Genomic DNA, 576716 nt, shown 5'->3' with positions numbered 1-576716 from the left:
ACAGACAAGCAACAGCTAAGAGAATTCAGCACCACAAAACCAGCTCTACAACAAATGCTAAAGGAACTTCTCTAAGTGGGAAACACAAGTGAAGAAAAGAACCTACAAAAACAAACCCAAAACAATTAAGAAAATGGTCACAGGAACATACATATTGATAATTACCTTAAACGTGAATGGATTAAATGCTCCAACCAAAAGACACAGGCTCGCTGAATGGATACAAAAACAAGACCCATGTATATGCTGGCTACAAGAGACCCACGTCAGACCTAGGGACACATACAGACTGAAAGTGAGGGGATGGAAAAAGATATTCCATGCAAATGGAAATCAAAAGAAAGCTGGAGTAGCAATACTCATATCAGATAAAATAGACTTTAAAATAAAGGAAGTTTATAAATAAAGAGACAAAGAAGGACACTACAAAATGATCAAGGGATCAATCCAAGAAGAAGATATAACAATTATAAATATATATGCACCCAACATAGGAGCACCTGAATACATATGGCAACTGCTAACAGCTATAAAAGAGGAAATCGACAGTAACACAATAATAGTGGGGCACCTTAACTCCTCACTTACACCAATGGACAGATAATACAAAATGAAAATAAATAAGGAAACAGAAGCTTTAAATGACACAATAGACCAGATAGATTTAATTGATATTTATAGGACACTCCATCCAAAACCAGATTACACTTTCTTCTCAAGAGCACACAGAACATTCTCCAAGATAGATCACATCTTGGGTCACAAATCAAGCGTGAGTAAATTTAAGAAAATTGAAATCATATCAAGCATCTTTTCGGACCACAAGGCTATGAGATTAGAAATGAATTACAGGGAAAAAAATGTAAAAAACACGAACACATGGAGGCTAACAATACATTACTAAATAACCAAGAGATCACTGAAGAAATCAAAGAGGAAATCAAAAAATACCTAGAGACAAATGACAATTAAAACACTACGATCCAAAAGCTATGGGATGCAGCAAAAGCAGTTCTAAGAGGGAAGTTTATAGCTATACAAGCCTACCTCAAGAAACAAGAAAAATCTCAAGTAAACAATCTAAACTTTCACCTAAAGGAACTAGAGAAAGAACAAACAAAACCCAAAGTTAGCAGAAGGAAAGAAATCATAAAGATCAAAGCAGAAATAAATGAAATAGAAACAAAGAAAACAAGAGCAAAGATCAATAAAACTAAAAGCTGGTTCTTTTTTTTTTTTTTTTGAGGTACACGGGCCTCTCACTGCTGTGGCCTCTCCCATTGCGGAGCACAGGCTCCGGATGCGCAGGCTCAGCGGCCATGGCTCATGGGCCCAGCTGCTTCGCGGCATGTGGGATCTTCCCGGACTGGGGCACAAACCTGCGTCCCCTGCATCGGCAGGCAGACTCTCAACCACGGCGCCACCAGGGAAGCCCTAAAAGCTGGTTCTTAGAGAAGATAAACAAAGTTGATAAACCACTAGCCAGACTCATCAAGAAAAAGACGGAGAGGACTCAAATCAATAAAATTAGAAATAAAAAAGGAGAAGTTACAACAGACACCATAGAAATACAAAGCATGCTAGAGACTACTACAAGCAACTCTATGCCAATAAAATGGATAACCTGGAAGAAAAGGACAAATTCGTAGAAAGGTATAACCTTCCAAGACTGAACAAGGAAGAAACAGAAAATATGAACAGACCAATCACAAGTAATGAAATTGAAACTGTGATTAAAAATCTTCCAATAAACAAAAGTCCAGGACCAGATGGCTTCACAGGTGAATTCTATCAAACATTTAGAGAAGAGCTAACACCTATGCTTCTCAAACTCTTCCAAAAAATTGCAGAGGAAGGAACACTCCCAAACTCATTCTATGAGGCCACTATCACCCTGATACCAAAACCAAAGATTCTACAAAAAAAAGAAAATTACAGACCAATATCACTGATGAATATAGATGCAAATATCCTCAACAAAATAGTAGCAAACAGAATCCAACAACACATTAAAAGGATCATACACGATGATCAAGTGGGATTTATCCCAGGGATGCAAGGATTCTTCAATATACGCAAATCAATCAATGTGATATACCATATTAACAAACTGAAGAAGAAAAACCATATGATCTTCTCAATAGATGCAGAGAAAGCTTTTGACAAAATTCAACACCCATTTATGATAAAATCTCTCCAGAAAATGGGCATAGAGGGAACCTACCTCAACATAATAAAGGCCATATATGACAAACCCACAGCAAACATCATTCTCAATGATGAAAAACTGAAACCATTTCCTCTAACATCAGGAACAAGGCAAGGATGTCCACTCTCACCACTATTATTCAATATACTTTTGGAAGTCCTAGCCACGGCAATCAGAGAAGAAAAATAAATAAAAGGAATCCAAATAGGAAAAGAAAAACTGTCACTGTTTGCAGATGACATGATACTATACATACAGAATCCTAAAGGTGCCACCAGAAAACTACTAGAGCTAATCAATGAATTTGGTAAAGTGGCAGGATACAAAATTAATGCACAGAAATCTCTTGCATTCCTATACACTAATGATGAAAAATCTGAAAGAGAAATTAAGGAAACACTCCCATTTACCATTGCAACAAAAAGAATAAAATACCTAGGAATACACCTACCTAGGGAGACAAAAGACCTGTATGCAGAACACTATAAGACACTGATGAAAGAAATTAAAGATGATACCAACAGATGGAGAGATATACCATGTTCTTGGATTGGAAGAATCAATACTGTGAAAATGACTATACTACCCAAAGCAATCTACAGATTCAATGCAATCCCTATCAAATTACCAATGACATTTTTTACAGAACTAGAACAAAAAATCTTAAAACTTGTATGGAGACACAAAAGACCCCGAATAGCCAAAGCAGTCTTGAGGGAAAAAAACAGAGCTGGAGGAATCAGACTCCCTGACTTCATACTATACTACAAAGCTGCAGTAATCAAGACAATATGGTACTGGCACAAAAACAGAAACATAGATCAATGGAACAAGATAGAAAGCACAGAGACAAACCCACGCACCTATGGTCAACTAATCTATGACAAAGGAGGCAAGGATATACAATGGAGAAAAGACAGTCTCCAATAGGTGGTGCTGGAAGAACTTGACAGCTACATGTAAAATGAAATTAGAATGAATGAAATTACAACACTCCCTAACACCATACACAAAAATAAACTCAGAATGGATTCGGGACCTAAATGTAAGACCAGACACTATAAAACTCTTAGAGGAAAATATAGGAAGAACACTCTTTGACATAAATCACAGCAAGATCTATTTTGACCCACCTCCTAGAAAAATGGAAATAAAAACAAAAATAAACAAATGGGACCCAATGAAACTTCAAGGCTTTTGCACAGCAAAGGAAACCATAAACAAGACGAAAAGACAACCCTCAGAATGGGAGAAAATATTTGCAAACGAATCATCAGACAAAGGATTAATCTCCAAAATATATAAACAGCTCATGCAGCTCAATATTAAAAAAAAAACAACCCAATCCAAAAATGGGCAGAAGACCTATATAGACATTTCTCTGAAGAAGACATACAGATGGCCAAGAAGCACATGAAAAGCTGCTCTACATCACTAATGATTAGAGAAATGCAAATAAAAACTACAATGAGGCATCACCTCACACCAGTTAGAATGGGCATCATCAGAAAATCTACAAACAACAAATGCTGGAGAGGGTGTGGAGAAAAGGGAACCCTCTTGCACTGTTGGTGGGAATGTAAATTGTTACAGCCACTATGGAGAACAGTATGGAGGTTCCTTAAAAAACTAAGAATAGAATTACCATGTGATCCAGCAATCCCACTACTGGCCATATACCCAGAGAAAACCATAATTCAAAAAGACACATGCACCCCAATGTTCATTGCAGCACTATTTACAATAGCTAGGTCATGGAAGCAACCTAAATGCCCATCAACAGACGAATGGATAAAGAAGATGTGGTACGTGTATACAATGGAATATTACTCAGCCATGAAAAGGAACGAAACCGGGTCGTTTGTGGAGACGTGGATGGATCTAGAGTCTGTCATACAGAGTGAGGTAAGTCAGAAAGAGAAAAACAAATATCATATATTAACGCATATATGTGGAACCTAGAAAAATCGTACAGATGAACCAGTTTGCAGGGCAGAAATTGAGACACAGATGTAGAGAACAAACGTATGGACACCAAGGGGGGTAAGCGGCCGGGGGTTGGGGGTGGGGGTGGTGTGATGAATTGGGCGATTGGGATTGACATGTATACACTGATGTGTATAAAATTGATGACTAATAAGAACCTGCTGTATAAAAAAAATAAAATAAAATTCAAAAATAAAAAAAAAAAGGAAAGGTGGAGTGTTGTGCTCTTCCTGGCCATTCCTGTTTCCCACTTTCCACATTAAACAATCTCACTTTTGGACTCAGCCTTTAAGCAGAGGCATTTATGCATGTCTGGCTTGGATCAGCAGGGCCCTACATTTTCACCAGCCCCCCTTTTCTCCATAGAGGAGGTCTACATTAATGGTATTCATGAATGTCCCATTGATCATTGGTTTTTTGGGGTTTTTTTGCGGTACGCGGGCCTCTCACTGTTGTGGCCTCTCCCGTTGCGGAGCACAGGCTCCGGACGCGCAGACTCAGCGGCCATGGCTCACAGGCCCAGCCGCTCCGCGGCATGTGGGATCTTCCCAGACCGGGGCACGAACCCGTGTCCCCTGCATCGGCAGGCGGACTCTCAACCACTACGCCACCAGGGGAGACCCTGATCATTGGTTTTTTTCTTAAGTTCTCTTGACACTCTTGACACATTTTAACCTTTGAAACATATAGGGACATGTTCTTCTTTGGGTTATATTCTCTCTCTCTCTCTCTGTCTCTTTATATATATATATATATATATATATGTGTATATATATATATATATACATATATATATATACACACACACACACACACACACACAGATATACACACATATACACACACACATACTTTATATGGAAAGAAGACTAACATAAAACTAACATGTTCTCTTTTCCTCAGCGGCTTGCTCCTTACTGGCCTGGGAAAGAATATCTCTTTTGACTCTGAATATCCTATAAGACTGTTGTCAGATTGTTTATATGTTCTGTTGGCTCTTTAACCTTAACTACCATGTTGATTACATGGGGGGACACATGGCTCCAGGGTCCTCTTAAAATTATCTCAGCATCTTATTAGAAAGAGGCCAATGGACTTCTCCCACTGACACTTTGGGTATCTGTTACAGAGGCGCCAAGGGAAGGATGCCATCTGAACTGGCACAATATGCAGTCTCTACCATACAGAGCTTAGGGTAAATCAGTGGAAACAATCACCTTGGGTCTATCATCTTTAGAATATGAAAAGCAAATAGTTCTGGGGAGAATGACAGTCTCTATCTTTATAGTGTGTCAATTTCCACTGCTCTGAGTCCTGGGCCATGCAGGAACACCAAGAACTCCAGGGAGGATTGGTTTCCAACACTATTGCTTTGATTTCATGTTCACAAAATTCTTCCTTCAGTAGTAATCCATCTTCGATTAACACCATTCAGTAGCTTTTTCATCTCAAACATTAATTTTGATCTCTACAAGTTTGATTCATATCTTACATGTTCCTAACTTTTTTTTAACATCTGGAATACAGTTACAATAACTATTTTTATGGCTCTATCTGCTAATTCTAATATCTGTGTCCATTCTGGGTTTGCTGCTTTTCTTCTCATTATAGATTATATTTTAGGATATTAGACATTATGAATTTTACCTTGTTTGGTTCTGAATATTTTTGTATTTCTAGAAATATTCCTGAGCTTTGTTCTGACACATAGCTCAGTTACTTGGAAACATTGTGATCCTCTGGAATTTTGCTTTTAAGAGTTAGATGGGATCAGTGCAGTATTCACTAAGTGGGCTAATTACTCCTCATGACTGAGGCAAGACAATTTTGAGTACTCTACTCATTGCACCATGGATTATAAGGTTTTCTGGTCTGGCTAACAGGAACAAGCACCGTTACCAGCTCTGTATGAGACATGGGCTCTGTTATCTCTAATCCTCTCTGGTGGTTCTTTCTTAGCCTTGGGTAGTTTCCTCACACATAAGCACAAATCAGTACTCTGCTGAGCTTTCTCTCCAGTTCTCCCATGGTCCTGCAAACTACAGCCACTTTGGTCTCTCTCCTCTCAGCTCTGTCTCCTCAATTCAGGGAATCCACTTGCCCTCTCGGGGCTCCTCTTTCCTCTTCCTAGAATCTCTCACAATGCAGAAACCAAGGCCAACCATAGAGCTTACCATATTTGTTTCCCATCTCTCAGCAATCAGCACTCTTCATTGTCTGACTAGACAGTGTCATTGTTTCATATATTTTGTCTGATTTTTTGTCTTTTCAGGTAGGAAGCATAGCTGGTCTCTCTTACTCCATATTATCCGAAAGTAGAAGTCAGCTTTATCTTTATCATGTCATTGTACTTATGTTTTCCTCTGATATCTTCTAAAGTCTAGAGTACAATATCATTATTTTACTTTTTCTAAGGACTCCAAAAGATAAGATCATGCTCTGTAATAATACAATCCCCCCCCCAAAGAGGATAATAACACGTTTACTTAAATTTGCTATACACAACAGTAAGAACTTTCATAATAATATTTTTTTCTGTTATTTGAGAGTAGACATTTTCAAAAAAGGAAAGGAGATGAGCATATTTACCTAAATGCAAGACTTCCTTCCTTTAGTGCAACCCCTAAAAGATGATCAATTCCACAAATACCCCACCATTGTCAACATGAAAGAAGAGTCCCCCTTAGCGTTCCTAGCTTTGACAACAACTGCCTGTGCTTTCTCTCCCTCTCCCTCCCTCCCCCCCACTCTCTGGCAGGTGTTTTGAATTTTGAAATCCCTCTGTCTGTCTGAAATCCCTCATTGTTGATCAGTCCCAGGTTTTTGTCATTGCCATCTTCTCTTTACCCATCCCCACCTCCTCTGCTTGACAATCCCTCTCAACAACGATAATTACTCTATTGCCTATATATACTTACAACTCACATTTTCACATCATGAGACTGTACCCATCTTCTTAGTATCAGATAGTAAACATCTTAATTCCACTGGCTCAGAATTTTTAAAATCAATCTATCCAATATAAATTTTATTTTTTCCTTTCTAAATGTGCTCCTCCATGTGTTTAGAGTTAATGAAAGTTAATGTCACTACTCTGAGTCCTTTCTCACTCAAACTCAATTTCAATATATAATTTCTATATATTCCTTATTTCATCTTAAGTATAAATTAAACCCATAAACATGTATTTAATCCAAGTCTTCATCACATTTCATGGTTTATTTTTATGTTCTTATTATTACCTCAGCCTCCATTCCCTTCTCCCAGACATAATTCTGCCTCCATTCTATAATGATTTAAATATGATCCGTTTTAAAAAGCACTATTTTTTGTCTTATAATACAAACATCTTAGTATGACTCATAAGACACGTTTTTCATCTGCTACAGGCACTCTATGCCCAACTTTAACCATAATAACTCTTGAAGGACTTTTAACAAACCCCATTTACCCATAAAGTGGCAGTAAAGCACTGCCGTTTAAATCAGTAACTTTGACTAGACCTATGAGCAACTCATAACATACCAATAATATGATTTTGAGGCAAGTTGCTAATGCTCAATGAGCTACATATTTCTCACCACTTAAAATGGTGATAATACAGGGCTCAAGATGGCGGAGTAGAAGGACGTGGAACTCACCTCCTCCCACAAACACATCAAAAAATACTTCTACAAATGGAACAATTCTCACAAAACACCTACTGAACACTAGCAGACCTCAAACACCTGAAAGGACGAGAAAGATCTCCATGTAACCAAGTAGGATGAATGGAAAAAAAAAAAAAAAAAAAGAGGAAGCAGGACAAGACCTGCACCCCTGGGAGGGAGCTGAAAAAGAGGAAAGGTTCCCGCACCCTGGGAAACTCCCTCACCTGTGGGGAGATCAGCTGGGACAGAAAGAGAGCTTCAGAGGCTCAGAGAAGAGCATAATAAACAGTTTGTGGCAGGCCGAACAGAGAGAGACCTATACAGATGGTCATGCCACCACCCTGTGCGCCCCAGCCTGAGACATGCGTCTGCTGGTATGGGTTGGGACTGGGTGCTGAAACTTGGGGTTTAGAGGACAGACCCAGTGAGAGGAATGCGGTTGGCTGCACAAAGACAGCCTGAAGGGGCTGGAGTGTGATATGGTCTCATCTGGGAGTCTCTGCGGAAGAAGCCCAGGCCTGCCATAGAAGCAAAGTGCCATTGCAAAGTGGCATGCAAAAGGGGGGGGTGGGGTCACCTTAGCAGCCTCTTTATCCACACGCCAGCCCCCACCTCCAAAGGCTCCAGGAGAGCACGCCCCAGCCACTGTCTTAGGGTTTCCCTCCTCAGCAGATTATGCTCCCCAGCTGCCACCTCAGCGGGCTCTTGCACCCCAACTGCCAACTTGGTGGGCTCCAGGAACAATTGCCAACGGGTTGCCCATATGCAGAGGCAGGGCTGAAACCAGAACTAAGCCCCAAGGGCTGCACAAGCTAGGAAGCAAGGCTAAAGTGTCTGCCCGCTGCTGCGCAAGCCTCAGAGTTACACCTCCACCACTGGCTTTCTAAATTCAGCACCTGCAAGACATCCGAGTGGACAATGGGTGCTCCTGTGACCAAGATGGACCTGGCCTTAGCAGCTGTAGGCCACAGAGGGTCCAGGTGCATGACTACAGCAGTCTTGGGACCTGACTTCAATGGATCTGTGCTGGTGGCCTTGTGAAAACAATGCCTGAGGGACACCAGGGCTGAATGCCGACATTCCCATGGTTGAGGCAGGGCCAAGGGCGGTGCCAACAACAGTGTATTTTGGGAGCTTGCACAATGGGTGACAGGTGAAAAAACAGAACACACTCACTGGTGAACAGCTCTGGCAGAGGAATACTCAGTAGCTCCTTTCCCAGTGGGAGCACCCCAATCCCACCTACCTCCCAACATAGCTCAAAAATGCAGCTCAGAAATGGATCTGGGGCCCTCTACTACAACAACGAGGGAACAGACCCAGCCCGTGACAGGGCAGTGACAACCACAGTGCAAAGAGGAGGCCCTGCTCAATATCCAGTGCAGGCTCTGGTCACAACACCAGTCACACCTCCCATCAAGGGAAATAACATCCAGCATATACTGAGGAAAGAGGTAACAGGCATCCACACTAAAAATAGCCCTCGCAACAAAATATATTAAATCCACACAGGCTAAACAGGAACGCTCCCACATAAAAATAGCCCTCCAAGACCATAGTATATAATGGTTTCTCCCAAGCTCATACAGCCAGAGAAATATAAGTAAAATGAAGAAGCAGAGGAACCACTCCCAATTAAAAGATCAAGAGAATTCCCCTGAAAGAACAATCAATGAAACAGACCACTTTAGTCTAACAGACATCAAAGTCAAACGGGAGATAATGAAAATACTGAAGGAATTAAGAAGGACTATTGATAGAAATGCAGATTACTATAAAAAGGAACTAGAAACTATAAAAAGGAACCAAGAAAAATTAGAGAACTCATTTGCAGAGATGAAAGCTGAGCTAAAGGCAATGAATACCAGACTGAATAATGCAGAACAAATAAATGACCTGCAAGATAGAACAATGGAAATCACCCAATCAGAATAGCAGACAGAAAGCCAAATGAAAAACAATGAAAGCAATAGAAGAGACCTATGGGATAATATAAAGCTTGCCAATCTACACATACTAGGGATCCCAGAAGGAGAAGAAAGAGAAAAGGGGATTGAAAATGTATTTGAGGAAATTATGGCTGAAAACTTCCCAAACCTAAAGGAGGAAACCGATATCCAGGTACAGGAAGCACAGAGGGTCTCAAACAAGATAAACCCAAACAGCACTACACCAAGAAATACTATAATAACAATGGCAAAAGCTAACAAAGAGAGGATTCTGAAGGCAACAAGAGAAAAACAAAGAGCTAATTAAAGGAAACCCCCAGAGGACTACCAGCTGACTTCTCTACAGAAATGTTGCAGGCCAGAAGGGAGTGGCAAGGAATATTCAAGGTCCTGAAAGGGAAAAATCTACAACCTAGGATACTCTACCCAGGAAGATTATTATTTAGAATAGAGAGATAAAGAATTTCCCGAGTGTGCTTCCGCGGGCTCCGGGGTCGCTGGGGCCTCGTGGCGGGGCGGCTCCGCGGGGCTTGGCCCGCTGCCTCCCCTCCCCCGTACCCTCTCGCGGCGCCCGGCGGGGCCTGCGCTTCAGCCGGAGACCCGGAAAAAGGCATGCACATTAGGCAGTCTTTGAGAAGCCTGGATGGTGTTGGAGTAAAAGCTGCTGCTATTTTTAGTTTGCAAGTGAAGAACGAATGTCATCATGTCTGGAATCAAGCGAACAGTCAAAGAAACTGACCCTGATTATGAGGATGTATCTGTGGCCCTTCCAAATAAGCGGCATAAAGCAATTGAGAATTCAGCTCGAGATGCTGCTGTGCAGAAGATTGAGACTATTATCAAGGAACAATTTGCACTTGAAATGAAGAATAAGGAACATGAAATTGAGGTCATTGACCAGCGACTAATTGAGGCAAGAAGGATGATGGATAAACTTCGTGCCTGCATTGTCGCAAACTACTATGCTTCTGCAGGACTTCTGAAAGTTTCTGAGGGATCAAAGACATGTGATACAATGGTTTTTAATCATCCTGCTGTCAAGAAATTTTTGGAATCACCATCTAGGTCATCATCTCCTGCCAATCAGAGATCAGAAACACCATCAGCCAATCATTCAGAAAGTGATTCTTTATCTCAACACAATGACTTCTTATCTGACAAAGACACTAACAGCAATGTGGACATAGAGGAAAGACTCTCAAGCAACACAGAGCAGAGACCAAGCCGAAATACTGGAAGGGACACTTCTGGTATTACTGGCTCCCATAAAACAGAGCAGCGGAATACTGATCTTACAGGAGATGAGACTTCACGACTTTTTGTAAAGAAAACAATAGTAGTGGGCAATGGGTCCAAGTGAGTATTCAGTTGAATTGTCTCATTTTCAGTCAACCATTTTTGGTAATACTCTGGCATACTCTTATTATCATAGTATTACAGTAAGTATAGGCCTCAAGGATTCTTTTTCCCAAACTCTTAGTTGTTTTAAAAGTGAATGAAAGTCCAGAGACTTGAGACTGCTCCAGTGTGTCTGCTAATCTTTGATGTAGGATAAAATTGTGCTTGGTAAAAATTTTGTAGATGTGAACTTTTATGCAAATGGTGTGTTTTATTAAGCATGTAACTGTGGATAACTTTGGAGGAACTTTTGACTTCTTCTGACCTAGTTCTATCCTTAGGGGCCTTACCTATTCCTAAAAATGTTTATTTGGTTGCCCAAATTGAAATGTTTTAAATATATAACAAAAGGTTGTAGCGCAGGTCTTGAAGACAGAATTCCTTCAAGCTAAAGGACTATCTCTTTAACAGTATGATTTCATGCTGTCTTGTGGTAACATCATCATTTTTGCCGAGTATCTAGGAATGGATAAAGACATCATAAATCTTCAAACAGCATAAGAATGTTATTTCTTCACAAAGCCTTATTTGCCCTTCTCCTCACTAGGCATATTTATTTCCTCTATGCTCTCCTGTCATTTTTATCATATTATATAGTTATTTCCTATTTTCATATATTTTTTCAAATCAGGCTGAATCTCTTTTTGGTAGGCAGTATATCTTGTTTGTTTTTGTATCCTGCAGTAGTTGGTGTTCAGTAAATATTTGACTGATGAATGAATCAGTATATTTATGAAAATTGTAATTAGATTCAATTACTGAAAATAAAGGATTCAGAATTACAAAAAAAAAAAAAAAAAAAAGAATTTCCCAAACATGCAAAACCTAAAAGAATACAGCAATACTAAACCTATCCTAAAGGAAATATTGAAATGTCTTCTCAAAATAGAAAAGAAGTAAGAATCTATAGGACAGACAAAATCATAATTGGAAGGTATATCACTCAAATAAGCCAGTACACAGATTTTTTTTTAAAAAATCAAAAAATTTCTATGAAAGCGATGATAACCACAATGAACAGCAAAAGGATGAACATCAAGATATAAAAGAGGACATCAAAATCATAAAATGTGGGGAAGAGAGTAAGAAAATGTAGATTTCTTCCCCCAGAATGTGTTTGAGGGTATATAACTACCAGTCTAAAGCAAGCAGACATAGGAAGAGATTAATATATTCAAAAGACAGGGTAACCACAAATCAAAAATATACAATAGATTCACAAAAACTGAAAATAACACAAGCATAATACAAAAGAAAATCATCAAACCACAAAAGAAAAAGGGACAAAGAAAAAAATATAAAATCAATGGGAAAATAAGGTTTAAAATGGCAATAAATACATGTCTATTAAAAATTACCTTAAATGTCAATGGATTAAATGCTCCAATCAAAAGACACAGAGTAGCATACTGGATTAAAAAGTAAAACAAAACCAAGATCTTACAATATGCTGTCTACAAGAGACTCACTTTAGGGCAAAGGAAACACATAGATTAAAAGTAAGGGCATGGAAAAAGATATTTCATACAAACGGAAATGAGAGGAAAGCAGGGTCACAATACTCATACCAGACAAAATAGACTTTAAAACAAAGGCTATAAAGAAAGATAAAGAACGACACTATATAATGATAAAAGGATCAATACAAGGAGAGGATATAACACTCATCACCACTTATGCACCCAAATACATAAAACAAATACTAACAGACATAAAGGGAGAAACTGATGGGAATACAATAATAGTAGGAGACTTTAACCCTCCCACTCACATCAATGGACAGATCTTGGAAACAGAAAATTAATAAGGCAACAGAGATTCTAAATGATACAATAGAAGAGTTAGACTTAATTGATATTTTCAGGACATTACACCCCAGAAAAGCAGAATACATTCTTTTCAGGTGCACACGGAACATTCTCTAGGACTGACCACATACTAGGGCACAAAACAAACCTCAACAAATTTAAGAGTACAGAAATTATTTCAAGCATCTTTTCCAACCAGAATGGCATGAAACTAGAAATCAGTCACAGAAAAAGAAATGATAAACAATTACATGGAGAATAAATGATATGCTTCTAAAAAAACCAATGGGTCAATAAGGAAATCAAAGAAGAAATTAAAAAATACCTTGAGGCAAATGACAATGAAAACACAACCACACAAAATCTATGGGGAATTCCCCAGTGGTCTAGTGTTTAGGACTCAGCACTTTCACTGCCATGGCCCAGGTTCAATCCCTGGTCAGGGAACTAAGATCCCACAAGCCATAAAGGATGCAGCAAAAAGCACTTCTTAGAGGGAAGTTCACAGTGAAACAGGCCTTCTTTAAGAAACAAGAAAAATCTCAAATAAACAACCTAACCTACCACCTAAAAGAATTAGAAAAAGAACAACAAACAAAACCTAAAATCAGCAAAAGGAAAAAGAAAATAAAGGTCAGAAAGAAAATAAAGATTTAAAAAAATAGAAAAAAATCAATAAAACCAATAGCTAGTTCTTTTAAAGGGTAAACAAAATTGACAAACCTCTAGCCAGGATCACCAGGAAGAAAACAGAAGACCCAAATAAACAAAATAAGAAATGAAAGAAGAGAAATCACAACCGATACTGCAGAAATACCAAAAAAACATAATACTATGAACAATTATGTGCCAACAAATTCAACAACCTGGAAGAAATGGACAACTTTCTAGAAACATACAGTCCACCAAACTGAATCAAGAAGAAACAGATAACTAGAACAGACCAATCACTAGAAGCAAAAAAGAATCTGTAATAAAAAACAAAAATAAGAATCCCTACAAACAAAAGTCCAGGGCCAGATGGCTTCACAGGCAAATTCTACCAAATATATAAAGAATAACTTATACCAATCCTTCTTAAACTCTTCCAAAAGACTGAAGAGGAAGGAACACTCCCAAAGACATTCCATGAAGCCACCATCACCTGATACCAAAACCAGATAAAGACACTACCAAAAACGAAAATTATAGGCCAGTATCTTTGATGAATATAGATGCAAAAGTTCTCAACATTAGCAGATTGAATCCAACAACAAATTAAAAAGATCATACACCACAACCAAGTTGGATTCATCCCAGGGTCATAAGGCTGGTTCAACATATGCAAATCAATCAACGTGTTAAACCACATCAACAAAAGAAAAGACAAAAACCACATACTCATCTCAATAGATGCAGAAAAAGCATTTGATAAAATTCAACATCCATTCATGATAAAAACTCTTACCAAAGTGGGTACTGAGGGAACATATCTCAATATAATAAAAGCTAATTATGACAAACCCACAGTCAATATAATACTCAACAGTGAAAAGCTGAAAGCCTTCCTGCTAAACTCTGAAAAAAGACAAGAATGCCCACTCTTGCCACTTCTCTTCAGCATTGTACTGGCCTAGCCACAGCAACCAGACAAGAAAAAGAAATAAAACGTACTCAAATTGGTAGGGAAGAGGTAAAACTGTCACTATATGCAGATGACATGATACTATATATAGAAAACCCTAAATACTCTACACAAAAACTATTAGAACTGATAAACAAATTCAGCAAAGAAGCAGGATACAAGATTAATATACAGAAATTGGTTGCATTTCTTTACACTAACAGTGAAATATCAGAAAATAAATGTAAACAAACAATCTCTTTTCAAATCGCATCCAAAAAAATAAAATATTTAGGAATAAACTTCATCAAGGAGGTAAAAGATTTATATGCTGAGAACTACAAAACATTAATAAAGTACACTGAAGATGACTCAAAGAAATGGAAAGATATGCCATGCTCTTGCATTGAAAGACTATTATAAAATGCCCATGCTACCCAAAACAATCAACACATTTAATGTGATCCTTATCAAATTATCCATGACATTTTTCACAGAACTAGAACACATAATCCTAAAGTTTATACAGAACCATAAAAGACCCAGACTTTCCAAAGCAATCTTTAGGAAAAAAAAACAAAGTAGGAGACATAACCCTCCCAGACTTCAGACAATAATACAAAGCTCCAGTAATCAAAACAGCATGGTAATGGCAGAAAAACAGACATATGGGTCAATGGAACAGAATAGAAAGCCCAGAAATAAACCCACACACCTATGAACAATCTTCAACAAAGGAAGCAAGAATATACAGTGGGAAAAAGACAGTCTCTTCAGCAAGTGGTGTTGGGAAAGTTGGACAGCCACATGTAAATCAATGAAATTAGAACACTCCCTCACACCACACACAAAAATAACCTCAAAATAGTTTAAAGACCTAAATGTAAGACATGACACCATAAAACTCCTAGAAGAGAACATATGCAAAACATCCTCTGACATAAATCGTAGCAATCTGTTCTTAGGCCAGTCTCCCAAGGCAATAGAAGTGAAAACAAAAATAAACAAATGGGATGTAATCAAACTTATAAGATTTTGCACAGCAAAGGAAATCATAAACAAAATGAAAAGACAACCTATGGACAGGGAGAAAATATTTGCAAATGATGCAACTGACAAGGGATTAATTTCCAAAATATACAAACAGCTCATACAACTCAATAACAAAAAACAAACAACCCAGTCAAAAACTGGGCACAAACCCTGAAATAGACATTTCTCCAAAGAAGACACACAGATGGCAATAGGCACTTGAAAAGATGCTCAACATCGCTAATTCTTAGAGAAATGCAAATCAAAACTACAATAAGGTACCACCTCACATAGGTCAGAATGGCCATCATTAAAAAGTCTACAAATAATAAATGTTGGAGAGGGTATGGAGAAAAGGGCACCCTCCTACACTGTTGGTGGGAATGTACATTGGTGCAACCGCTATGGAATACAGTATGGAGGTTCCTCAAAAAACTAGAGTTATCATATGATCCAGCAATCCCACTCCTGGGCATATACCCAGACAAAACTATAATTCAAAAAGCTACATGAACCCCTATATTCACAGCAGCACTGTTTACAATAGCTAAGACATGCAAACAACCTAAATGTCCATCAACAGTTGAATGGATAAAGAAGATGTGGTGTATATATATGTGTGTGTGTGCACACACACACATACACACACACACACTGGAATATTAGCCATAAAAAAAGAATGAAATAAGGCCATTTGCAGCAACATGAATGGGCCTAGACATTATCATACTAAGAGAAGTCAGAAAGAGAAAAACAAGTACCATATGATATTACTTATATGTGGAATCTAAAATACAATACAAATGAACATATCTATGATACAAAAACAGACTCACAGACACAGAGAACAGACCTGTGGTTGCCAAGGAGGAAGGGGGGCAATGGTGGGAGGATGGATTGGGATTTGGGGATTAGCAGATGCAAATTACTATCTATAGGATGGATAAACAACAAGGCCCTACTGTACTGCACAGGGAACTATATTCAATATCTTGGGATAATCCATAATGGTAAAGAATATGGAAAAGAAATATATATATAACTGAATCATTTTGCTGTACAGCAGAAATTAACACAACATTGTAACTCAACTATACTTCAATAAAATAAAAAATAAAATAAAATGGTGATAATAATAGCATATACTGGATTTTGAGGAGAAATGAAGGTCCAAAAAGTTTAAATAGGTTTAAACTTTAAAAGGTTAAATAGTTTAAATAGATGTCCAGGTGAGTAACAAATGGGGGCAAAATCTTAGGTAGAAACAAGAGGGCCCCTCTTTCATTGCCTACTTATTAATGCCCATTTCTGAACCCAGTTAAGGGAGAAAGCTTGAGATGGAGAGAGATGTCAGCAATTTCTGATGTTACTTTTCTTTCTTTCTTCTTCCCAGGAAGGTGAGAGCTCCTAAAATAGTCCATGCTGAGCTCTTATTTGGGTTTCACATTAGATGAGAGTTGAGAAATGTTTCTAACTAATGAATGAAACATTACTCTTACAATTCTATGGGCTTATTTTTTCCCCTACTGATTAGATCCTTTTTACCCGAAGAAAATCAATTCAAAGAGTCAGAACTGAGTAAACTGTTAACCATATATTTTCCAAACAAAAATTAGGAGTTAGTTGGAGTGTGGGTCTGTGTAGGCAGCCAAAGAGGTTCATTGGTATTTGAGACAGCATGCAAAAAATAAGACAACCTACATTGCAGTTAGTTTTCTTCAATTTAAATTTTAAATCTGTATTTCAATGTAATTTTGCTTTGAAATAATAATATATACTCTTCAAGAAGAATTTAAAAATACAGAAAAGTAAATTTTAATTAAAAAATAAAATTAACCAAACTCTAACATTTGTAACTTGGCATAATGAAAAGGCTTATACATGAAAAAAATAAAAAAATAAAATAAAATTAAGCAAAACATTAAAACTAAGACACACTGTCATTAATATTAGATGAAAATCTTTCCTGAACTCTTCCTGTTCCTCTCTCTCCCTTAATGACTAAGTATATAGATTTAGTGCAATGGAAATGATATCATAAAAACAGGAACATGCTACTTTTGAAATGAGAATTTGCTGAATACAAGGTCCATATGCAAAAAGAAGAAGAAATCAGGGACTTCCCTGGTGGTGCAGTGGTTAAGAATCTGCCTGCCAACGCAGGGAACACGGTTCGATCCCTGATCCAGGAAGATCCCACATGCCACGGAGCAACTAAGCCCATGTGCCACAACTACTGAGCCTGCGCTCTAGAGCCCACGAGCCACAACTACTGAGCCTGTGAGCCACAACTACTGAAGCCCGTACACCTAGAGCCCGTGCTCCGCAACAAGAGAAGCCACCTCAATGAGAAGCCCACACACCGCAACGAAGAGTAGCCCCCACTTTCCGCAACTAGAGAAAGCCTGTGCACAGCAACAAAGACCCAATGCAGCCAAAAATAAATAAATAAATAAATTTATAAAAAAAGAAATTATAATTTAAATGTGTGTAATAAATAGAAGATGAAACATTTAAAAGATATTTCTCAGAAAATCAAAAATAATGAATGTATAAGGAAAAACTCTAATAAAAAGCGTGTATCATATCTACTCTGAATATTACAAAACTTTCATGAAATATTTTGTTTTAATCTCTAACTAAATGGAAGTATATACCCATTCATCAATTAAACAATTCAATATTATAAACCTTACATTTAGGTCTTTAATCCATTTTGAGCTTATTTTTGTGTATGGTGTTAGGGAGTGATCTAATCTCATACTTTTACATGTACCTGTCCAGTTTTCCCAGCACCACTTATTGAAGAGGCTGTCCTTTCTCCACTGTACATTCCTGCCACCTTTACCAAAGATAAGGTGTCCATATGTGCATGGGTTTATCTCTGGGCTTTCTATCCTGTTCCACTGATCTATCTTTCTGTTTTTGTGCCAGTACCATACTGTCTTGATTATTGTAGCTTTGTAGTATAGTCTGAAGTCAGGGAGCCTGATTCCTCCAGCTCCTTTTTTCGTTCTCAAGATTGCTTTGGCTATTCGGGGTCTTTTGTGTTTCCATACAAATTGCAAAATTTTTTGTTCTAGCCCTGTGAAAAATGCCAGTGGTAATTTGATAGGGACTGCGTTGAATCTATAGATTGCTTTGGGTAGTAGAGTCATTTTCACAATGGTGATTCTTCCAATCCAAGAACATGGTATATCTCTCCATCTATTTGTATCATGTTTAATTTCTTTCATCAGTGTCTTATAATTTTCTGCATACAGGTCTTTTGTCTCCTTAGGTAGGTTTATTCCTAGATATTTTATTCTTTTTGTTGCAATGGTAAATGGGAGTGTTTTCTTGATTTCACTTTCAGATTTTTCATCATTAGTGTATAGGAACAACAAAAGACACTGCAAAATTATGAAAGAGAACATACTTTCATATACCCATGGGATATACCCATTGGAGAAAATGAATACTGACTCATCTTAATTTGAATTGATACTTATAAAAACAATTCGAAAAATCTTTTGAAGGGAAATATGTCTTCATGAACTTAGTGTAGGCAAATATTATTTAAACTGGCAAAAAAAAAAGCACTAAGCCTAAATAAAAATATGGTGAACCATGCAATATTAAAATAGAATGTCAATTCATCAAAATACACCATTAGTAGAGTAAAAGGTAAACCACCAACCAGGAGAAAATGTTTCCAATACATATATCCAACAAGTGGCTCATATTAGAACTATGTGGTGTCTAAGTTTTAAGATTAAATAGAGAGGTCAGCTAGAAAGAATATACTCACTGCTGGAAGAATTAGGCTCCCTCTCCTTTCTCTCCTTTTTTAAAATTCACATGAGCAGTAATATATCTTAAGCACACAGAAAGAATAGCTTAGTGATTCATTTATTCTCCCATTTTGGTGCAGAACTTTGGAGTTTAACTTTCCATCAGAGATGACTAAATCTAATTTTTAAATTCATTTCTTTCAATCTTTATTTCATAGTGTCTCTCTTCATTCTTCCCCTCACCTACCCAACCTATCAGAAGAGGAAAACAATAAAACTGCCCTTTTCCAAATCTTCAAATAGTCTTATCTGTGAAAAATTTGCAGAATTTTGTCATCTCATTATTTCTGCATCTGAGGTTAAATTTCAGGTTAGGAGTTAAGCTTTGACATACCAGACACCTTTTTCTTTCCTTATTTTCAAATTTTGCAATGTACTTTATAACCTGGTCCCCATGTATTTTTTTGGATGCTGATGGAAAATTTTGACACACTTTTCATTTTTGTGGTTCATTTGTTTAAATCTAGAAGAAGTCAATTCTATGACCTGATTTCACTCTGCCACTGTGCTTTGGTTATCAACTGCTGGATAGCAAATACTCCAAAACTGAGTGACTTAAAACAATAACAACAATTTGTTATTTTCACAATTTGGGGGATTGACCAATTAATTCTGCTTCACATGGGGTCAGCTGGAGTACTGGTGTGGCTGGAAGCTTCAAAATAACCTCATTCACAAAGCTGCAGTTGGTACCGCCTGATATCATGGAGCTCAGCCATAACCATCACCTGGGAGCATCTGTTCTATTCAGCGCCTCTGCCATAAATAATATTAATTCAATTTTAACATATTTTTTTCTGGCTGGAGAGAATTTCCTGAACCCTGAGCTTTTCATCTACACTCTTCTTGAAAAATGGGCAATTCTTTTAGTTTACTTCTCCCTTCCTTAATCTTAGTGACAGCTAGAAGAACCACATGGCAGACAAAGAAGACTTCAGAATAAGAAATATTACCAGGGATAAACAGGAACATTACATAATGATAAAGGAGACAATTATAGATGTGTGTTCACCTAATAACAATCCTAGATGTGTGTTCATCTAAAATCAGATTATCAAAATATATTAAGCAAAAATCAATAAGACTCTAAGAAAGAATTTTAAAAATTAACAAATATAATTGGAGATGTCAACACTTCTCTGTCATTGATAGAACAAGTGGATGGAAAATCATTAAGAGTATAGAAGACCTGAACAACACAACCAGACAAATTGTTGTAATTGATATGCATAGAGCACTTCACCAAACAACAGCAGATTACATAATTTTTTTTCAATTGCACATAAACATTCACCAAGATAGACCATATCATGAGATATAAAACTAATTTTAAAAACTTCACAGAATAGAAATCACACAATGTATGTTCTCTAGAAGAAATTAAATTAGAAGTCTACAACTGAAAAATATCTCAAAAATCCCCAATTATTTGAAAGTTAACACATGGTTTCTAAATAACCCATGAGTTATAGAGAAAGATTCAAGCAGTTTTTAACAGAATGATATATGAACACAATCTATCAAAATTTGTGGGTTGCATCTAAAGTAGTTCTTAGAGGGAAGTGCATGGCATTTAATGGTGTAAGTAAAGAAGTGTATTAATCGGTAATCTAAGTTTTCCATTTAAAGAAACAGGAAACAGAAAAGTAAATACAATCTAAAGCAAGTAGAAGGAAGGAAATAACAAAGGTAAGGGCAGAAATCAGTGAAATTGAAAGAAGGAAAACCACAGATAAAAATCAGTGAAACAAAAAGTCATTTATTTTAAAATGGTTGCCAAAAAGGGGGGCTGGGGCAGGAAGGGAGTAAAAATAACCAGTATCAGAAATAGTGGAGGAAACTCACAGATACTAGTTGGATAATAATATGATGAATGCACTCCATGCACATGAATTGAAGTGCTTAGATGAAATAGACAATGTATTGAAAGTCACAAATTATTAAACTCACTCAAGAAGAAATAATGTGAACAGTTCTATCTAGTTAAAAATTTTTTCAATAAAGACATTTCCAGGGCCAGATGGATCAAATATAAATTCTACTAAATATTTAATGAAGATTTAATCCAAATCTACACACTCTCTTCCACAAAACAGAAGAGGACGGGCCACTTTCTAACTCATTTTATGAGGCCAGCATTACCCAGACATCATAGTCAAAGATAAGAAAAAAATCAATACACAGAAATTTTCCATAAAATATTAGCAAATCAAATTTAGCAATATGTATTTCTGGATAAAACAAAATCAAAACAAAAACTCTCTGCCAACTAGATATGGAATGGCATTTCCTTAACCAGATAAAGGGTATCTGTGAAAAATCTGGATCCACCATTATACTTAATTATGAGAAACCTAATGTTTTTCCCCTAAAAACAGAAAGAAAACAGGGGTTTCGGCTCTCAACACTTCTACTCAATATTGTATGGAGGTTCTAGTCAATACAATAAGGCAAGAAACAGCCAAAAAAGGGAAAGAAAAGAAAAAGCATCCAGATAGGAAAGTAATTAATAAAATTGTCTTTATTTGCAGACTACGTGATCATCTATATAGGAAGTATGATGGAATCTACAAAGCAACCTATTAGAACTAGTAAGTTTAACAAGGGTGGAGGGTGTAAGAACAAAATACAAAATAAATTCTATTCCTATATACTAAGAGGAAATAATCAGCAATTTAAATGAAAAATAATGCCATTTCTAACAGCATCAAAAATATGAACTATTAGGAAATATGTGATGAAAGTTGTGCATGTCCTGTACATTGAAAAAATAATTTGCTGAGATAAATATAAAAGTCCCAGAAAAGTCAAAACAACATCAAAAAAAGCAAAGTTTGAAAGCTAACTGGTTTTAAGAATTATTATAAAGTTACAGTAATCAAGACAGAGTGGTATTAGAGTCAGAATAGACAGATAAAAGGAAAAGAATAGAGAATCCAGAAATAGAGCCATACACTTATAGATAACTAATTTTTACAAAGATGCAAAGACAATTCAGTGGAGAATGATAATCTTCAACAATGGTGCTAGAATGATTGGATGTATTTAAGCAAAAACAATGAACTTCAATCCACAGCTTACATCACATACAAACGCTAATTCAAAATGGATCCTAGAAGTAAAATATAAAACTATAAAAAGTTTAGAAGAAAATATTTTGTGACCTTAGGTTGGCCAAAAGTCTAAGATACGACACCAAAAGCATTATCTATAAAATAACTATTTGTAACACAGACTTCATCAAAATTAAAATCTTCTTTTTAAAAACACTTAAGGAAGAAAGATGAGACAAACTAGAGAAAGTATCAATCTTTACAAAGCACATATCTGATGAAAGAATGGAATTTAGCTCATATAAAACTCTCAAAACTTAATAAAAAGAAAACTAACAACCAAATATAAATGTGCAGAAGATCTGAATGGACATGTCAAAGCATATATATGGATGGTAAATAAGCCAACCAAAAATGTATATTTGGAAATCAAAGGGATGGATCTAAAACATTATGATATGTGAAAGAAGCCAGACAAAGAGTACATCCCGTATGATTCCATTTATGTCAATTCTTTCAAAAAATTGCAGGGCAATTCCCTGGTGGTCCAGTGGTTAAGACCACTTTCCAACGCAGGGGGTGCAGGTTTGATCCCTGGTCAGGGAGCTAAGATCCCACAAGCCTCCTACAATTGTTTCCTTCTTACTGCTCCCCAACTCATAAAACGGCAACTCCAGTTTTTCCAGTTGCTAAGCCAAATCCTTGACTATACGCTCTTTCTCACACCCAACGTGTGACCCATCAGCAAATTCTTTTGGCTCTATCTTCAAAATATGCCCTAAAGCTAACCACTCTTCATCACCTGCATTGCTAATCCTCAGTGCAGCCACTGTCTTGTTTCACTTGAACTATTACAATCTTCTAATTACCATCCTTGCTTCCTCTTTCAGTATGCATTCAACATTATACATCAACACAACACATTCAGCCAGAATAATTCTGTCTAAATAAAATTTTTATCATGCCACTTCCTTCATCATAAATCTCTAATAACCAGGTTAATTCTTTGATGAAGGCCCCATACTCCTACCTGGGAGCAATTCTCTGTTGTTTTTTATTTTGTCCTCTGGTCCCTTGGTTATTCCCTCTGAATCACCTCTCCTCCCCTGGAGAACCCCCCCCATAAAAAAATGGCTTATGTTTACAGCTAAGTAATTTTCTTAACCTACTTTCTGCCCATAAATATTTTGTATCACATTTCACAAAACATGGCTTCTTCATTTTTTACCGTCTGTCCCTTTCAGCCTAGGCTTGGTTAGTTTCTTCAAAAATATTTTGGGTTCTGCAGGTACCGCTTTGCATTACACTTTACTGGACAAAAGGCACATTTCAAATCTATTCGAGAGAAGTCCTTCTCAACCTCTGGTCCCTGTATGGTTACTGTCAGACAATGCCAAGTAGGTGCTCTATTGTTTCACAGAGAGTTGATGAGATATATCCTTAGGGTCCTTAGAAGGTCCTGACTAACTAGTACAAGGGGCTTATGAAGGATCATCTGAAAACCATCTGAGGTTTAAGAGGGTTTGATAGTTTCATACTTGTATACACCTTGAGATGTTTTACTGGAAGCAACCAGGCTTTTATTTTTGTCCCGAGTCTCTTTTCTGAGAGAGACTAGGGATGAGAGACAATTGTTTAAAATCCAGAAAGCCGTAGGTTTTTATATCCCCTCTAGATTCTGCTTGAAAACTGAACAATTCCTTCTTTAGCTCAGCTCTCTTTTTTCTGTGCCTCTTGATGAAATCAGTTGATATTTTCAACATTTAACCTAGAAATCTCCTTAGCAAGATTTATCAGTTTATTAGATGACATTTTTCCTATTTTCCATGTTTGCTAAATTTTCATCACTAAATTTTTAAAAAAGCCTCCTTTCCTCCAGCTTCTTGTAACATTTTTGTCATTTTTATTTAAGCCCTCTCCAATGGCCTCCTCGAGGCTCATCAGCCTTCTGCTAATAGTTTCTTCTAGGCCCTTCTAGCTTCTGCCTACCACTCAGTCCCAAAGCCAGTGCCGTATGTTTAGATGTTTGTTATATGTATTTGTTATTTCCACACACAACTTCCAGATACCAAATTTGGTTATACTTATTAGTGCTACATTATAAACCAACTTTAAATCAGTGGTATAAAATAACAACCATTTGATAGTATTCATGGATTCTATCAGGGCAGGGAACAGACAACAGGCAATATAATTTCTCTCTGGTCCATGACATGGAACTTCAGTTCCAGAAGATTCAAATGGTTGAGATGACTTGAATGACTGGGAAGGAAAATCATCTGGAGGTTCTGACCTCTGGCCAGGCTGAGTTCAGCTGGGACTTTTGACGGGAACATTTATGTGGGACACTCTCAGGTAACTTGGGCTTCTTACAGCATGATGGCTGCATTCTAAAAAGGTACACACCAAGAAGGTGATCCTGTTCAAGCTCCCCCATTACCTACTGAGTATGAGGAGATGATGGGGGCTGACAACATGCCTTATAATGTATAGGTCTCCATAAAGAGCTGCTTTCAGTAATCCTAAACTTTTTGCTGGTTGCAGTGACTGGGTAACACTTTATACTGTCTCCTTTGAGGAGTGGAGTGGGTATGTCCTAAGTGTGGGGAAAAGGGTGTGCAAAGTTATCTAGTAGTCACAGGGGATAATTGTCTACAAAATTCATACTCCACTGTTAGAATATACAATCATTGCTGGGAAGTGGAAGCCCAACAAGGGAATTGATTTTTCTACCCCAAATTGCATGTAACTGTGATCATGTGACTAGTTCTCAGCAATGATGAGTGTGTTGTGTTTTACTTTTAAGCCAAGTTGGTAAAAAATCATGTGTGACTCCTTCGCAATAATATTCTTCTTCCCATCACCTTGATGCAAATGAGCATGGCAAATTCGAGCCATGTGTTGAAGTCAGAAATGAAAGAGGACTAGGTCTCTTCATCACAGCTTGGAGAGAAGCTGCCTGTAAATCAGGGATAGTCATCTGGACTTGACACAATTGAAAAAACAGACCTCCTCCTGTGTAAGTTATTATGCATTGGGGTAATTTGTTACATTAACTGAGATTATCCTACATAAAACAATTTGTAGGGAATTCCCTGGCGGTCCAGTGGTTAGGACTCTGAGCTTCTACTGCAGGGGGTATGGGTTTGATTCCTGGTCAGGGAACTAAGATCCCACATGCCACAAAGCACGGCCATAATTTGTAATAAAAGGTATGATGTGAAATTTACCTGCATCAAGAGTATGGAGATAAGGGGGTTATTGGGTTGTACTATCCGACAGATACAGGATGGATTCAGTTTTTCGTATACTCAGGCAACAAGACCAAGTCATGCATATTGACTTCTATGTGTAACGTAACTGAATAAAATCTAGCTTTTGTAAATTGAATCATATAAGCATTGATCCTCCCACCCAACATAGTTAGCTTCTACTATTTTTTCTAGTGTTTAGGAAGGATACTGGCATATGACAAATAAATCTTCACCCTCAAAGGCTACAGAGTAATAATGAGTAACATCTATAAGTTAGGTATATACTCATAATATAACACATGTTATATGCCATGAAAGGTAAAATGTTATGTTTTATTATAAGTCAGAAGAGAGAGATTGATTTCTTCTTGGGCAACTGTGGAAAACATTTCAGAACAGTCTTTATTTTAGCTTGTTCAGGCAAGTTGAATCAGATTCTGATAGGCAGGGGTAGCAACAATTGTTTTAGAGAAAATATTAATGACCAGAAGTGCAGGAAGAGAAAATACAGATTACTCAGGAGTCTAGTGGTACGAGCCTCTGATGCTTGGAAAGGAAACTAGGAGATGAAATTGAGACAGAAGGTAGGCCAGATCACAGAAGAACTGTGAATCTCAAGCTAAGGCTCTTTAACTTTATTGACTAAGCTTTGTAAGCAATGGGGAGGCACTCCCAGTTACTGTTTACCTGGAGTAACTTGTCTGGACCAGAGCTGATAGACATGGGAGAGAATCTGTGTAGCAGAAATAACAGTATTGTTGAACTTAGAAATAAAAATTCTTGCAGAAGCTTTTCTCTAGTTTAGGGCAAACCTAATAATGCCTTGTTCGAACTAAATCACTTGACCTGTGAAATACTGCTTCCTTGTGATTTTAAAAGACTTTGGCAAACTTTCCCCCCATACGGTAGAATGTATTAGCAAACATTTAAGAGGCTTCCTCTGATGGTTATAATTAAGCTTCAAAGGGAACAGGCAAAGTCAGACATTGAGTTGGGCTGAAACTATTTCCGTTTTCCTATTGTTACCAATATGCAATCTACCCTAGCTTGCTTTCCATCATATTTTCCAGAGGGTGAATAAAGGTTCCGATTTTGGTGGTAGAGAAAATCAGTATGCCAGCAAGAATTTTTAATGCTATATGATTCAGAGCTAGTTGAATCACCTTGGGCCACTGTACACTCTGTAAACAGCACGACACTCTGAACTTTTGGGTCCTGGCCTATTTTCAATCTCCTTTTCAGCTATCTTTACCAGGTATCCTATGCTTCAGCCTACTGAACTATTTGGTATTCATATAGTCAGTAGTCTTCACACATTCATGTCTATTCTCGTAGATTTCAGCTTGATTTTATCTATACCTGTGTGCCCTCCTCCTCTACTTCATCATCCAGTCTTATTTTGCTACAGAACTCTTATTTTCCTTCAAGATTCACAGTTGAAGCAAGTATATGTTTTTAATGAGAACTTCTATGATGATACTATCATTAGAAAAGATGTATAAGATGATACTATCTTAGAAAAATTAATCGGATCTTTATGCACTCACAGCACCTTGAAAAATATATTTTCTAGAATGTTATTACATTATATTTGAATTGTATTGTCTATATCTGACTTGCTAAATTGTGAACTCCCCGAGTACAAGAATAACACAATGTTATAAGTGCTAAATTCAAAACGTGCAAATTGCTATGAGAAGCTAGAAGAAGCAAAGCCAAATAATCCTATAGAAACCGTTCAAAAGCCTCAACACTCAAAGAATGGTATAGAAAATTAGGAGGCAGTTAAGCTAAGGTAACCAAAAGATTAGTGAGTAAAAAAATATAAATAAATATGAAAACAGTTTGCATTTTTTCATTCAAAAATATCAGTAGGAAAATTTAGAAGAAAAGTAAGATAAACCCCTGTCTTGCCCTCAGGATCATTATAATCTCATAATCTCACATTGTAGATAAAGCTACCAAACAAGAATTAATCAGTAAATAATGTAACATAGCAGTTCAGTACCAACCTGAATTGGTACTGAATATATATGTGTCTACTATATACCTTAGATATACCAGTCTAGTCACCATGTCAAAGAAGACAACAAAATTACTCTGACCTATTTTTCTTGACACCTAAGGATAATGGCATCCTTCCACAGTGTGCCTAAACCTATACTATAATAATCTCTTTTTCTCTCTTACCCAAATTAATGCCAAGCTGTAACACTTAAATTTAAAAATAAGAGATTTGAGGAGGCTTAATATAAAAACACATACACAAAATGCAACCTTAAAAATGAATTCAAGTAGAAGTATACAAAAACAATAAAGAAAGAAAGTCAAGAAGAGAGAAATCTCTGAATGAATTTTCTTAAGACAATATTAAGAGTTATAACATCATAAATTGATACAGCCACTATGGAGAACAGTATGGAGGTTCCTTTAAAAACTAAATATAGAACTATCATATGACCCAGCAATCCCACTACTGGGCATATACCCAGAGAAAACCATAATTCAAAAAGACACAGGCACCCCAGTGTTCACTGCAGCACTATTTACAGTAGCCAGGTCATGGAAGCAACCTAAATGCCCATCGACAGACGAATGGATAAAGATGATGTGGTACATATATACAATGGAATATTACTCAGCCATAAAAAGGAACGAAATTGGGTCATTTGTAGAGACATGGATGGACCTATAGACTGTCATACAGAGTGAAGTCAGAAAGAGAAAAACATATTGTATATTAACACATATATGTGGAATCTAGAAAAATGATACAGATGAACTGGTTTGCAAGGCAGAAATAGAGGCACAGATGTAGAGAACAAACGTATGGACACCAAGGGGGGAAAGCGGCAGGGGGGTGGGGGGGTGGGTGGTGGTGGGATGAATTGGGATTGACAATTGGGAGATTGGGATTGACACGTATACACTAATATGTATAAAACAGATAACTAATAAGAACCTGCTGTATGACAAATAAAATTCAAAAAAAAGAGTTATAACATCAGTTAACTTCCAGAAGTTTTATATAGAAAACTATACTTTATGACTTAGATTGATTTCCACTGTGGCTAAAGTAATATAAATAAGTGTAGATAGCTTTGATCATAGTGAAATAGGATACGAAGGGAGTGTGGATTATGGGGAAGAGGTGATCAGTGGTGCAGGTTACATGAATTAAAAGAGAGGGAGAGAGAGCTGCCACTCAACAACGTGCAAATTGCAAAATCTGACTCCCAATAATGTGATTAACTAAGTGCTCCTGAATGAGAATCAGTGAGTATTAGAACCTATTCCTTCTATCTCATTAGGAAGCAGGGAATGATAGAGGGGTTTATAAGTGAGATTACAGTCCTGTTGAAATGTGGCTACAGGAAATCAAAGAAATTAAAGGAATGGTAGAAAACTAGACATAAGCAAATATCTACATATTTAAAACAAGGAAGAAGACAGACTTTGGAAAATGTTAGCTAGAATAATAACTAATGACCTGTGGTGAACACATAGTGCAAGTTATTTTTTAAAAATCATATTTTTTTGAATAAATGTGGAATTGCTAAATACAAGACAAAAATTTGGATAAAAGATTAATAAGATATAGATTCTGTTCACAAGGAACATCTAGACAAATAGAGGATATGTCTGATGGGCATAATTTTACAAAGTAGGACAGTTTCACAAGAAAAGCAAAGACACATGTCATAAGAACTATGAAAAATAAGTATTACTAGTGTCAAACGGCAAGATTCTCAAACTCAAATGCTTTCTAGGGTTAGCAAGTAAAGAATACATTTGAATGTGGCAGTTACCACTAAACTTTAGCTGACTTTTGCCATGGCAATGAAGGGCCCAAATATTAAAAAAAACAAACTTGTGTTTTATTTTCCTGTTAAATATTCAAACTGTAAAAGTCGTGGACTATTTTTTAAAAATTAAAAAACATTGTGTGGGTCAAATAAAATATATCAACAAGCCAGAACTGATCTTCATGGTACTAGTTTAGGATAAATTCCTTAGAGGATTAAGAAATGTTCTGTGAAGAATTCAGTAATTTGGACTTCCCATTGTATTATATATAGAATTTAGATGTGTAGTGATTAAAAAAAAGAAGATCCCAAGCAAAGACAACACCACAAGTTAAGGCCGGGAAATAGGAATGTGATGGAAGTAAATGAGAAACTATGGAGAGCTTATTTTGGAAGCGGTGTAGTCTATGATGATGAGGAACAGGAAATATGATAATATGAGCATTTAGGGGAAAAGGTGAGGATGATCAGCATTCCACAGAGATTCTTTAAAAGCAGTCATGCCAAATATACTTTACTGTATTTCATAAGGGTGAGAGCTTGGTAGCATGCCAGAAAAAATATGAACATTGATTTCAGTAGAGTAACCTTGGAGATAAGTTGGTAAAACATCTTCGAGCCTTTTTTGTTCAACATTTTTCAATGATATTGATGATGATCAAGAAGACGTTTACTAGATTTATAGCTGATACAAAGTCGGGAGCGATCACTAATGTGATGACATACTCAAGTCTAAACAATTTTGAGAGACTAAATGCAAAATTCCAACAAAACAGTCAAAGTGTTTTGAGCCAAGAAAGTCAAAGAAATAAGACACATGAAAATAACCCAGAAAGTCATCTTTAAGAATGGTAAGACTCAGAAAGTTTAATTAACATCCCTTAAATCACAGAATTTGTGGCAGAAGTGGAATGCACATTCCAGGTCTATCTAGAATCAAAGTCTATGGTCTTTCTTAGTCATCAAAGAACCATCAACTATATAAAAGTACTATGTCTATTTCTTAGAACTTCAGATTGTCCTTTGTATTGAGTGGAAGATTGAAGTAAATGTTCTTTAAGGTCACAATAAATTAAAAACTCTATGTTTTATTATTTTCTGATAAAATATTAATGAAGTTTGGACCTAATATGCTGAGTAGATTTTTATATAAGCTATATAAAATTTTTATATAAGCTAATGTTTATAACTTATTTTAATTGTTCTTTTCTTCATTTCATAGTAGCAGCAGAAAATACTTGTTTCAACAAAGATATTTCAATCTCAGTCATTTAACAAATATTTTCTGAGTGCCTATTAATTGCTAAGAACATTTAAAAGTCCTGTGGATACCACAAAATTTCTCCCATTAAGGACCCACATTTTACCAAATGGGCATGTCTCTGGTTCCCTTTCTCATTGGCTCTCCTCACTTCTTCTTTTCCCCAAAGATAGCATCTAAACCCAGAAAAAAGCTACATGACACTTGCAGAACAGTGTCTCATCTGCACTGGCCTCTGGTGAGGTGTTTCTTACCAGTTGGTTCCTGGATATTGACTTCAATCCCCCCATGAACTGCTGCAAAATGTCACATGGCTCCCATGGTCCCTGTGTTCCCTGCTTGTTTCTCCACCCCCTCCAACTCCTTTTTTATCTATCTGATTTTAAGGACTCTTGGGGAAAGAAAAATTTATATTAACAAATAAAATGTCAAAAAATAGAAACACAAATATGTGTATGTCCCTGGACACAGACCTAAGTGTTTACAAAACAATGAAGCTGCACCTCAATAGATGAAGTGATATTACAGAATAAGCAGCAAAAGTTATAGAATCAAAATCACCCTTAAAATTCTTTAAATGTGTACAGATGATTTTGTGTATATTACTCTGAATGGTAATACCTGTGGGTAAATGTATCACCTTATGTAACAGAAAATGTAATTTTACAGAGTTTTTGCTTTTAATTACATAAAAGAAAATGTGCATAGCTAATTTTTGGAAGTCAACTGAATGTATGTTGGGACTGCATTCTACTACATCTATATAAAAGCCATGACTTTTACTGCCTTCTCCCATACCTCCTTTTATTTATTTTGTGTGTTGTGTACATGATTCAACTCATTGAAACTTACCCTTAAATTATTTCCTATATTCCTTTCAGAGTATTACAGAAAACAAAATTCAAACTTCTCCCATCTATTTACTTGTAGCCAAAAGACTAGAAATACACAGCTTCTTTAGTATTTAGTTTCTCTGTAAACTATTATCTCAGCTTCTTAGTAAAGGAGCTAATTTAGTGATTCCCATAGCATGTTGCTTACCTTTCCTTTTAAGTTGTATGAAAAGAAAATAAATCTTTCACATGGGCTCAAAAACCTAACAAAAATTATTGTTCAAGATACTGGACATATCCTAAAATATTTATATATACCACTGATACAATATTCCCTCCCCAACACCTGCCCAGAGTCAAAATTTAATTTGTGCTTTCGTGCTCCCAAGCTTTGTTGTGGTGAACAGGGTAAATGATGAAGAAACAAAACTGAAAACATTCAGAAAAAGAGGGTAGATTCATTCTTCCTAAGAATCATTCTACCAAAGCACCTATTGAAGGAAAGCTCTTGAAGGATGGGGGAGGTAGGGAAGGACAGAGTGGAAGGTGAAGAGACAGTAACATTTAGGTAAACAGAGATCCTGAGAGTTTAGAGCAAGGTACAGAAGCAACTACCATAAATGAAATTTGGGGGAGAGAAGTTTAAGCAGATATCTTAGGAAGGACACCATGGATTTTTATGATGGAATATCACTGACCACCACTGTTTTTCATTCTATGTTAACTCTTTTGAACTGTTTTCATTTTGAAACACAAGGTTATGCTTAGACTGGCCCTAAATATTCTGATCACAGAGAAGAAGAAAGAAACGGAGAAGGCAAAAGTGCAAGCATTGGGAGTGGAATGGGGAAGAGGAAGGGAGCACCATACCTAAAACCAAGCCTTTGCAATGTTTCAAAGTTTCCAAGCACTGCCTTCAGGGAGGTGGATCTGAGATCTGTTCTCCCATCTTCTTGCTTGGCTGCCTCATGAAGAAACCCCTTCTCTGCTGCAAACCTCAGCAGCTCAGCATTTGGCTTGCTGTGCATTGGGTGGTTAACACTGGTTTGGTTAACACTTGCCAGGCACATACTTTCCCTTCCCAATCCTATCTATACTCCTCTCTCCTCTATCATTTAAGTTCAAGTCTTTAAAAATTGTCAGGGAGGCAATGAAAAGAAAATAATTCTCACTTTTATCACAGTCACGCTTCAGTTCTGAATAAACAGTAATCTCTTATTTGATTATCAAATTCAGTGAAATATAGTCGCCATTTTCAAAGACAGAAAATGCATCCTAAATATTGAGATGAATCAAAGTAAAATTCCTAAAAATATGTAACTTCCAAATGGAAAACAAATATCCTGAAATAAAGGGAATAATAGCTGAACTTTCTATATATTTTCTTGAAGTGACTGTTTTAAAAGGAAACCAATTATTTAGATATATAACTTCTACATTAGTTATTTATACATTGCATTAATCACTTGTGTTTAAATTGGGCACATTTTTCATAGTCTTCCCATACTCGAAATTGTTATATTTTTCTTCATGATATTTTTAGTAGCAGTTTATGATTTGAGACAGACTTTCTCATAGTTTATCACTATAACCATGGTGGGGTTTTTTGTTGTTGTTCCCTTAAAGAAAGGTTTGGCATCCCACTCTTTGACCTGTCTAGCAATTAAATTGGCCATGACAGTAGGATTCATCTAATTTTGTATGAAAAGTATATTTTCAAGGAGTCAAAACATAAAGAGCTTTATTATGACTACTTTTTTTACTTTTCAGAAAAAGGAGAAATATTAAATATTCTGCATTTCAAATATTCCTCAGTTCAGTAACTGTTAAAAATATTTTTTACAAATTAAAAAAAGATACATTGACTCCCTTGTTCATTTTGGCTCAAAATTGAAAATCACTGGCATTTGACAACAATATTTTAAAAAATAACAATCAGGGCTTCCCTGGCGGCGCAGTGGTTGAGAGTCCGCCTGCCGATGCAGGGGACATGGGTTCGTGCCCCGGCCCGGGAAGATCCCACATGCCGCGGAGCGGCTGGGCCTGTGAGCCATGGCCACTGAGCCTGCGCGTCCCGAGCCTGTGCCCCGCAACGGGAGAGGCCACAACAGTGAGAGGCCCGCGTACCGCAAAAAAAAAAAAAAAAAAAAAAAAAAAAATAACAATCAGATTTCTGCCCAGAAAATGATTTTGCTGATACAGTTCTGGTGACAATGTAGACTACTTACCTCTTTCAGGTACACCTTGGATGACGTGGACTCTGAAAATCCAAGTTACACCCAAGATTCCATTCCCCTGTGGTTACTCATCTGGATCACAGACATGTAGACATAGCACCAAGTGGGACTCCATCAATGAGTCAGTCAACCCTTTCATGCAGCAAAACCTTAGAGGGAAGAGCAAGGAGGATGTATTGGCTATTAGGAAAGCGCAGATTGCTGGCAGAAAATGACATCCTCTAATAAGATCTAAGGTACGACTCATACAATTGCCCTAATTTTTAAGATTGATGGGAAGCATAAAGCATTCTTTAAGTTGGTGACTGGTTCCAATAAATGCCTATCTAGTACTGCATATGGTTTTAGAATGTGAGTTTATAAAGAAGGTGGAGATCCCAGCTCCCTCCTCCCTCATGTCTATATATATATGTCTGAGTGTGTGTTTTAGAGCTCTGGGGAGTGTCTTGACAGAGAACCTGAGCTGGACAAAGCAGCCTTAATCTGAGTGAGCTAACCAGCACCATGAAAATATCAGGTGTCCTTCTGCTCCTCTCTCTGGCTCTTTTCGGCTTTTATTCAGGTGAGTTGTGTTTTTTTCCCCTTAAAATTAAAATCCAATACTTACACTAAACGGGAAAAGACAAATGAATTTGTCCACCATAGTTCAAAATCCTAACAATTTTTATATAAAAGACCAATTCTGAGAGATCATTATAGTGACTGTGATGATGAAAATGGTGATGGTAATAATTACAGAAATAACTTTCATCTGTTGAACATATACTATATTCTAGGCATGTACCCAGGGCTTTTATGCATTATCTCCAATACACATAGCAAGGTATTCATATCCAAATTCCATATATAAGAAAACTGTGGCACAAACAGTTAAGAAAACTGCAAGGACTTGTAACCAGTAAGCAGAATTTGGAATTTGAATTGGGTCTTTAGACATCACAGATGATGTCTGTTCCACAGAAACAGTATGGAGAATGGATACTTATTTTAAATATTAGCTTGGCTTTCCAAGACAAGGGAAAGCTTTCCAGTCCTCATTATTCTTCTAATTAGGACTCAACTGAAATTGAAACAAGCAGAAAACAGGAAACTCAACTGGAGAATCCTTCAGAAAAAAGTTATTGAACCTTAGAATTTAGAAACATATATGCTATTGGTGAACTAAACAATTCTTCAAGTAGGGGAATATCTTTGGCCACCTAAATGAGCAATAGTCATATATTCTATGAATTCAGATTGTTCAAAGGACAATTGTACTTCAGTTTGATGTTTTTCATCACATCATCATCTGTGTGAATGAACAGGGCCATTGCATCTATTTCTTTCCTTCTTTATTATTCTACTCTATGCTACTGTAGTGGGCAAAATACACACTAGAGTCTCTGGACCCAAAACCTAGGCCCATCTCATCTACCAATGTCCTGTGTCAACTAGAGAAACAGCTCAACTCTCTGAGAGATTCTCTCATTTTTAGAATCCTAGACATGAGACTGAGTCCTGGGACCTTCCAGGTCTGGTGTACCATTTTCTGTGACAAAAGTAGTTGAATTTTGCTGCTATCAGAAATTTAAATGCCCAAACATGTAAAAACAACAATTTTTCAGTGAGATTGAGCAGATGAAGAAGTCATTGTTCACGGGAAAGTGGTCATATTTTCATAAACAAATCCATTCAGAAATATTAAAAAAATGGATAAACGATTTCTGTGATATTATGTAGTAAGTTTGACTACTAAAGCCAAGTAACTCGAGTAAGTGGCTCAGTCAACTGCTGAGATGACATAAAAACAGATTTGACTATATTAAAATCTACTCGCAAAGACTGACTCAGAAATCAACTGACAATCCTCGTATTGCTTCTCTTTAGAAAGGCTAATTGATCTATTTAATTGGACCTGGTTGACCAATACAAACAAATACTATCAATAATACTAAAACAGGGTCCTTGATAGATATGTTGGCATTTGGAAATGCACAGTGCCCAAGAGCCTTAATGTTGAGACCAAGAGAAATGAATTTCAGTCCTGGCATTTCCATTTTATAGCTGTGTGACCTTTCTGAGTCTCATTTTCCTCATCTGTAAAATGGGAATATAAAAGGACTAGCGCTAAATAGGGAAGTAAATGAGAAAATGCATGTGAAGTGCTTAACATAGTGGATGGAACATATTAAGTGTTCAAAAAATGTCTATTAATGTTACTATTACTAAGTTTTAATAACAAGAGTACTAGTTGGACTCAGGCATTGTTATTTAAGCTTGCTTCCACTTTGACATTTCATACATATAAGACGTTGGGCAAAATCTCTCCTCTTCTGATCAAAGATCTGTACAGCTGAGAAATGACTGAATATTGTAACAATGAGTCTTCCCTGGTTATAAAAATCACTTGGAGTGTTTACAGAACTATAGACTTCCAGACCGTATTTGGTCTTATATAATGGAATTTTTCAAGTGGTTGTCCTGGGAATCTGTATTTTTAATAATCAGTCACACCATTGCATTAAGGTTCGTAATCACTACAGTAGATGAGCATTAACTTTTTTTCAAATTTAAAAGCTTTGTTCTCTCCTTATCCTTATCAAAATTCAGCAGCTCGTACCAGGATTGAAGCTAAGACTTTTCTTATTTCAGGATTTTAAACTACTGTGCTAATTAGCCACAACCTAAAATCACACATACAATTATAAAGATGCAAGACTGTATTTATGGACTTCTTCTCTTTTGGGAATTTAGAGAGATGTAGCAGGAAAAATGAGTCACAGCAAAGAAAATTAGTTTGTCCTTGCCAGTCTAAATTTGGGCCAAGTCTTTAAAGCTGAGTATAGAAAGCAGAAGAACAATTTAGGACTCAAAGAACAAACAACAAACCCAATCCCTTTCCTCAATTGCCTGTGACAAAGTCTTTGGGGAGGGACCAAAAGCACTGAAATTTGGAATGGCAGAGTTAGAGGAAACTTTCCAACCCAACTTCTCCAAAGTGATGCCAGAAATGATAAAAATCATTCCCACAGTAAATTAGTGACTGGGCCAAGACGGTAACAAGAATCTCCAGATCCTTAGACTATTTGTCTCACCCCACTCCAACCTCCAAGAAATATTACCTCATCACAGTCCATATCCACATATCACTTGCCAAGTTTCTACTGTTCCCTAAGAGGAGAGCACATATAAAGGAAAATAACCAAACCATGACTTGTTGAGATGGCCAAGAACCAAGAACAAGTATCATCCTAGGCTTGGGGATTTCCTAATTTTGCAAATCTCACTTTTTGCGTATTCAGAAATTACAGTGTTTGGATTTTATGCTTTTTTTTTTCAGGTGTCTTCAGTCAAGGAGTTCAGGTCAGTACATAATTTTATTTATCCTTCAGACCTGAGTGGTTGTTGGCTGGTACTCCCTGACCAAAGAGGTTGTCTATGGGTAAAAGAGCAAAGAAATGGACAAGCAGGCCAGATGAAGAAAACAGCAGAAGTACTTAGTTTTCTAACTACAATATCTTTATGAGAATATTGTTTTCAGTTTAAAAGAAACTAAACACCCACTCCCAGATTTTGTTAAAGTAAAATGAATATAAATAAAAATAGAATGAACTTGTGGTAACATTCATGCTCTTTCACTGATTTCACTGTGTGATCTTAGGCAAGTTACTCAGCTTTTCTGAGCTACAATTTCCACAGCTATAGAAAAGAGATATTATTATTTACCTCATAGAATTAGACTTAAATTACATAAACTATGTGGGAGCATTTGGTAAACTATGCATAGTTACAAAAACTATGAAAGGATTAGTTATTGATCAATAATTAACAGCTTCTGAAAGAGTTAAGACAGAGGTTATTATATTCTTTTTAGAAGTAAGGCAACCAAGAGTTGACAGAAAACTTCTTTAGTGCTTTGTACTGAGTATACACAAACTGATCAATCAAACTTAAATACAACTTGGGTTAAAAATTGGAATGGGCACAAATTATCTTTATTGTTTGGCTGATTTTTTCCAAATTAATCCACCAACATTTTTCCAGTTTTCTTGTTCTAACTATCAAAAAGGCAACAGAAACGAGGTATTTGCTCTGCCAATCACATCCCGTGTCCATATTGAACATTAATACTTGACTTGGCACTGGTTGTTGTTTGCCTTGCTGTGCCCAAGAAACCTTGGCATCAAAAGTTTCCAGACACTACTGCCAACTAATTGGAGTTGGCAAAGAAGTTGAAAAATATTTTCCAATCCTAATATAACTACTACATTGCATAAGACTTTTTTCAAATTTTAGCATCTCAGAAATTGGAATGTACCTTACAATGAAACACACCTTACAATTAATTGCCTCTGTGAGTGTGTGTGTGCATGCACCTGTGTGTGTCTAATGCATGCACACGTGTGTTTGTACTGGTATACATAATTGTACATTTTAAAATTGATTTCTTATGTTTAAATACATATGGTAGCACAGCCTATGTTAAATATCCAAAAAAAGAAACATGAAAAGGACATGAGATCCAGCCAATACATTTTATATCCCATTAGGTAGTAAAATATGATTAAGACCATTACACATAGGTTTTTAAAATATGGACTTTAATCCTGATTTTCTCATTAACACAAAAGTCACTTCCCTTCTTTGGGCTCTCATTTCCCAGATTGTTAATGTTTCCCAGATTTTTAGTGGTTCCTAAAGTTCATTTAAAATAATCTATCTGCTTGCTTTAGGATCTCTGGGGATGCTTACTAAATATTAATATGTAGATCCTCAGGGACCATGCCAGGCTTACTGAATAATAATCCCAGGTGGGAGGTTTTGAATCTGCGTTCTAAGAATCTAGTGCTGGGATGTACTGACTTTGGAGTGCTCAAGTATGTTGGAGACTATATAGATGAGCTCCAATTTGAAAACTTCCTGCCTGTGTAGTTTGAAGGATGTCTCTTTCCCTTCTCATTGCCTTTGTTTCTACATCTGTAAAATGAAGAGTTGGATTTAATGATCTTTAAAGCCCCTTCTGGCTTAGGTATCTGAATCAGTCTGAACCAAGCATGCCTTGCGAAGACTGCTGTCTCTTTTCCATTCAAATATAAAGGGCAGGGGCTTCCCTGGTGGCGCAGTAGTTAAGAATCCACTTGCCAATGCAGGGGACATGGGTTCGAGCCCTGGTTCGGGAAGATCCCACATGCCGTGGAGCAACTAAGCCCGTGCGCCACAACTACTGAGCCTGCGCTCTATAGCCCACAAGCCACAACTACTGAAGCCCACATGCCTAGAGCCCGTGCTCTGCAACAAGAGAAGCCACCACAATAAGCCCGCGTACCGCAACAAAGAGTAGCCCCGCTCGCCGCAACTAGAGAAAGCCCGCGCGCAGCAACGAAGACCCAACGCAGCCAAAAATAAATAAATACACAAATTAAAGGGCAAAGAGGGTATCACCTTTAGGATGACATCAAGGCTACCCCTTCTCTTCTGCATGCCTGGAAAGAGGGTGACAGTCCCAAAGCCAGGCAGAAAAAGCTGAAACTAACCTTAGAAGCATGCCTGCCCAAGTTTGATCCAGCCAAGACAAAAGGAAGAATGATTTTTTCCAATACTCAAGTCAATCTTTTCATGCCAAGAAGTCTCTTCATTATGAAGCATCTAATGGGAGATTACCGCTAGCAGTCTAAATTAGAGATTTGTAAAAGTTTCTCATTCTTTCAAAAATATTATTTGAGCTAAACAAAAAACATGTTCTGAGACTTTTGGAATTCATGGTCCTACAAATTCATGGTCACTTCCCTGTAAATGTAAATGACTAATATGCTACCAACTCCAAGTAGGAACATTAAATAACATAAAATAATAATAAAATAAAAATAACTTAAAAACTACAATTTACCATCACCACCCTTCATTACAGAAATTGTAGTATAATAACAAATGCTTGAAAGTCATAATCTCAGAATAAGGATAGTCCTTTAACCTGGATACATTTTGCTTCTAGAATCACTTACTACACTATGTTTATTTTTCTTATTTCCCCTATCAGGCTGTGTATTTGGGAACCATATACTTAAAAAGATGTTTAAATGAATATTTCTGATTGGAATTAACAAACCTCTCAAAAACAATAATTGGCAACCATTTTCTTTTACAATAATTTTGGGGATATCTAAGTTCAGTTTTATTTGTATTTTAAGATAAATACATGGTAAATTTTAATAGTAAAACAATGCTCCATGACTAGAATATGTTTGGGGCTGTTCATTTTTCCTAATTAGCTTGAATTCACTTATAATTAATATACTGACAGAATACCTAAATACAATTTGGAGATGTTAACCAGCCTCTACGACTTAACTACAGAGGAAAACTGAAGCCTCAGAAAGAGGACCTTGCTGAGTCAAGTTTACCAACAGCAGTAAAGCTATGCAGTCTACAACTCAGGACCCCTGACTCCATACTGAGTGAGCTTCCACAGCTCCATGCTACCTATAACCAGCAACAGAAAGCCATTGTGCAGTTCATGGGAAAGTGCTTTGAACAGTATAATTGTCTAACAAATACATGTCTTAAACAAAGAAGTAATTAAAACAATAGTTTCAAGTAAGATAACCTGTCTCCACATGTTGAAGGAATTCTGAAACTTGAAGGAAATGGAGGAAAAGAGAACAGAATTGACTGCATTGGCTCAGGTCAGAAATGTTGAGGGTGGGTATAGGTAGTAAATTTGGAATTAGTGAAGATGCTTAAGATAAAGAAATACATGAAAGACAACACTTGCAAGGGGATAGAAATGATGTTTTAATCTGAGGGTAGGCTGGGGAATCTGAAGAATGGTGCTGTTATGAAAAATTAGAATGTAAAACTAGTTTGGAGGGAAAAATAAAGTTATATTTTGGTCATAAATGAATATTAAGTAAGAATCAGATTGTTGACTAAAAGTGTCTTGTACATTTCTGACCAACAGACATTAGAGTTAGAGATTTTGCTGAAGACTCAAGAAAAAAAAGTCTAGGACTCATTAGCATCACCTGGGAAAACATATGTTCTCAGAGAAAATCAAGTGTATAAAATTTTCTTGAAAATGAACATGAATACTCAGGAGGAAACTAGAAAAGACAATAAAAAGGATAGAGAAGATATAGGTGAAGAACTGGAGTACTGACATATACAGAAATCAGGAAAGAGTTTTGAAAAGATGGGAGTGGTCAAGAGTAGCACATATAAAGAAATCATGAACATTTTATAAATAGCCAATGGATGTTCCCTGAAAGATGTCATTTTTTTAGACCAGTTTTGGTAGTGTGGAAGGAGCATGAAAACCGGGAAAGTAGAAGCCAAGTCAGGGAGGGGTTAGGAAAACTGGTACAATAAAGAAAGGGATTGATTTAACCACATAAGTAGTAAAGGGAAGAAGAAATGAAGTCCTACATCCGAGGGAAGTTGTGTCTGAAATTTTTCTTTGGCTTTATTTGTAGAATTAAAATATTAAACTAAAATAGCAATGATGCTGACTGTTTAGTTGATTTAGTGACCATATAAACTCACTTCACACCCAAGTTAAATGATTTTGTAGTCACTGTTAGCAAAGATGACTAATTTGGGTAACAAAAATGTCACTGCATTCCAAAATATTTAGGAAGGCACAGTTCTTTGAAGAACCATAAGAGGTCAGGCTGATACTAAACACTGGCACCCAATGCCTGGAAGCAGTATCCGAAAGCTGGACTATCTAAGGAAATAAATGGAGGCACCTGTTAAATTCAACACCAATCTAAAATTTTTAAAAAACTGTTTTAAGGGCTTCCCTGGTGGCGCAGTGGTTGAGAGTCCGCCTGCCGATGCAGGGGACACGGGTTCGTGCCCCAGTCCGGGAGGATCCCACAGGCCGCGGAGCGGCTGTGCGCATGAGCCGTGGCCGCTGAGCCTGCGCGTCCGGAGCCTGTGCTCCGCAACGGGAGAGGCCACAACAGTGAGAGGCCCGCGTACCGCAAAAAAAAAAAAAACTGTTTTAAGCTAAGTAAAGTAGGGTAAGAAATAATGGGCTCAAAAATTCTAGAACGTGATACAATTTACATTATTAGTGTTTATAATAGTAATCTTACACATGACACTTTACAAAGTGTTTTCATAGGATTTATCATTACAACAACCCTAGAAAACAGGCATTACCGGCCCCTTGTTAAAGATGAAGAAATTTAAACTCAGAACACTGAGTGCACAAAATAATGCAGCTAATAAGTGGGAGAAACAGAATTCAGATTTAGGTTAGTCTAATCCCATCTTCAGGATAATCCCCTAGAATTACAGAGTATTAGGGCACTTGAAGTAGGCGGGGGTAGGGGTTGTCTTTCAGCTCTCCTAGGTCTCCCAAATGCCTCATGGAGGACACTTTAAAGGAGAAAAGATAATCCTATCGTCACCCTTTGTCTAGACCTGCTTCAGCTTGGACTGAGAAGCCAATTGCTTGGATTCCGTTTAAAGGAGTCTAAAATAAAAATACAAAAGAGGAGAGAAAATCTCAGCAGAGGAATGACACGACACTCCAAAATCAGCCTACTTCTTTTTGGTTCTGAGAGATGTGGGCTCTTTCTAGTCTCAACTCTGACATTCCTCTGCCTCACTCTTTGTCTCACAAAAGGGATTTCTGGCTGGCTCTACAAAGGCATTCTTAACCTCGCGCAACCTCTGGCGCTCTCAGAGAGTGGTCCTTTTCTGCCCCCAGTCACCAAGCTAAACATTTCCACACAGTGAGTGAAGTGGATCCTCTAGACATGAAGGAGGAAGCATTTGGGCAATAGTTGTTGTTCTCCCACCCAACTGCACAACTAAGGACCCAGCTTTATTTAAGCTACTCCACCAGAAGAAGTCACAGCTAAATCTTGGGTTATCAAAGCTTGAGCATCATTAGAGTTTATCTAGTCTGACGGTACTTAGCATGTTCTATGAGTTACAGAGCCTTTCAGAATGTGATGAGAGACACAGTTAGGGCAGGCCTACAATGAACAGTTTCTTTTCTACAATCCTCCTCCAGGACTATTTCAAATATTCCGCACTGACTTTCTACAACTCTCAGGTGACCACATTTGATCCTAATAAAAACCCTGGGAATGAGACATGGCAGCTGTGTTTTCTGGTTTGGGGGTTTTAATTTTTTGGTTAAGAAAATTGAGGGGCAGATATTGAGTACTTTGTCCAAGATAACACAACTGGCCAATGGCAAATGGCAGAACAAGTTCTATAATATGATTCCTGAGCTTACTTCAGGGATCATGAAAGGCCACTGCAATTTACAGGTATGTAGGCTTGTATCTATGTTAAGGAGGTTTGTTCATATACCGTTTGGTTGATTAGGTTTTATTCGCTGAAATCCTTTGCTTTTCCTAGTCTCATTCCCACGGGGCAGTGGAAGCGGCAAGTGGGTTTGGGGAAGCAGCTGGGTTCTAGAAATTCTCAAAGCGAAGACCCTCCCCCAGTGCCACTCCCATATCTGTTTTCTAAAGGACAAAAGGCGCTACATCACAAGATGAGAAGGCCGGCTGCCAGGGAAAGGTGGCTTAAGGAGGCGTCTCTTTCATGTAAGAGACTTTCTTTTCTTCTTTTCCTTACCTGCCCTGAGACGCCACCTCCGCTATCTTCCCCATAAGCGTCTTTGCCGTAAACATCTTTGCCCCGGGTGTTTTATCCATGGGTAACTAATTAGCCGTAAGGCAATTTTGCCGTAAAAGTTAACAGGTTGATCGTAAAAGATTAACAGGTTGATCGTTCGGGTTGATGATTCGGTTTCCACTGGTAGGCAGTTTGGTTTCATTTATCTATTGATTCAGTACTCCAATTTTTATATTACATAAATCTTAGCCCTCATAATAGTCTAGACGGTGAGGAGCACACTGGCAGTCTTAAAATAGTGGATGATAAAGACTACACGTATGGGCTCGATAGAAAACATGGTGATAATACTTACTTGACAATATACCAGGAACAAACAACAGTGTAGAAGCTTTTACGAGGCAATTCAAAGCTTAGTTACAAATGTGCATCCTAGTATTTGGAAAACAATACCACTGTTAATGAAGGCAGAAGTTTTAGCAAAAAAGAAACAGTGCGATGCCGATGCCAAACGAGGAGACGAATCAAGCAAAAAAAGATATAATACTATGAACTAAAGACGTTGATGGCAAATGCTTAGGTACAGCCCACAAAATTAAATTAGGTATTTGTGCAATATGGCCCTGAATTTGCACACGTTTTAAATGAATTCAAACATGCTGTATTTTGCAATAAAGTCTTTTTAATTTTGCTATGAAAAATAAATTTCATTATATCCTCATTAATGTCCCTCTTTTATTTTTAGTAATTTTATCTTTTAGAGCAAAATTGCCTTAGGGTCAACTAGCTATCAGTGAAAGTGTTTGTGGCAAAAATGCTTGTGGCAAAGATGCTTACAGAAAAGAAGTTTATCGTGAAAATATTTATCTAGAACCTGTAGAGACACACATATCTCTGACTTGAGATGCCCTTTTCTCGGCTTCCACATTGCCTCTATTTGTCCCACTACGTCATTTACAACACGTTGTGCTGAAATTACCTGTCCCTCTGTTTCCCTAATGCAGATAAGATGGTGAGCTTATCGAGATATTTATAACCACTTCCTCTTTGTATCACTAGCACCCAAACTGTGTTTTCAAAATACTATCAGTAATTACCCATTAGCTCTTTGTGAAATAAAGGAAAATATCTATGATTATTCTGTGGTTTAAAGAATTTTCTTGACTCAAGCACACAATTGCAAATGTGTATATTAATGACATAAATACAAAATGCATTAGCTTTTGAAAAAAATATATTCTATGTTTTATAATATCCTAAAGATTTTCCAGCTTTTATTTTCTGTTTGGAGACCTAAAGAAAAGATTACTCTCCTGGAAGTGGTATGAGAGGATGGAGTGATCTTTAAGAGCACAGGAGAGAGTGGGCCTGTAGGTAGGACTGTAAGAAGCCTAGGTATCTCCTATCTGACCATGCACTAAGAAAATCTCTGGTTAGCACCATACTACCCAATCTTAATAGTACAAGATGCCAAATTTCAACAAAAAGTGTATATTTAAGAGTCTCAGGTACCTTAAATCTGATATATGTGATAATATTTTTAAACTCAGTTGTATAGCTCTTTTGCTGGGCATTTTCTCATGCAAACCTTCAGAGGGCTTTATCAGTATATAATGGTTTGCTAATACTTTAAACAAATGGTTCCTCTTACCTCTGCCCATACAGTCCCCTAATAAGGTATTTTAATAAAGCCTACGTGGCCTGACTATAAGCATGGTCAAGGGTATACCATGACACTTGGTCTTTATTTCTCTCTATGAGGATGTGTTGGAAATCAACCATAGTACACTGTTGGAAATTCTGGGTCAGCTATGAGGAGTATGTTCAAGCACTGGTCTCAATGCTTCTGGTTGTGTGGCACTGGTAAGCCACTTAATTTCCTGAGGATCAATTATACATATTGGCTAGAGCTTCCCTGGTGGCACAGTGGTTAGGAATCCGCCTGCCAATGCAGGGTACATGGGTTCCAGGCCTGGTCCGGGAAGATCCCACATTGCGGCGGAGCAACGAAGCCCATGCACCACAACTACTGAGCCTGTGCTCTAGAGCCCGCAAGCCACAACTGCTGAGCCCACGTGCGACAACTACTGAGGCCTGCGCGCCTAGAGCCCTTGCTCTGCAAAAGCCACCGCAATGAGAAGCCCGTACGCCGCAATGAAGAGTAGCTCCCACTCACTGCAACTAGAGAAAGCCCGTATGCAGCAACAAAGACCCAATGCAGCCAAAAATAAATAATAAATAAATAATTTTTTAAAACAATTATACATACTAGCTAATATGTATAATATTGTTCAGTGTGCATCTCAGGGTTATTGTGAGACCACTGAGTTGATCCATATGAGAATAGTTTGGAGATTATGAAGCAATTAATAAACCTAAGACAGTATTATTTTAATGGAACTGTGATGGGGTAAAGTATGGTCCCTCTATTCATGTTTAAATGTCACTTCATTCAACATAGCTGCCATCTGAAGAAGTTCAGTTCTACCTACTGCATATTGCCTGTACCCTGGAATAAAATGGCTCAAATATTATTTGCACACCAGATATTGACTCAACTGACACTGAATTGAAAAGAATCTTAAAACTTCAGACTACTTCTGAGAGACCACTAGAACCAAGGGGATATATTAGTAGCATAAGCTCTATCATTCCTTCTATAGAGCACTTGATGATATTAATCAGTCATAGCGTGTGTTCTCACCAAGGCTTGATGCAACCTCAGAATCCTTCAAAACAGAGCAGTTTAGGGTAGCCATTACTCAGTTATTGTAGTAGGCACAAAAGTTCAAATTCTACAAACAGACTCTGGGACAGAGTAAATTAACATAATGACATTGGAATTTTGTTTTCAAGAGTTAATAAATGGATGTAGCAGCCACAGGGAAAACTAACAAGCTAACAGATAACATCTGGGAGCTCCTAGCAGTGATCTTTAAAGCAGTGCAGAAGGAGTGCTATTGGAGTTACATTAATACAGTTTAAAAAAAATGCCATTTAAAAACCAAAATCTACTCTTAGTTGGAACAATTTAGTGTTGGAGCAGAAAGTCATACCTATAGCATTTGCCTTACTTCTGTAAAAAGTAAACATCTGCCTTACATCATTATCTTACTCCTGAATACAATAATTAAGCCATGTATTTCCTGTTTCTTAAAAAGTCTTAATTATGTTTAATATATTCTAGTTAGAAAAGGAAAGTGATTTCCTATTTCAGGAAACTTTACATCACAACTACATACAATACTATAGATAATTCTAAGTTTGCTGTCCAAAACTTCTGTTCTGAGGGACAGTCCCTTAGACAGAATGCACTAATATCAATGTCAATGTGTTTACTTTGCTAGATTGACTGTGGTGAGTTCCAGGACCCCAAGGTCCACTGCACTCGAGAATCTAATCCCCACTGTGGTTCTGATGGCCGGACATATGGCAATAAATGTACCTTCTGTAAGGCAATGGTGTAAGTATCATACTCACCAAAACTTCCTTGCAAACACAAACTTCCAGAATAAGACTATAACACTTTCCTTGAGATATTCTAGAAAGTTCTATGCATACCCACCCATACAAACTGAAGAAATAAGCTGCAGGCAGATGGGTTGAAAACATATGGGTCTGTGACACAAATGAACCTATCTATGAAACAGAAATAGAATCACAGACATAGAGAATAGACTGGTGGTTGCCAAGGGGGAGGGGTGGGAGAGGTTTGGATTGGGAGTTTGGGATTAGCACATGCAAACCAGTATATATAGAATGTATAAACAACAAGTTCCTACCGTATAGCACAGGGAACTCTAGTCAATATCCTGTGATAAACCATACTTAAAAAGAATATGAAAAAGAATGCATGTATATGTACAACTGAGTCACTTTGCTGTACAGCAGTAATTAACACAACACTGTAAATCAACTATACTTCAATTAAAAAATTAAAAAAAAAAACATATGAGTCAAAAACAAACCAAAAAAATTATCTAAATTATTTGAAAACATAAAGAGTTTACTTTGTTATTATTAAATTTGACTCAGGAAAATTATCTTTAAAATTTATACATCTTTAAGAATTTTGACACAGTTTCTTATTTTTTCCTTTATTTCTAATTAAAATTTCAACAATTTTCATTCAGTTATGTTTGTTGCTATTATTAATAATTTTGGAAAAGATGGAAGAAATTTATAAAAGTGCAGTCAAGTTTGAAAATTCATCAAAATCAAAAACTTGTGAGAAAATTTATCAAGAAAAATATTACTTTAACCAAATTACTTGCAGACATTTTATTTTATCACAAATTATATGTTGCTAGGGCACCACGTCCCATTCATTCTTCTCTTTTAGTCTGATGAAAAGAGCCTTTCAATAAAGAATAGAGGAGAGGATTATCCCTTATTATCCAGACATTCAAACTTTACAGATAGTGTACTAGGAAGATCCTATCAAGGGCCAATATTTATTGAATTTACATGTTTATAAGAAAGAACGGTGCTGTAGATTTTAGCCAATTGACTGTGAGATTCCTGATTAAATATAATTTATAATTAATAAAAATTTATTCAATCAGTCAACCAATCTTTTGGTCTGATTGCTCTAAAAGCAAGGGGGTTTAACCCAGATAAAAGTTTAACCCAGATAAAAGTTACCTCACTTCCTCTATCGCTGTCATCATTTTCTTGTATTAGAATTTCTTCTATGAATGCCTTAATTTCCCTCAATTTAGCCATAAAATTCCTAAGCACAGGGATTATATAAATCCTTATCAATAATAACAGGGCTAAGCACATAGAATGATATAAATAAATATTGAATCAATGCATAGTACATGTGTGCCTATGTTTCTATATAACATATCTGAAAAATCAATACCAAAATCTACCAGGAAGAGTGCAGTAGGGTAAGGTGCGATTTGATTTAATGGTCCCCTATTGCTGAGAAGGCCTGATATATGTCTGCTATAAAATGCCAAATGCCTGAATATTTGGTTCAACTTCTTACATCTTCTATCAGGTTAGAACTATGACAGTATAGTCTCCTTGCCATTATATCTCCTGTCACTTTTACCTTTTCTAGTTGTATACATATTTGTTCTCAGATAATGAACAGTTAAAACCAAAAAGTCTAAACCCTAGTAAAACTCTGAAGTTTGTTAAGATTCAGGCCTTCTGCAATTAGGCAGATGTTACCTCTGAGTGCATTTAAATAACCCCTGCCTAATCACAGACATGGACACCTGTAAAGCAAATGATTACATGGACTATGACAGAGTTAAACCTTTTTCCAACCTCTGTGAGGGATACTAATGATATTGCACTGAGCATATATTTGTCTTTCTTTTTTTGTAGGAAAAGTGGTGGGAAGCTCAGCCTAAAGCACCCTGGAAAATGCTGAATCAGAACAAGCGTTTTCTGCTGACTTGCCAGCTCCCTCATCCTTCTTTTCTTGCCTCTGCTCTTACTTTTCTCTAGTGAATCCCTTCAATTTATAAAGACACACCTTCTACTCTACCTTGAGCTTGGGGAGTTCAATATATATTTCCCTTGATTCACTCATCAATAAAGTAAATTCTATAGAAGTACTGTTTGTGTTTTTACTTTGTGATCAAGAAAACATACAGATACAATATGGAATACTGACCTGGCGTAAACCTGGATAAAAAGACCTGTTTTTCTGATCAAAATCAACCATGCAGTCACTGTGGGATCTTAGGAAAATCCCTTCTCCCTCTCTTATTCTTGGAATTTCAATGTGAATAATTTTTAACAAATTGACCATATGTTTATAATTATTTTACAATATCTACCATTTAAGTCTTAGATCATGAATTATAGGTTCTTTCCAATTTCAGGAAGAGTATTTTATATAAAAATAAAACATTTATCCTCTCTGGACCATAGTTTTCTTATCTCTATGGAATGATGGATTACATTACTACGTAATAGACACTACATAAAGACACGGTTTATTTGGTTTCCCAGCAACATCGAAGCGTCTAACAGAACGAAGTGAATATATATTCAATGAATAATGAATAGATGCAAAGTTTCTAAAAGTGTGCACATTACAGAATGTAGTTAATTGATCTTAATCATGGAATGAGAGAACTGGATGAAATGTCAGAAATCTTAAGGCCCAGGGAAAGCTTACTTATACTGCCAAAGAAAAAAGCTCCAGTTAGCAGAAAAGTCAAGGTTAAAACATAGCTCTTTGGGCTTCCCTGGTGGCGCAGTGGTTGGGAGTCAGCAGGCGAAGCAGGGGGCACAGGTTCGTCATGGCCGCTGGGCCTGTGCGTCCGGACTCTGCAACGGGAGAGGCCACAGCAGTGAGAGGCCCGTGTACCAAAAAAAAAAAAAAAAAAAAGCTCTTTTGATAATTAGCTCAGTCTCCACGTAGCTGGCTCAATCCTAGGTAAACAAGTTGAATATACAAATATCTCATTCTTAGCCATCCAGTTGGAAGTATTGAAAAATCTCCCTTTGAGTACTCTAATTCAGTAAAGCATGTATTTACAAATAACATCTTCCTGCGTGAACTCACACAGAAGACCTCTCTAGATGCATTTTCTAGGTGATCATCCTTCTGCCAGCAAACAGTTACTGGGTGCCTACTCTGAAGCAGGCTCTGTTCTCCGTGCTTAGAATCCAGTGATGGACAGGGGTGAGAAAGGAAAAAAAAAATCCCTATCTTAATGAAGTTTACGTTCCAGGAAGGGGAAATAGACAAAAAAAAACCCATAATAATAACATAGTAATACTTAAGGCCAATTGCAATTCTAAGTCAGATGGTTAGAAGAGTCCTAACTAGGAAGACATGGAGATGAGGGAGTTAGCCAAAAAACTTCTTGTAGAACAGCAAATGAAGAAGCTAGAACACAGTCCTGAAGGCTGAAGCACACCTGATTTATTCAAGGTTCAGCAAGGAAGCCATGGTGATTGAAGAGGAGTGAGTGTGTGGGCAAATTACAGGTGATAAGGTCAGAGATGCATGAGCCAAATCATGAAAGATTTTGTAGTCATTGTTAAGATTTTTTCTTTTATTCTTATGTATAAAAGTGTGTTAACTATAGATATTAAGATCATGTTACTGTTTGTAAAATCTCAATTATATTTTATGCACATAGATGTTACCCTTTATGTATATAATGGAAGAGGGCCTAACCAAACTGGGGGATGCATTTGATATTTAGGTAAAGAGCCTGGCAGTGGATTAGGTTGTGCTAGGGAAAATAAATACCTTCTCTTCTGTCAAGTGTGGCATTTGCACTCTACCATGCTTAAAGGTTGTTCCCCTTGCTGAAGAAAAATAACTACATAATACATAATTAGGATAAGGTGATTCTTAAGAGGGTGGATCTTTGAATTGTACTGACCAGAATGTGAGTCATGACTCTTGACATAAGGTATGTGTTTTTGAACACGTCATCTGACTTCTTTGTATTGTGATTTACTCACCTGTAAAATGGGGATACTAGTCTTTACCTCCTAAATGTACTGTGAAAATTAAGAAAATGATGCATGTAAGCACTTAGTCTCTGAAATGTAACAAGAGCTCAAACATCAGTAACTTTTATTATTATATTCTGTCCTCAATTTCAGCATTATATTGTCTTTATAAAGCACTGGTCAGGACATCTTTGCTCTTTTTCTCAGTATTTACATAGTTTTTTAAATGTCTATCTTCTGTTCATTTAACATTTTTGAAAATTCACGAGGTGGTTTTTTCTGTCAATTTTATCTGTGTACTAAATTCCCTGCTCATTAGAGAAATTAAGCCCTTTTCTCTTTAGTTTCTACTCCCTGAAGTTATTTAGCTACTCGAACATCAACATTTAGAGTGCTGTGTGTATTTTGATAAATGAATCACTTCACATTTTTGGAAGTACTACCTCTCTACGTGGCTCACTCCTCCTTTCTCCTATTGGAACTTTCACCTCCAGCCAGGCCAGATTCCTGTCAGGTGTCCACACAAAAATTACATTTCTACCACTTCACCCTCTCCTGCCTGAAATGCCTCTTGTGCCACCTTCTGTCACTCTGCCTGCCTTTCTCCCTCATACAAATCTCATATCTACATCGTAAGACTACTATTTATTTGCAGGCTTATTTCCAGTGCCATAATTGAGTAAGTGAGCAAAATACTATCTCTTGTCTAGTTCTGAGCTAGTCTTTGGGTATGAAAGGGAAGCATATAAAAAGCAAACCACAGAAGACCAGCAATCATATGCTTCTTGGAAAGAAGCAGCAAGTCATATATAAAAATCAACACTCAAAATACAGGAGTTTGGGTTCAGAGATGTATACATTTGTCAAACCTCAGTGAATGTACACTAAAGATTTATGCATATAATATTTTGTGAATTTTACATCAAAAGAAAAGGGTGTAAACATGTAGTGTAGTCTTAGCTATAACATGCATAGTGAAGTTCTCAGAGGGAAGGGCACTGATATCTGCAATTTATTTTAAATTGCATCAAAGATGGATTAATAAATAAATGGATCAATATGGGATGAAACAAGTGTAGTAAAATACTAATGGTTCAATCTAGAAGGTGGGTTTATAGGGAATCACTGTAAAATTATTTTAACATTGTTGTATGTTTAAAACTTTTCCTTACAAGTGTTTTTTTGTTTTTGTGGTACACCAGCCTCTCACTGTTGTGGCCTCTCCCATTGCAGAACACAGGCTCCGGACGCGCAGGCTCAGCGGCCATGGCTCACAGGCCTAGCTGCTCCTCGGCATGTGGGATCTTCCCGGACCGGGGCACGAACCCCTGTCCCCTGCATTGGCAGGCGGACTCTCAACCACTGTGCCACCAGGGAAGCCCACAAGTGTTTTTTTTAATGATATTTTAAAACACACAAACTCTGCCAACAGGAGCAGATACTGATAATTCTGTTTATGTTCCTCATTGTTGTGATATCCAGGAAGGAACACAATGTTTCAAGTATAGTTTGTACTCTTCAAAGCATAAAAAAAAAAATTTATTTGATATGAACACCCATATCTATCATTATACCTTCAGATGACAATGGGAACATTGTCAAAACTGGGTCATAATAAACTTATAACCACTAACTATCCTCAGGCATGTTTTTTGTTGTTTTTTTTTTTCCACACCAACTGTTGCCAAGTCACGTCCTTCTCAGCTCTTCTCCATTTACTGGTTTTTTGAAGTGAAATTCCTTGCAAATATGAAATGGTGTGTCAGTGATTAGGCTTAAGTGAAGGGGGCTTGTCTGGGTTTTTTTCTGTGCCAATGTAAAGGTTTCTTGAAGTGGACACGCACAAACTCAGACACACACACTCTAAAATGAAAAGGGGAAAAAGAGGGGGAAAAAAGGCCAGAGAACATAATAACTAAGATAAATACAGAAATAATTCACCACTAATAAGGTTAACCAACTATATACTATTTCCCATGGTCACTGTGATAAGCCCACAAACATTATCACATTAAAATTTAGCAATATTTGTGAAGTTATAGTCCCATTTTATAAAAGAGAAGACTGGGGTAGAGAGATATAAATGATTTGGCCATGATCCTGTAGTCAGTGTGTTTCAGAATCTGGATTTACTCAACATGGTTACGCCAACCCCATGTTCCTAAACTACCTTTCACATAATCATAGTAATTTGAGTGACTTGGATATAAGTGTTAAATTGGAGGGATTATATCGTATATATTTGGAGACATCAGAAATGGAAGTAGTCGTAATTCAACAAAGGCTTAAGCAAATATGTAAAGAGGGTGGCATACATCTTCCATAATTCCTAATATGTGAACAATTATGTTAATTTTGTGATGGGCCTACAGCTCTAGCCTGAGAAGGCCTGGTTCAAAAGGGCTACTAACCCTAAAACAGGCATTTAGTGAAATGTTCCCTGTCTCTCTCAAACTTTCCTTTCTTCTTTCCCAGTGCTGGTATTTGTGACTTTACAGAATTTTGGCTCATTACAGTTCTGCAGTTTGACTTAAGGGAAAATAAGCTGAACAGATTTTTCCTTCTTTAGTTTGAAAAGATTTAGACCTAAACTAACAAAAAAATGTGTCCTTGTAGGCCAAGTTTACCTCACTACAGCTACCCTTTAGATTTGATAAGATGTGTATACTAAAGGAATGAACACAAGAAAGCACAATTCCATAAGTTTTGGTATACTGTGTTCCCAATTTCATTTGTCTCAAGTTTTCCCCCCTTTTGATTTCTCCTTTGACCCATTGGTTTTTGGGGAATGTGTTGTTTAATTTCCACATATTTGTGAGTTTTCCAGTTTTCCTCCTATTGATTTCCAGTTCAGTAGTATTGTGATTAAAAAAGATATTTGATATGATTTCAATTTTTGTAAGTTTGTTAAGACTTTTTGTGTGGCCTAACATATGATCTATGCTGGAGAATGTTCTTGGTGCGCTTGAGAAGAATGTATATTCTGCTGTTGTTGGATGGAATGTTCTGTTTCATCTGGTCCATCTCGTAGGTCCATCTGGTGTACACTGTAGTTCAAATCAAATGTTTCTTATTGATTTTCTGTCTGGATGATATTTTGTTTAAAGTAGGATACTGAAGTCCTCTACTATTATTATACTGCTCTCTATTTCTCCTTACAGTTCTGCTAAAATTTGCTTTATATATTTAGATGCTCCAATGTTGGGTGCATATATATTTACAATTGTTATATCCTCTTGATGACTTGACCCCTTTATCATTAAATAATGACCTTCTTTATCTCTTGTTAAAAGCTTAAAGAAAGATATTGAAGAAGACACAAATAAGTGGAAAGATATCCTGTGTTCATGGACTGGAAGAATTAATATTGTTAAAATGTCCATACTACCTAAACTATTCTACAGATTCAATGCACTCTCTATAAAAATTCCAATGGCATTTTTTACAGAAATAGAAAAGTTAATCCTAAAATTCATATGGAACCACAAAAGACCCTGAAGGGTTAGAGCAATATTGAGAAAGAACAAAGCTATAGACACCACACTACCAGATTTCAAATTTTATTATAAAGCTATAGTAATCAAAGTGGTATGGTACTGGAATAAAAATGGACACATACAGACCAATGAAACAGAATAGAGAACCCAGAAATAAACTAACATGTATATGATCAACTAATCTTCAACAAAGGCACCAAGAATACACAATGGTAAAGGATAGTCTCTTCAATAAATGGCATTGGGAAAACTGGATATCCACATGCAAAAGAATGAAATTGGACACTCATCTAATACCATATACAAAAATCAAGTTAACATGGATTAAAGACTTAAAAACAGTACCCAAAGTTTTAAAACTCCTAAAACAAAAATAGGGAAAAATCTCCTTGACGTTGGCCTTGACAATGATATTTTGGATATGACACCAAAAGCACAGGCAGCAAAAGCAAAACTAAACAAGTAGGACTACATCACAGTAAAAAAAAAAAAAGTTAACAAAAGTGAAAAGGTAGGAATATTACTCAGCCATAAAAAGAAACGAAATTGAGATATTTGTAGTGAGGTGGATGGACCTACAGTCTGTCATACAGAGTGAAGTAAGTCAGAAAGAGAAAAACAAATACCGTATACTAACACATATATATGGAATCTAAGGAAAGAAAAAAAAAGGTCAAGAAGAACCTAGGGGTAAGACGGGAGTAAAGACACAGACCTACTAGAGAATGGACTTGAGGATATGGGGAGGGGGAAGGGTAAGCTGTGACAAAGTGAGAGAGTGGCATGGACATATATACACTACCAAATGTAAAACAGATAGCTAGTGGGAAGCAGCCACGTAGCACAGGGAGATCAGCTCGGTGGTTTGTGACCACCTAGAGGGGTGGGATAGGGAGGGTGCGAGGGAGGGAGATGCAAGAGATATGGGAACATATGTATCTGTATAACTGATTCACTTTGTTATAAAGCAGAAACTAACACACCATTGTAAAGCAATTATACTCCAATAAAGATATTAAGAAAAAAAGTGAAAAGGTAATCTATAGAATGGTAGAAAATATTTGTAACCATATATCTGATAAGAGGTTAATATCTAAAATATATAAGGAGGGCTTCCATGGTAGCATAGTGGTTAAGAATCCACCTGCCAATGCAGGGGACACAGATTCGAGCCCTGGTCCAGGAAGATCCCACATGCCGCGGAGCAACAAAGCCCATGAGCCATAACTACTGAGCCTGCGCTCTACAGCCCATGAACCACAACTAATGAAGCCCGTGTGCCACAACTAATGAAGCCCATGTGCCACAACTACTGAGGCCTGCGCACCTAGAGCCCTTGCTCCGCAACAAGAGAAGCCACCTCAATGAGAAGCCTGTGCACCGCAACGAAGAGTAGCCCCCACTCGCCACAACTAGAGAAAGCCCACACACAGCAACGAAGACCCAATGCAGCCAAAAATAAATAAATAAATTTATTTTTAAAAATTAAAAAAATATATATATAAGGAACTCATATAACTAAAAAAAAATCTGATTAAATAATGGGTAGAGGAACTGAACAGACATTTCTCCAAAGAAGACATACAAATGGCCAGCAGGTACATGAAAAGTGCTCAACATCACTAATTATCTTAAAAAATGAAAATTAAAACCACAGTGAGCTATCACCTCACACGGTTAGGATGGCCATTATGAAAAATTCAAAAGGGAACAACACTCTGACATAAATCACAGCAATATCTTTTTTGATCCATCTCCTTCAGTAATGGAAATAAAAACAAACAAAGGGGACCTAACTAAGCTCAAAATCTTTTGCACAGCAAAGGAAACCATAAGCAAAACAAAAAGACAACCCACAGAATGGGAGAAAATATTTGCAAATGATGCGAACAACAAGGATTAATCTCCAAAATTTAGAAACAGCTCATGTAGCTCAATATAAAAAAAAAAAAAGCCAATCAAAAAATGGGCAGAAGACCTAAATAGACATTTCTTCAAAGAAGACATACAGATAGCCAAGAGGCACAAGAAAACATGCTCAATATTGCTAATTATTAGAGAAATGCAAATCACAATAACCAAAACATGGAAACAACCTAAATGTTCATTGACAGATGAATGGATAAAGATGTGGTACATATATACAATGGAGTACTACCCAGCCATTAAAAAGAATGAAATAATGCCATTTGCAGCAACGTGGATGGACCTGGAGATTATCATACTAAGTGAAGTAAATCAGAAAGAGAAAGACAAATATCATATGATATCACTTATATGCAGTATCTAAAAACAAAAATGATACAGATGAACTTATTTACAAAATGGAAAGAGACTCACAGTTTTAAAAAACAAACTTAAGGTTACCAAAGGGGAAAGGTGAGGGGGAGGGATAAATTGAGAGTTTGGGATTGACATATGCATACTACTATATTTAAAGTAGATAACCAACAAGGACCTACTGTATAGTACAGGGAACTCTGCTCAATATTCTGTAATAACCTAAATGGGAAAAGAATCTGAAAAAGAATAGATACATGTATATGTATAACTGAATCACTTTGCTGTACATCTGAAACTAGCACAACGTTGTAAATCAACTATAGTCCAATATAAAATAAAAAGTTTTCTTAAAAAAAGGGAACAAGTGTTGGCAAAAAGGGAAACTCTTGTACACCGTTGGTGAGATTATAAATTGGTACAGTCATTATGGAAAACAGCAAGGAAATTCCTCAAAAAATTAAAAATAGAACTACCGTGTGGTTCAGCCACCCCACTTCTGGGTATATATCCTAAGGAAATGAATTTGGATCTCAAGAGATATCTGTGCTCCCATGTTCATTGCAGTATTATTCAGAATAGCCAAGATATGGAAACAACTTAAGTGGCCATCGACAGATAAATAAATAAATTTTGGTATATATTGTTAAAAGATAAACTGAGGCACATTAAAATTTACAAGAGTTTATCTGGGCAAACATCCATTCAAATCAGCCAGTGCCAAACTGAAAGTGGTTAGGAGTGCCCTGCTGACAAGCTAGGGGAAAGGCTTTAAAGAGAAGATGCGGAAGTAAAGCAAAGAATTATTTGATTAGCTGTAGCTTAAGTGGTTGTCTCATTTGGGAAAGCTTAGCTGGTGGCTAGCAATTAGTTGTTCTTAAGTTTTGTTTTTTTGGATTCGAGTGCACTGACTCTAGCTTAGTTTGGGTTTGCTTACTACATAGCTACTAAGTCACTAGAGCCTCCTCAGTCTAATGGCTCCTTGTTTAATTTCTTTAACAATATATACAATTGAATATTATTCAACCAAAAAAATAAAGAAGAAAATTCTGCCATTTGTGACAAGAAGAATGAACCTATAGAACATTATGCTAACTGTAGTAGCCAGACACAGAAAGATAAATATTGCAAGATCTCATTTACACATGTGGAATCTAAAAAGGTCAAATTAACAGAACTAGAGAGAATGGTTGTTGCCTAGGGTTGGGTGGGTGGAGAAAGGGTACAAACTTTCAATTATAAGGTGAATCAGTGGTGGAGCTCTATTGTACAGTATGGTGACTAAAGTTAATAATCCAGTACTGAAAAAGTATGTAAGATCATCTCCTGAGAAAGGGAAGCAGTAGTGGGAGAAGGGAACCATGCAATTGTCAGGTCAGAGCAACAATGGCAGTTACCTTAATTATTTTATTTTTCATAGGAATAATTTGACTTAATAAATACCATCATCAAGTTGCCATTACACAGAAAACTATTTGTTCACCCAATAAAATCTCACTCATTTTGTGGTAATAATCTTGTTAGATGTGCAATGCTTTGGAAACTGTTTTATGGACAGTTTAAGCAGACATCATTAAATACTTTCTTCTGAGCCTATAAAGAGGCACTGAGTCTCTCCTACAGATGTCATAACTATAGGTTAATTTCTGGGACTTACTGAAAACCTTCATACTCTTTTATGTAAGTGAAACCGGCAGAATCTCATAAACATATCACCGGGTACCATTTCATTTCTAACGTTCTCAGGAACCCAAGCTTTTTGTTCCCTAGATCCTAGATTCTAGATCCTAGAGTCTGGGAAGAAACTTGCATCTACCTGCTAATAAGTTCTTTACACGCCTGGTTTGAAGGAAACTGTTGAACCATGCTGCCTAGGTGAGAAGTGCAATACTGCAGAAACACACTACAAGGGAAGCCCTGTTTGATAGAAATGTGTAGGCCAGTAGACAAAGTAAAACAAAAAGATGACAAAAGAATCATTCTTTTTCATGAATTTCCGTCTTTGCCCCTCTAGCTCAAAGGTTATCTCTTCACTGGGGGCCTTGACCACCTTAGTCCTCACTATCAACCCTATTAGCAATCACTCTGTATGTGCTCTTGGTGCATCTGTTCTATAAGTGGTTTGTCAGTCTATTTTCTGGAAAAGTATCAATCATATAAAGAGATCCAGCAATAACACAAATGATGTAATTGGTAGATGAGATTATTACATTAGTTATCCCTTATGTTCTAGAAGGTAAAGATAGAGCATGTTAATAGATGGAAGATATACATGGATATATAAAGAACCAGAGTGTATTGAGAAAAGCAAAATGAAAATACACCATGTGATATTAACAGTAGGTTAGCTATTGCAGAAGAAAAGATCAGTAAACTTGATACAGCATTGGAATGAACAAAAATAAAATACAGAGGGAAAAAACAGAAAAAAAGTATTGAAGAGAGCATTAGTAAGTTGTGGGACAACTTCATGCAGCTTGGGAAAGGGTGATGAGGGAATAAAAATATGTATTTGAAGAAATAATAGTTACACAATTTCTAAATTTGATGAACACAAGAAACCCATAGATCCAGGCATCGTAATGGACCCCCAAGTACAAGAAATATGACAATCCTTAGCATAGCCTGTGAAATCTATTATCTTAAGGCCTGCACTTGAGTCTAACCATTACTTTCATTTCTAAACATATACGTTAGCTCTTATTTGTTTTCTTTTTTCCATATTATTCCTTATTCTTGAAATACTGATTATCACTCTATGTGTCTCCGACTTTCTAATAACTCTGAGGGCCAAATCCTCTGTGAAGTCTGGCTGTGACCACCTCCTCTCTGCCATACCTTCGTCCTACTCAAATGAATGTGCTCTCTTCCGTGCGTCCCTACTCATTTGTGTGTAACTTTAATCAGATTGTTTTCTTCTCCTTTAGCCTGTGAGCTTCTCTTACTCATCTCTAAATTTCCAGAATCAAATAAAGTACCTGGAATCAGTAGTTTCCACCCAGCAACTATTTGAGAAAAGAATAAAGAATGTAAGCTGTATGAATCTGTCTTTATTTCATTGTCAGCATTTAGCAATACTTGGAGTAAGTGGTGTTCAATTATTATTTTAGAGTGAAGGAAGGAATTTTTATTAGTTAGCATTTGAAAAATCAGAAGTATGTCTACATACTTCTATGTGCAAGACATTGTCTGTGCATGGAGACACAGGAGTGGAAAAAGATCCATGAGCTTATATCCTAATGTGTATGTGCCTACATTTGTCTATATGATTGTATTTATTTGGTAGTGGGAAAATATACAAGTAAATAAGAAAGACAATTTTTGATGTTGAAAAGCATTATGGAAGCAATAAAGCACATTGATCTGAGGTGGGGTGGAGGTATTTTGAACTGACAGGGAAATCTTCACTGAGCAGGTAGTATTTGAACTGATTTTTCTAAAAAAAACAGAAACTAGCTATTCAAGTTTCTTGGCCAGGAATTTTCCAGGCAGAGGAAACAGTAACAGCAAGAGCCATAAGGTGAAAAGTACCTGGTGTAATTGAGAGAGAGAAAGAAGTGTGGATGGAATTTATGCCCAATGACTAATATCCATCTGTGAAATACTTGTTAAAATAAAAATGCCAAATAGGAACCATCATGCATGTATTGCCTAAAAGCAAGGGGTTGAAGAAAATAGCCCCCTAATTCACATTCATGGAGAATATCAAGGGTTTTTAATTTAATGACCATTAGGAGTATGCTCTCTCAGTCATTCTAATAAATTCCTTGACCTTGAAATCCCTCACATTTTTATTTTTCTAGTAGTTGTGACAACAAACTTTATTAATATTGTGCACAAATTGTACAGACTGGTCCCAAGGCTCTGATGGGGGCAGATTCAAATATGCAAATTGTTAGAAAATTACTTGATCACAATTATTGCCGAATGCTGGTGAGAGCAAGTTCTGAGTGTATTACATACAATTCGCTTCATTCTGCCTAAACAACATTTTGGACGATTGTTCCTGACTATTTGAAAATGGCATGAAATAAGCTTCTTTAGTTTCTGGTGTCTCTAATAGCTGGGGAAATAGATTACACAATCAGGGTGGAGAATCCAGCTGGCTGCCAAATGTATAGGTACTTAGAAGCATGCATATAGATCTACTTATAAATACAGCCTGTAGAACATCCACAGTGACACATTCCCTGCAGACCCAGTGGATATCATTGACCATGAAGTCATCAGTCACCCTTCTGCTTTTGGTCAGTGTGACCTATTTGTTCATCTTTGCTGGTGAGTACTATATATATACAAAATGGAATTCTGGACCAGACTGGTCATTGTCAGCAGTCATGATGTGATGTTATTGTTTATGATGATGATGATAAGGATGGTTAATGATGGTGACTGCCCATCACACTATAATTTTAGAGGAAACTTTTACTTACAGAATTAGCAGCTTTAATTACCACTATAATACTATGCAAGAGATAGTGTCACCTAATTGCAAAAACAATGTTATACCTCATAGGATGAGATGGTCTGTCCTAGGCCAAATGGGCCCCAAATGTCTAATCTATAAGTTCCAGGACAATTGTGTTGCCCTCAGCAAACCACAATTAAGAGCATAAGGTTGCAAATAAGCTTCATTTTTCAAGGTAACAACTTATATTAAAATTAGAAATTCTCATACAAAGTCACCTTCAAGAAATTCTTATCTAAAGAGCTTCAACTACCAGAATGTTCCTGAGATGCTTCCATTTTACTGAAAGCTGAGGCATTCTTAGTTACCCTGTAGGTAAGCAAAGTAAAAAGATAATTAGAGACAGAGAGAGAGATACAGAGACAGAGAAAGAGAGAGAGCACGCGAGTGAAAGAGCCCAGGACTAGGATCCTAATATCTGACCTCTAATCTTCATCATGCTACTATCTTTTTCTTTAATATTGAACAACTTACTCCCTTTCTCTGGCTACTCTTCATCATATTAAAATAGAGTGTGAACCTCATTTGCTCTGAGACTTCAATAAAAGTTTATGGTTAAGTACATTGGCTTTAGAATCTAAGACCTGAGTTTGATTCCTGGCTCTGTCATTTACAAGGTGCATGTTCTTAGACAAGTTATTTGCCCCAGATTTCAGTTTCCTTATCTTTAAAATAGAATTATTAGTATGACTTAATGTATGTAAGATTTAATTCAGTGCTTGAGATATAGATATCCCTCAGTATATGGTAGATAGTGAGAATGGTGGTATATTATACGATTGTTTTTCAGTGCTTTCCAAATTATTTTGTATTTTTTTTTATTATATAAGCACTTTGTTGCCCAATTGTCTTGATTATCCTTTAATCAAATGGCTTCTAGATTTTGGAATTTTCAACTTCTTTCTGGTTAAATATATGTCTCTTTGGCATATATTTTTGCCTTCCTTTCTTAAGATATAGCCTAGTTTTAAGGTAAACGTTAAAGTGAACATGATTATATAAAAGCCACATAAATCATCAATAGCAAATGTAGTGAAAAGAGCTTTGTACTGGTCATTTTTAACCTGGCCTCTAGCTCAGCTGTGTAGTTAACAAGCTGTGTGTCCTGGAGCAGTTTTCTTCCCTTCTCTGGGCCTCAGTTCTTCATCCATAAAACAAGACAGTTGCAATTGATGGTCTCTGAGGATAATTTTAACTCTAAGATTCTGATTCTTGAATCTTCCTGAGCTGTGGTGATTTATCATTGTTCTCTCCTTGCAGAGGCTGTGAGCCGAGGAGGCTCTCGGGTATGTGTTTCTCACTCTCGTGGGCCCTTTTCTATTACAACAAGGGGTTGTCTTACAACAAAGGTGATCTTGAGTTGGGAAGTACTGTGACTATTTTATTAAGGTCTTCTGAGTCCATTTGGTTGGTCTGGTGAGAAGGTAGAATGACAGCATAACATGCTTATTTAGACAAAATGTCATTATTAGTGCAGATGCCTTTTCCTTAACAGTAGAAAAGGACTTGAAAATTACCTCCCATTTTCTTTAAATTAGTCAGATGTCACATTTCCATAGAAGGAGTATATATACAGTTAAAGCCGTTAAAACAGTACATTGCTTATAAAAATATGGGATGAATATCTTTTATTTTCTAAATAAGGATAATTTTGAGAGTGAAAGTAGTTTTTACATAAGACTATCATCAACTGAGACTATCCAGGCAACTCAGAGCACACGGTTACTCTAGATCTGAGTGCCTTGCTCATAAAAGTCTTTACGAATGCTTCATAAAATGCATTCCTCTTCCCTACACATACATATCAGACCTACTGATTGAACCAGAATGTCTAGGGATGTCGAGGCCTAGGAGCTACATTTTAAGAAGCCCCCTGACGTTAAAATTGGAGAATCACAGCTCTAAATTTTACTAAACACACTTGGGTATAGAGAGAGAGTACTTGCCAGACTCACAGACACTGAATCTTTGGTAGCTTGTTTGGCAATTAGTAATCACAGAATCTACATTCTTGAGAGAGTAATTTGTAGTAACAGGGTCTACAATCATAAAAAAATAGCTGTATACCTTAAAAATTTTTTAAATGTAGTCAGTATAGCTTTCTCTTTGAAATACAGGTTTTGAGAAAGAGAATATTCAAGTTTACATTCCAGCCTTGTTACTCAGTAAATGTTTGATTTTTGGTAACTTACTTCATCTTTCTGTGCCTCACTTTCTTTATCAATAAAATTCAGCTAATAATAGTACTTAATTCAATATTACATGAGTTAATTTATGTACAGCCTGTAAGTGTTCAGTGCATACTAAATGCTAAATAAAAATGAACTATTATTAAATCTTTATTTTAATGATTTAATCTTAATAACTGTTACATTTATCATTTCACTTTTCTAATTGAAGATTAAATATTTTAAACAAAATATTTATAAAGAGATATAAAGAGAAACAACTCTAGTACTTTAAAAAAGTTAAAGTTAATTCATTCAACAAACATCCTCCACACTAATACCAAAGAATGCTCTAACATTTTAACTTTATTCATATGACTCTCTTACTTCAAAGTCATAATGTTCATCTGCCAAGAAGATAATATCCAAATTCTTTAGCTGGCTTTCAAGTCCCTTATCAATCTGTTGACAATCTCCTTGTTCAGCCTCATTCATTCTCTATCCACCTATGACCCAACGCTTTGACCACACTAAACGGCCCTACTGTTTCTAGCATACCAGCACCTTTCATATGCCTTGGCTAAGGCTGCTCTTCCATTCTGAAAGACAATTACCAGTCACACCATCGTTAAAAGTGTGCTCATTCTCTCATTTAGAAGGACCCTTAAATCTACCCTCATGTACCCTACATCTATGGAAGTCTCCTAAGAGCAAAATCACTTCTACTCTGTCATCCCTATGAATGATTTATTACTTTCTCATCTGCATTTCTATTGGATTTTATTAATATACTTAATTCAACATTTATATTATGCTACCCTTCACGGATAGTCTTCTCTCTTAGAATGTGAGCTCCTTAAGGTCAGAGAAAGTGTTTTCTCTCGGGTGGATCCTAGGTCTTTTTTTTTTTTTTTTTATAATTGAGTAAACATTTTATTAGCCTGCATTTTTTTTTTAACATCTTTATTGGGGTATAATTGCTTTACAATGATGTGTTAGTTTCTGCTTTATAACAAAGTGAATCAGTCATACATAAACATATGTTCCCATATGTCTTCCCTCTTGCGTCTCCCTCCCTCCCACCCTCCCTATCCCACCCCTCCAGGCTGTCACAAAGCACCGAGCCAATATCCCTGTGCCATGCGGCTGCTTCCCACTAGCTATCTACCTTACTACGTTTGTTAGTGTGTATATGCCCATGACTCTCTCTCGCCCTGTCACAGCTCACCCTTCCCCCTCCCCATAACCTCAAGTCCGTTCTCTAGGAGGTCTGCGTCTTTATTCCTGCTTTACCCCTAGGTTCTTCATGACATTTTTTTTTCTTAAATTCCATATATATGTGTTAGCATACGGTATTTGTCTTTTTCTTTCTGACTTACTTCACTCTGTATGACAGACTCTAGGTCTATCCACCTCATTACAAATAGCTCAATTTCATTTCTTTTTATGGCTGAGTAATATTCCATTGTATATATGTGCCACATCTTCTTTATCCATTCATCCAATGATGGACACTTAGATTGTTTCCATCTCCGGGCTATTGTAAATAGAGGTGCAATGAACATTTTGGTACATGACTCTTTGTAAATTATGGTTTTCTCAGGGTCTATGCCCAGTACTGGGATTGCTGGGTCATATGGTAGTTCTATTTGTAGTTTTTTAAGGAACCTCCATACTGTTCTCCATAGTGGCTGAACCAATTCACATTCCCACCAGCAGTGCAAGAGTGTTCCCTTTTCTCCACACCCTCTCCAGCATTTATTGTTTCTAGATTTTTTGATGATGGCCATTCTGACTGGTGTGAGATGATATCTCATTGTAGTTTTGATTTGCATTTCTCTAATGATTAATGATGTTGAGCATTCTTTCATGTGTTTGTTGGCAGTCTGTATATCTTCTTTGGAGAAATGTCTATTTAGGTCTTCTGCCCATTTTTGGATTGGGTTGTTTGTTTTCTTGTTATTGAGCTGCATGAGCTGCTTGTAAATTTTGGAGATTAATCCTTTGTCGGTTGCTTCATTTGCAAATATTTTCTCCCATTCTGAGGGTTGTCTTTTGGTCTTGTTTATGGTTTCCTTTGCTGTGCAAAAGCTTTTAAGTTTCATTAGGTCCCATTTGTTTATTTTTGTTTTTATTTCCATTACTCTAGGAGGTGGGTCAGAAAGGATCTTGCTGTGATTTATGTCATAGAGTGTTCTGCCTATGTTTTCCTCTAAGAGTTTGATAGTTTCTGGCCTTACATTTAGGTCTTTAATCCATTTTGAGCTTATTTTTGTGTATGGTGTTAGGGAGTGATCTAATCTCATACTTTTACATGTACCTGTCCAGTTTTCCCAGCACCACTTATTGAAGAGGCTGTCCTTTCTCCACTGTACATTACTGCCACCTTTATCAAAGATAAGGTGTCCATATGTGCATGGGTTTATCTCTGGGCTTTCTGTCCTGTTCCATTGATCTATCTTTCTGTTTTTGTGCCAGTACCATACCGTCTTGATAACTGTAGCTTTGTAGTATAGTCTGAAGTCAGGGAGCCTGATTCCTCCAGTTCCTTCTTTCGTTCTCAAGATTGCTTTGGCTATTCGGGGTCTTTTGTGTTTCCATACAAATTGCAAAATTTTTTGTTCTAGTTCTGTGAAAAATGCCAGTGGTAGTTTGATAGGGATTGCATTGAATCTATAGATTGCTTTGGGTAGTAGAGTCATTTTCACAATGTTGATTCTTCCAATCCAAGAACATGGTATATCTCTCAATCTATTTGTATCATCTTTAATTTCTTTCATCAATGTCTTATAATTTTCTGCATACAGGTCTTTTGTCTCCTTAGGTAGGTTTATTCCTAGATATTTTATTCTTTTTGTTGCAATGGTAAATGGGAGTGTTTTCTTGATTTCACTTTCAGATTTTTCATCATTAGTATATAGGAATGCCAGAGATTTCTGTGCATTAATTTTGTATCCTGCCACTTTACCAAATTCATTGATTAGCTCTAGTAGTTTTCTGGTAGGATCTTTAGGATTCTCTATGTATAGGATCATGTCATCTGCAAACAGTGACAGCTTTACTTCTTCTTTTCCAATTTGGATTCCATTTATTTCCTTTTCTTCTCTGATTGCTGTGGCTAAAACTTCCAAAACTATGTTGAATAAGAGTGGTGAGAGTGGGCAACCTTGTCTTGTTCCTGATCTTAGTGGAAATGCTTTCAGTTTTTCACCATTGAGGATGATGTTTGCTGTGGGCTTGTCATATATGGCCTTTATTATGTTGAGGAAAGTTCCCTCTATGCCTACTTTCTGCAGGGTTTTTATCATAAATGGGTGTTGAATTTTGTTGAAAGCTTTCTCTGCATCTATTGAGATGATCATATGGTTTTTCTCCTTCAATTTGTTAATATGGTTTATCACATTGATAGATTTGCATATATTGAAGAATCCTTGCATTCCTGGAATAAACCCCACTTGATCATGGTGTATGATCCTTTTAATGTGCTGTTGGATTCTGTTTGCTAGTATTTTGTTGAGGAGTTTTGCATCTATGTTCATCAGTGATATTGGCCTGTAGTTTTCTTTCTTTGTGACATCCTTGTCTGGTTTTGGTATCAAGGTGATGGTGGCCTCGTAGAAGGAGTTTGGGAGTGTTTCTCCCTCTGCTATATTTTGGAAGAGTTTGAGAAGGATAGGTGTTAGCTCTTCTCTAAATGTTTGATAGAATTCACCTGTGAAGCCATCTGGTCCTGGGCTTTTCTTTGTTGGAAGATTTTTAATCACAGTTTCAATTTCAGTGCTTGTGATTGGTCTGTTCCTATTTTCTATTTCTTCCTGATTCAGTCTTGGCAGGTTGTGCATTTCTAAGAATTTGTCCATTTCTTCCAGATTGTCCATTTTATTGGCATAGAGTTGCTTGTAGTAATCTCTCATGATCTCTTTTATTTCTGCAGTGTCAGTTGTTACCTCTCCTTTTTCATTTCTAATTCTATTGATTTGAGTCTTCTCCCTTTTTTTCTTGATGAGTCTGGCTAGTGGTTTATCTATTTTGTTTATCTTCTCAAAGAACCAGCTTTTAGTTTTATTGATCTTTGCTATTGTTTCCTTCATTTCTTTTTCATTTATTTCTGATCTGATTTTTATGATTTCTTTCCTTCTGCTAGCTTTGGGGTTTTTTCGTTCTTCTTTCTCTAATTGCTTGAGGTGCAAGGTTAGGTTGTTTATTCGAGATGTTTCCTGCTTCTTAAGGTGGGCTTGTATTGCTATAAACTTCCCCCTTACAACTGCTTTTGCTGCATCCCACAGGTTTTGGGTCGTTGTGTCTCCATTGTCATTTGTTTCTAGGTATTTTTTGATTTCCTCTTTGATTTCTTCAGTGATCACTTCATTATTAAGTAGTGTATTGTTTAGCCTCCATGTGTTTGTATTTTTTACAGATCTTTTCCTGTAATTGATATCTAGTCTCATGGCGTTGTGGTCAGAAAAGATACTTGATACAATTTCAATTTTCTTAAATTTACCAAGGCTTGATTTGTGACCTAAGATATGATCTATCCTGGAGAATGTTCCATGAGCACTTGAGAAAAATGTGTATTCTGTTGTTTTTGGATGGAGTGTCCTATAAATATCAATTAAGTCCATCTTGTTTAATGTATCATTTAAAGCTTGTGTTTCCTTATTTAGTTTCATTTTGGACGATCTGTCCATGGGTGAAAGTGGGGTGTTAAAGTCCCCTACTATGAATGTGTTACTGTCGATTTCCCCTTTTATGGCTGTTAGTATTTGCCTTATGTATTGAGGTGCTCCTATGTTGGGTGCATAAATATTTACAATTGTTATATCTTCTTCTTGGATCGATCCCTTGATCATTATGTAGTGTCCTTCTTTGTCTCTTTTAATAGTCCTTATTTTAAAGTCTATTTTGTCTGATATGAGAATTGCTACTCCAGCTTTCTTTTGGTTTCCATTTGCATGGAATATCTTTTTCCATCCCCTTACTTTCAGTCTGTATGTGTCTCTAGGTCTGAAGTGGGTCTCTTGTAGACAGCATATATAAGGGTCTTGTTTTTGTATCCATTCAGCTAATCTGTGTCTTTTGGTGGGAGCATTTAGTCCATTTACATTTAAGGTAATTATCGATATGTATGTTCCTATTCCCATTTTCTAAATTGTTTTCGGTTCATTATTATAGGTCTTTTCCTTCTCTTGTGTTTCTTGCCTAGAGAAGATCCTTTAGCATTTGTTGTAAAGCTGGTTTGGTGGTGCTGAACTCTCTCAGCTTTTGCTTGTCTGTAAAGGTTTTAATTTCTCCATCAAATCTGAATGAGATCCTTGCTGGGTAGAGTAGTCTTGGCTGCAGGTTTTTCTCCTTCATCACTTTCAGTATGTTCTGCCACTCCCTTCTGGCTTGTAGGGTTTCTGCTGAGAGATCAGCTGTTAACCTTATGGGGATTCCCTTATGTGTTATTTGTTGTTTTTCCCTTGCTGCTTTTAATATGCTTTCTTTGTATTTAATTTTTGACAGTTTGATTAATATGTGTCTTGGCGTATTTCTCCTTGGATTTATCCTGTATGGGACTCTCTGTGCTTCCTGGACTTGATTAACTATTTCCTTTCCCATATTAGGGAAGTTTTCAACTATAATCTCTTCAAATATTTTCTCAGTCCCTTTCTTTTTCTCTTCTTCTTCTGGAACCCCTATAATTCGAATGTTGGTGCGTTTAATGTTGTCCCAGAGGTCTCTGAGACTGTCCTCAGTTCTTTTCATTCTTTTTTCTTTATTCTGCTCTGCAGTAGTTATTTCCACTATTTTATCTTCCAGGTCACTTATCCGTTCTTCTGCCTCAGTTATTCTGCTATTGATCCCATCTAGAGTACTTTTAATTTCATTTATTGTGTTGTTCATCGTTGCTTGTTTCATCTTTAGTTCTTCTAGGTCCTTGTTAAGTGATTCTTGCATTTTGTCCATTCTATTGTCCATTCTATCTCCAAGATTTCGGATCAACCTTACTATCATTATTCTGAATTCTTTTTCAGGTAGACTGCCTATTTCCTCTTCATTTGTTAGGTCTGGTGCATTTTTATCTTGCTCCTTTATCTGCTGTGTGTTTTTCTGTCTTCTCATTTTGCTTATCTTACTGTGTTTGGGGTCTCCTTTTTGCAGGCTGCAGGTTCGTAGTTCCTCCTGTTTTTGATGTCTGTCTCCAGTGGCTAAGGTTGGTTCAGTGGGTTGTGTAGGCTTCCTGGTGGAGGGGATTAGTGCCTGTGTTGTGGTGGATGAGGCTGGATCTTGTCTCTCTAGTGGGCAGGTTCACATCTGGTGGTGTGTTTTGGGGTGTCTGTGGCCTTATTATGATTTTAGGCAGCCTCTCTGCTAATGGGTGGGGTTGTGTTCCCTGTTTTGCTAGTTGTTTGGCATAGGTTTTCCAGCACTGTGGCTTGCTGGTCGTTGAGTGAAGCTGGGTGCTGGTGTTCAGATGGAGGTCTCTGGGAGATTTTTGCTGTTTGATATTATGTGGACCTGGGAGGTCTCTTGTTGACCAGTGTCCTGAAGTTGGCTCTCCTACCTCAGAGGCAGAGCCCTGCCTCCTGGCTGGAGCACCAAGAGCTTTTCATCCACACGGCTCAGGATAAAAGGGAGAAAAAGTAGAGGGAATTAGTAGAAGTATGAGGAAAGAAAGAAGGAAAGGAGGGTAGGAAGGAAGGAAGAAAGAAAGAAAGAAGCAAAGAAGGAAAGAAGGCAAGAAGGAAAGAAAGGAGGGAGGGAGGGAGGGAGGAAGGAAGGAAGGAGGGAAAGAAGGAAAAAAGACAGAAAGAAAGAAGATACAGTAAAAATAAAATAAAGTATAATAAAGTTATTGAATTAAAAAATTCTTATTTAGAAGAAGAAAAAAAAAAGGGACGGATAGAACCTTAGGACAAATGTTGGAAGCAAAGCTATACAGACAAAATCTTACACAGAAGCATACACATACACCCTCACTAAAAGAGGTAAATGGGGAAAAATCATAAATCTTGCTGTCAGAGACCACTTCCTCAATTTGGGATGATTCGTTGTCTAAAGGAGGGAAGGAAGGAAGGAAAGAAAGAAAGAAAGAACGAAGGTAAAGTATAATAACGTTATTAAAATTAATTATTAAGAAAAAAAATTTTTAAAAAAAGCATGGACGGATATAATCCTAGGACAAATGGTGGAAGCAAGACTATACAGACAAGATCTCACACAGAAGCATACACATACACATTCACAAAAAGAGGAAAAGGGAAAAAATCATAGATCTTGCTCCTAAAGTCCACTTCCTTAATTTGGGATGATTCGTTGTCTATTCAGGTATTCCACAGATGCAGGGTATATCAAGTTGATTGTGGAGCTTTAATCCGCTGCTTCTGAGGCTGCTGGGAGAGATTTCCCTTTCTCTTCTTTGTTCTCACAGCTCCCAGGGCTCAGCTTTGGATTTGGCCCTGCCACTGCGTGTAGGTCGCTGGAGGGCGTCTGTTTTTTGCTCAGACAGGATGGGGTTAAAAGAGCCGCTGATTCGGGGGCTCTGGCGCACTCAGGCCGGCGGGGAGGGAGGGGCACGGAGTGCGGGGCGGGCCTGCGGTGGCAAAGGCCGGCGTGACTTTGCACCAGCCTGAGGCGCGCTGTTCGTTCTCCCGGGGAAGTTGTCCCTGGATCCCGGGAACCTGGCAGTGGCGGGCCGCACAGGCTCTCCGGAAGAGGGGTGTGGAGAGTGACCTGTGCTCGCACACAGGCCCCTTGGTGGCGGCAGCAGCAGCCTTAACGTCTCCCGCCCGCCTCTGGGGTCCGCGCTTTTAGCCGCGGCTCGCGCCCGTCTCTGGGGTCTGCGCTTTCAGCCGCGGCTCGCGCCCGTCTCTGGGGTTCGCGCTTTTAGCCGCGGCTCGCGCCCGTCTCTGGAGTTCCTTTAAGCAGCGTTCTTAAACCCCTCTCCTCACGCCCCAGGAAACAAAGAGGGAAGGAAAAGTCTCCTGCCTCTTCGGCAGGTGCAGACTTTTCCCCGGACTCCCTCCCGGCTAGCTGTGGTGCACTAACCCCTTCAGGCTATGTTCAAGCCGCCAACCCCAGTCCTCTCCCTGCGCTCCGGCCTCAGCTCGCAGCCCCGCCCGTCCCCGGCGGGTGAGCAGACAAGCCTCTCGGGCTGGTGAGTGCCGGTCGGCACCGAACTTCTGTGCGGGAATATCCCCGCTTTGCCCTCCGCACCCGTTGCTGTGCACTCCTCCGCGGCTCCGAAGCTCCCCCCTCCGCCTCCCGCAGTCTCCGCCCGCGAAGGGGCTTCCTAGTGTGTGGAAACTTTTCCTCCTTCACAGCTCCCTCCCACTGGTGCAGGTGCCGTCCCTATTCTTTTGTCTCTGTTTTTTCTTTTTCTCTTTTGCCCTACCCAGGTACGTGGGGAGTTTCTTGCCTTTTGGGAGGTCTGAGGTCTTCTGCCAGCCTTCAGTAGGTGTTCTGTAGGAGTTGTTCCACGTGTAGATGTATTTCTGGTGTATCTGTGGGGAGGAAGGTGATCTCCGCGTCTTACTCTTCCGCCATCTTCCGCCTTCCTCGATCCTAGGTCTTTAAACATGGAAAAAATTCAATAAATACCTCACCTAATGAATGGATAGGTGGATGAATGGATAAATGAATGGACTGGTAGATGGACAGATGAATTTATGAATGAGTGAAAGATTCAGCAAATGTTTAGAGAATATACAAGATAACTATCAGATGTGAAATACAGTATTTCTATTTTCTGAAAACTAGACACCTACAAGAATTTTGAGATAAGTTTTTGTGATCCATACATTTTACCAAAAGATTTAGTTTAAGATGGAAAGGTCTAAACTGACTTTTTATATTTTAGTTTAAGATGGAAAGGTCTAAACTGACTTTTTATCTTTTAAGTTTTTAAAAAATCTTTTCATTTTGAAATAATTTAACTTTATACAGGTAGTAAAAATAGTCCAAAGAAATACTATATGTCTTTCATGCAGCTCCCCCAAGTGTTAATATTTTATATAACTTTGGTACAATAATCAAAATCAGGAAATTAACATTTACACATAACTGTTAGCTAATTTATCATCTTGTTCAAATTTCACCAGCTGTCCCAAAAATATCCTTCTCTTGGTGTAGGATTTAATCTGAGATTACATGTAGTTGTTTTGTCTGTTCAGTCTCTCTGACTCTTTCTAAGCAACAGTTGCTTTCTTGAGGCAAAATTCAGTTGTAAGATTTTAATTAGAAATTTGACAAGACTACAATGGAATTTCAAGTTACTGGCACAACGTAGGTATTCAATGTTTGTCGAATGAAAAGTAAAGAAATAAAATTGATTTCTTTATGGAACCATACAAAAGGGAATTAAAAAGGAAACTAAGCAACAAAAAGGGAGAAAATAAAATTTTGAAAATTAAATCATGCTAAATAAGGGAGAACATAAAAGAGAATGTATTGTCTTTAGAAATTAACGTCTGGGGGGCGAAGTCAAGATGGCATACTAGGAGGATGCGGAATTCATGTCTCCTCACAACTAGGGCACCTACCAGACACCGGTGGGGGACCACGGACACCTAAGGGGATGGGAGGAAACCCCAGTGACTGGTAAGACGTGGGGTGTGAGGGGAGTGAAGGGGGAGGAGAAGTGGAGGCAGGATGGGACTGGCCTCCTGAGGGGCGGCTGGGATAGGGGAAGATATCCCATACCCAAAGTGGTAAATTGGGGAACCATTTGGAGGGCAGAGGAACAAAAGGGAGCATGACCAGTTTTCCCCTGCCCACTTGGGCCCCCGGAACCTGCTGAGACCTCAGGCCTGATCCTCTGCCCACCTAGGTCCCCTCCAGCTGGGTGGATCCTGAGGGAGTGGGAAGGAGGGAAGGGGGAGCAAAAGTAAAGGCCAGACCTCCGGGACCAGCACCCCTGAGGAGTGGCTGGGGGAGGAGAGGAGTTCCTACACCCAGAGAGACCCACCCACAGTTAGGGGTCCAGCAGCGATAGGGGAGACCCTGGGGGAAATGGTGGGGGAGGGGTTCAAAGGAATGGAAGGGAATGGGGTCAATGCTTTCTCTCTCCACTTAGGCACCAAGGAGCCTGTTGCATTCCTGGTCCTAATCCTCTGCCCTGAGAGCCTCCCTCCTGCCATGCAGAACCCAAACCCCACCCCTAACCCCCACCCAGGGCCCTACCTCTACACTCAGAGACCCGCTCCAACGCACTGGCCTAAACCGCACCCACACAGCCTCACTCAAGGTCCTACCTCCAAACTCTGGAAACACACACTCCAGAGGCCCTCGTTTCCACATACTGCCTCTCCCCTTCCATGCAGGTCCTAAGCAGAGGCCCCATCCCACCCTTGAACATGGCCCCGCCTAGGCCCCTCTCCATGCTCAAACATCTCCACACCCCACAGGTCCTGCCCCACACTGAACCCTGCCTCTGCCTAAGTACCACCCCCGCTTAAACTCCACCCCCATAGACAAGGCTTTTTTTTTTTTCCTCTTTTTCCTCAGTTACAGAGGGGTTCTGTTTTACCTTGTTGATTCATTGTCACTGATTCTTTTATATTTTTATTTTTCCTAATTAAATCTTTTATTTTTCTAATTTTGTTTTACTCTTTATACTTTCTTTTGTTCTCTTTTGGCTTTTTCCCCCACACCGTTTTTTTTTTTTCTTTTGTGGTTTTATTTTACCTTGTGGCAGTTGTTTCAATTATAGTTCTCTTTTTCCTAATATAATTTTTATCTTTCTAATTCTGTTTTGTTTTTTATTCTTTGATATTATACTGCTCTTTTTTACTTTCTTCCTTTTTTTTTTTTTACCTTGCCACACAGCTTGCGGGATGTTGGTTCCCAGGCCAGAGGTTGGGCCCAAGCTCTTGTGGTGGGAGCTCCAAGTCCAAACCCCTGGACTAACATCTCAGACCCCAAGGAATATCAATCGGAGTGAGGACCCCCAGAGGTCCTCATCTCAGCACCAAGACCTAGCTCTATCCAACTGCCTGCAAACTCCAGTACTGGACATCTCAGGCCAAACAAGCAGTAAGACAGGAATACAGCAACACCCATCAAAAAAAAAAAAAAAAAAAAAAAAATGAAATGACAAAAAATATGTTACAGACAAAGGAGCATGGTAAAAACTTACAAAACCAAATAAATGAAGACGAAATAGGCAGTCTACCTGAAAAAATTTGAGTAATTAAAGATGATCCAGGGCTTCCCTGGTGGCGCAGTGGTTGAGAGTCTGCCTGCCGATGCAGGGGACACGGGTTCGTGCCCCGGTCCGGGAAGATCCCACATGCCGCGGAGTGGCTGGGCCCGTGAGCCATGGCCGCTGAGCCTGCGCGTCCGGAGCCTGTGCTCCGCAGCGGGAGAGGCCACAGCGGTGAGAGGCCCGCGTACCGCGCAAAAAAAAAAAAAAAAAAAAAAAAAAAAGATGATCCAAAATCTCAGAAACAGAATGGAGAAAATACAAGAAACATTTAACAAGGATCTAGAAGAAGTAAAGAGAAAACAAACAATGATGAACAACACAATTACTGAAATTAAACATATTCTAGAAGGAATCAATAACAGAATAGCTGATGCAGAAGAACAGATAAGTGAGCTGGAAGATAAAATAGTGGAAATGACTACCACACAGCAGAATAAAGAAAAAAGAATGAAAAGAATTGAGGACAGTCGCAGAAACCTCTGGGACAACACTAAATGCACCAACATTCGAATTATAGGGGTCCCAGAGGAAGAAGAGAAAAAGAAAGGGTCTGAGAAAATATTTGAAGAGATTATACTTGAAAACTTCCCTAACATGGGAAAGGAAATAATCAGTCAATCCAGGAAGCACAGACAGTCCCATACAGGATAAATCCAAGGAGAAACACACCAAGAAACATATTAAGCAAACTATCAAAATTTAAATACAAAGAAAAAATATTAAAAGCAGCAAGGGAAAAGCAACAAATCACATACAAGGGAATCCCCATAAAATTAACAGCCGATCTTTCAGCAGAAACTCTGCAAGCCAGAAGGGACTGGCAGGACATATTTAAAGTGATGAAAGGGAAAAACCTACAACCAAGATTACTCTACCCAGCAAGGATCTCATTCAGATTCGATGAAGAAATTAAAACCTTTACAGACAAGCAAAAGCTAAGAGAATTCAGCACCACCAAACCAGCTTTACAACAAATGCTAAAGGAACTTCTCTAGGCAGGAAACACAAGAGAAGGAAAAGACCTACAATAACAAACCCAAAACAATTAAGAAAACGGTAATAGGAACATACATATCGATAACTACCTTAAATGTAAATGGATGAAATGCTCCAACCAAAAGACATAGACTGGCTGAATGGATACAAAAGCAAGACCTGTATATATGTTGTCTACAAGAGACCCACTTCAGACCTAGGGACACATAGAGACTGAAAGTTAGGAGACAGAAAAAGATATTCCATGCAAATGGTAATCAAAAGAAATCTAGAGTAGCAATTCTCATATCAGACAAAATAGACTTTAAAATAAAGACTACTACAAGAGACAAAGAAGGACACTACATAATGATCAAGGGATCAATCCAAGAAGATTGTCTCGATTACTGTAGTTTTGTAGTATAGTCTGAAGTCAGGGAGCCTGATTCCTCCAGCTCCGTTCTTCTTTCTCAAGATTGCTTTGGCTATTTGGGTCTTTTGTGTTTCCATACAAATTGCGGAATTTTTTGTTCTAGTTCTGTGAAAAGTGCCATTGGTACTTTGATAGGGATTGCATTGAATCTGTAGATTGCTCTGGGTAGTATAGTCCTTTTCACAATGTTGATTCTTCCAATCCAAGAACATGGTGTATCTCTCCATCTGTTTGTATCGTCTTTGCTTTCTTTCATCAGGGTCTTATAGTTTTCTGCACAGAGTTCTTTCATCTCCTTAGGTAGGTTTATTCTTAGGTATTTTATTCTTTTTGTTGCAATGGTAAATGAGAGTGTTTTCTTGATTTCATTGTCAGATTTTTCAGCATTAGTGGAGGATTGCAAGAGATTCCTGTGCATTTTCTATCCTGCTACTTTACCAGATTCACTGATTAGCTCTAGTAGCGTTCTGGTAACGTCTTTAGGATTCTCTACGTATGGTATCATGTCATCTGCAAACAGTGATGGTTTTATTTCTTCTTTTCCTATTTCTTTTTAAAAATTTTTTTTTGTCTCTGATTGCTCTGGCTAAAACTTCCAAAACTATGTTGAATAATAGTGGCGAGACTGGGCAACTGTCTTGTTCCTGATCTTAGTGGAAATGGTTTCAGTTTTTCACCATTGAGAATGATGTTGGCTGTGGATTTGTCATATATGGCCTTTATTATATTGAGGTAAGTTCCCTCTATGCCTACTTTCTGAACAGTTTTTATCATAAATGGGTGTTGAATTTGTCAAAACCTTTTTCTGCATCTATTGGGATTCTCATATGGTTTCTCTCCTTCAATTTGTTAATATGGTGTATCACATGGATTGATTTGTGTATACTAAAGAATCCTTGCATCTCTGGGATAAATCCCACTTGATCATGGTGTATGATCCTTTTAATGTGCTGTTGGATTCTGTTTGCTAGTATTTTGTTGAGGATTTTTGCATCTATGTTCATCAGTGATATTGGCCTGTAGTTTTCTTTTTTTGTGACATTTTTGGTTTTGGTATCAGGGTGATGGTGGCCTTGTACAATGAGTGTGGGAGTGTTCCTCCCTCTGCTATATTTTGGAAGAGTTTGAGAAGGATAGGTGTTAGCTCTTCTCTAAATGTTTGATAGAATTCACCAATGAAGCCATCTGGTCCCAAGCTTTTTTTTTTTTAAGATTTTTGAAATATTTTATTTATTATTAGTAATTTTTGGCTGCATTGGGTATTTGTTGCTGTTTGCAGGCTTTCTCTAGTTGTGGTGAGCAGGGGCTCCTCTTCATTGTGGTGCACGAGCTTTTCATTGCAGTGGCTCCTCATTGCAGAGCACAGGCTCTAGGTAGGTGGGCTTCACTAGTTGTGGCACATGGGCTCAGTAGGTGTGGCTTGTGGGCTCTAGAGCGCAGGCTCAGTAGTTGTGGCGCACGGGCTTAGTTGTTCCGTGGCCTGTGGGATCCTCCTGGACCAGGGCTCGAACCCGTGTCCCCGGCATTGACAGGCAGATTCTTAACCACTGTGCCACCAGGGAAGCCCTGGTCCTGAGCTTTTCTTTGTTGGAAGATTTTTAAAAAAATTTTTTTAAAAATTCTTTTCTTTTTCTTTCTTTTAAACCCCACATTTGTTTATTTATTTATTTTTTTGGCTGTGTTGGGTCTTCGTTTCTGTGCGAGGGCTTTCTCTAGTTGTGGCAAGCGGGGGCCACTCTTCATCACGGTGTGCGGGCCTTTCACTATCGCGGCCTCTCTTGTTGCGGAGCACAGGCTCCAGATGCGCAGGCTCAGTAGTTGTGGCTCATGGGCCCAGTTGCTCCGCGGCATGTGAGATCTTCCCAGACCAGGGCTCGAACCCGTGTCCCCTGCATTAGCAGGCAGATTCTCAACCACTGCACCACCAGGGAAGCCCCGTTTGTTGGAAGATTTTTAATCACAGTTTCAATTTCAGTGCTTGTGACTGGTCTGTTTATATTTTCTATTTCTTCCTGGTTCAAGTCTCGGAAGGCTGGGCTTTTCTAAGAATTTTTCCATTTCTTCCAGGTTGTCCATTTTATTGGCATATAGTTGCTTGTAGTAGTCCCTTATGATGCTTTGCATTTCTGCGGTGTCCACTGTAACTTCTCCTTTTTCATTTCTAATTTTATTGATTTGAGTCCTCTCCCTCTTTTTCTTGGTGAGTCTAATGGTTTATCAATTTTGTTTATCTCCTCAAAGAACCAGCTTTTAGTTTTGATCTTTGCTGTTGTTTTATTGTTTCTATTTCATTTATTTCTGCTCTGATCTTTATGATTTCTTTCCTTCTGCTAACTATGGGTTTTGTTTGTTCTTCTTTCTCTAGCTCCTTTAGTTGTAAGGTTAGATTGTTTATTTGAGATTTTTCTTGTTTTTGAGGTAGGCTTGTATAGCTATAAACTTCCCTCTTAGAACTGCTTTTGCTGCATCCCATAGGTTTTGGATCGTTGTGTTTTCATTGTCATTTGTCTATAGGTATTTTTTGATTTCCTCTTTGATTTCTTCAGTGATCTCTTGGTTATTAAGTAGTGTATTGTTTAGCCTCCATGTGTTTGTATTTACAGATGTTTTCCTGTAATTGATATCTAGTCTCATAGTGTTGTGGTCAGAAAAGATACTTGATACAATTTGAATATTCTTAAATTTACCACGGCTTAATTGTGACCCAAGATATGATCTATCCTGGAGAATATTCAATGAGCACTTGAGAAGAAAGTGTATTCTGTTCTTTTGGATGGAATTTCCTATAAATATCAATTAAGTCCATCTTTAATGTATCATTTAAAGCTTGTGTTTCTTTGTTTATTTTCATTTTGGATGATCTGTTTATTGGTGAAAGTGGGGTGTGAAGTCCCCTACTATGACTGTGTTACTGTCTATTACCCCTTTTATGGCTGTTAGCATTTGCCTTATGTATTGAGGTGCTCCTATGTTGGGTGCATAAATATTTACAATTGTTGTATCTTCTTCTTAGATTGATCCTTCAATCATTATGTAGTGTCCTTCTTTGTTTCTTGTAACTGTCTTTATTTTCAAGCCTATTTTGTCTGACATAAGAATTGCTACTCCAACTTTCTTTTGATATCCATTCGCATGGAATATCTTTTTCCATCCCCTCACTTTCGGTCTGTATGTCTTCCTAAGTCTGAAGTGGGTCTCTTGTAGACAGCATATGTACAGGTCTTGTTTTTGTATCCATTCAGCCAGTCTGTGTCTTTTGGCTGTAGCATTTAATCCATTTATATTTAAGATAATTATCAATATGTGTGTTCCTATTACCATTTTCTTAATTGTTTTGAGTTTGTTCTTGTAGGTCTTTCCCTTTCTTGTGTTTCTTGCCTAGAGAAGTTCTTTTAGCATCTGTTGTAAAGATGGTCTGGTGGTGCTGAATTCTCTTAGTTTTTGCTTGTCTGTAAAGGTTTTAATTTCTCTATCTAATCTGAATGAGATCCTTGCCGGGTAGAATAATCTGGGTTGTAGGTTTTTCCCTTTTATCATTTTAAATATGTCCTGCCGCTCTCTTCTGGCTTGCAGTGTGTCTGCTGAAAAATCAGCCATTAACCTTAAGGGGATTCCCTTGTATTTTATTTTTTGCTTTTCCCTTGCTGCTTTCAATATTTTTTGTGTTTTTTCTTTTTTTGCAGTACGCGGGCCTCTCACTGTTGTGGCCTCTCCCGTTGTGGAGCACAGGCTCCAGACGTGCAGTCTCAGTGGCCATGGCTCATGGGCCCAGCCGCTCTGCGGCATGTGGAATCCTCCCGGACCAGGTCATGAACCCGCAGCCCCTGCATTGGCAGGCGGACTCTCAACCACTGCGCCACCAGGGAAGCCCTGTGTTTAATTTTTGATAGTTTGCTTAATATGTGGCTTGGTGTCTTTCTCCTTGGATTTATCCTGTATGGGACTCTCTGTGCTTCCTGGACTTGATTGACTATTTCCTTTCCCATATTAGGGCAGTTTTCAATGATAATATCTTCACGTTTTCTCAATCCCTTTCTTTTTCTCTTTTTCTGGGACCCCTATAATTTGAATGTTGGTGCGTTTAGTGTTGTTCCAGAAGTCTCTGAGACTGTCAATTCTTTTCATTCTTTTTTCTTTATTCTGCTCTGCGGTAATTATTTCCACTAGTTTATCTTCCAGGTCACTTACTTGTTCTTCTGCCTCAGTTATTCTTCTATTGATTCCTTCTAGAGAATTTTTAGTATTGTTTTAGTTTAGTGTTTAGTCATTTATTGTGTTGTTCATCATTGTTTGCTCTTTTAGTTCTTCTAGGTCCTTATTAAATGTTTCTTATATTTTCCCCATTCTATTTCCAAGATTTTGGATCATCTTTACTACCATTACTCTGAATTTTTTTTCAGGTAAACTTCCTATTTCCTCTTCAGTTATTTGGTCTGGTGGGTTTTTACCTTGTTCCTTCATCTGCTGCGTATTTCTCTGTCTTCTCATTTGTCTTAACTTACTGTGTTTGGGGTCTCCTATTTGCAGGCTGCAGGTTTGTAGTTCCCGTTGTTTTTCGTGTCTGCCCCCAGTGGGTAAGATTGGTTCAGTGGGTTGTGTAGGCTTTCTGGTGGAGGAGATTGTTACCTGTGTTTTGGTGGATGAGGACGGATCTTGTCTTTCTGGTGGGCAGGACTGTGTCTGGTGGTGTGTTTTGGGGTGTCTGCGAACATTATTTTAGGCAGCCTCTCTGCTAATGGGTGGGGTTGTATTCCTGTCTTGCTAGTTGTTTGGCATGGGGTGTCCAACACTGGAGCTTGCTGGTTGTTGAGTGGAGCTGGGTCTTAGCATTGAGACGGAGATCTCTGGGAGAGCCCTTGGCAATTGATATTACGTAGGCTGGGAGATCTCTGGTTGTCTGATGTCCTGAACTCAGCTCTCCCACCTCAGAGGCTCAGGCCTGACAGCCAGCTGGAGCATCAAGACCCTGTCAGCCACACAGCTCAGAAGAAAAGGGAGAAAAAAAAAGAAAGAAAGAAAAAAATAATACAGTTATTAAAACAAAAAAGTAAAAAAATATTAAGATAATGTGAAAAAAAGAGAGCAACCGAACCAATAAACAAGTCTACCAGTGATAACAAGCGCTAAAAACTAAACTAAGATAAACTTAAAAATCAGAAACTGGTCAGCTGCCTACAGCAATCCCCAAGTGTACAGTTGCTCCCAGAGTCCACCGCCTCAATTTTAGGGTGACTCATTATCTATTCAGGTATTCCAGAGATGCAGGTACATCAAGTTGATTGTGGAGATTTAATCCGCTGCTCCTGAGGCTGTTGGGAGAAATTTCCCTTTCTCTTCTTTGTTTGCACAGTTCCTGGTGTTCATCTTTGGATTTGGCCCCGCCTCTGCATGTAGGTTGCCCTCTGGCATCTGTTCTTTTCCCAGACAGGAGGTGGTTAAAGGAGCAGCTGATTAGGGGGCTCTGGCCCACTTAGGCCAGGTGGAGGGAGAGTTACAGAATGTGGGGCAAGCTTGTGGCGGCAGAGGCCAGCATGACGTTGCAACAGTTTGAGGCGCACCATGTGTTCTCCTGGGGAAGTTTTCCCTGGATCACAGGACCCTGGCAGTGGCTGGCTGCAGAGGCTCCTGGGAGGGGAGGTGTGGATAGTGACCTGGGCTTGCACACAGGATTCTTGGTGCCTGCAGCAGCAGCATTAGTGTTTCATGCCCGTCTCTGGTGTCTGTGCTGATAACCGCGGCTCGCACCCATCTCTGGAGCTTCTTTAGGCCGGCCTCTGAATCTCCTCTCCTCACGCACCTCGAAACAATGGTCTCTTGCCTGTTAGGCAGGTCCAGACTTTTTCCTGGACTCCCTCCCGGCTAGCTGTGGCGCACTAGCCCCCTTCAGGCTGTGTTCACGCAGCCAACCCCAGTCCTCTCCCTGGGATCTGACCTCTGAAGCCCAAGCCTCAGCTCCCAGCCCCCACCCGCCTTGGCGGGGAGCATAGAAGCCTCTCAGGCTAGTGAGTGCTGGTCAGCACTGATCGTCTGTGTGTGAATCTCTCCACTTTTCTCTCTGCACCCCTGTTGTTGCACTCTCCTCTGTGGCTCCGGAGCTTCCCACCCCGCTCCAGCCAGTGAACAGGCTTCCTAATGTGTGGAAACTTTTCCTTCTGCACAGCTCCTTGCCTGAGGTGCAGGTCCCACCCCTATTCTTTTGTCTGTGTTTTTTGTTTTACCCTACCCAGGTACATGGGGAGTTTCTTGCTTTTGGGGAAGTGTGAGGTCTTCTGCCAGTGTTCAGTAGATGTTCTGCTGGAGTTGTTCCACATGTAGATGTATTTTTGACGTACTTGTGGGGAGGAAGGAGACCTCCATGTCTTACTTCTCCGCCATCTTGAAGGTCCTCTCACTGAATGTTTTTTATACATATCTTTTGTAAGGAAAAAAAAAGGATATGAAGGTGGTTGAATGTGTTTTTATAATGTGGCTCTAAATCTGTACATTTTAATGGATACTTTCATTAAAAATTAGTACTGGGCTTCCCTGGTGGTGCAGTGGTTGAGAGTCCGCCTGCCAATGCAGGGGACACGGGTTCGTGCCCCGGTCCGGGAAGATCCCACATGCCGCGGAGCCGCTGGGCCCGTGAGCCATGGCTGCTGAGCCTGCGCGTACGGAGCATGTGCTCTGCAACAGGAGAGGCCACAACAGTGAGAGGCCCACATATCACAAAAAAAAATTAGTACTAAAGAATGCAAATGAGTAAGTAACCCCCATGTGGGTCACTCTTTTAGAGGTGAAAATGTTTACTGAAAAGCAGAGCAGGTCTGATATCACAGATATAGCAGCTTGAAACTTGCTTTCTTGTAGTTGGTCTACATTTCTGCCATTAAAACTAAGCTTTAAATGAACATTTGGGGGCTTCCCTGGTGGTGCAGTGGTTGAGTGTCCGCCTGCTGATGCAGGGCACACGGGTTCGTGCCCCGGTCCAGGAAGATCCCACATGCTGTGGAGCGGCTGGGCCTGTGAGCCACGGCCGCTGAACCTGTGCGTCCGGAGCCTGTGCTCTGCAACAGGAGAGGCCACAACAGTGAGAGGCCCATGTACTGCAAAAAAAAAAAAAAAAAAAAAAAAAGATGAACATTTGGCCACTCAAATGAAGCCTGTTTCTTGCTGGTTGAGTGGTGAAGATAAATAAAAAAGCATCAGACTTGGAGCACAAATGAATATCCTAGATCCGTAACGGCAGAGTTGCCTGGCCTGCCAGGATCACCAAACTATCTCTTGACTTATTTGTGAGAGAGAGAATAATATAGTTTTCTCCCAAGCTTCAGAAATCACACAATATCTTTGAATAGTCTCTGCAATTCATTCAATTATAGATATGTGCTATGTTTTAGCTGTCTTGGCTAACACTGGTGATCAGAAGATTGACCTGGAGTACTTGTTAGAATTCAAGTTCCCAGATTCCTCTTCTAGAGTTTTGGATTCTTTAGGATAAAGAGAAGCCCAACTCTCTGCACTTTTAATAAACACCCAAGTAATGGATTATTTGTTCATCTTTGAAACTATTTCTTTAATTACAGTTACCAGAAGTATTCATGTCTTTTAATCCACTAACCAACCAACCAAAGAAAGAGTATTTTAATAAAGATAATACTATTTAACATTTTATTGATTGAAATATTCATGATTACAAATTACATTAGGTTTTGTATTATTGAACACACAATTAAGATGGGTTTTCAACTGTCACTGAATAACTGAAGACAAAATAGAAATCTTTCATTGGCAGGTTCTTAGAGTTGGAAAAATTCTTCAACGATCTATATTCCATCTTCTGTAGTATTGAAGGCTTTGTCTGATCATCTAGGAATTTAAAGCCCTGATGGAGAAGACTAATTGTAGAATCCATTTCACAATAGAATTGCTATAAAAGCCATAGGAATGTGTGGCTGAGGCAGAGTCAGCAACAACCCCAATGACTAAAATCAAATTTTCCACTATCTTCTCTGTAAAGAAAGAAAAAGCGAAAAAGAAAAATTATGCTTAAAAAAGTACTTAAAATTGCCTGAGCACTGCACTAAGCGCTTCTCCATGAGGAGAATCTGAATATAAGAGTGCTAGGAGGGCTGTGCTCCCCTTCCTCAAACAGGTAGCTGGGCCCCTCCTTACCTCCCTACCCTACACAGGTCCTCCCAACCACCTGGGGCTACTTGACTCTTCCTACATGCTCAGTCCTGACTCAGCCTTGGAACCCACTGAGGAGAGACCTCAGAGAGGAGGATTAGAGATTGTTTTCATGGTTCTCTAGAAGGAGAAGCCCATTTGGGGATTAAATGAGAGGAAACACCAGTGAGAGGAAATGAGGTGGGAAGTAGGAAGGCTGGCTGAACCTTGAGACTGGGAACTCCCTCGGGGGAATGAGGCAGCAAGGGAGGTTAGGTGGAAGTGCCCTAGCATGCCCTGCTCTCTAAAGAAAGTTTGGAGTCTTGTCAAGGAGATCAGGGGACAAAATGGACCACTGGAGGAGTTCCTTTCTAGCATAAATTGTCCATTGTGATGGATTTAAATTTCTGAAGTCAGTGGTTTTTCTTGCTCAGTTATGCTCCCTGTAGCTACATCATAGAGGTTCTCATTCAGCCTCTGGAGTTAAGAATTACATTATATCGGTCACCAGACTTCCATTAGTAAGTCACAGCAATTAAATCAAGTTAAAGTAATTGATTTATACAGTTGGGTAACATCCAACAGGGATGGATATACTTCGAGGTCAAATGAAAACTACTTTTAGGAATGAGACTCAAGGGAAAGGTACCAGTGTGTTTCTTTGGCTTTAACAGAGAAAGTACAGTTATTTTCCATCTATACTGTGACCTGGCTAGAAAAATGGAGGTTCCTATAATTTTGTGATTGTTTCTTCATTATTTTGGATGAGCCAATATTTAGTCTTGTGTTCTTACAGCTTTTCACTGCAGAAAACACATTTATTGGGGTACGTTCGGCCATTCGTTGCACAGATCGGGTCCATTTCTCTGGTGCAAAAATGTAACTGATCCCCATACACGTTACATTCTGGCTGTTAAACAGACAACATAAAAATTTTCAGATAATAAACTTTTTGAATAAAATATTTTTTACTCCTAATACAAAATGGTATGCATCAAAATGCAATATATTCTATAGTCTATATTGAGGTTTAAAAATAGACATAAGTCATGCACAGAGACATAAAAATATATTGATATATTTTTGCAACCCCAATATATTTTGTATTTTTTAAAAACATACAAATGGCTAAACGCATTTTAATAATTTAGCCACTCTGCCCCTACTTCACCTCATACATGGATCAGATTTTCACCATTATCTCATACCACAAAAAATTATAAAAGTGAATTTGTTATAATTCTTCTGTTTTCCTCAATAGTTTCACTAATAGATAATCTGATAGTTTCAGATTATCACCGTATATGTATGTGTTCATATATATGTTTGTATGTGTGTAGTTAACCATATACGTGTATATATATAATTTGTGTAGTGATGGCAGTGTTGGTAATTTACATAAATAAACAATAGTGTGTGTATCCTTACACGATCTGCTTTTTAGGCATCGTTAAAAATGTTTGTTTAGATGTTTAGAAATACAGTTGATTTTCTTCACCTCTATGTAATATTCCAATCTGTGATTTTATGAAAATTATTTTATATTCCTGTAAGTGGAAAATTAGGGTTTTTTTAAAATAAATATCTGTTTGAGTCCCTGCTTTCAATTTTATTTTATTATTTTTTTTAAAATTTTATTTATTTTTGGCTGCACTGGGTCTTCGTTGCTGTGTGCAGGCTTTCTCTAGCTGCAGCAAGCAGGGGCTACTCATTGCATTGGCTTCTCTTGTTGCGGTGCACAAGCTCTAGGTGCACAGGCTTCAGTAGTTGTGGCTCGTGGGCTCTAGAGCACAGGCTCAGTAGTTGTGGCACACTGGCTTAGCTGCTCCGCGGCACGTGGGACCTTCCCAGACCAGGGCTTGAACCCGTGTTCCCTGCATTGACAGGTGGATTCTTAACCACTGCACCACCAGGGAAGCCCAAAATTAGTTGTTGTTGTTGTTTTTTGCGGTACGCGGGCCTCTCACTGTTGTGGCCTCTCCTGTTGCGGAGCACAGGCTCCGGATGCACAGGCTCAGTGGCCATGGCTCACGGGCCCAGCCGCTCCGCGGCATGTGAGATCTTCCCGGACCGGGGCATGAACCTGTGTCCCCTGCATCGGCAGGTGGACTCTCAACCACTGTGCCACCAGGGAAGCCCCCTAAATTAGTTTTTTTTAATCCTCTTCTTTTTCTAGGGTGAACAATTCCACTTTAAACACTGTTTTTTGATGCCTGTATATAACAAGGTTTATGCTCAATAATAAAACTGTGAATAATGGGATATTTTTACCTTGTCTGAAATGACAGATGGTTTTATATAGCTGGCAAGATTCTATTTCTTGAACTTAGTGTAAGAATGACACTTTATCTTACTTTTTGAAGGACTATTCTGTTATAGATATTTTTGATAAAATTTGCTGTTAAAACTTAAAATATAAAAAAAATTAAAAGTTTACCTTTTTCAATTCCCACATTAATCAGTATGAACTTACAGTTTCACGTGTCTCTCTTAAGGGTACAAAAGCAGTTTCTGCAACCATCACACAAAAGGTAAATTGAAAAGAAGAAGATGAACAGGGGAAAACAATGTCTCTGGTGGGAAGTACCCACATCTATGCAAATCACCTACTCAAACACAGCAAGTAATGAGGTGAGGCTTTTGTGGTAGTATCAAAATAATCATCTCACAAAATAACTTCAAATCTGGAAATAGAATTCTAAATTCATCTCACTCTGAAAAATAAGTATGGCTTAATAATCACCAAACCCTGCTGTGGAGATACCACTTTTTTTCATTTTTATAAATAGAGACATCCTAGTCAGAGAAGACAATGCCTTGCTTAAGGCCACTTAATATGAAGAAGTTAATTACTACTTAGTATTCAACTCGAGTATCATGGATCTCGTTAATATCTCACAGCTACTTTACTCTGAAATTCATGGGCCATCTTGTGCTTTAAGAAAGATAAGTTTTCAGCAGAGGGATCAATTACTTCTCTCCTTACACAAAGCCTTGACTTTAGTGGACTCAGAGCTGGCAAACAACAAATAGGATTGTCAAGGATACCAGATCTAGAGGACTTTTTTACTGCCCACACTCTGCATTTAGCAACGATGAAATCTGACCTCCAAAAAGGGGGAAAAAATCAGGTAAATATCTTTAATCATAAATAAACAGAAAACTAAATTTTACTGCTCATTCTAACCCCCTCTGTCTCTACCCTTCTAAGGTGGGAAATGAGAAAAAGCAATCTACTGATGTAACTTTTAAATAGGTATTTGTAACATTTCATTTTGCCCGTTTAAGTATTACATACCCAACAGCAATCTCCTTCATTCCTAGATAATAGCAGTTGTTTCCTACATTTCCTAAAATATGTTAGTTGCTTCATCCAGGTCTGAAAATTTTACTCACCAAAATAAAGAGGACATGCCAAGCCAATAATGAAAATAACTTTGATCCATGATGAGAAGAGAGACATCTTATCAAGTCTGTAGAATAAATGCATAGGAATGCTTATAACACATGGCACAGGGACAAATTGCCCATTTCCAAATGAAAGTTTCTTACAGCTAAGGGAACTGCCCCCCTCTCCTAGGTTTGTAATTATGGTGGGAATCTTCCCCTCAACCCACAGGACATACATGTGAACAGAAGGCCTTGTAGAAGACTTGAGAGAAACACTAGGACAAGTTCTCTTTGCCCATTTAAGGAGGAGCGGTTTACCCTCCCAACCCTTGGCTCAGCCAAGGAGCCTGGCTGCATTTAAAGAAATATGCACTTTGGAATTTCAGTTTTTCCTCAGAAAACAGAAATAGTTATTTCAGCAAGGACTGACCTGCAGCAGTCCTCACAGCAATGTGACACACCAGGGCTACCTCCACAGCATCCCCACCTGACCTACCTGAAACAGAGAAGGCAGTGGAGAGTGAGGTCTGCAGCTCCAGGGACTGTGCCTATTTTGATTCCCTTTCCTTCTCAACCACTTCCCCCAGCTGAAGAGTCTCCTTTATTGGACTGTTGGTGACCAGCCTGGTGGGGTAAAACAGATGGCCCCCAGCAGATAAGACCCTGAGGTTTTGTGTTCTTCCTCACGAAGATCTCACACAGATCATCTCTCAGCAGGGGTTTGGGACAATTTTATCTGATGAACACATGTATGAGGAAGGGAGAAGGTGACAACAATTCTTTGAAACTCTAAGGTACAGAAGAGATGGGAAGCTTTCCGAGTTCCTGAGTTGAAAATAAAGGATAATCAAAACAAGAAAGAAAAGAATGAGTTTGGGGAACTATAATTAGATACATACCTACACCCTTAGTATTTTGAAGGACAGTAGAAGTCCATTAGACTCAATGGGAGATTTGATTTTTATTAAACTTTTTTTTTTTTATTAAACTTTTTATCTTGAGTTGAATGGAGATTCTCATCAAGCCGTAAGCACTAATGTGGAGAGTTCTTGTGTTCCTTTTAATCAATTTCCCCCACTGAGAACATCTTGTAAAATTATGGTACAAATTCACAACCAAGAATGTTCAAAAAGACTGTCAGGGCAACCAGCTATGGAAACCTGAGGTAGAGGACAGAATGTGAATATTAAGAAGAGAAAGAAGGCTTGGGAATGAAATTGAGACCACAGGGGACAATGCCCTCAACTATATGATGAATAATTTGATCTTTACCTCAAAGTAAAGTGGGAAACTGTGCAGGGTTGGAAGTAGTAGGAAGAGGTATATAATATGAGCTATTTAATTAATCTGCTTCACAGTCTGACTCTGTGGGAAGAACTTTGGCAAATGAAAGTCCTGAGTTCAAATGCCATCTACCACTGAGTAACCTTGAAACAATATTCAGACTTCCTAATCCACTATTTACTAATTTTAAATGTGGGAATAATTTCTGTCTCAACGATTTGCCATAAATATTAGGGATAAAATATTAAAACAGGATGCACTTAAAGTTGTGCTAGATTACATGTGTCACCCTAACCGAACCTTTTTTTTTTTCAGTGAAGAAAGCCAAGATTGAGAAAAGAACCTTTGAGTCTAGCACTGTTCCGTGCCAGTTTAATGGGAGGATACAAAATCTGGTAAGTGCTAAAATTTTTCCTTTATTATAGGAAGTTATTATCATGCTTTTGCTAGATTTTGAATTATTTACATAGATACCATCAGAGACATCTGTGCAGATAATCCTTCTGGCACACGACCTTGGAGGGTAAAATTAAACTGAAGTTTAGAGTTGAAGTGATTGTACAGTCCTTGAATCCCACAACACTGGACTTTTTCTCTTATGTGCATTCATTAGCAGAGATTAAGAGCAGAAGACACTGCCTATGAGATACAACAGGCCATGAGGTTTCTAAATTAACCATGAAAGGGAATGTTAGATGTGTGGGTTATTTGATGCATATTTTTTCTGAAAATGTTTAATGTGCATAAATACATTTATACTGCAAAGTTACAGATATTTAATATACAACTATACTAAAATCACATATAAATATCTGCATATGTGTATATATGCAGATATATGCATGTGTATATATGTCTATATATGTATGTATATAATTCTGTATATCTATATATTCACAAATATACTAACATTTACATGTAATAACACATATATATGTAATAACATTAACAATATAGATACATATATATATATACACACACAGAGCATATAGATAGATATACGTAGATATCTATATATGTAAGTTATCTAAGTGAGCCCTAAATGTCATCACAAGTATCCTCATAAAAGGGAGACTGAAGAAGATTTGATGCAGACACACAAAGAAGGCCAAATGAAGATGGAGTTAAGGGAGATCTGAAGATGCTGGCCCTAAAGATGACTGGTGATAAATAGATAGATAAAAATAGAGACAGAAGAATAAAATCAAGACATTTCTCTGTAACTCAGTTTTTCATTTAACAATCAATGGTATATCTTCATATAAGCATATACAAACACACAATTCCTTTTAAGTTATTCTTGCTACCAGTGTTGTAATGAACATGGTTGTGCAGGTCACTACATGCTCATTCAATTAGTTCTATATTTTTAGTAGTTGCATTTTTGAGTCACATAATATGTGCAGTTTAAATTTTAAAGATAAGACCAGTTTACTTCCTGAAAGCCTTATATCATCTTACTATGAAAAAGACAGATTACAAGTATGGTTGGTTCTCTGTATCTCACCAAATGAGTGTCATCTGAAATATTCATGTTTTCACACTCACAGTTAAATATATACAAAAATATAAAGTGTATATATTTGGATGATTTTGTTCAGTGACAAAATTTCTCCATCTGGGAATAAGCTGAAATTGTTTATTAAATAAGTTAATGAAGTCATAATTTCTATTTTTTTACTTTTAAGAATTTTCATCTACAAACATGGTTTAACTTCCAAATTATTTAAGTGCTGAATATGTGAAGAAAATATTCCTCTCTAATTAACACAATTCATAGTTATGTTCTATAAATGAGAAATTTGGAAATCTTTGGAGAAACTTCCTGTTATATATACATATACAAATGGAACAGCTTATTTGAAGTGGTGATGGGTGAACTTTAGCTACCCAGCCTCTTTTGTCTATTTAGAGTTAACTCTAGCTGGAGAATGCTGAACTACATGTCTGTGTTTCCTCTCTAATATTCCAAAGTTTATGGTGCTTAGGAGATCCTGTTAGATGATCCCTGAGCACAAGATAATGCACTCTGTTTTACACTGTCACAAGGTTCCCCTGCCCCAAATATATATTCCAGCTTTATTGAGTATGACATAACAGGCATACCTTGGAGATAAGGAAGGGTTTGGTTCCAGACTGCTGAAACAAAGTGAATATTGCAATGAAATAAGTAACACAAATTTTTTCGTTTCCCAATGCAAATAAAAATTATGTTTACACTATACATATGTAGCCTATTAAGTGTGCCATAGCACTGTGTCTTAGAAACAATGTACATGCCTTAATTTAAAAATACTTTATTGCTAAAATATGCTAACCATTATCTGACAACACAGGGTTGCCACAAACCTTCAATTTTCAAAAAACACAGTATCTGAAAAGTACAATAAAGGAAAGCATGCCGAAAGACTAATGAACATAGATGAAGCAGTCCCCAACAAAATATTAGCAAACCTAATTCAACAGTATGTTAAAAGGATCATACAACATGATCCAGTGAGATTCATCCCAGGGATACAAGGATGGTTCAATTTCCAGAAATCAAACAATATGATACACCACACTAACAAACTGAAGAATAAACGTCATAATGATTATCTCAATAGATGCAGAAAAAGCTTTTGACAAAATTCAACATCCATTTGTGATAAAAAAGTGAGTATAGACAGAACACACCTCAACATAGTAAATGCTATCTATGACAAGTCCACAGCTAACATTATACTCAATGGTGAAAAGTAGAAAGCATTTCCTACAAGATCAGGAAAAAGACAAAGATGCCCACTCTTGCCACTTTTATTCAACATAGTATTGGAAGTCTAGCTGCAGCCATCAGAAAAGAAAAAGAAATAAAAGGAATCAAAATTGGAAAGGAAGAAGTAAAACTGTCACTGACTGTAGATGACATGATACTATACACAGAAAATCTTAAAGATGCCACCAAAAAAACTACTAAAGCTCAGCAATGAATTCAGCAAAGTTGGAAGATACAAAATTAATATACAGAAATCTATTGCATTTCTATATACTAACAATGAACTATTAGAAAAGAAAATTAAGAAATGAACACCATTAAGAAACTAAGAAAACAATTGCATCAAAAAAATAAAATACCTAGGAATAAAAAGACCTGCACCCAGAAAATATAAGAAACTGGATGAAAGAAGTTGACAATGACACAAACAGATGGAAACATTTGCTGTGATGGAAAGATTTACCATGCTCATGGATTTGAAGAATTAATGTTATTAAAATGATCATAGTACCCAAGACAATCTACAGATTCAGTGCCAAAACACCAAAGGCATTTTTCACAGAACTAGAACAAACAGTCCTAGAATTTGTATGGAAACACAAAATACCCTGAATAGCCAAAACAATCTTGAGAAAGAAGAACAAAGCTGGAGGTATCACACGCCCTGATTTCAAACTATACTAAAAAGCACCATGATCAAAACAGTATGGTACTGGCACGAAAACTGACACATAGATCAGTGGAGCAAAATAAGACCCCAAAAATGAACCCATACTTATATGGGCAATTTATCTACAACAAAGGAGGCAAGAATATACAATGCAGAAAAGACAGCCTCTTCTATAAATGATGTTAGGAAAATTGGACAGCTACACACATAAGGATCAAACTGGACTCTTCTCTCACACCAGGCACAAAAATAAATTCAAAATGGATTAAATATTTAAATGTTAAGACCTAAAACCATAAAACTTTTTGAAGAAAACATAAGCAGTACACTCTTTGACATCAGTCTTAGCAATTTTGTTTTTGGATATGTCTCCTCAGGCAAGGAAGACAAAAGCAAAAAAACCCAAATGGGACTACATCAAACTAAAAAGCTTTTGGACAGAGAAGGAAACTATCAACAAATCTAAAAGGCTGCCTACTGAATGTGGGAAGATATGTGCAAACTTATTTCTCACAAGGGATTAATATCCAAAATATACAAAAAACTCATATAACTCAGTATGAGAAAAACAAACAACCCAATTAAAAATTGGGCAGAGGACCTGAATAGACATGTTTCCAAAGAAGACCTACAGATGGCCAACAGGCACATGAAAAGATGCTCAACATCACTAATCATCAGGGAAATGCAAATCAAAACCAAAATGATATATCACCTCATATCTGTCAGAATGGCTACTATCAGAAAGACAACAAATAACAAATGTTGGCAAGGATGTAGACAAAGGGGGACCCTCATGCACTGTTGGTGAGAATGTAAATTGGTGATGTCTCAATGGAAAACAGTATGGAGATTCCTCAAAAATTAAAAAAAAGAACTACCATATGATCCAGCAATTCTACTCCTGAGTATTTATGCAAAAAAAAAAAAAAGAAAAAAGAAAAGAAAAAAACCCCACTAAGTTGAAAATATAGATTCACCCCTATATTCATTCCAACATTATTTACAGTAACCAACATACAGAAGCAACTTAAGTGCCCAATCAATAGATGAATGTATAAAGAAGATGTGATAGTGATACACACACACACACACACACACACACACACACACACACACACACACATGCCAGAGTATTATTTAGCTATAACAAAGAACAAAATCTTGCCATTTGCAGCAACATGGATGAACATAGAGGGTATTATGCTAATTGAAATAATTCAGACAGAGAAAGACAAATACTATATGATTTCACTTATACGTACAATCTAAAAAACAAAAACAAATGAAACAAAACACAACTAAACAGAAACAGAGTCACAGATACAGAGAACAAACCAGTAGTTGTCAGATGTCAGAGGGGAGGGGGTTGGGGGCTGAAGAGAAATAGGGGAGACAGATTAAGAGGTACAAACTTTCAGTTACAAAATAAATCAATCACAGCTATGAAATGTACAGTGCAGGGAATCCAGTCAATAATTATGCAATATCTTTGTGTGGTGACAGAAGACAATTAGATTTATCATGGTGATCATTTTGAAATGTACAGAAATATAGAATCACTATGTGTGTACCAGGAACCAACACAGTGTTGTAGGTCAATTATACTTCAAAAACAAACTCATGGAAAAAGAGATCAGATTTGTGGTTACCAAAGATAGGGGGTGAGGAGAGATGGAATTGTATGAAAGTAGTTGAAAGGTAAAAACTTCCAGTTATAAGATAAATAAGTACTAGGCTTGCAATGAACAACATGTTAAATATAATTAACACTGCTGAGCATTATATATGAAAGTTAAAAGAGTAAATCCTAAGAGTTCTCATCACAAGAAAAAAATTTTTTCTATTTCTCTAATTTTGTATCTGTATGGGATGATGGATGTTCACTAAACTTACTATAATTATTTCATGATATATGTAAGTCAAATCATTACGCTGTACATCTTAAACTTACACAGTGCTGTATGTCGATTATATCTCAATAAAACTGGAAGAGAACAAAGAGGTATGCAGTAACAATTGTTGGTGAGGATGTGGAGGAAACGGAATTCTCATACATTACTGGTGGGAATGGTTAAGAAGATACAGCCACTTTGAAAAATACACTGATAGGTTCTGGAAGAGCGCAAGATAAACCTACCATACAAAGCATCCATTCTACTCTTGGGTGTTTAACCAAGAAAAAATGAAAAGAAAAAAAGACTTGTATAGTAATGTTCATAGCACCATTTTTCTTAATAACCAAAAAGTGGCAACAATTCCAGTGTTCATAACCTAGTGAAAAAGTAAAACAAAACATGGTATATCAATATAAAATGGAATACTATTGAACATTAAAAAGTAATGAACTACTGATGTATAAGCTACAGTGTGAATGAACCACAAAAACCTGTAAAATGAAAGAAGCAGATATAAAAACAACATACTGTTTCATTGTCTTTACAGAAAATGTCTAGAAAAGGTAAAACAAGAGAATACAATGTAGATGAGTAGTTGCCTTGGGTTGGGGGTAGGAAGAGGGCATGACCTCCAAAGGATGAGAGGCACATATTTGGGGGTGATGTAAACACTCTAAACTTTAATTGTGTTGATGGTTGCTTATCTCTCTCCCTCTCTCTCTCTCCCTCTCTCTATATATATTTCAATTATTACATCATGTCTAAAACTGATTAATTTTGGGTATGTAATTACAACAATAAACTGGTTTTTAAAAAGAATAAAATTTCAAGCTTTGTATTCAAACTCTCTTTACCAAAAGGTCAGGTTTAAAATACTGTAAGATTTCCTGTGTCTCATTTTCATAATATGTAAAATAGAGAGCTGATGTCTACCTAATGTGATCCTTAGAAGAACTGAGTTAGGTAACATGTAGAAAACTGTTTCACAGAGCTTTTGAGGAGAACAGTCATGCAAAAAGGAGGATTTCCATTCACTAGTGGATAATAACTTTAATCGATAACATTTAAATTCCTAGATGATAAGTAAAAGCAGAGCTGATCATTGTTATCTTATTTCTCGCATCTAAATAGGGCTTGACACATAGACCTTTATTTATGTGGAATTTTAAAAAAAAGAATACATAAATGAATACACATGTTCACTGAAGAACTTTTTCACAAAGTCCTCTGCAAAGAAAAAGTGGTGCAATTGGCCGAAAGCATTTTTATAACGTTGCTCTACAAATTAACATTCTAATGGATACTTTCCTTAAGAGGGATATTTGAGATTTTAAATGATTTAATAGCTCCCACACTGATTACTCTTTAGATGTAAAAGTATCTATTGATAAGAACAGCATGCCTAGCATAGCCTATGTCATAGATTCCCAGTTGTCATTCAACAGTCAACCTACATTTCTGCCACTACATTCAAGGTCTGAATGATCCTTTGGGCACACAACTAAAGCCTGCTTCTTGTGGCTGGAAAACTGAGACTAATGGAGAGACATCTGACTTGGCCCTAATAAAGCAAGTCCTAAGTCAATAAAGGCCGTGTTGCTTCTCATCCCAGGAGCACCCACTTACCTCTCAACTGACTTGTGATCAAGAATGAAAAACATAGAAATTTTTCCCAAGCCTCATAAATCTTATATTATCTTTCTATACATTCTGAAATTTATTCAATTATAGACATACCCGAGGTCTTAGAGTCAGTATTACCTAAGATTCATGATCATAATATTACCTGGGGTGCTTGTTAGATTTCAATTTCCCATAAACCTCTCCTAGAAGTTCTGAATCTTTAGAACAGACAGAATCCAGTTATCTGTACTTTTTTTTTTGGTGGTACGCGGGCCTCTCACTGTTGCGGCCTCTCCCGTTGAGGAGCACAGGCTCCGGATGCGCAGGCTCAGCGGCCATGGCTCACGGGTCCCAGCTGCTCCGTGGCATGTGAGATCTTCCTGGACCGGGGCACGAACCCGTGTCCTCTGCATCGGCAGGCGGACTCTCAACCACTGTGCCACCAGGGAAGCCCTGTACTTTTTATAAATACCCAAGTAATCTAATATTTGGTCATATTTGGAAAATATCTTTTTGGCTATAGGTATCAAAAATTGTTTATGTCTTAACCCATTACCCAACGAAATAAACAAGGGGCATGTTAAAATAAAATGTAACACCATTTAACATTTCATGGAGCAAAATATTTAGGGTTTTAAATTGCATTAGGTTTTACATTATCAAACATATAACTAAGATACTAATTTTTCAAACTGTCATTGAAGAACTGAACATAGAGAGTAAAAATGCTGAAATGAAAGGATCTTAAAGTTAGAAAGAACTTGGAATATACTACATTCCACCTTGTATTCTACAGGGTTCACCTGGTCCTCTAAGAATGGAAGACCCTGACTCTGCAACTCTAATTGTCTGTAGAATCCACTGCAAAATGGGATCACAGTAGAAGTTGTAGGAATGTGTTGCTCCAGGAAAAAGTCAGCATTCACTATAATGAGCAATAGCAAATTTGCCACCACTTTTTCTGTAGAAAGAATCAGACAGAAAGTGAAAAAAAATTATTAAAAGAACACATAAAATTAAACACTGTGGCAGTACACAAAATGTTTCTAAATGAGGAGATCTGAACTATGGGACATTACAGAAAGGCTGTGCTCTACTTCCAGAAGGAGCTGGACCCTGCCTGCTCCCCTGCCTTATACATGTCCTCTCCCTACTGTGGGGCTGTTTGATCCTTCCTACCTGCTCAGTCCTGACTCAGTCTTTGGACTAGACCTAAGAAAGGAAGTCATTAGGCATTGTGTTAATCCAGATTTTCCAAGAGGCAGAAACAATTTTGGGAGTAAGTGGGCAAAGATTTTATGAGGAACACATGTGTAACAAAATGGGGGAGTGTTGCAGAAAAGGCTGGCAAAGCTTTAGACCACAAACTCCTTCCGAGTGGAGGAGAGGGGGATGTGAGTTTGGGTGGAGGTGTCCTAGACTGCTCTGCACTCTCAGGAAGGTTTCAAAGGCCATGATGATTTCAGGAGACAAAGTTGACAATCACATGATTTCAGTGTGTAATCATGAGTCTGTTCTTTGCTCAATTATGCCCCCTGTGGCTGGAGGTCTGCAAGGCTGATTCTCATGACTTCAGTGAGATCTTCTGTTGAGCATCAGAGCTTTGGAATAACATCATCTTGGCCACTAGTCAGCCATTAGTAGTTCATAATCAATTAAATTAAGCTAAGTTAACTAGTTCTTTCATTTGCAAAACATCCAGCATGGTTATAGTGATAGTTTAATACTACTTTCAGAAGTAAGAATTTTAAGACATGGTAGAAGTGTGTCTCCTTGGCTTTTAGAGAAATATTATAGTTATTTTCTGTGTATGTTGTGCCTACATTATCAGCAAATGAATTTTCTTATCATTTCATGATTTTTTAATTACTTTGGAAGAGTAAATATTCACTATTGTGTTCTTACTTGAGTGAACCACAAAAAAAACACATTTATTGCAATAAGTGTGGCCATTGGTTGCAAAGACTGGATGATATTCTTTTGTGCATGTTTTCACACCACTGTATGGACCACATTCTACCTGTCAAATATAGAGAGATAATATACATTAGACAATGAATATTTGAATACAATCTTCTTAAATCTTAATATGAAATGCCATACATCCAGAAAAGGATAAATACAATATATGTTTAGATTTAAAGAGAAAACTTTATGGAGTCACATCCAGTAAATAAGAAACTAATATCAGTATTTTTATAGAAATAGTGTATTAACAAAAAGGCCATGCAACTGGCTTAGTTTATTTTTATAATGTAACCAATTTCCCACCCCCACCCATGACCTTCCCCTCCTAGGTGATATTTTTCTTATCACTCTCTCACTCACACAAACACACACACACACAAGAAAGTCACCAAACTGAGTTTCTACCTCCCTCTAGAATTTCACTACATATCAATACATATATATTTTCACTATATTTATATATTTCATAGTTTTGGGTATCTTGGTAATTTTCACAAATAAATGATACAATATGTATTCTATATGCCTTTCTTTTTATACTCCCTTATGACCTTTATTTATACTGATGTTCAGAGCTGTAATTTACTTTCACCCTTAAGTAATATTCCACTATTTGGCCATATAGAAATCATCACTGTCTATTCTCCTACACACTGGTAATTGGGATGGTGCTTTTTTCCCTTTCATTTTGTTAGGATGAATACTACTCTAAACATACTTTCTATAGCTCTCAGTTTTGTGTGCAGCAAGTAACTACCCATGATAGGAAATTTAAGGTAATAGGATAAATACGCTATCACCTTGTATAGACACTGCTAAATGGTTTTGTATTACTTGCTAGATTCTATTTCTTAACCTTGATGTAATAATAATACATACACACTTTTACTTTTTGAAGGAGTGTTTTTTACATTCTGTTTGATCAATTTTGCTGTGATTTTAAAAATTGAAAATGGTTAAAAATTTACATTTCAACTTCCAAATGAACCAGCAGTAACTTACCCAATGCTTGTAACTTGATGTTTTTGTAAGAGCAGTTTCTGCAACCACAGAACAGTTTAAAAAAATAAGAAGCCCACACACACAGTGGCAGTAGAAATCTATGTAAGTGGCCAATTCAAGGAACTACAACTAATGAGGTAAGAATTTTGTAGTAGTAACAAAAACATAAATTCTCAAATATATACAAATCTTAGAAAAAAATAATCCCCCAATTATTCTAGCTTTGTGAAAAATGGTATTATGTATTATATTTTTTAGTAACTCCTAATACCCTGCTTGAAGATACCAATTTTTTAAAGCTCTGTAAAAGAGACAGTTCACTGTGATGAAGACAATGCCCTGGGTGAAGTCACTTAAATGTGAAGAAATTCTGCTCAATATCAGGGTATTATTCAATACCTATATAACAGCTCCTTTTATTCCCCTAATTTTATGGGCCACCTTGAACTTTAAGGAAGATAACTGGTCAACAGAGGTATGAATGAGTTCTTTCTTAACACAATGCCTTAATTTCGGGGACTCAGAGCTGATAACTAAAACTTTAGATTTACAAGGAATACCAGATCTAGAAGAGCTCATTCTTTCCCCACACTTTGTAATTACAACCATAGAATCTGGGCCCCAAAAGGAAAAATAATTTAGTTAAACGAAGAGATAAGGTCTACTGCCCATTCTAATGCACCACTCTGTTTTAACTTCTCTAATATGGGAAATGAGAAGAAGCAATTCAATGATGAAACATTTAAAAGGAATTTATAGTAAACCCTGTGTCACTTTACCAATTTAAGAATTACGAATCAATGAAACCACCACTACATTCCTACGTTACAGCAAAATGCTTCCTGCATTTCTAGGATATATGAAGTGTTTTCCCCAAGACTGAAAAATTTACTTACCAGAATAAAGAGTAATGGCCAAGATGATGAAAATCACTTTGATCCATGATGAGGTGAGAGGCATTTTATCGAATCTGTCAGAGAAACTCCTCAGGATGTCTGAAACAATGGCACAGAGATACATGGCCCATTTCCAACAGACAGGTAAATGAAATCTAGACAAACTTAGAAAGTGTTTTACTTGTAGAGAAACTACTCCAACTCCCTAGATCCCAAGTTAAGGTGGACTGTCCCATCTGTTGCTCCCCCAACCCTACAATTCAGCAAGAAATATCACGACATCAGAAGACTGCCCTAAAGTGTGAGAGAAAACCCATGAAAAGTGCTCTGTGAATAGGTGAGAAGAAGCTGATTATTCTCCCCAATCTTTGAGTCAACCCACAAGGAGCCTGGCTGCACTTCGAGTAAACACGCACATTTGAATCTCTGTGTGTTCTTCTGACAAACAGCAATAGGTATTTCTGGAATGATAAATCTGGAGCAATACTGACAGCAGTGTTCCAGGGCTACTTCCCTAGGTTCCCCACTTGACCTGCCTGACGGAGAGATCAAGAGTGAAGCAACAGTGGCTATCTAATTCACCTTTCCTTCCTGACCATCCATCTCCACTCTTACTGACTTGTGAGTGAGGAGATTGGTGGGGTAATACAGAGCACTCAGGGCAGATAAGAGGCAGAGATATTCCGTGTCTTGCCTGGGGGGTATTCAGTAGGTCAGGAGTGATGCCTCACAGATATCTTGCAATACATGTTCCCTCAGCAGGGGGCTTGGGGCCGTTTGATCTGATGAACCCAGAAGTATGAGGAGGAAAGAAGGAAATACCTGCAGTTATAGATTTTACAGTAAGAAGGTATGTGGGGAAAAAAGAAATGTGAAAACTTTTCAAGCATGTGAGTTGGAAAGGAACAAGAGAATCAAGCAGGAAAAAAGAAGAGTTTGGAAATGTCAATTCAACTGGGGTCTAAACTCTTAGAACTTTTAAGAAAAATCACCATTTGCTAAAGTATCTCTTATACAAACTACCTGTTAAAGAAAGAATAAAACTTGATGAAAGTGCTGGGGAGAAAAAAATTTTTTTTTTTCTCTACCCTTCTAAGTTCTTCTGGTTGGTCTAAGGATTAAATTGACATAAGAGACATTCACAGGAGAAAATCAAATTTAATTATTTAAATACGGCGAATCCAAACATGAGAAATCCCAAAGACAGGCAAAATGATACACGCGCGCGCTTGCGTGCTAGGTTCCTCCCTGTCTACCACACCTAGTTTATATTATACTCTAGGTATCTCTGGTGATAGCTCCCTTCCTGGAACAGGTCCTCTGTCTACATTCTTTAGGCAGTTAGGTCAAAGGTTCTTCCTGAGTCTTTTCTTTCTTAAAAACAATCAACCCAAAATAATCCTCATGCCAAAGAGATCCATTTAGGGGTGGCAAATTTTCCTTCCCTTCAAAAGCAAATCTATTAGAGGTCAAGTTAATGTTGTTCAATAAGTTTTCATTCTAATGAATACATAAAGAATAGACACCTGAGATATTAAATTATATTTATAATTTATTTACAAATTATAAAGGGTGTTATATTTATCACCCTTCCATTCCCCAAAATATTTATGGAGTCATTACCATGAACCTGACATGGTAATTATGGTATACTCTTATTTTCAAATATTAATTGTACATTTCATTAGAAAAAAAATTTTAAATGAGCATTTGGCTTTCCAGTTAAGCATAATTCTCACTGGCTTAGAAGTGGACAGGAATGGACCACCATCTGTCATCTACCCCAAAATGGAAGACTTAACTTGTGGATGGCGGCCCAGATCTATCCATCTACCTTGGAACCATTACATGGAAACAAATAAAATCGTAAATAAGGGTGCTATAGTCTTTTACGTTTGTTATATTAGTTTAGCCTGTATCCTAACAAATACAGTGAACTTCAACCAACCTTCTGTACAGAGTTGCATTTCTTTGTATGTTAAGCACATGTATTATGTCAGTCTCAGTCTAATGATGGAGATGCTAACGGCTAGGAATGTGTGAGGCCTGGAATACTTGTGGCAGCCCCATTTGCCCAATGCTGTGGCTGGAATGGCCCTTGTGGTTCTTACTATGATTGCAGGACACAATTCGGGAATGCAAAGTGGATCATATTGTCTGTTTTTCCAGTTATGCTCCAGACATAAGCCATGTGCAATTTTATGTGCTCTCCAAATTAATCTGTATTTTGGGGGTTTGGGGTGGAGATGTGTAAGGAGATCTGATTTACCCAGGTGTCATTTTCTAATAGGGATCAGGAAATCTTCTTAATCTTAATATTAGTGTTTTTCTGCCTGGCAAAACTAAAATTATGCTAGTAAACAAAGGATCACTTTGGCTCTTGAGAACAAGGGAAAAGGAGCCCCAGGGATGCAACAGGTAATTAGTAGCCAAAGGACTCTGAATCTTTAGCAGATAAAACTCTCCTCAGTTGGAGGGTGCAGGCAGTTTTCTTTTCGCATGTTAATTTAATTTCTAAAGTGCTTCTAAAGGCACTCAAAAAGTGGACACTAGTGCTAAACATATTTAAAGACCTTCTAACTTACCTCACCCTTCTCTATACTCTTTTTCTTGTAATCCATACTTGAATTCAGCCTCCATCTCCTGCCCCAGAAGACACAAGTCCCCAACATACTTTTTGTCTATTATCGGGTGTACATGTTTCATGGATGTTCAGGAACAGATTTCAGTTACACAAAATAAAATGTTACATTTCTTCACATTCAAGTTTTACCATAAATAATAACCGCATAATATAAGCAATGAAGAGCCAGTGGAAGACTTGAGTAGGGCAACTACATCAGATTTGTGTCTCAGAAATAGCATTCTTGAAACTCCTAAATATTGAGAGAATGGATAGATTTCCCTAGAAGTCACAAAGAAGGCATATCACATTCATATATGAAAAGACTATATTAGAGAGGGCTCACTGACACATCTGAGCTGTGGCTGCTCTGGGAATTTTTGCTATTCAGTGTACCAAGGCTCTGCATTACCTTTTCAATTTTTATTTTAAATTTGCCAGGAAGTGATATGGGAAATTCCTTCACTTAAGAAGAAGGACAAAGAGGAAGACTGGCTGCAACCCCATGAAATTATTGATAATAAAACTAACTTGGAAAAGTTAAAAAATGTGTACAAATATGAATTTATACAACAACTAAGTGGAGAAGCTGGCATTAAAACTCAGTTCTACAGCCCCATCCATTAGCAGACAGGTTGCCTAAAGCCATACTGAGCTCACAGCCACCTCTAAACACACACCCTTGCCATGGCCCTGCCCACCAGAGGAACAAGACCCAGCTCTGCTCACCAATGGGCAGGTACCAGTCCCTCTCACCAAGAAGCCTGCACAAGCCTCAAGACCAACCTCACCCACCAGAGGGCACAGACTAGAAGCAAGAGGAGCTTTGATCCTACAGTCAGCAGAAAGTAAACCACAAACACAGAAAGGCAGACAAAATGAGAGGGCAGAGAAATATGTTCCAGAAGAAGGAACAAGTAAAAACCCACAAGAACAACTAAATGAAGTAGAGATAGGCAACCTACCTGAAAAAGACTTCAGAGTAATGATAGTAAAGATGATCCAAGATCTCAGAAAAAGAATGGAAGCACAGACTGAGAAGTTATAAGATATGCTTAACAAAGAGCTAGAAGATTTAAAGAACAAATAAATAGAGATGAACAATAACTGGATTGAAAAATACACTAGAAGGAATCAATAGCTGAGGCAGAAGAACAAATAAGTGAGCTGGAAGACAATGGCTGAACTCGCTGCCACAGAACAGAATAAAGAAAAAAGAATGACAAGAAATGAGGACAGTCTCAGAGACCCTCGGGGGCAACATTAAAAGCAACAACATTCGCATCATAGGGCTCCCAGAAGGAGGAGAGAGAGAGATAGGGCCTGAGAAAATATTGTAAGAGATTAAGGGCGAAAACTTCTCTAACATGAGAAAGGAAACACTCATTCAAGTCCAGGAAGCACAGAAAGTCCCACACAAGATAAACCCAAGGAGGAACACACTGAGACACACATTAATCAAACTGACAAAAATCAAAGACAAAGAAAAAGTATTAAAAGCAACAGGGGAAAAGCAACAAATAACATACAAGGGAATCCTCATAAGGTTATCAGCTGATTCTTTTAGCAGAAACTCTGCAGGACAGAAGGGAGTAGCATGATATATTTAAAGTGATGAAAGGGAAAAACCTACAACCAAGAGTACTCTACTCAGCAGGGCTCTCATTCAGATTCAACAGAGAAGTCAAAAGTATAACAAGCAAAAGCTAAGAAAATTCAGCACCACCACACCAGCTTTACAAGAAGTCTTAAAGGAACTTCTCTAGAAAGAAAAGAAAAAGCCACAACTAGAATCAAGAAAATTATGAATGGAAAAGCTCACCAGCAAAGGCAAACATAAAGTAAAGGTAGGAAATCATCCACACGCAAATATGATATCAAAACCAGCAATCATGAGAAGAGAGTACTAATACATGATATAGGAAATGCACTGGAAATTAAGAGACCAGCAACTTAAAACAATCTTGTACATATATAGACTGCTGTATCAAAACTTCAAGAGAACCACAAAACCAAAATTTGCAGCAGAAACACAAAAAAGAGAAAGCAATCCAGGGGACTTCTCTGGTGGTCCAGTGGTAAAGAATCTGCCTTCCAATGCACGGGATGTGAGTTCGATTTCTGGTCGGGGAACTAGGTTCCAACACGCCACGGGGCAGCTGTGCCCAGGCACCTCAACTAGAGAGCCTGTGGGCACCAAACTACAGAGCCCACATGCTCTGGAGCCCATGTGCTGCAAATACAGAGCCCACGTGCTCTGCAGCCTGAACGCCACAACTAGAGAAGAGAAAAAATCCGCATGTCACAAGTAGACAGAAGCCCACATGCCACAAGATCCTGCATGCCTCAGCAAAGATCCCATGTGCTGCAACTAAAATCTGACATACCCAAAAAATATTAAAACTAACTAACTAAATATATATTTAAAAAAAGCAATCCAAACACAACACTAAAGATAGACATCAAATCACAAGAGAAGAGAACAAAAGAGGAAGGGAAGATAAAAAGACCTTCAAAAACAAATCCAGGGGGTTTCCCTGGTGGCGCAGTGGTTGAGAGTCCGCCTGCTGATGCAGGGGACACGGGTTCGTGCCCCGGTCCGGGAAGATCCCACATGCCGCAGAGCGCTGGGCCCATGAGCCATGGCTGCTGAGCCTGCATGTCCGGAGCCTGTGCTCTGCAACGGGAGAGACCACAATGGTGAGAGGCCCACGTACTGCAAAAAAAAAAAAAAAAAAAATCCAGGGACTTCCCTGGTGGTACAGTGGGTAAGACTCTGCGCTCCCAGTGCAGGGCGCCTGGGTTTGATCCCTGGTCAGGGAACTAGATCCCGCAAGCATGCCACAACTAAGAGTTCACATTGCTGCAACTAAGAGTCTGCATGCCGCAACTAAGAAGCCCGCATGCTGCAACTAAGAAGCATGCATGCCACAACCAAGAGTCTGCATGCCGCGATTTAAGACTCTGGATGTTGCAACTAAGAAGGCCGCATGCTGCAACTAAACAAAAGATCCCATATGCCGCAAGAAAGATCCCGTGTGCTGCAACTAAGACCTGGCACAGACAAAATAAATAAATAAATCTTTTAAAAAATCCAAAACAATTAACAAAATGGCAAAGAACATACATATCGATAATTACCTTAAATGTAAATGGATTAAATGCTCCAACCAAAATACATAGACTGGCTGAATGGATACAAAAACAAGACTCTTATATATGCTGACTACAAGAGACCCACCTCAGATCTAGGGACACATACAGACTGAAAGGGAGGGGATGGAAAAAGGCATTCCATGGAAATGGAAATCAAAAGAAAGCTGGAGTAGCAATACTCATATCAGAGAAAATAGACTTTAAAATAAAGACTATTACAAGAGACAAAGAAGGACACTACATAATGATCAAGGGATCAATCCAAAAAGAAGATATAACAATTGTAAATATATATGAACCCAACATAGGAGCACCTCAATATATAAGGCAAATGCTAACAGCCATAAAAGGAAAAATTGACAGTAGCACAGTAATAGTGGGGGACTTTAACACCCCACTTTCATCAATGGACAGATCATCCAGACAGAAGATCAATAAGGTAAAACAGGCCTTAAATGACACATTAGATCAGATGGACTTAACTGATATTTATAGAGCATTCCATCTGAAAGCAAGAGAATACACTTTCTTCTGAAGTGCACATGGAATATTCTCCAGGATAGATCACATCTTGGGCCACAAATCAAGCCTTGGCAAATTCAAGAAAATGAAATCATATGAAGCATCTTTTCCAACCACAACGCTATGAAAATAGAAATAAATTATAGGAAAAAAGAAACTGTAAAAAACACAAACACATAGAGGTTAAACAATATGCTACTAAACAACCAATGGATCATGGAAGAAATCAAAAAATATCTAGCGATAAATGACAATAGAAACACAACAGTCCCAAAGCTGTGGGATGCAGCAAAAACAGTTCTAAGAGAGAAGTTTATAGTGATACAAGCTTACCTCAGGAAACAAGAAATATCTCTAATAAACAACCTAACCTTATACCTAAAGCAAAGAGAGAAAGAAGAACAAACAAATCCCAAAGTTAAGTAAAAGGAAAGAAATCATACAGATCAGAGCAGAAATTTTAAAAAAAACAAACAGAGGAAAACAACAGAAAAGATCAATGAAGCTAAAAGCTGGTTCTTTGAGAAGATAAACAAAATTGATAAACCCTTAGCCAGACTCATCAAGAAAAAAAGGGAGAGGACTCAAATCAATAAAATTAGAAATGACAAAGGAGAAGTTACAACTGACACCACAGATATACAAAGGATCGTAAGAGACTACTACAAACAACTACATGCCAATAACATGGACAACCTAGAAGAAATGGACAAATTCTTAGATACAACCTTCCAAGACTGCACCAGTAAGAAAGAGAAAATATGAACAGAGCAATCACAAGTAATGAAATTTAAACAGTGATTTAAAAACTTCCAACAAACAGAAGTCCAGGACCAGATGGCTTCACAGGCAAATTCTATCAAATATTTAGAGAAGAGTTAACACCTACCCTTCTGAAACTCTTCCAAAAAGTTGGAGAGGAAGGAACACTCCCAAGCTCATTCTATGAGGCCACCATCACCCTGATACCAAAACCAGACCAAGATGTCACAAAGAAAGAAAACTACAGGCCAATATCACTGATGAACATAGACACAAAAATCCTCAACCGAATTTAGCAAACTGAATCCAACAACACATTAAAAGGATCATATGCCATGATCAAGTGGAATTTATCCCAGGGATGAAAGAATTTTTCTATATCTGAAAATCAACCAGTGTGATACACCACATTACCAAGTTGAAGAATAAAGACAATATGATCGTCTCAATAGATACAGAAAACGCTTTTGATAAAATTTAACATCCAGTTATGATAAAAACTCTCCAGAAAGTGGGAATATAGGGAACTTACCTCAACATAATAAAGACCATATGTGACAAACTGACAGCTAACAACATTCTCAATGGTGAAAAGCTGAAAGCATTCTGCCTAATATCAGGAAAAAGGCAAGGATGTCTACTGCTGCCACTTTTATTCAACACAATTTTGGAAGTCCTAGCCATGGCAATCAGAGAAGAAAAAGAAATAAAAGGAATCCAAATTGGAAAAGAAGAAGTAAAACTGTCACTGTTTGCAGATGAAATGATACTATACCTAGAAAATCCTAATGATGCTACCACAAAACTACTAGAGCTCATCAGTAAATCTGGTCATGCTGTGTGATACAAAATTAATACACAAAAATCTCTTACATGCCTATACACTAACAATGAAAATATTAGAAAGAGAAATTTAGGAAGCAGTCTCCTTTACCATCTCATCAAAAAGAATAAAATACCTAGGAATAAACCTACCTAAGGAGACAAAAGACCTGTATTCTGAAAACTATAAGATGCTGATGAAAGAAATCAAAGATGACACAAAAAGACAGAAAGATATACCATGTTCTTGAATTGTAAGAATCAATATTGTCAAAATGACTGTACTACCCAAGGCAATCTACAGATTCAGTGCAATCCCTCTCAAATTACCAATGGCATTTTTCACAGAACTAGAACAAAAAATCTTAAAATTTGTATGGAGACACAAAACACCCTGAATAGCCAAAGCAATCCTGAGAAAGAAAAACGGAACTGGAGGAATCACACTCCCTGACTTCAGACTATACTATTAAGCTACAGTAATCAAAACAGTATGGTAGTGGCACAAAAACAGAAATATAGATCAATGCAACAGAATAGAAAGCCCAGAAATAAACCCACACACCTACAGTCAATTAATCTACTACAAAGGAGGCAAGAATATACAATGGGGAAAAGACAGTCTCTTTAATAAGTGGTTCTGGGAAAACTGGCAGCTATGTGTAAAAGAATGAAATTAGAACATTCTCTAACACCACACACAAAAATAAACTCAAAATGGATTAAAGACCTAATTATAAAGGCCGGACACTATAAAACTCTTAAAGGAAAACACAGGCAGAACACTCTTTGACATAAATCTCAGCAATATATTTTTTGATCCATCTCCTCAAGTAATGCAAATAAAAACAGAAATAAACAAGGGCAACCTAATTAAATTAAAAAGCTTCTGCAGAGCAAAGGAAACCATAAATAAAATGAAGAGACAACCCACCGAATAGGAGAAAATATTTGCAAATGAAGGTCAATACCCCCACAAAGGAACAATAAAAAAATGGGCAGATCTAAGCAGACATTTCGCCAAGGAAGACATATATATGGCCAAAAAGCACATGAAAAGATGCTCAACATCACTAATTATCAGAGAAATGCAAATCAAATCTACAATGAGGTAACACCTCACATCATTCAGAATGTCCATCATGAAAAGGTCTACAAAAAATAAAGCTAGAGGGCTTCCCTGGTGGCGCAGTGGTTGAGAGTCTGCCTGCCGATGCAGGGGACGTGGGTTCATGCCCCGGTGCGGCAGGATCCCGCATGCTGCGGAGTGGCTGGGCCTGTGAGCCATGGCCGCTGAGCCTGCGCATCCGGAGCCTGTGCTCCGCAACGGGAGAGGCCACAGCAGTGAGAGGCCCACATAACACAGGAAAAATAAATAAATAAATAAAAAATAAACGCTAGAGAGGGTGTGGAGAAGAGAGAACCCTCCTAACTGTTGGTGGGAATGTAAACTGGTACAAGCACTATGGAGAACAAATAGAGGTTCCTTAAAAAACTAAAACTAGAACTACCAAATGATCCAGCAATCCCACTCCTGGGCACATATCTAGCGAAAACCATTATTCGAAAAGATACATGCACCCCAATGTTCACTGCAGCACAATTTACAACAGCCAAGACATGGAAGCAACCTAAATGTCCATTGATGGAGGAATGGATGAAGAAGATGTGGTACATATATACAATGGAATATTACTCAGCCATAATACAGAACAAAATAATGCCATTTGCAGCAAACAGAATGAAATAATGCCATTTGCAGCAACAGGGATGGACCTAAAGATTATCATACTAAGTGAAGTAAGTGAGACAAAGACAAATATCACATAATATCGCTCATAAGTGGAATCTAATTTTCAAAAAAGATACAAATGAACTTCTTTACAAAACAGAAACAGACTCACAGACTTCAAAACAAACATCATTACCAAAGGGGAAATGTAGGGGGAGGGATAAATCAGGATCTTGGGATTAACATATGCACACTACTATATATAAGATGGATACCCAACAGGGATCTACTATATAACATGGTGAACACTACTCAATATTCTGTGACAACCTATGTGAGAAAAGAATCTGAAAAAGAATGAATATATGTATATGCATAACTGACTTTGCTGTACACCTGAAACTAACACAAAATTGTAAATCAACTATAATCGAATAAAATTTTAAAAAATTCAGTTCTGCCTTTCTGAGAAAAATAAAGCTTATCTTCATCCCAATAAATTCCCCTAGCTTCTTCATCTATGTCCAAGGAAAGCATTTATAAATAGAAAACTGACAATTCCAAAATGTATTTGATACAGAGGAACAGTTAAATAATACCACAGGGAAGCTAACAGGCAAATGCAGAACGTGGTATGTTCTATGAAAAAACTGATCCAATTTAAACAAGTCAAGGACACAGAGAAAGAAGAGGAAGACAAGTAGGCTGCTCCGAATTAAGAGTTGTAAGAGAAATAACCACCAGTGTCAAGAGTGGACCTTCTTTGGATTCTTACTCAAACTCTAAAAAAACAGCATGTTTGAGACAATAGGGCAATTTGATTATAAACATTTATCATTTTAGATGATACAAAAGAATTATTATTAATGTTAAGTGTATGAATCTCAGTAGGATTATTGAAGAAAATGTTCCTGTGTATAAGAGATGCCAGCTGAAGTTGTAGGAATGAAATGACTATGCCTGAAGCACTTTATAATGCTTGAGGATTTTTCTAAAAAATTGAATAGGTAAAGCAAATGTGCCAATCTTGATAATTACTGAATCTATATGATAGGTATATATGAGTTCATTATGTTATTTTCTACATTTTTGTGTATGACCTTTTGTAATAAAAAATACTAATGTAAAAAAGACTATATTATAAAGATGTTACTTTTACCACATTTATGTGACTCCAATAAAAATTCCAGTAGAATTGTGTCTTAGTGGACTAGACAGTGTGTCTAAAATATATCCATGATGATACGCACTCAAGAATATCCAAGAACACAGTTTAAAAAAAATGGATGGATTTCTTTGTTCCTTCCTTCTGTACGTATTACTGAATACTAATCAAGTGATTTTAAAAAAAACAAAAACAAAACCCTGCAATGCATTGCAGTTACAAGGTCAAAATTAGGTAAAGATAGGGTCTTCTCCTTCATAGAGCATGCAATCTCATTATCTAGGGGGTAGTATCGTGGAGAGATTAGGAGTACTGACTGTGGAGAGAAGGAGATAGAGGGCAAAATCAAAGATGCTGCCAAGAAAGGCATAGGGTATCACACAAGACTGGTCTAAGAAGACTATGGATAGTAAATTAAAGGGAACATTCATTCTCTAAGATGAAAGAAAACTTAGAGAAAGTAATGGAACGTGGGCTTTGGAGTTAAAGGTACCTGTGTTTGAATCTCATCTCTGTCCATTTGTAGCTTTGTTAGTAGCTAGTTAGCTTCAGCAAATGACTTTACTCCCCTCAGCCTCGTTTTCTTTTTCCCTTACACAAGTTTCAGAGTGATATAAACCTCATGGGATTATTGTAAGGAATAAATATGATGAGAAATGTAAACCACATAGCCAGGTACTGGCAAAAAGAAAGGAATGGATGAATGTGTAAATCCCTAGGTAAGTTGATATGGAGAGAAGGATAAAAGTAGAAAGATAATAAAATTTCCAGAATTACAAGGCAAAGGGGAAAAAAGTGGAGCTAGTTCATCCTGAGGTTTCCCTACACAATAAAGAAGAGGTGAAGTTTACTACTCAAAGTAATGTAGCAGAGGTGTGGTCAGACAGTTGAAAAAATTGGATTAAAAATGGAAATTATATGGAGATGGCTGGCATAGGTAGCAACCTGACATTAAATAATAAGAGACCTCCTTAGGAGTCTAGAGGGCCTAGGTCAGTAGTGATGATAGCAGGACTGTAGACCCCATTGTATGGAAGTTGTTCCATCCTTGCTCCACAGCCAAGGTCTGGAGCAGGAAAATAGCATGCTGAATTTATCCCGGCTTGGAAGAAAGAGGGAAGAATCAAGAACAGGATGTCAAGAGAGCATGCTCATGCCAAGGGGCTAAATATAAATGTCAGTCTATGGGACTCAGACTGAGAAGGGAAGACAAGCAGCAAAAGGAGTACTAACTACTCTAGGAGAGTTTAAAGTGTGTGAGATAGAAATTTTCCAGATTATGGCAAAATTTCAGGCTTGCCTGCGTTAAGGTGGAGGGGAGGGAAACACATGGAGACTTCAGAAGACTTAGGTATTGCAAAGATTATTAGTCGTGGTGCTGGAGTTTCCCTGGCTGATGTCAGAAATCATGTCCTACAAAGATCAAACAGATAACCCTTCTGAGAAGCAGGATGGGCTAAAATGACCTCTGGAGGCAGAGACCAGGAAAATGAATCAGCCTTGAATTTGGTGAGTGTATACCAGATTATCTGGAATAAGGTAGGTAATTAACCTGCTTTGCAAATGTCATCTTGTTCTCATGATCCACAATCAGAAATCACAAGTACAGAACCTCCAGGTCTGTCCCTGCCTGCTGGAGCATGAAACATCAGAGGAGGTGGTTTAAGAGAGGGGTCAAACTAGGAAACAGCTATTAGCGCAATATCTTGCCAATCAACTGGTCACTCAACTGAGCAAGGAGCCTGCCTCCTCTGCTCAACATGCCCCTGGGCCACAGACTCATGGAACAGCAACTTTGCTCAAGGCTAGCTGTGACCTCAGGGTGACTACAGCGGGCTCACATTTTGCAGCAAGCTCATTCAGGTAAACATCTCTTCACCTCCTTATTCTAAGTCAGTGATTGTATCTCTTTGGCTTTCTTCTCTGTCACTAGGTTTCCCAGTATGTTTGTTTTCCTCCAGCACCCTCCTTTTGTTTCCTCTGCACAGCTAATATGGTTCTCTCTCATTTCTCTATGTGTCCACCAGCTGCAATTTGGAGAAGAGACAGAATGAGTAGAGTAGGGCATGGGAAGTTGAGTAAATGACTTGGAATGTATCTTCTCTCTAGGCCAAATAGTTCCATTCTTACAAAAGAAGAGTTTGGCTACAGAAATTGGTAATTTAATACAGTTAAACTCTACTTACATTAATATCAGTTGATATTCTCAGTATCCTGTGATGTTCATGCTTTTTCTGAGGCTCATACTTCTAAGAAATGTTGAAGCTAGAATTTGAACTTACCAGTGTCATCAAAATCATGTGTACTATATATGAATCATAAAAATGATAAAAATCAATTATCCTGATTTATGTATCAGGAAAGGTATACATAATTTTTTATGACCCCAGACCAACAATTCCATTTTCAATCTATTCTTTGTATTTGAGCACATGTAACTGGCCTGGAAGAAGAAACTTACTTAGGAAATGGAGGACTTGAATGTGGGAGAAACTGGTCTATCCCAGGAAATCAAACAATGTGTATTATAAAGTGACACATCCCTGATTGTGCAGCATAGTCCTCAGTTCACACCTATTTTCTCAGAATTCTTATGAATTCTTAGTGTCCGTATTCACTAACATGAGTGTCTCAGTTTAGATGATATATTGTAGGATGAACCTATTTATACGTAACATGCCGGGGTCAGCCCTGGTGAGAGCCCTGAGGCTAATTCCTCTTCCAAGCCAAAACAGTGACTGTACAATGGCTGTTGGCAGGGGAAAAAAAAAGTTATTTTAATGGTTTTGTTTCCCTCTTTAGAGCAGAAGAGCCTTCTTAGGTCTGAATCCCTAGAGACCAGGCCAGTTTGGAATCACCATGGCCAAGTTCATGGGAACGGCACCAATTCAGAGTAGTGGGTTCTCTCACGTTTGGAAAGGCAGTTATGCAAGAGATTACGAATAAACTATCTTGAGCATTTTCACAGGCCTCACCAAAGCAGGAGGTTAGATGAGATCAAATGGCTGCCTTTCCCTGCATGACCATATTTTTCCTGGTATCCTCCACTTTGGCACAGATTGTTTTTTCAGGTAAGCATATGTCTTTTACTTGCAGGAGAGAAAAAGAGTCATTTGTGACTGGATGGGTAAAGTTTTGCTGAAACATAGGCCTTTGGGCTTGATAATACAAATGGGGTATCAATTGGGTATCACTATTGGAAAGGGATTGCTATTGGATAGCAATTTAAAATTATTTTGAACATGACAAATGAAACAAAATAAACCAAAATGAACAAAAGTTTAGGTTCAAAGATATGTCACTGCCTCCATACCCTTTTCCTTCCACTGCAGTCCCACCCTCATCTTTTATGTAACCAGTCTTATTTTAGGTACCTATTGGCATCCTGCTTTTCCCAATTCAGAATGTTCTGAAAAGCAGTACATATCAGTTCACAGGGATTTCCTCATTCTTTTATACAACAGCATAAGACTTTTTTGGATGGATGTACCAAAGTTTATTCAACCAGTCTTAGGTGTACGGGCATTAGTTTGTGTCCAATATTTTGCAATTAAAAAACATGCTGCAATAAATAATCTTATGCATATGTATTTTTCTATCGTTGGGAGTTTATCTTCAGGGTAGATTCCTTGAATTGTGATTGAATGTGAATGCAAAGTAGTTTTGTTCAACGTTGCCAAATTTCACTTCATAAAAGTTGTGCCAACTTGCATTCCCACCAGTAATAGATGGTATTTCAATATAGTTTTCATTAGCATTTTTCTTATCATACTGCATTTGAATATCTTTCACAAATTTAAGGGTCATTTCCATATCTTCGGGGTTTTGTGTGTGTGTATGAATTGTAGGTCCATGTATATAACTCATTCAGCAATTGGGATTTTTTTCCCCTCAATTTTAAAGTATTCTTTATGTATCAGGTATATTAGCCCTTTATCTATGATATGTGTTGCAAATATTTTTTCCAGTTTATCAGATATCTTTTTTAGTTTATGTTTATATTTTGTCATGAAAAAGTTATTTTTATTTGGATGTAATAAAATGTATCAGTCCTTTCTGTTACTGCCCAGAGATTAATGAGTCATTATCAGAAAGTCTTTCATATATTAAGATTAAAGAGCAACTCAGTTGTGTTATATTTTGATCTTTGTATTGTTTTGTTTTTTATGTTCAGATCCAGGTCCATTTGAAGTTTGTTCTTATGTATGGTATGCAGTATATATATATTACTCTATTTTTACTAGATGAAGGCTTTTATTTTTCTTTTCTCATAACTATATCCAGCTGCTTTTGTTATTAAAATATTCTGGCTTTTTAGAATTAGAGAGGAGCATTCCATCTTTTTTATTCTCTGAAAGAGTGCATATGTAAACAGCATAGTCTATTCCTGGAGAGGTTGGGAGGCTTGTTGTTTCCTTTATGTGAAGATTTTAAAATCGTACAACTTTTCTAACTTTGTAAATTCTGACTTTTGGAAAGCTAGAATTTTCTTGGATATTTTAAATATCACCTAACAGTGAGAGATAGGGCAAAACTTCAATAGGTCTTTTCTTATTTTATTCTCCCATAGCCAGCTGGTCATCCTCTATCCCTAAGCAACACCAGCACTCCTCACACAAATCAGTTCACCATATCCCTCAGTCTCTCCAGAGCCAAGGAACTCCTAAGCTTTCTCGTCATCATTCTTAGTATCCTCTTTAGTTCAGCATCTTGGTAGGAACTGGCCTAATCCTTTATTTACTATATTACTTTTAATTTTTACAACCATCTTTAAAATGCATACACTTATCCTAATTGTTGTGACGAGGAAACTAAAGCCAACAAAAGTCAAGTGACTTAATGAAAATAACACGGTTTGCAAGTTAAGCATACAACCCCAAATGGTTTTTAACTCTTTCCTCAATGACACAGCAAATTTATAAATGAAGTCAGGACTGTGAAAAGGAGAGAATAAATAAATGGATGAAGTAGTTACAAAGGAATACCACCCACAAATTTTGTTGCCACAAATTATTTTGTATACTTTGTGCAAATAAGTAATTGCATTACATTTCTTTGTTCAGTCAGTAACTTCAGTGAGTGAAATCAAACTCCACGGAGAACTGTTTCTTTTAACCTATTGTGTCTGTACTTTATTTGCAGAAATCTTCAAACCCCATGACTATTCTAAATGGCCTATGGTAAATTTAAATTTCTAAGTTCTGAATTCTGATTTTAATCTGATCACTCTCCTGACATGAGAGACCTAAAACTTCATAGTGGTTAAGTAGAATGGAAGTTTTCTATGTGACTTTGGGCATGTATCTTAACCTCTTCAGGCTTAGATTTACTTCCATGTAGCACAAGCGTTGTAATAGTAAGATGCATCTCTGAACATTAAATGAATTAATACCTGTCAATTGTCCAAGGCCACAGAGTTTAACAATGGTATATACAGAATTTAATCCCAGTCTCAATACAGAACCCTCACTCTTAAAAACTACATTTAAGCCCCTATCTTCTAGGAGTTCAGAGACACATAACTATCTCTACTCACAAACTTCTTATAATGAGTTACTGGCATTGGGACTCCAAGTTTAAGTGAAAACTTTGCATTTGGGATTTAAGCTGAGTTATTATACTGCTTTTGACTAGCAAATGATGAATGAGTGAGGATACTGTAGTTAGAAAAAAACTTGCCTGACCAAAGCCCAGAGGAAAGGAAATCTTGCAAAAAGATCAATTGACTAGTAACATTTGATATTATTTCTATGTAGGGCAGAAGTGACAGGCCAGGAATAGATGAGGGAAAATCGATCAGTTGTTATTCATACGATATTTTATGATGTTTGTAGCCCCCATGTAAAATGTACCACCCACTGGATCCTCTTTATGACGCAAACTGTCCTGAGGTGACAGCATATGTTTGTGCTACAAATGGCCACACTTACAAGAATGAGTGTCTCCTTTGTGTTGATCAGTGGTAAGTTCAAAATAAAATACCATTATTTTTTCTCTATATTTCTTCACAGAAATTTCCAATAATTTTAGCAAGGAACTGGATTTGCTGATGCATGGGATTTTTTTTTTTAATAGCCTCTATTGTTCACAAAAGACTGAGGACAGACTACATACATAGTAAAGAGAAAAGTCTTTTTAAAAAATTTAGTTAACATTCAAAGTTGACTCATTTAAAAAAAAAAGAAAGAAAAGCTTACATGATATTTTGGCAGAATTGTACAGAGATCATGTTAGTAGATAGTCTATAGATTATATTCAAGCAATAAATAGAAATCCATCTTAAAAAAATCAAATTTTCTTTAACAAGTCACAGTGACATCCCTATGAGTAGCACCCATATTGTTGCCTGGAAGAAGTAAATATAGATACTGATACAGACATACAGACACAGACATAAATACAGGTGTAGATATACACGTAAGTAACAAAGTGATTATGTGGTCTTACATGGAAAAAAACTGTCAAATTTTTTTGCCTTTCAAATAAATTCAATGGGAAATTTAGATTAAAAAGTTAATAATATTCCTTGTGATATATTTTAGCTCTATTTGAAATTGTTTTTACAAATCAGCCTTATCGTGTCTTCCATGACCTATGAGATCCTCTCTGTTGGGAGTCTCCAGGAGTACCCTCAGGTTTGATGATTCCCTAGTAGGACTGATAGAACTCAGAAAAGCTGTTATATGCATGCTAACAGTTTATTACAATGAAAGGATACAGAATAAAATCAGCAAAGGCAGAAAACTCATAGGGTGGAGTCTAGGAGATCAGGTACAAGCTTCCAGTCGTCCTCTCCCAGGGGAGTCACACAGGCAGTGCTTAAATTCTCCCAGCTATCATGTGTCATAACTTATATAAAGTATTGACAACCTGGGAAGCCCCACCAAAGCTTTGGTGTCCAGGGTTTTTACTGGGGACATGCAGCACCTACATGATTGACAACTACTTAGTCTCCAGCCCCCTCCCCCTAGGAGTTAAACTGATACAGAGTGGCTCAGCACCACAGGTGAACAAAAACAGGCATTCACCTCAGGGTAAATTATCTGGCATGACCTATGGCCCTAGGTTACAAAGTTACTCTTATCAGCCAGAATATCCCAAGGGTGTAGAGATTACTTCCTATGAGCTGATTTGAGCATCTCAAGTCTGCTGAGCTAACTCTTTAATGCATATCTTCCTTTGAGAAGAATCTTCATGGACTTCTGGCATCACATTAGCATGCCACTGCAATTATTTCTGAGCACTGAAGGAAACGAGGTGTAGAAACTAGTCCAATAAAGGTAATACTTGCTCATCTTCAGAGCAAGTACTAGACTCAGAGGATGACTTTAAAGGAAAAGAATGGGAACTGAAAAATGTGAATTAACCATAAAGGAAAAGAATGGGAACTGAAAAATGTGAATTAACCAAGTATCTCCCATTGACTTCAAAGAAAGATGAATGAGAATTCATGAATATTAGCAGACTATGTAGAATGATTAAATTACATAATCATTCCTTCCAAATGTGGTGGTTGTCACTTTCTCAGGCAGGGCTAATTAGGCAAAAGACTTTGGGAAGTGTCTTCTTAGCTCTTCCACATAAGCCTTCTTCACACTCTCTGGTATTTGGATGCACAACATTAAAACGAGCAGCATAAGAAGGACCCACCCACAATGGCCTGGGCTTCTGAAAATCAGCATAGGTTGATGCAGAATTATATTGGGGACTTGATTTTCCACTCTGCTACAACCAAATGGCTGCTCAAAGATGGTTCTGAGATTTTTTTCAGCCTCATCTAGGAGACTTGAGAAAGTCTCAAAAGCTCTATCAGCATGCCTCTGATCTGTTCTGGCATTCTCTCACCCTCTCACTCTCATTCTCTCTCCTTTCTTTCTTTCTTCCTTTCCTTCTTTTCTACCTTGTAAGTCTGCCAGATACACTATGAACACTGTTTTTTCTCAATCAAAATATAAATAAGGAGCCTCTGCCGATTAAAAAAGAAAAAAATGGTTCTCTCATTGGAGCCATTATGAACATAGTTCTTATCAAACATATCTATTTCTGGAACACAGAGAACACTGATGCCAATGGCAGGGATGGTACAGTTGCCTGTATATTTGTTTTAATTCTCACTGTGACTTGCATGTATAAACGTGGCCTTCATGCCATTTCTGGATCTCGGGGCAACAAGAATAGTCATTATGCTCTTTTGAGTAATGGAGGCAGAAGAGTAATTCTTCTGTCTCTGCTCTTAGCTAGTGTTTTGAAGAAAAATTCTGAGAAACTGGACTCACAATCCTGAGAGATATCCGCCATTTATGAACAATGTAAATCCCTTGAAAAACAGAAAACTTAAGCGTGCGTCTTGCTCAGAATTGAAAAAAAAAAAAAAAATCAGTCATTATCCTTAAAGGAATCCCCCAAGCCTACTCAGTGTAGGGCCCTCATAATAACTACCAAGAAAATAGAGTTGTCGGGCTTCCCTGGTGGCGCAGTGGTTGAGAGTCCGCCTGCCGATGCAGGGGACACGGGTTCGTGCCCCGGTCCGGGAAGATCCCACATGCCGCGGAGCGGCTGGGCCCGTGAGCCATGGCCACTGAGCCTGCGTGTCCAGAGCCTGTGCCCCGCAACGGGAGAGGCCACAACAGTGAGCGGCCCGCGTACCACAAAAAAATAAAAAGAAAAAAAATTAAAAGAAAAAGAAAATAGAGTTGTATGAAACAGATCCCAGACTCTTCATAAGTTTGTGGTCTTATGTGGCAAAAAGAATGTATTACATAAGAAAATTCATGATAACAGAAAACAGTATTGGTTCTGTTTAACCAGAAGAGTATTTCAGTAAGTTTTTATGGTTGACAGTATTTCAAAAATCAGATTTTACCTAAAAATACAGGTTTCCAATTTATTTTTAAAAAATCAAACATTAATAGTAAGCTAGGATTTCACATTCAAGAAATAAGCAACAGTTATCTAGTAGCAGTTCCCCATCCAAATGGAGTGCAGGCAATATATATATTATTTTTCAGATTCTTTTCCATTATAGGTCATTACAAGATACTGAGTATAGTTCCCTGTGCTATACAGTAGGTCCTTGTTATCTATTTTATATACAGTAGTATGTATATGTTAATCCCAAACTCCTAATTTATCCCCCCAACCTGCTATTGCCTTTGATAACCCTATGTTTGTTTTCTATGTCTATGAGTCTATTTCTGTTTTGTAAATAACTTCATTTGTATCCTTTTTTAAGGTTCCACATATACATGATATCATTTGACATTTGTCTTTTTCTTTTTCTGACTTACCTCACTTAATATGATAATCTCTAGGTCCATGCATATTGTTGCAAATGGCATTAATTCATTCTTTTTTTACAGCTGAGTAATATTCCATTACACACACACACACCCCCCATATCTTCTTTATCCATTCATCTGTTGATGGACATTTAGTTTGCTTCCATGTCTTGGCTAATACTGCTATTAACATTGGGGTGCATGTATCTTTTCAAATTAGAGTTTTAGCCAGATATGTGCTCAGAAGTGGGATTGCAGGATCATATGGTAACTCTGTTTTTAGTTTTTTAAGGAACCTCCATACTGTTCTCCATTGTGGCTGCACCAATTTACATTCCCACCAATGGTGTAGAAGGGTTCCCTTTGCTCCACACTCTCTCCAGCATTTATTATTTATAGAGTTTTTAATGATGGCCATTCTAACTGGTGTGAGGTGATACCTCATTGTATAACCTCATTGTAGTTTTGATTTGCATTTCTCTAACAATTAGTGATGTGGAACATCTTTTCATGTGCCTGTTGGCCATCTGTATGTCTTCTTTGGAGAAATGTCTATTTAGGTCTTCTGCCCATTTCCTGATTGGGTTGTCTTTTTTTTTTTTTGATATTAAGCTGATGAGCTGTTTGCATATTTTGGAAATTAATCCTTGTTGGTCTCATCGTTTGCAAATATTTTCTCCCAGTCCTTAGGTTGTCTTTTCATTTTGTTTAAGATTTCCTTTGCTGTGCAGAAGCTTTTAAGTTCAACTAGGACCCATTTGTTTATTTTGGTTTATATTTTCATTACTCTAGGAGGTGGATCAAAAAAGATATTGGTGCCATGTATGTCAAAGAGTGTTCTGCCTATGTTTTCCTCTAAGAGTTTTATAGTGTCTGGCCTTATAATTAGGTCTTTGATCCATTCTGAGTTTATTTTTATATATGGTGTTAGAGAATGTTCTAATTTCATTCTTTTACATGTAGCTGTCCAGTTTTCCCAGCACCACTTATTGAAGAGAATGTCTTTTCGCTGTTGTATATTCTTGCCTCCTTTGTCATGAGGCAGTTAAAGTATTCTTAAAGAAAAAGTGCAGGGACTGGTGGCGCAGTGGTTAAGACTCTGTGCTCCTAATGCACAGGGCGCAGGTTAGATCCCTGGTCAAGGAACTAGATCTTACATGCATGTTGCAACTAATAAGAGTTCGCATGCCACAACTAAGGAGCCCGTGTGCCACAACTAAGGAGCCCACAAGCCACAACTACGGAGACAACGAGCTACAGTTAAGGAGCCCGCCTGCTGCAATGAAGACCCGGAGCAACCAGATAAATAAATAAATAAAAAGCTAATACTATGTTGAGAGGTTTAAAAAAAGAAAAAGTGCAAAAGAAAATAGAATGGGCAATTTACACAGGGCTCACTGCTTGGGAAAACACATGGAACTGAGAAACTGCAATGTCTTTAGGGAAATAAGGAAGATAAAAATTGTGTTGAAAGGAATGTCAGGTATTTAAAGGACAGTAATAAATAAGGGTGGAAAGTTAGGCAGAGGCTAGTCTTCTGGGAAACATAAATCCTGAAGTAAGGGGAACAGACTGTAGTCTATGGGCAGTGTATACCTAGTGAAAATTTGAGTAGAGTGTGAATTATGTGAATTATTATGCATAGCATTATTGCTGTGGTTATCTTTTACTTCTTGGTAGAAAAATTTGACATTGCTACACTGAATGAAAAGGTATTAAAATGGGAATGGGTTGGGGAATGAAAGACTCTCTACTGAAAAACTTCACAGAGCAATTTTTGAATAATCGAGACATGGGGGGGAATGTGCCAACTGTGGTGGCCATGAAAAGAGACGGAGGTAAAGGGAATTGTAGAAGCAGCTCCCTTTCTCAGGACTTCATTTGGAAGAGAACGGATGTGAAGCAAGGCCCCCTTTCCTTATGATACTAATCTCTTTTTTCTTCTCTTTTCTTTAGGGAATTCGGTCCTCATATTAAATTTGATAAATACGGAAAATGTGATTAATGGATAACAGAGTACTATATAGTTGCTTATTCTTTTCACTAAATTCTGAAAATTATTTCTTTTGGAATTTGAGGGTGTATAATAAATAACACAACTCCATGCTGCACCCAAATTTGGAACAACATTGGAAACAAAAGAAAACTAATGGAGAACTGAGTATCACATTTATTAGAAATAAACACCATACTGAAAAAGGTGGTAGATATTCATCTCTGGGTACTGATTGTTTCAAGTCAGCTTTCAGTTTGCTTAGGGCTGAGGCCTGTTATCAAACGTGCTTATGAACACTCCCTTGAATTCAGTTTATTCCAGATTGCAGGCTTATCTGCAAGGTCAGACGCTGCCCCACTAATCTCACTTAAAGACATGAACAAAAGAGAAAATATCCCCTCCACACATGCACACAGTTGTTTGAGAATTTCTACCTCATATTCATAAATGAAGCCCACTTTCAGTAGAAGAGAAAAAGGTCCACATGCTAACAGAAGGAGAGAAGAGCCAAGAGCTTTGGGGAACAAGCATGTTTTTGAGAGAAAGGGAGAGAGTGCTCATCGTCTGACCCCCAATTGCAGTATACCTAATCCTCACTCCATCCCATTGTTCACATTACATCGTTCAATAAATTCCCTTTTCTTTTTTTGCTTGATCTGGTCTATAATCTGTCACTTGTAGCTGAAAGATCTTGACTAATACAGGGAGATGAAGTCATTATTTTACTTGAGGCTGGGGAAATGAAAAGAGCTCTCTCCTTTGCCATGTGTGCTCTGTGTTAGTACCTGTTGTTGCCACTAGATGCCAGCCTCAATCTTCTAACTTAATCTGACGAGTTGAACCAGACAGGTCCAGAAAGGTATGCACAAGTCTACTTTCTCCATCACCTTTCCAGCATATACACAGTCCACCTCTGCTAGCAGGGGAGACCCTCGTCCTCTTATGTCTTTGTCCCTCCTGCCCCCAGCACTCCAGGCCAGTAGGATCCAGCTGGGTGGCTCTCTTTGGAGCTGGGGTGATAAAGTTTCAGGTCTCTCAGGTGCCTTAAAATGAAGAGTCTCTTAAAATACAGACCTTCTCTTGTTAATTATCATCTTGTATAGTTGAACACTATTTCATTATTTCACCTTTCCATCTCTGCCTCACCAAAAATAACAAAAGCAGAATCTTCTCCTCAAAAAGGGGTGGGAGGTATAACTTGTCCTACCACAGAATAAAAAAGAGAGAACCAGGAAAATTCTATCTTTTATTTTCCCCTCCTCAAAAAAAAAGAGAGCCCACAATTATTCTACTTTAGTAGGAAAATAAACAGGCAGAGTTAGAAATCCCTGACTTAACAAGCATCTTTTCTGTTGTGTGAAAATGCTGGGCTGACTGGGAGACAGATAGGAACACACACACGGTAACTAAGCTCATATGAAGTGTAAGCTGAGAATGGAAATAACCATCTGAAGTTTTAGATGAGAACACAGGCATTCCAGTAAAGGAAGGGGCAGTTTGGCATCCTGGCCCAGCCTTAAAAGAAGAGGTAGAGTTCTGACAATAATTAGCCCATGTTCAGTGAGCACATGCACCATGCCAAGTGCTGTGTTTTATTTGCTTTATGTCAATTAATCCTCTCCACAGTCCTATAAGCCTGCTACCATTGTCACCCCCATTTTACAGATGAGGAAACTAAACTTAGACAAGGTAAACTATGCAATCTTGTAGTTTATAAAGGACTGAAATTTAAACTCAATTATCTTGCTCCTAACCACAACCTTATGTTGTCTACAAACCCAAAAGGGACTAGAAAAAGAGAGCCTAGATGCACCAATGGACAAATAATGTATCAAAATAAAATTCTGTTTTCAAAATTATAAAATCATTCCTCAAATGGGAACCAAATTTCCTGCTTACTTTTCAGATATTTCAAGTAAATTAGTTAATACTCACTTAGCATCAACTTTTTAGGCTTGATCGCCATTTCTGTTTTTTGATCTCCAGATCTATTTATTCTCTACAAAACAGTAAGAAATTTTTTATAGAGCACAGGCAAATAAAACCTATTGGTTTGTTTAATGAATATTTATTGGGTGCCTATGCTGTGTCAGACACTGTTCTAGGCACTGGGCAGATAAGGCCTGTATTCTCAAGGAGTTCACATTCAGATGACCTTGGTAAGAGCATAGTGCTGGGGGAAAAACGATAACAAACAAATAAACAAAACCCATGAGTAGCAAGGTCAGGAGTGGATACTGCCTGCTATAAGCAGAGAGATTGCTAGAGGGGCTAGGAGAAGTCAAGACCAGATGTTGAGATCAGAGAGACCTGGGAGATACAACGACGTCATGTAGGTAGGCCTTAAAGCCACGGATAGAAGTCTAGGTCTTATTCTGAATGAGATGAGAAGCCGTTAAAAGGGTATTCCTTTAATACTTTGAGCTACAGCCTGCTCCTCTAGACGCAACTCCTGAACCTAATTTATCTGTAAACATTATGGCGGATTTCTCACTTCTTCATCTGCCTCCTGACTTTCCAGACCCTTTCTCCTCAGAGCATGGTCAGGAACAGCACTGGGAGCTTGTTAAAAATGCAGAATTGCAGATTTCATTGCAGACGTGCTGAGTCAAATTCTACAATTTATCAAGATCCCCAGTGGAATTTTAATGCATCTCAGGTTGAGAGGCATTGATGTATACCCCTTAGAGGAGACTTTGGGAAAGAGAAGTGGGGTTTTTTTTGTTTTTTTTTTCCCAATGGTTTTGTGTTTTTCCTGGGAGACACATATGCTCCCAAGACATTGCCTGGCTAAGTGTTAATGAGTCTGAACAAGGCTCACCTCAGCATCATTAGTTGTTAGTGGTAAATGGCTAAGAATACAAGCTCTGAAACCAAACTACCTGAATTCAAACCTCAGCTTGATCTCATGTTACTTAAGTGAACTTCAGCAAGTTAGTTAGCCTCTCTCCTCTATACCTTAACTTTCTTATGTGATAAAAACTGTTCTTGGACAGGGAGATCAGCCTGGTGCTTTGTGACCACCTAGAGGGGTGGGATACGGAGGGTGGGAGGAGACACAAGAGGGAGGAGATATGGGGATATATGTGTAGCTGATTTACTTTGTTATAAAGCAGAAACTAACACACCATTGTAAAGCAATTATACTCCAATAAAGATGTTAAAAAACAAAACAGGGCTTCCCTGGTGGTGCAGTGGTTGAGAGTCCACCTGCAGATGCAGGGGACACGGGTTCATGCCCCGGTCCGGGAAGATCCCACATGCCGTGGAGTGGCTGGGCCCGTGAGCCATGGCCACTGAGCCTGTGCGTCCGGAGCCTGTGCTCCGCAACGGGAGAGGCCACAACAGTGAGAGGCCCACGTAATGCAACAACAACAACAACAAAATCCAAAATCATATTATTTTTTAAAACATTTTCTCTACAAGAAAGTAAGGTCCAAGAAATAAAGTCCTCACCTGTCTTATTTATCTCTGTATCTCCAGTGTGGATAACACTGCCTGGAACAGAGAAGGGAAATGGTGAGGTTATTACCTGTGTTGTACTATTATTAAGTAACTTTGCATTGATATGTCAGGGTAGGGAGGACATACAGGATTATATACTATAAAAAAATATTAAAGAAGCTGATCTATATTATCTGGAGAAAAAAGAGACCTTGACTAGGCACTCTACAGCTGCCTTTGCATACTTGGAGAGAGCAGACACATTCTATTGGGCTCCACTGTAGAGAACCAGAATATATGGAAACCAGATAGAGAGGCAGTTCTGTTCAATATGATAAAGAACTTCTGAGCAGTCCAAACAGACCAAAAATTCAATGATCTTCCTTGGTAACTAGTCTTTATATAGAACATCATGACTTTATGGGAAACTGGAGTAACTCCTTATTTGTTAATGTCCAAGGAAAACACCAACATCTCTTTAGATGTTATGTAATGGGTAAACTGTGGCAAATTAAGTTTGGTGAAAATTAAGTTTAAAGTGAAAAAAAATTTCTGTATTGTAGAAAATTTAATAGAACCTTTAATAAAATAAAGTGCATTATGAATCTCCCGAAAAGAAATAGAGTGTCTAGGGTTTCCCAAGTCTAATTGACCAAAGAGTCCCTTTTTCAAGAAATACTAGTTAACATTTCAAGGGATACCAGTGTCTTGAAGATCAAAGGTCTAGGGTTCTCTGCATGGAAGAAGGACATGAATTGGTAGAGGGTGGGAGTGCAGAGGGAAGAATGTTATGGACTGATTTGTGTCCTTTCCAAAATCCACGTGATGAAGTCCTAACCCCTAATGTAACTGTATTTGGAAAAGTGCTTTCAAAGAAGTAATTAAGGTTGACTGATGTCATAAAGATGGGGCCCTAATCTAATAGGGTTTATGTCTTTATTAGAAGAGGAAGAGTTACCAGGTCTCATACACTCAGAGCAAAGGCCCTGTGAGGACACAGTGCAAAGGCGGCTGTCTTCAAGCCAAAGAGAGAGGCCTCAGGAAAAACCAGCCATGCTGGCTCCTTGATCTTGAAGTTCTAGCCTCCAGAACTGTGAGAAAATAAATTCTGTTGTTTAAATCACCCAGTCTTTGGTATTTTGTTATGGCAGCCCTTGCAGGCTAATACATCCTCTAATGTTGGCTAACTCTAGGGTTACAGGTGTTCCCTTCAGCACTGAGCACAGTAGACAGGATTTTACTAACAGGAGCTGGGAGGTGTGTGTGTGTGTGTGTATGTAATCCAGATCCAGATAGTGTCAGGTCACCTAGAAGCAACATGAACCAACAGGAAATAGTCCTTACTGTTAATTCACAACATCTTGTCCCATGATTGAAACTATTAAGCCTCAGTGATTCAAAGAAAATTGAACAGAACCAAAGCATAGGATCCCTAGATGTGCTAACTCCCTGTTCCCACAAGAGGCAGGGAACAAGGTCCTGTCAGACACAAATCAAAATGCAAAGATCAAAATGCAAATATTCAGATCTCTGGGTCACTGTGACTCAGTGCACAGAGGCGTGATCACAGTGGAGGGGAGGGGAGGGGGAGGAAGGGAAGAGGAGGGGAGAGGAAAAGAGTTGTAGTAGACTGCCCTGGGGGTCCAGTGGTTAGGACTCTGCGATTCCAACACAGGGGGCGTGGGTTCGATCCCTGGTCAGGGAATAAGGATCCCACATGCTGTGCAGTGTGGCCAAAAAAAAAAAAAAAAAAAAGAGCTGGAGAGTGAAGGGGCCACATAGGGAAGGGAGAAGAGGACAGACAAAAGGCTAGAGCTAGTTCAGTCAAATCTAGGCCACTGATTTTAAACTGCCACAAGAAGGCCTTGAAGGTGTTGGATGACAAGAAGGAAGGAGCCTGGGGTTGGGGGTGAGCTGGTACAGAAATTAGGAGAGAAAAACAGAATTAAGTAGTAGAGTTCCAACTTCTCCCCAGCCAGCCCCCATCCTCAGCCTTATTTATTACTTGTACATATTAGGGTTCCTAGGAGGGGTTTTTAACTTGAAAACTTGAAGCACCAGTGTAGTTAATCTCTCTAGCTGTGGGGGAAGCAGAAAGCACCAGATGGCAAAAGGGCTGTCACAGCACTGCACCTTAGATGAAGGTGGAGGACAGGGGATGAGGCCTTGTCTCCTGATTCTCAATCATCCCCTCTCCCACTGGGATCCTCCTTCTTTCCAGATGATTCTCACACATGAAAAAGCCATGCAACCTGACCTGGTGCTCAGCCCTGTCTGCTTGCTCACTTGAAACATCAGCTCTCCTTCCTGACTGCTCTGATGTGGCTGGTTTTACTCCTATTACTCCAATTTCCAATATGTCTTCAGGTCTACCTCTAAGATTTCGATTTAAAGGCAATACACCAGAGTGAGTAAAAAGTATGGGCTCTTAACCTTAACCATAAACTAGCCATTTCTCTAAGTCCCTGTTGCCTCAGCTAAGTAACAGGGCAAAACCCACAGTGATTCAGTGTCATAACATATTTTGGAAGGAATGTTAAGCATGGTATTGACTGGGTCTGCTAAAAACTAGTACTAATTTTGTCTAGTGGCCACTAATTTTATATCCTTTGTTGACTATCTGACTTGCTCCCATCCACGTCTGTGCCAAGCCTTCTTCATTCTACTCCAGCTTCCAGACCAACCTGATTCTTCCACTGCAAAAGGCAACCCCAGAACTTAACAGTCAGAGCCAAGCTTACAATGGGTACCCCTTCACCTTTCTTTCTCTTCCTTTCACAATATGTCTCTATACTCATCCGCTCTTCTCTGTCTTCCATGTCATAGGGAATGGTGTTACACTTGTGCTCTTAATCTTATTTCTTACTTTTCTATACTCCTCTAATTAGACACCCTCCATCATGTTACCTTAAATTTCTTCTTCTTCCCTTTGTCTTTAAGACATGCTCAGTCCATCCTAGATCTTGCTGAAGCCTTTGTTTTTTCCATTCTTCTCCTCTGACTATCAAACATCTAAAAAAAAATAACCCTATCTTTCCACTTCATCCTGATCACCCTTTGATTCCATTCCCAATCCTTTTAGCTAAAATTGCATTTTAAACTGCAACAAAACACCTCTTCTTGAAATATAATGGCTTTTTCTCAGTATTCATTCTCTTCAAACTTTCACAGTAAACAATAAAGCTTATAATTCACTCTCTTTATTAAAACATTCACTTCCCCTTTTTTCCGTGACTGAACCTAATAGTTTCCTACATTAATTGGTATCATGATCTTGGGAAGATTACTTAAATCCTCTGAGCCTCAACTTACTCACTGATAAAACTGGATAATAAAAATTCCTCCCTCAATCAGTTGTCATGAATATAACATTCCATATCATTAGTTACCCTATATCAAGCTCTAATTATGATCTTAGCATCTGATATACAAACACACACACACCAGAGATTTTACCTATTTATAGACACATTATATATATATATATATATATATATATATATATAAAATTGTATTTCACACTCAAAACCACCCTGTGAGGTATTATTTCTATGTTACAGATGAGGAAACTAAAATATCAGAACTTAACTTATGCACTCAAAGTCACATAGCCAACATTTATTAGAAACAAGATTGCAAATAAGATCCATGGGACTCAATGAACACTTTTTTTTTTAAGGCTGCACCATGTGGCGTACGGGATCTTAGTTCCCTGACTGGGGATCGAACCCATGCCCCCTACATTGGGAGCATGGAGTCTTAACCACTAAGACTAAACCACCTAAACCGTCAGGGAAGTCCCAATGCACATATTCTTAACTAAGAGATTATACTGCTCCCCAAACAGATGTAAGAGTCTAAATTTTAGGGAGGCATGCAATGTCATTTATTATCTTTTGTATGTGTTATGCTTCAGAATGTACTACAATAAGCCTGCCAAGCAAAGCACTGGTGAAGCAGACTCTACTGCCTTCCCCCAGGTTTTCATACATATGTCCTCAAGATCAAAAGATAAATAACAGACATTTGGATAACTGTGCTTGGAAAATACAGTTTAAAATCTAATGTCAGCAACTCACAGCGGAGACTCTTGGCCTGTCAATAATAATAATAACAATCACAGCAACAATTACATGCACTGCACTTGAAAACAGACTTTCATGTAAAAGACTCCAATTATGTGAACTCTATTGGGGCTAGCAATAGGTCCCACTTGACATGGCATGAAACTAAGGCTCTGGGGTGGTCTCTGTGTCGTTTGCCAACTATTTCCAGTTCTTCCCATTCCGGTTTTCAAGACTGGTGGTCAGTGGTTAAGAATCTGCCTGCCAACACAGGGGACACAGGTTCAAGCCCTGGTCCAGGAAGATCCCACACGCTGTGGAGCAACTAAGCCCATGTGCCACAACTACTGAGCCTGCACTCTAGAGCCCGGGAGCCACAACTACTGAGCCCGCATGCCACAACTACTGAAGCCCATGTGCCTAGAGCCTGTGCTCCGCAACAAGAGAAACCACCTCAATGAGAAGCCTGCACACCGCAACGAAGAGTAGCCCCTGCTCAATGCAACTAGAGAAAGCCTGTGCACAGCAAACGAAGACCCAACACAGCCAAAAATAAATAAATAATTTTTTTAAAAAAGAGAGAGAGACAAGGTAACACTGTACCCAGTAACCTCTATGGTTAGGCCAGGCCACATCCACATGACAGTGAAGGAGAGTGACACTGGTGCCACTTCTGAGATGGAATATTCAATTGCTGTAAATGGAAATCCTCAGGAATGCATCTTCACTTCACCTTGACAATGAACAATATTCCAAATGGTGACTACCCTGTCTACTTGGAATCCATTGAAGGCATGCGGCACCATCAGCTGACCACCATACACGTATAGCTTGAGTAAAAATCAACTTGTACTGTTTTAAGTCACAGAAGTCTTGGGATTATATGTTACCACAACATAACCAGCTCTTCCTAACTGATATAGGCTCATGGCACAACTGACTTCCCCAAGATCACACAGCTAGAAAATGTCAATGCCTTTCTCCAAGCCTCATAAGTGCTAAGGCCACTAGTCCTTCCACTATATCCCAGCTTGCTTCATGGGTTTATTGCCTCGAAAATAAAACAACATTTTCCCAGGAGCCAAAATATAAACCTAAGTGTAACCTGTCTGATCTGAGTTTAATATCCTCTATTTTGGTGAAATAAAGAAATTTTGATATTTTCATTTATTTCGTAAATAGGCCAAGCAGCCTATACTTAATCTCTTCTACTATATGAGGTTTGGAAATCTAAGTAACAACATTCCCCATCTCTAGAGCAGACAGAAAAATACTTCTCACCTTGCATAATCAATCTGTTGGTCAGACAGGAAGTAGCAATTGAGTGACAAGGACTGTATCACCACCCAGGGTGTGACACTGTGCTTTGAGAGCCTCTCAGAGCCAACACTGACTCTGGATGACCTCACAGGAAAGGTGGAGAAACCAAGCATTGCCTTATAAACATGCCCCTTTCCTAGGGTATGGCTGATGCAGTTGTTGTGACGGTCCTGAGCAGCCTCTGAATCACAGCCATCTCCATCATGAAGATCATTGGGGATCTCCTTCTGTTCTGTACAGTGCCCCATCTCTGCACCTGCTCAGGTAAGTTAAGGTTAGATAGTGCCCTGTATAGCCATTAAGCTTGTTCTCTGAAATAGCCCCTCATAGGATGTGAACATCTCAGAGAAATGTCTTGTCATGTGGATTTAAAGTATACTGGTTTGTAACAGAAACAGCCCTGGCCTGGAAAAGGAGACACTTATGTCCCACCTGGAGTTGAGGGATTTGGATCTAGTGCATTCCTTTTAAGGATTTCTATTTCCATTCATGGAACCAAAAAAAACCAAAAAAACAAAAAAGCCTTATTTTTTCGTAAGTCTCCCATTTTATTAGGACACTAGAAATTGCTGGTGCTATTAGATACTACTCCTCAGTGCAAAGACTCAGAGAAACTTGGATCTCTCCCCAAATCAATACAGGAGGATCGATATAAAGCATGATTCTCCAAAACCCAGGAGTCAACAATTAAACTTTTAAACAGTGAAAAATTACTTAAATAAGATTCTGATGCCTTGGAGATATTCCATTACATTCCTTTATATCGACTAGGAGGGGCAGAATATCAAAGATGGTGCTTCAGGCTCTTAGAAGTGGTGACTGCAATATTTTTATTGCTATCTGATTTAAAACATTATCAGAAACACGATGAACTCCAGAAAACGTCCCATGGTCAATAAACGGAGGAACTTTGGATGATTCTCTTACTTGAACCAAGGTTTACCTAACCTATTGGCCATTTGGCTTCCTCAGCAAACAGCTGGGTTTTGTGAAAGGACGGGGTAGGTGCTGAAACTCATCACCAGAGAACTACAGAGTCTCAATCGACAGACTTTCTGTTAATTAATGAGACATCACAACTTTGCTTTATTTTTAACATTTCCGACTGTATATCTCTTTCAGAAGCTGCCAGTCTGCCTTTAAAAACAGTGAGTATATTGAACCACATTTTAATTTCAGTTTAATTTCCTATTTAGTTTTACTTTAATTTCCTATTTACTATATTTAGCCAACAAATACTTATGAAATATATTTGTAAGATTAATTCAGTATGCTTGGGGGGGTGAAAGGGAAGGCAGCCACAGATAAATTGCCTTTGCTTTTCAGAAGGCAGCTGAAGAAATATGACATACATAATGTAAATAACCACAGCCTAAAGAAAATTTTTCAGAATTAAGAAAGAGCAGGAGAGGACTTCTAGTTGAGAAGATGGTGATATCTTCATGTAAGGGATAACATGTGAGAGGCAAGAGACATTTACCTTGGTTAATTGCACAGACTCTGGATTCAGATCCCAGCCCTAACACTTACCAGCTTTTATGTTAGACAAGTTCTCTTTTTAAGCCCAAATTTCCCTCATCTGTAAAATAGGGGTAATAGTAGAACCTACCCTATTCAGTTGTTCTGAAGATTAAACAAAGAAATTTCATGTAAGATTTAAGTTTAATGCCTGGCAAAGAAATGCACATATGTATACATACACACACACACACACACACACACACACACACACACACATATAATAGAAGTGGTGCTGGTAGTACTAGTGTTTGTCAGAGTGGTCATATTATTATCAATAGAAGTAGCCACAGCAGCATCAGAATATTGGAGCTGGGACATCCAAGACGGTACTGTGCTTCCTGTTCAGTAGAGGCCAGGGTAGCCCAGCTTGAGGACCAGGAAAAAAGCAGGATATCCTCCTGTGACTGTCGTAGGTAGACTGCAGCATTTACGAGAAGCACCCAGTGGTGGCCATCCCCTGCCCCATCACATACCTGCCTGTTTGTGGTCTGACTACATCACCTATGGGAATGAATGCCACTTGCGTATTGAGAGCTTGTGAGTACTGCATGGGAAGAAAAAGCACCTAGGGCAGCGTCCTCCACTGCAATCTTCTCCTCTTTCCACAAGCCTGCTTAACTCTCCAGAAGCTATACTCTGCCCACCCAGAGAAGCTGGGAGAGATAGAAAACTTGCTGCCTCACAGTCAGATTAGGGTTGAGCCACCTGCTCTGCCAGCTTGGACTGGTCCCTCCATGACAGAACCTCTAATTCCTGTCTGTCAATTGAGAGACTCTAACAAGACCATGAGCTTCCAAACTGCCGTCCCCAGAGCCCAGAGGTTCTGTAGAGGCAAGTCAGGAGTCGCCAAAGAGGTTATGGGGATCGTTTGGGGTGGTCTCCAATCCCAACCAGCTTTGGACTATTTTAAGGAGTAGAGTTCCAAATAATTTCTTATTGGAAGAAAGGGTTCTGAATCCCACACTAAAAAATTGAAAACCACTATCTTACATGACTTCTAAGAGACTCAACAGATGATTCTTAGATAAACTGTAGCCAGAGGGTCTTTACCTCCTCAATTTCCTAGTGGCTCTAAATATCTGCAGCCTTAGGGAGATAGGGAGGATAAGGCTACCACAAAGATTATATTTTCTTTGATCTAAAATAGGGAAATACAAGCTGTCAGTACTTGGACCAGAATCCCATGAACATGTTTTAAGTATTTTGTTTGGCCAGCACAGGGTTTTGGAAGGCAATAACCACCAGGCAGATGTCACTTCTTTGGTACAAAACAGGCAACTCAGCATTTACTATCTTAACACCAAGTCCCCTTTGCTCACCGTTAACTCTCTTTTAGACCACTGGATTTTGGCCACTTATCTCAGATCTTGTGGTTTTTCATCTTTGTGACTATCTTATCAAGTTAAAATATGGAGTTAGGGCCTGAGCCCAGAAGGATATGTCTACATATTGATTCCTACTCAGGAACTTTTATTTCACAAAAGGGAAGATTCTCTAATGTGCACAGACACTGGGTCCTCAGCCTAGAAACCAGCCTGTGTCCAAGGACACTGAAGGGGACATGTGGTGGAAGTTCTCCTCACTAGTGCAGGATCCAGCCTCATCACAGGCCCTGCTGACCAGAAAAGGCTGAGGGGCAGCCCACCTCAGCTTCCCTTGTCAGACGTCCCCCTCCTTTGTTGTTTTAAGATACTGGGTGATCAGTCTGGGCTCTGGGATAAGTGGAGGCAGCAGGTGGGATGGAAGTGTCACTGGTCTAGGGACATTCTGCTTCTGCCTCTGTCAGAAACTGCCTGCGGCCAGGATATTCCTTTTTAGGGACTCATTTTCCTCATCTGTAAGATGAGGTTCTGCCTATAATCTCTATAGTTCCTTTCAGCTCTAATATTGTATAAAATTTCCTCTTGTGTTAATGAATCCTGTTAACTGTGTTGTTCCCATAGGAAGAGTACTGAAAAAGTTCAGTTTCTTCGTAAAGGAAGATGTTAACTTCTCCATAGACGTGATTACAGAGCAAGGATATCGTCATTGTCATCTTCATCATCCCTGGGCCTTTTCCCTCATGTTGGCACAGGTCCCCAGGGGGTGGGGTTGGTAGGGAGGGGGCAGACACAGATTCAGAGTCATCTTTGCTGGGTGGAGAAAACTGCGCTCTCCTTCAGACTCCCCACCTCACTGACTGACAAATACAAACATGTCAAAATAAACTAAAAAGTACAATGAAATTCTAACAATTCATTGTTGAGGTCTAAGTATCAAATAAAATAATTACGCTTATTAAAAACTTTGTAGAACTATCATCTACCTAGTAACCTTAATAGATCAAAAGATAAAAACCCATTTTAAATGGAACATAAAGAGCAAAATATGTATAACACCAAGAGCAACGGTCATAAATTTTTTTAGGAAAGACATGCCTTCATAACTACAAATTTATTCCATAAATACCTTTCATAGTAATAATTTTATAGCAAAAATTATCAAAATAAACCAGTGAACTTTCTGACACAGCTTAAAAAATCTAACTTAAGCCTAAGGTTTAAAAAGTATATTTTTAGAATTGGCAAAAAAATTTTCATCTGCAATGAAAGAGACACTATTTGGGTAATTTATTTTCTAATTGTTCTAATGAAACTCTAATTCCTAGTCAAGTCTTCTTTACTTGACATACCAGTCTGTTTTAACAATGATGCTGTGTGACTCTACTCAGGGAGTAGGGGACATTTGTAAATGCTACTCTAAATTTAACACAGCTCTGAACCACCTTTATTATTTTAATTATCAATCGAATTGTGCCACCAACGTCAGCTATTCCATGTTAATAAATACCGACCCATGATTTTAGACTCCCAACCCTCTAATCCTAATGTTAAATGCATAATTTATCCATAAACCTAGCCAGTTCATAGTGTTTAACTCAAATCTATGCTTAACACTAAGCTCACAATATTTGACTCCAATCTGTTAATCACAGTAAGACGCTCAGTAATCTAATAATTCTCAGCCTTTGATGTTTCTGACACACCTTCTCAACCCAATCATAGACATGAAGAACCAGTACGTAAGTGCACAAAAGAGAAGAGATATTGGTCCAGAAATGCTGAGTAGTGAATAAAAACAAAAGACCACTCTTTCTCCTTCTGTTTCATTTCCCTTTTTCCTATCAAATAGTTTTCCTTTTCTCTATGTTATTTTTTTCTCTTTCTATATATTCCTTCTCTGTGATTTTTTATTGCTCTTTTAAATTTTCCTAACTTTTCCTTAAATTCAATACCTTTTTCTCATTCTCTCTAGCCCCCATAAGTATCTTTTATTTATTCGAGCCTTCCAACATCCATACCTCAAGGTCTGACTGTAAATCTCTTTGCAGCGATGGTCAGATGAGCACATATACCCACATACACCCTTTGGGAAAATTTATATTTTTAGACATTTGTCTCAAATGAAGAGACCTTGGGACCCACCTCCAAAACTTTTATCACATATATTATTCTGTAGTCAAATCCTTACCTAGGTTTGAGGCCTAATTTATAGCTTATATCTCAACATTTAGAAATAAATTCTAATTTCACATAAATCCAAACAATGTTCACCTTATATCTAAATCCCAATTTTTACCTTTCACAGTTACTTCTATAGCGTAATTCTTCACCATTCTCCTCAAAAGCCAACTCTTAATTCTCTCTTTTAACTCAAACCTCGAAATAGAAATCTTTAACATTATTCTGCATACGATTCATTTCATATAAATAAATCTGAGAACCAACACTGAAGTCAGTGCTGAACTTTTAAAACTGTCAACCAAATTTTTTGTTGTCTCTGGGTCTTATTTCTATTCACTGATTGAATCAAAATGCCTGTTTATATGAATACGGTACTCTGCTTGTGTGTGACTGTGTCACTGGAAGCTATAATCTCACTTTGTGCGTCAATAAGTACTTACGTATATGTTCACACGTGACTCTTTATAGACGACCAGATCATTGCTGGTGGCCCCAGTGATCTGGCCATAAGAACTGTATTTGAAAGTCATTATGCATGAGAAAATAGTGAGTTACTCATTTTCAGTTTATAAATATGCAGGTTGTTCCATTTAATATCTTACTGTTGACTATTTACAATGGTACAAATAAGTCCCTGTTGTTGGTTTCCCCAAGTACTGAAAGGCTGAAGTTGAAATAAAACAAAAATTTAAAACACAAGATAACAGAAAAAATAAAACACGGCTAAGGAATTTTCATTTATAACAAAATCATTTTTCAACCTGAACTGTTTCTTTGACTCCAGTTGCTTTAAAGTTAAATGATTTCAAGCCAATTCTGTGCCTCTGTGACAAGCTGCTTCTATCGAGACCTAACTGAGTCTGCCTTACTGCATGTCTCTCTCAGCTTGGGTCTCCTGGTTATCAGTTTGTGCCTAAAAAGCTGCCAGGAAGTGTCTATTTCTAATAGTCTTGTTTATTTCCCACCGTGTCTATAAGCAATCTCACAGAGTTGCCTGAGAGGTGGGACAAGCAAATAAGTTCCTCACCTTCCACAGTCATTCTGCCGCACCAGTGAAGACACGATGCACTTGTGGCTTCCTCAAGCCAATGACCTGGGACCTCTGTGTTCTTTGGGAACTTTGGGGAAGGGATCAGTCTTGCCCACATACTTGGAGCTCTGGATTATAAGCCTGGATCTGGAAAGCCAGATATCTAATCACAAATGTCAATGTGAAGTAAATTTATTTTTAAAATTTTACATTTCCAGGTTTAGGCCTTGGAGAACACATGATTTTATTTAGTTTTACTCGCTTCTCTGTACTCATAAACATTTGCATCACTGAGGTCTTTATCAACCTCATCATCATTGTCTTCATTATAAAACTCCACCAAGCAACTCATGAGAACACAATGAACCTTTAAATAGAAGACTGTGTGCTTACCCCAACCTGAACATTTACCAGGTGTGTAGCTATGGGTAGGTCACTCTATATGTGCAATATCCTTTTCCTTACTGATAAAATAAAGAGAATAATAATCCCTAGTTTAACCTGTATATTGTGAGAATCAGATGAGATATGCATGAGTACATGCTTTGTAAATTATAAAGTCTGATAGAAATGAAAGGGATGATTATGATGTGTACGCCCTTTCTTTTCCAACATTTACAAAAGCATAAAAACATATACCACATTTTTTTTGCAATATGCTTGGCATGTTAAAGTCTCATGACCAGTAAATTCTCAGGTATTTTTCCTTGGTTTGAGAAATGGGAACATTTCTGTTCATTAGAAATTGATACTAGAAAGTGAAAAGGAGAATATGTAGTTTAAACATATAAGATTATACACATTTACTTATACAGTTTGCCCCATTTGAACATGGCCTCACTTAATAGCATGAGTAAAATTGTAATAAAAATGATATTTACATAATCTCAAGGAATATTATTACAACGTATTTATTAATTTTGAAAGGAAAAAAGAGTAACTTTACAGTGGAGAACCTGGCAGCTACTAACTTACTCAAGTGATTAAAGTTAGCATCATTAGTGATGGGGCAAATCAACATCATGTATGCACACGTCAGGGGTGGGTCCAGGGGTGTATCTAGCAGCTGTGGACTTTGTTGGTACACTCACCAGGTAGTGGGTGGCATCACAGGATCCCAATGACCAGCACCTGGGAAGGAGTACCCAGAGGTCCCTTTCAAGGCAGGAGCACTCTGGTTCTGCCCACATAACACCACAGCTTGGAGGCAGATCTAGGGTGAACAGATCCTGGAGGAGCCCTACCACAGAGGCATACCAGGTCCCAGGCAGCAGCAAAATCACTTCGATTCCTGGAGCCACAACACCCCAGCCTCCAGAGCCTAGCACTAGGTCTGGGACAAACACAATGGAGAAAGGGACGCAAAATTGGGCTGCCTCTGGGCAGAACCACAAGCACCTGCACGTGCAGCCCATAGGTTCACTTTGACCACATGGGCCTCACTTGCTTCAGCACTCACCGCCTTGGGGACAGAGCACACATGTAAAGGCAATGGACCCTTAATGAAACCAACCCTCAGGGCTTCTACTCTAAAATCTGGGGAGGAGACCCCACCCTCAACAGGGCTGTGACAGCCACGGAGCAAAGAGGAGGCCCCTCCCATCATCCAGTGCAGGCTCTGGTCACCACAACACCATCACACCCCTTATCAAGGGGATAATGGCCAGCCCATGCTGAGGAAAGAACTGGCTGGCATCCATACCAAAAATAGCCCTGGCACCAAAAATACCAGACTTACACAGTCTACACACGGATGTTCCCACATAAAAACACCCCTTCAAGGCCACAGTAGATAACTTTTTCTGTCTCTATGAGTTTATGGGAAACAGTTAAGTAACATGAAAAAGCAGAGGAACTATTCCCAATTAAAAGAACATGAGAAATCCCCTGAAAGAACAAACAACGAAACAGACCTCTCAAGTCTACCAGACCCCAAGTTCAAAAAGGAGGCAATAAAAATGCTGAAGGAAATAAGAAAGATTATCAATAGAAATGCAGATCAGTGTAACAAGGAACTAAAAACTATAAAGAGGAACCAATCAAAATTAGACAACTCAATTGCCAAACCAAGCTAAAAGTAATGAATAGCAGACTAAGTTTCACAGAAGAATAAATAAGTGATCTGGAAGACAGAATAACAGAAATCATTCAATCGTATCAGCAGACAGAAAGACAAATGAAAAGAAGATGAAAGCAACATACGAGATGTATGGGATAATATAAAGTGTGCAAACTTACGCATAATAGGGATTCCAGAAGGGGAAGAAAGAGAAGCGGGGATCAAAAATATATTTGGAGGACTTCCCTGGTGGTGCAGTGGTTAAGAATCTGCCTGCCAACACAGGGGACATGGGTTCGAGCCCTGGTCCAGGAAGATTCCACATGCCGCAGAGCAACTAAGCCTGTGCGCCACAACTACTGAGCCTGCGATCTAGAGACCACGAGCCACAACTACTAAGCCTGTGTGCCACAACTACTGAAGCATGCATGCCTAGAGCCCATGCTTCACAACAAGAGAAGCCACCACAATGAGAAGCCCGCACACCACAACAAGGAGTAGCCCCCACTCTCTGCAACAAGAGAAAAAAGCCCACACGCAGCATTGAAGACCCAATGTAGCCAAAAATAAAATTAATTAGTTAAATATATATATATATATATTTTGAGAAATTACGGCTGAAAGCTTACCAAACCTGAAGGAAAAGATATCCACATATGAGAATCAGAGAGGGTCCAACACAAGATGAACCCAAAAAGACCCACAACAAGACATCATAATTAAAGTGGCAAAAGTTAAAGAGATTATTCTAAAGGCAGCAAGAGGAAAACAAAAAGTTACAAGGGAACCCTCATAAGGTTATCAGCTGATTTATTTGCAGAAAATTTGTAGGCCAGAGGGAGTGGCATGATATATCAAAGTGCTGAAAGAGAAAAACCTGCAACCTAGGATACTCTACCCACCAAAATTATGATTTACAATAGAAGGAGAGATAAAGAATTTCTCAGAGAAGCAATAACTAAAAGAATACAACAATACTAAACATAATAGCAATAGTTAAGTTCTTCTCTAAATAGAAAAGAAGCAAAAACCTATAGGAAAGGGAAAAACACAATAGGAAAGGCAAATACATAAAAGGATTGAAGATCACTTAAAGAAACCAGTACACAGACTAAGAAACAATCAAAAATTTTTTTAAAGCAATTATAACTATAATCAACAGCAAAAAGATGTAAAATAGGACCTCAAAATCGCAAAATGTGAAGAAGGGAGGAAAAATGTGTAGACCTTTTAGAATGTGTTTCAACCTATACAACTATCAGTCTAAAGCAAGTTGATACAGCTATGGGTTAACATACTTGAAAAGCAGGGTAATCACAAATCAAAAACATATAATAGACTGACAAAACAAACAAAAATGCAAAAAGAAAGGAACTTAAGTGCAATACAAAAGAAAACCATCAAACCACAAAAGGAAAAACAAAAAGATGACATGAACAAAGAAGAACTACAAAATTGATTGGAAAACAAGGTAAAAATGGCAATAAACACATACTCATCAATAATTACTTTAAATGTCAAAGGACTAAATGCTTGGATCAAAAGACATAGAGTCAAAGATTAGATAAGCCAAGAACTACAACACGCTTCATACAAGAGACTCACTTCAGGGTGACAGACATATAAGTTGAAAGTGAGGGGATGTAAAAAAGATATTTCAGGCAAATGGGAATGACAAAAGCAGGGGTAGCAATACTTGGACAAAAGAGACTTTAAAAGAAAGTTCATAAAGAAAGACAAAGAAGGACATTATATAATGATAAAGGAATCAATACCAGAAGAGAATATTACATCCGTTGACAAATATGCACCTGATATAGGAGCACCGAAATATATAAGACAAATACTAACAGACATAAAGGGAGAAATGGACAGAAATACAATAATAGTAGGAGACTTTAACACCCCACTGACATCAATTGACACGTCTTACAGATAGAAAATCAATAAGGCAACACAGATCCTAAATGACACAACACCAGTTGGACTTAATTGGCATATACAGGACACTACATCCAAAAGAAAAACCAGAATGCCCATTTTTTTTCAAGTGCACATGGAACATTCTCTAGGATACATCACATGCTAGGTCACAAAACAAGCCTCAACGAATTCAAGATGACATAAACCATTTCAAGCATCTTTTCTGACCACAATGGTATGAAACTAGAAATCAACCACAGAAAGAGAAATGAGAAAAAAAAACCCAAAAACGATTACACAGAGACTAAACAACATGTTACTGAAAAACCAGTGGGTCAATGGTGAAATCAAAGAGGAAATCAGAAAATACCTTGAGACAAACAACAATGAAAACACATCCTTACAAAATCTTATGGGATGCAGCAAAAGCAGTTCTAAGAGGGAGTTCATAGCAATAACAGGCCTTCCTCAAGAAACAAGAACTACCACAAATAGACAACCTAATCTACCACCTAAAAGAATTAGAAAAAGAACAAACAAAACCCAAAGTCAGCAGAAGGAAGGAAACGATACAGATTAGAGAGGAAATAAATAAAATAGAAACTTAAAAAAACCTGAAAAGATCAATAAAACCAAGGTTTTTTGAGAGGATAAACAAAACAAAAACCTCTAGCCAAGCTCAGCAAGAAAAAAAGAGAGAGGACCCAAATAAACAGAATAAAAAATGAGAGAGGGGAAATAACACTGATACCACAGAACTACAACAAAAGCCATGAGAGAATACTATGAACAGTTATATTCCAACAAATTGGACAACCCAGAAGAAATGGACAATTTTCTAGAAACATACAGCCTACCAAAATTGAGTTAAGAAGAAAAAACAGATAATCTGAACAGACCAATCACTAGAAGTGAAATAGAATCTGTAGACAAAACAAAACAACGAAAAAACACAAAAAACAAAACTCCCTGCAAACAAAAGTCCAGAACTGAATGGCTTTATTGGGGAATTCTACCAAACATAAAACAAGGAACTTGCAAGCTTCCCTGGTGGCTCAGCAGTTCAGAATCTGCCTGCCAAAGCAGGGGACACAGGTTCAAGCCCTGGTCCAGGAAGATCCCACATGCCGTGGAGCGGCTGGGCCTGTGAGCCATGGCCTCTGGGCCTGCGCGTTCGGAGCCTGTGCTCCGCAGCTGGAGAGGCCACAACGGTGAGAGGCCCGCGTACCGCAAAAAAAAAAAAAAAAAAAAAAAAAAAGAAGTACATCCTTACCATCCCTAGGCCTGAAGGGGAAACAGGAGGAAACCCAGAAAGAGGAAGCCCTCCGTGGAGAAAACGATCTGACAGAAGCTGACACACTGAAGGAAAAGTAGTCAATGGAGACCCTATAGGGAGGGCACCTCCCTCCTCCATCTCCTGCCTGCACTCTCCATTGGATGAATTAACCAGGAGCTACAGGGCAAACAGTCCTGTGATAAAGTCCACAGCAGTTAGCGTCCCAGGGCACAGAGCAGGGTGAAGAAGGAAGTGAACTGAAGATATCAGGTACATCCCCTGAGGCTGCTTGGATTTTTCCACTCACCCTGGAAGTGGTTTTCAACTAAAGGCCATTTGGTTATAGAATTAGAGTACTGGAATTTTGAATTTCTAGAAAGGACTTCAGAGAAAAGCCAAAGGCATCCAGATACCAAATGCAGAAACCCTCTTCACAACATCGGTGACAGCTTCTACTCGGACACCTCTAGCAATGGAGAGCTCATCAACTTGACAACTGAAAGCTTTGAATGGTTGGAAATTTCTTCCGTATGTTGAATCTCTATTTCTCCCTTTAGTTTCTACCCATGGGTTCTAGTTGTCTCGCAGTGCCCACATAGAACAAGTCTGTTTCTTCTTCTTAGTGACAGACTATCATAGATTTTAAATGACTTTCATGGTTCATACTCAGTCTTCTCTTTTCCAGGTTAAACATTCTTGGAAAATATTCTCTTCATCTAAGCATGACATATGACAATACTTACCAATTTGAGTCAAAAGATGGGTTAAGGACTGGCTGTGCCATGGGACCTTGGACCAGTCATTTCAGGTCTCTAAGTCAGAGTCCTTGAAAAGTGGCAAAAATGGAAACAGAAGTAACCCCATTTCATAAAATGAGGACCATGTCATGATATATGTGAGAGGAAACATGTGGCAGAAAGGGCATAGGCATGTGCCAAAGAGTGCTGGTCTCAAATCTAGTCTCACTTTATAATTATAAGCCAGTCACTTGTCATCTTAGAGTTGTTAACACATTTTTAAAATGAGAGTAATATCTAGGCCCATGCATTATATTTGGGAGCTCAGGGCAAAAATTAAGATGGAAGCCCATGTACTGAAAATTTATAGCTAAGACACATTTAAATAAAATTATATCCTCCTACCTTGGCAAATAATAGCTTTATTGCAATATGATAACCCAGGTTGAAAGGTAAAATTCTCAGCCTCCTTAGAATTCTTTCCTGGAATATGGTGGCATGGGAGAAATTGGCCCCGGGTCATCAGTCTCTCTCCTGGACTGCATGGAGTATCTCTCTTCTCTCCACTCCCAATCCTGTCATGCCTCATGAAGAGCCTCATGCACATGGACCTACACACCAAAGCCTGCATGTCCAAACTTCACTCAAACCCCAGCAAATGGTCATGCCTAGGTCACATCTTGGGGTGAAGGGTGTGTATCCCAGCAACACAGGCTGCCTTGGAGAATGGAGCCGAGGAAGACATTTACATAGGCCCTGTAAGCAGAATCAAGTCTGCCTGGGATGGGAATTCAGGAGTTCAGGGTTCCAGGGTATAGTCCAGAAGGAGATTACAAGTGTGTGCAGCACATGTCTTTGACCTACAAGCTCCTAGCCCTATAGGGAGAGGCATGGCTGGAGAAACTTGGGGGTCAAGGGCAAAGAAGTCCCTTTTGCAAAGGTTTAAAGATGGTAGCAGTGATACTTAATTTTCAAAACTACTGTAAGAATTAGCATGGAAGGGAAGTACTTAGAACATATAAAAATGTTAGCAATATTAAAACATATAAACGTTGTTGTTGCTATTGTTCCTGTTGCTGTTATTAGAATATGCTTGGAACACCATTAGGTACTACCGGAACACAGGTAGCATACTGGTAAAGCTGACTCCTTCGGACTCTAAAAGACCTTGTCATTCATTATAATATCAGGGAGAATCTACATTTATCATGGCTGTTAGTTTGAAGAAGCTCTTCTGGTCTTAAGTACTTTAAAGTACAGACCAGCAGTACACGCGGTATCCCTGAGAAGTTTGAGTCTTGCATTCCTATTTCTACTTTCGGCTGTAAGCTTTGTATTCCTAAATGAAGCCTTCTCCCGGCTTGGCAAAAACTTCTAGCATGCTTTTACCATCTCAAATCACTAAGAGATGATTTAATAATCAAGATGAATTACGAAAATAATGCAAGTACAGGAGGCTTGGCTGACGCTGCTAGGTTACCTGTCTTGACTTTACCTCACTGCCCCTGGTCACCTCAAGCAAATGAGAATAGCACTTGCCTCCTGTCCCTTTGCCTTTGCTTTCCATCTGTCTTCAGTGTGTATCTCCCTTTCAGCACTGCCCTAGCCATGCCCCAGACAACGGCAGCCCCATGACTGTCTTCTGCCCAAAGAATTCTCAGATATTGTCACCTCACAGTTGCCTGGCAGACACTGTGAAAATGCGTTTTTATGACTATCAAGAAATCACAGAATCTCAGTGCTTGAAAAAGACCAAACACCTTTAATTTTTCCATTCAAAGAGGAATCTGATTCCATATCTCTGAGAGATCGTTATTCAACTTTTACTCCTGTCTGGATAGCCCTGAAGATGGGGAATTCAGGCCTCCCTAAGGCACAGGCCTCCCTGTGTCACTGTTAGGTATCCTGAAGATTCAGAAAATTGTTTGCTCACTATCTTTTAACCACTCATATGCCAGGCACTGGGCTAGGGGCCCAAGATGCAATAGTAAGATCATCCTTGTCCTCAATGAACTCTTTATGTTGAGCCAAAATGTTAAATAATAGAGTGGTTAAGTTGTTGAGCTCTGGAGTCAAATTTCCCAGTGGGGCATCCTGGGGAAATCTGAGAACTGATTGTATTTTTAAAATAAGACTTCTTTCCTTAGGAGTTAGGCCTGATTTTCTCATGTGTTTGTTTTGGTAACAATATGAATTAAGCCCTGTTGCACCTGGTCATAACACAACCTTCAGCACAGAATTACTGCTTATTCATGATCTGCAGGACGCTGCCTTGTTATACAAGCCACATATTATAATAGAAATCACATATAATGGACTTGAGTCTCCATGCATGCACCCTGGTTATTTACTTAATATGTTTTATGTTAAATATGAGATAGCAGATGCTATGAACAGGGAAGTAGGAATGGGTACGGTAATAATAAAGGGTAAAGAGATCACTCTAGGAAAGGATAAAGATGGCAGAGCAGGAGGATGTGGACCTCACCTTCTCCCAACAAACACATCAAAAATATATATACATGTGGAACAATTCTCACAAAAACCGGGAGGCAGAAGATCTGTTATATAACCAAAGCTGCAAGAAAGATCCCCATGTAACAGAGTATAATGGCAAAAAAAGGGGGGGCATCAGGATGGGACTAGTGTCCCTAGGAGGGATCTGTAAAGGATGGAAGGTCCACACAAGTGGCCCCTCACCCTGGGAGGCCTCCTTGCCTGCTGGGAGGTCCACCAAGACAGAAAGAGGGGCAGGAGGGGTCTGGACTCTGCTCATTAGGAGTGCGCATTGCTGGCTTGCTAGCAATCAGGGTGGAGAGAGAACAGCACTGACAGCTGCCTCCTTGCCACACTTCCCAGACCAAAGTGCACACTGGGCAGAGCTGCTGGTACAAACTGCACCTAGGCACTGAATCTTGGGAAGATGGGCCCTGGGAGACGACTCAGTCTAGCTGTGCGAAGACTGCCAAGAGGGCTCCCAACAGGGCTGTGACAGGCACAGAGCAAAGAGGAGGCCCCACTGAACATCCAGTGCAGGCTCTGGACACCACAACACCAGCACACCCCCTGTTAAGGGGATAACAGACAGCACACTCTGAGGAAAGACGTGGCTGGCATCTATACCAAAAACAGCCCTGGCGCCAAAAATATAGGACTCACACAGTCTACGCAGGGACACATAAAAACACCCCTTCAGGGCCACAGTAGATAACTGTTTCTCATAAATTCATAGAGACAGAGAAAGCTAAGTAAAATGAAAAAGTAGAGGAACTATTCCCAATTAAAAGAACAAGAGTTATCCCCTGAAAGAACAAATAATGAAACAGACCTCACCAGTTTACTAGACATTGAGTTCAAAAAGGAGGTAATAAAAAAGCTCAAGGAATTAAGACTGTAACAGTCTTACAGTCTTACAGTGAAATGCAGATCACTGTAACAAAGAACTAGAAACTATGAAGAGGAACCAATCAAAATTAGACAATTAAATTGCCGAGATAAAAACCAAACTAAAAGCAATGAATAGCAGACTAAATAATGCAGAAGAATGAACAAGTGATCTGGGAAAGAGAATGATGGAAATCAACCAATCAGAACAGCAGACAGACAAATGAAAAAAAAAAAGAAAGCAAAAAATGAGATATATGGGGTAATATAAACCCCTATGCATAATAGGGGTTCCCGAAAAAGGGAATTGAAAATATATTTGAAGAAATTATGGCTGAAAACTTCCCAAGCCTAAAAAGAAATAGATATCCATGTACAGGAAGCACAGAGGTTCCCAAACCAGATAACCCCTAACAGACCCACACAAGGACATATAATTAAAAATGGCAAAAGTTCAAGATAAAGAGAGGATTCTAAATGCAGCAAGAGAAAAACAGAGTCAATAACGAGGGAACCCCCATAAGGCTATCAGCTTATTTCTCTACAGAAACTTTGTAGGCCAGAAGGGAGTGGCATGATATATCCAAAGCCCTGAAAGGGAAAACCCTGCAAACTAGGATACCCTACCCAGCAAGATTATCATTTACAAAAAAGGAGAGAGAACAGATTTCTCAAAGAAGCTAAAACTAAAATATTAAATACTAAACACTAATACTAAATACTATTTTAGTAATACTAAACCTCACCTAGAAGCAATAATGAAAGACCTTCTCTAAATAGAAAAGAAGCAAAGTTCTACAGGAAAGGGAAAAACACAATAGGAAAGGCAAATATATAAAGGGATTGAAGATCACTTAAATAAGCCATTACATAGATTAAAAAACAATCAAAAAACTTTTTTTTGTAAAAGTGAAGAGAAAAAGGATAAATGTGAAGATAAAAATAAAATAGGACATCAAAATCACGAGATGTGGGGTAGGGGAGTAAAAAATTGTACAACTTTTAAAATGTGTTTGAACTTATATAAGTCTAAAGCAAGTAGATATAGTTATGGGTTAACACACTTGAAAACCAGAGTAACCACAAACTAAAAACATAGATTCACAAAAATCAAAAAGAAAGGAATTCAAGCATAATACAAAAGAAAAACATCAAACCACAAAAGGAAAAACAAAAGAAAAAATGAACAAATAAGAACTACAAAATCAACTGGAAAACGAGATTTAAAATGGCATAAGTACTTACTTATCAATAATTACTTTAAATGTCAATGGACTAAATGCTCTGATCAAAAGACAGAGTGTCAGACTGGATTAAAATAAACAAGAACCTACAATATTCTGCCTACAAGAGACTCAGCTGAAGGCAAAAGACTCACATAGATTGAAAGTGAGGGGATGGAAAAAAGATATTTCATGCAAATGGGAATGATAAAAAACGCGAGAAGCAATACTCATATCAGACAAAATAGACTTTAAGCCAAAGTCCATAAAGAAAGACAAAGAAGGACATTATATAATGATAAAGGGATCAATAAAAGAAGAGGGTATTACACTTGTTAACATATATGAACCCAATATAGGAGCACCGAAAACACAGCAAACAAGTACTAACAGACTTAAAGGGAGAAACTGACAGGAATACAATAAAAGTAAAAGACTTTAACACCCCACTGACATCAACGGAAAGATCGTTCAGACAGAAAATTAATAAGGCAACAGATACTAAATGATATAATAGGACAGCTAGACTTAATTGATATCAACAGGACATTATATTCAAGAAAAGCAGAATACACATTCTTTTCAACAGTGCATGGAACATTTTCTAGGATAGACCACATACTAAGACACAGAACAAGCTTCAACAAATTTAAGGGAATAGAAATTATTTCAAGCATCTTTTCTGACCATAACAGTACGAAATTAGAAATCAACCACAGGAAGAAAAATGGGAAAAAAACAATCACATGGAGACTAAACAACATGCTACTAAAAAAACCAGTGACCGGGGCTTCCCTGGTGGCGCAGTGGTTGAGAGTCTGCCTGCCGATGCAGGGGACACAGGTTCGTGCCCCAGTCTGGGAAGATCCCACATACCGCGGAGTGGCTAGGCCCGTGAGCCATGGCCGCTGAACCTGCGCATCCGGATCCTGTGCTCCGCAAAGGGAGAGGCAACAGTGAGAGGCCGGCGTACCGCAAAAAAAAAAAAACAACAGTGACCGAACAATGAAATCAAAGAGGAAATCAGAAAACACCTCAAGACAAATGACAATAAAACACAACCTTACAAAATCTATGGGATGCAGCAACAGCAGTTTTAAGGATGAAATTCATAGTGATACAGGCCTTCCTTAAGAAATAAGAATATCTCAAGTAAACAACCTAACCTACCACCTAAAAGAATTAGAAAACGAACACACAAAACTCAAAGTCAGCAGAATGAAGGAAATAATAAAGATCAGAGAGGAGATAAATACAGATTAAAAAAACAATAGAAAAGATCAGTAGAGTCAAAAGCTGTTTTTTTGAAAGGACAAACAAGATAAAAAACCTCCAGCCAGCCTCACCAAGAAAAAAACAGGGGACCCAAATAAACAAAATAAGAAATGAAAGAGGAGAAATAACAAATGATACCATAGAAAATCATGAGAGAATACTATGAACAGTTGTATTTCAACAAATTGGACAACCCAGAAGAAATGCACAAGATTCTAGAAACTTACAGCCTGCTAAAACTGAGTCAAGAATAAACAGATAATTTGAACAGACCAATCACTAGACATGAAATAGAATCTGTAATTTAAGAAAAAATCTCCACAAACAGAAGTCCAAGATCGGATAGCTTCACTGGGGAATTCTACCAAACAAAAAGAAGTCATACTGATCCTTCTCAAACTCTTGCAAAAGATTAACAAAGAGAAATCATTTCCAAATTCACTCTATGAAGCCACCATTACCCTGATACCAAAACCAGACAAAGATACTACAGAAAAAGAAAATTATAGGCCAATATCTTCGATGAATACAGATGAAAAAATCCTCAGCAAAATATTAGCAAACCAATCCAACAATACATAAAAAGGATCACACACTATGATAAATTTAGGTTCATTCCAGGGTCACAAGGATGTTTTAACATATGCAAATCAATCAGTGTGACGCACCACATTAACAAAAGAAAAGATAAAAAGCACATGATCACCTCAACAGATGCAGAAAAAGCATTTGATAAAATTCAACATCCATTTATGCTAAAAACTCTCACCAAAGTAGGTCTAGAGGGAACATATGTCAACACAATAAAAGCCAGTTATGACAAATCCACAGCCAACATAATACTCAATGGTGAAAAGCTGAAAGCTTTCCCACTAAATTCTGGAACAAGACAAGAATGCCCACTTTCATCACTCTATTCAACATAATATTGGAAGTCCTAGCCAAAACTATCAGACAAAAAAAAAGGAAATTAGAGGTATTCAGATTGGAAAGGAAGAGGTAAAAATGACACTATTTTCAGATGACATGATATTCTATATAGAGAACCCTAAAGACTCCACACAAATACTCTTAGAACTAATAAATGAATTCGATAAGGTAGTAGAAGATTAATATAAAGAAATCTGTTGTATTTCTTTACACCAACAATGAAATATCAGAAAGTTTAAAAAAAATGTCCCATTTAAAAGCATGTCAAAAAAAAAAAAATATCTAGGAATAAACTTAACCAAAGAGTTGAAGGACCTGTACGTTGAAAACTATAACACACTGATAAAGGAAACTAAAGATGACTCAAAGAAATGGAAAGCTAACCTATGCTCTTGGATTAGAAAAATTAATATTGTTAAAATGGCCATATAACTAAAAGCAATCTACAGATTTAATGTAATCCCTATCAAAAAAATCCATTACATTTTTCACAGAACTAGAACAAATAATCCTAAAATTTATATGGAACCACAAAAGACCCAGAATTGCCAAAGCAATCCTGGGGAAAAAGAACAAAGCTGGAGGCATAACCCTCCCATACTTCTGACAGTACTACAAAGCTACAGTAATCAAAGCAACATTGTATTGGCACAAAAACAGACATATAGATCAATGGAACAAAATAGAGTGCCCAGAAATAAACCCACATGACTACAGTTAATTAACCTACAACAAAGGAGACAAGAATATACAATGGTGAAAAGACAGTCTCTTCAGCAAGTGGTGTTGGTAAAGCTGGACAGCCTCATGTAAATCAATGAAATTAGAGCACTTCCAAACACACAAAAAAAACCTCAATATGGTTTAAAGACCTAAATATAAGACACAACAGCCTAAAACTCCTAGAAAAGACAAAAGCAAAACATTCTCTGACATAAATCGTAGCAATATTTTCTTAGATCTCCCAAGACAAAAGAAATAAAAGTAAAAATAAACAAATGGGACCTAATCAAACTTAAAAGCTTTTGCACAGCAGAGGAAACCAACAAGATGAAAAAACAACCTACAGAATGGGAGAAGACATTTGCAAGCAATGCGACTGACAAGGGGTAAATGCTCCAAAATATACAAACAGCTCATACAACTCAGTATCAAAAAAACAAGCAACCCAATCAAAAAACTGAGAAGACCTAAATAGATATTTCTCCAAAGAAGACATACAGATGGCCAACATAGCACATGAAAAAATGCTCAACATTGCTAATTATTAGAGAAATGCAAATCAAAACCGCAATAAGGCATCACTTCACACTGATCAGAATGGCCATCATCAAAAAGTCTACAAAAAATAAATGCTGGAAAGGGTGTGGAGAAAAGGCAACCCTCCTACACTATTGGTGAGAATGTAAACTGGTGCAGCCACTATGTAAAACATTATTGAGGTTCCTTAAAAAACTAAAAATAGAGCAATGATATGATCCAGCAATCCCACTCTTGGGCATATACCAGAAAAGATGAAAACTCTAATTTGAAAAGATACGTGTACCCCAATATTAACAGCAGCACTATTTACAATAGCCAAGACATGGAACCCAAATGCCCATCAAGACATGATTGGTTTAAGAAGGTATATATATACAATGGAATATTCTTCAGCCATAAAAAAGAATGAAATATTGCCATTTGCAGCAACAAGGATGGACCTAGAGAATATAACACTAATTGAAGTCAGACAAAAACAAATATTATATGATATCACTTACATGTGGAATATAAAAAATAATACAAATGAATTTATCTACAAAACAGAAACAGACTCACAGATATAGAAAATAAACTTATGGTTACCAAAGGGAAAAGTGAGGTGAAGAGGAATAAATTAGGAGTATGGGATTAACAGATACAAACTACTATACATAAAATAGATAAGCAAAGAGGATTTACTGGGTAACACAGGGAACTATATCCAATATCTTGTATTAACCCATAATGGAAAGTAATCTGAATATATATATATATATAACTGAATCACTTTGCTGTATGCCTGAAAAGATACAATATTATAAATCAACAATATTTCAATTTTTAAAAAAGGGAGATTGCTCTAGCAAAACAGAACAATTGCCTTTAGGAAGTAAGAGAGGAAAGGACCCCCAAAATCAACTATTTAGTAGACAATTATAGTCTCCTAATCCTTGGTTCTCAACTAAAGAGGCGAATCAGATTCTACTATGCAGTTTAAATGTGTGTGTGTGTTATATGTCTGAGTCACACTCTAGACCTACTGAATCAGAATCTTTGGGTTGAGGGGAGCAGGTGTTGAAGGCAGACATAAATTTAAAAAGAAAAAATATATATATATATATACTTCTATGGAACTGAATAATAATTTAACAATCAAACAAAACAACGTTATATCATGCTGTCAAAGCCTCAGCTCCAAAGCCTGTTAAGAAGGAAACATTTTACCTGCAAGTCTTGTTCTTTAGTGACAGTATGACTTTGCCCTCAGTGTCACATGTAAACAGTTATTAGCAAAGTGACTTCATAATGGGTTCTAAGGTTCTCATAATGGGGCCACAGCTCTCAGATCATCAACAGAACTGAGCCTTTGAGGATTTGCTATGAACTTTCAACTGAAGGAACTCCCGTGGATGAATCACATTGTTCTTTATGGAAAAGATGAAACCTTTCTCTATGGCTGTCTTGGCTATTGGCTATTTCTCATGTAAGGATTTATCACAGAACCTCAGGGAGGGAGTAAACATTTGATCTTCTAAGGGAAGTAACCAGCCAATGATAACTGACTTCTGGATGTTGGGATTTTTGAAATTTTGACATTTCTCTTGGAGTTAACGAATTCACTACTTCAACCAAAATGATTATTGGTGGTTGAGTCCATTTTTTAATATCCCAAGAATTCTGCCACACAGAGGTTCAGAATCAAGATATTTTAAGGGATGATCCCTAAAATGTACAACGAACATTTGATAAATAATCGGTCTCTGACTTGATAATCAATTTCCCCTCTTCTTCCTGATACTTGCCCACCAGCCAGACACCCCCACACACTTGTGTTGTGCGTGTGCACACACACAAAGGCCTTCTACACAAAGCAGGGTCAGTTTCTGATGTGGCTTACTATTACAGCACAACCCGATGTTATCAAATCTCAAGAGAGGGCTCAGCTCTTCCTAAGTCCAGCAAAATGACACCAACAAGGGAAGTCCGTGATGTGAAACAATCTGCTGGCACGATGACACAGATAGAGGGGGAGGCAAAGAGAAGCTTCAGCCTCAGAGCTGAAAGAAGTCAAGGCTGTGAGGTAGACATAAAGGATGAAGGTAACAGGAACAGTTAATAGTTTGGGTAAGCAGTTGTTGACACAGAGGTCAAACAAAGGAAGACGCTTCCTTAGAAACATAGAGAATTTGGAAAGAGTATATTCAAGACAGGAAATTAAAAAATATATATATATAAGAGTTCTGTCAGCAGGTAGCCAGGATGACTATCAAGAACTAGACTTGTCTCTAAAATGGGTCTAGACAATGTATGAGCTGCCCAGCAGTGGATGATATGTTGAGTCCCCGGGTTTAAATCTCTCCTGCTTAAGGTGAGCATTAAAGCTAGAATGGGCTAATGCTGAATTCTCAGGCGGCACATTGTGTGTCAGGCATGAGGAGGGGAAGGAAACAGTGTTTGGGAATCAGGCCTCGTCAGACAAACCTTGTGTGAAGAAGCCGCATATGTTTCTATGATTTTCATGGTTATTGATTTGCATGAGGTTACTTAATGGGCAAAGTAGCTGTTCACATCTCAACACTACGTTTTTTTGATCCTTTTACTAAATTTTTTTTTCCAGATATTTTTGGTAACATTGCATATAAGGTAAGTTTGCTACTTCCTGCATAAGAATGATTTTACAATCCTAAGCTTGTAGTATTTCTATTAGGTTGAACTATATTAAACCATATAAAACTGCTAATATTTGACCATTTTTGAGCTACACAGTGGCAATTTATATGGTTCAAGCTAGACATCTCTGTCAAAATAAATACTGAGGAAAACCAGGACTCATCCCTGTCTCTTACTCCTCCTTCACCTCCTTATCTACCGCTAGCAATTAAAGCTCCTAATTTTTGTTTTTTAATAACTTTCTTCCCTCTAAGTTCATTGCTGATGCTTTCATTCAAGCCCTTCTGACTTTTTGCCCATATTATTTCAAGAGCCATCTAACGATTTCCTTGCACTTAGTTTGATCCAGGGTTTGGCAAACCACGGCCACCACTTTTTGAAAATAGAATTTTATTGGAACACGGGCACACTCTTTTGTTTACATACTGTCTCTGGCTGCTTTCAACAACAAAGCTGAGCAACAGAGAGTGTAGTACGGCTTTTAATTGGACAATATCTACTACCTGGATCTTAATAGGAAAAGTCTGTCAATCCCTACAGTAATCTTCTCCACAATCATAAGAATGGGCCTACTAAAATGCAAATCTGATTGAGACACCACCCTCCTTAAAGCAGGACTCCTACTACCCTTAGCGTAAACTTTTTGCATATCCTCCTTGACCCAGCCTCTTTGTCCCTAAAAGGAGAACTCCCCTTTTCTCACTTTAGGTTCTAGCTAACTTAAACCATTTTGGGGTCCTTGCTATTCCCATTTGTCTTTGTACTGTAATTCCCTCTAATTAAATTATCCTTCTTTCTATACTTATATCCAATTTTAGAAGTCATTTTCATTCTTTAGGAACACACTAAAGAATCAATTCTTCGGTAAATCCTTCCCAAACAAACCATATGGGCTTAATCATTAAAAGACAAAGTAAGAGACAAAAACAGTATTTCCCAAAGAGTGATTTGAGTACCCTCTTATAGTATTAGTGATGATTGTAGTTAATATGCCAATGAATATCTTTTACTGCAATAATTATAGCTTTTTAAAATGTGTGTTAGAAAAAATATAAGTACAACTTCAAATTCAAGATATCATGGATATTCATGCTTAGGACCAATCTAAGGTGACTAGTCAAGTTTAAAAAGGCAGCCAATTAAAGAAAAATGGCATATGAATTCAGAAGGAATCATGAACCAAGTAACTGAAATCTGAGAAACATTACTGTAAGTAATGGGAGCCACTGAAGTTTTGTACACAGGGCAGTAGGCTAAAAAACTGGATATATGGATAGACTGTGATCTGAATCTATGGAGTAGGGAATTGTGGCAGCTCATTCCTAATCTGCTCATTACACAGTTCTCATGAACTTTCCAAGTCTCCCTGTTGCCTACAGACAAATTATTCTGTCACTCAAGTTCCTCTAAGACCAGCTTACTCCAACTCTGGTAATATTGAAGAAATCAGGATAAAATGGGGGAGATAACTGGTAAAATCTGAACCTGGTAGCTTCTTCCCTCACTATTCCAGCTTCCTAATCCTCAAAAGACTGAACTATAGCCAGTGCCAGAGTGGGATCACACAGGGTAGCCCAATCCAGGCACAAGAGTTAAAGGAGGGTGGATTTTGATGAACTAAAATGACTCCAGAGGCACCTGGACAATGGTTATAGTCATTATTGACACTTCCCAGAATAATCTACTTCTCTTCTAAGAAGTTACAGATACAAAATAGTCAAGGATTAGGGCTGAATAGCCTCAGCTGCCTTTCACAGAGAAAATTCCAAAGACTCTGACTGCTGAATTTAAGAGTTTTCATGTTTGAAGTCTAAAAGAAGACATATTTGATCATTATCTCCTCTCTGCACAAAACACCCGAGAACTTATATTAGAAGTCATTAAGAGATCATGCTGGGTAGAGAGTCTGACCTATGAGTTTTGTTTTAGGACATTTCGTGCCATCATTATCAAAAGAAGGCTATACAACGGAAACATATATGCTCCATAAGAGTCAACCCATTATGTGCTTCTAACAATGTTACATATTCTAACTCCTGCGTGTACTGCTTTGCGAACATGTAAGTGAAAACCAAAATCCCCAAACAGAACCCTCTTTTGAGAATCTAATGTGTAGCTGACTGATAACACTTCTACATATTTTGGAAAATGTGTGTGAACTCCTTAAGATGTGATCCTCTAAACTGAAAACAGCGTCATTGGAGTTTCAGTTTTGCTGGGTGAATCCAAGGGGCGTGGGGTAACAGGGACTAAAGTGAGATTTTGAGTCTCACCTACAACTCTAGCAGAGAAGCCTCCCTCTATCAGTGTTGAACATTAAGTTTCAATATGAGGTTTTATGTGAAAAAGGTTTTGTTCCTAAAATGTTTGAAAATCATAGCTGTCAGACAAATTGCCCTTTTCAAGATAACAATTAAAGCAACAAGTTTCAGTACTTAGTCAGAAGATCTTGGGTTGAGTCCTGCCCTTGTGGTTAAGTGATACTGGGAAATCTCATAACTCCTCCAAACCTTGAGTTCTTATTTACAAATATGAGATTATATTTACTGCTTCACTTGCTAAATATGCTCTGACCACACTGACTCTTCTTTCCTAATATTTTCAAATGTACAAAGCTCTTTCCTGCTCCAGGACCTTTGGACAAACATAAGAATGTTTTCCCTATGATTTTCATAGGGCTAGTTCTTCCTCTTCATTTAAGTTTCAGCCTATATATCTCTTCCTCACAGATGCCTTCCCTGACCATTCTACCTAGCACAGATTTATCTCTGACATTTTCCACGTTAATATGCTTCTGTTTCCTTCATAATTCTTATAACTCGCACTTTATTTTCTATTTCTTTTTTAAATTAATTAATTATTTACTTATTTTTGGCTGCTTTTTGGGTCTTCGTTGCTGCACACAGGCTTTCTCTAGTTGCAGAGAGCGGGGGCTACTCTCTGCTGTGGTGCGCGGGCTTCTCGTTGCAGTGGCTTCTTTTGTTGCGGAGCATGGGCTCTAGGCACGCAGGCTTCAGTAGCTGTGGTGTGTGGGCTTCAGTAGTTGTGGCTCACGGACTCTAGAGCGCAGGCTCAGTAGTTGGGGCGCACGGGCTTAGTTGCTCTGCAGCATGTGGGATCTTCCCAGACCAGGGCTCAAACCCGTGTCCCCTGCATTGGCAGGAGGATTCTTAACCACTGCGCCACCAGGGAAGTCCCCTTTTTTCTATTTCTTTATTTCCTAATTTTAAGCTCCATGAACTCAGAAGGCAGGTTTTTGATTTATTCATAGTACTTAGCACTATGTCTAGTACTTCATAAGCACTGTAAGTACTTATTGAATGAATGAATGAGTTCTTGGGGAGAATGACAGTAATAATGGGTATAAAAAGCACTTTTAAACTTAACCCTTTATAAGTTATCTTTTTTTGAAGTTTTATCACTTGTTGTATGGACTCAATCTCTCAGAATTGACAGTGTGGTTAAGAGTGAAGACTGATCCTTATTGACCTGAATTGGAATTTCAGCTCTTCTGTTCAAACTATGATCTAGGACAGATAATTAACCTCAGTAATTACCTGAGAGGTTGGCCGTGAGAACTGAAAAAGATAATGCATAAAGGGAGCCTAGCATAATACCTGTCACATAGGAGACCATCAGTGTCCTTGTTATGTTGCTTCTAACTAGAGGACCAACTGTCCCAGTTTGCCTGAGACTGAGGGTTTTCCTGGGATGCAAAAATTTGAGTGCTAAAACAGGACAGTGTCAGACAGACTGGAATAGTTGTCATCTTACCATCAACATGCTTTCATACCTAGCCCCTAGTTCTCCTTCCATATTTACCAAGTCTTTCCTTCACTCAGACCATAAAACCTATATCATAGTCATCTTCAGCCTGTACTACACTATCTTCCAGACAATCTCAAAACTTCACCTTATAGGCTTCCAAGGGAGTGCTCATGATAATTCCATGGAACACACTGACATTCCTTAGAGGGAAGAGAAACTGTACAGATGACTGCTACCCCTTCTCCCAAATTTATTACTAGCTCTTCACTTCCATCCTTTCTTCAAACTTACTGTCTACCCATTTTCCTAGGATCCCAAGGTTTCAGGGAAATGAAAAGTAACTTCTCAGTGCTAAGAATTTATCCTTAGGGTTTTAGTTTAAAAGCAGGATGAATATTACTCTGTTGAAGTATATAATCCAGGTTTTAATATATTCACAGAGTTGTGAAACGATCAACACTATCTAACTTCAGAATAATTTTCATCAAAAATAAACCTGTATCCATTCTACCATCCCCCCAGTACCTGGGAATCACCAGTTTACTTTCTGCCTTTATGGATTTGCCTATTCTAGACAATCAATATAAATGGAATCATACAATATGTGGCTTTTTGTTTCCGACTTCTTTCCTTCAGCATAAGGTTATCAAGGTTCATCCACGTTGTACAATGTATCAGTTATTTAAGCTTTTTATGGCTGAGTAATATTCCATTGTATGGCTATACCACATTGTTTTTATCCGTTTGTCCATTAATGGACATTGGGTTGTATATACTTTTTGGCTATTATAAATAATATTTCTGTGAATATTCATCTACAAGGTTTTGTGTGGACATATCTTTTCATTCTCTTGGGTATATATCTAGGAGTGGAATTTCTGCGTCATATAGTAACTCTATGTCTAACATTTCACAGGATTGTCAAACTGTTATCCAAAGCAGCTGCAACATTTTACAATCTCACCAGCAATGTGTGAGAGTTCCAATTTCTCCCCAACCTCATCAACATCTGTTATTGTCCATCTTTTTTATGACAACCATCTTAGTGGATGTGAAGTGGCATCTCATGGTTATAATTTGAATTTCTCTAGTGAGAAATGATATTTAATATCTTTTCATGGACCGACTAGCCATTTGTATATCTTCTTTGGATAAATTTCTATCCAAACTCTTTGCTGACTTTTTAATCAGATTATTTGCCTTTTTATTGTTGAGTTGTAAGAGTTCTTTATATATTTTGGATACAAGGAACTTGTATCTAATCAGATATAGATTTGCAAATATTTTCTCCCATTCTGTGCATTGTCTTTTCATTTATTGATGGTGTCCTATGAAGCACAAAAGATTTTAATTTTGATGAAGTCCAATTTATCTATCTGTTGCTTGTGCTTTGTCATATCTAAGAAACCGTTGCTTAACCCAAGGTCATAGAGATTTACTCCTGTGTTTTCTTCCAAGAGTTTTATAATTTTAACTCTTACACTTAACTCTTTGACCCATTTTGAGTTAATTTTTGTATATGGTATGAGGTAGAGGATCCAACTTCACTTTTGGTATGTGGATATCCAGTTGTCTCCACACCATTTGTTGAAGACTACTCTTTCCCACTGAAGCATCTTAACATCATTGTTGAAAATCAATTGACCATAAATATAAGGGTTTATGTCTGGACTCTAAATTCTATTCCATTGGTCTATATGTCTATCCTTATGCCAGTACCACACTGTCTTGATTTCTGTAGCTTTGCAGTAAGTTTTGAAATTAGGAAGGTGGATTCTTCAACTTTGTTCTTTCTCAAATTGTTTTGGCTATTGTGAGTGCTACAGAAAGTATTAAAGGTGGTGTCAAACAATAATGTACAGATCTGTTTAGCATAATAGTTCTAAGAGTAACATACAAGGGAAAAGTAAGTATTCTAACAATAGATGATTGGTTTCAATAATTTATAGTATATCTGCAATTAACAGTTCCTAACAGTTAGAGAAGGAAATGTGTCACTGCTTATGGTAATGCTAAAAATGTAGATGCCCCAGTGACCTCTGAATTTACTGGCAGGAAATTTAGTATTTTCCAAGGTTTTTATTTCCCAAATAGTTCTTAGCATCTCCAAAGATAGTAACAGGACTGAAGGGAAGTACACTTTTCTCAAATTAAATCTTCTCCTTTTCCCAGGGTGGTACCGCCACTTAAACATCCTTGTCCATGCCTCTCCCTGATGTTTAGTACACCTATTTCGTGAGAATCTTCTTCTTGTCCCAGGCCAGTAGAGAAATCCATTCTGCTTCTCATGCCCAGCAGTTTCAGAGATTTCACACATAAGAATTATTTGAGTTCCCAACTTTCACAGTATCTTCTTTAGCCTATAGTTGCTTTCTTTTCAGATTATGAAGGCATTCCAAATGTGAGACCAGGGCACGTACATAATAAGATGAGGGGGTCAAGCACACTTTTACACTGACAACACATGCGCCTCCATCCTTCAGGTTCCAGTTCAAGTTCTGTCTGATACTTTCTTTCTGCATCCTGGGGCAGTCAGGCTTGAGAACACCAAAACTCTCTGGCTAAACATTTTGCTTAAAGGCTCATCCTTTTTAAGCCATATATGATTTTTAAAAAGTCCCACTAGACCTTATGCATTACGTTTTCTAAAAACCATCATGATACAATGTTAAGTTAAAAAAGAGAAAATGTAAGGATATAAAATGATGTATACAGTATGATCAGACTTTTGAAAATATATTTATTACATACATACCAAAATATAAAATATTAAAGAGACTACATGATGGGGAGTTTTTGAAAACTTATAAATACACCTGACTTTAATTTAATGTTTATTATATGTCAGGCACTGTGCTTGATGCTACATAGGAATTATCTTATTCAATATTCAAAACAATCCTATGAAGTAGGTATTGGTATTAACTCCCATTTTATAATTGAGATTTGGAGAATTTAGGGACTTATTCAAGATCTCATAGCTCATGAGGGGAGAAACCAAGAAACAATTCCAGAAATCTGAAATTCAGAGCCCTCAAGCTTAACTTCACATTATCTTGATTAGAATCTTATATTGGCCAGAGCCTTAGAATTTTTTAAAACAATCTCTCATTATTTGTCCATTTGTTTCATGAATCTTTAATAAACACCTAGTAAGTTCCAGACACTGTGCTAGGTGCAGGTAAAGTGAAAAAAAAAAAAGAATAAGATACTATTACTCTCAGGCTATTACTATAAATAATACAGGTATATAATTAACAGCCTGCTAGAGTTTAGAAAGTACTTTCCTAAACAGGGCACCTATGAAACCCATACCAATACTGCATGGTAGGCAGGGATGAGATTATTCCCTTTGTACACATAAAAAGAAAAGACTCCAAAGTTAATTGCTTTGCCCAAGTCAAATAGGAAGTATTTACAGAAGATGAACAATGTTTTTTATTTCCTATGTGGCTACTGTTACTTTTTTTATTTAATGGACCACTTTTTCAAGAAAAATGCAATAACAGAAGTCCACTGACTATAATTTATCACAAAATGTAGTAATTGGCTTGCTGTTGTTATTACATTTCTGCTGAAGACAAATATTTTCACTTATGTTTTCCACACTGCTGTATCTATCTTTTTCTTGACCATTATGCTCTTTGCTGCCCCACAATATGAATCCTCCCTGTTTGTAGTTCATAGAGCACTTTCACTATGAGCCTCCAAGAGCCTATCTCAGTAGGTACCCAAAATGACCATAATTATGGTGATTTTACAAATAAGAAAATTCCGGTTCAGGAAAGTGAAAAGATTTTCCCATGGTTCTTCAGGGAGTCATTGTTTTCCCTTCCCCCTACTTCAACATACAAGTTTATACATTTGCTAAAAGCTCTAATAATATTTCACCATAATTACAAATTAGAGGGGTCTCCAGAGTGAAGGCGGTATTGACGGGAGAGGCAAATCTTTGTAGTTCCGGGTTATTTTTAAGTTAAGAGTTTACAGATCAAGACCTGTCTTTGCTTAAAATCCCTATAATAGTACACCCAGAGTAGAAGGAAGAAAGGTTGTATTTCATACAAATTGTCACTAAATATTTATATCAATTTCTCTTAGAGCTTTGCGCCTCACTCTTACAATTCAACACAGTGGAAAATGTCAGAAGGTCAAAAAATCTTGAATGTGAAGTGATTTTCCTTTGTTCGTCATGAGTGAACCGATTTGAATCAAGCATCATCTTTCCTTCAAAAAGCGGAATTCATTGTATTTTCTTATTTTTAAAAAATCAATAAATCTTATCCTATGGAAAGCTCCTCTTTAACTCAAGATATATTTAATGAGATGCACCAGAATTGTGTTTGTTTTTAGAAATACAGAGCTGAGTAGGAAGTGACCCCTGAGTTTAAGCAACTCACAGTCTGGTAGGCTAACTGGACAATTCATTCATTTATTCAGTAAATATTCTTTAAGGACTTATGAAACTGAGAGACTTGGCTAGATTCTGGGTCCTCAATGGTACTCAAAATAAGTATGTACCCTTGTGCAGTTTACAATCCAGTGAGGGAGCAAGAAAACATGATTAAAAAAATATAATAAAATGTGAGAAAGAGAAAAGCAACCCATGACATCCAGGAGCTGACCATGGCATTGCTATAGTTTGGCCTTCTACTCACAGCTAGGCCTTGATGTTCTCCTGTTTATCATAAACAATTTCACAAAACATGAACATCCAACAAAGCTGCTCTGCAACCATGATGTATCAAGACAAAGACAATACTACTCCATAATTACGCCTGAACACAGGCAAAACATAAACATTACCCAAACTACCAAACATCCCCTATCTAGGCTAACATGAGTGACTGTTGCTTCTTTACCAATTACAACTTTAGCCTGTGGCTATTCTTCCCTCCTTCTAAATAAGACTTTTTAAGATACCAAATCATAGAATTACTCTCACTTCCTAAAAGCATCCAATCCAGGGCAAAGCCAGTCTTCCTTAAAATTTCCCTAAATCAACCTAATAATCCCAAATACTACAGTAAATCCTTCCTAGTATCCTTTTACTGAGATACCCTATGGCTTCCATGCGTGTTCTCCCTCGCGGTGATGAATAATAAACCCAATTTGTCCAACTAAAGTGCTCCTCGCGGTCTTTGACAAATGCAAAACTTGAAAGTGGCAACAATACCATGCCTGTTGTTCAAACCCTCTTTTCTCACTTCTCTCTGCAGGGGCGTTGACAGGGGTATAAAGAATATGAAAATAGGTGATACTTGAACTCTTAAATTAAGGGGTAGGGAATAGTTTATTCATTTATTTATTCATTCATTGGCTTATATGCTAACTTGTTCCAAAAATAATTTAATGTGGCTGATATTATTCAGTGGATTCAGAGGTACAAAGTAGGGGGCAGCTCCCTGAGAACTGTCATATAAAGACAACACTCCTGACCTAAGGAAACACCTAAAGACAATGGAACGCTAAGGTGGAATGGGGGTACTCCAAATAACACTGATGTTTAATGGGACACCCCTTCCCTAACAGCTGAGGCTCCCTCTACCCTTTCCCCAACGAGGGATGACATATTAATCACCTGCTGTCAGGTTCTACCTGATTTCCTGTCCTTATAAGCATCTTCTTCCCTTTATTAGAGACCCTTCATTCCCATCTCCATTTTCAATTCCTATCCACTACTGGTAACAAGTCTGTTCTCAGGTTCTAAAAGAAAAATCCTCACTTTTTCCTGTTAGTCTTGAAGAACTTAAGAAGCTCTAGATCAATTCTCAGGTAAGTCCAAGTCAAGTCACTCTTAGTCAAATCTAATGATTTTCAAGTAGAGCAGTACTGTTCTCTTAAGAGGCGTTTAAAAATATGTTGGGATGTGATTTTTGCTTGTCACAGTGACTGGAGTGGTAGTACTAGCATTCAGTGGATGAAGGCCCTGCAATGCACTGGACAGTCCCACGCAGTAAAGAAGGGACCCATCCAAAATGCCAATAGTACTCCTACTGAGACACATCTTACCCATAGATGGAAAGTATCTATCACATCCAACCCTCCTGCTTCTCCCCATGCCCACACCAGATATCAATAATCAATGTCAGTATACGCCACTGAGCTGAATATGGTTTCAAAAATCTTTCTCAACATAGCAATCCAAGCATGCTGTGTCTATCAGATTTGGCATGGATGACAAAATCTATCTGCCATTCCTGCCCTTACCTTTTTCTGTTTAAGACTAAGGAAGCTTCATTGTTCTTGAGATGAAGTCTTCACCTGGCACCCTGGTCCTATTCCATTTCCTTGCCTTGGTCATCTGACTGTAACAGAGAAGAAAAAACCTGAAATGTACATGATAGCCCATTCTCAAGGCTCTGCCTTCCAAACTTGACCTTTAAAGGTATAAGACTTTTCATTTGTATAGAAATAAAAAGTTGCAGAACAGAGAATAACACTGGCTTGTTAGAAGTTTACAGGAACATTGTGACCTGACCTATGTGGACAGCTGGAAGCACAAAGGATTCTGGCACCAAGAAGTTTACAACAACCAGTCACACTCCCTCCCCTTTTTGTATAAAAGCAGCCTGAATTCTAACTCGGGTAAGATGGTTCTTTGGGACACTAGTCCACCATCTTCTAGGTCTCCTGGCTTCCCAAATAAAGTTGCTATTCCTTGCCCAATACCTCGTCTCTTGATTTTTTGGCCTGTCATGCAGTGAGCAGTATGAGCTTGGACTTGGTAACATGACTGCTCTCCCAGGCCTTCTAAGACAAGGGCCCTATCAGCAATGTGACCTCTGTGGCTGGGACCCTGCACCGTCCCAACAGGTCTAACAACAAATGCCTGCCTGCCGGCATTACCTCTCTGAAGGCTTGCTCCTGGTACAGTGAGTGAGCTACACCCTCTAGTGGGGAAACTACATGTAGCATATTGAACTTCTTTGGAAGAATAACACCCAAAAGAAAATCCAGCTCAGTGACTGAATTTTTAAAAAGGGGGGTGGGGGGATGTGAAGTGAAGTGGGGGAGGCAGGGAGGATTTCCATGGCACCTGTACTTGAAAAGTCCAGAGGAATCTCTGAATTCAGGCATGGCTAGATACGGAGTCTCAAAAACTGTTAGCCAGAATCTTTCTCTCTCCATGTTTTGGATCCATCCATGCTCTCCTCGAGGTTGTCTTCATTCTCAGGCTTTGACCACCCCATCCCGTTCCCCTTGCAGTGGTAGACACTGGCAGTTCTAGAGATACAACTTCAGTAGAAGAGAAGTTTCCTTTCTCAAAACAAAAGATTTGATGCTTATTAGACTAGTTGGGATAAGACTGCTGAATCAGTCTTTAGTGCTATAAGCATGCTTAACTATTACTGAAATTGAAATGGACCGATTTACAAGGCATTGCAGGAGCCAGGGGTGAGACAGCCCTGCTACGTGGACTAGAAGAGGATAAAGAACTGTTCCCCAAAGGAATATTAAGGCACTACTGCCAGGAGAAATGAAAGAAGTCAAGCAAAAACAACATGCATTGACACTACCCTTTCTGGATGCCATTTTTCCCTCCTCTGAATCTGAGGTTGTCCTCAGGCCTGCCCAGAGCTCAATCCCCTGCTATTTTACTGCCTCTACCACACTTAACTATTTAGCCTATTCGTATCATAATAAGTTATGGTACTCCCAGGAGCTGAAACACTTTACTATCTTGGCAGAAGGCACGGAAATGTCACCCAGAGAGCTAAAGCTTCTGGAAAATACACTTTCGTACCCATATAAAATCATTTGACATCCTGGCCCACAAACCATGGGCAGTTTGGTGTCCTCCCAAATTCAGAGGACCACAGGGCATTTACGTTCTCATGGTTACTTCTTGTTCCGTATCCCTAACTTTGCAGAGCTCTCCATCAGCCCCTCATTTCACCTTTTAATACTGACACCTCATTCTCCACCACTTTGGTGCAGGTTAGACTCTCCCCATCTTCCTTCATTCCTCAAGCACTTTCAAGGCTATTTGGGGGTAACAAACGTTTTCTGAACGTCTGGGATAATAGAGGAGATTAATGGCTAATGTAGCATAGGAAATATATTAGGACTACTCTGGTTAAGAGTGATGAAATCTAACTGAAACTTAGGTCAAACAATTGTGTGGGTTCATGTGATTAGGAGGATCCAGGGTGGGTCTTAATTCAAGCACCGCAGTATCCCCAGACTTAAGCAATGCCAGGAGTCTTACTCTCCACCTCTGCCCTCTGCTAGTCTATGAATTTCATTACATGCTGGTTTCATCATCTCCCATACAGACTCCATCTACATGATGATATAATGGCTGCTACCACCCCCAGGCAGGTGTTCTCATAGTTCAAGAGCCGAAAGGAAAAGGGTTGGGGGTGGGAAGAAGGGAAATCATGGGGCTTAGCCACCCCCCCATCAATATGCAACTGCAATCCCCCAGTACAGGGAATTGAATTTTTTAAGTAAGTGTCTTATAACCTCCAAAAGATTAAACGTAAGCACAGAAATGAGGAATAAATCACATCTATATTGTAGTTTGGGTTAAGAAACAGTCTACAAATAATTGTAATTTAAAATATTTATATTTTAAGAAAATATAGCATAGTAAAGAATATGAAGGATGAATCTTATGATTCCAACTTGAAATTTTTAATTATTGATTTAAATTTAGAATTTTAAGAGAATAAAAATTTTATTAAGACTGTAAATGTTATTGGCATTTTGAAAAGTTGTCATTTGCCATATTTATGTTTAATTGAATAGACTTGTAACATTTACTTGTGAAGGTTTTTTGTTAAACAATTGAAGTGCTTAAAAGCAAAAACTGAGTGTATTTATCCTTTCCTTAATCCCTTCTTTCAACTAAACTTAACTGTGTGCCCACCCCCCCGTTTATGTTTGAGAAACTGACTCACCTGGATGTTTATATGATTGTCTCCCTTTACCAAACTGCAGGTAGAAACATATCCACTTACCATAATTGTTCCCTTGCACCTAGTCCAATGCCTCGCCCCCAAAATATTTGTTGAATGAATTAATGAACCATATCAGGCTCAAAATGCAACCAGCTTTTGAAAACTACAACTGCTTTCTACCTGCTACTTTTGGAATTTAAGGGAGATCAGTTTCCATCTCAGTATTGGGCTCACCTAGCTGGGCCCAGTTCACCAGCACTTTCCATTTCTTTCCTTGTAACAGCTGGATGAGGTTGATTCACCTTCTACTTATAGGGGGGGCAACTTGCTCATTTAGTCAAGGTCAGGAGAGTCATAGGGTATGTGAGGGGAAACAGTGAGTCCTGTGTGCACATAGGACATGATGTTTGTGAAGCAAAATGAGACTGAAATGGTAGGCTGCAACCAATGAATACTGGGCCTTGGAAGTCTGATTAACAAGTTACAAATGTATACTTCAAGGTTTAAAGTTGAAGAAAAAATGAGCCATTGACACATTACCCAGTGTGCTTTAGGAAGATTAATCAGACTGTTATTTGGAGGAAAAATTACAAGATTGCACAGGAGGAATATGGGTTTTGAAGTAAGACAGGGAAAATTTCACAATGATTATCTTTATTTACTGGCTGTGTGAGCTTTAGCAGAATACTTAACCTCTCTGAACCTGAGTTACATTACCTGTAAGATGGGGCAAGCAATACTTACAGAGTTCATAGGGATTAAATATAATCATGTATTTAAAAGGGTTGGTAGAGAGACATTGTGATTAAAAAAATACAAAACAATAAGAATTTGCAAGAGAGACACTAGAGCCAGGATGATGATACAGAGACACAACTAAGAAGTAGTGACAGAGAAGCTCATGGGGGAAGGAGAAGTGAGCTGAAGAGGGTGTCTGTAATTACTATTTCAAGTGTAGCTGCATAGAGCCTGGACTCACTCAGTGTCTTCTGTGCTGCTTGGGCATCCTGACATTCCACTGTGCCAGGATTTCCCAAATTTCACTCAAGTGTTCTTGTAGATGATGTCTCCCAGATTACCTAGGAGCAGAGACTGTTTCCTAGTCATCTCTGCAGCCCTGTCTAACATATTCCCAGGTCCCATGTAGTCTCTTAGTAAACGTTGGCTGATGGTAAATAGCTCTTGGCATTTCAAACAACTTTTTTTCTAAAAAAATAACTTATTTACTCTCACACCTCTAGAGATCAGGCTAAAATATCAGCACTAGAAGCAGTGACAGGGAAAACACAGTAAGGCTATTTATTTATTTGTTATTTTTTTCTGCCGTACCACGCAGCACGCGGGATCTTGGTTCTCCGACCAGGGATGGAACCCGTGCCCCCTGCAGTGGAAGCACAGAGTCTTAACCATTCGACCTCCAAGGAAGTACCAAGGCTAATTATTTAAAAGAAAGCTTTTTGAGTTTCTGAAGTTTCATTCTAAATCTTTTCACTTTCTTGGGACATAACCTTGATCTTGAACAGTATGGTCCAAATTAAAAATGATAAACAAGGGCCTAGTTCCTTTATGCTCACTCCGACCTCATGTTTATAAAAGCCTCCTATGCAGCTTTTTCTTTTCTTTTTTCCTTTTGTGTGTGTGCGTGTGTGTGCATGCCTAATCTACCACCTTGTGTTTGGTTTTGAAACTTCGATTCCCTACGCACATACCTACGTACAACATCCTTTCACAGCATTTCCTTATGTAACTTGGGAAAATTTATGATGCTTTTGAAAGTGAACTTCATGCTAAGAATATCACAACCTAAGAATTCAGCCCTTGCAACTTCAAACACTGCTGAGAAGAAGGAAGAAAAAGAGGCTTCTGAAGAATCAAACAGTAACTGCTAACCTTTGCGGAATATTTGCTATGTGCCAGGCACTCTTTAAGTGGATTACAAATATTACCTCACAAAACACAAATGAGAGAAAGGTGGTGGAGAAATTGGAACCCTTGCACTGTTGGTGAGATTGTAAAATGGTGCAACTGCTATGGAAAAATTAAAAATTACCATGTGATCTAGCAATCCCACTTTGGGGTATATATCCAAAAGAATGGAAAGCTGGATCTAGAAGAGATATCTGCACACTAATATTACCTGAAGCATTATTCACAAATGTCTATTCACAACAGACGTTTGGGAAGCAACCCAAATGTCCACTGATGGATGAAAGAACAAAATATAATACATGCATACAATGCAATATTATTCAGCCTTAAAAAAAAAGCCTGACACATGCTACAGCATGGATGAACCTTAAAAACATTATGCTAAGTGAAAAAAGCCAAACAAACAGGGACAAATATTGTCCACTTATATGAGGTACAGGGAGTAGAACGGTGGTTGCCAGGGGCTGTGGTGGGCAGGTGGGGGTTGTTACTTAGCGGGCATAGAGTTTCAATTAGGGGGGATGAAAAAATTCTGGAGGTGGATGGCAGGGCAGTTGCACAACAATGTAAATATTCTTAATGCCAATGAGGTACTTAATGCCACTGTGCACATAAAATTGGTTAAAATGGTAAACTGTGTTATGTGTATTTTACCACAATTAAAAAGAAATCATGTAAAGAATCATTCATGTACAGACTCAAGACTGTACTGGTGGGGCTACCAGCCTTCCTTTTTGATGCATGTGCTAATAAAATCTACATACATCCCTCCAAGAACAGTTAAAAACAAACAAATGGGGCTTCCCTAGTGGCGCAGTGGTTGAGAGTCTGCCTGCTAATGCAGGGGACATGGGTTCGAGCCCTGGTCTGGGAAGATCCCATATGCCGCGGAGCGACTGGGCCCGTGAGCCACAACTACTGAGCCTGCGCGTCTGGAGCCTGTGCTCCGCAACAGGAGAGGCCACAATAGTGAGAGGCCCGCGCACCGCGATGAAGAGTGGCCCCTGCTTGCCTCAACTAGAGAAAGACCCAACACAACAAAAATAAATAAATTAATTAATAAACTCCTACCCCCAACATCTTAAAAAATAATAATAAAAAATAAATAAATAAATAAATAAATCTGGTTTTAAAAAAAAAAACAAACAAATGAGGTAAATTAAAGCGTGGTAAAGCGTGGTAAATTAAAGATGGCCATAAATTCTTTGCTACTCGTTCAATTAAGAGGAGGAATCTTCCCTATCTCCCCTTGAATCTGGGGAGATTCCTTGATTAACAAAATGTGACAGAAGTAACTTCTACTCCCAAGGCTAGATCATATGAAGTCCTGTCCTTGAGCTTCCTGCTGTATGGCTTGGAACAGCTCACTTTCTGCTCTATTTCCGAGTGTTCCCTATCAGAACCCAGCGATTTGCCCTGAGAGATCCAAACCAGAGGGAGAAGACCATGTGTAGGCACTCTGGTGGATAGCTCTAGATGAGCCCCTAGAGGGCTTACACCTTAAAGTGCCTACAATATAATCTCCATTGGAGCCCAAAGTTAACTAAAGTCTCAGCTGACATCGAACTTCAAATGCATGAAACCCCAATCTAGAACTGCCCAGCTGAGCCCAGTCAACTCACAGAATCCTAACAAATTATTTGTGTTAGCCACTAAATTCTGCAGTGGTTTGCTATGCAGGTACCACAATGATGTCCATTTTTACCTAACAAACCCAAGGCTTAGAACTGACATCTCAAGGTCACAGAGCGAGTACTCTATGGTTGATTGAACCTGCAGATGTGGACTGCAATACGGAGGACCTACTGTAAAGTTATAAATGAATTTTTGGCCCCTAATCCCAGAGGTATTCAAGGGTTACCTGTACTTAGGGGCAAGAACTCGGGATTTGGAGGGTAAAAATCTGGGTTTCTGTCTAGCTGTGTGACACTGAGAAATTACCTATGTAGACATCGAATGCTGCCTGCCATTTCAGTTAGCAAAGAATGGTGTGGCCGTCAAACCATCAATCACTGCAGCTGTCCCTGAAGGTGCACCCTACGGGGAGTCAGGATGGAGAAAAACAGGATTACAGACCCTAGACGCTTACGGTACATATCAAAGGAATGATTTCAATAAGCCCAGATTCTCACATCTTCTCACACATAAAAAAGAGCTAAAGTCACTAATTTGACATGTCTGTTTTTTCTTTAATCAGCAGTAATATTTTCATGTTCAACTACCTGGTTTTGTTTTGCGTTTTGTTTTTGTTTTCTTTTGCAAAATCTCCTACATATCTTGGTTCCTCCCTTACCTCTTCAGAACAGTCCGTCGGAGATATCTGAGAGGCTGTCTCCCGGGCTCAAGTCCTCAGCAAGTGCGCTGAATAAAACATAATTCTCAACTTCCAGGTTGTGCATTTTTTTTCAGTCCATATCCTCTCTGAAGATAATTTTTATAAGGAAAAAAAAAAAACCGGTTAAACTGACTCCTGCCCATACGTCACGGTGTCAGGGAGTTTTCAATGAGACAATGATGTGAAAACCCTTTGGAAACTATAAAATATTGTAAATTACGTGTAGCGACAATGCCACAAAAGTAGGGAAGGGCTTATTTAACATTGACATCTTTAACTGCCCCACCCCCCCCCAAAAAAAAAGATTTTCTGTTTTCAGGTGAACGAATTCTGGAAATATCGCTACTGGAACCTAGCTCGCTACTTTACAAAAGAGACACGCGAAGACCGAAAGCTCACCCAAAGCCAACAAAAAACAAACCACAGAATCACGAGCATTTATCGGGCGTCCGACGCTAGACGCTTTGGGCGTGGCGCCGCTGTCACGTGAATGAAGGACGCGCCCCCAGCGCGCTCCGAAACGCCACGCTTAACATGGCTGCCGGGCCTGGACACCCGCGCCCCACACCCAGCATGGGCATGGGGAGCGGGCCCAGCCCGGGATACCAACACTCCGGAAGTGCCCGAGGGGCGGCGGAAGCGGAAGCGCCCCGGCGGTGGGGGCCGCGGGAAGTGTATGTTGCGATTCTCCCTCCCTCCACCACTACAACAAACGGAGGGCTGGCGTAGGTGAGGCGGCGGCCGGGTGGGCCGGGGGCGGGCGGCGGACTGCAGAGCCCGGGGTGCGTGCGGCGGGTGGAGGCGGCTGGATGGGGCTCTGCGGCCCCCGACCGCTCGGGCTCTTGGTCTTCGGCCCCTTTCGGGCCTAGAGCTCCCCGAAAAGCCGGGATTGGGTTTGTGGTTCTTGGCCTTCTAGGCCCTGGTGACAGGGTTTGCCACCTTGCCTGAATCTGGTCCAAGATCCCAGGATACAGAACCCTCCCTGAGTCTTGATTTTCTCAACAAAATGGGGACTTTTGGCCTGGCCAACTTCTGGGACCCCATCCCACTCTGGGCGTCAGAAGTTCCACGATTTTAACGTTAAGTCAGTGTTTAAGCCCGTGTGTTAAGGACTGTAGTCAGCTTACTGAGGAGATGTTCTGAGCAGGACGCAGTGAATACATCTTTGAGAGGCGGCCAGCTAAGGGATCGGGAGCCCGGAGTTCTAGACTTACCTCGTCCACCGACTCACTCTCTGACCTTGCCCAGGTCCGTTACCCTCTCTGTGCCACGGTTTACGTATCTGTAAAACGAAGGTGTTGGATGCTTCTGATCCCCCTCCTAGCTCTAAAATCAGGTTCTCAACTCCCTTTCAAGGAATCTTACCTTAGAGACAGGCCAGAAAAGCATCTCTTCCCTGCATTTTGTGTAGCCAGGATGACTTATCAGAGGTGTCTACCATGTTTCTTTCCAGACGCCAAATCGGCCAAGGGGAACTGGCACTTCGTAAGGTTCCTATGTTTCCTGTGTAGTGGAAAGCTCTGTCCTGAAGACTTTGTTTTAGAAACCTATACCAGCAGTGTAAAACACGCAAATGTGAAACATAGGAAACCTTTGTTTTTTATCTTAAAACTGCTATTAAATTGCTGGATTACCTTCCTATTTCTGGACTGGAGATTTCTCATCTGACAAACGAATAAGTTAGATTAGGTCACAGGTTCTTAATCCCCTTTCCCATGGTCTGCACGAATGAAGAATAAAATAATGGCTCCATAAAGCCATGATTTTCTGGGGGAGGGAAGAGGTGAGGTGTGGAGAGTACATATTATGTAGCCATATAGATTGAAAAATCTGTGCTTGTAATTTTTAACTTTTTTTGACAATTACTGGTCTAGGTTATCACTAAGTTTCTTTCTCTTTAAAATTTGTGATGCTGTGATTCTTATGTCCTCTTTGGGTAAAGAATATAGACTTGTGTGTTTGTTTAAATGACTGTGTGCCTGGAAGTACACACTTTAGTTAAAAAAAGATACACAATGGGAGAAGAAGGAAAAGCTAGATTACAGTAAGGAAAAGTGACATAGTGAAATAAAATTGAACTTGAACTAGAGTTAAAGACATGGATCCTTGTTTCAGCACTGGTATTGATACTTTCTGGGTTTGTGACTTTGGGCAAGGCAGCTTACCTCTCTGGTTCTTACTTTCCTTATCTTGGAAAATGAAAGATTGGACTGGATGACTCCTGGACATTTTCAGTACTATAATTCTGTTTTCTTATTTGTTTTTTATCTGACCAGCTTGGTGGATGTGGTGCGGCATTTCTTTAGGCAAGAGAGGCTGTTCTAGGAAGTAGACATAGAAGATCTATGATGAGGAATGGTGTCAAATTGACATGCAATATTACATTGATATGAGCAAGCTGAAGCCAATAGAAACTGAAGAAGGGTGTTAGAAACCTGAAGGGCAGGGGAGCCCTTGACCAGATAGGATGATTGAAGACATTGGGAAGTTTTAAATGGGGGAGAGATATTTTTGGTGAGGTTAATGAAGGGGAATTTAAGTTATAGTAATTGAAGTGGCTGAGTTGTCAGAAACTGTTGGTAGAATCTGTCTCTACTGTGAGACTGTAAGCTTCATGGGAGGAAAGACTTTGTCACTACCTAGCACCTAATAGGCAATAAAAAAGTAGTCGAGTGAGTGATTGGTTGGATGGACTGATGAATAGATAGAAAATAACAATTCTCTGGAGAAACTCCTTTTTAAAAAATTGCTATTAATTAGATACAGAATGGGGAAATTGATTCAGCATTGTGAAAGTTTCATAAAAGAAGAGGTCCCTAAGTTTTCTCATTAGTTGTAAGGTAAGTCGGTTTATCGCTGCCCTATAAAGTATGTTAGTAAGAGACAAACACGTACCTTGGAGGGTCCAGTGTGATCTGAGTAAGAGAGTAATTAGAAGAATAAGACAGGGATGAAAGAGGATGTTGACAAGATGGAACAGGTGTAAGAAGATTTCTAAGTTGTGCGTAGGGACTAAAAGAGTAGGTTTATACAGGACTTTTATAGGTATCAACGATTGTCAGAATTGTGTACAATACATGTTAAAACCTCTATAATGAAAATAGAGAATAAAAAGGAAAAATGATTTTTGCAAGCAAGGAAATGTTGGTGCTCCTCAACAAGAGGTTGAAGTAGCCTGGAGGGTTAAGGTTTAAAAGATAGGGATAAATCTGGGAGCAACCAGAATGAAGTAACTTAGTAGAGGATAGTGTAGTCTAGTTTGGGATAGGAGGAGATTTGAACCGGCAGGTTGCAAGGAGAGGAGCACACCTATGTGTTAATGAGAAGGACCTTCCTTACCTTGTTGGGTTTCTCAAGTTTAAAGAATGCTCAGAAACAATTCAGGCTTACTACTTAGAACATATTGGGCCACTAGGACAAAAGTGATGCTTCCTGTGGCTAAGGTCTGCTAAACAGCCAGCCACAGGATGACTGTAGGAGACCCAGGGCTGCTGTAGGCTACTGTGTGTGAGCCAAATTAGATGGACCACAAGCTCTAATTTGTGAAGGAGGGTGTGGTCAGCAGCAGTTCTATCAGAGCATCGAGAAGTGCATCTCCAAGCACTGGGGCATAGCTCTGGAATGTAGGCAGCCAGCCGAGGTGCAAAGGATTGACTTGATGACAGGTTGTGTAGTGTAGGCTGAGAAATCTGAATCCCAGCCTGAACTCTGACACTTAATATAAGCCCTTGGCAAGTGACTTATACCCTGTGGTTCTGTTTGTCCATCTAAAAATTGAGGGAGCAGCCTTGGATAGGGTCCTCTGGATGAGCTGCCATGTCTCTGTGAAGCCCCTGAAATTATATATGAGTCTGGGTGTGTTTTGTTTTTGTCTTGGGGGGATGTACAGCTTTCATCATAGTCTCAGATGGGTTTGTGACCCACAAAAAATTAAGAACTGTGTGACCCTTTAAGTCTGTGAAGGACTCTTCACCTTTTAACTTTCTGGGATTCAAAATGATATTTCTTTGAGGTTTAGAATCTCAGCCTCCAGGACTTGCTGACCCTAAAAAATGACACCTAGTGCTGCAAAATGTAGTCTCTGCATATTTATACCCACTTGTTATTTATACTCACCTCTCCCTTACCCTCCATAACTCCTCTGCTAGGCCCGTTCCTATGTGTCATCTTTATCTACTGTTGATAACTGGAATTCCCTCTTTTCCTCTTTCTACTTGCTGCTGCTTTGGACCTTCTCTACCTTATTGAGTTTCTCAAGTGGTGAGTGGTGATATTTTGGAGATAGGGGTAGGAAGAAACCAAGACACAGAAGACCAGTCATGGCAGTTTTCTATTCTCACCTGCTTTTATCCCTCATCCCACTAAAAGACAAGCAATTGAGAGAGAACATGCACGTATAAGAGAGACTCCGTCATCACTAGGTCTCCGTCTTTCATGGTGTTTTCTTTTCAAACAGGGATACCAGGCCTCTGTACTCAGTGCCTGGGATGAAATGCTCTCAGCCTAGTCCAGTCATGTATTTCACTTAAGTGATGATGAAGCCAGCTTTAGTTGAAACAGTTGTGTGGGGTTTTTTTTTTGTTGTTTGTTTTTTTAAGTAGAGTTTGAATGGTGGTGAGGGCAAATAATTGAGTCCTTGAATGAGCCTTTTATCTCCTTAATATTGCCAGGGGCACCTACTTGGACTGGAGAGGACTGAGGAATTTCCTCCAGCTATGGGTCCTGAACTGTTAAAGCCCCTAGATGAAAGATGGCGGTCTTATCCTTTACCCCAACGTTCATCTCCACAAGTCCCTTTCCCACCGAAGCCTTGTAGCAGGGGAGTCACTACTCCACCTGCTGCCAAATAAATAGCTCTATGATCAGGTTTTCAGTTCTAGATGTGATATGGGAACTATGTTACAATTTCACCTAAATTTTTGTTGTAGTCCTCTTAATTTAGGCCCTTTGGTAGTAGTGTTAATGCATAGTAGGTTAAATGGATCTTTGTGGGCTTGCTGGAGACTTAAGCTAACCTCTCTATAATGTTGTATAATGTCATATCTGTGAGTAAATATTTTTGTAAGTTCTAAACAAGGGAACTTTATATAAACTCAGTGATATTTAAGGTGCAATCTATTGGTTTAAAATTTCAAGTGTATGTTGTGCACTGGAGCTACTAAATCTGATTCACACAAAACCACAGTATTGCAAAATAAGGAGCAATAAAAGGTGGAGTCATAAGATGAGGGTGGAAATTATTAAGTGGTGTGGATTTGCTGAAGGAAAAGAAGGGGGAAGGGCCAAGAAGGATTTTCACTTAGAGGATGAAATCAAGAACGTGGTATCCATGAACGGTTAGAATTGTCAAAGGTGAGGGTGTAAAAGGTGAAGCATGTGCTAAATAACATAGCTGGAGAATTAATCCATGGTTGGATTGGTCTGTCCTGGTTTATAGCCTTGTCAACGTATTTGAATGCCTCAGTGTAGCTAATTGTTATGTGTTCCTATTGGAGTAAAGTATGATTGCATTTTTGCCAGGGTTACAGGCTTGTTTCTGAGATCACTGAGTGCTGTGGTGGCAAAAATAGGAGCGTGAAATGGTTCTTAGCAGCCTTGCAGCTACTGGGCACATATGGAATAATGGAAAGACTGATGGATATTCACACATCAGACGTGTGATTTGTTATCACCCAGTGGCAGGAGATTGAGATTCTCTTCCTTTTCCTGGCAGAGACATGATCAATATAATACTATCCAAGTTGCTATGGGAGAAGCTAATGTTAGTTAAGTCTCACAGGGAGCTCAGAAGAGGAGTTTAGTAGGAGACGTTTTTTCAGAGGACTTAACGTTTAACTAGATTTTGAAGGCAGAATAGTGGTTTTCCGGCCAAAAAAAAAAGGAAGGGAAGAACATTAGATTTAATAGCTTACTAGGAATAAAAGATGAATGTTAAACAAATGGATGAACTGGGATACTGGTGTGGCTGGAGTGAACAAGTGATAAGAAGTGAAAGATGAGATTGGAAAGGTGGCTTGGTCAGGTTGGAAAGATTTTATCCTCTGCAAACTAGGATTTCTTGTAGGCTGATTTGGTTTCTGTTTGATCATGTGTATTAAATTTCTATAAAAACAAATTCAGTGAACTGTAGCTCATGTACCTACTCTTTGCAGGATTCCTTAAGTCCATACTACTAACTGCCTGTTGATATTAATCCACACACAATTCTAAAAACTTATTTCTTTGGTTTCCCAGGCCATAGCTGATTAGAAGCAGCAAATTAGGGGTGCGTGTGTGTGTTTGGGTGGAGTGCAGGGAGAAGCAAGCATGCTGACACCAGTCAGAAGTCACAGTGTATAACCTTTCAGTGAGGGGAGAAGAGACCAGAAAACACACACACACGCACACACACACACACACACACACACAAGAAATAAAAGAATTCACTTAGCCTTGTAGTTTGCTCCCATATGCTGCTGAAGCAAAGGAACCCCAGAAACTCCATATAGTTCAGGAGTCCTTGAGACTATATTGCAGAATATAATGTATATTCAAATGATAACCTCAGGTCATCAAGAAAAGATTACACTTTTATTGCAACTCTGTAAGAAAATGGAAGCATGGGGTCCACTTTAGAAACTTTTGATAGTAACAGATTATAATAAAGAAAAAGCATTGGTGCATAAAAGGGAGCAAACACTGTTTAATCCAGAGATTGACAGATTTGCGACAGCAATTCTTTGTATCACTATAGCATGATTAAGCTCTGAACTCTACAGTTCTCTCACTTTGAATCCAGATAAGGTTTCCGAATTTTACCAGAGATAATTGATAATGCTGTTTAAAGGACACTGTTTTCACATAGTTCCCTCTTAACCTGATCTGCAAAATAAAACAAACCTCTGGGCAGAAGTTCGCTCATCTGACTTTTATGTTATTTCCCCCACTCCGTTCCTCTTCCTTTCTCTTCTTCCTCCCTCACTAAAGCTTATTTTAAAAACAAACAAAACATACATCTGATACATAAGTGAATTAACCTCTGCTCCTTAATACTTATGGGAGAGGGTGAGGGAGAAGGGTTGTTTTATTCTTCCTCTGAAATTGCATGTAAAATTAAGTAGTTTTTTTGGTTATTGCTTTTTGTGGAGAAGGTTAATAGTTTTTTTTTTTAATCAAATTCATAAAGGGATATGTGACCCACCAGTGAAATCTGATCCCCTCACTTTATAGGTGGGAGAAGGAAGAATTTAAAAGGTGATTCAAGTTTATAGAAGTAGTTTGTGGCAGATCCAGGACTAGAATCCAAGAGTCTTCTCCTTTCTGCTGTGTTGGGGCAGTCCTAGAATCACAAGCGCCTGGAGTTGGAAAGGGTTTTGTTTGTTTAGTTTAATCTTATCTTACATATGAGGAATTTGATGCTTGGAGAAATTGAGTGAATTAGCTAGGAAGCAACAGAGTACGAATAGAATCCAGGACTCCTGATTCCTTGGATTTTTGCTCATTCTAAGTAATGCATTTTTATCTCTACTGCTGTTCAGGAAAAAGATGTTCTGTGCCTTTTCGTGTAGTATTTTTATTAATTTGAATGTAGTCTGTACCATTGTAATAGCATTACTTTTGTCTGTATTCTAAAATAAACATTGTTTTACCAAGATAATTTCTGCATCTGGGTTTCGTGTGTTTTAGTCTATTCTAATCACTGCTTGCTTTCAGGTCTTTGAACTCAAGTAACCAAAAGGAGAGATTTGCTCTTTGATACTGGAGATAACGCAGCAATGGGTCCACGAAAGAAAAGTGTTAAAACGTGTCTCATGAACAATGATATTCCTGAAGAAACAATATCAGATGAAACAAAGGACTATATGAATCAACTTTCACATGAAGTGCTTTGCCATATTTTTAGGTAAGATTTTGTTTGGTTGATTTTCACCTACATGGAATGTATAGTATAAGTAGGAGCAAATGCTAGAGCTATGCTGTCCAATATGGTAGTCACTAGCCACATGTGGCATTTAAATTAAATTAAATTAAAGATCCAGTATGGCTAGTGGCTACAGTATAGGACAGTACAGACAGTGAAGATAGAGAATATTTCCTTTATTGGAGAAAGTTTTATTGGGCAGCCATTATCTAGACTGTGTTAACATTCCAGGCTTCTTGGAATTCTTACTGACTGATAGATTTGTTGACTTTTATTATTACAGTACCTTGTGTGTATGATATAAAGCAGTGTTTCTGACTTTTGGATTACAGTCCACAGTGAGAAACACTTTTGCTCTGTGTGCACATAAACGAAAGGAAATGAAAAAAGTTTTGTGAAATAATACCCATCATTGGTATATGCAGTGCACACATTAAAGTTGTTTTGAGGTAAATTTTTTTCAAAATCCTTTTTTAAAACTATATATATATATATATATATATATATTTTTTTTTTTTTGCGATATGCGGGTCTCTCACTGTTGTGGCCTCTCCCGCTGCGGAGCACAGGTTCCGGACGCACAGGCTTAGCGGCCATGGCTCACGGGCCCAGCCGCTCTGCGGCATGTGGGATCTTCCCGGACCGGGGCACGAACCCGTGTCCCCTGCATCGGCAGGCGGACTCTCAACCACTGCGCCACCAGGGAAGCCCTAAAATTATATTTTTATCTAAACTGTATTATAACAATTGTTAAAGAAACCAGAGACAAAACCAAAAAAACAACCAATGAAACCCTTTCATTATAGTTTCTCCTGCTCTCTTCTTTCATTATCCACTCAAATAAACACATCCTAATATACTTTGTCTCTGGAATGAGAGACCAGAGTTTGATCCTGAGTCTCTCATTTACTATCTCTGGACCAGTGATAGATATAAAGATGTTATTATAAGGATTCAATGAGATAATGCTTTTAAAGCACTCAATACACTGCATGGCATAAACACTTGGTAAGTGTTAATGGTTATATTGTGTTTGCCTTTTTTCATATTGCTGCATGGTCTTCATAATGATCATTTTAGTCACTGCTTTCTATTCCACTGACTATGAATGATAATTACCTTTTCTTGTATTCTTTTGTCTCTGTTGTTTCTAATTTTTCTCTTATATAATGCAACTAATTTATCTAAGCATCTGAATTTTCCATTATTTTAGATTATTTACCTAGGGGAGATTTCCATATTTGAAGTTCCTAGAAAAGTTTCGAATTTTTAAAAAATTATTGAATATTTGCAGATTAAGAAGTTTTAAAATCGTGATAGCAGAGTTATTTTAGGGAACTATGGGCACTTTATTTTTCTTTTCCAGTATAAATTTGTATTAGTCTTTATCTTCTGCAGTTTGTTATTATGTGACACAGTATAGTTTTTGTTCAGTTCTATCTGGGAATAGAAGGCCCAATTAAACTAATAGACTTTTTTTTTAACATAACAGGATAATACTATAGTTCATCTGGCAGGAAAAATTCTGTAGCCAAAATTTTTCAGAAAAAGAGTCTAACCCTACTAGATGTTCAAATGTATTCTAAAATACACAATAATTAAAGATTTGGTACGGGAGAAGATAGCCAGACAGTTGGGTAAAACAAACTCCATATATAGGCTCCATATGTAGATTCAAATATACGTGGGGATCTAGTTTATGATAAACTTGGTATTCACATCAGTGAGGAAAAGCTGAGTGGATTATTCAGTGATGATGTCACAACCGAAAAACATTTGAAGAAAATAATAAAAGCATGTTCTCTCTCTCATATCTGACAACTATATTCTAAATGTATCAGTGAATTAAACAATGAAGCTATTAAAATACTAGAGGAAAGCATAGGTAAAATTGTTTCTAGGGATGTGTGTTAGATGTTTGTTGACTAATGGTAGGGCATATTATGAACAAATTTGATCATATTTTAAATTGAGAGTGGATTCGATTTTGCGGTTCAAACAGAATATAACAGTAGAAGGAGTGGAATCAAATAGAAGGACGTTACCCTGGTTATAATGAAAAAAACATGCAGCAAATTGGCATGGTAAGGAGAACTGTGAACTAAGCTGAGTACTTGAATATGGTATTCTAAAAATAAACATTTATTTTTAGGCTTCTAAAGTTTTTATCTGAGGACTCATTTTGTAGTCCTGTAATAACCATTTAGCATGTTTTCATGAAACAAGAAAAACCATGGCTTCCTTAAAAGAAACTTAATCTTTGCTGTACCTGCCATGTTAAACACGTCTTTTCGAAAATATGTTTGATCTGCCTTTTGAACTCCAGCTTTTTGACTATGTATCTGTGTAGTAAAAATACATTCTTTTTCTGAGGGCAAATATAAGATAACCTCCATAAGATTACTGATGTTTGTATTTCAAGGGAGTGTAATATTAACTCAGGCAAATACTTTGGATAAAAATCAGTGATTTGTGGAAAAAAGTTTCAGTGGCAAAACTTGATTTAGAAAACAAATTCAGTTTTTCATTGTTTATAAAGTGTATAGTTATATAGTTTCTGAAAAGTATCCTCATATCTAAGTTATGGAAACTGTAAATTAAGTTGGCAATAATGCTTTTTTGGTAGAGAATTTGACTTTATTTTATTCTCTTTATTTAAATAGTTATAAAAGAGAATGCAGAGGGGCCAGAGGTAGAAAAAAAATAGAGCAGAGAAATATTCAGCAGGTATACCTGGACTTTCCTTTAGAATTAGCTTAATTTTTAGGAAATAGACCCAACTGTTGACATCCTTGCTCCTCCTCTCTCAAATTATTTAGCTGTTGACTTTTTTCTGGTTAACTTTTCTGAGCCAATTTCACCACTTGTAAAGTGGAGTAACAATAGCACCTACTATATCAATGAGAGTTGTATCAGGAAACAAGATACCCTCGGCTGGAATTTGAAGATAACTTAATGAAGGGATCATTCAGAGAGGTGTAGGTAGGGTTAAGGGAACAGGAAGAGATGCTGAAGATTCATTCAGCTAGGGGACTAGCAATAGCAGAAGGCCTTTGCCCTGCCTTCCGTTGGCCAAAGTCACCTCATAGTCAGAGGGGTGGGGAACACAGCAGAACAGAGAAGAGAAGAAAAAGGATTGGGGGAGGGCTGTGTTGCAAACAGGAAAATAACCTAGCTTGTAAAAGTTGTGAAACAGTGACTGTAGTACAGTGTCTGTGACACAATACCAGCTCAATAAAGGGTAGCTTTTGCCTTTTTTTTTTTTTAATTAACCTAGGTCTGTTGAGAGAGAGATATATATATTGGTATTACTGGAAACAACAAAAGTAGAGGTTAGTTGAAAAGCTTCATGAAGGAAGAGATAACAGGGGAGGTCGGAAAAAAGGAAATTGTAATTCAGATGAGTGTTTTTCACTTAATGCTTATGCAATACTTTTATTAGAGTATGTGATTAAAAGGTAAAAGATCTAGGGGAAAATGTACACTATAAACTTAGTATACATATTTGTTCAAATTGATCAGTTCTCTGATCTTTTGTACATTCCCTTATCACTATACCTTGAAATGTACTGAGATTTTTTTATCCTTCCTTTTTTTTTTTTTTTTGTTTTTGAGATTTTCTTTGTCCTTAAAATCAAAAGGAAAAAGGCAGGATTTATCACATGCTCTGTGGAGGGAGCTCCACACTTTATTTGGATGCTTGAGTATTTGCTGATTTTTTTTTTTTTTTTAGTAAAAAGGTATGTATGCGTGTTAATCTTAAAACTCGGTGAATATTACTACAGTCTTATTTTATTTGAGGGGCAGGAGAATGGAGGAAGGAAAAAGTAACCTGTCAGTGAGATGAAGTACTTACCCACTTGATAAATATGAGTTTCTTTCTCTTACAAAGGTACCTCCCTCTGCAGGATATCATGTGTATGGAATGTCTTTCCCGGAAGCTAAAGGAAGCAGTCACCCTATATCTGAGAGTTGTGAGGGTAGTAGATCTTTGTGCAGGGCGATGGTGGGAATACATGCCGAGTGGTAAGTAAATTTAGCCTGTAATGTACAGTGGAGCCCCACTGGAAACTACTAATAACGTTCCCATGAAAAGCTACTTGTTACTTTGGGATAGGCAATCTAGGCACCTTGTAGATAGGGAGGCAGGATTTTATCTAAATTTTTTGGGTTAGTTTAGGTTGATGAAATGAGTTTTGCCTGAGGCTTTACTGTTTTAGTGGTCTGTTTTCATTTCCTACTCCTTAAGAAACTACATCAGTCTATTCCACAAATATATGATTGGAAAATACATATTGAGACTTTGATTAGCTAAGTATATGTCTATCACATTTGACAAAGTGTCCTTTCTTCCATGATGCAGATTTTCATGCACCCTCTGGTTAAACAGATATTTATCAATTTTTGTAAAGCTGCTCTAGTTGTAGGTCACAGAAATTGCACTTCTGGAACTTTCATTTCTTTAGCACTTTTAAAAGGCCTGTGCTAGGTCTTGGAGATTTCTCAAATAATGCATTGGCCTTGCGTGTGAAGAACTCAAAGTTAGTACCCTAACCACAACAAATGGACCTCAGGTAAGGAGACCACCAGAAAAGAAAGTTCATAACTTTAGTTAAGCAGAGCACACCTCAAAGGGGAGAAATAATATTAAGGGCTAATCAGGCTTCTTTTCAGTTAACACCAATCTGTTAATTATTCTGCTTTAGTTAATGTTGTTTAGCAATTTTGAATATCTTTTTAAACTACCTTTCATCAACAATATTCAGATCCTGATATTTTGAAAATGTGATTAAGCTGTGGTGCTGGGCAAAGGGGAGGGGTCCTTAATAGAAGTGAAGGGCTGAGGAGATAATTGTCTTCTTCTGTTCTATTGTGTGGAACAGAACAGACTGCCTCTGAAATACTGAGATATTGTACAGTTTGGGGTGCTGCATAAGCTTTCAAGAGGGTCATCAGTCAACTGATAACTCTTATCAGTTGGCCGGAGTTATCACTATATCTTTTTGTGAAGAACATTGCAGAGACTTGAGGCTAGAACACAGCTTGATGGGAAGCAAAGCACATTTGTCTTCAAATACTTTAAAGAAACTATCGTAAGGGAAAAGCATTCATCATATTGCAGAGACAGCAGGAAAGAAAAAATCAGGGCAATGTGGAAAGGACTGTCATTTCTTTTATTAGATTTTCTTTAACGGAGGTTAGGCCAGTAGGAAATATGGACATGGGGTTAATGCACTACATAAAGAGATAGGATAGCAGAGCTCCCATGTGGTGCAATCTTACAATTAAAATCTCTGCCCCGTATCAAATTAGAGAAGAATTTGTCTGCACATTGCTGGCTTCTTTTAGACTGTGATAAATACCTGTGAGCCCAAGACTTCCCATCACTGCAACAAATATAAAAGAGAGTCAAAGCAAAGTCTCTATGGCCTAGAATAAGGTCTTACTAACCCTGCTTTGCTAATGCCACCTTGGTCTGGTCTCTGGAGTTTATACCCTGATTCTCTATATAATAATGCTAAATAAGGTTTTTATATAGCACTTTTTGGTTTACATATATGATCTCCTTGGACTCTCACACCATCTCTGTAAAGAAGGTGGAGAGAGGCAACGTGTAATGTACAACAAGAGAGGATGGACATTGGCAAAGGTCACATTCATTTTTTACATTTTTAAATAGGGTGATAAACCTTTTCATTGGGTTGTGAGAGTAGATATGTAAAATGATTAACACATTGAATCGTTTAGTAGAGTTACTGTATAAGACAATAATAAGAACTGTTATTATAATTAGAGAGACCAGGTAATCTCTTGAGGTCCCTTCTTACTCTTCATTTTTTTGTGAATCTGAAGCTAACATAGCATCTAGACTAGCCCTGTACAAGCAGAACAACTTTTGAAAACTGTAGTAACACTTAATGGTTTGGGACTTCATTTTTATTCTTGAAAATTAATATTTTTATTTATCATTAGTGAGTAGACAGTTAGCTTTCTGGTGGCCTCTATTAAAAACAAAAAGTAAGATAATAAAGTATCATCAGTATGAGACTTATCTCCTTACTTACCGCACCAGCAACTTGTACTGTGGAAGTAACCTGTATCTTTCTCCTCCCATCTGGTTGTTTCCCACTGTGGAGCACAGCTGGCCTCTCAGATAAATAGTTTTCTGTCAGTTCAGCATCCTCGTAGTTTGGATTGCTTATGCTCTCTTAGCTAACTTGCATCCGTCTTTTTCAAAAGAATGAGTTGTCTAAAATGTCCTGGGAATGATAGTTAAACACAGGATAAAGTAATTATTGGGAAATGGGTAACTAAGAGAACGCAGTTTGAGATGGGATTTGGGTTAGAACTGTGAGCTTCCTGAAGATGGGGATCCTATCTTACTTATTTTTTTAGTTGTGACCTCTATAGAGCCTAGAGGTTTTATGGACCAGAGAGTACCTTTGGGGGAGGAAGGTGGTGGCCAGAAAGGTTGTCCGTCCTCTCACATCAGTCAAGTAGGTCCAAGTCATCTGGTTTAAAAGTGTGTTGTTCTTAGTTGAAGATATATGTGCCTTAAAAGCAGGAGCAACAACAAAAAAGAAAATAGTAAATTAAAAGTTTCAGCTGTAAAGTATCAACTCAGAATAAGTGGTGTTCCTGACACATTTCCTCTGTTACTAAGGGAAATATTTTCTGTTTAACCATTTGTTCAGCTGTAGTGTTAGCCTTATGAAAATTTAAAAAGGAAATCTTTTTTGTTGTTGTTTTAACTTTTGATAAAAATTACAAGTGCCTATAAATTTTGACCAACAGAAAGATGAACTTGGCTCTAAATACTTGTGAACTTCTTAGGCTTCACAGATTCCAGTTTTCTGACACTATTGAAGAAGATGCCAGATGTTGAACAGCTATATGGCCTTCACCCTAGATACCTTGAGAGGCGAAGGGTACGGGGCCATGAGGCTTTTAGCATTCCAGGAGTTCTGGAAGCTTTGCAGGCATGCCCGAACTTAGTGGTGAGTGCACCTGGTTGAACATTTGACATCAACTAATTGATGAAATATTAAATTAAAAGAATCATAGAACATGTTCAGTCACATGAAAATTTCATCCACAACGAACTTTTAAGTTCCACTGCATGCTTAGCATCTTATGATACAGAAATAGAAGCTTTAGATGCTAAATTAAAAGCCTTTCTTGTGTTTGCTTTGGCATTATTCTGTAGGGTGTGGAAACTTCTCATTTGGAATTGGTAGAATCTATTTGGACATACATGCCACATGTTCATATTTTGGGGAAGTTTCGTAATCGTAATGGAGCATTTCCAATTCCTCCTGAAAATAAACTGAAAATTCCTGTAGGAGCCAAAATCCAAACTTTACATTTAGTTGGTAAGTACATGTTTCTTGGGTTGCTTGTGACTCCTTGAAATGCCATACAACTGAATATTCACTGAAAGGGAACAATGAGGATTTTAGAAACGGCTTTGCTGATTGATGATGGTAAAAGAAATGCTTGTGAGACTTGTATACAATTTTAGATTTCCCATTAAAGGGCCCCAGGGAGTGGGGGGTTGGCGGCAGACAGGTAGGTGAGAGAACTATTTCACAACCAATCTGATCCCGTTTTGATAGGCAGTTTGGGTAGTTTTGAAAGTTGTTGGGGTTTTTGTGTTTTTGTTTTTTGTTTCTTTTTTGTTTATAGAATGGATTTGGGGTAAAATGTGGATTGGGCATAGAATATAACTGTCTTGTCTGGATCTGTCTCACCCTTGCTACCCTTGGGTTCCCTAGTCGGAGCGACCACCATCATGGTAGATGCTAAATGTACCTTTGTGAGTTTTGCATCTTGAGTCCTAATCTGTACCTCACTTCTTCTGCTTTTCTTCCTTTGGACTAATCCTCAGTTAGTACAGTGTTTATGCATAGTTCAGTACTAAAGCCAACTATGTTTTTTTGCGTGGACCAGGTTAAGGAGTAATCCTTACAGTAGGAGCATTATGCAGAATTTAGCTTTCAAAGAACCAACAATTTAAGTACTCCCAATTTTGCTTTCTCTAGTTGCTATTGCTAGCAGGGCTTCTACTGACTCAAGGTTAAAAGTTATATTAAACTGGTTTTGCCAGCTACTGCTTTTTAAATGCCATCACCCTGGATCCTTGTATTTCTCTCCGAGAATTGTGTCACTTCTTGGCTGTTCCCTAGTCTACAGTGTTTAGACTCTTGGACAGGTTCCTCAAACTGCTTCGTACCATAAGAATTTTCAAGTTACCCATGCTCTGTCTCCTTCCATATCTCCTGACTTATCCTCCCACTCTACAACCCCTTTCTTCCAGAAATGGTCCTCTGCAGGTATGATTCCTAGTAACTCTGGAAGAGTTAGAGTTGCAAGAAAAACTTGTGTGTATAAAATGTAGAAGTACTTTTTAAATCCCATCTTCCCATATGCCTTTTCTAAAGAAATGATAGTCTGTTTATTGTTTTCTTAAACTGTTCTTTACAAGCCTGTTTTAAATAAGCTTATCTTCCTACGTGTTAATTAGGTAATTTGTTCTGATGAAAATATACAGGAAGGATATATTGTTAACTTGAAAAATAGACTATTGAACTTATACACAGAATACAGTCTTTTAGTGGTTTTCTTGTTTTTTATTTTTTTGTATATATGCTTTAGGGGTGAATGTTCCTGAAATTCCTTGTATCCCAATGCTAAGGCACCTTTACATGAAGTGGGTAAGACTCACTAAACCACAGCCATTCAAAGATTTTCTTTGCATCAGCTTACGAACTTTTGTCATGAGGAACTGTGCAGGTAAGGGTACATAGTTGTGGTGGAGTTATACACATACTATTCTAAAAATGTCCTAAAGCAAACTCCATAGCTACATTTGTAAGTGAAATTATATTATGCTATTACTGTTTATGTCTGTAACTTACCTTGTGAAGGTAAATGTACTTTTTGTTTTAAAGACAGTAGACATACGATTTTTCTTTGACCCTTAGCAGAAAAAATAAGGTGTCAAAATGTCTCTACATATTTCTTATAGGCACTTTTTATAGGATTGTTTTAATAAATTTTTTTTACTTTCTTTGTCTCTGGCCTCCTGATCATTCTGCATGTAAATAGTTGTCTGACCTAATCTACCTTAAAGCATAAAACACTGCTTTTATGATACTACTTTTCTGTTCTGAAACCTTCAGTACTTCTGTTGCCCTAGTGTGTCAGGTGGGAACTGTTCTGCTTCAGAATTCATAATACCCAGGGCCCCTCTTGATATCCTTATTTCAGACTCCTTTTTAAGGTACTCCTTTTATTGTCAGGCCTGCCTACTCACTGTTCCCAAACAGCCATACCAGCTTTCGCCTGAGTGTTTTTCCGTATTATTGTTTCCTTGTCCTGCGGTTTACACTTCCTTCTTCCTCTTCACTTGTATACATTTTTTAAGTTTTGTTCTTCAAACTTTCTTTTTTCTTTTTTATGTAGTATATCGGATCTTATTTTTGTACCTGATATGTTCTGCCTTTTTATCTTTTTTATAATTATTCATGTTAGTTTTATGTTTGCGTCAGTTGCAAGCTCTTTGATGGATAGGATCCTATCTTTTGTAATCTTCCATAACACCTAATATAACACTGGTCACATAGAGAGATGTTTAAGTCATTGAGCTGTTTGTTAGAGTGAAGGATCAAATTTTCAACTTGCCTTTTCCCCTTATTTATTTTGAGCTCAAAACTATTGAAACTTCAGGGAATTTACAAAAAATACTAAATCTCCAACGTTACTGAAAAATCCTTATGCTGAATAAGTATGTGGTTAACAGACTAATACTCTTTCCAATGAGAGGTATAAATCGCAGAGAGCCAGCCACTTGGCTGTCATTTTCAGACATAGAATTTATAAGTTATTCATTTCAGTTGCTGATTTGAAAAATCATCTTTATAATTTACATTGTTCCATTGAAATTGTCTTTCTCCAGGACCCACAAACTCCTTGAAATATGTCCCTTTAGTAACAGGCTTAGCCTCTGCCCGCAACTTGGAACATTTGGAAATGGTTCGAGTTCCTTTCCTTGGAGGTCTTATCCAACATGTAGTTGAAGACAGTTGGAGATCAGGTATTCATTTTCCTTTAGTTACTAAATATTTTAAAAAATCAGTTTAAAATTTAGTAAGCTTTTATTTAGCTTCTCTTCTGAGTCTTTATAAAAGAAAATGCTTGTTAGTAATTGTATTTTCTGTTTGATGTATTTAGTGAAGAATAAGTAACCATGAGTGTGGCCAGTATTCATTTCCTTTTTATGCAGTGTTAAACCTTCTCAAAATAGTAGAGTGATAAGGCATGTTTTCTGGCTTGTTAATACTTATTGCTTAGTTAATAACTCATGTTATATTTGGACTCTTTCTGAGAGATGTTAACAGAGATATCCTAGTGCCTTTTGCTGGGAAGAGATGTTTTTTGACTTAGACAACTTAGTTCTACAAAAGAACTTAGGCATTAGTAATGTTAATCTAACATTTGCTTAATACTTATAGTATATAAAATGTTTTCATGTTTAACAGTTGGATATTAGGTCCATCCATCAGATGTTGGCTTTTAAAAGAAAAAAAGATTTTACTTTCTAGCTCCCATAATTATATTTTAAATGATCATATGTAGCATAACGTGCTCCACGTTAATTATCTCCTCACTGCAACAAAAAGACCAAGAAGTTTAGCTATATAGATAATTAATAGTTGGGATCAGAAAATGTAACTGTGAATATCCAAAATATAAATGAAAAATTATCTAGTACCATTGGTAACAAATAGACATTCTCATTAATACTGTTAAAATATGAGTAAGTACATTTTTAGCATTTTGTCAGTTAATCAAGTCTGGTACAAGTGCACTTCATTAGATTGTGTGAAGGGGATGGAGACTTCCTCAAGATCAACAGCATAATTTTTTTTTTTTTTTTTTTTTTTTTTTTTTTTGCGGTACGTGGGCCTCTCACTGTTGTGGCCTCTCCCGTTGCGGAGCACAGGCTCCGGAGGCACAGGCTCAGTGGCCATGGCCCACGGGCCCAGCCGCTCCACGGCATGTGGGATCCTCCCAGACCGGGTCACGAACCCGTGTCCCCTGCATCGGCAGGTGGACTCTCAACCACTGCGCTGCCAGGGAAGCCCAACAGTGTAATTTTTATTCCATGGCTCTAGCTAACAGGGTAAAATCAGAAAGGAAAAGAATGCTTGGTGTCAGTTTATTTACCTCTTGTAAAAATAAAAAGTAAAAAATAAATTTAAAAAATGAAAGGAAAAGAAGACCACAGTGCAGTCATTCATTAGAAGACCTGGAGAGAGGTACCAAAAGCTAAGAGTTTGCATAAAGGGCCTAAAAGAGCAGCAGAGACTTTTCTTCCCAAATAAGTGTTTAAGAATGACTCCACCTTATATTTTACTTAAGGAGCCAGCATACCTCACACAATAGTTAATTCCAGATGATTCATAGATACAAATGTAAAAAATACAGTTTTTAAAACAAAACTCAGGAGAACGTCTTCTTGACCTCTGGTAGTCAAAGATTTCTTAAATAGTATACCAAAGAACACTTAGCATAAAGAAAAAAGTTGGTAAACTGTGCTAACGATTTTTTTGTTCATCAAAAGGCATGAGTAAGAGAGTAAAAAGCCAAGCTATAGAGTGGGAGAAGCTATTTGCAATACAGCTGACAAAGGACTTGTATCCAGAAAGAACTAAAATTAGTAAGAAAAAGTCAGAAAACACAATAGGAAAAATGGGAAAACATTTTGAATAGAAAAAATTTCACAAAAGAGGATATCTAAATGGCCAGTAAACATGAAAACAGGATAAATTTCACTAATCATTAGGGAAATGCAAATTAAAACCACAATGTGATATACAAGCACTAAAATGATTACGCCTAAACAATTATCATCTAAAGTATGTAGAAATGCTTTACTGACAGTGCTGTGGTCAAATGGAAAAATTATTGTTTTTGTTCCTTTAACTAGGTGGTTTTAGAAATTTGCACACTATTGTTTTGGGAGCTTGCAAAAATGCACTTGAAGTAGATCTTGGTTACCTCATCATCACTGCTGCCCGTAGGTATGTTTCCTCTTCACATTGTTTCTTTTGTCTTAGAATTATGTTTTTTCCTGTTTTATAAAAATTGGTGGGAATATGTGTTTGAAGTTTGAGCATGCCTTTTTCAGATTTAAAATACAAAGGAGTTGTTTAAATAGCAGTAGGTTATCACTTAGTGGGAGTCTTCTGTTACAACTGATGACCAACTGAGCTGCACTCCAGACCTAGCAAGCTTTGAATGGGCGTGGTCTCATCAGAGAAAAGCAGTCAATTATCTGGAAGTGCCTGAGACTCCAACAGAAGTCAGCATTGATGCTTTGGTGTCAGCAGCCGGCTCAGGAGCCATTGTTTTAACCTCCAGATGGTTTTCCCAGTTGTTTTAGTTAGTTGGTGATAATATTTGCTATTCAGAAATCAGTGTTGTAAGTCAGCTTTTTCAGAGTCCTGACCTTTAACATCTTTATATTTTTAACCTATTTTCACATCACTTTATGCCATGTTTATTATTTCCTACATATCAAAAGTCTACCTCTACTTTTACTTTTATAATACTTAAATTGAATTAACCATTTTTCAATTTATTAAAAAACAAAACTCTTACTTTCCATCAGTAGAATATTAAGAATATAAATACAACAAAACTCTATCTAAGTTTAAGTGAGTAAATATTGTTACTTACTATAGAACTATACTCTGTTTAAATGGGACTTAATACTAGCCTAAAAAAGATATTAAAGAAATGCAGATTCTTGCCTTGACTTAATCAGGTTTAAGAAAGTACCAGAAAGGATATAAGATTATAACAGTGTAACTCATTATTATTTACTGTAACTTCAGTGTACACGTAAGGCGTGTCCACACTTTATAAAATACCCTTTTAAAGGAAACATCTGATATTTTTTAGTGGAGGGGGGAAAGTTGTTTGCATTTGACACTTCAGTAAGATAAACTTCTTTCAGAGCCTTACATTAGGAAGTACCTTTGATTCTGATGGCTTTCATTTTACTTTTATATGTATCTCTTTGTTCATAGGTTACATGAAGTTCGGATCCAGCCTTCCCTAACCAAAGATGGCGTCTTTTCTGCCCTGAAGATGGCAGAGTTGGAGTTCCCCCAGTTTGAAACCCTTCATCTGGGATATGTAGATGAGTTTTTGCTGCAGAGTAAGAATCATCTCATTTAATCCCTAAAATTGTTGTCAGGAACTTAGTTGACAAAGTGAACTCTGAATTGGGATGTGCCGTTATTTTCTTGAATATAAAACAGCTTAAAATCTTAGGTGCTCTCACTTCTTAAAAAATTTAAACTTGAAGTGTCAGTGATTTTTTTCTTTCTATATTGCCTCTGATTTTAGCATATTATAGAAAGTGTAGTGATTGTCTACCCAAAAAAAGATCCTTATTTACATTTGATATTGTCTCCCCTTTGCTCCCCAAGTTTCTTTCCCATTCTGCTTCATTTTTTTCACAGAATGTCATCCCTGGTTCCATTTGTTGAATTTGATCTGCCATACTTCTTGAAGCTTTTGATGGTCCTCTCTGATGAGGTCCCATTCCCTGCCCATGCTCTTCATTTCTGTAATAAGCCCACTGGGGGTTCTGGATTTTCCAGATAGTGTGAGCACATAATGGTCAGTATTCGTTTAATGATGATTGCTGTTGGAAGGCTTGTTCACAGCATTTTCTGGAATGTATTTACAATTGGGAACTCATTCCTTTGGGTTTGAATGCATGTCAATTCATTATTCAAACTTTTTTTCCACATGACATTAGTCAGACATGCAAAAACATTTACACCTTCAGCATGTTTTTATTTTTGCAAGAATTAGTTTCTTACCCATGTAATTTGTAACAAGTCTTCTTAAACTCTCATTGTCATACCAGATGACATTTTTTCTTTGGATCTAATTTGCATTGTAGAAGAACATAAGAAGGCTTAATTCTTTTTAGTCTAGATCAAACAATATGACTTGTTTGTCCCTTTTCATTTCTGATATATGTCACAATAATAGTTGGGATTTTTGTTTTGTTTTTACTTTGTTGCAGTTCTCACCAATACAGGTGAAGCATTAAAAAAAATCAAAGCATTATTTTCTAGCCTTTTTAACACAGGAATCATTTTTAATCTATATAGCTTTGAAAAGATCAGCTTTTTACCAACGTAGCTTTAAAATGCTAAACTAGCATAGTAATTTCAAATAAAATTAATGTATTTGGTATCAGGCTTTTCTGGTTTTCAGTGAAGTTGCTAACATTCTGTTTCTATAGTATCTATGTAGTAACTTAAGATTATTAGCTTGGTAATTGGTGTTTTTTTCTACTATCTTGTTTTTTGTTTTTCTCGAAAGCTAAAAACTTGACAAATTTTGTATTTTCATGATTGCCACATTTAGGTCCACTGAAAGAATGTCTTTGAGAATTATCTTTAGAACGAGCTATTTCCCTATAGTGCTTCTTTCCCCTCAACACATATTTTCAATAGAAAAACACTTTACCTTTTTTGGGGGCTGCGTTGAGTCTTTGTTGCTGCGCACGGGCTTTCTCTAGTTGCGGCGAGTGGGGGCTACTCTTCGTTGCAGTGCGTGGGCTTCTCATTGCAGTGGCTTCTCTTGTTGCAGAGCACGGGCTCTAGGCATGCAGGCTTCAGTAGTTGCAGCTCAGTAGTTGTGGCGCACAGGCTTGGTCACTCCGCGGCACGTGGGATCTTCCCGGGCCAGGACTCGAACCCATGTCCCCTGCATTGGCAGGTGGATTCTTAACCACTCTGCCACCAGGGAAGTCCCAACACTTTACCTTTTGACTACCATTATCTCGTTTTTCAAAGTAACTTGTTTCATAGTCTCCTTAATATTTAATAGTCTCTTAGCTTTGATTTTTTTTTATAAGCCATTCTTCATATTTGTTGCAGTTCATCCATTTCTCCTGTATACGTACTCTCCTCTATTACTCCAAAGACAGTCTGGGATTCTCTGTATGAAAATAGGTGCCAGGTGTGTCTAACAGACTATGTAGAGAGGAATGAGAGGTCACTGCTTATACTCTTTCACTTAATCTCTTGCTTCTCAGCCACTTAGATTTTGAAGCATCTCTCCAGGAGGTTAGGGTGGCTCCTGGTAAAACTTGCAGCAATTCTTTGTTACAAAGTTTCTGGCAAAATATAAATAGAAACATCATCTTTGTCCCCATACACTTATCGTAAAAGTGACAGTGCCAGATTGGGGAAATGGGTGTGCTGAAAAGTAGATGCTGTGTACTGGGAATATAAGAAAAGTGATCCAAGGATGAATACTTAGGGGTTCTTTGTTTACATAGATTCATGATTTCAGAGATTCATGTGAAGGTGATAGGGGTGCAAAACTCATTCAGATCCAGAAGCAGTATAGAGTAGTCTTTAGGGCTGGGGCTTTGGAAAGAGGGAGTGAGATGGAAGTTCATTAATCATGGGACCTGGGGCAAGTTATTTCTTGGGTTCAAACCACCCAATAAAAAAGTGGGAAACGGTCTTATCTCCATTTAACAAATGAGAAAACATGGTATTTTATTATTACAATCTCTTACACTTAGAAAGCATTCAGTGAATGATAGCTTTTACTTTTAGCTGACCTCTGGGCTGAATCAGAAAGAAACAATCTGAGTCCTAGGTGATGTCATCAGAGTTTTGAGGGAGTGTGATGATCAGGAGACCCTAAGAGCAGGAACAGGTCTCAAAGGAATGAATGTAAGACATAGATTTATCATGCTAGGCTGTAGCAATTATTCTGACAACACCTTACCTGGGATCAGTTCAAAGTCTACCTGATCATAAGGGAGAAGGCAAATTTTAAGTCCAAAGGGCAAGAAAGAAGTTTTTACCAGGAGACTAAAGAAAATTGCTCAGAAAAATTATGAAGAATTGGTTAAGGTGAAATCTCCAAGAAATGCCAGTAAATACAAAAACCAGGGACTCTAGGAGAGAGACCATGAACTGTATGGAAAGTGAAACTGGAAGAGTTGGGAGTAGACTGGTTGTTTTAAACATGTCCAGGCTAAAGGTATGAATCCCTGCCCTGAAGGGCAGGGCAGCTTGTCCAGAGCAAGTGTTTTCTTTGTATTTTATGTCAGTTGATTGCAAGGACCATGAGAGACGTTTATTGGGTTCCTATATCATAATATCCCAGCATTATGCTGGACATTGAAAATGTAACTATAAACTAGGCAGAGTCCCATTTTCCTTCAAATTGCTCATAGTCAAGTGGACCATCCTGTAGAGCAAAGGTCAGGCAGGTGGCAGGAATAATGATAGGAAGCAAGGGATAAGGTGTGATTTCCTGTAGCATAATCTAGAATGGAGGATCCTTTTACTAAACCCACTCCCTAGTCTGTGACAAGACAGTAGGCACTAAAGCCCAAGGGCAGAGAGAGTTGGGTGTATATGTGAGTTAAAAGTCCACTTTCTGAGGTTAGGTACATATTTACTAACCTATACATGGTTCTAAAAATGAATCTGAATTTCAAAGTGTACTCTTCTCTACACATGGCCACACCCGACTCCAAAAACATTATCCTTATAGAGTGAAAGAGTTACATTTTTAAGATTTTATTTTTCTTTTTAAAAGCTTAAACTATAACTTCACCATAAATGTAAACCAATACAATTTATCCCTCAGTTTTGCTTTAAGACTTTGCCTTCTTTTTTCCTTTTCTAAACAATTGAAAATAATCTTTTCCTACTAGCTGTCCCTTAACTTTTAACATAAATTTTTATTTTGCAAAATAAAGGCTACCATTCGTACAGAATACCTAACCTAAAATTGTACCTGAACCTGAACCTGATGATGGAGAGATGACACCGGATGATCATAGAGACTGATCATACTGGATGTTAAAGTAAAGAATTGGCAACACTCCATGACACTTTAAGAACCTTTTTTTGTTTTTTAAATCAATTTCTCTTTCTAGGCAGAATGGCTAATGCAGATCTGGTGAAGTATGGTTTGGCTGATGTGGTAGAAAATCCTGGTATCATCACTGATATAGGGATGAAGGCAGTCAATGAAGTTTTTTCCTGTATCAAATATCTGGCAATTTATAATTGCCCCCATCTACATAACCCATACAATTGGATCTCAGGTACTGTATGCTTAAGTGCGGCTCTATTTTATTAATGTCAAAATAATATGTATCTTTGTTTTCTGTGTGTGTCATGAATTAACATTCCTGATATAAAATGTAGATATTTTATATGGATCATTCATAGAAGTTCTGGGAACCTTTGATAACTGAGTTGGAAATATTTTCAGTGCCTCTTTGAACTCCTGAAATTCTCTGCCTAGATATTAGCACTGTCCAAGTTATAATTCAGTTGTACTGATCCTTACTTATTTGTTTTTCTTTGGGCCAGGCATATAAAGTTTAGGTTAGGAATTGTTGCCTGGGATGTTATGGTTGTTTTCTCTGTATTAACTTCAAATGGCATATCATCTGAACCAACGAAGTGGGTATGTATTTTAAAAACTTGAGTTAGGTGACATATTAAACATTAACTTGTGAAATTTTCTATTGCCTTAAAATCCTAGGCTATTTCAAATCTCCCCTCCATACAGTATCTCTTGTGTATAGAAGTGTGACTTTTGCACTTGGTATTTTTCCTTATGAGGGGAGTTTATTTCCCTCCCTGAGAGAGTAATGCTATTTATTTCTTTTAAAGCCCTTCTTAAAAACCTAAATTCACAAGCCTTTAAATAAATTCAGAGCTAGAGAATTTTCGTTTTGACATCCTCTTAGCAAACCAAGCCCCCTTACTGACACCTGCAGACCAGTCTCTTCTGCCGTCTGAGCCACCGCACAGGGATACTGTAGCTCCTTACAAAACCCATCTCCAGACCTGTTGTAGGGCTCCCAGGCCTCTGCTGAGATCATTTGTTAGAATGGCCATGTCTCACCCATGAGAAGAGAAGTTCTACCCCTTGCCCAGCAGCACCAAGAAGTTATTGGGAAATAAACTTTAGGCTGTATGCGGCGTAGATCGCTTTTAAAAAATAACATTTATTGGGTTTTTGGTTTGTTTGTTTTCTTAAATACAGAAGAGTATAAAGAAGAAAATAAAAAATGGCCTATAATCCCATCACTCAGAACTCCTGTTAACACTTAAAAACTAAAAGTAATACATGCACTTGATAAACAGTATCAAACAATACAGAAAGGTACAAAATGAAAAGTCTCCTCTTCTCAAAGGTAACCACCATCAACGGTTTCTTGTATATTCTTCTGGACAGGTTATTTTGTGCACATTGCAGCCTATACATATATAGCATTTAAAAATGATTTACATATACGAAAGGACCTTACTGTGTATACATTGTCCTGTAGCTTGTGTTTTGCACTAAGAATATTTTGGAGAGCTTTCCATATTAGTAAGCATATTCAGTTCTTCTTCATTCTTTTAATAGCTGCATACTGTTTTATGAAAGGAATATGCCAACATTTCTTTTAACTAGTATCCTATCGTTAAATAGGCATGTAGGTTTTTAAGTGAATCACATTTAAGTATAGGCTGACTTAGTTTCAAGTTAATGATTTCCAAGCCATCTATTTCTCACAATGAAATTAGGTAAGGAAACATCATAGTTTAGAGTCATCAAGTGTTAGAGATCATGAAATAAAAGAAAATTTACTCAGGGAAAAAGGATTTGAAAGTCTTTGTGACCTATAGCAAAATTCATGAGTAATGGAGAAAGTGTTAGTTACATTCTCTCTGGCCATACCGTTTCTTCAATAGACCACTCAAGATGGACTCGATTGGTTGATATCAACTTAGTGCGTTGCCATGCTTTGAAGCTGGACTCCTTTGGCCAGTTTATTGAATTGTTGCCCAGCCTGGAGTTTATTTCACTGGACCAGATGTTTCGTGAACCACCCAAAGTAAGTCACATTTGAGAGCATTTTTGTTTATTTTGATACTGAAGGAAGAAAATAAAACAACCTAAGTAATTTTTTTTCCTAATAATATGCCTTTACAATGTTATAATTTGACTTTTTACTGCCAGCCTCAGTGAAGGAAGGCATAAAGGTTATAATAATGTATAGCCACTTGTTCTGGTAAATGACTATTAAGGGATTTCCAGAGAAAGGAAAGGAAAAAGTAAGTGCAAAGCTGTCTCCATCAGGTTTATAAAGTGAAGGTAAGAGCAAAGGTGGAAATTTAAGCTAAAGCAAAAGTTATTACTCAAGAGTAATTAATTGGAAGATTAAATCTCTAATTAGCAACCCAAAATATAAGTAAGGATTAGGAATTTTGTTTTGGGAATGTTTTACTTTGCTGCTACCTTTTCTGTTCAGTTGCATATCTGGGGAAATCTGAGGTTGCCCAGTTGTACAAAATGTTATTTTAAAACTGCTTAACACATAAAGCTTTATACTCGCATCGTAATAAAAACTTAATGTTTCAACAAATTATGTTCTCTCTTGTCAGTTCTTAACGGTTATATTCCCACTGTTGAAGCAGTGTGATATAGTGGGGAAAGCTCAGGGTTTGAGGACAGATTATTGGGTTTCAAGTCCCAGGTGTACCACTTACTGGTCGTGCACTGTTGGGCAGATCCCTTCCCATTGTGCATGTCATCATCTGTAAATCAAGAGTGATAACGCTTTTTCTTGCTTGAAGCGTTCTGGGCCTTAAATGAGGTCCTTTATGAATATGTGAAAGTATTTCATAGAGTGCCATATAAATATTCTGTGTAAAGATGAAATGGAGGAATATTAAAAATGCAGGGTTCTACACTAACCCAAATTAATAAGCACGTGGTTTCTTCTTGCTTTAGGGCTGTGCTCGGGTTGGTCTGAGTGCAGGCACAGGAATTGGGGTGTCCTCGGCCCTCGTTAGCAATCAGAACTCCAACAATGACAATGATAATAATGCGCAGAATAATGCCAACATCCACGACAACAATCACCATCACCCAGATGACTCAGACGAGGAGAATGACTTCCGGCAAGACCTGCAGCCAGGAGAGCAGCAGTTTGCAGCCGACGGTAACCCAGATCTTTTGTGAGCTCCAGATAGAAATGATTTTTACTTTGGGTCGTATTTCTCTTACTCTCTTCTCTTTCCTTCACCGCCTATTTCAGTTTGTCACTTTACACGTTGGGGGACCTTGCTAACAAAACAAATGAGGGGGGCTTCCCTGGTGGCGCAGTGGTTGAGAGTCCGCCTGCCGATGCAGGGGACACGGGTTCATGCCCCGGTCCAGGACGATCCCACATGCCGCGGAGCGGCTGTGCCCGTGAGCCATAGCCTCTGAGCCTGCGCGTCCGGAGCCTGTGCTCCGCAACGGGAGAAGCCACAACAGTGAGAGGCCCGCGTACCGCAAAACAAACAAACAAACAAAAAACAAATGAGGGGGTGGATGGAGTTTGCCTGTCTGCTTGCTTATTTTAAAGTTATCTTTGTGATGCCTCTTGTCCATGGAATCTATTGGGGTATTTACAGAAAGGGAAGGACTTAGATGCCATGAGAATTAAGGTACAGTGAGCCTTAGAGGCCTGGCTTAATGGAGATTTAACTGTCAGGATATGGGTGAAGGAGCATCTTTCAATATCTTGCTGACCAATAGATAGCTACATTGGACTTGAACGTGGAGATCATTTTTGGGTGTTCCAAGAACTGGAAAAATGAATAGTAGTCATGTGCTAGACACTGTGTTGGAAACCTTTCATATACCTTTCATCATTAAGTCTTCAAAACCACCCAGAAAATTAAGTACATGAGCTAATAAGGACCTATGGGATTTCACTTATGTAACTATCCATTCCAGTTCTTTGATACTGACTGAACTCCTGCTGTGTGCCAGCCCATGTGTTATTAGGCTTCATCTGCCCCTGTGTTGATGAGTGAGAATGGAGTGAAATTGTTTCCTTAACAAATTTTCCAGGTTCCCAGTTGACGCTTAAGAACTGAAAAAGGAATCTCTTCTAGCCACTATTTGGTTGTTGCCCTTTCACTCATTCTTTTAGGCAGAGTAATTAATGAGAAATGGGGTGCCCTGGTGTTATTAACTCCTTTCATAATGAAAGTATTCTGTGTATAGAGCGTAATTTCCTTTAGGATCACTCTGAGTATGCATGTCCTGACCTAAGAATCATCTGTAGGCATTGTCTTCACTTCCTTACCTCACAGGTTCTCTATAGAACTGTCCATTTTGGCTCTTGCCAAAGCCACCAGTGACTCTCTTATAAAGGCTAGTGGTCATTTCTCCAGTTGCATCTTGTTTGACATCTCATCTCAGTTGCATTTGTCACTGTTGTCCACTTCTGTCTTCCTGAGATATTTGCTCCTCTTGGCCTTTCTGAAACCATTTTCCTGGTTTTCCTCCTATCTCATTGGACATGCCTCCTCAGTTTCCTTTGCTTGCACCACCTCCTCTATTCCGCTCTTGTCCTTGTTCTCCCTTTTTCTCTAAACATTTTCTCTAGATGACCTCATTCAGTCTCATGGCTTCAGTACCAACTATATGCTAATGAATTCTAAACCTGTATTTTTGGCTTTGATATTTCTATTTTTTAAAGTAATTGCAGTTATATCCAATTTCATACTTTTAATTTCCACATGAGTACTCTTAGGCATTTCAAACTTATGGCTAAATCTCTCCTCCTAAAATACAAAAACAAAAGTGCAGAGCCAGCAGGTGCTAGGGGTGAAGGAGGGGGGAGTGAGGTCAGGTATTGTTTCTTTGCCTTGTTCTTGAGTGCCATCATAAGGATCTGGACTTCAGAGAATACCCAACCATTCATAGAAAACTGTTACAGCAGCTGCAGTGCAGAACTCCTCAAATCCTACAAACCCAGTTGTGGTTGAAGTTGATGTACTGGACAGATTATAGACTCCACTAGAAAGTTACATGGCCATTGGCTTCTCAGTATAGAATGGAGGATGCCTTCCACTGTGAAGTCATATATTGATGCAGCAGGAGCTAAAACTTATACGAGAACACGGTATTTGATTTAAGAGAGAACAATGGAAACTTAAATCTACTAACATTTGAAACTAAGGTTCAGTAGATGAGAGACATGACTCCAAACCAAATACTTGAGGTACAGTATTTGTCAAATATGATATTTTCAAATGCTGAGAAGCAAAGGAATTAGTGACATAAATGCCAAGATTGAGGAATTCAACAGCTTCAACAAGAGGAAGCCTAAGAATACCAAAGATGGTGGCAGAATTTTAGAGAAATGAAGATTGGCATAAAACGTTAGGTTCCATGGGTCTTTCCAACTTGGCAATATGTTTATGTGCATTTATTATTACATACATGTCAGGTTGATCCTTTTAAATAAAAAATAATGACCAGGGGAATTTCCTGGCAGTCCAGTGGTTAGGACTTGGTGCATTCATTGCTGTGGCCTGGGTTGACCACGGGACCCACAAGCCACATGGCATGGCCCAAAAAAAAAAAAAAAATGGGACCTGGAGAAAGGCCATGTGACTGTTGATCAAAACCAGGAGTGGTGGAAAGAATTCAAATAAAAGAAAGAGAAACAACTAACAGAAAAAACATAAAGAGTGGTACAGGGATTAAAAATGAAAGGGATCATTGGGAAATAACGTTAGTTGAAATGACTAACATTGATGCTTCCACTCTTTAAGTACAAGCATAACAATATTTTAAATATTACTTTAGTTTAGTTTAGAAATGGGTATTCACATGTTGAGTTTCCTTAATGTAGAATTTTAAAACTTTCCATGCATGAGCTTTTGGACCAACGCTGGAATGAAGCGGATTCACTCACTCTTTTACTCTGTTGTATTTAACTTAATCAGCTTGCATGAAGTAATTGCCTATCAAAGAAGGGCACTGTATAATTTTAAAAGCAATTTAATTTGTATAAGTTGTGTCTTTGCCTTATAAACCACTGAAATAAAATATGGTGTTTTATAGTGAACATTATCATTAAGGTAATAGATGACTCCAACAAAAATATGCTTTTGTTGTTTTACAGAGTACTGTATTAATTTACCAAAATTCTGTAATTTGGTTAAGGATATTATCTTTCTTAGATTTGCACTTCCAAAAGTGTTAAGATTTAGAATGCTTTATTGTGAGCTAGTTATATTAACTGAAAATACAAGTTCATTACCTTCATTTTGCAGCACTGTAAAACAGGAAGAGATGTTCATATATTCTAACAATTCACATTGCCTAACATAACATTACCATGTGTCAAAATCATGATTCTGTAATTGCTAAAGCATTTTGCCACATTATTTTAATATAATTACTTTTGAAGTAATTGTAACAACAAAGCATAGTTTTGCCTATACATCATTTAACTAATTTTCTATCTGGATTTAAAACAAATCCCACATACTTTTTTTTAATAGTGGGGTGCCACTCCATTCCCTCACCACTACCTCCACAAAGTAACCACTAAGTGAAATTGCTCTGCAGCACTTAATTTTGGGCAATGGTTCTCAAATTTGAGTGCATCAGAATCACCTGGAGGACTTGTTAGACCAGGTTGCTGGCTTTCACTTCTGAGGCTCTGAGTAGGTATGTGTGGGACCAGGTAATTTGCATTTGTAACAGGTTCCAACGTGATGCTGATGCTGCTGTTTGGGAATCCTATGTTGAAAACCACTGACTTTTGGAAAATCCTTGTTTTTGAAGTCTGAGGACCAGCTACAATGTGAAAAATAATCCCGGTAGATTCATTTTGTTTTCTATTTGGGGGCAAATACTTGTCAACCGCTAAATAGTTATTCCTGATACCAGAAATTGTTGCATGCAAATTATTTTGTTAAATGTCAGTGACTTTTTTATTTTATAATGGTTAATGAAGGCTATAAATTTAGAATCAGGTTTTATATAAAAGAGACCAGTTAATATATTTGTTAAAATAGCTCAGATCCATTAAGGTTTATGATTATATTTGGTAACAGGATTTTTTTACAACTGAAATAACATTTCTCCTGAACAGAATATTTAGTAAACATTGATACTTAATTAAAAGATAGCTTACATCGTTTCTGTAATTTAAAATTGTTCTGAAAAAGATGTACTGCCCAATGATAAAATATTTTGAAACAAAGAAAAAAAAATCAAAACCAAGAATCACTTGCATTTTCCCTAGCCCAAGGGTAGCATCATCTCATTTAATTACCAGAGACATCTATTGAGACATCATCCTTTCTTTGCACCTACCTGCACTCCCCAACATCGAGTCCTTTAGCGAGTCTTGTTGACTGTCTCTAAAACATCTCCCCAATCCATCTACGTTCTCCTTCCTCATTGTACCAGACCTTTTTTTTTTTTTTTTTTTTTGCGGTACACGGGCCTCTCACTGCTGTGGCCTCTCCCGTTGCAGAGCACAGGCTCTGGACGCGCAGGCCGAGTGGCCATGGCTCACGGGCCCAGCCGCTCCGCGGCATGTGGGATCCTCCCGGACCGGGGCACGAACCCGTGTCCCCTGCATCGGCAGGCCGACTCTCAACCACTGCGCCACCAGGGAAGCCCTGCACCAGACCTTTTTTACCTAAATGTTTTAACAGCTTTCAAAGTAAAATTAGTTCTTAGAGCAGCCAGGGCAGTTTTTAAAAAACATGTACCAGACAGTGTTACTCCCTTTCTTAAAACTTTCCAGTAGCTATGCATTGCCTTAGAAAAAAATCCAGTTTCTTGATTTGGGCCATAAAGTGCTACATGATCTGGCTTGTCCTCACCTTGTGCTACTTCCCACCTCACACACCATGCATGAATGTGCCAAGCTGTCGCCAACTGCTGCCTCTTCCTAGAATGTCCCTCCCTCCATCTTTGCATGGCTGGCTTCTTCTTGATATTCAGGTCTTAGCTTAAATGTTAACCTCAGAGCTGTCTTTCCTTACCACCTTAATCTTTTTCTTTTTTCAATTGAGGTATAATTGACAGTGTTTGTATATATTGCAAAAGGATCACAGTAAGGATGTCTCGTAAACATCCATCACCATACATAGTTACAACGTTTTTTTCTTGTGATTAGAAATTTTAAGATCTGCTCTTAGCAACTTTCAAATATGCAATACATATGAATAACTATAGTCACCATGCTGTACATTATATTCCCATGACTTATATTTATTTTGTAACTATAAATTTGTACCTTTTGATCACCTTACCACTTTGTCACCAATTCATTCTGTTATATCATCCTCTTTTAATTTTGTTACATAAGATATTATTTTCTGATATTTTCATTATTGTTGATTAAAAATTTTTTTTCCTTCCTCAACTGGAATAAGCTCCATGAAAATAGAGATATTGAATATTACCACTGTTTCTTAGCACCTAGGAACAGTAACACATTGTAGTAGGTGCTAAATAAATATTCAAATGAATGGATACAATTAAAGAAGTTAGTTTAAAATAACCTTGAGATATTATATTAAATATTTCCACAGGTTGTTGTGGCAACCTAAAATGCAGTTGCTCAACAGCCTTGGAAAACCTTATCACGTAGATATAAGAAAGTACTGTTCCAGTGGTTCCCTCTGCCTATAAGAAGCAATTCTAAGCTTTTCACAATCTGGGACCCAGACTACCTTTTTAGCTTTCTTTTCTCTTTCATACCCTCATCTCAACACAAACTCTTGTTCTTTTTATCACTGGGCTACTTACTCTTCTGGAAAATGTAATGTGCTTCCTAGTATATATGAAATGTCACCCCAACTCAGTGAAACCTTCCCTGTCGAACAGGAGAATTAACTGCTGCTTTTTTGTCCATGTCCCCCTTACTTGGACTGTTCTAGCACTTAATGAGTATATTCTGACCTTATTCTGTGTGTCTAACATTTCTGCTCGAAGGTGTGCATTCTCTGAGAGCAGGGACTATAAATTTCCCATCTATTCATCATCCCTGTATTGTAGCAGGCTCTGGAAACAGACCTCATTCCAAATCCTAGCAAATTACTAACCTTTCTAAGCCTCAGTTTCCTCACCTGCAAAAATGAGGCTAGTAGTAATACCCTCGTAAGATTGCTATAAGAAATAAATATGGTAATGTATATAAGAGCATTTAGCATAGAGCCAGACATAGAGTATGTACACATTAATTACTAGCCGCTGTTCATAATCACTGTTGAATGAAAGAAGCAAATTGATTGGCTTTTATCATGTAATGTTTCCGAACAAGGTGAGTTCTCTTTTTGGCCCTAAATAAAGTGTAGTTATTGAGGGCTAGGGCTGGGCAAAAATTTGGGATGGGAGGCTAAACATGAGGGGGAATGTACTGTTGTGTATATTTAAGACCAAAGCAAACCCCACTGTCCCCCTGAAATCTCAGACTTCTCTGCTGTATATTCCAGTGGCATTTATCTGAGTGGTATCTTTCTGGCTTACTCATATTTTTATCTTGTTTCTTTGTTGACTGTATGAATTTGTCCTGTCTACTTACAAATTCTGTAGATTCTTTAGTTCTTTCTGGAACAGGATCTTGTTTTCTTCTGTGTTGGTTTATTCATTTCATTCAGATGGTTGGTTGATTTCACAGCAGTAGTGTTGAGCACCCGAAGGTGTTGAGTGGTGCACAGGGTAAACACAGTCTGCTGCCCTCTGGGTCCTGGCCGAGCTATAAATGTAAAGGACAGTATTGGTATTGTCCTGACTGAAACTGGGACCAGGAACCCAAGCCTAGGTGTAGGTAGTAAGAGGGTACTGGGTTGAATACTGACTTGAGGGATTTGGATTTAATCTTGTACAAAGCTGGCAAAGCCAGGAATTATTTTATTTAGGATCCTCGTAGAAAACTGACCGTTGTATCTTAAGAAGATGTAGTAAAGTGATTGAAGCTTATCAGTCTGATATTGTTCACTGTGCTTATCATCTGGGGAAAATATAAACGTTCCCATTCACTGATAGGCACTAATAACTCTAGTGAAGACTTAGATGCAAATAAAACATTTGAGTGATATTAAAATATTAAATATATACTTAGTGTTTAATAATCCTTGCCACACATTAGCCAAAAATGATGCAATCTCTAGAGAGCAGGAAAAGAAATACACAATTTGAGCTTGCCTGCTCAATGAATGCATCCTGATTCAACTGGCAGATACTATAAGACTAATTGCTTACAAGATGATTGTAAGGTCTTCCAGTAGCTGGCTCTCACTGCCATCAGGCAAATAGCTTAGAGGGAGACAAACAGTTGCCTCATAAGCCATCCCTGGTAACATCTTCAGGAATGAACAGGTGCTTTCTTCTTTCAGCGGTGCCTTTCTCCCTGCTTTCACCTTAAAATGATGGACTTTCTCTACCAAGTGATCCTTTCCCATGTGTGATCTCCCCTCCTATAGAATTGGACACTCCTTATTGATGTTGACATAATGAAGCACAATTACATGATATTCTTTCTGAATGGGCCTAATGATCATGAGGCTGTTCATTTCTCAAGGGTGCCACAGTTTTGCCTGCCATTGTGGTTGTTTTAGACATCTCCTGGTTTTATTTTGACTGTGATTATTTTTGTTTAAGCACTGAACGAGATGGAAGACATGGTTCCAGAAGATGGAGAGGTGACGGCTGAGAGTGAGCATGAGGCTCCAGCTCACAGTCAGGCAGTTATTCCTGTGGACGTCGACGAGGAACAAGCAGGTAAAGTGTGTGACTTCCCACGTTCATGGTTCTGAAAACTAGGCCTGACTCTAATGAAGAAAGTAAAACACTGAGAACGATTATTTTTTTCAGCATTTCAGCTAATGATGTGTTACATGCTGCTTATTTTTGACGAGGCCTGTATTACATTTTGATGTTCTTGCTGCGCATGTGTATACATGTCTTATTAAAGTTTGGTTTTGATTTTTTTGTAACTGTGGCAGCAACTCCTCTTTCTATATTGTTGTACACACGTGCATATTTGTGCGTGTGTGTGCGTGTGTGTGGAGAAAGCAAGCACTCAAATTATAGCTAGGAAAATAAACACCCTGATTAAATATCCTGCTTGTCCTCTCCCTTCATTTTGGTGGGGAGAAGGAGCAGTGGAGAGGTTGATTTAATAAACAGACCAAGATCTAGTCTAGTTTGCCACTGGGTCACTTACGGCAGGCTAAGAGTCATAGAGTACATAAAGATTACCTAATATAACCTTTCATCTTTACAGATGGGGAAACTAATATTCTTTCAAAAGTTGGAATGATTTACTCAAGACCACTCAGCTACTGATCAAAGGACAGAATTGAGATGAGAACTCAAGTTTTCTCACTCCTGGTCTGTTCAGATGCTGCCTTGTCTTTGAATTGAACATATTCTTTAACTACTCTTGTTTTAAGTGTCTTACAGATGCAGTCACTTATTCAACAAATATTTATTGAGTGCCTGCTCTGTGCTAGGCATTGTACAGTGTGACAGGGAAAAGACAGGGAAGGTTCCTTGGAGCTTACATTTTATTGATGGAGCAGATATCAGTCAAAAGTGGGTTGTAAGAGCTGAAGGTTTACAATGTGTAATGCCAAGAAGATAAAACATTTTTGACATAAATATAATCAAATAAGCAAACTGTAACATGCATCTAGCCTTTCAAGAACATGTCTGTGACATCCAATGCATTAGACCTATACTTAATTAAAGAATGCAGAGTTCTCACCAGTCCCATAGGTGTCAGAGGCTCATCTTCATTTGCTTTGCTTTCATTCATACATTTGCAAAATTAGGAAAATATCTAGCCTATTTTTTAAATGATTATTATGACTCTATTTTTTTAAATTTTTTATTATGACTCTTATTTTGATTATTTTTAGGATGATTATGTGACTGTTTCAAACAGTGAAGATCCTGAAGGGAGATGCCATATGCTCTTCTACTTTAATTTTCCTTCAGAGATATATAATGTTGGGTGGTATATTAATCATACTTAATGTTTACTTTAGAATTAACGTGTTTTCAGTGTCTTATCCAAGTATATGCTCATTAAAATGAGTGATCAGGGAGGCTGCATAGAGCCAAAGCATCTCTGAGCCCAGATCCCTGGAAACAGTACTTTGAGTGAGACCCTTTGTTGGGCAAAAAGTGACTGTTACGCCTGTGCTCTTTCTTTTAGGACCCAGCGGTCTTCAGCGTGTAGTAAAACCAACCCCAATTACTGTCCATGACTCAGAGAGTGATGATGAGGAAGACAGTCTAGAACTCCAAGAAGTCTGGATTCCTAAGAATGGTGCCCGGCGTTTCTCTGAGCGTGAAGAAAAAACCGGAGAGTCTGTACAGTCCAGGGAATTATCAGGTGAGAGACTGTGTCTTACTCTGACCTGCTAGTGAGAGTCACCATGAGAACAGACACACTGGCCTTTATATAATGGTGTCCCTGCCACAGCTTGTGGTGCAGTTAACATATCCTTACAAAATGTGACAGGAGGCAAGAAAGGCAGCAGCCCAAGCAAGAGAGGAAAATCTGGGTGGTGCTATCAAGGGCAGGTGCAGCACAATAAGAATATTGTGGAATTGGGGCTCAGGGAAGAGAAGATGTGAGGATTGTCAGTCCCACAGTGGAGGCTTTAGGAAGTTGTGGCATCAGAGTATCAGGGATTAGCAAGGGGCCTGTGCGTCACATAAAAGATGACAACTGAGTCATCCAGAGCAGTGAAAAACAACCATTCCCCAGTTGGTAATCTGTCCAGTTGTGTTTAGCAAATGTTGGTGGCTAGTTTGGTGCTTGAGGAAGTCCTAAAGTATGTTCTTACAATCCCTTGTCTCCCTTTAAATCCAGTCAACAACCTTCTGCCATTTGCCTCACCAAGAAACTGTAATTCTCTTAACTTTTAGATTTATACTTCTTTCCTTGTCTTCCCTTCTGTTTCCCAGAACCGTATACTTACCACTTTCTGCAAAGGATGAGGTTTTTTAAAATTGTCTACTTATTTTTCCTTGGGTACCCTACTCATTAATGTATCTGAATGTTTAGTATACATTTGTATACATGTAACACTGAACCTGAAATATATACACACTTCAGTGTATGGTAAGCTCAGTTCTTTAGACTTGGAATAACTTACTAACCACTGACTGATTACTCAATTCTCATTTTATTCCTTTTAAGAAATTCAGATATCTTTACACTGTGATTGAAAGAGCTTTAATGGACACTGAAATTTAGGAAAAGTAATGTGACCAGCTGACTAACCTGATGTTTCCTAGAAAGTTTAGTTTCTGAATTTAGAAACCAGATCTTCTGTCAGTCAGACAAAACATTATTTAAGTATTCCTTTGTATATTCATTGAGGCTTACTGTGCCCCAGGTACTGTGTTAGGTGCTGTGAGGGGTGAGATGAATAAGTCTTGATACCTCTCTCTCTCTCTCTCTCTCTCTCTCTCTCTCTGTGTCCCTCTCTCTCACTGTCTCTCTGTCTCTCTCTCTCTCTGTAGTCTGGCTGAAGAGTCAGGTCAGAAACATAGATAACAATATTACAGGGCATATACTGCACTTGCTTTGGGGTGGGGTGCAAAAGAGATTGGACAGAGGTCCAAAGCAGAAGGATTGATGAGAGTAAAGGCTCCAAGGTAATAAGGCAGAGATATATTCAAAGAAAAGTTTGGACTGGGGTGTAGAATGTTTATAGGGAAGACAAGAATGGAAAGTTAGTTTTCAGTTAGGTCACAGTAAGCCTTGAAGGCTGAGCTAAGGAGTATTAACCAGGTAGGCACTAGGGAGCCATAGAGAACTTGTGAGCAGCTGAGTGATGTGGTCACCATTTATACTTTAGGAAAATTAGTTTACATTGTTTCCTGTTCCAGATTTACTCTTGCCTTTTGTCCAGAATTTGTACTGAAATCTTTTCTTTTCCTCGGGCCATTCTTCTTTTTCTGTAAGCAGTAAGTGGAAAAGGCAAGACTCCACTTCGAAAGAGGTACAACTCCCATCAGATGGGCCAGTCGAAGCAGTTTCCCCTCGAGGAAAGCAGCTGTGAGAAAGGCTGTCAGGTCACCAGTGAGCAGATCAAAGCCGATATGAAAGCAGCTAGGGATATTCCTGAAAAGAAAAAAAACAAGGATGTTTATCCCAGCTGCAGCAGCACCACCGCCAGCACAGTGGGGAACTCCAGCTCGCACAGCACTGCTTCTCAAAGCCCCGACTTTGTAAGGACGGTGAACAGCAGCGGCTCTTCCGAGCCTAGCCCTACAGAAGTGGATGTGTCCAGGCAGTGTGTCTGCTCCCCCGGTGGGTCAGAGGACTCTGAGGCCATGGAGGAGGGAGATGCAGAGAGTTCTGTCTGCCCCAGATGCTGCTGTCACAGGCCCCAGGAATCCCAAAGGAGAACTAGCAGGTGTTCTGATGAGGAACGTCCTTCAACCAGCCGAGCCTGTGTTGTGAATGGCCCGGATGGTACGAGATCCGCCTTTTCCTTTAGGACTCTGCCACCAGGGGGGTCTTCAGGCCCAGCACATGATGAGAGGACTAATGGGAGTGGCTCTGGGGCTACAGGTGAGGACAGGAGGGGGAGCTCCCAGCCTGAGAGCTGTGACGTGCAGTCTAATGAAGACTACCCTCGGAGGCCCCTAACAAGGGCCAGGAGCAGACTCTCCCATGTACCGCTGGTATCTGAGTCAGGTATGACAATGCTGCCAGGATTAGCTACTGCAGGTTAGGACTTGAGAAGGGCATTTGCTCCTTCCATAAGTTTTCTTACATTAAGCCAGTTGGGCAAATTGATTTCTACATTGGGGTTCTGCGCTCATACAGATTTTGAGCTCACTTTCAGTGACGGGGTGGGGGTGGGGAGCGGGGGTGGCACGTAAAACAGCTTGTAAAATACCAGCCAGGAGAGGCACAGAGAGTTAAGCTTCTGAGAAGAGTGCGACTGTGTGTGTGTACTGACCTTATATACAGTGCCAGTCCCACGTCTCACTCCCAGTATGTAAACTCTGCTCCCGTCCCACACTGCAGAGGCTTAACTCCTAGTGCAGTTTTAAAACCTTAGCTGAAAGGTAAGGACTGGAAGTCGCTGGGCCTGGGGGAGCCCGGCGTGCGGGTGCCCCCCCTCCACTTGCCTCTGTAGCGTTGAGTAATTTTTCCCAAAGGCTAGTTTTGCTGCCAGTTAGGCTTGCCAGGAGAAAAGCAGGTAAGTAAAGCAGGTAGTTTAGCTGAGAATCATTTTGGTGAAGATATCCTCAAGACACATATATGTATATAATTTCATTAATAACATTTAGGTGTATGCCGAGGCATGGGGTTCGGCGGGGGTAACACATTCCTTAATTATAATCCTGTTTATATTTCTGATCTTAGTTTTAAATAATCTCTCCTGCCTTTACTAAGTCATGAATACCTGTCAATGAATAATAATATTTTATTTTCTCTAAACCTTACTCAATTTAAAAATCTTAAAATCAGCACCCAGTACATAGAGTTCCTTTTATCTGCTATTGCAATAAACAGAGCTGATTGAATCATGTGGAGCTAAACTAACAAAAACAAGCTTTCATAAGATACATAGGAGATATTAATTAATTATGTGCTAATTATCATAGTAGCCTAAGCTCATATTAAAGTATATGAGTTTTATTTGCAGATTTTATTATGCTTTGCAAACATCAGTTCTGCCATGATGAAAATACTTTTCCCAGCTTGAATTTTAAATGGTTTATCTCTTTATACGTAACATAGGATTTACCATTTTAACCATTTTGAAGTATATAGTTCATTGGCATTAGGTACATTCGCATTGTTGTGGGACCACCACCACTATCTGTCTCAACTTTTTCATCTTCCCACACTTAAAGTCTGTATCCATTAAACAGAAACACCTCATTATGACACCCTTTGTTGCGTGGTTTTTCATATTTGTTAAGTCAGATCTACATGTTTACTTTTGTGATTTCATTATTTTTATGCTGTGGAAAGCCTTCCCTACCCCGGCTCGGATAATTGTTCACATCTTCTCATTCTTTTATTCATTTATTTGTTTATCTTAGTTTAGTTCTTTATCTTAATCTGTGGGAACTAATTTTATTTTTTATTACAAATTGTCACCAAGTTGTCTCAATACTATTTATTGACATCCATCCGTATGTCATTTTGAAATGCTCTTTTATCATGTACTTTGACCATAGTGTGGTTTATCTCTGGGCATGCTGTCCTGTTCCAGTGTTCTGTCTTCTTTCATTACTCTTTCGCAAAATTTTCTTGGCTAGACATGCATTTATCATTTATTTTTATAGTTTTATTTTATAATAATTTTGTCAAGTTTCAGAAACAAATCTTCTTGTGTTGTGTTTGCAATTCCTTTACATTGACTGACTGAAAAGATAAGTGTCATTTTTACAGCATTGAGTCTTCCTATTTAGGGACTATTTTGTCTTATGTGTCTTGGTAAAGTTTTATAGTTGTTACTGTTTTGGTGGGTTTTGTTTTGTTTTTGTTTTTAACATGGGTCCTTCACATTAACCATATTGGGGGGAGGGGGGTTAACATCTTCTTTGCCTTATGTTCTGCTGTTCCCTTTGTCATTTTCTTCTGACTTGTTTCATGACCAGAACCTTTTCTTAGGTTAAATAATTTTCTAGAATTTTTTAAAAAAATTCATTTATGTAGTGCTTTTTACTTTTTAAGGTTAATTATATCTGTTGTCTTAATGATTTTTTTTTCCCAATTTGAGAAGACTTCTAATGTATGTAGCTCATGTGTATATGGTAGGTAAATTACTTGCCAATATTTTTAAACACAATACAAATGTCCATTTACTTTCAATAACAGTTTTTCTGGAGAAATGTCAAACTGCTGATTTTTAAATTATCCAGGTCTCTTTTGGAAAGAAGAACAAGTTATTTGGGTGGCTTTCAACCTGTTATTTTTAATCTAGCATGTTTTTGATATCTGTTGGCCATTGTGCTTTAAAAGTTTTAAGGAGGTAAATCCAAACTAATAAAGGAACGAACTTGATTGTTATGGATTTTTTTTAATCCCTTCAAAGAAAATATTTGAGTTTTTAATTTGGTTTTTGATATACGGCCTTACATAGTGTTAAAACCGTGTTAGAAGTAGTTATTTGTCTTGTGATTTCCTGTTTTGGGAATAAATGCCTCTAAGTTGTTCCTTTTACCCTCATTGTATAATACTTTATAAAATAAATATCACAAAAATAACTAATTGGATTGTCAAAGAATAGCACTTAAGATGAATATGATATGGTTCTCATGAATCCTGACCTCTTTCCTTGACACCCCATGACTGGATTGGTCTGCTTTTCTGTGTTTCTGTAGCATCTTTGCTAATGTCAACTACACCGTGTGTTGTAATTCCGTGTTTTAATGTCTATTTTTCCAGTAGACTATGAGCTCCATGAGGTCAGGGACAGTGTCTGCTTGGTCACCATTATATTCCCAGCTTCTAGCACAATGTCTTACATGGTATGGGGCTCAGTGAATAATTGTGAACTTAATAAGTGGTAGGAGCCATCATATGAGGTATGTTGATGCTGGTGGATGTATGAAATCATTAAGGATTGTCCCTAAACAAAGATTTACTGTCCCTAATAAACAGAGGGAGACATAAGGAAATAACAAACACAATGAACTCTGTTTTCTTTTTACATTGGGAAGCATTTGTTTTTCAAGATTATCTACATATAAAGTGTGACTTAGTCTTATAAACTTTTCTTAGAAAACAAACTGCCAGTTTGGGTACTCAGGAGGGCAGGAAATTTAGCTTTGAATCCCATATTCTGATCAGTTAAGGAGTAGGGGAAGGAAGCAACCCATGAAGGTGAGAGGCTGAAAACTGGAGCATAGAAGGAGCATGCTAATAGAAGATTCTTATTTGAACACTGTGATGAAGGGATGGAAACAGACCTGTTTTTGTTTGTCTTCATTTTGTGGTACCGGGAGAGGGAACCAGGACCTATTATTGGTTGTAACAGGAGTATGAATTTTGGCTGTTGTATGAAATGGTGGCTGCTGTTAGAAGATTCCTTGTCGGTGAAAATAGATTGTTCATGAAGCTCCTTCAGGAATACTGTGGAAGGTGGCCTCCAGTGGGTCACCTAGATCAGTAGTTTTCTCTTCCAGAAACCCAGTGTTTTGCTTGGGTTCAGGGTCCTTGGAGAAAGTTTGATGGATAAAACTCTTGGGCTCCCTTTTAGGCTTCAACCAAATTAGCTGCTTTCAATTGTTTTGCATAATAAGATTTCACAAAGATTTCGAATGGTGGAGGAAAGGGTTCTGGTGTATTGAAAAAAAGAAAAAAATAAACAAACACTTGAACTAGATCTCTAGAGTCCCTGTCTAACTCAAAGCCTTTGGGAATTTGTAGTATTTGTACCTCGTTTCCCTATCTTTCTTTGTAATCTTTCATGTTTGAAGTGAGAGAGTTAACCAAGTGGTAACCCTGTAATCTAGTAGTAGTAGCAGTGTGCAGTATGGTGGGATTTAATTCGTAAAGGTCAACCTTTTTTCATTCGATATATGCTCTGCTACAGAGTGACTCTCAAAATGAAGACAGTGACTTTTAGTGTCTTGTCTTGCAATATGTATGTGCTTGTTAAGTTTTTGAGATGAATTTAGAACTTGTATTTAAATAATATCAACATAATATTTGTTTTTATAATTAAACTATAACGTTTTAGAACAGTACTAGTAAATGAGTTAGGGCCATACTAGGCAGAGTTTGGCAGGTAAATGATTGCAGGTTTTCTAGCATACTGATAAATACATTGGCAAACTGTTCTCCCTTCCCATGTCTCAGTTTACTTATTTGTAAAATAAAGAGAATAATCTATCTCAGAGGGCTGTTAAAAGGATTAAATTAGTTAATACAAGTAAAACCCTGAGAAAAGTGCCTGATACACAGTAAGCACTCAGTAAATATTTGCTGTTATTGTTATTACATTGACGTATCTATGATACATTCATTCATTCAGTGACTGTTGAGTGCCAGTTCATTCAATAAATGTTCATTTTAGCTCATTGTTAGTGGCTGACATTGATACGAAGATGAAATGACAATGATGTTGTCTTCAGGGAGCTTTTAGTTTAAATGGAGAAATAAAACAGATATACAGGGAATTACAGAACCATATATGATGTTTGGGGATACAAGTGACTTATTAGAATAGGTGGCATTTAAGCTGGACCTTTCAGGGATGGGTAGTATTTCAAAAAGTGAAGTCAAGAATGGTATTCTGGGCAGAAAAAGCTAAAACAATTAATGGCTTCAGAGGCACTGGCAATGGGAGATGACTAGGATATGGTATAGAATAAAATTGAGAACATTTGGGGCTAAAGCATAGCTCCAAATGTCAGGCATTGAAATGTATTCACTAAGCAGTAGTAGTCAATGCTTTAACGTTGTTTAGCAGGAAAGTGGTACGTTTAATCTACCAGTAGTATTTAGGATGGGTTGAGTGCCTAGAGACGAGAATGTTGATTAGACTGTTGGAATGGGCCAGGTGTGAAGAGCGCAGTGTTATGTTTGATGTTGATATGTTTGAGACAGCGGAAGGTGATCTTGTTTTGGAAGAGGCAATTGGAAATGGCAGTCTGACTGTATTCCTTTGGGAACCAAGTAGTAGAATTGAGAGTTTCCTTGGTGGAGTTCATACATATGCAGTTGAATGTGCTCTCTTTGAAGGAAAGACAGCAAGGCTAAAATTTGGATTTTCCTCTCGCCTTTTTTAGAGGTTGCCAAAACAAAGCCACGTCATGCCATGAAGCGGAAGCGGACAGCAGATAAGTCCACCAGTACCAGTGATCCTGTGATTGAGGATGACCATGTGCAGGTGAAGGAGAAAATCCTTGCTTACCTTTTGGTCCAGCCAAGTTCCTGAATAATGTAAAGGAACTAAAGTTCCCATCTTTACATAGTTTCTTTGCCCTAAAGAGACTGGTAGTAGTTGCTTCTCACTTGTGCCAGTGAAAACACTTAAGCTTTAAAAAAAAAAAGAAAGAAAGAAAGTACAGGAAGATACATCTTTTAAATTTTTCTTCTTGTAGGTCCTTGTATTAAAATCCAAAAATCTTGTTGGAGTCACTATGACCAACTGTGGAATCACAGATCTAGTGCTGAAAGACTGTCCCAAGATGATGTTTATCCATGGTATGTATTTAGGCCCATGTCATACAAGAGCATCATGATTGAGTTTAAAGCATTAAAGTCTCATAAATACTACAGTAACATTACTATATTACTTTTTCAAAAGAATCATTATTATATTTTTCTAATTCTGTCCTCATTCTGTAGGTCTCAACTAATTATCCCATTGTATTTACAAGGGACCATGTGCAGAACCTTGGTTCATCTTTTAATATATAGCCTCTCCTCCAGTTTCCTCCAAATGATAATTACAACCTGATCTGACAGAGGTTAAGTTAACAGCATATATGGGCTTTGGAGTCAAGTAGACCTCACCTCGAATCCTGTCTTTGCTATTTTCTAGCTGTGTGATATTTGACATGTTTTATGTATGTTTTGGGAGGAGGGGGGAATAGTGACTGAGCTGTAAGTGCTTAACTGCACTGGATTTGATTGATATCATCAATCATAACCTCAGTTCATGGCACATTATCCTTAGTCCAAGCCTCACTTTTCTTTTCAGTCCCATTTCTCCCTCATTGCCAATCGCATCGGCTCCCATCACCTGTAGTCAGGTATTTAACGTTATGTCCTTTCAGTCTATCTTTCATGTCTTTTTTTATAGACATATTTGCCTCTGAACAAATGATAGGGTATTATTTTGTGTGAGTTTTTAAATTTTTAGATACATAATATGTCTCATACATGATCTGTTTATTTTTCCATTATTACTCAAATTTATATTTTTGATACCTATCCATATAAAATTATGAAGAACTGACTTGTTCCTTGCCTTGTGCAGTTTATATATATTCTGCATTCATTTTTTTCAGTGTGTGAAGTATACATAATTTTACTTACCTTATAAAGCATTTGTGAAGGTTAAATGGAGTGGTTGATACATGCACACATGTGTGTATATGTGGATGTATGTACCTACACATAAACACAGTAGAGGGTCTGACCTCTAGTAAAAGCCTAGTAAATGTTCATTAGTATTAGTATGGCAAAAAAATATTTAGGGGCTTTCTATTTTTTGCACTTCTCCAATACTGGTAGTAAACAAAACAAGGAAATCCTTACCAAACATTTTGTCATAAACTAGGAAAATCCCAAAAAGGAGAGATAAAACAAATTTAAGCACTACCTCTCTCTTGAATTCTAGAAGACTCCAGACATGGGGACCCCAAACCCCGTGTTTACCCTTACAAGGTGGTACTTTATCTCATGTTGAAGTGTCCCCCTAAAATGGAATGGGGGTCTTTCAAAAGCTCAGAGATCATAGCCAACAGCAGAGCCCAGACTAGCATAAGAGCTTTCAGTGTGTCAGCACTCTACTCTCTGAGGTCTGAGACTCTACCTTCGGACTCTGCTGGTTAACTTCTCATTCCTGTCTCTATTCTGAGCTCTCTGAGAATCTGACTGGTTTTTACCTCTGCACTTGACTTTGCTGATTCTCTCTATATCTTCTTTAACATTAGTGGTGGATCACATGGCCTCAGGCCCAATCTTCTCTCCTTAAACCAAACTTTTTAGCTCAGCTTATTGTGGGACAGAAGATCTTAGATAAGAAGCTCAGTCCCTGGACACCCACTGATGGATGGGTTGTCTGTTAACGGTGGATGAGATGACTAAATGAGATTAGAACTGACCTTAGCCAAGTCTGGTTTTACAGCAGGGAACCACTGAACCCTTATCGCCATCTAGTCCTCTCTTCCCTCTTTTCCCGTCCCCAGCACTGCTTCCTCTTCCTCCTGCCGTGTCACAGGAGAAAATGAGTCTGAAAGGCATAAGACTTGGTCAGTGTTCAAACATCAAAATTACAGGGCTAGATTGCTCAGTAAGATGATGACATTTGGATCAAGGATGTTACAGAACATGTCTTTTATGAAATGTTTAAAAGGTCAGGCATGTTGGCCTTATGGATAGAATATCTTTGATCTGATTCTGTCTCTTGAGTTGGACCAGGTTGAAATCTATGGTAAAAACTGGATCAGATTGAAATGTGAGATTAAAAAAAAGGAAGGGGATAATTTTCTGAAGTTGGTATACTGTTGTAGTTAAATGTGTCTGTTATATCACAATTACTTTTCTCTATAACCTCAATATTTTGTATGTTAAATGGGAAGAATATTTAATCATGTTTCAGACCAGCACTTTCAACAGAACTTTTTGCAGTGATGGAAATGTTCCGTATCTGTACTGTTCGATATGGTAACCACTGGCTGTTTGTGACTGTTGAACATTTGAACTGTGACTAGTGTGTGAGGAACTAAATTGTTAATTTTATTACACTTCAGTTAATTTAAATTTAAATAGCTACTGGTGGCTAGTGGCTACCACATTGGACTGTACAACTTTAGACCGAAGTATCCAAATATTTCTGGGTCTTTTTTTTTTTTTTTTTTTTAAGGTTCTGGTTTTATACCTGAGGTAAGAATTAAAATCAACACTGCTCATTTCCTATGGGTGAATGTAAGATAACGTATGTGAATTATCCCAGGAACCATTACCCATAAAATTGTATAATTCAGTAGTTGCCGTCATTCATTCTCTTCAATATGTATTTCCTAAACAATCCCTATATTTAGGCAACTCATTCTCTGGAACTTGAATTTCTTGCCAGTAACATCTTAGATAGGAAAAGGTATCTCCCTTCTAGCATGAGGGTGACTGCCTTCTTTTGAACAGGACAGAATCATATTTTCAAGTCATTTTGATGACTGTCAGTTGTCCTTTGCACTAGTACTTGACCTATGTTAAAGATGTTTACATCTGCAATATTTTATGCTAACAAAAGGTATGCCAGTCCTCCAAAGAGGATTCCAAATAGGTTATATGTTGCTCTATAATTTTGTATAAATTATCTGTAGAGCTTACCATTGTTTTCATTTTGTAGCTACCAGGTGCAGGGTACTGAAACATTTAAAAGTAGAAAATGCACCAATTGTAAACCGATTTGACTATGCACAGTGCAAGAAACTGAATATGGATCAGGTCCTAGACCAGATACTAAGGATGCCTCCTGAGAGAAACCGTATCATATACCTACGCCCCATGCAGCAGGTAATGAGCTCTGCTTCTTTTTGGTGATCACATATTGCAGTGATATTTTTTAGTGTTCAGCCTTTTTGAAATTGGCTTTTATTCATTTGCTGAACCCACAGTAATGATTCTTTAGATTCTACAGAGTTTTTTTAACCAGCCTAGACTACCTTGCCAATCTTCTTCATCAGTGCTTTTCTGATAGATTTTTGTGGGCTTTTAGCAAGTTATATGATGAGGGGAGTTGTTATACAGCAAGTTTTATACTTATTAAAAGTTGCCTGTGGTAAAGAGCACAGACTCTGGTTTCAGACTTCCTGGTTCCAGTTCTGGTTCACTGACCTGTAGCAGATTACTTAACTTCTATGTCTTAGTTTCTTCATCTCTAAAATTAGAAGAATAAAAACCTGCTGTTACTGTGATGGTTAAATTAATACATGTTAAGTGCTAGAATAGTTGCTGGAATGTAGTAAGCAATCATATGATAGTTGCTGTTACTATTATCATCATTATTATAATAGTAAACGTTTTAAAGTATCTATGAGATGATGGCTGTTAGCTGAACCTATTGTGGTAAACATTTCACAATATATGTAAATCAAACCATCATGCTGAAGAAATGGCACGTATATACAATGGAATATTACTCAGCCAAAGAAAGAAACAAAATTGAGTTATTTGTAGTGAGGTGGATGGACGCAGAGACTGTCATACAGAGTGAAGTAAGTCAGAAAGAGAAAAACAAATACTGTATGCTAACACATATATATGGAATCTAAGAAAAAATTTTAAAAGGTCATGAAGAACCTAGGGGCAAGACGGGAATAAAGGCACAGACGTATTAGAGAATGGACTTGAGGATATGGGGAGGGGGAAGGGTAAGCTGTGACAAAGTGAGAGAGTGGCATGGACATATATACACTACCAAATGTAAAATAGATAGCTAGTGGGAAGCAGCCACATGGCACAGGGAGATCAGCTCGGTGCTTTGTGACCACCTAGAGGGGTGGGATAGGGTGGGTGGGAGGGAGACGCAAGAGGGAGGAGATATGGGGATATATGTATATGTATAGCTTGATTTACTTTGTTACAAAGCAGAAACTAACACACCATTGTAAAGCAGTTATACTCTAATAAAGATGTTAAAAAAAACCCAACAACATCATGCTGTATACCTTAAAGGTATACAGTGATGTGTTGTCAATTATTTCTCAATAAAACTAGGGGAAAAAAGAGTAACATTGTGTGTAAGACTCTGTGCTTGATGTCAAAAGAAGGTTTAAAGGAAATATGAACCTTTGCAGTCAATGTTTGAACCTGGCCTCAAAAGAATCATTTCAACACACAGATTGCTTGTTGAGTGTTTATAATTTGCTGGGGCTGAAAAATAACACAGGACATCATCCTTCTTGAGAAGTTTGCCTTTCCACGAAGGGGGTAGACATATATGTCATTAGGATGACAAAGTGGGATTTCGTAAGTAAAATAGGGATGAGGGCATTCCATGAGAAGAAAGCAATGTGAACAAAGGTTACAAGGGGGCAAGGAAGTGTGTTCTGTCTTTAGGAATGGACATTAGTCCAGTTAGAATGGGGTATATGGTACTACACATTCACAGTTCTATACTGCAGTCAAAATTTAAACCTGTAAAGGATATATTCGGAAGTGGATTGCTGGGATCAGTTACCTGAATCTGGATTCTCTGGTTTAATTCACATTTATATAACAGTGAGATGTAAACTGCTGAGCTTGCTAAACAGTTGAATTTGCTAAGCCTCATCCCTAGCATGGCAAGCTGTGTTCAGGGTGGAATGTGACTCTTTGATTTTCAAATCAGCCAGAGATTTAAAAACTGAGGTCCCAAGGAAAGATTGTTCAAGCCCTAGGAGATAGATTTCTAAGGCATTCTCTTCCTTGGTCCAAAATCCTCTCTCTCGTGTTTTCCACAGGTGGACACACTAACGTTGGAGCAGAAGCTATTTAGTGGTCCCTACCCCTATCACATCTGTATTATCCATGAATTCAGTAACCCTCCCAATGTCCGGAACAAGGTGCGCATTCGCAGCTGGATGGACACAATAGCAAACATTAACCAGTAAGTTATCTGCAGCCCCTGACGACCTTCTAAGTCAGTTCCCAGAGCAAGGATGCCCAGAAACAACAAATCCTAATTATTTTTTATTTTAAATGATTTCATCTGGGCTTTTCAGGCACTGAAACATGAAATGTAATGTGAAAAAAAAAAGGGAAATGAGGACTTAAAACTAAAATGCATACATATATATTTGTAACTTTTTATTTTCAAACTTAGAGAAGAATCACAAGAACAGACCGTACATGTACATTTAGTTTCATTCCTTTAGCCTTATAGCACGGAAAAGAGATATTAAAGATCTTAAAACTGTGATGTTTTACATCATCAGAAAATTTGACTTTTTATGCATTTGTTATTTTAATATTTTGTTTGAGACCTTCATTAGAATCTAGGCATAACACATTTTGATAGTTCCTTTCTAACCTACATCCCAACATTATTTTCAGTTTTATAATTTTTATTTAATTTTTCTTGTTGCCTCCAGAGAGCTCATTAAGTATGAATTCTTCCCAGAAGCCACACGAAGTGAAGATGACTTAAAGAAGTATCCCAAGTACCCATGGGGTAGAGAAATCTATACTTTAGAAGGTGAGCATTTATTTGTAAATGGTTGGAAAGCTAAATAACTGTTAACTAATTAGATGGAGAGACATGTCTTAGGGAAGATTGGAGTAGGAGCCTAACAATTTGTCAAAATAATGGGAATATTGAATATCTGCAGGTAGCAGGGACCAGATAAATAGTGCTCTCCCTGTATGAGTCTTTACCATCCCTAAAATAATCAGCAGTATTGAAACACAAAAAGTGAAAGAAAATTGAAACTTGCTATACAGTTTGAAAGTTGCAGTGACTTGAGGAAACCTGTGTCAGCCTCTTTATTTTGTGTGTATATATATGTACACATATATAGAAAGGGAAACTGAGGCTTAATGGAAGCAAAGGATGACCAAAATCACATGACTAAATAGTAGCAGAGCTAGAATTGGAATTTATATCTGATGCTGCTTTCAAAATACTAACAGCGTTCGGCCCTATCGTTACTTCCACCCCAGTAGCACTGTTGATCTGTCTTCTTTTAGGTGTTGTGGATGGAGCGCCGTATTCCATGATTTCTGACTTCCCTTGGTTGAGATCACTACGGGCAGCAGAACCCAACAGCTTTGCCAGATATGATTTTGAGGATGATGAAGAAAGTAATTATGTCCTGACTTGATTTTTATTCTCTAGTTTGAGGTTATCCTACGGTGTTAGATACTTAGTATTTTGTCTGAGTTACGAGCGGCGCAGCGTTTTATCACTTCCCATATAAATGTTTTTGCTTTTTGTTATTGTTTGGTTCACCCCTTGCTAAAAAAAAAAAACAGCTCTAAATGTATACAATAGATAACCAGTTGACTTACTAGGGATATATGAAGGTTGGTGGAAAGGATTCCTTCAGACAGATTGTCCTACCTAGATTTTTTTATTACCTAAATGTTTATAATCTTGTTACTCCTTATTGAAGAATTTGGTCAACTATATTGTTTCAAAGCTGTTCCCGTTATACTAATTATTCTGCTACTTATGAGCTGCTTCTTGTTGGGTAGCATGTGGGAACTTATGATTTAGGTGTGGATACTTGATGGGGGAACTTGAAGGAACTCTGGAATATAGTTCTTCTAAGTGTTAGCACCCTTGAATATCCATTTGTAGGAAGTTAAAAAATATATATTTTAGGAGGAAATCGATTTCATAAACTACATGTATATATGTATGACTTACCTCTCTGGTACATTTTTCACCTTGGGCCTTTAATCATGTGTGCTCTTTTTGGCATCAAACAGAGTATATAAGCAAACTGATGGGGACCCATTCCATGAGCTATGCATACATCAGTTACACTGCATGAGAGTACACAGGCATATCTCATGGACCAGCTAAATCAGAGTGGCTTTCCAAATGATTCTGATAATCTTGTTTCCCCTTTTCTTTCTAATTTCCAAGGCACCATCTATGCTCCTCGAAGGAAAGGGCAGCTGTCTGCAGACATCTGTATGGAAACAATAGGAGAGGAAATTTCAGAGATGCGTCAGATGAAGAAGGGCGTGTTTCAGCGAGTAGTGGCAATTTTTATCCACTATTGTGACGTCAATGGAGAGCCTGTTGAAGATGACTACATTTAACTGGTCCCTCCTCTTTCCAGCTATTCTGGCAGTAAGCTGCTGGGGCCATCCAGCTGCCAGAGAGCTTCACAGAGGCTTGCGGCATGCAGTTGGGAGGCTCCGGCGCATTTTGGTATATAGGAAATGTATAAGGAACATTGAAGTTGTATACAAAGATTTGTACATAGAGGAAATACACAAAGATATTTCCTAAGTACCAACTTTATATCATATGTTTATACAATTTAATTTAAAAATTCATTTTAATGAAGGCAGAGAATTGGAAAGAGTTCATTTTGTTCATTTTTCCAGGCAGTTCATAAGGTGTCACTTTCTGGCTGAGCCCCTGTTTACTATATTCTTAATCATCACTGTCACGCCCTTAAATCTGTGCCTTTTTCTTCTCGAGCAGAGCTGTTTGAGTAAACCTGTTGAAGCGTCTTTTTGTCTCTCGTGCTCTTTTTGTGTTACTGTTAAAACTCCAACTAAACCCTATGGTCAGAGGTGGCTGTATGTTTGTTTCTGTACAAAATTGTGGTTCTTTTTCCTCTTGGTATTGTAGTTGCCATATTTCTTAAAATGAAGTAAAAAAAAGACTCATAGGTTTAAAAAAAACCTGAGTTTGAGGGGGAAATGGAAAAGTTTCCAAAGCATTTCTAGTTATTTATTTCCATATTGTGTATATGCTTTATCTTGAATATAAAAATAAAAATTTATTAAAAACTTTTTTCTTGCCTTGGAACTGAATCCCTCATTTTAAAGAAGAGTAGCAAATACTACACAGAAAAGGAATGTGTAGTTGTGTCTAAGTAAGATTTCAGTGTAGTCTAATCTCTGATCTCTTTTTTTAAAGTTCTGTGGCTGCAAGATGTTTAACTCACAGAACTCTTTATGACAGAACACTGGGAACAGCAGAATTTCCCCAAATATCTGGTCTTCAGGAGATGGCCTTTCTCCTTTCTCAAGGAGAGAAATTCACCTGATATATGGCAGTGATAATATGCAGTATCATAGTGTCAGGGGTTAAAGCAAAAAAAGCTTCAGAGCAACACCTGTGTCTGAGGGCTGGCTTTGTCACTTGCTAGCTGAGTGAACTCAATAAATTGCACAAACTGAAGTTCTGTGGAAATATTTTAGAAACTCTTCCCAAACAGAATATGTAATTATGGTCTATATGAGGTGTAAGGGTCCAACCCCTTCATTTACAGGGGATTAATTGAAACCCAGAGGGAAAATGGCTAACCCACAGTCAGGGGCTGGTTGAGGCCAGGTGGAATAAGAATTCAGTGCCTAATTCCCACCAGGCTGCCTCTACCTTCATCATTAATATTCATAGAAATGCAAGAAGCCAGCAAGTATTTCCTAACAAACACTCATAGTATGAATGATAATCAGTTTCTTTCCTCAAAGTTCTCTGTTTCCCAAGACTTTAAGTTCATCTACTTATATTAGGAAGAATGTTTGGTGCTGCATTCAGTCATCTCTTTATTACCTTGTTTTTAACTCAGCTCACCTCTCTTCTAATTAAAAGAGTGTGTTCCACTCTCCAGGTTAAAACTCTGATCACTAAAAGGTGGGAAACAAATTACGGGACATTCTAGATAGTTCAAAGTAATATAGACCCCCAACGCTCAGCTAAGACTCGATCTAAACCTGTTTTTTCACTGTAACCGTAACCAAATAATGTTTAGATGTAAGGCCACTAGAGGCCACTGCTCTCTAATTTTTGTTGGTTTGTCTATCTCACTGTCTCAACCTGATCCACTCTAAAATCATTCTAAAGATGCCTAGACTGCGACAACTAAAAAAATGAAACTTGATAGATGCATTTGGTAAATGTCTATGGAATGAATGGCTGGACAGTGATTACCCTACAGCAGCTATCAGCACACTTTTTCTGTGCAGAGCCAGATAGTAAATATTTTAGGCTCAACTATGACAACCACTCAGCTCTGCTGTTGTAGTATGAAAGCAGCCATAGAGGAAACATCAAGGAATGGGCATGGCTGTGTTAACAATAAAACTATTTTTGGAAACAAATTTGAGTTTCACATAATTTTCACGTCACAAAATATCTTTTGTTTTCCAACCACTTAAAAAAGTAAAAACCATTCTTAGTTTACAGACTGGAGGATTTGGCCCCTAGGTTGTCATTTGCCCACACCTACTTGCCACAGGGAACTGAGTTGTGTCTGGCACATTTTTTAAAGACCTTAAGAAATGTTTCATGGATGGATTACTGAATTAATGTCAAATTTAGAGAGAGAATCGTGTCCCTCTTATAATGCTGCCAGGTGTGTGAGTCCTAACAATCTCTCTAAATAATAACTGGCACCACAATTCTTCCAGGAACTTCATATTTGGAATCAGAAAATCTGGGCTCACATTCTGACTCCCTCAGATGACTGCTGGATGACGTGGATGGTCATAAGCCCTATTCTGGAGCCTCAGTTTCCTCATCTGTAAAATGGCCCGGACTAACACACCCACGCCACAGGGCAGCTGTGAAGGTCCAATGAGAGCCTTCAGTAAACTGGACAATGAGTTGCAAGTGGAGGTAGTATTGCTTCCACCATAATTCCCTTTATTATGAAAGGGTTATCTTTTATTTTCTTTTTTTAAACTAATCTTCCTATAACCTTCTGTTCCTTAGACCAGATCCCAGGATGGTAGGAAACAGAGATAGAACTGGTGAGGAAGTAACGATACCGTGAAAGCATTTTTTAAATCGTTTACCAAGTGCTTTCCATACACATCCTCATACCAACACTTTAAAATATGTATGATCATTATGTCCCCCACTTCACTGTTGGGGAAACCAGGGTGTAATAGGTTAAATATCTTGCTTACAAAAACAATTCTAAAAAGTAGTGGAAGCCGTCTGACTCTAAAGCCCGAGCGATTGAGCAAAGTGGCTTAGTTGGGAAGCTGCCCAGTCAGAGTTGCTGCTGCCGCTTCAACTTGAAACAACTCCAGCTGACCTTCGCATGGTTAGTACAGTCCCAAAATATGGAGGCTGCTGATTTTCTGATGCAGGCCTCAAATGACCCACTCAGACACAGGATGCAGTAAAAACATAATAGAGACAACACTGCAAACTATACAACGTCTACTGTGTGAAATACACAGCAACTAAAGAGAATGAATAAAAATCACGTATTGATGTGATATGATGTTGAAGGTATACCTTTGCAAAGGCAAGTTGCAGTTATTATATACTGCATCATCTTATTTATACACAAAAACCAAAACCATGTATTTTTATATGTACATTTTGACATATATAAATACACAGAACACGTTCTTGAATTATATAAGCCAGGTGATGAGGGCAATTCTTGGGAGGGGAGTGGAACTGAGTTGGTGTCAAGGGGTATTTTGTGGTATCTTTATTATTAGAACTCTTTATAATGGGGGTGGAGTGCATAAATACATTATTTGTATAACCTGTCATTTATATAGTCTAAAAATATATAATTTGCATATTTACTAATAAAATATTTAGAAGAGGAGGAAGAAATCACTCCGTGAGGATGGAGTGACCCTAAGTGTTTTCAGCCCTGATTTCTGCCCCGTATAAGCTCTGTGTCCTTGAGCAAATCACTTTCCCTGACAAAGTCTGTTTCCTTTTCTATAAAATGAAGTCAGTAATCCCTCCCCGCAAGCTGCTGGGAGAGGCTCAAAGATCTTGCTGTGAAAGCGCATAGAAGCTGTAAAGTGCTGAGAAGCCTGCAGTGCTGAGTTGATGGGACGTATGGGAACATTTCCATGTAGTGTTCCAAGTTCCAACTAGAAATGTGAGGAAGTCAAACTGCCTTCCACTGGGGTCCCTCCTGCTGTGGGCAGCCCCAGCGATGGTCTGAAACACAAAAGACTAATCCTCTCTTTGGCTCACACACCTGATTCCCAGGGTTCTTTGCTGGTTACTCAGTGACTCCAGGCTGCTGAATACTGGGAAGACTATGAAAGATCAGTGTGCAAGGGCCTTTCCTCCTGATCAATCATCTACCTGAATCCCTGCAATGTATGAAGATGGAAATTGAGGCTCAGAGAGTGAAAGGGAGCAGAAGAAGATACAGAGGGTGTGTGGCAGAGTTTCACTCTGGAGTAGGCATGTCCCAAGTTCCTTTCCAGGTCCCAGGATAACATGGAAGGGAAGTTCTTAGGCAGCATGAGGAAAGGGGCCAGCCTTGGCTTGTTCACTGCTCCCTCCTGGAACAGGGTCTGCCACGTGGATGTGGAGTAAGTCAGTCCAAATAAGGAACCGTGTTGCACACGTCTAGGACCATGGGCTTTAGAGTCAGACTGCCGACGTTCCCATTCCAAACCACACTTCCCAGGTCTATTACCTTGGACTAGTCACCAGATCTCTCAGTGGAGGCATGCTCATCTGGAAAGCAGGGTAAATTCTGGTACTTATCTTGTAAGGGTTTTATGAGGATTAAATGAGATGATCCATGTAAACAAAGCACTTAACATAGTACCTGGCAGAAAGGAGCTCATTAAATGTTACTTCTCTTCTTATTGCTACATTATTACATTATTATTATCATTTTATTATTACCTAAGACATGTTCTGGGGAGAGCTGAAAAAGGAAGGAAAAGGAAAGGAGAAACCTAATCTGAACCGAGTATAACAGTAGTTAAAAATATAAGCAGTTTCACTTCCTTTCTCTCTATGCTGCCACAATATGTGGAATGCAGCTTGTCATGAAATCACATTAGCTCATAAAGTTTGGGAGTTCTCTCTGGTAAATTCCCTTTCACCTCTTCTCGGCTTAAAGAACCCCTCGTGGGAGGCAGGTGCCTTAACAGCTCTCTGACACTCTCCCTTTCAAACTCGGAAGCAGAGAGGAGGCTCTGTGCGTTGGCTTCCCGTTAGAACTTAATAATCTTGCTTTGCTTTCATTGATTCCTCTCTATGGCTGCTTTCTATTAATGGCAATTCTGAATTTCTACTTGGGGTACTGATACAGTGTTTCTTTCTAAGATAAATTTATGTAAGTGAAAACTTGAATTGACTTAAATAAAAATATTAAGTAAATAACAGTATAGGCAGGACACACGTTTGGTAAAAATACTTGGGTGACACATGTTGGAACACTCAACAATCCTACCAGCTCAGAGATTTTCTCCATTTTGCAGATGACATAAGTGAAGCAAGTGCTGGTTAAGGCCCAAAGTGACATGGTGTCCCAAACTCAAGCCTTCAAATCCATCCCTGATTTGTTTAAATTCAAACCAAATATTTGGCCTCAGTTTTCTAGGCTAGATGGAAAAGAGATTGCAAATTATGACTAGAAGAGGTAAGTGCATTAGTCTTTTTTTTTCCCCCCTCTAGAGCAGCTATTACAGTAAGGACTTTGACTAGAGTAAAGCAAAGTAATACAGAAAAAGAGAAAGGCAATATTGCTCTCTCACCAAAGAGAGATATAACACCAAAGAGAAAAACGGGTAGACAGCACAGCACCAAGAAGACATTACTTTTGTCCTTACTTGAAGAAAATAACAAAGTCTATTTAATGATAGCCACTCCCCAGCAATCCACCCCATTTCCCTCCCTCATCCACCCCCATGCCCACATCCCCATCCCCCAGCTAGACAGAAATTTGCTTCAGGACAGAGCAAGTTAGCAGCATGAAGTGGAAATGCTGGTGAGATGAAAAGGTGAAGTCTCAGAAAGAACGAGTTTTTCTGCAAACATATACTTGAGTGTTAGTTGAAGTTGGTTTTTATCCCTTTTGCTTCCTAGCTGCTGATCATGAGCTGGATAGGGAGTTTCAGGGCTTCTACCTGGACAGCCCTGTAGGCTGGAGAGTCAAGGTGCAAAGCAGCACAGGTGAACCCCCTTTATCCCGGGCATGGGGCAGTCTAATTGCAGCATCCGTCACCCCAGTGACTGTCAAGGCCAATCTGGCAGATGTGGCTGGGGCCATGGGCCCTTCTCTCTGGGAGCATCCCTTCATGACACTGCAGGCTTTCTGAAAGAGGATGTCCTCAGAGAAGACAGCAAAGTACTTCCTTCCTTGACAAGCTCCAAGTCTCCTCCTTCTGAGGCTTTCACACACATGCCATATTACCTAGATTCCTGGGAGCCAGAGATTTAAGTAATGCCAGGCTAGTAGCTGTCCAGATAGAGCAAGCCTGCTTCTGTTCTGTGAAGCTCCAATGTGAGCATTTGGTGCATCACCCACACCATCCCAGCTCTGCTCCAAAGAGACAGCAGAATTTGCTTGTGAGGCCCTCTCCGCAAAGGGGTCCTTCTTCTTGACAATGGCAAGGGCTCCTATTCCTGCAATTGCTGTCCTTTCCCTGAACCAGGGTGCATGTTACCTCTACAGATACCATTCATAGGCTGGCCCACACAAGCATGACCAAAGAGTCCAGAAGATACGGACCCGTAACATGGTAAGGTCTCATTTTCCCATCTATGTTGTAATCTATAGATCCCTGTCAAGTTCAAGTTGCCATTTAATATGGGAGACTGCCACTGAGAAATAATATTTTGCATAAGCAGATATGCTTGCTAAGCTCCTGGGAAGAAAAACTTTTCATAGGGAAGAAATCCTACTGTATTTATGTATGTGTGTATGCATGTATGTATTAAATAGTAGAAATTATTGACTTTGGAGGTATTAAAGTTTACCAGCTGCCTCAACGCACTAAACGTTTTCCTCCTCACTGTGAGCTGGCTCTATGACTGTCTTAGTCTTTCCCTAAGAAGTTCTCTGTGCTTTGATGAGAGGAGAGACCACATTAAGACAGCATGTGGAAAACTCTGGACCCCCAAATTCACTCATCTCTGCCTTTTCCATGAAAAAGTGGGGAAAAAAAAGGAAATGCAACACTGAGGAGTCTTATTTAACCCTCAGCACAGGGAGGGTTCCATCTAGGGGGTGACCAACCAGCCTAGTTTGTCTGAGATTGAGAAGTTTTCTAGAATGTGGGACTTTTGGTGCTAAAACCAGGGTGTTGGTCACCCTAATCCTATGTGGAGTCTGACCATCCTTCTCACCATTTCTGGGGACAGAGAGAAGAGGGAGGGCTAATGAGTTCTTCCCTCATGGATGAAATGAGTGAGAAAGAGGCAACTGTCGCTTCTGAGATCACTTGGGAAGGAAGGAGGGGCCAACAGCCCAAGTAGAAAGGCAAGGAGAACTGGTGAGGTTAGAAACTTACGGCACATCTTTATCTTGTAGTTCATGTTACGTATGCTCCCAACCATCCCCCACATTGCCTGTTCCCTAGGCTTCCCTATAAGGATCAGCAATTAACCCCTTCAGTAGGGTTTTTATCAGCAGCCAAAAGAAAGGCAACTGAAAAACCTCAGAGTCTCAACCTGAGGGGATAATTCACCCCAACATAAAGTCATTTGTTGGTAGCTTTGACATTAGGGAAGCATCTCCTTAGGAGATTGGAGGAAATGAGATACTGGAAAAGGTGTAGAAAAATGGTAGCCCAGGAACTTCACAGGCAGGACGCCAGTGAAGTTTCCCAAGAAAGTAAGGCCCTAAAAGGTGTCTTATAGGAGCAACTGAGTTTCCCTCCCAAAATCTGAATTGTAGGACAATTCTCAATCGACATTCTCGGTAAAGATGTAGGTCCTTTCCCCATTGTCATGGAAGGGGAGTGAATCAAGATTTACTTCAAATGACCTCACAGCCAGTATGCCAATGAGAAAATGTCATCTTTAAACACACAGACACACACACACACACACACACACACACAGACACACACAGACACACACACACACACACACAGACACACACACACACACACACACACACACACACACACACACACACACACACACCAGACCAGCTGTAAAGATGCCTTCTGGTAATGGATCCAAACCAAAACCTAAGCAGAGTTTCCAAAATCTATCCCCAAGAAAAAAAGAAAAACATTCAGGTCTATGAACCAAAAAACACTGATGCTTCACTTGTCATAATTCAGTTCTTCTGGACAGACACTTGGCACTACTATCAACCTAATTTCATTATAAAAGCCTTGATTAATTCACCCACCAATGAAAGTCCAGAGGACGATGGCCAGAACGGAGAGGAAATAGGAGCTGTTGAGTTCAAAGAAAAGACTTAAAAGGGTGGGTAGGCGGCAGATCATTGTCTTCCAATATTTAAGGGCTCTCAGTGGAAGAAGGGGCCAACTGCTTGTTCCCAGATGCAACTAGAGCAGAGACAAATTTGTGTTCCAACAAAGGAAAGACCTTCCTTATAACTAAAGCTTCTCCACAATAGAAGGAACTGCCTTAGGAGGTAGTGAGCTCCTATCCCTGGAGGTGTACAAGCAAAGACTGACCAACTTCCAGGGATGCTATGGAGGATTCTGCTTCTGTGTTGGCCGCGAGCCTGCATCTGATGGTGCCTGAAGTCCCTTCTCAACTCTGAGATCCTCCATGCTCTGGCCTTGGATCCTGTCCAACCCTGTCATCCATGTACCTTTCCTGGGCCCTTGGTCCCACTGCCCCATGCCTCACTGGTGGTGATGAGGGTCAGGAGAGATGCCAGGGTATCCTGTTCATGCAGACATGAATGGGAATGAATGGCTTAGTTGTGAGCCACGTCCTCAATCAGAAGCATGGTTCCAGGGATTCTGGGTCATGGTGTATGGGCAGTTTCTCAAATTCCTGATGATGTCCACTGTGCAGAACTCTGTACCTAGGAAGGATGGAAAGAAAGCTTGAGAATTTGACAGGCATCCTTCAGGTGCACCGAAGACAGCACTCCCACCACTCTTGACTTCCTTTCTGCTGTACACTTCCGAGAGCATGGCGAGGTGGGGCCAGGCAGGGGCTGGTACTTCATCAAGAGGGAAGCCCAAATAACAGCATCTGAACTGTTTATTTTAAAGGTGAGGAACTGAAGTCCTGGAGGAAAGGGGTACATGGAGGGTGAGAGGCAGAGCTGGGATTGGTACCCAGATTTATTTCCCCATAACAAAGCTTGGGGCTCTCGTGTTACTCATCAAAATGGACCCTATGTACCACTTCAAGCAGTATCTAAATATGCTAAGTTCCCAAGGGATGGCTCTGGGTTCAGCAATAGCCAAGTTCTGACTGAGGTTAATAAACCACTCAGAGCCTGAAAGACAATGTAGCTCTATTTGTTAGTTGGATTCCTTTTGGTGACATCTGGGATAGTAAACCGATTAGATGAATCCAACAGCAAGTTGACTCTAAGCATCAGAGTGACATTTACTACTTGATAAGTGTTTATTATTTTTCTGCAGTATCACACGGTTACACTCAATATGTTAACTGCATTTAAATCAACCTCAACTGCAAGTGGGTCCTGTCATCAGTAACCCAGTTTCCAGCACCTGGCAGTTATTCTTATGACATTATACAGTTTAGGAGCGCTATTACCTCTCATTCCCAAGGCCAGTGTAAAGCCCATTCAGTAAAACAAATAAAAGAACACATACCACTTACTTGGCATCATATGTTGACAACCAACTTGGGGGTGGTTTCTCAAGAATTATATTGATGCTTTCCTTTGAATTATAATAATTTATTGCTCACTCATGTTGGCTGGTTGGTATATACAAGGTACCAGGTACTAAACTCTCTCCACGCATTACCTTATGTAATCTGCACGACAGCCCCATGAGATGGTTATTATGTTTATTTTTCATTTAAGCAAAATGACACATAGCTTCAGTGACTTGCCCAAAGGAGTACAGGTAATATGTGAAGATACAGCCAATCAAACCTGGTCTATCTGATACCAACACCCACATGCTTAACTGGTTCGCACACAAGGCATGGAGTAGCTATAAATTTAAAACAGTGAGTCTTAATCGGAACAATCTGGAGGCACTTTTGGTTGTCACGGCAGGGGCAATGCTACTGGCAGATATCTAGTGGGTAGAGACTGAGGATGCTGCTAAACATTGTTCAATACACAGCACAGACTCCCACAACAAAGTATTATCTGGCCACAGATGTCCATAGTGCCCTGATCTAGAATAAAAAGTCCTCCTAGCTGGATAGAAGCAGGTGTTAGCTGAGGAACACAAAGTGAAGGGCATGAGTCTGCTCTCACAGAACTGTCACTGCGGTGCTGCTAAGATAGAGGTAAGCAGACGGAATATGACCTGAAGAACCACAAGCACCTGCTAGGTGAGTGTTGAGGAGAAGAATGAAGTGGGAAGGGTTATAGAAAGGGTTGGATCACACAGTCTTCATGAGGGCAGCCAGGGCAGGTCCCAGTGAGATATGTGAGTAGAGGCTTTAGGGAGGTCAGCATTCCAGCTATTGAGTCATAATCTCTCAGCCTCAGCACCACCCTTCTAAGCTTGGCTGTGTGCTTCTACAAACCAAATGTTGGCTTGTCGGCTAGCTCCTATCAGGCTCCTCCAACTGGCAGAGCCTGGAAGCCTGGAAGGAGGAGAAGGACCTTGCTGCTCCTGTGAGCCTGCTACCTATTCCTGCTTCTCGTGAGCATCACCCCAGCCATGCTTCATCCGCCCAGCAGCGGCGATGCCTGGCAGTTGCCTTGCAGTAGCAGCGGAAAGTCTTGTTTACAGTCTTTCCAACTCTTGCATAACCAGCTTCACGGCAGCCCCTCAGAGATAGTGCCTCCTCCTCAGAGGTCAAGTTTCTGCTCTGTGGGATCCCTCTAAGTCTCTACATTTTTTTGGTTATTCCCTTTGTTCCCTCAGCCCTAGAGGGAGCAGTTGCTTCCTCCAGTTGCTACCTCCATATACACTATTAAAATATTGTTTAAATAGCTGGTGTGGTTTCTGTCTTCTGTCTGGATCCTGTGAGATATAATGAAGAATGGAGGCATGTGCATATCTGGGAGAAGAACATTCTAGGTGGAGGGAACAGCAACTGCAAAGGGCTTCAGGCTAGATCCTGTCTGGAACGTCTGAAGAAAAGCAAGGATGCTGGGCGCCAAGGCAGAAGGAGGGAGGGGCGGAATGGAAGGAGTTGAGAGCTGAGGTCAGGGGCCAGAGGGTTGGCGTGGAGGAGCCACGGCTGGCAGGTCCCGATAAGGCTTTGACTTTTCCCACATGTGAAAGGTTTGAGCAGCGCCCTGACATGATCTGAAATGACTTCTTAGCAGGCTCTCTCTGGTTGCTCTACTGAGAGTAGATGGAATGGAGGTGGGGTGAGCACAGGGAGACCAGTTAGGAGGTTACAGCAATAATCCAGGTGACAGAGTAGTTTGCTGTTATACTTCATACCAGAAGGTTTAGCCTTTACAACTGTTCTCAGACGCTGTCACATGTGTCAGTGTCTCCCTTGCCTTGGCTCACCAACTGGAGGCTGTGTTATGCAGCATAGTGATGAAAACTATGACTTGAGTCAGACAGACCTCATTCCCAAACCAGGCTCTACCACTTAACCAGCTCTGTGATATTTAGCAAGTTATTCAATCTCTCTATGCCTCATTTTCCTCCAGTGTAACTGAGAGTGATGATACCGACCTCACAGTACTGGTGTGTGGACCAAATTGCATCATGTATGAAAAACACTAGCACAGGGTCTGGCACAAAGTAGAATCTCAAAATATTGAAACTGAAATTATTCTGTTTACTTCTTTTCCTCAATACCTCATTTAGTTATGAGTATATAATAATGACAAGAATTATATATGCACAGCAGTTTACTGTTTAAAAATATTTTCCTCCTTTTTTTCCTTTATAGGTAAAACCTAAAAGAACTCAAGATGTAGAAGGTTCCCATATCTTGTCTTTCTCCCTTATCAGAATCACAAGAGCTCTTTTGGCAAGCATGTGTACCAAAACAGCACTAACTGATTTTCCCACCCATGACTTTATTTATAAGTAGCTCTTCAGGTCAGGCAAGGTAGGCAATAAGACCAATATTATACAGAGGAGAAAACTGAGACTCAGCTCAGTTAAGTGAGTACTGAGCATCATGGTAAGTGAGTGGCAAAGCCTGGCCAGGACCACAGTCAGATGCTTGCCTGTTGCTCTTGCCCCTGAATGGCATTGCTTAATGACTTAAATACAGGTCTTCAAACAAGGGCTCAGAACCAAACACCCCTGTGAAATGGGGCTGTACTGCAGTATCTGAAAATCATACACAGCTCATTTTATGAAGGAATTAGGATATACGCCAGGCATGATTTTTGGTAATTACATACATGACTTCATTTGTATCATTTACTTTTCACAACCCTAAGTGGTAGCAACTATACTGGGACCTACCTTACAGATGAGAAAACTGAGGCTCAGAGAAATCAAGCAGCAATTTATGTAAGGTCACAGTGTCCACGATGCCCACACTCTTAACCTCAAAACACACTCCTGAACCTTTGCCCTGTTCATGGCCAATAAGCCACGTTCACTGGCAATCAATCAAGTCCACATGAAGAGGGTGTCCTGGTTGAGGTACCTTTTGGCATTTCTGATCATATAAGAAGATATACTGCATGGAATCAGGCACACGTCTACAGAAGCCTTGAACACGTCTTTCCTGAGTATCTATTTCTCATGTGCTAGTAAGTGAATTGTTCAGAATAACAAGTGGAGACTCCCCTTCTCCAGAGTTCAGTGGAAAGGCAGCAGCTCTCGTTCCATGTGAGGCTGAGCAGACAGGCATGTGTTCTGTTACAACCTTTGGTTGGTCCTCTCACCGTGGTGGGTGATGCACCCAGAAAGGAGGAGCTAGTCTGAGATTTCCTTGGCAGGACTCTAGCAGAGGGCAGTGTGTCTCACATGGAGTCTGGCCTGCAGAGGTTTTCCCAAATCTCATGAGATATATTTTTAATTTGGTATTTTCACTTTGATAGTAAATAAACAATCTGAGCAGATTTGGGATGATCTAGAAGCCACCTTATGAACTCATACTGCCTTGGGAATTCAGAGCTTGAATTGCACTCAGGTCCACATGATGTTGTGGTGACAACGAATGACGGTGCAGTGTTTCTCTAATAAGGGTACATGAAAGTACATGATACTGCAGAACAGCATTCAAATCCTGACTCTACCATTTACTAGTTGTGTGACCTAATCAAGTAGATTAGTTCTACCTACCTCACAGCTTTGTTGGGACGATAAAATGAACAGCTATAAAGAGCTTAGCAAAGGTCTGGACATGTAGTGGGTGCAGAAATCTTCACTGGTAAGGAAACCAAGGTGCAAAAAATGTGAATTTCCCAGGGTCAGAGAAGGAGTTATGTATGGAATGGTTAAGAGTATAGGCTCTTGAGTCAGAATGCCCGGGTTAAATCCTACCTCTGGCACCGACTAGCTCTGTGAATTATTCAAAATGTTCTGGGTTGTTGTGGGCATTCAGTGAAATAACGCACATAAAATGCTTATTAGAACAGTGACAGCCAGCTAGTAAGCACTCCATAAATGTTTATGAGAACTGTTCCTATTTGATGACAGAGGTAAGACTTGAACACAATGCTTGATAGCTGATTCAGTGCAGAAATCCATTCTTTAATAATTGATCAAGTGTTTGTTCACTTAGTCATTGATCACAGGGCTGAAAGAAACCTTGAAGATGGCTTTACAGACAAAGAAACAGCCCCAAAGAGAGACAGTCATCTGTTCTGAGTGGCAAAAGTCTCTCAGCTCTGTTTGGTGTAATATCTTACTTGCAATCTTGCAGCTGTGCTGGGGAAAGCAGACCCCAGATATGTGGGTGTACCTGGGCAGTTCCAAGTCCAGATGAAAAAACCCAACTGCTGTTTCCCAAGCAACAGCAAGGCAGGAGGCAGCTCCCTTCAAGCTGGGTTGCTTTCCCTCTTTACATTAATTTACTCAAGCATGACTGAAGCCACATTAGGTTTGGTAATTACCTGAGGCTACAATTCATTCACTGAGCAATTAGCATCACACTTAGAGCAGCCTGGATGTAATTAGTCGCATAATAATAGCCCCCTCTGCCTGCGCAGCCTAGTATTATAAGGAAATGATTAGACTTTATTACACATCATCCCGGCCCTACCCCGCATGGCATTGCTCATATGGAGGCGACTGCAAGATGTTTTAATTATTAAAACGCAAGGTGCATGAGTTTAAAGAGATTCAACCCTAAGACAGTTTCACGAAAGCCGGAGCCCCATTACCTGGAAACAAAGATCTCATCTTGGGTGTTTTTTGATGTTCAGGGAGAAGTGAGACTTTCAAATCTTAGGCATTTATTCATTCAGCCACTTATTTGTTTAAAAATATATTTTGAGTGCCTACCACTGTGTCACGCCCTGGAGGTAACAGAGCGGTGAGGAAAATCTACAGTCCCTGTCTTCGAGGAGCTCACAGTGTAGTACGGGAGACCCACAGTGAGATGGAAAATCGCAGGCCTGAGAAGTGTTAGGGATGAGAGGTATTTGGCGGTGCTGTGAGAACATGTCATAGGGGATGTGGCCGAGGTTAGTGTGTCAGGGTAGCGTGACTGAGGAAGTGAGGGAGATGAGAACTGAAAGATGGGTAGGGGTTAAACGGGTAAAGAGGAGGAAGATGTTGGCAAAAGGGTCAGCAAGAGTAAAAGACCACGGTCCTGAGGGTAGGTGTGCCTTGCGAGAGTAGAACACGGCGAGCATCACTTTAAGAGGAGAGTGAAGACTCAGAGACTCACCCTGCTAAGGGCTGTTATGCTCATCGTAAGAGCAGCAGGAAGCTGGCTAAGGTAATGAGAATGGATTCATGAGGACTTCATGTTTTGGAAGAACATTCTAGCTGTGGTGTGTAGAATGGGCAGAGGTGAGGTTGGAGTGGGAGCCCAGAGGAAAATCAGGAGCCATCTTAGCTTCCTATTGCTTCTACAACAAATTACCACAAACTTATTAGCTTAAAAGAGTGCAAACTTATTATCTTACAGTTCTGGAGGTCGGAAGGTCACAATGGGTCTCAATGGGCTAAAATCAAGGCGTTGGGCAGAGCTGCATTCTTTCTGGAAGCTCTAGGGGAGAATGCCATTCCTTGCTGCATTCTTTCTGGAAGCTCTAGGGGAGAATGCCATTCCTTGCTGCATTCTTTCTGGAAGTTCTAGGGGAGAATGCCATTCCTTGCCTTTTCCAGCTGCTAGAGGCTGCCCACATACCTTTGTTCGTGGTCTCATTGCTCTAACCTCTGCTTCCACCATCACATCTCCTTCTCTGACTCTGACCCTCCTGCTTCTTTATTACAAGGATGCTTGCGATTACAGTGGGCCCACCCAGATAACCCAGGATAATCTCCCCATCTCAATACTTGTAGCTTAATCACATCTACAAAGTACCTTTTGCCACCTAAGGTAATACATTCATAGATTTGGGGGATTAGGATGTGGATCTCTTTGGACATTATTTTGGCTGACCCAGGTGATTTCCTTTTCTTTTTTTTAGATGGAATATGCTCATTTTAATTTAACATTGTTATTATGCTTAGAGTAATTTTTTTTTTGGCAGTGTGGACTGGCTCTATTTTTATTTTTAAAAATTTTTATTGTTAATTTACAATGTTGTGTTAATTTCAGGTGTACAGTAAAGTGAATCAGTTACACATATACATCACAGGTGATTTTCAAGGTGTCTAGAGATGTTAGTGACTCAGAGATGTGGGATGGTAGCAGTGGAGGTGTTGAGAAACAGTCAGATTCAGGATATATCTTGAAAACAGAGCTGACAGGACCCACTGATGCATTGGACATGGGGGCAATGAGGGCTTTCAAGGTACAGCATGGGCTAGGCAAGGTGCAGAGGCAGGAAAGAGCTTGGAGTGACGTTTGAGGAATGGTGAATGTTCTAAGAGTGTATCCTACATGGTGAGGATGGGGGTGCTGGGAGATGAGGCTTAAAGGAGGTAGAGGCCCCATGACTGAGGGTCTTAAAAGCTAGGCTCAGAAGGTTGGGCTGAGTCTTAGGTAATGGAGAGTGAAATGAACACTGGCTGCACTGTGGGGAATAACTGGGACGATTGGGACACTGAGACCAGTGTGGAGCCTCGTTCCTCCAGAAGAGAAAAGACAGGTCTAAAGCACAAGTGGAGCAGTGGGCAGGAGGAAAGAGAAGGACCTTCCAGACAGTGATGGGCAGGACATGCTCACTGATTCCACTGACCGTGAAGGGTGTCCAGTCTGAGTTTAGCCTGAAGACCTAAGTGGATGCTCATGTCATTCATTATGGAGCCCTCAACCCCCCTGAGACTTTTCTTCTCCAGGAGAAACACCTCCAGTCCTTCAGGATTCCTCATAGACCAGGGTTCCTATTCTCCCTCGGCTCCCTGGTTGTTCTGCTCTGGACTAGCTTATCTCTGTCATTAGAAAACAGATATTCTTGTTAACAGTTAAGGGATTCTGGCCTCAGGTCCTCTCTTTGATTATCAGTGGAGCCAGGATCAAAATCCACACCTATGATTCAGCTGTTTGTATTTACACAGACATTTATAGTGATTCCAAAACAGGGAATGCTTCCTTTAACTGTGTTCCTCTCTTGGCCTCCCCACCCCATGCCATCACGGGCTCACAGTCTCTTACATGTGCTTCTTCACCATAGGACACAGCTGTGGCGGTGCTCCCCAGCCCTTGTCTTCCATAATCTAAGGACAAGTCCCCACCCCTGCAGGAGGCTCTACCTACTGGCCATAGCAGAGTCCAAAGTTACTCTGCTTCTACCTCCAGGAAATATGTGACTGGGGACTTGGAGATATTATCAGGGTCTTAGTGCTTGAACTGAGAATGGGAAGGGCTGCCTGGGGGAGCCAGGTTTGACCCATGTGTTCATAGAATCAGAGAAAGTTGATCCAGAAAGAGAAAAGAATGAAGTTGATGTACAGTGAAAACTAGACAAGAGATTATGGTCTCAGAGAGGTGGAAAGAGGAACACTAATCCCTAAAAGCACCCATATTCCTTATTTGTCACCATGAAAGCCAGTAAATTTCCTGCTCTGGGGATCCATGAGATACCTCTGTATCTTTCCAATAAATCTCCCTTTGTTTTTCTTCAGGAAGCATGAATGGGCTTAGAGCCTGTGGTAGGCACTGTGAGTTATTTACTTTAAAGCATGTGCCCAGGGCTTCCCTGGTGGCGCAGTGGTTGAGAGTCCGCCTGCTGATGCAGGGGACATGAGTTCGTGCCCCGGTCCGGGAAGATCCCACATGCCGTGGAGTGGCTGGGCCCGTGAGCCATGGCCGCTGAGCCTGTGCGTCCGGAGCCTGTGCTCCGCAACGGGAGAGGCCACAACAGTGACAGGCCTGCGTACCGCAAAAAAAAAAAAAAAAAGTATGTGCTCACACACTCTTCTGTCTTTCTAATACAGCCTGTCTCCTAGTACAGGCAAAAACACTGCTTGACAGCTAAGGGTTTGGCCTCTGATCTTCTGATCAATGACTTGAAGGTCTGCTAGGGGAATCTGATGGAAAATGTTTTCCTCCTGAATAAAAGACAAGTATGATAAGAGTCTGCCTTATCTTCTAGCATTTGGTTGTGGTTATGTGAGAAGGATACAATGTTTGGAGCTGTTGCAACTAGTTTGTGACCATGAGAGTATCATCCAGAACGAAAACTAATAGGCTGAAAAGAGCAGAGGAAAAGCATCTGGGTTCTTCACAGTGTTACTGAATTACTGAATTAACCAATACTAAAACTACCAAACTCTACCAAACCAAGCTTTCTATCTTGTAAATGGATAATCTTATTTTTTAAAGTTAATTTTACTTAGGCATTCTAGTGCTTATAGGCCAAAGTATTCTAAATGACATAACGCCCATGATCCCTGTCTTCCACATCTACTATGACTTCCCAAATTCTGCTACATCCAAATCCTACCCACCCTTTAAGACCCATTCCAGAAGACTTCTACACCATCCATGAGCATTTAGTGTTGACAGGAACACAAATTATCTGCTAATGTGAGGTGTCTGATTGGACATATGTCTGGCCTCCTGACACTCCTGGAAGGCAGAGCCCATATCTTATTATATGATAAGAAGAAACAATCTTTCAGCCCTGTACTTTTATTTATTTATTTATAAAAATAAATTTATTGGGCTTCCCTGGTGGTGCAGTGGTTGAGAATCTGCCTGCCAATGCAGGGGACACAGGTTCGAGCCCTGGTCTGGGAAGATCCCACATGCCGCGGAGCAACTAGGCCCGTGAGCCACAATTACTGAGCCTGCGTGTCTGGAGCCTGTGTTCCACAAGAAGAGAGGCCACGATAGTGAGAGGCCCGCGCACCGCGATGAAGAGTGGCCCCCACTTGCCGCAACTAGAGAAAGCCCTCTCACAGAAACGAAGATCCAACACAGCCATAAATAACTAAATAAATTTAAAAATAAATAAATAAATTTATTTATTTATTTTTGGCTGTGTTGGGTCTTTGTTGTTGTGGGTATTTCTGGTTCTCAATCTTTCCATGAGAGGGAGACTGAGAAAGCTATCCTAGCACAAAACTTACATCATGGGTTGGGTCATTGCCATGGAAAACCCCTGGCAAAGAAGCTAGGAGTCTGTGGATACAAAAGGAATATTTTTCAACTGGTATAGGATGGGAAGGTATTATAAACTGAATTTTTTTAATCTCTCCCCAAATTCATATGTTAAAGTCCTAAACCCAAATATGATGGTATTTGGAGATGGGGCCTTTGGGAGGTAATTAGGTTTAGATGAGGTCATAAGGGTGGGGCATCCATGATAGGATTAGTGCCCTTATAAGAAGAGGAAAAAAGAACTGAGTCCTCTTTCTCCACCCTCACTGCCATGCTCTCTCTGTCTCTGTCTCTCTGTCTCTCTGTCTGCCATGTGAGGATAGTGACAAGGCATCTGTCTGCCAGACAGGAAGAGGATTCTCACTGGGAACCAAATCTGCCTCCACCTTGATCTTGGATTCCCCAGCCTCCCAAACTGTGAGAAATAAATCTCTGATGTTTAATCTACTTGGTCTATGGTATTTTGTTATAGCAGACTGAGCAGACTAATACAGGAGATCTCAAGGAGTCAAAGAAAGAATATGGATGGAGAGAGCAGGAAACAACAGTACAGATTGTGGAGATAGGACTTTTTTGCCGTTAGTCATTAACTCAGGAAAACCTAAGGCATCAAGAGAAAATGAACTAGCAGAGGGGCACGTGCATGTACGTGTTTCTGTGAATCTTTTACTAGCAACACTGCATTTATCTAAAGGTCAGGTATCCAGTGACCTTAACTATCCAGAAACCTGCACTGAGGTGTTTTTTGTTTGTTTGCTTGTTTGTTCTTTTTAAAGGTCTCTGAGTAATCAGAGTAGTTGTCCCAAAGGTGTGGACTTTCCTTGTAGTCTTCCTCGTTTTTCACTCGGAGAATATTTAAACTTAGTTTGCATACAACTCTAGAAAGCTTGGTTCTTCCACACACAGCAGAGGAGAGACTGGAAACTAGGATGGGAAGGGAAATACGTAATGCTAGTGGTAGATAAACTGATTGCAGGAAAAATGATAGCTGACATGTGCAAAGAAAAAAGAAACATAAGAAGGTCAACAAAATCAACATAGCAAAACCAACCAGGGCCATATAGGGCAGAGGAAAATATTTCAAACATCCCTCAAGGCCATTACTGTAGTGTAAAATAACTTAATAATGGAAATTCAAAATAATGACTTTGAACAAAGTTACTCAAAATCTGATTTGATACTAGGGGAATCCAAATAAAGTCTGTAGTTCACTTAATAGTATTGGATAAATGTTAATTTTCTAGCTTTTGATAAATGTTCCATAGCTATGTAAAACGTTAGCATTGGGGGAAGCTGTGTGAAAGGTACATAGGCACGCTATGTACTATCTCTGTATTATTTTTCTATAGATATAAAAGTGTTTCAAAGGAAAAGATTTCTTAAAAAATGGAAAAAAATCAGTTTAGTCACAATCATTTGTTTGAGAAAGTTGGAGTTCACCACTTATAGCCAAGGAGATGCAGGATGAATTGGGGTCTGGGATAACCCAGATGAGCCTCTGAGGACCACGATAACACTGGCTGAATTCAGCTCAGTCAAGTGCTCATCTCCCAGAGGGCTTGGGAAGGCTATGCTCCCAGAACAGGGAAGAAGCCCCAATCAAAATTTAAAATTAGGGAATAGAAAATAAAACAAAGCTCTCAAACCATGCAAATCTTTGGCCTTCAGATCAACAGCAATCAAGGTCCAGAAGGAACTCTCTTGGCATGGCAGGCCTCTGCCAACAACCATGATATTTCTAGGATATATGATGTGTCCACTGGACTCAACCTGGTCCAGTGAGGACAGAAGAATAAGCAGAAACCAAGGGCATTTTGTAGGAAGAAGTGAATGGACAGATGCAGGCAGACTCACAACACAGACAGTGACAGACTTACAGAGCACGTTCAGAGCTAGACAGGAACTGGTCTATTGCAGAAAAGCAGGAGGAAGCTGGAGACAGAGGAACAGCCACTTTTAGTTGAAACAGAAAACAGCCACAGATGAGGAAGAGCCAAGCAGAAGTTGGGAAAGAAGAAAAGAAAGAAAACACAGAGGTTAGTGGATTGGTGATCTTAGCCCAAGCAAGCATTCTACTAGGCTCAAAGTGCCTTTAGGGGAGGATAAGGAGGGGAGCATAACATGGTTATGCCACACTGTACCTCTGGAAAGAACTTTTATAGCCAGAATCTCATTTGAGTCACACAAACTCTTGGGAGGTTTACAGTGCAGGTTACTACCTTAATTTACCAAGTCATAAAACAGGCACAGAGAGGAAAGTTATTTGTCCAAGGGCACCCAATAGTTAGCATCTAAGGCAGAACAAAAGCCAAGTGTTCTGAATTACCTTTCATGGTATCATGGCCAAGATATGTACAGAAAGCCACCCTCTTTCCTTCCCCTTCCTCTTCCTCATCATTAGCCAGGCCCCATCCTTGCATGAATCATCCCATATAATATTCCCATATACAATATCCCCATATATAATATTCCACCAACCTTGTGAGGTAGGTACTATTAACCCTCATTTCCTAATGTGGAACCTGAGGCTTAGTAAATGCAGTGTGACCAAAATAATCTAGTTAGTAAGAGGGAAAACCGTGACTCGACCTCAAGGTCCTCTGACTCAGAAGCACACACCTTTAAACTGAGCATCGTGACCTCAGAGCCTCCCTTCTTAAAGGCTAGAGCAACTTATTCACCACCCCCATCCTCCCCACCCCCAGATTCTGGACCAGGCAAGCAACGAAGCTCTTCTCGAGCTCTGGGTCCCATTCCAAGAAGGAAAAGCCACGCATGGCTTCCTCATATTTCCCAGAGATATTGTATTAGGAAACCCCATCCAAATATCCTCTCCATACCTTCAGGGCCCCAGGTTCTAAGAGGCTCTCCCTACTCTGCCCACTTCTTCTCTCATCAAAACATCAAATTCTACTTCAGATGAGGCAAGAGACCAGACAGAAAACCAGGAACCTGGAGTTAGAATTCTTAAGGGCAATCTGATTAAAATAATTCACCATAAAGATTAAAAAGCACAGACCATACCCTCTTTGCCCTTCTTCCCTCTTCTTTAGCTAACCTCCGATGATATGTCTGTGCTGAGGGATCTTTGAGAATGTAGTTGGGTTTGGCCACTTCCTCCTTACAGCCACCTCTGGCCATCTCAATGTTATTCCCTTTCCCTCTTTTAAACAAACATAGCACTTCCTGTTTCTATAATTTATTTGATGACATAAACTGCCTGTGACAGCCCTTACTGTGGCTTGTTAAATACAACTGTATATGCATTTAAGTAGCATGTTTCCAGATAAATTACAAGCCTCTTGTGGGAAAGAACCATAACTTATTCATCTAGCACAGTTATTATTTTATTGGCCATTAGCCAAGCAATGGTGGTTGAGAGTCAAATGTCCAAAATTCTCATCTCAGCTCCATTACTTAGAAGCCTCCTAATCTTGGACCTCCCTATGCCTCAGTTTCCTCCTCTGACATAGAGATAAAAGCAGTACCTCCTCAGCCAGTTATGGTGAGGCATGATCGTATGTGCTCATTATGCCTGGCATGGTGCTCATGAAATATTAGCCAGTACTGTGCTAGTCAAACATTAAGTGATATGGACCCACAACTTTTTCTTCCTTCAACTGGTTCTCTGTAGCCCTTCACTAGCCTGATGACATGCCTTAATATCCTTCACGAATAAGACTCTCTAAACACTCATCCAAACACTATGTCTATTCTATGAAAAGTTTCAATTTCAATAACTCATATGCTGGCATGAAAATTTAAGAAAGAAACTCAGAAACTTTCAGTGGGCTATAAATAATCACAGATTTAAATATCTGGGTGTCTGTTTGCATGATATGCTCTCCTGGAAATCAGACAATTGGTATCTGGCCACTCAAACACTAGGAGCTGTGATGCATTCTAGTGCAAGAGGAGCTGAGACCACTCCTTGGCTCTGGGTCTTCCACAGTTCAGTGGTTTCCAGAATCTGTGCGGGGGCTGGGATTACATGTAGGATAATACAAACTATTACAAATAACTAATACTTGGCACATATGTGTTAGACCTTCATAATAACTTAATTAAAAATTTAACTACTCTTACATATTTATATATTTCCTTTTAAATGCAAGTAACAACATTGTTTTTCTTGGATATAACCCTTAACGAGTTTAATGAGCAAACTTTTGGGAGTGCAACGTGTAGGTAAGCTATAGACATGTCTGAAATAGTGAGCAATTCTGGGGGGGATAAAAGCCTTTCCTTATGAAAATCTCAGAAGATATAAGTCTTACAAACACTTTTTTTTTGCACTGCAATACACTTAAACATGGGAGATGAGATTAAAGTTACACATTGAAGAAACAAGATGAAATTTAAAATATTACTATAAAATAAAAATTTAGATTTTCATAGATTTTATAATTTGTATTTAAGACCTCACTGTCTGTCCCGTCTGTGTCAACCCTGCTGAATAGTTTTCCTGTGACCTCTGGCTGTTTGAATTTTTACTGGCTGGAGTGATCATGTAAGACCTCGCCTAGTTGGAATCTATGTTTTTATATACAGAGATTGTTCCTTACATTTGTACTGCAGACCACGATCTTACAAAGCCTTTGACAATCATCATTTTATTTTTTACTCACCACAAACCCAGGAGGTTGGTATTGTGAAAGTTTGAATGGAAAGAAGTCACACATCCTTTCCCCTGCCCAGACAATGTAGAAGACCACGCTAACTGATCTGTTTTATCTTTCTTAAATTCAAACACGGTCCAGGCAGAGTCTTGGCCTGGCAGCTTGGGACACAGCTGAGGTAGGTCACAGACCCAGGAAACAGCACCGTGCAGGCTGACTTGGCTGTTGTTTGGATGGGGATGTGACAGGCTGGGGATTGGTTGGTCGTTAGCCAACTGCCTCGCAGCAGGTGTTAGGAAAACTCAAAGCCAGAGAAACAAGGCTTGGTGGCAGATAGAGGGAAGAGGTCAGGCAGAGAGCTGGGATCCTAGTTAACGGCTCAGAGTGCTTCAAACACCTGGACAGCTCCTGCCACCTGCTTTGACTAAGAACCCTGGCTTTCCTGATTAGGTCAACCCCTGTTACTCTTGGAGGAAGTCTTTGCTACTAGAAAGGGTCTTATCCACAAATTCTGAGTTAATACCTTAAAATCATTTGCCATAGGCGCAGAAGAGAAGCATACATCTGACCCAAGGTAGGGACCCACAGCAGAGTCCTCCCTGGGCAGGGAGGTCATATCATCCTCTTCCTCAGACTGAGGGCTCTATGTCTCCTGGACAACAGTTGAGGACCAAGTCTCAGAGCTGTTTCTAAGCAAAGCTTAATGTCATAACCAAAGGCAGCTTCCCCTAGCATGGCAAATCCCTATCTACAAAGTGTTCTTCCATTTATTCTGCCTTATACATCAGGGGCAATGATGAAACTTCTTAAGGGTAATTTTCATTATTTTTGCAGCAACAATATGGGGAAACACAACTTTACATACTGCCCAACAACAGCATCTATTTGAATCTACTACCTTAAAAAAAAATCTGACCTAAAGTTGTTCTAAGCTGAAGCTGATTAGAAATGACTGGGACTCCTTCTACGAGCTAACTTTGAAATATCACCTATTTTTATAGTCATCAACCCACTCTAAGGTTGTACCACTATGATCTTAACAACTTGCTTTAACATGACTCTTAGTGCACACTTTGTTCAAATGTGCTTTAGCCTTTGGCCAAAACCAAATAAAATACAGCTCTGATCTGACCACATCAGCTCTGCTGTCAAAAATGTCCTGGCTCCTTACCTCACACTTCCCTACTCCAGGGACCTCTGCTTGTCCCTAGTGGCAGGCTAAGGTCTAGCACATTCTGAAGCCATCTCTGTCTGCCCTGGATAGGAACTATTAGAAGGGATCTGGCTGCTGTTGATGAACTTCACTCTCTGCAGCATTAACAATGAGGTCCTGGAGGGGCGTTGTGTTTGTTTGGTCAGGGCTTTTTCCATTAGGCTTTGTCATCAGCAGTTGGCTGGTTACAAACGCAGTCCTAAGATCGAATGGCTGGAATCCAATTATCCCAGCTTCCTGTCTGTAGAGCCCTGCCAGGGAAGAACACAGGCATGTTTGCCTGCCTTGTCAGGCTCCCAGGACTCAAAGTATATCATTTGGAGAAAGCAAACAACAGATCCCCAGATGTTCTGATGGAGCGGCAGCATGGTGCGGAAAGAGGAAGCACTGGTCCAGACGCAACATCTAACACTATTCTATATTCTGCCTCTTCCTGCCTCAGTGTCTACCCCTTCACTTCTTTGAGCTTCTGCTTCTCATTTATTAGTGGGAGATCATAACACCAATCACTGGGCTATTGGGAGCTTTTTAATGAGATGATGTATATGAAAGAGCTTTGAAAACTATAATGATTATGGTGATGATGATAATAGTAACAAGGTTAACTGACATTTACTGAGTGCCTATCATGAGAAATGCACCCTAGTGGGTGTTTAATAGACACAATCTCATTTAATACCCACAAACATCTTTTGAAAAATTGGTGATGATGGTAATAATGATATTAATAACAATAGCTAACATTTCTTAAGTGTTTACTATATACCAGCCTCCAGCATCAGCATTTTATGCATGTTAACATAAGTAATCATTACATCATGTGAAATAGGTACTATTATCATCTCTAACTGACATATGAGAAAAATTGGATACAGCAGTTGGGTAATCTGCTCAAGATCAAGCTGGTGGTAAGAGGCCACAAGGATTCAAACATAGGCATTCTGGTTCTAGAACAGAAGCTGGCAAACTTTTTCTATAAAAGGCTAGATGTAAGAATTTTAGATTTGGGGCCCACATGCCATTTCTGTTGCATATTCTTCTTGTTTTTTGGGGGGGGGGCTGGTTTAGTTCTCATTGTTGTTGATTTTTTAAACCCCTTTACAAATGTAAAAACCATTCTTATCTCAAGGGTTACACAGAAATAGGCTGAGAGCTGGATGTGGCCTACCATAGTTTAATGACCCTTGCTCTAGAGATAATTTCAATTTTACAGATAAGGAAACTAACACTCAAGTACTTAAGTAATTGAAATCAGGATTTTAATCCAGTTTTGTCTGCTTCCAGAAAATGTATCAACCCATACTCTATTGCTTTCATGTATGCTGTTAAAATGTAAGATATTACCACTGAGTTAGGGATGCTATAGTCATCCCAGTCAATTTCCAGAGAATAGGTTTTTCTTATTCGAACAGACTTGGGGACAAGATAACAGCTGAGATTTAGCAGACCCAATGCCTAGTACAGTGCCTGATGCATAGTAGGCATGTCATATATCTCTATTGAGTGAAATAATTCTGATTTCTGATTAGATTCAGTGATTAACCAAGATTTCAGCCATTTGCTCAAACTCTCTAGACCTTGTGTTTGAGTCTGTAAATGAAGGCAATGACATATTCTTTTATCTAGCTCATAGGGAATCTGTAACAATTTATGAGATAATTTCCATAGAACTATTTGGAGAAAAGATATTATGTAAAGAAATATAATCTCCACAATGAATTGTTCTATTGACAGCAATGGCACTTGGAGACTTATTTATGACTTTGAAATAAATACATCACTAGCCAGAAACAGTACAATAGGGACAAGTCTGTGACTTCATCAAGTTAATATTGTTGTATCCACCAATACAATCTCATAATAAAGCAGGGATCTTTATTTTAACCTTCGGTTTTTACTTCAAGGAATAAGTGAACTTCTTGGAAATGTATTCAAAATTCTGTCCAGATTTCTAGAGGGAAGGCCACAGATTTTATCAGACTCTCAAAGAGTTTTATTATACCCTAAATGTTAGAACTACAATAAAACTGCTGCAGTGTAGTCTGCACCTGATGAGGAAAAGGGAAAGATAAAACGTGCCAGTGTGTAGTGATCAGTGCTAGGTTTTCCAGATACCCCTGTCAGTATGATGCTTTGCTATACTCTCAAGATACCCACTTAGGATCCTAAAGCAGCTCACCAGTTCCCCACTGGCACAGGAGTCTGGTCTAAAATCCAACCAGATTAATCACCTGTCTAAGCTGGGTGCAGTGACAAACACTCAGGGTAACCAGCAGGGTAAAAGCAGCTACAAAACGCAGCAACAGGGTCTTTTCCAGTTTTATCTTTACCCCCAAGATCAGGCCCACAGAGACTGTCATAACAAGGCTTTTTTTGTTTGTTTTTCATTACTAGCACCTAGCACAATGCCTGGCACATAATGGGTGTTTAATAAAAATTTATTTGAATGCAGATTAGGGTAATAATGATATTGATAAAAATTATTCCTTACATTCCTGGTATGCTTAATAAGATTGTGTCATTCCATTATCTCTTAAGATACTCTCAAGTATACAGTCTATATGGACTCATTTGTCTTTGTCAATTAGAGGGTGTTTTTTTACTTTGTACTGTTTATTGTTGGTGATAGTTTTATGCTGAGATAGCGAGTTTGGATGCTTCTCTTTTGTTTGTGAGCCTGAGAGCAACCGTCCTTGGAGATTATGGCTGTTGCCCCAGGGAATTAGGTTCTGTGGGCCTAGACCAGGGTGGGCTGGATTAGGCTTCACGGACAAGGCAGTCCATGAACTAGGCCTTGGCTTTTAATGGCAAGTGGTGGGAGAGAAGCACAGCGGGCTGCTGCTGCAGAGCAGGGAGAAATCACATATGGACCTAACAGCTGTAAAAGGAAGTGCTGCTTGGCTCATTTTGACTCATTCCACTCTGAGTTGGGCATTGTGTTATGGGTGTGGACAATATATGGATGAGCAACTGGGACTCACTTTAAGTTTTCGAGTAGAGCTGTTGAATATGGAAAGTTTTCAGCGTATAGAACATTTTAGGGGGGTGTTATTTAGTTTTTCTTTCCGTTAGTTGTTTTGTGTATATGTGTGATTTAAAAACTAGACTAACCTATACAGATGTAAAAGGAAAAGAATTAGAAGATAAAGGTAGTTATCTAGTGTAAGGTGATGGGGAACAAGCTCTAAGAGGTGGCAGTGAAACTGGGAGAAAAGACTAGATTTAAGTCTTTTCAAAGGAAGAGAATTTGGAGACTAAATTTAAGCATAAAAGGTAAAGAAATCAGAGATGACTTCCCACCTGGAATACTAGAATAATAATAATAATACTTTGCATTTGTTGCCCATTCCTATACATTTTAGAATACTGTGTCTTAATTAACCTCACTGGACTTACCACTTTTTGCCTGGCTTTCTAGTTTTTGTGACTGTATCTTTTCCTGGCTACTAACGTGGAAGCCATCAAAGGCCAAAGAAAAAAATTTGATTTATCTCTCCTCCAGTAGCACAAAAACCTTTGTCAAGTGAATAAAGTTTGGTATCTGTGAGGGGGGCTAGGGCATATGTTTTATGAGAAATTTGAGACCCAGAGGGGAAGTGACTTTCCAGAAGTCACCCAGCTGGTGAGGGACTCAAGGCAGAATCAGAATCCATGCTTTTTTTTCCCCATTATACAAGCTATCACAAGTGAAACCATCAGTTGCAAAGGAAGGTTTAAACAGCAAATAAATGCCAGGAAATTAGAAAATAAATAGAGACTGCTCTCCACTGAGAGGGCTGCTATTAGATGAGACAGAATTCTGGAATGACTTTGGCTTTTACTTTTATAAGCTCAATGTTTCCGGAAGGCTCTGCATTGAGGAGAGGAGATGCAGTAATAAGGGTAGCCCTGATAAAACCACTCTTTCCTGGTTCCTTCCACTGACTCACATCCCCTTGACCAACTGCCCACTCTCTGGCTGGCTGGTACAAGAGGTCCACCAGAAATGGTGCCTTGGCTCAGTCAGCCAGGGGCTTTTCACTTGAAATTATGAATCCCTGGCTTCCCTTCCCTTTCACAAAGCCTTAGGAATGGATGACTCACAGTCTCTTCCAAGTTCCTGAGGATGATAAAGAGAGATGGCTATAAGGCTTTGGAGAAAGAATGTGGGGTGGGAGAGAGGGTCTGTGTTCTGGCCAAGAATTTCATCATTAAGCAGTGGCATATGGGCCCCCATTTGGACCCTGTTGACAAGAAGACCATATCCTAATGATTATCATGCTAATTCAGGAGACCAAGGCTGGAATAAAATGACGTAACCCCCCAATGGCATTCAATACTGAGAAAGACTCAATTGAAATTAAATTATCTGATCTCAACCAAGTTTTTTAAAAGCACAGATAATGTCTGACCTTTCATCCAAGGCTCCATTTAGGATACCAGGATACTCACACATATTATAAAATGTCTTCTAATTTTGGAGGGAATGTCTCTTCAAAGTTTGATGACATTGTTCTGTCTCGTACCTTCCACACAAGCAGAAAAAAAGAGTATGAACTCTCAGGATAGGCAAATCTAGGCTTATATCCTGGCTTTGCTCATAATTACTTGTGTAACCTGGGTTAGAAACTTAGTCACCTTAAGCCTCATTTTACTTATCCATAACATGGGGTTATTATATAAAATAACAATGAAAATAATAATAAAATACCAATTATCTGCCTGGTGGTGTTGTAATTGTTATCATATGCAAAATTTTATTTAAATTATATAACCTCATAAGTTAGGTAGCATTAACACCTCTGTTTTACTCATGAAGAAACTGAGGCTCAGAGAAGTTAATTAACTTGCCCAAAGAAACACAGCTGGCAACTTAGGAAGCTAGGATTCAATACAATCAACACTGTTTTTTGAGAATTAAATGTTATAAGATATGTCAAGTGTCAAAGTAGTATTGACATAACTTAGGTGCTCAATAAAGTTGTGTCACTTTACCATCTTAGAAGGGAAAGTGTCGGGCTTCCCTGGTGGCGCAGTGGTTGAGAGTCCGCCTGCCAATGCAGGGGACACGGGTTCGTGCCCTGATCTGGGAAGATCCCACATGCCGCAGAGCGGCTGGGCCTGTGAGCCATGGCCGCTGAGCCTGCGCGTCCAGAACCTGTGCTCTGCAACGGGAGAGGCCACAACAGTGAGAGGCCCGCGTACCGCAAAAAAAAAAAAAAAAAAAGAAGGCAAAGTGTCACTATTGCTTAGAAAATTCATGAATTGGAGAAAATAAAGAGACATTTCAGGCGTTCTGTAACAAGACACTGAATCAACTAAACTCCATTTCCTGCCCACTTTCATCATGTAAATCTTCTCTGACTCTGTAACCAAATACTTTAGCATTTCCAGCTTCTCCTGAATAGTGTTCATAGCCTGCCCTTTTCTGGATCAGACAACTGACATAGAAATAACCACTGCCTGCCACCTTCACCACTTTCCCACCTCTGGTTTCTCAACACCCTTTCCATATGTCTCTACATGCAGCTTTGGAATTTCAAATGTCATGGAATCCAGAGTAATAATAGTAACAGCTACACTTCAGTGAGTGTGTATGACAGGGACTATGCTCCACTGTTTATAAGCTTTAATCCACTGAATCTTCACAACAACACTCTACAGGATGGGCTATCGTTATCCCTATGCTAAGAAGAAACTGAGGCTCAGATAGTCAAGAACTTTTCCAAAGTCACACACAATTAGTAACTGGAAAAGCCTGAATCTAAACCCATGTCTATCTAATGACAAAGCCCAAGCTCTTAACCACAAAAAGCTTCTCAATTTATAGATGCAAAACTTAAGCCAGAGAGGGACAGGAACATGTGCAAAGTCATACAGCAAGTTAGGATGCTGGGGAGAAAGGACACATTTCCTGACGTTGCTTGAGCATGCTCTATCATACCCTAGCCTGAGTAACTCCACTGTGTCCATTCCACATCCATGGCCTGGACCATCACCCATCATTCACTCCATGCTCTGTGCTGTGTCAATAAATACCATTATTGGTGAAATGGTAGCCAATGTTCTCTAGGATTATACAACATCAAGTAACTCACACTTCACTACCACATTCTATAAATATAAAACTTTAAGCTTAAGTTCTTTCTCTATAGACAGACATGAATCAAAAAAGGGGGAAAAAACTTGCCATAAATCACGGAAATAATGGTACTTTAAAACTGCAATCCTTTGCTACTTGCAAGAAATATGATAAATATCTTGATTTTATTCAAAATTGTCACAGAAAGATTTTCTTCTTATCAGAAGGCTGCAGCTTTTGCAGTGGATGGAGTATTAAAGAGCAGAGCAGCAGTGAGACTGGAAGGCTGAAAGAGCTAAGCAGGATGGTGCAGTGCAGATGCTGTAAACAAAAACTCCAAGTTCTTCCAAATAAGTAAATTCAGTGAATTTACTGGATAGCTTCATTGTATAAAAACCTGTGTTGGGCACAAGAAAAAGGGGGGAAGAAGATGATTGGTACGAATTGGCTCCTGTTCTCAAGGAGCTCAAAATCCAGGATCCAGGAGGGAAGTTCACAATAGGCATCATTAATGAACCACGCTGAAAAGCATATGAAAATGTCATAGCAGAAAACAAAGTACTTTGGGGATTGGAATAGATAAAAAAAAACTTTATGCTGTCTTGGAGGGTGGAAAAGACTTCAAGTAGAAGGTGGCATTTGAGATAGACCACGTAAGAGATGCTGGGAGACGTACGCCCAAAGGAAAGAATAGAAGGACCAATAAACTGAAGGTGAAAATGCAAAGAGCAAGCGAGGGGAACACGGAGCAGACTGCCTGCTTTGTAGGGATAAAGAGGAATAACCAGAGGCGAAACTCTAAATAGTAGACTTAGAAAACTACGGACAGCCCAGATCTGGTTGGCAATAAGGAGTCCTTTGGAGGTTTTGATCCAGGAAATGTCATGCTCAAAGTTGTGTTTTACAGCCTAACTCCCCAGTCCAGATGAAGATAGCATCAGCTGTAGAAGGATGGAGATAAAAAAGTGCACGAGGAAAATCTACTGATTATATAACCAGATTGAATTTCCTCTAATTTCTGATGAATAGTTTTATAGGAAATCACTTTCTGACTAGTCAAGAATTGATTTTTACTCCCAATTAGGTGCTATTGGAATTAGCATATGTAAAATCAATGAAGAATCACTGTATAAATGCATCTTCATTTGTTTACAGATAGCCACCACTCCACGGAGAAAGAAGGGAAGCAAAAGGAAAAAGACAAGTAGAGAATTCATCTGTTTCAAGGATGGTTCTTGGTACTAAAAGGAACAGGCCTCAGGTGGATCAAGTCCCCTCAGCCTTTCTGGGGAGAAAGGCTGGACTTGGCAGGGCCTGGGTTCCATTTCCCCATTTCTGGCTCCAAGTAATCTCTGTTCTTGGGGAAATTCCAGGTTAACTTCCATGTGATGGGAAAATGATACTTACCTTGCAGGGTTTCATTTAAAATGCTTCCCACCAAGCCTGGCCCATAGTAAGGAACTGATGAATGGTAATTAAAGCTACCACATTATTGTCAGTTTTTACGTACTTCTCTGATCCCATCTCCTACCACTTTCCCCACATTCACTGAGTGCCATGCACACATACCAAGCTCATTTCTGCCTCATATTCTTTGCATCTGCTGTTCCCTTTGCCTGACATAATATTCCCCCAGATTAACACATGACTGACTCCTCTTCAACATTCTTGCCCCCGTCACAGGGGCTGACCTCCTTGAAGCTTTTCTGACTGTCCCAAATAACGTCCACACCCCTGCCTCATCTCAATTTTTTTTGTTCTTTACAGCACTTGTGTGTATCTAAACTTGTCTAATTCACACACACACATATATATATATATATATATATATATATCTCCTTGTTTATTTTCTGGCTCCCAATGAGGGAGCAGAGATCTTATCAGTTTATTTATTAACGGACCTCTGGCAACAGGCCCTGGCACACAGTAGGTGTTTAAAAAATATGTTTCTCTGAACATTGACAGAACTAAACTATGTAGCACACAGAAATCACCTAGCGCATGGTGAGTACTAAATCAATGTTCATTCCTCCCCCTTGCATGGGTCCAGAGAATGGCTGCTACAAAGTGAAGAAAGACAATTTGGAAGGAAAACAAAAAAGGGTATAGTCATCCAAGGCTAGGTTAGTCGAGTTTCTGAGGTCTAGTTCTCTGCCTTGACACAGCAGATACTTCACAGGAGGTGAAGGCTCAGGTTGTCATTCTAGATGGATGTTTCAGGAGATGAGGCATTTTCTGTATGCAGGAAGAGGTTCTGTAAATAAGTGGACAGGTGTGATCCCGCCCGAGGAAAGTCATCAGGAGAAATAGCTCACAGAAGTCTTATGAATGCTTTAGAATAATTAAGGAGGGGAAGCCAAGCACCATCACAGACTTTCAGTGGAGAGTGCCTGGTCAGCTGCCTAGGGCTTTTGGATGGCTTAAAATGAGTAGAGATGAGGGACCCAGATCTACCTGTTCCCCTTCCTACTCTGACCTATTGCAATGGAGTTCCAGGTAAATTTGTGTATGAAGAAAGTATTTTGATTTGAAACCTAATGCTTGTCCCCTCTCTTCATTTCATATGTGAGATGATGGTGGCCCCAAGGACTGAACAGAAGAACTGGGGTGAGTACCCTGCCCCTGATTCCTGATAGAGGTCTTTCCATTGCCCCATACTCAGAAGAGTTGGGACCTGGATTTCACTGACATGTACTCTAGGCCTAAAATCCCAGGAGCTCCATGGCAAGGGAGTTGGACTCCAGAATCCTGGGTTGTTCATGACACCAGAAAAAGGAGGCACATGCTTAATAACCTCAATTCAAGACCTCTGAATATAGAGTACAACTGACAAGCTGACTTGAATGGCTCCTATGGCATATGCCCTGAGTGTGGCTGGGTTGAATCCTACCACACCACCTGCTCTTGGGATCACCCATGTAAGAGATCTGTCCTAGCACTTGAGGCTGACGAAGGTGGCAGACAGACAGACAGGTAGAATTACATTATCTAGGAGTCCTGGACTTCTTTCTTTACCTTGAGGAGAACCTGATACTGGAGACGAAAAATTCTCCAGCTTCAAACGCCCAAAGGGATGAGTTGAGTTACAGAGATTACAGAGAAGCTGCACAGAACTGAGGCATGGAATTGACTTTGGCATTTTATTGTATACTCAAAATTCCCTTAATAGTTTTAAGACTTTATATTTCCCTCCATATATAATTTCTTAAACATGTACAGAATGCACAAATATAAACATGTGTAATTTATTAACGTTTATCAATAAATAGAGAGACTTTATCAATGTTTCCTAGAACACATTCTGGGAAACTGCATCAAAAAGTGGATTATTGTAAAGCCAAGAGTGTTTTCCATAGAAACAAATTAGAATCAGGGGTCCTAGTACTTCAAAGCTTTAGCTTCAAATAAATCAGAAGCATAACTAACAATTTCATAAAACCAAAACTACAACCATCATTAAAACTTGTAAGCCTTTGAGTTATATAATTAAGTTCCATGTTCTGTATAATGGGCACATATGTACTTTATATGTTGATTACACAAAGGGACTCAATTTGCTAGAAACTGTATGAGTGGCCCCACTTGTAATTCTGCTTTATTAAAACTGTAAACAAAATTAAAGTGTTAGCTAAATAACACTAAATGATAATTAACAATAATTTACACAGACTATCAGATTAGGAAAAAAATCTCAAAATTATCTGGTTCAGTATCTTAGTAGACTCTTCATGTAACATTCTTGTTAGCTGGTCATTCATGATCTGATTTATGTTGGAGGGTTCTTTTCACAGGGGATTCTACAGAGAGAGAGAGAGAGAGAGGGTGGAGATAATTTCGATGACCCAAGTCTTTTTCCTCTAAATAAATGTTTTCATGGCAAAAAGGCATTTGAATTTATTCCATGTGACTTTGAAGTTACATGAAAAATTATACTCATTCTCATCAAAGTTAGTCTGTAGTCCCCATCTCTCTCCATCCACCTCTTTACTTTGAGAACAACAAAATCCCCTCAAATAAGAGTGTTTGTGATGTATAAATTTTCAGTGTTTGTGTGTTTTGGGTAACCTAGAATAACTAAATGCAGAGGGGTAAATTTGGAAGAATGGACCCCAAAAAGATGATCCCTTGGTATTAGTTTTCAACATAGAAAGCTCACTCTCTAAATTGGTCCACCCCTTGGTGAAGAAATTCTTAGTCCTTGAGCTCCCAGGAGCATCCACAGTAACCCAAAGTCATAATAAACAGAATGTCATTTTATGATTTACAGAACATCTTCACAAAAATTATCTTATTTTTCTCCACAGCAGCTTCGTGAAGTAGGCAGGAGAGATTGTTTCTGAGGCCAGAGAGGTCCAGTTATTAGTTCAGGGTCACACAGTAAGTCAGCAATTGATTTAGTGCCTGTGCTGCTTCTCTGCTGCACCCATCCTTACTGTGTGCTCACAGAGGTTGTGAACAGCGTGTGCAGCAGCCAGACAGATAGTGTGAGTCTCACTGCCAGGTTCAGGGCCTTGGGGCTCAATACCTTGCTGCTCCCTCCTTTGTATTAGAGAAGCATCATCCTCAAAAAGGTGGTTGCCTCCTATGCCCCAATCTCATTAACGGCAGAGGAACAGTGACTTAAAAAAAGCACAGGGGATTGGTCCATCCAGAGTCAATGTGCGAGTAAGAACTTAAATAAACTTTCTTCATATATGACGAGAATAGGTCCCCAGATGAATCTGCTCCACTGATCAGTGAGAGCCCCAGCCTACACCAGGAGCATTTCAGCGTGGCGCTGTCTTTCTCAACAGCATTTGGGAGTTCCGAGTCACATTTCTCATTAGAGGCTTTTCCCCTTCCCTAAGGAATGACTCTCTCCACAACAAAATTGTAAGCCTTTGCAGGGCACATAATTTTTTTTTTTTTTTTTTGTATTTGGATGGTTTGGGTCAATCTTCTCTTCCTCATTCCAAGTCTCTTTCCAGTCTGGTGCAATTCCAGAACTAAAGTAAACGTCAATGGAAATGACACCTGACTTCTTAAGCAGCAGGAACAAGGATAGTATGATAAAGTCATGAGATGCTATCAAATCACAGCCAAGACCAAAGTTGAAACCTCACACAGCTCTGGGATGTGGTGGCGTTTACCTCCCTGGGACCTTCACTCTGGGGCAGGTGGCAAGAGCCATGAACTTAGCTTTGAATGAAAGACATCCAGGTTTATCTGAAGGGCAAAGCTGGCAAGGTCAAGGGTCTAGAAGGCCCAAATGAGGTGGCTAGTTCCTCTGAAACAAAGTCAAAAGGCAGGCAGGCCACACCTTTCTGAGGTAGCTGATGGCTATAGCAGCATCCTGTTGTCACAGAAACAGAATGGAATCTTAGAGATCCTCTGGTCCAAACTTCAGTTGACAGATGCAGAAAGTGAGGTCCAGGGATGGAAGGGCATAGGTCATGATCTCCCACATGTTAGGAGTGGAGCCAGGGCTGGAATTCAGGTCCTCTGACTTGAAGTCAAGCACTGTTTTCCACCCCAAGCGCTGCTTGGTTCTGCCTCCTCCACCTGGGGAAACTGCAGTGAGTGACAAGTCTCGGCAGTGTGCGCCTCCAATTGTTCTCTCCTTTGGGAGCAGCAAGGCCAGATTCAAGGGTTATAAATTGGTACCATGGGCTTTGCTACAAGCTCGTGGGAAAGATTCCAAAGTCTTTCAATAAACACTATGATGCCGCCAGCCCTGCCCAAGGCGCTTTAGGAGAGGATTTGTTCCAGGAAAGCGAGCATTCCACAGCAGGAGGGCCTGAGGCCATGGCACTGGCAGGGAGCTGTCTGTCTTCAGCTTCCCTCCGAGGTTGCTGCAGAGACTGTTTTCCTCTGAAGGATCTTTGCCCTGTTTCTTCCATGGTGAATAAATGGAGCATGTCCTGAAGAGAAGGACTGATATGGACATAAGGTAAAGCAAGTGGAAGTCTGTGACTGGTATGGGGGGCTGGCCAGGAGGATGCACATTTGGACCCACATTCCGGGAGGAACGTGTATTAGTGTCTGGCACAGAGCAGGACACAGATGAGCTGGTGAGTAGTTTGAACATGGCGGTGACAGACACAAACAAGCAAGAGATGCGTGCTTTTGGAACACAACTCTGACCAAGGCAGGTGCAGGGAGGATGTGTTTTGACAGTGTTATGTGAGCAGGCACAGCAAAGAAGGAATATTTGCGGACATCTATCACTGAGACAGGACACAGTGAGTGATTGTGTTTGAAACATGAGCGAGACAAACCAGGCACAGTAAGGGGATATACTGGGGACAACAGAGACTATGAGGCCAGGGTGACTATGAAGCCAGGAAGAGGGAGTGCTAGGAAATAAAAAGATCCCTTCAAGGGGGATCTATGGAGGAGAACCCCCAGTGAACAAGGGAGCCCTCCTGTCCCCTGCCACCTGCTGGAATCCTGGAGGAAAAGCCCAATGGGCATGGGGTGCCTGCACCAATGGATGGATGCTGGGTGAAGAGAATACCGGGCACAGTCAGGCACGAGCAGCAGCTTAGGACCTGGCCCTCTCTTGGAGGGATGGCTGTCTTCAGGGTCACTGCCCCAGGGGCCTAAGTGTCACTGGGCTGAGCAGCCACCAAAGAAGAAGTTGTTGGGGGGTGGGACTGACTCTCCCATTGGCCACCACACTCCACTGCATCCCTAGAGAGGGAAGAAGATCACAGAACCTCAGAGTTGGAATGGACAGATAGGCTGGTGAAAGAGCCCACCCACTGCAGGAAAGCCCCTTGTGCCATGCAGATGGGTAGTTGTTTAGCCCCTGCTTAGGAATCTCCACTGACCGGCCAGGCCATATTATTTTTGAGCAACTTTAGTTATTGGCAAGAGCTTATTAATGTTCTGCCAAAATCAGCCTTCCTACAGCTTCTACCCTGTGGAACTACTATGCCCTCCAGGCCCACTCAAAATTCTTCCCTCCACTAATTATATCCTCCAAGTTTTCTCTTCTCCAGGCTACACATTTCCATTTTCTTTAATAGTTCATTATATATTATGGTCTCCAGATTATTGCCCATAATGGGCACTGTCCTCTAAACACAATCCTTATTATAATTATCTCTCTTGAAATATAGTACCAGGAAAGAGCCCAAATTTACACAGTGAGCCTGATTTATGTCACATACTTTTCATCATCAATTTAGTTTACTTCTATGAATGCAGTCAACATTAAGTTCATTTCTGACAATGGTAATATGCTATTGGCTTATATGTTATACTCATTGCCAACTTTTATCTTTTTGATACAAACAGCTGTCAATTCTTGTGGTTCTTTATTACATTGGTACAGTTTATTTTATTTATTTATTTATTTATTCACTCATTCATTCATTTAGCCAAAATAGAGGACATGTGTCTCAGTTTAATTTCATTTTATTGATTTGGTATCATTTTAGTCAATTGAGATCATTCTAAATCATAACAATTTCAACATTCAAGATAGGATTATTTAGCACTGACTCAAGCTAGACTTTAAGGATTTTACCAACACATAGGAAGATCAGATAATCTATTGCTACCTAGATTTTTCAGTTTAGATCTTCTTGAAGATCTTCTTAGATCTTCAATCTTCAGTCAAGAGAAAAAACTACTGATTGAAGAGGGCTAAGCCAGAGAATTGTGGTACCCCACCACAGACTGCCTTCCCAGCAGACAGTAACAATCCGTGTGCCTGAGAATGGACCCACCCATGGAAGGTTTTGTGTAATGCTTTGCTGAAATGTCTCTGTCAAGCAGTAAATCTGTCCTAATAGATAATGAAATTAGTTGGCATGAATTATTTTTTAATGAAACAACACTGACTCTTGCATACAAATCATTTGTATAATAACTGTCTTTGAATTTTGATAAGGTCTATTTCAAGCTATGAGTCTATAGTTTCTGCAGTCTAGCTTTTATCTTTCTTTAAGAACTGGGACAATATTTACTGGTCTCCAGGCTGCCATCATATCCTGAGTCCACAAAAGAGCTCCAGTCAGAGGTCTTATCAACCAGTTCCTTTAATCCCGTGAGAAATAATACATCTTGGCTCAGAGACAGTTAAAAGTTTTCCATCAATCCCAGGCAGCAACTTTTTCCCTGTGATGTGCTCTTCTTTCCAGTTGCAAGATTATTCTTACTAAAGCAGAATATGCAAGATTTCGTCCCTAAATAATGACAGCTATTTCTGGGTTTTCTACTTGCTCTAAACATACCTTTTGATTCATCTTTGGTTATACATTCCTTCTGCCAGATTTTCCACATGCCATTCTTCAAGTATAAGCTCTCTAGAAAACTCAAGATGTGGCCTAATGTCTTTACATATGCCCCACATTTTTATCTGTTTTATTCACTGAACATATCTATTAAAAGAAAGAATGAATGAATAGAAAGGAAGAAAGGAAGGAGAGAAGGAAGGAAGGAAGGAAGGGAGGAAGGGAGGGAGGGAGGGAGGGAGGGAGGGAGGGAGGGAGAAAGGAAGGGTTTCTCATTTCTCACTGGCCAAATTCCCTTTGTATCATACTTATTATTATCATTATTAGCAACAATAAAAACCACCACCCATTAGGGCAGCACCTGTGTGCCAGGCACTGGGCTAAGTGTGTTATATCCATTAATTCATGTATTTTAAACCCATTTAACAGACAAGGAAACTGAGTTTCAGTTTAAATAATTTGCCCAAATTTACTCAGTTAATAAATGGCAGAATCAGACTTACATTCCAGTCAATTTTGATTCCAAAGTCTGGGCTCTGAATTGTCCTGATACACTGTCACTCATCATCTTGAGAACCACCACTAAGCCCAGTGTTCATGTTCTGCTGTCTCTAGCATCTTTTTGTCCCACTATGATGGACTCAGGGTAAAAGGAATATGTACGTGGGTGTATATTATATCTATTCTTCCCCTGGGAAGCCTACAGTATGATGTGTCTCCTCCTCTTACTGAAACACAATGTAACTGGGACGTTAATATGGGACTCTTTCCTGCTAACCCCTCTTACCCACTAAAAGAACATCTTTGCCAAGAGGTGTATATATTTTCTGTGATTCAGAACCAGGGAGACTAGGTGGAAAAGGAAAAAGAACCTGCAGAGTCAGAAGGAAAGTAGAGAGAGCAGAGGAAGGGGCTAAGTGAATAAACATAATGAAGAATGAGGAGAGAGGATGCAAGACAAAGCAGGAAGATCTGGGCTAAAGTGAAGCATTGAGTTGGGTAAGTGGAAGGCTCCAGAGCAGTTGGGGATCAAGGAGGAGGCTCTTTGGGAAGTGTTTCCAAAATGTTATATTGGTTATGTCATATAATCCTTCCAAATATTCAAATAAAGACTGAGATTTCTGCAGAATTGCTATTGGGTGCCTGGTACCACTCCTTTTTATTCAGACAACATCAATATAGCCCTTGCCAAGGAGAGAAGTCATGAATAAACGAAAATGGCCCAGCCTCTTAACTCCATGGAGGACTCACAACCAACTCCCTTTAAGTAGGGAAAAAGGAGACTTGAGAATAATGCTAGGGTGATCTTGTGTCCTGGTTGGCCTGTGTCAGTCTCAGTTTACACTCCTGTACTAGTCTAATTGTTCACAGTTAACAATTTAATATCATCTGCCTTTTAGGTCTTCATTCAGGATACAAAGTCATGGTGCAATATGCTGCACCCCAAGAGACCTCGACCCATACAATGAATCACACTCAGGAGGCACAGCTTTAACACTCAGTGAGCCCCTTTCACTTTCAACCACAAGGCCACCCTACTAACTCAGCAATGTGAACAATAAACCAGAAGACAGGAACCTGGATTCCAATGCCTTTTTAGCCTCCATCCATGCATGCCTCTGAGGACTTAGTCCCTTTCCTGTGCCTTATTTTCCCCGTTCTTTAAACAAGGAGGATTATCTGTAAGATCCCTTGCAGCTCTGACATTCTGATTCTATGAGGAGCAGAGATGGTGGGTGACAAATACAGACCTTCTTATTGGGTACCAGCTGTGTGTGGGACTGTTCTCCAAAGCTGTGGGTAATTGCTTCAAATTTGTCTTTAATATTCTTTTGTTAGTATCTGATACTTTATATTCTGTGTGGAGGGAAGAGGTTTCGCTGGAAACAGGGAGGATAATTTTTGGATTTGTATTAAAGAATCTGAAAGACCTCAATTTCTGAATCTGTGAAGTTACACTGCAAAGCTGTTAAATGTATCTCGTTAGGATAGGATAGGGAGCGCCTGAGATGCCACAACTTAAAATGCAGCGAGACCACAACTGTCCTTCCTTAAACACATGCTTGATCAGAAACACTGGCAGAGCCGCTCAAAATTTCTGATGCAAAACATCATTAAAAAAGAATCTCTGATATTTTAACAGACTTAAGATGCAGCTTCTTGTTTTAATAGTTTTAGTAAAATCCTCTACAATTTATGAAGCATTTTTGTATCATTTTCCACATTTAATCTTCAACGCAAACCTGTAAGGAAGGAAAGTAGGTACAATGTAGGGGCATAGATTGATTGCTAGGTAACAGTGGATCTAGTGCTATAAATCAGGTGTTCTGCCTCCCAAATCAGGAATTCTGTCCATTGGGAAACATGGAAATCATTTGTACAGTGGGAAGAGTTTTGTGATGAAGTTTAATATTAACGGTTGATGAAACAGAGTTACAATTCCCTTTGTTCCAGAAGAAGAGGGAGGAGGAGGAGGAGAAGGAAAAAGAGGAGAAGATGAGAGAGATCACTAGCTAAGTCATCTTTCACAAAATTGTTCAGAGACTGTGTGCATCAGAATTGTCTTGGGTACTTATGGCAAATACAGATTCCCAGGATCCACATCAGACCTCTGACAAGAGGGTGGGAGTGGGGAGTGGGGAGAGGGCAGGGGTGGGATGGGGAGGGCAGAAATCTGCATTTTTAAAAAGTGCTCTCACATAATTCTTAGGCACATGGGAGTATAAGATTCCCTGAGGAGGTGAATGTCCAGTTATTCTACTCACACCTGAGGCACAGTTTAGCACTGGAGACAGGGGGCAGTAAGAGAAAGGACAAGTGAGTGGGAAGGGCCAGAGCTAGCAGTATGAGACATTCAGCGATTCTGCACAAGGGATCAGAAAGGAAGCATTGACATGCATGCAAAGAGTCCATTTTAGCAAAGTGGACAAGGGGTATTTGTTCGCTTTTATGACACTGATGATGAAAAGAGGACAGACTTGGTGATGAATCATGAAAATGAGGTGGCAAAAAATGTAAAGAGATGCACAAAGCAATATTTTTTAAGGTGTTTTTCATGTGATGAAAAAAATAGAATGCTTGGTTACAATTAGCTGATAAAAACTAATTGAACTGTTTATAAACAGTAGGCACATAAACTTGTGCTAATTTATCAGTAAACTCAGTGGCTCAAAAGGTGATGGCCTAGGCCAATTTCTTCATTTGTCTTTAGATCACTATCAACCAGAAGAGAATATTGACTCTGGAAGATCTAGTATTTCCCAAACATGGGATGTTTTCCACAGGTGATATGCCAAACAAAAAGGCACAACGTTAAACAATCTGAATCACAGTAAGGAGATCCAATACTTCTTTCACTCATTCTGCTCATTTCAAAGAGACGTACTCAGTTTGGCCCCACTCTGACTTTAACAATTCTCTACTACCTAATAAAATGGAGAGCAGGCCTTTAACAATTCTCTACTACCTAATAAAATGGAGAGCAGGCCTTTAACAATTCTCTACTACCTAATAAAATGGAGAGCAGGCCTTTGACTCAGAGACTTTGGCAAACAATATTATTAAATTTTAATAGTAAAAAGTTATGCAAATAATAATAATTTGTTTTGTTTTCATTGTATTTAATTTTAAAATCATCTTCTCTATATGATTTTTCACTTAAGGTCATAATAGAGAGTTCCATTTACAAACAGATTTATTTAAATTAAAAATGTATTTAAAGATATATAGTAAATAAATAATAGCATGGGCAGAATGTTGATATGGGTAAAAATTGTGAAAATAGCAGGCAAATGACAAAAAACCCTACCAGATGAGAAAACTTAATTGCAGGGAGGACAGTGTCTTGACAAGGACATAAAGCAATGCATCCTCAGGGTGGGAACTCTGGGATCTTTCTATTATTTTGTGCTGCTTGCAGAAAGAACCCCAGATAGCTAACTTTGCACAGTTTGGAATGCCTAACCTTGTAGCTCTGGAAAAAACATATTCTCAGGGGCTCTTTAATTGCACCACCAGCCTCAGATATGTCCATGTTTCAACATGCTGAAGTGCAAGATCAAGTCAGTACGCATGGCTTATTCTAATCCGCATGCACTTCTATTTCTCAATGTGCACATATAATTAAAGGTCAAACCAATTTCCTTGTGTGGCTTTTTCCCACTGTCTACCACAGTTCCTAAAGCACAAATAAAAGACTGGAACTTTGAGTCTGGGGGATCAGACTGTCTGCCTGCTTCTTCTGCTGAACTATTTTGATATGACAGAACCTAAAAATATGTAGGAGAAAAGTATGGATCCGTGATAATATCAGCCAATATTAATTGAGCGTTTATTATGTGTCAGTGATTGTGCTAAACTAATCATGGATTATCTCATATAATTTTCACAACAATCCTATCACATAGGTTTTATTATTTACAGGCTCAAGTTGTGTGGAATGAGGCGTAGTAACTTGCCCAAGTCAAATCATCTAGGGAGAGGTGGAGCCACCAGCTGAACCAGGCAAATCCAACTCAGAGTCTTATCATACCAGCTTCACTAAATGTGCACCTTCACTGAACAGGCACCCTCGACTCTTAGACACTGCAGGTAGGAAATGTCCTGCTCTCGAGAAGCTGTCCATGTGAGCAGAGGGTGTTTTAAGTGCATAAAGTTACTTAAGATCCCACAGGATGAGCTGAGCCTCCAAGAAAAAGAGAAGCAGGTGTGAGAGCCCAGAGGAGGAAGTGGTTAGCTCCAATATTCAGGGGGTAGGGATCAGGAAAGTTGAGAGAGCTCATATTGGAACTGTGCCTCAAGGAATGAGTAGGCTTGTGCCAGGCAGCAAAGTGAGAAAGAGCATTTGAGACAGCAGAAGTAATCCAGAGGCTGGAGAATTCACTACTTATCTAGGGAAAACTGATCAATCTTGCATGCTTATTGCATAGGGAGTTAGGTCGGGGGAGAGTTAAGGGAAATGAATTGGAAAACCAGACTGGGTCAGGCAAGAAGGGCTTTATATGCCCTTCACTATCTGCCCACTGCAAGTCACACTATATTGCTCAAGGCTATTCTATTACAGCTCAATCCAGCTGGCATTTACAGTTTAAAATCCCACATGTTTGAATGGCCTTAACATTCTCTTAAACGATACACATGAAATAGCTTCTCTCTTTATGGTTATATTATACACATAGTCCCAAAAGAAAACCAGAGGCAAAAAAATTATAATTTGCAACCCAGCCAATGTCTTGCCTTGGATAATAATAAGTTACCCCTCATTGGGAGGGGAGACAGACAACTACCTACTAGATAAGTTGTAGAAGAGATCACTGCATTGGTTGGGATATTTGACCAGATCACTTCTGAAGCCCTTTCCATGTCTAAGAATCAAAAGTTCTGCATTATTTCAAGAGTGATTAATTAACTAGCAAGGAGCACAGCTTAGTGGTTAACAGCAAGGGCTCTGAAATTAGGTGAACATGTGTTAGAATCCTGGCCCACCACTCACCAGCTATAGGACAGTAGCCAAGTTATTTAATCTCTCTGAGTCTCAATTTCCCCATCAGTAAAATGGGGATTTTAATACCTGCTCCATGGATTATATTAAGGATTCCATGAGATGACACATGTAATGCACTTAGCACAATGGCTGGCATATAAAACCAGTGTTCAGTAAATGGTAGATGCTAAGATGACGATAATAAAGATGGTGACGTCTGGACCAAGAAACCAAGTTATTCTTAGGCAACTAGTTATTATACATGACAATCATACACACACACACACACACACACACACACACACACACACACACTCCTTTTGCCAAAGTCAGAAACTCTAAGCAGGCAATGAAAATTCACAAATAGAAGAAAAATTCCATTATACAAGCCAGCAAAGGAAATAGAAGTTTGAAAAGAATAAAAGGAACATGAGTAGGCACCAAATATATTTGTTTGTCAGGTTTATCAAAATATAGATTCACCCATTTCTTAGAGAACAAAAAGCTCTCCAAGGACAATTCTAACTGTGAAATGTTTCCAAGAATCTTGTAAAAAATGAGAATGAGAAAATAATTCAGAAATCACTTGGTAAAAAGCAGGTTCTTGGCTCTTTGGTTGAATATAACCCAGAGCACACTCAGATATTTGTTTATATAACCAGAAGCCATCCACCAGGTTTCCTGGCTCAAGGGTTGGAGATGATTTCACAGCATTTCTTGGAGCACAGAAGCTAGAACTTTCTGCCTCACTCCCTTCCCCACAGTTCCCCTACCTATCCTTGCAGTTGAAGTAATTTTCCTTCTGCTTCTGAACTTATTGCTCAGGAACTATCCTGTACCTTATGAGGAGGATATTATGATGATTTTGACCCCAAACCATTTCCCCTCAGACCCAGTTCTGACAATGCACCAGTGTTCCAGAAAAAGAAGCCTTGTCTTCCCAACCTAGTGTTCCTGCTTTTTTGCCTACTAAGATGATGATTATGATAAGGAGATCACAATATATCAATAAGTTACTTATCCCAAGCTCTATATGTACAGTATCTCACACCAGCCTCGTAACGGTGTTATGAGGCAAGAACCACCTTTACTTCCACTTTTGCACAGGAAGAAACCGAGGCAGCAAGAGGTCAAGTAACCTGCCCAGGATCATGCAGGTTCAAAGTGGCAGGACCTGAATTCAGACTGAGGTTCATCAAATGCCAAGTCCTATGCTTTTAGCCATAACACTAAACTTCTTCATCAGTACTCTGATTTCCTCTAGGTTGGGACCCTGCCTTAACTACCTTCAGACCAGAGAAGTCCAGGTCTTAACTGTCCCCATGTGAAAAAGGAAGAACATGAAAACCAGGTTGAGGGGATATTTCTTTAATCTCAGTCCTTCTCCTTACAAATCTTTAAACAGCAATTCCATTCATATTAAAGCCTCAAAGAACAGAAATTTATCTGGATAGGTGGATATGACAACATTTTTCTCAAACAGGATCTCAGGAATAAAATCAACTGCTTAACCACTAAGCAGGCATCTATAGAACCCAGGAATGGATTCCTTCCTTAGATGTGTCTAAATTTCCTACTAGCCAGATTGCTAGAAGAATCATAAAGGAAAAGAAAATGGTCCCTGCAATTGACAATATCACCTCTGGCACATCTCTTCCCACTGGTAACCTTTCCAGAAGGTCTCCAGCTTCAACCAAACAAAGTGCTACACTGGCTAAAGTAGGTTGTGCTCTCTCATGTTTAACTGCACTGTGGGAGGACTTGCGTGGTTCTGTAACTCACACAATCACAAAGAAAGGGTCTGACAATATCTCCTTTGACCTCCCACCCCTTCCTTGGCCATGCTGACAAATGATCAGTCAATGCTTCCAGTGACTGATGGTCCATCAACACTTAGTAAGAGGATCCGTTCCATTTTGTGCTGAAACATGCATTCTTAAAACTTCAATCCTTTGTACCTACCTCTTTCCCTTGAGACCACGCAGAACAAATCAGATCCCTCTTTCCCAAAACAGCCTTCAGAGATATTAAAAACAACGCTCATGACCTGAATCTTCTTTGAGCCCTAAACTCATCATGCCCCATTCCTTCATGAATTCTGCAAAGAAAATCATGATGTTTTTCCTCTCCTGGAGACACTCTAGTTTGTCGACACCCAGAGTAAGAAGCAGCTTTACCACTTCTATGGGCCAGAGTCAGGTATCATTACAGTGTGGACTAAGCACACATTTACACAGGGATGTGGTTTCCTAGTAGGTCTCTTAAGTGTGCTTTGGAGGCAATTCCTTCCTGAACAGCTGCTCCGACTAAATTAGGAGGACTGTGTCTCTGGCAAGTGCATGCTGTAAGGGAACAAGTTCACAGAGCCTGCCTCGGAGAAAGGGTTTATCTGCAAGGTTACTACTGGCACTCTAACCACGGACATTCAGGGCCCTTCCTCTCAGAAATAATTGCCTTTTACAGGGTTTTTTCCCCCTTGTCTTGTCTTGGGTGTGGATGTGGATTAAGAGGAGCCAAGGGATGCAGGGGCTGCACTGTAGTAGGCAGATAAAAGCACACACAACTCCTGGCATTGATCAAAGACCTCTCCTCCTGCTGTCCCCTGGCAGAGGTAAGGAGGTTCTTTGTTACAAATCCCAGAGGACTGGTTTAAAGCAAGGTTTTTCAACCACAGATTTATTTTGAAATTTGGGACCAGAGAATTCTCTGGGGAGGGGTGTCCCATGCATTCTTGAATGTTTAGTAGCATCTCTGGTCTCCGTCCACTGGAGGCCAGTAGCATCCACCAGTTGTGAAAACCAAAAATGCCTTCAGGCATTGTTAAATGTCCCCTGGTAAACAAAACTGTCCCCAGTTGAGAACTACCAGTTTAAATCCAGACTATCTCAATAGTTTAAGACATGGAGCTAGACCTAAACTTGAAGCATTATCTATGTGAACTTTCTCATTTTATTGGTGCTGAGAGAAATGACAGCAATCAGTAAGGAATTAGAAGACAGGCTTCCTGCTCTTTCCAGTGTCCATTGAGAACACTGATGGTTCTCAATCCTGCTGTACGTTAGAGCTCCTAAAACATACGCATTTCTGGTCCCCAACCAGACCAATTAAAATGGAATTTCTACATGTGGAACCCAGGAGCTCCCAGGTGACTCTAGTGTGCAGCCAGGGTCAAGGGTCAGAGCCCCACATCACACTGCCTCTATTCTTGACCTCTGATAAACCACCTTGAGCACCACTGCAGCTGGGTGTGGTTTGGGGTTTGCCCTGAAGTATGACATGCACAGTGGGCACCAATCTCAGAGGGCTGGTACATGGAACCCTAACAACCTAGCAACAAGAGCACCTGCAGAGCCAAAGGGGGAAAACAAATACACACAGACTGTAACCAACTTGTTAGACACGTTAGCATGTTTTATGTCGGATCAAAGAAATGCCTACAGGTAATTTAAAAGCCAGAAGGCATATTCAAAATAAGAGTCCCAACTGTTCAGCACAGGGCATGATGTACCCAGGAAACAGGTCTTGTCTCATGTTTAAACAATTATTTATAAACAGTGTAATTAATTTAATTTCATTCATTTCTGGCTTTTCTTCTAACAGAGGGAGCTCTGCGTTCCTTGTTTAAGGAGCAGTGTTTAGAACACAGAGATTTCTATTGACTCATTTCTTAAGAGATGCTTATCAGGAGGCTGAGAAAATAACTGGAGAAGTTGTTTGTTTTAACCAAGATATGAACAATGTTATATCTACAATTATAATAACAACAGTTACAGCAGCTTCCGTGCATGGAGCACTTTCTGTGTAACAGAAGCTGGGCTCAGCTCTGCACATACGTTATCATATTTAACCTTAACAAAAGCCCTAGGAGATGGGTTCTAATATTATTCCCACTTTACAGGTGAGGAAACAGAGGCCTAGAGATGTCTGGTTACATGCTAAAGATTATATAGCTAGTAAATGACAGATCTCAGACAGGACTGACATCCAGATGTGACAGACTCCAGCCCCTATAGCCATTATGCTACATTGGGTCCAATGCCCCTTTGTTTACTTACCAAAGTTCACCTTCCTCTGAGTCAGAGACAGTGGAAAGGATGATGTTTTAGGCCTCAGCACTTTAGTCCAGCAGTAGGCATCCTGGAGGGCAGCTTAAGCCACTTGATTACCGAACTTTTGCAAGTACACTCTGCAAACAGCACTAACTTTTCTAACCCTGAGTATTTGATGAAGCAAGTGGAGCTCTTCTGATGTTATTCTCACTGTTTTCCCGGTGTGATCTCAACAAGAACAATGTTTTGTGAGAGCTCCTTCAGGTTGGGATTGGGGAAGGACTGAGGACAGGGCCAGCTTCATGGCTGTGTGACCAAAGCAGTCACACAGGAACCCAGAGCTTGGTGTAATGTTCTGCTTGTCCTCATCTTGGAATTCTCAGTAACTTTATCTTTGAACTTGTGATCTCTGAGGGACAATGAAGCATGCATGTGAGCAGAGATGACACGTGCAGTATGTGTGTACACCATAGTTCCTTGCTGCCTCTCACGTTAGTGATGCCCTGTGAGCACAGAATTCTGGTAGACCAAGCATACATAGTTACTAAGACTCAAAGCAAACACAACGTGAATACATAATGTATATAAAGCATCTTCCTTTCTCCCATCGTCTTTCTGTCAGCAGCTTCTGTAACATGCTTACCTTGTATTTGCTGAGTCTTGCTGAATTCCCACAGATCGTGGGTCCACTACAATTCTGCACTCATGTTTCCTATCAACACATCTATGACTGAGTAAGCAGATGGCTGGTGGCCCTGAGAGCCCATGTTTTCCATTTGAACCAGAACTTGCCAGATGCAGAAAGGAGGCAGTGATTTTCTAAGAAAAAGGAACCATCAAGGAACCCTACCAAGTCTTTTCCACATGCATTGCCTTCCTCTATTAGCCAAGCACTTATGTTGAAAATACTGACATAGAAAGAAAGGATATGATAGAGCAAATCATGGTTCTTTTCTCTTCACTCCTTCTTTACTCCCCAGTAAGCTGAAGGGAGAATGTTAGTAGAATGTGTGTCTATCAAGAAGTGAAATAAAAACAGTTGCGTTAGTTTTGTGCATTGTCTGGTAAAAATAAAATACATAAGCATGTCTGAACTACAAAATACAATTTGTGTAATCTGTATAATTTTGGTGACTCCACACACAGGTTAAATGCTCTTATTTTTGCATTTAAAACTGTCAGTGCACAATATAAAGACAGACGGTAAATTTTCTGCTAATACTTTAAAACTGCATTTTGTTTTTCTACTAGAGAAAAGGTAAATAGCAAATAAAATACACATGACAAGTTGAGAGAAAGACTGAGGAGGAAGGAAAAAGGATTTCCATTTTAATACTTTTAACAGAAATGTGTTCCTGCCCTTTGAACCAGGGGCCCCCCATTTTCATTTTGCATTGGGGCTGCGAATTATGCAGCCATCCCTGGGGGAGACTGGGGGAGAGAAGGCAAGGTCATGCTCACCCAGCCTTGGTTTACCCAGATTAAGTCTGCTTTGGCTCAAAACAATGAGGCAAATGTTGAATCCAATTGTAGCCTCCAAAGTTCAAGGCAAAGGCCAAAAACCTCTAAGCAGAAACCTCTAAGGATCCAAAGTAAATCAAACCTAAATTATTTCCTCATCCATGGGTAATCTTCCAATCTACTATGTGAAAACCTTTATTTAAATGGGGAATTCTGATGGGGTGAATTAGAAAGTTGGCAAGTGTCTACATAGTGGAAAAACAAAACAAACAAAAAACTATTCCAGTTAAGGAATTAACAAAAAAAAATTTTTAAGTGGTGAAAATTTATTTCAGTATACACTGTCCATGTGAACAATAGGGTCTAGATAGGGTCTGATAAGGGCATCCATTCATTCATTCAGCAAATGTATTAACTGAGCAATGTGCTACACCCTGGGGGAACTTTTGGGAATAAAATGGATGTTATCTGCCCTCAGGGACTGACAGTCTAACTGGGAGATAGATAATAAAGAAGTAAACAAGACATGAATACAATTATAAATTCTGATAACAAGCGGCAATAATGACCTGAAAGAATTTTTTTTCCTTCTACTGTTTTTTGGGGGAACCTCATTCTCTTTGCCTCTTTCTTACTTTCACTTTTTCCCTATCTTCATATTTTTCTTTATTGATTCCACATATAAATCTGAATATACTAATCTTATGCATGGAAATGTCAAAGACTTAATATAGCCCATCCACTAGAATCAGTTTATTTATTATTAAGCTCTGGTGGATAACAGGAGTTAATAAGTATGAGGGAAAATGTACATTGTTTCCTTCGAGAGAGAAGGTTCAAATTGCTTTAGAACCTTTAGAACAGCTTTAGAGCTGTTTTGTCCACTGGAACTTTTTACGATAAATGAAATAGTCTACATTTGTACTGTCTAATCCAGTAGCCACTTACAATATGTAACCACTGAGCTCTTCGAATGTGGCTAGTGGTTACCCTATTGGACAGGGCAGGTCTAGAGACCTCCAGGTCAATGGAAAACCTTTTCATCGGGGGATTGAGGGTGGAGAACAGAGGATGACAGCCAAGAGCCAAGTTAGATATGTAAGAATTTCTTTGGGAAGTGCTTGAAGAAATGTTCAGCCTTCTTAGGAATCAGGTGAGTGACCTAAGTTTGAGCAAGATCTATACTTGGAGAACCAGGGAAGATGCTGAAGCCTGGCATGAATAGAGAAACCCATCCACAAAGCTAAACTTTGCATGTAAACTCTGCTTGTGTTACCTAACTTATAAATAGTCTGCTCTTACAACATACTTATCTCTCCCATGAGGACAGAGCTTTGCAGTTAGGAAAGCAATTGCACATCTATTATCTTGTTTGATTTTCACAGTGAGGTAGTGACATAGGCAGGATAGGAATTATTTACCCAAGAAGCCAAAGCTGGAATCCTCAGTGGATTTCAGGTACAGAAAAATCTCTGTCTAAAGTTACTGTCAGCACCCTGAGTCCCTACTCTGCCATGGACCCTCAGAGCTAATCAGCATAGAGACAGCTAAATAGAAGAGAAGCTAGGCCAGGGGAGAAGGAACAGAAGCATTCTTTCATTCCCTTGTCAAGTCTCATGATGTTCCAGGTACTTTACTAGGCTCAGAGGATACAGCAGTGAACAAGACTGGCAAAATCCTTGGCGTTTATCCAGTGAACAAAGAATTCCAGAATCAAATCCCTATTTAACCTCAAATCAAATCAATATGGCTTATTCCTATCACCTGTCACCCACGTGACTCTGTGTAGTCACAGTCTATATGTTCACGCTATGCCTCCCAAGTAGGGAGTATCACTTGGCTTGAAGAATGACTGAGCTGAGGCCAGGCTTCCAAAGGAATATTCTCCCATATTTTACTGGTTAACATCAGATAAAATTATCATGTTTCTTCCTTCTGTCATTTGGATTTTGTACACACAATGTTGAACAGCAGAGATGACAAGGCATTCTTGTCTTATTCCTGACTTGAGTAGGAAAGCAGCCGATGTTTTCTCATTAGGATATTTCTTCCTTTCTCTGCTGTTATGTTTGATGTGAGTTTCCTAGAGTGGCAAAAGTAACTTCTATGAGACTAGGAGAGATGTTGGCAGATGGGGAAAACACAGTTACAGAATCAGGTTAAAGATGTGACAAGGAGAGAGACGCTGGCTCCAAATTCACTAAGAATCAGTTCATACACAGGATGAACCTGTTAGAATCCATTGCTCACATGCTGGCATTATGCCTCTTTCTTATATATGTGTGCATACAAATTAAAATAGCCCCAAGAAACATTTTTATGACACTACTTCATGTTTGGAAGCTATTTTTTAAAAAGACTATGTACCCGGGACTTCCCTGGTGGCACAGTGGTTAAGAATCCGCCTGCCAACGCAGGGGACATGGGTTTGAGCCCTGGTCCAGGAAGATCCCACATGCCGTGGAGCAACTAAGCCCATGCGTTGCAACTACTGAGCCTCCACTCTAGAGGCCACAAGCCACAACTACTGAGCCCGTGTGCCACAACTACTGAAGCCCGTGCGCCTAAAGCCCACGCTCCGCAACAAGAGAGGCCACCACAATGAGAAGCCTGTGCACCGCAATGAAGAATGGTCCCAGCTTGCCGCAACTAGAGAAAGCCCACGCATAGCAACAGACCCAACGCAGCCAAAAATTAATTTTAAAAAAAGACTATGTAATGTACATATCTATAGGACAAACTATTTCATCAGCCAACCAAGTGTTATCTTCACTTCTATTTTGATTGTGGGCTGGATATTCCCAAAGAAGACAATTATCCAACAGAAAACAACCAAACACAACTGCAGACATCTCTGCTACTGTGTGTAATTAGTACAATCTGAGTGATCAGAGTCCTCTAAAAATGCCTTGCAAAAGCATATTTTATTTCACTGGCTACCCAACTGCTTGTTTAATAATAAAATGTCATGTAAGTCAAAGGGCTATGAGGACAGGGCCAAGCATGGGAAACTTACTATTCTAAACCACTGAGGCCAGACTAGCTCATTTTTAATTCAACCTGGAAAAGTACAATTCCATTCTCTCAAAAAGATTTTAAGAGAAAAAAGTTCATAGTCTCATAGTGCTGCCATGAACTGGCTTTCCTCAATGTGAGTCTTGGGTTGTAGACTAAGTCCTCTATACTTTTTAGAGCCTCAGGGAAGATTAAAAAAAGAAAAAACAGATAATTTTCAATTTTGAGCATGTGAATCCTTCATAAACCTGAAGATAATCATGAAGATATTTCATCAGTAAAAATGTACTGATCATTTGACTATATACTATTTTGCAGATACTGTGTGAGGGGCTATATGGTACATGGAGAAAAGAAAGCCATAGTTTCTACCCTCAAGGAATAATTGGCCTTATAGGAGTCAAATAAGGAACTCTATAATCAAAAGCAGCACAAATGCCATGAAAAAGAGTACTGTAAACAGGCCACTGCCATTCAGAAGTAGAAGAAAAGAACAAATGATCCAATTGAAAAAATGTGAAAAGGGTGATTTCTATAGTAGAGTTTAGTCCCTACCCTGAGGTGAGCTTGTATTAAATTGATTATTTCTTTGAATAGTCAACATGTACCCAGGGACAGGACTCAATCTGAGATTACTAAGAATAGGGCCACCTGATCTAACCTTAGTTCCTTTTTAGAAAAGAGACTGAAAAATGCCTGGATTTGAACAAGTTACTAATCTTCACGGCTTGCAGACAAGATAGAGAAATATAAGCAGGACGGTAGAGTTGACCTTTTGATAAATATTTCACCAAATTTATCCAAAGAGTCAAGATAAACATGAGAAGTGGTAACCCTATTCCTAATTCTAAGTGGGCTGGACAAAACTGAACTCTGGAATCAGAAAGACCTACGTCTGAATTCCAGCTTCATCATTTACTACTTGCGTGAGTTTGGGCCAGTTACTTACCCTCTCTAAACCTTGGTTTTCTCATCTTTAAAATGACGATAATTATAATATCAAATTCTTTGAGTGTTGTAAAAATTAAATGCAATGATGCATTCAGAGTTCTTAAATACAGTAACTGGCACAGTCTTTTCTGGAATTATGTTAGGAATCACAATCATTATCATTAATATGGAAGGAGGTCTCTGGTGGCCTGCCCAGTACTTTGTCAACAGATGCCTTGGATGAGGAAATTGAAGGCACACTTATCAAGTTCCAAATTTTATATATGCAGCTATAAACTTGTTCAGGCATCATCTTACATTTCTGTGATTTATATTTTGCTCCTATGGTTGAACTTTACATTTATTTCAATTTAACTCCATATTTCCAATACCGGCTGATTGGTTCTCCTTTCTAAAATCTTTAAGTCTGCCTTATAACATGTTAGTTTCCTATCAGAACTACAAAAAAAAGTGTCTGGATTTAGTAACACGGTAGATGATAGCTCTACTTATGGAGATAGGGAAGACTCAGGAAATTTGCAGTTGGGGTACGAGATATAGGAGGATTCTGTTTTGGATGCATGAAATTTGATATTCCAAAGAAGCACATAACTGGGGTTGTCAAGGAAGCAAATTGGATCTTGTGGTCTGGAGTTTAGAGGGCAGCTATGACCTGGAGATATTAATTAAAGAGAGGGCTGACAGCATGACAATTGTATTTAAAACTATGGATGGTTAAATCACACCAAGTGAGAATGTAGTTTGAGGAGAGTATCAGGAAGCAAGCCCTGAAGAACTCCAACATTGAGAGGCCAGACAGAGAAGGAAGAACCTGTTAAGGATTCTAAGAAAGAGTTGCTAGTGAGTTAGGAGGAAAACCAGACAAGTATGGTGTTTAGGAAAATTAATGTGGAAAATTTTTCAAGAAGGAAGTGAGTCAACTGTAAGAGGTCAAATAAGAATAGTTTTTTCAAAATCTGAAACTTCTATAAGACAAAAGTTAAACAAAGTTCAAAACCAAGCAGAAGATGGGAGGATGTATTTGAAAATTATATAACAAAGGATTAATATTTGGAATATAATAAAGAGCATCCAGAAATTAATCAGAAAAACAGAACAAAGTTGTCAGATAAAGTACCAAACATATGAAGGTGCAGTCAATAACTAATTTAAAAGAGGTTCAATCTATCAAGTCATCTGGGAAATGCAAATTAAACGAAAAAGCATATTTTAAATTAGTATATTCATAAAAGATGCTTAGTATCCAGTGTTGGTGAGGGGAAGGAGTAGCAGATACTCTCACACCCTGCTGATGAAAATGCAAAGCACTATGGTGCTCTGGGAGGTCAATTTCATGGTAAGCATAACATTTTTAAATGCACATACATGTCAACAGTGCAATTTCACTTTTGGTAGTTATCTGAGAGAAATAATGGCATATGTACAAAGAAATGTGTTCCAGGGCATTAAAAATAGTACAGTTTGTAACAGCAAAAGATTGGAGACACCTACATATCTACTAATGGGAAATAATTAAATAAAATTTAATATGTATTTTTAGTACAGAAGATTATGGAACAGTTAAATAGAATGAGTTAGATTTATATGTTCTGATGTGGAATGATCTCTGAAATATATTGTTAATGGATAAAAAGCAAGGTGCAGAAAAATACACACAGAAGGCTCTATTTATGTAAAATGAAGGGAGAAAAATCTATGAATTTGTATGTTTTTATGAATGTTTGTAAATGCACTGAAAAGATTAGCAGACTAGTGGTAATTCTTGTCTCTGAGGCTAGGGGTAGGATTAGCAGGATAAAAGCTGATTTTACTTTTCATTGTTTTGGTTTTATATTTCATGAACTCATGTGAATTTGTTGATGTCCTATTTGTGGGACTTTTAAGAAAAACACACATTTTCCTTAGATTGTGTTAAGTTAAAACAGTTGATCTGGAGAATTAATTTTATGGTTAATTTACCCATGAAGAAACATATGGGGTTATTTGTTATGTAGCAGGAAATAAAACAGGCAGGATTCCTGTCCTTGCAAGGCTTACACTCTAGTGGATTCAAGTTTCAAATAGTTTTCTATGTATAGGCCACCCCCACTCTTATAAGATTCCTCACCCCCACAGAAAAACACCTCAGACCAACTTTCTGTACTTCTCATGACCTCAGGAAGAAATAAATGTAAGGAATAAAGTGTGAAATATACACATAAGCCATCTCTAAACTGCCATCTCTGCTTAACAATCATGCTGCAGATTTCCAAAAGCAGCAGGGATAAAATAATATAGTATTAGTAAAATAGGTTTCTTGGGATGCCCTAGAAACCCTAAATTCTTTCTATGACTGTTTCTACGGGAAAAGGTACCAGTTCTAAACAACTGACTTAGTAAATGCACTGCTGGAGCATACTCTGTAAGTAGTCGGCAGCCTGTACTCGGGCAACTGCTAAGCTTAAGTAGCTAAAAACTCGCTGGCACCCGCACAGAAGTTCTTGTACATACACTTTACTGTTGGATCCTTTCTATGACACTGACGAAGGCACAATAATTAAGAAAGAATGACAGCCTATAGGAGTATCCTTTGAGGCCTTTCCACCAGCTGGAATCTCAACATCATACTAGGCTTTAGCTACAAGGCTGCCCACACTGGTAGCAGAAAATTGAATTCATGCTTCTGAGCAGTCTCTGAGGCAAAGCATTGATATTTCATAGCAATTCCTATTTTTTTCTTCTTTTCTTACACATGCAGATGAAAAGTCCCCAGTTTTCAGCTGCCAGAACAGCTAAATATTGTCATCATCAGAGAAATTAAATGCTTTTCTCAAAGAAGGAACTGCTCTTTGGAAATTCCTGTGCATCTCAGGGCAAAGGAAAAAACTGTCGTTGACAATTCATCTTTGCTACAGGATGAATGTATTTATCACACATAGCTTTACAGAGCTGAGAACAACTCTAAGCCAGGGTAGCAAGAAAATTCTCAGTTTGGAAAGAGGCATCATGCCTAGTCACTGAACTTCAAAGTTACTCCCACCTCCGTCAACCTACGTGACCTTGGGTAAACCACCTGACATTTCCACACTCCTTCATATTCCATTTCCTTCCTCATGCTGTTCTCTGTCTGGAATGCCTTCCTTGACATCTCCTCCAAGTGTCAAATTCTTATAAAATGCTGTTCTGTGACGTTTTCCCTGATTCCCTTAACCAAGCCAGCTTCTTTCCTACTCATATCTCCACTCTACATTGTCCATACTTCCAATATATCATGTATCACATAACATTACTATTGCATATTTATCATTCTATTTATTTTAGTCTAGTTTATCATGTTATTTTATGGTCATCTTAGGGTATCAGGTTATATGCTACTATTCACATTAGTAGTATTATGAGCACTTACTATGTATCAGGCTCTATATGAATACATTATCCCTGTCATAAAAGCCCTATAAGATGGGTATCATTATTATTACCATTTTTTACAGTTGAAGAAAATAAAAATCAAAAGGGATTATACAAATGATTAGCAGTGGCACTGAGAGTCAAAATAAAGACTATTTTACCATGCTTTTAATCACTATCCTAAAATACTACCTATAAGTAGGAGTAGATAATATTTACTAAGTTCTTACTATGTGTCAGACTCTGTACTATGTGCTCTACATATATTAGCTAATTTGACCCTCAAAAAAGCCTGTGATGTAGAAATCGTGATTATGATTTTCATTTTTTTTTTAATGAATTTAAGGTTCAGAATGGTTAAATGACTTCCCCAAATCAAAGAACTATGGAGGCTGGATTTGAATGTAGGTCATTCACCCCCAGTGCCTGAGCCCTTACCCTGAGCCCTTACTCTATTCCATTAACGGATGGTAGAATTTTTTTTTTTTAACCTTTGAAAGTACTGCACAAGTTTTCAAGAATAATCTATCTGGAAACAGAAAACTGGAAAGTTACCTCTTCTGAGTCCTGCAAATGAGCAAAGTCTAACAAGCCCTGAAGTACTCACCTTAGCACATGTGTGGATCCATTAATGGTTGTGGTTGAACAGGGGACAGTCTGGCCCAGAACGGAAGGTCTTCGGTAGCGTTCATTGTCACAGCAGAGGATGATGAGGAAGGCATGTCTAAAAGACTTATTCAAGAAGGCGTAGAGAAAGGGGTTCAACCCAGAATTGATGTAGCCAAGCCAGAGGAAAGCGGTCCACACCTGCCCAGGGACAGTGTAGTCTACGAATGGATCCACAATATTGGTGACAAAGAATGGAGCCCAGCAGAGGCAGAAGCAACCCATGATGATGCACAGGGTCTTGGCTGCTTTGGTCTCTGTCCTCATGCGATGAGTGCTATGTTGGTCTGCTGGCTGGGGCCTGCCCTCTGAGGGGGCTCCTGCCCGTTGTAACATCTGGATCTGGTGGGCATGCCCCTTAGCTGTGACATAGATGCGATAATAGGCCAGCACCATGAGGAGAAACGGGATGTAGAATGCCACCACAGAGCAGGTGATGGCATAGGGCTTGTTGACCATGAAGATGCAGTATGTAGAGTTAGCGTTCTTGTTGAACTTCCTTTTTTCTATCTGAGAGTTAGAGAGAGAGGGGAAATGAGGAAGGAAGGGAGAAAGGGAAGGAAAAAGTGAACAGGAAGAAGCAGGAGGGGAATGAGAAAAATTGTAAGAAAAGTAAAAGGATAAAAAAGAAGAGAAAAGGAGGGTTTGGAAGGTAGAAAGAAGGGGAGAAGAATAGTGAAGGAAAGGGAAGGATGAATAAAAGAAAAAGGTGAAGGGAAAGGAAATAAAAAAGAAGGTTTATCAGCAAAGCTTTTCTTTTTCTTCTAGTAAGCCTACAGCACATAGAACCATGATAGCAGAAAAGGAATATACTTTTGGCTGCTTTGGGTATTCTTATATCTCAGTATTTCCCATATAAAATTTAGAATCAGCTTATCAATTTCCATAAAAATCTTTTAGAATTTTGATTGGAGTTAGAATAGAATGACTGAGGAAAAATAACAGTTTTTCAATGTTAAGTCTTCCAATTCACAAACATGATAATTCTTTCCCTTTACCTAAGTCTTCTAGAATTTCAGTAATATTTTACATTTTTGTGTAAATATCTTACACATCTTTTATTAGATTAATCCTAAGTATTTCTATTTTTATTCCATTGCAAACAGTACTACATTAAAATTCTTATTCGTAATTGTCTGTTGCTAATACACAGAACTCAGTGAAAATTTTTTGTATATTGGCTATGTATCCAGGAACTTTGTTAAATTAGTAACTAATATTTCATCTTTAGATTCTTCTGAATTTTTTCCATGAATACTCATGTGATCTGCAAATAATGACAATTTCACTTCTTCCTTTCCAGTCTTAATACCATTTTCCTTGCATATTGAACTTGATAAGATCAACAGTACAATACTGAATAAAAGGGGTAATAGTGGACACCATTGTTACAGTCCTGGTTTCAGGAGAGGAGCTTTCAATATTTTACTATTAAGTATGACACTTGCTGTAAGTTTTTTGTCAATGCACTCTATTTGAGAAAGTTCCCTTCTATTCTTAGTTTGATGAACTTATATATACTACCAAATGTAAAATAGATAGCTAGTGGGAAGCAGCTGCATAGCACAGAGAGATCAGCTCAGTGCTTTGTGACCACCTAGAGGGGTGGGATAGGGAGGGTGGGAGGGAGATGCAAGAGGGAGGAGATATGGGGATATATGTATATGTACAGCTGATTCACTTTGGTATAAAGCAGAGACTAACACACCATTGTAAAGCAATTATACGCCAATAAAGATGTTAAAAAAAAAGAATAAATAAAATTTCTGTGTATACTTACACATTCATCATCATAAAAAAATTATGATTGTATATTGAATTTTGTCAATGCATTTTTGGCAGTAATGAGATGATCATGTGGGTTTTCCCTTCTTTCTTTTATTCATACAGTGAATTACATTGATTGTGTTAAATTCCTGGCATAAACCTCATTTGTATTGGATACTGTGATATACTAGATCCCTCTTAAGAATTGAGACTTTTTTTTCCACCTATAAACTCTGCCTGCTGACAGCTCTTAGTTACCAGCCTTCTCTAGAAATAGTCCTTGGCTGAAGAGAGCTGTGTAACCCAATGACTCTTCCCTTCCGGAGGTCAGCATGCATGCAGTGTGAAGATACACATGAACAGAGATATGTATCATATATATTTTGATACATAACACACTATTTCATTCACTGTGTACACATTTAGTATCTTGTCCTATAGTATTGATATATTGTAAGGTTATAGTATATCCTCCTATTGAACTGACATTTTTAATCATTACAAAATCTCTTTTTATCTAAGTATTACTTGCCTTAAGTCACAGGAATCTAACTCTATATTTCACCTAGGAACAAAGATTCATGATTTGCTAATTCAGTATTTGCAGCAACTTTATAGACCCTAATTACCATGAATAACAAGGATCAACTGTACATGTGTTATGAACATCTGGGTTATGCTAGTTTCCCTCTAGGCAGATTCAATGTGCAAATGAGTAAAAAGATATGAAATGCAATCATAATACCATGGAGCAAATACTAGGCACGTTAACAGTAAGCAGATGCCCCATTCAGTTACATGAAGTAAACAGGGGATGCTTCTATCTCACTCTCACAAATGAACAAAATTCCCTAGGTTATTCTCCTTGAAAGTTCTACGTCAGAAGGTAAGAGTGCTGTACCCTTGTTACAAGTTTTAATGCACAGAAGATTATGCTTCCAAAGGCTTCTCCGTTAGGGATTAAGTTTAGCACAAACATAAGAACACAGACTCTGGAGTCCAGTAAGTCTGGGCTTAGATATAGTCACCACCACTCCCTAACAATGTGACTTAACCTCTCTGACCCTCAGTTTCCTGAGGACAATGACAGGATTTACATATACTATTATTGTGAGGCCTGAGCGAGATAATAATGATTAAATTAACACGGGGCTAGGCACACAGTAAGTGTTCAACATTTGTTGGCCATTATAATTATTATTCTACTGGTTATTGGAAATTTGAATCTCATTTCCCCCAAGAATGATAAAAATGAAAGTTTGAAAGAAGAGGGACAGGATTTAAGAAAATATCAATACAGTCTCCCTTGTACGGATGCCCTTTCACTTCTCCACTCCTCTGTGCCCAGCATTTCTTTCAGAAGCCCAAGGAACTTTCGTTCTGACATACCACATGCAAATCCTGGCCCAGCCTTGGTTTGGATATCCTTTCCTGGACAAAGAATAAGGCAAGATTAGGGGCTAGGAATGGGATGGAGAGAGGAAGGGGCAGCTCCTACTCTGACTGGTCCTCTTGGGCCAGAGCTCACTCTCAATCTCTCCTCCCCATTCCCCTCCCTACCACAACACGGTCCTGGGATCCATTTTAAAGTGATTGCCTGACAACTTCCTTAGGGAATATACATACCTGCTAATGGATCCAGACCATAGCTTTCGATCTTCATTACAAGTTTGATATTAAAAACATAGTATGTCAGAGCTGGAAACTCTTCATGAGCATCTAGACAGGGCTTGGCAGAAGCCTGGCACCTGTGCCACGTGTTGTTCTCCTGCACCACTGGAAGACACTGTTCCCACTGAGGACCCATGAATTTTCTCATCACAGACTTTCAGGAAGTGGGTCAGGGACGGAGCTGAGCTCAGGGTCCAGTTCTCTCGACTTCTGGCCCAAACATTCGCCAGAAGCCCCCACCTCCTTGACAGGTTTTCTGTGGGTCACTGTAAGCCTCATAGGATCTCAGCATGAAATGAGATGAAGGCCTCTTGGGGCACATCACTTCCCTCAGGCTCTGGAGTATGTCTGCTAAGCTTTGAACACCTGTTTTGCTGTTCAATAGCTGTGTGACACTGGGCATGTTACTTCACTTTTTGACCCTGAGTTTTCTCATCTGTGAAATGGGGGAAAAGTATTGTAATTTTCCCAAAGGGATGCTGTAAGGATTATATGTACATAGTGTACTTTCTGGCATGCAGTAAGCTTTTGAAAATGTTAGCCTGCTTTTTTTGTTTGTTATTGTTGTTACTCAGACCGCTATCAGGATCTTTCTTAGAATATCCACCTAACCTGACATTGTTTATTTAGAATCCCAAGCAAACAAAGTTAGTCAGACAGTAAACCAGTGGGGTCTGCACGAGTACTTACCAAATCAATTATGCCAACGTTATTCCAGCCTTGCATTATAGGGAGAAAAGAGATAAACAAGGGGATGACCCAGCAGCCTCCCAGCATTAATGCGATGTGCAGAGGGGTCATCTTGTTCCTATAGACCAAAGGCTGGCAGCAGATGGCATAATACCTGGGGAGGGGATAGGGGGGTGCCAAGGGAAAGGATGGATGAGAGGGAGAAGGAGGGAGCATAATTGATGAGAGAGAAGAGGGGAGAAGGATGAAGGAGAAGGGCAATAAGCAGAGGAGATATTGGGAAAGAGGAAAATTAGAGGGGGAGGTAGAGAATAAAAATAAGGAAGGAAGAGAAAATAATGGGGGAAATGGGGTGAGTGGGTAGTAGAGGAAGGGAAGGAGAAGGAGAGAGAAGTGGGAAAAGAACAGAGGAAAGAAAAAAGCAATGGTACAATAAAATGTTATATTGGTCAAAGAGTTTCTACTATTATAAATATAAGCTTTAGATCATACATATGAGAACCAGGCATTGGTCCCATATCCCTTTTCCTCTCCCAATATCTGAGAAGCTCAACATATACCTGAGGGTCTTCTCAGTCTCAGACACGGATCCAACACTACCCTCATGCCTGGGCATTTTAAGAGCTTCTGTCCAGCTCTCTGGGCCTCAGTGTCTAGATGTATGCAGTCCTCTCTGATAACAACTTGAGGTGACCCAGGGTTGGCCCTATATCTGAGCTCTAAGAACAGTATCTCAAACTTGTCCCCATCCTCTTGATCACCTACCTATACTGAGGTGATGCTCTAAGTCAGTGTTCTTTAAATTGTGGTCCAAAAATTCCGCCCTTCTCCCCTGCATCAGACTCACCTCAGGAGACCTACTTAAAATGCAGATTCCAAGGATCTCCTGAATTAGAGCCTGTTAGGGAGGAATCTGGAGTTTGCATTTTGACAAGTGGAAGTCATTACTGCTGTTTGCTAGGTATGTCCAGTTCCCCCTTTTGGGCACATGCACTTCCTGACCTCCTTGTGGTTAAGTGGGGCCGAGTGACTTGGCCTCCGAGTCATGAACAGAATTGACATGTGTTACTTCTGGGCTGAACCATTTAACTGTTTCTCTGATGCCAAGAATGTCAAGTTCCAAATATTTCCTGCTCCATCATTTCCTACCTACTGGTAGAGACCATCTCATCCCCATTTATCAGGGTCCGATCTTCTCATGGGACTCTCTGCTCACGCTTTCCTGAGCCCAGATTCTGCCTAGAGTACTAACTTTCTTCTTATCTCCAGAGAGAGGTGCAACTTGCCAAACTCAATGATCTGGTCTTTAACTCCCAGATTGCTCCTTGTATGTTGTTCCAGTCATGGAGATCACTACTTCCATGCCCAGGAAGTTCACTGAACTGGCAACAGGCAAAATACCACGGTAGTTCTATCAGCCATTTGTCTTTGGAAGAGTCAAAGAAAAAATGCATAGAGACAGCCTGGGGGCTAAGTCTATTCTTTAAGATTTTTCACCATTTAATGATGAGCCACCCCCTTATATCCCTCATTTTATGCAGTTCACTTTGTTAATTCTTACAACCTCTTCCTTTCTTTTCTTAATTCAAAGCATAACTAATAGAACAATGGCTATATTCTTTGAAAAGGTGGTGGTAGGATGAGTTGGGAGAGAGGGTGCAATGAGAAGGAGAGCCTAGTGTTAAAGCATGAGAAGAGCGTGCCTCAGGCGCTGCAAGTGGATTATACCCTTCCCTACAGGGCATCAAAGAGTAGCTAACCACATTGTACCAGGGAGCTCCCTGCGGCCAGCAAGACAGTGGGGTATCCTGATCTGGACCAGAGTATAGAACAACAGACCAAACAATGGGAGAGGGAATTACTCAGGAACTAACTTTCTCTACCTGTAAAACTGACATGGTAGCCAAATCTAACTAAAGCTAACTCAGTAACGGAAAGAACCATGATTAGCTGGAATTCTCTCCACACTCATCACTTATTTAAGAAAGGCAAATTATATCACAGTGGCAAGTTTTCCTTGAATGGCTGTATTAACAATCATCAGAGGTTTACTAACATAGAGCTGATGAATTTGGAGTACATAAAAATATACTTTTTTCTTCAAATTTTGCTCCCTTCCTTATTTCCTGCTAGAGGGCCTAGATTAGATATTGGTTTTGTACATTTACCATTTTTCCTCCTTTTTCTTGGTAATAGCATCCCAAATCCTTTGGGAATTCTCTTCTCTGTTGCTGTCATGTAGCTGGGAAAAAAAATGATGGGACTGACTTTTCCAGCCGGGGAGTGACCCAATCAGACATTTTCCTGGGACTCTGAATGTCATGCAGAGTGATGCAAAAATGGCAAAGTCAGAGAAGGTTCCTCTATTCCCACAGCAGCTTCCTGGTGGGGCTGAGAGTAGCTCCTGCTCCTTGGATCTTTGGGCAGTCGTGCTCTTGCCCCTTTGGGTCCTCATTCTTTAGCTCTTCCTTCAATTAAATAAGTCACCTCATATTTTCCCACAAAATTTCCTTTTTGCTTAAGTTGATCTTATGTGTGCAAGTGTGTCCCCATCTCCCAAAAGATATGTTGAAATCCAAACCCTCGGTGCCTTGGAATACGGCCTTATTTGGAAATAGGATCTTTAGAGAGGTAATAAAATTAAAATGAGGCCATTAGGGTGGGCCTTAATCCAACATGACTGAAATCCTTTCAAAAAGGGAAAGTTAGACACAGACAGATATGCTCAGTGAGAAGATGGCATTGTGAAGACAGAGGATTGAAATGATGCTTCTACAAGCCAAAGAACACCAAAGATTGCCAGCAAAACAACTGAAGCTAGAAGAGACAAGGAAGAATCCTTTCCCTACAGGTTCAGAGGGAGCAGGGCCCTGCTAACACCTTGATTTCAAACTTCTAGCCTCTAGAACTATAAGACAATAAATATCCTGTTGTTCCAGACCACCCAGTTTATGGTACTTTGTTATGATAGCCCTAGCAAAAGCTAACAAAGTTGGCTAAAGGCAGCCTCTGTTACTTGCAACCAAAGTACCTTGCCTCAATAAAAATGGTTTTGAATGCCAGATATGTCCTTCATAGATGCTTTGTTCTAAGTAAGAATACCTTTGTTTTTATTCAATATACCTCCAGATCATAGCTCAAATTATAGCATCCCTTCATCTACCAACCCAAAGAAGGCAATCAAGGGATAAGTGAAAAATATTGGGTTGGCCAAAAAGTTAGTCTGGGTTTTTCCATAACATCTTACAGAAAAACCCAAAGGAACTTTTTGGCTAACCCAATAGATATCCCCCCTACCTTTGCTGTATAATTTATAATTTTTGAGGTTTGGAACAGATGTCAAGATATTGGGTAAAGATAAGACTTTAGGAATTTGGGTTGGATCTCCATTGTCATATAAATCTAAAAATTCAAAAAGACAAAGCCAAATTAAACACCTTGCAGGACAGAAGGTATATTTGAGGAAGCAAGATGTTCTTCTGACCTCCATAAGTAGATATGGATGTTTAGAGGATTATGTTGGGAAGACAATAGAATTTACAGAAGAACATGTAGATTATATTCAAAGTATTTGAATACATGGTTATATTGGTGCTCATAACATTTTTATGAAAGCCTTTCTTTCTAAGTCTAACTTGGCAGGGTGACTGTCTGATTCCCATGGCATGATGAATATCCTGTCAACAATAAGAAATCCCCAAGTTCTGCTGTCCAAATGTTCTATGCTTTAATTTGCATTACCCTAGGCTATTAGGAGCTGCTGCTACAGAGAAATAAATAATGGTGACGGGTTTCCTTTTGAAATTCAACTTCAAGGGGAATCCTGTGGATGTAGTACACATGCTACCAATCCCTTATGCATTTACATACATAGTCAGTGCCCTGGACAATGAGTGCTTGCAATAAAGTTCCTTGGACAGCTCATTTCCCAGGGGGCTAAGGTGGGACACAGCCATGGTTTCTTGCACAGAGAGCTGTAGAAAGTTACTCTTGCATGATGTGAGGTGGCTGGGCAAGCCTGGGAAAAATCCTTCATTTCCTACCTTAAAAGTTAGCAATAAGTAAAAGGAAAAAAGAATTTCATTTTCTTCAAATTATACCGATTGAATTGTGAATAATAGTAAGGATGAATAAGAAAAATACCAAATTCTGTCTATGTATGTGTTTTACTTAAATCTTCTCCTCTACATCTTCAATCTGGTGCTATATCTTACAGTAAAAATAATATGATTTTTAAGTGGCACGGAGTAGAGAATATAAGGTTTTTATCTGGAGCTCAAATTAGAGCACTTGATTTTATGGGCCCAAGATTCTTACCAAGGCCTTGGCATCCTTGAGACAGCTGCCATAAATAAGCCACCTCATATTCTTCTAATTTCTTTCCTTATATCTTTCCAATCTTTGCTTTCTAGCAAAGGATCTGAAAAATAAACATCCTCTTGAAGGCTGCATTCAAGAGTGTAAATTAAGTATGTGAAAACAAACATCACTCAATAAAATGATTAATAAAAATTGAGTTCTAGGGCTTCCCTGGTGGCGCAGTGGTTGAGAGTCCGCCTGCCGACGCAGGGGAACATGGGTTCGTGCCCCGGTCCGGGAAAATCCCACGTGCCGCGGAGCGGCTAGGCCCGTGAGCCATGGCTGCTGAGTCTGCGCGTCTGGAGCCTGTGCCCCGCAACGGGAGAGGCCACAACAGTGAGAGGCCCGCGTACCGCAAAAAAATAATAATAATAAAATTGAGTTCTAGTGTTAACTGACCCTTAAAATGCTAACTTTTGTCTACAGATCAAGGACCAGATAGAAATCAGAAAACTCGATCTTTACCTATCATGGTTGCTTTTTAATATTTACATTTGGATTATATTACCAGTGCTAACAACAAATATATTTGTCCTATTATGAACTGCCTCCCAAACACATGTACAACACAAATACACAGAAGTAGCTAGTTAAATTTGCAAGTTATTTGGAGTTTAGGCAAAGCACACTTGCTGAGTTAATAATAAGAGTTACTTTTCATTTACTTACCAAGAGGTCTACCTGTATCATCTCATTTGGTCCTCACAACTACTTCTGAAATAGGAACTATAAATGCACCCCTTTCACAGATGAGGAAACAGAAACACAGAAGTGCTAAGATTTGTCCAAGGTTCCACTGGTGGTAAGAACCAAGCTGGGATCTGGCCCAGGCAGCCTGACACAAGGGTCAGAAGGTTAATTTCACTACTATCACTTCACTCTGCCACCTTCCCAAAATCCCCAAGGGATTATTCTAATTCTTTACAAGCCACTTTGGAAACATAAAAACATTGAATCTCAAAACTTGAAGGATCCTCAAAATCCTGAAATCCCCAAGTCCCCTCTAAAATGAGGTATATCCAAGCCTGCATGAATGCACTAAGGACTGGGAATTCACCAAGTCCTACAACAGTACATTCTAAACTCAAGGCTCTCCTGAAGTTAAAAAGGTCTCCTCCAAAATGGATTTTCTGTAACTTCCAGTTTTACCCTCTGTCTCAATTTAAAATTTCTATCTCTAATTCTTCTTCTGCACAGTACTCCTACAGATATCTGAAGAGAGCTTCTACATTCCTCTTAAGTTTTATTTTCTGCAGGTAAAAATATTCACAGTTGTATTCAACCAGGGTTGATTCTGCATGCCAAAGGATATTTGGTAATGTATGGAGACATATTTTGTTGCCATAACTGGAAAGGGTGATGCTACTGACAACCAGTGGGTAAAGATCAGGGATGCTGCCAAATGTCTTACAAGGCACAAGACAGCCCCCTACAACAAAGAATCATCTGGTCTACAAGAACAGTAGTGCCACATTTGAGAAACTTCGGTTTAGAGGAGGTGATTTTCACCAACAGCAGGGGCTCTGTGTCCTCTGTATGTTACAGTGTGCCATTCCCTCTTAAGAGTGGGAGCCACAAGGAGAGCATAATACTCTGGTGTATCCTATACAGACCAGAAAAGAAAGAACGTCACCTTCTATCCTGCCTGCCATAACTTAACACAACCTGTGGGACACCCAGCAGTACAAGACACCTGCACCTTCTCAGAGCTATGATCTAGGACAGGAGGTGAGAAAAGTCTACCCCTAACTGATTTATAAGTTCCAGAGATGTTTGCCTGTTCACAATTGTATCCTCAATGTCTAGTACAATGCTAGATATAGAGTAATGCTCACAAAAGGGCTGAATAAATAGTAAACCCTGAATAACTACCAATTAAAATAAATTACATTAAAATGTGGAACCAGGTTTTTGGGATGTGAAAGGTCATATCTAGTAGAGGGATGGGGAAAGGCTATCTCCAATAAGTGTCTTTTAAGTTGGATTTCAGAGACTGGGCAAGGACAGTGGAGGAGAAAGTATAATCCAGTTGCTATAAAGAGCATGGACAAAGACCTGGACACAGAAATTGTATATATATAAATATATATCCATCTATAAATATACATGCATGTATCCACATACCCATATAAATATAACAGAGTACAAGTTAACTGGATGGTAGAGTGTTTATATGGAAGTAGAAGTAAGCCTAGAAAACTGGCTGAAGGGCAGATTTCAGAGCAATGGTTCTCTAACATAGTGTGCTTCAGAATCACCTAGAGAGCTTGTTGAAACACCGATTGTAGGCAGATCTTGAATGAGGCCCAAGAATTTGCATTTCTGATACGTTCTCAAGTGATGTTGCTGCTGGTGGTTTGGAGATCACACTTTGAGAACTACTGTCTTAGAGGAGTGCTATACTCGGAGGAATCACCAAAAGTTCTTTTTGAACTGGAAAATGTCCATCACAATCAACACTGCTCTACCAAAGGAGCTGAATTACAACAAACTCAAGAGACAGAGTGGTTGGTTCACAGGCTAGGTGGATAGTATTCATCAGAAAAACCAATTCTGTCTCATCTCAGGACTAATCTATTAGGTCTGTTCTCTAGACTTCCATTGGACAATTGGCATTCTTTTTTAACTAGAAAACTTTTACACAGTGGTTAAGTAAATGTTCAAATGACAAGTGAGGTTCCAGATGGTCAGGATTAACTAAAATGTAGCAAGGATATTTACAAAGTAATATCTTATGCAAAACAGTTCTAAGTATTGCTCACAAAACTCCATTAAAACCCACTTTGGTAGACCAGCCATCAGCTTCCCCAACCACAGCCATGTGTAAATGTGTGAGCAAATTGCTTTTAAATGTCTCTGGGGACACAATTTACTTTGACAACTCTTAGAAGGCAGTCATGTATTTTAAGTTCCATGCTAATCTCTTCCCCACTCTACCTGCAATTAAGGAAAATTCTTCCTCCTCACTTCCTGCCCTCCCAAGCACAGTGAAGGCAGAAAGAGCAAACAGAACAACCTGGAACCCTAGACTCTCAGAATCAGAGGAGATTTTAGCAGTCATCGTACGTTTTTGCATCTGGGTACCAACTCTGTGGTCTTGGGATCAGTTACTTAACCTCTCCAAGATTCAGTTTCCTCATCTGTAAAGTGGAGATCATTATGTCCAGCTCATTGACTGGCTGTGGGAATTGATGAAATAATACGTTTAAAACTTAGGAAGTTCCTGGCACATAAAGCTTAATAAATAGCAATTACTATTTTTATTCTCAGACCCTCTGATCTTATATGTATACATATACTTATTTCATGCATGTTACTGTAAACAAAGTTAAATACATTTTGGAACCAGGGACTCTAAATTATTTAACAAATAAAATAGAAGCCACTGGGTTCAAAATCTCTCTTAGTAGTTGATTCTAAGAAACAAAAGGTAAATGAGTTGGTCCCTAAAGGTGAATGGAAACGATAAGACCATACTGGCTACAATCAAAGGGGTTGATTAGATGTAGTATCCTCTCATAGACTTAATCCAGGCCCAGTTCTTCTAACTGAGATGGCTGAAGACAGCATCTTGGGTGATCACTGAGCCCAAATTTCCAATCAAGATCAGCTAAAGACCCTCCCACCCCCCAGGCCTGAGTGAGCCAGAGCCCCCTGATCAGCTGCTACTTTAACCCGGTCCTGTCTGGGTGGGGAACAGACACCCTCAGGTGACCTAGATGTAAAGGCAGGGCCAAATCCAAAGCTGAACCCCAGGAGCTCTGCGAACAAAGAAGAGAAAGGGAAATTTCTCGCAGAAGGCTCAGGAGCAGCGGATTAAATCTCCACAATCAACTTGATGTACGCTGCATCTCTAGAATACCTGAATAGACAACAAATCATCCCAAAATTGAGTCAGTGCACTTTGGGAGCAACTGTAGACTTCGGGTTTGCTTTCTGCATCTAATTTGTTTCTGATTTTATGTTTATCTTAGTTTAGTATTTAGAGCTTATTATCATTGGTAGATTTGTTTACTAATTTGGTTGCTCTCTTCCTTTTTATATATATATATTTTTTTTCCTTTTTCTCTTTTTGTGAGTGTGTATGTGTATGCTTCTTTGTGTGATTTTTCTCACTATAGCTTTGCTTTTACCACTTATCCTAGGGTTCTGTCTGTCCTTTTTTTTTTTTTTTAAGCATAGTTTTAGCACTTGCTATCATTGGTGGATTTGTTTATTGGCTTGGCTGCTCTCTTCTTTCTTTTTATTACTCTTTTATTTTTTTATTATTATTATTTTTTTGTGGTACGCGGGCCTCTTACTGCTGCGGCCTCCCGTGTTGCGGAACACAGGCTCTGGATGCGTAGGCCCAGTGGCCATGGCCCACAGGCCCAGCCGCTCTGCGACATGCAGGATCCTCCCGGACCGGGGCACAAACCCACGTCCCCCACATCGGCAGGTGGACTCCCAACCACTGTGCCACCGGGAAGCCCTATTTTTTGTATTTTTAATAATATTCTTTTATTTTAATAACATTTTTAAATTTATTTATTTATTTTTCTTTCGTTCTCTTTTTTCTCCCTTTTCTTTATGAGCCATGTGGCTGACAGGGCCTTGGTGCTCCGGTCAGGTGTCAGGCCTGAGCCTCTGAGGTGGGAGAGCCGAGTTCATGACATTGGTCCACCAGAGACCTCCCAGCCCCATGCAATATCAATCGGCGAGAACTCTCCCAGAGATCTCCAACTAAATGCTAAGACCTGGCTCCACTCAACGGCCAGCAAGCTGCAGTGCTGGACACCCCATGCCAAACAACTACAAGACAGGAACAAAATCTGACCCATTTGCAGAGAGACTGCCTAAAATCATAATAAGTCCACAGACACCCCAAAACACACCACCAGACGTGGTCCTCCCCATAAGAAAGACAAGATCCAGCCTCATCCATCAGAACACAGGCACCAGTCCCTTCCACCAGGAAGCCTACACAACCCACTGAACCTACCTTACCCACTAGGGGCAGACACCAAAAACAACAGGAACTACGAACCTGCAGCCTGTGAAAAGGAGACCCCAAATGCAATAAATTAAGCAAAATGAGAAGACAGAGAAATACAGAGCAGATGAAGAAGCACGGTAAAAACCAACCAGACCAAACAAATGAAGAGGAAACAGGAAGTCTACCTGAAAAAGAATTCAGAGTAATGATAGTAAAGATATCCAAAATCTTGGAAATAGAATGGAGAAAATACAAGAAACGTTTAACAAGGACCTAGAAGAACTAAAGAGCAAACAAACAATGATGAACAAAACAATAAATGAAATTAAAAATTCTCTAGAAGGAATCAATAGTGGAATAACTGAGACAGAAGAACAGATAAGTGACCTGGAAGATAAAACAGTGGAAATAGCTACCGCAGAGCAGAATAAAGAAAAAAGAATGAAAAGAATTCAGGAAAGTCTCAGAGACCTCTGGGACAACATTAAATGCACCAACATTCGAATTATAGGGGTCCCAGAAGAAGAAGAGAAAAAGAAAGGGACTGAGAAAATATTTGAAGAAATTATAGTTAAAAACTTCCCTAATATGGGGGAAAGGAAATAGTCAACCAAGTCCAGGAAGTGCAGAGAGTCCCATACAGGATAAATCCAAGGAGAAACATGCCAAGACACATATTAATCAAACTATCAAAAATTAAATACAAAGAAAAAATATTAAAAGCAGCAAGGGAAAAATAACAAATAACATACAAGGGAATCCCCATAAGGTTAACAGCTGATCTTTCAGCAGAAACTCTGCAGAGTCTCCCTCTGCCAGAAGGGAGTGGCAGGACATATTTAAAGTGATGAAAGGGAAAAGTCTACAACCAAGTTTATTCTACTCAGCAAGGGTCTCCTTCAGATTCGATGGAGAAATTAAAACCTTTACAGACAAGCAAAAGCTAAGCAAATTCAGCACCACCAAACCAGGTTTACAACAAATGGTAAATGAACTTCTCTAGGCAAGAAACACAAGGGAAGGAAAAGACCTACAATAACAAACCCAAAGCAATTAAGAAAATATGAATAGGAACATACATATTGATAACTACCTTAAATGTAAATGGATTAAATGCTCCAACCAAATGATATATACTGGCTGAATGGATACAAATACAAGACCCATATATATGCTGTCTACAAGAAACCCAACTCAGACCTAGGGACACATACAGACTGAAAGTGAAGGGGATGGAAAAAGATATTCCATGCAAATGGAAATCAAAAGAAAGCTAGAGTAGCAATTCTCATATCACACAAAATACACTTTTTAAAATAAAGACTATTACAAGAGACAAAGAAGAACACTACAGAATGATCAAGGGATCAATCCAAGAAGAAGAAGATATAACAACTGTAAACATTTATGCACCCAACATAGGAGCACTTCAATTCATAAGGCAAATGCTAACATCCATAAAAGGGGAAATCGACAGAAACACAATCATAGTAGATGACTTTAACACCCCACTTTAACCAATGGATAGACTATCCAAAATAAAAATAAATAAGGAAACACAAGCTTTAAATGATACATTAAACAAGATGGACATGTAGGACATTCTGTCCAAAAACAACAGAATATACTTTCTTCTCAAGTGCTCATGGAATTCTCTAGGACAGATCATATGTTGGGTCACCAATCAAGCCTTGGTAAACATAAGAAACTTGAAATCATATCAACTATCTTTTCCGACCACAACGCTATGAGACTAGATATCAATTACAGGAAAAAATCTGTAAAAAATACAAACACGTGGAGGCTAAATAATACACTAATAACCAAGAGAACACTGAAGAAATCAAAAAATACCTAGAAACAAATGACAATGAATACCCGATGACCCAAAACTTATGGAATGCAGCAAAAGCAATTCCATTGCATTGTTTATAGCAATACGATCCTACCTCAAGAAACAAGAAACATCTCAAATAAACAACCTAACCTTACACCTAAAGCAATTAGAGAAAGAAGAACAAAAAAATCCCAAAGATAGCAGAAGGAAAGAAACCATAAAGATCAGATCAGAAATAAATGTAAAAGAAATGAAGGAAATGATAGCAACAATCAATAAAACTAAAAGCTGGTTCTTTAAGAAGATAAACAAAATTGATAAACCATTAGCCAGACTCATCAAGAAAAAAAGGGAGAAGACTCAAATCACTTGAATTAGAAATGATAAAGGAGAAGTAACAACTGACACTGCAGAAATACAAAGGATCATGAGAGATTATTACAAGCAACTATATGCCAATAAAATGGAAAACCTGGAAGAAATGTACAAATTCTTAGAAAAGCACAACCTTCCAAGACTGAACCAGGAAGAAATAGAAAATATAAACAGACCAATCACAAGCACTGAAATTGAAACTGTGATTAAAAATCTTCCAAGAAACAAAAGCCCAGGACCAGATGGCTTCACAGGCAAATTCTATCAAACATTTAGAGAAGAGCTAAAACCTATCATTCTCAAGCTCTTCCAAAATATAGCAGAGGGAGGAACACTCCCAAACTCATTCTACAAGGCCACCATCACCCTGATACCAAAACCAGACAAAGATGTGACCAAAAAAAGAAAACTATACGCCAATATCAATGATGAACATAGATGCAAAAATCCTCAACAGAATACTAGCAAATATAAGCCAACAGCACATTAAAAGGATCATACGGGCTTCCCTGGTGGCGCAGTGGTTGAGAGTCCGCCTGCCGATGCAGGGGACGCGGGTTCGTGCCCCGGTCTGGGAAGATCCCACATGCCGTCGAGCGGCTGGACCCGTGAGCCATGGCTGCTGAGCCTGCACGTCCGGAGCCTGTGCTCCACAACAGGAGAGGCCACAACAGTAAGAGGCCCGCGTACTGCAAAAAAAAAAAAAAAAAAAAAAAGGATCATACACCATGATCAAGTGGGGTTTATTCCAGGAATGCAAGGATTCTTCAATGTATGCAAATCAATCAATGTGATAAACCATATTAACAAATTGAAGGAGAAAAACCATATGATCATCTCAATTGATGCAGAAAAGGCTTTTGACAAATTTCAACACCCATTTATGAGAAAAACCCTCCAGAAAGTAGGCATAGAGGGAAGTTACCTCAACATAATAAAGGCCATATATGACAACCCTACAGTCAACATCGTTCTCAACAGTGAAAAACGGAAAGCATTTCCTCTAAGATCAGGAACAAGACAAGGTTGTCCACTCTCACCGCTATTATTCAACACAGTTTTGGAAGCTCTAGCCACGGCAATCAGAGAAGATAAAGAAATAAAAGGAACCCAAATTGGAAAAGAAGAAGTTAAGCTGTCACTGTTTGAGAATCTGTCACTGTTAGAGAATCTGAAAGATGTTAACAGAAAACTACTAGAGCTAATCAATGAATTTGGTAAAGTAGCAGGATACAAAATTAATGCACAGAAATCTCTTGCATTCCTATACACTAATGATGAAAAATCTGAAAGAGAAATTAAGGAAACACTCCCATTTACCACTGCAACAAAAAGAATAAAATACCTAGGAATAAACCTACCTAAGGAGACAAAAGACCTGTATGCAGAAAACTAAAAGACACTGATGAAAGAAATTAAAGATGATACAAACAGATGGAGAGATATACCATGTTCTTGTATTGGAAGAATCAACATTGTGAAAATGACTGTACTACCCAAAGCAATCTATAGATTCAATGCAGTCCCTGTCAAACTACCAATGGCATTTTTCAGAGAACTAGAAGAAAAAGTTTCACAATTTGTATGAAACACAAAAGACCCTGAATAGCCAAAACAATCTTGAGAAAGAAAAACGGAGCTGGAGGAATCAGGCTCCCTGACTTCAGACTATACTATAAAGGTACAGTAATCAAGACAGTATGGTACTGGCACAAAAACAGAAATACAGATCAATGGAACAGGATAGAAAGCCCAGAGATAAACCCACACACCTATGGTCACCTTATCTTTGATAAAGGAGGCAAGAATATATAGTGGAGAAAAGAAAGCCTCTTCAATAAGTGGTGGTGAGAAAACTGGACAGCTACATGTAAAAGAATGAAATTAGAACACTCCCTAATACCATACACAAAATTAAACTCAAAACGGATTAAAGACCTAAATGTAAGGCCAGACACCATCAAACTCTTAGAGTAAAACACAGGTAGAACACTCTATGACATAAATCACAGCAAGATCCTTTTTTACCCACCTCCTAGAGAAATGGAAATAAAAACAAAAATAAACAAATGGGACCTAATGAAACTTCAAAGCTTTTGCACAGCAAAGGAAACCATAAACAAGACGAAAAGACAACCCTCAGAACGGGAGAAAATATTTGCAAATGAAGCAGCTGACAAAGTATTAATCTCCAAAACATACAAGCAACTCATGCAGCTCAATATCAAAAAAGCAAACAACCCAATCCAAAAATGGGCAGAAGACCTAAATAGACATTTCTCCAAAGAAGATATACAGATTGCCAACAAACACATGAAAGAATGCTCAACATCATTAATCATTAGAGAAATGAAAATCAAAACTACAATGAGGTATCATCTCACACAGGTCAGAATGGCCATCATCAAAAGATCTACAAACAATAAATGCTGGAGTGGGTGTGGAGAAAAGGGAACACTCTTGCACTGTAGGTGGGAATGTAAATTGATACAGCCACTATGGAGAACAGTATGGAAGTTCCTTAAAAATCTACAAATAGAACTACCATATGACTCAGCAATCCCACTACTGGGCCTATACCCTGAGAAAACCATAATTCAAAAAGAGTCATGTACCAAAATGTTCATTGCAGCTCTATTTACAATAGCCAGGACATGGAAGCAACCTAAGTGTCCATCGACAGATGAATGGATAAAGAAGATGTGGCACATACATACAATGGAATATTACTCAGCCATAAAGAGAAACGACATTGAGTTATTTGTATGTAGTGAGGTGGATGGACCTAGAGTCTGTCATACAGAGTGAAGTAAGTCAGAAAGAGAAAAACAAATACTGTATGCTAACACATATATATGGAATCTGAAAAAAAAATGGTTCTGAAGAACCTAGGGGCAGGACAGGAATAAAGACGTAGAGAATGGACTTGCGGACACGGGGAGGGAGAAGGGTAAGCTGGGACGAAGTGAGAGAGTGGCATGGACATATATACACTACCAAATGTAAAATAGATAGCTAGTGGGAAGCAGCTACATAGCACAGGGAGATCAGCTCGGTGCTTTGTGAACACTTAGAGGGGTGGGATAGGGAGGGTGGGAGGGGGGGAGACGCAAGAGGGAAGAGATATGGGGATATATGTATATGTACAACTGATTCACTTTCTTATAAAGCAGAAACTAACACACCATTGTAAAGCAATTATACTCCAATAAAGATGTTAAATAAGAAAAAAAAAAAAAAAGGATGGCCACTTCTCTCATCCAGAGGTAAGGCATCTGCCCCCTTCCCACAGGGCTGCCCTGAGACTTGTTTGAACAACAGAGTACATTGGAAGTGTTGTATGCCAGTCCGAGGCCCAACTGTTAAGAGGACCCTTGGTTTCTCAGAGCCAGGAGCTGTCACATAAAAAATCTAGCATGCATCAACATGAGATCATGAATAGGGACCAAAGGGGAGAGACTCCCTTCTGTCAGAGATATGGATTGGTTCTCCATCTCTGTCCTGGTTTTTTTGTTTTTTGGGGGGGTTTTGTTGGCCATGCCACGTGACTTGCAGGATCTTAGTTCCCCAACCAGGGAGTGAACCCAGGCCCCAGCTGTGAAAGAGCCAAGTCCTACCCACTGGACTGCCAGGGAACTCCATCCTCGTTTTTTATAGTACCTTGGAGATATCTGTGACATAGCATTTTTCTAACTGTAATAATTATCCACTTCCTTCTCTGCTACAATTACTACTATTCCTACTATACACACCACCTATTTTTTGAGAACATATTCTGTGTCAGAAGTATATTCTACATTATATCTAATTCCTACAGCAACTCTGCAAGGCAACATTCAACATCCACATTTTAAATATAAGGAAACTGAGGCCCAGAGAATTTAATCCATTTGCCCAACATCACACAGCCAGGATATGGTAAAAATGGGACTTAAACCTACATTTGCCAAAGTCCATGCCGTAGTAATGCTGACAAAAAGCAAGGCTAGACAGAAGTAACCCTATATAGGAAGAGGAAGGAAAGTATGCAGTGCCCTTTAAGCTTTTTTAGCTGAGGACACAAGAAAAAAGACATATTTAAAGATTAACCTGATAGATAAGATAATACACAGGAATAATAACTAAGAAGCTACTGCAATAATCCGAAATGGGATGAAAAAATGTATAAAGAGGAGGAAGATGGGTTTGAAAGATATTTATGAAAATATAGCTATGACTTGGCATCCAGCTGGTCATGGTAAATAAATTAAAGATGTCCTCAGAGAATTACCTTTAAATGACTAAAAGTTGACTAATAAATGCACCTTTGATGTACAAAGTGGAAAAGGATATCTGTTTACGATGGAAATTTCCATTCTGAGCACACTGGGTTTGAGAAGACAGAAAGATGCTTAAGGCAAGATGTCAAACAGGCAGCTAGCTGTTCAACAGAGGCAGAGGACCCAGCATGGGACAAGACTGCAGGAGAGATGAGGGCAGGCAAGCAAAGCCACAGGATGGGTGAGGTCTCCAAAAAAGAGAAGGGAGATACCCAGGGCTGGAAGGCTGAGGGTCTAACCTTGAAGGACACTCAGCTATGCAAATAGGAAGAAAAAGACAAGTATCAGTGTCTAGGAAGGCACCCACAAGAGTCACCAGGAATTTGCATTGGGAAAGGGAAACAATAATGGAATAATAACTGTAGTTAACATTTATTGAATGCTTACTAGTTGCCACATACTAGTTTAAGTTCTTTGCATATAATCAGTAATTTAGTCTTCACAAACTCCAAATGGAATATACTATAATTAAGACAATTTTGCCGATGAGAAGATTAAACTCAGAGAATTTCAATAACTTCCTTAAGATCATACAGTTGGTAACTGGTCAATCTGGGATTGAATCCAGGAAACCTAGCACCCCAGGCCTCGTTCTTATATATCTATATATCAAGATTTCTAAAAGGGGAGAAAAGCTAACACTAAAGTCATATCAAACCACAAGTCACATCTGAGAGCATTCTATGCTCAGCTAAACATGCCTGGAGCAGCTACTGGGGATCTGTAAGAAGAACACAGAAACAGATGAGATAAAGGCTGACTCTCAAGGAGCTGGTAGTCTAGGGTGAGACAGATAAATAAACCAATTATTAAAATGAGTGATAACTGCTATGTTAATATTTAACATTCTATGGGAGCTCAGAGAAAGAAATAACAAATTTTCTTTGGGAATGAAGCTCAGCCAGTTAGTGGAGAAGGTGAGTATTGAAGAAGGGTGGATGGTCCACCAGGAAAAGAAAAGAAACTCAAGATACAGGTGCAACATGGAATTACGAGGAAACACACCATACTCAGGAAATGATAACAGACCACTCATGGGTGGGAGTAGAGATACGAAAGACAAAGACTGAGGATAATTCTGGGGAAAGGACTGAAAGATAAGCTAAGAATTTAGCCTATATTTGATAATGTGAAACTGAAAAACCTCTGGGGCTTTGCACATGCTGATGTCTAGAACTGTCGCTCCCCATACCTCACCCTCTCCCCCTTCACCTACTGGCATCTACATCATCTACAGATCCCAGCTTCAGCATCACTTCTTCTGAAAGCTTTCCCTGCACTGGAGGTCACATGCTCCAACAACTTCCTTGACTTCCCCTTATTCTATTTCAATGACCACCAATTTTACTATAATTACCTATTCACTATCTGTATTCTCCACTAGACTAAAATCTCTGTGATTCAGAGCTTTTCTGATTGTTCACCACTGCACCTCCAGTGCTCTACTCACCTTGTGGCAATTAGTAAGCACTCAATAAGTATTTGATGAAATTAATATAAAAATAAGATTTCATATCCTCTAGGATGAAACTCAACAAATATTATTATTACATACAAAGCATGAACCTCAAAGAGTATGTGAGAAGGGGAAACTTATAATCCCCACTCCTTGCAGAAATGTATTTCAATCCTATTGGGAAAACAAATGTAATTGTGTGACACAATTTTCATTTGTCAGACACTTTTCATTTATACATTGCAAAATTGAGTTATGCTCCAGGGAGATCGTTAAGAAATGCAGGCACACTTATCTCCAGCACAGGATGAAATATGCAATCTTTAAGTCAGAATTGTATGTTTTACTGTACAAGCAAAATTGTTTTAAAAGAAAATCTGTGACTGAGAAACTGTTGGAGGATTTTTGCAGATAAAACACATCAAATTCCTGGGCTGCCAAGCGGAAGGGTGACAATTCAGATGGACATATCAAAGAGAAAATCTTGCAATGCTATAGATGATGGTACCCTCAATGAAGTGAAATAGCTTTTTTAAAGTGAACTATATTTGAGCCAAATGCAGGGCAAAATACAGCATGATCAGAGAAAGAGGATAGGAATGGTTAAAAGTCTGAGAAGTATGGCATATGAAGCCAATGGAAGGATCTAGCAATATGTGGCATAATATAAAGAAGACTTGGGGATGACACACCTCTGTCATGTTGTAGAGGCTCCATAAAGATACCTGTAAGTCCTTTGGTCAGCTTAAGAGAAGTTGATATCTGCTATCCTCGTCTGCCCAACATCCCTCTTTCCAGAAGGAAATGCCATTTTCCTGCAACATATGCTTCTGGTAAAGCTGGCAGTCACAGTGCCTCACCTCTGACCAGCAACCTGATGTGTCATCCCCACCCCACGATGGTTAGTCATGAGGAGAGTGTCTGACTCAAGCAAAGCCAACCAAAGTTCTTCAATGAGAAATAGCATTTGTTTCTCTTCTTTGGACTCATGAGTTAAGGATGGTTTAAGACATATGTTTGCCTATAGCTATTTTTCTGAACACAGCCTGAGAATGAATCCAACAACAAAACAGCATAGGGACAAAGAGACAGATATAAATATGGGTACAGACATAGAGAAATAGAGACAGAGAGGGAGACACAGAGAGAAAGAGAAGGAAAGAAGGAGACAAAAAGGAGAGGGAGACAGAGACACAGGGAGAGAGCTAGACTAGATGATAATGTTCAAGCCCTGCAGAGCCATGTCTGAAGCCTGACTTTTCAGCTATGAACCAATCAGTTTATTTTCTGTTACATGATGCTGAAAAAGACCTCAGTAATACATCATCCGAGAAGCAAGTTGGTAAAAACACTATACTCAGGCAATTCATTAGGATATATACAGAGAAAGCCGTCTTCAAAGTCTTATTTAATAAACCCATTTGAATAAACTAAAAACATGTTCATAACAAGTCTGCTTATTGTATGTGAAATGATTGGGATTTAGAGGGGGGTACTACTGACAGTTGTTAACTCTCTAGGGTGTACAGCGGTGGAAGTGGAGAGGAAGAAATGGGGACATTTTTACATTTTTACTTGTGAAATAACTTTTTTTTGTTTTTACAATGCTCAGGTATTATTATTATGATTTTTTAAAAACTGTGATGATTATAAAAGATCTTGCCGGAATAGATCAAACACAAGGTCATGAACTGAGGTGGGGTGATCGAAGATGACGGTGAGGGTCCTCGCGAGGAAGAATCTGCCAACAGGAGATGGTGAAGGCTCCCTTGGGGGTAGATCCTAGGGCATTTTGTGAGGAGGCAGAGAGAACTCACTGGTCAGAAAGATGTCCATGCTCCCCACCTTGTTCTGACCTCAGAGGGAACTTCTAACACTAAAGTCAAAATGTTCTCAGCGATTTGAGGAATGTGCTGTCCCAGGAGCACTTTCAGCTAAAAGGCTATTGTGGACATGCTTACATTCAAGAAGTATTAACTTCTAGTAAAGAGAAAACTGAATACATATTTCAGAAATTAGTAAAAATGAAGGCTCCCAACAAAAATCCAAACGACCATCCAGCCTAGCCAACACTACCCCCTACTGTGCCCATATAACCATTGTTAATAGTTTGGTACAATTTCATTCCTACTCTCTCTCACACTCACTCATTCATGTACACCCAGATACAAACATCTATATATTTACTTTATAAAAGTGGAATTAGGGCTTCCCTGGTAGCACAGTGGTTGAGAGTCCGCCTGCCAATGCAGGGGACACGGGTTCGTGCCCCGGTCTGGGAAGATCCCACATGCCGCGGAGCGGCTGGGCCCGTGAGCCATGGCCGCTGAGCCTGTGCATCTGGAGCCTGTGCTCCACAACGGGAGAGGCCACAGCGGTGAGAGGCCCGCATACCGCAAAAAAAAAAAAAAAAAAGTGGAATTATTCTAAACATTAAAGTCTGAAACTTGCTTTTCTTCCCCACATAATAAACCAGTGATATCTTTCTAGGACAACACATGAGCTATTTCTCATGGTTTTTAATGGCTGCATTATGTTCCACTTAAAAACCAGTACTCTGTTACAAATACTTGGTTGGTTTTAATTTTCACAGTAACTTCAGATTTAAAATAATCAACTGTATGTAAAGCTTTAATGCAGTTTTTGACCTCCCGTGACCCATACTATATGATGCATGTATTTAAATCATATTTTGGAAAATACTTCTAATGAGTCAATAAACTTTCATTAATAGGTTTCGATTCTCAAAGCACCAGGAAGCACAGTGGATAGAAGATGGTGGTTGGAGAAATGCATTCAATAATATATTAATGAAGTCTTGCATTTTACTTTGATACAGAAGTCTGCCATCTGGGTGGAATTAGGAATCAAGGTGAGCATTCTTGCTCGAGAGGCACTACCCTATATCAGTCACCCCCAAAGACTGAGGGCAGCTTTAGAGAGAAGGACAAGATACCTTGCTAGGAGTCACTTGGTGAGCAGCAACATCACACCTCTCTGAGACATTCACTCTGTACTTCAGGCTGTCTCATGGCAGCCCAATTGTCATGCTGGGAGGAATACAGCAAAATAGAAGCTAGATGTAAATAAATCATACTCTTGCAGGCTAAAATGTCCTGTAACATCCGGAGTGAACCTTCTACCTCAATGAGAATGTCACTCTTGGGACAGGAAATGATGGGAGATAAATGGCAAGTTTCCAAGACTCCCAGAAGAAAACAAAACCATTTGACTCCATTTAACTTACAGTATTAGAATTTTGATGTCCACTATCAGAGAAGGAAATGGAATTATTGGCAGAACTATTAAAAAAAGAGAATATGCTGAACGGTCCATTTGTTCAATGGTGTTTACAAAATACCTAAGTCAGTGTTTATGTAATTACTAGTAAACTATCAATCTCCCAATTAAAAGGTAAGTTCTGTGAGGGGAGGAGCCTTGTCCTTATTCATGTCCTTGATCTTTTTCCCATTGGGGGAGATAGAGACATTTAAGAAAAAATTAAAGAAAAATCAATTGTGGTTTTAATCACAATTGCACTAAGTTTTCAAAGGAGAAGGATGGTTTTGATTGGCTCAGAGAGGACTTCTGCAAGGAAGAGAGGATTGAGCTAAAATGTGAAAGACATTCAAGAGAGGAGGGAGCAAAGGAGCTTTCTGGGTAGAGGGATGAGCCAAGGCTGAAGTGGCTGAGCACAGAGCACTGGAAAAAGAGAAAAAATGTCGAGTGAAGCTGGTGAAGGGCATGAAGGGCATGACATGGGGATGGGAACATAGACAGGAAATAGATGGTGCAAAACCCTACAGGTCAAGGAATTTGGTCTTATCCTCGATGCAATGAACAGCCATTGAAGGGTTTTAAGCAAAGGAACAACGGGATAAGAGCTGCAGTATTAAAAGATCACTGAGATCTTGTAAGTATCAAGCGGATTAGCAGGGATAAAATAGAGGATAAATTAGTGGGGATAAAATGGGAGATTGTTGCAGCGACATACAAGAGATGATATTAGCTTGCACTAGGATGACAGAAATGGGAAGAAATAGACTAGGATCTGTGCAGGAAGGAAAATCAGTAGGACTTGTCATTATTTAAATGTAGGGGATAAGGGAAGACCGCGTCTAGAGTAACTACCTGGTTTCTGGATGTGGCAGCTGCTGGAAAAGCCATGCATTGAGCAGGAGGTCCAAGTTTGGTAAGAAAGATCATGAGTTGTATGGATAGTTACAAGAAACTGGAACTAACACCCACTAACATGGAGGGCTGCACCAAGCTGGGCCAATGCTATGCCTTAAATGGATCATCTAACTTCACCCTAACTGCCATCTGATAAAATAGGTGCTACTGCCCGCATTTTCAGAGGTAAGAAAACCGAGGCTCAGCAAGGCTTAGTAACTTATCACCATTCTCAGAGCTAAAAGCTGGCTGAGCTGGGATTTGAACCTGGATTACCTCCATTCTAGAGCCGATGGTTCTTAATTACCAGCCCATACTGCTTCATGACAACTGAGGCCTACTCAGGGAAAATTTCATGGTTTCAAAAGGTGAGAGTCAACCTGGAACTCTGAAGCCAAACCTTCCTAGGAAACCTTCAATTCTTCTCTCAAGGCTGCCCAGAGAAAACCATCCACATCAGGAAGATGATTCTACGTTTTCCCCCATTATTCACTCCCCACCCACTCAGGCTTTTTGCCCAAACCTCAAGGTTACCTCCAGGTGCCCTGATCTCCTCAACTTTGCCTTCTCCAAGTTCCTATAATACTTTTAGTCTCACCACTTATTTTGGCAACGATCACATGCAGGCTACCCTGCAGGATGTCCATATATTTTCTGTTTCCTCACATTTTATTTTTTCTAATGTGAACTTTTTTTACAGTATATACTGACTGTCTTAAAAAGTCTTTCATGCACTGAAATCAGATTGTTGCAAATAAGCTAATAAACACAAATTTCAAATTGTGACACTATGGTTCTGCCTGCCAACCAACAGTTCTGTTTTACCCATGTTACCCTCTCTAGTTGTAGAGTGGAATCTCATTATACATTGCATTTAAATTATGTACATTCATCTATACGTTCTTGGCAGAGCAAGAGAGAGAGAACATGTACAATTTAAATAGATCAGGCCATTACGCATGCCATTCTAATCAATAAGCACCTGTTCCATAAAATTGGAGATGAATTTGCTGTTCCCTCAGCTGGTTTCAGTCCCTAAGGATCTTTCACAGCATGAGTAATTACCTGGGAAAACTCTGATTTTAGTGTATAAAGGTACATTTTTTGTTTTATTTAAAAAAATGTTTATATCTTTATTGGAGTATAATTGCTTTACAATGTTGTATTAGTTTCTGCTGTACAACAAAGTGAATCAGCTACACATATACATATGTCCCCATATCCCCTCCCTCTTGAGCCTCCCTCCCACCCTCCCTATCCCACCCCTCTAGGTTGTCACAAAGCATCAAGTTGATCCCCCTGTGCTATGCAGCAGCTTCCCACTAGCTATCCATTATACATTTGGTAGTGTATATATGTCAATGCTACTGTCTCACTTCGTTCCAGTTTCCCCTTCCCCCCCACCTCTTCCCCTTCCTCAAGTCTGTTCTCTACGTCTGCATCTTTATTCCTGCCCTGCCACTAGGTTCATCAGTAAAAGGTATATATTTTAGGTATAGCACAATCTCTAATTTTAAGTCAACTATTCTTCCTATTCCTCTAATAAAGAAACAGTGACCTATCCCAAGACTAGGTGGAAAGCTGGGTCTTCTGGACTAATCAAGAGACAGTAAGAGATTGTCCCTGGCAATTCTGCTAACATGAGATATTTCACACCACACTTTCTTTTGGGAACTACCCTTAAGATATGACTACAGTGATGGCAGCATATGTTAGTGTAATAGTATGACTTTTCAACTGCATTCTGACTTTATTATTGAATATAAATAAGCAGGAATTGGAAAATGAAAAGTGCTGATACAAATGGTAAACATGCACCTCCAACAAATGAGGCAAAGATAGAAATCTTTAGGCCTCCTGAAGTCAAATGTGAAGAAGAAGAACACATTTATGCAACAAGAATGAAATGCTAGCTTGGGTCCAAAAAGCAAACAATTATTTGGGATTTTATAATCACCTTTGACTTTCTGGAAAAGAGGCTCCCCGGTCACAGGCACAAACCTAAATATGCACACAAAATGATGATACAGACACATTTTCAGAAGGTCATGTTCAAACAGAATACTGTCGTTCTGAACCACCCTGCTGCCTACTGGGCAGAGAGATTAATTCTTGCTTCTCAGCATCCTCAGAATTTTCTTCGTGCCATCAGTATACAACTTAGGGCTCTATCTGTGGGAAACATGATTGCAGCTTAGACTGTAAGCTCCTTGCCGGCAGGTTCTTGGCCTTACTAATCTCTACGTCTGCAGCACCTTAGAGAATGCCTGACTAAAAAGGGTGCTGTGCTAAAGCTGGAGAGTGAATGAATACGTGAATAGCCAGATTTACCTCTCTGAGATTCATTTCCTCTAATGAATTAGGGAAGAAAGAAAGACACAGCCCAATAGCCATCCGGCTGTTGTCTCCAGCACGGAGCTCCACTACGCAAATGGCTCTGGCCTTACCTATCCAGAGAAATACAGCACAGGTGAAAAATCGATGCCGTTGTGAGCAGGACATCTAGAGATGTCCGGACGAGGCAAAACATCTCCCCATAAATCCAGACGTCTTGAACCAGCTCAATGGCACCAAAGGGCATCACCAGCACTGACACCAGCAGATCCGCAAAGGCAAGAGACACAATGAAATAATTGGTTTTTATTTTCCTGTGGGTGAAAAAGTATAAGGGAGGAAGCAGTGGGAAGGATGAAGGAAGGAGGTTAGGGGGAAAGGAGTAGGAGAGAAAAGAGGCGGGAAAGGAAGCAAAGAAAGAAGGAAAGAAGGGAGGGAAGAAAAGGAAAGAAAAGTCAGATGTGCAACATATTCTGTGAGATTCAGTTTCCCCTTCTGTCACATGCGTGGTCCAGTCACTTCAGACTTCTCCAGACCCCTTTGCACCAGAAGCCCTCTCTTGCCCTCCCCTGTGACCACAATGGCCTGACTTGAGCCCCCGATGCACAGAGTCCCTGAGTCTCAAGGGTTTTTACAGGGTGCTCTCTCTCCCCACCGTTGGCCTAGCTACACTCCATCTACCCTTTAGGCCTCGGTTTAGTCATTCTCAGAACACCCTCCCAAGGGGCCCCCTTAAAAAAAAGTGTCAAATTCCACCGTCTTCCACTCTTTGACTACCATGTGCCTCACATTTGCCACATTTGTTAGAATTTAGTTTTTACACTTTCTTGATTAGAGCATGTCTTGCTTAAAGAGGAAGCAGCAGATGAGATAGGACTGCATCTTTTATCCCCCTTTACGGCTTGGTGGCTCTTAATCTAGCCTGCACACTAGAATCACCTAGTAAATTTTTCTAAGTATTGATGCCCAGGTCTCACCCCAGATCAATTAGTCCAGGGACTCTGTGTGATTAACCCACTTACCCACCCCCAAGTTTGCCAGATAAAATATAGGGCGCCCGATTAAATTTGAATTTCAGATAAACAATGAATAATTTTCTAATATATCACAAATATTGCATGGGACATACTCATGCCACATATTAGTAATTTTAAAAGGGTCTTCAAGTGATTCTAAATGCAGCCAAGGATGAAGCAGAAAGAGCAGAAGACCCATGTTTAAATCCTAGATCAACTACTAGTCATCTACCCTTTCTCTGAACCAATTAATAAAGTGGGGAGGTTAGATTAGATGTGCTCTCAGCAATTATATATAGAGTGATCACAACTATTACAGAAAAAACAACATAGGAAACAGAGGAAAAAAGACAGGATAGAAATTCACTTATGTGCTTGTACTACTGGTTATGTTAGAACTATGGGATTATACGTGATTTTTTTCCATGCTCTATTTTCCAAACATCATTCCCATGAATCTTTTTCCCTTCATAATTACAAATTATAATGGAAATTATAAATTCAGACCTCAGTTTTCCAGGGACAGCCCAGAACTCCACCCAGGTTTCCTCATGAGGTTGCCTCACGTGACTCACCTGAGCTGCCTGTCCCTGCACACAGCCACCATCACCAGCAGGTTCCCCAAGACTGCCATCAGGATAACAGCCGACAGAAATGTGAGCAGCACAACTTTCTCCACTGACCCGAAACCCTCCTTGGAACTGGAAGACACACAAACACAAAGAATTGAAGGAAACTCTGAGACACAGGAAAGAAAATTAGTCTTTTCCTCATTCATCTTCAGGAAGGTAACTTCACTATCAAAGCTGCAACACACATATATTGTGCACCTAATATATGCCAATGTCTGCACTTGTCACTTTACATGTTATCCTGGTTAACTCCTACATAATGAGGAGGCTCAGAGAGGTGGATTAACTATCTTGAGATTGCACAGTGATTCTCCATCAGGGAACTTGAGGCTTTCCTTCAGAGCACTGACCTCAGCTTGTGCTCAGAAATGTTTTTTGGTTGATTCTTGTTTGGCACACCTACTCAGCTAGGTTGTAAGCTCCATGGGGCAGGGACACCGTCTGTTTTATCCACTGACAAATTCAATTTCAATGTATCATTCATATTTATCGAATGCAGGAAAGATGACTTTGAATGAGTGAATGACAGTAACTTGAACCACTGTGTGAATACAAGGACCACCCTGTTTTCAGTACCGCATCCCAGCCCACGCAGAAGCTGCTGTGTGCATGTGGGCTGTCCAAGGAGTAGGTCATGGCTGAAGGCTGTTCTTATATGGCTGACCTGGACAAACTGATCCCGTATTCTGCAAAGCCCATTGGAAAGACAGCAGACAATCAATAAACTCAGGGACTCCTTTCACTGCCCTGAACTACATTTCTTTTGGTGCCCAATATAACAGTTCAAATTTGTGTTCTTGTAAATTTCAGCAACTGATTTGATTCTATAAACCCTGCCCTCCTACTGTCAACTCAGCATTTTGTCTTACTAACTTGGAAGTGAGTGTCCCCTATCAATAAAAGCATAATGAATGCAGGTTATTCAGAAGCTACAGGAAAAGTTTCATTTTTAATACAGTAGTAAAATGTTCTTTTTAAATGAAGTTTCAAAGGATCTTAAAACTCTTAGACCCAAACGCACATTTCAATACAGAGAAACTAAGGCCCAGAGAGGGGAACTGAGTTGTCAGAGCACATTAGTGGCTAGTCTGGGAGAAGCTGCTTGTTCTGTAGGCCACCACTAGGAACACAGGTCTCACTGAACCAAGAAAGATCTGTCTTTACTGAGCTCTTCTGACTGAAAACCAAGATGGCTGCTGGTCCCAAATCGCAGCAGCCCATGAAGTCTGGGCTCTGGCTTTGTCCAAAACTTTTTCCATTAGGCCTGGCATGGAAGACAAGGTGACAACTGGAATAAGGAGTCAGAAAGTTCCACTCTGCTCACAAGTGGTTTTATTGCTTCACTTAAGTCCTTATGACTAGGGTTCAGATGAAAAGAAATTTGAGGTACGTCCATCTAAATCACCCTTCCACACCTAAATTCCAACTATCGACAGTACGAAAAATGGACAAGTAAGATTTAACTCAATGAGGAAAAAGAATTCAGTAGCATGTTTTGGCTATCCAAAACTATTTTGATTTTAGGCCATGTTAATTGAGGTAAAGTGTCTAATAAAGGAGGTGATAATGCTCTTTTCCTTGTCCTTCTCAGAGGCTCTGATTCAGAGCCCCTCTGAAACTTGTTCCCCCCTCAAGGTCTCTACACTTGTGCCTTCTTCCTGGAATGCTTCTTCTCAATATTCAGGTCTCAGATTAAAATTAACTCCCATTTAATGTGCCACAGCCAACAAACATTTTTCATTTTCTTTATAACATTTATTGTTATCTGAAATTACTTATGTTATTGTCTGTGCCCTACCCCCACAGACTCACTTTTGGTTATCTTTTTCACCACAATTCCCAGCACCTGGCACGGTGTCTAATCTACAGCATGTGTAGTGTAAAGGTGGATGCAGTACATAGGAAGTGCACAATTACTTGCTGAGTGAAAGACACTGTGTTCATAATGGTGAGGTTTATTCTTCAATGTCTTTGAAGACAGGCTGCAGGTATAGAAAAGCTTTTACCTAGACAAGAGAAGACCCAAGGATGAGACATAAAAGCTATTTTTAACTATCTGAGGATGGTCCTTTGAAATAAGAGTAGATTTATGCATTCATTCATTCATTCCACAATACTTTGTTGTTGTTTATTTTTTTGCTGCGTTTAACATACAACTCTTAACTGTATAAGAGTTACATATTATAAAGAAAACTTCTTAAAGCAAAATATACCCTCTTTGCTAAAACAGCTAATTAACCAAGAGACGATGCTTTAAGTATATAGAATATTCTCTTTAAAACATGCTTTAAAAATTATTTATATGTTTATGATAAATTTTCCTTAGAAAATTTTGTTAAAATAAATAGGAAAAAAATTAAAGGGGTTCTCTGAATGCTTCATTATTAAATAACCCAGAAGTTTTTTTTTTGAATTTTATTTTATTTATTTTCTTATACAGCAGGTTCTTATTAGTCATCCATTTTATACACATCAGTGTATACATGTCAATACCAAACTCCCAATTCATCACAGCACCCCCACCACCCCACCACTTCCCCCCTTGGTGTCCATACGTTTGTTCTCTACATCTGTGTCTCACTTTCTGCCCTGTAAACCAGTTCACCTGTACCATTTTTCTAGGTTCCACATACATGTGTTAATATACGATATTTGTTTTTATCTTGCTGACTTACTTCACTCTGTATGACAGTCTCTAGATCCATCCACATCTCAACAAATGACCCAATTTTGTTCCTTTTTATGGCTGAGTAATATTCCATTGTATATATGTGCCACATCTTCTTTATCGATTTGTCTGTCGATAGGCATTTAGCTTGCTTCCATGACCTGGCTATTGTAAATAGTGCCACAATGAACACTGGGGTGCATGTGTCTTTTTGAATTATGGTTTTCTCTGGTTATATGCCCAGTCGTGGGATTGCTGGGTCATATGGTAATTCTATTTTTAGTTTTTTAAGGACCCTCCATACTGTTCTCCATAGTGGCTGTATCAATTTACATTCCCACCAACAACGCAAGAGGGCTCCCTTTTCTCCACACCCTCTGCAGTATTTATTATTTCTAGATTTCTTGATGATGGCCATTCTGACTGGTGTGAGATGATATCTCATTGTAGTTTTCATTTGCATTTCTCTAATGATTAATGATGTTGAGCATTATTTCATGTGTTTGTTGGCAATCTGTATATCTTCTTTGGAGAAATGTCTATTTAGGTCTTCTGCCCATTTTTGGATTGGGTTGTTTGTTTTTTCAATATTGAGCTGCATGAGCTGTTTATATATTTTGGAGATTAATCCTTTGTCCGTTGATTTGTTTGTAAATATATTCTCCCATTCTGAGGGTGTCTTTTCATCTTGTTTATGGTTTCCTTTACTGTGCAAAAGCCTTTAAGTTTCATTGGGTTCCATTTGTTTATTTTTGTTTTTATTTCCATTACTCTAGGAGGTGGATCAAAAAAGATCTTGCTGTGATTTATGTCAAAGAGTGTTCTTCCTATGTTTTCCTCTAAGAGTTTTGTAGTGTCCGGTCTTACAGTTAGGTCTCTAATCCATTTTGAGTTGGTTTTTGTGTATGGTGTTAGGGAGTGTTCTAATTTCATTCTTTTACATGTAGCTGTCCAGTTTTCCCAGCACCACTTATTGAAGAGACTGTCTTTTCTCCATTGTATATCCTTGCCTCCTTTGTCATAGATAGTTTACCATAGATGCGTGGGTTTATCTCTGGGCTTTCTATCTTGTTCCATTGATCTATGTTTCTGTTTTTGCGCCAGAACCATACTGTCTTGATTACCGTAGCTTTGTACTGTAGTCTGAAGTCATGGAATCTGACTCCTCCAGCTCCATTTTTTTCCCTCAAGACTGCTTTAGCTATTTAGGATCTTTTGTGTATCCATACACATTTTAAGATTTTTTGTTCTAGTTCCGTAAAAAATGCCATTGGTAATTTCATAGGGATTGCACTGAATCTGTAGATTGCTTTGGGTAGTACAGTCATTTTCAGAATATTGATTCTTCCAATCCAAGTACATGATATATCTCTCCATCTGTTGGTATCATCTTTAATTTCTTTCATCAGTGTCTTATAGTTTTCTGCATACAGGTCTTTTGTCTCCCTAGGTAGGTTTATTCCTAGGTATTTTATTCTTTTTGTTGCAGTGGTAAATGGGAGTGTTTCCTTAATTTCTCTTTCAGATTTTTCATCATTAGTGTATAGGAATGCAAGAGGTTTCTGTGCATTAATTTTGTATCCTGCAACTTTACCAAATTCATTGATTAGCTTTAGTAGTTTTCTGGTGGCATCTTTAGGATTCTCTATGTATAGTATCATGTCATCTGCAAACAGTGACAGCTTAACTTCTTCTTTTCCAATTTGGATTCCTTTTATTTCTTTTTCTTCTCTGACTGCCATGGCTAGGACTTCCAAAACTATGCTGAATAATAGCGGTGAGAGTAGACATCCTTGTCTTGCTCCTGATCTTAGAGGAAGTGCTTTCAGTTTTTCACCATTGAGAATGATGTTTACTGTGGGTCTGTCATATATGGCCTTTATTATGTTGAGGTAGGTTCCCTCTATGCCCACTTTCTGGAGAGTTTTTATCATAAATAGGTGTTGAATTTTGTCAAAAGCTTTTTCTGCATCTATTGAGATGATCGAACATATGGTTTTATCCTTCAATTTGTTAATATGTTGTATCACATTGATTGATATGCATATACTGAAGGATCCTTGCATCCCTGGGATAAATCCCACTTGATCATGTTGTATGGTCCTTTTAATGTGTTGTTGGATTCTGTTTGCTGGTATTTTGTTGAGGAGTTTTGCATCTATATTCACCAGTGATATTGGTCTATAAGTTTTTTTTTTTGTAGTATCTTTTTCTGGTTTTGGTATCAGGGTGATGGTGGCCTCATAGAATGAGTTTGGGAGTGTTCCTTCCTCTGCAACTCTTTGGAAGAGTTTGAGAAGGATGGGTGTTAGCTCTTCTCTAAATGTTTGATAGAATTCACCTGTGAAGCCATCTGGTCCTGGACCTTTGTTTGTTGGAAGATTTTTAATCACCGTTTTAATTCCATTACTTGTGATTTGTCTGTTCATATTTTCTATTTCTTCCTGGTTCAGTCTTGGAAGGTTATACCTTTCTAAGAATTTGTCCATTTCTTCCAGGTTGTCCATTTTATTGGCATAGAGTTGCTTGTAGTGGTCTCTTAGGATGCTTTGTATTTCTGCGGTGTCTGTTGCAACTTCTCCTTTTTCATTTCTAATTTTATTGGTTTGAGTCCTCTCCCTCTTTTTCTTTTTCTTGATGAGTCTGGCTAACAGTTTATAAATTTTATTTATCTTCTCAAAGAACCAGCTTTTAATTTTATTATCTTTGCTATTGTTTTCTTTGTTTCTATTTCATTTATTTCTGCTCTGATCTTTATGATTTATTTCCTTCTGTTAACTTTGGGTTTTGTTTGTTTGTTCTTCTTTCTCTAGTTCCTTTAGGTGTAAGGTTAGATAGTTTATTTGAGATTTTTCTTGTTTCTTGAGGTAGGCTTTTAGAACTGCTTTTGCTGCATCCCATAGGTTTTGGATCGTCGTGTTTTCATTGTCATTTGTCTCTAGGTACTTTCTGATTTCCTCTTTGATTTTGCCAGTGATTTCTTGGTTATTTAGCAATGTATTGTTTAGCCTCCATGTGTTTTTGTTTTTTACGGTTTTTTCCCTGTAATTCATTTCTAATATCATAGTGTGTGGTCAGAAAAGATGCTTGATATGTCAATTTTCTTAAACTTACTGAGGCTTGATTTGTGACCCAAGATGTGATCTATCCCGGAGAATGTTCTGTGCGCACTTGAGAAGAAAGTGTAATCTCCTGTTTTTGATCGGAATGTCCTATAAATATCAATTAAATCTATCTGGTCTATTGTGTCATTTAAAGCTTCTGTTTCCTTCTTTATTTTCATTTTTGATGATCTGTCCATTGGTGTAAGTGAGGTGTTAAAGTCCCCCACTATTATTGTGTTACTGTCAATTTCCTCTTTTATAGCTGTTAGCAGTTGCCTTATGTATTGAGGTGATCCTATGTTGAGTGCATATATATTTATAATTGTTATATCTTCTTCTTGGATTGATCCCTTGATCATTATATAGTATCCTTCCTTGTCTCTTGTAACCTTCTTTATTTTAAAGTCTATTTTATCTGATATGAGTATTGCTACTCCAGCTTTCTTTTGATTTCCATTTGCGTGGAATATCTTTTTACACCCCCTCACTTTCAGTCTGTATGTGTCCCTAGGTCTGACGTGGGTCTCTTGTAGACAGCATATATATGGGTCTTGGTTTTGCATCCATTCAGCAAGCCTATGTCCTTTGGTTGGAGCATTTAATCCATTCACGTTTAAGGTAATTATCGATATGTATGTTCCTATGAACATTTTCTTAATTGTTTTGGGTTCGTTTTTGTAGGTCCTTTTCTTCTCTTGTGTTTCCCACTTAGAGAAGTTCCTTTAGCATTTGTTGTAGAGCTGGTTTGTTGGTGCTGAATTCTCTTAGCTTTTGCTTGTTTGTAAAGCTTTTGATTTCTCCATCAAATCTGAATGAGATCCTTGCCAAGTAGAGTAATCTTGGTTGTAGGTTCTTCCCTTCCATCACTTTAAGTATATCATGCCACTCCCTTCTGGCTTGGAGAGTTGCTGCTGAGAAATCAGCTGTTGACCTTATGGGAGTTCCCTTGTATGTTATTTGTCATTTTTCCCTTGCTGCTTTCAATAATTCTTCTTTGTCTGTAATTTTTGCCAATTTGATTACTATGTGTCTCAGCGCGTTTCTCCTTGGGTTTATCCTGTATGGGACTCTGTGCTTCCTGGACTTGGGTGGCTATTTCCTTTCCCATGTTAGGGAAGTTTTTGACTATAATCTCTTCAAATATTTTCTCGGGTCCTTTCTCTCTCTCTTCTCCTTCTGGGACCCCTATAATGCAAATGTTGGTGCATTTAATGTTGTCCCAGAGGTGTCTTAGGCTGTTTTCATTTCTTTTCATTCTTTTTTCTTTATTCTTTTCCGCAGCAGTGAATTCCACCATTGTGTCTTCCAGGTTACTTATCCGTTCTTCTGCCTCAGTTATTCTGCTATTGATTCTTTCTAGTGTAGTTTTCATTTCAGTTATTGTATTGTTCATCTCTGTTTGTTTGCTCTTTAATTCTTCTAGGTCTTTGTTAAACATTTCCTGCATCTTCTCGATCTTTGCCTCCATTCTTTTTCCAAGGTCCCGGATCATCTTCACTATCATTATTCTGAATTCTTTTTCTGGAAGGTTGCCTATCTCCACTTCATTTAGTTGTTTTTTGGGGGTTTTATCTTGTTCTTTCATCTGGTACATAGCCCTCTGCTTTTTCATCTTGTCTATCTTTCTGTGAAGGTGGTTTTTGTTTCAGACTGCAGGACTGTAGTTCTTCTTGCTTCTGCTGTCTGCCCTCTGGTGGATGTGCACATTCAACAATACTTTCTGAGCACCTATCCTGCATTAAGCATTGTTGTAGTCTTAGGGAAGCAAAAATAAGCAAAACAGATAGCAATAAATAGATAAGCAAGAAAATATGTGAAGTGAGCTAGTAATATGAACTATGGCAAGAAATCAAGGAGAGAAAGGAAGAGAGAACTCTCAGTGGCGGGGTGAAGAAATGGCTATTTTATGGGGGTTGTCAGTGAAGGCTCAGTGATAGGGTTGTCACACTTTATGACCTGAGGTTGTGTGACTACATAGGACCAGTGAGCAGGCTGTAAACAGCGGTTCTCAACTTTGGCTACATACGGAAATCACCTGAAGAGCCTTAGAAAATCCTGATGTTAGGCCCCCATCCTCAAAAACGCTGATTTAATTAGTCTTGTTTGCAGCCTGAATATTAGAATTTTTAAAAGCTCCCAAGTGATTCTGATGTGCAACCTAGGTTGAGAATCACTGCTAGAGGGAGGCAAGATTTAGTAATGGATGATCCACAATAGCTTTCTGGTATTGTTTTGAGTGCCCTGGCTCAGGAAGTGTTTACGAATACCTAGGTGTCAATTAGATACCACTTCACACCCATTAGGATGGTTATTATAAAAACAAAACACAACTGAAAAATAACAAATGTTGGTGAGAATGTGGAGAAACTAGAACCTTTGTGCATTCCTGGTAGAAATGTAAAATGGTGCAACTGCTGTGGAAACCAGTTTGGTGGTTTCTCAAAAAGCTAAATATAGAATGACCATATGATCCAGCAGTACCAGTCCTAGGTATACACCCCAAAGAATCAAAAGCAGGGACATGAATAGATACATTCACCCCAATGTTCATAGCAGCATTATTCACAATATCCAAAAGGTAGAAACAACTCAAGTGTCCGTCAACAGGTGAAAGGACAGAAAGAATGTAGTATATACATACTATGGAATTTTATTCAGTCATAAAAAAAAATGAAGTTCTGATCCATACTACAACATTAATAAACCCTGAAAACATTACACTACGTGAAATAAACCAGACACAAAAAGACAAATATGGTATAATTCTATTTATATGAGATTCCTAGAATAGGCAAATACATAGAGAAGCAAAGTAGTACGAGAGGGGAATGGGGAATTATTTAATGAGTACAGAATTTCTATTTGGGGTGATGAAAAAATTCTGGAAATGGATAATGGTGATGGTTGCACACCATTGTGAATGAACTTATTGTCACTGAATTGTACATGTTAAATGGTTACTTTATGTATTAATGGTAAATTTTATGTTATATATATTTTATCACAATAAAAAAGAAGAATACATGGATGGCCCTGTATCAGGATGCTGTATAGTTTCTTGTACTGGAGGCAGGTGGGACTGGATGATTTTAGGTCCCTTTCTTGTCTATGGACAGTGATCCTAACATATCCTCAGAACATGGATTGTCCATCAACCACACCATGAGAACAATCTCCCCTCCACTGCCTTTCCTCTTGTAAGAGAAAAGAACAGATTCAGAGTCTGAGGTGAACACCTCTGGCTCCAGAGAATGTATATTTCAAATTAGGTGGGAATGTCAGGCTCAGAGAACTGCAAGTTCAATGTTATGATTTATTTGTGGCATGCCAATTAGGAGCTAGAAATAGCTGAACTTTAAACTGTGAGTGAAGAGCAAAATGTAACCATAGCATTTTTAATTAGGTGGAACTGTCCATTGAACTAAATGGAAGTCCAGTAATGATAATTAAAATAAATTATGAACCACTTCTACTGACTCTATGTTAGATCCTTGGATTACCTCTGATACCCTCCAAGACTACTGTCAACCACCACAAGACAATTCTTATCTGTCCAAAGAGCTATCCACTCCACTAAATCAGTTCTTTGACAGTTATTCTTATGAGAAATTTTACTTTCTCTTCTTTTTTCCTTTTCCAGTGATCTCTTGATCCATGAATAAAGAAATTCTACAAATTTGCTCTGTTTACCACTTTCTCTGTTCTTAATAAATGAAAACATGACAGTAATTCTGGGTAAATTTTCACATAGGTTAGTATACGTGAAAACACTCTGTAAATGACAAAGTATAGTATAAATAAGTAATCACTGTTATTAATATCAGAAGCCCATTAGGGACAATAGCTAAGGAAGTTTTAGGTTATGCCTTGTTATATCATCCAGAATAATTGGTTTCAAGGTCTCTCTCTCTCTCTCACACACACACACACACACACACACACACAATAAACTTTGTTAAGTAGTCAAGAATACTTTTCTCTCTCTGTTTTTTTTTTTGCACTGGCTTCGTTAACAATAGCTATGTAATTTCAAAAAAGTCACTTCCCTTTTCTGAGCCTCAGTTTTATCCTGGATCAATTGAGGAAGTTAGAATAAATCTCTCATTTATCAGATATGTATTTATTACCAACCATATGCCAAGACCTATGCTAAGTACTAGAATACAACAGTAAAGGTTGACAAGGTCCCTACCTTCATGGAATTCACACCACTGATGGAAACAGACAATAAGCAAGTATACAACTAACAAAGAAATACAATTTGTGATCAGTGTTTCAAAGTTACACTCTTAAACCTTAATGTTTATATGCATCTTTTGGGGATATTATTAAAACGCAGATTCTGATTATTTGGTCTGATGTGGGGTCTGGGGTTCTGCATTCCTCACAAGTCCATACATAGGCTCATGAAGAGCATCAGTGATGCTCTTGCCACTGGTTCGTGAATCACACTTGGGGCAGTAAGACTATCAAGGACATTGGCATGATGGTGATAGAGAACAACTAGGTTAAAGGGAAAACATGCAATCAAAGGACAGTCGATATAGCTCTTCTGATACACATGAAGGATCCATGAGTTAGAGGAACCAGGAGAAGAGCAAGTGCAAAGGCCCTGAGACAGGAAAGACATCTGGTGTGTACTATCAGAGAAGAATGAACACAGAATAAAGAACCTGAAATGAGCTCCAAAAGGTAGTCAGAAGTTGGATCCAGAGGGTTTTGGATGTGCTGGTGAGACGTTCATGTTTTATTAGACAACAAATGAGAAAACAATAAAGTGATTTAAGGAGAAAAGTGACAGTGGGGATGTAAATGTGAGAGAAAGTAAGTAAACTTGTCAGGGGCCCTTGCCAGGGTTCAGGTAAGGGAAGACAATGGCTTGGAATAGGGTGGTGGCTGTGGAGATGGAGAGAAGTGGGTATATTTGAGAAGTAAAGGGATAGGTAAGAACAAAAGATTCCATGAGTGGATAGAAAGAAGCAGAAATGAAAATTATAATTCTGATTTGCTCATCTGAGTAAACGATGGTACAATTTAATGAGATGGGAAAACATGTTAAGTGTGAGATATGTATAAAACATTCAGGTGTAGATGTCAAGTAGGCAAATGGATACTCACGTTGGAGCTCAGAAAGGATGATGGGGCCAGAGATACACACTGGGATTTCCAGCATTTTAATGGAATTTAGAGCCTTGGGGAAGGATGCAATCACTCAAGAAGAGGGCCAGAGTCTTGATGAACTCTGATACTGAGATATGCAGTAGAGAAGGAGGAACCAGCCGAGGAAACTGAGAAAGAAAGCAGAGGAGACATCACTGGGGTGCCTGAGGAGCACCAGGTGAGTGTGTTGCTGTGGAAGCCAAGTGCAAAGAAAGTGTCAAGTGAGAAAAAAATGTGTTTCTTGATAGTTCCCTGGGAATACCGCAGGGCCACTTCTGGGAACGAAGCGAAGCAAGGAGGCAGCATAACTATAGTAGTTCTTCCTTTTCTTTTTATGTATTGAGCTTTGCAATAAAATTATGTTTGACAACAGAGCTCCATCACTGGACCAATGATCTCTGCAGAATGTTTCTCCTCTGCCACCGTTGTGTCAACCACACAGGAAACGCTCTTCTTGAAAATACACACAGTACATCCATTAAGGATTCCAAGCAGTTCAAAATACTCCCTATCTGAGGGCTTTCATCACCCATCCTGCCCACCACTGCACAATCCTTTATGAAATAATTGCATTTAAATTACAGCAAACAGTGTTCACTTTCTTACCAATCAACAGTCAGCACAAAGAATGCAAAAACACTCTGAATTAAATGAGAGTCTGACTAAAACTGGATGTTTTCTTCTCAGTGTGAATTTTATTAACCTTAAGTGTAAGGTCCCTGGTGTTTTCTATAGCAATAAAAGACTGGGTGTTGAACAAGAGGGCCTTAACTTTTCACTCAGCTTGACTAAACTTTAGATAGACTTCTTCCTGACTCTAGGCTCTGGCTTCCCTTTTCTTAGAGCGTTATACTTCAGAAAACTTGTAATTGTAAATTCTTTCTCTGGCCCTTTGGGATGTAAATCTTTTTTTTTTTTTTTTTTTTTTTTTGTGGTACGCGGGCCTCTCACTGTTGTGGCCTCTCCCGTTGCGGAGCACAGGCTCCGGACGCGCAGGCTTAGCGGCCGTGGCTCACGGGCCCAGCCGCTCCGCGGCATGTGGGATCTTCCCGGACCGGGGCACGAACCCATGTCCCCTGCATCGGCAGGCGGACTCTCAACCACTGCGCCACTAGGGAAGCCCTGGGATGTAAATCTTTTTAAAAGCCTCTTGCCAGTTTTCCAAGCTAGGATGTCTTCTTCTGCAAGGGTCTGGTAACCATCCCTTTGAAATGTAATCATCAAGGAAGAGAAAGCCCCCATCTCCAGTCTCTATAAAAGGGTAGAAGCCTATCTTCCTACCTTCTGTGGGCACATTGCTCCAAGTTGTAAAACTACCTCCTCTTTCCTTTGGGAAAGGTCAATTAGCAAACACAGATGGCTTAGGGTCCCTGCCCCCCACTCCATTTCTGAAAGCCTCTCCTGACTGTCATTTCAGTGAAACTGAGCTCAGATTATATTCTGGGCTCTCTCTCTATTGCAATAGCTTTGAAAGAAGTCATCCTTACCTGTTAACTTTGTCCAGTGCAATTTTTGCTTTGACAGAATATGTTGTTTTTTTACCACTAATTATGTCATGCATGTATTGTCTTCATTACCTCTATTACTCCCCATGAACAAAATCCGTGACAGTTGGAATACACGTAGGAAAGTTAAATTCAGATAATATTTGGATTGGCACTATTTCTTATATAAATTAATGTTCAAAATGCCTTGTTAATCAAAACAGAAATAGTAGGGTCCATGAGTATGTTAACTGTTTTTCCCTATAACCAAAAAACTTGATAAATAATGTAACTGTAACCTTTTTAAAGCATACATCATTCCTTTATATATGTGCCCTTTCTTTCTAGGTTTCTTGAGAGACTGACATACAAACAATAGCCAGACCCTATAAATAACAATAAAACGCTGACAATCTCTGTGGCAACCAGCCCAGGAAGGTCAGGACTTGTTCAATGACTGCTAGCTTCCTTATTTTTCTCCTCCTGCCTGCTTCCAGCTCAAGACTAACCACAGAAAGCCAAATATGCTCCCCAAAGCAACTACATTAGATGTCCCACTTCTTGTTTGTGCACCTCCTGCTTTCCTAGGTCAACAACCTCTGGTTAGAGCACAGCTGAAGCCCTGTTTTTTTCACTATAATCTTTTCTACTCCGCCTCCTGACTTTGAGTCTTTGCTAAATGCAAGTGATGATGGCTGACTTGCTATAGCAAGCTCTGGATAAATAGCCTCTGTTCTGATTCGTGTGATCTTTGTTTCCACATTCCAGATATGCTCTAGATGTACACTTACCTGGAATCCTATATTTTCAAATTAGGTAGAAGTCTTTTCTGAGGGAGAAAGAATTTCTTATTATTTGGCTTATGTTACGTTGGGTTTTTAATAACTTTTCAGGTGGCCCAGTTAACTTTTTTTTTTTAACAGTATGCTTCTCTTCTTAAAAATGCTTTTTTTAAAAAAACAGAAGGACTAAATTAAATAATTCATATAAAACATTTTCATAATAAGAGCTTCAAAGCAGTGGTGTTCCAGAATCACAAGGGAGCACCAAAATTACCTGGAAAGCTTGATTAAAACACAGAGCACTGGGCCCGCCAACAGTTTCTGATTCAGTACATCTGGAGTGAGTCCCCAAATCTGCATTTCTAACAAGTTTCTAGGTGACGCTGATGCAGCTGGTCTGGGACTACAATTTTGAAGACCAGTTGACCTACAGCATTTTGAAAGATGCCCTTTACCCTAACCCTCATTTCTCCATTGCAAATTACTTTCTTTGCTTCTAGGTTTAAAACTTCCTCCTTGGAAGTGGGGAGACTGTGATATTGATTAAGCTCCTACTATATGGCACATATATATGGAACCTTTAAAAAAAAAATGGTTCTGAAGAACCTAGCGGCAGGAAAGGAATAAAGACACAGACGTAGAGAATGGACTTGAGGACACGAGGAGGGGGAAGGGTAAGCTGGGACGAAGTGAGAGAGTAGCATTGACATATATACACTATCAAATGTAAAACAGATAGCTGTGAGAAGCAGCTGCATCACACAGGGAGATCAGCTTGGTGCTTTGTGAACACCTAGAGGGGTGGGAGGGAGACGCAAGAGGGAGGGGATATGGGGATATATGTGTACGTATAGCTGACTCACTTTGTTATACAGCAGAAACTAACACAACATTGTAAAGCAATTATACTCCGATAAAGATGTTAAAACAAACAAAAACAAAAACAAAATAAAAAATCAAACAAACAAAAATGACTGCTGGAGCATTCCCACCTGGCAAATCTAAGAACTGTATTGTATTACAGTTCATAAATGCATGTCCAGACTATGCTTATGACAAATGTAAAAAGAATCTTAAAAACATTCATGCTCCAATAATTCCACTTCTAAGAATTTATCCTAAAGAAATAAATTATTAGAGCTGCTCTTAAAGATTTATATATATATATATATATATATATATATATATATATATATTATAACTCACAACCATATTGCTTCTAATTAGGAAAACTGGAGATAACCTAATTGTCTAAATTTGGGTATCAACAATTTCATATTTATTTAATATTTATACAGCCACTGAAATCCAGGTTTGAAAAGAATATTTAACAACAGGGGAAAGTTCTCATAAGTATTGCTCAGTGCTAAAAGCAGGTATGAAACAGTAAATCACAAGTTCAACTTTTTATAAAAATGTGTATTTACATAAAGGTCCAGGAAAATAACTGTTGAGAGATTAACTTGTGACCGTTTTATTAAAACCACACAAAAAAAAGACTAGGAGGAATGAATGGTTATCTTTCTTCTCTCTTGTAAGAAGATAACTAAAATTTGTGTTTTGAGTTATCAGCAACATTGGTTATGGGTTTTTCAAGTTGCAGAGCTGAAGGCAGCAGTTTCTGGCACCAGAGCATAGTCACCTGACCTAAAGGCAGAAGTAGCTAACTAAGGAGGGAGGGAGATCTGTAGAGCTATAACAAGGAGAAAGCAGGGGTTTGCAGATTCCAAGAACAGCAAAAGGGAACACCACACTCCCTCTCGGCACCCATAGAGACCAACCGCTATAATCAAAGGCCCCAGTGTCAAGCTTGATATGGAAGCAGCAAAACCTCCTTTCTTCCTTGGACCAGGTAAAAGTGGACAACTAGCCTGGTGTGGTAATCAGAGTGGACTAAAAAAAAAAAGGTCCAGCTTGTCCCGGAAACTGGAAGAAGTCCACAAAATGTCTGAGATTAAATTTCCCCTTGAAACCCATTTGAAGGTTCATTAAAAAGTTTACTAATTTAGAGATTAAAAGAAATCTGGCATTTCTTACATCTGAATTTTGTAAAATTCCTTCCAGTGCTTTATTTTTCTTCATGGCATTTATCTAGCATATGTTTCTTTGCTTTTTAGTGTCTACTGAATGCATCTCCCAACCCCTTCACCCCTACTCTCCAATAGACTGTTAGCATCATGAAAGCAGAGCCTTTGTTTTCTTGGCACATAGTAGGTACTCAACAAATATTTGTTTAAATTAAGGACTAAATGATGCCATTAGATTATCCTGGAAATTATGGTTATATCACCTGCTACAATAATGCTTTAGTCCACTCAGGCTGCCATAACAAAATACCACAGGCTGGGTGACTTAAACAACAAAAATTTAACAACAAAAATTTATTCTCTCATAGTTCTGGAGGCTGGAAAGTGCAAGATCCAGATGCTGGCAGATCAGTTCCTGGTGAAAGCTCTCTTACTAACTTGCAAAAGGCTGCCTTCTCTCTGTGTCTTTACACAGTGGAGGGAGAGCAAGCGCTCTGGTATCTCTTCTTATAAGGGCACTAATCCCACCATGAGGGCCTCTTCTAAATCCAATTATCATTAGTTCCCAAAGGTCTCATCTCCAAATGCCACTACACTGGGGGTTAGGGCTTCAACATATGAGTGGGAGGGAGGCACAATTCATCTATAACAAATAACATGTCGTTATTTATTTTGACCAAAGTACTGCTTTCAGGTACTTTAGTCATCTACTTTACAAATCGAACATGCTATCTTTTCCACAAGACTTTACATATTTTATATCCAAATAAAATTATATTTGAAGGAAAATTAAAACAGGGAGAGAAGGAGAGCTATGTCTGCATCTATGCATATATATATATAATTAAATTCAGAGGTTATGGCCATTAGAATGTACAACCAATTGTTAATCATAAATGTTTTGGGCAGAGGACTAGAAGGTAATGGGAAACTTTTTCATTCAGGGTATTATCGGAATTTGAAATGACAAGAATAGATTTATTTATTACTTATTCAGCTGAAGAATACAAAAGTACTACTCCCTCTGCTGTGAATCTCATCTTCCCTTGCACTTCTCAACCACACCCCTTCTCACTTCACACTAGAAGGTTAACATATTGCTCTTGCCAAATAAGTCATACATGAGAGCATTAATTTCTCTAAGCAGTTGGGTGTGAGCTCTGCTGTGATTAGAAAACAAACTCACTGACCCAACTAGGCTTGACCCAGGAATGTCAGCTTAGCTATAGGCATATGTTTGCTCATTTATTCATTCAACCATCCCTTTGTCTACTCAGTCATCTGTGTATGCACTCAATGGAATATGTGAGGGGCTAAGTATTTCAGTCACTGAGAAGAGACAGCAGGCATGGTTCCTTCCCTCAGTAAGCTCAAAGGCTACCAGAGCAGACAGACATGAATCCAACTATACATATACGTAAAATTACCCCTGCTGTGGAGGCTATGAGAAGAGGTATACGTGGTGGTGCTAACCCTGTTTTGAGATCAGCAAACACTCTTCTGAGGGTGTGATCATTGAGCTGCAATTTCAAGGAAGCGCAAGAGTTGACTGAAAAAAAGTATGAAATGTCAGGGGCCAGGGCTGAAAGTGCAGTGGTGAAAATGATGTGATTTATTCCAGCAGCTGAAAGAAGACCAACATAACTGTAGTGCTGGGAGCCAGGAGAGCCACCAGCACTTGGGGCCAACAAGGGTCAGATCAGGAGGGGACCACAGGCTGCGCTAAGTATTTAGGTCTTCATTATGAGTTCAGTGGGGAGTCACAAATTGTTTAAAGAAGGTTGGCATTAAGGATGACATGATCAGATTTACATTTTGACATGTCTAGAGTGTAGAGGGACAACTGTGAGTTATATTTGGATGGACTTTGGCCTTAGAAATTTTAAAACCTTTTAATTATATGTACTCCAGTCAACATACCTAGAACATGATTCTCAGTAGAAGTGGTAACACCCCCAGAGGTTCTCTGAGATACTTGTGGGGCCGTGGGTTGTGGTTATGATTGGGGAACACTATAGGCATTTAGTGAGAGGACAGGTGACATTACAATATGAAGGACAATCTCTCATTTAAAAAATCACATCCCACATTCTCCATGATTTTAGAATGTCCTATCAGCCATCTGTATAAGTGAAAAATTTGTTTATAGTTACCCAATTTAGCACTTAACTCCTTTTACATATAAACACAAATAAGTTTTTGCATGGTAATTTATATACACTAAATGAAGGGGAATTACACTTTCATTTTGTTCAGAACAAGGATTCTCTAAATGTCACCAACAGTGATGCCACTCGTGGTACTCGTGGTATTAGAGTTGACAACCCAACACACCTGTGCTGGACTTCATTAGTAGTTGTTGCATTCACAGTGATTTAATGTACAAGCCACACATATCTGACTACTTTATTATGTTTCCTACTGTAGACAAGTCTGAGCATTTATAATGAAACAAATACTATATTATAAATAACTTTTGCTTTATTGCTATTTTGTATTGCAGTTAAGGAAGTATGTGCATAATTTAATTGTAAATAGACAGGTTATATTACTCATGGATCTCATTTCAGTATAGTCAAGGGGTATTACAAAATATTTGTTTAAAAAAGGGCAGAGTAGTGCCTGACCTGATATGGTCAAGAATCACTGGTCTAGCAAAGTGTAATGACTTTCAAGAGCTTGGCTGTTTTGTTCTCTTGAACTTCAGGTGTCTTGTCTAAATGAAAGCACTGAAGTATTCCTGATTTATCAATCCTGGAAATATGCAGTTAAAGAAGATCAGTGAATGTCAAAGGTTGGAAATAAAAGAGCAGGGGCAGAGGCAGCATACCACTTGTCTATCAAGAAAATTAGAAAGTTCTAGCTTCAAGCTTTTCTCATTCATAGTTCTGAAGGATTTTTAACAGCTGTAATACACATCTTCTGTAAAAAGCTGTATTTCATTATCTTATAAATATCTAATTTGACAATATTTGCAAATCAAGTTTGTGGAATTCTGGTGTGTGTGTGTGTGTGTTATTCATTCTCAATAATTTATGGGGTAGAAACGCTTCCATGCTAGAAACTTCTTAGATAGAAAAATTAATTTTTTGGTTAGCTTGAAAATAAATGCTAGGCTGTAATATGTAATGTAACATAATGTAATGTAATATAATTAGGATATTCCCTTATGGTTGACTGTGGCAGCTTTCCAATCCTTCAGGCCTCTTTGGCCTCTCTGCTTTAATAATAATGGGGTAAAGAATAGTTATTATCATTACCTGAGTGCCACCACGTGCCAGCAAGAATGCTCTTTTTCATGCATTAACTCATTCTATTGTCACAACAAGTCTACAGAGATGGGTATTACTACTCTATCCAATTTTCAGATGAAGAAGCTGAAGCTCAAAGATTTGAATTGATGTGCCCAAAGTCATACAACCAGTAAACAGTAAATTCAAGATTTGAATGTAGATCTCCCTAACTCCAGAACCTATGATGTACTAGGATAAATGTTCCAATATATTAGAGAAAATTTCATAATCAGTGGCAAAATTTATGAAGATAATCTAAAAGTTAAAATACATAGTCTGGAATACAGATGAATATAAATGCTACCTCTTAAATAATGTTTTGGAAACTCCTTTGAGAACTACAAGTTTCTAAACCTGTTCTTCAGTAAACTGTGTTCCATACTTCCTCAGTTACTCACTCCAATGTTCAAACCTTGAACTTGTCATTACCAATAGCTGTAACTCCCAACAATCTCAATTTCAAATATCTCACTCTCCAACCATCATTTCCTATCTTTAGAACTCATTCCTTCAGCAGTCTGACTCTAGCAATTCTTTCAGTCTTTCAGGATAGTCAATCCACTGATCCTAACACTTTTTCACTAGCCCTCACCCTTCTTACCTTAGAACATGACACACCCCAGGCAGGTTATGGGATCTTAAAGATATGCATGCTAAAGTTGCTAGAAGTCTAAGGCTACCCTGAGAACTGTCCTGGATAATAATTATTCATAGATACAAAAATATCTAGACAAAGTTTACCAGAATTTTAAAAAGCCCTTCGAATTATTCCCAGCATTACAAGCAGAGCAGCTGAGGAAATGGGGATTTCAGCCTAAGGACCAAAAGACTCAAAGGTGCTGGGGTACCTAACTCTAGTCTCTGAAATACTGTCAAGTAGCTCTAAAAAGTGTGACTGGGACCAGTGAGGGAAAACACTGGACGGTAGAATTCAACTCATCCAAAGACAAATGACAAATTCTTTTTTTTCTCATATTACAAGTTTAATCCACTTGTATAGCTGAAATGCTATATTGAGAAGGTTACTGAGAATGGGCCTTCAATCATCACTGTGTCAGTCTGAATGGGCTAGATTTTTCTCTGGTTACAAGCAACCCTCAATCTTCAGTACTTTCAAAGAACAAAGGTTTATTTTTCACTCAACGTATGTGTCCATGGTGGGTGGTCAAGGAGCTTCTGCTCATCACGTTCACTCAGGGACCCAGACTGATGGAGTAGCCACCATCTTAAATGCTGCCAGTTGCCATTCTAGAGGGAAAGAGAACTCAGGCAGTGGGTGGGTGCGTGTGTGTATCACAAACTGATAATGAAATGCTCCTGCCTGAAAGTGGTTCGTGTCATTTCCACTCAACAACTGGACAGAACTAGACACATGGCCCCATACAGCCATAAGGAAGGTAGGATATTCAAACCTACAATGTGCCCAGAAGGAGAGAACAGTGAGTAGCATAATGCACAGTGAGCAGTGGTGTACCTCACGGGTCCAGATAAGACATTCTGGCATTTCAGTCTGGTACTTTTCATTCCTACCCTAATCACCAGAGCTGCCCTACAAAGCTTTCCAATGCAGTGAGCTCCCCAACATCAGACGGGTGCGAGAAAAGGTTAGAGGACAGTAAGTCAAAAAACACCATAATGTCTATCCTCTATCTGATAGACTAACGGAACAATAAGGAAGCCCATAGTTCTAAGTTTCTACATGAGTCCTTTATCACAATGATATAAAAAGAATTAGGCATTGTAGAACCTTGTACTAAATGCAGCCAGATCTTTAGAGAGAAATAACTAGTTCTCAAACCAACTAAATGGCCAAGCACTGGAGTGAATCTTACTCAACTAAAGCAGACGAAAACATGGGCTGACCATCATCATTCCATCGTTGCTTCTCTTCTCCACAAGAGTCAATCACATTACCTCTCTCCCCAAGGAGAGAGAATGATCTGAGAAATCAAACAGAAAGCAAGGCAAAAGATTTCCACTGGGAGAAACCCCTATAGCAAGCTTTTTAGTGCTATCAGGATTCTTTATAAAAACCAGAACCTGACTAGCAGTCTATTCAGCAACAGATAGGACAGCAAATGGTTAGGTGAGGAAATGATCTGTTGTTCACCCAAGCCCATTAGCAGCCAGTCAGACTAAGCAACAATGGATAAAACACGTGAGAAATTGCGTTAAAGCCTGTCTCATTCACACACACACAACAGATTTTTAAAATTAACATCTGAATTCAGCCTTCAGTTAGCAAAAGCTTTCCTTGTTATTCTTATTTAATGTACATTTTTCAGAGCAGTTAGGATTGTTATTATAATTGATACTTTTGGACAAGGAAACTCAGGTTCAAAAAGATTAATTTCATTCACTCACTCTTAACTAAATACTGTTAAGTCTATATATGTGGTGTGCAGGAAAGCCCCTGAACGGGTGTATGCCAAAAATGGACTTGCTAACCTGTCAAAGCTGACATAGCAGAGAAAGGGCCACCTCATCACCCCCCAACGCCTCCCCATTGCCAGAGTCAGTGATGGAAGGTTGGGCTTGAGGGACCATGAGTCCTATAACATAGGGCAGTTCTTACGTTCTCAGGTAAATTATTTATCTTTGATATTCTGCATTAAGTCAAATTTTTACCCACCATGGAATTCATTTTACTTTTCATAAATCGCCAAGTGACATAAAATAATTTTCTCTGGTTTATGCTGTTAAAATGTCCTCAGAGTGGAGCTGATTACTATATCCCAAGAGGAAGCCAGCATTACAGGATAACTAATGACTAGGTCCGCATGAGAGTTAACGACCAAGCACCCTGAAAATGAGCCAAAACATCTGTAGATAAAAGGGCTGACTGGCTGATGGTCCAGTCAAGAGAAGAGCTTCTGAGTGCATCTCCTCTCTGTCTACCTATTTCTACCTGTCTCTTCTCACCAGCTTGGAGTCACTACAGGCTCCTCTCAACCTCCAGTTCTGGGGCTACTATAGCCTTTAATAAAAGGAGAGGCAAGCAGCCCTGGTCAATTACCTAGAGGTCTACACCTCAACTCAGCCTGCCTGGGGCTCCAGTTTGGCCCTAACCAAACACCAAAGCCACACTCTAGTTTAGCAACAGGATTCCTTTCTTTCCTATGCCTTATGCCTGATTTCCTCCTTCTTTCTCTCTTTCCCTTTCTCTCTTTTTCTCTATCTCTCTGCCTCTCTCTCTCCTCCCCCTTCCCTTTCTTTGTAATTACATGGGTAAAACATGAACACATTCTTCAGTTAACAAAATTGGATTAGTAATCATTAATATCTGACATGGCCATGTGTTGACAGAGATCTGGAACAATGGAGCTTCTTATGAACTGCTGGTAGGAGTACAACCACACTGGAGAGGATTGTGGCACTGCCTAGTAACGTTGAGATGTATATACCCTAAAAACCACTCTTAGGCATAGAACCTACAGAAATGCACACATATACCCAAAGTGACATGATAATTTATGAAATAATTTTCTGTAACTGCAAAACACTGGGAATTACCTAAATGCTCATCAACAAGAGAACCAAAAAATAAATTATGGCCTACTACCCAGGAGTGAAAAAAATTAAACTAGATAAACATCAATATCAACACTTTTTTTTTTTTTTTTTTTTTTTGCAGTACGCGGGCCTCTCACCGCTGCGGCCTCTCCCGGCCTCTTCCGTTGCAGAGCATAGGCTCCGTCCGGATGCGCAGGCTCAGCAGCCATGGCTCACGGGCCCAGCCGCTCCGCGGCATGTGGGATCCTCCCAGACTGGGGCACGAACCCGTGTCCCCTGCATCGACAGGCAGACCCTCAACCACTGCACCACCAGGGAAGCCCCAATATCAATACATTTTGCACATACAATGCTGAGTTTAAAAAAGTAAGCTGTAGAATAATACTTACAGTATATTATTTATGTAAAGTTAAAAACATGAAACATGAATATTTTATTAACCTATTAATATATTTTTTGGAATACATGCTTACATACTAAAAAGTATAAAGAAATGCAACAGAACAATAGACTCTAAATTCTCGGGGGCAATCGCCTCTGTTGAGGGAAGCAAGGAGATGCAAACATGAGGAACTCAACTGTATTTGTCATGCCTTATTTCCTATCCTGGATAACGGTATGTGGGAATTTTTTCCATTATACTATGTGCCATTTTGTTAGTTTGACCTACATCATAATAAATTGTAAATACTCTAGAGAAAAAGTTCAAACATTTCAAATAACCTTAAACCTCACTTTGACTAGTACCCAAAGCCTCATTCTAGGCACACTCCAGGGATATCTACTGATATTAATTATTAGTTCTTTTCTTTTTTCTTCCTTTTTATGATTCAGTTTATACTGGCTTGAGCAGCTTCTTTTTTTTTTCTTATTTTTTAAACATCTTTATTGGAGTATAATTGCTTTACAATGGTGTGTTAGTTTCTGCTTTATATATTAGTTCTTTTCTACTCAATATATATAGCATTGTTTGAACATGTGTGTCTTTCCTTTTTATGTAAGTGATAATGTAACATGTATACTTTCATTTAACATTATCTCTTGATCATATAAATATACTTTCCTCACTAACAAAAATACGTTTTCCTAGAACTTTAGCTTTTTTCCCCAGGGAGATGGGTACAGCAACTAAGAAAATAGCCTTTGGAGACATGCCTGAGTTCTGCTTAATGCTTAATATTTACCTAGGGCAAGTTATTCAGGTTTTCTGTGTTTTAGGCTTCTCATCTTTAAAACAGAGATAATCACAAGTACCAACCACACAGGACTGCTTAAGGATTAGATGAGGAAATTCAGGTAAAGCATTTAGAGAAATGTCTGGCACACAGGGAGTCCTTGACAAATACTATTATTATTATTATTATTATTATTATTATTATTATTTATAGCTACTGTCTATGCCTTATGGGGAAGGGTTCTTATGATGGCATCCTTACCCCAAGCCCAATTCATGGTCACTCCACAGGAGAATTATGATGTTCCTTTGCCCACCTCTGTTACTTGTGTGAGCCTTTGGAAATCAGCTGCACTTCAAAACACTGTAGAACCCATGGCAATGTCCAGTCTTTAGGTTCCTGCACACCAAGTTCTATTTGTCCAAATTCCAGGCATTCTTTTTTTACAGGAGAATTTCTTCAGCTCACTCATAGCTGTCAGATCCTGTCAGGCTAATTTGGCAACTAGATAACTACACTTAAGTATTTATACATCACCATTCTTTCTTTAAACTAGGGCTGGTGGCATGGCCAACCATCCTTTTTCACATTCATTTTAATAATATTTTAGTTTGAGTTATGCATAGAATATGTAACTTCCAGGTAATTTATTTTCCTCATAGTTCTCAGTATTTACTCCACATCATTGTATTTACTCCACATCATCCACAGAAATGAACCACATCATTTACTTGCATTTTAAACTTGCACTTAGCAATTTAAAATATCTAATATATACAAGCCTCTTAGCCTCATCCACCAGAGGATAGACAGCAGAAGCAAGAAGAACTACAATTCTGCAGACTGTGGAATGAAAACACATTCACAGAAAGATAGACAAAATGAAAAGGCAGAGGACTATGTACCAGAAGAAGGAACAAGATAAAACCCAGAAAAACAAATAAATGAAGTGGAGATAGGCAACCTTCCTGAAAAAGAATTCAGAATAATGATAGTGAAGATGATCCAGGACCTCGGAAGAAGAATGGAGGCAAAGGTTGAGAAGATGCAAGAAATGTGTAACAAAGACCTAGAGGAATTAAAGAACAAACACCTAGAAGAATTAAAGAACAAACAAACAGTCATGAACAATACAATAACTGAAATGAATTACCCTAGAAGGAATCAACAGCAGAATAACTGAGGCCAAAGAACAGATAAGTGACCAGGAAGACAGAATGGTGGAATTCACTGCCACAGAACAGAATAAAGAAAAAAGAATGAAAAGAAATGAAGACAGCCTAAGAGACCTCTGCGACAATATTAAATGCACCAACATTCACATTATAGGGGTCCCAGAAGAAGAAGAGAGAAAGGACCTGAGAAAATACTTGAAGAGATTATAGTCAAAAACTTCCCTAACATGGGAAAGGAAATAGCCACCCAAGTCCAGGAAGCACAGAGAGTCCCATATGGGATAAACCCAAGGAGAAACACGCCAAGACACATAGTAATCAAATTGGCAAAAATTACAGACAAAGAAGAATTATTGAAAGCAGCAAGGGAAGAATGACAAATAACATACAAGGGAACTCCCATAAGGTCAACAGCTGATTTCTCAGCAGAAACTCTACAAGCCAGAAGGAAGTGGCATGATATATTTAAAGACATGAAAGGGAAGAACCTACAACCAAGATTACTCTACCTGGCAAGGATCTCATTCAGATTTGACAGTGAAATCAAAAGCTTTACAAACAAGCAAAAGCTAAGAGAATTCAGCACCAACAAACCAGCTCTACAACAAATGCTAAAGGAACTTCTCTAAGTGGGAAACACAAGAGAAGAAAAGGACTTACAAAAACAAACCCCAAACAATTAAGAAAATGGTAACAGGAACATACATATCAATAATCACCTTAAACGTGAATGGATTAAATGCTCCAACCAAAAGACACAGGCTTGCTGAATGGATACAAAAACAAGACCCATATATATGCTGTCTACAAGAGACCCACTTGAGAACTAGGGACACGTACAGAGTGAAAATGAGGGGATGGAAAAAGATATTCCATGCAAATGGAATTCAAAAGAAAGCTGGAGTGGCAATACTCATCAGATAAAATAGACTTTAAAATAAAGAATGTTACAAGAGACAAGGAAGGACACTATATAATGATCAAGAGATCAATCCAAGAAGAAGATATAACAATTATAAATATATATGCACCCAACAGAGGAGCACCTCAATACATAAGGCAAATGCTAACAATTATAAAAGAAGAAATCAACAGTAGCACAGTAATAGTGGGGGACCTTAACACCTCACTGACACCAATGGACAGATCATCCAGACAGAAAATAAGGAAACACAGCTTTAAATGACACAATAGACCAGACAGATTTGATATTTATAGAACATTCCAACTGAAAACAGGAGATTACACTTTCTTCTCAAGTGCTCACAGAACATTCTCCAAGATAGATCACATCGTGGGTCACAAATCAGGCCTCAGTAACTTTAAGAAAATGGAAATCATATCAAGCAACTTTTCTGACCACAACACTATGAGATTAGAAATCAATTACAGGGAAAAAAACGTAAAAAAACACAAACACATGGAGGCTAAACAATACGTTACTAAACAACCAAGAGATCACTGAAGAAATCGAAGAGGAACCCACAGCAAACCCATAGCAAACTTCATTCCCAATGGTGAAAAACTGAAAGCATTTCCTCTAAGATCAGGAAAAAGAGGAGGATGTCCACTCTCGCCACTCTTACTCAACACAGTTTTGGAAGTCCTAGCCACAGCAATCAGAGAAGAAAAAGAAATAAAAGGAATACAAATTGGAAAAGAAGAAGTAAAACTGTCACTATTTGCAGATGACATGATGTTATACATAGAGAATCCTAAAGATGCCACCAGAAAACTACTAGACCTAATCAATGAATTTGGTGAAGTAGCAGAATACAAAATTAAAGCACAGAAAACTCTTGCATTATTATACACTAACAACAAAAGATCAGAAAGAGAAATTAAGGAAACAATCCCATTCACCACTGCAACAAAAAAAATAAAATACCTAGGAATAAACCTACCTAAGGAGACAAAAGACCTGTATGCAGAAAACTATAAGACACTGATGAAAGAAATCAAAGATGACACAAACAGATGAAGAGATATACCATGTTCTTGGACTGGAAGAATCAATACTGTGAAAATGACTATACTACCCAAAGCAATCTACAGGTTCAGTGCAATCCCTATCAAATTACCAATGGTAGTTTTTATAGAACTAGAAAAAAAAAATCTTAAAATTTGTATGGAGACACAAAAGACTCCGAATAGCCAAAACTATCTTGAGGGAAGAAAACGGAGCTGAAGGAATCAGATTCCCTGACTTCAGACTACACTACAAAGCTACAGTAATCAAGAAAATACGGTACTAGCACAAAAACAGAAGTATAGATCAATGGAACAGGATAGAAAGCCCAGAGATAAATCCACGCACCTATGGTCAACTAATCTATGACAAAGGAAGCAAGGATATACAATGGGAGAAAAGACAGTCCCTTCAATGAGTGGTGCTGGGAAAACCAGACAGCTACATGTAAAAGAATGAAATTAGAACACTCCCTAACACCATACACAAAAATAAACTCCAAATGGATTAAAGACCTAAATATAAAACTAGACACTAATAAACTCTTAGAGTAAAACATAGGAAGAACACTCTTTTACATAAATCTGAGCAAGATCTTTTTTGACCCACCTCCTACAGTAATGGAAATAAAAACAAAAATAAACAAATAGGACCTAATGAAACTTAAAAGCTTTTGCAGAGCAAAGGAAACTATAAACAAGACGAAAAAACAACCCTCAGAATGGGAGAAAATATTTGCAAACGAATCAACGGACAAATGTTTAATCTACAAAATATATAAACAGCTCATGCAGCTCAATATTAAAAACACAAACAACCTTATCAAAAAATGGGCAGAAGACCTAAATACACATTTCTCCAAAGACATACAGATGGCCAAGAGGCAAATGAAAAGCTTCGTAACATCACTAATCATTAGAGAAATGCAAATCAAAACTATAGTGAGGTATTACCTCACACCGGTCAGAATGCGCATCATCAGAAAATCTACAAACAACAAATGCTGGAGAGGGTGTGGAGAAAAAGGAACCCTCTTGCACTGTTGGTGGGAATGTAAATTGATACAGTCACTATGGAGAGCAGTATGGAGGTTCCTTAAAAAACTAAAATTAGAACTACCATATGACCCAGCAATCCCACTACTGGGCATATACCAGAGAAAACCATAATTCAAAAAAACACATGCACCCCAATGTTCATTGTGGCACTATTTACAATAGCCAGGTCATGGAAGCATCCTAAATGCCCATTGACAGACGAATGGATAAAGCAGATGTGGTACATATATACAATGGAATACTACTCAGCCATAAAAAGGAACGAAATTGGGTCATTTGTAGAGATGTGGATGGACCTAGAGACTGTCATACAGAGTGAAGTAAGTCAGAAAGAGAAAAACAAATATCGTATGTTAACACATATATGTGGAATCTAGAAAAATGGTATAGATGAACCGGTTTGCAAGGCAGAAATCGAGACACAGATGTAGAGAACAAACGTACAGACACCAAAGGGGGAATGTAGCGGGGGATGCTGGTGGTGGGATGAATTGGGAGATTGGAATTGACATATATACACTAATATGTATAAATAGATAACTAATAAGAACCTGCTGTGTAAAAAAATATAATAAATTAAAAAAATATCTAACATAAAATTTGGAATTTGCATCATTCCCCAGTGTAAGAGAGATTCAGAACAAAAGCTTTAGAGTTAGCCAGGCCTGAATTCAAATCCTAGCTGTGTCACGGGGTAGTCACGTGCCTCATGGTAAGCACATCAGTTTTCTATAGCTAGATAACAGCCTAAAACAACATCCATTCTTTAGCTCATAGTTTTATAGGTCAAAAGTCTGAGCACAGTATGACTGAGTTCTCTTCTCAGGATCTCACAGGCTGAAATCAAGACGTAGGCAGATCAGGGTCTCATGTGGAGCTCTGGGTCCTCTTTTGAGTGCACATGGTTGTTGCCAGAATTCAGATCCTTGCAGTTGAAGGACTGAGGACCCCATTCCTTGCTGCTGTCAGCTGGGGCCACTCTTAGCTCCTACGGATTGCCCACATTCCATGCCATGGGGCTTCCTCCATCTTTAAAGCCAGTAGGATTTTCCCTCACATCAACTCCCTCTCTGACTTACCTGACTTTACTTCTAGACTTAGATTTAAAAGGTTCATGTGATTGGCTCAGGCCTACCTGGATAATCTCCCTATTTAAAGGTCAGCTGACTTGGGGCCTTAATTTCATCTGCAAAATCCCTTCACAGCAGTACCTAGATTAGTATTCCATTAAGGACATAGGAGAAGGAACATGTACTCCAGGGAGCAGGAAATCTTGGGGGCATCTCCAAGTTCTGACACTCAGGAGTGAGCCACTTTGGCCCCATAAGCTTTGGGCATACAGTGGAGACAATGGTGCTCACTACAACGAAAAAGTCATTTGGATACAAAGAAACAAAGACAAACACTTCCAGGTACTCAGTATACTCAGGATTAGTCTCTGTTTTCATTATTTCATTTTCCGGACAGACCTTTTGAAATAAGGCTAGTACAGAAGCTCCTTGGGTGACTGCTGCTGATTAGGTCTCTAAAATTATGCATTCTACAATAGAATGAGGCAGAGACTAATACACCCACATTTTATAGATGAATAAATTGAGGCTTAGAGATAATATCTATAAAGCAGTTATCACAGGATCTGGCACATACTATGAACACTCACAAATGTATATCAGCTGCCACCACTACCACCACCACCATCATCATCACTTTTACATTAGAAAGGAGAACCCCAAAAGCCTACAGTAGCACCTTCCACACACCCACTCCTCACACAAGCCAGGAAAAGACCGTGGAGACGGTGAGCACTTTGCAAGGCATTTCTAAGGAGCTGCTGTTCCCTGGGAAGATGCTTGGTCATTTTTTTGGCTGCTTCTTTAATATCCTAGAGAGAGCTATTGTTGAAACTCTAGTCCTGGAACCGACCACACCAGAATCCAGAAGCTTCCAGTCTCTTACCACCAACTTGATGGTGGAATTTGCATTGCCAAGTGCAAAATGCAGCCCTCTTGGCCTTTACATTTGATCTTTGTTTCCTGGTTATACAACTTCCTTTACATAATTTTACCTGTTATTTATTTTAAAGCTTTTCACCCCCTCTTACCCAACTTTCAGTGGAGACACGTGGTATTCAGAAGCTCTCTCACATCTTATAAAAGCATATAAAACATTTTGTTCCTATTAAACTAACGCCCTTCATTCTCTTCAAATGTCAATCCATAATCAACATAAATAAGGTCAGCAAAGGGTGATACTCAAAGACGCTTTAGATTTCATCTGGTTCAAACTCTTCATTTTACTGATGGAAAAACTGAAGAAAGGATTTTCTTAAAATCATGAGGTAGAGGCAGAACCAGGACTAGATGGGCAGCAGGAATTCACTCGCTCAGGGCTGTATCCTCTCCAATTACATGACCCCACCAGGCAACTGGTGTATACCTCCCCACCCCCAACAAGGCTCTGCTTAGTAATTAGCTTCTTTCATTCTGTGTGTGTGTTTACATATAAAAACCCAAATAAATGATTTTAAAGTGAAAATAGCTCACTAGAGCTTAAAAGCACTAGTGAGCAAGCAGAGATTCTCTGTGATGATTGAGTGGCCAGGTTGTTCTACACACATAATGAAAACACTGACAGCTACCTTCCCAGTAGCCATCCTCTCCTTCCTGGGTGACAGAACCTCAATTTTGTTTGGGGGCACCATTATGCCCAGCTCCATCAAGCTACTCTCTTTTCCAATCTCCCCTGCCACCAGGGGTGACAAGATAAAATTTTAGCCAATAAGCAGAAGTTGGCTAGGGAGTTAAGGAAAGCTTTTGCTCTCCTGAGCATCATCCCTTCCCCTTTCTTCCCTCTCAACTTAAATTTGATGCCTTACATAAGGGACAATAAGATGGAAAGATAGAAGGAGTGTGGATTCTTGATACCCCTGACCTCCTTCACCAGCCCTGAACTACTTGTATTTTTATTCAAGATGAGAAACAACAATTCAGAAAGCAATTTGTTATAGTGGATAAAGACACTGCCCAAAACAGACCTGGGTTTGAGTCCTGGATAGCTGCCTGACATTGAGAAAGTTACCTAACTTCTCTGAGTGTCAGACTTCCCAACGCACAGGATTATTTTAAGATTAAATAAAATAATGTACATAAAGTGCTTATAATGGTGTCCAGCACACTGCAAGCCCTCAGTATGTGGTAGCCTGGTTAAATCCAGGAATCTCACTCAAATTATTTTATTATTATCCAATGTATAACCAGGGGATATATGCAGAGTCAATCTAATTGCTCAGCAAACAATATGTATTACCCTCACAACTTTATATCTAGACTGGCTGTGGAAGGCACAAATTACAAAAACAAGACTAATGAATATTCACTGAAGATTGCCTCAGAATCCTGAATGCTAAAGCTAGAAAGATCATTCAAGGTTTATCCAACATGTATTTATCGAGTGCCAAATGTATGTGCAGCACTGTCATTGTAGATACACCAGTAAATAACTGAAACAAGACCACTGTTCTCATAGTCCTTATATTCTAGTGGGGGCACTCCTCAAAGTGTATTTGCTATGATCAACTCATTCTACAGATGAGGAAACTGCATCCCAGAGAGGTGAAGTGACTTGCAGACTTTCCTAGATCACACAGCAGCCAGTGGCAGGTGTCAGAGTAGAACTCCAGCCTGCTGATGCCTCTTGCATTATTTTTTGTCTATATCTGAATACTCCTGAATTTAAATGTTTGTACACCATCACAAGGCATGCCTTGCTGTCTACCGTCATGACTGAGAAACAAAATCTGATCCCTGTGGTCCTTTCATTTTCTAACCTCTCATTCTCTCTATGCACCATTAAGTGTGGTCTTGGTTGTATTTCCTCAAACTTGTCAACTTGTTCTTGTTTTAGGACTTTCACACTCTCTGTCCCCTCCATCTGATTGCTCTTCCTCCTTCATTTTATTTGGATGGCATTCTTTCATTATTTAGGTCTCAACTTGAATGCCACTTTTTTGGACCACCCCCTGAAAGATTGTCATCTCTACTCAACCATTTTCTTTTTAGCTCATGTAACCAGCTGAAATTATCTTACTAATTTTTTCCAACATGCTTGTTGCTGGTCTGAATAAGAATAGAAATCTTGTCTACCTTGCTCACAACTGCATTCCAGAGGCCAGAACAATGCCTGAAACCAAAATTGGCACCCAATAAATATCTGTCAAATGAACACTGAATTTCAGCTCTAGAATTCTAGGTTCCTGAAGCAATCTTCATCTGGTAAATAATTGTGAGCTATGCTTGGCAATTTATGTTGAATGAATGAATCCTGAAGGCATTTCATATTTAGCTTTGTAGAACATATGATGCAGAAGAGATCTTGGAACAAAGCTACTCCAACCCTTTCATGTGAAACAGGAGGAAAGTGAAGCCCAGGACCTGCCTCAAGATCCAACTGACTGAATTCAACTAATGTGTAATAGGGGGTGAGGTTGGGGATAAATCTATCACAGGCTACCTGTCTAAAATGTTAGATAGATGCTGGATGAGATAGGAAATGATGATTGACTGTAATATGCCCTTACATCTCTCATTTCTTCACTCCCTGCTGCCCCAATCCTCTTAAACCTCCCGTGATCAATGGCTGAAATCCCATCACAGATTTCCCTTTTCTTTTATCAGAGGCTGTACACTAGTGGCTCCTGGCCCAAACCCAGCCCCAGAAAATCTTTGTTTGTTCAGCATGGTGTTTATGAAACATTTGCACGTGAATGCCTTTGGGTAAGCAGACACTCTCCAGTTCCCCAACACCCACACAGCCCCCTACTATGTCACACCTGCCTGCTTCAGAAATTTATATTACCTCCCTGGTCCCGGAAGATATCTGAGTTTACCATCTTGGTATCAGGGCTAAAATGTAATTTCCCCAGCTCTTAGCACTAGATAAAACATGACCATGAGTAAAGGATCCAGGACTAATTTTGTGGCATGGAGAGAAATATTTTAAAGATATTTATAGCTGTATAGGATATCAGAGGTAGAAAAACTGTAGAAGTGGTCTGATTCCACTTCTTTCATTTGAGAATGAGGAAAGTGAAGCTTAGAAAGGCAGACGGCATGTTTAAATCACAGAGTAAGGTAGTGGTAGATTTGGGATGGAACTCAACTTGCTTATATCACACCAAACTGGTCTGGTACAGGGTAGGGATGCTTTGAGGTCCTGGAGGTGGGAGGAGGCTGGGTGGTACGGGGCAGGCGTTCAGAACATCATCAAGTTTCTGTCTGGGCTGAGCCCACCTTTTTCAGGCTTTTCCTCCCAGCAGCACTCTGAAAGGTAGGATGCTTGCTCCTCCCACATAATGATATATCTGTGCCTTCATCCTCCTTCACTAATTTGTATCTGTATCTTTTCTGCCACTTTATATAACTAATTACTGTTTACTCTAGAAGAGAATAATGTTCCTTTAACCAAACCTCTGAAGAAACAAGACAGTCCTGAACAGAGGGAAACTCCAGTTGGAGAATTCTCTTCTCTTTTCTTGCACATCCTCCCACCTGGGCTCCAGAGAAAGTCCCACCAAGAAGCGAGAGTCAGTAAATCAGATTCAGCACCTCGCAGCAGGTATCTAAGCTGTGCCTGGAAGGCGCCTTGCTAGCTGTACTGGCAGCCCCCACACCCTTACACTTCCTCTGCTGGCCATGACAGCCTCTGCGTGGTGGCGGGGTGGGGGGGGGGGTAACTACCCTGGGCCTTTCCTACCTCATCCCTTTTACTATCAGCCTTTCCCTGCTCCCTTCTAACTAGATTTAGGGACATTGGAAGTAATTTTAACCAAAACAGAAAGCACTATGATCAGATGGAAGAAATTTCAAAAAACAAGACTCCTAAGACTCAAAGCTAGTTCCTTCTCTGCCACCAACCAGCTCTGGGTCTCCCCTGCTAAACCATTAATCAGCTCTGTGACTACAGGACCAATAGACTTTTCTCAGCATCTGTCTGATTTAATTGCGGCACCACCTGGCATTATTGATTAAGAGCCTCTTTTAAATTCTAGAACAGTTATAAATTATGAAACATTTCAAACATTGCAAAAAGTAAGGAAAATAATACACTGAGTTCAGAAAACAAGGATGAAAAGACCAGACACCCAGGCCTGAGCAATATTTACCGGAGAAAAACTCTGAGGTCCAGGAGCAAGTGTGATGGCAGGGTTCTATCACAGCTGACTACAGGTTAAACTCTAGGACAGTGTTGGACTTCGACGATGGGGAAAAACTAGGTATAGCTATAAGCCTTGATTCCTTCACCCTCCCTCCCCAGAAATTACCAGTACACTAAAATTCAGTGTATAAGAGTGAAGGAAGTCAGAAGCAGAAAAACAAATACCGTATGCTAACACGTATATATGGAATCTAAAAAAAAAAAATGGTTTTGACGAACCTATAGGCAGGACAGGAGTAAAGATGCAGACGTAGAGAATAGACTTGAGGACACAGGGAAGGGGAAGGGTAAGCTGGGACAAAGTGAGAGAGTGGCATTGACATATATACACTACCAAAGGTAAAATAGATAGCTAGTGGGAAGCAGTGGTTATATGGTTCACAAATAACTTCTCTAGTTTGGCTTGTTTTTTAAATTTTGTTTTGGTATATTTGCCAGGCAGAAGCTTTAATTTTAGTGTAGTCAAACATAGCAATCTTTTACTATTAGGTTATGATTTTTGTGTCTCATTAAAGATGTTTTTCCTACTCTAATACCATACTAGGTCTTTGTAATACGCCTCCAATCTAAAATGCTGTTTCCCCGGGATTTCAGGTCTACCTTGTTTTTATTTCACCAAATCACTACCATTATTTTTATTTTGTTTTTATAGAACAGCATAACAAATACTTGCTTAGTATTATGCGTATGTTCATCAAATTCTTCGCTTAATATTGCTTTTTGCATTGTATTTCTACTTTCTGGTTCAGTTTCCTTCCTCCTAAATTCCACCCTTAATACTTAAGTCAGGGACTGATATATAATTGCTCTCAGTCTTGTCTGAGATGTGGTTGTTTCAGAATTAATACTGAAAGACTTTTGATTGGATACAGGTACTTAAATTAATAATTACTTCCTCTCAGCTCTTTGAAGGTAATAGTCCCTTGATATAGTCCCTTGATAGAGGCCATCTTCTGGCCTCTATTGTTGCTGAAAGTCTGCTGCTGCTCTGTAGATAACCTTGTTCTTTCCTCTGATAACTTTTAGTCTTCTGTCTTTAATGTTGCACAGGTTCACTAAAATGTGTTTATAAATGGATTTACTCTTCATTTTTTCTAGTTAGGACGCATTGTGATTCCTATACATTAGTACTCATCTCTTTCATCAATTCTGGAAAAATTTCGGCCATAATTTCTTTGAATACTGCCTCTGATGACTGTCCTATGGTTTTGATTCCTTCTTTTATAGCTTTATTCACTGTAAACGATTATTTTGTAGTTTCTATTAAATTGGTCTACTATTTCAAGTTCTCTAAGTTAAAATCCTGTTGATTTGGGGGTCTGCTGACTCTTAGTGAAAGCAACCTTTTCTCTCATATACTTTGCAATTTTGGACTCAGTTCTTCTTTGGTGGGACTTTGTGAGAATTCTAGACAACCTAGGTTCGGCATGTTTCTCTCCAGAAGATATCTGAACTTTCTTCAGGTAGGAGACCTGTCAGATCCAATTTTACGATATTTTCTTGGCTTGCCAGTTCCCGGACTAGTAAAGTAGCAGAAATTCGAACCTCACATCTCCCTTACAAAATACAACTTTTCATCATTTTCTCCCAAATTACTCTTTCTTCTGATTTTATTCCATTAAACTGTCTAAGGGGGTACCTTCAAGATGGCGGAGGAGTAAGACATGGAGATCACCTTCCTCCCCACAAATACATCAAAAATGAGGAAGAGCTCCTACAGAACACCTACTGAATGCTGGCAGAAGACCTCTGACTTCCCCAAAAGGAAGAAACTCCCCACGTACCTGGGTAGGGCAAAGGAAAAAAGAAAAATTAGAGACAAAAGAATAGGGACAGGACCTGCACCTCTGGGAGGGATCTGTGAAGGAGGAAAAGTTTCCACACACTAGGAAGGCCCTTCACAGGCAGAGACAGGGTGTGGGAGGGGGTGTAGCTTCGGAGCCACAGAGGAGAGTACAGCAACAGGGGTGTAGAGGGCAAAGCGGAGAGAATACCGCAGAGAGGATCTATGCTCACCAGCACTCACCAGCCTGAGAGGCTTGTCTGCTCACCCACCAGGGTGGCTGGGGGCTGGGAGCTGAGGCTCGGGCTTCAGAGGTCAGATCCCAGGGAGAGGACTGGGGTTGGCTGCGCGAACACAGCCTGAAGGGGGCTAGTGTGCCACAGCTAGCCAGGAGGGAGTTCAGGAAAAGTTCTGGAACTGCCTAAGAGGCAAGAGACCATTGTTTCGGGGTGCACGAGGAGAAGGGATTCAGAGCACTGCCTAAACAAGCTTCAGAGAGGGGCACAAGCTGCAGCTATAAGTGCGGACACCAGAGACGGGCATGAGACGCTAAGACTGCTGCTGCAGCCACCAAGAAGCCTGTATGCAAACACAGGTCACTATCCACATATCCCCTCCCAGAAGGCTGTGCAGCCTGCCACTGCCAGGGTCCCGTGATCCAGGGACAACTTCCCCAGGAGAACACAAGGCGCGCCTCAGGCTGTTGCAATGTCATTCCGGCCTCTGCCACCGCAGACTTGCCCCGCATTCTGTACTGCTCCCTCCACCCAGCCTGAGTGAGCCAGAGCCCCCTAATCAGCTGCTACTTTAACCCCATCCTCTCTGGGAAGGGAACAGACGCCCTCAGGTGACCTACACACAGCGGCAGGGCCAAAACCAAAGATGAACCCCGGAAGCTGTGCGAACAAAGAAGAGAAAGGGAAATTTCTCCATGCAGTCTCGGGAGCACTGGATTAAATCCCCACAATCAACCTGATGTACCCTACATCTGTGCAATACCTGAATAGACAGCGAATCATCCCAAAATTGAGGCAGTGGACTTTGAGAGCAACTGCAGACTTGGGGTTTGCTGTATGCGACTGACTTCTTTCTGATTTTTATGTTTATCGTAGTATAGATTTTAGTGCTTCATATCACTGGTGGATTTATTTATTGATTTGGTTGCTTTCTTCTTTTTTTTTAATAACTTTTTTAAAAATGTTTTCTTCTAGTAATTTTTAATAATTTTATCTTTTAATTAATTAATTTTTCTTTCTTTTTTTCTCCCTTTTCTTCTGAGCCATGTGGCTGACAGGGTCTTGGTGCTCTGCCCTAGTGTCAGGCCTGAGCCTCTGAGGTGGGAGAGACAAGTTCAGGACACTGACAACCAGAGACCTCCCAGCCACATGTAACATCAACCAGCAAGAGCTCTCCCAGAGATCTCCATCTAAGTGCTAAGACCCAGCTCCACTCAATGGCCAGCAAGCGGCAGTGCTGGACACCCCAAGCCAAACGATTAGCAACACAGGAATACAACCACACCCATTAGCAGAGAGGCTGCCTAAAATCATAATAAATTCACATACACCACAAAACACACCACTGGACGTGGCCTTGCCCACCAGAAAGACAACATCCAGCCTCATCCAACAGAACACAGGCACAAGTCCCTTCCACGAGGAAGCCTACACAACTCACTGAACCAAACTTAGCCACTGGGGGCAGACATCAAAAACAACGGGAAGGGTTTCCCTGGTGGCGCAGTGGTTGACAGTCCGCCTGCCGATGCAGGGGGCGCGGGTTTGTGCCCCAGTCCGGGAGGATCCCAAGTGGGATCCGTGAGCCATGGCCGCTGAGCCTGTGCGTCAGGAGCCTGTGCTCCGCAACGGGAGAGGCTGCAGCAGTGAGAGGCCCGCGTACTGCAAAAAAACAAACAAACAACAACAACAACAACAACAACAAAACAAGACGAACTACAAAGCTGTAGCTTGAGAAAAGGAGACCCCAAACATAGTAAGTTAAGCAAAAATGGGAAGACAGAGAAACACACAGGAGATGGAGAAGTAAGGTAAAAACCCACCAGACCAAACAAATGAAGAGGAAATAGGTAGTCTACCTGAAAAGGAATTCAGAGTAATGATAGTAAAGATGATCCAAAATCTCAGAAATAGAATGGAGAAAATACAAGAAACATTTAACAAGGACCTAGAAGAACTAAAGAGCAAACAAACAATGATGAACAACACAATAAATGAAATTAAAAATTCTCTAGAAAGAATCAATAGCAGAATAACTAAGGCAGAAGAACGGACAAGTAACCTGGAAGAAAAAACAGTGGAAATAACTACCACAGAGCAGAATAAAGAAATAAGACTGAAAAGAATTGAGGACAGTCTCAGAGACCTCTGGGACAACATTAAACGCACCAACATTTGAATTATAGGGGTCCCAAAAGAAGAGAAAAAGAAAGGGTCTGAGAAAATATTTGAAGAGATGATAGTTGAAAACTTCACTAATAAGGGAAAGGAAATACTCAATCGAGTTCAGGAAGCGCAGAGTCCCATACAGGATAAATCCAAGGAAAAATATACCAAGACACATATTAATCAAACTATCAAAAATTAAATACAAAGAAAAAATATTAAAAGCAGCAAGGGAAAAGCAACAAATAACATACAAGGGACTCCCCATAAGGTTAACAGCTGATCTTTCAGCAGAAACTGCAAGCCAGAAGGGAGTGGCAGGACATATTTAATAAAGTGATGAAAGGGAAAAACCTACAACCAAGATTACTCTACCCAGCAAGGGTCTCCTTCAGATTTGACAGAGAAATTACAACCTTTACAGACAAGCAAAAGCTAAGAGAATTCAGCACCACAAAACCAGCTTTACAGCAAATGCTAAAGGAACTTCTCTAAGCAGGAAACACATGAGAAGGAAAAGACCTACAATAACAAACCCAAAATAACTAAGAAAATGGGATTAGGAACATACATATTGATAATTACCTTAAAGGTAAATGGATTAAACGCTCCAACCAAAAGACACACACTGGCTGAATGGATACAAAAACAAGACCCAAATATATGCTGTCTACGGGAGACCCACCTCAGACCTAGAGACACATACAGACAGAAAGCGAGGGGATGGAAAAAGATATTCCATGCAAATGGAAATCAAAATAAAGCTGGAGTACCAATTCCTATATCAGACAAAATAGACTTTAAAATAAAGACTATTACAAGAGACAAAGAAGAACACTACAGAATGATCAAGGATCAACCCAGGAAGAAGATATAACAAGTGTAAGTATTTATGCACCCAACATAGGAGCACCTCAATATATAAGGCAAATGTTAACAGCCATAAAAGGGGAAATCAACACTAACACAATAATAGTAGGGGATGTTAACACCCCACTTTCACCAATGGACAGATCATCCAAAATGAAAATAAATAAGGAAACACAAGCTTTATATGATACATTAAACAAGATGGACTTAATTGATACTTATAGGACATACCATCCAAAACAACAGAATACACTTTCTTCTCAAGTGCTCATGGAACATTCTCCAGGATAGATCATATCTTCGGTCACAAATCAAGCCTTGGTAAACTTAAGAGAACTGAAATCATATCAAGTAACTTTTCTGACCACAACACTATGAGACTAGATATCAATTATAGGAAAAGAACTGTAAAAAATACAAACACATGGAGGCTAAACAATACACTACTTAATAACCAAGAGATCACTGAAGAAATCAAAGAGGAAATCACAAAATACCTAAAAACAAATGACAATGAAAACATGATGACCCAAAACCTATGGGATGCTGCAAAAGCAGTTCTAAGAGGGAAGTTTATAGCACTACAATCGTACTGCAAGAAATAAGAAAAATCTCAAATAAACAACCTAACCTTACACCTAAAGTAGTTAGAGAAAGAAGAACAAAAAAAACCCCCAAAGTTAGCAGAAGGAAAGAAATCACAAAGATCAGATCAGAAAAAAATGAAAAAGAAATGAAGGAAACGATAGCAAAGATCAATAAAACTAAAAGCTGATTCTTTGAGAAGATAAACAAAATTGATAAACCACTGGCCAGACTCATCAAGAAACAAAGGGAGAAGACTCAAATCAACAGAATTAGAACTGAAAAAGGGGAAGTAACAACTGACACTGCAGAAATACAAAGGATCATGAGAGATTACTACAAGCAACCCTATGCCAATAAAATGGACAACATGGAAGAAATGGACAATTCTTAGAAAAGCACAACCTTCTGAGACTGAACCAAGAAGAAATAGAAAATATAAACAGACCAATCACAAGTAATGAAATTGAAACTCAATTAAAAATCTTCCAACAAACAAAAGCCCAGGACCAGATGGCTTCCCAGGCGAATTCTATCAAACATTTAGAGAAGAGCTAACACATATCCTTCTCAAACTCTTCCAAAATATAGCAGAGGGAGGAACACTCCCGAATTCATTCTACGAGGCCACCATCACCCTGATACCAAAACCAGACAAGGATGTCATAAAGAAAGAAAACTACAGGCCAATATCACTGATGAACATAGATGCAAAAATCCTCAACAAAATACTAGCAAGCAGAATCCAACAGCACATTAAAAGGATCATACACCATGATCAAGTGGGGTTTATCCCAGGAATGCAAAGATTCTTCAATATATGCAAATCCATCAATGTGCTAAACTACATTAACAAACTGAAGGAGAAAAACCATATGATCATCTCAACAGATGCAGAAAAGGCTTTCGACAAAATTCAACACCCATTTATGATAAAAAACCCTCCAGAAAGTAGGCATAGAGGGAAGTTACCTCAACATAATAAAGGCCATATATGACAAACCCACAGCCAACATCATTCTCAATGGTGAAAAACTGAAACATTTTCTACCAAGATCAGGAAAAAGACATGGTTGCCCACTCTCACCACTATTATTCAACATAGTTTTGGAAGTTTTAGTGACAGCAATCAGAAAAGAAAAAGAAATAAAAAGAATCCAAACTGGAAAAGAAGTAAAACTGTCACTGTTTGCAGATGACATAATACTATACATAGAGAATCCTAAAGATGCTACCAGAAAACTCTAGAGCTAATCAATGAATTTGGTAAAGTTGCAGGATACAAAATTAATGCACAGAAATCTCTTGTATTCCTATACACTAATGATGAAAAATCTGAAAGAGAAATTAAAGAAAAACTTCAATTGACCACTGCAACAAAAAGAACAAAATAGCTAGGAATAAACCTACCAAAGGAGAAAAAAAGACATGTATGCAGAAAACTATGACACTGATGAAAGAAATTAAAGATGATACAAACAGATGGAGAGATACACCATGTTCTTGGATTGGAATAATCAACATTGTGAAAAGGAGTATACTACCCAAAGCAATCTACAGATTCAATGCAATCCCCATGAAACTACCAATGGCATTTCTCACAGAAGTAGAAGAAAAAATTTCACAATTTGTATGGAAACACAAAAGACCCCGAATAGCCAAAGCAATCTTGAGAAAGAAAAGTGCAGCTGGAGGAATCAGGCTCCCAGACTTCAGACTATACTGCAAAGCTACAGTAATCAAGACAGTATGGTACTGGCACAAAAACAGAAAGATAGATCAATGGAACAGGATAGAAAGCCCAGAGATAAACCCACGCACATATGGTCACCTTATTTTTGATAAAGGAGGGAAGAATATACAATGGAGAAAAGACAGCCTCTTCAATAAGTGGTGCTGGGAAAACTGGACAGCTACATGTAAAAGAATGAAAGTGGAACACTTCCTTACACCACACACAAAAATAAACTCAAAATGGATTAAAGACCAAAATGTAAGGCCAGACACTATAAAACTCTTAGAGGAAAACATAGGAAGAACACTCTTTGACGTAAATCACTGCAAGATCCTTTTTGACCCACCTCCTGGAGTAATGGAAATAAAAACAAAAATAAACAAATGGGACCTAATGAAACTTCAAAGCTTTTGCACAGCAGAGGAAACCACAAACAAGACAAAAAGACAACCCTCAGAATGGGAGAAAACATTTGCAAACGAAGCAACTGACAAAAGATTAATCTCTGAAATATACAAGCAGCTCATGCAGCTCAATATCAAAAGAAACAAACAACTCAAACCAAAAATGGGCAGAAGACCTAAACAGACATTTCTCCAAAGAAGATATACAGATTGCCAACAAACACATGAAAGGATGCTCAACATCACTAATCATTAGATAAATGAAAATCAAAACTACAATGAAGTATCACCTCACACTGGTCAGAATGCATATCATCAAAAAATCTACAAACAATAAATGCTAGAGAGGGTGTGGAAAAAAGGGAACCCTCTTGCACTGTTGGTAGGAATGTAAATTGATATAGCCACTATGGAGAACAGTATGGAGGTTTCTTAAAAAACTAAAAATAGAACTACCATATGACTCAGCAATCTCACTATTGGGCATATACCCTGAGTAAACCATAGTTCAAAAAGTCATGCACCACAATGTTCATTGCACCACTATTAAAACGTCCAGTATATGGAAGCAACCTAAGTGTCCATCAACAGATGAATGGATAAAGAAGATGTGGCACATATATACAATGGAATATTACTCAGCCATAAAAAGAAATGAAATTGAATTATTTGTAGTGAGGTGGATGGACCTAGAGTCCTGTCATACAGAGTGAAGTAAGTTCGAAAGAGAAAAACAAATACCGTATGCTAACACATATATATGGATTCTAAAAAAAATCGTCCTGATGAACCTAGGGGCAGGACAGGAAAAAAGACACAGATGTAAAGAATGGACTTGAGGACATGGGGAGGGGTAAGGATAAGCTGGGACGAAGTGAGAGAGTGGCATGGACATATATACACTACCAAATGTAAATCAGATTGCTAGTGGGAAGCAGCCCCAAAGCACAGGGAGATCAGCTCCGTGCTTTGTGACCACCTAGAGGGGTGGGGTAGGGAGGGTGGGAGGGAGGGAGACGCAAGTGGAGGGAATGTGGGGATATGTGTATACTTATAGCTGATTCACTTTGTTATACAGCAGAAACTAACACAACATTTTAAAGCAATTATACTCCAATAAAGATGTTAAAAAAGAAAACTGAGAAAATAACACATCATCCTTCATAGGCCTCATATTTCTTTACTCCCACATCGGAATATGTGAGTCTTACAGCTTCTATCTCTTTAATGGAATGCATCTACTTTCCTCCATCTCTAATGTAACTAATTTAGTTTTTTAATCTCATATCTGAAATATGCCTCCTAGTTACTCCCTCTGCCACAAGACTTGACTTCCTCTACTTCATTATCTGCATTGCAGCCAGACTGATCTTTCTAAAATTCAAATTGAATTACGTCACTCTTCTGCTTAAAAACCTTTACGGCCCCCCTCCATTGCCTTCAAAATAAAACTCAAAATCTAAGATGAAATTCAGACCATAGATAATCTGATCTCTCTTTTAAGCTTTTATCTCTTACTAATTTCCCCTCAGTGCCTCCAAATGACCAATGCCTTAACCACAGTAGATTTTCAATCTACTTCAATTCCCCAGAATGTATTTTGAATATGCTACAAAAAATCAATGAGCTGATCCATAAAATCCATGAGCAAGCTTCTCAGCATGAATTATTATATCTTTCCTGATGATGAAATTGTTATTCTTCATTATGCTTAGTAGTGAAAGCATATTAAATTGTTGTAGTCAGCAACAATATTCTACTTTTTTGGTAATTCTAGTGGAATTACTTTCATCTGTTCATATTCAGTCACGGCATAATATATATTCCTAATAATAAGATATTTTATGTCCTATAAACATACTTTCAATGGCAAATATAATAATAGACTCTTCATAAACATAAATGCTTGTCTTAAGGCAAGTAAGCTCTTAAAGGGGAATTAGTTTCTTAGATATGATTAGAAATTATAACAGTAAAAAGTTGATGTTCAACATTCTGTACTTTTGCATTAGGAGTGTGTGTGTGTGTATGTAAAGCTACCTAGTATTATAATAAGGGCAATTCAGTGTGAAAAGTAATGAAATCATAGAATATTAGGACAAAAAGTGACCTTAGAGATAATTTAGGTCCATAGTTTCTCAGATCTGTTACTAGCCAGGAAACTGTTTTTTTATTTTTAAAAAACTTTTGAAATCCAACATGCAAGACAGACACGTCAGTCTCTTCTGGTTTAATTTACAGTATAGGATACTGCAGCCCTAGGCACATGTAATCTATCTCTCTTTTGCCAGAAACACAGAGGCTACACAGAGCCAAATTTAAAAATCATTCATCTACCCCAACCCCAGTCACTGTGCAAATGAAAGTACATAAGCCCAAAGAGGTGATGAGGTACTCAAGGTCACACAATTAGTCAGAGGCAAAGCTGGCAACAAACCCGATCTCATAAATCTTCACAAAGAGCTATGGCTATGACTTATAATTTTTTTTACAATAATTTCAACCTAATCTCGGAAAATCAATAGGATTTCTCATTTCTCATCTTCCATTAATGGATTAATGCTATAAAGTAACAAGTTTTCCCATGTATTTACTACCCAGAAGCTGTGACATAAGAAATACTTTCTACTCATTGTAGAAAATTTCAAAACTAAAGAAAAGCAAACACATAAAAGATTGAAACCTCTAGAAATTCCATCTGGCAGAAATAAGCACTGTGACTTTTTTTTTCTATGGAAACATAATCTCTTTTAACCAAATATAGGATCATACATGAGTTATTAGTCAGCATTTCTAGTTGCAAACAGCAAAATACTCTTTAGCTAACTTAGATAGAAAAGCCATTTATTAAAAAACATTAGAAAGTTCCAGAATCTCTAGGAAGACTAAAGAGTTGGGGTTGGAGCCACTCAATCAGAAAAAACACAAACAACATTATGGGAGTACTCCAGGGAAAATTTCAGCGCTGCTACCACCACTGGGCACAGAAGGCACAGCTCACATTCTGGATTTGGGTAGGCATCAGAGCCAACACCACCTGTACTGATCTCCTGCCAAAGCCAGATCCTCCACTGCCTCCCAAAGCCAGAAAATGGATTTCCCAAGGCATCTGCATCCTCACATTCTTCTCTTCCAAATAATTCACTGAAGTGGATATGAGTGACAGCACCCAGGACACAGGACATACTCTACCCACAAAGAACGAAAAATGCCCCAAACACCAGAGACCTGTTTAAAGATCTTACAATACAGTGATATAACATTTGTAGCAGGAGAAATCTTCATATATATTTGTTGCTTTAACTTATATGACATCATTATATTAATTATTAGCCTGCTGAGACTGACACATCGACCATTCTATATAAATCACCTTGCTGAAAGCAATTAATATTGATTCCAAATGTAATAAATAACTCAGTTTGTCCTTTTCTAGTCCTTTATGCTAGATGTGAGAGATAATTTCTAAATTTTCTATGGCCCCCTACTCACTCCACCCTCCAGCATCCTCAAAAGATTGTTTTAAAAATCTTTTTCCAATTTAAATGATATAAATTCTAAAAATGATACCACCCATTTACCGGGATGAAATCCATAAAACTGTGAGCTGCATGAGTTACAGTAGTGACACACTTATTTACTGCTATGACTAATAATCATTGCAACGTCATGTTTTTATCTTTCCAAGTTAGTTAAAAATATCGTGCAGAAGATCAGTTGCTTCAGACACCAATCTGCAGCCCACAGACTTCCGATCAAAGACTGTGGCTGGAAATCAATCACAGCATATGGCATTTGTGCTTCTATTAAACCTAGAGCAGCAGATGAAGACACAGTAATTAAACAAATGCTAATGAGAAGTCTCACAACCCCAAAATGTATAGACTGTAGCTATCTGACACCCATTTTAAGTGACAAACACGTGTGTGAAAATGTGCTTATAAAAACATTAGGGCTTGATGATAATGCCCTACTACTAGTCTCTGAATGTGTCCCAGTAAACTCTTTTTTTGATGTTTTCATTGAAATGGTACAATTACCCCTAACTCATTGACAAATAATCCTAACTCATCTTTCTGAAACAAACCTCAAATTCAGTCACTCCCTAATGTCAACCCTAGATTGGGTCTCACTGTGTACTGTTCAAAGTCCAGTTCTTAGCCAGGCATTCAAAGCTCTTGACTAAATGTTGTTGGAGGCAGAGAAAGGTTCATCTGAGATTACTTAAGGATCCATCAAGCTTGACTCCAGAGAACTCTAAGTGAAGATTCTGAGATTAAGAGGAAACAGTAGACCAGGAAAAGTGCAAATAGAATAGGACAGTCAGAAGGAATAAGGAGAAAGTGAGGGAAGGATAGATTGCAGTGGGGTAGGAAGGGGGATGAAGAAATGGAATAGGAAGGTGATGCTCAGAAAGCCAGGAGATGAGATCAGAATAAGTGAAATAAGTGAAAGTTAGTGGTCAGTGAGATCTTCAAGCCACATAATTTAGCATTTTTTAAAGTGCCTTGGCACATGGCAGGTACTAAATAAACATTTGCTTAATAGATTCTAACTAAACCTACTTTTACTTAAACCTACTCCTTTAGCAGTGTGGCTAACGTCCTTGGGCTTGCCTGCCTAGTAGCTTTCCTTCTGGTAACAAAATTCATGTTGAATGATAGAATGAATCACTGGTAGAATCACTGGTGGGGGATCTAGACCTTGAACTTTAAAAAAGACATGGACTTTAAAATAACTGTAATTAATATGTCCAAGAAAATAGATGACAAGATAGACAGAATTTCACAATAAAAACTTTAAATACTGTTTAAAAACTCAAATGGAAATTCTATAACATTAAAATACAATTATTGAAATTAAGAATGTAATAGATGGATTTAATAGCAGATTGGATACGGATTAAGAGAACATTAAAAAATAGGAAGATAGGTAAGTAGAAAAATGCTGATTGAATCTTGGAGATAAAACTCAAATGGAAAAAAATAGCATGGTAGATAGGACACATTGAAAAGATCTAACGTAGACACAATATTCAAGAAAAGGTGAAAAGAAGAAAGAGGCAAAGGCATTATTTGAAGACATTTTTAAAACTACTAAAATACATCAAACTCCAGATTCAAGAAATACAATGAACCCAACCAAGATAAGTACAAAGTAAAGGCACATCTAGGCACCAAATAAAAAATAAAAACTGTTTTAAACTCAAATACAAATAGAAAAATTGTAAAGCAGCCAGAGAAGACATTCCTTCAAAGAAGCAAAAAGATTTACACCAGACTTCTCAACAAGAAGTATGGAAGTCAAATGACAACATAATGATATTTTTGCCATGCTGAAAGAAAACAAAAGTCAACCTAGAAAGTCCATATCCAGTGAAAATATCCTTAAAAAGTGAAAGAAAAATAAAAACACTTTCACCCAAGTAAAACTAAGAGAATTTGCCATCATTAGTCCTGCACTAAAGGCAATCTGGGTTCTTTTTGGCTGCTTTGGGTCTTCGTTGCCGCATGCAGGCTTTCTCTAGTTGCGGTGAGCGAGGGCTACTCTTCGTTGCAGTGCACAGGCTTCTCTCTCATTGCAGTGGCTTCTCTTGTTGCTGAGTACAGGCTACAGGCGTGGGCTTCAGTAGCTGCAGCACACGGGCTTAGCAGTTGTGGCATGTGGGCCCTAGAGAGTGTGGGCTTCAGTAGTTGAAGCATGTGGTCTCAGTAGCTGTGGCTTGCAGGCTCACTAGTTGTAGTGCATGGGCTCAGTAATTGTGGCTTGTGGGCTCTAGAATGCAGGCTCAGTAGTTGTGGCACACGGGCTTAATTGCTCTGAGGAATGTGGGATCTTCCCAGACCAGGGATCGAACTCGTGTCCCCTGCATTGGCAGGCAGATTCTTAACCACTGAGCCACGAGGGAAGTCTCCCATGGCAATCTTAAAGAGAGTTCTCCTTATGAAGGAAAATGACCCCAAAGAAAAACATGGGAATACAGATAGGAATGAGGAACAATGGGAAGGTTAAATATATGCATAAATCTAAATTATTTCTAACTGTACAAACAATACATAGTGCGGTGTTCAACATCTATGTAGACTTAACATGCAAAACATAAAAGAAGGGAAGAAGATAAATGAAAAAGTATTTAAGAATTTAGGGTTGTCTGAGAAGTGGTAAAAGTACAAATTAGTTTTAAACTCTAATAACACATTAGTGCACATTTTAATATCTAGAGTAATGACTAAAAGGATGTACATCTAACAAGCTAATAAAGAAGTTAATACAATAATAAAAAAATAAATTATTAGTCCAAAATAAGTCAGGAAAGCAAAGAAAATAACCACAAAGCAGGTAGGACAACTAGAAAATTAAAATAATAGACACAAACTCAAATATATTGGAATGTAAACAGTTTAAATACACCAATAAAAAGGAAAAGATAGACTGGATTAAAAAATGTAGGCTGCTTATAATATAGCTTAAGTATAAGGACACAAGTAAAATATAAACATAAATATAAATACACTTGACCCTTGAATGACAGAGCTTGAACTGTGTGGTTCCACTTATATGTGAATTTTTTTTAATAGTAAATACTACAGGATTCAGAGTTGGTTCAATCCACAAATGTGGAATGGGGGATGCAGATAAACTGTGTATACCAAGGGCCAACTATAAATTATATACAGATTTTTGACTGCTGGGAGGGTCAGCACTCCTGATCCTCACATTGTTGAAGGGTCAAATATATATATATACATATAAAAATATGCATGCATGTATATACACATACATATACACATGCACATATATATGACATTAACTAAGAGAAAACTGATATAGTTATTGTAATATCAGAACAGGTAAACTTAAAGCTAGAAGTATTTCAGAGGTAAAAAGGAATGTTTCAAAATGGCAAATGTATCAATTCATCAAGAAGATATATTTATTCCAAAATTTTATGTATTTAATATCATATCTTCAAAACATATAAAGAAAAAAAAGAGACAAAACTAAAAGGCAAAATAGACATATCCACAATCAGAGTGGGAGACATTAACACTCTCTTCTCATGAACTGGTAGCAAACCCCCCCCACACACACACACAAATCAGTAAGGATAGAGGATCTGGGTTAACAGATGTGGCCTAACTGACACATGGAACACTGTACCCAACAATGACAGAATTTTTTTTTCCAAGTACACACAGAAATTTATCAAACCTGACCATATGCTGATCAGAAGCATATCTCAAGAAATTTTTTGAAAAATTAAAACATTCAGAGTAATCCACTGATCACAGTGGAACTGAGCTAGAAATCAGCAGCAAAATTAGAATATTTTTTAAAAATATTTGGAAATCAAGCAGTATGTCTCTAAATAAACCATGGGTCACAGAAGAAATCAAAATGTGAATGGAAAGTATTTTGAACTGAATAAAAATTAAAATATGATATATTTTACATAGATTATATCTGTGGTGTGGGATGTAAATAAAGCAGGGTTTAGAGGTAAAGTTATAACCTTAAAAGCATATATTGTAAAAAAGCATTTACTGAGAATATAAAAAAAAATAAAAACTTTTAAAATTATTTAAATATTCACCTAAGAAGTTAGAAAAACAAGAGCAAGTTCAAGAAAGTAGAATCCCAAAGAAAGTAGAATGAAGGAAACAGAAAAAGCTAAAGCAGAAATTAAAACAAACGGTGCAGAAAATTATAAACCCCAACTTCCTTCTTTGAAAAGACTAATAAAATTGACCCGAGACAGATATTATTAAAGAAATTTTAGAAAGAGACATAAGGCACAAGTTACTAGCATAGAAATAAAATATGGAACATAGCAGAGATTCTATATGCATTACAATGGTAATAAAAGGAGAATATGAACAATTTAATGTTAATAAATTTAAAATTTAGGTTAAATGGACAAATTCCTAGAAAATCACAATTTACCAAATTGACTCAATAAGAAATTTTAACAATCTAAATAGCCCACGTCTATCAAAGAAAATTGAATCTCTAACCAAAAACCTTTCCACAAAGTTTCCAGGACCAGATAACTTCACTGGTGAATTCTTCCAAACATTTAAGAAATGAGTAACACTAACCTTACACAAAAACTTCTAGAAAATAAAGGCCAGAATGACCTTGGTACCAAAATCTGAAAGGACATTACAAGAAGAATTATTATAGCAAACTTATCTCCTAAATATAGATTCAAAAATCCTAAACAAAACATTAACAAATTGGATGCAACAATATCTAAAACAATAAATTAGTTATTATAGTAATGTAAGGTTAGTTTAATATTCAAACACAAATCAATGCAATTCTCCCATTAAAAAAATAAAGAATACTCATATTATCACCTCAGAAAAAGCATTTGAGAAAACTTGACCTCCATTTGTAATTTAAAAAGAAAAAAACTCTTAGCAAACTTAGGGATAGAGGGAAACTTCCTTAATATAAAAGAATATCATATAAAGATATTGTGCACCAAATATCATACTTAATAGAGAAATAGTGAAAGTTTTTCTATAAGATCAAGAAGAAGGCAAAGATGTTCACTTTCACTATGTCTGGAGACACAGTGTGCTGGAGATCCTAGCCAGGGTAATAAGGCAAGAAAATAAGGTACAAAAATAGGAATGAAAGAATTAAAACTGTCATTATTTGCAAAGAAATATGGTTATATATATAGAAAATCCCAAATAATATGAAAACAAACTGTTAGAATTAAAGAATTTAGCAAATTTGCTAGATACAAGGTCAATTTAAAAGTAAATTTTATTTTTACATAACAGCAACAAAATAATTAGCAAATGAAATTTTAAATGATGCTATTTATAGATGCATATCGTACATCAAATGTCTTAAACTACAGTAATTAAGACAGTGTGGTGTTGGCATAAGAAGAAATTAACAAACCAAAAGAACAGAACAGAGTCCAGAAACAAACCCCCACATAATCATCACTGACTTAGAATACTGAGTGCAATGGGGGAAAATGCCTTTTTTAATGAACAGTGCCGAGTCAATTAAATATCTATATTGAAAAAATTCATTTTAATTTTTGCCACATACCATATAAAAACTCAATCTCAAATGGATTATAAATCTGAATATGAGTGATTAAGTAATAAATTTTCTTGAAGAACTCTTCCAAGTATATCTTCTTGACCTTGAGGTAACCTAATTTCTTAAAAAGGATATTAAAAAAAAGTACTAACCATAAAAAATGCTATTGATAAACTGGATTGCATTTTTAAGAACTTCTGTTCATTGAAAATCACCTTTGGGGCTTCCCTGGTGGTGCAGAGGTTAAGAATCTGCCTGCTAATGCAGGGGACATGGGTTTGAGCCCTGGTCTGGGAAGATCCCACATGCCGCAGAGCAACTAAGCCCACGCGCCACAACTACTGAGCCTGCACTCTAGAACCCGCGAGCCACAACTACTGAAGCCCATGCGCCTAGAGCCCGTGCTTCTCAACAAGAGAAGCCACCGCAATGAGAAGCCCGCACACCGCAACGAAGAGTAGCCCCCGCTCACTGCAACTAGAGAAAGCCCGCATGAAGCAACAAAGACCCGATGCCCAAAAAGAAAAGAAAATCACCTTTAAGAGAGTGGCAGAAGATATTTACAATACATATATAGGCAGAAAAAAGGAGTTTAATCCAGAATTGTAGAAAGAGCTCCTAACAATCAATTAAAAAAAGGCAGTCAATTCAATAGTAAAATGGGCAAAAGACTCGAACAAATGTCTCATTAGAAATACCAGCATTGAAAAAAAAGAAAAGAAATACCAGCATTGGCAAGGATATGGAGCAATTAGAACTCTCATATACTTTTGATAGGAAACTGATAGTTTCTTCTTAGGCTGAACACACTTATATCCTGTGGCCCAAGCAATCTCAATGCTAGCTCAGGTTCAGAAGAAATGGGTGTACATATCCACTAAAAAAAAAAAAAAAAGTCTGTACAGCATTAATCATAATGGCCTAAAACTGTAAACAACTCAAAGACTCAACAGTAAAATGAATAAATAAATTGTGGTACACTCATTACAGTGTAATACTTAATGGTCTTGAGAATGGACTAACAACTTCTACAAGCAACAAAATGAAAAAAGATATAAAGATATCTCAAAGATATAATGATGAGTGAAAGAACACATAATCTATGATTCCATTTAAATGAAATTCAAAACTAATTTATGATGTTAGATGGTGGGATAATGGTTACCTTTGATGGGGAGGGGTTGTGACTGAGCATTCTGGTGTAGGAAACATATTTCTTGGTCTGGGTGTTGGTTACATAAGTCTTCTCATTTGAGAAAATTTATCAAGGTGTATCCTTGTCTCGGCACATTTCTAGGTACGTTTTCTACTTCAATAAAAATTTTACTTAAAAATAATTAATTAATCATATTTGCTTTTCTCATCAGGCTCTTCCTCTATCTGTTTTCTCTTACGTAAGTTATTTCCTAGTCTTCCTGATGTCTTCCTTTGATTTTATAATCCAATTTTCATTTGAAAGGATTCCAGATACACCTTTATCAAAACTGACATCTTAACAAGATAATAATGCCACTTACATAATATAGAAGGTTACAAATACAGAATACTTCATCCCTCATATAGCTGCAACTGTTGTAAAAACAGTAAAATCACAGGCACAGCTGTTCCATGAATAACATTTTTTTCTACCACTTCCCAGGGCCATCTGGGTAAGAAGATGGAGAAGATGGCTGGCTACCTAGTGTATTAAATGAGATGAGGGAAGGAAAGCATTTTGCAAACTGTAAACTGTGATGTAAAGTAAGATATCATTATACCCATTCTATTTCATAGCTCAGGCAATATAGAAACTCACTGAAACATCTCACATAACCACAATAAAGGGTGTTGGCTGAGCTGGGTATTAGGACCAACTGGACCTAGGGAATCTAATGTGGCCAGGACACGTTCCTGTGTGTTCTCCTGAGGTCTCTGCTTTTCTCCACATGTTTGAGTCTTTCTCTGCTACTGCAAATTAGATTTCCCTACACGGGGAAAACAAGTATCTGACAGCTCCTGATCCTCATACTCCACAGCTACCACTATAAAGGAGAGTAACATATATACTCAAGCCTGTACGTAATGATGGTTAAAAATCAGCTATTGAGGTACTGTATATTTTATTACAATTTGTGTATGTGATGCTATGGCTCAAGTCTGTAAAAAGAACTTAGTGATGGGAACCTATCTTTTTATATATGTATAAAAGGGGTCTATAACTCAGTTAACTTCCATGGATTAGCCTCATATAAAAAATAATAGCATGTTGGAAGTACGCAACATTTGATTGAAGGATGTGGATACTCTGCAGACATAAAGCTTACCTGGTAATGTTTCTATACCCCTCTCACTTGAGCAATACTACAGTAAACCATTTCTGAAGAATAAAGCTGATCCTGTCTCAGTTAAACCTTACTCATCATCGGAGAAGTAAAAATGTATTGTGGGGAAAAAGCACTGCCTTTGGAATCAGCTTGATCTGGACTGGAGTCTAATAGTATTCCTTCCTCTTCAGAGAAGTTGCTTCGTCTCTCAGGTATCCAATCCCTCATTTATAAAATACTGAAATAAAATACCTGTGCTCTTAACACAGTGCCTAGGCACATATTTACTTCCTTTCCATTTTCTCAGAACACCACATAAACACTGAAAAAAGCAGTGGGCACAGACTGGACCAGACAGTCTGAGATAGTTCCAACACTGACCTGGCCTGTCCAATTCTCTACCATAGGCAGCAATAATGCATATTATAGAAGGGTCATAATTGACTGAAGATAGTTGAAGGAAATAAAATTAGTCATTTTTTTATGGATCTTTGTTGTTTTTATACCCCTCTCTCTAGCATCCTTTCCCCATTCTTTTCCTAACAGGGCCCTAAATCATCTTTGACAAATCTCTCCACTCCCACTCACAGTCCAAGTGGCCTCGGGGGAGGGTCACCGCTTGCCTCCAGAGATGAAGCATGTGACACAGGCCCAGCCAATCAGAGAACCAAATTTCTCTGGCAACAGTGATTGGCTCATCATGGTGCACATGACCCAAGTTGGTCCATTCCTAAGAATAACGAGACGTGTAGGAACTACCAAGAGAAGATTCTCTATTATTTCCTTCCTACTATATTTGAATACTTAGACTCTAAAACATAATTAAGTTCCATGGTTTAAGCCCCACCTCACTCAGTGACTAGTTTTAGGTGAGTTAATGTAGAAATGAAAAAAAACATGAAACTTACTTCTTTAGACTTTCAAAGTTAACTTGGCAAAGTTTTATACTGCCAAGTCCGTGATCCCTAGTGGATTCCAGTCAGAACACTGGAGACAGACAGCTAAGATTAAGAATAGTCCAGAAGCCTAGACACTTACTCTGTACTGTCTAACTACAACTGGAAACTCAGGTAGTCTGGACCACACCACAAGATCTGAAGTCCATCCAAAAATATAGTCTATATAGTCTTGTCTGGATGAAGAGCTATCTTATCAAGAAGCAACTACGGCTATGTCAGAGCCCAAAGTGTAAACCTGGTTTACCTTTGCACTTACTCAACTAATATTTATTGAGCATATACTATGCTAAGAATTTGGATAAAACAAGACAGTTTCTGCCTTCATATACCTTAAGACCTTGTAGAGGAAACAAATAAATAGGCAATTATCATACAAAATCATAAGTGCTATAATGAAATATTAGGGGGACAGCTTGGAAGGGCAGGTAATACAAGCTTGGGTGGTCCACAAAAGCTTCCTGGTGAAACCAACATCTGAGACCTGGAGGATGTGATATAACTAACCAGGTGAAGAAACAGGGAAGAATGCTCTCAGTAGTAAGCGAATGCAATAGATGGAAAAATGGAAGTACTGCACTAGGACTGGATGCAAGTAGTAAAGGGGAGGGTGGTATGATACAAAAGAGACAGAGCAGGAGCCAAATTGCAGAAATTCTTAAAAGCCATGTTAAGAAATTTGGATTTTAATCTGAGAACAACAGGAAACTGCTAAAGGCTTTTAAGTAGGGAAGCAGCATAACAAGATTCACGTTTTAGAAATGTCACTCCAGATGCAGTGTGCAGAATGGATTGAAGGGAGACAAGAGGAGAACATTTCCATCAGTCCCTCAGTGTGACCAGGGAAGAGGCTGTTGCAATAAGCCAGAAGAAGAGATGACAATGTTCTAAGAGATAGAAGCAGTAGGACTTAATATTTTATTAGTTTTTGAGCTTGCCCGATCTTCAACCATCACTCCTAGGTGGTTAATCAAAATGATATATTCTATTAGGGATATTAATACAGAAGGGATTCTTATGTCAGGTAGAGGACTGGTTCACTTCACTCAGGATCCCTTTCAAGTCTGCAGTACTTTGATTCTGTGCTGGCAATAGGGATTAAGAGTAAATAATTATTTATTCACTGATTTCTTGAATAATAGAAGTAGGGATCCCCTTGTTGCCTAAAAATTGGTAAGATATTAGACATAAAAATAAAGCACACTATTTATAATGAAGTTGCACTGTGTATTCATTTAACTTACTCTGAGAGAAAGGGAGGGACCAATTGAATACTACAGGCATTCTGCTCACTGTTCTACTGAATGACCACATGCCCCCAAATAAGCATGAGAAGGGAACTGGGTATCAGCTGTTCATTCAGTCAACTTGGTTCCCACTGTCCCTCACTGGGTACAATCCTTGCTACTCTGGTTGTAATTCTGGTAATCAAAGAAAGGCATTTTTGAATTTCCAAAAGCATGCTTCTGCAAAATATGAGACAATTACTTAATATTGTTCTCAAGAGAAGAAAAGTGGTGATGTGGATTTACTGAAAGAGGGCATTCTGGTCTCCACTTTTGTATAGTGTACTTTAATGCTTACAGCTTAAGAAATTTTTAAGGATGATTTTTTACTATGTGAAAATATACCTTAGGCACTGACCCTGAGAACCCTTGAGTGAAATTCCACTTCAAGGAAAAGTAAATAATGGAATTCACTACCCTAAGAGTTGTAGAACCTAAAAAATCCCAATTTATACCAATTTTATAAGTTCCAGGAGGGTTATGAAAGAAACTAGAGGGGTTTCAAAACAACCCTAGTATGATGTTATCTTTCCGAAAAAAACATTGCTCATCACAACTATCCAAGAAAAAGAATGAGTGGGGGCTTTTTCCAGCCCTCAAGACCTTGCAGATGAACGTTCCTAAAGAAATGATGGCGTTCTGTGAACTCCTTTTTTGCCAACTGCTCAGGTAAAATGCTGGCTCAGGACTTTCATTTGTCAATCAATCCCTCAGGTGAAACCAAAAATATTTTTAAAAAATATTTCCCCTGCCTAAATTTATTCAGATGCTATGAATTAATTTGCAGCTGGAAGATACTGTCTGGGCATTTTCTTTTTCACTTTGTTTTCCATAGTCTTTCTTTCCCTCTCCCCTTTCTATTTTTTGATATAAAATAAAAGACAAGACTTCACAGTGATTAAGAAGCAAACATAGCAATTCCACTCATGTTGCTAGGCAACAAGGGCCACATATGAGCTCAATGAATGGATCCTGAGCATCTGCACGAAGGAGAAATAGGAGCCTGTGAGTGAACTGTCTTGATAACCACAGGAGTTAGTACTTTTTGACTCACATGCTCCTGGATTTGCCTGAGAAGGGACAAGGCACACTTATTTTAAGCCTTTCTGGTGGTTTATTTTTCCAAGATGTGTTGAAAATTCTCCTCGATGCAAAGTTGGCACAGTATGTTGTAATGATTATCAGCTTGAATGGCGAAATTAGGTAAAAATGGCCTCTATTTCTATTTGCCAAGTTCAAGCCTGCATTACCTATAACTCGGGCTATTTCACCAGCCTTCAGCCTGATCTCTGCTTGTTTCCTCCCCATCCACACCAGTTCACCTCACCTAACTGATTAATTACAAGGGCATTTTCTATCTCCTTAGCAGCAACTCCCATCCCCTGTGATCAGCATTTACCCTATTCAGTTGTGGTGAAAAATATAATGCTGTTGACTATAATTAAGTCTGTTTTATTTTGTTCTTATTACAAAGCAATGCATAATCATTAACAAAAAAGCAGAAAAATACAGACACGTAAATGAACATCACTATCCATTATCCTATTCACAAGAAACAACCAATGTAAATATCTTGGTGCATATCACTCTAGATTATTTTCTGTGCATATGCACACAGATTATTTTTCTTACAGAAGTGCATCACCTGTATACGTGAAGTCATAACATGTCTTATAAACTCAACTATAGCCAACATAGTATTTAATGGCTTCTATACTATGCCATAATTATTTAAGCACTGCCATAAAACTTGGGATAATTAACAGAATAAATGACCGTTACAGATAAGTTTACTAATCTTATTGCATCTTCCTGTTCATCTCCTGAACATAACCACAGCTAGCTTTATTAATTCCCCAGTCGCATACCATTATTTCCTTTCCATTTCTATTAGCATGAACCTAGTACAAGTCTCTTAACCTGGCTTCTTACATTAATGAATTTCAGTCTTACACATCAGAAACCCCAACTCAAAGTGGCTGAAGCAAAAGTAAATGTATAGCTATACGGCTGAAAGTTTCATTAGCAGGGGCTAGCTGAATGCATAGTGGGATCCATGGACTCAAATAAGGTCACTGGGACAAGGCCTCACTCCCTCTACCTCCCAGCAATTCCCTCTTCTGTAATGGCTTAATTCTTGGGAAGGCTTTCCCCTAATAGTGACCAGATGGCTAGTCAGCATCTCTAGGCTTCTATGTTCTCAGGAATTCCAGAGGAAAAAGCATTCCTCTGATTTAATCCTAGGAGTCACTCTGATGACCAACCACTGTGGCCAGAGGCCAGGCACTCTGAGGGGGGCCAGGCCTAGAGGACATGCTCACTCTGGAGTCTGGGGACAAAGTCTACCATACCCAATAAACACAAAAGCACAAGAGTCAAGGAGGGGTCATTCCCTAAAGCATAATCAGGGAGCTGTTACCAGGGAAAGGGGGTACCATTATCCTCTGTGCTCCATTTGCTCCTTTAGATCCGCTCGCCACCCTTCTCCACCTGGGCTCTGTGCAGGAATCATATCAATCAGCTCCCTTTCCTCTGGTTTCTGGTTGGGTTTAGTCAACAGGAGGCATCAACAAGAGAGTCAAGTCAGGGAATATCTCCATCTCCCTCCTTGCTGGTCCACCAGTTGGCAGTAGCTGTATCGCTGTAATGAAGACAGCTCCTCGTGGATAAACTTCTACAACCAACTACAGATCCTCTTTCAGTTCTGTTAATAATTCTCTCTCTTTGCTCCTCAGACACAGGGGTGGTAACAGCTCCATGCTGTGTGAGCCAGAGGGTACTCCACCACCCCTTGTTCTTTTAACCTTGCACACACCTTTACCCCGTTCATATTCTCTTTCCAGGGGACCTTGCCAGGTGCAGCCTCCTATCAGATTGCTCAACTTATCAGTGCTCCTTCAGATCAACCACAAATCTGGTTAACCATTAAAATCCTCATTCAAGAAATAAACGGGAACACTGAAAGTTCAAGGCTAAGGGCTACAGTCAATTTAATACAAGTTACCTGTCACTGTTATCTGAGCTTTGGCAACCACAGAAATCACTGAAGATTGTAACACATACTAGTGATTCCAACTGCTTTCATATTCGTTTGATTTAGTAGTGTGTATCTGGAATATACCTTGTGAAGGTTATACTTTAATGCAGTTGCTCTAGCTTCCCTAGAAAAAACTGAAAGAAGGAAGGAAGGAAGGGAGGGAATTTGAAAAAAAAAAAGAACATAGTGATAAAGAGTTCTGACTTTGGAGTCAGTAAACCTGGAAACTCACCCCAGCTTTGCCTATAACTCATTGTACGTGGACTTAGGACCACTGGGTCTTTCACTGGGTCTCATTGATCTGATCTGTCAAATACTGGGATTTGAATAATATGTTTAGTCCTAATGAACTACAATTAATGATGCCTGCAAAACAAATGCACTCACAAACACGGCCAGTTCAAAGAAAATAAAGATATTTTACTAAGTTGGATAAAAATGCCTCTCTTGACCAAGAAAGTAAATTATTTTTGAAAACTGGGCAATCATTTAAGTTAATAATGGAATGGGGTCTTCCCTGGTGGCACAGTGGTTGAGAGTCCGCCTGCCGATGCAGGGGACACGGGTTCGTGGCCCGGTCCAGGAAGATCCCACATGCCGTGGAGTGGTTAGGCCCGTGAGCCATGGCTGCTGAGCCTGCGCGTCCGGAGCCTGTGCTCCACAACGGGAGAGGCCACGACAGTGAGAGGCCCACGTACCACAAAAAAAAAAAAATCCCCTAAAAAAAGAAAACAAAAATGGAATGGAAACCTAAGGCACTGACCTCAATTCAAAACAAAATTGTTTTTGTTCGGCTTCTTGCCTCAGACCAAATTTTACGTAGAGACAACATGGGCTATCAATAGGGATCTTCAGTGAAGCCCAAGAAAAGCACTACTGAAGCCAGCAGGCCAACACAGCCTGGCCATGGATGCAATGCAAGATTAGAAATACAGCTGAAAGTCTGAAGAGGAGGGAGTCCCTGCACTACTTTGTGTAGGTTGCCTGGTCCAGCCAAGACTGTGGAAGCTGTAGGAGGAAGATCAGAAAAAGGCCGAAGCAGGAAATGAGCTGTAACTTGATAGAGTCACAAAATAAAACAGAAAAACATGAAACATATCAGTTGAAAAGAAGGAGCTTGGAAAATGTAGCCTGTTTATTCAGAAATGAGGCAGTTGATATTATTAAAAAGGATTAAAAAAAAACCTTTTAAGCTCTGAGGTATTTCATGCTAAAAATATCCATTATAAAGAGCCAGGTACTAAGTGTCCATCATCGGATGAATGGATAAAGAAGATGTGGCACATATATACAATGGAATATTACTCAGCCATGAAAAGAAGTGAAATTTAGTTATTTGTAGTGAGGTGGATGGACCTAGAGTCTGTCATACAGAGTGAAGAAAGTCAGAAAGAGAAAAACAAATATTGTATGCTAACACATATATATGGAATCCAAAAAAAAAAAAATGGTTCTGAAGAACCTAGGGACAGGACAGGAATAAAGACACAGATGCAGAGAATGGACTTGAGGACACGGGGAGGGGGAAGGGTAAGCTGGGACGAAGTGAGAGAGTGGCATGGACATATATACAAAAGAATCCCCTAAAAAAATAAATAAACAGCCAGGTACAAGAACAGGCAATAGACAAACTGAGTGTGGGAAATTAAACTTGTTGGTATATTGGGGGAAAACGAGGGAAAGACTTAGATGTTTACTCAGGACAAGGTCAGGCAAGGACAGGACACCTGTAGCAGAACCCAGTGAGAAGTATACAGAGGAAAAATCAGAGGTTGAACTATCTGCATTGGCAAAATGGTTTTAAGTCACTTGTCTAGTAACTGGTCACTTGGTAGTGACAGCCTCAAAAACTGTCCAGAAGGATGGTAAGGTCACAGAACCAGGACATGGGAATACAGAGTAATAGACTAGTATCATTTGCAGTTGGGATGAGGGGTGGCATAAGAATGGACGGTGGTGGCTCATTCAAGTAATCTGCTGATCTTGGAACTTGATTCTAGGACTGCACTGTCCATTATGGTAGCCACTAACCACACGTAGTTATTTAACATTTGAAATGTGGTCCAAATTCAGATGTGCTGTAAGTGGAAAACTAAAAATAGAACTACCATACGACCCAGCAATCCCACTACTGGACATATACCCTGAGAAAACCATAATTCAAAAAGAGTCAGGTACCACAATGTTCATTGCAGCTCTATTTACAATAGCCAGGACATGGAAGCAACCTAAGTGTCCTTTGACAGATGAATGGATAAAGAAGATGTGGCACATATATACAATGGAATATTACTCAGTCATAAAAAGAAATGAAATTGAGTTATTTGTAGTGAGGTGGATGGACCTAGAGTCTGTCTACAGAGTGAAGTAAGTCAGAAAGAGAAAAACAAATACTGTATGCTAACACATATATATGGAATCTTAAAAAAAAAATGGTTCTGAAGAACCCAGTGGAAGGGCAGGAATAAAGACACAGACATAGAGAATGGACTTGAGGACACGGGGAGGGGGAAGGGTAAGCTGGGACGAAGTGAGAGAGTGGCACAGACATATATACACTACCAAATGTAAAACAGATAGCTAGTGGGAAGCAGCTGCATAGGACAGGGAGATCAGCTTGGTGCTTCGTGACCACCTAGAGGGGTGGCATGGGGAGGGTGGGAGGGAGACACAAGAGGGAGGGGATATGGGGATATATGTGTACGTATAGCTGATTCACTTTGTTATACAGCAGAAACGAACACACCATTGTAAAGCAATTATACTCCAGTAAAGATGTTAAAAAAGAAAAAAAAGAAGAAAACCACATTGAGACTCAACAACTGCTGTATCCACACCACAACTCACACCCACTCAGGAATATACACTTACTTAGAAGAACAGTCACCATCACCTCCTCACGTGTACAACCACTTACCATATATGTATACAATCATATACGTATATGTCAGAATAATATCCATAAATAGGTAAGGAGTATCAGCAGCATCATTAGTTACAGTGAGATTTACATTTCTACTGTCAACTGCAATCATTTGTTTGAATGAGGGAGAGTCATTAATGCTTGTTAACAAGAAGAAATGCTTTGAAATTCAAAAGAAGTGTTTGAACTTTGTGTCTCCCATTTTCTAACAAGAAGCCAGTTCACTGAGAGGTATTTCTAGCATAAGTCTTCTACCTGTTATCAAGAGTTCCAGGGCTGCTCATACATAACTGAGCATGAAAACCAAGCTTGTATCTTGGAATGAAAAACTCTAGTGTGATTTACCAACCAGCACAATTGGATCCAGCTCTCTTAGTCGTCTTCTCTGGACTTTTGCTCTCTCTGAATCCTAAGAGCCACCTGATCCTTACGGCCTTGTCAATTTCACTGGAACCTATCACCTGGCATACCTATCTCTCAGTACGTGCCAACTACATCAAACTCCTGATCTAAACTCTGTCTGGTCCACCATGGTGATACAATAATTTTACATAATGATACAATTATACAAAAATTTGCAAAATGATACACTCTTACGTCAGTGAACAAAGGATTTCCTTCACAACTCAACCTCAAAGATCTCTGAGGTTAGTCTCCTTTAAGCAAGGATTTTGGCCCCTGTATTGAACATCTGCAATTTTAAGCTGTCAAGCATGCATCCCCTCTTCATTTGGTAAAAGAATTCCATTTTCCTTGGGGGAACCATCTTGCGGTTTGGGTGGGACTGAGCTTATTCTCTCCCATCTCATCTCCAGGGACAGCACAGAATCTAGGCCTTGCCAATTGCCATATTTAATTCCCCTAGACATTTCAACAGAAATATAATGCAAACCATAATGGTTTAGAGATGGTTACATGGATGTAAACTGATCCAATGGACTTAATTGTGGGACTCTGTTAGGAAGGAAGACCTTTGTATTATCCATATTAGAAGCTGATAGGTTGTAAGCCTAGAACTTAAAGGCATTGCTACATTGAAAGGCCCTGCTTTAAGAGGATGGCAGAGTCGAGAGAGAGAGAGAGAGAGAGAGACCAATTCCAAGGATCTTGTTTGAGACCCTGGTCCAGCAAGTTGCACTCCTGAACTTTTCAGTTTGGTGAGCTAATGAATTCTCATTGTTGCTTAAGCTACTTTGAATTGGCCTGAAACTGGAAGAATTCTGACTCACAGCACTCTTCCAATATTTAGCCACTACATGGATAATCTATATTTTTCCTGTATTTCAAAGGCAACTTCTCATGAAGGCTCCCCTGTTGATGTAAGCTCACCCTGAATTTTCCCTTTATTTTGTCCTTTTCAACAAATGGTCTGTAGGGCACATTTTCTTTATTAGAACCTGCCTTGGAAATCTGGTCCATCCATAATCAAGAGAATTCAAAGGTCACGTCAATATTTCATGCTGAGTTACTGACAATCCTCGACATCGAGTCATCCTTACTGCTCATTTGGGTTACATCCCAGCTCTGGGCTCTCGGTTTCAGTATGGAGCCTGAGACCCAGCTGCCAATTTGCATTCCAGCTTTGACTGGTATCCAAATGCACCCCTATGTTTCTGACTTCCTCTTGTAATAACCTCCCATACCCCAGTCACTTCAGCGTCAGAGGTCTCCCTCACCATTCCTCCCACTGGTCCCTAGTACATCTTGAGAAACTTCCTTAAGGACAATGATCTATATGATTTTAAATGGTCAACTTCCAGATTCCCCACTGCTGGGTAGGAATATTACCATTTGCTGGGTTTGCCTGATGCCAGCTGCTTGTTATAACATCACTTCATGGACTAACCATTCCATCATGTACCTGTTATGTTTCTTTGTAAACAAACCTATCCTGATGGATAATTTGTCTTTAGGTCTCCACCACTTCTCACCAGACTTCAGTTAACACTTCCACATATCCCAACCTAGAACAAATACCTAGTTACATCATGTCTCTCTACTTACATTTTAGCACCATATAACACCACTGTTACCATGCTGATATACTTATGATACTGTTGTGTGTACTTACTGCCCAATGTATAGTAAAAATAACACTGGACTCAGAATCAAAACACCTGGATTCTAATCTTGGTTCTGTCATATACCAGTGGTGTGACCTTAAGCACAAAAAATCTTTTTCATAACCTGTCAAATTTTCATTTCCTGGGTTTCCCTGGTGGCACAGTAGTTGGGAGTACGCCTGCTGATGCAGGGGACGCGGGTTCGTGCCCCAGTCCGGGAGGATCCTGCATGCCACGGAGCGGCTGGGCCCATGAGCCATGGCCACTGGGCCTGCGTGTCCAGAGCCTGAACTCCACAACAGGAGAGGCCGCAGCAGTGAGGGGACCGCGTACCGCAAAAAAAAAAAAAAAAAAATTTCATTTCCTTTATCTGTAAGTTAGGGTAATAATACTTGCCCTATTTTGCTGGATGTTGTGAGAATTAGGTAACAATGGATGTGGACAGGACATGGAAGCAACCTAAATGTCCACCAACAGAAGAATGGATATACATGTGGTACATATATACAATGGAATATTACTCAGCCATAAAAAAGAATGAAATAATGCCATTTGCAGCAACATGGATGGACCTAGAGATTGTCATACTGAATGAAGTTAGTCAGAGAGAGAAAGATGAATATCATATGATATCACTTATATGTAGAATCTAAAAATAAATGGTACAAATGAACTTATTTACAAAACAGAAATAGAGTCATAGATGTAGAAAACAAACTTACGGCTACCAAGGGGAAAGGGGGAGAGGGGGATAAGTTGGGAAATTGGGATTAACACATACACACTACTGTATATAAAATAGGTAACTAGGGACTTCCCTGGTGGTCCAGTTGTTAAGACTCTGCACTTCCACTGCAGGGAGCATGGGTTCAATCCCTGGTCAGAGAACTAAGATCCCCCAAGCCATGTGGTGCGGCCAAAAAAAAATGATAACTAATAAGGACCTATTGTATAGCAGAAGGAACTCTACTCAAGACTCTGTAATGACCTATATGGGCAGAGAATCTAACAAAGAGTAGATATATGTACACATATAACTGATTCACTTTGCTATACAGGAGAAACTAACACAACACTGTAAATCAACTATACTCCAATAAAAATTTTAAAATAAAGCACACTGTAAACTCTGAAATACCTTGTAAATAAACTATTAATATGAGGTCTTATCACTAGTCAGAACTGTTATCTCACACTTCTTTTCAACCACAAACACCCATACATATTGTAGATAGTTGGTGAACACTTGTCAAGTTTGTATGCAAGTATTCCTAAAAATCCATTTGTAAAACAAAAGAAAAATGTTTGACAATGAACTAAGTAAGGGGTTAGGGGAGATAAAAATATTGAGAAAAAAGAAGAGGATGAAAACGATGGGTTGTAAATGAGAGTAGAAGTGCCAAGCAGAATAGAAATGCAAGAGAAAAAGAGAACTAGGGGAGACAGGGAGAGAGGGATGCAAGGTGACATGCCAGGAACACAATGTAGAAGAGGAAGACAGCAGGGAACAGGAAAAGGTGACAGAAGAGAAAAGGCATCAGTCATTCTTAAACTAGAGTTATCTGCTTGGGAAACCCAGGGACTGAGATGGAAATGGGCTCCTGGCTTTCAAGTAGATAGGAAAGAACTAGCCCCCTGAAGTTGTCTTAAGGAAAGCCGTCCAGCCCAGCAAACCTGTTCCCTGGAGGCAGATGCAGATGATGCCTGCTCTGTGGGAAGAGACAGGGGCAGCAACTGGACAAAGAAGTAGCATGTTAAACAACAGCACAGAAAATGAGAGAACGAGTAAAGGTGCAGAGGGCAAACTTAATAGTCTGTAAAATAAAACCTATTGCCAGACCTGACTATTAAAATATTACATAATTTGACAGTCTCACCATGGTTGCTTTTCTTCACTGAAATACATAATAATCTGGATTGAACTGATGATTAAGTCTAATTTAACCAATTATCTGGACATACTTAAAAAGAGGAGTGGAATTTTCAAGCAGAAGCAGGTATCTACTTTCTAGGACACCACAGTGGGAATTCTGATATGGGAGAGGCTTCAACTCTCTTAAGGTCTCTGAAGGACCATAATTATGCTAACATTCTAGGTCCCCACCCAATCTCAGTCTCCTCTGAATATGGGGAAAAAAAAAACCAGAAGCGATACAACTAATGGATTTCTTATTAGAGGTGAGGAAGAATTCCTGGAGAATGAGACAAAGAGAAACAGAAAGCCTATTGAAAAGGGCATAATCTCCTCTGATCACAGAGCACACGGGCTCCTCTCTCTGGGATGACACAGGCTTTCTTTCTCAGAGTTGGCCACCTGTATTGTTCCCCAGTGACACTGTTGATAAAGCACTTAGCATAGTATTTGGAACAAAGAAAGTATTAGGAGCTCAAAGTTGTGGTTCTAAATACAGTAGAAATAAGAGAATTAATAATAAAAGTTGAAGTAGTAGCAGACGTAGAAGTAAATGAGTAATGGTGGTCTGAGAGCTTGGCATAATAATACCAGCATCAGTAATGCACCACCGTGGTACCGTGGTACAGAGGAAGCTGCAGTACAGGAGTCAGGAGACAGAGCTCAGGAGTCAGACCTCGTTAAGTTTGGATCCTTGACTCTACCATGTGTTAGCTGTATGAACTTGGGCAAGTTAATTAATCTTTCTATGTCTCAGTGTTACTACCTATAAAATGCAGATGATAAGATCACACCCTTCATAGAATTGTTATATAGAGTGAATGAAAAAGTAGTGATAAAGGGTTCAGCACAGCACCTACATTATTGAGTGCTCGATACCTGTTAGTGAGACACAGCAGGAATGGTGGTGGCAGCACTGCAGAAGAGTCCATCCCAGGCAAAGGACGCAAAATAAAGGGAGCACCAAACCTGTCACTAGAGGTCATGCTGCAAATCTGTAAACAGCCCCACCGGAGAGGCTTTCTCAACTTCAAATAGAGAACTGGTGTTCTTTCCATCCTCCTGTCTCCTCTCCAAATCTCATAGCCTCCGAATCCATAACTCCAAGTGAAATTTGGTGTATGGGGGGTGGGAGGAAGAGGTGGTGGCTGCTAATATCTACTGGGCACAAACCTGTCTATGACAGGCTTGGAGTGATGATGAGATCTTGTCTAAAGAGTTGTAAAGTGAAATATAAAGGCTTTCTCAATTTTAGTTAAATTCCTCCAACACTATAATATGCCAGACAGTGTGATAAATACTGGCCACATGAAATCCAGCAGAGGAGGTAGACATATTAAACAAATAACTACAATCAACTCTGACAATTACAAACAATTGATAATAGCAATTTGTATACAGAGATCTGGAGAGGTTGGGAAGGCTTGTGGGTCTGTAGAAGATAAGTTTGAATTCAAAGTGTGAATAGGAAGTTGACAAAAGACAGGGGATGGGCATGATTAATCATAAGCTATAGAAAGATGGCCAGTCATGTGACTTCTAAATGAACTGGAGGTGGGAGAGCCATAGTCAAGAAAGGAGTTTGGCGATGACGCCAATCACTCAGAAAAGAAATGGTGAGGTCTAATGACAGAAATGACAGGAAGAGGAGGAGAGGGTTGCAGAGTCAAGGTTACATAATTCTAAATAAAACAGTCCTAAAATTAAGCTGGTGTAAAAAGGTTACTAGTTATTTTTTTTCCCACAGAGTAAAACCTCATCAGTTCAGCATAACTTGCATAGAAGCATGTCACAATTAATCAAATATGAATTACAAATTTTTTAAAAATATGACTAACTGCTTAGGGCTTTTTGACTAGATGAGATATTTTAAATACCTTTCTACTTTGCTACTTTTAATTAGCAGCATCAATGTTCCTGAAAACAATTAAAGTGGAGGTTCTTAGAAGCAAAGTTTTTTCTGAAGTGGATCGAATGTTTCTCTCTTCTGCTTTTGTTCCCACAAATGCGCTTCCCAGATTCCAAAGCTGATCTTTACTCAGAGCCAATTCCTCTTTCACTAGTATAAAAAAGTCATAACCCCAACCTCAGGCTGACTCACCAGAGAACTGGTCTGAGAGGCCTATAAAATCTCTCAACAAGCTAGAAGACTGGTTGGCTGGTACTTCTTCCTGTCAATTAGGAGTGTCAAACTGGATAGCCCATCAGTAACACAACCATAGAAAATAACACGTTTGTAGTTGCAAACAGAAATCTGCCAGATTTTTCTGATTCTCAGGATTCTTTGGGGCAACTCAGTTTGTTTTCAAAACTTCTGTCAGTGATGCAATGATAAAATTCAATCCCAGGACAAGCCACGAAAACATTCCCTTTTACAGAGGGAATTCTATCCTATCCTTTACTAAAGTACTACATTGGTTGAAATCCTTAATTAACATAGCCTGTCTAAAACTCACAGTAAATCAATGCACTATTTATTTTCCAAATACTTGTGCCTTTCTTACATCATAACCCCATGAGTCATAAATAATTTATTTACCATGAAAAATATTAGACTCAATTCCCACAATCACACTGACTAGAAATGAAATTACAAAGGAAATAATTTAGTATTTCCAGATGTACAGGAGGTGGCTTGCTTGCATAAGTTTTCTGAGGTTAGGAATTCAGTAGGGTCATAGTTGTAACTCTTACACACATCCTAATTGTGCAAAACTTCCTTATTACTTGCAAGTTAGAGAATGAAATAACCCCTGAAGTCTCAAGAAGGAAGAAGTTTCATATACAGGCAGTCTCTTTGATATTAATATTTAGAGAGCTACATTCATTTTTCTCTTGTCTAGAAGATAATTAGAGCTTTGGGGATCAATTTCTATTCCATTCGATCCATCATGCATCAGATGGGATCAGAATCTTTCCCCAAACATTTCCCCTCTGAGCCCCACACCAATTTAGCCAACTTTCTATTAGATGTTTATCACCAGAATGTCTCACAGTTTCCTCCATCTCCACCAGCTCCGAACTATGCTCTATTTCTTCAGACACCCTACTGCTCCATGGTCACCTTCAAAATGTCTTCCTCTTCTTTCTCATTCAATTGGTCACCTTCTACCATGAATTCTACTTCTTAAATTCCTCTAGAATCTGTGTCTTCTTCCTCTATCCCTACTCCCTCATTCCTAGTTCCGGTCCTTATCCACCATCCCTTGGACAAGTATAACAGTCGCCTGAGTCCCTGAGCCCGTAACTCCTGTCATCCACTGTAATTCAGCCTGTACTCAGTCATCCTCCCACAATATCTGACATGACTTTTCCCTCTTTTGTGCAGACTGGTCACATTTCTGAACCTTCCATATCTAGTTTTCTTCATTTACTATTACCAGTATTTTTTGAATGCTGAGAAATTGTCTTTTATTCATATTTAAAAAGCAACTTCAGAGTTCTATACTATCTACACATACACTTTTTCTAGAATTCAACTTTTGACAGTTTGGATTGCAATAATTATACATAATGAACAATGTTGGCATTTGAGATAAGGTAAGGCTAAAAATGTCAGTTACACTGTTGACAGTGAGACCTTACAATAAATATGCATCTGTATCTGTTATGCAAAGGGCACGATAGTATGGAACATTCAAGGATGAGTACTTTGTATAATACTTTTTGCAAGCACTTAAATTAATAAAGCCATTATAAGCTCAGGAGCAAGTGAGTAGGCGGAAGAGAGTGGAAAAAAAAAAGATTATTCTTACAGTTCTTTAGAAATGCAAATAAGAACATTGCCTGAACATCATTACCTGACTGATCAAGTGGTAATCGCTTAGCAGATATTTACTTAGAAACCTGTTCCAATTCTTTAATTGAAAAAAGTTCTTTAATTCAGTACAACCCTATTTGCTAAATGATAATAAGACAAATTTCCAGGGAAAAAATAGCAGGTACTAAGTGTCATAATATGATCTATAAAATTAGAAATGATTCTTACCACTGTTTTCAAAATTTAAGTGATAAAATAAAAAGCCTTCAAGGGTGTGGTAGGTAGATCGAACTCCCTGACCAACTGGACGCTGTAGCTATGGAAGGTAATGTAATGGTTCTTTGCAGGCAACAGGATTCATTGTTTCTCTGGTAAACTGGAGAGTGCCCAGCCTCCCCACAGGTGCTTAAGTCAATTTTTAAAAACTGAGACACTAGGGGTAAGGCAGGAATAAAGACGCAGACCTCCTAGAGAACGGACTTGAGGTTATGGGGAGGGGGAAGGGTGAGCTGTGACAGGGCGAGAAAGAGTCATGGACATATACACACTAACGAACGTAGTAAGGTAGATAGCTAGTGGGAAGCAGCCGCATGGCACAGGGATATTGGCTTGGTGCTTTGTGACAGCCTGGAGGGGTGGGATAGGGAGGGTGGGAGGGAGGGAGACGCAAGAGGGAAGACATATGGGAACGTATGTTTATGTATGACTGATTCACTTTGTTATAAAGCAGAAACTAACACACCATTGTAAAGCAATTATACCCCAATAAAGATGTTAAAAAAAAAAAAAAAAAAAAACTGAGACAGGCCAGAAAAACATATGTGCCAGGCCTTTAGTTTGGGAACCCAAGTCTAAAAATGTATAGAACAGATACTCTACAACACAGAAATTTTTGCACAAGCAAACTGAAACTTAGGTTCTGACATCAAACAAACTGGGTGAAAACACTGGCTTCACTTCTTACTAGAAATGTGACTCTGGATGATGGCACTTATCTCAATCAGAAAGGGTAGAAGCCTAAAAACTACATTTTCCATACTTCCTTGCCAGCTAGCTTCTGGTTATGTTCTCCATAGGAGGTTCAGAATGGGAAACTGGACTTTGAGAAGGAAAAAGAACCTTTTTCTCCAATATCTGGAGGTGCCATTAGCAGTGAGAGCAGCAGCAAATGATGATTCCTTAAGCAACAGATGTGATGGGAGCAGGGCTTGCAGCGGATCCGTGAAGCTTCATGACCTCTGGTTAACATCCCCTTCTTCTTGCCCTTCCAGGGAGCTTTGTGACCAATGCCCTGCATTAAACCTCCTTTTCTTGAAATTTATTAAACAGCCTCTATTTTCCCAACTGGACACTGATAAATATAGAAGCAGAAAGAAACAAGTCAGAGGTGTTTTCCTCTAAACAAAGATCTTCAATCTAGGGATGCATTGCATATAATGGAGAGCTGTCTTTATTGAATAGAACACAAGACTAAGAGTCAAAGAGTCACAGGATTGAACCCTAGATCCTCCAATTCCCAAAAAGGAATGGATCCACATTCATGGAAGCTGCAGAGTAAAGAGAAAACAGTGCTGAATAGAGCACAGAAGAGCCGTGGTCTCATCCCAATTATGCCCCTTGTTTCTATCACCTCTGGGAGCCTCAGTTTCCTCAACAGAGAATGGGCACAATCCGGGACAAATAGTCAAAAAAAGTTAACAACTGATTAATAAGGTCAGCCAATTAAATGGACACCAAATTTAAGCAATCAAGAAACTTACAGAGTAGTTAATTATCAGTCCTAGGGGTAATTAAGCCAATATCTCATGGTTACTGTGAGCACTAAAGACAACACTTACCATTTGTTCGATCCATGTATGTGTGAGATACTATGCTAAGAGTATTACCTACATTATAATCCTTACAAAAAAACATTTTCAGATGCCAAAACTAAAGGCTCTGAAAATGAAATAATTAGTTCAAGGTCATATAGCTAGTAAATGAGAAAGCCAAGACTCGAACCCACATCATTTTGTTTCCCAAAATCCCACTCTTCCAGCTTCCTGTGATGCTGCCAGTTGAAATCACTGTGATATATGTAATTCAGAAGCTGTGTAGTGTGACATCACGTAGAGCAGTGGTTCCCAACCTTTTTGGCAACAGGGACCGGTTTCACGGAAGACAATTTTTCCACAGAGGCGGGGGGTGGGGGGTGGGGGGGTATGCTTCAGGTGGTAATGTCAGTGATGGGGAGTGGCAGATGAAGCTTCGCTTGCTTGCCCTGGGCCGCCCGGTTCCTAGCAGGCCGTGGACCGCTACCGGTCCAAGGCCCGGGGGTTGGGGACCCCCTGATGTAGAGGACTGCTAGCTTTGTGCCACAACCAGCGAATTTCACCCATTGCAAGAGACCATTGTTTTAGGAACATAAATGTCACCCTCTCCCTTAAGGTCCCCTGTGACCCCATGAGGAACAGGGGTTTCCACTACAGGGTAAGTTCCAGTTCATAGTCACTATGCTCATGATCTAATTAGAAGACTAACTGAATAATCACCATTGTATCAGTCAAGCAATAAAGTTGAGTATGATTCTTATTTACATTTCTAAAGCAACATAAAAATAACCCATTTTAAATGGTACCCACTCACTTTCTCCTTATATGCTAATACATGTCACAATTTCAAAGCCTGAAGAGAGATTTCCTGCAAAACGTTTCACTGACTTAAAGTTGCACATGTTCACAGTTGCAACTGCCAGGTTACAAACATGAATTAACTCTGCTTCCAAATCAATTACATATTGATAAGTCTTTAGGGCTGACAACTTGCACACATTGATTTTAAACTCTAGGAGTTATTTCAAGGCTTTAGAATATTTAGCATTAAAAATTCCAACTTCATCCTGAGACTTTAGTGAAATATAAGTATTGTCACCAGTACTAATAATCAAACCAGAAATCAACTCCCTTATTTTAAAAATTGTTCTTTTTTCTCTTTGCTAAAATTGGATTTCAATTAATTCTCATAGGCACATCGATTTACAATTAATTTTATTTCTTGATTTGAAGTAATGAATTGCAAATTAGTGCCATGACAGAATTAAAGCAACTGGGTAATTACAGTTGACCTTTGAACAACTCGGGGTTTAAGGGCAGAAACCCTCTGAGCAGTTGAAAAATCTGTGTATAACTTATACTTGGCCCTCAGTACCCATAGTTCCACATCCATGGATTCAACCAATCTCGGACCATGCAGTACTGTAGCATTTACTTTTGAAAAAAGTCTGCATGTAAGTGGACCCAAGCAGTTCAAACCCATGTTGTTCAAAGTTTAACTGTAACTCGAAGCCAGATACTCTTCTTTGTTACGGCTTTTAATTAATGTTGTGATGTGTGTACAGTAGGTGGTTGTACTTACATCGTGTATGTATTTTATATTTTAGAGTATTCAGCTTTTGGCATTTATTCAGATTTTTTGTGCTTTATACAAAAGCTTGCCATCTTGATCTTCTGTTCAATGATTACTGGCTCCCCAGCACATGGCATCAAGCCCTACCAAAGAAGGAAGAAAGATTCTCCCTTGGAAAAAAGGTTTCTTCTTGGATTCCTTTCTCCCTATCTTTCTTCCTTCTTTCCTTAAAGTGGCTTATAAAAATAAACAATATAAGATGCAGTTAAGAAAGCAAACAAAGTAAGATGAAGTGACAAAAAGGGCTGGAAAAATAAAATAAGGGCATGTTACAGCCATAATAAGTGCCTGGAGATCTTCTATAGTTGCCAGTGGTAGTTATAAATTTGGTTCTGACTTTGCTAGAAACCGTAGCAAAAGGAGGGAAATGCTACCATTTATATGATTAATCATTCCTATATGATGCTTTTTTGGTTGCTAGTGAGAAACATTAATGAGAAAGCACAACAGTTTTTCTGTAGAGGAGAAACAGTATTAAACCAAGGTATTCTTACTAAAGAGAGGCAGTGCAGCAGGAAAGTGTACTGGGGCAGGGCGGTGAGTCAAGGCTAGGAAGAAGCCACAGCTAAAAAGAATCAAGATTAAAAAATAAACTTTCTCTCCACTCAAAGTCTGAGGTATTTATCTTGAGAAATCTTCAAAGAACAACTGTGTGTATATTTGGACTTCTCCTCCCCTTACATCTTCTGCCTGAACCCTGTACTTTCTGGAACTAGAAATTGATAGAAAAAAAAAAATTCTTAGAAAGCAGAAACTGTATAAGTGTAATAAACAGCAGGAAGAAAAGAACGGAGACCTGGGTGGCCTTTAGGGATCACACTTGAGCTGAGGAAAACCACATGTCAGTGGGAAGAATCTGGTAGTTAAAACAAAACAGAAGGCATGGGTTATCTCTGAAGTCAGGCAGTGTTTCAGGGCTGCATTAAGCAGCCTCAGGGGCTTAGGGATAGCACTGGGGTAAGGCACCACCAGGCTCGCTGCCCAAACACAGGCCAATGATATCCTCAAAGGGTATCTGCTACAAAATCACTGAAGCCACTGTTTCCATTTTCCTTTCTTCAACCCTTCAAAAAGAATGCAGCTGTCTCCTCTAGAGCCCCAACAAGAAGCAAACAGACCAAAAACTGACATCAGGTGGGTGTCAGACTGCCTGGAAAGGGGTGACTGCTAAGTTTGTGAGACACTACGGTATTTACCAAGGGACAGGACTCATCAGGAACTTGCCGCTCCAACCAGGGCCTGATTCACTGCTAGCTTTTCATCCTGAGTCAATCCATCCTATATCGACTGTTCTCTGCAGTGAAAGCTCTTAAGGGAAATAATGCTTGTAATGCTTCTCCTATTTCTAAAATCCAAACCTAGCATTTTTTTTTTTTTTTTTTTTTTTTTTTTAGTCCTCCCTTATAGTTAGTTCACAGAGAATACAGCTCATTGTATAGCCCACTATTTGGGTTCTTTTGTCATTGTATTACATGCTATTTGTGCAACTGTCTTCTAGCTTGAGATCCTTAAGAACAGGCACTTATGTTAACTCTTCCTCGCACATCGTTTAGGTGCTTAACTAATTATATCAAACTAATGAAGGAACCCTCACATATTTTTATTTACCAATGGAGCAGCATTATTGAAATACCATAAATAAATCCAACCGCTACAAAACGAATGGAGCTGGACATTAACATATTTTGGCTACCAAGCCTCAATTCCCCCTTCCTAAAAAGCATCAATTACTTTGGAGGATTTAACTTTCCTCCACTGCATGTCATCTTGAGTGATACCTGCCTCCCATTATGAAATGGACAACAAGTGGTCACATGACTTAGCCTGGTCAATCAGATGTCTGACTCTGACTCTTGAGTAGCATATAGAAAGAGGAAATGGTTGGACATTATCCATGACACAGAAATGTACTGACCACTTCTTCCCATGGTTGGCCACTGTTCCACTTCCTAGCTCTACTAGAATTCTCAAAGTTCTTGTTTATTTACAAACCTGGTCCCCCAGAATTTTCACCTTAATTCTTTGAACATATACATTGTAGCTTCCCAAAAATTACCTTTGAATATGTTAGCAAGTTAGTTTCTTTCTTTCTTTCTTTTTTATAAATTTATTTATTTATTTATGGCTGGGTTGGGTCTTCATTGCTATGTCCGGGCTTTCTCTAGGTGCGGCGAGCAGGAGCTACTCTTCATTATGGTGTGGGCTTCTCATTGCGGTGGCTTCTCTTGTGGCGGGGCATGGGCTCTAGGTGCACAGGCTTCAGTAGTTGTGGCATGCAGGCTAAGTAGTTGTGGCTCGCAGGCTCTAGAGCGCAGGCTCAGTAGTTGTGGGTGCACAGGCTTAGCTGCTCTGTGGCATGTGGGATCTTCCTAGACCAGGGCTCGAACCATGTCCCCTGCATTGGCAGGCGGATTCTTAACCACTGTGCCACCAGGGAAACCCAGCAAGTTAGTTTCTGATGTTTATAGTCAATAACACTGGTAGATATACAATAGCAAGGATCATGGTGAAATAGCAAACTCAATTAAATGAAACCAAACAAATCAAAAATTAAGTAACCAGTATGACCTGACAAAATACTTAAATGCTAGACATTTTATTTAGCCCTAAGTGTCAACTAGGACTTCTCTGTTCCTTGATATGTGGGGAAAATTGGCTGGAGACTCTCAATTCTATAGCCCGCAGAAATCTTTCTCTCAGATTTCAGATTCACACTCATCCTATGCCTTTGGGTTGTTCATTCTCACACATGCATTCTCTCTTCCAAACTACGTTTACCCAGACAGGAATGTCAGGCATCTCACCAATTTACACATGCGCGTGTGCGCGCGCACACACACACACACACTCATATAAAATATCTGTAGTATAGTAGGAGGCAGTGTGGTTTTATGACCTTGAGCAGTTTACTTAACCTCTTCGTACCTTAATTATCACACATTGTAAAATGGGGATAATAATGATGTGCCTCAGAGGATTGTTTTAAAAATTAGAAGGATAATACACGTTAAGTTTATAGCTCATGATGACCTCACACATAGTAAACATTCCACACTCTTTTCCTAGCCAAGGTAGAAAATTTTGCTGAAGAACTCAGTGTTGGGAGAGGTCAGCACACATCATGCATTTTTAAACAAACAAACAAAAAGATGCAACCTAACTCCTCTCAACGTCTTACAGCCACCACGCAGCTAGATATCCCACCTTCTGCTAAGCAGGATCCAGACTCTCCTTCTCTGAATCTTCTCTCTTCCTACCTTCTCCCTCCTCTGGTCACTCAATTTCCTGTCTTCAGAGCAAGTTAAAAAATTCCTCTCCTGTGCCAGGGACCCAGACCCTTTGGCTTTCACTCTATACAGGCACTTTACCAAGTGAAGACATTTCCTTACCAAAAAAAAATTTCTGGTTCCTAGTCTTCAAATGATAAAATTTACTCTATCTAGTTACTCCTAGAACATGGGTTTCTGGACCCTAGTCATCTGCATAGTACCCTTGTGATTTTTTTCACATTCATTTATTAATGAATATTTTTAAAGTACATATTATTTTTCTTTTTTTCCAGCATTATGGAGATATAATTGACTTACAGCACTGTATAAGTTTAAGGTGTACAGCATAATGAGCTGACTTACATATATCATGAAATGAGTACCACAATAAGTTTAGTGAACATCCATGATCTCATACAGATACATAATTAAAGAAATAGAAAAAAAATACTTTTTCTTGCAATGAGAGCTCTTAGGATTTACTCTCTTAACAAGGATGAAGGCAGGTAAAAGATGCAAACGCCTAAGTACAACATGATAAATATAATTAACACTGCTGTATAGGGACTTCCCTGGTGGCACAGTGGTTAAGAATCCGCCTGCCAATGCAGGGGACATGGGTTCGAGCCCTGGTCTGGGAAGATCCCACATGCCACAGAGCGACTAAGCCTGTGCACCACAACTGCTGAGCCTGCGCTCTAGGACCCACGTGCTGCAACTACTGAGCCTACGTGCTGCAACTACTGAAGCCCGCGTACCTAGAGCCCGTGCTCCGCAACAAGAGAAGCCACCAAAATGAGAAGCGCACGCACTGCAACAAAGAGTAGCCCCCGGGCTTCCCTGGTGGCACAGTGGTTGAGAGTCCGCCTGCCGATGCAGGGGACACAGGTTCATGCCCCGGTCCGGGAAGATCCCACATGCCACGGAGCGGCTGGGCCCGTGAGCCATGGCTGCTGAGCCTGCGTGTCCGGAGTCTGTGCCCCGCAACGGGAGAGGCCGCAACATTGAGAGGCACGTGTACCGCAAAAAAAAAAAAAAAAAAAAGAGTAGCCCCCGCTCGTCACAACTAGAGAAAGCCCACGTGCAGCAACAAAAACCCAAAATGGCCAATAATAATAATGATAAAACACTGCTAATAATTTTTTTCTTTAAGTAAAACTTACTTTCAAATTTTAAGTAAATGTATTTTAAAAGAAAACTCTATTTCACTACTATCAGTGGCAAAATAGTATTACCACCATAAGGTTACCTTAAAATAAATATTTTTTTAAAAATCAAACAGATATTCATGTACCACCTAAAATCATCATGCATTACTACTGATCCATGCATCACGATTTGGTAAATAAAGGTCCTTTACTATGGACACCCAGAGGGTGGGCTGAGAAGGAAATGGCTGGAAAGTCTGTGGCACTTGCATGTTACTAATATTGTGGGTAGAGATGGGGAGTAGGTGAGGATGATCATACGTTGACGGGATCAGGTTAGAAATCAAACAGAGAGGATAGTCCAGAGACAAGATTCGGAGGGGTGATATCATCTTGTAGCCTGCATTGCAGATCTACAGCACCCAGGAGAATGGCTAATGTTCATTTAATTGAATTGTATTCTGCTATTAGAATCCAATGCTGCTATAAATAAACGTTGAAAAGCTGGAAATGTTAGGGATCATACTATCTGAATCATCCAGAAAGAAGTACTGATTTTAACCAACTGATCCAGTTTAATACAATGTCTGAAACTTAAAATAATTTGATAAACTTATCACCATTGACACTGCTCACTTTGGCCTTTTAATTAATAAAAATAAAATGGAGACTCTCTAGATTCCACTTTGCTTTCTCTGTGCAAATAATGCCACAAATTTTCAGAGGAAAATTAAGTATGTGGTACTAGCCTAAAAATCTCTGTTAAAGTCCTAAGACTGCACCAAGTCAGTGTGTTTGGTAAATATCAAAGTCCACGATGCTTCCATTGGGAGTGTAAAATGTTTTACTGCTGAATATAGAGTCTCTGTGCATACCTAAGTGTACTAGAACATCACCCTATTTGAAATATATGTACAATTACTGGCTGATCAATAACTTTATTAAATACCCACCATGTGCCAGGGATTATTCATGAGACATATTCTATCTTTAAGGAACCCCTGCATTGGGGTGATAGTACATCTTTGCAGCTCCAGTCACATTACACTCGAGTTTCTGTGTGAGTTTCTGTCAAGATATTTGACAGCTCCATTTTGTCACAGCGTTCTCCTACATCAAACACAGAGGCATAGTGCCCCTGACCTATACCTGAAATGTGCTTTCCTACAGATCTCAAATGAAAGAAAAACTGCTCCTGTGATTGCACCAAGAATGTATTTTTTGAGCATGTCTTCCAGCTACTGATATCGATGATATCTTCAGCCTCAAATGCCAATTCATAATATTTAAGCCTTATTGAATACAATTTTCTCCACAATATTTGGTTGTACCGAATAAAATGCAGCAAGCCTTTAAAGAAAAAAAAAAATCCCTAGAAGCCATCCTATTATTTGATCTCCAAGGTTGCAGGAAATTACAGAAAAACAAAACAAAAATCATTTAGCTTTATGTAACTATACCATGCAACCATCATGTCACATAATCTAATGACCTGGTTGATAAAAGAAGTGGCAAACTAGCACTTGTCACAAAAAGCTATTTAAACATATATCTAAAGTTTAGATGTACAGATAAATATTCTTAAGCTATTTTTACCCCCATTTAAATACATCTTCTTTCTTCCTATTACAGAGATGAATATCTTTTTTCATGGAGGAGCATCTCCCGTAATGCAGACTTTTAGTATAGGCATCTGGAATCATTCATAGCCATATTATATTTATCATTTAAGCAGAAATGAAAAAACATTAATAATCAAACAGTACCACACTCACAATTATATAAGAAATATTGAAGAAAATCCACATCTATTAGCTTTGTAACTCTACTACAACAGACTTTTCAGAGACCTTAGAGTTCAAATGACCACAATTTACAGCACAATATATACAGAAATGTAACATACCTCACATTAGCATCAAGTTCGTCCATTACAGGAAATAGGCATGGGTGAGTTGGATTTCAGTGTGCACAGGGTACTATAATGGGGAAATAAAAAAGAGATTAGACAAAAATGTAATGTAGGAAAATAAAAGTCGTGAAGGGAACAAATGCCAAATAATCATTGCTTCCTAATTATTAGGACTTTTGTAGCATGTCAGAAAAGTATTTAATAAATAACACTACAGCAAAAAGCTATTGGCATACTGAGGTATGGCACAGCTGAGTACTGCAAAAAGTTTCTTTACATTTGACTAATCTCTTAGAGATTAAAACGTAGAAGTATTTCTTTTTACTCCATGTTTAATCTTTATTTTTTGCTCTTCCCAGATACATAGCTTGTTTATATGATCTGCATTAGGACACTAGTTGGTGAAAACAGGTAACTGCATTGTTATGATTAAAATAGTACACTGCCTAAAATGGTCAGCCATCTTGTTTCCTATGAGGATTTTTCAGATTGTTTTTTTAAAAAACCCTTTTTGAGGATGGATAAATCTCTGAGAATCTAGTAAACTCCTGAGAACCCTCTTCCTAGAAAAAAAAAATAGATGTGCATGTACATACATACACACTTTCTGGGGAGCCCGTAATTCCTTGAGGCCCCTCCATGAACCCCAGGCTAAGAACTCACAATTGAAGAGGAATCAACTTTCAAACTACTGTAAGTTCCTCTAGCATAGACCCTCAGAAGACCTTATACCCTTTAATGGATGGACACTCACTGATCTCCACCAAGTCAGCTCTCTGAACTGGCTGTGTAGTTTCAGTTTTCAGAAGAATTCCTATATTTTTCACCACATTTGTTCTAAAACATGGTGAACCAGAGAATGTAGGGGTGGATCTCAGTCTGTTTCTTTTGGGGTTACCCTAAGCAAAACCCTTTCTCCTTCTAACTTCATCCTCTACTTCTCAATAAACAGAAGGGATTGGAAGAGATGATCTCTGGGTTTACTTCTAGCTCTGACATTCTATAATTCCATCTGCTGGTTTTCCAATAAAATTTTACAGGGAAGAAACTGTAAATCTGTTTATCTACATAAAACCATGAAACTCAGCCTGGGCCCTTGGATTCCTTGGTCAGGGTGAACCAAACATATATGCCTGGCAGCCAGGAAAAGAATGGCAGGCCACCAGAGCTGGAAAGGACATGGATTTCTCTGTGTTTTTCAAAGTTTATTCTTTAAAGCCTCTAAGATTAACAAGGGCTCCCAAGGGCACTTCTGGGTTTGTGACAGGTATGAGGAAGGCTCAGCCTACAGGACTCAATCCCCTACTCTGATCTCAAGCAAAGCACTTCTGTCTACTTCTATCTCTTTTACATTTTGAATCTGGAATAATCTTTTATTTGAAGTACATAAGTACAAAGCCCTAACTACTGAAGCGGCAGGGTTCCATCCTTTGTACTCCTCTATCTAAAATCATTCCTGAAGTGAGATGATGCGTGTGCACATCTATTTTTTTTCTAGGCAGATGATGATCAAGAGTTTACTAGATTCTCAAAGGGATACGATTACCCACCCTCAAAAACGGTTTAAAAAAACTGAAAATACTCATACTATTTTAATCATAACAATACAGTTACCTATTTTCACTAGCTAGTGTCCTAATGCAGATTGTATAAATAACCTATGTTTCTGGAAGGAGCAAAAAATAACAGATTAACATCCATTCCCATTGCTTAAAAGTCTGTTCACTAGAGATTTCCAAAGTTATAAAGTCTAGGCCTTTCCCACACTCATATCACCTACCTGACATCTCAACTTGTATGATTAAAAAGCATTTCAAACTAAACCCTTCATTTCCCACTCCAGCACAAAAACCTACTCCTCCCCTAGTATTCTCCATCTCAGTAAATGGCTCCACTATTTATCCAGTCGCACAGATAAAACACATTTTTTCACACCCTACAATCAAACTATCAGCAAACTCACTCCCTCTGCTTTGAAAATGATTCCTCAATCTGACTTATTTTCATTACCTCCAAAACCAGCACTGGTCCAAGCCACCATCTCCTTTCCCAACTGGTGTCCTAACTACTCTCCTAACTTTCCTAACTGGTCTCCTGCTAGCTCCACTATCATCTCTTCTCCCCATGGTAGCCAGAATATTTTCTAAATGGAAGTCAGATCATTTCTTGCCTATATAAAATTCTAGTGGCTTTCTGTCATGCTTAAAATAAAATCCAAACTCCTTATCATGATCTGGTCCCAGCTCCTCTCCAACTCAACGTTAGCCATGCCCCACCCCCTCACCACCTTTGAACTCTTTGGTTTTGTGTCTTTCCTTGACCATCACAGTAGGCTCTCACCTCAGAGCCTTTTCACTTGTTTCCTCTCCCTGGAATGCTACCATGTAAATCACTCCCTTACTTCCTTAGGGACACAGGAAATAAGGCTGTCACTTCCCTGACCATCTAAATAAAATTTCAGACCTCATTTTCTGAAAGTTTCCGTCCTCTGTATCCACTCTATTTTTTTCTTCTTCGTACACACCTTATATATACGCCATTGCTTCTTTAGTAGTGATCTATCTCTCTTACTAAAATATAAGGTTCAAGAGGGCATAGTTATATCTTGATCACTATTATAACCTCAGTGCCTAGAAAAATGCCTAAAGTATTCTCTTCATAGATATTTCTTGAGTCAACTAAGTAGTTAATTCGTTTTGCAAATGAGGAAACTGAGGTTTGAGAGCTTGTGACTTTCCCTCTGGGAGGTAGTATATGAACCACTCCAGAATAAATACTGTAATTTTTAAAAGTATCAAAAACCAGTTCATCTTATTTATTTACTCTTTACTAAGTATTAACAAGTGCCAAATCCTGTCCTTTTCGTTCTCCTCCAACCTCTGAGACTTTATGTCTATTGTTAGATGAAAAGACTAAGGGTCAAAGAGGTTAACTGACTTGCCAAAGTCACACAGCTAGCACTTAACCAAACTGAGAATTCAATCCAGGGTTGTGAATTCTGAAACTCAAGCTTTATCTTGCATAGCTTTTGTCATCCTATCACACTTCCTCCCACTGTTAACAAGGGAAACTCCTCATGAAACTGAATATTTGCTTTAATTTTCTGCTGACCATTTATTTCCTCTTTCTCTGAGAACAGTGCCTTGATTTTCCTTTGTGGAATGCCTCCCCTGCCTCAATCCCACTGATGAGCACATGACCAGGACTGGCCAATCAGAATAGTCCATTCTCTAGCCACAAGGATTCATTAACTCACCAGCTAGACTGTAAAGCCAGCCCTGGGATTTTTGCTAGAAAGAGCCTGTCTTTCCCCTGCTGTAGCTAAACTGATAGACTTTCAATTTAAAGCTGCTGGTGGCCATCAGTGCCACTTTGTGGGGAGAGCTTTTCTGAAAACGAAGCTAACATCCAAAGGAAAACAGAGTTGCAACACTGAGAATGCCGAGTCCTGATGAGATAATTTGAGGCTTAAGGTCTAGCAGTGTCTTAAGACAGTTTTATACTTAAACTTCCCAATTATATTGAGCCAAAAAATTCTTTTTTCCTCTGTAAGCCAATCTGAGTTGGGTTCCAACCATTATTTGAAACAAACAAAAAAATCCTTAGTTATATACAAGAAAATCCACATTGTATTTGTATACAGATGAGAAGGAAGAAAAGCTGGAAGTAAGGAAAACAGTTAAAAGCTAGCTAAAGTTCATTCATTGAAACTGCATTTGAAAATGTTACAACATGGGGAAAATCATATATTCATAGCAATGTACATTGTTATATTTTGATCATGGAAACTCAATGAGCAAATTTAAAATGACTGCCATTTAACAAGCCAGTGAGAACATGCATTTTGTTAGAGATAAAGGAACAGTAACAAAAGAGAAGCTGGTGATTAGTACTTATCCTGAATTGATTCATCGATTATAGTCTGCTATTTTCTGCCGTGCTCACCAGGGATATCTAATCTGAGCTGTGATTATAGGGACACCACTTGCTGGGAAGACTGCTCAGAGTGACAGGTGTGTGCAAGGAACCATGCTTTTATGTTGCATACTTATATTTCTGACTCCTTAACAAAATACTACCCAGTTAATTAAAAGTACAATCAACTGAGAGCATCTCCCATGCTCAGATATAAGCTATATAATATCCCTTCTAAAAGTTCTAATTTGAAATTCAATTAGACCTCGTGTGCATATGGTACACGTGCATGTGTGTGTATGTGTGTGTTTTAATGATAGTCATGCTGTATCCTTATCTCCTTCAGAGAAACACTCCTAGATCATCATAATCAGAAAAAAAGCACAGCAAGTCCTGGGAAAGGGGTGGAAGAGGGAGCCAAATAAACCCTTCTACCATGTGAGGTACAAATGAAGGTCTCAGTATTATCTCAGCAATAGGACATCAGGTCACTAATTACTCAAAACACTTTATCTGTCACAAAAGTAAAGCAACATACAACTCCATCAGATTCCTTGGAGCTTCTTTTCCTTGTTGGATACATTGAGACTGATCTTTCCTCAAAAGGGGAGGAGAAGGAGGAGGAAGAGGTGAAATTCTTTATGCCACCAAATGCTGATTCCAACCCTTAGTTTTTCTGGCTTACAAATTTTAAAAAACTAAAGGGCAAACCCCGAAGGTAAGCACACCCCATCTTTACCCTTGTTCTTTTACTCAGAATACTCTGAAAGATTGCTGTGGAACAGCTGTTAATGGTTAACAGAAGGTGTGTAGTTGCATCTCTATTATGAGAAGTGTGAGCACAGGGCTCACCTGTAAATAGTCCCCACCTATTGGAGTGAAATATTGATGTAGTTTGGTACAGTGCCAACATCTGCCAACTTGGAGCTATGTCATAACCTCAGTTTGCTTTGCTGCACTTCGGTTTTTTTCCTTTGGTTTTGGCCGCATGGGCGGATATTCATGCATAACTGTGCATGGATTGACCACGTTTCTTTATAGAGTATGCCTACATGGGTTAAATTTCTACATCAAAGGGCATATTCCAATACCTTTGTTTTGGACAAGTGTCAGGAATAAGTAAAACATTATTTATCTTAATTGCCAAATTGAGGGTGGGAGCTTGGCACAATGGAAGGAACACTGGACCAGGAGTCACTTAGCTTGACCCGCTACTAACTCACTGTTCCTATTCTTAAGCAAGTCTGTTCATCAGTCTAGGTCTCAACTGTCCCAACTGTAGAATCAACTAGGCCAGAGAGTACTGGACAGGGTGAACAAAGGGAGAAATTTCAAGGAATTAGAACTTCTCGGAAGTTAAAGGAAATTTTGAAAAGGTGAGTTGCTTGTCATTAGAGGCATTTAGGCAGCTTGTGGGTAATTATTTAAGGATGTCTAAACAAGAAATGTGATTCTGGTGACTGATAAGGTTTCTTCCAATGCTAAAACTGTAGGACCGTGATAGTCTGTGTTCTGCTCAAATCCCCAGCAAAAGACCAAGTGTTTTGAATGATTTTCCAAATTAAAAAAATGTATGATCAATTCACATATACTGTCCCAAACAGGCTCCATCTCCTGAGCATGATCACAGACATTTCGGAACAGGTGGGACTAAAAGAAGAGCAATGTAATGTGCAATTAACTAAAGCCAGATATTCGCTAAGAGTTAGCTGTCAAATGCTTGTTGTTGGCCTCATCACCTCATTACCCTAACTCACTACCAGCCATATGTACCAAAACAGCCAATCTCACCAGGATCAAACACACAAGCATTCCCCCAAATAGTCTTCTGCATCCCATGGTGATCATGATTTCCTAGTAACCTTCACTGTGATAAAAACTCTTGGATCATCTGAAAAATTGCAACCGTGCAAATTCTCACTAAATGGAAGAAAAAGAGCCCTCTTCTTAGCTATTTACTATGACTTTGTTTTCTGGGAAATATTTGGAATTTATAGGATGTTATTTCACCTTTTTTTTTTTTTTACTTCAATCAGCTGATCATACCCTCTAAAAGAATTTCTCTCTGTAAATTAGTCCTGAAAACATTTACATTATTTGTTTATCTAGACACTAAGTGATGGTAGTTCACAAGTGCAAATGCATATAAACCATGAAAAAAAAGAGTCTGTATTCCAGGAGCTGGATCTTCTTTGCAAGTGTCTCTTTCTAGGGGGCTGGTAGTCAAAATGCCACTTGTGCTAAGTCATCTAGAAAGATTTAGTCTAAATAAAAACCTTCTAGCTGTTTCATTTCCATAACTGAAAATCCAAACAGATGCCAACTCAGTTACACTTAAGGGACCACCATGCTAATATATACAATGAGCATGCAAAATGGCTTTTAATTTTTTTCAAAATAATTAAGAATATTCTTTCTAGGTAAGAAAACATTTCTCAGCTATAGTCCCTTTATTAAAAAACTGATATTGAAAACAGCCCTTAACCAATGAAAGAATATTTAAGAGGCATACCCATTCTACCTCTGGGGAAAAAATGGATTACAGGAAATGTAAAGGAGGAATATGAACTTCCATTTCATGTAGAACTGAATGGAGTATATCTACAGCATTTCTAGAAATCATATTTTTTTAAGGTATAGACCCCCACCACCCCCAAATAACATGATGAGGACTGTGAGGTTACAAGAAATCAGATCCAATTAAATGTGGATCTGGATATTTCCTGAAGAAAAAAAGAAGATTCAAGTCATTTATTTATATATTTATTTTTCTGATCACTTGATTAATGTCCCACTCCCAATATGGCCACAGGTTCTACATGGAAAGAGACACAGTACGCGACCAGTATTTTTGAATGAATGGCATGACATGATATGAAAGTTCAACTTCATAATTAGAGAAGCAAGTAGCCTTGTCTTTGTGTTGCCAAAGGGGAGATAGTGGGAGTCTCAAGAGAAGTTTGAACCGCATTATGAGGTAAATCATCTGACATCAGAGCTGTCCAATTGTTGACCTGTGTGCCTTGGCAAGTAACAAGGTCCACCTCAGTGGGAGGCTCAAACAGAAGCCAGAAAACCATCCGTCAGTCACGTTTGAGGGGACGAAGCAAGTCTTGGATGATTCTGAATTCTGATGAAATCCAGGAATGCAGCAAGAGCAGAACTAAATAAGAGACTGTTTACTGTAGAGCAGTGGTTCTCAAGTTTAAGCATGCATAAGAATCACCTGGAGGCTTGTTAAAACACAATGGCTGAGTCCTACCCCCAAGTTTCTGATTCAGTAAGTTTAGAATGAATAATTTGCATTTCTAACAAATGCCCAGGTATTGCTGATGCTGCTGTTCTTGGGATGACTCCTTAAGGTAAAACATAGATCTCCCAAAGTTTTCTCATGTCTCCTGGAGAAAGCACATGATATTAGGCAATAGGTGGATAGAAGTACCATTGGATCATATGGTAAAAAAATGTGTTTATTCATTTTCTTTTTTAATCACTGTTGTTTACACTGAAGAAAAGGATTCATATATGTGTTAGCTTATCTTCGAGTCCTTCCTGATATTTGGTAATCTCTCTTTTATAATAAAAAACAGGTTGAAGGTTCACAGTCTTTTGTTAGAAACACTACTGTCTTACTGGGGTCCCCCTAAGAAGCAGATCTTGAGGTGAGGATTAAATAGATGCACATAGTTGATTTGGCAGGTGCAGGTACACTGGCAGGGAAGTAATGATACAGGAAAGAGGATGAAAGGCAGCTTATAAGACACTGAAGCTTAATCCCACAGGGAACTTCTGGGAAACAGTGTAAAACGTATGCCTCAGAATTATCCTGGACAAATGGGGAGGGAACTGGGGTACTGATACTCCCACAGACATTATGTATTGCTTAAGAGCTGTCCACAGGGGGACATGGATTCCCAGGCATCTCCAGTCCATTCTGCTTGTGAGAAAGGTTGATTTCAGCAGACTGAGGGCAGCCCTCCAAAAATTATGTTGGTTCATCATTGGAAGTCAGGATGGTATACACAGAAATGGTAAGGGGATCTGTGGGAAAATGGGAGGAACAGTTGATAGTATCTGCTCCAACTATTTAGCTGAAATCTGATACATTGTGTTTTTTGCATTTGTTTTTTACAGTTACCTTCCATCTCTTGCAATTGGTACTGGTTTCCACTTATAATTTTCTTTCTCTGTAAAATAAATTTATTTAAGGAAAACTAATTGATCTAAAGAAAAGTGCTATGTAGATAATGCTCCAGATGCTTGCATGAGAAGGTGGCAAGAATCACAAGGGTAGTACTCAAATGACTGAAGTTTGGGAAATGCTAGCATAGTGGTTTAAAGCAGAGATTGGCAGTTGTTTTTTTGTTTTTTGTTTTCTGTAAAGGGCCATTTAGCAAATGTTTTAGGCTTTTTCAAGCATCAGATCATTATCACAGCTACTCAACTCTGGTGTTATAGTATGAAAACAGCCATAGACAATACATAAATGAATGAGCATGACTGTTTTCCAATAAAATTTATTTGTGGACACTGAATTTGAATCTCATATAATTTTCACTTGTCACAAAATAGTATACTTCTTTAGATTTTTTTCAACAATTACAAAATGTAAAAACCATTCTGAGCTCGCAGGCCAGTCAAAAACAGGCAGCCAATCAGATAGTTTGCCAGCCCCTGATTCAAGGCATCAATTACCAGTATGCCCTTGGACAAATTACTTACTTTTCTTAGCCTCAGTGGCCTCATCTGTATAACAGGGGTAAGCATAATACCAATATTACAAGGTTACTGCAAAAAATAAATGAAAATGAATACTTACAAAGCAGGTGCCCAGAAAGTTCACAATATAATGTTAGCCAGCTATTGTATCAAGGTGGTCTCCAGTTTGGCAGTGCCTCAGTCATTGGAGTCTATATGTTTCATACTCTACTTCTCCACAAAGGCAGCTAGGCACCTGGGGGCTGATCACCCCTACTTTGGGATGTGGTTACAGAAATTATTCTTCTTCTCTACAGAATAGGTCCCTGAAAGCTGAACCTGAAAATACCCAAAGGGTTTTGTCACCACCGATTTCAGAGGCCTGGAACTGGGAGCAGGTCAAGCCAAAATCTGCATTCCATCTAAATTAAGCTTCCAAATTAGTGTTTTGTATCTCGCAGAATTATGCTGCTGACAGTAGTGGTTCTCAAACATTCGAATACCTAAAAATCACTTGCAAAACTGCAGATTCAGGTGCCTCACTCAAAGAATATCTGAATCACCAGGTCCAGGAATCTGCATTTTAACAAATGTCTCAGTGATTCTGGTGCAGCAGAATTCATGGACAGCAGTTTGGAAAACACATCAAGGTTGGACTGCAATCCACCAGGTGAGCACGCCCTTCTGAAATCCTCTTTAATTGTTTTCCTGTATCTGTTTAAATGCCTCATCAGCTGAGAGACCAGGATTACAGTATTTGCTATGCATGCCAAAAGAAAAGTCTCCGCCAGCATATATACCTCTTCTGTCCTCACTCTTTTCTATTTCTCCTGAACCTCCTGGAGTAGAAAGCAGTGTATACAGAACTCTCTACTTCAGATATCATGTGCTGATTATCATATACAATTAAGGACGCCAGTGCAATCTCAAAGGACGTGTGCTATTTAGAGCTTAGATGTAAATTCTTGGGCAGAAGCTGCATCTTTACTGGACTAATAAGATGTTACCTCCCAAAAGGCTGCTGCCCACAGTTTCCTACCAATAGTTCCCCAAAAAACCTCTTGGAAAATATAAAACCAAACCATAGATTTTAAAGGGGCCCACTTAACACAGAAGAGAAGACTCCTGGGGAAGAAGGAGGAGAGGAGTAATGACATGTTTCTGTAACTGATATTTGTTTAACACATACTAAGTACCAAATTTTTCACATGCATTGCCTCATTTCATCTTCACATCATGCTACAAAGGAGTACTACAATTATACCATTTCACAGACAAGGAAACTGAGGCATAGAAAGAAGATGTTATCCAAGGCCACACCAGAGCTCAGACCTTTCAACCATTAAGTTATACCATAAAGGATCCAGATCAACTTTTCCAGTTCAGTTTTATTAATTAGATATTTATGTAGCTCATCAAAACTTACAGAATGTCTACTGCCACCTGAAAGAGAATAATTTTTTTTACGAAAGCCCAACTTTGTTCATAGCAGTATGTGACACTGAGTTCCTCATTTTGCTTCCATAAGCACAAAGTCTCCAGCTGTTCAACATGTTTAAGATATCCAGCCCACCTGTCTTGCATATCTGCTATAACTCATGAAGTTCAAATAAGATAACACATGTGAAAGTTCTCTGAACACTGTAAAAAGTTATCTAGAATGATAATTTCCCAGCCTATCATTTCCACAAATTATTTTAAAATGTTGAGAAGGAAGAGTGTTTTGCAAAATCATCTGTGTCAAAACAGGTTTTCCAGAGATTTGGTAGGTTGTAAAGTACCTATATTTGTGAAGCAGAAGAAACACTGCTTCTACGTGGAAAGTAGACTATCACGGCTCAATGCAATGGAAATTTCAGGAGCTTGAGAATCAGATGACCTGGGTGCTGGTCATTGCCCTGCCACTAAGTGACCCTGAGTGAGTCTTTCTTTCTCCCCTTCCAGGAGATACAATGCTGCTTGGCGGTTAAGAAAATGGTTTGGGGGAGTCAGAGCAACAGCATTAAATCCACTACCTCCTCAGGAATGACGTTAGGCAAGTCATGCCACCTGTCTTGGTCTCAGTTTCCCAGTGATAAAAACGAGAATTAGAAACAACAGCTTAAGAGAGACCTTCAAGATGGCAGAGGAGTAAGACATGGAGATCACCTTCCTCCCCACAAATACATCAAAAATGAGGAAGAGCTCCTACAGAACACCTACTGAACGCTGGCAGAAGACCTCAGACTTCCCAAAAGGCAAGAAACTCCCCACGTACCTGGGTAGGGCAAAACAAAAAAGAATAAACAGAGACAAAAGAATAGGGATGGGACCTGAACCTCAGAGAAGGAGCTGTAAAGGAGGAAAAGATTCCACACACTAGGAAGCCCCTTCACTGGTGGAGACAGGGGTGGGAGGGGGAGGAGGAGGAAGCTTTGGAGCCACAGAGGACAGCGCAGCAACAGGGGTGCAGAGCGCAAAGCGGAGAGAGTCCCACACAGAGGATCGGTGCCGACCAGCCCTCACCAGCCTGAGAGGCTTGTCTGCTCACCTGCCGGGGCGGGCGGGGGCTGGGAGCTGAGGCTCGGGCTTCGGAGGTCAGATCCCAGGGAGAGGACTGGGGTTGGCTGCGTGAACACAGCCTGAAGGGGGCTAGTGAGCCACAGCTAGCCGGGAGGTAGTCCGGGAAAAAGTCTGGACCTGCCTAACAGGCAAGAGACCATTGCTTCGGTGTGCACGAGGAGAGGGGATTCAGAGCACCACCTAAATGAGCTCCAGAGATGGGCGCGAGCCATGTCTATCAGCGCAGACACCAGAGACAGGCATGGGACGTTAAGGCTGCTGCTGCAACCACCAAGAACCCTGTGTGCGAGCACAGGTCACTATCCACACCTCCCCTCCCGGGAGCCTGTGCTGCTCACCAGTGCCAGGGTCCCGTGATCCAGGGACAACTTCCTCGGGAGAACACAAGGCACACCTCAGGCTGATACAATGTCATGCCAGCCTCTGCAGCTGGAGGCTCACCCAACATCCGTACCCCTCCTTCCCCCTGGCCTGAGTGAACCAGAGCCCCCTAATCAGCGGCTACTTTAACCCCGTCCTGTCTGGGCGGGTAACAGATGCCCTCAGGCGACCTACACGCAAAGGCAGGGGCAAATCCAAAGGTGAAACTCAGGAGCTGTGCAAACAAAGAAGAGAAAGGGAAATTTCCCCCAGCAGCCTCAGGAGCAGAGGATTAAATCTCCACAATCAACTTTGATGTACCCTGCATCGGTGGAATACCTGAATAGATAACGAAACATCCCACAATTGAGGTGGTGGACTTTGGGAGCAACTGTAGACTTGGGGTTTGCTGTATGCGCCTGACTGGTTTCTGGTTTTATGTTTATCTTAGTTTAGTATTTAGAGCTTATTATCATTGGTAGATTTCTTTATTGATTTGGTTGCTCTCTTCCTTTTTTTTCATATATAGACATATATTTTTTTTTTCTTTTTCTCTTTTTGTGAGTGTGCATGTGTATGCTTCTTTGTGTGATTTTCTCTATATAGCTTTGCTTTTTACCATTTGCCCTAGGGTTCTGTCTATCCATTTTTTTGTTTTTTGCTTTTTGGTTTTTTAGTATAGTTTTTAGCACTTGTTATCATTGGTGGATTTGTTTTTTGGTTTGGTTGCTTTTTTCTTTCCCTTTTTTAATTACTTTTTAATTTTTTTATTTCTAATAATTTACTTAAATTTTCTATTTTAATTATTTTATTTTATTTATTTGCATTCTTTCTTTCTTTTATTCTCCTTTTCTTCTGAGCCGTGTAGCTGACAGGGTCTTGGTGCTCTGGCTGGGTGTCAGGCCTGTGTCTCTGAGGTGGGAGAGCTGAGTTCAAGACACTGGTCCACCAGAGACCTCCTGGCCCCACATAATATCAAACAGCAAAAGCTCTCCCAGAGATCTCCATCTCAAAGCTAAGACCAAGCTCCACTCAACAACCAGTAAACTACAGTGCTGGACACCCTATGCCAAACAACTAGCAAGACAGGTACACAACCCCACCCATTAGAGAGGCCGCCTAAAATCATAATAAGGTCACAGACACCCCAAAACACACTACCGGACATGGTCCTGCCCACCAGAAAGACAAGATCCAGCCTCATCCACCGGAACACAGGCACCAGTCCCCTACAGCAGGAAGCCTACACAACCCACTGAACCAACCTTAGCCACTGGGGGCAGACACCAAAAAAAACGGGAACTACCAACCTGCAGCCTTTGAAAAGGAGACGCCAAACACAATAAATTAAGCAAAATTAAAAGAGAAACACACATCAGACGAAGGAGCAAGGTAAAAACCCACCCAACCAAACAAATGAAGAGGAAATAGGCAGTCCACCTGAAACAGAATTCAGAGTAATGATAGTAAAAATGATCCAAAATCTCAGAAATAGAATGGAGAAAATACAAGAAACATTTAACAAGGACCTAGAAGAACTAAAGAGCAAACAATGATGAACAACACAATAAATGAAATTAAAAATTCTCTAGATGGAATCAAGAGTGGAATAACTGAGGCAGAAGAACGGATAAGTGACCTGGAAGATAAAATAGTGGAAAAAACTACCACAGAGCAGAATAAAGTAAAAGAATGAAAAGAATTGAGGACAGACTCAGAGACCTCTGGGACAACATTGAAAACACCAACATTCAAATTATAGGCGTCCCAGAAGAAGAGAAAAAGAAAGGGACTGAGAAATTATTTGAAGAGATTATAGTTGAACACTTCCCTAATATGGGAAAGGAAATAGTCAAGGAAGCGCAGAGAGTCCCATACAGGATAAATCCAAGGAAAAACATACCAAGACACATATTAATCAAACTATCAAAAATTAAAAACAAAGAAAAAATACTAAAAGCAGCAAGGGAAAAGCAACAAATACCATACAAGCGAATCCCCATAAGGTTAACAGCTGATCTTTCAGCAGAAACTCTGCAAGCCAGAAGGGAGTGGCAGGACATATTTAAAGTGATGAAAGGGGAAAATCTACAATCAAGTTTACTCTACCCAGCAAGGGTCTCCTTCAGATTCGATGGAGAAATTAAAACCTTTACAGACAAGCAAAAGCTAAGAGAATTCAGCACCACCAAACTAGCTTTACAACAAATGCTAAAGGAACTTCTCTAGGCAGGAAACACAGGAGAAGAAAAAGACCTACAATAACAAACCCAAAACAATTAAGAAAATGGTAACAGGAACATACATATTGATAATTACCTTAAATGTAAATGGATTAAATGCTCCAACCAAATGATATATACTGGCTGAATGGATACAAAAACAAGACCCATATATATGCTGTCTACCAGAGACCCACTTCAGACCTAAGGACACATACAGACTGAAAGTGAGGGGATGGAAAAATATATTCCATGCAAATGGAAATAAAAAGAAAGCTGCAGTAGCAATTCTCATATCACACAAAATACACTTTAAAATAAAGACTATTACAGGGCTTCCCTGGTGGCACAGTGGTTGAGAGTCCGCCTGCCGATGCAGGGGACACGGGTTTGTGCCCCAGTCCAGGAAGATCCCACATGCCACGGAGTGGCTGGGCCCACGAGCCATGGCCGCTGAGCCTGCGTGCCCGTGCTCTGCAACGGGAGAGGCCACAACAGTGAGAGGCCCGCATACCACAAAAAAAATAAATAAATAAAAAATAAAATAAAAACTATTACAAGAGACAAAGAAGGACACTACATAATGATCAAGGGATCGATCCAAGAAGAAGATATAACAACTGTAAACATTTATTCAGCCAACACAGGAGCACCTCAATTCATAAGGCAAATGCTAACAGCTATAAAAGGGGAAATCGACAGTAACACAATCGTAGGGGACTTTTAACACCCCACTTTCACCAATGGATAGATGATCCAAAATAAAAATAAATAAGGAAACACAAGCTTTAAATGATACATAAAACAAGATGAATTTAATTGATATTTATAGGATATTCAATCCAAAAACAACAGAATACACTTTTTTTTTTTTTTTTTTTTTTTTTTTTTTGCGGTACATGGGCCTCTCACTGTTGTGTCCCCTCCCGTTGTGAAGCACAGGCTCCGGACGCGCAGGCTCAGCGGCCATCGCTCACGGGCGTAGCCGCTCCGCGGCATGTGGGATCTTCCCAGACCAGGGCACGAACCCGTCCCCTGCATTGGCAGGCGGACTCTCAACCACTGCACCACCAGGGAAGCCCTAGAATACACTTTCTTCTCAAGTGCTCATGCAACATTCTCCAGGATAGATCATACCTTGGGTCACAAATCAAGCCACGGTAAATTTTCTTAAATTGAAATCATATCAAGTTTTTTTTTCTGACCACAACGCTATGAGACTAGATATCAATTACAGGAAATAATCTGTAAAAAATACAAACACATGGAGGCTAAACAGTACACTACTAAATAATGAAGAGATCACTGAAGAAATCAAAGAGGAAATCAGAAAGTACCTAGAAACAAATCACAATGAAAACACAATGACCCAAAACCTATGGATGCAGCAAAAGCAGTTGTAAGAGGGAAGTTTATAGCAATAAAATCTTACCTCAAGAAGCAAGAAAAATCTCAAATAAACAACCTAACCTTAACCTAAAGCAATCAGAGAAAGAAGAAAAAAAACCCCACAAAGTTAGAAGAAGGAAAGAAATCATAAAGATCAGATCAGAAATAAATGAAAAAGAAATGAAGGAAACAATAGCAGAGATCAATAAAACTAAAAGCTGGTTCTTTGAGAAGATAAACAAAATTATTAAACCATTAACCAGACTCATCAAGAAAAAAAGGGAGAAGACTCAAATAAACAATTAGAAATGAAAAAGGAGAAGTAACAACTGACACTGCAGACGTACAAAGGATCATGAGAGATTACTACAAGCAACCATATGCCATTAAAATGAACAAACCTGGAAAAAATGGACAAATTCTTAGAAAAGCACAACCTTCTGAGACTGAACCAGGAAGAAATAGGAAATAAAACAGACCAATCACAAGCACTGAAATTGAAACTGTGATTAAACATATTCCAACAAACAACAGCCCAGGACTGGATGGCTTCACAGGTGAAATCTATCAACATTTAGAGAAGAACTGATACATATCCTTCTCAAACTCGTCCAAAATATAGCAGAGGGAGGAACACTCCAAAACTCATTCTATGAGGCTACCATCACCCTGATACCAAAACCAGACAAAGATGTCACAAAGAAAGAAAACTACAGGCCAATATCACTGATGAACACAGATGCAAAAATCCTCAACAAAATATTAGCAGAATACTAGCAAAATACAAACAGAATCCAACAGCACACTAAAAAGATCATACACCATGATCAAGTGGGATTTATCCCAGGAATGCAAGGTTTCTTCAATATATGCAAATCAATCAATGTGATAAAACATATTAACAAATTGAAGGAGAAAAACCATATGATCATCTCAACAGATGCAGAAAAAGCTTTCAACAAAATTCAACAACCATTTATGATAAAAACCCTCCAGAAAGTAGGCACAGAGGGAACTTACCTCAACATAATAAAGGCCATATATAACAAACCCACAGCCAACATCGTTCTCAATATTGAAAAACTGAAACCTTTTCCTCTAAGATCAGGAACAAGACAAGGTTGCCCACTATCACCACTATTATTCAACATAGTTTTGGAAGTTTTAACCACAGCAATCAGAGAAGAAAAGGAAATAAAAGGAATCCAAATTGGAAAAGAAGAAGTAAAGCTGTCACTGTTTGCAGATAACAAGATAGTATACACAGAGAACCCTAAAGATGCTACCAGAAAACTACTAGAGCTAATCAATGAATCTGGTAAAGTAGTAGGACACAAAATTAATGCACAGAAATCTCTTGCATTCCTATACACTAATGATGAAAAATCTGAAAGAGAAATTATGGAAACACTCCCATTTACCACTGCAACAAGAAGAATAAAATACCTAGGAATAAACCTACCTGAGAGAAAAGACCTGTATACAGAAAACTATAAGACACTGATGAAAGAAATTAAAGATGATACAATCAGATGGAGAGATATACCATATTCTTGGACTGGAAGAATCAACACTATGAAAAGGACTATACTACCCAAAGCAATCTACAGATTCAATGCATTCCCCATCAAACTACCAGTGGCATTTTTCACAGAACTAGAACAAAAAATTTCACAGTTTGTATAGAAACACAAAAGACCCTGAATAGCCAAAGCAATCCTGAGAAAGAAAAACAGAGCTGGAGGAATCAGGCTCCCTGACTTCAGACTATATTACAAAGCTACAGTAATCATGACAGTATGGTACTGGCACAAAAAGAGAAATATATAGATCAATGGAACAGAATAGAAAGCCCAGAATAGAAAGCCCAGAGATAAACCCATGCACCTATGGTCACCTTATTTTTGATAAAGGAGGCAAGAATATACAATGGAGTATATGGTGCTCCATTGTAAGCCTCTTCAGTAAGTGGTACTGGGAAAACTGGACAGCTACATGTAAAAGAATGAAATTAGAACACTCCCTAACACCATACACAAAAGTAAACTCAAAATGGAATAAAGACCTAAATGTAAGGCCAGACACTATAAAACTCTTAGAGGAAAACATAGGCAGAATACTCTATGACATAAATCACAGCAAGATCTTTTTTGACCCACCTCCTGAAGAAATGGAAATAAAAACAAAAATAAACAAATGGGACTTAATGAAACTTCAAAGCTTTTGCACAGCAAAGGAAACCATAAACAAGTTGAAAAGACAACCCTCAGAATGGGAGAAAGTATTTGCAAATGAAGTAACTGACAAAGGTTTAATCTCTAAAATTTACAAGCAGCTCATGCAGCTCAATATCAAAAAAACAAACAACCCAATCCAAAAATGGGCAGAAGACCAAAGAAGACATACATATTACCAACAAATACATGAAAAGATGCTCAACATCACTAATCATTAGAGAAATGCAAATCAAAACTACTATGAGGTACCACCTCACACCGGTCAGAATGGCCATCATCAAAAAATCTACAAACAATAAATGCTGGAGACGATTTGGAGAAAAGGGAACCCTCTTGCACCTTTGGTGGGTATGTAAACTGATGGAGAACAGTATGGAGCTTCCTTAAAAAACTAAAAATAGAACTACCATACGACCCAGCAATCCTACTACTGGGCATATACCCTGAGAAAACCATAATTCAAAGAGTCATGGGGCTTCCCTGGGGGCGCAGTGGTTGAGAATATGCCTGCCAATGCAGGGGACACGGGTTTGAGCTCTGGTCTGGGAAGATCCCACATGCCACAGAGCAACTAGGCCCGTGAGCCACAACTACTGAGCCTGCGCATCTGGAGCCTGTGCTCCGCAACAAGAGAGGCCGCGACAGCGAGAGGCCCGCACACTGCAATGAAGAGTGGCCCCCACTTGCCGCAACTAGAGAAAGCCCTCGCACAGAAACGAAGACCCAACACAGCCAAAAATTAATTAATTAATTAATTAATTAATTTAAAAAAACCAAAAGAGTCATGTACCGCAATGTTCATTCCAGATCTATTTACAATAGCCAGGACATGGAAGCAACCTAAGTGTCCATCAACAGATGAATGGATAAAGAAGATGTGGCACATATATACAATGGAATATTACTCAGCCATAAAAAGAAATGAAATTGAGTTATTTGTAGTGAGGTGGATGGACCTAGAGTCTGTCATACAGAGTGAAGTAAGTCAGAAAGGGAAAAGCAAATAGTGTATGCTAACACATATACACATATATATGGAATGTAAAAAAAAAGGTTCTGAAGAACCTAGGGGAGGGACAGGAATAAAGACGCAGACATAGAGAATGGACTTGAGGACACAGGGAGGGGGAAGGGTAAGCTGGGACGAAGTGAGAGAGTGGCATGGACGTATATACACTACCAAATGTAAAATAGATAGCTAGTGGGAAGCAGCCGCATAGCACAGGAAGATCAGCTCGGTGCTTTGTGACCACCTAGAGGGGTGGGATAGGGAGGGTGGGAGGGAGATGCAAGAGGGAGGAGATACGGGGATATATGTATATGTGTAACTGATTCACTTTGTTATAAAGCAGAAACTAACACACCGTTGTAAAGCAATTATACTCCAATAAAGATGTTTAAAAAAATAAAAATAAAAAATTTTAAAAAAAGGAACAACAGCTTACTTTGAAATCATCCAAAAAATGAATTGCTGAATGGATAGAGGAGTGAATAGATAGTAATATGATAGAGCAAGTTAGTAAAATGTTAATTGTAGAACCTATGTGGTAAGTATATGGGTATTCACTATACAAGTCTTTCAACTTTTAAGTAGTTTTTTTACAATAAAATATTGGGAAATAAACCCCCAAAAAGGCAACAACAGGTTTGGTAGAAGAGTTGGATCAGATATAGAGCTCTCAGCAATGCTCATGGTAAGTGCTTTTCATATTTTAGAAATGATTATTTACTATAGAGGTAGAAGATGGGACAAGATGATAGATCCCTTCAGCTCGTACAACCTGTGAGTCAGAGCTGTGCTAGGTGAGCCAGAGGCATGACATGCATAAGCAGAGTGAGAAGCCAGGCCACGTGGCATAGAGACCAGATTGACAGGGAGGAGCCAGGATGCAGTCACAGAAGTATGAGAAACCAGGAAGTATGCACAAACGAAAGGTGCAGGACCCTACACAGGGAATGGTTAACATGGGGAGGACCTTGAAAACAAAGGCAAATGGCCATTATTACATGCCAAATTAATGTGTTTCTCTCTCAACTATCCCTTTGGCAGGAGACATGCATCAGATTTAGAGTCAAACCTGAGTTCAAATTCTGTCTCTGCCAACTAGGTATGTGACAACAGGAGATATTCATTCAAGCATCTTCTAGACCACTTTTACTAGGAATACCTACCACAATACAAGCATGAGCCCACGGCAACTACTCTTCTGCTATGACCTTGGGCCATCAGATCCTTTCTCTTGAGAGTTTGAACCAAGAGACACACTTGTGGGAATGTGTCATATTAACTGAAGAGCAATGGGGAGAAGATTGTGAATGCCTGCAACTGAGTTCTCCAGAGATGACCTGGTTTCTGTCCTTCCTGGGGTCTAGTTCCTTGATCTATGAGAAGCCCCATTATCCTTCCAATAAATTTCACTTTCTGTTTAAGCAAGCTAAAGTTGGCTTCTATTATGTATGAGGAAAAATATATATTTACTAATACAATTAGCTTTCTAATAATATAAGAGTTTATTTAAATTTCCAGGCCTTGGTTTCCTCATCTCTAAACAACAAAAACAAAAACCCCTCATCTCTCAGTGACTGATTGAAAAATTTAAAAAGACTAGGTGTAACAACTCCACAGTACAGAGTAAATATCCAATAAACATTATTTTAATTGCATCTGAGTTTCACAATAACTAAATCTTTCTGAGTAAGTACTCGGAGACACCTTGTTTAGGTGGAGGACGTGTGGTCATGCAAAAAGAGACTGATGCTGGCAGTCAAGAAGAAGGAAGGAGTTGACTGAGTTTGAAATTTGGTTTTAAAAGAAACTTTTCTGATTGAAATTAAAAAAAAAATTAATCAATTACATATTAATGTTTTGACTGGAGTTTCTGTTGGGTTTCTTCATTGTGCTGCTGATGATTCGAAAGGGAAAAATGTACAAAGCAACAGGAAGCAAAAGCTGGATGCACAGATAACATATATTTCTTAATCTCAGAAAGACTGGTCAGAATTTATCTGACAGTAGACAAGATATTAAAGTACTTTTTATTGGGATTATTCTGTGACTAATGAGGACTTTTATCACCCAAATTGAGTGGTAGGTGGAAGGAGGGAACAAGAAAAGATCTAAGATCATAACTATTAACTCAGAAGTATCACAGCTGAGAAAAAGAACACATTTTTCTGAAATTCAAAACAAGAGGCAAAGCTTAGACGCTTCGTGAGAGATGTCAATTAGCCCCTAGCAGTTATTGTCTTTCAATCTTGCTTTATTTATTGATTCTCCTAAATCCAAATATTTAGTTATCTTAAAAATAAGATATCTTTTTATTTAAAAAATTTCAAGTGGGTGAGTTGTGAGCTTTATTTGGTTATAGGGTCTTAACCATGTGGTTTTCAAATTGTGGTCCCTGGACCAGCAGCATCAGCATCATCTGAGAATCAGTTAGAAATGCAAATCCTCAGACCCCAACCCAGGAGCGCTGAATCAGAAACTCTAGGAGTGGGGATCAGCAATCTGTGTGTTGATATAGGGTCTTAAAGTCAACCTTCTTAGGGCTTGCCTTGGATCTTCAATATTAATGGTAATTGGTAAAGTAGTCATTCTTACTCTGACTGTACTTAAGGTTAGCCCCATCGATAAGCCTGTTTGGTGGCTATTTATATCACACTTATATTTCCCTCTGTCCAAATGTGTACTACTTTCTACTGCCCCAAAGTATAAAAACAGCAAGCAGAATGGAAGAATGAAAGGGCAGGCCAAGAAGAATACAGAAGGAGGGAATTGATAAAAATATGGCAACTTTAGTTTGGGTGATAAAAGAGATATCAAAAGTTTAGATAATAGTGAGAACTTAATGGAAAAAGAAATGTCTCATCCATTGTTTGCTTCTTTCTGCCATTCTTCCTTTCCCTTGAGCCCTTCTCCCCCAATTTAACCAACCCTGCCACCACCTCTCTCACTCTGCATATGCCTTAGAGCTATTTCTGAATAACCTGAATTACAGAGAGAGAGAAGACAAAAAAGCTAAGAAGTCACAATATGTCAACTGAACACAACTATCAACCTCACAGTCTCTAATCTTCCTAGAAGCAGACTTGATTCTACAACTGAAACAGACAATGTTTAAGATCATTTCTACCCTGTAACATCAAGATCCCATTCTCAGAGGCAGTTTAATGTGGGGAATAAAGTTTCCGAACAAAGACTCTGGAGCACACAACCCAACCCCAGCTCCACCACTTCACAGCTAAATGAACTTGGACATGTTATTCCACCTCTCTTAAGTATGAGTTACCCCACCTCTAAGACGGAGAGAATAAAGTATCTCTCTTACAGGATTCTTAATGCAGATTAAATGAGATTATCCATGTAAAGCATTTAGAACTGTGTCTAGCACATAATAAGGGCTGGATTAATGTAAGTTATTAGGATCATTACTATGTTGTCTCTAAAACACTCCTCAGCCTTCAGCAGCATCTTGAGCATTTCCAGACATAGCAACAAGGCAGTGAGAAACCAGGAGGGATAAAGGTGAACATGTGAGGGTGGCTAATTTGGAAGGGGGTGGAAAAGCAGCAAGCAACACAGCAGTTCATCTATCTACTAAAATACTTGGTTGTAAGGTCTGTTCAAGACCCCAAGACTTGTGTTTGAATTACAACAGTCGTTCTCAACAGGTGTTTGGGGGGTACTTTGTCCCCCAAGGAGATACTGGTAATATCTGGAGATATTTTTGGTTATCACAACAGGGAGTTGCTACTGGCATCTAATGGGTGCCAGAGATGCTGCTAAACGTACTACTATGGACAAGCTAGGCCCTCACAACAAAAAATTATCTAGCCCAAACCATTAATGGTACAAGAGGTCTGAGAAACCCTGAATTACAATGTTGTTTGAAGTTATCTTAAGAAGGCTTGACAGATTTTTTTTTTTTAATTTTCAAAAAGGCAATAGTATGGAAGATTTTGGCACTTGATGGAGGTGAGAATGGGTGACCTATAAGACCTTTTCAACTCTAAGGCTTGATGTGTGCAGTTAATGCTCAACCACAAAACTAAGTCAATAGTGCATTTTCACCCTTTTCCCTTTGCCTAATTCCTTTCCCTGGAGACAAACTGAATTTCTTTTTTAAAAAAGATGGTTAGATATTGGAAGGTAATCATAAGACATTAGGATAAAATTTTCTCACTAAAACAAAGAACATCAATGATAATCAGATAATTTTAGAGCTGGAAAAAACCTTGGATATGATTTAGCAAATAGATTCTAGTTGAAATCTTCCATTTCATTTCACAGATGAAGAAACTGAGATATAGAAAGGCCAAGAGACTTGATCTAGGTCACATAATACTACAACCATCAGAAGGTCCAGATTCTTCCAAAGAACTTATTTATTACTCACTGATAATATCAAGGGACTTCTCTATGTGCCTTTATTTTGCATTTTTCAATGATCACAGTCTACATCTGTTCCTATCTCTGGAAATCCCTGAATATGGGTCTCACCTGATTAGGTGCTGGAAGTGGGAATAAAAAACAAACAAAAAAATTAGGTTCAAGAGACATTGAGCAAAAATGGATAAGACCCGACTATTGATTAAGCTGTGGTCGCTACTGACAAAAAAAGAGGAGAAATAAAGAGGTGACTTCAGTTCCCAGCCAGGGTGACTTGAAGGATGGTGGTGGTTCAGTAATAGATGGGATAGTCAGGAGGTGATCTGGGTAGCAGGTACTTATGCTGGCTTTCAGGTGCTGTTCTTCAGTCTGTGAAGTTAAGGAAAGAGATGAGGGGATGAACAGTGTCAGGGAGGTCCAGGAGAACTCGAATGGAAGAAAACACATTCAGTTTGGAGGTTACAAGGCCACTGTGGCCCCTAGAAGGAGCAGCTTCAGGAGTGAAATCCAGATAACTCAGAGGAACCAAGAGCATCACTGTCCTCTGAGCCCTAGGACCTCTGTCTGCTCAACATGTGCTGAATTGAACACTCCCTGAAGCTCCTGCTAGCCTGATGTGCTACAGTTCTCCTGCAGTTTAAATGATGACCCACTGAACTGCACAATAATAATTATAACGAAGACATTTCCCAAAACACAGGAGTGAGTGTAGGCTCAGTAAGGGTGGCATGGAAAAAATAAACATAAGACAGAAAAACGACTTGAGGATGATGCAAATCCTCTTTACTTTATACTAATTTTTTCCGCACTCATCGTTTCTTGAGAGCTGCTCCTCAGAGCTCCACGAGTCTCATCCCATGTCCTGACTTCTTCCTTGTTTCTAGGGAACTGCATCCATCACCAGTGTCCTTTCCCTTCATCATCTGGGCTCACCAGCAGCACGCAGCAACTTCTCCTCCCTCATCACCGATGCTGAAGTTTCACACAGGGGACTAGGCAAACACCACCCACCACCTCCAGGGTCACCCACAGCTATTGACCTGGGGACTCCGTCCCAGCAATATTAAGACAGGAGAGCAAACTAGCCTCAGTGTCCTTCCATCAAAAGCCACCGTTTGGTTCATGCCAAACCTGTACCCTAAGAAACATTTTTTATGTATTTTAATGAACCAATGGGAAATCAAGCCAATGTCTTCTAGGAAGACAAGCTCATGCCATGACTTCTCCACCTCTGCCAGACATCACTTCCCTGTATCAACAGCCACTTCTTCCAAAGGCAACTAACAGCACAGTGCCACACACTGGGTAGCAAGTTGAGAAGAAATGCATCTTAAATTGGGATTGGGATTCTGTGAAAGACAACCACAGGAAGCTAGCCCTGGCAGCCACAGCGAACGTTTCATGCAGCACAGCATGGCCACACACTCACGGTCACTTACACACACAGCCAGGTATACACTCCGGGTATGCATATCTTGTCTCACTCACACACACACACACACACACACACACACACACACACACACACAGAGTTAGACAGAGTAGTACACTCCGTTACACATCCAGGATCATCCATACTGTCCACACATGTACCCTGTCTCTCCCTCTCTCTCCCACTCTCTCTCTCTCTCTCTCTCTCTCTCTCTCTCTCTCTCTCTCACTCTCTCTCTCACACACACACACACACACACACACACACACACACACACACGGTTATATACGCACAGCCTATATTATGTCTCTCTCACACACACCCTTTACACACACTACCTCACAGAGCCAGCGAACACACAGTTTCACAAGTACTTACGTACACAAGTGTAGGGCACTAGCCCCAACCCTAGTGGTCCCACGCTGGAGGCATGTCCTACACGACCAGCCAACCCACCTACAGCCTGAGCCGCCATGCAGCCCATCCCTGAGGTAAAGCCGGGTCCCATTAAGTCCAGAGCCCCCAGCGCGTCGCCGTCGCGCCGCCCCGCCCCCGCCGCGTCCCCGCCAACACGAGGACTCGCAGGGTCGTGACCCCTGCGCCCTCGCTGCACCTTACCCTTCGCCTGAGGCGAGGGAGCGAGGCGCCTGGCGGACCGGACCCGCCACCTCTCGCCGCGGAGCCGAGCTTCTGCCGCCGCGCTCCCAGCCGCTGCCTGCGCCCTCCCCGCCGCCCCCTCGGGTGCGGGCTTCATCCCCCGCACTGGGAGGCTGGCGAGCGCGAGGCGCGGGCCCGCCCGGGTCTGCGGGCGCAGGGACCGCAGCGCAGGCTCACCGGGGCTGGCCGAGCATCGTCCTCCTCCCGGCCGGCCGAGACTGGCTCCTCAGGCTCAGCAGCCCCCAGCCCGCGTGGTCCTCGCGGCCGCCCCCTGCGGACGCCGAGGGTGGCTGTGGCGCGTCCGGGCGCGCAAGGCAGTGGGCGCAGGGGTGACGGAGGGACCTCACCCCTCGGGGCGGGCCAGCAGGGCGCCTTCCCCGGGGAGCGCTGCCCAACAGAGGAAGCTAGCCCTGGGCTCACTGCTGGCTCCTAGGTAACCCTGGGCAACTTGGTTAACCTCTCTGAGTACTCATTCCTCTACTGAAAGATAATAAACGTGAACACGGAAAGTGCCTGTGGTGTCCGTGCTAAGGGAAATCTACAGCCTACTTCCTTCTCATGCCTCTGACTCTGCCTGGGCACAGTTAGTTTGGGAGCAGGGTTCAGAGTGAGATCCGTAGTCCCTTAGATACAAGGCTTCCAGGTTTTCCAGGGTCAGTGTTTCAATCGACTGGTCTTCCTAAGTGATCCTGCCAATACTTGTTTTGCTTCCCCCATCTGCAGAAGCCTATTCTCCCAGCTTTTTCCACTTGTGACCTTGAGTATGGGGTTAGACGAAAGCCCAGACCCACTGCTCCCATCTGTAAAACGGGGACCATAAACTCCCAGTTGTGTTGAGACTGTCCAAAGCTCCTGCCTGTGTGTCACTAGTGCGTTGTAATATCTGTGAAGAACTGTGAAAGAATGAAAAACATTTTTCCTCAACACATCTTTCCAAGGCCTCAGATTCCAGGGACAAAACAATTCAAGAGTTAGGCCATTTGGGGAAGGGAAGAGGAAAGAAGTCTTCCTTTGATGAGACAGGTGAGGGGCCAAAGGTCCTATAGGTAGGATAATTCACCCCCTCCAGGACCACAGAGTCTACGTGGAAGCCTGACAAACAGAGGAGCTGTGACAGTAATTAACCTGCAAAAGTAAATAAATCTTTCCAGACAATCTTAAAAATGATTAACTTACAATTGTGAGCACAACCCAAGTGAACTGGAAATTTAAATTGACTAATGTATTCATGCCAGAAACCTCTGAGCTGGTCCCTTTCTGAGATTCTCTCTGTTGATATTCCTGCCTTTCTCTTCCTCCTTCTTTTGCCAGCCTGGTCTGTCTTCCTCATGGTCTGTGTTTCTTCCCCATCTTACTTGTACACTTTTTCTCTGTTCTATCTCTCTCTTCCCATCTCAGTCTCTCCCCACCCTAGGTATCTCTTCTTTACTTTCTTTGTGCCCTGTCTCTGTGTCAACACTCCTCACTCTCAGCCGTTCCCACCCATTATTTCTCTCCCTGGATTGTAGATGTCTTGAATCTTTATTGATCTTATATCCCCATTCAAAATTTGAAAGTGGAAAAGTCAGTTATTTCTCTAAGGATCCAAACTTAAATTTACCACTATGCCAGTTCCCTAAACCAAATATTCCTGATGAATGACACCATTATCCTCACCCTCCTGGGAGTGCAAAGCCTGAATCATCTCTGACAACTCTACTTCTCTTCCCCTTCTCCCCAGTCTCCACTCAACCTCTTCCCATTTCCTAGGGAGTCTCTCCCCACTCTTCCACAGGCAGCTGTTCTCTCCTCCCTATTCCCATTGGACTGAATCAGATGTGATTAAGTTAAAGATCTTGAGATGAGAGATTATTCTGGTTGCACAGGTGGGCCTTTAGAAGGGTCCTTGAAAGTAGAAGTGATGGGCATGAGAGGAGGTCAAGAGTGATGCAGTGTGAGAAGGACTTGAGCAGCTGTTGCTGGCCTTCAACGAAGAAGAAAGGTCCCAAGCCAAGGAATACAGAAGCTGAGGTGGGGGCAAGGAAACAGATTCTCCTCTAGAGTCTCCAGAAAGGAAGGCAGCCTTGAACACACCTTGATTTTAGTGCCGTAAGACTCATGTCAGACCTCTGCTCTAGACAGCTGTACAATAATGAATTTGGGTTGTTTTAAGCCACTAAGTAATTTGTTGCACCAGGAATAGGTAACTAATGCAATGCCTCTCTTTTACTTATGGAGGTACACATGAATGCCTTGTCTTATTATTAACAGCAATCCAAGGCAGCCCCTCTTTTCAGCCTTCTTGGTATACCCAAACCTTGTGTTTCAAGCAATCTGTTCCCTGAACACTTGCTTTTCTTTTGTCTGTACCAGTGCTCACAATGTCCTCTCCAGAGTGCCCTCCTCCAGATGCTGCCTGTCGTACCTCTCCTCAACGCTCATGGATTCCATGGAGCTGTCCGTGATCTCTCCCTTCCTTGATTTCTCAAATACAAAGAACTTTGCATTTTTCAAGGTATATTCCATTTCAATTGGTGCTTCCTAATGGGAGAGAAGGGAACGAGAGAGAAGAATGGACTTTACATGCACAGGTTGAAACTGCTCCAGGTTCTCTGTTCCCACAATGCTGTTTTCCTCTCTCTACTGCAGCAGTTACCACCACACTGTGTGACTGTGAGTTATTTAAAGTTCTGCTTGGACACTGGGTAGTGAGTGCCTCCAAGGTGGACAACAGGTCTTACCTCCCTTTCTACATCCCAGCCCCTAGATCCATGCCAGGTACACAGTAGGGATTCAATAACCATTTCTTGAATGAATGGATGAAGAGAGCAAGTGCAATGTCTGGTTGTGTTGAACAGACAGGGCTATTAATAATTTTTCTTGTACCGTCTGGCTCTATTTAATTGGGCTGGTCAATTGAAGCACCTCAGTTAATGCAATGAGGTTTTAAATGGGACTGCTTTGATTCATAGCTTAAATCATAGACTTTTCTTTCCTTTTCTTTGTTTTATGTTTGTTTTTGTTTTGCTTTTGCTGAAGAAGACTCCCACAATAAAAGTTCCTTTTTATCCACTTCATTTAAAAGGGGCTACTATTATAAGTAAAATAATTATAATCATGCAAACTCTTTGGTCCAACAATTCTACTACTTAAAATGTATCATAAGGATAATAAGCCTATGTTTACAGAGGATTATCTAAGAGCATGTTCAATGCAGGATCTTTTATAAGAGTGAATCATTGGAAATAGCCCAAATGTAATGGGGGATTCTCTAAATATATTATCTCTACCATGAGATACCATTCAGTTATCAAACATTGTTTTGTCAACTGATATTTATTATATAGAAAGATGTTTATGAATTTTTTATATTCTTTTTTATGTTTATCTTTATTTCCTAACTACCATATAATAAGCCTATATTTAAAACTTAGGTTTAATTGTTTTTTTAAAATAGCTTTGCCTCCAATAGGAAAATTGTATAAAACTTTGATATTTTTCCAAATTCCAAGAAAATTCATCTACAGATGAGATTTAATTCTCTGACTATGACAAAAGAAGGGGAAAATCACAAAAGCCTTGAAATATAATTCATTCCATTAATTCATTCAGTCTGGGAACATTTATTGTACCATCTCAATTAAGGCCTTCAACAGCAAGCAACAGAAAAGAACTCTAGATAACCTAAGCAAAAGGGAAATTATTGGAATGTTATTTAGGGACATACAGAATTGCTGAGCTACTGGAAGCCAAGCTTGGAGAATCAGGTACCAGGAAGAGTTCCAGAGAACCAAAAAGCAGAAAGTGAAGCACCTGGTTCACAGAGGAACTCCATCAGGACCGTGTGCCATCCCTCCTGATATGGCGAATGGCCTCTACCAGTTCTCCATCCTTGGGTCACTCAACCAAGTCCAAAGTCACTGGAGAACACACCAGACAGGCTGAAGTTAACTTTGTATCCCCTCCTTCCCCTGTTCTGAATCAGAGAGTGAGGAAGGAAAGATCTAGTCCTTTCACCAAGACTACACACAGTAGGGGAGATTTTACTTCCCCAGTAAATTTGGGGTGCTGTTAGGAAGGCAAAATGGAAGCTGACAGCCTGAAAATAATAAATGGCCACTACGAGCCCCTGAGATGTGCCAGGCATCAGGCTGTTCTGCCTTCCAGGCCAAGCTTCCCTGCCAGGAAGCCTCTGGTACAAACAGCTCAGTGGAGCTACCAGGCCAGAAACACCATTCACAGGAGATTAAGAAAGCTTTGATTCTATTATTTCATTTATAAACTTGAAAATATTAAGGTTTTCTATTGTTAATTTCTTCTAGTCTACAGAAAAAAACTACTATTTTTTCTCTTCTGGTTGTCCACACTTTGCTCAACTGGTACAAATGTCCTGTTACGTATTTACTGCATAGCAGCCTGCCACGGACTGAAGCACCTTATCAGCAACACACCATGGGGGTTATCTTAAAAGTTTCAAAGCTTGTTTTAACTTTATTTGACTCTGGGTGCCTTAGCTGCAAGATAGAGTGTGTATGAGAGAGAGAGAGAGAGAGAAAGAGAGGGAGAGGGAGAGAAAGAAAGTAGGCAGAGACAAAGAGGAAGGAACAAAGAAGATGGAAATCAAATCCAAACTGCTGAAATAAATCAAAACTTCTCTTGAACTCACAAACCTGAAGTCTGCATACCTTCCATCCACTAAGAGCTGCTAAAAATTTAAACAGCTGGACAAAGAGTTTTAATGCAGCTGCAAAATAACGGAAACCAAACTGTGAATACCTTTCCTATAATGAAGCCAGAGTGGCTGGCTTCATTTCAATAAACACCACAGAATAAATAAGACCCTAGAACAAGACACTGTGGCATCCCTGGGCACATGTCATTCACATGATTCATTCACTGGAGTCCTCAGTTTACCTTGTAGAGCAGCGGTCCCCAACCTTTTTGGCACCAGGGACCGGTTTAGTGGAAGACAATTTGTCCATGGTCGGGATGGCCAAGGGGAATGGTTCAGGCGGTAATGCGAGCGATGGGGAGCAGCAGATGAAGCTTCGCTCCCTCGCTGCTCACCTCCTGCTGTGTGGCCCACTTCCTAACAGGCCGCAGACCGGTACCAGTCTGCAGCCTGGGGGTTGGGGAACCCTGTTGTAGACAATCATTCTATGTCAGGAAACAACTTCTAACAAAGCCTCCTCTAAAGTTGAAAATGGAGAAACATTTGCAATTTGTTGTTTGTAACAATCAAATTTCCCACAGAGGGTCGTGTTTATTCTTACTTTGCTACACATCCTGGAGTGTATGATTATCTCCCACTCCCCCAAACCCAATCAGACCTGATGAGCGAGGCTTGTTGCTCAGACTCCTCAATTCAGCCTCCAGGGAGCTTTTGTCCTGAACTCTGCTACCTCTTCTACCCCAGCTCACACACTCTGCTCTCCCACTGAGTTCTAGCCATCCTGGTCTATAGGTTTTTAGTCACGCACGGCTCTCTGGCCTCAGGACCTTTGCGTTTACTGTTTCATAAACCTGAAATGCTTCTCCTCTGGTTGGCCCTAATGTATCTCTTGTACAGAGAGGATTCCCCTTGACCAGCTATCCCCCATCCCATTATTTTTTGTTCTAGCACTCCGTTTATGTCACCTACAGTCCTCATCTCACTCTGTAACTAATTCATTGATGTATTTTTTTTACTTGCTTACTCTCTGCCTCTCCAGTAAAACATAAGCTACTAGAGGTAAGAGACTCTGAACTTCAGGAAGAGCCTGGCTTAGAGTGGATACTCCTTGGTAAGAGTTGAATGGATAGAAATACGAACAGACAGTTGGATTTGCATTTGTGCTTTCCAGTGGGTCAGAGTTGCCCAAGAACCAAGGGCTCTTGGAGGCCAAAGGAACCCACAACCCTGTGAATGAAAGGATGATCATGCACTTCTGTGAGAGGATGTGGCTTTGGGAGATATAGGCTAGTGTGCAGGAGGGGCTGTGAAATGGAACAGGTGGTTCAGATGCTGTGACATTATGTCTGCAAATGAAAAGTGGATGAGGATCCAGAGAAGGAGGAGAGAAGCTTCAGGTTGCCTCTGGCCAGAAAAGAGCTGTCCAGAAGTCAGTCTATTCCAAAGGGGATTAACAGTATTAATCAAGAGAGTATGAGACCACAAGAATTCAAAGATAGGCTCTTTTTAGTAACTTGCTATGTGGCAAAGTCTGTATGAACCTGCTTTGAACACTGAACAGCCGGATGCCTGAATTAGCAGAGAATAGAGGCAAATAAAGGGCAGCCAAGCAGAGTTATCACTGTCCAGATAAGAGGCTCCTGGCCCTTTTTTGTGCTTGTTGTTCTTTGTCCTCTAGTCATCCTGATATTGTTGGGTTTAATCTATTTATGTTTGAAAAGGCCGTTAACTAATCCATGTTTTATTATCAATAAAAATCAAATCTTCCAAGAACAGCCAAGTCATAAGAAAAACATCATGAGTGTGATCTGCCAGGTAAAACTCTGGCACAACTGAAACTGTACAACTTATTTTAAAATTTGTACATAGTAAAAATTAACTGTATTTTTTGGTGTGCAGTTCCGTGAGTTTTAACAGATGTATAGAGTTATGTAACCACCACCACATTCAGGATATGGCAAAACTAATTTTAACATGGACCAGGGTATTTGGGGATATTCTATTTAGTGGGATACTTTTGACTAGCTTTGCCTAATATGAACAAGTCGCTTCTCCCTCCACGCTGCCCATCCTCCCCTGCCTTATATCAGTTTGTTCCATTCATAAATTTGGAAGCTTTTTCCCTGGAACTAGAAGATGGGGCTCTAATGAGGGTAGAAGCTACAGTGGGAAGAAGAGAAAAGTTGGGGATATGGAGTGGCCTCTCACCCCACCAGATTCTTTGGACTGGTTTAAGTTGTAGCAAGAAGGGATTAGAAGCAAAAAGCAATAGGACCCTTCAGGAAGGATTTGTGAGAGGCTGGGCACAAGTCAATACTCTGTGTTCAGGGCCCAACTAATGAAGCAGAGCTCAGACCCAGGGAGGAAGCCCGTCCTTGCACCTGGAGAAGCAGGTCATTCAGAGCCAGACTCCTTGGCATAGACACCAACAGTCCCATGAAGGGCAGAGGCAGCAGTGACCTGTCACCAAGAAGCACTGAAGGCAACAGAGGTGGTCAGAGCAAAGAGGGACAAGGTGAGTATGGCTGACATCTTTGGATTCCAGGTACATGTGTAGAATCCCTTTGGGGTCTCCCACAGATAATAAGGGGGCACTTACAATAGGATGGTTAGTGGATGATTTGAGCTATCATTTTATGTTTAAAGAAGGGCAACCTGGGTAGCTAGGGGGTTGGCAAATATCTGTCCCACAAAAGTTTTACTAGTTTCCTCTGTGGCAGACCCTGTGCTCAACCATGGGGATATGATGAATAAGATAAGAAGATGGATCCCTCTTTTCAAAGCACCCAGAGCCAATTACAGGAGATAGGGTTGGACACAGATCATTTCAACACATTGTAAAAGTTAATAAAGTAGCACAAGTGGTAAATGGAGCTCATGGTATGTGTTATTGTTTTTTATTATTACATAACAAACATTTATTGAGTGCATATGATTTGCTAATCACATCGCTAAAAAAGGTTAAGGAACTTGGTATTGAGATGATATGACATGGCTAGAAAGGGTCAGAGTCAAGGTTAGAATTCAGGCTGTCTGACTTCAAAGACTTTGCTGAGAGCAACCATGAAATAAAAATCATAATAATAACAATATATAAGCAACATTAATGGTTGATGATATTATATGTATTGGGCGCTTAACTATCTCATACTATTTCAAAAGCTATTATGCAGAGAGACACAATAAAATCGGGCTGGATTTTTCATGCATGAGAAAGCGAAACAGGGGCCAGGATATTATAGAGAAACAATTCAGCTTGGTGTAAGACTGTCTCAACATTTGGAGCCGTCTAGCACTGTAGGTATCAAAGCACAGGCTGGGTGCCATCTGCCAGGAATGCTGAAGCAAGAACCCCTGTTCCAGGTGCGAGGTTCAACATCACCTCTGCTACTCCCCCAAGCTCACTGATTCTCTCATGCTGAAATCTGAAAAGCTCAGTCTCTTTTGCCAGCTCCTTCTCTGGCTAACACTTAAATGTCAAAGCCCTTCCTCTTCTTTTACTCTCTATAGGCCGCTATACTATTTCATCCACTGTGCTTGCTTTATCATTTGTATGCTAACAGGTCCCAAATTTTACATTCTAGCCCAGAATTCTTTTCAGAGCTCCAGACCTACATCTTGGATATAAGATATCCAAGCTGCTGGTCTTGGGAGCACTTGGTCTAATTTGGCCTAGATGACCATGGAAAAGACCTCTCTATGGAAAAACACAAAAAGGTGAATCAGTTTAAACAGGATCTTAGAAAACTTATAGAAATGGTAAAGGTGTTTGGTGGTGTTTAAAAACAGGATTGGGAGACTTCCCTGGCAGTCCAGTGGTTAAGACTCCACGCTTCCACTGCAGGGGGCACGGGTTTGATCCCGGGTCAGGGAACTGAGATCCCGTGTGCCGTGCGGCATGGCCAAACAACAACAGCAGCAGCAACAACAAAACTAGAAGGATTTTAACTAGAGTGGCACAGACTTGTTTCTTTGACCACCTAGCATACCATTTGGATGCTCAAGGACAATATTTATAATATCATAATGATTTAAATGTTATTTTCTGTTTTAAGCTTCTAGAATCAGCCTAGGGGCATTTAAGAAGACTTAACTAGGATGCTCAGAACGTATATTTCTCCATCTCAACATTATATAAATAAAGGTAAAACTGGCAAAGTTTGACAGGTAAAAGTGAGAAGGTGTGGTAAATAGTTAAACGTGTGGTAAATGTCCTTATCATACAACATGGGAGTCAAGAGATGTCCATCCCTGTGATTAATGGAATAAGAAATGAAGGTTTAATTGTGCTATTTAAAGTTGCAGAGGTGACCAGAGAAGGAATTGAGAATATGATATTGGGAGGTCAATGAACAACCACAAATGAAGAAAGAAAAAATGTCCTTCTCTGGGCAGTGAGGTGTAGGATACAATATCATAAAATACTCCAGTCAACTCTGTCATTCTAGGCAGAGCCCATCTGTGGGTAAAAACAATGCATGAGGAGGATGAGCCAGAGGATCTCTGAGAAATGGAACGAAAGTCCGATGATGTTATCATCAGCTGGATCAAACTGTACCTGAAGCCATAGATAAACCTTGAATTATTTAGTTATGTAAAGCAATATATTTCCTGATTGCCTACACAGTATTCTTCATCTACTTCTATGGGTAATAAACCCCCAATTTTATTCAGTGGTGCACTGATCCCAAATAAATGACTACATTCTCAAACTCCCAGAACTTGGCTGAGCTCTGGCCAATGAAATTTAAATAGATGTTCTGTATGGAACTTCCAGGAAGACTCCTTCAAGTTTCTTAATATGGCTAGAGCATGCCATCTTTCTTTTGCTCCTTACTCCTTCCTGTTGTGTGGACGGAGGAGCTCCAGAAGCAAGCATTTTGAAACCTTGAAAATGGAAGCCATGAGGAGGTGGGGAAATTAGAGCCCAGGTCCCTGATCAATGTGGAGCTTACATAGCAAAGACTGACTGCATATCTTCAGGCATCTTTTTACCCAAGAAAATAAATGATAAAGTGTTTAACCTACTATTAATTTGTATTTTCTATTATATTCAGTAAACCTATTCCTAACCAATACAGCTGATGTTTCTGTAATTTGCAAAATTGAACAGTCCTGATAGATGAACTCAAACGAAAAATTCTCTTCTCTGGAGACAAATGATTCTTGGATAGTTGAAAAAATAGACAGATGACTATCTCTTTCCTATAAGCACTGCATTATGTGATTTTTTAAAACTTTGATGTAAAAAATAAAATATGAAGACAATATAATAAGTCATGGAGAGGCCACAGAGTAAAAAGTAAAACACCAAAATACATGATTTAGGGGAGCTCTAGGGCTACCACACATGAAGATTAATGTTATACAGAATGCAGGATAATTCTCCATCTAAGAGAAATTTTAAATTATGGAAGAAATCACTAGAAAGCACTGTGTACATGTATATACACACATACAAACATTTTCAAACAGGTCTCATAGACTACTAAATGATACGTAAAAATATTCACAAAATAATATGAAGAGAAAAAAGTGGATGCCTAACAGCACATTTAATAGCATCCTACTTGTAGAAATGCCTGTGGTACTGGACTAAAAATCTATGAGGAATTTCCTGAGGAATTTCCCCAAATATTAGCAGTGGATGTCTCTGGGTGGCAGAATCATAGTTCATGCTTGCTTTTTTTACTTATACTTTTCAGCATTTGTCAAATTTTCTACATATCTTACTTGATGATCAGAAAAAGGCAATATACTTTTTTCTGAATGTGTTTAAAATATTTTTTAATTGAAAAGAGTCCTGAGCATTTATAACACAGCTATTCTGGAACACCAGCTGGCATCAGCTGTGTTGAGGGAAACTAGAGCAGGGGATATGACCACACCTGGGCTGAGAGTGATGAGAAATGAAGCAGCCTCGCCCCAAAGGCTAACTGGGCTGTCCTCACATTCATGCTGAGGGCCACACTCTCAGGGCTAAGAGCAGCAGGTGTAGCCTGAGAGTGCATTCCACATACTCTAAACAGACATGAACATAGGAACACAGCAACTCACCTCTATGAATGGGCAGCTAGCCCCAGGCAGCCAGGTTTTACTGTGGCTTCTTTCATCCTCTATCCAGGGATGGACCCGGAAAAGTGGAGTCAGGTAAACAGAGGATCACGTGACAGGGGCATGAAGTGGCACACACTCAGGGCTGGTGTCCTTCTGCACACATAGGTGATAAAACCTGGCTTTGTGTGTTTTACAGCTTCCAGTATCTTTCTGATCCAGAAGGCAGCCTGGGTCATAAAGTACCTTGAGGAAAGAAAAGGAAAGAAGGTACAAAGTTGAAATAGATATCTCTTGTTGGCACCAGTAATTACAACAAACTCCAGATTAAGAACACAAAGTCAAAGAGGCACCTTTTTTTTCTTTTTAAAAAATTTTTATTTTATATTGGAGTATAGTTGATTTACAATGTTGTGTTGTTTGTGCTGTATTAATGTTTGCTGTACAATGTTCAGGTGTACAGCAAAGTGATTCAGTTAAACATATACATATATCCACTCTTTTTCGAATTCTTTTTCCATTTAGATTATTACAGAATATTGAGTAGAGCTCCCTGTGCTATACAGTAGGTCCTTGTTGGTTATGTATTTTATATATAATAAAATGTATATGAAGAGTCACCTTTGAAATGAATTAGCCAATTGACTTTTAAACACAAAGCAAAATCATCATGATTTTAGGGAGAAAATGAAACACTGTAAATGTCTACTAAGTCTGGGAAGAGTGATTTGCGACGTGTGTGAACACATGTATGAGTGTGCGTGTGTGTGCACGGGCACATGGGCATGCATTGCTGTGACAGGCAAGATGCTTTAGGAAGAATGGAAACTCACCTTCCATCACAGAGCTTAACATTTTGTCACTTTCCTTTGACTTTGGTAGTTAATAAAATCAATTTTGCAGTAATCGTAGAGGTCCCTGCTCCAAGGGAATGACTTTTTCCTTTAAACTGGGTATATGTTCTTTTCAAAGAGAAATGAGATCAGAAATGGAGGCAAAGATAGTTGAGGAGTTAGCCCATAGTACTGTGGCTACCACAGAAAGGTGAATTCAGTGAGAGAGAACCACGGAAGCATACCCATGGTATCTATGTCTTGAAAAGTACTTGTGTATTTCATCATTCATAGGAATTTGAAGCTACACAGAGAGCATCCAAGTTACAAGCTTTACAACACTGGACAAGCTACTTCCCCTCCATAGACTTCATTTCTAAAATGAGCATAACCATGGTACCTACCATAGGATTGCAGTAAAGATTAAATTAGATAATACATGTAAGTGCTAAGGTACATTATCAGGTATGTGAAATTTACTCAATAATGAGTTATTATTATCCCTCTTCAATCATAAAATGAGGGATGAGATTAGACAATCCCTCCCAGCTTTGATATTTTAGCATATCACTGTCCAACAGAAATATACGTAAGCTACATAATTTTAAATGTTCTAATAGCCACATTTTACAAAGTAAAAAGAAACAGCTGAAATGCATTTTAATAATGTTTTATTTAATTGTATACATACGAAAGATCATTTCAGCATGTAATCAATATAAAAACCATTAATGAGATATTATGCATTCTTTTTCTTGTACTCAGTCTTTGAAGTTGAGTGTGGGTGACACTTAGAGCACAGCTCAACTCAGACTAGTTCCATTTCATGTGCCCAATAGCCACACATGGCATACTGAAGAGTACAGTTCTAGAATAACAATGAGTCCAGTTTTAAACTTATTCAATTTGTTTTGGCTGAAGGACATGTAGAAAGCAATGCCTCCAAGTTACCTGAGGTTAAGCATTGGTACCTTGGATGAGAGATTAGGCTAGAAACGGAAATGAAGCACCTATTCACATTGTTAATGCCACAAGCATGGATGACCACTACCAAGCCTAAAATCCTTCCTAGGGGGTCATCTGTTAGGTTAAGGCATTCTTAGGTCCACAAAAAGTTACAGGAAAATATGTTAACCTTGAAGAACAGTTGCTACCACTATTTGGATTTCTCCATGGGCTGATGAGAGAGGAAGAGAAATTACATTATGCTTTCATTCCTGATTAAAGCCCAGTTACTTAACAGTGACTGTATCCTATTTACTTATTTATTTTTTTAAGTTTTTTTCTTTAAAAATTACTTAGCTACAGATAACTTGTCTAATTTTTTTTAGTAAATTTATTTTATTTTATTTATTTATTTTTGGCTGTGTTGGGTCTTTGTTGCTGCGCACGGTCTTTCTCTAGTTGCGGTGAGCAGGGGCTACTCTTCATTATGGTGCACGGGCTTCTCATTGAGGTGGCTTCTCTTGTTGCGGAGCACCGGCTCTAGGCATGCAGGATCAGTAGTTGTGCCTTGCGGGCTCTAGAGCGCAGGCTCAGTAGTTGTGGCACACGGGCTTAGTTGCTCCGCAGCATGCAGGATCTTCTCGGACCAGGTATCAAACTCGTGTCCCCTGCACTGGCAGGCAGATTCTTAACCACTGTGCCACCAGGGAAGTCCCCCTATTTATTTTTAATAATAATTAAAAGTTAACAGACAGGGCTTCCCTGGTGGCACAGTGGTTGAGGGTCTGCCTGCCGAGCAGGAGACACGGGTTCGTGCCCTGGTCCGGGAAGATCCCACATGCCACGGAGTGGCTGGGCCCGTGAGCCATGGCCGCTGAGCCTGCACATCCGGAGCCTGTGCTCTGCAACGGGAGAGGCCACAACAGTGAGAGGCCCACGTACCGCAAAAAAAAAAAAAAAAAAAAAAAAAAGTTAATAGACAAGCAGAGTTGTAATAATCATCAAAGGAATGTAAAGATAGTTTTATGTTGGTACTTGAACCAGAAAAACACTGACAGTGAATTGTGAAGCAAAAGAGACAATCATGGTGTGTGTGTGTGTGTGTGTGTGTGTGTGTATGTGTGTGTGTGTGTGTGAGAGAGAGAGAGAGAGAGAGAGAGAGAGAGAGAGAGACCAGTGAGGCCACATGACCTGCTCAGGAAGGACTGACTTTGCTGTTGACTCAGAAATCCAAAAAGATTTCCAGGAGACACACACTGGAGAACAGGGAGGAACAAGGAGATAGAATTGCAGGGCAGGAATTGATAAGACATTGAAACTGTCACCAGATACTTTGGTTGATCTACCCCAAAGGGGCTATCTAATGAGCCTTCTCACAGCCCATAGGAAAAAGTCCCCCCAAATTAAATCATTTTCAGGGCTCTACACACAGTGGAAACTGCTTACTCTCATGGCATCCACCTATGACAACTAGTCTGTGAAATGTAAAGTTATTACACCTTTGAATCGATTTATTTTGTCTTTTGATGAGTAAAATGGACGGACTAAGCGCCCAGACGTTGATTCTACCATACGTAGGCTTGGAGTCTGGCTCTACCATCTGACCTGGAGCCTAATCTCGCTAAACCTTGACTTACTGAAATGGAAACATGACGGCCCATCATTCACAGGAGTGTTGTAAGGCTTGAGCGAGGCATGCAAGCCTCTAGGCTCAGTGCCAGGCACCTTGTTGTTATTATCATTTGTTCTAAACTCTCTCCCTACAAGGTTTTAACTTGGCAGATCATAACCAAGAATAAGCATTTGGATGATTCTATACATTTTGCTCCATATTATGCATTTAATTATGTTGGGTAGTTGCCGGGAAAGAATCAATAAAAATGCCAACAAGGAAGGCAATTTTTAAAAACATTATTACCATGTTCAAACATAGAAGTAGAAGGGAAAAATGTATTCTGGCTTCATGAGAAGAATCTTTAAGGTAGCATTGTGATTCCCACTGTGACACAATAGAATCTTCTGGGGATGGGAATTCAATATAAGGAAATTAAGTTCTGAGCCTCATTCAAGGGAGTTTAGATATTAAAATATGAACATATGGCCTCACTTATCAGATAGTTCCCGGTCCTGAGAAACTACTCTGGCTTCCCTTCTATGTACCTCAGATTTCTCGTCTGTAAAGCAAGAGCACTGTACTAAGATCCCGCATTTCCTTCTGCTTCTCACATCTTAGGATTCTATGTCTGTAGCAGAATTGAGTTCTGCAGATTCAATTAATGAGCATCTGACAGAATGAAAATAATTAGCTTTTGAAGGTCCTTCCTTGCCTGGGAAGGGAGATCCTCCCTATCATTCTTGGGATTATAGGATGCAGGATCAAAAGGAAATGATGTGTGTGAGGGTAACAGAAGGAACATGAGGATATGGGGAGAGAGAGGGCAGAGAAACTGGAAGGGAGAATCTGCAGTTTGAGAGGTAGCTAGGAGAAAGCAGGAAAAGAGAGAACTTGAAAGTCCTTAGGGATTATGTTTCCACTTCAGTTGTTGAGACATATTTACAAAGGATTTGGTTTATTTTTAAATGACTGTACATAGCTGGATGTGTTTTGATAAAACACTAGTCCTAGACCAACCAGGGCACCCCCCTCTATCACCCCCTCACCTGTGGCATTATCAGCCTTCCTACTGGCTGCAGAGAGTCCAACAGTCACCTGGTCAGGTTTACCCCCTTTCAGATTGATACACCCCTCCCCACCCCACATGTACTCTAAGGCGGCGGTCCCCAACCTTTCTGGCACCAGGGACTGGTTTCGTGGAAGACAGTTTTTCCACAGACCTCAGGGGCGGGGGTGTGGCGACGGTTCAGGCTATGCGAACGATGGGGACCGATGGGAGGCGGCAAATGAAGCTTTGCTCGCTTGCCCGCTGCTCACCTCCTGCTGTGCAGCCCAGTTCCTAAGAGGCCAAGGTCCGGGGGTTGGGGACCCCTGCTCTAAGGTACTCTCTTACATGATATTATTGAATACATCCCAAAGGTGGCTATTCGACCTTTTTGATCTGGGAAAACCTAAGATGACAAAAGTTATTTCCTTTTCTTACATAGTTCATAATTTTCTTTACCTAGACTCGTGTCAATCGTTTGCACAGGACATAAGCAATGGGCAGGATGTATTTTTTACTTTTCGGAGGTTTAATTCCTCTCTTTTTTTTTCCTTGTGTGCTTCAATTCTTCTTAATGATTTTAAATTGAAATTGGAAAATAATTAACAATTGATGAGAGAGTTCCTCCCACTCTCTCTCCCTTCCATTTTTTGGGTAGCTACAGGACAATATTCAAACACAGTTTAGGCAGTCTCTCCAGAAGCTCTTTTGACTTATCTCTTTGCACTTGACACCTTGTGCAAAGCCCATCACATCACTTACTACACTGTTTTGAAATGACTCAGGTAGTGGCCACCAACCTCCCTGGTAAGCACTATCTCATTCACCTCCTTTTCCACAATGCCAGGCACAGTATCTGGCACTGAGCAAGTCCCAGCAAGTACTTGTTATCGTCAACCACCTGATGAACAGTGAATTTTGAAGCAGTTCCTGAAGAATCCCTTATGTCCATTTTCCTTTACTGAATGAAGCCCAAAGGGGTGGGGAAAATAGGGAAAGTCCCTCTCTAGGTTCGCATGGGAACCAAAATAAATGCAGTAACAATTAGAAGAGAAATGAACATACTAAAAATATCATTTTACAAAGTAAAAAGCATGTCACTTCTTTAAGTATTCACATTATATTTGCTGCCCTTTCTTTTAGGAAAATGTTTAAGACAGCTTATAAAACGATAGCTTTTTATTACTTACAAAGCTTACCTCCTTTATCCTAATAATATAATTTATTTGTATAGTGTTACGGACCAAATGTTTATGTCCCCCCAAAATTCATTTGTTGAAATCCTAACTCCCAATATGATGGTGGAGCCTTTGGGATGTAATTAGGTCACAAGGATGGAGCCATCATGAAAGAGATTTGTGCCCTTGTAAGAACAGACAGGAGAGAAATGATCTTTCTCTCAGCCATATGAGGATGAATGAGAAGCTGGCAGTCTGAAAACTAGGAAGAGGACTCTCATCACACACCAGAACTGCAGGCACCTTGATCTTGGACTTCCCAGCCTCCAAGAACTGTAAGAAATAAATGTCTATTGTTTAAGTCCCCCAGTCTACAATATTCTGTTATAGCAGCCCAAACTGACTGTGACAGAACAAAAAATATATAGGTCCTTGCAGGGTCTGTATCTATGACCCTCTCTCTCTTCTTTTCATTTATTCATTCTTTTTTTTTTTTTTTTACAAGTGCAAACAACAACCTGCCAGACACCATGGCCAGCTCTGGGGACACAACCATGAGTAAGAGGAGTTCTTCCCTCACAGAGTTCACAGTCTAACAGGAGAAATAGACAACTTAAAGAGCAAGCAAACAAATAAACACATCCTTACCAACTGCACAGGGGAGGTGCAGGAACTAGAAAGGAGCTCTGATGGAGACTAACAGAGGAAGAGTGGGGATGGGCATCTCTTAGGATGAGGCATTTAAGATGAGAAGGGTCTGGTCTATGAAGAGCTGGGGGAGGACTGTTCCAGGCAGGTACAAAGAGCTGCAGGCAGAGAGAGTCAGGGGGCTGAGGAATGGAAAGAAGGTTCATGTGGCCCTTAGCAGAGTACAAAAGAAAGAAACTGACTATGTGTGGTGGAGAGGATTTCAGTCACTGAAGCACTATTAGCCAGGAGTGTGTTATAATCCAATATACATTTCAAAGATCATGTGGTTGCTGCACAGACAACAGTTTTGACAGGGTGAGTAACAAAATGTAAAAGCCAGGAATGAGATTTTCAAGAATTTCAACGAGAGCTAGTGGTGGTTTAGACAATGATAGTGGCAGTAGAGACAGAGAGATGTAAAAGCGCTTGAGGAATATTTTGAAAGGACTTCTTGTGTCATTTCTCTGTTCAAAACCCATTGATGGCTCTTCTTATGACTCAGTGTAAGGTAAGGATTCTGCAGGATCTGCCCATCCCCTCACCACTCTGCTCTCATCTCCCTCTCATTCCAACCACACTCACCTCCTTGCTGTTTCTTGAACATTAAAGCCATGCTGTCAGCTATTCTCTTCCCTCTGCCTGAAATAATTTTCCCCAGGATGTTTCACCAGTTTCCTCTCATGGTTCACCCCTTCAACTCTTCTCCCCTTTGCGCAAATGAATTTCATTAAAGCCCTCCATGACCATGTTCTTTAAGACTGCATGCCCCCACACTGGCAATCCTTATAACCCTTCCTGCCTTAATGTTCTTCTTGGCACTTTCCACCTTCTAACATGTTGTGTTATTTCGTTTTTTTTTTTTTTTTCACTGTCCGACTCTTTGCACTGGAATGGGAGAAGCTTCCATGAGATACCCAGAATGTGGAACAGAGTGTGCTACATGATAGGGACTCAACAAATTTTGTTTTATAAATGTAGGGGGTCAGGGAAGGAATCAAGAATGATTCCCAGGTTTCAGGTATAAACAATTGGGTTATGCTTTTTAATGAGATGGGTAAAACTAGGGAGGGGATTGTTTTGTTTTGTTTTGTTTTGCAGTACGCGGGCCTCTCACTGTTGTGGCCTCTCCCGTTGCAGAGCACAGGCTCCGGACGCGCAGGCTCAGGGGCCATGGCTCACGGGCCCAGCCGCTCCACGGCATGTGGGATCTTCCTGGACCGGGGCACGAACCCACGTCCCCTGCATCGGCAGGCGGACTCTCAACCACTGCACCACCAGGGAAGCCCGGGAAGGGGTTGTTTTTATCCTATGATAGAATGAAAACAAGTTCAGCACCATTTTATTCTATGATAAAGTTAGTGTTTAGAATAAAATGGGTTTGAACTTGTTTTCTTCCGCAAAGTGGGAAATATTGATTTTGTAAAAACTTTGAGAGATCCAAGTAGAACAGCTAAAGGGAGAGTTTGATTCTCCCTTTCTCGAGCTCTCTCCCTTCTCCCTCCTTCCCTCCACTACTTGCTCCCTTCCTACACACATTCTTGGGCCTTCCTCATCCTGAAGTAGCCTCCACCTTTTTCCAGAATGAGCCCTACATCTTAACTCTTCCCCTTGTTGCTTATTAGCACTTCCTACAATTGCTTATATCTGTCACTTCCAAGCATTCATAATCTGGCTTCTGAGTCCCCTGCAAACAAACACAGTAACTTTATCATAGAATAAATCTTTCTAGTAATTTTCCTCAATTTACCCTTCCAAACTCTCACTTAAAACTACATGAACTATCCCCTGGGCTAATAAATCTAGAGCAAACACATACTCCCCTTCACCTACTTGTTCAGGTCTTTTTCTCTTTAGTAGGCTCACCTCATTCCTCTCCATTATCCTTTTCAATTAAGCATGGGATTTAAGCTGCAGTGACATGAGATAACTAGTGGCTTTGGACCAAAAAGACTGCTAGAAAGCCTTTGGTGAATAAAATAAACACTGGTATTTCATTGCAGAGCCATGAACTCATAAAAATGCATTTTTAATTGCTCCCTTAACACTTTCATCTTGATGTTAGGCATCCTGCTCCTTGCTGGCCTGTTAGAAGAGAACTCTTTCAATTTTCTGTTTGAATGATACACTGTTGTGGAGAGGATTAAATGAGGCTAATACATACAAAGCAATTAGGTCTGTGCCTGGTGTCTAACAGATGCTCAATAAATGTTAACTGTTCTGAATTATAAAAGCCTTCTCCCTCTGCCTGTTATCAGGTTGGGGCTCATCCAAAGAAAAGTCCCCCAAAAGGATCTTCAAGATCAAGGTGAAGCCTTCCCCTTCCTTAAAAAATTTCAATTGCCACTTCATACCATAAAGCCTGTTAATCTTCATCTGTTTTCAGCCAGAGACCTAATAAAGGGGTTGAACTTGTTTTCTTAGAGACAGTGAAAAATTAATTTTAACCAAACAGGATGGTTAGTAAACTAAGAACAATGTATCTTATAATTGTGCTTTCTCAACTACAGGAGTACAGTGATAAGTAGAAAGTGAGAACGTGAGCCCTGAATAACATCTTAGAAGTCATTTGTCTAATTTTTCATTTTCTTGTTCTTATAGGAAATTAAAGTCCTACAGGAGAAAAGTTATTTGCCTAAGGTTATGTAGTGAGTTTGAGGAGGAGCCAGGATGAAACCAAGGTTTCCAAATTGCCATCCAGTGCCCTTCAGACTTCTTTCCTTCACTGGCAGGAGATTCCTCACACAGAGTTGCGGCCAAATCTTATTGTTGGGGTCTCACTCCACACAGGGACAGAGAAAGGGGATCCTCAGTCTGTAGAGGATCCAAGACACGACAGTCCCCCCTCACTTATGCTAACATCTCAGGAAAAGAGAGAGGGCCAGAAACCAGTGCAAACTTTCTTGTTGGTCATGGGCTCCTTAGATTAATTCAGATTTGATCTAAACCAAATGCCAATTTACAGAATCAAGAGCAAGCCAAGGATGGGATAGGGACGGGGAAGGGAAGTGGTATGCATATTCCACACTGTGCTTCTTTAAGGCTAGGACCATATTTTTGTAATCTTGCATTTCTCAATATTCATTGAATGAATGAATAAATTCTCAGCCTTTCTCTGGCATTATCTTAAAACAATATGTTAAACATATTCTAAACCTGTCAGAGCATCAGTCAGAGTTATATTAACCTGACAATGTAAGAACTAGACAAAATTAAGAGCTGAAAAATAAAGTTGACCAAAAACTGTGTTCCAAATAAAGGTGCCTAATGGACTCATTTTCCAGCTCATTTATCTGATCTAATACAATTTCCCAGTTCTGTGTTTGTCTTAAAAGTCTTCCTATTTTGACAATTTTTAGACAAAATGTACATAATCCCTCCATTCATGGAGGGAAGACAATAATAAAATGATCACAAAAATAAATGTGTAATTACAACTGCAGTAAGTAGTATGAAATAGGGGGAGCTAGGAGCAACAATGACCTAATTAACAGAGGTCAAGCTTTCAGAATGTGGGAAGTGATTCTCTGTTGCAACTCAAACTCTTCTTCATGTTTGAGTTCTGAGTTTAGTTCTAACTGCCCTCATTTTAAGACCTGAGCAAGAAATTCTCCTATTGCCTCCACAGTTAGTCTGACTTTTCAAGTGCCATTTTTTAGGGGCCCTGCTTCGTTTCAAAGCAGGAGGAGGAACAGATAAAAGGAAACTATATTTCATTCATTCATCAAACATTTATGGAGTCCCCGCTATGTGTCGAGCACTTTGCTAGAGCTTAGGATACAACAGGTGGTGAAAAGGACGACCATGGTTTCTCTTCTCCTGATGCTTGCAGTTTTGTAGGAGATCAGGTGTAATTACCTGATCTCACAAATAAAGACATAAATACAAATTATAAGTGCCCAAAAGTACAAGAACCTATGAGAAAACATACTTTAATTCCAATTATGGTTCTTGAAAGGCTTTTCTAAGAACTGAAGTTCACATTGAGATTTTCAACCACTTTATTAAGGTATGATTGGCATGCTAAAAAGCTGTACCTATTTAATCTATACAACTCAGTGAGTTTATAAAACTCACTTGAAACCATCACCACCACCATAACCGTAGACATATCAATCATCTCTTAAAGTTTCCTCCTGTTCTCTGTATTATTTTGTGTGTGTGTGTGGTAAGAACATTTAACATAAATATCTACCCTCTTAGCAAATTTAAAGTGTACAATAATGTTAGCTATAAGCACCATACTGTATAGTGGATCTCCAGAACTTATTTATCTTGCATAACTGAAACTTTGTATCCTTTGACCATCTCCTCCCCATTTCTCGCTTCCTAGAACCCCTGACAATAACCATTCTACTCTCTGCTTCTTTGAGTTTGATTATTTTAGATTCTGCATGTACGAGAGATTATAAAGTATTTGTCTTCCTGTGCTCGGCTTATTTCAGTTAGCATAATATCCTCCAGGTCCATCCATCTTGTTGCAAATGGCAGTGTTTTCTTCTTTTTTAAGGCTAAAAAATAGCCACATGCTAAAGAATGAAACTGGACCACTATCTCACACCATACACAAAATCAACCAAAACATAAGACCTGCAACCATAAAACTCCTAGAAGAAAACACAGGTAGTAAGCAACTTGACATAAATCTTGGCAATAACTTTTGGATTTGACACCAAAAGCACAGACAACAAAAGCAAAAATATACAAGTGGGGCTACATCAAACTAAAAAGTGTCTGCACAGCAAAGGAAACCATCAACAAAATAAAAAGGCAACCTACGGAAGAGGAGAAAATATTTGCCGTATAACATATAGGCTGTATATCTAATAGGAGGTTAATAACCAAAATGTATAAAGAACTCAAGCAATTCAACAGCAAATTAAAAAATAGCATGACTTAAAAATGGACAAAGGACTTGAATAGGCATTTCTCCAAAGAAGACATACAGATGGCCAACAGGTATACAAAAAGGTGCCAACATCACTAATCACTAGGGAAATGCAAATCAAAACTTGATGACGTATCACCTCACACCTGCCAGAATGGCTATTACCAAGAAGATGAGAGGTAACAAGTGCTGGCAAGAATGTAGAGAAAAGGGAACCCTTCTGCACTGTTGGTGGGAATGTAAATTGGTACAGACATCATGGAAAGCAGTATGGAGGTTCCTTAAAAAATTAAAAATAGAATTACAAATTTGAGATTCAAAGAATATGTAATAGTTAACAAAGCAGAGAGGAGTGATGCCATGTTATAAATACTGAAAAGGCAGTATCATCAAGCCAGGTTGTTCCTGGCAAATCATTTGACATAATGATTTAAACTGTAAATTGGAGAGAACTGAGTATTCCAAAGTAATGAGTTAAATTGCTAGGGCCAGTGAGCCAAATCTGGCCCCACTGCCTATTTTTGTACAGCTCATGAGATAAGATTGATTTTTACTTTTTAAATGGTTGGGAAAAAATCCAAAGAAGAAAAATAGTTCATGACATGTGAAAATGATATGAAATGTAAATTTCAGTTCCATAAATAAAGTTTCATTGCAACATGGCCACACCCCTTCTTTTACATGTTGTCTATGGCTCCTTTCATGCTACAGCAGCAGAACTGAGTACTTGTGACAGAGAATATATGGCCTGCAAAGCCTAAAGTATCTGCTACCTGGCCCTTTACAGAAAAAGTTTGCCATAAATTTTTTTCTGGATTATAAGAAAGTGTTTCTTTTGAGAAGATTAAATTGTCAGTGTTGAAGTTGCTGCTTGAGGGAAGCATTTAAATGTTTAAAGTAGTGGAACTATATTGGTTCCAGGAAAAGTGACTTCAACATGTGTAAAGGTGACTGGCCTGCTCTCTGGCCCCAGGTGTCCCTAAGAGATAACTGAGGCCTCAGTTGAAGCCTTCACTCCCATATCATAAGCCACTTTGCCCCTGCTAGGATGAGGCAGTTACTTGTAGGGGTAGGAACATGTGAGTTCCACTTGCAGTGCCCCATCTGGGAAAAAAACAAAAACAAAAACAATGTGGGACATGTCATCTCCCATGTCAGAAGCAGACAGCCAGCATCTGGTGACATCAAGGTTGCCAGGGCCTGGGATCCTCACTTCCTTCATCCTGCTGCTCAGACACGGGAAGGGTAAAAAGGAGGTTGCATTTTTTGCAGTGCTAACATTCTCTACACCCCTCTGTCAGGGTCAGTGGCTCTGAGGTAAAGGGTGTGAGCAAAGAAAGGCATACATGTGTGAATCTGAGAATTTGCAGAAACAGGGCTAAGAAGTTCAAAACAGAAAATAATCCTGCTTTAGTCCCCGCCTTGGGAAGGAACATTATAAAGAGGGGAAGAGTATACCAGGCAGAGGGAACAGCATGCTTGTTGTTTCCCAAGTGAGAAGGAGCTTGATGTGGTGAAGAACAGCAAAGAGGCTGGTGTGGCAGGAGCTCAGAGCAAGGTAGAGAGTACAGGAGATGAGGTCAAAGAGAGGCTGGAGTCAGATTATATGAGGCCATCTTAGGATATTGAACTTCATCGTAAGTGTCATCAGAAATCGTGGAAGGGTTTTAAGCTCTGGAAATTGATTGAAGATATTGAAATGTATGCCTTATTATATTTTCCAAAAATGGCCACAGCAAATATCCCATCCCACATGCTCCTCTTTCAATATGAAGTAGATACTCCTCCAGAGAGTGATGAGGTCTATCTTTCCTCCCCTTGAATCTGGGTGAGACTGTGACTAGAAATGACCTCACATGACTTCCTAGGCTAGGTCATAAAAAGGGTTGCAGCTTCCACCTGGTCCTCTTAGAACCCAGCTGTCATGCTATGAGGAAGCAGGGAGACCGCATGGAAAGACCACGTGTGATGTTCCTGCCAACAGCCCCATGGAGGCCCCAGTAGACAGCTAGCATTAACCTCTAGACATATAAGTGAGTAAGCCTTGAGATGATTCCAGCCCCCAGCTGTTGAGTCACTTCAGGCCTTCTGGTGTTTCCAGCTCAAGTCCTAGACATTGTGAAGCAGAGGCAAGCTTCCCTTGACTTCCTGACTTCCAGAATCTGAAGCATAATAAAACGGTGGTGTTTTGTGCCACTAGCTTGCAAGGGGGCAGGAACTAGGTTACACATCAACAGATAACCAAAACAAGAGACTAAAAATCTTAAAGTCTAGGTTTCTTAAAAACCTCTCTTGTAAATTCCCTTGCTTTTTTAGTTTGTAGAATATCTATTGGTAATAATTCCCCTTTGGTGTTTAACCTAACTACATAGGACTACATAGAACTTTCTCCAGGCCTTAACTAAGGCTGCCACTATTAGTTCTGTTCCAATGGCTTCAGCTCACAAGTTCACTTCTTTTTCAGAACCTAAAAACTCATAGTATAACCTGAGAGAGCATTTGAAAAAGACATCTTAACAGAATTTGCAATTTTATCTTTCTTCCCTTCAGAGGTATGGGTGCTTGAAGGGGGGAAGAAACCTGGTAAGCCAAAATCACTGTTAGTAGCTACCGAAGATTAGAAAAGGCATGAATATTATATGCAAATCTAGTTTTACCTAGTTGCAAAAAAACTTGGGTGAAATGAACACCTGCTCACAAACTGTAACCTTTCTCACAAAACTTGGCATGATTCACTATTCAATCTGCATGCAGATTTGATCAGAACACTGCTTTCTTAATCATCATAGCCTGTTTTCTTGGAAACAGATCCCTCCTAGGATTGCAGGAAGTTTGACGTCAACTCTCAGGTTTCCCCAAGTGCTGGCAGGGAATTGCTGCTCTGTGGGTATCTTGTGCCAGCCACTTTCTTGCCCACTACCTACCTGCCCATCCTTCTTGCCCTGATACTACAAGGAGGAGGCTTCTAGCTAACAGAAAGGAAGAGAAGGTAATTAACCATCTGTCTGCTCTGGTTCCTGGCCCCCAGCTTAGCAGCCTCTTCATTCACAAAGAGGAGCAAGTAGATAGTAGGTCCCCCAGTGACTGCTGGTTTTCCACCAGAAAGGAGTCATCACCTTCAAAGGGAAGAGAAACTTACTCTGCTTTTGATAGGATTTTCTGCTGCTTTTTCAAGCACTGTTTGACTTAAATATAATAGTGAACCTTCTGGATTGAATACTTTTCATTTCTAAGAGCAGATCAATTCCAATTTACTTCTGAAGTTCTACTTTCATGAAATAACCTGTTTTGTGGTCATACGTGATTCTGGCTTTTATAAGAGAACTTATTGAGCTGCTGAAGACTGATGAGTTGTGTGTGTGTGAAAGGGTTTTGCAAAGCCTAAAAAGCCATGGTAAAGGAAGAAGAATCCAGTGGACTGTACTACTAACATTTCTGAGCATGTATTAGGTGCCAGGCCACAATGATAAATATAATCCACAAAGGATTTTGCTTAATTCTCCCAACAACCTTATGATTTGAAAGTAAAATTGTCAGTATTTTAAGTTGAGGAAACTGAGGCTTGGAGAGCTTAAGCAACCTTCATGTGATCACACAGCTGGATAGAGACAAAGCTGGGATCCAACCCAGGTCAAACAGCTCCAAAGCCAGCACTTATTGGAAATCCACAGTGGATTCTGACACAAAGCCAGGTTTGAGAACCAACAAATAAGGGTTTCCAGATTTCATTCAGTTCTAATCAGGTAGCAGATCAACCACACAAAACAGTCTTGCAGGATGTCTGATCTCAGTTGATGAATGATAATCACTTCCCACAATGTTTGCAATTTTTCTTCTTGACTGTTTGGATATGGTTTTTTTAAAAAATCCTTGAAAAGATGCTTAGCACCTAAAACTACCCCCAGTAAACTATGTAATGTAGCTTCTAATTTGAACTTACTTAGAATGGAATGCATATGGAATGCACAATAATCATAATATCAAAAGTAGGGGCCGCCCAGGATTCGAGTTGGAAAGTCTAGGTTGTGGTTTCTGTTCTGTCCAGATTTGGGTAACTTGGGGCAAAGTCAACTACCCCCACCCCTACTTTGCATGGTCTCATGGGGTGTCAGTCAAGGGCCCCTAACCTCTCTGGACTTAGGGGTGGTTCCATGGCCCATATCAGGGTGATCAGATTCTCTGAGAATATAAGTTTAAAACATGGAATTCTAGGAAAGAACAAAATTGGAACATATTAATTCCCAGGAAAAGACTGAAAAGACGGCTTCAGAATTTTGCTCTTCGGAGGCCCAGACCTGCTCTTTCTAAGGTCTGGTATGTCGACTTTCCTTGGAATCTGTGACTTATCCCAGATCCTCTCCATAAATTCCTCATTGGCATACATTAGGCAGAGTAGGTTTCTGTTGTTTAAAACCGAATAACCTAGCAGCACAGTGTTTCTTAGAAGAAAAAAGTCAAAACCACAGCCTAGATGGGCCCTAAAGTCTCCTCCAGTCCTAGCACCTCATGGTTTTTATCTTACTGTCTTCCTAGGACTTGAAGTTGTTTCTCTACCAGAGCATCCACCCTTCAGAAGAAGTCTGAAAAGGAAGAAAAAAATCAAGCAGTTTGGCATTTTCCCTACAAGTTTTCAAATAGCTAAAAAGCTGAAAATCTGGTTAAGTCTGCCTGAAATTTCCAGTCTTTGTATTTACTGTAAAATGTGATTATGGTTAAGTCTGAGGAAATTAGAATGAGCTTTGGGGCTAGAGACATCAGGATTTAAAATTATCACTCCCACTTATTAGTGCTTAATCTTGTACGAGTTGCTTCATCTCTCTGAACCTCAGTTTCCTTATCTGTAAAATGAGTGTGGCAAAATGATGTATTAAGATAGTAAATTGTGTTTTATTCTCACTCTATTTTTACCAAACCCCCATGCACATATGCATGTGTGTAAATGCATGTGTGTAAATGCATGAGCATTAAGACAAATGTATGTGCACAAATCCTCACACACAAGTACACACATGTGAATTCCAAGAATTCCAGGCCTTTCGTGTCTCTTTGACTCAGAGCCCAAAAAAGATGACTGCAAAAAAAAAAACCTGCTTCCGGACCTTGAACTTGTGGAGTGATTTGTGCTAAGACAGAAGGTACTAGAGATAGACAATCCTCAAGACAGACAAGAGGACATAGATTTTGCATTCCAAAAGCAATACGAACCTGGGCTTCAATTCCCAGGGCCACCCTCAAGGAGAATTCAGGACCTCAGAGGGATCTCTCAGAGGGAAAGTCTAGTCTCAGCAAAGATTTTCCACCAAGCTTAGCATGTAAAACAACTTATTGCCCATGCAAATGTGGACAAAATAGGTATTGGTGGCCACCATAGGAAAGTGGGACCAGATAATTTGTTCTTTTTTTTTTTTTAACATCTTTATTGGAGTATAATTGCTTTACAATGGTGTGTTAGTTTCTGCTTTATAACAAAGTGAATCAGTTATACATATACATATGTTCCCATATCTCTTCCCTCTTGCGTCTCCCTCCCTCCCACCCCCCCATCCCACTCCTCCAGGCGATCACAAAGCACCGAGCTGATCTCCCTGTGCTACGCGGCTGCTTCCCACTAGCTATCTACCTTACGTTTGGTAGTGTATGTATGTCCATGCCCCTCTCTCGCTTTGTCACAGCTTACCCTTCCCACTCCCCATATCCTCAAGTCCTTTCTCTAGTAGGTCTGTGTCTTTATTCCTGTCTTATGCCTAGGTTCTTCATGATATTTTTCTTTTCTTAAATTCCATATATATGTGTTAGCATACGGTATTTGTCTTTCTCTTTCTGACTTCACTCTGTATGACAGACTCTAGGTCTATCCACCTCATTACAAATAGCTCAATTTCATTTCTTTTTATGGCTGAGTAATATTCCATTGTATATATGTGCCACATCTTCTTTATCCACTCATCCGATGATGGGCACTTAGGTTGCGTCCATCTCCGGGCTACTGTAAATAGAGCTGCAATGAATATTTTGCTACATGACTCTTTTTGAATTATGGTTTTCTCAGGGTATATGCCCAGTAGTGGGATTGCTGGGTCATATGGTAGTTCCATTTGTAGGTTTTTAAGGAAACTCCATACTGTTCTCCATAGTGGCTGTACCAATTCACATTCCCACCAGCGGTGCAAGAGTGTTCCCTTTTCTCCACACCCTCTCCAGCATTTATTGTTTCTAGATTTTTTGATGATGGCCATTCTGACTGGTGTGAGATGATATCTCATTGTAGTTTTGATTTGCATTTCTCTAATGATTAATGATGTTGAGCATTCTTTCATGTGTTTGTTGGCAGTCTGTATATCTGCTTTGAAGAAATGTCTATTTAGGTCTTCTGCCCATTTTTGGATTGGGTTGTTTGTTTTTTTGATATTGAGCTGCAGGAGCTGCTTATAAATTTTGGAGATTAATCCTTTGTGAGTTGCTTCATTTGCAAATATTTTCTCCCATTCTGAGAGTTGTCTTTTGGTCTTGTTTATGGTTTCCTTTGCTGTGCAAAAGCTTTTAAGTTTCATTAGGTCCCATTTGTTTATTTTTGTTTTTATTTCCATTTCTCTAGGAGGTGGGTCAAAAAGGATCTTGCTGTGATTTATGTCATAGAGTGTTCTGCCTATGTTTTCCTCTAAGAGTTTGATAGTTTCTGGCCTTACATTTAGGTCTTTAATCCATTTTGAGCTTATTTTTGTGTATGGTGTTAGGGAGTGATCTAATCTCATACTTTCACATGTACCTGTCCAGTTTTCCCAGCACCACTACTGAAGAGGCTGTCCTTTCTCCACTGTATATTCCTGCCTCCTTTATCAAAAATAAGGTGACCATATGTGCATGGGTTTATCTCTGGGCTTTCTATCCTGTTCCGTTGATCTATCTTTCTGTTTTTGTGCCAGTACCATACTGTCTTGATTACTGTAGCTTTGTAGTATAGTCTGAAGTCAGGGAGCCTGATTCCTCCAGCTCCATTTTCCGTTCTCAAGATTGCTCTGGCTATTCGGGGGACCAGATAATTTGTATGTGACTCTAGGATTCTAGCAGCTAGGATTTAGCTGCTCCCCCAAAATCATGAGGATTGAATTTCTTGTCCTCCTGTCAAAATGGGGACTCAAGAGTCAGATTTCATTTGATTCAAAGAAAATAATTTGACATTTCTCATCAAATATATATATATACACACACACACACACATGGATATATAAATATTTGCTTACAGGAAAAAATATATATTTGTTAATTAGAATGGAATTATGCAATATACATTTACCACTTACTTTTTTCAATTTACAATATATTTTGTATCCTTTCCATAGCAATACATATAAGTATGTGTAATTATTTTTTAGTAGAAGTACTACATGTTCATGGTTAAGCAAATTCCTTATGTAGAAGGTATAAAATACAAAGTAAAAATCTCCCACCCAGTTGCAGAAGTAACCGCTGCTCATCATTCCATGTGTAATCCATGTGAATATTTTAAGCATATGTGAGTATATCTTATGTTTGCTTTTAATTAGTCTTAACCAAGATCAGTTATTATGGTCCCAATTTCTTCTCTCCATGTGTCTATCTGAACTGTCTGTCACCCAGAAGATCCTACAGTCTAATTTTTAAGTCAGTCCCTAAATGGAAGAATGATTAGAAAAAGGGACCTCAGCAAAAAATTTCTATTTCTAAACGTATGGACACCAAGGGAGGAAAGCAGCGGCAGGGGTGGTGGTTGTGTGATGAATTGGGAGATTGGGATTGACATGTATACACTAATATGTATAAAATGAATAACTAATAAGAACCTGCTGTATAAAAAAATAAATAAAATTAAATTAAAAAATAAATTTCTATTTCTAATAGGACTAGATATTATGTTTTCTAAATCTTTTTTAAACCATATATCATAGACAGTGATTAAAACAAGAATATACAGGCAACTAAAAAATATACATAATTTTGAGTGTGATCTAGCGTTAAAAACAAGCCATAAATGGCTTTCTTCAACAAGCCCCACATACTTACTCTCAATAATGATGGTCCCAAGTCCATTTTTCATGCTTACAAACCTGTAATGGAAAAGACTTCCTAGTCTGTTTATTTAACACATCCCTCATTTATCACAGCTCTGCTAGTCCTAGTTATCCAGGCCCAAAGTAATTCAGGGACCTAAATACTGCTCATGACCAATGGAATTTTCAGAAAATACAATTTTAAAAACAATTTTGATTATGTATCCAGTCTTCTCTGTATTCACTACAATGATTTGTCTGTAGAGGAATCTTGACCATGCCAAGAACTTAGCTCAAGACCACACTGCATTAAGCCCCACTTGACACTACAGTTATTTGTTTGGTCACTTCTGTAGGTAACAGGAAGTCAGCGAACTGTGCACTTCTGTAGGTAACAGGAAGTCAGCGAAAGCTTTCAAGTAAGTGAAAGGCACACACTGGTCTGCCTTTTGAAAAGGTGGATTTAGCTGCTTCAGGAAGAGGTATTAAAGTGACTGAAAGCTAGAGGTGAGGCCCAAATCCATGGTCCAGGCAGGATATGGTGAAGGCCCAAATCTGGAAAGTCCCAGTGGACTAGGCAGATCAAGGAAGATAAATTCAGTAGGATGTTTTGAGATTATAGTAGGTAAGACAATAAAAAGGGTCAAAATAACCTCAAGGTTCGTAACTTAAGTGGTCCAATAGTGGCTAGAATTCTAATGCTGGGGGAGAAGCACTCTTAAGGGTGAGAATGGGCAATAAGGAGTTCCATTAAGGAAAGTTGAATTTAGAACGCTTATTAGGTATCCTCCATTTCAGGTATAAAGTGAGCAAGGAAAATAACCCATCATGGAAATCACGACAATGGTAGGAGAAGTATTCATGGCAAGGAAGGGGATCATATGAGAGATGCTGCAGAGATTCAAAGGGACACATTGAGAACTTTCCACAATTTCATTCCCAGGGTCACAAGATTCATTTTTATTTGAACGTGTTATACTCAACAAAGAAGCTGACAGTGGAACCCATCAGCTGAGCCCAGGGACTCCCAGGGCTTATGCTACTAAACTTCATCTACTTACAAATATCAAAATGATGCCAGGGGGGGCTTCCCTGGTGGCGCAGTGGTTGGGAGTCCGCCTGCCGATGCGGGGGACGTGGGTTTGTGCCCCAGTCCGGGGGGATCCCGCATGCCACGGAGCGGCTGGGCCCATGCGCCATGGCTGCTGGGCCTGCGCGTCCGGAGCCTGTGCTCCGCGGCGGGAGGGGCCACAGCAGTGAGGGGTCCACGTACCGCAAAAAAAAAAAAAAAAAAATGATGCCAGGGACAAAGGCTTCCCCTTCTGAAAGGAAACCTAAGAGCCAGCTTTCTCCCTCTGCCTTCCAGATGGCATTATACATGTCGATTAGAAATATTCAGGAAGTGTTTTCCTCTTTGTAACCAAGAGAAATATTTTCCTTCTTTGGAGCCTGCTCCCACTTTCTCTCCCTTCCCAAATTATCCATGACCGGTCCCTTGCACTGTTTGTGCTCTTGGTAGATACTCTGCAGTGGGCAGATAAGGATGGGGCTCAGTGACGTACATTTCTCTGCTGGTTTCCTTAGAAATGCCCCAGCAGGCTTCCAGTTCCCCTACAAACCTGCTTCTGAGTCAGCTTGCTTTCGGCTACAGTCCAGGCTCTGCCAGAACATCACTTTTAAAATAATAATTACTCTTTTTCCTTCATGGCACTTTATAGTTTATAAAGATCTTTCATAGTCTTTACTTCATTTTGCCTCCACAGTAAAATCTTACAGAGAAAATATTAATATAACCATTTTACGGGTGAAGAAATCTAGGATCACAAAAATTTAGTGACTTGCCTAGATTGCATAGCAATAAGTCAACAGAAGGGTATGAGGCTTGGAAACAGGGGCTCATGGAGTTTGTTCACCTTGGGCAACAGTGGTCACTGAGTCACAGTCAGATTTCCCCATGCAGTCTGAAGACTTCAGATAGGGGTTATTCTAGCCCATGATAAAATAAGGGGCAGATCTTTTCTCTGAATTAAGATATGTTCCAGATTTACTGACAATGTCTAGTTCATGGACAGTAATGATAAAAGGCTTCTTAATTCAGCCACCAGCTTGTGTCCCAGGCAGCATTAGTGGTCAAAATACAACAGTTTCTTAAGTGCTCATCACATAATAAGAATTGTACTATGGTCTCATCACAGGTGTGCTCCTACAGTTACTCAATGTGTAAACTTAATTTTGCTTTAACTGTTGATTCACACTGTTACAGCAGCTTGTCAGGTGTAACGCTGAATTGAATGGTTTACTGAAATAACGTAGAGTTGGTAGAACATGTTTTAAATAATTGGTACAGCTCAGTACCCAGCTGGCATCTAAGAAAGGATGCATGTTTGCTGGCATATGGCTGCATGAGTATAGGAGGAGCAGGAGAGAGCAATAAAAGGCTCTCCCCTAGGAGCTCCCCAATGCGGATGGGTGATGAATTTACACAGTACAAACTATAGATGCTTCTACAGACTATCTGAGGCACCGGTACCTGGGATTAGTGTTTACATTGCAGTTATTGCTGACTTGTCTAGAGCTCTTTGAATCTCTTGATCCCTTGAGGGAAGCTCTAAACTTTTAGTGTTTGAATGTAAGACACATACACAAAAACCTGAACACTGCTGTTCTAATGTCTATTTCTGGAAAAAAATCAAAATTAATATTTAAGATATTCGATTGTAAAACGTCCTTAAAATGTCATCAGAAAAAATTAAATGGCCATTGAGTTAAATTACACATCCAAATTTAGACTCTATCTGCAAAAAGATATACCATTTACCCCACCTGACTCACTGGCAGGAGTCTCACTACCTCACAAGACAGTCTGATTTTTCTACCACATACTACCCTATTTCTTACAATTATTCTAGAGTATTTTTCAGGGTCAGTATCACTGTGGCCTGCAGGTCACAGATTTCCTCTTATTTTTGTGGACAGAGGATCACAAGCCTCTGCTTGGATCCTTCCAGAAACAAAAATGTCCACCACCTCCTGAAGTAGAACATTCTTAATATTTTCCTTTGTGTTGATTAATAGTCTGCCTTCTTATAGCTTCCAGGGGAGGCAATTAAGCAAAAAAGATAAAGTCTCCAGTTCTGAAGTCAGATAACCTAAATTTAATTGCCAGCTGTGCCACTTCCTGGTTCTGCAACTTGGGATGAACTGCTTAATACTTTGGAGTGGCAATATCCCAATCTATAAATAAGGAAGAATAAAAAAAATAATACCCACCTCTTGTGACTGTGATAAGGATTAACTGAAATAATGCGTGTAATATTCTTATGGCACAATGCTTGGCAAATCGTAGTTATTTAATTAACTGTAGCTACTATTAGTGTTTTACACCTTGTTCTTACTTAGCTTGGTCTTATGGAGGCTTGTGAAATAGATCAGTAAGCTCTTGCACATGTAAGTTTTCTCCTATCTTTGAAAACTGTTCCCAGTGACACCCTTGTTTTCTCTTAGGGTAACTCATCTTAAGTAACACTGCAAAGTAAACACAAACCATTTCTTTCCCTGAAAAGTTAATTAAAAGATAACAATGCTCACCATTGACAGTCTGGAGAATACAACTTGGCTTAAGAAGAAGCCTATGAGAGATGTATAATGGGGTGACAGGACATAGCAGTGAAGAGAACATCTAATCAGGATTCCTGATAAATGGATTATACTTGCTCTGTGCTCTTGGGCAAGTCATTTGACTACTTCAATATCTTCAATTGCAGAAAAGAAGGAATGAGATAAGGGTCACAATACTGATGTGGGAATTAAGGAGATACATATGCAAAATTGCTAGCAGGAGAACTGTGTTCAGCACATAATAGGCATTCAGCTGGTATTGGTTGATTTTATTACTAAGCCCCAGATATTCTGGCACCCAACAGTATGCTCAGTCCAGATAGTTGGGTATAGTTTTTCAGCTCACAAGTGTGATAGCTTCTTTAACTAGTCCCTACTTCTAGTCCATCCCTGAAAGTCTGGTTCTAATCATGTGCTCAGAATCCAGCAGCAGAATATAAAGAGAAAATAATTATGAATCAAAAATCTATGGAAAGTGGTTGAAACAATATTTAGAGGAGAGCTCATAACTTTGTCTTCATTCTTTAAAAAATAAAGGAAAATCAACTAAATTATCACCTTATTATATAAGATGAGGAAATGAATAAAAAAGAGGATAAGAAACTGTGAATGTGATAAAATGAACAACAAATTAGTTTAATAATAAATAAAATATAAAGAAGTGGTTGATATAACCAAAGATAACTTGTTGGAAAAGACTAACAAATGGCCAAAAAACAGCAAGTCTAATTTGAAAACTAATATAATTAGAAATGGGCAGGAAATAGAGCATCCAGGATAATAGGAAAAAACTATCAGGAAACATTTTGCACAGTTAAATGCTAATTATTTTAAATTCTATCTGAAATAAATTATTTTCTCAAAAGCAAGGGAATTATCACTTACTGAGTACTGACTTGGTACCCAGTCACAGCACTGAGTGTTTTATGTGCACTCTTTCCTTTTGTTGCTGTGATAACCCCATGAGATAAAGAACTGAAGCTTTGAGAGATGAAGCTGTATACTCAAGGTCACCCAGCTACTAAGAGATGCAGTTGGAATTCAAATTCAGATCTGTAAGGCCTTATACTATTTATACTTTTCCACATTTTCATCCTAATAATGTAAAACGTCAAAATAGTCACAGTAAGGAAGAGGAAGCTTGAATATCTAGTAACTAAATATGTTGAAAAATTGTTCACACACCACACACACATAACTGGATATACTTGTTTTGATCAAAACTTCTCCAAACTTTCAAATAGCAAATAGTAACCTAACTACCTATTTCATTCCCCAAAAAAGAAAATAAGAGCAAACTACCTAAACTACTATAAAAGAAAAAATTGGTTTTATTCCTAATAGTGATTAGGGTATACACATACACACACACCAATGGTGAGCTTTCCCCTTATAGACATAAACTTTTCAATAAAAAAAGAAAATTGAATAAAGTGATAAATTATTACATGCTAGAAGATGTCAGCAGAATACAGGCATGCTAGAAGAATACAACAAAAGAGAAATATATTCTACTTAATATTTTCATTTCAAAAGCTTCATCACACACACAAAAAATCACACTGATAGAAGCAATAAGTCATTTGACAGAACCTAAGACCCATTCCTGATTTTTGGATGGTTTAAAAATAGTAAAGGGCAGCATGACAACATGACAAGCTCCACAGACTTGCTCTCCAATGAAACTGGTGAAGATTATATATATAAAAAAAAAAAACAACCATTTAGAGTCTCCGGAAATGGTCCCAAGGAAACACAGCAAATGAAATTTACTCAAGAAAATCTATTAAAGTTTGGTAATAATAGCAAGTCTGGTATTTCAACTGAGACATACTCTGTCCTTCTCCCTCTGAAATCAGTGAGATGGAAACTCTGCTCCAGACTGGTGTAGATAGAAAAACGGGTCTCCCTCTCCCTCAGCTCCCAGTCAAAGGGCTATCTTCCCAGGAGGAGCAGAACGTTAGCACTTTTCATCTTGCCCCTAGCTACCTGCTGGTGAGGCTAAGTTCCAGACAAATGCCACTGAGAGGTGGGAGCTCTCTTCCTCCACTCACCCCCGACTTGTGGTGTGAAGGCTCTACCTTGGGTATGCTGTCTCTGAGAATATTGGAGTCCCAACAGCCCTTGCCCTAAGGCGGTGGTGCCATGCAGGACAGGCAAGCTGAGAAGACTGGGGCTACTGCTCCCACCTCCACCAGGAGTTCAGCTCCTAAAGTGGTGGTATCACTTGGAGAGAAATGGTTCATTATCCCCACCCTCAGCTCCAGAACCCTCTCAGATATTTTGCCTGAGGGAAGAAGCAGGCCATAACTAGGTAGATCCTAATCTCTTCCCAAAGGAACTGACTTCACTTGGAATAGAATGTAGAGAAGTTCAAGCCTAAGGACACTCTCAAGAACAGTGAAAGTTGTGGTTAAAGGCAATTGGGAGGAGATTGGTAGATTCACTGGATTTATAGCCTGAACTGTAAACCAGCTAGTTATCCAAGAGAACCAGGGAAAGGCACAGCTGGGAGGAGACATTTAGGGTCAGAACAAATCACAAACACTGACCTTGGGTACTGTTCCTTCAAAAGAGACTAAATTTTCATCTGTGGAGCAATTTATACTCCAGGGCATTTTTTTTTTCTTTTTTTACTGGTACGCGGGCCTCTCACTGTTGTGGCCTCTCCCGTTGCGGAGCACAGGCTCCGGACGCGCAGGCTCAGCGGCCATGGCTCACGGGCCTAGCCGCTCCGCGGCATGTGGGATCTTCCCGAACCGGGGCACGAACCCGTGTGCCCTGCATCGGCAGGCGGACTCTCAACCACTGCGCCACCAGGGAAGCCCCCCCTTTTTTTTTTTTTAATGGAGTAATCAACCTGCAGTTAATGGAGTTTAACAGTTGGTTGTGGACAGGGAAAAAGATGGTCAAAGAGAGCACTACCAAAACCTTTGTCAGCCCAAAATGACAGTAGACATATACAAGGCTGCACCCCCTAGGAAGCAAAATCAGATGCTTAACACTATGCAGGAGGGAAACAGACTTCACTAAAATAATCCATCCAGTCACTAAGCAAACAGCAATGAAAAGCAACAAGGGAGAAGGCAGTACTGAGTTGCTACAATATACTACCTACAATATCCGGTTTCCAACAAAACTGCAAAGACATGCAAAGAAACAGAGAAGTATGAAATATACACTGAGGAAAAAAGCAGATAGAATAAACTGCCTGTGAGACAACCAAGTGTTAGATTTAACAGACAAGGCATTCAAAGTAGCCATCAAAAAAATACGTTCAAAGAGCTAAAGAAAACCATGATTAAAGAAGTAAAATATGATGACAATGTTGCATTGACTAGAGAATATTAGTAAAGAGACATTATTAACAAAAGAATTAAATGGAAATTCTGGAGTTGGAAGTGTAATAGTGGAAATGAAAAATTCACTAGAGATGTTCAACAGCAGATCTGAACTGACAGAAGAAAGAACTGGCATACATGAAGAGATCTATAGAGATTACACAATCCAAAGAACACAGAGAAAAAAGAATGAAAGAAAAAAAAAGAACAATGTCAATGGTATTTCTGTACATTTGCAATGAACAATCTAAAAATGAAATTTAGAAAACAATTCCACTTACACTAGCATCAAAAGAATAAAATACTTAAAAATAAGTTTAACAAAAGACATGCAAACTTATACTCTGAAAATTATAAAACAATATTGAAAGAAATGTTAAAGGGTTTAAATAAATGGCAAACATCACATGTTCACTATCAGAAGACTTAATATTTTATTTGTTTTTTTTTTTTTTTTTTTGCAGTACGCGGGCCTCTCACTGTTGCGGCCTCTCCCGTCGCAGAGCACAGGCTCCGGACGCGCAGGCTCCGCGGCCATGGCTCACAGGCCCAGCTGCTCCACGGCATGTGGGATCTCCCCGGACTGGGGCACAAACCCGTGTCCCCTGCATCGGCAGGCGGACTCTCAACCACTGCGCCACCAGGGAAGTCCAGAAGACTTAATATTTTAAGCTGCAATACTCCCCAAATTTAGCTACAGATGGAACACAATTCCTGTCAGAATACCACTTGACTTCTTTGTAGAAACTGGCATGCTGATTCTAAAATTCTTATCGAATTGCAATAGACTCAGAATATTCACAGCCATATTAAAAAAGAAGAACAAAGTAGGAGGAATTAAAACTTCACAATTTTGAAGTACTTATACATGTTACAACATGGATGAGCCTTAAAAACCTGCTGAGTGAAAGAAGTCAGTCACAAAAGACCACATATTATATGATGTCTTTAATATGAAATTTCTGGAATTGGCAAATCTATGAAGACACAAAATAGTGGTTGCCCAAGTCTGGGGTGAACAGAGAGGGTAGAAGGTGCTGGTAGCTAAAGGGTATGGGGATTCTTTATGAGGTGATGAAATAGTTCTAAAATTAACTGTGGTGATGTGTGCACATATTTGTGAATATACTAAAAGAACATCTGTATCAGTTTTCTAGGGCTGCCATAACAAAATATCACAGAATGAATGAATTAAACAACAGAAATGTATTATCTCACAGTCTAGAGGCTATACGTTCACAAACAAGGTGCTGGCAGGATTGGTCTCCTCCCAGACCTCTCTCTTTGGCTGGCTGATGGCCACCCTCTTGCTGCTCATTTTCCTCATATGGTCATCCTTCTGTGCATCTGCACTTCCGGTGTCTCTTCTTTTTCATAAAGACACTAGCCATATTGAATTAGGATCCTACCCTAATGGCCTCATTTTAAACTATTGTCTCTTTGAAGACCTTATCTCCAAATATGGTTACATTCTGAGGTCTTGCAAGTTGGGGCTTCAACATACAAATTTTGAAGGGACATAATTCTTCCACAAAATCAAACTGTACACTTTAAAGGAATGATTGTGTGATTTGTGAATTATATCTTTAAAAAGCTGTTTTGGGCGTCCCTGGTGGCGCAGTGGTTGAGAGTCTGCCTGCCGATGCAGGGGACACAGGTTCGTGCCCCGGTCTGGGAGGATCCCACATGCCGCGGAGCGGCTGGGCCCGTGAGCCATGGCCACTGAGCCTGCGCATCCAGAGCCTGTGCTCTGCAACGGGAGAGGCCACAACAGTGAGAGGCCCGCGTACCGCAAAAAAAAAAAAAAAAAAAAAAAAAAATCTGTTTTAAAATAGTGTAAGAATGCTCTCTTAACATGATAAAAAAATCTTTTGACAAAGCCAAAATTATACTTATTAGAGAGACATCAGTCATTCTCCTTAAAAGCAAAACCCTGATATTACAGAACATTTGGGATGAAAGTTAGAATGAACGGATAACAGATGGGATAAGAGGAAAAAAGCATAGTTATAAACTCTTGGAGAAAAAGAAAACTGTAATAAAGGCAATGACCTCCCCATGACACTATACCTGGCCCTACGGTGTGTCACATTTAATCATAATATTGATTCATTCACTTATCCAATTCTTTCAGCAGCTACTATGTGCTAGGCACTCTTCTAGGTATGTGGCATACATTAGTAAACAAAATGAAGATCCCTGTTTTCACAGAGCTTCTAGCAAGGAGCAGGAATACAGACACAAACTGAGACATAAGTAAATAAATTCAGTAGGTTAGAAGGTTATAACTGCTACTGAAAAAGTAAAAGGCTATTGAAAAATTACAATTAACAGAATGAAGGGACCTAAAAATGATGAGAAGAGGCAGGAGGGGGGCAGGTTGAGAGGAGGGTAAGGGTGTTGACCATAAAAATATTTAGAAGTGTGTTACATTCCAATGCAACAGCCCTAGTGGAGACCCTAAGGTAAGAGTGGGTCTGAGATGCTTGACAAAGAACAAGAAGACCAACACGTCTAGAAAGATGTACACAAAGCAAAGAGTAGCAAGAGACTAGATCAGAAGGTAATGAGAGTCAGATAGTGCAGGGCCTTGAAGGGCATTGTAAGGACTTGAGCTTTTACACCAAGTAAGTTGAGGAAACATTGCAAGGTTGTGAGCAGAGAAAAGACAAGACCTTCCTTGCGTTTTAGAAGGAGCCCTCTGGTTGCTATTAAGACTAGAATGTAAGGAGACAAGAGTAGAAACAAGGCGACTTTGAGGGGCTACTGCATGCAAAAGTAACAATGACTGGATACAGATTTTGTTTTTAATATAGTAGTGTTTGCTGTACATATGGAGAAAGATGAGGGGATAGAGTAGAAGAAGGATGGTATGAGAGTTGAACCACCATCTTCTATAACAAGGAGTCAAGTACATAATATCTAAAATTAATAACTATAGAAAAGCAGTAAAGGTGAGCATTTAGAAATATTTAGTTAAAATAAGAGATAACTAAAAATAGTTTGAAATGATTGCTACTAGAGAGAGAAACTGGGGAGGAGGGATAAGGGACAGCTGTTTCTTATTGTGAGCCTTCTGCTTCATTTTTTTACCCTATGAATGTATTACTTTGATAATTTTTTTAAGAAGGGGCCAGAACAAGGTTGGCATTTAACTTCACAATTAATGTTGGATTGGAGAATTGTGCAATTGTAATGGTTAGAAAGGAAGAAAAAAAATCTAACTGTTGGGAAAGTATATGTAAAATATCATTATTTGCAGATGGCAGAATGCCTAGTTGAAATAAGAGTGAACTAAAATATTTCAGTAACGTGATCAGATAAGGAGGCTTTTTTTTTTAACTTTCTGGCTAGAATGTCTTGTTTAATAACTGTTTCTCTTAAGTGGACTAGAATTGCCTTTACTACTAGTTCAGGCTAAATTCAGCACTCAACTATAGCGACTAAGATCCTACAGACTGGCTCTTTTCAATTCTTAAAAACTAAATGACCATTCAGCTTTATCAATGGTTTAATAGTATTTGCTGCTCTGAGTTCCTTTGGGAAGAAAAAGACATTGTATTCTTTCCTCCCGGATATTTTTGGTTTAGAAGCAATAGCTGAGCAGACCAGCAAGCAGTTCAAGCACATGCTATGCTCCAGTCAAAAGCCAAGGGTAGATCACTACCGATGGCTTTTAATATTCACTTCCCCTACTCTGGAAAGGAGAGTAGAAAGTGGTTTCACCTGAGTTCTGGTCAACAAGTCATGCATTCACCCATCCATCCATCCACTTATTCATTCATCTACTCATTCAAATCCTTACTGAACACGAGCAAGCTAGGCCTCGAGATTTATGTTACTCCCAGCTGTCAGTAGGCTTGTGTGAACAACACATTTAAAGGACAATTACAGTACATTGCAGAAGGACTAAGAGAGGTTTGCCCAGAGTGCTCAGAGAGGCCTGTGTTAGCAGGGGTGGAAAGTGTTGGGAAGAGGGAGTGATAGAGAGGCAGGAAAGGAAGTGAATTGTACTGGTTGAGTTAAAGTGATAGGACAGTTGAGCAATTGTAAAGGACGGAAAGGGCAAACTATAGTGCTCTGGAGGAGCTAGAGAGAGTGAGAGAGAGAGAGAGAGAGAGAGTGTGTGTGTTATTCAGTGGTCTTAACCTCAAATGGCCATAGGAGCCAGAGGTAATGTGAATGAGTGGAGTCGGTTAGGTCCTGGGAAGGACAAGAGAGAGTAGTGAGACTGTGGCAAACTGTGGAGGGCATGCTGCACTCAAAAAGATCAACCCCCACAGCTCCAGTGACTGATGCTAGGCAGGACCTAGTATTCCTACAAATTTTCATTTTTCAACAGAAATACAAGTCTGTGTTGAGATGCATGTATGAAATTGTTAGTAAATTTGAATGTCTAAAATTGTAATAACAAAGCCTACTGTGCCCTCTTCTCTCCCCCCACCCCCAAATCTATGGCTGATTTCAACCTGAGAGCTATTAGTGCACTCCCTCTGGTATACTGGCTGAGTTGTTCTGCTGTATGCCACATTAAACACACCACTGAGGTTGTTCTAAGCCTCAGTTTCCACATCTGTAATAATAACAGTACTTAATCTAATTTATTTAAATCAAAGGTTTTGCAAGAACTAAATGAGGAAACATGTACAGCTAGACCCTACTGAAAATGCTGCTTTGTAATAAAGTTGTCTTTGATGTATTTTTATTAAAATATACTGCATATCCATATAAATCATTACAGTAAGTTACACAAAATGGATCATTATAATGCACTCTATATGCACACATTTGTTCACCACCAATTGAGAGCTCAAGAACGGGCTGCATGGAAAGTATTGATCAAGATGTATAGTTTACTCTGTTAATTTCCTCTGTGCCATTTATTTTGCATTCTGGCAAGCAATGTTGACCCATAACAGCTGACCAAGATGGCGTAGGTAACAAGACTGAGCTCCCCTAAGGGTAACAAAGGACAGGTGTCAATCTACATTCTGAAATGCAAGTGTAACAGCAGCCCCAGGAGGCTTCAAGGAAATGGCTGCAGGAGAGAGAGACCTTCAAGATGGCGGAGGAGTAAGACGTGGAGATCACGTTCCGCCCCACAAACACATCAGAAATACATCTAAATGTGGAACAACTCCTACAGAACACCTACTGAACACTGGCAGAAGACCTCAGACTTCCCAAAAGGCAAGAAAATCCCCACATACCTGGGTAGGGCAAAAGAAAAAAAGAGACAAAGGAATAGGGATGGGTCCTGCACCTCTGGGAGGGAGCTGTGAAGGAGGAAAAGTTTCCACACACTAGGAAGCCCCTTCACTGGCAGAGATGGGGGGTGGGCAGGGGAGAAGCTTCGGAGCCACGGAGGAGAGCACAGCAACAGGGGTGCAGAGGGCAAAGCAGAGAGACTCCCACACAGGGGATCAAAGCCAACCAGCACTCACCAGCCCGAGAGGCTTCTCTGCTCACCTGCTGGGGCGGGTGAGGGCTGGGCGCTGAGGCTCGGACTTCGGAGGTCAGATCCCAGGGAGAGGACTGGGGTTGGCGGCGTGAACACAGCCTGAAGGGGGCTAGTGCGCCACAGCTAGCCGGGAGGGAGTCTGGGAAAATGTCTGGAACTGCCTAAGGGGCAAAAGACCATTGAGGTCTCTCGGGGTGTGTGAGGAGAGGGGCTCCCTGCTCTATGTGCCCACAGATGGCAGAGCACCGCCTAAGCAAGCTCCAGAGATGGCTGCGAGCCATGACTATCATCTTGGACCTCAGAGACAGGCACGGACCGCTACTGCTGCCGCCGCTGCCAACAAGGATCCTCTGTGCAAACGCAGGTCACAACCCACACCCCCAAGGAGCCTGTGCAGCACACCACTGCCAGGGTCCTGTGATCCAGGGCCAACTTCCCCAGGAGAAAACACAGCACACCTCAAGCTGTTGCAACTACATGCCAGACTCTGCCGCCACAGGCACTCCCTCCATCCCACTTCTGACTACTGTACCCCTCCCTCTCCTCAGCCTGAGTGAGCAAGAGAGCCCTAATCAGCTGCTGCTTTAACCCCTCCTGTCTGGGTGGGCAAGAGACGCCCTCAGGCGACCTACACGCAGAGGTGGGGCCAAAACCAAAGATGAACCCCAGAAGCTGTGTGAACAAAGAAGAGAAAGGGAAATTTCTCCCAGCAGCCTCAGGAGCAGAGGATTAAATCCCCAAAATCAACTTGATGTACCCTGCATCTGTGGAATACATGAATAGACAATGAGTGTTCCCAAAACTGAGGCTGTGGACTTTGGGAGCAACTGTAGACTTAGGGTTTGCTTTCTGCATTTGATTTTTTGGTTTTATGTTTATGTTAGTTTAGTTTTTCATGTTTGTTTTCATTTGTGGGTTTGTTTATTGGTTTCACTGTTCTCTTCCTTTTTTTGTTCTTTTTTCCTCTTTTTGTGAGTGTGTGTGTATGTTTCTTTGTGTGATATTTGTGTGTTTAGTTGTGCTTTTACCATTTGTCTTGGGGTTCTGTCTGTTCGTTTTGTTTGTTTGTTTGTTTTCTTCCTTTTCTTCCATGCCATGCAGCTGGGAGGGTCCTGGTGCTCTGGCCAGGTTTCGGGCCGGAGCCTCCGAAGTGTGAAAGCCGAGTGCAGGATGTTGGACCACCAGAGACCTCCTGACCCCATGTAACATTAAACGGCGAGAGCTCTCCCAGAGATCTCTCTCTCAACACTAAGACTCAGCTCCACCCAACGGCCAGCAAGCTCCTGTGCTGGACAGCCCATGCCAAACAACTAGCAAGACAGGAACACAACCCCACCCATCAGCAGAAAGGCTGACTAAAGTGATACTAAGTTCACAGACACCCCAAAACACAACACCAGATGTGGCCCTGCCCACCAGAATGACAAGATGCAACCTCAACCACCAGAACACAGGCACCAGTCCCCTCCACCAGGAAGCTTACATAAGCCACTGTACCAACCACACCCACTGGGGGAGGACACCAGAAAAAACAGGAACTACAAACCTGCAGCCTTCATAAAGCAGACCCCAAGCACAGTAAGTTCAACAAAATGAGAAGACAGAGAAATACGCAGCAGATGAAGGAGCAAGGTAAAAACCCACCAGACCAAACAAATGAAGAGGAAATAGGCAGTCTACCTGAAAAAGAATTCAGAGTAATGATAGTAAGATGATCCAAAATCTCGGAAATAGAATGGAGAAAATACAAGAAATGTTTAACAAGGACCTGGAAGAACTAAAGAGCAAACAAACAATAATGAGCAACACAATAAATGAAATTAAAAATACTCTAAAAGCAATCAATAGCAGAATAACTGAGGCAGAAGAACGGAAAAGTGACCTGGAAGATAGAATAGTGGAAATAACTGCCACAGAGCAGAATAAAGAAAAAAGAAAGAAAAGGATTGAGGACAGTCTCAGAGACCTCTGGGGCAACATTAAACGCACCAATATTCAAATTATAGGGGTCCCAGAAGAAGAAGAGAAAAAGAAAGGGTCTGAGAGGAGCTTCCCAGGTGACACAGTGGTTAAGAATCCACCTGCCAATGCAGGGGACATGGGTTCAAGCCCTGGTCCAGGAAGATCCCACATGCCACAGAGCAACTAAGCCCATCCACCACAGCTACTGAGCCGGTGACCTAGAGTCCACGAACCACAACTACTGAGCCCATGCACTGCAACTACTGAAGCCCACGTGCCTAAAGCCCATGCTCTGCAACAAGAGAAGCCATTGCAATGAGAAGCCCATGTACTGCACGAAGAGTAGCCCCCACTCGCTGCAACTAGAGAAAGCGTGTGCACAGCATTGAAGACCCAACACAGCCAAAAATAAAGTAAAACTGAAAATAAATAAATTTATTTAAAAACATAGAAAGGGTGTGAGAAAATATTTGAGGAGATTACAGTCAAAAACTCCCCTGACATGGGAAAGAAAATAGTCAATCAAGTCCAGGAAGCACAGAGAGTCCCATACAGGACAAATCCAAGGAGAAACACACCAAGACACATATTAATCAAACTATCAAAAATTAAATACAAAGAAAAAATATTAAAAGCAGCAACGGAAAAGCAACAAATAACCTACAAGGGAATCTCCATAAGGTTGACAGCTGATCTTTCAGCAGAAACTCTACAAGCCAGAAGGGAGTGGCAGGACACATTTAAACTGATGAAAGAGAAAAACCTACAACCAAGATTACTCTACCCAGCAAGGATCTCACTCAGGTTCGATGGAGAAATTAAGCTTTACAGACAAGCAAAAGCTAAGAGAATTCAGCACCACTAAACCAGCTTTACAACAAATGTTAAGGGAACTTCTCTAGGTGGGAAACACAAGAAAAGGAAAAGACCTACAAAAACGCCCTGAAAACAATTAAGAAAATGGTAATAGAACATACACATCGAGAATTACCTTAAATGTAAATGGATTAAATGCTCCAACCAAAAGACATAGACTGGCTGAATGGATACAAAAACAAGACCCATATATATGCTGTCGACAAGAGACCCACTTCAAAGCAAGGACACATACAGACTGAAAGTGAGGGGATGGAAAAAGATTTTCCATGGAATGGAAATCAAAAGAAAGCTGGAGTAGCAGTACTCATATCAGACAAAATAGACTTTAAAATAAAGACTTACAAGAGACAAAGAAGGACACTACATAATGATAAAGGGATCAATCCAAGAAGAAGATATAACAAGTGTAAATATTTATGCACCCAACACAGGAGCACCTCAATACATAAGGTAAATGCTAACAGCCATAAAAGGGGAAATCGACAGTAACACAATCATAGTAGGGGACTTTAACATCCCAGTTTCACCCATGGACAGATCATCCAAAATGAAAATAAATAAGGAAACACAAGCTTTAAATGATACATTAAACAAGATGGACTTAATTGATATTTATAGGACATACCATCCAAAACAACAGAATACACTTTCTTCTCAAGTGCTCATGGAACATTCTCCAGGATAGATCATATCTTCGGTCACAAATCAAGCCTTGGTAAATTTAAGAGAACTGAAATCATATCAAGTATCTTTTCTGACCACAATGCTATGAGACTACATATCAATTATAGGAAAAGAACTGTAAAAAATACACACATGGAGGCTAAACACTACACTACTTAATAACCAAGAGATCACTGAAGAAATCAAAGAGGAAATCAAAAAATACCTAAAAACAAATGACAATGAAAACATGATGACCCAAAACCTATGGGATGCAGCAAAAGCAGTTCTAAGAGGGAAGTTTATAGCACTACAATCCTACCGCAAGAAACAAGAAACATCTCAAGTAAACAACCTAACCTTACATCTAAAGCAATTAGAGAAAGAAGAACAAAAAAAACCCAAATTTAGCAGAAGGAAAGAAATCATAAAGATCAGATCAGAAATAAATGAAAAAGAAATGAAGGAAACAATAGCAAAGATCAATAAAACTAAAAGTTGGTTCTTTGAGAAGATAAACAAAATTGATAAACCATTAGCCAGACTCATCAAGAAAAGAAGGGAGAAGACTCAAATCAACAGAATTAGAAATGAAAAAGGGGAAGTAACAACTGACACTGCAGAAGTACAAAGGATCATGACAGATTACTACAAGCAACTCTATGCCAATAAAATGGACAACCTGGAAGAAATGGACAAATTCTTAGCAAAGCACAACTTTCTGAGACTGAACCAGGAAGATATAGACAATATAAACAGACCAATCACAAGTAATGAAATTGAAACTGCAATTTAAAATCTTCCAACAAACGAAAGCCTAGGACCAGATGGCTTCCCAGGCGAATTCTATCAAAAATTTAGAGAAGAGCAAACACCTATCCTTCTCAAACTCTTCCAAAATACAGCAGAGGGTGGAACACTCCCAAACTCATTCTATGAGGCCACCATCACCCTGATACCAAAACCAGACAAAGATGTTACAAACAAAAAAGAATACTACACTCCAATATCACTGATGAACATAGATGCAAAAATCCTCAACAAAATACTAGCAAACAGAATCCAACAGCACATTAAAAGGATCATACACCATGATCAAGTGGGGTTTATCCCAGGAATGCAAGGATTCTTCAATATACGCAAATCAATCAATGTGATAGACCATATTAACAAACTGAAGGATAAAAACTATATGATCATCTCAATAGATGCAGAAAAAGCTTTTGACAAAATTCAACAACAATTTATGATAAAAACTCTCCAGAAAGTAGGCATAGAGGGAACCTACCTCAACATAATAAAAGCCGTATATGACAAACCCACAGCCAACATCATTTTCAATGGTGAAAAACTGAAACCATTTCCTCAGAGATCGAGAACAAGACAAGGATGCCCATTCTCACCACTATTATTCAACATAGTTTTGGAAGTTTTAGCCACAGCAATCAGAGAAGAAAAAGAAATAATAGGAATCCAAATTGGAAAAGAAGTAAAGCTGTCACTGTCTGCAGATGACATGATACTATACATAGAGAATCCTAAAGATGCTACCAGAAAACTACTAGAGCTAATCAATGAATTTGGTAAAGTAGCAGGATACAAAATTAATGCACAGAAATCTCTTGCATTCCTATACACTCACAATTTAAAATCTTAAAGAGAAATTAAGGAAACACTCCCATTTACCACTGCAACAAAAAGAATAAAATACCTAGGAATAAACCTATCTAAGGAGACAAAGGACTTGTATGCAGAAAACTGTAAGACACTGATGAAAGAATTCGAAGACAATACATACAGATGGAGAGATATACCATGTTCTTGGATTGGAAGAATCAACACTGTGAAAATGACTATACTACCCAAAGCAATTTACAGATTCAACGTAATCTCTTATCAAACTACCAATGGCATTTTTCACAGAACTAAAACAAGAAATTTTACCGTTTGTATGGAAACACAAAAGATGCCTAATAGCCAAAGCAATCTTGAGTAAGAAAAACAGAGCTGAAGGAATCAGGCTCCTTGACTTCATACTACAAAGCTACAGTAATCAAGACAGTGTGGTACCAGCACAAAAACAAATCTATAGATCAATGGAACAGGATAGAAAGCCAAGAGATAAATCCATGCACATACGGGAACCTTATCTTTGACAAAGGAGGCAAGAATATACAATGGAGAAGAGACAGCCTCTTCAATAAGTGGTGCTGGGAAAACTGGGAAAACTGGACAACTACATGTAAAAGAATAAAATTAGAACACTTCCTAACACCATACACAAAAATAAACTCAAAATGGATTAAAGACCTAAATGTAAGGTCACACACTCTAAAACTGTTAGAGGAAAACATAGGCAGAACACTCTATGACATAAATCACAGCAAGATCCTTTTTGACCCACCTCCTAGAGAAATGGAAATAAAAACAAAAATAAACAAATGGGACCTAGTGAAACTTCAAAGCTTTTGCACAGCAAAGGAAACCATAAACAAGATGAAAAGACAACCCACAGAATGAAAATATTTGCAAACGAATCAACTGACAAAGGATTAATCTCTAAAATATACAAGCAGCTCATGCAGCTCAATATCAAAAAAAGAAACAACCCAACTCAAAAATGGGTGGAAGACCTAAGTAGACATTTCTTCAAAGAAGATATACAGATCACCAACAAACACATGAAAAGATGCTCAACATCACTAATCATTAGAGAACTGTAAATCAAAACTACAATGAGGTACCACCTCACACTGGTCAGAACGGCCATCATCAAAAAATCTACAAACAGTAAATGCTGGGAGGGTGTGGAGAAAAGGGAACCCTCTTGCACTGTTGGTGGGAATGTGAATTGGTACAGCCACTATGGACAACAGTATGGAGGTTCCTTAAAAAACTAAAAACTGAACTACCATATGACCCAGCAATCCCACTACTGGGCATATACCCTGAGAAAACCATAATTCAAAAAGAGACATGTACCACAATGTTCATTGCAGCTCTATTTACAATAGCCACGACATGGAAGCAACCTAAGTGCCCATCGACAGATGACTGGATAAAGAAGATGTGGCACATATATACAATGGAAGATTGCTCAGCCATAAAAAGAAACAAAATTGAGTTATTTGTAGTGAGGAGGACGGACCTAGAGACTGTCATACAGAGTGAAGTAAGTCTGAAAGAGAAAAGCAAGTACCGTATGCTAACACATATATATGGAATCTAAAAAAAAAAGAAAAAGTGGTTCTGATGAACCTAGAGGCAGGATAGGAATAAAGACGCAGATGGAGAGAATGGACTTGAGGACATGTGGGGGCGGATGGGAAGCTGGGACGAAGTGAGAGATTAGCATTGACATATATCCACTATCAAATGTAAAATAGATAGCTAGTGGGAAGCAGCTGCATAGCACAGGGACATCAGCTCTGTGCTCTGTGACCACTTAGAGGAGTGGGATAGGGAGGATAGGAGGGAGACACAAGAGGGAGGGGATACGGGCATATATGTATACATATAGCTGGTTCACTTTGTTATACAGCAGAAACTAACACAACATTGTAAAGCAATTATACTCCAATAAAGATGTAAAAAAAAAAAGGAAATGGCTGCAGCTCAGAGGATGCAGATGAGCTAGCAATCGGGTTGACTGCAGACCTGGCGCAGTATGAAGAATGGCCCTGCAGCCCAGCTGCATCAACTTGGAATCCAACTAAGGGACATTGGTAGAAACTGTGATCAAAGACACATGATGGTTTCAGGGAATGTGAAAAGAACAGAACAACAATCAGCAATGAACAATGTATACAAGCGCCTGTAAGGAGCATACCCCTGAGACCTTAATTTACTCAGCAATCCTATTTCTGGGATTCTTACTTTGAGCTATATGAGGTTTATGTTAAGTGTTCAGCATAGATGCTGGCCCCCAAATGTGGGCTTTTATTATTATTATTTGCTTGATATGGCTAGATAATAAAGTATATATTAGAAGGTGGTAAAACATGAGGCTGAAAAGGTAAATGGCCAGAGATCAGGTCACAAAAGGTCTTAGAGACTATATTAGGGAGTTCAGACTTTCTCCAAAGAGTTGGGAATGCACTGAAGGATATTAAGCAGTGTATTAACCACCTCTGTTAAATGTGATATACAACAAATAGCTCACTACTTTCACTCAAATATAAAATGATTGACATGAAGCTGAAATACATTCAGTGGATTTTTCAGTTCTCTCCAGTGTGACAATACATACTCTGACTGCAATCTTTAGAATCTGCCTTTACAGCATATGTCCCAGGGGAGAAATGAAATTCAGGTTCCATATGCTCTTCCCAAACAATGACACTGCTTCTGAACTTTGCATACTGATGGCTGTTCTAAGATAGCATCGGCAGAAGACAAGGACAAAGAGACCTCACAGGAAAAATGACATCTTTCCATACCTGAACTAAGAAGTGGGTGGTGGGACAGAAGGAAGCTGCATTTTGCTGACAGAAACAGCTTCTGGGTAAGGTCTAACCCACAAATACTACATGATTCCAAGAAGATGGTGGAGGAAATATTTTCTAACCCTTGGTAGGAAAAAGGTCTCAGTACTTTTGCCTCAGTTTCTCTCATTATTTCTAGGTGATAGCACAAAAATAAGTTGAAATGAAATGTCTTTGTGAGATAATCTCCCTCACAGTTCTTAAACTTCCTAGTCCCAGAACCACAAAGGGCACAGGGAACTAACACTGAGTGAGCACCTGCTAACCTGCTATCTGCTGGGTATTTTCCTTACATCAAACTCAGAAGATTGTCCAGTCTTTTTCTATTTGTCTCTTCCCTGCACTGCCCACACCGTTCACCCCACACACAACCATCTGTCATTATCTCCCCAAGGCAGAACAATTTTGAAAATTGTCAATGGCCAGATAGTTGCACAATGAATATCTTTTGTTTTGTTCCTGTTGCCCCAGGTCTAGAATTCTGCAATGACCTCCTGATTCCCCAGTTGGGATGCACTCCAATTGATGACTAACACGTTAAGCAACTCACCTTAAAAAAACCCCACTGCTGAAGATATTGGAAATGACATAAATCCAACCGGAAGAGCAAGAGATTAGACAGGGCCTCTGCAAAGGAAGCACCAGAACCTCATATTCTGTCCCTTTTGCTCCAGAGTAACTGCAGGTGAAACTACTAGGAGGCGTCTAGGGAAGTCAATATAATGTTTGAACTTATTAAAATCTTTGAGAAGGTTTCTCCCTTTGTCTCTCTTTCAGATGGGTTATGGCTGGGTACCCTGTAGCAAATAAAATTTCCTAATGTTCTTCTGGATAAAATGGTCTCTGTGTTCTTCTAAATCACCCAGGACCACAAGAGGCTGTGACCATTGAAGGGTTTGGTTTTGACACCCTAATACACTGTACAAATATTAGTAATTATTATTCAGGTAAGAATTATTATTTAAGACATACTTCAGGAATGTGGTGTGACAGAAGCTGATAATTACCCATCATCACTTCTTCCTTAATAATAGAAACCTGATCTTGTTGGTGGCATCAATGTGCACTGATACAAAACTACTTTATCCAGCATCACATTATGAAAAGGGTAGCCAGGTAAGCAAGTATGGGATAAGGCTTTCAGGAGGGCTGCTAAATTAGGTAGGAGGCTCTTTTGCATTTTTCCCATTCTTCCTTCCTCCTGCCTGGAATATAGACTTGATGTCTGGAGCTGCAGTGGCCATCTTGCACCTTAAAATTGGAAGTCACATGCTAATGATGATAGAACAAAAAGATAGAAGCTTAGGGCACAGATTGTGTCATAGAACAACTGTAATAACTATAAAAAGTCAGCCACCAGACTGCCTATATATGAGAGAAAAATAAACCTCCATCTTGTTAAACCATGTTATTTCAGGTTTCTGTTACTAGCCCCCAAATACAGTTCCTAACTGATTCATCTTCTGTATGGTAAAATAAGAAAGGCACAGCAAAAATTATTTAATCAAGATGTTAACAAAAGAGAGCATTTTAAAACTGTCTAGTTTTCAGAGCATGGTGCATTAATGGGGAGGGAATTACTAGATGGAAGCCATGGGATAACTGCGATGTCCAAGCCGGGTAGTGGAGGGGGGGGGGTTCTTGTAAGAGAAAGCTGTAAGAATCCAGCAGATTTCACCTGTAGCTTTCAGACACTTTGCCCTTTATGGCGATTATAAGCCTGGATTATTTATCAACACTGAATTTGCCTCGTCTACAGGAGAAATGACTGATCCTTAGAAAGTGTTTCCCATATGGGACCTGGGGGACTTCTGAATCTATTTAATGAAAAATGAAATGATACAGTATAACAAGTTCAAATTCATTCAAGTCAACATCAATGCCAGTTCCTCAGAAGAGGCAGGAAAAGAGACAGCAGAGAGGAAGGTAATAAAAGCTCTTGGCTCTGCTTTCCTAATTACCCCTAATCCGCTAAAACATCTTACAAATGCTAATTAATTAAGCCCCCTATCCAGGAAGAGGCCACAGTATATGGACTGTGACAAAACAGGGTGGGATGGAAATGGACATCTAGCTAAGCAGGCAGTGTTTGAAGTCCTATAGGTCAACTAAGGCAGAGAGAAGCACTACTAGCATTGTAAGAACAGGAAGGTACAAAGGACTTCTAGAAATCAGCATGTATGAAACCATGGACCATCTCTTCTTCACCCTATCCTCCATCCATCCATTTCACCTTCCACCTCATAGTGGAACAATTGTATTGCACCCTAATCTCAGAATTGCTCATCTTCTGGAAACCTTCTGAGTTTCACCTTTGTCCTCTTTCAACCACCATTAGCACATGCACTTATCAGAAATTATCATCTCATGGTACTGTCCTATTTTCATGCTTCGCAAATTGTGTTCTTCTGAATCATACTGCAAAAGAAATTTGAATCAGCCACAATGCTTTTGGCTGCAAATAAAAGAAAACACAAACTGTAAAAGAAATTTGTTGTTTCTGGTTCATTTAACTGAGGAGTTCAAAGGTAGGTCAGCTTCAGGTACTGATTTAAGATTGGGGCTCCTGTTCCCTTTCTCTGCAGTTCTCTTGGTGTTATCTGCTCTGTCTGCTCTTTCCTCTGACTGATTTCTAGTATAGTAACAAAATGCTACAGCAGTTCTTAGTGACACCACTGTATATTACAGCATCTGAAGAAAGAGAGAGACTCTTCTCCCAGATGTAACACAAATGCCCTGAGCTTCATCCCTAAAGGACCAAATTAGGTTAGGCACCCACTCTTGAAAAATGTTCATTCTGGCCCAAGAAATGGTATATGAGTCAGCTTAGGCTAAGTTGTGCCGTGGTAACAAATAACCCTAAGACCTCAACGACTTACAAAGCAATAAAAGGTTTGTTTCTCATTCAGCTTGCATATTGGCAGTTATGGAACAGCTGAGACTTCATCCATGTCCTCTTCATTCTGGGACTAAGACTGAAGGAGCAGCCCATTTCTAGAGCATATTACTCTTGTGGGAGAGGGAAGAGTGACGGCAGAACCACATGCTGCCCCTTAAAACTTCCACTTGGAAGTGGCACATGAAAGTACCACCCACATTTTATGGGGGAAAGAAAATCATTGCCTAAGTGTGTTGTCAGTGGGATGGGAGTAAGATCTTTTGGTCGGATCATCGGTAGATGGGATGAGCTTGATATACTTTGAACATAGCATAATCTACTACAAATTCTATGTGCTGACTGGGATAAATTGGGTTGTTCATCCCTGAACCTTACCAGGTAAGGGAGAGAGGATTATACTTTTGGGCTTATATCAATCAAAGCCTACCCTCTAAGTGGGAATGGAATCAGTCAATCTAGACCACATGGTCTTCATTTCACTTACCAATAGATAAGGCAGATTGGAGGCTCTTTGTACAGATGAGAAAACTGAAGCTTATAGCAATTTTACTTCTTTAAGAATACATAGCCAGAATTCAAGCCATGTCACCTACGTTGATATTCAGTCCTTTCCATTGTACTAAAGACTTTGAATTTGGTACTACTGTTTCTAAAAACAACTTTCTTACCTAATTTATTCATTTTATTAACAAATGTAACAAACATTGGCAGGAATCATTGGCAGGAATTCACTATTCTTCCCATACAGTCACCATCTATAAAATAATTCATAGGTTCTAAATTTGAAAACTCCATAATTTGGAGACAAAGTCAAAAAGAACACACTTCATCTAGGAAAACAAGCATCCTCAAACAATGCAGTTCAGAATATACATTATACAACCTTCTAAGAGATCAGTTTGACTATATTTAGCAAAAGCCTTAAGATGTGGATGTAGACTGACCAAGCAATTCTACATATAGAAACTTCTCATGAAAATAACCATGACTGAGTGGGAAAGTTAAACAAAAGTAAAAATAAACTACAAGAATGTTCAATGCAGCAAAACGTTTAACCTAATATATTTAACCTAAATATACAACAACATGGGATTTGTTAAGTAAACCAGGGAATATGCACTCAATAAAATACTGTGTAGCTATTTTTAAAAAATCTCATAAACAAATGGGATCTAATTAGACTTAAAAGCTTTTACACAGCAAAAGAAAGCATAAACAAAACAAAAAGACAACCTACGAACTGGGAGAAAATATTTGCAAACAATGCTACTGAAAAGGGATTAATATCCAAAATATACAAACAAGTCATACAGCTTAATATCAAAAAAAACAAACAACCCAATCAAAAAATGGGCAGAAGACCTATACAGACATTTCTCCAAAGAAGACATATAGATGGCCAAAAGGCATATGAAAAGATGCTTGCTCAATATCACTAATTCTTAGAGAAATCCAAATCAAAACTAAAATGAGGTATCACCTCACATCAGTCAGAATGGTCATCATTAAGAAGTATACAAATAATAACTGCTGGAAAGGGTGTGGAGAAAAAATCCTCCTACACTGTTGGTGAGAATGTAAATTGGTACAGCCACTATGGAGAACAGTATGGAGGTTCCTTAAAAAACTGAAAAGAGAGTTGACATTTGATCCAGTAATCCCACTCTTGGGCATGTATCTGGAGAAAACTCTAATTCGAAAAGATACATGCACCCCAGTGTTCACAGCAGCACTATTTAACAATAGCCAAGACATGGAAGCAACCTAAATGTCCATCAATAGATGAATGGATAAAGAAGATGTGGCATATATATATATATATATATATATATATATATATATATATATATATATATATATATAAAAAATATATGTGTGTGTGTGTTGTGTGTGTGTGTGTGTATATATACACACACACACAAAATGGAATATTACTCAGCCTTAAAAAAGAATGAAATAATGCCGTTTGCAGCAACAGGGATGGACCTATAGATTATCATATTAAGTGAAGTAAGTCAGACAAAGACAAATGTATGATATCACTTATATGTGGAATCTAAAAAAATGATACAAATGAACTTACGTACAAAGCAGAAATAAACCCACAGACATAGAAAACAAACTTACAGTTACCAAAGGGGATAGCGTGGAGGGGGGAGTGTGGTGAGAGAGAAATTAGGAGTCTGGAATTAACATATACACACTATTATATATAAAATAGGTAAACAACAAGGACCTACTGTATAGCACAGGGAACTATACTGAATAACTTGTAATAATATATAATGGAAAAGAATATGTATGTGTGTGTATGCCTATAACTGAATCACTTTGTTGTACACTTGAAACTAACACAGCATTGTAAATTAACTATACTTCAATAAAAAGAAAAGAATCTCATACCTGGATATTTAATTACATAGAAAGATTTTTTAAATCATTGTAGCAAAAGCAAATTATCAAAAGGTATATACAATATGTTTCCTTTCGTATGTATGGAATTATAGAAGATTTGGGTTTTTTCCTTTTGTTTATGTTTATATTCAAATTTCCTACATCAAATGTGTATTACTTTTATACTAAGAAAATAAGCAATGAAATTTTTTTTTAATGAGTCACCCTCCAAGAGAAGCCATGTGAAGCAGATGAGATTACCATCTGCAGAAGTAATAAGATCTAAGAATGTGCTGCTGATTAAACTAGGGTGCCTCTCATATATGATGGAGAAGACTAAAATATGACTCAAGCAATATAATCCCTGACATGTAGTTCTCTCATAGCCCAAGAAAATGGGTCTTTAAAAATGAGAAATTCTGATTAAGAATGGTCAGTGTGACTAGTATTGCCCACTGGGAAGGTTTGTAATTCATCAGAAAGTGAGGTAGAGTTTTTCCCAGAGAGAAGATGACAATTTATCAAATGTTCCAGCTTGGTGCTTAAAATTTTCAGGTTCCTTTCATTTTAATTCTATACTGACCTAGCTACCTTCTGTCTGAAATTACTCTTTCATCAAGAATCAATGCCCCATGTCAAAGACACATGTTACTTTTCCTGACTGGTGGAACTCCAATTGAACATGGCTAGGTAAAAATTCTCGTTATGCCAGTTTTGAGTAGGAATTTAATCAGTACCATTGTGTTTACCAAGGTCATTTTTTTTTTTTTTAAACATCTTTATTGGGGTATAATTGCTTTACAATGGTGCGTTAGTCTCTGCTTTATAACAAAGTGAATCAGTCATACATAAACATATGTTCCCATATGTCTTCCCTGTTGCATCTCCCTCCCTCCCACCCTCCCCATCCCACCCCTCCAGGCTGTCACAAAGCACCGAGCCAATATCCCTGTGCCATGCGGCTGCTTCCCACTAGCTATCTACCTTACTGCGTTTGTTAGTGTGTATATGCCCATGACTCTCTCTCGCCCTGTCACAGCTCACCCTTCCCCCTCCCCATAACCTCAAGTCCGTTCTCTAAGAGGTCTGCGTCTTTATTCCTGCTTTACCTCTAGGTTCTTCATGACATTTTTTTCTTAAATTCCATATATATGTGTTAGCATACGGTATTTGTCTTTTTCTTTCTGACTTACTTCACTCTGTATGACAGACTCTAGGTCTATCCACCTCATTACAAATAGCTCAATTTCGTTTCTTTTTATGGCTGAGTAATATTCCATTGTATATATGTGCCACATCTTCTTTATCCATTCATCCGATGACGGGCACTTAGGTTGTTTCCATCTCCGGGCTATTGTAAATAGAGCCACAAAGGTCATTTTAACCCAGGGTGAGTTAACCCCATCAAATGGAAGACCAGCCAATCGGTTACTTTCTTCTTATTAACATTTCCACTTTCTTCTCTACCTGAAAAATTCTCAATGCAATCAGATGTTTTGGCCAATGTTTCCAAATTTTGATCCTTGGGTTCCTTAAAACTTATATGTAGGAGTTGCCTATGCTCAGTGATTTGTTTAAAATATTAGATTTAACATTATAGAAAGGAAAATTAGAAGTGTGTTCCTTCATAATCTGTCCATGCTTTCACTTATTATTGCAGTAAAATTTTTACTATAGCCAAACTTTCTGGGTACATCTTGCATATCTACACCATTGTGCCTTCGTTAAGACGACTCCTTAAGTCTTGAACCTTTCCACACCCTACGTCAAAATCTTTCTCAACTGGGCTTCCCTGGTGGCGCAGAGGTTGAGAGTCCACCTGCCAATGCAGGGGACACGGGTTCGTGCCCCGGTCCGGGAAGATCCCACATGCCGCAGAGCGGCTGGGTCTGTGAGCCATGGCCACTGAGCCTGCGCGTCCGGAGCCTGTGCTCCGTAACGGGAGAGGCCACAACAGTGAGAGGCCCGCATACCGCAAAAAAAAAAAAAAAAAGTCTTTCTCAACCACCAGTTCACAGGTGGAAAAAAAAATTCTCCTCCTCTGAAACCTGTAATTCAAAATTCTATTAAGTAAGATCCTATTAAGCAATAATGTAAACTCTGTAAAGGTAGATACTTTATTTTGTTCATTTCTGTATCTCCATTACTTATTGAAAAGTGTCTTGTTTTAGTAGGTAACGCAAATTGCATGAATTAGTATAATTGTCTTATTCCTAGCTTCTCTCCTCACCAAACTGCATGTTCATTGAGAGCAGAGAAGAGCAATATTAATCTGAATCACTCACGGCATTGTGCAATATGCATGTTTAACTTTTTATGCTAATAATTTTCAAACATATACCTAAATAGAGATAATAGCTCCAACCCAAATAACCCAGTTTTCATTACAGTCAGTTTTTCCATATCTAGCAATGAAAGTCTTGAGCAATTCAAAAATGTATTCATGCACAAACTAAAGATAGAGTGATTTCAGGGTATAAAATCAAATTTGTATTCTAAGTGTTACATTCCTTACTCAGAAGCCAAAACTTTCAGAGGTTTCATGTCCAGATCCTAATTTAATGCCTCAATTCAATGAAACCTTCTAAAATGTCACTTGGAGGATGAAATTAGCAAGCAACACTTCTTGCTGAAACATAATACAGTAGTATCATGAATATAACTTGCACTAGTTTTCAACATTTGTTTAATAAATGCCACGTCCTAAGGTTTTCCATTGATAGTTGAGCTTGCTGCATTTTTTCCCAAGAAATGTAAAAAAACAAAAAACAACAGACAAAAACTGTGACAGAGAGAAGTCCCAAGATTTTGCTAGGTGCCAGCACATACTTACCAAAAATGTTTTTAAAAGAAAAATGGAGTGAACAAAAATGTAAGTCTATTTCTCCAGATACCTCCACATTATTGAGCTTCAAAGGAAATTATGACCCAAGACCTTTCCTGCCGTATCTTTGACATATGCTTCTTTTCTACAACACAGAGACTTATTTTTGAAGTTATAATATGCTTCTCGAGTTCAACAAGGGGTAGCAGAACCCCATGATTGAAAGTTTCATGAACATTTTTGAACTGGGACCAGGAAGACAGGAAACATAAGACAAAAAGCTCAAGAGGAGCATCCTAGGCTAAATAAGGAGTTGGTCCCCCAAAGGAGGGCAGCAGGCTTACAGACAGTTCCACCCAGCCTCAGCAGGCTTGGATATCCAAGGTAGCTCATACAGAGAGCTGAGCACTGTAGCAAGTGTCAATGCCCAGAGAATATTCTGCATCATGTGAGTGGTAGTATCACAGTCCCAGGTAGCTTTGAAATAGGACCCGAGTAGGGTTAAACAAGCCAAAGGAAGGAGGAATCAGTTTATTGGACAGATTGGAACACACTGCCAGGTTCTGGATGTGGCAGAGATACAGTAATAACCTCAGAAAACCAGGCACAAGTACAGTCCTGAGGACTTGAAAATCATAGCCATGATGAACAAGAAATGCCCATTTGCATCACTCCCCTTACCACAGGGCACCAAACTACTCTCAGTCCACACCTGCTCGTAGGGATGGAGTTCCTGTTTCAGGGAAGGGCTAGAGCTGGAGCAGAACTTGGGGGCAGACACAGTTGTGAGGAGACCCTGAAGGTAGGAGAAGCCGGAGTAATAACAGATACCACATACGGAAGACTTACTATGTGCCAGGCTTTGCACCCATCTTTATATGCATTACCTTTCACTACTAATATTACCATCACTACTCCATGAAACATTCACTGGACACTTATTTTCTGCCAAGTATTGTTCTCCATGTTTTACATAGATCATTTTATTTGTCCTTACAACAACTGTATGTGCTCAATACATTTTATTCCTGTTTTTTACATAAAGAAACTGGAAAAAATAACTGATTGAATACCTTGTCCCCAGGTCACAAAGATAGCAAGTGGCAGAAGTGGGATTATAACCCCGGCTTTCTGAATCTAGAGTCCCAATCACTGGCTCATGATTTCATTTAACTCCTAGGAGTAGCTCTTGCTAAGACAAATTTACAGTAAATGAAGTAGACTCATTTGAGGTTCCATGATTGGCCAAGGATGCAGGGCCTTCTGGTGTCCTCATTTTACAGGTTCAGAAAGAACTTGGATCACCCATTAAACAAATGGCAACAGCACAGTGAAGATGTGTATCCCCATCTTGAATGCTGAGGCTGGGCTACTCACACCAGGAATTTTCCACACCTCCTGCCCTAAAGCCCCTCAGTCCTTATCTCTTTCCTTTCCCAGCCACCTCTCATAAATCTGGAATACAAGTTTTTCTATTGTTCTTCCTTTCTTCTGTTTTCATTGCTGGAAAGTGAATCTTATCACAAATAAATCCTGACCCAGGGGCTTCCCTGGTGGCGCAGTGGCTGAGAGTCCGCCTGCCGATGCAGGGGACATGGGTTCGTGCCCCGGTCCGGGAAGATCCCACATGCCACGGAGCGGCTGGGCCCGTGAGCCATGGCCGCTGAGCCCGCGCGTCCGGAGCCTGTGCTCCGTAACGGGAGAGGCCACAACAGTGAGAGGCCTGCGTACTGCAAAAAAAAAAAAAAAAAAAAAAAAAAATCCTGACCCAGAGAGACACTCCCAGAAACTGGATGAAGTCAGCCTGAAGGGCTTCTGGAATCCAGTAATGGCAAATGAATCTCTAAATTACTGGTATTAATCAAATGCCTCCTAAATCTCCTCACTTCATTGCTTTCCCACAAGACCACATCCACTCAGAGCCAACTCTTTCCTTGGTACAGTTCTTGACACCTGCTATTAGAGTTGCTTCATCTAAGACATAACAAGTTACTGGCTGCACTGTCCAAGAAGAGGTAGCATTTAACTGGTGGAAGGAAAACGTGTGTGTAGTAGTGAGCCAGAATGAAATCATGAAGCACCAAACTGGACTAGACATGGGTGGAGCAAGGCAGGAAGGAAAGAATGCAGAAGTCATGAAAGCAAGAGTCACCACAAACTTTAGGGTTTAAATAAATATTAGAACAGCTCCCTGAGAACAAAGTTGATGATTTTTGTCACTGCTTAGTGTATGCGCCATTAGGTGCCAGACAAGGAACAGGTCCCCTACAGGTTCAAGGTGCTGTGGTGGAAATAATGTTAGCACCATTTTACAAGTACCCCTGAGTGTGCTGGGCACTGTACCTGCATGACCACATTTTATCCTCAGAACAGCCTTGCAAGGGAGGTTATTCAAGTGTATAATTCACTCACATGGTTCCTAACTAAAATGATACAAAAAGCTATACCTGAGAAGTACCCCCCATCTTTATCGCCATCTATCCCATTCCCACTCTCACCCCTTACAGGTAACCACTTTGATTTGTCTCTTGTTTATCTGTCTGGTTTCTTAGTTTCTGCAGACACACACACAAAAACAGAAAATATATATTCTTATTTTCACTGAAGGGAGATAGTATTATTCACACTCCTTTACCACACAAGGAATGCAAAGTTTGAAGAAGGTGACTGAGTCTTCCTCTGGACTGATCTCTGGCTGGTCAAGAATCCACCTACTCCCAGGGTCATTGTTGGCTATATGAGGGTCAAGAGTCTGAGGGTCAAGAGTCAAGGCACCCCACTAAAAGTGACCCTAGCTTCTGAATTAAAGGTCCCTGGTTGAGTTAGTAGATGTGAAAGTTTGAAAAATGTCATGCCCTTGCTCTATGGTTCTAAGAAATCAAGCATCTAAGGTACCACTAATGCCTGGAGCTGGAGGTTTTCCTGGACTGTTCAATGGGGGTCTTTTTGCAAGCTTCATAGGAGAGAAAGGATGGGATATGTATGCTTAGGGTAAAGCTGTCAGATAAAATACAGGGTGTCCAGATAAAATTTGAATTTCAGATAAACAATGAATAATTTTTTGGTATAAGTATATCCTGCATAATATTTAAATGCATGTTCTATATTTTATTATTATTAATTGTTGCTAAATCTGGCAGCCCTAGCATAGAGCAGTGTTGGAACTTGGGCCCTTATGTCTTTAACAGACAACAAGCCTTAGGCCAGAAGGACTGAAGGAGCTGGACTTTGGGATGAGCTGGGACTTATTCCTTTATAGCAATAAATTCTAAAAGCAGAAGTCTTATATTAAAGGTTTCATGGACCTCAAAAATAGAGAAGAACACCTTGGTCATTTCTGGGAATATAGCTTTCCAAGAGTTTCCTCAATCCCAATTAAACTGCCACCAGTGGGGCAGGAGACTGATAATTGCAGCCTACCCTAGCCAGTGCATTATTGGCATTTCTTTGAATCTTTTGTCGTCATTAATTTAATTTTTAAATTTTATTAAAAAAAATTTTTTTAATTTATTTATTTTTGGCTGCATTGGGTCTTCGTTGCTGCACGCGGGCTTCCTCTAGTTGCAGCGAGCAGGGTATACTCTTCATTGTGGTGCGTGAGCTTCTCATTGCAGTGGCTTCTCTTGTTGCAGAGCACGGACTCTAGGTGTGTGGGCTTCAGTAGTTGTGGTGCGTGGGCTCAGTAGTTGTGGCTCGCAGGCTCAGTAGTGGGATCTTCCGGGACCAGGGCTCGAACCCGTGTCCCCTGCATTGGCAGGCGGATTCTTAACCACTGTGCCACAAGGGAAGCCCATAATTGACTCTTAAACCTAATGGTTCTCAAAGGGTGGTCTGAGAATCATCTGCACCAGATTACCTCCTTTGTTTGCTTGTTTATTTTAATGCCCATCGCTAATACCCATGACAAACCTAATTAATCAAAATTTCTCTAGAAGGATCATAGAAATGTGTATTTTTAACCACCCTCTGTGATTCTTCTGAAGCTTGAAAATCACTTATTTAAATCATATGAAATTTATTTTTCATTTATGTTCGCAGGCAATAAATTGACTCAGAATAATTTAAGCCAAAAAGGAATTTACTGGAAAGACTGGGGAGAATTTACAGAATTGAAGTGAAAGCTGATGAGCTTGGCTTGGAGAGGGAATAACCAGGCAGCTCTGGGGATCTTGGCAGGAGAAACCACTCATCAGACATAAAAGGAATATGGCAGCAAAAGGAAGGGGCACTTACAGTCCTCTGCCCCCTTCCTCACCCACCAGAACGTAAGCTCCATGGGGGCAGGGACCTCTGCCTGGCACACAGTAGGTACTCAATACATATTCCTCCTTTGCTCTGTTCACAATTTCTTGAGACAGACTCTGATTGTTCTGACTTGGGTGACAGCCACCCCTTGACCAGAAAAAGGCAATGAACCTTGATTTATAGTCCCACCCACAGTGCACATGCAAAAGAAGAGGTTATTCCCCCAAGCAAAGTTAAGGTTTATTATCATAGGAAGGAGGAATAGATTCTAGATTATTTTAACAATTTTCCAGTATATCATGGTATAAGGTATCATTCTAAGATAATTTTTTTCCCAAATTGTTCTCCAATTATTCCCAATATCACTTATTATTCATCAATCTTTCCAATCTTCCTTCTATGGAATACTTTACTTAAGCATAGGATACATTGTTACACCTAGCCGCATCTTTACTGAGATTCTCATTTCACTCCATAGATCTATAACTCTCTGTAATACTAAACTCACTCCTATTTAAGACACAGGATTTTCCCATCACCTTTTAGAACCATAAAGTAATTAAATAGGCTGCTCTTTGCACTACCTACATGGCTCCATTCTCTGCAGATATGCTCCTAGTTTTAACGTTCTTGTTCTTGGCATTGTAAACATCTTGCATTTCCCTGTAGGGCTAAACCGTATGTTTGCTTAGCAATGAACTCCACTCTGTTTTTCCCTTAGGTACACTCCAGCCAGACACTGATCATAAGATAATATACATTTTCTTCTTTGAATTTGTCAATAAAGGTGATCCCAGCCTTCTTCTTTTTCCTTTAATTAATTTATTTATTTGTTTTTATTTTTGGCTGTGTTGGGTCTTCGTTGCTGTGCATGGGCTTTCTCTAGTTGCGGTGAGCGGGAGCTACTCTTCGTTGTGGTGTGCGGGCTTCTCATTGCGGTGGCTTCTCTTGTTGCAGAGCACAGGCTCTAGGCACACGGGCTTCAGTAGTTATGTCACATGGGCTCTAGAGCGCAGGCTCAGTAGTTGTAGCACATGGGCTTAGTTGCTCCGTGGCAATGTGGGATCTTCCCGGGCCAGGGATCGAACCTGTGTCCCCTGCATTGGAAGGTGGATTGTTAACCACTGTACCACCAGGGAAGCTCTGTCCCAGCCTTCTTCATTTGAGTTTATTTTAGGAAATGGAAAGTTGCAGACAATCGAACAAGAAAGCCCTAACAATAGGTACCCCCAATTTCTCAAGTTTCTTTAGTGTTCAAGGGAGGCCCTTCTGCTTAATATCCAACTAATTTTGCTGGGCCCTATCCTATATTTTATTTATTTATTATGAAATATCCATATTTATTGTGGGGGGGCTTCTCCTTATTATTCCTGAGAATCCTCAGGGCATAATTCCACATTGTAACAAATCCACTTTGATCATAATTTACCATCTCTCACTATGGACCACTGCTTTGCACCCCTCTGCTGGTCACCTCTCACCATCTCACCGTTGTTTTACAGGCTCTCACTACAAGACTTTGTTAAAGGGTACAGCCTGAAGGACATGCCCTCTGTCTTGGTATGGCCCACACCAGGAGGGTACAAGCCCTGTCCTAATTCTCCATAATCCAGCACATGAGTGATAAAATACTATTGAAATCTTGAGAATAATGCAAGGAAAAAGAAATTTTGAACTCAATATTAAGCAGCACAGCTCCTAGGATCTATAGGTCTGAAACTGGTTTCCTTCCCCACTACACAGAGGTATAGTTCAAGGACTGGGTCACCTCCTCCAAGAGAGCTTTGTTGTTTTTCTCTTTTGCCCCAAGTCCAAGCTTTTACTCCCTTCAGCCCCAGAGAAAGGAGGAAGCGGAGCCAATCCCCGCCCTAATCCGAGGCTCTATTCATTTCTTCACCATGGAAAATAACAATAAGCATATATCATTGCCCCCATGCTGGAGTCCAAACAAAGCAACTCCAGTGGTAGAAAGTGTAATTCTCTGCATCTTTTTCCAGCGTAAAAGATAGGGGGGAGGTGCTGGGGAGGGAGTACTGGACACTTTAACCCACAATGAACTGCACCACACCAGCTATAGCTCATGCTTACACCTCATCATGAAGGAAAGATCAAACCTACCTGCTTCCTGTTGGGAGGGATCTGGTTTTGTGAAAACCTAACGACAGTATTTAAGCCAACGTATTTCCCAAGGAAAACAACATGATTTTCTGGGACAGACCAAATAAAATCTACATAAAAAGTAAATAAATAAAATGCCTCTTCTCTGTAAGGATGCAGTCCTGTTGAAGATAATACTCCCAATATCTGTTATGACAGAGTACTTTATACCCCAACTTGAAATCTTTGGCAGGGTTTGAGTGATTTTGTGGGTTCAGAGCTTCCCTGGGTACAATGATGAGTGGACATTTATCTTAAATGTACATGATTAAACATTTCACTAAAGACTTGAGGCTAAGAATGCAGCCCAAGAAGGAAAAACTGAGACTTAAATTCCCTGTTGAAGCACTGCAATTGATATAAGGAGGAATTTGGTGAGCAAGAAGCTGAAAGTTCATATTGGCAAATGGTACTTACAACAATAAGATCTAGTCTAAGAAACAAATGTTACGCTGCTGCCAGCAAAGGTAGGTTTCCATCATCTTTGTTGTACAGAGGCTTATCCTTGGGCCACAAAAGACTCAGTCAGGAGTAACAACACAGAATGCCACAGGGAGCTGCAGACAACTAGGGCTGAAGGGAGGACTTTGATTTATTTCTTGCTGGCATTGGTTCTCTTTAGGCTGCAATCCTGAACACAGAGTATCAGAAGCAAGAGCTTGTTCTACTGGAGAAACCCGTAGAAGGCCCAGGAGCCCAGAATACAGGGGTGTTCCATTTCAGGTCTTTACCATTTACAAGGTAGGTGGCTGTAACTCTGGGCAAGTCATTTCACCTTTCTGCACTCTAGCTGGAAAACAGCACAGATGACTGAGAACTGGGGTGTGGTTTAATAGTTTGCAAACATAGAAGACTGGGGGGATTGACAGAAATGAGCTCATAAGTGGGGTTGGATTTAGATGCCCAGACAAAGAAACATGGGATCCATCTTACCAGTGAGTAGCTCTTGTCTGCCAGATAATTCTAGCTCCATGCCCCTCACTGTTTTTCCTTTTTGCACTTTTTACAATAGTTTAAATGAAATCCAGTATAATATTTTTGACATTAGTTATTGTATTATGGAACTACTTCAAGTTGTGGCCAAGTCCTGCCCTCTAGCGGTCTAAAACTTGCAATGCCTCATCATTAAATTGTTTTTGCACTTCCTGAGAATTTTTTTTTTTTTTTTTTGCAGTACGCGGGCCTCTCACTGTTGTGGCCTCTCCCATTAAGGAGCACAGGCTCTGGACGCGCAGGCTCAGCAGCCATGGCTCATGGGCCCAGCCGCTCCGCAGCACGTGGGATCTTCCCAGACCGGGGCACAAACCCGTGTCCCCTGCATCGGCAGGCGGACTCTCAACCACTGTGCCACCAGGGAAGCCCCTGACAATTTTTAGTGGTTGCGTGACCTCAACTGTTATATTAGTCATGTCTCAGAAGATGTAACTAAATGCGACTTTAAAATTCATCTAGTCTTTCTTGAAGTCTGAAAAAAAAAAAAATTCATCTAGTCTGTTCCATTTCATAACTCAATCCTTCCAAAATTTTACTTGGCTCTTTCTTCAACACCCAACTTCCACGTAAAGATAGCAGAGTAAAACAAGATCACAGAAACTTCTTCCCACATCTGATGAAGTTGTTATTTCTTTAAGGCCAATAATTAATCAGCAGCAACCAGAGAGGAAAAGAGTAGCACCTGAACCACTATCTTTTAGGTTTGGTAGCCATGAAAAGAAAAGAGACTCCAATGTGACTGAGGACAACTCCTAAGGTCACACCCATCTCCCAAAACAGAGTTAGTCAACAAAATACTGGGAATTCAAAATGATGTTGTCAATTGAAAAGTAAATAGAAAGCTGCACTCAGCTCTTAAACAATCCTGTGATGCAGGGTAGACAAGTTGGTCCCAGTTAAAGTGGGAAAGGTGTTCAGGAGAATCCATCTACACCACTTCAGAGAAGCTAAAAGCAAAGTTACTCATCGTTAAACGTGAGCAAAATGAAAAGAAGTAGTACAGAAATTATACAAATCTACTACAATGAAAATGAGTAATATATCAGGCAAGACAAAGATAAAACAAACAAACAAAAACCCTCAGGAAGAAAATAAAACCCAAAGGAGAAATGCTGATTCCCTTTCAATGCTTCATTATAGAGAAGAATTCATTAAGATACAAATTTAATAAGACAAGACCTCAAAGAAAAATCATAAAACAATTGACTAAGATGAAAGAAGTGATTGTAGAGCTAAGAAAAAAACAGAGAAATGAAACAACGTTGTTACGGATTTAATAAGTTATAAATGGCAAAAGAGAGAAAAGTGGGGTTGAAAACATCACAGAGAAGCGGCTGGGGATAATCATCGAAACTGCAGAGTGAAAAGACAGTGTGATTAAAGAACAGATGAAAGAAGATATATAGAGAAAAAATCATCCAACATGGAGACATTACATCCTTAGAGTATAAAGAAAAACAAAAATGAATTCAAAGACATAACCTAGGAAGAATTTCCTGAAAGGAAAAACTGTATTCACAGATAAGAAGGGCACACCTTAGGTTAAGAAAATTTGATAGAGAATGATCAAAATTGAGATCTTTCCTGGTTAAACTATTCAATGTTAAGGGAAAAAAATCTTTCAGACATTCAGGGAGATAAAGGCAAGTCAGCCACATGAGGGGAAGAAGTCAGGTGGGTTTCAAGGCTCCTCCATTTCAACTCCAATGCCCAGAGACAGTGGAGCAATGACTACAAACTTCTGAGAGCAGTGTGCCCAAGAATATTAGACCAAGTCAGGGTGTTACCAAGTATGGAAATAAAAGACAGATAATTTCTGATATGAAAGAGTTCAGGAAATATAATACCCATGAACTCGTTTTAAAACAAAACAAACTAAGCAAAGCTATTTGACAAATACAGTTGACCCTTAAACAATACAAGTTTGAACCACAGGGGTTCACTTAACACGCAGCTTTTTTTCAATAAATACATCGGAAAGTTTTGTGGAAATCTGAAAAAAAAGTCACAAACTGTGTATTCTAGAAATATCAAAACAATTAAGAAATGTTATGTCATGAATGCATAAAATATATGTAGATACTAGTCTATCCTTATATAGGGATATTTAATATAAAATTAATAGTATGTTAGTTTTCTTACTGTTTTATAACTTTGCTTTCAAAGAATTACATTACTGTACAGTTTGCCCCTCTTTCTCCCATAAGTGGAGAAACTGCGTATTGGTCTACCATCCCAGGTAAGTGTTTTTTTAAAAAAAGGTTAACAATGTTTCCAATACTGTATTATGCATATGACTGGAATACTGTATGCCATAAAAATTTTATAACAACATTATAAATTAGTGTATAAGCTAGGCTACCATAAAGCAATTATATTGCTACTTCTTTGTTATCAATGCACGAATTGTTATACTTGTAAATAAATATGAATTGCTTTTGCATATTATCTTTTCATTTTTGATGTCTAGTCTTAGTATTACGTATAACATCTACAGTGTTTTGTATCATATAAGACAATATTAATGTAGGTACTGACAGACAATTCAGATGATGTAAACTTATGGTAAATACAGTACTGATAAATACAGTACAGTACAGTAAATGTATTTTCTCTTCCTTACGATTTTCTTAATAACATTTTCTTTTCTCTAGCTTACTTTATTGTAAGAATATATAGTATATAATACATATGACATACAAAACGTGTTAATCAACTATTTATATTACCAGTAAGTCTTCCAGTCAACAGTAGGCTATTAGTAGTTAAGTCTGGGGGAAGTCAAAAGTTATACAAGGATTTTCAACTGCACAGGGGTCAGTGCCCCTTACCTCCACATTGTTCAAGAATCAACTGTAATCCCAGCTGAACAAGAGTCAAACAATAATAAAGAACTCATAATAATAAAGAACTCAATAATAAAGAACAAACATATGGACACCAAGGGGGGAAAGCGGCAGGGGGTTGGGGTGGTGGTGTGATGAATTGGGAGATTGGGATTGACATGTATACACTGATGTGTATAAAATATATGACTAATAAGAACCTGCTGTATAAAAATATAAATAAAATAAAATTCAAAAAAAAAAGACATTGGGTATTCTAAATCTCAAACATGCTATATTCTTTCAGTTATTTAAGGATTGATTTCACTTAGCAATGTTTTGTGATATTCATTGTGTGTATTGTATAGTTTATTAAATTTATCCCTTAATATTTCATGGGTTTTAAAAAAATAAATAAAAATAAAATAAAGAACTCATGAGTGAAAAAACGATGAAAAAGAGAAGTACTGTGAAATGCTGCTATAGTCTGAACACTTGTGTCCACCCAAAATTCATATGTTGAAATCCTAATGCCCAAGGTGATGGTATTAGAAGGTAAGGCCTTTGGGAGGTGATTAGGCCATGAGGGTGGTGCTCTCATGAATAGGATTAATGCCCTTATAAAAGAGAGCCCAGAGGGATCCCTTACCCCTTCCACTATGTGTGGATACAGCAAAAAGATGACCATCTAGGAAGTGGGCCCTCATTAGACACCAAATCTACTGAGGTCAGCATCTTGAACTTCATAGCCTCCAGAACGCTTAGAAATAAATACTTGTCGTTTATAAGCCAGCTTTGAGTGTTTTTGTTTTAACAGTCCAAATGGACTAAGGTAAACATTAAGTTTACTTAATGTCACAGCTAAAGCTAATCGTGTGTGGACATGAAGGAAGCATAAAAGAATATACATATCAGAGCCTTAACAAAGTGAAAATATTATAAGCAAAATCTGGAAAAGTGAGGTGGAAGGAAAATAAGCACAGTAATTCTCTTCTCTTTAGTAGTAGGGGTTTAGCCAACTACAGCCTCGGGCCAAAACCAGCCCACCACCTGCTTTTGTAAATAAAGATTTATTGGAGCACTGTCATGCTCAGTCATTAAGTATTGTCTCTGACCGCTTTCTTGCTATAATGTCAGAGCAGAATGGTTGTGACCCTTTGGAAAAAAATGTTTGCAAATATATCTATATAAATGTATCTATATAAATATATAGATATATATATTTATATCTATATCTATATATATTATATCTATATATCTATATAAATATTTCCATAAATATATCCATATAACTACAATTGAAATATGTAACAAAAAAATGACTGTGTCTTTCAAATTGCTATATTAATTGTTTTAACTGTAGAGGGATCTTTATAGAGGACATTTTTATCCAACCTGTATATCTATATGCATGCACATGACTAAAATAATGTTCATTGAATGTTATTACTTGTTACATCTGAGTGGTAAGATCTGGAGTAATTTTCTGCTTTTTTATGCTTGTGTATTGCCTGATTTTTTTTTGTAATGAGCATGTACAATTTAAAAAAAAAGTAACATGACTAATTACCCCTAAAAATAAAAGGGCCAGCTTATTCTATTTCCAACCCAGCTTTACTGAAAAGGTTGCACATTCTGGTTGGTAAGGTCCTCACCCTCTCTTTTTCTTCACTTCAAAATGTTGATATGTCTATTTTGGAAATGTGATTGGAGAATTTCACAATCAAGAGCTGGGAGGTTCCTTTCTTCACTTCCTAGAAGACCTGCCTTCAAAGGAGGGTTAAAGAATACTTGGAACAGCAGAGGGCACCCTCCTCCATGTATCCTCCATGAAAGCACGTCCCAGCTTTCAGTGTCTACCTGCCCGGCCCTGCCTTTTAGAAGTGGTGTGAATGGCAGTCACTGAACACCTCCGGGACTCAGTTTCTCTACCTCCCACTCCTGCCCACCACCAAGTCATCCTCTACACTGCAGGGCAGACCAGGCCACTGTCCTGCCAGCAACCCTTCTGTGACTTCCCACTGCATTCAGAATCAATCCTAAAGCCCTAAACCAAGGCCGCCAGAGCCCTGCCTCTTCCTGCTCCTGCCATCTCACTGCACCACCACATCACACACTATGCTCCCACACACTGGCATTTTGTCAATACCTAGAACATATTAAGCTCTTTCCCACCTATGGGAACACTCGCTGTTTCCCCTGCTGACTCTTTCTTCTACTGACCTCATTTGCATTAAGGAATCCTCAGTGCTTAAACCTGGTTAACTGTCACCTTCTCAGAGAGGCCCTCCCTGATGACCCTATCAAAAATCTAACCCACTTTATTTTCTATCACTGCACTGTGTGCAGGATCTTACTTGTACTTACCACTGTCTGTAAGTGTTTTATTTGCTTAATTGTTTTTTGCCTGTCTCCCACTAGAGCCTAATTTCCACAAGAGCAGGAACCTGCCTGTCTTGTTGGTCATTATATCATTAGCAGCTAGCTGGTGCTTGGCAATTGGTAAGTCCCCAGTAAGTATTTGTTGAATTAGTGAATGAATGGATTTACAAAATAAGTGTACTGGCTGCTCCCTCAAGGCTATTATAAAAAGAAATAGTGTAGGGCTTCCCTGGTGGCGCAGTGGTTGAGAGTCCGCCTGCTGATGCAGGGGACACGGGTTCATGCCCCGGTCCGGGAAGATCCCACATACCGCGGAGCGGCTGGGCCCATGAGCCATGGCCGCTGGGCCTGCACGTCCAGAGCCTCTGCTCCGCAATGGGAGAGGCCACAACAGTGAGAGGCCTGCGTACCGCCAAAAAAAAAAAAAAAAAAAGAGTGTAAAAGCCCTTGTAACGGGCTGAACTGTGTCCCCCAAAATTCATATGCTGAATACGTATTTTGTAGTTCACACATGTATATGTATTTCCTTCTTACCAGAACAATGGAAATGCTACAAAAGTACTAACTCAACTTTTATTTCACTTCTTGTTACCTGTACATTCTACCAACACTGCCTACCTTCACCTTACCTATAAGGAAGGACTGAAAAGAAAGGAACTATAGGAAAGAAACATACTTTCTTCCTGTGTCCTAATTTTCAGCCTAAGTATTGTCTAATACACAGAAGTAACATGAATAAGAAAGGATATGATGGGGGGACCCTTGGTCACTCGTGTTTCTTAGGATGCTACTGTCTTCCTTCTGTTTTCAGAGCAAGTTCTGACTTGAACAGAAGCATGGCCTCTCAGTGGTACCTATAACACACTTGCCTGGTACTCACGTGAGTTTCACTGAACTTCCATGCATCATGGGTGCAGCTGAATTCCATGTTCATGGGACATCGTGAATGCTGTATGCAAATGGGTCTGTGAGGAACAGCAGTGGACACATATATTACATATGCATCTCCTCTGCTCACATGAATGCTCCATTGTCCCATTGGACTTTACTTACAAAACACAAGTTCAAAGATAAAATTATTAAGAATTTCAAGATAGCCACAACAGAGCATTAAACTAAATACAGGACATGCTGAGTGTGGGTCCGGGGACAACTAACTACACAGAGTGCAAACCCTTGACGCCAGCCCTGAAAAAAAAGAAGCCATCATTCAAGAGCAAAGAAATTAAGTGGGCCCCAGGCTGCAAACAAAATGCCAAAGAAAAGCATCCTGTGGAGGCCCCTAAAGCTTTCCTGTAAAGAAGTCCCAAAGTGAAGTTTAGTATCTACCCCTTAAGAGTAGAAACAGGAATTAACTAATTTTCACTATTGGTCTATGGTATCTCAGGTCCAGTGGGCTTTGTGAGACTGAGAACCTAATAATACAAAACATTTTTTCTATGGGAACTGTTCCTAAACTCTGAAAAATCGACTTGCAAATCTTCCTTGGGAATCCACCGTTTCTAAGATAAAAATGACCTGTGTCTGTCAGTGCTGGGACCACATTTGGCTCTTTAATAAGGCACAGCCCAGCTGGTCACCTTGCGGAGACCACAAACAGGTGGTTGGAAGCAGCCAGGTGCCATGGAATCCATGGGCTGGAAGCCCGGAGACCCAAGTAGGGTGACCAACTCTGATAGGAAGTGTGTGGCCTTAATAACTCACTTAGAAACACTGAGTCTCATTTCTCTCTTCTGCAAAACCAGAGAGTTGGATTTGATGATTCCCCAAGGGCCATACTGAGCTAAAAATAACCAGAAGCAGCAAAACTTTTTGAGGCTGGAAAAGACAGAGAGAAAAGAGTGATAAAGTCACATGGAATAACTTGACAGTGAATAATGAACTGGAGATGCGTGTAGAAACCACTGTGGACTGGTCCTAACCAGCTCTTTGCAGGTCTTGAAAGTTCCCTGGCTGCTTATGGTCTGACTTCTTCCAGGCTGAGGGAGTGTGGGCTGGGGCAGTGGTCAGCAGCAGCTTTTCTGACCAGCTTGTTTTCCTGCCTGCCCACTTGGGGCAGTGCCTTTCCTTTTGTTACTCTGGAGACAACTTTGGCCAATTTGTGACCCTGGACCAGAGGAAGATCCTGAAGGACTTGTGACTTCTCTAATGTTTTTTTTAGTACTACTACTTTTCTTATTAACCCATTCCTGGCCTCTGACCACCTGAAGTCTCTAGGAACACTGGTGGAAACAAAGCTTTCAGGAGGCAGTAGGGTTTGAAGAAAGTAAGATGGGGTGAATACCTGAGCTCTAGATTTGATGCTGACAAGCTGGGTGACCTCAAACAGGTCCCTTCTTCCCATGGTTATTGTTTATTCCCCTCTCCAGCATCTCTTCTCAGGTGACCGCACTGTTTTTCACTTGTGGATGCACCCCTCTTCTATTATGAAATCCTAATGTTTATGTGGGACTGACACTTCTTCCAGTTCTCGAGTAAGCTCTACTGTCTCAATCCAATTGGCACATCCTAACCCTCTGGCCACAGTGATGGATCAGGGCTAAGAACAGGACCTGACTGGAGCAATGAGAAGACTTGACACCTGTAAAAGGGCTTCTGTGAGAGAAAAGTTTGGTATCTGTTCACTAGATTTAAAGGCATGAGCATGTGAGGCTTGGAGCTGATGTAGCCATCTTGCTTTCATGAATCTGAGCCAGTCTGAATGAAGTCAACAAATGCATGAAGAAAAGCAGAACAAACAGAAAAGTACAGACACTGTGCCTTCATGACATTTTCTGAGCCTCTGGATCAAACTGTGCCTGAAGCCAAAAAGCACCCCTGGATCTGAGCCAATAAATTTCTTTGTTTATTTAAGCTGGTTTAAACTGAGATTTTGTTCACTTGCAAGAATACTATACTTCATCTCTCTGGGCCTCAATTTCCTCTACCACGAAATGGCTATTTTGTGGACAGTAATTAGCATGGGCCAGCATAATGGTATTATCTTTTCCAGGTGTGGCCATAATTCCAGGGTGGTAGCAAAAAAAATTTTTCAAAATGCCAAGGACTGATTTCTTCACCTATGAAGCATTAGATTTCACAGCCTCATGTACATGTTACATAGCAGCCTTTAATAAATGTAATTATAATTGTTCACATATAGTATAATTTTGTATTTCTGGCTGGGGTCTCTTTTCTGAGCCTCAGATGCCATATCCAACTGAATACTGGACACCTCCATCTAGATGCTTTACAGTCATCTCAACCTTCAGGTTCCAGACTGAACATAGATCCTCCAACCCTCCCAACCTCCATCCTGCATTCCCAATTAGAATTAACAGCACCATCAATCACCCAGTTGCCCAAGCCTGAAACCTGTAAGTTTCCCTTTCCTCGCTCTCCTTCTTCCTTCACAATCCATTCCATCTGCAAGCCTCGTGAAGTCTGCCTTCCAAATAGCTCTCATGTTTTCACCTTTCTCTCCAATACTCTTGTCACTTTTATATGGGGCTCATCAATACCCTGGCCAACCACTGAAAAAGATTTCTGATTGGTCTAAAGAGGGTTCTCTCCATCTGGGTTCTGGTTTCAGTTCCTTCCCCTCATTTCTTTGTGCCTAGAAGTGGTGAGAGCTCTGCTGCTACTACCCCTGCTTGACCAGCCTCTGTGGTTCCTCTCTGTAGATAAACGTTCCCTAGATTGTTCTAATGTGAGGTCCCATCTGTTTCCCACTGGGACCCTAACCCTTACACACCTTCTCATGAGCACTTCACTCCCAACAAAGATGACCCTGTAATGACTCTCCTTTCCTCTCCTCTCCTAGACTTCTATTACGTAGCCTGGAGGGGAGGATGGAGGAAGCTGAAAGGCCCACGGTGGAAGGCCAGTTTTGACTTTTAGGAAGCCCTGAGGATTTGTGGGGAGAGGGATGTCCTGGCCCCAACTGTTGAAAACTCTTTTTGGAATAAGGGACTAACTCCTCTTTGTCCATTGTTTGGGCCCTTCTTCTCAGTGCTGGAGCAATAGGGAAAATATGGCTGACCATCCTCTTACAGCATCTGGTGCAGGACTGAATTAAGCTTCCAAACACAACCCAGCCACCACAGATCTTTCGATTGCTAGCTGATATCTTCTATTTATTACTCTCTTACTAAAGCTTTGCCTTGAATGCGTATGGGCGGGCAGTACTCGGGTAGCTAGTGTTGCTTCTACCTGGGGGCAAGACAGGTGAGGGAAGCAGAACAAACACACCCAATCTGACCCAGTTGGTAGTGAATTATTTGCATCTGAGAATGTCATATTTGTGTAGCACGCTACAGTTTAACAAGGGCTTTCATCCCCCAACAGCTGGCACATGGCTGAGTAATCAATAACTGTTTTGTAAATGGTTGAATAATCTGTAGAGTCATTTTCTCCTCTCCAAAATAACCCTGTGAAGTAGGCAGAACAGGGACTATCATTCCCATTTTACAGACAAGGAAACCCGAGCCCAAGGTGGTGGAATAAGTTTCCTGAGATGACACAGCCAGCAATCACAGCAGCTCAAACCAGAATGTGGGTGTGTTAGGCACCTAAACCAGTTCATTTTGAAAGGAGACTGGCCTGCTGTCAGAAAAGGAAAGGGCTCCTGGATGGGGTGAACCTAAACCAGTTCATTTTAAAAGGAGACTGGCCTGCTGTCAGAAAAGGAAAGGGCTCCTGGATGGGGGGAGGATCACATCCTACCACAACAGGCACTACTACAGCCCAGTTGGTAGCTGCCATGGGGATCGGATGAGTAGGCAGAAGTTCAGGCTGCTAACCAGCTGGGAATTGAGCAAAAGGAAAAAGAAAAAGACCTTCTGGTGCCAAGACTCCAGGGAAATGTTTGTTGACTTTTTGCTTCATATCGACTACTTCCAACTAGGCTTTGAAGCTAACTTTTTGATATAAGGGCTCCCTGGGGTGGGTGGGGAGTTCAGGGCCTTGTTGCTGTGGTTCTCTAGGCAACCGCAAACCCACAGCAGCTCCAGGAAGATGCCTGAATTACATGGAAAGTGACGAGGAACTACGGAGAAAACAGAGAGAACTCCCAGGAAAGTAGAGACAGAAAAACAAGAATTTAAAGGGCAAAACAAAAACTGCTACAGGAATGGGACAATAGCCATCAGCACCGTGCCTTCAGGATGCCAAAGGTGCTTCTTCCCGAGTCCTTCACCACAAAACTGTCCCATACAGAATTGAACTAGGAGGTGTTCAAAGGAACCAGCAGCCCTAGCTCTCAGCCAAATTTCTTAAAATGGATTTCTGGGTGGAGGGATCTTCTGAAAACGAAGATGTGAACATTTACATTTACCCGCTGACTGTCGGTTCTTCTTGCTCCCCATCACCTGTAGAATGAAGTCTGTGCTTCTGCAAAGAGTTCACAGGCACTACTGAATTTCTCTCTCCACGCTCAACAGTGTTCTTGAATCTGGGCATCTGTGCAGGTTTTATCCCCCCTTGGCTAATTCCTGTTGATCCTGAGGGTTGAGGTTCAATGTTACTTTCTCTAGGGACACTTTTCAATCCATTTCTACCCCTATATTAAGTCCAGCACTCCTTTTATGCATTCCTTGTATACTTTCCCATGGCATTACAGACCTTTTATGATGGTCACATAGCCAGCCCCAATGAGGGTATGTGTGTTGCATACTCAGCTACATCTCCCATATGAACCAGAGGCCCTAGCCCTTAGGAAATGTTCATTAAGTCTCTGTTGAACAAATAAGTGGCAGAAATATTCAACATCTCCATAAGAATCTTCTATCTCACCAAGCAAGGTAGGAAAGGGAAATAATCAAGTATGGGGGGAGGGGGCGGGATTTGAGCAAAGAGGTTTTTCTTAAGGACAGAAACACAGAGGAATAAATGGCCCTTAATCTAGGGGTCATCAAGAAGCATATTACTGATAATTGTGCAGTTATAATTGCACTTACTGGAAAGAGGGGCCTTCTTGGAAGTATTGGAGAGATTTGGAGATGTCCTTCTTTAAGAATAAAGGTAGAGAATCAAAATCCAAGTGTCTGGATATGTCCAAAAAGAGATCACACGCAAATGAGTAAGTGGACGAGACAGTGATGCGGGGCTGACGGAGTCACCCCAGCTAGAAGGACAAGCTTCTTCTCAGCTCCAGCCAACTGTTGAAATGCAAGAATGCAGGGCACTGTTTGCCAGAGAAGCCAGAAGTCCATGTAGTCTGTCTGTGTGTGTGTGTGTGTGTGTGTGTGTGTGTGTGTAAGTCTCTCCAACTTGTTTATATTTTTAAAAATCAACTTGCATGAGCCCCGAGATGCCAGTGTTTGGCCTTTGCACCAATAGACCTGGCTTCCCTTGGGTCTGTTTATCTAAACCTGTAGACACTAAAGCTCCAAACAACATGATTCACCACCCATAGAAAGTGATCAATATATGAATAACTAAATAAGGACAGAGACTTCTCTGCAACAATTATTGGCACATACTAAGTGGTCAATAAATAGACGCTGAGCGGGAGAAAGAGAATAAATGAAAAATGAATGTATGTCTGCAGTTCATGATTTCTACCACTAGTTGGCAAAGTTCAGTTTTTTCTGCAGATGGAAACATCACATTGGAGGTTTCTGAGTGGGAGGATTTACCTTAAGTCAAACAATTCTCTAAAGAAATAACATCTTTTATTAAGATAGTTTTATGGGCACATCTACAAGCCATGCATACTTAGCTTGAACATCCCATAAATACCAAGAATGTTTTCTCATTGTCTTTGCTCTCCCTCCTCACTTCCCACCCCAGTCAGCTCTGGATACAAAGTCATTAGAAGGAGATGGTTTCCCTTGGTGTGAGTAGCAACATGGTTAGAAATAGAGGATGAATACTAGATGGCGGGGCCAGGGTGGAGGTGTTGTGTATTCAAGAAGCACACAGTCTTTTTGGATAAATAGACCTTTATAATACAATGTATTTGATTATATGTATTTGGCTATAATACAATGTATTTGATACTGTAATGGTCATGTGGAGATGATGCCTGTGGACCCAGATAGGAGAGAGACTATTCTGTCTTGGTTGAGGAAGGTGCAGGAAGTCCTCAGGTGAGTAGTTCATGGGTTGGATGGACCTTGAAGATAAGAAGGAATTCACCACGGTACAAAGGCAGGAAGAACATTCACTCATTCGTCAAATATCTACTGAGCAACTATGTGTGCCTGGCACTCTCCTGGCCATTAGGGATGCAGCAGTGAACAGGATACAAGGGCCCTGTCCTCAAGGAACTCACAATGCAGTGAGAGAGACATTTACTAATCAAGAGAGGAAATAGATTTTTTTTTAAATACAGTTTGTTGGAAGAACTGGGAAGGAAAAAGGTAGGATGCTGTGAAGGAAATAGGAGGCAAGGCCTATATTATATAGGGTGGTCCAGTGAGGACTCTGGAGGAGGATGCATTGTAGCTGCAAATGAAGGATGAGAACCATTAGTCATAGGAACAAGATGGTGAGGTGGGAGTGGGGGCCCAGAGGATCCTTTTAGCAGAGAGAATACCCAATGCTCTCCAGGAAGAAGACATTTAACCATTGTGAAACCATTTCTGAAAGGTGGGGAAACCTCCCAGGATATTTGAGGAACAGTAAAATGTTCCTGTTATATTAGGATGTACAGTGGAAAAGGGGGAAAGACATTGGTGGGAGCTGAGGCCTGTTTGCAGAGGGCCTCAGACTTTTATCTTAAAATTTAGTCTTTCCCAAACATGTGTCATACCCATAGCAAACTTAGCATTTCTGCCACAGCCTCATTCCAACAGAACTGTTACTTCCTTATTTTTTTTCAATAAACTTAACTTTTATGTAAAATATTTTAAAGGAAAGCTTAATAATATTGTCAATACTATATACAGAAAGACAGTATCATTTGCCATTAAGAACAGGTAACCAGAAAATTGAGCACAAGACCAATAAAATTCTCACATGCCTCCTAAAATTTTGTCAAGTGGTTCACATCCTATATAGGATGTGGGAATGGAGGACATTGAGAAATTTTAATTAGAGAGCTAAGGAGGTGAGATTGCTACTTCAGAAATCAGCACTGAAAGCACTATTCCATTTATATCTCCTAAAAACCATGATGATGATCCTGGCAGCCATAAAAAAGGATACTCCTGGACAAGAACTGCTCAGCCCAAGGGGTTTTCCAGTGGAGATTTACATAAAGCCAATTTTGAAAGCCCTGACAAATAGCAGGTTAACACAGAAAAATTCAGGGAGAGACTGGGTGAGAACAACCTGCTCACTCAAATTCCCATGTTTAGTATCAATTTCCTCTAGCTTGAGGAGGATTGCTTAGCTACTTGGCAACTGGTAAGTAAAGAGATTTAGATAAAGCTCCTGAAAATGAGGAACAAGCTCATAATTCTTGACTGGGGAAAACCACAATACAAAATCTAATATAATATACTCTTTTGTTCTTCTTATGAACTCCTATCTGGCAGCTTAGAGAAAAAAGTCCACTTAAGCACCCATACCCCTGGAGCAGTTTAGACTTTCATTTTGCCATGTGACAAATATTTATGAAGCATCTAAAAAAGTCAGATACTGTGAAGAAATCAAAAATGCTTAATGGGGTTACAAATTCAAATGCCTAACAGGTGCCAAGAGAGAAAGGTTAATGAAAGAAGCAGTCTAGTGTAATACAATAGGGAGTGGTGGGGACTGTAGTGAACTGGAGAGTGCAATCCCCATTTGAAATGGGAAACTTACTCAGCTCTAGTCAATAGCAGCAATGCAGGAATGTGGGGCCTGTGTTGACAGGACTTCAGATATTTCAACAGAAAAATTATTGCACAATGGTCATTATATTTAGGGGGAAAGTCAGGGGTGGGAGGAATACCTCTATGATTTTAAAAGCTGGCAAGTAATTCAAAAAAGTTTTAAATACTCTAAGCCAAGGAAAACATATCTACAGGCAGGATGCAATCCAAGGGCCCCAGTGGGTGACCTCTGAGTGTCACAGAGTCTCAGCCTTTTTGGGACTTGTGTGTTAGGAGATAAGACACGTTCATAAATAACTCCAATACAGAACATGGAGATAAGTATTGTGTGAGCAACACAAAGTGCTGAAGGAATTCAGAAGAGGCAGGAATGACATCATAGTGAAGCCCTAAGTGGGGAGTAGTGGTTTCTCACAAGGATATATCTGGCCACATATCAAGGAGCCACTGAACTCAGTGAGGAAGGGAAAGAGAACATCCAGTTAACCCCAAAGGAAAATAACTGATGACATCAGGACTGAGCATCAGCATATTCCAGAAAGTATTTTCAAGATGCACATGTCTAGCCCTTAACCCAGACATCCTAAATAGGAATTTCTCGGGTTGAGAATTATGCACCCAAATTTAAAAATGTATCTTCAGTAAATTCTTATTAAGTCCCCTCCTTAAGAAACTCTGCTTCAAGGAGATGCCCCCAAAATGCTGATTGAAACAACAAATGTGACTCTTTTGTCCCTCCTATTCCCCCTAATTCAAGCAAACTAGGATACATACCTTGCCAGGTTTTCTCCCTGGGAGTGTGTATACCCTTGTGCCTGCACACAGGACCCCAGCCGAGAGGGCTGCCAGGGCCAGCCATGGGCCTTGGTAAAGCACTGTGTTAGCCCAGAGGAGAAAGAGCTTTCCTGTTCTTCGTTCCTTTGGAGCAGATGCCATTTTGTTATTCACACAAAGGCACTCTGCCAGAGTGGCCTGCAGACTGTACAGTAATTGCTGTATTTCCAAGCCATCTTCCTCCAAATGTTATCTAATAACAAATTCCATAATCCTTACATTGACACAGGTTATACAGAAAATACAGCCAAAAGTGCATATTGAACTTTCCTGGTATTGAGGATGGGATTTGTATTCAACACAGTGATATAAATCCAAGAAGTTCACCTACATTTTTCCAATTTAGAACACAAAGTCCAATCAGAATTGCTCCATCTATGCCTTAGTTTCCAGCTTCTTTCAGGCATATCTGGGCTCAGTTTTCACATCAAAGAAACCCAGCAAGTAGGCCCTATTGATTAACTATTATTTTTGCCACATGAGAGTTTTTTCTGGGCTCCAAGTCTGCTGCCCCTCTCACCACTGACCCTCCCTCCTGAGGGGTTGCTTATTTAAACACCAATCTACCCTAACAACTCTTGCATCAAACTGTGCACTGTCCAAAAGAAGACACACAAAGAGTATAGTGTTCTTTGGCTCTTTGAATCACATACATTTCAAAATCAAGGAAGCCTTTAACATGCAGAAACTGTCAGCTTTCTTAGAGTGCCCCTCCTCTTTTGAGCTATAATCATTCTCTGCCAGTCCAGATTCCAGTAAATATGCAAGTTGTACATGCATTCTAACTGTGAAGCGAAAGACTTTGGATAATGAGAAAGCCTTCAGACTATTAAAATTAATGACTCCGTAAACCTCTAGCAGCTGCCATTAAAATAGCAATATTTGCATTTTGTGAACCACATGTGCTGCCCAAAATAAACTAAGGGGAATACCCTTGAATCCTGCAAGAGGAACTGGTCCCAGGAAACTTGAAGCTGCAGTCAGTAGGGTGAAAAGTGCCCATGCAGCTCGATTATGCTCTTGTGTACCTGACAAGGGGGGATAGCAAGCCCTTGAAACAATATTATTTCATATTGTATGTATTTTATACTTTAGAAATGTGTTTATACCCACTGCCTCATTTCATTTTCACAACTATCTTGAGTGGTGCGCAGACCAGGATTACTATTATCATTTTACAAAGAAACTGGGTGCAGAGACAAGATGTGTAGTGGATAAGTAATGATGCTGCCAAACATCCCTCCATCCTTGTCCTAGTCCTCCTCTGGGGAACACACTCCCGTTTTCAGTCCATGTACTTTAAGAAGATCTGACAACACCATTTATCACTCTCAGGATGGGGCACGTGAATAACAGTATTAGACTTTGGAGGTCCCACAAATTTCTTCAGGGATGGGCCTATAGACTTGGTTAGAGTTAACGAGATACAAAAAGACTTTTATTGTTTAGTGGAGAGGTCTGTCCACTTTCCTTCTTACCATCATGTGGTATCTGGAAATGAAGCAATCATAGAGGAAAGTAGAACCACTGGAAGGAGAGAAACTTGGTCCAGGTGAAATGATTGACCTGTCCATCTTGGAGCAATGACATTTCCTTTCTTTGATTAACATAACTTGTGCTGGCTCTGTTGATACTTGCAACTGAGGAGTGATTCAGAATGCTCAGTGTCCATTTCCCCATAACTTCACTTTGCTCATGGGCAACATCGGTCTCTAGCCCCCATTTGACATCACCTTTCTGCATTCATATGTGTTGTCAATTGGCAACTTCTCTCCATATTTGGGAGAGAGAAGTGAGAGGGATGAAATACAGCCAACTCTCTTTTTGCTGTCTAAAAATTTCTGGCTACTGACTAGCCAGTGGATTGCATATAGTTGGCTCAAGTGCACCCTCCCTTCCTGACCCAACCCACAGTGGCCAGAGAGGGTGGGGGTGGGGAAAGGCCAATGGGTGATAAGGCACAGGACATGGTCACTTAAGTAGCAGAGGCTTAGAAAAGGCAGCTCCCTTAGAAAGGGGCTGTAAGCCCAGGAAACCTTTCTATAGGTATTCTACTTCTCAGTGGAGTCTCAGAGATCCAAAAATTCTTGGGCATCCTATGATAATGTTATAATTTTCCTTTGACTTTTATAACCATTCAAACACTTTTAATACTTGGGTCACCTGCATTACTATTTATGAGATTTAAGTGCCTGTATTTGTTGTGTTTGTAAGCAAATTGGCATTGGCCTCAAGTAATACTACTTAGCTGTCGTGGGTAATAAAAAAAAAAAAAGAAGTCTTAATGAATAAGTGATGTCTTCACAGCAAGTGAAAGCCAAATGACATCACAGAACTTCATGGAACAAAAGTTTTGCAACAATGCAAATAGAAAACCTGTGATGGGAGATCTGAGGCTCAAGTAAGTACAGACAAATCAAACTCCAAAGGACCTTGTCAGAGCAGGTGTAAGCAGAGAATTCCTTTCAGCCAAACAGGACTATCTTTCATATGTAATTAAATTTGTCCACTTAAATTGTAGTTACTTTGTCATTTTATTTGCATTCAGTTTATAACTTTATTTTTGTCATTTTAGTTGTATACAAGCTATAAAATGAACAAGGTATTCCTACGTTTATGTACATGTAGATAACATTATACTAAAAGAAATATGTCAACACTGGGAACCATAAGAAATGTTTTTTCCTTTGCAGGGCTTGGTCAGCATACCAAGCTTCAAAATCATAGTGGTAGTGTCTATTCCAGAACTACCTGCCTACTCCTGGCTCTCTCCTTGTGGTCGTAGCCCTACAAGACCCTTGCAATGGTTCTTCCTGCCTCTGGTCCCTCCATTTCTTAATCTACCCATCATACAGCTAATCTTCCTTACACACTTTCTTCATGTCAGTCCTAGACACAAGAACTTCCAATAGCTTCCACATGGCTACATCTCTCCTCAGCATGCAAGTCCGGAGCCTGGCCTATCATATCTGCTTTGCCTTCCTCACTCACAGTCTGTACTCCAGTCATTTGAATTCTCTTATTGGGTCTCAAGCACATCCTGTGCCTTTCTTCTGTCTTTGCTGGTGCTCCTGACCCGCCTTTCCATTGTTATTTTTCTCTATAAATTCTTCCCAACTACTCCAAGTCCTATTTTCATTGCCAAGTCCTCTATGAAAACCCAGCCAATGGTTCCAGCCCACAGCGATCCCAACTCCATTCCTACTACTCATAACACCTACTGAAATTTGTCTATATTTCCATACTTGATAGTTTTCAAATTGTGTGCTGTCTGCTAATGTTATCTAATTGTTTCCACGGAAAGCTCTGCCCAAAATATTCTCAGGATTTCTCTTGGGTATTTTATCCATGAGCAAGGTAAGTGGTGATGCAGTACCTTCAATTTCATTGTCCAGATGGAGAGAGTTCCTAAAGTTCCTAAACCAAGAATGAGAATAACATGTTTTATAGAGTTTACTAAAATGTCATAACCATTAAAAAGGAAATAAATGTTCTTGAGAAACAAAATGTTAAATAAAATAAACACATGAGGCACACTTTTTATTTCTATTTGGTCTTAACTGTTATCAATCTCTGCTTAAAAATTTTTCAAAAATTTTAAGTTTTGAGTCAAAAGTTTTTCCTTGGGCATAATTACATCTGGTATCTTAAGGTTCTAACCATGTATGTTGCTAGACCAAGTCCCTTCCTCTCTCCCTCCCTCCCTTCCTTCCCTCCTTCCTTCCTTTCTTCCTTTCTTCCTTATTCATTATTTAAAGGGTCGTATATACACACACGCACACGTGTGTGTGTGTGTGTATGAATGTTTCTTCTGAGCACATTAAAAATTAATGAGGAGGAATGCTGAGAGGAGATTCCAGCCTTGAAAAGTATGTCTTCCTCACAGGCAGCCAGAGCCTATTATGTCATGGATTAAAGCAAGTGAATTAATCCATTTAAAGAACATTTGTTTAGCAGTTGCCTTTTAATTCCTTTGGGACTACTAATATAAATATGCAAAAAAATATTTTTTTTTCTTTATAACCCAAAGGGCACATACCATACCTGCTGTTTAGGATTTTGCTCTAATCACGTAACAATATACCTTAGAGCTATAATAAAGTTCTACTTCATTCTTTCTTTATGGTGTCATGTTTTTCTACTATACAGATGTTCCATAAATTTTTAATAGTTTTCTACTAATGAACAACAAAGGTTTTTTTTTTCCAGCTTCCTGCTACTACAAAATAAACTATTATAATAAATGATCATGTACGTACATCTTTGCTGTCCAAAGGAAGGGCATTTAGAAGTTTGGCAGATTTTGCCAAATTGTTGTTCAAAGAAGCTGCACCAAACTGTACTCTCACACACATAGCATATGAAGATAAATCTCTGCTATATTGCCATTCTTTTCAATATCTGTTAACCTTATGAGTGGCAAAATGGCATTTCAGTGTTTTCATTTACATTTCTTTAATTATGAATGAGGTTGAACACATTCATAAATTTAGAAGTCATTTTATTTATTTGCTGTGGATTTCCTGTTCATATCATTTAACCAGTTTCATTGTTTTTCTTCCAAACTTGTTATAGCTCTTTAACAGAAAAAAATAGCATACCATCTTTCTTATGTGTTGCAATTTATTTTTCTGCCTAGCAGGCATTTATATGGGTAAATGAATCACACATTTTATAGCTGCTAGGTTTCTGTGTCTTGCTTTGAAAGAATTTCCTCACTCCAAGCAAGATTTTTAAAATATATATCAATATTTTCTTTTAGTACTTTTATGATTTCATTTCTACATTTAAATTTTGTATTCTCATAGAATTTATAAGGGTAAGAATTGAACTTTATGCCTCCCCAAACTGTTCACTGAATAATCCTTCTTTTTCTATTGATTTTAAATACTCCCTTTATTGTATATTTAGTTCCCTATGTGTTTGGGTATATTACTGACTGGTTTGCTGTTTAACATGGCACTATTACTAATAAAAGCATTATAGAAGACATCAAAGTGAACATGCAAGGTATTTAGTATTGCCTCAAGCCCCATAAAAGTAAAAAGGCAAACAAATTTAAAATGTAATTTTTTTCATAAAGAAAAAAATATAAAATTTTTCTTCTTGGTTGTGATTATTCTCATACTCATCCAGCGCTCCACTGTTTCACATCTATTTTCTCATTTCATCCTAGGTCTGTAGAAAAGATGTTATTACTTCTCCATTTTACAGAGGAGGAAACGGAGGCTCAGAGAAGTCATGTGGTTTGTTTTTTAGCGTAACCTGCTGCTAAGTGGCAGAGTGGGAGTGAAAGTGAGGTTTTCTGACCTCAGGTCTCCCACGGAATCCCAAATTTCCTTTGAGAAAGCAGACATCATATAAATAACTGGTGAATGAGGACCATCCCCCCATTCCCAATCTGCTCTCTTTATACTATATCTGGCTTCTGTTAAAGTGAGTTCCCCCATTAAGCATAATTTTTTTCAGCTGAGAAAAAATTAAAATCTTGCGTGGTCACAATCAATATTTGACAAATAGTTGCTAAATGTATTAGTCATTCAGTCCACCCCTCACTTTTGATAGGAAAACTGTATCCTCAGTGGGAACTCATCAGTTAGGAGTTATCTTCCAAAGAAGAGGTCCTTGGAGTACTAAAAAAAAAAGTCTCCAAGTATCAATATTTAAACATCATTTCAGAAAAATTTAGACTATTTTGGTCCTTAGAAGAATCCTCTGCCTCTCATTCTCATTCCATGAAATACTTGAACGTGACTCGAGACTTTCTACTTTTCCCTACAGCTGGAATCCCCTCCAAATCAAAATCAATCATATAATTAAATTATTTGTTATTGGTTTTCAACAGTCATGTCTCACAGTAAAAGCCAAAGTAACCCACCAAATCCTGGGGGGCCTCCTTAGGCAACACTGTCCACAGCCAGGTTTCCATGTAGAGAAATGGGACTGATTTTCTTGACAAGTAGATTTGCGGAATTTCAATATAAAGGATTATCCAATTCAACTTTTAGCCCATGTCTTTCCATATATTTCAAGAAGTTACCCGAAGAATTACAAACCCAAATTGTTGAAAACTTTCTGGCGAGCAGAACATCAACAAATGTATAGTATGTCCTGTTTATCACAAGAAGTCATCAAGGAGACCCCAGGACTGGAGGAGCTGTTGCTCAGAGCATACGTTTATTCACTCACTCCCTCACCTACTCATTCAGATAAATCATGAATAAAAATGAATACGGTCTTTGTCTTTATGGAGTCAACATGCTAATGGAGATTTAGGCCTTCTGTTTTACTATTTATTTTCTATTTGTTTCACTCGTCTTTTGTTCTTCTGTTTTTCCCTTCCTGATTTTCTTAGGGATAATTTAATATTTTTTTTTTAGAATTCCATTTTATCTATTGGCTTCTTAGCTATATGCCTTTGCATTATTATTGTTTTATTTTCATTATTCAAGTGGTAGCTCTAGGGGGTTGCAACATATATTTTTAACATTTCAGTCTGCTTAGAGTTAACATTGTGTTACTTTATGTTAAATGAAAGAAACTTGTAACCATATACATTTATTTACCCACCCCCAACACTGTCCTTTATGCTATAGTTATTATAGTTTTTACATACATAAATGTTAGCAACTCCACAATTCAAAGTTACAATATTTGCTTTAAATAGTCATATGTATTTTAAGGAAGTTAAGAAGAAAAATTACTTTTTTAAAAAATATTTACCCGCATGTTTATCATTTCTGATATTTTCTTTTCTTACTGCAAGAACCATGTTTCAGTCTGGTATGATTTCCCTTTAGCCTGGAAAACATCTTTTGGTTTTCCTTGAAGTGTAGGTCTGCTGGTGATAAATTCTCTAGTTTTCTTCTATCTGAAAACATCTTTATTTCACCTTCTTTTTTTTTTCTTTTTGCGGTACGCGGGCCTCTCACTGTTGTGGCCTCTCCCATTGCGGAGCACAGGCTCTGGACCTGCAGGCCCAGTGGCCATGGCTCACGGGCCCAGCTGCTCTGCGGCATGTGGGATCCTCCCGGACCGGGGCATGAACCCGTGTCCCCTGCATCGGCAGGCGGACTCTCAACCACTGCACCACCAGGGAAGCCCTCACCTTAATTCTTGCAGGATGTTTTTAGTGATGTAGAATTCCAAGTTGAGAAGTTTGTCTGTTTCCCCCACCCACCTCCCCTTGCTTTCAGCACTTTCAGATGTAGTTCCACTCTCTTCTGGAATCCATCATTACTAATGAGAAGTCAGAGATGATATGTAGTGTTATTCCCTTATAGAATGTGCCACTTTTCTCAGGCAGATTTCAAGATTTTATCTCTTGTTTTCAGCAGTTTGACTACGATGTACCTAGATATGGTCTTATTTGTATTTATTCTATTTGGGATTACTGTTCTTCTGGAATCTGTAAATTTATCTGTACATTTATTTCTTCAAAGATTTTTTTCTGTTCTATTCTCTCAATCCTTTCCTTCTGGGATTCCACTTATATATTCATCTTTTCAATATGATCCCTAAAATTTGCAAAGGTTGTATTAAATTATTTTTAGTCTTTTTCTCTTTTTTCAGATTGAATTATTTCTATTGCTCTGTCTTCAAGTTCATTGACTCTTCCTTCTGTCATCTCTCCTCACTGTTAAGTCAATTCAGTAAATGTTTTATTTCAGATACTGCGTTTTTCTGCTCTAGAATTTTCAGTTTTTATAGTATTTTTGAGATTTCTTATTTGTCTATTAATTACAATAATTATGTAACTTTGCATCTCTGAGCATGGTTATAATAGCTGCTTTAAAATTTTGTCTGCCAAGTCCAACATTTGGGTTATCTCAAAGTCAGTCTCCTTTGATTGCCTTTTTTCTCAAGTAGGAGTCAACAGTTTCCTGCTCTTTGTATGTTAGTAATTTTGATTGTATCTAGGACATTGTGAATGATACATTGTAATGAGGAGCCACTGAAGTGCTTTAAGGAAAGAGAAAATGATCATATTTTTGTCTCAGAAGTATTCTGGCCGCTGCATGGAGAATGGAATTAATGTGGGTGAAACAGCTGGGAGACTGCTGCAGTAGTCCAGGCGAGATGTATTATTAACATTTACTAGAAAGATGGCAGTGCAAAGTTGAAATTAGGTAGAACAGGTTGGAATGAGAGACCTGGAAGGGACTTAGATATCAACTGCCTACGAGGCCACATTTTCCTAGACGACTCACTAGTAACTTTTACCCAAAAGGCCAAACAGAATACCATTCACCAACTTCCAATGAAAGAAATCTCAATAATTCCTGAGGCTTCGTGCCTGCTTCACTCTCCACAACCAGCGAGCTCCCAGGTCCCAGCAATTCTTTTTTTTTAAATTTCCTCTCTTCATCTACCTCCACTGATTTCAGAGCCTTATCCTTCTCCCAAATGAGCGAAATAGTCTCCTGACACATTGTCCTACTTCCAGTCTCAATCGTTTCTTATTTGTCCTCTACCCTGCTTTGTCCTCTACCCATCTTTTCCACAGACCCAATCTAATTATGTTATTTCTGTTTAACAACTTTCAGAGCCCCTGTTTAGACAAGAGAAAGTCCAAATGCCAGAGCATGGCATATAATTCTCATGGCATGTGATTCTTTCCTTTGGTTTTTTCACCAAATGTTTTTGTTCACATCCTATTTGCTGGAAAAACAAAACAAAACAAAACAAAACAAAAAAGGAAGGAGTGGTAACTGAGATCTCTGTCCTCCCCTCGCCAATAGTCTAATGAGGGAGACAAGAGACCAGTTTCAATTTCATCTTCCTCTACTTCCTCTGTTGCCATCACTGCCCTCCCTAAATTTTCCCCAGCACACAAAACTTTTTGCCATAATTAACCACTTTATTTTACTCCTTGATACCTCTGAGCCTTTGTACATGCTGTTTACCCTTCTTTCCTTTCCTCTTTCCTTCCCTGTTAAGAAGACCTAAATTGAATACCACTTTTTCTAACTCCCCACACTCTTGGTACATTCATTTTTCCCCACCTACTTATTCAAATCTCTGTTAAGAGTCTACTGCTTGGGGAGCAGAGACTTTTATAACAGTCCATACAACTTCACATTTCCTCTCCTGTCTCTTGCAGTAAACTATAAAATCTTTGGGGACAGGGAGCTGGTCTAAATCATCTTTTGTTCTGTCATCTAGCACATTGCCCAGCCCCCAGTCAGCAATCAACTGTTTATTGACTCTTTTACATCCTTCTCATTTTACAACTGGGGAAATAAAAGTCCAGAGAGGGGAAGTGACAGGTCTTGCAAAAGGACTTGGACTTGCTTTAAGATCACTGCTTCCAAGTAGGGGGTTGTCAATATTTCTCTGGGCCACATACTGGAAGGTTTCATGGAGGTGGCCGGACTTAAGCTGCACTGACAAGTCTGAGTAGGATTTGAGACTGTTGATGTACAAGTGGAAGCTGGTAGAAATTGGGTTAGGGCTGTGGAATTTGATCAGTAGCTTAATGGCCTCTACAAGCTGAAATCTATGAACACAGATTGCTAGCTAGAAAGCAAAGGGGCTGTACTGAAAAAAGAAATAATCTGCAAGGGGAAAAAATGGATTTTATTCATAGTGTACACCTCACTGTGTGGCCCTGGACAAGTCCTGACTCCTTTCTGGGCACTAACTTCTAATAATAAAATAAACAACAACAACAATAATAATAACAACCACTTATAATTATTAAAACTTTACTATGTTCCAGGCACTATTCTACAACCATTATGTTTTACTGATGAGGATATCTACTTTCAAAGAGTTGAAATAACTTGGCCAAGGTTATCCTAACTAATAACTGGTGGAGCTAGGGTGTTTGCTCCAGATTATTGGACAAGATAATCTAAATTTCAACTTAACTATAAAGACTTTAAAGAAGTTTCTGCCACAACAAACTTTGGTCATCCTAGAGCTGATTACAAGAGTTCCTCTCTTGTAAGGTGACCTACTTGCCTAGCTCCCTCCTAGCTAGAGAAAACTTCTCACCTGGAAACCTGGGGATTATCTCTGGTTTGTACACACACAAAAGTCATGAATCATTTGAAATTCTAGCTATGCCCTGAATTAGCTATGAAAGAAAATCATTATATTTATAAATAGTTTCAGCACACAGAAGTCTTAACCTGTGTGGTCCTATATTTCACTGCTATTTTCCATCTTTAAATATTATTAATCATTTCAGCAATTTAGCAAAGCATTTTCACATATGCTACATTATTCAGTCAACACAACTGTTTTCCAGATGAGGACACAGGGACTATGGCAGTGATTTTCCCAAAAGCATACAGACAATAAGTGTTTCAACTCCAAATGCCCTTCTTTACTATTTCCCACCTCTAGAACATGGGTTAGCCAGAAATACAGGTAAGTTTATTTGTATTTACTGAAAGTACCTGAAATGTACTGAATTTACTGAAATGTAAATTACTGGATCACCAAGTAAAAAGGATCCTAACGTTCTTTGGCTGCTTTTAAACACATTAGAAGCTCAGAGTTGAAAGGATTCTTAGAGGGTCATCAGACCCACTATTCCTCTTCTCTCTTCACCACTTCCACCCTACAACTTTTGAAACACTCCTATTAGGTGGTGGCCTAGCCTCCCAAGGTATCCTTTTTTATCTCTGAGCAGCTTTGAAAGTTATTAACCTTCTTTATTGAACAAAATGTGTCCCCTGACATTACCACCCATTGGTCCTCAGTCAGCCTTTTGCTATTTCCCTCTAGAAACCCCTCAGATAATTGATTCCAGATCTCATCAACTTTGATTCTTTTCATTTCCTCTGTGGACTTGTCTGGGTCTCAGTTTTCTCATCTATAAAATCGACAGATGGACTAGTCTTGTCAGATCTCCATAAAGCTTTCCTTCTATGACCCTATGATATTTTAAATGTCCAAATAACTGTACCCCAAAACAGAAAAGCTTGCTCGCTGCCAGAAACTCTAAAAGGAAAGTGTTTCCTAATGTTTTGCCCATTGTGCCTTTTCCTTCCTTCCATTCTGTTTGTGTTTTTCTGGAGATGGAGAAGATAGTCCAGAGAAGGTGGGGTAGGCGCCTGCCTCATTGTTGATGTTGCAATGCACTCAAGCTGGGAAGAGATTTGAAGTAGTTAGGGATGCTGAAATCCCAGAGCAGCCCCACCCCTTCCCACCTTGGCTTCCAGAGTCATTTCCAAATTACAGGGAGGTTTCCAGATTAAAATCCCGATTGATTGGCATTCACCCAGGGTCCCACACAGCCTCCTCTCTGGCACCTTCTCATAGATTCCTCATACACCCAAGTGCATTTTGTGACCTCTACCCCAAAACCTCCTCTGATAAAAGAATGAAGCATTTCTGTAATATTTCTGAAAATACAGAGAAGGCCAAATATTTAGAAAATCTGATTAGATCACATACTGATTAATGTGTGAAATAATAACAATAAAAGTAATAACAAATAGTTATTTACTGAATAGTAAATATGTTCCAGACACTAGATTAAGAACTGTATGTGCTTTATGTTATTTTCACAATAACAGAATGAAATCAGTACTATTTTCATCACTATTTTATAGATGATGAAACAAAACTTTAAAAGAATGTGCATATCACCTGCCCAGTGTCACACAACTGACAAATGGTACAGCCCAGAATTCCAGCTCAAGTTTATATAACTGATGTCTGAACATTTCATGCTACACAAAAATGCCTTATTTTTAAACGATGTTTTAAAAATTTTGCACCTATGCATCACTTCTTCCACGAAGCTTCCAGGATGTTCCCCAAATCTAATTTTGAGATCTCCACTGTTTCACTGTATCTGTTCATCCTTTTACGCTGATGCTTTGCACACTGCTTAAAATCTTTCATTTGTCTTTCTTCTACTCTAGACAGTAAACTACTTGAAGGGAATAACTGTCTCTGTGTTTGTATTCCTTGCTCCTAATACATCTTTCTTCTCACAGACAGGATTTTACGGCACTCTTGCTCTACAGGATTGTCAGGAGCTCTTGGTTTTACAGCCAAAATCAAAAGTTGTTGGATTAGGGAAGACAAATCCCACCAGCCCTTTCTAGGCATGTAGGGGATACTTCTGAGTGTTTCCAGAAGGGATGGAAGCTCAGGCTTTGCATTAAAGAGAAGGAAAGCTCCAACTGAGAGATAGCTTATCTGAGATTAAGTAATATTGTAGCGGTTCACAGGTTTTTACAGATAACTTTCTGGAATACTGACTGCTAAATATCTATGGATCATAGACCCTAAGCCATATGTTCCTGAGAGAAGCAGGGAAGGTCTCTGTAGCTGAGCCTGGCTCAGTGCAGAGAAAGGGTATGACAGCCACCTCCGAGCCCATGTGCAGGACCAGTAATGGCCAGCAGCATGGAGCAGCCACAGCAGGAGTCATAATGGTGGGCGCCGGCACTGTTATTAGGACCCAGCTTTCCTCACTTCCCATAGCCTTTAACCTCCTAAGAGTCTTACACTACCCTAAGGAAGGCAAATCCCTCAAGCATGACAGATTTCATTTACTATCAATCTTCGTACTTGGCAACTGAGACTTTTATTACACTAAAATGATGAAGCAAACCCAGACCTGTTCCAATCACACATGTACATCAGCGTATGTGCATAAAATCTTCTGGGAGAACATACAAGAAACTGCTGAAGTCAGTTGCCTCAAGGCAGTGAGGCTGAGGATATAGAGAGAGGAGGAGGTACATTTTTCACTGGAAATGTTTTTGTATTGCCTAAATATATCATGTGCTTGTATCATCTGTTTAATAATATAAACAAATAAGTTAATTTATATAATAAATGTAATAAAGTACCTTTTTAAATACTTAGCTCAACTTCTAAATGATTGGAATTTAATCAATTATTTGCAGACACACAGCTTAAGCCTAAGCTGTGTTTTCTTTAGGACTCAAGGGAAAGAACTATGCGGCAGGTCTGTCAGAAACTTATTTACATGAGACACTAAAAAGTATTCTGAGAAGTGGTCCAGAGAAGGGTGGAGGGAGTGACTCAAAACAATAGTAGTAATAAGAGAAATAACTAACATTTAATGAAGGCAAAGTACTAAACTCTACACAATCGTCTCTCTTAAACAGCCCAGTCAAGCAGGTATCAATTGTCTCACCCATGGAAACTGATGTCTGAGGAGCTGGATGACTACCAAATGGCAAAGCTAGGATTTTGTTCTAGGCAACCTGAAGCCAGAGTCTTCTGGTAGTATGATGAAAGTATGATGGAAGTATGATGACTCTGTGTGAGCAGAATCTGATATCATATGCTGATGCTCTTTCCACCCCCGCCCTCTTGGTAGCATAACTGCCACCAGCAGGGACACTAGCAACGAGACATCAACACAACAAGAGAAATGGCAGACCCCATTTGGCCAATTGGACAGCCAGTCTCTGAATTACATGGAAGACTCCTCTTGGGGACTCCTAAAACTGTACAGAAAAAATTGAGAGCAACTGATGTTTCCATAGAGAAGGCAGAGCCAGAGACACATTGTCTTGTGTTGTCATGACCCTATTTTTATCCCCTGTGGCCTATGAAATACAGCTTTATATACTGATGTTTAAAAAGAGATGTGAAATATCAAAGAAGTCCTGAGATTAAGATTATCTTAATCTCACAAAGCCATGTTACCTGAGTTTTAACTGTGAAGAAAGAACCCTGATGTTCTGCAGACGTCTTCAGTCTATTGGTGCTGGCGACACCTAGAATCAAAAGAAGTGCGATTAGGAGAGAAAAGCCAACACTACAATGCTCTGCTATTTCTCCTCCTTGACAGTGGACTGGAAAGTTAGCCTGCTGTTTCCTGAGACTTTGCACACAGTGATGCAAATCACTGCACTCTCATTCACTTTCAGATCTCCAGACAGCCCCACAGGGACTGAATACACTGAATTCAGTCAAACTGAGCTGGAGAGAGAAAGGAACTTGAAGTTCATTTTGTGAAGCAGTTTTAGTTTTTGTTTTTGTTATTTTTATAATCCTCTTTTTGTCCCCCAAATGAGATCTTATGCAAAACCCTACCATATAAAAGTATAACTGCTCCATGTGAAATAGGGGCTCCTGAGCAATGCCTGCTCATGTTGCTTAATGCCCAGCCCTGTACCCACTGCTTGGAGTGCTTTGAGTTGGCTCCAAGTAAAGGGGCCATATGATATATTGCCAAATCAGGACACTTGAGCATGAAAAGAGACTCCATTAATAACTATGCTGTGATAACCGATGTAAACTGAGACTGCCCTGGGCAAATCAGGAAGTATGGAACCCTAGTTTTAAGGAATATAGTCTCGAAACTGTTGGCTCAGTCCAACCTCTGCATGTAAGAGATGAGGATTCTAGCCCCCTGACTTGCTCCATCAGGGGAAATTACCCCCTGATGAGAACCAGGAAACTACAAAGCAGGCAATCCATCCACTCTGTCTAATCCACTTCAAAATAAACCAACTGGGAAATAATTGAAGTTTTTTTTAATAAAAACAGTTAATGTTGGGCATGCCAAACCTCTGTGATCTCAGTGCTTCCTTTGTGCCTTTTGCCAAAACTGTACCTCCTGTGCTACTCTTTACTTCACATTGTTCTTCAAATCAACACACCTCTTATACTCAGATATCTACTTTAGCTTCACCCAAAGCAATAAGATTTGTGGTATCATGGGGCTTTTGTGCTGGTCATATTTTTTCTAATACTCATTAAAACACACAAATAACTATTAAGATGTTCATCTATGTGCCTCTAAAATTATCCATATTCCACCACTAGTTTGCCTACTGTACTTTGCAAAGCACTTATATTTAGTAAACAGAACTTTCTGAATTTTATTAGTTATTTTATACTTGTTGGTTCCTACAATTCTGGTCAATACTAGAATCAAGTATAAGATGACATCTGATTTAGCACAGCTTGAATGCTTTTTTTAATTTTAAATTTAACATAGTAATATGCAATCTTGTTCTGTAAAAAGCACTGTGATTTCTAGGAACTTCATTGCTTACACAGGATGGTCACTTTGCTCCATTCAATTCAGCCTTCCTAATATGAGACTGGTTCGATTTTAATATATGTTTATAGATGCATTTGTGTACAGTTTGGTCATGCAAAAGATTCCTACCAGTTATTTTTTAAAAGGCACATCTATCTCATGTGTCAGCAATAAAGCCAGTGACATTAAATGATTCTACAAATATTTATTGAGCACCTGCCATATGCCAAGTCCTATCCAAACTGGGGAAAGTGAACAGCATACAGTTATGGCCTCAGGTTCCTTCGTGTTAGTGGGGGAGACAGGCAAGTAAACAGGCATTCATACTAAAAGATGCTATGCACTATACTCATGAAGGGTTTGGATATCCTCCTCTTGCTGATCAGCTTAGGAGGAATGAAGTCCTATGCTTGGAGCAGGTATAAAAATTATACTCAAAAAATCAAAATGGCCAGGAATGGATTTTTTTTTTTTTTTTTTTTTTTGGCCACAAAAAAGCAGCGCGCAGCGTGCAGCGTGTGGGATCTTAGTTCCCTGACCAGGGATCAAACACGTACCCCCTGCAGTGGAAGCTTGGAGTCTTTTTTTTTTTTTCTTTTTTTTTTTTTTTTAAATTTTATTTATTTATTTATGGCTGTGTTGGGTCTCCGTTTCTGTGCGAGGGCTTTTTCTAGTTGCGGCAAGTGGGGGCCACTCTTCATCGCGGTGCGCGGGCCTCTCACTATCGCGGCCTCTCTTGTTGCGGAGCACAGTCTCCAGACGCGCAGGCTCAGTAGTTGTGGCTCACGGGCCTAGTTGCTCCGCGGCATGTGGGATCCTCCCAGACCAGGGCTCGAACCCGTGTCCCCTGCATTGGCAGGCAGATTCTCAACCACTGCGCCACCAGGGAAGCCCGGAAGGTTGGAGTCTTAACCACTGGACCACCAGGGAATTCCCTACTTTTCTAACAGAATTTAATTTTCTTTCTAAATGCTCCTTCCCTCCAAAAAACTTTTTTCAGAAATTTAATTTTTTTTTTAAACTTAGGAGTTTTTTTTACCACCAAGGTATAAGCTGAAGCAATGCATATTTCAATTTCTGTATCAGGACTATTCTACCCCACTCAGGGTTCTCCACTCCCCTTCTGTCCTGCAGTGGCATCTAGGGGAAAGCGGGGTAGCTCCCAAGCATGGCATCTTTGGGTTAGGGAGTGAGGAATATCAAATCTGGAGGCTGGAATCCAGAACCTAACTGACCTTCTTGGCCCCAGACTCTGGGCACCCTCCACTGGTATCAGCTGGATATGATTCCCCAAACTGGATTTGAGGTCATGGCACTGGCCTCCACTACTGATGTCCATTGACTATGGACTCTGATCATAAGATGTCTGTAGTCTAGGACCTTCTCAGCCCAACCACAGTCCCTCTGGTCTGTCAAAACACTCAACTCTTTCACACTTCTCTCTGGGGGCCCAGGAAACTCTCACCAAGCTGAAGTGATCAGGGTTCCTCCCGCACCCACCCCACTCACCCAGGCATCTCCCTTTGGCATTGCTTCTCTACACTGTCCTGCCACATGGACATAAATGCTATGCACCTTGCCAAATATGAAGTTACATCCTTCCCATGCCACTTCCTAGCATCTATTACCTGCTATCTCCTAAACCTTTTGGGGTATTTCCACATGCCTCCCACCCCTGCCCTGGTATGGCAGGAGTTGCTCTTATTTCTTATTTCCATCCTTCTAATCCATGGTCGATAAATAATCTTTGCTGGGACTTTTCTGGCTTGGCTCTTTACATGTAAAATCCAGATTCAAGAAATATTTTTTCCCTCTCATGTTTTTTTTTTTTCTTTTTGCAAATTAACAGTGTTTTCCTATCAGATTATGTATTATTTAACCATGGGCTATAAAAACTGTAGAAACTGTTAGGGGTAACTTGAGATAAAAAAAAAAAACAACTAGCTTAGTACTTTTAAAAAGATTCTTCCCACAAGACATTCAAAATTATCAAAGTAGTTTTTGTCAGAGATCTGACTCATTCAAACCATCCTCCAGACATTCTACATTTGAAAAATAAAGGGAAAATGCAGAGTTAAGAAAATTAATATTTGTTGAATGTCAACAATACTTAGGGGCTTCCCTGGTGGCACAGTGGTTGAGAGTCCGCCTGCCGATGCAGGGGACATGGGTTCATGCCCTGGTCCGGGAAGATCCCACATGCCGCGGAGCGGCTGGGCCCATGAGCCATGGCCGCTGAGCCTGCGCGTCCGGAGCCTGTGTTCCGCAATGGGAGAGGCCACAACAGTGAGAGACCCGCGAACCACAAAAAAAAAAAAAAAAAAAAAAAAAATACTTAGGCACTGTGCTAGATATTTTACATTCTTTACTTTCTTTAAATCTTCATAATATGCCCTTAGTGTAGAAATCATTCCCAGTTTACAGAGGAAGAAAAAAAGTCTCAGAAGAGATTTAACTTTAAGTGATCTAGCTAGAAGTAATAAAGCCAAAATTCACAGTTGATGCACCTGGTCCCCAAATTCATTTGCTTTCTCCCTTTCCACAGTAAGAAAAATATTGTCAGCCTAATGACATAGGTTAAATTTCATGTCCTGCATGTATTACTTACGGCATAAGATGCCCCTTGCAATAATCAATGGACACAATCTATTTATGATTGTTTTTCCAGATTTGGAAGTAAGCATAACGTATTAACCTCAAATATTAGTGGTGGTTGATAGCTGTACCTTTGCTTTTCAGACCTGCTTTTGGTCTTCCTCTTGACTGGTTTGATGCAGAATCCTTGGTCACCAACAAAGAACCAATGATAACATTATTGGGAAAATTAAACCTGCTGTTTGGCAATCTGCTTTTCAACTGCTTTTTCCAGAACAACATTACAGTGAAGAGAAGGCACTGCCTGTACACGTAAACATGGATTTCCTGAGTGGCCCCAACTCAGAGGAGAGGCTGTAAATGCTAGAGAGCAGACCTCTTCACTGAGTATGAGGAGCCCTGGCTGGCCTGCAGAGACCGTCATAACTGACATCTGGGCAATGGAGCCATGAGAGTCACCAGGGGTGAGGGCTGTGCAAGTAAATAAAATTTTCTCACCATGAAAATCCTCTCCAGCCCTGCAGGGAAGCCTGTGACACAGATAGCCCCAACAAAGGTAACACCATCACTGGAGTATTTCCTAAAGGCTCAGGAGCTGAGAATCCCCAGGCCACAGATAAAATAACCACTCCATAATTAATGATGTATAACTCATCCATTTCTAGAAAGAACCTGGGTGGCCAATGACAATATAGGTAAAGAGACAGGATTATATACAATGTTTTCTTCACGTATGGGTGCAATCCAAAATTTAAACTGACTCATATTTCATAAACTATACTTTTTAATAATATAAGTGATACATCATATATGTGTATACAGAAATAGATATAGATGTGGATATAGATATAGGTAGAGATTCGTACTTGCGTGTGCGTGTGTTTGTGTGATTATGGGAGTTAGTATAGTTTAGAGAAGAACACGAAAGAGGACTAAGATTTAAATTATAATCCTGGCTTTTCTAACAACACACTGCAAGTCATTGAACTTTTCTGGGCCTAAGTTTCTTCAGCTTTAAAGCAAAAAGACTTCTTTTAGTATCAGTTGGTGCATATTAAGCATAAGATATGCCACATGCTCCCATGACAAGCTACTTCATTCAGTTCCCCCAGAAAATTAGGTAAGATTGGCCTTTCATATGTTCCCAATGCACTTTCCTTCATAACACTTGTTGCAGGTGAAATAAAATAATACTTTCCATAATTGTATCGGTTAATATTGTTTCTTTGAATGCACTTTAATCTCCAAGAGGGCAGGGACCATGCCCTCTTGTTCCTCATTGTACACTTGTACCTGGTGCAGTACTGGCCTATGTTTTGTGGGGGATGAATTGACAGATAATAAAAGACAACCTGTGAGGAAGATATTAGTTCTGAGATTCTGAAAAAATGGCACCTTAACACATTAACTCTGATTCTCAAGGCTCTCACCATTCTTATAAGTCATCTGTGACCTCAACGGTCTAATCCAAAAGGCTTCCCAACTCAAAACGGCCCCCTCAGCAGTTTCCACCACCAACCATTCCCCTCTTGACCTCAGTGATAAAGCTCCTTCACAGTCTTCCATCTGTGTCCCCAACCACTTCTCTGTTTCCTTCCTCAACTCTTCCCTGAGGCTTGCTCTACTTATGGTATTTCCTAAGATTCACCATCTCATCTTTTTGCCCTTCTCAACCTAGGCATCCCAGGATGTGAGCATATTGTAATAAATATATCTGTAATAAATATATCCCAGTATATCCCAGTATATACAAGATATGCACCAAAGAGGAGTTCAGATGTTTCAGGGGGTAAATATTTGTCAAATGAGTGAACCTATAAATTGCCATGATTTTAACCATCATCCCTCAGTATTCCCATACACTGCCAGCTCTCTGCCTTTTCCTATACTCCAGGTTAGTGTTTATTCATTTCCTTGGGCTGTCATAACAAGTTACCACAAACTGGGTGGCTTAAAGTAACAGAACTTTATTCTCTCACAGTTCAGGAGGCCAGAAGTCTAAAATATCAAGGTGTTGGCAGGGTTGATTTCTTCTGGGGTCTAAGGACAGTGTTTCACACCTCGTTCCTAGCTGCTGGTGATTGTCAGCAATCTGTGGTGTCCCATGACTTATAAATGCATCACTCCAAGTTCTCCCTCCATCTTCACATCACTTTCTTCTCTGTGTCTCCTTTTCTGTCTCTTATAAGGAAACTCTCATTGGATTTTGGGCTTACCTTAATCCAGTACGATCTCATTTCAACCTTCACCTTAATTACATCTTAAAAGATCTTTATTCCAAATAAGGTCATATTCTGAGGTTGCAGGTGGACATGAATTTGGGGGAGACACTATTCAACCCACCACAGTCTATCCTCCGGCCCCTCAAAATTCATGTGCATCACACATGCAAGATACATTCATTCCACCCCAACGTCACCTAAAGTCTTAATCAATTCCAGCATCAACTCTAAGTCTCAAATCTCATCAATTCAAAAAGTCCCAAACCTCATGATCTAAATTATTCAAATCAAGCCTGAATGAGATTCTGGGTTTCATCCATCCAGGGACAAAATTTCTCTCTATCTGTGGTCTTGCAAAACTAGAACATAGGTTATATGCTTGGATCCAAAATGCAGGGATGGGGATAGGATAGACATTCCCATTCCCACTGGGGGAAATGGGAAGGAATAAAGTGGTCTCTGGTCCCAAGTGAGTCTGAAACCCAAGGGGCAAATTCCACTGGGTTTCAAGGCCTGTAAAAAATCCTCTCTGGTTTGATGTTTGATTAATTTGGTTTGATGTTTGACTACATAAAAATTTAAAATGTCTACACAGCAAAATAAGCTATGAGCAAAATTAAAAGACAAATGACACACTGGGAAAAATGCAACTCATATGATCAACCACATGTTGTTTCCTTAACATATAAAGAGCCTCTGAAAAATGATAAAGAACAACACTCATTATAAAAGTGGGCAAAGAATAGATGAAATATTCACAGAAAAGGAAATTCAAGTGGCTTTGATTATATGAAAAGATGACCCACGTTACTCGTAATGAGAAAAATACACGTTAAAACTTTGCCAAAATGAACAATGTGAATTATACAACTTATCTGGAGGGTAATTTAGCAGACTAACAAAATGACAAATGGGTGTACTTTTGACCCAGCAACTGTACTTCTGGGAATTTATCCTACAAATCAATTAACAGACTTACAAAATGACAAAAAAACAAGGTTAATTACTGCAGCACTGGTCATGAGAGCAAAATATTAGAAAATATATGAGTGAACATTAACAGGGAACTGCTTAAATAAATCATGGTATATTATGTAGCCACTAAAAAATAAACTCCTTATATAAAGATAAAAAATGTTCTCCAAGACGTATTGCTAAGTGAGGGGAACAAAGCAGTGTGCAGAATTCTGTGTATAGAGGGACTAAATAACATTCATATATTTGCACATACATGCATAATGTATCTCTGGAAGGCTGTCCAAGAAACCACTGACATTAGTTGCAGAGAACTGTTCGGCCAGGGGCCATGGTAAAAGGAGTGTTTTCACTCTAAAACTTTTTATACCTTCTGAATTTTGAGCACGGAGATTAGTTTATTTATCATGATTAATTAATTAATTAACTGAATTCATTAAAAAGTTATTAGAGACTAGTAGTTAAGCATGGCAAGTGGTGAATATGCTTTATCTCTATATCCTCCTGACACCTACTAAATAGATAAGACAAGATATTTTTTTAAAGTAGTAAGTCAAAAAGAAGAGAAGACAGTCTCCAACATGGGATGCCCACAAAATCTTGGAAGGAGGGGGCAGCTGCAGAACCAGCCACCCAGGAATTGGGGTCCCAGGATTTCTGAGAGTGAGAATAGAGCAGAACTAAGACACATGTAGATTACCTGAAAAACTAATGGCAGCATAAGTAGGTTATGCAGAAATACTGAAGTAGATAATAGAGGTTACAGTTAGAAGAGTTGAAAGTGGTTGGCTCTGGGAACTGGAGCTAAGATATGAATATGTAGGGCAGAGAATTGTTATTTTTCATTAAAAACTATATCTTGAATTATTTAAATATATGCATGCATTACTACTACTTTACTTATTTCCTTAATTATTAAGGAAATTAATTATTAAGGGAAAAGTGCCTTAAGAAGTTAGTGTTAGTATTATTCACAGTGTCATGCTAATATATTTGAACTTACAGTGACATGGTTGAGCCTTTACAAAACTAAAAATGACCAAAAGTGACCAGAAAGAAATAAAGAGGTGTAAACTTACTAAAAAACCAAGAGAAAGTTGGAAAATTTTTTAAAGAACTGTTAATGTTATTACAAAAAGATAATTGGTGTTACAGGAAATTTTTCTTTCAAATTTTCATTTAGAAAACTCCCTGTTCATAAATAACAAGAAAATTGTTAAAGCAATTCGTTTTATTATGAGACTATTCTAAACTGAATCTATGCAAATAGAATTCATCCATATAGTAAGAAAATTATTCTCATTATCTGTGATTAAATATAGTTTATCCTATCATAACAAAACTGGAAAAATTCAAAGAAAACTACTAACACAGTAAAGGAAAGCAGAAACCATCAAAAAGAGTTTTGATAAAATTCTCTATCAAATTTTGACAGAAATCAGACTGGTATTGGGAATAAAAGGAAAAATAAGATATGTTTTCTGTCTTCCAGGAATTCATTGTGATATTTTTATATTAAAAAAGGTAAAATGGATTATTATTTAACATGAGAAAGAACATTTGATAAAAATAATATTAAAATCATCCATTCATTGAGCAAATAACTTTGTGATGGGATGTCTGTGGGTCAGACACTCTTGGGTAGTGAATTGGGTAACAATGAGTAAGACACTGACCCTGAATTCAATAATCATGATTATCATCACAGTCATTATCATAATAGCTGATATTTCTTAAGCAATCCTTATGTACTAAAGCTAAAAACCTTACATGACAATAGTGACCAGAGAGAATTTGTAGTCAGGGAAAGGAGCTTCAAAGTTAGGAATTCTGGAAGTGGGGCAGTTACAGGTGAGGACGGGTACCAGATGGTACATGGCAACGCAATGCACTGTGACAAAAAGGAAACCACCCAAATGTATACTGACAAAATGAAAACTACCCAAATACCCCAAATTAGAGTAAGATAAAAGTCTACCATGGCATATTAAGGCAATGAAATACTACATAGCCAAAAAAGAAAGAAATACAAGAGCCATAAAGATGCATATATAAAATAATGCCAAGTGGAAAAAATAAAATAGATTGCATAAACCCATGTAGAGCTGCATAAAATCTCTGTTTGCACCTTGATAATGACAGGAAGATATCAAAGACAAGGGGTTAACAGCTTAATAGTTTCAAAAGAGTTTGTTTTTTTTAATTGCCTCATAGTATTATGCAAGCATGCATTTTTTTTAAAGAAGGAAAAATATCTTCGGTCACTCCCAAATTATCTCCTCTGCTGAATCAGAAGAGACCGGTCATAATTCTAAAGTTTCCAAAGGTAACTCGCTTTTCTTTCTTTACTCCTGGGCCCACAATTAGTTGTGCCTTATGCAAGTCTGAGGAAACATTTACAAATAAGACAGATCTAATAAACCTCTTTTCACCAAGTAAGTTCAGTTCAGAAATGCGCAAAATTATCCGAAACAGTAAAGAACAATGAGCACAGTTATTGCTTTATTTTACCTGGAATATCCATGGGGGTCAATGAGTTTTTAGAGCTAGTAGTCTAAAATTTTAGTATAGTGGATTTTAAATTCTGTCCCATATAGATGGCTTAGATATCACCTTTATGAGAACGGGGTGACAGGGTGGACAAGCAAACTCAGTTCCTTTGTCTCTACCTGCCTCCTATACTTCCCTCTGGTGCTTCAAACAATTCAACAGAGCAGTTTTGTTAATATCTGCTTCATATTCTGGGATTTCCAAACCTGGCAGCTTATAAGAATCAAATATGAAGATTTTAAAACATACAAGAGTCCTGGAATGGACCCTTCACCCTGGACCTACTGAATCAGAACTTCTCATAACAGAGCCCAGCAATCAGTATCGTTTTAAAGTTCTTCATTTAATTCTGATGTGATCCAAATATAGAAAATCTCTCTACGGAGTACTGGAAAGAGAGGCATATAGCCTTTGCTGGAATGTTTCTAGTTATGGAGCTTCTTCCCCACAGAAAGCTTTTTTTTTTTGGCCATACAGCACAGCTTGTGGAATCTTAGTTCCCTGACCAGGGATTGAACCTGGGCCCTTGGCAGTGAAAGCATGGAGTCTTAACCACTGTACAGCCAGGGAATTCCCTAGAAAGCATTTTTAATTACTAAAAGAGAATTAACTTTCCATGGAGCTGAACTCACTCTCTTTTTGCCTTCTAATGCTATGCAGAGCCAATGAGCTCCCTCATTCCCAGGACAGGTAACATGACAAAAGCTGGCTGCTCCCCACAGTACTGCTATCACTCTTTCTTCTGCTAACCCGTTTCATCCACTTTGCCATAATGGTCAACCACATTCAAAATCAGTCAATCATAATTCCTCAACGTCTGGCCAGAGTTGGTGCCCCAAGCCAACCCAGTCTTCTCCAAGACTTTTTAAAACTAAAGCCAGAATTGAGACTCTTTTTTCTCTGAAGTCATAGGGCTAGGAAAGTATAGATCTAGGGCTACTGGTAGCCATGTCTTTGGCCTCATTGCAGTGGATGCTGTGATGGGCCACCAGATGTGCCACCAGATTCAGGATTGATACATTGCATTTACTCCCCCAAATGCCATGAGTTTTGCTTGCTGGAGGCTCACAGCTGAGTCTTTCCTCTGAGCTAAGGGAACTGTCTTGAGCATGATTATGCCCTCTCCAGGTGCAGACAGCCCACATCCAGTGACTGGCTAATATAGAGTAGAAACACCTGGCTCCTGTGCCTCCACCCAGGACAATTCTGAAGAGCTCTCCCAGCTCCAGACCCCCACGTGGTGGGTGGGCTAAGGCCATTGTTGTGAGAGCACTGCAGCCTAACTTTTCCTTTGACCCCACCCCACTTCCTTCACTTCTCCACAGCTGATGTTCTGAATAACTCTCCAAACAGATCTCCATCTTACAGTCTGTTTTCCCAGAAAACCCGGCCTATGTCACTGTGGAGGAATCCCAACTGTAGAAGGAGGAAATGGGGCTGAGCGGTGACAGCTGAGATGGGAGACACCCAGAGGGAACCCTAATAAAACTCTGGTTCCCCAGTTCTCTTCTCCCTGACTTTCCTATCGTGCACAATCACACGTGGTTCCACATATCTCGCCATCCTGATCACATGATGCTCAGACAAGAGTATAATTGCCCATATGTAGATCTGCTAGGTTACAGTATGGAGAAATTTTACACTTATTGTACGTCTATTAATTTAGCCGAAGATTAGCTCAGCTTTTTAGCAGCCCAAAAATTTAGTTGGTGTATTAGAGCTTGTGTTTACCAAAGACTCCTACCTCACTTTCTGTCACTCCAGCAACCCCTCTCTGCATCCAAACATCGTTTACTCTTCTCAAAAAGCTGCCTCAGCTTTATGACTGGCAATATTTCTTATGCCTTCTAAACACATGCCCCATACATGGGTCAAGATTTGAAAGGGGTTTCGGGGAAACGGAGGTGGGGAGGTTGTGTTTTGAAGTTTATAATATGAAAGCAGTAAGTATTAGGAACACACTTGTTTCTAAAACTGCACATGCTGTTCATCCACCCTACGTTCAGTCCCCTTGAAAATTGTAGAGGACATCTCTTTTATGATGACTTGAAGTTCTTTATAGTTCTTATTTGGAATCTTATTCAGAGCTAATGCGTGCTGTGCATGTAACAAAAGTCCCAGAAACATTCACTTTTCCAGGAATATAGCTATATTTGACAATTAGATACCCTGGTGATCAAGTCCCACTGACAAAATTGAAGTGGTGACAGATTTGGGACAAGTTTATTTCTTTAATTTCTAATTATGAAATGTTTGGAGCTAAATGGGACTTTAGAGATCATCTAGTACCTGAATGGCTGACACCCCCTGACACTCTTGCCCCTAGAGCCAGTGGTAGACATTGCTAATTGAACCCAGCTCTGCACACAGAGTCCCAGTGCTGTCACTTTCCTAGAGGGTCTTCTTCCCTGGAGCCCAAATCATGCCCCATAATTCTCAGCATGCCACATCAGACAGCAACTACCAATTAATTGGTTCTGGCAAACTGGATGAACTTTATTTTCTTTATCTCTCCCCATCACCCTGCTCTCTTAAAGTAGTGAAATCATTGACCCAAATTTATATAATGGTTAATAATTGAGCTTAAACTCCTGGTTCCCAATTCAATGTTCTCTCCATTTTCCCCTTTCTGAAAATTCTCCAATCTTTTCAACTATTATAAGCCTGCAAACTGGTCAGGTATGCAGAAATCTGGCCTAACTTCAACAGGCATGTCTTTCATTACTGAATGTCTACGTAGCTGTTCCTCATCATGCTCGTGATGCATATGGGAACACGGAGGCCATCTGGAGGAGAAGAAGTGGTGGAGCTAGGGCTCAGTATCCACAGGGCCTCACACACTTCAATAATAATAATAAAATGCTAAGACAAATAGGAACATGCCCTGTACCCAGTGACTCACAGCTCTAAGCTAATCCTACAATGGCCCCACCTCACTATTAAAAACTTGAGAGAGAGGGGAAAATACAATTCCATATATGTCCATCTGTTTGGTAACCACAACAACCAGCCATAAATGGGAAATGACCCCTGATGAATGGTTTTGTTTCAGGCTGAAGCCATCCCTCTGGCTCCTGAGCCATCACCTGGGGGCTTAAAGAAGCAAGCAGCCCTTGGGGTATTTTGTCCCCCTGAAAATTCTGTATCTCTCTAGCACCAGCACCATTTTCCTCATGCCAGGAGAATGGCAGAGCTGTAGGGAGGATGGAAAATAACTCTCTGGCATGAGGTGCCCTGGGAGCCAGTCAAAAATTACAGGATGATGTGTCAGGGACCAGGAAAAGCTGGGTGTGATGATCATGTCATGTTCTTTTCCTTGGCACAGAAAGAACACACCTGAGTCTCCATTCCCCATCCCAGAGGGTCTGAATGCCAAAGAAGAATGAACCTTAAGGATGTCAGACACAATCCCATCACTTAACAGATGAGAATGAGGCACAGAGAGGGGAAGAGACCTGGCCAGGGGCACACAGCAAGTACAACTGATGTTTCCAAGGGCAAGTTTTTGAGGAGTAAAAAGAAAGGAGCTGGTAACATGTAAACAATGGAAACAATGATAAACTGAAATAATTCATCCAGTAAAACACCACTTGGTCTTTACAGAGCTGCTCTCCATGGAAAGCAGAAGTCCCATCCTTAACCCCTACTCCACTGATGGGTCTCCCTTCCTCCCCAGCTGACTCTTGCTGAGGCAAAATGCTAGCTACAAAGTGACTCACTTTGGAAACAGACTTTGTGACTCAGACTCTGCTTTCTAACCACTAGACCAAGCTCCTAAAATCTTTAGGGGATTTTACTACATCTATGAGAAGCTGGCAAGGGAGGGGCCCTCCTTGCATTAAAGATAAATAGGTGGTTTGTGGACCAATGAGAGACTGTATGAAATAAAAGATGAAGGAATTCATAATTAACTCAGTGTATTTTAGGCTAGGATCAATGCTCAGATGCACTATGCCTTTTAATCCTCATAACAACTCCATTAGTAAAAATGATTATTATATGTTTTCAGAAGCTAAGGGATTAGAGATGATAAGTAACTGGAAATGGAATTTCAAAGAGGTTAGGTGACTTGCCCAAGTAGGCAGAGCCAGGATTCCAAGCCAAGTCATCCTGGTTTCCTCTGTCCTCCATCCTTGCTTCCCAAACCCCACAACCTACTATAGCACTTTTTATGTGGTCAAGGCACAATCACGTCTCTTATTTTATCAACACAGCCGTTTTCTGAGGGGTGTTGGCAGAGTCATTTTCACATTTAAAAAAAAAAACGATTTTGGAGGTAGAAAATTCATGGGGCCTTGAGGAAGTCACCTTCTGTATGTGGGCCTCAGTCTTCCTCATCTATAAGATGGGACTAATAAATGCATCTACTTGATAGGTTTGCTTTAAAAATGAAATGAGATAATATAAGTGAAAAGTACTTTGTGTAAACTGGTGTCATTCAGTGAAAAGTGAATAACAGAATGAGAGAGATGGCAAAAGGACAAGCAAAAGGCTAACCCAATGAGCTGGGTCTAGAAAAAAAATCATTACTTGGCTTACAGCAAGTAATAATAGTGATATATGATATCTACATAATGCCTAAAGTTCAACAGCTTATATAGAGTTTTTGGAATATAATTCTCTTTAAACCAATAACCAATAGCCATGGTTTGAATCTTTTTTTCCCTTTATTTGGTATAGCCATTTATAGTTCTCAGGATGTAATGTATACATTAGGGAAGTTACAACAGCCTATGTTAGAAACTTTACTTAATTCTAACAACACTCTTCTGAAGTGGGTGCTGGGTAGTTACGGAAACCGAGGCACAAGGATTCCTGGCCCCTGGCTCTACAGCCAGTGGTGGAGGAGCTGAGTTTGAATCTTGGTCTGCTCTGCCTCTCAGACCCACAGAGAGCCACAACTTCACTGCACCCTAAGCAGATCCAGATCTCAGAGTTACCCACTCAGGAAAGAGCGATGTTCAGCCTACAGGAGAGATACTGAAAACTCCTTCCCTGAACTCTAAAAGGCTGCCCTGGTGATGAGGACGAAAGCCTTCCGTGTGTCTCCAGGCTTCACCTCAAATGACTTTCTCTGCCCCACTGTGAACAGATCCCCATGCTGTTCTGAGTCAGGCCTCCTTTTTCCTTCGCATTTTTCTATCCAACATACTTTCCCACAGTGATTTTTCTGGACGACTTCTTTCCTTCAATCCTCAACTCACCCCGCAGGACTCTGGCCTCTCCTTTCTCCCCAACGCCACTTCCCAGTTTTTCTCTCAGCCTATCACTTATTCCTGAGTTAACCCCAGCCTCACTCCTGCATGCATCATAGCCCTCCCTGTCCTTGGACAACTGGCAGCAAAAGGTTTGAGGAGTGGATTCTAGAGTCTGACTCTGAATCTAAATCTGATCTCTGCTCTTAGGTTTTGTGTGACCCTGGACAAGCAACCTTTATTACTTGGCCTTTATGTAATCCTCAAAGAATTTGTCTCATAGAACCACCATGAGCATTAAATGAGATAATACTTGACAAGGGCATGTTACATGATACTTATTATCAATGTACTTTTATGCACATCTGATTTAATCACTGGTATTATCTTCCCCCCACCCCTCCTCCAATCTCTGGGAAACATCTCTTTCCTTAAGCCAAATCCTCCATTTCCTCATTCCTTCCAACCTTCCCCAGGAACTTAATCTCAGAGCTACTCTCCGTCTTCACAGTGCCATTTACTTCCTCTTCTACCCTACACTCACTCCTCCTCTTGGACCCCCATCTAGTTATAGACAGCACCACCCCTTCTGGTAGCCCAAGCTGAAAACCTGATAGTCCGTCTTCTTCCTTTGCCTCTACTTTAATCATTCATAGTCACCAAGACCCATGATTCTTCCCATACTGCCTCCCTGGCTTTATCTCTCCTTGCATGTCTCACTATCCTCCTGGCTATCAATCCCCCTTCCTTTGTCACCACACCTCTCCCTTTTGGATCTTGCCCCTTTCCTCTCTATGTTCTCCATCGTTGGAGAGCCCTTTCCTCTCCCTGTATATCAAGTAGTATTTATCCTTCAGAGCATAACTTATCCAGGCGTCTCATCATTTACAGTCCATTTTCAAGTCTTCCCAGTTTTCAAATGATATTATACATTTATGCTTTCTCCCTGACTTACAATCATCTCAAGTACATATCTCATATGTATACATACCCTCTTACAATGCCTTGTAGAGTGCCAAATACAGGAAAAACCTCTGAAAATATGCATTGATTGATTGGTAAAGGATCAGTCTGCAAACTTTAGGGAAAAGGAGGTATCTGAGTTAATAATTATATTAGCTAACGTTTTCTCCATCCTTATTATGTGCTAGGCAATGGAGTCAGTGCAGAAAAAACAATAAAATGAACGAGTAATATCTATGTGCCCAACACCTTACATGCATTGTTCATTTAATTTTCATAATAGCCATATGCAGCAAGTACTATCATTATACCCGTTTTGCAAAAGTGGTCAAGTGACTTGCCCACTGTCATACCAGAAATGAATATTAGAGCTGGGCACATTTCTGTTTACCAACGAATTCAACTCAATGTTTATTAAGGCCTCTCATCTCCTTTTTTTTTCGAAGGAAGTCAAGTGAATGTGTAGTCCAAGGTTTTCCAGCCTCAGTACCTTTAACCCACTGCCTGCGAATCAGAAAATGCCTAAAATTCAATACAAACAACAACAAAGAACACCTACAACTGTATTTAGGAGCCATTCAGACTGTATAGATTCTTCATAAAGAACAAAGTTGGCATGCTGAAGGTTAAAATTGCATTTTGCCTTGAAAAATAATAAAAAACATAATAAAGCTTTCATTACTGTCAAACTGAAATACTCTAAAGAAAGCTACGTATCTCCAAGTTTTAGCGAGTTGTGCTAATCAGAACTAGAAGGAATCAAGTTTCCAGTGCCTTTTATTCTTAAGGTCCTGTGCTTGTGTCAGTGGGCTATGGAATGATAAATAAAATACTATTCCTTTCTTCTCAAATTTATAGTCTAGTAGTTGGGTTACTGAGCTGAGTATAATAATAAAAATAATCAGTCAGTCCCATTTATTAAAACAGCCCTATGGGAGAGAAACATAAATAGAGGCCCAGTTATTTCACTAAATCATGCAAACAACCAGAATTTTAACCTTGACTAAGCATTTTTATTTATTCACTTATTCCACAAATATTTCTTGAACTCCTACTATGTGCCAACCATTCTTCCAGGCTCTGGGGATAGAGTGATGAAGAAGGCAACCAAATTCCCTTCCCTTTTGGGCCTTACATTCTTGTAGGAGATAAAGACAAGAAATAAATAAACTAATGATTGTATGGCATAAGGGAGGTAGTGGTAAGACTATGGAGAAAAAGCAGCAGAGCATGGGGTCAGAAAGTAGCCAATGCGGGGAGTGGGGCTTGAGGTGCATAGGTCCAGGATGACCTCACTGTGAAGGTGATCTGTGAGAGAATCCTAAGCAAAGAGAGGGAGTGATCCACATGGGTTCTGGACTGAGAGCATCCCAGGTGAAAGGGAGAGCAAGTGCAAAGATCCCAAAACAAGAGTAAGCTGGCACGGTTGAGGGAAAGCCAGTGTGACTAGAAAGATGTAAGAAGGGGATGAAAATCAGGTTGGAGAAGCAGATGGGTCAGATCATGGGGCTCTAGGGAGGCTGTATTTTCTTCTGCATGTTTTGGGAAACCACTGAAGGATTCTGAGCAGAGAAATAACATATACAATCTGTACTTTTAAAAGACTAATGTATAACTGATTGTTATACAGGGCTGTCCATGAAAGACCAGGTGATTTCTTAAATAATAATAAAGTTTTGTGGCTTGTCATGGTCCATCTGGGATGATTTCATTAAGGGATGAACATGGATCCTAGTGAGGAAAAGACATAAGAAGGAGGAAGCCATTCTTGGTGATGGCAAATATATACGTGGTGATGTAGGCAGAAGTCAGTAAGCTGTGTAACTTAGTATTTCCCAAAGAATCTTATGCTAACAGTAGTTTCAAGGTGTGTGAATAAATGTTACACAATAAAGGGTCGAGTCAGTCCAGAAAATGTTGCTTTTCCCTCTTTACTAGGGCCTTCTCTGAACCTTCAGGGTGGTCATTTGCAAGTAGACTCCAACAGGGCTGAAGTTGGCAGGGCTCCTCAACCTTATTCAACTGCAGGACTCTTCACATAAAACACACCTTGGGAAACCCCAGTGTAACAACTTCAGCTTAAAACCAGCTAAGACCTATTTGGAGGGATGTAATGAGTAATAGCCCTTGAATCCAGGGATCAGGCATTTTGGGTTAATATGAGGCCAGTGTAAACTTACCAAAGTTCGTAACTAAGTTTATAACAAATAAAAACATAAGAAGGTCACTTTTTGTGTCCTGTTTAGAACTATAGGTAGAGCAAAGGTCTCCAAACATTCCAGGGAGTTTACAAGATGATCCACTGGAGCATGGGAAGAAAATATCATATCTGTTTATATTGTTTCAAAAAATCATAAAGAAATGAATACTCTAATACTTACTAAATGGATTGAAAGTGGCACATATGATTTATAAATATATACATTGCGTTTGGGTGGTCAAAAATGTTATGGTTAAGGATGTATGTCTGATCACAAAAAGCTTGGAGGTTGCTAGATTAGATGACCTGGAGAAGGAAATGTACAGTGCTTGCATCAAGATATGGTTGTGAAAGTAAAGAAGAAGGAATTAAATCAGGAACTTGACGGGAGTGGCATTAGGGAGGAGAGGGTGTTGGGGAGCTAGAGGTAGTCATCAGCAGCAACTATGACACAATTGATATGGAGTGGAATGAATGGTGATGCCAACTCTAGGAGCTCTGGAGATGGCTGAAGTTTCTGTTGAGGAAACTGAGACAGAATAGAACAAGGGGGCCAATCAATCATTATGCAACCATATTGCAGCACTGATTGTAGTATTTAGCCTACTGTCCAGGACATGATAAGTGTTCAACACGTGTTGGCAAGATGAATGAATGAATCAGTGAATGAATCAGTGAATAAGTATATGCAGAGGACTCAGCAAAAGAATATACAGCAGGAAAATTTGGGCAAAATGAATATAATTTTCTAGATCAAGATCCCACACTAACATTTCCTAAAAAAAAAATCATAAAATCCTCTGATATTTATTAATTTTTTTAACATGTGCTCAACACTATTTTCAGAAGAACAATCTCTTGAATATATCTCTGTTTTTAAGAAAGCCTTTAAAAATTTTATGTCATATATATTCATTGTAGAAAAATCAGAAAACTTAGATAAAACCAAAAAGAAGGGGGGGATAAAGCTTATCATATCACCACCCAGAGATAACCCATGCCTATTTTTACAAAAATAGGCTTACACTATATATACTACTTTGTAATTTTCACTCAACAATATGTTCTGAGCATCTATGTATGTCAATAAATATGCTTCTACGAAGTCATTTTCAACACATTCCGCCAAATGGAGCTATTACAACATGCTCAACCAATCTTCTATTATTATTCCAGAAAGCTCATTTTTGCTAGTGTGTTTCCATTATAAAGGTGCTGCAATAAATGCACAGCAACTACATCTTTGTCTATATTCTTTATTAGTTCCCCAGACATAATACCTGGAGGCTGAATTACTGAGTCATTTTAAACGTCTTTGATATGCATTTTCAAATTGCCCTCTGGTAATTTTGAATGAGATTTCATAACTTATGTGAACTCTTTAGCTTAAACTGTACTTCCATCTATACTCAGACCTTACTTGATTTCTGCAGCAACCCCACGAGCAGGTCTTGTTGTCCCTATCATTTTCTGTGGAAAAAGAATTCCACACAAGTCATGAGCCTTTCTCAAGGTTACACTCACACTGAGCTTCCATGAGGGCCCTCTCCACATCACTGGATGAAATGTCAACATGTCAATGAAAAATACAGTACCCTGATCCGTACTTTCGTCTTCAACAGCAAAACACACTAACTCAAGTTTCTAATGAGGGTGTTTCAAAATTAAACAATACTTAGATATTGCCTGTTTGACACTGAATTCTCTTTCCCTGTAGAGAAGGCTTCCTGACATCTTGCCAAATAACTAACTTTGCTCTTAAGAAAGTCCCTTTGATAAAATATAGTTGCTTGCAACTGGTTCCTAGTTGCCAGTACTTTATGGTGTTTGGATATTCTTGTTTACATTTAAACAGAAAAAGGATCAGAGAAGTACAGAACTCAAAAGAGCCTTGCAGATCATTTCAATTGCACCCTAGCTAGTGGAGAGAAGAAAGTCTGTCTGTCTTAACTGGGAAGTGACTTGCCCAAAGTCACAGAGTCAGTGAATAGCACAGATAGGCTCAAAGAGGGGAGTCTCCCAACCCCCAGTCAGAACTCTGGTTAGCATCACAGAATCTTGTGATTAGTTTGTACCTTAAAATCATATTCTATCCACATAATTTAGCATTTGGAGAAACTGAGACCCACCAAGGGAAAGTAACTTACTCAATTATACACAGGTAATTAATAGTAGAACTCGATGAGACCCAGGTATCCTGACTTCCAGTTATGAGGCTGATCTCAGACTCCACTCTGACCCACAAGAATCCACACCTGGACCAAAAGCCAGGACCAGGGTGTGTTGAGTGAGGCACTTACCTAAAGTGCAAATTTTAAAGGGACGCTAAGCTAATACTTTCACGCAATATTTTTAAAAATCAGAATACAAAACATCCATAATGAACAAAATATTTAAATTCTAAATAAAGATAGTATCTAACCCTGCTTTTGCATGATTCACCTCACTCACCTCATTCTAATTCTGGTCCTTATTTAAAATTTGGATATTTTGCTCATCATGGATATATTTGCATTAATTTGTGCCTGAGGCAAGTGCCTCACTCACCTCACCCTCATTCCAGCCATATCTGGGGACCTCCAGCACCAGTGCCTGAGGAGACCTTACAAGTAAGTCTCCAGTGCTGGGATAGAATGCTTACGAGGAGCTACAGGCCTGTGACTAATGGAACCAATTGCTTGAACAAAATAGCCCTCTAACTGGATCCTGGGGTCATGGAGAAATGGCAACTAAAGAAATTATTTCTGGACCTAAAGTTGTTAATAACTTAAGTTCTCATGATACCAACTTGAGCCATTCAAAATTTAATTGTTTAGGAATCTGTGTAAAGTTTGGTACTTAGTTTCATAAATCAGCTGTTCAAGCACTGGGTATGATGAACTGGTTTGTCAACTAATATGAAAGAAATCTGGGCCTTTTAATTGACCACAAGCTTAATGAGCCCATGATGGGAGGTGACTGCCAGAAACACAAATGGAATCTTGGGTTGTACTAATGGTCTCATGGTATTCAGGAGCTCTGAGCCTAATTCCATGGGAAGTCAAAGCCAAGAGAACACATTTTGGACTCTCTGTAGGGAAGGCTCAGGGTTGCTATTTAAGGCTGGAAGGGTGCTTGTTATGGTTTGAATTGTGTCCCCAACAAAAGAAGTTGAAGTCCTAACCCGCAGTACCTGTGAATGTGACCTTATCTGGAAACAGGGTCTTTGCCAATGAGCAAGTTAAGGTAATGAGGTATATCCTAATCCAGTATGACTGGCATCCTTATGAAAAATGAAATTTGGACACAGGAACAGACACGCAGGGGGAACATCATATGATGATGAAGGCAGAGATCGGGGTGAAGTATCTATAAGCCAAGGAATGCCAAAGACTGCTGGAAAACCACCAAGCTGAGAGGAGAGAGAAGCAGATTCTCCCTCAAAGTCCTCAGAAGGAATTAACCCACTGGCATTTTGATCTTGGACTTCTAGCCTCCAGAACTGTGAGACTATGAATTTTTGTTATTTTAAGCCACCCTGTTTATGACAGCCCAGGGAAACTAACACAGTGATCTACAGAGCATTTGGCCCAGGAGCACCCTTGACCTGAAGGAAGTTGGGAAAACCCCTCCATTCAGATTCTCATAGACAAAGCCATTCCCAGGTTCATCACAGGGTCCAGCATATAATAGACATGTGTTGACCTATTCATTAAGAAAGAAATGAATTTCAAAGCAATCCACTATTGTTAGGGGGGTAAAAAAAGAGGTTGGCACACAAGATTACCTTCCTTCAACTTCTAAACTCATACTCAGCATGAGCCATTTTAACCTCATTCTATTTTCAGGGGATGAATCATCAGATGCCAGACAGACAGTATCATAGAGATTATGGAGCTCAGCCTTCCACTCTACAGATGAGTAAAATCGGATTTAATGAGGAAGGGACTAGTTCTTTCCATATGTGTGTCTCCCTCCCATGCAGGGGAACCCTTTCCCCTTTTTTTCCATCATACATTAACATATCTCCTAGTACTTTGCTGTCATCAACAGCTTAAAATTTAAATGAGAAATGATCCCAGGAGGAAGCAGTAGGCAACGGCCACATGGCTGCTGCTGCTGCTGCTGCTCCTACCGCTGCAGTGGGGCACGTGGGGGTGACTGGTGGCGACCAAGGTGGCAGCGAGAGATTTAACCCAGAGACTGACTTCACTATAAAACACCCACAGTTGTATCAACAACTGGGGAAAGATAGTGGCAACAGGCGAAGGAAAAACAGCTCTGACATACTAAGCACAATGACTATGCTAAAAGCAAGTGGGCTTAAGGCCCCTACCAAGATCCTTAAGCCTGGAAGCACAGCCTTGAAGACACCTGCTCCTGTTAACGCTTTATGTTTCTCCATAATTGCAAGTTTTTAATCCTACGTGAAGACTTCTATCTAAAAAATTTTAAAAGACAATCTTATAAAACTTCATATTCTTGAAAATACTTGAAAAAGTTTCAATTAAAAGACATAGAGGCAGGTGGAGCAGGCTCCGGGTCACGCGCTTCTCCAGGAACAAGGCACACTTCATGGCCTTGAGGCCGCTCTTCCACTCGTCACTGACTGGCTCCTGATGTCTTAGAAGTTGAGGCAGCTCCCGCGCTAGTTCTGCAGGCGTATCAGGCCCTGGGCCCACCGGCTGTGCTCGTGGGAGCAGCGCAGGAAGAACCGGGTGAAGTGCTTCAAGACCATGTCGTCGCGGTCGAGATACATCAGAAATACATCTACAGGTGAAACAACTCCTACAGAACACCCACTGAATGCCCGCAGAAGACCTCAGACCTCCCAAAAGGCAAGAAACTCCCCCACATACCTGGGTAGGGCAAAAGAAAAAAGAATAAACAGAGACAAAAGAATAGGAACGGGACGGGCACCAGTGGGAGGGAGCTGTGAAGGAGGAAAGGTTTCCACACACTAGGAAGCCCCTTCGAGGGCGGAGACTGTGGGTGGCGGAGCGGGGAAGCTTCGGAGCCGCGGAGGAGAGCACAGCAACAGGAGTGCGGAGGGCAAAGCGGAGAGATTCCCGCACAGAGGATCAGGGCCGACTGGCACTCACCAGGCCGAGAGGCTTGTCTGCTCACCCGCCAGGGCGGGTGGGGGCTGGGAGCTGAGGCTCAGGCTTCGGTCGGATCACAGGGAGAGGACTGGCGGCCTGAACACAGCCTTAAGGGCTTAGTGCACCACGGCTGGCCAGGAGGGAGTCCGGGAAAAAGTCTGGACCTGCCGAAGAGGCAAGAGACTTTTTCTTCCCTCTTTGTTTCCTGGTGCGCGAGGACAGGGGATTAAGAGCGCTGCTTAAAGGAGCTCCAGAGACGGGCGCGAGCCGCGGCTATCAATGCGGTCCCCAGAGACGGGCATGAGACGCTAAGGCCGCTGCTGCCGCTACCAAGAAGCCTGTGTGCGAGCACAGGTCACTATCCACACCTCCCCTCCCAGGAACCTGTGCAGCCCGCCACTGCCAGGGTCCTGGGATCCAGGGACAACTTCCCCAGGAGAACGCATGGCGCGCCTCAGGCTGCTGCAACATCACGCTGACCTCTGCCGCCGCAGGCTCGGCCCACACTCCGTGCCCCTCCCTCCCCTTGGCCTGAGTGAGCCAGAGCCCCCAAATCAGCGGTTCCTTTAACCCCGTCCTGTCTGAGCGAAGAACAGACGCGCTCAGGCGACCTACACGCAGAGGCAGGGCCAAATCCAAACCTCAACCCCGGGACCTGTGCGAACAAAGAAGAGAAAGGGAAATTTCTCCCAGCAGCCTCAGGAGCAGCGGATTAAATCTCCACAATCAACTTGATGTACCCTGCATCGGTGGAATACCAGAATAGATAACAAATCATCCCAAATTGAGGAGGTGGACTTTGAGAGCAAGATATATTATTTTTTCCCATTTTCCTCTTTTTGTGAGAGTCTATGTGTATGCTTCTGTGTGAGATTTTGTCTGTATAGCTTTGCTTTCACCATTTGTCCCAGGGTTATGTCCATCCATTTTTTGTTTGTTTTCTTTTAAAAAATTCTTTTCTTAATAATTATTATTTATTTTAATAAATTTATTTTATTTCATTTTACTTTATTTTATCCTCTTTTCTTCCTTCCTTCCTCCCTCCCTCTCTCTATCCCTTCCCTCCCTCCCTCCCTCCCTCCCTCCCTCCCTCCCTTCTTCCCTCCCTCCCTCCCTTCCTTCCTTCCTTCCTTCCTTCCTTCCTTCTCTCCCTTTTATTCTGAGCCGTGTGGATGAAAGGCTCTTGGAGCTCCAGCCAGGAGTCAGTGCTGTGCCTCTGAGGTGGGAGACCCAACTTCAGGACACTGGTCCACAAGAGACCTCCCAGCTCCACGTAATATCAAACGGTGAAAATCTCCCAGAGATCTCCATCTCAACACCAACACCCAGCTTCACTCAACGACCAGCAAGCTACAGTGCTGGACACCCTGTGCCAAACAACTAGCAAGACAGGAACACAACCTTACCCATTAGCACACAGGCTGCCTAAAATCATAATAAGGCCACAGACACCCCAAAACACACCACCACACGTGGACCTGCTCACCAGAAAGACAAGATCCAGCCTCATCCAACAGAACACAGACACTAGTCCCCTCCACCAGGAAGCCTACACAACCCACTGAACCAACTTTAGCCACTGGGGACAGACACCAAAAACAACGGGAACTACGAACCTGCAGCCTGCAAAAAGGAGACCCCAAACACAGTAAGATAAACAAAATGAGAAGACAAAAAAAAACACAGCAGATGAAGGAGCAAGATAAAAACCTACCAGACCTGGGCTTCCCTGGTGGCGCAGTGGTTGAGAGTCCGCCTGCCGATGCAGGGGACGCGGGTTCGTGCCCTGGTCTGGGAAGATCCCACATGCCGCGGAGCGGCTGGGCCCGTGAGCCATGGCTGCTGAGCCTGCGCGTCCGGAGCCTGTGCTCCGCAACGGGAGAGGCCACAACAGTGAGAGGCCCACATACCGCAAAAAAAAAAAAAAAAAAAAAAAAAAAAACCTACCAGACCTAACAAATGAAGAGGAAATACGCAGTCTACCTGAGAAAAAATTCAGAATAATGATAGTAAAGATGATCCAAAATCTTGGAAATAGAATACAGAAAATGCAAGAAACATTTAACAAGGACCTAGAAGAACTAAAGGTGAAACAAGCAATGATGAACAACACAATAAATGAAATTAAAAATACTCTAGAAGGGATCAATAGCAGAATAACTGAGGCAGAAGAACGGATAAGTGACCTGGAAGATAAAATAGTGGAAATAACTACTGCAGAGCAGAATAAAGCGAAAAGAATGAAAAGCACTGAGGACAGTCTCAGAGACCTCTGGGACAACATTAAACGCACCAACATTCGAATTATAGGGGTCCCAGAAGAAGAATAGAACAAGAAAGGGACTAAGAAAATATCTGAAGAGATTATAGTCGAAAACTTCCCTAATATGGGAAAGGAAATAGTTAATCAAGTCCAGGAAGCACAGAGTCCCATACAGGATAAATCCAAGGAGAAACACGCCAAGACACATATTAATCAAACTATCAAAAATAAAATACAAAGAAAACATATTAGCGGCTTCCCTGGTGGCGCAGTGGTTGAGAGTCTGCCTGCCGATGCAGGGGACACGGGTCCGTGCCCCGGTCTGGGAAGATTCCACATGCTGCAGAGCGGCTAGGCCCGTGAGCCATGGCCGCTGGGCCTACGCATCTGGAGCCTGTGCTCCACAATGGGAGAGGCCACAACAGTGAGAGGCCCACGCACCGCAAAAAAAAAAAAAAAAAGAAAAGAAAACATATTAAAAGCAGCAAGGGAAAAACAACAAATAACACACAAGGGAATGCCCATAAGGTTAACAGATGATCTTTCAGCAGAAACTCTGCAAGCCAGAAGGGAGTGGCAGGACATAGTTAAAGTGATGAAGGAGAAAAACCTACAACCAAGATTACTCTACCCAGCAAGGATCTCATTCAGATATGATGGAGAAATTAAAACCTTCACAGACAAGCAAAAGCTGAGAGAGTTCAGTACCACCAAACCAGCTTTACAACAAATGCTAAAGGAACTTCTCTAGGCAAGAAACACAAGAGAAGGAAAAGACCTACAATAACAAACCCAAAACAATTAAGAAAATGGGAATAGGAACATACATATCAATAATTACCTTAAATGTAAATGGATTAAATGCTCCCACCAAAAGACACAGACTGGCTGAATGGATACAAAAACAAGACCCATATATATGCTGTCTACAAGAGACCCACTTCAGACCTAGGGACACATTCAGACTGAAAGTTAGGGGATGGAAAAAGATATTCCATGCAAATGGAAATCAAAAGAAAGCTGGAGTAGCAATTCTCATATCAGACAAAATAGATGTTAAAATAAAGACTATTACAAGAGACAAAGAAGGACACTACATAATGATCAAGGGATCGATCCAAGAAGAAGATATAACAGTTGTAAATCTTTATGCAGCCAACATAGGAGCACCTCAATGCATAAGGCAAATACTAACAACCATAAAAGGGGAAATCGACAGTAACACATTCATAGTAGAGGACTTTAATACCCCACTTTCACCAATGGACAGATCATCCAAAATGAAAATAAATAAGGAAACACAAGCTTTAAATGATACATTAAACAAGATGGACTTAATTGATATTTATAGGACATTCCATCCAAAGACAACAGAATACACATTTTTCTCAAGTTCTCATGGAACATTCTCCAGGATAGATCGTATCTTGGGTCCACAAATCAAGCCTTGGTAAATTTAAGAAAATTGAAATTGTATCAAGTGTCTCTTCTGACCACAACGCTATGAGACAAGATATGAATTACAGGAAAAGATCTGTAAAAAATACAAACACATGGAGGCTAAACAATACACTACTTAATAACGAAGTGATCACTGAAGAAATCAAAGAGAAAATCAAAAAACACCTAGAAACAAATGACAATGGAGACACGATGACCCAAAACCTATGGGATGCAGCAAAAGCAGTTCTAAGAGGGAAGTTTATAGGAATACAATCCTACCTTAAGAAACAAGAAACATCTCGGTTAAACAACCTAACCTTGCACCTAAAGCAATTAGAGAAAGAAGAACAAAAAAAAACCAAAGTTAGCAGACGGAAAGAAATCATAAAGATCAGATCAGAAATAAATGAAAAAGAAATGAAGGAAACGATAGCAAAGATCAATAAAACTAAAAGTTGGTTCTTTGAGAAGATAAACAAAATTGATAAACCATTAGCCAGACTCATCAAGAAAAAATGGGAGAAGACTCAAATCAATAGAATTAGAAATGAAAAAGGAGAAGTAACAACTGACACTGCAGAAATAGAAAAGCTCATGAGAGATTACTACAAGCAATTCTATGCCAATAAAATGGACAACCTGGAAGAAATGGACAAATTCTTAGAAATGCACAACCTGCCAAGATGAATCAGGAAGAAATAGAAAATATGAACAGACCAATCACAAGCACTGAAATTGAAACTGTGATTAAAAATATTCCAACAAACGAAAGCCCAGGACCAGATGGCTTCACGGGCAAATTCTATCCAACATTTAGAGAAGAGCTAACACCTATCCTTCTCAAACTCTTCCAAAATATAGCAGAGGGAGGAACACTCCCACACTCATTCTACAAGGCCACCATCATCCTGATACCAAAACCAAAAATGTCACAAAAAAAGAAAACTGCAGGCCAATATCACTGATGAACACAGATGCAAAAATCCTCAACAAAATACTAGCAAACAGAATCCAACAGCACATTAAAAGGATCATACACCATGATCAAGTGGGGTTTATCCCAGGATTGCAAGGATTCTTCAATATACGCAAATCAATCACTGTGATACACCATATTAACAAATTGAAGGTAAAAAACCATATGATCATCTCAATAGATGCAGAGAAAGCTTTTGACAAAATTCAACACCCCTTTACAATAAAAACCCTGCAGAAAGTAGGCATAGAGGAAACTTTCCTCAACATAATAAAGGCCATATATGACAAACCCACAGCCAACATTGTCCTCAATGGTGAAAAACTGAAACCATTTCCACTAAGATCAGGAATAAGACAAGGTTGCCCACTCTCACCACTCTTATTCAACATAGTTTTGGAAGTTTTTGCCACAGCAATCAGAGAAGAAAAGGAAATAAAAGGAATCCAAATCGGAAAAGAAGAAGTAAAGCTGTCACTGTTTGCAGATGACATGATACTATACATAGAGAATGCTAAAGATGCTACCAGAAAACTACTAGAGCTAGTCAATGAATTTGGGAAAGTAGCAGGATACAAAATTAATGCACAGAAATCTCTGGCATTACTATACACTAATGATGAAAAATTTGAAAGTGAAATTAAGAAAACACTCCCATTTACCACTGCAACAAAAAGAATAAAATATCTAGGAATAAACCTAAGGAAACAAAAGACCTGTATGCAGAAAATTATAAGACACTGATGAAAGAACTTAAAGATGATACAAATAGATGGAGAGATATACCATGTTCTTGGATTGGAAGAATCAACATTGTGAAAATGACTCTACTACCCAAAGCAATCTACAGATTCAATGCAATCCCTATCAAACTACCACTGGCATTTTTCACAGAACTAGAACAAAAAATTTTGCAATTTGTATGGAAACACAAAAGACCCCGAACAGCCAAAGCAATCTTGAGAACGAAAAATGGAGCTGGAGGAATCAGGCTCCCTGACTTCAGACTATACTACAAAGCTACAATAATCAAGACAGTATGGTACTGGCACAAAAACAGAAATATAGATCAATGGAACAGGATAGAAAGCCCAGAGATAAACCCACACACACATATGGCCACCTTATCTTTGATAAAGGAGGCAAGAATATACAATGGAGAAAAGACAGCCTCCTCTATAAGTGGTGCTGGGAAAACTGGACAGCTACATGTAAAAGAATGAAAGTAGAACACACCCTAACAGCACACACAAAAATAAACTCAAAATGGATTAAAGACCAAAATGTAAGACCAGACACTATAAAACTCTCAGAGGAAAACACAGGAAGAACACTCGTTGACGTAAATCACTGCAAGATCCTTTTTGACCCACCTCCAGAAGAAATGGAAATAAAAACAAAAATACACAAATGGGACCTAATGAAACTTCAAAGCTTTTGCACAGCAAAGGAAACCATAAAAAAGATGAAAAGACGACCCTCAGAATGGGAGACTATATTGCAAATGAAGTAACTGACAAAGGATTAATCTCCAAAATATATAAGCAGCTCATGCAGCTCAATATCAAAAACACAAACTGAGTCAAAAAATGGGCAGAAGACCTAAATAGACATTTCTCCAAAGAAGATGTACAGATTGCCAACAAACACCTGAAAGGATGCTCAACACCACTAATCATTAGAGAAATGCAAATCAAAACTACAATGAGGTATCACCTCACCCTGGTCAGAATGGCTATCATCAAAAAATCTACAAACAATAAATGCTGGAGAGGGTGTGGAGAAAGGGGAACCCTCTTGCACTGCTGGTGGGAATGTAAATTGATACAGCCACTATGGAGAACAGTACGGAGGTTCCTTAAAAAACTAAAAATTGAATTGCCATATGACCCAGCAATCCCACTACTGGGCATATACCCCAAGAAAACCATAATTCAAGAAGAGTCATGTAGCACAATGTTCGTTGCAGCACTATTTACAATAGCCAGGACATGGAAGCAACCTAAGTGCCCATCAACAGATGAATGGATAAGGAAGATGTGGCACATTTATACAATGGAATATAACTCAGCCATAAAAAGAAACAAAATTGAGTTATTTGTAGTGAGGTGTATGGACCTAGAGTCTGTCATACAAAGTAAGTCAGAAAGAGAAAGACAAATACCGTATGCTAACACATACATATGGAATCTAAAAAAAAAAAAATGGTTCTGATGAACGTAGGGGCAGGACAAGAATAAAGACACAGATGTACAGAATGGACTTGAGGACACGGGGAGGGTGAAGGGTAAGCTGAGATGAAGTGAGAGAGTAACATTGACATATATACACTACCAAACGTAAAACAGATAGCTAGTGGGAAGCAGCTGCATAGCACAGGGAGATCAGCTTGGTGCTTTGCGACCACCTAGAGGGATGGCATAAGGGAGGTGGAAGGGAGACACAAGAGGGAGGGGACATGGGGATATATGTATGCATATAGTTGATTCACTTTGTTATACAGCAGAAACTAACACAACAGTGTAAAGCAATTATACTCCAATAAAGATGTTAAAAAAAAGTAATGATTTCAGCCACTAGAAGTTAGGAAGATATAATGCCCACTGGTGGTTCTCATGAAAGAACAGCAATATCCAATATTTATGGGCAATTTATTTTGTGCCAGGCCCCCTGCTCAAAGTACTTTGACTGAATTATCAATTTAAGGTTCACAGCAATGCTACTAGGTAGGTTTTATTTTATCCCTGACTTACAGGTGAGTCAGACAGAGCCAGAGATGTAAAGCAACACCTCTGCACATGGTAGAGTTTAGATTTAAACCAAGGTCTGGTTTTTGAGGTCCATGTTCTTAACCCACTCTGCTGTGCTGGGACTGGACAGGTTTGCGAGGCCATATAAAGCAGTCAAAAGAGGTCTTGGCCAGGAACCAGGGAACTTAGGGAACATCTGGGGCCCAGCCAACCTGCTTGGAAGCTCAAGCAAATTTCTGTCCCTCCCTAGGCCTTAGTTTCCTCATCTGCAAATCCAAATGACTGGATGTTGAGGATGTTCCTTCGTCAGCTATAGCTTTATTCATTAATTCCACAAATATTTACTGTGTGCCCATTATGTGCCAGGCACCATTCCAGACACTGAGAATATGATAATAACCAATATAAACAAAGTGCCTGTATTCATGGATTTTGTATTTTAGGTGTGTTGCAGGGGTGAGGAATACAGAATAAACAGGTTGAAAATTTCAGAAAAAGATTAGCCCATGAAGAAAATAAAATAAGGTCAGAGATTGAAAGTGACAGATGCAGGGTGGTGGCTGTTTTATATGAAGTGGTCAGTGAAGGCACTCTGGGGAGGGGAGTTTTGAGCAAAGAACAGAATGATGAGAAGGAAGGAGTAAGAAATGAGTATACACAGGCTACAAGGAATTGGAACTATAGGCATTAATACCCAAGAAGGCCCACAGCTGTTAAATAACTATTGAAATTGCCTCAAATTTAAATTAGATGCATGTGGGAGCTTGGTTTAAGCCTGTTCCCCCTTTGTCAATAAACCTTCCATCATGAATCCAATTTCATGGTGTAATTTTAGTATAAGTTAGTAGCCTCAAATTATATAATTTGCTCAGGTTTCATTGTAAATACTAATTGTTCTAAGCCTAACTGAGAGACTCCTGGCCAGAGTAGGTTACAGAAAAGGAGCAACAATAGGTGAATAGACATTATTGCTGGTGTATCAGATAACTTGGTTAAAAAATGTCTTTACTGAAAGATCGCAGATGATCTGGGGTCATTCAGATTGTATTTGACCCAAGAAATTATTTCTAAGGTCCATGGATTCTACCTCTTCCAGATCTCTAATACCCGTTCACTTCTCTCCATGTTTACCACCATTGCTCACATCCGGGCCACCACCATCTCTTATCTCTGTCTCCATGCTCACCCCCTTCCAATTCATTCTCTATACTGTAGCCAGGGTTATATTTCTAAAACAAAAATTTTATCATGTCACTGTTCTCCTGAAAACCCCCCAACAACGGTGACTACATAGCTCATAATGGTGGTGGTTGCAAAATGCTATGCATTTGTCAAAATCCATAGAACCACACACCTAAAAAGAGTAAATTTTACAGTGTGTAAACTACATCTCAATAAATCCGACTTAAAAAATCTCTAATGATAGCCATTGCTCTCCAGGTAAAAATCTAACTTTTCACAGGGTGGTGGTATTACATAGTGGATTAGATGTTCCTTCTCAGCCTGGATTCAAAGCCCAGCCTCATAATATCACTTATTAACTGTGTAATCTTCACCAAGTCACTTGAACTCTTGGTACTCATTCTCCTTATTTGTCAAAATGAGATAATAATAGTACCTACCTCTTAGAGTTGTCATGAAGATTAAATGAGTTAATTCCTATAAAGCCCTTAGAACAGAGCATGATGTGTAAGTGCTCATTAAATATACAGTATTACTAACAAGGCTTATAATACTCTTCATGATTAGAACCTATATTAGTTTGAAAGGGTTGCCGTAACAAAGCATCGTGGCCTCAGTAGCTTAAGCAACAGAAATTCATTGGCTCACAGTTCCGGAGGCTAGAAATCCAAGATCAAGGTGTTGGCAAGGTTGGTTTCTTCTGAGAGCTTGGAGGGAGAATCTGTTCCAGGCCTCTCTCCTAGCTTCTGGTGGTTTTCTGGGAATCTTTGTCATTCCTTGGCTTACAGATACATCACCTCAATCTCTGCGCTCATCTTCACATGGCATTTTTCCTGTGTCTCCAAATTTCTCCCTTTTTATAAGGACACCAGTCATATTGTAGGGATCCACCTTACTCCAGTATGACCTCACACTACAACAACTCTATTTCCAAATGAGGTCACATTGTGAGATACTGGGAGTTGGAACTTCGACATACAAATTTTGGAGAGATATAACTCAACCGATAACAGGCCCTGACGTGTTCTCTTACCATTTTTGCCCATAATATCTCTTCCAACAAACTAACACAGTCACCAATTTGTTTGGCAAACTCTTACTCATCCCTCAAGTTTCAGTTAGATATTGCTTTCTAGGATAATTCCTCCCTAACATTTTGCAAACCCACCAATTAGATTAGAGCCTTTTTCATATCTTCTAGTGTCCCTGTGCTTACACCTCCCACGACGCTTATCACTTGGCACCATACTTGCCTGTTTACTGCTTGTCTCCCCACAAGACTTCAAATATCTTTTCAACAAAGATTCCCTAAAATTATGTCTCAGAACCCAGATGGATTCTAAGTAAACATTTGTTGAATTAATGAATGCTAACATCTCTTTCCAGATTCTGGCATCACCTATTTTGTTTCTATGGATGGTTAGAGGGAGAAAAAAGTAGAAAGCAAAATTTTTAGAAAAAAATTAGAAAGCAAAATTTTGTTAAGCAGAGTATCAGTTGGAGTTTAGTTTGAAGATCAGTATCCGTGCTAGTTATTTCCAATAAAAGTTACACAGTTGTTGGAAGAAAGGGAAGGCAAACAGAGAATGCTGAGAAAATCCAGGTATGAGTGACTACAGGAAGCAGCTCCCACTCCTAGGACTGAGGGAATAGAAGGGAAATGGAAATGTTACCAAAAACTAAGAGTTAGAGGAGGGTGTCAGGTATGGCTGAAGCTTAGATCTCAGACAGGCAGAAACCACATGGCTGTAGCTTAGACCTCCGATTTGGAGAACACCATAGGTGATACAGGGTGTGCTGAAGGTTGCTGGAGCTGGAGCCATGTCTGTCCTCTACTGTCAGAGGGAAACCTCAAGATACCCAGCATGGAAGTCTAGGCAATGTACAATAGTTTGCAGACTCCCAACTCCAGAATCACAGAGCAGGGATAGGAAGGTGGGATACAAGCTGAGAGGCAATGGACACATAACTAGCACAAACTAAGAATCTGATACAAAGGTATATATATTTCACATAATTATGAAAGATTCCTGCCAGTGGGTTTCAAACCGTGGCTCTGTCACAGGTTGACTATGTCCTTGGGCAAGGAGCTTCCCTCCTCTGAGCTTCAATTTCCCCATCCGTGGCAGGGGAGAAGAACTAGATGATTTCTTAGGGCCTTTCTATGTATGAGCAGGGATTTGACTGCAGAAGCACCAGGGAGTTGCTAGGGATTTCTGAATGATGATGTCACTCTAGAGGATCCAATCTCAGGCTTTAGCCATCATATAAATAAGACATTTCCTTCTTCCCATTCTGCAGCTACTGTTTACATGCTCCAAAGAAGGCAGAGGAAGGAAGCTAGGGCTGCATTTCTCCAATATGGTGACTGTCTCAGACAAACCAATCCCAAAATAGCCATTAAGGGTAATGTTTCACATTTAGTTAAGTGACCAAATAACTGAATTGCAGAGGGTGGGGGGTCAGGGGAGGCAGGAGCAAGTGGGAGGAGGCAAGTGAAAAGAAAAAATGTTTTGTGTGCACACAGGGCCTAAATCTACTGTGTGTCTGATGCACAGCAACAATATTTTCTCCAGTCCCCTTGGCCTGGCCTTGCTCTCTGCCCCCTGTGGCCTTGTTGGGAGTCCAACCATGCTGTAGAAGACTCAGTTCAAGTCTCAGCACAACGACATGACAGGCAGGAGACCTAAAGCAAGGTATTTATTTTTGCCTCCTATGAGCCTTATTTTCCTCGCCTGCAATTCTGCCTGCATCTCAAGATCATAAGGATCAAATGAGCTAATATGTGTGGAAGTGCCTACTCATTCTGGGTGCTGTTTACAAAAGTGTAGTCATTTAATAAAATAAAATAAATGAAGCATTAAAGTGCATTTATAAAAATGTACTAAGTATATGCTTAAGATTTTTACACTTACATGTATGCTTTTTACTTCAATAAAACAATTACCCAAAAAAAGTAAAACTGTAAGAAGTAAAAGGCGATTTAAATTTAGTTTAATTTATGGACTAAAAAGTATCATGTGATAAGAAGTGATCTACTTAGATAACAAAGCCAATAGTATAACGATATAAAGCAGAGCTAAGTACTCTAGATTTTATAGACATAGCTGAAATTCTGTAGGTATATCCCCTACTTAATTCTAGCTTTGCAAAAAACGATGCATGTTTAGTGCAGAAAATTTGCTAACTATAGGAAAGCACAGAGAAGAAAATAAAAATTAACTACAATTTCACCGCCACATACACAAAATTAAGATTCCTCTGTGAATTACAAATGCTACTGGACTACTAGGGTCTGACTGGCGACAATGTTCTTTATTCTTTTCCTTCTTTTCTACTTCTTAACAGATTCAGAAATTGAGAATTCTTATAAGCCAGGACCAGGTGGCAACGCAAGGGCCTACAGAAAACAGGAAGGTGGGATATCAAGTGAAACACCTGAGACGCACCACTGCAAGTTCAATGTAAATGGCAGCTGAACGCTGGCCTGAAAGGTGAGGACTGCTGGCGAGTGGTGTAGGCTGTGGCAAACTCAAGACCATGTGCTCCAAGGGCTACTTAGCCCCAACTCATTCTTCCATATTTCCAGTGTGGCTGGATCGCTTATATTTCTAAGACGAGCTGAGCATATAAATATGTGAAAGTCCCCAATTTTTAAATGTTAGTGCCTGATTAATGTTTTAACTCTCTCTAAGCCAAACCGAAGACATCTGTAGGCCAAATGTGGCCTATGGCTATCAATATGCAACCTCTGCTAAAGGCAAAGAGGGTAGGGGCGTGTTCATTGAAGGTCTTAGGCAGGGAAGTAACAGGAGCAGAAAATTCCTGAGAAAATTTCTGAGGCACCTAGTATGAAGGAGAGTTTGAAGTGGGAAGAAACTAGAGGTAGCGGAAAGATAATATTCCAGGTGAGGAATGATTGGTGCCTTAACTGGGGCAGTGGAGAGGGAAGCGGCGGTGGGGGGGGAGTGATGGGAGAACTGATGATGTAGGGAGGGGCCAGGTGCCCAAGACGGGTACCAATGTCACAGCTTTGCCTAAAGCCCTGGGGACCCACTGTTCAAGTTTGAGAAAGGAAGTACCTTGTTTGATAACAGACAACTGGAGAGGAGGAACCACTTAGCATTAGAGAGCCCTCCTCCCAAAATAGCAAAAAGACTAAACAAGCCACCCATTACACGGTTTGAGGTCAGAGCCAAGAAAGTAGCAGGGAGGGAAGGGCATGTGGGCTCAGTAATCTGGACCAGAGGTCAAGAGAAGAGAGGAGGAATAAAGTCAGAACCAAGTCCTATACCTTGAAGGGACTGGGGATGCTTAGCCTGAAGAAAAGGCACAAAGGAAACAGGAGTTGGCTGGCTTGCTGGCAAAAATATTTATTGAGCATCTACATGTGGCAGGGTTCCAGCTGGTGCTGGGTTTTGGGGCGATAGTGATAAGCAAAAGCAAATAAAACTGATGTTGTACTTACCCCGAGGGAGTCTTCTGGAAAGATACAGATAAAATAATCTCAAAAACAAATGCAAAGGTGCAAAACTGAGATAAGTGATGGGAAGGAGAGGGGTATAGTGCTCTGAGGGTGTGTCCCAGAGGTGGGGACCTATACTTCCATAGGAAATGATGATTCATCTGAGAGCTAAGAGATGAGTGAGCACTAATGATGTAAACAGGGGGAAGGAAAGGCTTTTAGGCATCAGGAACAGCATGTGCAAATACCTGACTCACAGGAAGGACTGAGAAGGCCAGTGTGGTGGGAGCACCCCATGAGGGACTTGGGAGGCTATCCTCATGAGGCTTGTTCTGTGCAGTCTGCAAATGCATCCATTAGGGGTGCCACAGACACACTTTCCATAAGAGACTGATGGGAGTGTTTAGGATTTGTTATTTGCTTTTAGTTAAAATAAAGAGCTATCATTTATTCAGTTTCACATGTCCCAGGCCCTGTTCTAAATAACTGTCTCATGAGTCTACACAATAGCCTCAGAAGGTACATGCTCCCTTTACCACTGCTGTGTAACAAACACCTGCCAAACTCAGTGGCTTTAACAACAATCATTTCATTATCCTGTCTCTTGATTGTGAAAGGGGCTCAGCTGGGTGGATTTTGCTTGGGACTCATCGTGCATTTTCAGCCAGATGGTGGCTGGGGCTGAGCTATTTAGAGTGGCTGGAAGAGCAGGGGGCATCTCTTTCCAAGGGGCTTCTCCACCTCATGGCTAGTTTGTGCTGCCTCTTCACATGAGGTCTCTGGGTAGTTATATAGCAGAGGTCTTCCTCCAGAGCAAGTTATTCAGGTAGATAGGCAGAGGTTGCCAGTCTTCATAAAAACTAGCACCCAAAATGCCACAGTGTCACTTCTGTTGTATCCATTGGTCACAGCAGTCATAGTCAGACCAGATTCAAGGGGGTGGAAGAATAAAGCCCATCTTTTGATGGGGCAATGGCATGTGCATACGGGAGGGAAGGAGTCAATGATGACTGTTTTGGAGATAAGCCACCACAGTACCACCGTACAGATGAAGGAATAGAGGCTAAGAAAGAAAGTTATTAAGATCACAAAGCCAGCAACAAGTGGAAGAACTAGGATGCAGACCCCGGTCTATGTGACTCCAAAATACACTGCATTTAAGCTCTGTGATATTCTTTTAGTAGGGAAGGATGGAGCAATAAGAAAACTCCTGGGTTCTGCTACCAGCACGGCCTCCGACTTGCTGTGTGACAGAGCAAGCTCCTTCCCACCTGCGGGCCTCAGGTTCCTCCACTACGCAGAGAGAGATGGGTGGCTCTAGGATTCTAAGGGTCTGAGAGTCTATACTGCATCCTCTGAGCTGGGTGGTCACCAACTGGCTCCTTCACCCACTTAGTACATCACAGCATGTCAGCTCCACTGTCAGGCAGGAGCCTCTGTTGTCCCTCCTTCCCTTTCCTCTTAGCAACACTCCGCTTTGCTCCCCTGGCTGCTCTGTTTACCCAGCCTCTCCTCCACTTTCCTGTAACCATAACCAGTAAGCAATGCCTTACGTCTCTCCCCCTCAACAGCTGCCCTTGAAGGCTAGTTTCATTCTTGACTAGGGGCTTTACAAAGGCTGAGGCCAACATCGTTTTTATGCCAAACAGCACAGCAGGCTGTGCAGCTCTTTGCAAATAATTAGTACGTCACGAGAGTATGTCAAATGAGAGCTTGTATAAATGAATCCATGGTCCTGTTTTGTGCAAACTGCCAAACTGTACACTAGACAGCAAATCCACTGAGGACAGGAATTGCAGCTCATTTATTCATCACTGTAACGGGTATAAACAGTGTCTGGCCCATAGTGGGTAATCAAAACATATTTGTTGGTTGCACCAGCTAATATATATTTTAATCCCTGCTGTCCAGTTCTGTAAGTTTCCACTTTATGGTCCATTTCATCCTCAAACATATTTAGGCTTAACTTTCCTCCTTTGTCTACTCTCCTCTGTCATTCTGTCAATCTGATTTGTTTTTCCTCCTTTTTGGTCTTTGTGAGTCTAGTATTTTTTCCCTAGGAACATTCCTTTACAACTTAAGCCACTGAAATTTAAGCTTGCCTGCAGGCCTGTTCCTCTTCTGTTCAGTCTCAACTAAAACATAAGAATAAAAAGCCATAAGAAAGATTGAGAGTCAGAAGCCCTGGCTTCTGACACATCCCTCCAACTATCTTTGCGACATTTCTCAACTTTCTTCCTCATTATGGATCTCAGTTTCCCCATTCCTACTGTGAGAGGGTTGGAATATCTTTTTAATGGGTATCTTTTTAGCGATGGAAGATTTGCACAAATCTAATTGTATGCAGAGGCAGGATATAAAAAGGCAACTACAAGGGGAGCAGCTCTGGTTGGAGTGGGAACCCAGGACCTCCACCCACCTCCCTGTGTCTGTGGCTGCCTCTGAGGGCCTTCTGCTGAAGTGGGGACCCTTCTGAGCTAGGCAATCCTCAAGAGCACTCCAATTCCAAGGTGGAATGATTCACAGCCCTGTTAATCCACTGGACTGTCAAAAAGGGCCGCATCAGCAGAGATACACACTCATGTACACTCTAAATAGAAAACAGGCCCCAAAAACTGCTTTAACAAGCTCTGTCTTCTCTCTTATAGCTTCCGCATTTGCTCAAGTTTTTGCCATCTTTATTTTCATCTCCTGGTTTCTCACATCCTTCCTCTTCTCCCTCCAAAGAAGTTACTGAAAAATTCTAATAATTTCTACTTTGATTTCTTTGCTGTTATCTACCGCACTCCCCTCCCCTCCCCAAACCCACCCTCACTCTCCATAATTACAGAGAATTCACTAACTTTTGTTTAAATTGCACCTCAATTTCTTCACCAAAAAGGAGTAGTCAAAGGAAAAGACTCTTGTGGCCATGACAGTATTTTCTAGAATTCTGTGTGCATTACTTTTTTTTTTAAAATTAAACTATGCTATTTTTTCTTTTTTTTTTTTTTTTTTTGCGGTACTCGGGCCTCTCACTGTTGTGGCCTCTCCCGTTGCGGAGCACAGGTTCCGGACGCGCAGGCTTAGCGGCCATGGCTCACGGGCCTAGCCGCTCCGCAGCATGTGGGATCTATCCCAGACCGGGGCACGAACCCGTGTCCCCTGCATCGGCAGGCGGACTCTCAACCACTGCACCACCAGGGAAGCCCTAAACTATGCTTTTTAATAGTACTCAGAGTGAAAATTCAAGCAGAGCAGATGAGTAAAAAGTAAAAGTAAAATTATACTGTCCTGCCTTCCGCACCAGCCCCATCTCCCAGTCCCTGGTCCCCTATATATCAAACACTGTTAATTACTTCTGAGTGTCTTTCCAAAATATGTTTGTGAAAATAGAAACATATGTTATACAAAAAGGTGATACACATACTGTTTTGCTTCAACCCTTTTCACTTAATATCTTAGAGAGCTTTATCTATCACATGTACTATCCCATTCTTTTGAACTGCAGCATAAAATTCCACATTCCACTGTATGGTTACACTAATTTGTTTAATCAATTTACACATCTCCTTATTGATGTGTATGTTGTTAGGAAGATGCCACATACGATGCTTTGTTTACACAAATGGGGACAGGTTACACTGTTGTACAGTTAGCTTTTTTACTTTATGATATATTTTGGATATTGCTTCATATCAGCTGGTACAGAGCTACTTCTTTTTTTTTTTTAAGACATTTTATTTTTTTAGAGCAGTTTTAGGTTCATAGCAAAATTGAGAGGAAAGCAGAGATTTCTCATATGCCCCCTGCCCCACACGTGCATAGCCTCCCCCACCAAAGTGCTACATTTTTTAACAGTTGATGAACCTACACTGATAAATCATCATCACCCAAATTCCATAGTTCAGAGTTCACTCTTGATGTACATTCTAAGGATTTTGACAAATGTAGAATGACATGTATCCACCACTGTAGTATCATATGGAGTAGTTCCACTGCCCTAAAAATCCTGTGCTGTGCTTATTCATCCCTCCCTCATCCTTAACCCCTGGCAACCACTGATCTTTTTACTGTCTCCACAATTTTGCCTTTTCCAGAATGTCATAGAGTTGGAGTCATACAGTATGCAGCCTTTTCAGACTGGCTTCTTTCACTTAGTAATATGCATTATGTTTCCTCCATGTCTTTTCATGGATTAATAGCTCATTTCTTTTTACTGCGGAATAATATTCCTTTGTCCAAATGTACCACAGTTTATTTGTCTGTTCACCTACTGAAGGACATCTTGGTTGCTTCCAAGTTTGGCAAATATGAATACAGCTGCTACAAACATCTATGTTTACATAATAATCCACTGACTGTCAATACATAAATTTATTTAGCCATTTTCCTTTTACAAACATTTAGGTTATTTCCAGTTTGGGAGCTTTTAAATTATGCTAAACAACACTGCAAAGAATATCCTTTGTATATATCCTTTGCATATCCGTGTGCATATATCTCCAAGAGAAATTCCTAGATTCCTAGCAGTACAATTGCTGAGAAAGAGAATATGTGCACTTTAAATTTCAATGAGACAATAACAGTGTCTATCCTAGTCTGGTTCCAACCCTGAGTTTTTGTAAAGCATTCGATTTTGCCAGTGTGGTAGAGAAAAAAATTTTTGCTGTTGTTTCTGGATTTTGTATGGCAATCTACTCCCTCCTTTCCTCCCTCAGTGCCCAGATGACCACGCCATATGCTCCCACAGCTTGTCACACATCCCTCTCCCTGTGTCAACCTGAGTTCCCTGCTTGTGAGGTCTGTCCTGTATTTTCTCGCAGCATTAATCACAATCCTCTATAGGAAATCAGCCCTTTGCCGGCATCCAGCCCTACAATTGCACGCACATAGTGCACTTGATCTCACCACCAGTCTGAGGGCAGGTAGGAGTGCAGTAACACTCTGCTTTACAAATGTGGAAACAAAGACCTGTCACCCAGCAAGGCCCACAGGAGCAGTGCCATATCACGCCCCTTGCCAAATTGGTTTCTTTCCTCATCTGCTCCTTTGGCACACGGCTGCTGGGCACATTTCTGTGAAATAGCCTCATTTATCCTACCACCAATTTTTTTTTCCAGATTTTAGCTTTACATGGCCTGCCTGCCTCCTTCTGTAATTTCTCTTAAACCTCAACTGCTTATCCCAGCATTCAGGGGCTTTCAAAATACATACTGTGACTCACATCTTACTGTTATTCTCCTCATTATCAGGTGTTATAGCTCTCCTGCAATAGTTACTGTTACTCAAACATAATTCAAGGTTTCCCACTTCCACATCTGTTCACATCATATCTCCTCTGTGGTATTCTCTTTCTGTTCCCTGACTACCCAAATCACATCCATCCTCAAGCCAAGCTCAATGGCCACCAAGTCAATGAAACTTTTTATAATTTCTCTTTGTCTTCGCCCACATAACTAACAAGACCAGCCCTCTGTTGAATGCAGGCCTCTTTTATACCTCTTTTACAGCCTTTATCACACATCCTGTCATATCATAATTTTCCTTCTTAACTTCACTGTGTTACAGTAAATCTTTGGGAGGCAGCTAACTGTGTCCCCCCAGAGCTTTCAGCAGGACCCAGAAGTAGTAACTAAGGTGCCCCCCAAAACTCTCATATGTATGTTTTGAACATGACAAAAATGAAACCATTTCATACAATCTGGCATATAATTTGCTCTCATACCTTAGTGATAAAGCGTGGACAACTTCCTGAGTCTGCAAGCTTTGGTCTACTTCATTCTTTTTAATAACTACACGTCACAATATATATTTCTTCTAATTTACTGAACCATTTCCCCTTTTTGAACAATTAGTTTTGTTTTAATCACAAGTGAAACAGTATCTTTACATAAAATCTGACATTTAAGAAACAAATTTCCAGGGCTTTCCTGGTGGCGCAGTGGTTGAGAGTCCACCTGCCAATGCAGGGGACACGGGTTCATGCCCCGGTCTGGGAAGATGCCACATGCTGCGGAGCAGCTGGGCCCATGAGCCATGGCCGCTGAGCCTGCGCGTCCGGAGCCTGTGCTCCACAACGGGAGAGGCCACAACAGTGAGAGGCCCGCGTACCGCAAAAAAAAAAAAAAAAAAAAAAAAAGAAACAAATTTCCAGCAAGAGAATTGCTAGGTGAAAGGATATATACATTTTACATTTTAATAAATTCTACCAAATTACTCTCGAAACAGCTGTGCCAATTTATTTTCTTTTTTAAAATCCTGTTAGTCTCTTGGCTAAAGACTCTTTATTATCCAATACTCCCTTCTCTTTTGGAAGTCTTCCCCATGCCTCCTCCCCAGTATTTATGTGGGGAAATTGGTTACTGAATCAGTCCTCTTTTGTGCATAAAATCAAGTTCCCAGCTCACAGTATTTACTTCATTATATGGAACTGAAGTTTATGTACTAACCTCCACTACTAGCCTGTGAGTTTCTTCAACGCCAAGAGCCCTGCCTTGTTCATTTCTTTACATTCCTCAGCCGCATACTTTAAGGATATCTAAGTAAATATGTGTGTGTGTGTGTTTGTGTGTGTGTGTGTGTGTGTGTGTATACACGCACACATATACGTATAGTATCTGCCCTCTGTATTCTGGACCCTGAGTTGGGGTGTTAGGGATACAAAGATGAATAAATTAGTACTAGAAAGCAAAATGAGGAATAATACTAACATAGGGCAAGTGCTACTGTTTGGTGTGACACAACAGCACATACCAGAGGCATCTAACCTGGTTTCATAGTTAGCAAGTCTTCCTGGAGGAAGCTGACAAAACATGAGTGTGTGTGAGTGTGAGTGTGAGTGTGAGTGTGTGTGTGTGTGTGTGTGTGTGTGTGTGTGTGTGTGTGTACGTGTGCGCTGGGGATGGGGACCATGCAGGAGATGAGGGGAGAAGGAAAGGAGGTGGAATAGGGAGCTACTATGAGTAGAGGAAGGAGGCTGGATGAAGCCCAGAGGCTCATGGCCAACGAATTCCAACCTCTCTCCCCACTGGTGACTGGACAGTGCTGCCACTACTCCAGTCTCCAGCAGTGTGGTGAAACCTAGCTCCGAGACCCTGACAACTGGGGCGCTTCCACCTCAGCAGCCTTAACACGCAGTACTTTCATTGAGTCTGAATCCTGACTAAGTGGTTCAGAGGCAGGCTTTTGATCCGACAGAGCTGGGTCTAAAGCCCTTCTCCTCTTCCTTTTACCTATGGTGTAACCTGCGGCAGGCTGCTTAATTTCTTTAAACCTCAGTTTTCTCATCTGTGAAATGGGAATAACTGTGCCACCTCGTAGTGCTGTATGAGATGAGATAAAAGATGAGAGACTGCAGGTAAGGTGCTACACATAGCTCCTGGTATGTAGAATATGCACATAATAAATAAAACCTATGCCTGTTGTCTTTCAGACCCCGTAACAACCACCAACGAACTATGAAGGGATCATGTGATTCAACTTTCCCATTTTACAGTTGAGGAAACTGAGGCCCAGTGAGGGGCAGTTGCACAACAGGGGTGAGGGCCAGGATGGACTCTCCTCCTCCAGGCCAGCACATGTTTCACCACCCCGCAGTGATTAGACTCAGCGGGGCATCTGTACCTTCTCACCTTGAGCCAGTGAGATCTTTCCCTCTGTGGCATCAGCAAAAGGCACCACTTTGGAGGGAGGCCAGCCCTGCTCCCTTTCAAGCACCTGGAAGGCATTTCTCCTCCTTTGCCCATCTTCCCCAGCCACAGTTGGCTTTACCTTCTCCCACTGTTTCCCTGTCAGCTCTGCTTCTTTTCTTCAAGCAGACACTTCTTGATCCCTACAATTGTTTCATCCCTACTTTCCTACAGGGCCCGCAACTGCAGTTCCTTTTCTTGGGCTCCAGCGCTGGGCAGTTAGCGCTTAGGGGCTCTTCAGCCCAAGAGGCTGCATGTACAATCTCTTCCCCGTGAGAGGTTTCCTCAGTTCCATGGCCAGCAGACCTTTCCATGGCTTCTCTAGGTTTAATATCAGTAATTAATTCAGCATTTACTATGTGTCAGGCCAGTTCTAACCATTTTGCAGATATTAACTCATTTGTTCCTCTGAACACCCCCAAGAGGTTGTGAGATATTATTATCAATAGCCCCAATTTACAGATGAGGAAGTCAAGACACAGGGAAATTAAGTAACTTGCTCAGGGTTTGACGGCTAAGAACTGGAGGAAGCAGGGCTTCAAACCAAGCAGTTGGCTCCAGAGACGCTCTAGAACACCCGTTCAAAGGATCAATCAGGTCATGCCCGGGTTTTTGTCTGAAACCACCACTGGCTTTGCTTCTCCCACTCTCTGACGGGTTTTTCTTGGGAGCTGTTCCTTCAACAATTACTGGCTCACAAACCCTCATCTCAGCAGCTGCTGCTAGAAAATCCAACCTAAGACTTCTTCCAACAATCCACCCCAAAGGTTATCACTGTTAGTAGTTTGATATATACAAAGGATTTTTTTTCCATGTTGGATAAATTTATTAATTCACTTAAAGGACTGCCCTCAGAGAAACAAATATAGTGTTGTGAAATTGAAGCCGTGCTAGAAAGTCTAAGATGACGATAATGATGACAGTGATGATGATGACAACGATAAACACTTTCTTTTGGAAACACTGTGTTAAGTAACTTAAATGCATTATTTCATTTAACCATCAAAAGTGTCCTCTGAGAGTACTGCTATTCAGGGAATGCTTCCACTGTAATGGCAACCACCAACAGACACATCACCCCAAATCTGTTTATCTTCTAAACATTATGATATTTTAACTTCCATTTTGATGTCCAACCAAAACCTCCAACTTGATGTGGCTATATCGGAATTCATCACTCCTTCCTGTGCTTCAGACACTTAGGCCACTGCTCTCCTCACACCTGCTGGGCAACGGCCCCCACTCCTTTGACTCATCTCCTCAACCCCCAGCCAATCCAACTTAGACTGATTTCTTCTGTTGCCTCATCTCTTGGTTTTTCTCCCTCCCTTTCCAAACCCAGTTTTTTATACATTCTTTCTATTTCCTTAACAGTCATCCAAGAGATTTTATCCTCATTTTACATACAAACATTCTGAGGCCCAGAGGTCTCAAGTATATTACCTGCAGCGCTCAGTTGGTTAAGGGCATTATCAGGGTTGGAACCCAGATCCATTTGGCTCCAAAGCCGAGGCTCTTTCCTTCACAGCAGTGTGTTCCATTAGCCCGAGCCTGGGGCTGAGATACCTTTAGATGTAATAAGAGATTATTTTAAACACTTCAGTAACACTACATTGAATAACAGTGTACTACTTTGAAGTTATTTTTATGCTTTTCAATTTTATTTCGATCTTTTAAAATAGATGGAGAAAGTCCCATTTATTACTAGAATACCGTTAATATCTCCCCGGCACTTCCTAATCTTCCTTTTCAATAAAATGAGAGCAGGCCCCAGGCTCAGAACTTTGGCAGGCAACAAAATCTAGCTAGAATTTATTAACATTGTTTCGTTTTCATGGTTACCTTCTCCTGCGGTAATGGCAGTAATACAAAATTTTCTTTAAAAATAAATGCATTTGAGGGCTTCCCTGGTGGCACAATGGTTAAGAATCTGCCTGCCAATGCAGGGGACACGGGTTCAAGCCCTGGTCAGGGAATATCCCACATGCCGTGGAGCAACTAAGCCCTTGCACCATGACTACTGAGCCTGCGCTCTAGAGCCCGTGAGCCACAACTACTGAGCCCGCGTGCTACAACTATTGAAGCCCACATGCCTAGAGCCCATGTTCCACAACGAGAAGCCACCACGAGAAGCCACCATGAGAAGCCCATGCACCGCAATGAAGAGTAGCCCCGCTCGCTGCAACTAGAGAAAGTCTGTGCACAGCAACGAAGACCCAATGCAACCAAAAATAAATAAATAAAATTTAAAAAAAAAAAAAATTGATTTTAAAAATATAAATAGATAAATAAATGTATTTGAGTTTTAGAAGTCAGTGTCAAAAAGAAGTATTCAGTAAATAATAGTACACCTGCTACTCAGAATAGCAGGAATCACAATGGTGAAGTATGCCAAAAAGAAACCAAACAAACATAACCAAGTTGTTCTGTGGGATACTGACAGTTTTTGCTTGCCAACTCTTCAGTAGCTCTTCAGAGCAGGAACTCAGCTCCTCAATGGCCCTCAATGTGCTTCCTTCCCACTACAGGCTTGCTCAGTTTAGAAAAGGAAGGCTCTTAGATGCCAACTATGGACGAAGACCGAGACTCTAAGAAAGAAGGTGACTTCTTTAAGGTTATGGATAACATTATAGCTGTTCTGGGACCAGAACCTAGGTCTCCTTATCCCCAATTCATGCTCTCTCCTCTGCATCAGATTGATGATGACTTGTATTTACCATCACACACTGTTCATTCCCACAGCTAAAGGAGACTCCAAGCAGTTCTACTCAGATTCAGTAAGAGAAATTAAGCCCTATTCCCTAAGGCATCTATTTTATTATATGTTCTTAGTAGGGTAATAGTTTTGTACCATCCTTGGGAGAATTGGGAAGAATGACCACTCAAATATTTTTCTGTAGGGTTTAATCCTCTTGCAAAACCCCAACCACGGAAAGCTGCTAGAGTTTAGCCCCTTTTGAAGATTAATTGTCCTCAGGCCAAAGAGTCCTTCATATGACCATCTGAAGTTCCTCCTGCTTTAATTTAATGCCATCTTTCTTTGTTCAGTCCCCCTGAGACACAGAGAATTTATTAGCGTGTCTCTCATAAAATGCTAGCATAGCAGGAAATTAAATTCATCTGGTATTGCTCTGAAAACTTTGCTGGTTGCTCTTGCTTACTTTATGGTTGCCAAGGTAATTGTAAACTGATTGTTTGATGACTTGTTCTTGGATCATTCTAGGTACTGATGTTAAGTTTACACATTGACAAACCCAAGTATGACTAGTAAGAGACCTGCCATGATGGTAAAGAAGACTCTAGACCCAAGGGAACAGAAATATTTAACCTGAAGAGTCGAAGGCTCAGGAGAACTCTTAAGGGATTCTACCAAAATCTCAAGGACAATCTTGGGGAAGAGAGAGGAGACTTGTTTGAGTGGCCTCAAGGGGGCTGACTTAAGATCCATGGGTAGAAGCTATCAGAAGATGGATTTCAGTTCAATATCTGGATAGTTGGAGAAATACACACTGATGAAAGGAACTGGTGAGCTTGCTTTCATTAGAGATGGCTGTCAAAGAGTTTTGGTGGTTGCACTGTGGAAGGAGCTGACTAGGCTGTGAGATGCTTCATTCAAAAACCACTAACATCCCATCCAGCTATATAACTCAGTGATGATGGTCATTTTTAGGATCATTCTTCTTTCTAAGGAACCAAGTTTTATCCCTTTTTAAATTCATTTTCACAGAAATTCAAATTAAAAATGAATTACTCATTATGTTCAAAGTGTCTTTTCACAACATGATCTGATTAAGACATGTATTGTATATATACATTTTGATTCAAAAATAAGATTTCAGTAATGGCTATCTCTTTTCCAAGGCAGCATGCTAAGCTTTGCATGCATTTAGTCTCATTTAATGTAAGCTTAATGAGATGATACTGTACAGAGATAATACTAAAGACAAACATTTGAGACCATCATTTAGAAAAAAATCTATAGATGTTTCTCTGCTTAGAGGATTGTAAAGATGGAAGGACTCTTCATGGTTGATGTCAAGTAGCTTACCGCCTATGTTTTCTTCTAGGAAACATTCACGTCTTTACTCCATTTTGAGTTAATTCTTGCGTATGGTGTTACGACGGTGGTCCAGTTTCATTCTTTTGCATGTGGCTGTCCAATTTTCCCAACAATATTCATTGAAAATGCTGTTCTTTCCCCCACTGTATACTCTTGCCTCCTTTGTTGTAACTTAATTAACCATATATGTACAGGTTTATTTCTCAGTCCTCTATCCTGTCCCATTAATCTTTGTGTCTCCTTTGATTACAATAGCTTTGTAATATAGCTTGAAATCAGGGAGCTTGATGACTCCAGATCTATTCTTCTTTCTCAAGACTACTTTGGCTATTTGGGGCCTTTGTGGTTCCAATTTTTAGGATTGCTTTTTCTATTTCTGTGAAAAATGCCATTGCAATTTTGATAAGGATTGCACTGAATCTGTAGATTGCTTTGGGTAATATGGATATTTTAACAATATGAATTCTTCCACTCCATGAGCACAGAATATTATTCTCTTTGTGTCTTCTTGAATTTCTTTCATCAATGACATCATTTTCAGTGTACAGATCTTTCACCTCCTTGGTTAAATTTATTCCTAGGTATCTTATTCTTTTTGACAGTTGTAAATGGGATTGTTTTCTTAATTTCTCTTTCTGATAGTTTGCTGTTAAGTATATAGAAATGCAATCGATTCTTTTTTTTTTTTTTGTGGTACGTGGGCCTCTCACTGTGTGGCCTCTCCCATTGCAGAGCACAGGCTCCGGACGCGCAGGTTCAGCGGCCACGGCTCACGGGCCCAGCCACTCCGCGGCATGTGGGATCTTCCCAGACCGGGGCACAAACCCATGTCCCCTGCATCGGCAGGCAGACTCTCAACCACTGCGCCACCAAGGAAGCCCTCGATTTTATTTAATATTTATTTATTTATTTGTTTGGTTGCACTGGGTCTTAATTGCGGCATACATGCTCCTTAGTTGTGGCATGCAAACTCTTAGTTGCAGCATCTAACTGTGGAATCCAGTTCCCGGACCAGGGATCAAACCTGGGCCATTGGGAGCACAGAGTCTTATCCACTGCGCCACCAAGGAAGTCCCACAATCGATTTTTGTATATTATTTTATACCCTGCCACTTTACTGAATTCAATTATTCTAACAGTTTTGGGGTGGCATCTTTAAGGTTTTCTATATAAAATCAATGTCATCCACAAATAGTAACAGCTTTACTTCTTCATTTCTGATTTGGATACCTTTTATTTCTTTTTCTTGCCTAATTGCTCTGGCAAAGACTTCCAATACTATGTTGAATAAAAGTGGGGAGAGTGAACATCCTTGTCGTCCTGTTCCTAATCTTAGAGGAAAAACTTTCAGCTTTTCACCATGGAGTATGATGTTTGCTGTGAGCCTGTCATATATGGCCTTGATTAGGTTGAGGTACATGCCCTCTGTATCCACTTTGTATAAACCTCCTAGAAGAAGACATAGGTGGTAGGCTACTTGACACTGATCTTGGCAAAAAATTTTTGGATCTGAATCCAAAGCAGAGGCAACAAAATCAAAAACAAACAAGTGGGACTACATCAAACTAAAAATCTTCTGCACAGCAAAGGAAACAATCAACAAAATGAAAAGACAACCTACTGAATGGGAGAAAATATTTTCACATCATATATCTGATAAGTGGTTACTAACCAACATATATAAAGAACTCATAAAACCCAATAGTAAACAAATAATTCAATTAAAAAAAATACGCAGAGAATCTGAGTAGATATTTTTCCAAAGAAAGCATGCAGGTGGCCAACAGACACATGAAAAGATGCTCAACATCACTAGTCATCAGGGAAATGCAAATCAAAACCACAATGAGGTATCACCTTACATCTGTTAGAACAGCTATTATCAAAAGGATAAGAGATAACAAGTTTTGGTAAGGATGTGGAGAAAAGGGAACCCCTTGTGCACTGCTGGAGGAAATGTGCACTATGGAAAACAGTATGGGGGTTCAGTTGCTCAAAACATTAAAAATAGAACTACTGTATGATCCAGCTATTCCACTTCTGGGTATCTATCTGAAGAAAACAAAAACACTAATTCAAAAAGATATATGCACCCCCATGTTCACTGCAGCATTATTTACTATAGCCAAGATAAGAAAGCAACCTAAGTGTACACTGATAGATAAGTGGATAAGGGAGATATGAAATGATATGATATATGATAGAATCTATCTATCTATATATATATATATATACACACACACATAAATGGACTACCACTCTACCATAAAAAAAGAATGAAATCTTGCCATTGGCAACAACATGGATGAACCTTAAGGGAATTATGCTAAGTGAAATGAGTCAGACAAAGAAAGAACAAATGCCATATGATTTCACTTACATGTGAAATCTACAAAACAATACAAATGAACAAACAAAAGAAAACACAACAAAAATCATAGATACAGAGAACAAAATGGTATTTGCCAGAGGGGAGTGGTGATGGGGAGAGGGTGAAACAGGTGAAGAGGGTCAAGAGGTACAAACTTCCAATTATAAAATAAATAAGTCACGGGGATGTAATGTACAGCACGGTGACTGTAGTCAATAATATTGTAGAGCATACCTGAAAGTTGCCAAGAGAATAAATCCTAAAAGTTAACTATGATGCATGATGACAGATGTTAACTAGACTTATTGAGGTGATCACTTCTCAGTGAATACAAATACTGAATCATTACGTTGTACACTTGAAACCGATATAATGTTATTTGTCAATTACACCTCAACAGCAACAAAAAAATGTTTTAAAAGATGGAAGGAATCTTGTCCAAGCCAAGACCAGGATAAGATTTTCCTAAAGCGTCCAGATATTCATGTGAGAGCGTTCCCTGGCTCACATAGCCTTACTCCTATTCAAACATTTGTTTGGTAAATCAAAATGTGGGGTTTTTTTCCTGTTTGGCAGGCAGGAAATGACAAATCAGTGTCTTAAGGGATTGACAAAATACATGTAATTAGACACTATCAGTCACCATAAAAGAGCCTGCTTTTTCTTATATCAGATAAAAGTGCATTTAATCTACTAAGAACTTTCCAGTTCAACTAAAGCATGAGCTCTCTAAGACCACAAGCTCAATAAGCAGTGCTGGTCACATTCTTCCGCTGGGAAATGACGCCACAATGTTGGGCAGTGAAAACGTGTGAGGCCAGGAACAGACCTGGACTCCCAATCTTCCCTGCCACCTTTGACTGGACATTTTCCTCATTTGCAAAATGGAGGACTGGGGGGAATAAAGTAAATGATCTACTAAACTCTTTCCCATTCTAACTCTCTTTAATCCTATAATTCTAAAAGGGAGGTCAGGAAAAAGACTCTTGGCGTGAAGACATTTTGAAATTCCTACCAGCCGCGGTGATGCAGGAAAAAGAAAGGGGAAGAGATTGAGGGAGAGGTATTGTCCGTTTGGCAAGGCTGATGAGACAATGGTCCGGAACTTTGTTGACATGAGCAAACCTCCCTTCTAGATTTAATGTCTGTGGGTTTTTTTAAAGGTGCTTACCAAAATAATCAAAGTTAAATTTTTAAGTGACTTATGTGTGTATCTAAATGATCAATTAGTGTTTGTCCTAAAAGGGCTTTCTTTGTTCCTTTTTTGTTATGAGAAGTTTAAACAATATGCTTATTTATTCCATAGCTTCACAAAGAGGAAGGAGGCTTTAAATGGCTCAGTTCCACAGTTTGGGGTAGATATATATTTAAAGAAATATTGCATAATGCACACTGCCTCTTCCTAAAATGCATCACACCAGAGCCAATTTTGGAAAACACAAATATGGGATGGGTATATTTTGCAAACTATGTGAACATAATACATTCTTAATTAATACACGTGGCTTTTATGGAAACTACTTGCTTTTTAAGGCATCTTTCATGCAAAAACAATTTCTGCTAGTGAAGGAAGTTAAAAAGGGCATGTAGGTTAAATTTTGTTTCTGAGTTATACTTCTAGTGTAAATGCCCAAGTTACTTTGGTTCTAAAGTATCTTAGTGTTCTATTAGAGAACACTAACAACATATTCTAGACTACTAATTTATATAAATTTTATTTATAACCTATATTTGTGTGGCATTTATACGTGCAAAACACTATTATGTTTGTCATTATATCATTGGATTCTCACTCAGATCAATAGAAGTGACTTTATTCCCCATTTAGACATGGAGGAAATTAGAGTCCACATTTTTAATTTGTCTAAGGAATGTGAGCTAGAAACTTCTAAGATGGGGATTTGGAAGCTGATATTCCAATTCCAGTTGTGATCCTTCTTCCCCATCCTCCATTCCTTTCTGCATGCGGTGATACAGTACATTGAAAGAATTAAAAGATGGATTTTAGAGTCAAACAGAACTGGGTTCAACTCCTGCTTCTGGCACTGCCTGGCCCTGTGCCCATGGGCAAACTATTTTCTTCTTTGAGACCCATTTGTGAATTAAGCTAAAAATAGTTACACCCTCCCACCCCCCCAACAACACACACCATGGGACTGTGGGAAGGATTAGATGGAATAATGCATGAAAAGCGGATAGCAGAATGTTCCATAAATGTTAGCCATAGTTATGTTATTACGTAATCTAGAAAATGTTTGGTTACACTGCGTGAAATACTTTCCATTTTTCAAAAGCACAACTGATACATGTGAAATCAAATCCTGAAAAATATTTTCCTTTTAACAGTAAAGGTATATGCCAGATGCGAAGGATAGTATTTCATGGCAAAGACCCTAGTTTGAAGATTTGGTCTGACTCTTTTTTTAAGAGAAATTATCTTTTACTTTCTGTGGTTTCAAAACATTCTTAATGTTAACACGTTCTTAATAATCTGAGCCATATGAAATTGCCATTTTTTTAAAGTCAGACACAACAGAACAGTGACAATTTCATATGGCTCAGCCCAACAGATCAACCAACTACCCAGCAAATGATTTTTCTAGTTGCAAAGGGATTACTGAGGAAGTTGAACTTGAAAGGAAAATAATCTCATTTTCAACGCATTTTCATTTTAACAGATAATGGAGTGATGCCACACTCCCTAGAATTAAAAATTAAAGCATACAACTTTCCGTCCCCATGCACATACGTGTATACCCCAGCTCCGAATGAAATCCCAAGTGTAAAATTATGTCTCAATGCCTGCAAATTCCCAAGGAGGACACCAAAAGTACTTGACGGCAAGCGTGCTGAGGAAATCGGCTGCTGTTGAAGTCACCTCCTGTGGTCTTGCCAAATGTTTGAAAGGGAATATGCCGCGTGCCACCGTGTTGGGGAAGAGGGAGTGGATGTCCGGGATGCAGGGTTGAGGAGTTTGGAGTACCTGGATGGGAAGTCCTTAGCTGTGGAACACTGCTTGCCTCCAAGTGGGTGTCTGCATGTTGTTTACATACTTCTTTTTGTGTGTGTGCCCATGTCTTTGTGCTTCTGGGTGCTCCTGGTTTGCCCCCGGCCGTGTCTCTGTGTTGGGACAGGGGTGACTTTGTGCCGGTCGGCTTCTGTGCCTGCGCGCGCACTTGTCGGTGCGCTGGACGGGTGTATGAATGTCTGTGGCTCTAGTTCCGTGTAAGTCTGTGCATGACTGTCGGGGTACACTGCCTGTCCGGTGCGTGTCTCGGTGGGCGCTCTCATCTATCTCCGAACGGGAAGGAAGGCCTGCCTACCGCCCTCTGCTCCGAGATCTCAGGCCGCACTGGCGCCCCGCGCAGACAGGTAGCAGCCACGGAAGAACCAGCACCTCCTGGGTTGGCTGGTAAGCACGCCAGCCCCAGCTTCAGCCCTCGGCGCCAGCCAAGGGAGCCGGGAGGGAGCGGTGGCCGGCTCGCCCGCCCGCCGAGAGCGGCGGGGCCGTGCGGGTCGGGGGGGGGGGGGGGGGGGGTGCCCCGCCCGTGCCACCCCCAGGAGGGGGCGGGAGAGAGGAGGGAAGGGGCGGAGGGCCTCGCCCCTTCGGGGCTTCCCGCACACGCTATTGGTCAAAAGTTACATCACGTCACGGGGAGGGCAGTTCCCCTAAAGCCCTGTGCCCATAACGGGCAGCGCGCACTCCGAGGCTGTTTCTCCAGAGCGCAGGCTGGGACTGACTGGCACCGCGAGCCCAGAGCACCCCCGGAGCTGAGAACACCACGCGCCCCCACCACATCCACCCCACGGCCGCTGAATGAGGCTTCCAGGTGCCCGCTTGCTGCCCGCAGCGCCCCGCCGGAGGTCCGCTCGCTGAGGGGCGGCTGGTGCGCTGGCCGCCCGTGCGCTCACCTGCCAGCTTGCGCGCCATGGGGCAGCCCGGGAACCGCAGCGTCTTTTTGCTGGCGCCCAACGGAAGCCACGCACCGGACCAAGACGTCACACAGGAACGGGACGAGGCGTGGGTGGTAGGCATGGGCATCGTCATGTCGCTTATCGTCCTGGCCATCGTGTTTGGAAACGTGCTGGTCATCACAGCCATCGCCAAGTTCGAGCGTCTGCAGACAGTCACCAACTACTTCATCACCTCCCTGGCCTGTGCTGACCTGCTCATGGGCCTGGCGGTGGTGCCCTTTGGGGCCTGCCACATCCTCATGAAAATGTGGGCTTTTGGCAACTTCTGGTGTGAGTTTTGGACTTCCATTGACGTGTTGTGCGTCACAGCCAGCATTGAGACCCTGTGCGTGATCGCCGTGGATCGCTACCTTGCCATCACATCACCCTTCAAGTATCAGTGCCTGCTGACCAAGAATAAGGCGCGGGTGGTCGTTTTGATGGTGTGGGTCGTGTCCGGCCTTACCTCCTTCTTGCCCATTCAGATGCACTGGTACCGGGCCACCCACCAGGAAGCCATCAACTGCTATGCCAAGGAGACCTGCTGTGACTTCTTCACGAACCAAGCCTATGCCATTGCCTCCTCCATTGTGTCCTTCTACTTGCCCCTGGTGGTCATGGTCTTCGTCTACTCCAAGGTCTTCCAGGTAGCCAAAAGGCAGCTCCAGAAGATCGACAAATCTGAGGGCCGCTTCCATACCCAGAACATCAGCCAAATGGAGCAGGATGGGCGGAGCGGGCCCGGACAACGCAGGGCCTCCAAGTTCTGCTTGAAGGAACACAAAGCCCTCAAGACTTTAGGCATTATCATGGGCACTTTCACCCTGTGCTGGCTGCCCTTCTTCATTGTCAACATTGTGCACGTGATCCAGGATAACCTCATCCCTAAGGAAGTTTACATCCTTCTAAACTGGGTGGGCTATGTCAACTCTGCTTTCAATCCCCTCATCTACTGCCGGAGCCCCGATTTCAGGATTGCCTTCCAGGAGCTCCTGTGCCAGCGCAAGTCTTCCTTGAAGGCCTCTGGGGATGGCTACTCCAGCAACAGCAATGGCAGAACTGACTACCCAGGGGAACAGAGTGGATATCACCTGGGGGAGGAGAAAGACAATGAACTGCTGTGTGAGGATCTCCCAGGCACGGAAGACTTCGTGAACCGGCAAGGTACTGTGCCCAATGATAACACTGATTCGCAAGGGAGGAACTGTAGTACAAATGACTCACTGCTGTAATGCGCTTTTTCTACTTTTTAAGACCCCTTCTCCCCCCACCCAACAAAACACTAAACAGACTATTTAACTTGAGTGTAATAAATTTAGAATAAACTTGTATAGAGATGTGCAGGAGGAAGGATATCCTTCTGCCTTTTTATTTTTTTAAGTTGTAAAAAAGAGAAAACGTATTTGAGTGACTGTTTCTTGTACAGTTCAGTTCCTCTTTGCATGGAACTCGTAAGTTTATGTCTGAAGGGCTTCAGTCTCAGAGGACCTGGGGCTGCTATGTTTTAATGACTTTTCCCGCATATCTACCTCATTGATCAAGTATTAGGGGTAATATATTGCTGCTGGTAATTTGTATCTGAAGGAGACTTTCCTTCCTGCACCCTTGGACTGGACAAACTCGAGTCTCTCGGACCTTTTGCTGTGAACATGGACTCTCCCCGCCCCTCTTATTTGCTCAAACGGGGTGTTGTAGGCAGGGATTTGAGGGGCAGCTTCGGTTGTTTTCCTGAGCAAAGTCTAAAGTTTACAGTAAATAAATTGTTTGACCATGACTTAATTGCACCTGTTTCTCCAAAACCCCTTGACTGGAGTGTGGCTGCCTCCCCCACTGAAAACCGCAGGTAACTATTTGCAATAACTTCCCAGTGACTTAATGTGGAATGACACGCACTGATTGCTTAACCTGTTCATTTGCCTTTGAATCTGCTGTTGTAAACCTGTATCTCTCCTGACGCTGGTGCCCCCACATCAGTTCTGCCCGCCCTGAGCACAGCTCATCTTGCTCTTCCTACGGGTATTATTCTTGTGTTGTAACATCAGAAACACTGACTCATGGAAACAGAGTTAAGGGCATCTGTTGTGTCCCTTCATGTGCCCCCACCGCCCACCTTCCAGTTCTACTTGTTTTGTAGCTGCTTATATTTTTATCTTTGCCGTGTCTTACAGTAGAGATCTTTGTACTGCATCAGGGCTTGGCATTTTAAGGATAAGAAAGTTCTTGTGAAAAAGCTACTCAAACATGGCCCGGTAATTCCAAGGGAAATGAAAAGGTCGTGGGTTATAGGGAGAAAAGCTGGGAAACACTTAACTGGTGAATACCTCATGACCTAGAAACAGGGTTTGACCCCTCCTCCTCTGAACTGCTGTCCCTTTTTTCCCCTCTCCCTGTGACTCTAGTCACTTCTGTACAAATCGAAATTTCTCAACCTCGCACTATTAACATTTTTAACCAGATAATTCTCCATTGTGAAGGGCTGTCCTACACATTGTCAGATGTTCAGCAGCATCCCTGGTCTCTACCCACTAGATGCCAGTGCATCCCCTGAGTTGTGACAACCAAAAATGTCTCCAGTCATTGCCAAGTACCCTTCCCTTGAGGAATGAAATTACCCCTGGCTGAGAACTACAGTTAGAAACTTCAAAAATCTAAACAGATTTTTAGATTCTGCCTAATGTAACCACTTCATTGTGCAGAGCGTCAGAGAGGAATTTCTCACGGTTCACCCAGTTAGTGACAGACCCCGGGCCAATGCTCTTTCTACTCCATCACGCTGCCTGCCAAGCTGATTCTCCAGCTGCCCACATACTGCCTGTGAGACATGAATTGTTTTGGAGGGTTTATCAATGAAGGCGAGGACTGTGAGCCGTTACTGCCTGTTTGTGGAGAGATTATAATAGTGTTAAGAGGCACGTAAAGGAAAAATCACAAAAGTAAACACATTTCTTCTACCACCCCCTTTCTATTTTTGCCTGTGTGTCTGAGCCACAGCTTGGCCCAGGTTTGACCAAGTGGATCATCCTCCTTGGCAACGGCAGCCTGGAGAGGATCAGCCTGCAGGGTTCATTGCCATTTCACTCGCTCATGAAGCTGACTCCACTCCTTTCTTCCCTCTGTCCCAGCCATGGTCCCCAACCAGAAAAGCATTAGTCTCCTCTGCTTCCTGTCAGCTCAGTGATGGGGTGTTTCTGGGTGAGTCCTGAGCTCTCAAGAGAAAGTTAGCTGCCCGTGTTTCTAGAATGTGCCATCGAGCCTTGGAGAGCGTGTGCCCTTTAGCACTTTGCTTTTTCTCCAAGGGCTTTCATACCTATTATCACATTCTTCTCCTGCTCTGGGCCCTGCACTCAGAGATGCAGGCAGCTTCTCCAGCTAATCTTCACACTCCTCATAGCCTCATGGGATATCAGACTTGCAAGAGAAAGCATAGAAAGCATTTGACATCCAAAGAGACCAAAAGCCTGTGAGGGGGGATGACCTGCCCAAAGTAAGAAGCCAAGGATGTCAGAGATGGGGCTAAAGCCAGCAAACCTGGCTGTCATACCAGGAATTGGTGTATGCTCTCCACCACATTGTCATTGAATTCTTCCCTCACCCTCAATTGCGGAAGCTTTTCCCTGGGGTTGTCACATTAACAAATTCATTTCAGCAGATATTTTTAGTTCTTTCACATCCTTAATACAAAATGCAGGCAATAAACAAATAATCTGCGATAGGGACAAAAGAAAGAATTATTCCTTTTTCTCGGCAAGAGTTCACTAGGATATCCTCAGCATTTAGGGAAATTGGGAGATTCCTTAACTCTTTATGACCTGAAGGGATTTCAAGCCACTCCAGGTAGAAATTTCCCACAGTCTTATTTAAAAGAAAAAAAAGTTGGAAACTTTTCCGTCATCATTTGTTAAGTCCCATGGACAATAAATATTATTAATAAACAATGTATATATACTCTTTTGGTTAGAGATGCATTTTAATGTAATTTCAGTTTAGAACTCTGCTATGAATGTTAGTTCACAGACTCTCAGCTAAAAGGCAGTTTAGCCTAATTCATGTTCATTTGGGAATACTTTAAATATAAGAACATTGACCAGTTTTAAGGGTTTTGACAAGCAAGAGCATTTTAGGCCTATCTCAACTCCTTGCTTTCTCTCTCCTTTTGTTCTGCTTTGTTTCTTTTGGGGGTGGGCATTTGTCAGTGTCTCCCTGTCCCTCTGTTTGCTGACAGGTTGCTTACATAAGGTTTGTGTTGGATTCATCATCATAAAGTTGTCTTTGCCTGGACAGCAAGTTCTCAGAGTCTGTCAAATGAGAACCTTATGCTGAGATGCAAGCTGACAGGTGTGCAAAGTGGCAGGACAGGGTGGGCCTCCCCACTGAGATCATTATTGAGAGAGGGAATCTGGGGAAAAGGGAGCTGGGAAATAGGAACTGTCATTACACGATGCTTAGAATGTTTCCGATGTATCTACTGCCAAAAGAAGACTAGACCAGGATCAATCGGGGTATTTACAACTACTGAGTGCAGCAGGAGAAAAATACAGGTTTCTGTCTCTGAATTCTGGAGCATAATATTAATAATACTACATAGATATCTTTTCTAAAATCTTACTAAATGTTAGGAACTGTGCTAGGCACCTTTTAGGCATTATGTGACCTTGACAGTCTTATGAGGTAGGTAGCAAAACTGTCCTCATCTAACAAATGAGGGAACTGAGTTTCAGAAAGGTTGTCACCTTCCAAAGCCACACCGCCAGCTAGTTGCAGAGTTAGGACTGGAACCCAGGTGCAGTGATTCCTGCACACATGGAAACCAGGGAGCAGCATGAGGCAATTTATAATCCATGCCAGAACAAGTGTAAAAACTGGAAATGCAATACCTTGTTGAGAGAAGAGGGAGACTGCTGTGGATTGGGGCAGGGAGGAATGTTCCCCTGGAAGCATGTGACTGCAGAGTTTGCTGTGGACTGGGAAAGGAAACCAATCACTGAAGTGTCTAGTTTGCTTCTCTGAGTCTTTGCTTTGTCTTTTCATCAGAGAATCAGTCCAGACTGAAAAGAGGATACGAAACTTTAAAACAAGCACAGGGTAAAGCAGAAACACAGCCTGCTTCACGTCCTGGCAAATTCATTTTCTGGTTCCAGAGTTGGGAAGGTCTCCTACATTGAGCAGGTATCTGGACCTTATGGAAAATTTGGCAGGCCTAGGTGGCCCTATACATGTGCTGGCCATTTTGAGCTAGCATTTAGGGCAATGGAGATGAACTTCTGACAGCAGAGAGCAATGAGAGTTAATACACTTTGAAGGATGCTTTCCATTGACAGTATAACCTCCACTAAATTCAGCCCTATGCTAATCCCTATTTCACAAACAGTGCAAATATAATTTTAAGGAGGAATTTTTGAAATACCTAAGAGAACAAACTTCCCAGCCACTTTCAAGAACTTGAGAAATTCTTGCGTCTCACGAATAACGCAAAGCCGGGTGAGGCGAAAAGAGGCCTGCACTGGGATTCATGCAACTAGATTTCAGGAAGTCTTCAGTGCTGCACATTTGGCTGGATGGCTCTTATTTTAAAAGCACATTTTTACCTTGTTCAAAAGGTAATAGAGGGCTTCCCTGGTGGCACAGTGGTTGAGAGTCCACCTGCCGATGCAGGGGACACGGGTTCATGCCCCGGTCCAGGAAGATCCCACATGCCGCGGAGCGGCTGGGCCCGTGAGCCGTGGCCGCTGAGCCTGCGCGTCCGGAGCCTGTGCTCCGCAACGGGAGAGGCCACAACAGTGAGAGGCCCGCATACCACAGGAAAAAAAAAAAAAAAAGGTAACAGAACTCATTGTAAAACACTTAAAAATATACGAAAGCACAAAATGAGATAAATCACATACAACATTACCACCTAGAGACAGCCATTGTTAAATGCGATGTATATACTTTTAGCCTTTGTCCTAAGCATGGCTATGGGTAGAAATATTTTTTTAAATAAAAACAGAATTAGATTATTCATACATGATTATTATTCATACAATTTTGTACCCACTGATAACACTTTAACAAATGCCTCCTTGAATATGTTTTATATATAATATGATCCAGATATCGTAATTGCTACTAGCCTGGCAGAGTATTTAGCAGTTTTTAGGCTTTAGGAGTACAAAAGAATCATCATTTCCAGAGCATCTGGATTGGGAAATCTGAGCTGAGGCCTAAGAATCTGCATTTTAGCATGTTCCCATGGATTTTTTCCAAGGACCACGTTTTGAGGAACAAGGTTACAGAGATAAATTTTGTAAATTAAACAGAATGCTCCCTCTCCTGTTACTGGTGGTTGAAAAAGATGTTTCTATGCTGTACTTGTCTCTTTGAAAGCTCCTTTCACAGGCTCTGATCTGCTTTCAGAGCATGAGAAACTAACCACCAAACTTCCAGGGCAGGGTTCTTTCTGCATTGTTAAGTGCCTCTGACCCAGCCTGTCGACTTGTGTTAAAATAAGTCTAATCAAGTTTTATAGTGACCAATACCTACCATTTGAAAAGTGCAACAGCAGGTTTCCATTCCATAGAGCACTTGCTGTGATCATGATGGCTAATAAACACAGTGTACTTACCATGAACTAGGCCTTGTACTTGGCAATTCTCATGCATGATCTCATTTAGTACTCACAGCAACCCTACAAAATAGGTACTATTATGTTTGTCCCTATCTTAGAAATCAAGAAACTGAGACTCGAAGGGATCAACTAAGTTGCTGAAGATTACAGACCATACTGCAGTAAAACCCATGTATTCTGAGCCAGAGCCCGTGTGCTTTACCATTAAGATAGGCAATATTTCCTCCTGTTGGGGATCAGGTAAGAAAGAAGGAGGGAGACAATGATGAGAGGAGATTTTTAATGGGTGCATTTTATTTTATTCTCCAGGGACTCTTTTCAGAGAGGTCCGATGGATTTCTGAGCCTTGGAGCTAAGGGGCAAGCCTATGCCCTCTAGGTAGGCGGTGGCTAAGTATCAGCTAGGAAACCAGACTGAGAGTTGGGAGAATCTGCATTTAGAATCTGTGCTGAGAGTTGGGAGCACACTCTTTCACCATTATTCAGGCACAGTTTGAGTGATCTTCCCCCACCAAGGCCAGGAAGGAGGCAGAGGGAGGCGCCTGCTAACAGCACATGGGTTTGTGCTGAGTCAAGTCACTGCTTTAGGGTCAGGAAGCTCCTGACAGCTGGAAATGGGGTGCTCTTTCCATTTCTCTGCCCAGGTCTGTGTCTGCATCTGAGTCTCCACAATAGAGAATATCAGGGTAGGAGGGGCATTGAGAGAGTGCATACGCCCTTAGTGTACTAAGAGACCCCAGATTCCAAGAGGCAACGTCAGTGGCAAGGTAACACAGGGACCTGGAGATGACCATCTCTCGTGGCTTGTTTTATTATTATTTTTCTAGTGCTATGAGGGAAAGACTGGAGTGTCTGCATGTATTCATTTCTCCAGGAAGGGAAAACAGTTTTTGAAATCATAACGGCAACACCCATGACAAAGCAGAATTGGAGTCCTAGGTAATCCCTGCTTGCTTTCTTTTCTACCACACCATATTGGCGTTGCAGCCTCAGGCCTTGTGCCCAGAAGCTACAACTGCTGTTGGGGAGATTCCTTCATTTTTAGACAATTCTGTCTCTATGCAACTGCCTAGTGTTTCTCTTTATAAAAATTCTACTAGATGTCTCTAAATACTACAGTCAACCCTGACAATCTGCTGGGTTTTTATTGTTTTGTTTGAGAGAGATTCACAGTTCTCACAATATGTATTGCAACAATAAGCCTGTCAGACTTCCTTTCTTGTTTTAGTTCCCACAGTGTCTTTCTATAAATCCAGATGCTCACCTAGCCTCCTCAACCTAAGAGAACCAAGCAAGGGTCAATCTCGAGGGCCTGAGGTGGGCAGCCTTAGAAATTTCTTTCTATAAAATTGTGTTGTTGGTTTAGGTAGTGAGTCTTTTGACATTATGTTGTTATTGCAGTGGGTCCCAAACTTTACAGAGGCCAAAAATGATCTGCACTGAGAAAATACACATTCCTGACCCCCTTCCCTGAGATTCTAAGAGGACTGTGGTTGGGGGCCAGCAATCTGCATTTTGTCACTACTTCCCCCAGAGGACTGTGATGCAGGTGCTCCTAGGATGGCAATTTGGGTACCTAGGGATCTCACTGTCTTCCCCTGCCCACTCTTCCTGCTCAAGAACACAAAATGTAGGCTTGTAAAAATTGATCCTGTACATCTGCATACATTCACAAAAATAACCATTCTGTCAAACAGAATCCTAATTTCCCTGTGTTATCAAATAAAACAATGTAGATGAATATAATTTATAAATGATAAAAAGTTACTATGAAAGATGAAGGTGATAATAAAGTGCATTGAGCAATTAGGCACTTGATTTAAAATGTGTTTTGTGACAACATGGCATCTACACAGTTGTACCTCCACAACAGCATCATTGTCTCATTGTCCTGAACCCTCTGCATGTAGACCAAGAAATAGCAGCACAGGAAGAAAAAAGGATTCTGCTGCAGGGATGGACTCTTAGTCCAGTGCTCCTTCCTCCTGGACACTCTGCTATGATTAAGTCAAATCATACTAAAGTCTATCTGAATCAATTTGCCTAATTTACATAAACCCTCCTACTTAGAAATCTGAAGGAGGACCCACCCAGCTGCAGGATGATTCATACATATACATACACTTCCATATATGCACATACCCAAATAAACACACATAACACACACAGACTTTTACATTGATGCCTACATCTATATCAACACAAGTATATACACATACATTTTCACTTAGATGTACGGACACATCTATGTTCTTTTGTGTATACTCCCATATGAATATGTTCACACGTACAGGACACAGGTGTACTCAACCTAAACATTCTCCCTTAGATAAATACACATGGGTATTCCTAAGCACACTTTCGTGTGCTCCAAATGAGAAAATATGCCATGTCACGTAATCATGGTCCCACCGCTATCTAAGTACACACAGGCACACAAGTTCCTATACTGGCCCTTCTTCCTAGGTAAATGTATACACCCCTGATTCAATACATGTCTGTTGAGTTCTTATTAAGTGGCAGGAATTGTTACGTGCTGAAGATCAGTGAGTGAACAAAAAGAGTTTATCTCTGCCCTTATTGAGTTTGTGTAATGGGAGGGATAAGTTTCTTTTTTAATGAAGACAGATTTTTAACTGTGGCAATTTCTATGTAGAGATTCAGAGTGTTTTGAGGGAATCTGACTAATTCTGAAAGGTTTGTAAAGGTTCCCCCATAGAAGTAAGGCTTCAACTGAGAGCTGAAGGATGACTAGGTAATTTCTAGAAAAGGAGAGAAGGGAAGAACTTACCATTCAGGGAGAAAAGCATGTATAAAGGTCCTGTGGTGAAAGGAAACCTCATGCATAAGAAGGACTAAGCAAAGATCAGTGTAGAGGTGTGCAGAGAGAGGGAGCATAGCAGGGCCACACATAAAGGGCCTTATAAGCTGCATTAGGTTTTGGTTCTTTATCCTAAAAGCATTTAAAAGCCATTGATATGTTTACAGCAGAGATCAGATGTATATTTTGAAAGACGCTCTGAAGATATGCTTGTCCATACAAAAGCATTCTCACATAGGTAAGTGCACACATATGTGTTCCCATGTACACTTGTGTATGTTTTCCTAAAATGCACACTTACATATAAGTATTCACTTGCAAACTCTGCCTCTGTGAACATACTCTTATGTGTTTATATTCATGGTACATATAAATCCAGTGGGCATCAGGAGGCAGGGAAACACCTTCCTTGCCAGGTACCATCAGGCCTATCAAAGCCAGTACACGGTGCAGGGACAAGGCAAATGGTGTATCAGATCTGAACCCTCTGACTTTGGAGCTTTGGGCTTTGTGGCTTGGCCTCATGCCTGTGCCTCCAGCTCTGCTCCCCCTTCTCTTGGCTCAAAGCACTCAGTGGCAAGGTGGGGTTTCTTCCAGAACAGGATCGTTCACGATTCTTGGCCCAGGCAAGGAGGTGAGGGTGGGCAGGTCAGGTTGCATAAAGATTGCCTTGTGCCCCCCCAGAACTTTATAAGCAGAGCCTCTGCCCAGCTCCAGGCCTGAAGTAATTTTTGCACAGAGTCAGCTATACCAAGATATTAACATAAGGATCCACAATCAGAGGTCTGTGGGTCCTTATGGGGATTGCAATGGGACTCCAAGTAATGTGCTCCATAACTAACCACTGTGTGAAACGTGACACTGGAGGAAGAAAAAGAGAAAGCCAGGAAAGAAAGCCTTTTCAAGGCAAGATGTCTGACGAGGTGTCCCTTACTGCCCTGGCACAGAAAACACATGTACATACATATCTACACATACAAATTTTCCCCCAGTGGGTGTACCATCTCACAGCAGAGGAAGTAGCAAGTAATTATCAGCCACAATACCCTGCATTATTTTCCCTCAAATGAACTAGAACGACACTTGTAGTTTTGCTCCTGTTTACCAGCAAAGGCCTTGACCAGAGGCAGTGACAGGCTCCAGGGAGATCAACAGAAACATTCATGCAGAATTAAAGGCTCACCTAGAGCCTTACATCTTAGGGTCTTAAGGATGTTCCCAAGTGATTTTTTTATGTATATATTCTAAAGACTCCTACGCACTGATATTTTATGTTTTCAAATATGTGCTTGCAAAATGTTTTCCTCCATAATTAAAAGGAATTATATAATGTAATTTGAAGCTCTTTTTATTTTGCTTCAGGCTGTGTAAGGAACATCCTTCTTTTCTTTCAGTTGGGTGGTTCTTTTATGCTGTCACAGCAGCAAAGTACCAGATGCATCAAGGACTGAAGGCCACAGCACTATGCTCATGGGGCTACTGTTGTAGCAAATCCCTCACATTGATCCAGCACTTAGCAGTTTACAAAGGGCTTTTTTATATGCCATCTTCTCTAATCCTCATAACTCTGAGGTCAACATGGTTGTTCACATTTCACAGATAAAAAGATTGAGGTTCAAAACCTGCTTAAGGGCATGGCACTAAGACATGGCAGGGCTGGGACTTAAACTTAGGTCTTCATACTCATATGAAATATGAAGGAAAAAAAAGAATCTTTTTCACACTCTGCTACCCTCCTAGGACCCAGGACTCTTCTCACTATATTTTCCTGCTTTCTGCTGCATTTTAACTTAAAATTTTATGGTTAACACTCCCCAGCACAGAAGCCACAGCTGCCAAGCAGCAGATAAGTGACTGCCAGCTCCAGGGACAGTCCCCAGGATGCTTTCAATACTGACAAGCCCCGAGATTGTGTGAGCTCAAGCTCAGAGTAGGCAGGGCCCAGCTCTATCAACTATGGCTTAGAGCAGAAGCTCCAAGCCTTCTGGGCTCCTCATGACAGTCACCAGATGCACTTTCACCAAGTCAGAGCTATGGAATCACATGTCCAGCTTCCCATACATGCCCTGCTGGCAACTTAGGGCTCCACTGAGGCTGTCCTTGTTCACTCTGCCCAATTCCTCTGGGATCAGGATGTTCCTGTGGGAAGACCCAGTGGGATTTGCTGCCCCAATCCCACACACATTGGGCCACAGCCCAGCCTTCTTTTAAGGGCCAAGTTCCACACCTCGATAAAAATTGCAGGCTCCAGGAAGTATTTCAATTTCTTGAAAATGGCTTGTGTTGGGTTGAAATTATTTTAGTCAGAGCAATTAGGTGTTCTTGTTTTACACACATATCTTCCAATAGAGGTGCCTTCAGCACAGGTTAACTGTATTTAATGGATCTGGGAAAGCTTGGAGTGGATGACAAATCCAACCACAAGGAAAGCTCCTGTTGGCCATCTCTTCTCCTCAGAGTGTAAGCTTATCTGGTTTACTTAGCTTTCTAAGCAATGTGTGACTAATTTGCTCATTCATTCATTCAAAAGATGTTTGAAGACTTCTATATGCCAGAACCTGTACTAACTACCAGGGATACAGCCATGACTGAGGTAGACATGGTTGGTCACTGTTGTTTTAGTTTCTTACGGTCTAATGGAGAAGACAGACCACGAAAAGGGAATTATAAATGGTATTTGGATCGAGTTCCCTAATACTCACACCAGAGAAACTTAAGTATACTTATGAACAGGAGTGAGGGATGGGAAATCGGCTTCTGCATTTTGCCAGTAGATCCAGAAAGATATCTGGATCAGTCTCAGATTGGCCTCTAATCATCTACAAAAAATATTTCTATCATCCCTTTAAAAATGTCTCTGGGAAAATCGGAGTTGATGGTGGCTCACAAAGTTATCAATTGTCTCTGTCTTGGTCCACATCTGAAATAATGTGCCCAGCTCTGAGGGCCACATTTTTCAAGGGAAGAAGGGCATTCGGGGCCCTTCTAGGTTTGCCAGATTCAGCTGATAAAAATACAGGACATCCAGTTTCAGATAAGCAACAAATTCTTTTTCATATAAGTATGTCCCAAATTTTGCATAGAACATGCTCATACCAAAAAATTATTCATTGTTTACCTGAAATTCAAGTTTAACTGGGCATCCTGTATTTTAAACTGACAGCCCTAGTAGAGAACCAGAGGGAAGACTGTGAGGAAACCCAACACTTTGTCTGAAAATGAATAGTTGAAGGAACCTGGCTTTTTAGCTTGGAGAAAAGAGTAAGAACCTAGACTTGTGTAGGGAAGCATTTTCCAAACAGAGTTTCTAAAAGTATATATGGAAAATAGTAAAAGGTATACTGGGGGAAAAAAAGGGTTTTGAGATTAAAAAATCTGCGAGGTTGAAAGTTTGGGAAACACTGCATGCCCAGTATTTCCACTTTGGAATCCATACTCTGCATCAGCGTAGTAAACGTCCTGAGCAGCCTTGCAGGAAACGTATCTGGTTGACCTGATTTAACCTAGCATGCCCACAGAGTGCTATTTATGGGCTTTTGTCTGTTTGTTTTGATATGTTTATTTTATAGAGGACACCTATTAACACTGTGAAAACTTACTACTCTGCTCAGCGCACTTTGGGGAATGCTGATATAAAAAATAAATGTTGTCTTCAAATATCCAAAGTCTTGCTGAGTAGGAAGGAAGCAGATTTAGTCTTTGTAAACCGAAGAGCAGATCTGGACCCAATGCATGAACACATCTGGGAGACAGATTTTTGATCTAATTTGAAGACTAGAACTTTCTAACAATTACAAGAGTCTGAAAGGTAATGAGCTCCCTGTTCCTGGAGACATTAAAGCAGAAACAAAAATGCCATCAGGGACGTTAGAGGAAATTCTTGTTATGTGTAGGAAATTCTCCGGGTCTGTTATGAAAGATTTATTTACATAAAACACAGAACAGCAAACCTTTCTTTAAAACTTTGTCCCAAAGGGCTTCTCTGGTAGCACAGTGGTTGAGAATCTGCCTGCTAATGCAGGGGACACGGGTTCGAGCCCTGGTCTGGGAAGATCCCACATGCCGCGGAGCAACTAGGCCCGTGAGCCACAACTACTGAGCCTGCGCGTCTGGAGCTTGGGCTCTGCAACAAGGGAGGCTGCGACAGTGAGAGGCCCACGCACCGCGATGAAGAGTGGCCCCCGCTCGCTGCAACTAGAGAAAGCCTACGTACAGAAACGAAGACCCAACACACCCAAAAATAAATAAATAAACTTTTTTTAAAAAAAAAGCAACTTTGTCCCATGATCTATATGCTTTCTGCCGTCTGAGTCCATCCATCCTGGAGTCACTGTTACTATGTTCCTTTCACATCTATAAGCCAAATCCTTCTAGGAGATTAGTCCTCACAAGTTAATGATCTTTGCTCTGGTCTGGGCCTCTTCATAGCCCAGCTCAGCTACCTTGGGTCCTGGTTGTCGGAAACCCCACTCTGAGCCTCTGGGAGTGGCTTATAAACCTGAGATGTAGCATAGAGCTCACAGCTGAACTTAGCAGCCCAGAAAAACATGGGATCTGGAGAAACCCAGCCTCATACACCTCTAGAACTATGAGACTGCCCCATGCAGTATCCGTGGTGTAGTACAGATCACTTCATATCTAAGGTGCTCAGCATAATAAAAGACAACAGAGGGTCAAATCCCAGCTCTGCACTTCCTGAGTCTATGACCTGGACAAAATGTTTAAACTTTCCAAACAGTATTCCCCACTGTGGGGGGAAAAAAAACAAAACAGGAATGATGACACCTGTATCATAGTACTATGAAAATTAAGAAATTAAAAGTACATAAATGACCCAGCAGAGTGACTGGTACATAGTGGACATTCAATAAATGTTTATTTAATGGAAGACTGTGATTGTTATCATCATGGTAAAAACTTCTAAAGAAGTTAAAAGCCTTCTCCTGAAATTCACTAATCAGTGTGCCAAGATTTCAGGCCCCAGTCAAAGTAATACACTGGAAATTGTCTCCAACACCTTCCCTTTGAGAATCCATGCTGAAGAACATAAAGTAATGCATGTGTATTAAAGGTTATAATTTTCCTGCCTGTGGTGCTAGGGCCAGGGCTAGAAAGAGCACTGAACTCAGGGGCAGGGTGCCCTGGTTCTTGGTTTAAGTGACTGCAACTTCATCCATTCTGGATTCCAGTTCTTGTCTATAAAATAAAAAGGCTGGACTAGGATAGCTTCTAGGTCCCATGAGCTGTGCCTCTGATTTGGGGCAGTGAATGCAGATATTTAATTAGTCCATAGTACTTAATTAAAGAAAGATTTCGCCAAACTAAAGCTCTGTGCGTGTGTGCGCATGGCCACACTGAGTATACACAGGGTGCTTTGAAATCACTTTAACTGCCTCCTGCTCTTTTGCCTATCAGTAGGTTTGGCAAATAAAACGTTAGACCCATAATTAGTTTTGAAGGAGTGATGTGAGCTCTGATCTCAGAATGGGGAGAGCTGGGTTCGAGTCCCAGTCCTGGCTCTGCCAGCAAAGTTTGCCTCCTTCTCCAGGGTGTGATGCTAACCTCCCTTCCCTCCTTTGCCTCCCCATCTTTCACGTGATGGGTTTGTTTCCAGGATCTCCAAGTTCTGTGTCTCTTGGGAAAATGTCTCTGATCTATTTTCGCTTGGATTTGCATGCTCACCACAAGGATTATCATCCGGCTGACTCAAGTTTTGCTTATTTCTTTTGTTTGACCTGCTCTGGTTTCGTAACACAAGCTCTACAGCCAATTTTAGCCCTTCTTGGATTATGGGAGTGTCAAAATGAAGGTATTGGAACATTTGTCACCACTTCTGCCCAGGATTCGTGTCTT

General features: G+C 39.6%; 6 protein-coding genes and 3 long non-coding RNA genes across 22 annotated transcripts in view; 6 read left to right on the top strand and 3 right to left on the bottom strand.

The window, feature by feature from the left end:
• The window catches only part of LOC117196809 (serine protease inhibitor Kazal-type 14), an 8101-nt gene extending 8077 nt beyond the window's left edge, over nt 1-24 (top strand). The window contains 1 exon segment of the mRNA XM_033406839.2: nt 1-24. This exon segment is cut by the window's left edge and continues 2373 nt beyond it. The gene's annotated coding sequence lies outside the window, so the exon portion shown is untranslated.
• Nucleotides 25-34006: 33982 nt separating this feature from the next.
• On the top strand, nt 34007-49064 carry LOC101286915 (serine peptidase inhibitor Kazal type 6). Of its 2 annotated transcripts, XM_033406836.2 has the most exons (5): nt 34007-34148; nt 34343-34474; nt 37232-37254; nt 46839-46954; nt 48835-49064. In XM_033406836.2, exons 2-5 carry the CDS (start codon nt 34417-34419, stop codon nt 48878-48880), a joined length of 243 nt encoding a protein of 80 aa, XP_033262727.1. In that variant the 5' UTR covers nt 34007-34148; nt 34343-34416; the 3' UTR covers nt 48881-49064. The 2 variants fall into 2 exon arrangements, with proteins under 2 accessions (XP_033262727.1, XP_049564018.1); XM_049708061.1 differs by lacking the exon at nt 34007-34148 and having other exon boundaries at nt 34155-34474.
• Nucleotides 49065-77137: 28073 nt separating this feature from the next.
• LOC125964009 (uncharacterized) lies at nt 77138-94461 on the bottom strand. 3 transcript variants are annotated; one of them, XR_007476486.1, is made up of 3 exons: nt 94328-94461; nt 87909-88303; nt 77138-87561 (listed from the first exon to the last, which is right to left on the bottom strand). It is a non-coding gene; the product is annotated as an uncharacterized LOC125964009 (long non-coding RNA). The 3 variants fall into 3 exon arrangements; XR_007476487.1 differs by lacking the exon at nt 94328-94461 and adding an exon at nt 88378-90861 and having other exon boundaries at nt 87909-87974; XR_007476485.1 differs by lacking the exon at nt 94328-94461 and having other exon boundaries at nt 87909-90861.
• An 18869-nt stretch (nt 94462-113330) lies between these two features.
• On the top strand, nt 113331-122090 carry SPINK13 (serine peptidase inhibitor Kazal type 13). Its single transcript, XM_049707865.1, has 5 exons — nt 113331-113493; nt 114531-114547; nt 115420-115536; nt 116191-116318; nt 121591-122090. The coding sequence occupies exons 1-5, from the start codon at nt 113358-113360 to the stop codon at nt 121637-121639; spliced, it is 447 nt and encodes a 148-aa protein (XP_049563822.1). The 5' UTR covers nt 113331-113357; the 3' UTR covers nt 121640-122090.
• An 8312-nt stretch (nt 122091-130402) lies between these two features.
• On the top strand, nt 130403-134364 carry LOC117196806 (uncharacterized). Its single transcript, XR_004477194.2, has 3 exons — nt 130403-130722; nt 131581-131606; nt 133923-134364. It is a non-coding gene; the product is annotated as an uncharacterized LOC117196806 (long non-coding RNA).
• Nucleotides 134365-168980: 34616 nt separating this feature from the next.
• LOC117196805 (uncharacterized) lies at nt 168981-170666 on the bottom strand. Its single transcript, XR_007476500.1, has 3 exons — nt 170572-170666; nt 170131-170258; nt 168981-169874 (listed from the first exon to the last, which is right to left on the bottom strand). It is a non-coding gene; the product is annotated as an uncharacterized LOC117196805 (long non-coding RNA).
• Nucleotides 170667-170763: 97 nt separating this feature from the next.
• Nucleotides 170764-223146, top strand: FBXO38 (F-box protein 38). Of its 9 annotated transcripts, none has more exons than XM_049708035.1 (22): nt 170764-170901; nt 177865-178054; nt 181965-182098; nt 184907-185070; nt 185280-185445; nt 186728-186865; nt 188031-188168; nt 190065-190158; nt 191170-191300; nt 195075-195245; nt 196894-197036; nt 197936-198146; nt 205619-205738; nt 207180-207359; nt 208947-209456; nt 214745-214845; nt 215060-215162; nt 218038-218204; nt 220133-220278; nt 220763-220866; nt 221358-221471; nt 222262-223146. In XM_049708035.1, exons 2-22 carry the CDS (start codon nt 177927-177929, stop codon nt 222438-222440), a joined length of 3342 nt encoding a protein of 1113 aa, XP_049563992.1. In that variant the 5' UTR covers nt 170764-170901; nt 177865-177926; the 3' UTR covers nt 222441-223146. The 9 variants fall into 9 exon arrangements, with proteins under 9 accessions (XP_049563992.1, XP_049563989.1, XP_049563987.1 ...); XM_049708032.1 differs by having other exon boundaries at nt 208947-209681; XM_049708030.1 differs by having other exon boundaries at nt 208947-209714.
• Nucleotides 223147-230114: 6968 nt separating this feature from the next.
• HTR4 (5-hydroxytryptamine receptor 4) lies at nt 230115-552917 on the bottom strand. Of its 3 annotated transcripts, XM_033406830.2 has the most exons (10): nt 552498-552917; nt 507180-507250; nt 423613-423855; nt 388038-388110; nt 309505-309630; nt 308027-308227; nt 284086-284239; nt 279899-280467; nt 260379-260498; nt 255890-259396 (listed from the first exon to the last, which is right to left on the bottom strand). In XM_033406830.2, the coding sequence occupies exons 4-10, from the start codon at nt 388061-388063 to the stop codon at nt 259306-259308; spliced, it is 1287 nt and encodes a 428-aa protein (XP_033262721.1). In that variant the 5' UTR covers nt 388064-388110; nt 423613-423855; nt 507180-507250; nt 552498-552917; the 3' UTR covers nt 255890-259305. The 3 variants fall into 3 exon arrangements, with proteins under 3 accessions (XP_049564010.1, XP_049564011.1, XP_033262721.1); XM_049708053.1 differs by lacking the exons at nt 255890-259396; nt 260379-260498 and adding an exon at nt 230115-231100; XM_049708054.1 differs by lacking the exons at nt 255890-259396; nt 260379-260498; nt 308027-308227 and adding an exon at nt 230115-231100.
• An 8248-nt stretch (nt 552918-561165) lies between these two features.
• On the top strand, nt 561166-563213 carry ADRB2 (adrenoceptor beta 2). The gene has a single exon (XM_004280375.4). It carries the CDS (start codon nt 561415-561417, stop codon nt 562669-562671), a length of 1257 nt encoding a protein of 418 aa, XP_004280423.1. The 5' UTR covers nt 561166-561414; the 3' UTR covers nt 562672-563213.
• The last annotated feature ends 13503 nt before the right edge of the window (nt 563214-576716 follow it).

Source organism: Orcinus orca, chromosome 3, assembly GCF_937001465.1.
Source record: "Orcinus orca chromosome 3, mOrcOrc1.1, whole genome shotgun sequence".
In the NCBI taxonomy this organism is placed as follows: domain Eukaryota; kingdom Metazoa; phylum Chordata; class Mammalia; order Artiodactyla; family Delphinidae; genus Orcinus; species Orcinus orca.
This window is presented reverse-complemented; position numbering and strand designations above follow the sequence as displayed.

Bases quoted from the DNA above. Each gene is read 5' to 3' on its own strand.
- LOC101286915 (XM_033406836.2), top strand. From the start codon at position 34,417: ATGAAAATATCAGGTGTCCTTCTGCTCCTCTCTCTGGCTCTTTTCGGC. The intron at 34,475-37,231 runs GTGAGTTGTGTT...TTTTTTTTTCAG, and splicing joins TCTTTTCGGCTTTTATTCAG to GTGTCTTCAGTCAAGGAGTT. The intron at 37,255-46,838 runs GTCAGTACATAA...TTACTTTGCTAG, and splicing joins TCTTCAGTCAAGGAGTTCAG to ATTGACTGTGGTGAGTTCCA.
- SPINK13 (XM_049707865.1), top strand. From the start codon at position 113,358: ATGGCTGCCTTTCCCTGCATGACCATATTTTTCCTGGTATCCTCCACT. The intron at 115,537-116,190 runs GTAAATTTAAAT...TGATGTTTGTAG, and splicing joins ACTATTCTAAATGGCCTATG to CCCCCATGTAAAATGTACCA. The intron at 116,319-121,590 runs GTAAGTTCAAAA...TCTTTTCTTTAG, and splicing joins CTCCTTTGTGTTGATCAGTG to GGAATTCGGTCCTCATATTA.
- FBXO38 (XM_049708028.1), top strand. From the start codon at position 177,927: ATGGGTCCACGAAAGAAAAGTGTTAAAACGTGTCTCATGAACAATGAT. The intron at 186,866-188,030 runs GTAAGGGTACAT...GTCTTTCTCCAG, and splicing joins TGTCATGAGGAACTGTGCAG to GACCCACAAACTCCTTGAAA. The intron at 220,867-221,357 runs GTGAGCATTTAT...GTCTTCTTTTAG, and splicing joins AGAAATCTATACTTTAGAAG to GTGTTGTGGATGGAGCGCCG.
- HTR4 (XM_033406830.2), bottom strand. From the start codon at position 388,063: ATGGACGAACTTGATGCTAATGTGAG. The intron at 284,240-308,026 runs GTAAGGCCAGAG...TCCCCTCCCCAG, and splicing joins TGCTGTATTTCTCTGGATAG to GTATTATGCCATCTGCTGCC. The intron at 280,468-284,085 runs GTAAGTACTCGT...TCTAACTCTCAG, and splicing joins ACGTTGGCATAATTGATTTG to ATAGAAAAAAGGAAGTTCAA.
- ADRB2 (XM_004280375.4), top strand. From the start codon at position 561,415: ATGGGGCAGCCCGGGAACCGCAGCGTCTTTTTGCTGGCGCCCAACGGA.